Source organism: Lonchura striata, chromosome 1 (genome assembly GCF_050655825.1).
Source record: "Lonchura striata isolate lonStrDom1 chromosome 1, ASM5065582v1, whole genome shotgun sequence".
NCBI lineage: Eukaryota > Metazoa > Chordata > Aves > Passeriformes > Estrildidae > Lonchura > Lonchura striata.
Window position 1 is genome coordinate 115,919,839 of NC_140703.1, and position 448,153 is coordinate 116,367,991.

General features: G+C 44.2%; 3 protein-coding genes and 1 long non-coding RNA gene across 17 annotated transcripts; 1 reads left to right on the top strand and 3 right to left on the bottom strand.

Moving 5' to 3' along the window:
- Positions 1 to 21,261: 21,261 nt before the first annotated feature.
- KCNJ15 (potassium inwardly rectifying channel subfamily J member 15) lies at positions 21,262 to 58,131 on the bottom strand. Of its 11 annotated transcripts, none has more exons than XM_085587085.1 (2): positions 57,685 to 58,131; positions 21,262 to 23,408 (listed from the first exon to the last, which is right to left on the bottom strand). In XM_085587085.1, the coding sequence occupies exons 1-2, from the start codon at positions 57,696 to 57,698 to the stop codon at positions 22,262 to 22,264; spliced, it is 1,161 nt and encodes a 386-aa protein (XP_085443211.1). In that variant the 5' UTR covers positions 57,699 to 58,131; the 3' UTR covers positions 21,262 to 22,261. The 11 variants fall into 11 exon arrangements, with proteins under 11 accessions (XP_085443211.1, XP_085443239.1, XP_085443256.1 ...); XM_085587113.1 differs by lacking the exon at positions 57,685 to 58,131 and adding an exon at positions 45,168 to 45,260; XM_085587130.1 differs by lacking the exon at positions 57,685 to 58,131 and adding an exon at positions 45,099 to 45,143.
- A 128,374-nt stretch (positions 58,132 to 186,505) lies between these two features.
- On the top strand, positions 186,506 to 351,881 carry KCNJ6 (potassium inwardly rectifying channel subfamily J member 6). Of its 3 annotated transcripts, XM_021527465.4 has the most exons (4): positions 186,506 to 186,728; positions 238,033 to 238,081; positions 311,063 to 311,983; positions 348,839 to 351,881. In XM_021527465.4, exons 2-4 carry the CDS (start codon positions 238,057 to 238,059, stop codon positions 349,162 to 349,164), a joined length of 1,272 nt encoding a protein of 423 aa, XP_021383140.3. In that variant the 5' UTR covers positions 186,506 to 186,728; positions 238,033 to 238,056; the 3' UTR covers positions 349,165 to 351,881. The 3 variants fall into 3 exon arrangements, with proteins under 3 accessions (XP_021383140.3, XP_021383141.3, XP_085443167.1); XM_021527466.4 differs by lacking the exon at positions 238,033 to 238,081; XM_085587041.1 differs by lacking the exon at positions 186,506 to 186,728 and having other exon boundaries at positions 236,597 to 238,081; positions 311,063 to 312,109; positions 348,839 to 348,977.
- LOC146768842 (uncharacterized) lies at positions 187,289 to 194,698 on the bottom strand. Its single transcript, XR_014957164.1, has 3 exons — positions 194,452 to 194,698; positions 193,593 to 193,674; positions 187,289 to 187,562 (listed from the first exon to the last, which is right to left on the bottom strand). It is a non-coding gene; the product is annotated as an uncharacterized LOC146768842 (long non-coding RNA).
- Positions 351,882 to 369,657: 17,776 nt separating the features above from the next.
- DYRK1A (dual specificity tyrosine phosphorylation regulated kinase 1A) lies at positions 369,658 to 447,624 on the bottom strand. 2 transcript variants are annotated; one of them, XM_021527461.3, is made up of 12 exons: positions 447,354 to 447,624; positions 423,295 to 423,373; positions 393,677 to 393,882; positions 381,198 to 381,290; positions 380,030 to 380,218; positions 379,151 to 379,298; positions 376,910 to 377,196; positions 375,631 to 375,777; positions 375,176 to 375,316; positions 374,634 to 374,940; positions 374,015 to 374,139; positions 369,658 to 373,115 (listed from the first exon to the last, which is right to left on the bottom strand). In XM_021527461.3, the coding sequence occupies exons 2-12, from the start codon at positions 423,302 to 423,304 to the stop codon at positions 372,492 to 372,494; spliced, it is 2,277 nt and encodes a 758-aa protein (XP_021383136.1). In that variant the 5' UTR covers positions 423,305 to 423,373; positions 447,354 to 447,624; the 3' UTR covers positions 369,658 to 372,491. The 2 variants fall into 2 exon arrangements, with proteins under 2 accessions (XP_021383136.1, XP_021383135.1); XM_021527460.4 differs by lacking the exon at positions 447,354 to 447,624 and adding an exon at positions 446,842 to 447,128.
- Between the last annotated feature and the right edge of the window lie 529 nt (positions 447,625 to 448,153).

The window sequence follows — 448,153 nt, forward strand, 5'->3', positions numbered from 1 at the left end:
ATGTGGTGTGTGACATGCCAGGAGGTTGGAGCAGGAGCCCTTTTGCATCTCCAGCAAAGCTGCCCCAATCTGCAAATAAATGACTTCAGAGACAAACACTCGCCCACCTGCCTTAATCTTAAAAATACATTTATACAAAGATTTGTTTTGGAAAGCTACCCTCACATTCAAAGTGGAAAACTAAATATTTTTGTTTGAGAATCTTGAAGTTAAATATTTTGTTGGTTAACATTTTGTCTTCTCAGCCCTTTCTGGTTGAAGTAGTTCAATGAATTTGATAGGAATTCAACAAAATATTTGGTCAATTAAAATAAGTATTTTTCTTAGTTATACCCTTTTTTTAGAAATTGTTTCAGGCACTTTCACTCATGGAAACTATGACTATCCAAAACAATTTTTTTTTCATATTTAGATGATCTTTATTTCAAATTCCTTCTCCCAGAAATAAATTATATTACTGCCTGGCTGAGCTGTGCCATGGGTTTTGTGGAGGCTGTTACTGGCTAGAAACATGTGATTGTACTAGATGTACAACCTTGGTTTGCTCATAAAACATTTTGTTGCCAGTTAATAGAAATTATAATTTCTTTTCACATCCCTCAGATTCCCCAGCTCCTCCAGCTCTGCAATTCTGTTGCCCTCAGAGCTCAGAGGATGTGTTTCTTTGCCCACTCCTTTGTTTCTTCCTCTCATACTCCCACTACCAACTGAAATGGTCATTTTTTTTTAAGGACTTCAGCAAAATCATCCTCATCCTGACCTGTATGTTCCAACTTGTCCTTGTGTCATTGCAGAAAATAAGGACTATGAAATCTCTTCTCTTTTAAGAGCTGACTGAACCACAGAAATAGAATTATGCAATATCAGGGAAGGGAATGGAAGGGATCTTAGAGATCCTCCAGTCCCAACCTCCCTTGCCATGGGCAGGGACACCTCCCACTAGACCAGGTTGCTCAGGGTCTTGTCCAACCTGGTCTGGGACATTTCCAGGACATATAAGTGGCTTGAATTCACCCCATGCTCTTCTGCATTGTCACTGTGAGCACCCCCCCAAGCAATCCCAGCTCTTCAGAGACATAATCCATGCTAGGCATTCTGTACCTGAGGGTTTGTGGCACCTCTGTGCTCATCATCTCCACCCCTGCTCAGCAAATAGGACTGGCAGGTGATGGAGGAACCCAACCTACCCTATAAGGACAAGAGTTGAGTGGGGATAACTCTGCTTGCCTGGGACACACACGCTGACCTGAGGCCCTTCTGCTGTCACCTTCCCCCTTTGATCTGTCACTGCACTTGTGTTATGGCAACCACCAGCGCTGTTGACAAGAGGAGTAGAACAATATTTTACCAAAACCACCCCAAAATAGCCTCCTCGCCATCACTCGAGACGCCCTTTCCCAACGCCAGCTGTCATCTGCCCACAGCAGGAAATGCTTCCTCCGGTGTGTTTTCCTCCTGAGGGACTGCGAGCTCCCAAACACACCATTGTGCAGAGCAGAGATTCAATACACAAAAGGCTAAAAACTGCACAGCATCCTGTCCTTGCTGTTCCTAAAGCAGAGTCCTTCTCTCGCTCCACGAGGTGCTGAGGGGCCCGTGGGACACGCGCAGGTGCCTGGGCCGGCGCAGTGGAGTCACATCCCCAAGGATGAGTCCTGCACCAGAGAGGAGCACATGGAAAACAGAGCAGCTCACGGGGCTGAAATATCCCTCCCTGCCCTGAAAAAGAGGGAAATGGGATGTTGAATGATTTTCTTGCACAAGGGCTGCACGGCCTGCTGAGCTGAAGGGAAGAGAGATGCTGATGATTTATGGCGATTCCTCCCGGCAGACTGCCTCGCCAACCTTCCAAAAAACACAGTCACACTGTCCTTCACTCTGCAGCCTTTACTGGCATCCCACTCTAGGTTTGCTGTGGCAAAGGCCTTGGAAATGACTCCGTGTCCAGCCTTTTTGGAGAAGGGGGCAGAGGTGGTGGGCTGCAACGAATCGCAGCGGAGTCATCGGGAGTACAAATGGCGTAAATGCCAGGAAATATCCTCCTGATGCTTATATTTAGTTACTGATAAGGCTGCACCGACCCAGAGCATGCTGTGCCCTCTCCTGTGCCTTTCCTGCCCGCTGAGGAGCCGGGGAATGCTTGTGCAAAGGTTTCACTGATGAAAAAGGAAATAATTTCTTGCTGCATGCCAAGGTTATAATCGAGGTTGGGGGGGGGGGGGGATTTACGCAACTGGGAAGAACCTAGACTTTCCTTCATCTCTCCTGAGGAAATTGAGAAGCTGCATTGCCAAATATCTGTTGGGAGAATCAAGAGGAAGCAGAGGTGTTTATCCTCTGGAGGAAGTGGGAGGGCTCAGGGGCTGCAGCAGTGACATTATCTCAGTGCTGGCCATGCCTGGGGCCGTGCTGGGACTCTCATCCTGTTGTCTTGGAGGAGCAGGAAGCTTCCATCCCTAAGTTCTCTCTCCTGCTGGTGCCCATGGTGCACTGAGCCTCTGGGAGGTCAAAAACCCCATGGGATCTTTTATTTTAACCTCTGCTTCAAAGACCATGTGTTTTACTGTGAGTTTGTGTATGTGACTTGCTTCTCAGCCATGCCCTCCACAGACCCCTCATTCAGCTTTTCCTGTTGACCAAAGGTTTGATTTTTTCTTCTGGATTAAAAAACAAAGCCCAACCAAACAAAAACACCAACACAGAAAAAACTCTCTGTGTGTCTCACCCATTCCTACTTCAGGTCAATGGAAATGACCCTCTGAATTTAGTCAGCAGTTCTGTTCAGGCTGTTCTACTATCCACAGTTTGGGGATTAATCTTATTATCCTGCTTTTTGTCTGCTCAGGAGCCATATGTGACTCCAGAAGTAAATTATATCACATAATTAGCATATGGGGCATATGGCCTTCCTTTCCCAGGGGAAAAATGACTTGTGCAATGTTGTGTGTTGATTTTGTGCTTTCAGGGTTTCCAGGATTCACTTTGGGTTTTTTAATATTTTCATTCCTCTTGGTGTGTATATTAGAGGGTGACAAGGGCTCACAACTCATGTGTCCAGATGATTTCATGGTGCAGGACCAGCTCCCAGAGTTCCATTTTCTCCTGAACAGAGGAATATTAAATTTATAGGGGAAGTTACTGGCAACAGTGAGGTCATTCCTCACCTCAAAACTTGAGGCAGAACTCAGAGATACTGGGATAAGACCTATGGCAAGTGAGTAGCCCCCCAATATTGCAAAGCAGAGTTGCCACAGCTTTCTCTTGCAGCTGGTGTTCCCATGGGTTTGATGGTTTTCACAGGATTCCAGAATGGTTTGTGCTGGAAGGGACCTCAAAGCCCATTCAGTGCCACCCCTGTCATGGGCAGGGACACCACCTTTCACTGTCCCAGGCTGCTCCAAGCCCCAGTGTCCAGCCTGGCCTTGGGCTCTGCCAGGGATCCAGGGGCAGCTCTGGGCATCCTGTGCCAGGGCCTCCCTGCCATCACAAAGATTTCTCACCTTAGATCCAATCTAACCTTGCCCTCAGTCAGTTTGAAGCCATTCTCCTTGTCCTGTCACTCCATCCTCTTGTAAATACCTGGAGTTTTGTCTGAAATGCCCACAAATCCCACAGTTTGCACCTGGAGGTTGTTCAACCCCATATGGGATCTGGAGCAATCTGATCTAATGGAAGGTGACCCTGCCCATGGCATGGGGGTGGAATAGGATAATCTGTAAAGCTCCTTCCAACCCAAACCATTCTGGGATCCTGTGATTCTACCCTGGATCAGAAATGTGTGCACACAAGGTGCTTTGCCCTCTGGCAGCTCTGCCAGCTCCTACAGAGCCTTTCTAGGAGAATTGAAGAGGCTTTTAAAGCATCTGCCCATTTACACATAAAATCAAATTACATAATTGTAGCTCCTCTCAGAGTCCAGGGAACACATCCACAGAGCAGCATGATTTGGCCTTTAAACAGGAGCACTTTCACTAAATTGAATGGTGCTGGAGTGGCAAAATCTGTTGTAAATAATTTATTGCACTTGTATAACCACGAGAAAGAAGAGCAGGAAGGAAAGGGCACCAGCATTTGCAGCCAGGCAGATTGGCATCAGCCCTGGAAATGGATCTGAGCAGGGATCAGAATAAAACTGACAAAGGTTGTCCTTTGTGTATGCAAAATAAGGAAAAAGGGGTGTAAACGCCATCCAAAATAAACAACAAATCTCGTTTTTCTTTCAGAGGCACTTCGTGGTGAGGAGAGGGGCACTGGGGAAGCTGTGGGGCTGCCACAGCCCCCAGAGTGCCCTGGAGGGGCACAAGGTGACAGGGACAACACTTTGGCCCACGAGAAGCATCCAGAAGAGGAATACTTTCCAGCAGAGCCCCAAAAGAGCAGAGTTGGCAAATGAACAACGTCTGGCCCAGGGAGATACAAATCCTGTCTGCACCCCTCTCATACCTGGTCCCCACTGCTCCCTGTGCTGGGGGCAGCATCTCACAGGTCCCTCTAGGTCCCCCAGGTCCCTCCAGGTCCCTCCAGGTCCCTCCAGGTCCCCCAGGTCCCCCAGGTCCTTCTAGGTCCCCCAGGTCTCTCCAGCTCCCCCAGGTCCCCCAGGTCCCCAGGTCTCTCCAGGTCCCCCAGGTCCCTTCAGGCCCCCCAGGTCTCTCCAGGTCCCCCAGGTCTCTCCAGGTCCCCAGGTCCCTCCAGGTCCCTCAGGTCCCCCAGGCCCCCCAGGTCTCTCCAGGTCCCCCAGGTCCCTCCAGGTCCCTCAGGTCCCCCAGGCCCCCCAGGTCTCTCCAGGTCCCCCAGGTCTCTCCAGGTCCCCCAGGTCTCTCCAGGTCCCCCAGGTCCCTTCAGGCCCCCCAGGTCACTCAGGCCTCTCCAGGGCCCCCAGGACCCTCAGATCCTCCAGGTCCCACAGGTCCCCAGGCCTCTCCAGGTCCCCAGGTCCCTCCAGGTCCCCAGGTCCCTCCAGGTCCCCAGGTCCCCCAGGTCCCTCCAAGTCCCCAGGTCCCCCAGGTCCCTCCAGGTCCCCAGGTCCCCCAGGTCCCCAGGTTCCCCAGGTCCCCCAGGTCCCTCAGGTCCCCCAGGCCCCCCAGGTCCCTCCAGGTCCCCAGGCACTGCCAGCTGCAGCTCCAGGCACGTTCTTCATGGCCACATCCCTGGCCCAGCTGGGCTTGTTCTGTGCCAGCCACTCTGACTTCAGTCCCAGCCCATCACCAGCGGGCAGAGTCTTCAGAGACACCAACTTTTCCTTAAATCAAATCCACTTCCAAGGAAAGAAACAGCAGAAAACCTAATTCTGGTCCCTTCCTGAGGCCTGACCCTTCCCTGCTTCTGGGGAGGCCCATCCCATGGGATGGCAAAAGCAAACCCATCTCTTGCTTGTGCTTGCCCATCCTCACCTCCCACCTGAAAGGAGTTTTGGTTCCATAATTTTTTTTGTTCCCAAACTCCACTGATATCTAATTTTCAAGGCATTGGAGGCAAGACCTCTGAACCCAGCAGCACTGCTTATGATATAACCTTAAATCACCTTATCCAGAAAACTGGAAGGTTATTTCCCTCTTTTTGTTTGCCCTAGAATAATATAAATTAAAACATCCAATACCTATCTCTGGACCCAGATACAGTTTATACAGTTACTCCTAATAACCTTCATAAAGTCATTATGTTCATTACCTAATAATATATGGTTGTGAGTCATAAAGTTGGTTTACATTAGATAGTTTTCTAGGTAAGTGGAAAGCAGCTCGGTTCTGATAATCAAACAAATACTTTAAAATTCAGGAAGTTGACCAGCACACCAATTTTTATTTTATTTAATGAAGTGATATTTCTACTTTAAAATTCAGGAAGTTGACCAGCACACCAATTTTTATTTTATTTAATGAAGTGATACTTCTGCCAGATCTGGGATATTTCTCTGTACTTTACTGACTTCCAAGAGCAGTGTACTTTGTTCCTTTGTTCCCTTCATGCTACAGTAAGCAAAGCCCTTCATGTTTTCTTTCCTCTTGCACCAAAAGGAGCCACCTGAGAGCTGGCCATGGTTTCAGAGGGAGCCCTCGGGAGGCTGGGGGTGACTGAGTTCACGTCACATCAGCACTGCTTGTGCTGTCCCATGTGGGTTAGCACAAGTCCTGAAGTCACCCTCAGGTCACAGGTGATGTGCCAGGGGCTGTGCTGCCCCTCAGCACCCAGGAACACCCAAAAGGGACCTGTCCTTGTCCCAGCAGGGATCCTGAGCAGCCCTGCACAGGCCAGGTGATGCCTTGGGAAGGCTGAGCTGGAGCAGAGCTGGGCAGAGCTACAGAATAAAGCAGGGATTTATTCAAGGATCTCCTCCATGGATCCACCTTGGGCAGCACCAGAGCCCAGCCAGGGCTGCACCCAAATGACCCAAAATGGTCCCAAAATGCACGAGCGCTCCCGGGGCTCTCCCTGGGATCAGTTCTGCTCCATTGGCACCTTGGAGTTCATTGTCCCATTCCAGCTCCAGCCCATCAGTCCCATCCTGCTTGTTTTTCTCTCTCCAGCCCACGCTGTTTGTGCTCCTGGGCTGAGGTTTGGATCATTTGTCCTTGGTGCCCAGCTGGAGCAGGAATTGTTTTGTCTCTGCTCTGTGCACAGAGCTCAGCATCCCATCATGTGAAGCCCAGAGCCACACACTAAAGCAGCACAGAATCTGAAACATAGAAAAGCTCAAACCTGAGGCATCAGGGGGCAGAGCAGGGCCTGACACAGCTCATGTGGTGTTGGGTCACCTCAGGCTGCTGATCTCATTTCTTTGCCTTTGGGTTGATAGGAAGGATTTGCAAATAAGGCAAACCTGCCTGGAAATAGACACCAAGGTTCTGTTCTGAGCTCTGCCACAGACTTCCTGAGATAGCGTGGGAAAGCCACTCCATCTCCTCGTGCTGGGATGGGGAGGGAGAGGGAATCTCTCATTTCTTCCTCCCTTTGTTCGTCTCATCCTTTAAGACTTAATGGCTGTCTTTCAGTGGATGAGTATCCTGAGTTTGGACACAGCCCAGAGGTTTTACTTTAAAACAGACAATGAATAGTAATAAAAGTAGCCATGAAATTGCTATCACCAGATAGGAATCAAAAATAAATGAAACAAATGGCATGCAGCTGAATTTTGTTATTTCTCTAGGTTTTGTGGAGCTCTTATAGCCAGGTAAGTGTGGCAGGTTCTTGTCATGACACTAGGAGTCTCACTAATATTTGGATTTTTTTTAAAACGTCATGTCCCAGAGTCAGGTGGTTATAGCTGAGTCTCACTTCCCACTGAAAACCAAGTTTTTCTGCTTTTAATGGCCCAGAGAAAATCTTTACAATATTATTCCTGGAGGGTGGGAGTGAGGTGGAAAATGAGAAGGAAAGAGGAGAAAGGCAGAGCAAAAGAGGAAAAGAGGAAGAAAGAAAGAGGGAAAGAGAGAGAGAGAGAGAGAGAGAAAGAAAGAAAGAAAGAAAGAAAGAAAGAAAGAAAGAAAGAAAGAAAGAAAGAAAGAAAGAAAGAAAGAAAGAAAGAAAGAAAGAAAGAAAGAAGAAAAAAGAAAGAGAAAGAAGAAAGAAAGAAAAAAGAAAGAAAGAAAAAAGAAAGAAAGAAAGAAAAAAAAAAAAGAAAGAAAGAAAGAAAGAAAGAAAGAAAGAAAGAAAGAAAGAAAGAAAGAAAGAAAGAAAGAAAGAAAGAATTGTTTTGTATAAGGTCTTATGATGTTTATGCCAGCCCTAAGAACTTCAGTGGGCTGATTCGTGGTTTCTGAATGGATATCTTTGGCAGCACAGGAATCTTACTTAAGACTCTAAACAATTATGTTCTGAGTCTCCAAATAAAATGGTTGTGCTTTAACAACAGTGGAAAAGTGAAAGGTTTGGCTTCATTCCCGTTTGGATTAACAATGGCATGAATGGAAAACTGGTGCTGTGTGCTGCACTGATAAAAAGAGCAAACAGATTTGTTTCTTACAGTGCTGGAACACATCAGCCAGGAGGACCTGAGGCAGATTTCATCTCAGCCTGCTGGCCTGGGGACAGGTTGTGTTGTTTTTGCCAAAAAGTGTTTCTTCGCTAAACTAAGAGATGCCACTCATTCATTTCGAAGACCTCCTCTTCTTTTAGAGTTGTAGCAGAGGAAGATCACTCTCCCCCAGCCAGACTGGGACAAATCCCAGCCCAGGGCATAGTTTAGGCATCACAAAGAGACAAAAAGTCACAATAACTGTTAAATATCCTTTGCCCCCCACAAGCAAAGCACTCAGTGGATCCTGTTCAGCATAAGAATTAGAAAATCAGAAGCCTCACACAGACTGTTTTTAGGGTTCAATGCAAAGTCTTCTGGTCATCCCATGGGAACCAATGGATGGAGGGGATGCTCCATGTCCTGCTCTGCTTCCCATGTGCCCCAAATCTGATGAGAGCAGCTCTTTCACTAAGATCCCCCATCAGGCAAATCCATGAATTTTCCACTCCTCAATTATGACCATGAACCCTAGTCCCAGGTCAGCTTTGAGCCACAAACCAAATCTAAACTTAATCTGGATGCAGACCCAGCCCCTGCCCCCCCTGCTCGGAACACGCAGGAATTCTACAGGCAAATTTTGGAATTTTCCATGGTCTGTGATAGTCTCTGTGGAGCAGCAGTGTGGGCAAAGCAAGCACGGAACGGGGGCTGAGGAGGGCCAGAGGAGTGGAAGAAATAGTTTGCTTTGTGGGTAATACCTTGGAAATCCACGAGGTTTTTCCCTCTCTAGGGAATACATGGGAAATCAGTGATAGAATCTGTGTCTGTAACATTCTGTAAGGGCAGAGCTAGAATGGAGCACCTGAGGGGCTGTTCTGAAACCCCTGAAGCTTCTGTTTTCTTCAGGTTTGAAACCTGAGGAAGGAAAAAGAAAAGGGAATGTCAGCAATATCTGCCCGGTGTTTCCATCCTTTAGATTGTCTGCCTCCTGGGGGAGTTTGCCCTGTGAACATTTTAAGGGGAGCAAAGCATCTCCAGTGTGTGAAAACTCAGCCCTGCTCAGAGCTCACACAAAAAGCTTCCCCCAGCTACTGGAGATCAGCAAATCCCTGTGGCTGAGCCCTTCCAGGTGGGCTGAGTGACCAGGAATGCCTTTTGCTATGAATCCTCAGCTCTTTGTAACCTAAATGCCCCTTGGAGTGTGTTTTTTTCTGAACATATTTTGCAAAACTGTCAGACTTCAGACGTGCAAGCACATACAAAACCTAGTGGTGGGGTTTGGGAAGCCCTGGGTGAATTTGCCCTGACATATATCCCAATTAAACAGCACAAATGTTCAAATTCCTTGGCTGCTTTCTGGAGTCCCAGGTCTTTACCTGCCTTCAGATCTGGATCAGACCAGAGGTGCTTGGGAGTGATTTTCCTTTATCAGCTCCTTTACAGGTAATTTACCAGCAATCCAAGCTGCATATTTACTGTGAAGAGCAAAAACTCCATCTTTCAGATAAGATTACTCTCCTCCAAGTAAATACTGGGCAGAAGACAAGGAAGGCATGAAAAGTGCAGACAAAATGGAAAGGAAATGGCTGGTCAGGCTGTTAGAGAGTTAGTTCAGGTTGATGTACCTTTGGAATTGGTCAGAAAGGAGATTAGGACAAATTTCTCCCAATTTTGCCCTAATCCAGGACAAATGGGAAAGCAGTTCATGGCTTTGCAGGACCAAGGGCAACACTCTGCATTGGCCTGTGATCCTTTCAAAGTGTTTGCCTGCCAAGATTGGTAGATTCAGACACTGAAAGATAATTTGGAAAGAATTTGGAGATCTAAATGTGCCTGCTCACTGTGGCATCCAAAGCCTCCTGAACTGAAAAATCCAAGCTGTAAAATCCTTTACTCTGTGGAGGGGATGCTGCTGTGCTGGGAGGCAGACACCAGGCTTGCCCATTGCTCCCTCAGAGGAATTTTTGGAGGGGCAAACGTTTGTAACAAGCTCTTTGTTGCTGGAAGAGTGCAGAACCTGGGAGAGAGACAAAAGGATGACGAGCTGCATCAGCTGCAAACCTGGGTGCTGCTTTTCCATGTGGTGTTTGACTCCCCTGGTGACAGACACGTTATAAATACCTCAAGACAAACCCATTTCAGAGGGGTGTCTGCAGCTGTGGGGAAGCTGCAGATTGGAAATTCCAACTGACTTGTCAAAGGCATGAGAAATATTTCCCAAAGCTGCTCTGTGCTCAGGGGGCTTTTCTTGAGCAGTGGCTTCATCACTCTGCTGTTAGAAAGGCTTGTGAGGGCTGCATTCAGCCCAAAAATTAATTAGTGGTGGAGTGAAAGCTGGGGTGATGTGAGGCTTGCTGTTGGAGCAAAACCATCAGACTGGTGGAGAATTGATTGTGGTTAAAGAGGTGTTTGGTGCATGGGGTTGTGAAATGGGGGGTCAGTAGCAAAAGCCTTCATTGAATCACAGAATGTCCTGAGCTGGATCAGGTCCCCAGGGATCCCCCAGTGCCAGCCCTGCCCTGCCCAGACCCCAAAATCCCACCCTGGGCATCCCTGGCAGCGCTGCCCAAAGGCTCCTGCAGCTCTGGCAGCCTCGGGGCCGTGCCCATTCCCTGGGCAGTGCCAGCACCTCTGGGGAAGAACCTTTCCCTAAAACCCACCCTAAATCCCTCCTGGCCCAGCCCCAGCTGCTCCCTCAGGTCCTGCCACAGGTCACACAGAGAAGAGATCAGTGTCTGTCCCTCCTCCTCCTCTCTCGAGGAAGATGTGGACTGGGATGAGGCACATGAGCACTTCCCCAAATGTGCTTGTAGGGCTTAAATCCCCCCTGTGGCATCAGCCAGCAGAGCAGTGCAGGCAGAGCCTCCCTGGAAGTGCCCAAGGCCAGCTGGGATGGGCTCTGAGCAGCCTGGTCTGTGGGAAGCTCTCCCTACCTGTGGCAGGGAGCAGGAACTGTGCTGGTGTGGTTATTTCAGTCCCAGGACTGCTGGGCTATGTCCTCTGAGCTTTATTTGTAGCATCAGCTTCATTACATGGTTGAGATAATAGGAAGATGGTAAAGCTCACATGTAGCCAGTAGCAGCTAAAGATTTTGCTGTTACAGAGTACTTTAAAAACTTTCTGGCTAATTGCTTATTGTTAAAGCTTACAGATTATTGTTTTAGCTAATTACTAAAAGTACACCTACATTTGTTTCACACAACTCTTGTCTTTTTTCTATTAACAGTACACAATATTTCATTATTAAGCTTAAAACCTTCTACTATCTTACTAATATATTTTCTTGCAGTCTTAAAGTCTATCTTAGTTAAGCCTAAGACTAAAGTTATTGTTTAATGTCTTTGTTTACTATACCATTATAACTTTTTTTTTACTTTCAAACTTTACAGCTACAACTAGTTCTAAGTTTTCTGTTCTTTTTGTTTCTGAGGCCTGTTTTCTCAGCTTTCAAAAAATCTTCTTGCTTTTGCTATTTCCCACAGGAACTAGATTATCTTCAAGGCTCCTTCCAACCCCAAGCATTCTGGGATATGAAGATTATGTCAGTACTCCTGTCCCAGCCTAAAATCAGGGAGGTTTCCACCTTCACTAGCATGAGTTAAATCACTCCCAGTACCATGTCTGAAGCATCCCCACATATTTTTTTCCCATGCCTTTTGCTCCTGAAGGAGTGACCATCCCACCAAACCTGTGGTTTCCCATGTAGGTTCCTACCTCATGGGTGACAGAAATGTGATTTTATCCTGAACTGTGAATCTCCCCAATCTAAAACCTTTCTGGGACACACTGACATCACCACAAATGCAATTGTGAAGGCTCTTAACAGCCTGAAAGCATTTTCATTTTGGAGAGAGAAGGATTTATCACCCTGAAGTTCCAGCAAGCTCAGTTCCAGGCAGTGCAATACCCAGGACACCCCCAAAGGCCAATTGTGCAAACAATGGGAAGAGAGGAAATGATGCTGGAGTTTGTGCCTTCCCCTCCACGAAGACATGAATGAGAAATTTCAAGGCTGAAGCATTTATTTCTGATAAGCCACTCTCTATTAATTAAACCTAATCACTCTAGCTTGGCTTCTGGTACAGCTGGTAAATTGTTACCAGCTTGCTGATGATGGTGCTTACGAGAAAGAAATCAGGCCACATTTTTATTGGGGTTATCAGAGATTTCCACCCATCACTATCTTGTTCCTGCCTCCACCACAGATCCCTCACGTGCCAAGTACCACATTAACTATTTATGGGGTGGCTGTTGCCTGAAGGGGAAGAAATCTCAAAAAAAAAATTGTATTGCTAGGTGTTTAACCTTAACACAAAATTAGAAGTGCTCTGCTTTAAAAATTCTGTTAGAACTTTTGTGGAAGATATCTTTATTTACAAAATTTAAAAAGAACTTGTTTACAGAAGAAAAGAGGTTCAATAAGTGCTTTTAACATGGTTTTTCCTCCTAGTCAGGCACTGGTGGTGCTTATATAAAACAAGAATGAAATGGTGCAATATTCATTTGCTTCCATTTTTCTGCAAAATACCACATAATTCCTCCTGCCCAGACACACATTACCATAAGGTTTGCAAGTGCACTTGGGGGCCTGACTACATTCACTGCCTGCTCTTGCCAAAATGTAAAGTAAATTGTTTTCATATATATTTTATGTGTTCATAAAAAGCTATACTCTACTTAACATCTGTTATCTGGATTAAGGCTTTTTGTTCAGCTGGCCAAAAAGGAGATGGAAGTCCCTGGAGCATTTGATCCACCACAATCCACAGATGATGGTCATTTGTCAGGATGCTAATATGAAAAAACATCCAATAAAACAAGCAATCAGCCTTTGGACTTAAATAAAACAGCAGAAAGAGGAAGAAATACCCGGCCCTCCTCCATGATGCTCTCCCATTTATTATTTTTGTCTGTGTGGTCTTATGATCATAAATGTTGCCATTACAGTCTCCACGACTTTCTTGCATCTATCACCAAGACCTTCTGGAAAAGGGAAGGCAAAATGCAATTCTTTGGAGGTCCCCTCTGAATTCAGATGCCTGAACTGAAAATGAGCATTGAGCCAGCTCAGAATTGCTGCTACATTTACTAGAACCAGTAATGTCCAGAGTTATTTCCACCCTGCTCTTTTACAAGTCACGTGGTCCCATTTCTCCTCCACCAACACTCTGGATAAATGAAAACCAGACTCATAATCATACATTCAATTTTATTACCTTGCCACTGTGTGAACAGGAAGGCTTCAGAGATTAAATGGCATTTTAGATAAGGAGAGTGAGCAAACCATAACGGCTTCAACAACGGCAATAAAGAGGGAGCATTTAAATAAATGATTGTGGGCAAGAACTATTTCATACAGTCAGAACATAATTGGGCCCATAACATGGCTGATACACTGATGGCCATGAAAATTTAATTACTTATGAGCCACTGAATGAATTATGCAGTCTCTGATCACTGCAGAATAAAGTTTACAGACCAGATCACTGCTGGCACAAGTAAATACAACTACATTGGCTTCCATGGAGCTGCCATCATTTGTTCCAGCAGTGAGCTTGGCTCACCATCACTCCAGCATGGATCCAGAGTCCCTTGAAGTCAGTGGAAAGCGGCCTTGACTTCAAGAGACTTTGGATCATGTCTGGGGTACTTTGTGTTTTGCCAAGAGCTGAATTAGTCACAGATCCCCATGCACACACACGTGCGTTGTGGTGACACGTAGTGACCCAGAGCTGGGACTGGAAATGCATCCCTAGCAGCAAACACTCTATTTCTGTAACCCAAACCCACATTTGGAGCTGCTCTCCTCATATTTAGAACATTCCCACCCCCTGGTTTGTTTGTAGTTTAAATCCTTAGAGAATGTTGTTCCATCACCCCCTCAAATCTCTCAGTAGCTGCCTGAAAACTGAAACTATTTTGGATGAAGCTTCATCAGAAAAGATATGGTTATAAATGAACATCTTCTTGCTCTGCACCAGCTGTTTGTTCCCTAAGCCTAACTGTGAACACAATATTCCCAAGAAAGCTCTCCTCTGGCACAAGTTACACAGGAGAAGGATGGTGAAGGACAAGGTCACACATTTTTATGGCTGGCTGGTAGAAGAAAGTTGCTGAGCTTGCTCTTCTCAATCTGGACATCAAATTTTATCCTCAAATGCTGTCCAGCCTTAGAGAGGACCCATCTGAGCAATGCAGTGGCTCCAGTCACCACTTAATTACAAAAATCCAATGGAAGCTCAACAAATTGATAGTGAGGCCCTGGCACAGGGTGCCCAGAGCAGCTGGGGCTGCCCCTGCATCCCTGGCAGTGCCCAAGGCCAGGTTGGACACTGGGCTTGGAGCAGCCTGGGACAGTGGGAGGTGTCCCTGCCCAGGAGGGTGGGAACTAAATGATCTGCAAGGCCCCTGGAAGAGATAAAAGATCTCACACCCACCACCCCTCAGGTAGCATCAAATGTATTAAAAATGCCTGATTTTGTATTAAAATGTATTAAAAATGCTTAACCGTGATCTCACCGAACTAAAACTCAGCTTTGACACCTCAAAAGGACACCCCCAGCTTTGATCTGCTGGGTCACCCTTGGTGTTTTGCTCTTCTGTGCCACAACTTCCCAGCTATGAAGAGGAGTGGCAGTAAATCACCTTGGCTGCCTTAATGAAGCACTAAAAACCTCCTGTTCCAAAGGGCAGCAAAAGCAAAACCAGGCAGAGCTGCTGTTTTTCAGCAGCTGTATTCAGGTATGAGCTGACTCTTTGGTAATGGTGGTGTCACAATGCAGGTTTAAAAATAGACACTTTCAGAATATGAAAGTCTGCAGACAAGCTTGTGAAATACCAGCTCAGTCACTGACCATGGATTAGCAGTGAAGTCTAAGTTCAAATTCCAGCTGAAAAGCCAAATTTAGAGCTGTAAAATGTAATGTTTAAACAAACCTGTATCTGACACCAACTGATCATCATTAAACAGAATTAGAACTGGCTGAATTTCTTCTGGGTTAGCATGAAACTACTGGAAGTTTAAAGCTTTTTGTTGGTTTTGGGTATTTTTGGTTTTTTTTTTTGGTTTCTTGGTTGGTGGGGGGGTTTGTCACAATCTTGATAATGGGCTCATTATGGGGGTTGTAAAATTTCATTGCAGCTCATTCGTCTCTTGAACAAAATGAAGCTCATTTTTCCAGTGGAAACAGCCTGGTCTTGATGATCCTTCCCTCTGTGCCAGAGAAAAGGTTCAGCTGGCTTTTTGGATCCGTTTTACAGCCTCTTTGCAAAGCCAGGATGCTGCAGAGAAAGGGGAACCATGGAGCCAAGAATTTGGCCTCTGGATTTCAGTGACATTAACACCCAGAAAGAATTCCTGGGAAGGACAACTTCCATGAGGGAAGCTGGAGCCGTTCCTCACAGTCTGGGGCTTGTCTGCACATGCAAATAAACACATCTGGAATAAGAGGAGCCATAAATTCAGAGTGTGAGAGTGCTAAAATGGAGAGAGTCATGTGGCAATGTGGTTATTTCTTTTTTATTTCTGCTGGGATTGCTCAGTGAAGCTGAGGCAGGGAAAGACACCCAAATTCCACTTCCCCAACATCCATAGGCACTGCCACTGTGTTGCTGGGACCTGTTAAATGATTGTGCTGGAATAATTCCATGTGAATAGGAGTTCTCACTTTGCTGTGGAAGTGGGGAATGGAAGAAGTCTATCAGGGAATAAACTCAGCTTGATTATTTCCTCTCACAGGGAAAGATTTGCCTGGGTTTGTGAGGTTTGTACAAATAAAATTCCCTGGGTAAAGCCATCAGTGTTTCATTAATGGGCATTTCACAGCTGAGTAAACTCCTTTCCAACCTATCAGAAGGCTCAACCATTTCTGGGTTTCAAGACATTGGTTTGGAGTGGTTGTTCTGGCTTTTAAACACTCTGGTTGCAGGAGAAAGAATCAGCTGTCATATTCACCCAGGAATATGTAAAAAAAAAAAAAAAATGGATTTAGGACAATTTTCTAGAAATAAAGCACAACTTCCCTTATACTTAGGGGCAGTTGATTTGGAGTGGAATGCAAGTCTCACTTCTGAAGTACTCCAGACTGAGGGAGGACATTTATTTCACCCCCTCTTCCTTGTCTGTCTTTTGGAAAGCATTTTCCTTATTTTTTCAGCCATAAACTGTCATATTTTACACTCAAATCTGCAGTTGTAGAGATGCTTCATGTTCATGCAGAGCTCATGGGGCTCTCTGTTGCTGTTCACTGCTTTTTCAGGGCACCTGGGGTGCAGAACAGCTCTGAATCCATGGAAAGGAGAAGAGGGGCGAGGGATGGAAGAAGGAATTGGGAATTTTATTAGGAATTACACACTGACCTTCCCCAGAGACCTGATGGTGCTGCACTGGAACCAGAGTGGTTCTGTCACACAAATATCAGCTGGACACACTTTGGGAAGCCAGCATTCCCTAAAACCCGTGTTCCTCACAGGAAAGCAGCTGTTTGTCTGCAGCTTTCCACTGGCAAACGATCCAGACTTACAGAAAGCACTTTTCAGAGGCACTTGTGGTGTACAGTGTTGTTCCTGACCTTTTTCTGCCATCAGAGTAGCATTTAGGATTTTTTTTTTTATGAAAATAACCATCTGGGGTTTTTTTTTCAATAACTGGCAAGATCGGTCATTTAGCGTGAATCACCTAATTCATCCCAGATTTTGGACTTTGGTATTTATTTTGAGATATTTCTTATTTTGGAGCACAGCAAAGGGTACATTTCTCAGACCATTTTACCCATTTCATCCCATAAAGAATGAATAACAATTACCTAACTTGAAGATTGTTGCTTAACCACAGTTGTTAAGTGAAATCATACTCTCCTCATGGTTCAAGTATACATCTTTGCAGCAAAGGAAAGAGAAATAAATTATGATCCTAACCAACATTGGATAATTCGATGCTTAATATGGGCAGGAGAAGGGAAAAAAACATTGAAAATGGTCTATAGGAGTGAACAGTTTGTACTGCAAAAGCCAGTAATGAGTCCTGGAGCCATCTGACCTCAGTTAAGTCCTTTTTAATGTATAAAAACCTCAACATTTTAGTCAGAGGTTGGTGTGTTCCCAAAGGAAAGTAGATATCCAGGGAGGGTGGCCAAGGAAAACTTAATATGGCTGCACCCAATGGACACTTTCTTCTGCGTGAAAATCATCAGAGCATCTCCACAGTGCAGGATCTCAGCACCAAGAAACCTCCACGAGCTGCTTTTGATTCCCTCAGAGCCTGTCAGACACCTGGATTTCAGCTGGAGCTTTGGGAGTGCCAGGAATTGCTCCATTGTGCTGCTGGCCCTGAGGATGCTGATTTTGGGCAGAGCAGAACAGACAGGTAGAGCAGGGATGGCAATAATTGTTGGCAAGATGTTTTCTGTACTCATATTTCCCTAAACACTTTCCTCCTCCCAGTGTGATTAGTGTCAGCCATCACATCATGGTTTGTGTGGATAAATGATTTCAGGGAATGGTAAAGAAATGAAATAATCAATTCTGTGATCTGGTGAGGGGCACAGCCAGCACTGAGGAATTTAAAACTTCAGGGTCTAAAGAAAGCAGTGGAATCCCGTTACCCTGTGTGTACAAGAGAATGAATATGCCTAAAAACATTTACTAAAAAGTCAAATGTTGGGAGGAGATGCAAAAAGTCCCTTCCCTCTGTGCCCTGTGCTGACACAGGACAAAGCAGCCCCGAATGGGAATTTGTGACATCCTGGAAATGCTCCTGTCAGGCCACAGAGGTACAGGATGTCCAAGCAGAACCTTTGGCACTAAAAGGGCTCTGGTAATCTCATATTTGCAGAGAGTTTCTGTGAGCAGCCAAGGCAGGGGAAGATTCCTTTATTCACATAATCCCATCACCAGGAGGGCGAGCAGGACATAGCCAAGCAGGAAAATAACAGTGGATAAGCAAGAGCTGGAGCACACACTGAGTTTTTCAAACTCCTCCCCATCATGGATTTGTCAGAGTCATCACAGAGTCTTACCTGTTCCCTCAGGAGCTCAGGCTGTCATCAGGCTGACACTGAGCAAACACATTCTCAAGGCATCAGGAACATTTGCTCTAACACAGGACTGGCATTCACTTTTCCCAGGGCTTTGAGTCATCTCAGCAAATCTGAGAGTTGATTTTTGGTTTATTTTTTTGTTTTAACCTGGCATCCTATGGAAGTAGCAAATATTCGGTCACATGGATGTGTGTAAGTGTGTTTGGGTTTTTTTTCCTCTCTGCTTTCCCATCCCCTCCCCCAGTATATTTTACACTTAATGGCTATTTTCCCTCCTAGTTCTTGTCAGAAAATTAGAGAACCATGTTTTACTGGAGACCACTCTGTTCCCCTGTCAAATCCTTGGCTTCCCACAGGCCCGGTCATCCCTTTGGGAGATGAAGTGAAACATTAGTGAGGCATGGTGGATTTTGACTCTGGCACACTCATCTTCTGCAAGGAAGCAACAGAAGTGAAATCATGCTTATTCAATCACCTGCCTACAGAGAAAAAAAAAAAATTAAAAAAAAAAAAGAAAAAAAAAGAAAAGAAAAGAAAAGAAAAGAAAAGAAAAAGAGAACAATGAATTATTGAAGCCAAAGCCAAAGCAAATAATTCAGAAACAGTCAGTGAGGTGAAGTAAGTTCTCATTCATTTGTAGGCTGTAAAGTCCAAACAATAAAGCTACTCTAAAAATGTTCTGTTCACTGATAGCTCATAAATAAAAGAAACGTAAGTATGTCATATTCCTCAGTAAATTTTTAAAAAGCAAATGACTGGTTTTTTAAAAAGCCTGACTTTTAAATAGTGTCTGGAATGGAGGCTTTACTTTTTAGACACATTCATGCTCTGCACACACAGGGCAATGGGATTCCACTGCTTTCTTTAGACCCAGAAATTTTAAATTCAGATTCAACACTCCTTACTCATGGGTGAGGCAGCTTTGGGATGCTCACCAAAGTTTTGCTTTTGGCTCCCCATCCCATTCCTTCTCAGGCAAGGCAAGTCCCCAGAGATGAGCTGCCACAAGCAACAAGAGGTGGTGCTTTGCTGCTGGCTCCTATCAGATCCATGTGTTCTGACATTTTCCCACTGCTGCTGATCATCCTTCCCCACTGCTGCCCTGCTGGGCTTGAAAAGGGCAGTGGATGTTACACCTGCACAACAGCAGGAGGGAAAACATCAGCTCATTCCAGAGCAAGGCTGCTTTCTCAAGCTGAAGTCAATAAATGTTAATTTTATGTATGTATATAACACTGATGCATAGTCTCTCACTGGCTAATGAAGATTAGTCTTGATTTTGCAAAAGGTTTCCAGTGGTTTCATAGAATTAACAACATTGGAAGAGACCTTAAAATCATCCAGTCCCCTCATCACCCAGCCCCACCAGCATCACCCCAAACCCTGTCCCCAAGGCCACATCCAGACTCCTCCTGAGCACTCCCACAGACAGTGACTCCAAACCTCCCTGGGAGTTCATGCCAAGGTCTGACCACTGTTTCTCTGACTTTTTTTCAATATCCAGTCTGAACCTCCCCTGGAGGAGTTTAAGGTCTTTTCCTCTCATTCCTTCCCTTGGGACACATCAGCAGAGCCCAGCCCCCCGTCACTGCCCCTCCTGTCAGGAGTTGTAGAGAAACTTTATTCTTTTTTTCTATAAAGAAACTGCTCTTCCTTCTCCCTTCCCTTCCCTTCCCTTCCCTTCCCTTCCCTTCCCTTCCCTTCCCTTCCCTCTCTCCTCTCTTGTCCTTATAGAGTCAAAATCCCAGAGAAAAAAATTTTTGTAGTTCTTTTTTTTTTTTTTTCCAAAGCTTTTGCTTTAAGGTGCTTTTTCCTTCCAAGATAATCTGATGACTGGAACACAGTGACTGAGCTTTGGGATTGGTGTACAAAGGGATCAGGTCACCATCAGATGTTTCTGGAGAAGAACCAGCTCATTGGCTATTGATGAAGTTGTTTTATAGTCAATACACAGCTGTGACAATTATTTTAGGAATTATCTGTGTCCTTATCTGGATAAAAAAAATAATAGAGATGCTCATTTGGTTATCAAAACATGGGTATTAGGGCTTGGCAAATGAAGAGTTAAGACACCTGTGCACTTTCATCCCAAAGTATCTTTAAGTTGTAGGACACAAACCTCAGATCCATGAAGTGACTGCAAAAATTCTTGGAGCACGCACAATTTATGTGTGTGATGAAACAAGAAATCAGGAAAAGTGGCAGAAAGTTTGAAATGAACAATCCATCATTTAAACATTTACATCCTCTCTATAGGGCTGCAAACCTCTGCTACCACCCAGCATAAAACAACCTGGAAATTCTTTCCACAAATGCCAGGCAGACCCTGCCTACAGTGGGTGGAGAGAGCTTGCTCACTCTGTAGTGGGTAGAGGAACTCTGTGGATTAAGTGAAGTTTATCTTTTCAAACAAGCACCTGGATCTTGCACAGAGAAGCTGTGGCTGCCCCTGGATCCCTGGATGAGTCCAAGGCCAGCTTGGATGGGGCTTGGAGCAACCTGGTCCAGTGGGAGATGATCAATTCCAATCCAAACCATTCCATGATTCTATGATTCTATGTATGTTTTCCCCCACAGGAGAGCTAAAAAATGTACATCAATGAGAAATTGTAAGTGCCTCATGCCCCTCCTCACCACCACCATCCTGCCCCACTCACAGACACCCCACAGGCCCCTGCAGTGTGTGCTCCTTTCATCCTGACATCCATGCCTGGTGAGCTGAGCTCTGTGCTCAGCTTGCTGGATTTATTTGCTTTATAGAACATTGTATGGCAGACTGCAGCACTGCATTCCACCAGGTCACACCGTGCCAGGAAGCTCAGCACAGTACTGGTGAAAAAAAAATAAGTGCAATGATGCCAGAAGTCACAGAATCACAGAAGGCTCGGGGTTGAAAAGGACCTTAAAGATCATCTGGTTCCAACCCCCATCCTCTCATCACTGTCAGCCTTGGTGGCTCTCTGGCCAGACCCATTTAAAACAGCTTTTCCTTGCAAAGCTTTAGAGGAGCAGAATCTCTAGAACTCAGAGAGCTGCCAGAGTGATATGAGTCAGAAATAATTTCAAATTCCCATTAAAAAAGCCTCTGTACCAGAGATGCTACGTGGACACCAGTGCTACCTGGTTTGTCACCTGTCCTCTGGCCACTGCAGTGACCTGCAGAATTCCCAGGGCTCTGTGCCAGAGCCAAATGCCTCCTTCAAGCACTCGGCTCTTTCAACATCTCCGGGGTATTTCACCCTCTCCCCGTGCCACAAAGAGATCAGGAACTGCTCAAATTAAATTCATTTATTAATGGAATGGTTTTAGTAGACCAAAATTGATTTGGATGAAAGGAATGCTTGTCCTTTATGGCTGCCAGAAAAAGTAAATATTGTCTACAGACATTACACAGCTTTCTTTTAACCAAAATTAAATACGGTCCGGAGCAAAGCAAGCAATCTGTAGAATTGTATTGTTATGCTGCTGTTACAAACTATTTACATTGGATAAAAACCAGGTGTCTCAAAGCCAGCTATAACCCTAGCTGATTACTGTTGTGATCCTGTGTGTGTCTTGCCCTCATCTCCCCTTTTTGCTATCAGATATAAATCAGGCATTAGCAAGGTTAAAAAAAGTGAGTGATCCTAAAACCATCACAGAACAAGCAGCAGAGACAGAGAGCGAGTGTCCCTCCCCACCACCCAGCACTGCTCTGTCACATTCCTTCGAGATTTAAGAAGGAGTTTAACCCCTCCCTGAAGCTCTTCCCACATCCAACCTTCTGTCTCTTCAATCAACTTACTTTCAGTGCCAGGAATCCCCAGGCAGGTGATCTCTGGTAGGAGAATATACATTTTAAAGATACGTATTTCAAAGGAGCACATTTTCCTCTAGCAGTGCTGTGTGCTGTCCCTGCATGTTCACAGTAAAACCACGTCAAATAAATATTTGAGGGAAGCAGCACAGTGAGTCCAGTTTCACTTTCCAAACGGAAAGTGGCGTGTCTGCTTTCAGTGGTGGCATCAGGCAGAGGTTGAACACAAACCCAATTTTGCTAAGTCATGATCGGGAACAAAGAAATCCTGCCTAGTTACAAAATACTTGATTAACAACTCAGCCAAAGGGGTCGATTTACTGTACACCAAAGCTGTTTGCTGAAATAGGACTGAAAAGGAAACAATCCTGGAAAGGGCTTCACTTCTGGTTTCACAGCAGACACACAGCACAGAAAGTGTGTTCTTTTTCAGTTTGCAGAAAAAGGATTATTCAGGATAGTTTGTCCATCCAATCAAACATTACTCTGCTGTAACAACATCGTTCTCAGTTCCCTCTCTCTTTGGTCCTCCTGCCTGTATTTCTCCTCCAGCTTTTGCTTTTCAGAGTCCATACTGTAAAAAGTAGAATCTGTGCTTCTCCTGATCTTCTCAAACTGACTGAAATCCGCCACATACTTTCCATTTGGAGAGAGGGAAACCACAGGCACGAACTCATAGCCCCAGTGGATCTCCTCGGGGACGTAGGAAGTCCTGCTCTGGCAGACAGCACTAGTGGACTCCACCGTGGCATTCAGGAGCACCACGAGCTCAAAGTCCTTCTCCTTGAGGTTTTGAGGTGTGAGGTCTCTCAGAGGGCTGCTTTCATCCAAAATGTGGTAGAAGGTTAAAGGCAAAATAAGAAATGGACTCTCCGAAGAGGAGTCAACATTGAATTTGACACTGGCTTGGTTCAGCAGAATCCTCTCCCCTTCTTTGGTTTCGTAGGTCTGAAGAAGTTTCCCAGAGAGTTGACACTGTATCAGGAGGCTCTTCCTCATGTTTGCCACTCTGATCACCAGGCAAAGCTCCCCGTTGTGTTTGGTGATGACAGCACAGTGGCTGAATTTAATCGTCTCTGCCCTTTTTTTCGGCCTGGCGATCTTGGCCAGGAAGGTACCTGTGATGAAGATCTCAATCAGGGTGGTGATGACCAGCTGGGCCACAAGCAAGAAAATGGCATGGGGACACTCCTCGGTGATGAAACGAAATCCATAGCCAATGGTTGTCTGGGACTCCAGGGAGAAGAGGAACGCCCCAGTCAGGGAATCCACATTCTTCACGCACGGCTCCCGCTTTGGGGAGAACTTGTTCATCTCCAAGTCGCCGTGAAGGAAGGCGATGGCGTAGTAGATCACCCCAAAGAGGAACCAGGTCATGACAAAAGTAGCAGCAAACAGGGTGAGTTTGTACCTCCACTTCATGTCTATGACTGTGGTCCACAGGTCCTGCAGGTAGAGCAGGTAGATGCCATCCACTTTGTCTATCCTGACGTTGCTGTGGCCGCTCTTGGACATGACGCGGGGTTTGTGCGCCTTGAGCATGGCGCTGTCGATGCCGCCGTTGACCAGGGGCACGCGGGACATGTTGATCTTCGTGGGCTCCATCCTCACTGCTTCAGTCCTGGGGAGAGAAGAAAAGAAAGCTTAAAGAAGCCAGAGCCAACTGTGAGGAGTACTTGAAAATGTTGATGGAGAGAAGCACAAGCATCATCAAAACACAGCAGCAGTGAATGAAAACAGCTGGAATATAAAGTTACCACCGTACAGTATCTGACATCACAAATAATTTGATATTATTTTTTTTTTTTTTTCCAGGAAAAAAAAAAAGTCATTCTTTGATTCTGGTGCCTGCCAAGTACAGAGAAGTAGGTTTCTTTTATGATAGCATGCAAAAGAAATTTGTCAAAGCTGAAATTTTATATCAGTACTTTATTTCTGTAAAAGGCATTAAATATTTCTTTTTCCTTACGTTTCTCTAGAGAAGAGGCTCTTTTTGATTAGTGAGCAGGTTTTCTTTAATGCCCTGAAGAGAGACATCTGATCAGAATTAAAGTCGCTGGGTTCAGAACGCAGATCCAGCTCACCACCTCTGTCCCTTCCTGCGACAGAGGCAGAATGAGCCAGACCAGCTTTCACTGGGAACAATTAACTTCCACAAGGGATTTACTCAGTCGGATCTGGCTCTTTGTGACGGACCTACAACCAACTTAGAGGGAAACAAAGCAGACCTGAGCACATCAAAGGCGAGGTCTGCAATATTTACACCTGGGTGCAACACTCTGAAGCTGTCTGCACTGGACAGCACTCCCACATTTTAAGCTGTCTGAGGAGGGGGAAAAATAATTTAAAAAAGAAAGTAATTCACAAAGTCAGCATTCTAAACGTGGGCCCTGACCTGTGCGACCCCAGCAATCATTGGAGGACCCAACTCCTGGATTTGTTTACTGGGCACCAGCCTGGATGGAGAGGGAGAGTGCGGGCACCCAGGGCTGGGCAGAGCCTCCAGGGTGAGGCAGAGCCCTGCCCGTGCCAGCTGGAGGAGGCACGGAGCAGCACCCGGCTCACAGGACCAGACAGATTACGTAGAGCAAGGACAGTGCATGTTATAGTCGTTCCCAACAACAAAACTTCCTGCTGACAAAAGCAACAAAGAAAAAAAACATCCCATGCATCCTTTGTGCTTTGGCAGGTCTCACAAAAAGGCATTGTTTTGTCCCATTGTTTTCCTCAAAAAAGAGCCTCCAAGTCAGTGATTAGTTTTCGCCAACTGCTGGAAAAAAAAAAAAAAAGAAAAGGGGAAAAAAAAAAATTAATGTCTTCCTTATAGCTACTTAAAAGAATTTTGCAGGAAGTACAAGATATATTTGTGGGACACACATGTGCCAGCCCAGGACATCAGCATAATTGCTCACTGAAGTACCTTTCCTGTTATGTCAATTAAGGAGAATTCTTGTTTGTGACTGTACTCATCACACTGTTGCAGGTTTTCTGGGAAAGGGTAATTAAACTTAGCCCTTATTAACAACTGTAGCTCATTCCAGTTTTGGTTTAATCACCAACATTTCTCTTCCACAGCTCTGAATCATTGCCACAGATATATATTTATGTAAGAAAGGTGTGCATCATGATCCCAGTAGGAGATTCCTTATGTGACAGTCAAATCAACACACAGTGCGCAGCATGTCCGGATAATAAACAGGAAAAAACCTTCAAGTGATCTGGAAAAGAACAACGGGAGGAAATGTGGGGGCTGGGGAGGACTGTACATGCAACTGCTCTTCAGGCCAACCCAAACCCAGCACTGCTGCCAGGGGGAGGTAAATCTGTGCAGCCTCTGAAGGGAGAGCTGTCAGCAAGTGCACGTTCCTTAGGGAAGAGGCTCCATTCCCCCACACCAAGCCTCTCCCTGCACAGGACATGGATTTAGAATGTGCCTAAAGTCTGTCCTGAAATCGGCACACCTCTCCCTCTCCCTTCCCCTTAGACTTGCACACTGTCAGAACGAGTTTCTGGAAGTATTTGGGATCTCTGCTCCAGTGTTGGAGGCACATCCCCATCCCACCCCCTGCTCAGCCCACCTGGACAGGAGCTCCTGAGAACAATTCCCAGGGCTGACAGCTCCTCCTGCCTTGGAGGTGACAGGGATGGGGACAGCCAAGGCTCCACCTTCCCTCAGAGCTGCAGCTGGTGGGTTTGGGCTGGAGGGGCAGGGACGGGGCTTGCAGGGTCTGAAGGTCAGAGTGACCTGTCCAAGGTCAGGGATGGCCCAAGGGCACTCAGCTCTCCACACTCACCATGGCTCTGCCACAGCCAGGAGACCCCAGATCCTGCAGCAGGGAGGGATGTGTGGGACAGGTGTGTGTGAGATGCAGTGGGAATAACAACAGAATCATGGAATAGTTTGGGTTGGAATGGAAGTTAAAACCATCCAGTGCCACCCCTGCCATGGGCAAAAACACATTCCACTGTGTCAGGTTGCTCCGAGCCTCTGGTCAACCTGTCCATGGACACTTCCAGGGATCCAGGCAACAGCTTCCCTGGAAAACCAGTGCCAGGGCCTGCCCAGCCTCCCAGGGGTCTGGTAAGAGTCCTTGCCCTCGCTCTGCTCTGCCCTGGAATTGGTTGTTCCCTGTCCAAGAGCCCCAAATGAACAGAATCCTGAAACTCCATCAGCCTCCCACATTTCCAGACCTGCTGAAGGACAGCACCACGGACACAACACCAAAATGCCACGGCAGAAGAATTGCCCCCAAAAGATGGGAATTTTCAAGGAGTTTTCAAGGCATGGTCTCTTCGCTGGGCTGCACCAACAGAGAGAGGGGCAGCTGTAAAATTTGCCATTTCAGGTTTTAAGCTGAGAAGTGAAGCTTTGGTGCAGCCCTGGACAAGTCTGGCACACTCCAGGCTGCTCCAGCTCACAGCCAAGGCTGTTCCTCACTGTCCATCTCCCCTGTCCCATGTGTCATATTGATCCCCACATGTGGCAGGGCAGGAAATTTTGGAGTCTGCCATAGGTGAAAGAGGCTTTTTCAGAGCTCCCTCATCATCTTTTGTGTCCTCCCTTGATTTGTGACAAAGTTACTCAGCTTTACAGCCACTTCCTGAAATGGATCCCAGCCAAATCCTGGTGCTTTTTTTGGTGGCAGGGTATTTTTTGTGTTGATTTGCTTCCTTTTTTTTTTTTTTTTTCTCTCACATCACTCTTTCCTGTGTGATCCTGAATTCCTCTAGTGCTCTTTTCCTCCCCAGGGAAATTCCTCTTGGTTTCCTTTCCTTGCAGAAATACTTCCCTTCTCTGCCACAGTGACATGGGAAGAGAGGATCTGTCACGCTGCCTCTGCTCCCCTCCCTTATCACTGGCAGCAGACAGCAGCAATCACTTGGGGGAAGAAACTCTGATGAAACCACCAGTAGAAAAAAGAAAAAAAGGGCTTCAGATGAGTATTCTCTCCTACCCCCACTTCCCCACTGCTTCCTGAGTGAAGTGACCACTATAATATCCCAAAATGGATTATTTATGGATGTCTGTGCATGTAAAAAACCACATTATAGCACCTGCATTGCTATTTCCCATCTTATAGAGGCACCTCACACTCTCTGCCCTGACAATCAACCCCAGCACCTCAGCCAAAACGCTTTGGTTTGTTTGGTTTATGCTCACTCTAAATCCCAAAGCACATCTACCACAGTAAGTTAACATGAGCAAAAAAGCCTAAATAATAAGAGTAATATACATTTTTAAATTAAAAGAACAACTTTTGTCTGTTCCCTGATTTTACACTGATAACTTACTTTTAATTGTTGTAAATCAAAGTGGAGCTGCAAATAAAACTGAGCTGAAGCAGAATTAAGGCAACACACCTCAAGAGGGAAGAAAATGAAATTGTCTCAGGTTTGTCTAGCATTCTAATGCCCTCTAAATTACCTCCTTTCTTCACCAGCCCTTTTGGAGCAGCCAAAGGAGACTCCAAGTTCAGCGCAGACGAAGTCAATAAAACACAGAGCTACATACCAAAGCAGCAAGCATGAATACCTTGCCATCAAGGTAATTCCAGCAGCCAGGGATCGAAGCAGCACATTGCCACTGCTTCCAGGGAGCACATTAGCAGGGAGCCGGGGCCAGCCTGCACACACACAAAAATGCTCCTCTTGCATGGAGCCAGCTTTGCTTGTGCAAGATCTCTCTTGGCAGACACAAGTGATTAAAAGCCTACAGGAGCATGACTTGTTTCGAAGGGCCTCAGCTGTTTTCCTTTTTTTTTTTGCTTTTTTCCCCCAGTCAGATGTGGCTTTGCCACTGGAGCAAATCCTCACGCATGCTTCGCTGCCACTCTGATACGGGGGCAGAACTTGAGCTGTTTTTTCAAGCAGCACAAAAAAACCATTAGCAGGCTTGGCAAGGAAAAAAAAAAAAAGAAAAGCCAGGGTTGAGGAAAGAAAACACTGAGGAGGGCTGCATAATCTTCAGATCTTTCCTAGGTCTGATGTGGTTCAGTAGGTTACAAAAGTGCCTCCTGAATTCTCAGTGCTCTGCGTAGCATGAACATCCTCTTCCCTCTGGGCTGTGCACCAGGTTATGCTGTGCAACTGTCAACCAGCAAAATCCTCCTCAGTGGCTGAGCTGTGGAATTCCTAGGAGTGGAGGGAGGGAAGGAGAGGCTGGAAAAGGGTGCTTTGCCTCTGGCACAGCCACACAGCTGGACACTGCTACCCCGGGCTCCAAAAGGAGCCCTTCACTCACTAGGGAGTGGTGACAGGCAAGCTTGAAAAGCTGAACTCACACATTTTTGGCTTTTATCACAAAAAGACTGAGGCATGAGAACCGTAAATACACCCTCAAGTCAAAAACAGCTCCCAAATTTGTGCCTTCAGCTGCCACCTTAGAGCCACCCATCACACAGAGCAGCCCTGGCAGTGGTCACTCTTCCCAGTTTGGGAGTGGTCACTCTCCCCAGTTTGGGTGCCAGGAGCAGGTGGAAGCAGAGTTACATCGTGGGACAGCACAGGGAGGGCTGAGGGGAGCACTGGTAAAGCCAGAGATGGTTTTTACATCCCTCACAGCAGGGCCAGGGCAAAAACCATTCACAGAGCAGTGGTAAGGAAGCAAAAACCCAAATCCACCTGTCTCTACCTGCTGGGCATGGAAGATGAACGAAAGCTGGAGAAGTCTCATGTGTGTTGTTTCTGAGGGAGATTTGTCCAGGAATGTTGTTGTTCCCCAGGACAGGGTGCAAGGCTTTGCAGTAATTATGGATTTACACAGAGGAGCCTTTGAACGACACTGATGCAAAGAAATAGAAAAACAACCAAAAAGGCAAAATGGAGACAAAAGATGACTCAAAGCTTATTCAATTAATGGAGAAGCTCCCAGTGATTCCCAAAGCCTCCTAGGGGAGAAAAAACACATCCTGCAAGGGTGTGAGCAGTTAACACACTGCAAGTGAGCATCCACCCTCCCAAAATCCTGCCCTCCAGCCTCTGGGCTCTGGGGATGAGCAGGGGCCTGGGCATGCACATCCTTCAAGTACACAAAAGTGTTCTTTCAGGCAGAAATTAATAATCTCTCCACATCATGAAACTCCCCTTTTTGTGCTCAGCAATATGGTTTATGCACAGCTGGGAGAAAAAAAAAAAAAAAAAAAAAACAACAAAAAAAACCCCACCAACCAAAAACAGAAAGGTTCCCCAGAAACCTGTCATGCTTTTAAATTTTTTTTTTTTATGGATGGCTTTTCATCAGCAGCGCAGTACAAAACACTTTAGAATGCCTCCCTGGCTGGCACATTGTTGCTCCAAAATCTTTTCAAACACTGGGACAGCACAGCTAAACATTTAGAACCTGCCCGTGCTGTGATGCTCTTCCCACCCACAAACCCTTTCCTCATTCTTGCTGTGCAAACCATCCCTGGCTCTTTCCACACAGACAAGTCTGAACAGACTCCTGGGATCTTGCCCTCTCTGTTTCTGGGAAGTTGGGTGCCAGGGCTGTTCTGCAAGGCTGAAAGGGACATTTACTGTTGCATTTTGCTTATCGAGCTCTCACCCTGCACTTCCACTTTGAGTTCCATCTCCAGCTGCTGTGGGAACATCCAACATCTCAGCACAGAGAAGGAGCTAAGCTGGGGCAGAGCAGGACTGGTGTCCTATCCCAGTTGAGCTTAGCAGCCGCTACAAAGCCAGGACTAAACTTTCAGACAGATCAATGCCAACTGTTGCCCTGTTTTGCAGTCACAGCCACTATTTCTTCACTCTTCCCTTCCAAGAGAACCTTGGGGACTTCCAACAACTAAATCCAGTGATTCTGCCTCCCTGGAGGTATTTCTCATTACCCCAAGGGGTACCTCACTATCCTGCTTTCCCTCATTTTGTTTTGTACCCCATTCCTCTCCCCTTCCCACTCCCTGAATCAAAAGCTCCAAACCAAGAGTGCTTACCCCACCTCAAGAGAAGTGTGTAGCAGACTGCATCATGCTTTATGCTCAGCAAAAGTCTCCCTGTAGGTTCACACCACCTCTTCCTGACCTCTCCATCACATCAGAGAGTCATGGAATCACCTCCAGAAGGATTTGGTTGGAAGGGACCTTAAAAGTCATCTCATTCCAGCCCCCTGCCACAGGCAGTAACAACTCTGTTTTCTGTGGTTTCAAACTTTGCAAAGCTTCATTTAGTGCAAGGTGTCCTCTCCCCATCTTCCCAGCTCCTCGTCAGTCACAAATGTGGGAACAAAGCCTCAGACTCAAGGAGGAGTCTCAGCTTCACCTCCAAGGATCAGATTTGGGAACCCAAGTGGCAGCAGCTGCACGGTTTGGGGAGCAGGAGGGAGGTGGAGAAGGAGAGCAGGGGATGTGCTGGGAGAAGATTGAAGACAAGCCAAGGAATGCCTCATTTTTTGGCTCTTCCTGCTTGAACAGAAGATCAATTAATCCATGAGGTGCTTTGTTGCATGCCTGAACTCAGAGCTCCTGGGCATCCAGCAGGGTGAGGGTCAGGGATGGAGACACCTGTACACATTCCAGCACGAAACAGGAGCTGGGCAGGGATTTTCTGCAGAATCCTTTTTCACTCAGTCAACTCAGGCCTAGCTAAGTCCTTCCTAAGTACTTAATTCCTTTTTTTGGGAACGGGCTGCTCTGGCTGCTGGGAGAGTGTTTTCACACAGCTCCTGCTGCCTTCCCCATCCCAGAGTGGGGACAGGCCACCTCTCTGGAGCACAGCTCCCAGGGAAAAGGCACCCAGAGAGGCTGGTGCTGCCTTTTTTTGTCTGATTCCAGAGCTGGGCTCAAGGTGGGTGAGTTATTTGCCCCGAAAGCATGTTTTGCCTTGATTTCTGCCTCTTTGGATACTGCCTGGTATAAATTACCTGGCTGAAATCCTCCTGTATGAATTTATGTGCCAAGAGTTTCATGGTTTTGTACCCAAATCAGGGGTGTCCGTGTTTCCTCTCAGTATTCTGGTCACAGCGTGGCAGCTTCAATAGGCAGATAGAAAATAATAATTAGTCTAAAGCCATTTACTGCTGAAGTTATGTTGGACAAAGTTCAAGGGGAAGGGAATTCCCTCCCAGGTCAGCAGGAGAACAAAGGGATTGGACTGGAGTGCTGCAAGGAAAACTCCATAGGAGCCTTCCAGTTGCTAAAGGGGGCTGGAGAGGGACTTTTCACAAGGACAGGAAAGGGGGAATGGCCTCAAGCTGAAGGAGGGCAGGGTTAGATGTGAGGAAAGAATTGTTCTTGGACAGGTGGGGAGTGCCCAGAGCAGCTGGGGCTGCCCCTGGATCCCTGGCAGTGCCCAAGGCCAGGTTGGACACTGGGGCTGGAGCACCTGGGACAGTGGGAGGTGTCCCTGCCATGGCAGGGGGTGGGATGAGATGGTTTTAAGGTCCCTTCCAACCCAAACCATCCCATGATTCCATGATAAGCTTGCTGGGACTGTCATTCCCTGCTCACCACAGGCTGGCTGTGTGCTTGCTTTCCTTCCTTCACAGGAGATAAAGGACAGCACCTTGTTTTAAACCTCCCAGTACTCACCCATCACTTCATCACTTTGAATAATAGCAATAACAATAATAAAGTCAAACTCAGAGCAACTGATTTGCCAGTCTGCAGCTGGTTTGAAATTTGCTGCATCTGTTTCAAAGCTGAAGAGGGGTTAGTGGAACAGAAAACTGCTCTGCTTTCTTTTCTTCTTTGCTTGCCTTTTCCCTCCAAATTCATTTCTTGGCCTAATAAAAATCTGGGTTTGTTTAAAAACAAGCAAGCAAACAAACCCAAAAACAGACACTTCCTCTGGATTTTTAATTTCAGTTGTCAGCAGGTGGTTGAAAATGAAGAGCAGCGTGCCAAGCCATGGCAGGGAGAAAAGTTAGCGCTTTGCTGGTCGTTCAAAAATTTGGATAAAACAGCTGCAGGCTGCCTTCCCCAGGGCTGTGCTTCTCCCTGACTCTCAGCTGAGGCAGGGAAGACATTTATCAGGCAGCAGTGGAGCATTTCAGACCAGGCAGAGCAGACAATTTACAATGGGTTTTTCCCCTCTTTATTTTTTCACGCCAGGTCTCCTGGCGCCCCAAACCCACCATCAGACCCCGGGTTGCAGCAGCCCAAGAGCATCATCTCCTACCTGTATCCCACCCCTACCAGGAAAGGAACCCATCCTGGGGCTCAGCAGCTCTCTTTTTAATTACAGTGTGTGGTGCCAGCTGGTTGCTGTGTGTCCCAGTCAAGTTGGGGTTTGTTTTTAATTAGTCACCGAGCACCAGGGCGCTCTCAGAGCTGGGTGGAGGTGTGGCCATGGGGGTGAGGCTCCCTGCAGGCTGCTGGGGCAGAGTTTTTGCTCTGCTTTCTCCCCACCAACCACATTTCCAGTAAATCACAGCTCTCCTTTAGCCCATGCCACGAGCTCATTAAGAATTGCTTTCATGCCCTGTGAGTAGCCCACAAATATTATGCACACAGACTCTGCAGAGATAAACCTGCTCATCATTTTCCGTTCTCTGTGCAGCCACTAAATCTCAACACTGAAATGTCAGGCTATTAGAAGAGTTTTCCACCAAAAAAAAAAAAAAAATTCCTGTGCCTTTTAAATATCTAAAAACCTTAATAGTATTGAAAGCAATGGTAGGGTGCAAAAGGCCATGAAGCTGGTAAGGGAAAAAAAAAATCATTTTATTTAAAGGTCTGTATACTAGTAACCTTTTTTTTCATCTATTCCTAATGTGGACCAAAATCAAATCTAACTGGGGAAACAGCACACCTTCACCCAGCAGGCAGGTGGATGCTGTTACTGGAGTAAAGTTTTTCCTATAAAAAAAATCCTGGAACCTTTAAACCTGTTTGTTGTAGCTGATCTGTGCTGCCTTATGTAGGCAGAGCAGTGATAAATACAGAGTAGCCTGCTAAATAATCCAAATTTTTGTCATCTCTGCATGGCCAGGACACAGCAGTGAATTTGCAGGGATGTTTGCCATCGTACAAAACACGTTTCCAAGAAAGAAGGATGGGTTTGTCAGGGTTTCATCTTAAAACTTGTTGCAAGCTGATTTTCTCAGGAAGTTATTTGGTTATGAAGAATAGCCCTGCCTGTGTGAACAAGTTCACACCGTGGAAAATGTTTTCAAAAAGAGACTCTTCTCTCATGCTGACAAAATGCAGCCCGTGGGACAAAGTACCCACTTCTCTCACCCAATCCTAAATGATTTTTACATTGGATGTAAAAATTGGACACCTTTCTCTCCTAGGCAAAGCACAGATGATGTTACTGGCACATGTAACTGACTTATTTTTTTATAATTAATTGCTTTACAGTGAGTTACAGCAATTGTGGACAATATTCTCTTTGAGGGGCACATCTTCAAAAATGTTCATTCTTACCCCATTTTCTCTGCACTACAAAGATTTCAAATTGCATAAAGTACCCATTTCCCTGGATTGTCAAGGTCTGATAAATGGAGAAAAAGCTCTGCTTCATCTCAAACAAATGTTTGGAAGCTACTTCACCTAAACAAAACTTATAATTTTTAAATTCTGGAAAGAAAAATTCTGTAGCATCCAATAGATTCAGGATGGGATATTGCACAGGCAAACATTTATGTGCACTTACATAGAAGTCAGTGATTTATTAAAATACTTTACCAAAATATTTTTATTAAAATTTTAAAGTATTTATTAAATATTATTCTTTATATTTTAGAAGTATTTATTAAAGTACTTTTTAATTAAAATATCATTCCATGGTATGTGAGCTCAGCTGGTTGGTGTCTGGTGCTAAAAACACCAAGGTTGGAGGCCATTACCTTAAAAATTGGGTTTGATGTCCTTGTGGGACCCTTCCAACCCAGAAGATTCTGTGATTCTGTGATTCCCAATTCTATAAAGCACAAGCAGTTGCAAACCTAAAACACTGATGTGGGACATTCTGCCCTATCTAAAGTCACTTGTGGATCCATCTTCTTCCACACACATCCCCCTTTGGGCCATTATTTCATTGAATAATATCTCTAGATCTTGGAACAAAATAATTTCCTCAAATGCCCAGCCTTGGACACATCCACAGGGACCAGGAACCACCTGGAGCTGTGCTCTCAGAGCCAAGTCCTTTGCAAAAAACATCTCCCAAAGCTGTGCTGGGCTCACCCTGGGGCTCACACACCCTGTCCCCATCCCTGTCCCACTCCTGTCCCAACCCTGCTGCCCCTCACCAGCACCCAGAGGGGCCAGAAGTGGTCATGGGGGTCACTAAACCACCAAAATTCTGGGCTGATGTACAAACCAGGGCCTTTCACCTGCTTCCCTGAGGTGGTCAGGCGAGAATTAAAGATATCAGTGACACTTCCCCATTGGTGTAGGGTTACTTACCCTCAGTGCAGCCCAAAAGTTTTGTTTCAGAGCAGCTTTCTCTTTTTTTTTTTTTTTTTATTTAATTTTCCTCCTGACCAATCCATGGATGTGGTTAATTTAAGGTTTAAAAGGCTTTTGCTCACACATACACACACACCCATATATGTTTTCCACTGAAGTCTGTGTTTTTTCCTAGACCCACCCAAATTCCAGTACATAGCTCACTCGTGTGCCAAGCTTCCCTACTCTCCTTGCAATGAGTGGAAAAATGCTCTTTTTTCCACTCCTGCACATTTTAGCAGGGGAACCACGTGGAGGAGAAGGGAGAATTTAGTTATACCTGTGTTTTCAAAGCAGAAATAGGAAAGAACCTCAGTGTTCTCTGTGGGAATGCTTTCTTCCTAAGGTTTATGAGGTTCTGAGCCCCTGTGCTTGCTTGGCACTCAGCAGGAATTGTGGAGTGCCAAGGAGATATAAAAATTAATAAATGCAAAGCAAAAGTAGCTGCTGCTTGGTAAAACTCCATTCTGTTCATATGGAGTACTTCACACACCTGAATGTTTTGGTATTTTAGGTGAGGGCTGAGAGAAAATCAAAGATTAATGGTAAGAAACACTGGGGAGTTTTGAGTGGAAATGGCTTCAGTTGTGTCCTTTAACGGGGTATTTTGGGCTACCAGCAAATTCATGGAATCCCAGAATGATTTGGGTGGGAAGAGACCTTAAAGATCATGGCAAGGACACCTTCCATTACTCCAGGTTGCTCCAAATCCTGTCCAGTTTGGATTTGAACTTGGGGAAAGCTGGTGGACCAAGGGCTGTAACAACACACGAGCTCCATCCAAAGCCTTTTCCATTTCCCTGGCCTCCATGGGGATTCTCTGATGCCTGATTAAGCCTGGTCCCCCTTGATTTCCTCTTCTCAGGAAAGGCATTAATAAATCCTCTCTGACTTACAGAGCTCCCTGTTTTCCTGGAGCTTGTTGGAACATAATTTCTGAAGCCTCTGTTCACCTGCCAAGCCAAGCTGAAATTAGCTCACGGATTTAAAGATGTGGGCTGGTTTGTATCCCTTCACTCTTAGGTGATGGAAATTAAAATTGGCCAGGTTAATTATTTATCCTTTCCATCAGCAACATGCTAACATTGCACAGGAGCTTATTGTCACTCATGTATCTGTAAAAATTGGAATAAAAATTGGTATTTTTTTAAAGAAGAAGCTGTTTCCTGAGTTTCTTGACTGGGAGGTTACACAGCCCTGCTCTGTTGTGTCCTCCAGATAAACTCCCAAGGAATCAGAGGGAAAAGAATCTTTATTTTCCTCATGGCTTTCCCAAATTGCTTGATCCCTGCCAATTTCCATGACACAGACCCCTCAGTCAGCTGCAGAGACTGTGGCTTCAGAAAGGGAGGAAATAGCATGAAAGTACTGGTGCACATCGATGTTTTTGGATTTTTTCGCCAAAACAGAAATATCAAAACAAAATTTAAAAAAAAGGAAAAATATAAGAAAAAAATGTTTCCATTTTTCTGGCAAAAATAAAAAATAAAAAATAAACCAAAAAACAAAACAACAAAGCATAACAAGGTCATTCTGCCTGTTTGTCCAAACCAAAGCTAAGCCTTTCCTTTTGAGATTTGCACAGACGTGTGTGTGTGTGCCTCATTTATATCAGGTGAGGAACAAAACATTCCTTGGAGCGACAGATTGTGACACCTTGCTTCCACAAAGCCAAAACACAATTTTTTTACTGTTCAAAATTGTGGGTTGTTTTTTTTTTTCCATCTAAACCTGCATTTTCAGCCCATAAGGCTTCTGCTTGAAAAGTCTCAGCCAACTGTAAGGACCACGTGGGATTGTTTGGTGACAAGTGACACTTGGAGGGACACAGCCTGTCCTGGTTATTGGGATCTGGGAACACAACTACAATTCCCTCCTCCTTGTTCTTTTCATCACAGTTTCTTAGGAACCTCCATAAAAACAGTGATAATGTGCCCAAACAAGAGAAAAATCTCACGCTGCTTTTCAAAGCCCCTGCGTTTCCTCACCCTCAAAGGAGCCTGATTTCCTCATTTATTTACACATCCCTTATCTTTATGGCTGCTCCTTTCTGATCCCATGTCATCTCCAAAGCTCCTGCAATCTTTTCCAGTTGGGAAGGTCCAGCTTTGATCACTGGAGTCATCAGGCTGAATAGAACATTGTTCCTGCTCCGACGAGAATTTTTTCCGACTGCGCTCAGGACACCGCAAACTTATTTTTACAACACTCAGCAGCTCCTCTACCTTGTTTTTCTGTGAGTTTTACAGATTGCCGTGGGTTTCAGGAGGCACTTTGATGTTTTCCAAGCTGCCTGATTTATGAGAACAAAAAAATACCACCGTTCCCCAATTATTTTCTGTCGCCTCGTAATAAGGCTCGATGCATCAATGGAAATTCAGTCTAGGCACAAAGAATAACTGGGGAATGAGGAAATCAACTGCATCTCCCACAAGAGATCATTCTTCCAGTGGAAAAATCAACCTTTTTGATCTCTAACCCTCTGTAATTTTCCTGTAATATTTAATAAAGTCTCCATTTTCATTGGAAAACACACTTGATGGGAAATGTATAACTGGTAGACCTTTCTGTGTTATTTTAGTGCTGTTTATATTCTATTTTAGTGCTGTTTGAACATATTCATATTTTGTAGGTGAGTGCTGAAGATAAGTGGTTGCAAAAAGCAGCTGAGCAGGGCAGTGAATATCTCCAATTGCAGCGGATTTCAGAAGGGATTAAGGTCATGGCACTGCTGAAAGTCCAGGGACTCATTCCACCTGCCAGGTGGCAGCTCAGTGGCAAAGCAGAAAACTCCTCAATTCCCTGTTAAACCCAGCCTTTCCCAAAGTAAAAACTCTTCCTGAAAACTGTTCTCTTGCTCCATTTTCTGCACAGCTCAGACTTCTGGTCTGCAGGCAGCTTGGTGCCACAGCATCTCCAAAATCCAGCTTTTCTTCCAATCCAGATTTTCAGTCTATTAACATTTCCCAACAGTCCTGCTCACAGTCCTTCTCATCTGACCCACTCAAAAATTCTGGGATAAAACAAAAATCTAATTTATTTTCTGCTATTTTGACCATTTGAATTTCTTCTACATTAATTCAAACACATCTTTCACTTCTTTATACCCCTAAAGGTCACAGTCAAACCTTTCCACAGCTGCTGCCATGACCCTCATAGCTCTGCTTTCTTCTGCACTTTGTTGGCATCTCATTCCTCTTTGTCCTCAAATCAATCCCTGGGTTTTTGGGGTTTTTTTTCTCCTTTCCTGGTTTAGACTTCTCCCATTCCACAATAGCTTCCCATGTGACATAAAAAAAATTCCCACATCCTGAAAATCCACCTGTGTGAGATACAACTTCCACAAGCTTCTCCCCATCATTGTGTTCACCTGCAAAGTCCCTCCTGTGTGTCCTTCACTGTTAGATCTGAAATAATTTACAGCAGATCCAAAGTTTTCCTCTTTGTTCATCTGACTGCAAAGTGTGTTTGCACAGCACCTGCTGCACTGTGAGAAATAATTTGTTCTGACTGTAGGCTACGTTCAGCATCAGCATGGATAATAAGTGATTTATTTCCTTGGAATCACTCGTTTTTCCAGGATAAAAACCTGGGATACCTTGAGGGATGGATGTGTCCATTACCTGAGACCAGATGCTGAACTTTTAGACAGCTGAATTTGTCTTTTCCTTGCACTTCTATAGCAAGGCCGGAGCTTTTGAAAGATGCCAAGTTTATTTATTCCATGAAAATCAACTGTTGCAGTGCAGGTGGAGGTACCCCCCTCCTCCTGGAAGGATGAGAATTGCACATGTTAATTACCTGGTACAGGTGTGCATTTGAAGTTGGAATATCCTAAATAAATACAGGTCAGTCTGAGTTGTACTGCTGAAGCCTTTCAGGTGAAATCCCATGGGAAGTGCTGTGCTGTGTGGGATCCCAGGTGAGATCACACACCCTGTCCATCACACACACGGTTTAGTTGTTGTAAAAAATGCAAATTATGCACTGAAGATTACGAACAAGTTTCTTAAATAAAAACAACCCATCTAGGAGTTTAAAATAAGGTGTAGGATATGTCTGCTCTGTTTCAAAGGTTCTTGCCTGTGGCATTCCCTGTCACAGGTCAGCTTGGTTATCCCTGCCAACACAGAAAGTGTCACAACCACCCTCACCAAAATATGGATTCATCAAGCCTGAAGGTTTAAAAGGCTCCCTCGTCCATGATCACAGAATCCCAGAATCATCAGGGATGGAAGAGCCCTTCAGCATCATCCAGTGCCACCCCAGCCCCACCAGCATCACCCAAACCCTGTCCCCAAGGGCACATCCAGACTCCTCTGGGACAATTCCAGTGACTCCAAACCTCCCTGGGCAGCTCATCCCAAGGCCTGACCACTCTGCCAGGAAAATTTTCTTTCCCAGTCTCCAACCTGAGCCTCCCCTGGTGTCATTTGAGGCCATTTCCTCTCCTCCTTTCCCTTGGGACATGGCAGCAGAGCCCGACCCCCCGGCTGTCCCCTCCTGGCAGGAGCTGTGAGAGCCACAAGGTCCCACTGAGCCTCCTTTGCTCCAGCTCAGCCCCTTCCCAGCTCCCTCAGGAATTCTCCAGCCCCTTCCCAGCTCCCTCAGGAACTCTCCAGCCCCTTCCCAGCTCCCTCAGGAACTCTCCAGCCCCTTCCCAGCTCCCTCAGGAACTCTCCAGCCCCTTCCCAGCTCCCTCAGGAACTCTCCATTCCCTTCCCAGCTCCTCAGGAACTCTCCAGCCCCTTCCCAGCTCCGTTCCCTGCCCTGGACACGCTCCAGCCCCTCCAGGTCTCTCCTGCAGGACCAGAACTGGGCACAGCCCTGGAGGGGCCTCTCCGAGCCAGCCCAGAGGGACAATCCCTGCCCTGCTCCTGCTGGACACACAATTCCTCATCCAGCCCAGCTGCCAGCGGCCTCTTGCCCCCCTGGGCACCCCTGGGCTCGTGTCCAGCCCCTGTCACCAGCATGCTCAATGTTTTTATCTGTGCAATTCCAAAATCCTAAGGTGGGTTTGGTCTCTCTCCAGGCAGCACTGACAGAGCCAGAGGTCACAGCCTCGAGCTGCACCCAGGGAAATACAGGTTGGATATCAGGGAAAAGTTTTTACAGAAATGGTGATAAAGTTCTGGAGTGGCTGCCCGGGGAGGTGGTGGAGTCACCACCCCTGGGTGGGTTTAACAAAACCTGGATGTGGCACTGGGTGCCAGGGCTGGGCTGAGGTGCTGGGGCTGGGTTAGACTCAATGATCTTGGAAGTCTCTTCCAACCCAGTGATTCTGGGAATTCTGTGAAAATATGAACAACCCACATCCTACACCTCTCTCACTGCTGCTTCTTTCAAAGGTTCCCCTTTTTGTGGTGGGATTTCAAATCCTCCTCTCCTTTTCACCAGGGTCACCTGCCATTTCTTAGCAAGATGGGAGCCAGTGATCAATTGATAAAGAGCAAAAAAGCTGAACCAGAATTATTTGGTGGCAAAATATATAACAATAATATATAATATAATAATATATTACTTGTTTTATAATAGTAATATATATTAGTATTGTGGTGCCTCAAGCTGAGCAAAGCTGAAGATCAGGAACAATTTCCATTAATTTCTGTTAAGTAACTGGAGTTTTACAAACTCAACTAAGCAAATTCTTGTCCACTGTTTCATTTTGAGGCTGGGGAATGAGGATCTGGTCGTTCTTCCTGCTTTTTTTGCAGATTTCACTCTAAATATTTCAGCTGATATAGAAAAGTGCTTAAATCATAGTTTCTTGTGAGGACAGAAAGGTTGTTACTGACTGCTAAGGTATTTTTAGTATTTATGAGATGTCTTGGGTGATGAACAAATTTCTTGTATTTCTCTGCATTTCTTGTGATGGTAAAGCATTGAAGCATTTAAAGACATGGTTTCCTCTCAAGCATTTTCACTGTTTATCAACCAAAAATACCCCTGCAAAGGCAGGACCCCACACTGAGCTACAGCAGGAGGATAAATCACTGGGGTTGCCCCACTGAAATGTGTCTTCTTGCATTTCTGCACAAAAAAAAATCAAAGAAATTTTTTTAAAATAAGATTTTATGTTCCCAGGCTGAGACCTTAAAAAAGGGTAGAGAGATTTATTGCCAATAAGTATTATTTTGAGTCATGATCAAGTCACAGGTTTGAACATTTTATTCTGACAAGATAAGAAGTAAATCCTAAGTTTTGTAATTTTTGTTCAAAAATATAGTTAAATTGTATCCATTTCTATTTCAAAATGATACATTTATGGTTCATTGCCTTTTTTGGTTTTCTGGGGGGGTTTTTTTTGATGGTTTGGAGTTTCTTTGGATATCTTTTGTGGATTTTTTAGACTGCAACAACAGAACAGAGTAGGAAAGTACTTCAAGGACCAGGAACCCCAACAGACTCCCTTACAACAATTAATTTTCTTATAATAATTTCATTTTTAGGGAAAAAAAGAGTTTTAATCTAAAAATACTAAGCTGGGAACAGTCCAGAGATCAACAACCAAGTGCCACTAATTGTGCCAGTCAACCAAACTCAATGTAGGGCTAAAATAAAATGATGCCTTAAAAGGTTTTCTGTTTTTCATCCCATTTTTTGTGAGAAAGTTTTGCCATTTGCATAAGGAAATGAATCAGGATTGCAACTCCAACACCTCCTCCCGGATGCTGGTACACTTTTGGTCTTCTCTGGAAATCAAAGTCTGTTTGCTTGGGTGAGAGAGTTCAGAAAAGAACAGCTGGCATGGAAGTGTCAGCTTGGAGTGGAGCATTGCTGAGCAGAAAACAAAGGGGAAACTTTGGGGAAATTTCACAGACAAGTTCAGAAAAATCACAAAAACATTCGTCTGGTTGCCATTTTCCTTGGGAAATTAGAAATTAAATTGAAATCATTTAACCAGGAAAATGTATTCACTGGTTTAAATGCAAACCTCTATTTTATCCTATTTAATTTGGGTTTTTTTATATTTTATTTGTATCTATTTTATTATATGTTTTTGTCAAGCTGTATAATTCCAGAGAGGAAAAGGGGAAATTTTGATCATGATATATTTTACCCTTTTCTCTCCATCAGTTTGTGCTAAGAATACATCTTTTAAAGTCATCTAAGTAGGTGCATTGTTATATATATTCCTTCCCTACAACTTTATGGTAAATTAGATAATTATTTTTATCATATATTCTCAGTGCAAAAGTCCTAATTTTAGATAAGGAAAAGTTCATTATGCGAAACCAGATAGAATCAACAGTGAAACTCCTCAGTTAAAACAATGGAGATCAAATTAATCTGATCAGGTTGTACTATTGTCCCAGTCAAAATTTATTTTATTTTATGATTTTTGAGTCATGACAAAGAGAAGGTGGCTCTCTGAGCACAGACAAATCCAGCTGAGGATCTCCATGAGAAAACCCAACCAGAAAGGAGCCAAATATGATTTTAAATGGGACCAACCCTTGTCCCAGCACTTCACTTTCACCAGAGGCAGCAGAAGCTTTGCAGAAGGTTCTGCTGGAAGATGAAATTTGCCAAACCCCTTTTTCCCCAGTGGGTGTAAAGAACTGCAGAGGTCCCAAAACTCTGCAGTTTTATCCTAAAACTGCAGGATTATCCCAAAAATCCCTCTTCACGTCCAAGCAATATTTGTCCAGTGAAGGGTGACAACACCTAAAGCTTCACTCCTGTCACGTCTCGTTCCCTTTCTGCCTGGCCACGACCTCTGCCCTGCTGTGAACCCCAGGGTGTGCTGGCCACACAAAGCCAATCTCCTGCCCTGACAGGACACTTCCCTGCTCCTGGGGGAGGCAGAGATGCTCGGGGTGGTGATGGATCCACGTGCATTTCCCAGCACAGCACAGGCAGGCAGAGAGTGAGCAGGAGTTTCAGTTCATGCACAGCCAGTCCTTGGGAGCTGCTTCTTGCCTGCTGACTCCAGGAACATGATTTTTGCCTAATTCTTTTCCACATTATACCAAACTCTTTACCCTATTACCACCAAGTTCTTTTCCATATTAACACCAAGCTCTTTACCATAGTAACATCTAGTTCCTTGCCATATTAACACCAAACTCTTTACCATATTAACACCAAGCCCTTTACCACATTAACATCAAGTTATTTGCCACTTTAACATCAAGTTCTTTACCATATTAACACCAAGCCCATTACCATATTAACACCAAGTTCTTAAACACCAAGTTCTTTGCCATATTATGACCAAGTTCTTAAACACCAAGTTCTTTGCCATATTAACTCCAAGCCCTTTACCACATTAACATCAAGTTATTTGCCACTTTATATCATATTAACATCAAGTTCTTTCCCATATTAACATCAAACTCTTTACCATATTACCACCAAGACCTTTACCATATTAACATCAAATTCTTTGCCACTTTATACCATATTAACATCAAGTTATTTACCATATTAGCACCAAGACCTTTACCATATTAACACCAAGTTCTTAAACACCAAGCTCTTTGCCAGATTAACACCAAGTTCTTTGCCATATAAACTCCAAGCCCTTTACCATATTAACACCAAGTTCTTTCCCATATTAACACCAAGCTCTTTGCCATATTAAAATCCAGTTCCTTGCCACTTTAACATCAAGTTCTTTACCATATTAACATCAATTTCCTTGACATATTAACACCAAACTCTTTCCCATATTAACACCAAGCCCTTTACCATATTAACATCAAATTCTTTGCCACTTTATACTGTATAAACATCAAGTCCTTTACCATATTAACACCAAACCCTTTACCATATTAACACCAAGTCCTTGAACACCAAACTCTTTGCCATATTAGCACCAAGTCTATTGCCATATTAACTCCAATTTACCATAGTAACAAACACATCCAGACACATGGAATGCTGAAATGACGCTCAAACCTGTAATAACTCACTCAAGGAATTAATTACTTCTCTCACCCCAAGGGGTTAAGGACAGCTTAGCTTTTAAATATTTAGCATTTAGTAAATTCTTTCCTAGTAAATTGAGAAAGTTGATTTTAACTGTTTCATACAAAAATCAATTATTTTTATAATTTTCATACACATATAAGTTTCCTCTAATGGTAAAGACTTTTTCCTCCATCAAGCAAACAAATAAAAAAAAGCATCACCCCAAAACCTGGCTTGTTTTACCTTGAGGAAAAGAGAATCAAAATTTATTTCAAAATGCTCTGAGGTTCAGCATGTAAACCAGTAACATTTCTGTTTTTCTTGGTCCTTCCCAGCCTTGGTCTCCACCTGTTCCCAAAGAACACAGCCTGTCTCTGTGGACTGCGTGTCTGAGGAGAGGGAAACAGGACAGGAGGCAGAAATAATATTCCAGAGAGCTTTAATGAAATCTGGATAAATCAATAAAAAAATTCAGCTGCAATCAGGGCTGTGGGCTAATGGCTTGTTTGCTTCATTGCATGAGGAGCTAGGATAAAAAAGAACTATTTGCTTTCATTTGAAATGCTATAAAAAGTAACAGACAAAACTACTGTATGTACGTTGGAAGACTGAAGCCCAAGTCATCTGCTGCTGTTTTTGTCTCTAGGCCATGCCTCATTTACTGAGATGAAATTCCTGGGGAATTTTTTGGTCTGGTCTACTACTCTGCTTTATAAAAGTGATGCCAGTTTGTTCTGTACAAGCAGCACCGTGTTACACTCCAGGCTTGCTCGCTCCCTCCTGTTAGCTGGTTATTAGGGAGTGCAGAGAGCATTGTGACATTTTACAACCAGGAAAATAAAGAAAACATTTCTTTAGCAGCAAATCTTCTCCTTCCTCCTCAATTAAAAAAAAAAAAATCACAAGAAAACACAGACTTGGTAGGTAAATACACAGGCACTGTGATCAGAAAGACCCTGCAAATGCTTTTAAATACAATATGGGAGGGAACAAGATTAGTTAAAAAGTGCTGTGGATATTCATGGTTCAGAAAGGAAAGCCAGCTTTGTTCCTCTTCACAACCAGCCCCTCATGGAGAAAAAGAGATTTTATCTGTAACTCTCACTGCAGCACGATCCCAGTGTGAAAATTAAAAGGGAGGCAGTAGAAAATAGAGGGGAATTTGCACCACGGGCTTTGATTGCAATTCTAAGGAACAGCCAGAGCTGTCGAAAACAAGTTGTGTGAAGACACAGGCAAAAGTTGGAAGACAATGCCTGAAGTTCTCCAACTCAGACATGTTTACATTCTTTACACCTTCCACAGAAAACTGACATTCTCTTTTCTTAGACACAAAGGTAAAAGGGACAGGAGAAAGTTCCAGGCAGGTTTTCCCACCACACCAATGAAAACTGATTTCTGCACTGGTAAAAAGAGCAAGAACTGGCTGAAAGTTCTGATTCCAACACTCTAAACAGCACCCTGGATTTCTACAGGGAAAAAATCCTGGCAGGAAAATAGGGACAAAGACAGATTCAGCATCTGTCCCCCTCCCCAACATATTAAAATCTCAGCCCCATGCATTACAAACCCCACATTTCAGTGCTTTACATCAGTGGAAAGACCAAACTGTGACAGCTTTTGTTTAATTGCTGAACTGCCTCTATGTCAAAATCCAGAAAAAGGCACAATTTTATAAACATTTTTTTTCTCTTACACACAGTTTCTAAATCCTTAAACTACCAAAGTATAGAAAAAATAAGAAAAGCACCTACTCCTTAGCTTCCAGCTCCACACAGCTCCCAAAGCACTGCTAAGCATGTATGGATTTTTGACAAATACCTCTTACCTGTAAAAGAGCAATGTTCAGATTCCTTACTAGATGTTATCGTCATGACAAGTCAAACAATCTTTTTTTGGGCGGCTTTTCAATAAAGCATGTGTGCATTTAAAAAAAAAAACAAAAAAACAAACAAAAAAAAAAAACTTTAAAAACCCCAGAAAAAATCCAACACAAAACAAACCCTTCAGAAAGTCTCCCTTCCCTCGCTGTCAGTCAAAAACAAGTTGAAATAAGCCTGAGTTGGAATTACCTGAATAAAGAAACTGGAGAGAGGGAGGGAGGAGAGGGAGGGAGGGAGGGAGAAAGAGACAAAAAAAAAAAAAAAAAAAAAAAAGAAAAAGAGTCCAAGAGGAGACTCAGTGATGTCAGCAGTGTGTGTTAAGGAAATCTACAGCTGAGCCCAGCAAACTTTATAACAGCACAGCTCCCAGCACCCAGTTACATGGTAAGCAAATACCTGCTTCAGAGGAAACTGATTTACTTCTAAAGAAGCCAGTTAATCTTTGAAGAAACTTCAGCCAGGCTGATCAAAGTCCCTGAAAGGCATTATTTCCTAAATAAATAAGGTTATTAGTGGTTGTATAAAGTTAAGAAAGAGGAAGAAGGATAAAAAAAATCAACGTTATCGATTACCCCTTTCCTGCTGGCAAAAGGGAGATTGAAACTCATCTGAAATAAATCCTAAATTCAGGTTATGGCTGTCACACATTGAGCTGCAGCAGCTGAAATCCTTGACCACCAAATTTTCCAATGGGTTTATCCACAACACTCCTTTCTTTTGATGGCTTTTTCTGGGCTTGCCTGGGTGCCTTTCTGCTTTTGTTTCCCAGTTGCAGAGAGCACAGGCAGGGATGATTTGAGTCAGGTACCTTGAAGAAAGGGTTTAAAGCCTGTGCACTGCCCCTGGTACCACGCTGGAATTTGGTGGGATTCCCTGGGAATGCAAACAGCAGCAGGGGAAGGGAAGTTGCTGCAGCACTGGAAAGGCTCAGGTGATGCCCTTGGATCTGTAATTCTGATGCCCTTATACTGTAATTCCTGGGAATTCCAAACCCCAGCAAGCTACTCCAGGACAGGATAGCTCAGCATCACCTGCAGCCACATCCCACAGTGCCTGGATAACTTCCTTCCCTTTCCCTTGGGAGCAGGAGAACATCAAACTTTGGGATGAGTCCTTCACCAGCCAAACTCTTCCCACCTCAAATTCCCAGGGATGAATGGGAAAACCAGCCAGAGCCAAATCCCTGCTAAACAGGGATCAAAATGCCAATAACAGATATTAATAATGCCATGATATGTGACCAGAGGAAAGCAGGAGCTGGAATTCTGCTGTCAAGTGCAGCATTCAGGCAGTGCCAGTAGGCAGCAGCTGTTTTGCATTTAAAAGGGCAACACTTAGAGGTGATTTTTTTTTCCACTTTGCCAGAGACTAAAGAATTTCACACGACTTGGATTGTTCTCCGAATCCATGAACCTGTTGCACTGGTGTCTCTTTCTCTATATTTACTACGAAGGAGATGGCAACAGCTATAAATATATTTATATTTATATATAAAAACGCTTGTGAATGTCTTTTCCTGCTTTCAGATGAGCTGTTCTGTTTGCAGACCTTTGTCATTGGATGAAGCATCTATACCAGGATTTCTCTTTCACTACCCAGTTAAATTATGTTTAGTTGGGATTATACATTATTAAAAATTTCCAATTAAACCTTTCCCCTTATTTCTTCTGGGTAAAGTTTGACAAACTGCCCTAAGCATAAATGAATAATGTGCTATTCCCACACATGGTAACCATGAAATCCACTGTAGAGTGAGGGTTCTTTGGAATATCATAATATTAGGATATGCTCTGAAAGATGCACAATAGTTCTGATTTTAAGCTTTGTGTGCATGATTTAAAAATGTAAATACCTCTCTTTGACAGTTTGCCACCTTAAACAAGTGTCACTTCCTTGTGGGTCCCCACAAGCTGCTGCTGAGGTGGGCCAGAAGGAGAAGTTAATTTGTCAGTTTGTACCGTCCAAAATGCATAAATTCATATTTTTTTCCCCTTCAGATTTACCAGGGCTAATAAATCTCTTTCCTTGCAGCAACAGATGAGTGCAAAAATGTGGGCTAGAGATGTTGAAATACTGATCCAAACTTCAGCATTCAATAAAGCTGAGCAGGAAACCCCATGGTGATAAGAGGCTTGCTCAGGGCATTTTCAGATTTTATGTTGGCTCTGGATGAAGTTAAGTAAGGAAAAGAAACAATAAAACTGGACCCCTGGCAGAAAAGTTAACCTTACTCATCAAATCTGTACCTGCAACTTGATCTGAAAATCAGTTATTTTACTGAAAAAGTGCTTTGGGCTTCTCAGGTGGGATATGATCCAGCTCAGAAGGATGTGTGCAGTGTGCATGGGGAAAAGCCACAGCCACTCTTCTCCTTTTTTTCTGTTCCTGGGAATCCCCAGATTATGAGTTAAAAATCAGATGCAGGATATAAAGAAACTGTTATAAAAACCAGAGAAATTATTCTTGCCCAAAACAAATTCAGGATGTCCTGAGCAGGCAGAGGTGTCACCTGAGAACTGCTAAACACCTATTGTGCTTTTACACAACTAAATCCTTGTGTAAAGCTGAGCCTTGTCTCGGTAAACACAGATATTTGTGCTTTATGTACTCTATGTTTTCTTCAATTGTTTGAAGACTCCTCTAGTTTTTGCATTTTTCCCATGTGCTTTAGAGTATTCATCTCTTCCTCAAACCATTCACCTGATTCTTACTAAGTTCTCGATAAAAACAGAATTGAAAGGATCAAAATTCATTATGGAGATTCCCATGAAATAAAGGTAAAAAAAGGTAAATAAAGGTAAAAATGGGCCTGAAGGTGCTGCAGGAAATGCAATTCAGGGAACTGTAGAGTGGTTTGGGTTGGAAGGGACCTTTCAATTCATCCAGTGCCACCCCTGCCATGGCAGGGACACCTCCCACTGTGCCAGGCTGCTCCAGCCCCAGCGTCCAACCTGGCCTTGGGCACTGCCAGGGATCCAGGGGCAGCCCCAGCTGTGCCAGAGCCTGCCCACCCTGCCAGGGGGGAAATTTTTCCTAATATCTGATCTAAACCTGTAATTTTTCACTTTGAAGCCATTCCCTGTGTGCTGTCCCTCCATCCCTGGAAATTGTCTCTCTCCAGCTTTCCTGGGGCTCCTCCAGGCCCTGCCAGGCCACCCTGAGCTCAGCCCAAAGCTTCTCCTGTGCAGGTGAACAATCCCAGCTGTGCCAGCCTTTCCTGCCAGCAGAGCTGCTCCATCCCTCTGCTCATCCTGGAGCCTCCTCTGGGCTCTCTGCAGCAGCTCCAGCTCCTCCTGGGCTGGGCTGGCCTGTGGATGCTAACGAGGACAGAAATCTTCACACTCCAAAAAAACCAGACACCACACTCTCCCCACTTACATATGCTCAACACACATTTTTCCACCTTTTTTCTTTTGTCACATCTTGGTTGACATGGCAGCAGTGGCCACCCTGAGGAATTCACAGCCCCTTTTCCCGGCCTGCTCCGGGTTAGCGCCGTGGTTTGGGTAGAAGCCCTCCACAATGTGCTCTTTGCTTTTAGGAGAGGTTGTGGCTGACACTGCTGCCCCTGGGGGAGATTTGTGCACATGGAAAGCACATAATTGGAACAGGATTTTATTCTGCTTGATGAGCTTCACACAGAAGGATCTGGCTGAGCAGAGCCCAGCTCTGTTCTCAGTGAAGCGAGCGGTGGCCTCTGTGGAAATCCTGTTACTGCAGCTTTCCAAAACTTCATCCCAACGAGTTTGGATGTGAGAAGGCTGCAGTTGCTGAGATGTGTCTTATCTGCTCACATCAGGTGGTTGTTCTTCATCCAGCTGGCTCAAGGTTTCAGACCCCCAGCTCCACTGCTGTCCTGTGAGGGATGGAAGGACTTTGACAGCTTCCAAATTTAACTTTCTGCCCAGAATTTTTGCTTCTTGATGACAGAAATACTGATATGTTGCCACCCAAGATAGCAAAAGGATTTCCAGGTAGCAGAAAGCTCTGGAGGAGAAACAGCCTCCTGAGAAAAGTCACTCATTCCGAGGCACATTTGGCTGCCTTCTCCCTAGCTGTGGAAATGAGCATCTTCTGGGTTTGGTTCTTGCCCAGAGACGGGGAAGATCCACAAGCAGGAATTCAAATCCAAGCTGGCTTTCCACACCAGAGTGAAAATGACAATAGGCTTCAGATCCAAGAGGGATTTTAATTTCCCCTGCCCTGCCAATCTGGTCAAAATGTCCAAAGCAGCAAAATTTCACCTCAGATTCCTGGAACTGCTCCTCATATCTTTGCTTTGTGATACTCTGTGGTGGGTGCGTGCTCGGTTTGCCACATCATGAGGCAGCAGGATGTATGAACATCTCCATGGGGAAGTTCTGCTCACACTGCTGGGAGCTTCCCAGCAGGCAAAGCTGCTTCCTGCAGCACTTCCATGAGCAGACAACTCTCCAGGTCCCTCAGGTCACAGCTGTAACATGAGGTTGGATTTGTTGCCGTAGGATTGGATCCACGCTCACGGAAAACTACGCTCTGCAAGACATAATCCTCAATATTGCTCTCAGCTGCAAGCAGGGTGTCTGGCCCAAGCAGTGACCCCAGTTATGGTCTAGAAGAGCTGCTCCAGGGGTTGATGGAGAGGCAGGGCTGGAAGCAGCCAGCTGTGAGAGCCACTGACCACAAGAAACAGAAGCAGCTTTCCCTGGTCTGTCATTTTCCTCCCCTTGACCCATGGTGGTCTCTCACTTGGGTGTTCTGTGGTTTCTCCTCACGTGTGAATTTCCCTAGTTAATAGCTGCCCTGATGACCAGGAATCCTTCTGGGAACTGCTGGAAAACCCCAGCTCTGTTGGAACTCAAAATGTCCCTCAGACATTTTTGGAGGTTCCAGGCCTTGGTCAGAAGCATTTGAGACCCTGGAAGGCAGCTGGAAACAGCTGTGATTTTGAGTTTGAGCTATGGAATGATTTACCAACTTTGAAGGTGGAACAAGAAGTCACAAAAGTTTAGATATTATAGTAGAAGTAGTTCACAAAGTAGAGGGAAGAATTTTTTAGTATTGTACAAGGGGGTTTTAACACCTGTACAGGGGGGGGTTTACTTTTTACATGGGGGTCAGAGGTTTTAAGATGGAGGAAAGTGGGCTGGTCCTGTTTCTCCTCTTTCTTCTTCCTCACCTCCATGTTCTTGGTGATGTTGGCACTCACAGATTGGTTTAGAATAGAAAAGCACCATTTAATATAGGTAGTAGGCATTGGGGAAAAACTGTAAACATGTAACATGTAATGTACCATAAAAAATATAGAAAAGCACCATTTAATATAGGTAATAGGCATTGGGGGGAAACTGTAAACATGTAACACGTAATGTACCATATAAAAGACAGCAGCAGCCCTGGGCGGGGGAGAGAAGAAGAAGACAGCAGAGAGGATGTCAGGGTGTGTGTGTGCCTCTGCCTGAGATGTGAGCAAACCACAGCAGCTCAAGGAGAAAATATTTTAGATAACTTGCAATAAACTGCTTTGAGACTGGACAACAAGAGGCTGCAGAGTCTTCTTTGGAAGCACGGGTTGGAGGAAAGATTTTTCCACCACACAGAACCCTGACCAGGCCAGGGTTCTGACACAGCTCCTCAACCACTGGGTCCCTCCTGTTGATGTGGCAGAAGGAGCAATCCTCAATGGAAGAGAAACTTTCATCTTCAATGTCATGTATCTTCAGTAGCATGCTTTGGAGGAGAGCAGAAGGAAGGGATCTCCTAATCAGATTTCAGTTTGTTTGGATCACTAAGCCTGCAAAGTCCACTCTGAATCCTCCAACCATGGGGCCACAATCTCTAATTCTCTAATTCAAGCCCAATTCTCAGCAGAGTCCAGCAAGCAGATCAGATTATTTCCTTACCTTTAAAATTTCAGGAATATTTTAACGGAGCTTTGCTTTAGGATAACTTGAGAATAATGGTTTAATTTACTTGGAAACTTCTTCCCATGAGCACTAATAAGAGGCTTGCAAAAATACCTTTCTGGTACTTTTTTTACAGAATTTCTTTGAGTTGTGACTATTTGGGACAAAAATGTGGCATTACTGCTACTGGTTTCAGATAGCCAGACTAGATGGCCTCTCAGGAAGCAGCAGTAAAAAGTCAGAGCAAATTAAATGAGTACCTTTGTGCATTTTTAAATGTGTCTTCCTGGAAAAATAACTTCTGGCTTGAATGAAAGGAACTGAAGTGTGTACTTTTGCCAAACTTTATCCGAGAGGATTAAGAAGTGAGCCTACAGACAACTCCTGAGGTTGACAGAGCATGGAACTCTACAGAAAGTGCACAAAAAGAGGGTAATAAAGGGAAGGGCACAGAGTTTTCAGTACAGGGTGTGTGTACAAAGACTCTCCTGAAGTTTGCTATCACCAGCAGAGATCATAACAAAAGAAGATATGGAAAGTGATCTTCCAAACACCAAGGGCAAACATTTGTCCAGACAGGGCTGGAAAGGCTCAGCTTCAAGATCAGGTTTTTACAGGTTTTTACGAGTTGTCATCGTTGATCTGCAGAGCTCAGCTTTGAGAGGAAGTAAAATCCAATCCATGATACGAGAGGGGAAGCAAGTGATGGCTCCATGACAGGAAGATGGACGGGGCTGCTGGCTGCACCCACTGTCACCAGGATTGCACCACAGTTTCCATCACAACCTCCTCTTTTCATGTGCCATGAGCATTGCAAAATGCTGACCTTTGGGGCTACATTTTTCCACTCTTGTTCCCTGCCCCAAAGGTGAATTCTTTCAGAAATTCTAAGCAGAATCTTTTCAGGGACCATGGCTATTATTTTTGGCTGTTGCCAGGGCAGCTTGCCTGGGGCAGATTGAATAACAACTGGTTTGTTCCTCTGAGCTACAATAAATCCCACCATCCATCATGTGAAGGGGAAAATTAAAGGCATGAAAAACACATCAGAGCTCTCCTGATTTTAATGTTTGCAAGGACTGTTTAGGCTTGCAAATGGCAGCAGGTGAAGAAAAGAGAGATTTAACTGGGAGATACTGCCCTGACCAAGAGGCTCCTTTAATGACAATTAACACCACTGTGCTTATATCAAGGACAAGTATTGAAAAGTGGTGTTAAATACAATCTTCAAGATACCAGGAGAGGAGGCTGGTCCTGTTTTGTCCCTCTGAGTGTCTCTAGTATGGGACACTTGCTTTTCTTAAGTTTCCTTAAGTTAGTTAAATAAGTTAGTTAGTTAAACAGTTAATTAAGAATTGAAGGGTTGCACATTCCCCTCCATTGTCGAAGGCTGGGTCAGTCAGTGTCAAGGGCATTAAATATTCTCCATTTCTCAAAAGCAGACCACTTGAAAGAGCCTTAAACATGGATCTAGATGCTGAACTACAGGTACCCATAGTTTAAAATGCTCTCTAGGAGCTTTGCAGGTCACAGCCAGTGCATTGGGATTGAGATGCTGAGCAGCACTCAAAGCCACAAAAAAAACCCCAGAACAAAAACCCCAGCACTCAAAGCCACAAAAAACCCCAGAACAAAAGTCCACATGTGCTATTAGGAAATTGCACCCAGGTGGCCTCATATACCCCCACACATTCTCCTGATTTTATCACCCACAGAAAATATGTCTGAAAATTACTGTACAGACAGGAAAAGCCAGTCCCCTATGGGCCCCAATACGGACTAGAGCTGTCCAAAGGTCTCTGGGAGTACAAATGTATTTGTTTCAGCCTGTGAGGCTGCACACCCTCCAGACTACTGCTTCATCTGGGGACACGTGCTGGAGCAGGGCCATCCCAGAGCACAGGGCACAGGGCTGTGTCCAGCTGGCTCTGGAATACCCCAGGGAGGAGAGCCCCGAGCCTCTCTGGGCTCTGCTCAGGGCTGGCACTGCCCAGGGCAGAAGTTGTGCCTCCTGTGCAGGGAATTGCTGGGCTCAGCCCCTGCCCGGGGCTCTGGGGCCATCGCTGGGCCTGGAGCAGAGCCTGGGGCTGCTCTGACCTCCTGCACACAGGGACAGCCAGGGACAGACTGGGACAGACTGGGACAGACTGGGACAGCCAGGGACAGACTGGGACACACTGGGACAGACTGGGACAGACTGGGACAGCCAGGGACAGACTGGGACACACAGGGACAGACTGGGACAGTCTGGGACAGACTGGGACAGCCAGAGACAGACTGGGACACACAGGGACAGACTGGGACAGACTGGGACAGACTGGGACAGACTGGGACACACATGGACAGCCAGGGACAGACTTGGACACACAGGGACACACTGGGACACACAGGGACACACTGGGACACACAGGGACACCCAGGGACACACAGGGACAGCCAGGGACACACAGGGACACACTGGGACACACAGGGACAGACTGGGACACACAGGGACACACAGGGACACACAGGGACACCCAGGGACACACAGGGACAGCCAGGGACACACAGGGACAGACTGGGACACAGAGGGACACACAGGGACACACAGGGACACCCAGGGCTCAGCCCCTCTCCCTGGGGCTCTCTCCAGGCTGAGCAGCCCCAGCTCCCTCAGCCTTTCCTGGGCTGGAGCTGCTCCAGGCCCTTGCTCAGCTCCAGGAGCTCCTGGCCCTGCTGTGCTGAGGAGCCAGAGCTGGGCACAGCACCCAGAGGTGCCCCCAGGGCCGGGCACAGCACCCAGAGGTGCCCCCAGGGCTGGGCACAGGGCAGGGTCACCCCTGACCCGCTGGCAGTGCCCATCCCGATGCCCCCAGGCCTTGTGCACTCTGCTGGCTCATGGACATCTCCTTGTCCCCCAGGATCCCAGATCCTTCTCCTCAGAGCTGCTTTCCAGCATTTTTCTTTCCAAATGATTGTATTTTACACTCAGTGTTGTTCCAACTTCAGCATTTATGTGCTTGATTATCTACTTTTATTGACTATGTCATTCAGTCCACCAAAACACACTGTTCATGCTCTGTCCTGACACATGCATATTTGACATGAAATATAACACTTTAATGCCCCACTTTGAACCTCAAGCACCACAAAATGCCTGGCTAAGACAAAGCTTACAGGGTTCACATAACAATCTGCTTGTTTTATAACTTCCTTTTTCTAGCTACAACTAATGCATCCACATGCCAATTATTGCTAAATAATTCCTTCAGGTTTGTTTGCAACCTAAGATCTGGCAAATCTGCAATTGCACCTGCACATGAACCTTAACATCAGACTTGCAGTGACTTTGTTCTGTAATACATCCAGCTTTTATAATGCCTGATAAAAAGCCAAAAGGATGCTGGTGAAATCAGACTGGTTTGCCATCAACTAAATTTAGGAATTTTTGAATATGCAAAGCACTTGCTTAACCCCATAAATCCTCACAGCTCTGAGGTGGAAGAGTTCAAGCAGAACTTTCATCAGTGCATTAAACAGCTTCAAACTGAAAGGCAGTAGGTTGAGATGGGATATTGGGAATTAGGAATTTTCCCCTGGCAGGGTGAGCAGGGGCTGGGATGGAATTCCCAAAGCAGCTGGGGCTGCCCCTGGATCCCTGGCAGTGCCCAAGGCCAGGTTGGACACTGGGGCTGGAGCAGCCTGGGACAGTGGAAGGTGTCCCTGCCATGGCAGGGGTGGCACTGGGTGGGCTTTAAGGTCCCTTCCAACCCAAATCATTCTACAATTCCATGTTTTTCCCTGAGTTTTTTCTGCTTCCCACAGCATACCTCAGCTGAATCATTGACATTGGACACACAGGGAGTGCCTGCACACTCCACACTTTTCCATGTATTCCCTGGCTTCTGAAACCTTGGCCACTGCAACATTCTCTGATTTGAACCATTCTGTCTCCTATCCTGTGCCTTGAGTGCAGCCTGTTGACAATTGATTTCATCAGGACAATGAATTACACCTCTGGATTGCTTGGAATGAAAGGAACTCTTTTCCTCAGGGTTCATTCCACTCTTTTCTTTACTCAGCTACCTCCAACCTCCACTTGCTCCAATACACCTTTTCAGATGTTTGTGTCCCTCAAAGGCCAGCTGTGCTATTTATCCCTTCATGGAGGACTTCTTTTAACTCCTTCTTGGAGCAGAGTTTTCTGCTGGTTGAACTGAGCCCTTTCAAACCTGTCCACAGTGTTTGCATTGCAGGGATGAACTGCAATCTCCTAAAGCTGGCTAAGGCAGGCTTCAAAATATTTCTTCCATATTTACTTCACCTTTGGGCTATGTGGTTCACCACTTTATTTTTTTTTTTCCTCCTATAATTGTTGGTATTATTGGCCCAACTGCATTTCCACAGAAGTTAACTCTTAGGACACTGCTCTGCAATTTGCTTTCCCAATCTTCCCTCAGATCTCTCCCTGTTTATCCAGTCTTAAGAGTGGTTTTTTCAGTGCTCTGCAAGATACTTTTACTTCTTTTGTTTCCCTTCAGGCCTGGCTTGTTTACATTTTCCCCATATTGCCTTGTTTTATTGCTCATCTACACCATCATTAACTATGTGTACTTTTCAATAACTTCCTTCACTTGGTTTTTTATCACTTCCTTGAATATATCCCAGCAGATCTGCAGGGAGATTTCTTCATCCTTGCCAACCAGTGGCCTGAAAATCAGCCAAAGCCACCTTAGAGGACTGGCAGGAGCTATCCCTTAACACAGCCCTGCACTTGGGCACAGGAGGTTTGAGGTGTTTTCACAGGTCAATCAAAGCAGGAAAAACCTCTACTGTGACCAAAGCCAAAAGATTTCCAGTGAATATAATGGATAAAATTCTACTAAGCCAGTTGAGGCAGGGGATGACAACTCAGAGAGCCACACAGGTGAGCCTGTCTCAAAAACCATCCAAAATTCCCACCTGGATGGTGGAGATAAGCTGGTTTTGGACAGCAAGAAGGCAACACCTGGTCCTGGCCACACCGTGGGCGCTGATGTGACTTTTCCTCCCTGCTGTCCAAAAAGGCAGCTCCTGTCCAGAAGAACTCACTAAGCCACACTGATTTTCTTCTGGAGCTTGGCCCTCAGAGCCAGGCCATGGAAAGGGCTCTGGATTTCCAATAAGTTGAACCTCCAGGAATCTGGAGCTATCAAAACTGAACAAGGCAATTTCGTTCCAGCTTTGGCAAGACAGTGTTTGGACACAGCACATTACAAGATGTCCTGCCAGTTCTGGGTCTGGGAGCAGACTCCAAAGCAGGTGAATCCTTCCTTAACTGGAGCTCCACAGCAAGGAAAATGTTTCACAGAACTCGAGCAAAGATGAAACCAACTGAATGATGGAAAGAGCTATGAGAAATGGTCCTCCCTGAAGAGCTGCCAGCAGTTACTGAAATGAAGGTCAATTAAATTAAAGTAATTGCAGTCTGTATCTGCATTGAGACAGGCACCTGTGTGCAGATAAAACCTGAATTTGTACCCCCACACTGGCAAATGTGTGCACACAGAACAAAGGCACTTTCTAGAAGGCAGGTTTTCACACATTCCTTGGCAGACTGGATCACTCTCACCTCCTGTGATCCCAGACATCCCTGTGGTGTTGGAGAAGAAAAGGATCCTTTGCTTCTCTCGGGTTTCTGGAATAGCCTCACACAGATTCCCATTTTTGTATCTCTGTTCCTGACACATTTGCCAATCAAAGTACCTCTCTATCTCCCTCACTCTTCTTATCTCAAGAGCTTTGTATCTCAAGAGCTTTGTTATCAAGTTAAGGAAGCTGTGTTGGATGGTATTGCCAAGCTTTGAAAAGCTTCTGTAAAACTCTACATTTTCCTATAGTGCTGCAAAGCCCATATTTACCTAATAGACTATCCAGAGTCCAAAAGAGCTTCTACAAAATTTCTGGTAAAGAGCATTTGTTTTAAGAATTGATATGTATGCCAAAAACAATGTACTGCATTTATCAGCCTGGAACTGTTACAATCTTTTCAGCAAATAATATCCCAGTTTCTGAAAAAGCCTAAAATGTGTAGCTAATCCAATTGTGTCACCTCTCATTTCCTTCAAAGAGGAGGGAAAAAGGCAAAGCTAAGCCTGAAATTCTGGTTTGAATTAACTGCCACTTTATCTCTAAGTGACCTCTTTGTGCAAAGCTATTACTGCAAACACAGTCTGGGAATCATTCAGTCTTCTCCAACGCCTGAAACACAGAGCTACAAGGTAGTTAATGCTATCAGCACTATCATCTTGCATTTGTGTAGGGTTTCTCATCCAAAATATTCCAGCTTCTGGCAGGCTGATCCTTTCCCTGGGTGGGCTCCTAATGTGGGTGCATTGTAAAGGGGAAGGGGACAGGAGGGGGATTTTACATTTTAATTCCAGTGCCACTGTTAAAGAAAATAACATTCCATAAGTGCAAACCAGCAGCCAGAGCTCTGAAGTGCCACACAGCCATGGAGAGAAGGAAATGAAGAATATTCCAGGTACTATTCTCAAATCCACTCAGCTCTCTCTGGCAGCATGGAGGGACCTAAGTGTTAGAAAGGTTCAGACCCTCTGAGAGAAAACACAGGGCTAGAAAATGTATTTAAACAGAGATCCTTAATTGTTCAAGTTATAATGGAGCCCTGCTTCTAACCAAGACAATCTAGTGTGATAAAAACTTTAATTAGGATGATTAAAAACCCAGTTAATTTTCTTCACTGGAATAAAGGCAATTTAAACTCATTCCCCTATTCCTTGTGGCCAGCCATGCCAACCCTTCACTGTCTGCCCACTCTGCCATGCACCCATCCAAAATACCTTTTTTTTTTCATTTATTCATGGTCCTTCCTGAGCAGCAAGGGGCTCCTCTTCCCAATGGCACCTCCTGAGGGTGATGGCAGGCAGCTGCTGAGGGTTGGGAAGTTCATCTCACCCCTGTCCTGCCCTGCTGGTTCCTGGGGCTCTGTCCTTCCCTCCAGCCCTGCCTGCTCCTGCAGCTCCCTCACTCCCAGCTGCTGGAGCAGGTTGAGGTGGTGAGCCCAAGGGCTGGAGAGCAAAAGAAGAAAGAAGAGAATTTATACTTTGGTATTTTGGAAACTGGAATCCAGGAAGAAGCTTAAGAACGTGACTTGAGGCCAAAATGTTTGGCTCTCCAGTTACAGAGCGGAGAGGGGCAGGTTTATTCCTATTGCAACACTGTGGCCCGTGTCCTGCAGGAATTTTCCAACATCATGGATGTGTGGTGGGTTCAGAGCAACCTCTCCTTCACTCCTCTGCTTCCTGCAGCTCTGTGGGAGGAAAGTGATAAGAGAGGAATCAGCAGCACTGCAAGAAACTTGTCTGAGATGGAGCTGTGTATGGAGGTGCCTGGGACTTATTCCTGGGACATCCTGAGCTTACAACTCCTGCCACTGTCCTCCTCAACTGTCCTTCCATGCCCTCATTCCAGCAGAATCATTCCCTCCAACTGTTAATTTGGCTGCTGTTTCATTTATTCCAGCTGCTGAGTTCGAGAAAGAAAATTTTAAAAAAGCAGCATCTCACTGAAAACAGATGCTGCCTCTGTACTAAGCAGATAAATTAAATACATACAGCATGGCTTGTTTACAGTGGTGATTCTTTGTAAAGTTTTTCTGGTTTTATCCCTGATATTAAAATTCCAAGTATATTATATAGCTTTATTTTTGGTGCATCTGGATTAGGGAAATAGCCCATTGGCATTTCTCAGGAATACTGTAAATGAAAGGCATTAACAATTTACCATAGAAATTACAGCACACAGGGAAAAAACTGAGCTCAGCTTTTGCTCCTATAGAACAGACACAACTTTTCTGGCCTCCATTTCTCCACTTTCACTTGCAATTCTGTGCAGTTTTTCTCTATATCCAACACACAAAAATTAAACATACAGCAGTAAATCATGGACTTCCAGCACAAGTCTGCATGTGCACAACTACAATGAGAGATCACAGGGATACAACTGCAAGCAGAGATCACAGAATCCCAGAATCATCAGGGTGGGAAGAGCCCTCCGGGATCACCCAGTGCCACCCCAGCCCCACCAGCATCACCCCAAACTCTGTCCCCAAGGCCACATCCAGACTCACCTGAACACTCCCACAGACAGTGACACCAAACCTCCCTGGGCAGTGCATTTCAATGCCTGACTTCTCTTGTAGAGAATTTTTTTTCTCATATCTAATCTGAACCTCCCCTGGTGCAACTTGAGGCCATTTCCTCTCATTCTTTCACTTGAGACAGGCAGAAGATCCTGACCCCCGCTCCTGGCAGGAGCTGTGCAGAGCCACAAGGTCCCCCTGAGCCTCCTTTGCTCCAGGCTCAGCCCCTTCCCAGCTCCCTCAGGAACTCTCCAGCCCCTTCCCAGCTCCCTCAGGAACTCTCCAGCCCCTTCCCAGCTCCGTTCCCTGCCCTGGACACGCTCCAGCCCCTCCAGGTCTCTCCTGCAGGACCAGAACTGGGCACAGCCCTGGAGGGGCCTCTCCGAGCCAGCCCAGAGGGACAATCCCTGCCCTGCTCCTGCTGGACACACAATTCCTCATCCAGCCCAGCTGCCAGCGGCCTCCTTGGCCACATGGACTAAAGCTGAGCCAGCTCTCTCTCTGTATCAGAACTCACTGGCTCCCAGTGATGTTTTTGCTCTTTGGTTGGAAGAATTCAGACAAACATATTTGTTTTAGTACAGTGCAACAGGCAAACTTGAGCCCACATCCTCTGAGGTGAAAGCTGATCTTTTGTTGAAATTGCTTTATCAGTGTTTATGGTTCAATAAAAATACAACAGTGCATATAGTCCAATAACCTTGAAAATTCAAATGAGATGTGCCTGTGATTTTCAGGTGTCAAAGTTAACCAACAGATGGTCTTTTCAACTTCTCAGACTTATTGAAACAGTCTTCTCTTAGGAACGACAGGCAGAAAATTTGTGGTCTGTCAGGCCCAGCAGGATTTAGAATTTTGTAGAGTTTCAGGATTTTGTGCCTCAAATTATATTAAACAAAAATTGTATATGGAAGAGTATCAATGTCTGTGTTGATGCATGCTGATTTTCAGCTCAGGAATATAAAAAAAAAATTTACAGCAAAAATGGTTTGGCAGCAAATCCATCTTCAAACATCATTAGGGAGATGTGATGGGGAAAGAGCTATGGTCAAAGTCAGAGCATGACAAGTGCAGAATTTCATGTTCTGTGTGTTTATACAGATTTTCATCTCCTTCTCCAGATTTCCTGGCAATCACTCCATCTGGGGGTCACTCCAGTTTGGGCTGGTGGGGTTTGGGGATGGGATGGTGGCAGATCCTCACAGCACAGACCAGCCCCGACACTGCTCCTCATGGTCTGTTTTCTTTTTCTGCACAGGACTGAAATGGCTCACTCATTTTGCCTGATTTCCATACAAACTGAGATGTGAAAAGGAAAGTCTCTTACTTTTCTCCCCCTACAAGGTGGGACAAGATTTACCTTTGCAGTGTTCTCCTTGGGAAACTTGCAAAAGTGTTCCCCAAGCACGAGATTGAGCAGGTTTCAATTTAAATGTGGGCACCTGGTTTCCTGTGTGTTGCACGACTCCGAGATCAGGCTTTGTACTGATGTTAAAGAATTCAGCAAAGCCCCCACAAGCACACTCTTGCATGTTCTTTGGTAATCCAGGGGTAAAGAAACAAGGAAAAGTAGGAAGCCCTGATCTTTTGGGTTCCTCTAAGGCAAATCACCAAAAATCTGGGAGTAGATCTTTTACTGCAGCCTCACAAATCTCTGTGGCCTGATTGGAGATGTCAGGGTTTCCTACTCAGTCCTGTTGCTTCACCTTTGGTTTTTGGACAGCTTGAAAGGATGTGTTTGTGGGGGCATTCAAAATTTGATCCTTGGGAACACAGGAACTCGGGAGAATCCTTCAGCAGATTCCCGTCACCACATACTCCTTCTGTGGGACCTAGGCCAGGCTTTTGCAGTGGTACCCATGGTTTATATCAACTCTCAGCTGATTTATATTCTCCCCCAGAAAATGGGATCCTGAGTGGTTCTCTCAGCCACAGAAGGATCTCCCTAGGAGATCCCAGACCAGGCAGAAGCAGAGCTGTGAGGCTGAGTTCTTCCAAACTGGAATTACAAGCCCAGCTGAGATTATGGATCACCAAACCAGTGTTTGCTTCACTTCAAAAAATTACTCCTCTGCTTGATTCACACTGAGGAAGGGAAACAAATTTCCACAAAAGTGATATCCTAAAGTTTACTTTCAATGGTCTGACTAGTGAGTGGTTAATGAGGCTCGGCTGATCAATACAGATTTTCCTTGTGCAGAAATTAATTCTTTCCTATTTGTATCGGAACAGCTGGCATTGCATTTCCCATAGATCACTTGGATATAAAATCAATTATTTAGTCCACTCCTGTAGGAAATATAACTTTTTATTTGCTTGTGTTCTCCTTGTCACTGTCACTGGACAATTGTTTTCAGCTAAAAGTGCACTTAATGAGGCTGTAGTGTAAAGACTCTGACAGATCCATTAACTGAAGGGGTTGCTATAAAATCCCTTTTTCTGCTTCTTGCGAAAGCCAAAACACTCAGTCACAGTGTGGCATCACAGCAGGCAAACTCAAGAATCCAAAGAAGACTTCAGTAAAACAATGAAATCTTGTATTTTTACCGATCAAACCACACCATGCGTTCCAAGGAGAAAAAAAACTACTCTGATTTTCTATAAAACATCATGCCAGTGGTAAACCTTGTGACTGAAAGCACATGACAAATTACTGCTGATATCACAAGGGTCAGGATTCAGCACTCATTTGTCAGCAAACCTTCAAGCCTCAAGAACAAAGTTGTCTGTGATGTGAAGGGAGCCACTGCTGTATTAAATCCTTGGTACAAGTACCTCATCTTCCACAATGTTTAACACCCCATTACAACTCTGATTATGTATGAACTGTATTCTGGCTACTTCTTAACCATTCCTGGTGAGAAAAAATCTTGAAAATGTACACAGGGTCAGATGTTTTGTAATCAGAGGGCGAATTCCTACCCTTGAGTAATTGACCTCAGAGATCCTGCATCCTCCTGTAGCAACTGGAGGTCCAGAGGTTAATTGAGGGTCCAAGCAGCTCCTTAGAGGTGCAAGGGGACAATTCCTGCTTGGTGATCCTGGCCATGGCACTGCTGTGGCACAAGATGCTGCTTCTGGCCTTTCTTTCAGGATAGGCAAGCACCAAGCAACAGAGCTGGGGAATTCCATCACCAGTTGTCTTGGTGTGAAAGACAGGTGTCTGCTAAGGAAGGCAGGAGCCTCCCTCGAAATGGAAAATGTAAACCCCCTCCCTCTGAATTATTTTAATTTTGAAATTAAGAGGCTCTCAGTCAAATATATGGGAGTAGGAACAGCAGCTCTTTACTAGGAAAATTAAAAATACAAATGAAATAATACAAACAAAAAATAAAAAATCAACAGTCAGAACATGCCCTGTCCCCTGTGTGTCAGGGAGGTGGCTCAGCCCCATCCCAGGGGGGCTCAGCCCTCCTGCAGTGCCAGCTGTGCTTCTGCTGGAGCAGGATCCTGCACAAGGGGGGAATTTTCCTCTGGAGCTCCAGGGCTGGGGGAGATGGGCCTGGGCTCCTCTGGGAATGCAGGGGGAAGAAAGCTGCTCCTCTGGGAATGCAGTGGGGATAAAGCTGCTTCTTTGGGAATGCAGGGGGAAGAAAGCTGCTCCTCTGGGAATGCAGGGGGCAAAGGCTGCTGTGCTGCTCCCAGGTCAGATTGGATCCAGGTAGGAATGTTTGGCTCTTCCCCTGGACAGAACATCTCCCCATGGATGATGGAATTTTCTCAGCCATGCAGGGACACTCTCTGGCCATGGACAGAAGATAATTAATAATTATCTTATCCTCCTGGAGGGAGGATTGGTTGTGGGAGACATAAAGAAAATCTGCCCAGTGAGCAGCAGAGAACTGCCCCACCTCTGACAGATGCTGATAGAATACACCTTCCCTTTCCAACCTAAGACACCAATTTAAACTTGTGGAATCATGAATGGTCTGGGTTGGATGGGCTTAAAGCCCATCCAACGCCACCCCTGCCATGGCAGGGACACCTCCCACTGTCCCAGGCTGCTCCAGCCCCAGTGTCCAACCTGGCCCTGGGCACTGCCAGGGATCCAGGGGCAGCCCCAGCTGCTCTGGGCACCCTGTGCCAGGGCCTGCCACCCTCACAGGGAAAAATTCCTGCTCAATATCCCATCTAAGCCTACTCTCTTGCCATTTTAATCCATTCTTCCATGTTCTATCACTCCTTCCCTTGTCCCCAGTCCCTCTCCAGCTCTCCTGGAGCCCCTTCAGGCACTGGAAAGGGCTCTGAGCTCTCCCTGGAGACTTCTCCAGGCTGAACAATCCCAGCCCTCCCACCCTGTCTCCAGCACAGATGTGTTCCAGCCCTCTGATCCTATCCTCCTGTAACTGCAGTGGACTGATTATTTAATTTGACAGTTTTCAAACTGTACATCCTGTAACCTTTAGCAAAAAATCCCAAGACCTGTCTGTCATGCTGAGGTCCTGGAAATGTCTCTCAAATAACATCAGAAATAATTGGAAAGTGCAGAATTATAGTTTGCAGAAAGGAAAAAAAAAGTAAATTACGGTATAGTGATCAGATTTTCTCAGTGTCAACATGAAGATCAAGGTCAGAAAACTGAGCCAAACATCCTCAGCTATCTTTTAATACAAGGGCCTTTTTTTCTTGTAATGCTGCCACAGCAAAACAGATGCTAGAAATTCTCACTCCAAACCTCTTTGCTTTTCATCCAGTTTTAAAGCTGTGGTGAGGTTCCAAGTTAAACTCACAAAGGAGAAAGAAATATGCTGGTGTTTGCATTGTAATATGAATTTTCCATTGAAGATGTGGTTGAATTAGCAGTTCATTTTTTAACTATTGCTTTAATTTGCTCCTTGTGGTCTAACTATTTTTTTCCCTGTCTATAAAAGTCATGCCTCAGTCCTGTGCCTTTTGAGACAACTTGATGTAAAATTTTTAAAGGGAAGGGAATTGTTTAATTAAATGTCTGTAAAGTGGCTGTTGAGTTTCATTTCTGTGGAGTAAAAAAAATTAGGAGAAAATGTGGAGGAACATGCTGCTGATTGAGAGTGGACATACCCACCTTGTTCTCACCCATGGGCAGGAATATTAAGGCGTTGGAAGTGACTCCAAGTCTAGACATCCATTATAGGTTTTGTATTTTCAGCCCCTCTTTTAACTCGTGCCTGGTGTGTGTTCACACACTGGGACATTTAAAGCAAAGCAGAAGGAAACATTTTTTCCTCCTTTTTTTCCCTCCTTAGCACATGGAAAATAAAGAGAATTATATGTTTTTTCATTATAAACTTACCCGTGTTTTAGTTACTTCCCAGGGGCTGTGTTTCAGGGCTTCTGCTGTGGGCTTCCAAATCCTGGGAAGCACGAACCCATTTGGACATTTTGAACTGTGGATCTTTTTCCAGGAGCTAATTCATAAGAAACTCAAGGCTGGTGAGCTTTCTTTAGTTGGACAACCACTGCTGAATTTTGAATCTTAATGCCAGCGTTGGCCACTTGGAATCTGTGAGAGGGACAAATGCAACCCGTGATCCCTTTTTTTAGTGGAAAACAAGAGAGTTTTAAGCATCCTGGAAAGAGGGAAAGCTGGCAGGAGGAAGCACAGAAAGGAGGCAGCAGGCTGAGACTCTTGAAGCTGAGCAGAAATGATGGAGTAAAGCTCCAGGGCAAGGCTATGGATTTGGAAAAACTGGGAGCAAAGCTGCCTTTTTCCCTCTGCTTGCAATAGTGGTTGTCTGCCTCTACAGAACAGGAGACAAACTTCCAACTTGCTCTATCCCAGGAAAAGCTGCCACGGACATCCTGAGTGCCAAGGAAACTGCAGAAACTTCAGGTGCTGTGTGCAGACCCTGAGGAAATGAAATTTCAGCTGCATTGAGTGAGGATGAGACTCTTTAGAAACAGCAGCAGGTGTTGGAGACTCAGTGAAAGCTCCAGCAAACCCTAAAAAAATCCCAAAACATCCAGAGGATGCTTTCCCTGGCTGTGGGAATGGTGCTAGACAGGAACTCACTGAACAAGACTCTTTAGTGATGCCTGGATAAAGTTGCCTGCAGGTTCTGTTTTTCTTGCCTCAGGCAGCACTAGAGGGAACCCAGATGAAGTTGTCTGGGTGGTTTGACCGGGTGTTTTCACAGGTTTTGGGTTCTTTTCAGCTCCACTTACAGTCTGCATTTCACAGATGTTGAAAAGCTTCCTTCAATCTGCAATGCTGCTTCGGGAGATTTCTTCCCAGAGAAATAGCTGTGCACACTCAGAAAGCTTTCCTTAATTCCATTGCACTGGAGATTTTAAAGGATTCATGAATTCAGAATTTGCTTTTCCCCCCTTTCTCACTGTGCAATTGCCAAAGAGGAATGTGAAGGAAGAGCCAGATTGCCCTTATACCATGAGCACAGAAGTTAAACTTTTAATACTCTTTAACATTTTTTTAACTGTTTTTAACAAAACTTTTCCAGCCACTCCTGCCACAACATTTAACCTAGAAAGAAGCAAGAAAATCCTTAAAAACTGTATGAAAACAGAACACAGTGCAGCAACTTGTGAGGTGAAAAATATCATTGCCAGGTTAAAAGTAAGTTTTTCAAAAGAAACTTCTGCTGCCTTTTCTATCATCTGTTCTAAGGGATGCAAGTTTATGCATTTATAACTGTATAAACAGCTGTACATGGCCCTAACAAAATACAAAACTTAATCTATGTTTCTGATACATTTGAATACTATCCAAATCCATTACATCTTAATTTTAATTAGGTCAATTTTCTAACCAAAATAAAATGTGATATCAAAAATGTCAAATAACCTTGGCCCCTGAATGCCACTCAGAACCACCTCAGAAGCCTCTGATTCTGCATCCCCCTTTTAAGTGTCAATCCATTCCCTCTCAAGAGTTAGAAAGGAGATTTTCAAGAGGTTTTTCTGGGAGATATCCCTGATTTCTGGGACTGGAGAAGTGTTGAAGGCTGGCCATTCTCCTGGCAGCGCCTCTCCAGCTGTATTTCCTACCCAGGAATGCTCCTCTGGCCCTTGCAGTCCATAGGTTCAGCTCCCAGACCTCTCATATTTTATTTTTTCCCCTTAAAAAGCTGACCTCGATTATGTTTTGTTCTAGTGCAGCTCTGAACACGAATGATCACAAACTGTTCCTGCTTTCACCAGAAGCAAACTGTGTCCTCATGCCTGGTGATTTTGATATTACTGGACTGCAAATGAGCAGAGCTGCTCTCAGGGACTCAGCCAAAATGGAGAGAAAAGCTCCAGGCAGAGCTGGAGATTTTCAACCAATTAAGCTCCTGATTCAGCATCCAATTTGAGCAGGTATTTCATGTGCACTTCATGCATCTCCTTCTTAAACAAGAGGAAAAGCTTGTAACCCTCTCCACTGAGGGTCCACTGAAAATCACACAGATATCAATTAGAATTCAAGCACTATTGTTTTCTGTAACTATTAGATCTAGAATAGTCATGATTATGTTCTTAAGATTTTAGTGAATTCACAGCTTTGTTACTACATGAGATGAACTTTCTCTTTGCCATAAACAGGATTTTAAGAGCAACTTTGTCAGCTTTGCAGATCTGAGTCTTTTACAGCCAGCATTTAAATCAAGAGAAATGAGAGCTGTGAATTTGAATGTGCATTTCAAGTTTAATGGAAACCAAATGGACATATATATATATATATTTATATTTATATTTATATTTATATTTATATTTATATTTATATTTATATTTATTTATATATAAATACATGTCTGGGGATAAATATTTCCTTAGAAATGTCAGGTTAGAGATCCAATAGTGCATGAGGTGGGACAGGGTTCATCTCCTGAATGGTTCTCTGTACACTGAACCCACTCACAGGGACTTGTTTTGATCAGATTTTCCTCCCCACATCTTTTATATAATTGAAAGCTTGCTCTATCTAAACTCAATCTTCTTTTCCATAACACAAACACCTAATTCAAACCAGTTTTCTCTCATTTTTATCTCTCTGATGTTTTTAAACACTCTTTCACTGGTCCTATCCTTCCTGAAGGGGCAGTACTCAGAGTAGAAAAGAATAGGTTGGTTATTCCTGGTGGTCTTAGAGGAATTTTCCAGGTAATGGCAAAAAAAGGGCAAAATCAAAGTTGGTACTAGAGTTTGAATCTTATATATATACATATATATCTATATATATATAGATACATAAAGTGGTAGAATTAGATGGGGAGGAGTTTTTTCTTTCCTGTGAAAATCAGCAATTAAAAAAAAATAACATGACCTATTAATTAAATAAATTAAATATCCCAATTATGAATAAGAAAAGGAAGACATGCAGTCTCTGACAATGCAGTCACTGAGTTTTACTCCAGACCATCTCAGGGTAGTTGCTTTGCTGTTCCAGCCCTTCCTGTTGAAAAGGCTGAATTTTGGTGATTCCTCCTTTGTTTAGAAATGGAGAGTCAGCAGTTTGATTTATAACAATAAATTACTTCAGAGAGTGAACAGCATTCCACTTGCTGTGGAGTATGTGCAGCATTCTGGCAAGCAGTAAACACAGAATTCTTAGGCTTTGCCAAAGTTTAAAACACATCAAAAATGAAATTATTAGAAAGATGTTTGTGTTTTAAAAATCCATGTCAATTTACTGTTTTAATCTTTCAGGCTGCTTGAGGAGGAGGTGGTGTTTAAATTCCAGGCAGGTTAAAATTCAGAGCCTATGTTTGAGGAGAAACCAACATTAAAATTTTTGTATGGGCTGCTCACTGGTAAAATCTGACAAGAAATGGGAAACTTAAAACACGAGCCAAAAGAAGAGAAAATAGGAAATCTAAAACATGAGCCAAAAGAAGCAATTTATGAGAAAAGGGACATCTCAAAGTGTCACTTCAGACAGAACAGCAAAGTCTCCACGAAGGCAGAAAGCCAAAATTAGGAGCTTTGTTAATGTTAATAAAACAATCAGTCTGTTTTGTGATTAACTAACTGAGCACTGAGGCCTCTGGGTTCAGCAAAGAGAGATGTGCTTACAAAACAGTTATCTTTTGGCACGGCTATTTTTTGATTTCACATGGCTGGTGGAGAGGTTGGATAATTACGTGCCTCACAAAGTGCTGCCTCAGCTTCTGCAAGTTCACCCTGACAGCTCCGAGAGCCAACATGGAACAGGAAATTAATACCTGGAAAACTGAACCTCGTTAGTGCCACAGTGAGACCTCAGGAGGACGTGGGACTGGGACCAGAAGCTCTCAGCTCCCTGCTTATGCCAGGAGGAACTGGAACAGATTTCCCAGAGCAGCTGCGGCTGCCCCTGGATCCCTGGAAGTGCCCAAGGCCAGGTTGGACACTGGGGCTGGAGCAGCCTGGGACAGTGGAAGAATCATCCGTGGAAGTGGATGATTTTTCATGTCCATTTGTCTTGAGTTGCAAATACAAGATGAGTCTGGGGATGTGTTCTATTCCCATCTCTCAGAGGAGGGGCAGTTCTCTGCTGCTCACTGGGCAGTTTTTTCTTTATCTCTCCCACAGCCAATCCTCCCTCCAGGAGATCTCTTTGTTCATGGGCCATTAATTATTAATTATCTTCTGTTCATGGCCAGTGAGTGTCCCTGCATGGCTGAGAAAATTCCATCATCCATGGGGAGATGCTCTGCCCAGGGGAGGAGCCAAACATTCCTACCTGGATACAATCTGACCTGGGAACAGCACAGCAGCCTTTGCCCCCTGCATTCCCAGAGGAGCAGCTTTCTTCCCCCTGCATTCCCAAAGGAGCAGCTTTCTTCCCCCTGCATTCCCAGAGGAGCAGCTTTCTTCCCCACTGCATTCCCAGAGGAGCAGCTTCTTCCCCCTGCATTCCCAGAGGAGCAGCTTTCTTCCCCCTGCATTCCCAGAGGAGCAGCTTTCTTCCCCCTGCATTCCCAGAGGAGCAGCTTTCTTCCCCCTGCATTCCCAGAGGAGCCCAGGCCCATCTCCCCCAGCCCGGGAGCTCCAGAGGAAAACTCCCCCCTTGTGCAGGATCCTGCTCCAGCAGAAGCACAGCTGGCACTGCAGGAGGGCTGAGCCCCCCTGGGATGGGACTGAGACACCTCCCTGACCCACAGGGGACAGGGCTGCTCTGACTCTGGAAGTGATGTTTTGTATTACTTTATTTATTCTTATTTTTTCCCTGATAAAGATCTATTATTCCTACTCCCATATCTTTTCCTGAGAGCCTCTTAATTTCAAAACTATAATAATTTGGAGGGAGGGGGTTTACATTTTCCATTTCAAGGGAGGTTCCTGCCTTCCTTAGAAGATACCTGGCTTTTCAAACCAAAACATTCTTCCATCCCCAAATATTCCATGGTTCACTGCTCCCTTCCCAGTGAATCTTTGAACACCATAGTGAACACACAGCACTTGCTCTAAACCAGAAGGTGCCAGGGAATGTTGTAGATAAGCCTGAGATGCTTATAAGGCCAGCTACATTTACATGGAAGAAACTGTATGTGTTTTTTTGGAACACAGCCATTCATTAAGTTTTATTTCATAATTATCTCTTTAAACGAGCTCATTGTCATTTCTTTTTCTGCTAGCTCAAAGATAATTAAGAGAAGATTCTTTTATGCATAAGAATTCTGGACAAAGCAATAATTTCAATGTAATGTCAAAATTAGAAGGTTTTTTCTATAACTCACAGTTAAATATCGCCAGCCCTGCCAATTCTATACCTGTCAGACAAAGAAGTGGAAATTTATTTTCTCTTCTATGAAACGAATGTGACATTTTTGTCTTCTTAATACACAAACAGGTTTACAGCCCTAATTATTACCAATTCTTTTTCCTTGCAATCTCACAATCTAGAACATGTTCAGAGACCCCTTACTAAAATTTACATATTCATGGTGGATCAGGACAGTTGCATTTTTGGAAGGGGAGTCTGGTGTCCTACCCTGAAAATGGAACTGTGATTTGTGCAAGACACTCCTATTGTCATTCTTTAAGATGATGTAGAAACCACCAAGAAGGAAATAATATTTTAGTGCAATAGGTTTGCTACTAAAATAGAATAGACCATCTGCTTTCTGCTTCTTTTCGTAATTCTTCACAGAAATTATGGTTTTCACCTTAAACTAGACTGGCTCCTCTTCCACCAAAGAGTATATTTAATTATTTACCATAGGAAGTGCCACAGGTCAATCAAAGATTAGGATCTAAGTGTCTTTGACACTGTGTACCAGGAGAGCTGGCTGGGTATTGTCTACTGACATCATATTTCATGGGGAAAGCTCAATTTGCTCAGTGTTTTCTGATTTCCCAAATGACCATTCCAAATCAAATATTTCATTGTGGTTGACCATGAGCTATTGGCTACAATAATTTTTAAAATAGTGTTTAAATTATTATATTTATATTATTAACAAAATATTATGTTAACAGATATTTGTGTTATATAATATATAAATTTTGGTTTTCTAATATTTATACTGATATCATTAAGATAATTATATTAATATTATTTCATTATTAAAATAGTATTTTAGTTATTTTTGGAATAACAGAGACTACAAACACTAAAAACATACTTGTACCACATCTTCCCTAATCCAAGGCAAACAATAGCAGCACATTTCTAAATATCAATTTAATAATACCCATTATTAACATCTAATAAAAAACCTATTACATTAATCTACATTCATAACATCTCAGTAACATCCTAAGAAGTGGCCTTCCCTTTACAAGTCCTTCAGGAGTTATTGACAGGCTTGTCCCACCATGTTTTCCCTACAGATATCCTAAATTTTGGTTCTGACCCTCGTCTCCTGCAGCCTCTCCCAGCCTCATTTTTTGTAGGTTCCAGCCTCTCCAAGAGGCTCCATCCCCTCTCTGGCCCTGCCTGCAGCTCGGTAAGTCCAGTCCTCACAATTTTCCTCAAAAATTTGCTACTCCATCCTTTTGGCCCATGTATTCATATTTTCTGCACTAGCCCAGTAAAGATTTGTCACATTCTTTCTTTCTCTCCCTCTTTCTTTCTCCTTTCTTCCTTTCTTTCTCTTTCTCTCTCTCTTTCTCTCTCTCTTTCTCTCTCTCTTTCTCTCTCCCTTTCTCTCTCCCTTTCCTTTCCTTTCCTTTCCTTTCCTTTCCTTTCCTTTCCTTTCCTTTCCTTTCCTTTCCTTTCCTTTCCTTTCCTTTCCTTTCCTTTCCTTTCCTTTCCTTTCCTTTCCTTTCCTTTCCTTTCCTTTCCTTTCCTTTCCTTTCCTTTCCTTTCCTTTCCTTTCCTTTCCTTTCCTTTCCTTTCCTTTCCTTTCCTTTCCTTTCCTTTCCTTTCCTTTCCTTTCCTTTCCTTTCCTTTCCTTTCCTTTCCTTTCCTTTCCTTTCCCTTTCCTTTCCTTTCCTTTCCTTTCCTTTCCTTTCCTTTCCTTTCCTTTCCTTTCCTTTCCTTTCCTTTCCTTTCCTTTCCTTTCCTTTCCTTTCCTTTCCTTTCCTTTCCTTTCCTTTCCTTTCCTTTCCCACACCAGCCTTGCTGCATCTCTGCCATCTTCTGGATGCTCGGTGCATCTCCCTTACCCCTGAGCACATTCTGAGTATAATTGCAAATCTCTTTAGCAAAAGTTCCCATTTCCTGATTGCTGATACCGAGAGAGAAACAAGGTTTTTCGGGGCAGGGTCACGGCTTCAGATGCGTTTCCTTTGTTTACTGCCGGCACACCAGGAAAAGGCTTTGCTCTCTTGCTCTGGGAACTGTCCATTCTCTGCTAAGAATAGTTATGGAATGTGGCAAAAAAAATCCCCCTCAAGAGGGAAGTGACTTTCACTCAGCTAAGAATTTATTAAATGCACTTGTTTTTATGCGCTGAAGACCTGTTTACAATTTTTCTCTTATTTTTTTTCTCGTTGCAAAACGTAGAAGTGATAATTTCCTCTCCAATATTTTCTCACTTTTTTTTTGCCTGGGTTTCATGCCACTGTTTCATCGAGATCTACAAATAACTTTCTTTCAGCTGTTGCACAACAATTATACCTGAATTATGCACAGTTTATGGTTTCTCTGGGCAATGAATAAACATCCTCATTTTTAACCATTTTTCTACTATTATTTACACATAAATTCGAATTAAAATAACATATTAGGTTTTTTTGAGGAAAGCTAGAATTCTTCAACAGTCCCCCTCGTATGGAGCCCAAAATTAGTGAGGACATCCATCACAAAATGAATGCTTTCTTGCACATTTAAATGTTAGCAACAAGTTTAAATGACTTGTGAAATCACAGTCTGGATAGCAAAGATTCAGAGAGATAATCTCAGTTTTAATCAGAGAGACAATGGAGAATACTCATTACTTAAGGTTTCCAGCTAATCTCCTCATTTGTCTAAAGAAGTGCAAATAATTCATTGGAAAACCAGAGAAACAGTAGGATGATTTATTTTTTTTAATGCTACTTTAACCAGGCAACTCTGGATTAATTAGTGAGGCTGGGCTGCTGGGTAATAATTGTTTAAACCCTAAAAAATTTGTTCTTAGAAATCGGTATCACAGTTACTACAAGGCAAGATTTCTTATGAAAGTCAGAGATGTCAGATATTCAAGAATAAACTTATTAAGAATTCAAGCATTTGTTGCCTGAAAGCAATTACTGTAATTTACTGTTCAATGGTACTTCCACAGACTGATAATTCTTACAGTTGAAAAATAATAATTTTTACTCCACCATTGATTTCAGATTATGGCCAGGAATGAAAATGTTGAAATTCCTTACTGAGATAGTGAGAGTTGTGCTTTCCCACAGATTGGTGAAAGTGGGAAGCACCAAGATATCACATTTCCATCTCTCTTTTGGAGGTGAAGGATTTCAAGAGAGCATGAACTTCTGAACAGCCAGAACAAACTTTCCCTGCAAGGAGCAGTGACTGCTCACACATTGTGCTAACTCCTTGCAATGAGGATCTTGGCCAGGCTCAGAGAAATCAGGAGGGGAAAAATTCAGGCTGCTCTTCCCAACATGCACAGCTCCAACCACACCAAATCCCTCCGTGAGCAGCTCCTGCTCGCATCTCATGGTATGAGTAGAAAAATGGGTTTTGCATGAGGTGCATCACCTGTAAACCAGAGAGACTTCTAAGTCTGTTCCATGGTTTAGCAACCCTTTCCATGGGGAAATTCCTGCTGCTGTCCCAGCTGAGCCTGCCCTGGCCCAGCCTGAGGCCGTTCCCTCTCCTCCTGTCCCTGTTCCTGAAGCAGAGCCCGACCCCCCGGCTGTCCCCTCCTGGCAGGAGCTGTGAGAGCCACAAGGTCCCCCTGAGCCTCCTTTGCTCCAGCTCAGCCCCTTCCCAGCTCCCTCAGGAACTCTCCAGCCCCTTCCCAGCTCCCTCAGGAACTCTCCAGCCCCTTCCCAGCTCCCTCAGGAACTCTCCAGCCCCTTCCCAGCTCCCTCAGGAACTCTCCAGCCCTTCCCAGCTCCCTCAGGAACTCTCCAGTCCCTTCCCAGCTCCCTCAGGAAATCTCCAGCCCCTTCCCAGCTCCTCAGGAACTCTCCAGTCCCTTCCCAGCTCCTCAGGAACTCCCCAGCCCCTTCCCAGCTCCCTCAGTGTCGGAACTCAAAATGTCCCTCAGACATTTTTGGAGGGTCCAGGTCCAGGTCAGAAGCATTTGAGACCCTGGCAGGCAGCTGGAAACAGCTGGGATTTTGGGTTTGAACCATGGGATGATTTACCAACCTTGCAGGAAGAACGAGAAGTCACAAAAGTTTAGATATTACAGCAGAAGTAGTCACAAAGTAGAGGGAAGAATTTTTGAGTGCTGTTACAGGGGGGTTTTGGTTTTGTACATGGGGGTCAGAGGTTTTAAGATGGAGGGATTTGGGCCTGCCCTGTCCTCCCTCTTTCTCCTTCCTTACCTCCATGTTCTTGGTGATGTTGGCACTCACAGATTGGTTTAGAGTAGAAAGGCACCATTTAATATAGGTAACAGGCATTGGGGAAAAACTGTAACCATGTAACATGTAATGTACCATATAAAAGATAGAAAAGCACCATTTAATATAGGTAATAGGCATTGGGAAAAACTGTAAACATGTAACATGTAATGTACCATATAAAAGACAGCAGCAGCCCTGGGCAGGGGGAGAAGAAGCAGTCGGGGTCAGAGAGGATGTCAGGGTGTGTGTGTGCCTCTGCCTGAGCTGCTGAGCAAACTGCAGCAGCCTCAGAAAAAAAATCTTTTAGATAACTTGCAATAAACTGCCTTGAGACCAAACAACAAGAGACTGCTGAGCCTTTCTTTGGAAGCACAGGTTGGAGGAGAAATTTTTCCACCACACGGAGCCACCCCTGACCTAGGGTGGGCTTCGGCACATCAGGAATTCTCCAGCCCCTTCCCAGCTCCGTTCCCTGCCCTGGACACGCTCCAGCCCCTCCAGGTCTCTCCTGCAGGACCAGAACTGGGCACAGCCCTGGAGGGGCCTCTCCGAGCCAGCCCAGAGGGACAATCCCTGCCCTGCTCCTGCTGGACACACAATTCCTCATCCAGGCCAGATGCAAAGAGATGTGAGAATGAAGATGAAAGCTCCTGGCTGTAGCAGACACGTTCAGGATTTCAAACTCCCTGAAAAAACCCAATTTAACTGTCTGGAAACTGTAGATGGAGAGAACAGACGGAGGTTAAGGCCAACACTTCTGAAGCGTCTCCTTTTTTCATTCTCATTATTCTTAGAGCTTGTGTTTGGGGTCACATGCAAAGGATATAGAGAGAAAAGTAGAATTCAGTCATTTTGAAAAGGGCTGAAACTCCAGCCTTCATTTACAGATCCCTGTTTCTGCCTCTGGAGATCAGACAACTCCATGGTTATTTTGGAAAGGTGAAGCATGAGCCATCATAGCAAAGTGGAAAGAAGTCGAGCTGGCAATTTCCCCTCACAGGCCACACCTGGGTGGGATTTATCTTACCTAAAATATCCAATTAACTGCATAAATGAGTGACCTTTGCCTTCTGCAGAGGCAATGTGGACAGGGAGGACTTCCATGCAAAGGGCAACTAACTCCATCTAATTAAGACATGTACTCCAGTGGGATCTCACCAGCCTGGTCTAGAAACTGATTTGATATTTGTCAAAAATTGGGTGGAATGGCGCCTACCTTGTGCAAATTTCTAGAGATTTTCCTAGAAAATTCCTAGTAATTTTAATAGTTTGCAAAGAATAAATTGAGAAAAGGATCAGTGTTGGTGCAGAGCACAAGATTTGTTGCATGTACAGGGAAGTCTGCAGATCTTCCCTGTGAGACAGAAATAGGAAAGGAGGCAGAAGATTCATAAAAACAAGCTTAGTGTAACTCTTAAAAAATGCCAATCCCTCTGCTTTTATAAACATAATTATATATTATCTTTATCTAAAGGGAAACAGTCCTAATTAGCAATCCACTATTAAGATTGTGCTGCTCTAAGAGTAAGAACAATCCCCCTCACTCAAAAACAAGCCATAAACTTCCATAAACTTCCCCTTCAACATCCATCCCTCTGCACTGTTCTGTAAAGAACAATCTCTAATGCAATGATCTGGACCAGATATTTATGGTGCTGCTCCCAAATCCACTTTGTGTTGCTAACAGATTATTTCTGTCTAAGTAATGGGGCTGTCTCTTGTTTGCTGCTCGCTCATTATTCTCCAGTAATTAATGTTAAACCCACAGGCTTCTGAGTGATAGATTTGCAGACAAGGGTTATAATCCCCTGAATGCCCTGTTGGTTTCAGTCTCCATTAAAAAGCTGTGTAACTGTCTGGAGCATGACCCATGTTTTTAAGGTCCATGCAGCAGGAATCAGTTTGATCACAGAAATTCGGGTGTCTTGCCCAGGTTCCCACACTGAGGGCTGGATCCTGTGAGGATTTCAACATGTCCTCACAGGCACTGCAGTCACATAAAGCAGCAGCTATGCTGAGGTAAAGGCTCAACCAAATTTAGTCTTTCTCTTAGCCTAAAATGCCCAGAGCACTGGCAGAGAAGTGAAATGTGTGTGATGAGAAGCAAAGATTCTCCTCATAGGAAGGTCTGGATTTGTCTCTGGTCAACCAAAGAGATCAAAGTTAAGCAGATGCTTTTCTGTAAAAACCAAAAATGCACAAAGAGGTTTCTTGAACCAGTGGCATTATGCAGGAAGCCAGCTCCTGACTCAGGCTCCTCATTGCTCTGCTCCTGAGAGAACCATTTCTATCAAAGCATTCACTTTGTTTTATATCAAAATGAACTGGATTACACAAACTCCCAAGCCAGAGAAGATGACGCATCTTTAAATTCAAAGCACTTTGATAACAAACCAACTCTCATCTTCACAAATGGCAAAAGCAGCTCTACACAGAGCAAGCTTGGTCAAAAATTGCCATTTCTGGGAGCAAAGCTGGGATTTGAAGTTCACATTAATTCTGTCCTTTTTCCAGAAGGTGGACATAAGTGTGTGTAAAACATTTGGTACATCTGTGCTGATAAATTTCAAGTGTCCAGGACTACTTTTTGTCATCAAGGTCCAAAGGCAGAGACCAGTCACATTCATCCTAAAGGACTCTCAGGCTCTCAATAAATATATTATTTATCAGGAACTAAGAGATTTTGGAGAGTCCTATCTATCTGAGACTGAAACCATATTAAGGACTGCTCTAAAACTTGTACTGAACAGGAAAAACATTTATGGCAGCTGAGAATGTTCCCTGACACCCTTTACTTTACTGGTAGAGACATGGCCTCTACAGAGAGACATGGTCAGTAATCTTAATAAAATACACCCCATAAATATAATGCCATGGAAGGGTTTGCAGGAGGACATAAATATATAGAAGGAATAACAAACTGTGTTCAACGGGATTGTTTTCTGTCTCTTTTTTAGGGTGTAATTTCCTCCCAGGGATGTTTCCTTCCCATGGAAGATGGGATTCTGGCTGGATTTTACATGCTGTAGCACATTGAAACTCCTTGACTCTTCAGCATTCATGAAAAAAAAAGAGAAATTCACCTCATCTTAGCATTTTCCAGTGTATTTTCTACCAGCATCTGCAAACCTGGCCAGGCATCATGGCATAACTAGATGGTGTTTTAAATGGCTGTACCTCCTCATTATCCTGCATGGACATAGTAATTAATTACCCAGGACTGCTGAGCTCCAGGGGAATTGTTCCACTTGAAGCTCCAGCTTGAAGTTCCACTGGTTTGCTGGGATTTGGAATGCAAAACCAGGAGTCTGCTGCTCCCCACACCAGGGGTAGGCTTCAATCTGGCAGTTTTTTATGGTGAAAAACTTAAAATACAAGAGGAAAGAACACACACAGCTGAGGTTTTATTAACACTTTCAACCTCTGGGCAAGATCCAGAGAAATTCCTATTTAGCAGCTATAGGGCTAAGGCTACCAAGGACTTTTTGGCAAGGAACGGCTCTTAAAACAATGTTATTCCATTTTTTATGGGATAAACAGAACCATAAATTCCACAGTCTATGCAGAATAGGGAAAAGAAAGCAGCACCTGTACCTCCCAGTGTCCTCCTCCATAGTTCTGTTGGCTCAGCAGAGCTTGGAGCAAGTCAGGTGAATGAATTATTCCTATTATTTCTATTCTGAAAGCCACCTCCAGATTCATCTCTCTACATCAAGTGTGAATGTCTGTGTAATCTTGTGGGGAGCAGAAAGAGTAATATTTTAGTAAAAATGGGGTTTTTTTCCTCATTTTTTAATCAAGTCATCTGGAGGTTGAAGAACCTGTTATTCCATGACCTCTCCCTCCTGCATTGACTTGTAGCTGGAGGATAAGATTACTTCCTGCATGCATTCTCAAAAATTGATGGGGAAAAAAAAGCACATGGGCATAATATCCACCTTTTCTGCACAAATACACCCTGCAGTGCTGGGAGAGGGCTCAAAAGCACCAACAGGAAAATTTGCAAGGCTCAGAGCTCTTGTTTTTCACTGCTGCTTGACTGAAGTCATGTGAGAATCTGAGGTATTGATGATTCCCAGATTGTAGAAAGTCTTTGTCTTTCTGCCCCATTGCCAAAGCAGAAGCCATAATTGGTCTGTGCTGGTTTCCAGGTTGTTTATTCTGTTTATCTCTCACATGTTCTGCTGCCCTGCCCAGCTCTGTCCTGCAGGGCAGCGTGTGGGGCTCTGCCCTCAGTGGGATGTTACAAACATTAAACACCAGAAACTCCCTGGGCTGGATTTACAATAACGTGCCAATATCTGTCACCTACGTTGGACAGTGTGTCCCCAGCCTGAACCAGCAGAAAAATGCCAACACCACAGTGAAACATGGAGGGCATGAAGAAGGAGAAAAAGGACAAGGCACACCCAATTTCCTCCAGCTTGTCCCCTTTGGACCCCTTATCTAGAATCCTAAAATTTTACTTTTGCACCCGTGCCACACTTAATTATTACTGATATCAAACACTCAGAGCTGGTAATTCATCCTGTAAGATTGAAAACTCTTTTCCATGGACAGAGATCACAGCCAGTGTCTCTGGGGGCTCTGTCCAGGGGGTTCCTGACCCCTGCCAGGGTCCCAGGGCAGCCAGAGGGAAGCCCTGGACTCCCACAAAGTCAGGACATGACCCTGCAGTTACCCCTGCATGAAAAGCTGTTGTACCCTAAATGAGGGATTCCCACTGTTTCTTTCCATCTGGAATTCCACCTGTGCAGCTCAGCAAGGATGGTAGGGGCTCACCAGGGTTGATATTCAAAAGTCAGCAGACTCCATCACCAGCACATCCATAACCAGGCAACAGTGCCCAGTTTAAAAGGTTATTTTATTTCTCAGTTGTAGGAAACAGCACATGGTTTTGAAGACAGTGGCATTTGGTGACAGCCCTCTGAGAGTGCTGATAACAAACCTGAAGCAGGAAAAGCAAAACTCTCACTTCTTCTCGATATAAAAAGCTCCACATTCGTCTCATCCTCAATTCCCCACTCATTATAAATTGTTTTTCTACTTGTTTTTTACCACATTTTCTTTATCTGTGGGAAAATACAAAGCACACCAGGCAGCTGCTGGTTTGTTTGCTGCCCAGGGCTGCAGGATGTGAATTGCTGTGGTATTCACAGGCAGAGCTCTCATCAAGGAGGAAAGGTTCCCTCTATCAAAGCCAAATCCATAAGGAAGACTCTTGGAGTTCTAGATGCTGAGAATTTTAAATCTTCTGTACCAACAGACTCTGATTCCCAGGAGAACACTACATTTAACCTGAAACCATACAGAAAACTTCCAAAATTAATTGATAAAACTGAGATTATGAGTGTTTAGTTTAATTAGAAGTGTGTAATATCACTAAGTAGAAAATTTGGAACTTACAGTTTTAGAATATAATATATATAGAACTAAAAGTTTTAGAACAGCAACTAGGCCTTCTTCTTCACCTTCTTCTTCATGAGTTTAAGTAGAATTTTATAATTAAACAGAAAAATCCACATTATGAATTTTGAGTAATTAGTTAAGTTAAAAATAAAAGTAACTTAAGTGTAATTTCTCAATTAGATAGCTTAAACTTAAAAAACCTTATATTAAAAAATAGTTAACCATTTTGTAACTTATTAGTAAAATACTATAGAACTCTCAGATAAGAAATAATAGACATCTAAACCTAAACACAAAATATCATCTCTAACACTTCAATCCCAACCTTAACAAAACCAAAACAAAAAAACAACAACAACAAAAAAAAACCCTCCCATATCCAGGAAAATTTCAGCATTCACGTGCAGCTTCTCTTTCAAAGCCACCCACGCTGACAAAGAACTCGCTGGTGACTTATGGGGATTGTTTTATTGCTGCCCCTTTGCTCCTGGGCTCTTTTCCTATGGATTCAACATGGCCCTTGTCCAGCTGGACAGACTGGACACAACCAGACACGTGACTTTGACTGCTGGGAATTTTGGCTTTAAAGTAATTTTGAAAACTGAGTTTTTTTCCTATTCATTCTCTCATTTTCTCTTTCATTCAGTCAAGCTCAGGCTTGACTGCTGCTATATTTTTGCAGCAATATAACAACAAACAACAGTAATGATGATGTAAATTACTCCCTTATATTTATGCCCATAAGTTTTCAGAGGAAAAAAAAAAAAAGACATTTTGCCTCGTTATTTTTTCCCTGAACAAAGTGCTAATGATCAATTCTTAAATAAAGGACCTAAAAAACATCTTGGCCAGTTCATGACCAGGCCAAGTATTGATCTGCCTCCAGCAGGGAAGGAGGAAGAAAGACCAGAAGAAATAACCACAGAAGGAGCCAGGCAGAGCTGTATTATTGCAGAAACAAATAAAGGAGGCTGAGTGAAGCTGTTCCTGCTGTCCAGGCTACCTCCTGCAGGGTGAACTGCAGCAAAACAAAACTCTTAACTGAGAACTGGAAAAACAACATCCAGGTCTGTCTGCTCTTGGCAAACAACCTGCTGCAGACAGGGATATCAGCACCAGAAATCCCTTTTTTCCCCACACTTCGAGCATTTCCCAAGCATTTTGTTTCAGCTGCTGTTGACAGAGACTTGGTTGCTGATGGAAAGGGATGGGAATTGTTTTCACCTCTCTTGCAGGAAACTCTCCAAGCAGAACAGCACTTAAAGCTTTTAATATTCTTCAGTCTCTCATAGTGCAGCATTCCTCCCATGCCAGCTCTGGGGAGTCAGGGGATGAGTTTTGCACTCCAAGGAGTTGGGCATCATCAAAATACATCCAGCTATAGATAATTAGGGGATCCATCAAATTAAGAAGACAATGGCCAACTTCCACAAGGAGCTTCACCCTCATGAAGACAAAAAAATTTTTGATTTCTGATTCCCACAGGTGGGATCTCTAACCCTGGGTTTGGGATTGATGCCTCAGGTTTAGCTTTTCTATGTTTCAGGTTCTGTGCTGCTTTAGTGTGTGAGTGTGAGCTTTGTATTATGGGATGCTGAGCTCTGTGCACAGAGCAGAGACAAAACAATTCCTGCTCCAGCTGGGCACCAAGGACAAATGATCCAAACCTCAGCCCAGGAGCACAAACAGCGTGGGCTGGAGAGAGAAAAACAAGCAGGGTGGGACTGATGGGCTGGAGCTGGAATGGGACAATGAACTCCAAGGTGCCAATGGAGCAGAACTGATCCCAGGGAGAGCCCCGGGAGCGCTCGTGCATTTTGGGACCATTTTGGGTCATTTGGGTGCAGCCCTGGCTGGGCTCTGGTGCTGCCCAAGGTGGATCCATGGAGGAGATCCTTGAATAAATCCCTGCTTTATCACAGAATCACAGAATCCCAGAATAATGAGGTTGGAAGAGATCTCTAAGATCATCAAGTCCAGCCCATGCCCTAACACCACAACTAGACCACAGCACCAAGTGCCAAGTCCAGTCTTTTTTTAAACATACCCAGAGATGGTGATTCCACCACCTCCCTAGGAAGACAATTCCAGTATTTTATTATTCTTTCAGTGAACATTTTTTTCCTAATATCCAATCTAAGCTTTCCCTGACATAGGTTGAGCTCTTTAGCTCTGTCCAGCCTCTGCTCTAGCTCAGCCTTCACAGGGCATCAGGATCGAGGTGCACCTCACCAGGGAGGCTGAGTCCTGCTGGACTGTGCAGTTCCCACTGAAATGGAATTTTCCACAGGAGAATCCACACGGGACCCCCAGTCCCAGCACGAGCTGCCTGGAGTTCTCTCCTGGGTAAAAGGCAGAGCCAGGCCATTTCCCCCACACCCAGCTCTTTCTGCAGCTCAAGTCAGCACATTTAAGCTCTTGGCAGACAAAATGATCAGGCTTTGCTGATAATAAGAAGAGCTGCTCCAGCACTGCTTTGGGACCAGGCACTATTTATAGATGAAGAGCAGCAACAGGGAAAAGGAAGCAAAAAAAGAGAGCTGGCTGGATGTGTGAGCAAAATTTTTCACTTTTAAATTATACATCTGCAAAGCGATCTCAGGAGCTGGAGACTCACGTTCTGTTCTCTGAGCATCAAGAGCTTTTAAGGACATTATAATCCCTTCATTCACAAATGTGGATTGAGATAAAGGCTAAATGTGTGGAAAATGCTCTGGATCTTCAAAGCCCTCAGTGTCTGCTGGTGCAGTGACCCTTGCTGAAGTCTTTTGATATTGGAAATGTTGGTCCTGTTTAATGTTCAGGAATCCCATGGGAAGGGTACAGCCCAAAAGACTCTCTCACCTTGGGTCTCCAGGAACTGTCAGGGTAAGGATTCAGAGTAAAGCCTCTGCTGCTCTAAACTGAAGGTGGAGCAGAGAGTGATCTGGAGAGAGGAATGGTGAGAGAACAGATGAACTCAGTGCTTTGTCCCAGCTCTGGAGCCATCCTGCTGTCCCCCACCCTTCCCACATCCCTGCTGCCCACTGGGGCCTGTGAGCACAAGAAGGTGCTGCATGCCCAGCACTTGTCTGATAAAGAGGTGACAAAGCTGGGGACATTCACCCTGGGGAAGAGACCCCGCAGGTTCCAATACCTGAAAGTGCAACAGGGGAACAGGAGAGGGACAATTCATCAGAACTGTAGTGACAGGACAAGGGGGAACGGGCTCAAACTGAAATAGGGGAAATTTAAGTTAGATATAAGAAGTTGTTACCTGGAAGGGTGGGCAGACCCTGGCACAGGGTGCCCAGAGCAGCTGGGGCTGCCCCTGGATCCCTGGCAGTGCCCAAGGCCAAGTTGGACACTGGGGCTGGAGCAGCTGGGACAGTGGGAGGTGTCCCTGTCCATCTTTACCAATAATAAAAGATGAAAAGTGCCATTCTGAGATGCTGGTGTAAGGCTGAAATCAGCCTCTCTAAGTCCTCCACTTTAGGTTCACAAGGTGGCTCCTTCCCAGCCAGCCTGAGGATCTCCACACCTCAATCCATATCATGAAATACACATTCACTGCCCACCACCTCGTGAGAAAATGGGATGGCTGAGGTGGACACACCTGAGGAACCTGCTTCACTTGTCACCAGCCCAGAGGAACAAAGCAGAAGAGGGAGGGAGAGAACAAATAGTGAAGGGTCTGGAGGGGAAGCCACAAGAGGAGCAGCTAAGATCACTTGGTCAGCCCAGCTGGAGCAGAGGACACAGGGCAGAGCTCCCTGGGATCTGCAGCTCCTCCCGAGGGACAGCTCCGATCTCTGGGACAGGGACAGCACCCAGGGAGGGCTGGAGCTGGCCCAGGAGGGATTTAGGGTGGGTTTTAGGGAAAGGTTCTTCCCCAGAGGTGCTGGCATTGCCCAGGGAATGGACACGGCCCCGAGGCTGCCAGAGCTCCAGGAGCCTTTGGGCAGCACTGCCAGGGATGCCCAGGGTGGGGTTGGTGGGGTCTGGGCAGGGCCAGGAGTGGGACTGGGGGATCCTGTGGATCAGGATATTCCATGATTCCTTGATGTTTTGCCTTCCTGTCTGTTGCTGAATTTGTGCAAGACTTTCCACTCAGGATTTCCCTCTCAGCCCCCTGTTTCAAGCACTCTGCCTGAGACTGGTTTCCAGCACAACTTTCAGTTCAAGAATCAAGGAAAATACAAGCCTCTTTTTTTTTCCTTTTTTTTTTTTTTTGGGGGGGGGGAGGGGTTGGGTTTTTTTTGTTTGGTTTGGTTTGGGTTTTTTTGTTTGGTTTGGTTTGGTTTGGTTTGGTTTGGTTTGGTTTGGTTGTTTTTGTTTTGTTTTTTTTTTTTTTTTTGTGGGTTTTTTTGTTTGTTTTTTTTTTTGTTGGGGTTTTTTTTTGGGGGCGTTGGGGTTTCTTGTTTGGTTTTTTTTGTGTTTTTTTTTTTTTTGTTTGATTGTTTGGTCTTTGTTGGTTTGGGTGGGGTTTTTTTTTGTTTTGGTTGGTTTGTTTTGGTTTTTTTTTTTTTGTCCCCACGTTGCGGAAGGCTCTGTCACTTGTGAACCCAGTGCCCCTGCACATCCCCATGCCAGGATGTGTGGCACTGGGGTTCAGCTGTGCAGGGGGGAGGGCAGGGATGCCAGGACCCTCCTCTCCTGCTCTCCCCAGCTGCTGTTCCCACTAGATGGCATCTCCATCCCGCAAACATCCCGCAGCTCCCAAGTGCTGCCCAACCCTCGGGAGCCGCCCGGCTCCTGGGACAGCGCTTGGCCATTAAAGATGGGCAAAGTTTCATTATTGCACATCAATTTCTGCTCCAGGATCCCCACGGGTCAGCATCTTCCTCTCCAACACCCCTCAGCAAAGGCTCTTACTGCTGTCAATGCAGTCCCAGGGAAAGAGTTTGTTCTCTCACAGGCTTTGAGGGTGTCCTAGGTTGACTGTATGATGCCTTTATCCCCAATTGTCTGCCCTGTTTATGTTGAATAATAAATTCTACACCTTTAAGATTTGTTCCAAGAGTGAAAGAGAGGGGGAAGAAGCGTGGAGTTTGTTTTCAAGAACTGCACTCCCTCCTCCACATTCCTGCTCCTGGACTGAGTGCGGACAGACAGACAATGAGACAGAGCTCCCAGTTGTTTTTTTTCCTAGTGAGTTTTAGCTAGATGAGGCAAAGAAGTTCCCTGGAATGTGGTTTTTTCCCTTTCTCTGGACCTGCTCTGGACTGAACACCAGGAGAGCAGCAGCAGCTCCGGGCCTGGGCCGTGGCATTTCCAGCGCCGGAGGGATGGATCAGAGACTGAGCGAGCCCAGCAGCAACCTGGGGGATTTTCTGAGTTTCTCTCTCTCTTGGAGTGGCAAGAAGTTTTATTGTTTAATATTGTTTAAGTTTGCTTGTTTAATAAACAGGTTTTTTCCACCTTTTCCTCCAAAGAGGTATCTTTCCCGAACTGGTTGCGGGGAGGGGCCAATTGAATCTGCTTTCCTGAAGGAACCCTTTTGGGGTTCTTTCCCCAAATTTGTCCCTGAACCAGGACAGAGAGGCCTCTCCGGGCCAGCCCAGAGGGACAATCCCTGCCCTGCTCCTGCTGGACACACAATTCCTCATCCAGCCCAGCTGCCAGCGGCCTCTTGCCCCCCTGGGCACCCCTGGGCTCGTGTCCAGCCCCTGCCACAGCACCCCCAGGGCCTTTCCCAGTCACTTTTCAGCCACATTTCTCCACAGAAGAAGGAGGTTTTATTCAATAAATGTTCTTTGAGGAGCTGTGTCAATGACATGCTGGCACAGAGTGTGGATTTGCCAGGATTTCATCCTCAGAGAGCCCCTTAAGGTTACAAACTCCATGGATGCATTTTTCTCTTCGTGCCTCATCCATTGGATCCCAGCTGGAGGCAGCAGAAGTGGTGGAAGATTTTAGCACCGAGGTAGCAGAATAGTCTTCCTCCCTCCCAGGGCTGTGAGCCTGTGGAAAGGAACAGCAACATTTTCCATCTGTGTTGTGGCCTGGAGATTCCATCAGAAAAGGACTTGTTGCAGGGTGAGCTTCGTGAAAATGTGGGTGTCTTGTGTCTGGGGAAATTTCAGGAGGACATTCTCACTTGTGTGAGAGGTCCCCATCAGGTCACAGTCAAATTTAAGCCCTGGGGTGTGCTGGACATCTCAGATGCTGATGGAAACCACAGCATGGAGGTGCACAAACAGATGCCTGAGGGGACAGGATCTGCCAGAGGCATGTGGCAAACTTACAAAAAAACCCTGAGGCTTCAGCAACTCACCTGTGGTGTTTCATCAGGCTGTCACCTCACTGCTGAGGTTTGGAGAACATTTGTCCCTTCCCACAGCATTTTTGTTGTCACTCTCATTACCTTTTGCAACAAGGAGGATGGAGGCAGCAAGGTTTTTGCACAGGACACAATCACAGAATATTCTGAGTTGGGAGGAACCCACAAGGATCATCCAAGCCCTTAAATCAATGGAAATAGCATGACATCAAATGTCAGCATCCAGTATTTCGGGTCAATAATTTATAGCCATCACCACAGTGATTTTTGTGTCTATATTGCCCTTCTCACTCAAGAGGAAATTTACAGCTTAAGCTCTTGTTTTATTAACAGCATTATGGCATCTGTGTATCCCTGGCATTCATTTTATTGGGGGAAATTGGTCTTTCTGAGTCCAAATTACTCAAGTCCTGTCAAAATAATGTGAATCTCCACGGGGATGGCATATTACCTTGTTATCACCATATCCACCTTAGTGATGTCTTCCACTGGAAATCAACCTAATCTAATTTCTGACACATTTTCCCAATTACAGCAGCTGCACATCCTCCAGAGAAGCACTGCAGAAGCAGATGAATTCCCTAGGCACAAGTCTGCCTTCCTTTCACCAGCTGTTGAGATGGTGCCTGGTGTTTCTTCTGGTGCATCTGCCTCAAATAAAATTCACAAATTCTACACACTTGGGTTTTCAGGATACAGAAGGATGGGGTCGACTGAAGAGGCATTTAAAAAATGTTTTATTGCAAAACCAGCCTCATGGAAGGGTGAGACTGTAAGGTTGTTACTCCAAAACCATCACATTAGAAGCCATACATTAGAAGCCATTTAATTCTAGTTACAATGTCTTTTATAAATTTCGTATTCAATCAGCTACTTCCACAAAGCTCGTTAGCATCTTCATAAAATTTGCTAATTGCTAAATTTTACACGATTTACAGCAATGTGTCTTTCTCTATCCAATCATGTAACTCTACAGAAACTTTTTGTGTATCTTCTACTTTTTATCAACTCTATAACAAGTACTATTGTTAAACTCTGGCTAACATATTTATTTACTTATATGAGGCACATTTCTACTTGCTTGAAACATATTTCCGCTTAAATTACAAACCTTTATTCTTATTTTGTGTCTGTTTCACTATTCTGTTCTAAAGTTTCAAGTATTTTTCAAGGCCTTAGGTCAAAAAACTGTATCCATCTTTGTCTCTGAGCTTATATATTTCAGGCCTTGGGACCTCTCTGTGCTTGCATTTCCCACACTTGGGAAGTGTCTAGGGAGGGAATCAGGGTGAATAATCAGGGCCTGCACCTAGATCCATAGGATAAGGTGGGATTTGTGTGTGCATCTATTTTAATTTACCATCAGAACCCCTTACTGATGGGGTTCTGATGTTAAAATAAAATTTAACTCTCACAGGAAGGATGGTTGTGAAATGTCAGTGCTGGGGATTATTAGGAATGTGGATATTAGGAAATATTCCTTCACAGAAAGGGTTGTCATGCACATTGGAACAGGCTGCCCTGGGTGGTGGAGGAGACACCAGCTCCAGAGATGTTTAAAAGAAGTGCAGATGTGACCTCAGGGGACCTGATTTGGTGCTGGGTTTGGTGGTGTTAATTCAAGGGTTGGACTCAATGGTCTTAAAGGTCTTTTCCAACCCAAATGATCCTATGGTTCTCTAATCTATTGTCATGGTAATACTGCTTTGATACAGTCCAAAGCACAAGCACTCCTGCCTTCATATGCCAATTTATCCTAAATAAACAAAAAGCCAGGAGATTTCAGGTACTATGTTGTGAGGAAAAAAAATAACTGTGCCCCAAGCCTGCTGTAATTGGTTTGATTTTTTTACTTGGTTAGTCAATTCCTTAGAAAAATTAGGAGTACAATGAAGGGAAATGTCACCATCTGTCTGAAATTGGTGCACAGAGGAAAAGGCTTTAAAAAATCTCATATTATTCCCAAAAGTAATTCATCACTTTGACCCTTTGGTTTGCTGTGAAACCAGGATGGTGCTGCTCACAAGATCTGAGTGCTCAGAGGCTTTGAACCTCTTTGGGTTCTTCTAGACCCTTGCCAGCACCTGCTGATGTGGGTGCCAGCAGGAAAGCGCTGCAGGTGGAGCAAGAAACAGATAAATCAGGGATGGCAAAACAGAACATGGGGAGCCTGGAGCTTCTAACCCATGGCACAACCCTGGAACCCAGACAGGGTCTGCATGACCCTGCTGAGGGCAGATCTTAGGGGCCTGTGCAGCCCAAAGAGGCTGCAAACCTCAGGAGGGGCTTTGGCAATGATTGGAGTTGGGGAACAAAAGTTCTCAACAAATATAAGAAGTCAGAGCACCTCATAATCCCAGCTCAGGGAGGAGCTGGAGCTGCTGCAGAGAGCCCAGAGGAGGCTCCAGGATGAGCAGAGGGATGGAGCAGCTCTGCTGGCAGGAAAGGCTGGCACAGCTGGGATTGTTCACCTGCACAGGAGAAGCTTTGGGCTGAGCTCAGGGTGGCCTGGCAGGGCCTGGAGGAGCCCCAGGAAAGCTTTTCCAGGGCATGGAGGAGCCCCAGGAAAGCTTTTCCAGGGCATGGAGGGACAGGACACAGGGAATGGCTCCCACTGCCAGAGGGCAGGGCTGGATGGGTGATTGGGAATTGGGAATTGTTCCCTGGCAGGGTGGGCAGGGGCTGGGATGGAATTCCCAGAGCAGCTGGGGCTGCCCCTGGATCCCTGGCAGTGCCCAAGGCCAGGTTGGACACTGGGCTTGGAGCAACCTAGGACAGTGGGAGGTGTCCCTGCCATGGCAGGGGTGGAATGGGATGATTTTTAAGATTCTTTCCAACTCAATCCATTCTGTGATTCTACAACCCTCCTGCCTTGGCTTCTCTTTTTAATGAAAGAAGTTTTGTGCTTTCCCTTTTTCTTCCTTCTCCTTTTGATTACCTCCCTGTGAACCAATAAACTTTTGTTTTGTGAGGGAAAGCCTTGGTAACATATTCATTTTGTTCCCTTGTGGCACAGCATATTTCCAAAGTTATAAAGCACTATGAGGGCACTTTTGGATTCAGCAAAGTCCATGATCCTCTTCCTGTTGATTCTAAGGATCATCCTTGATTTCTGCAATTTGTCAGCACTCCACATCTCCCATTTCTGATGCCATTTCTGAGGATAATGACCTAGAAAACTGTTTGATATCAAGATGTGGCTTCAGATTTGGAGCTAAATAAGCAAATTGAAAGGAATAAAAAGAAAAACCAAAGAGAAGTTAACATTTTCTCACTCAAAGTCCTGTCCACCCACAAATCCACACTGAACTAAAGACAACACTGGGGTTCTCAAGAATTGTAACACTCATATCTGACCTTTGATATTCACCAAATCTCACTCAGCTTTACAAAGCAGATAAATTCAATCCTTAGTGTTTTATACACAAAGAAAGTACAGAAGGGAAATAACTTCTCCAGGAACACAGAGGAGGGAAACAGCAGGGCCTGGACTTGGACACACACATCCTGTGGCATTTCCCACTGTCTCAGGTTACAAGATGAGTCTGGGGTTGTGTTCTGTTTCCATCTGTCAGAGGTGGGGCAGTTCTTTTCTGCTCACTGGGCATTTTTTTCTTTATCTCTCCCACAGCCAATCCTCCCTCCAGGAGATCTCTTCTGTTAATTATTAATTATTAATTATTAATTATTAATTACTAATTATTAATTACTAATTATTAATTATCTTTTGTTCATGGCCAGTGAGTGTCCCTACATGGCCAAGAAAATTCCATCATCCATGGGGAGATGCTTTGCCCAGGGGAGGAGCCAAATATTCCTACCTGGATACAATCTGACCTGGGAGCAGCACAGCAGCCTTTGCCCCCTGCATTCCCAGAGGAGCAGCTTTCTTCCCCCTGCATTCCCAGAGGAGCAGCTTCCTTCCCCCTGCATTCCCAGAGGAGCCCAGGCCCATCTCCCCCAGCCCTGGAGCTCCAGAGGAAAATTCCCCCCTTGTGCAGGATCCTGCTCCAGCAGAAACACAGCTGGCACTGCAGGAGGGCTGAGCCACCCTGGGATGGGACTGAGCCACCTCCCTGACCCACAGGGGACAGGGCCTGCTCTGACTCTGGAAGTGATGTTTTGTTTTTTGTTTTGTTCTGTTGTTTTGTTTTTGTTTTTGTTTTTTTTTTTTACTATTGCATTTGTATTTTTAGTTTTCCCAATAAAGAACTGTTATACCTACTCCCATATCTTTTCCTGAGAGCCTCTTAATTTCAAAACTATAATAATTTGGGGGCAGGGTGTTTACATTTTCCATTTCAAGGGGGGCTCCTGCCTTCCTTAGCAGACACGTGACTTTTCAAACCAAGACACTCACCAGCTCAATTGTCCTGTCATTGTATTGTTCTTTCCCAGGAATCCCACTGAGCTCCAGCCACCTTCAGAGCCCAAAGAGGATTCAGGGTGGTTGTTATGGGTTATCACTGCATGAACACTTTCATTCTCACAGCAAGTCTTCCATCACTCATTTTTATCATCCTTTGTGCTCAATCCTTCCCAGCTCTATTTCTGATTTCTGTCACAGGGATCAAGTTTTGTAGTGATATAAACCTGTCACCCATCAGGAATTTTGCCACAGATTACATATTTCACCACTCCAAACTCCACAGACTGTTCCTAGGAGCAAGGAAGATGAGAAGGGTGGTTTGGCACTCAAGATGACTGCAGCCCCCCACAACACCCCAGCAGTTGGGCTGAGGACCCCAGGGTATCACTGGGGACCTGGTGGTCTGGCCCATGCAGCAGAGAAGGAAGAAGCCAAATTAATAGATTATCACAAACATTTTTGATGCATTCATCTGTCTCAATCTGCACAAAGCACATCTTTGCTAAATCCTGACACAAGACAGAACTCTGCCTTTATGATCAACTGCTTCCCTTGCACTCTTGGATTGCTGCTCTGCAGCCAAGATGCTGAATTGTTAATCAAATGTTAATCAGTCCAGGATGCCCTCCCAGAGCACTCTGGCCTTGTCCTGCCCTCGAGAATCACCTGCAACCACAGCAGTCAGGAATTGTAGAGCTGAGAATCCTTGTCTTTTTCCTGGAGTTTGATAAGGAAATAAGGGAGGAGGAATGGAGGAAAGAGCAAGATGTACAGAAAGAAACCAGCACCAGCTTTCACCAAGGAATGTGTGAAGATAGTTGGGTCAAGCAGATCATTGCAATCCTGCACCACTCACATAATTTTCTCCCTCAGCTGGGCCTCTGCTTCCAAAATCTCTCTCTTCTGTCTCTTTTTCTCATCACTTCTTTTAGAAACTCCTCTTCTCTACCACAGGTTTAATATTGCTTGGGACAGGTCAATGGATCCTGCAGACAAGGCTGATGTTTCTCAATGTTGGAACCCTGGGTGCTGAGAATTTCAGAATTTCTGTGCTGCCAGGCATTGACCCCCAGGAGAACACTGCACTGACCTGAGGCCGTGGAGAAGCTTCCAAAATGGAATGGCAGAACTAGGATTATGGGTGTGTAATTTGAATAGAAGTGTGTGATATCACATAGTAGAAAACTTAGAGTTTAAGGTTTTAGAATATAGTAATATATGTAAAACAAAATAGAAGTTTTAGGACAGAGACTGGTTCTTCTTCTTCACCTTCCTTTTCATAAGTTTGGGTAGCATTGTGTAATTAGATAAAAAAGTCCACATTGCGAGCCATGGCTAATTAGTTATTGAGTTAAAAGTAAAAAGAACTGAGGTGCAATTTCTTAATTAGATAGTTTATCCTTAAAAAGCCTTATAAGGAGAGAGATGAGGTTCCATTTTTAGTTTGTTGGAGTGAAGTGCTGCAGAACTCAGGGTTTGTGAGACTGTGACAGAGATAAGAACTGATAAACATCTGAGTCCCAACAAGAAATACCATCTCATGATTTAATCCTGACCCTAGCAAAAAGAAGATAAAACTCAACATCCCTCCACTTTCAAATTTGGTCTAAAATCAGACATGCTCTGGAAGGTGACCCTGAGTTAAACTGAGAAGCAATGCTGAACACAGCTGTCCATCCAGGTGGGAACAACGTGGGATTCACCATCACTGCCCTGCAAAGACTTTTCCCAGCTCAGGCTCCTGCCTTAAAATCTGCCCTCAGCAAATAGTAACCAAAATTTACAAAATTAATTATCAATTTTATATTTGAGGCTGACTCCAAGATTGTGGGATTATTCCTACTTTATTTTATTTAAAAAAAAAAAAAAAGAAAAAAAAAAAAAAAAAAAAGGAAAAAAACCCCAAACAGCTCAAGAGGAGTTTACAGAAAGGAATCTTTTTCTCTCCCACACATGACTTTGTTATGAGCATAAATTATTTGCTCTGTTAAAAGTCATATTTGATCCCCAGATTAATGCAGAAGAACACCATCCTTGCATGCACCACTTCAGAGGATGTAACAGGATACAGACTCTAAGAAGGGGGGCTGTAGGTGATTAAGTTTCCTCATTTTTGGCAGAGATGGGTTTGGCAAGAGGAATCTCACAGGCCTTGTACAATTTCTGGGGATGAAAGAGGAAGTCAGAAAAAATGGGAGAGAGGGTGAGTTCAAAGCCAGCAATTACACAAGAACTTTGGAAGTGCAAGTCCCACCAGGACAATCACCTGCTGTGGTGGTGGCCTCACCCAGCTGCTCTGCCCCTGCCCCTCTTCCTGCTCTGCCCTGCTGCTGCTGGGTTGCTCCTCACACCTTTGAACTCCTCTCTCACACCTGAGCTTTAATCCTTCCATAAATATGTTTTCACAGAGGCTGCTCCAGCTTGGCTGATGGGCTGAGCTTTGGCCAGTGGTGGCTCTGCTTTGGAGACACCTGGGACTGGCTGTGTCCAGCACAGGGATCACCCCTGTGGCCTCTTCCTACCGAGATCTTGTCAAATAAAGCCAAAACCACCTGCTAATTCTGCAGACCTGAGAGGCAGCAAAACCTCCAGGAAAGGTCTCCAATATTGGCTGTGATGGATCTGCCTCTCTTCTTCTACGTGGGGGGATGGCTTCAAACTGGCAGACTGTAGGGTTAGATTGGTATTAGGAGGAAATCCTTCTCTGGGAAGGTGGGCAGGGGCTGGCACAGGGTGCCCAGAGCAGCTGTGGCTGTCCCTGAGTCCCTGGCAGTGCCCAAGGCCAGGTTGGACATTATGGGAATCCAGGGCTTCCCTCTGGCTGTCCTGGCAGGTCTGGGACCCTGGCAGGGGTCAGGAACCCCCCTGGACAGAGCCCCCAGAGACACTGGCTGTGATCTCTGTCCATGGAAAAGGGTTTTCCATCTTACAGGATGAATTACCAGCTCTGAGTGTTTAATATCAGTAATAATTAAGTGTGGCACGGGTGCAAAAGTAAAATTTTAGGATTCTAGATGAGGGGTCCAAAGGGGACAAGATGGAGGAAATTGGGTGTGCCTTGTCCTTTTTCTCCTTCTTCATGCCCTCCATGTCTCACTGTGGTGTTGGCATTTTTCTGTTGGTCCAGGCTGGGGACACACTGTCCAACGTAGGTGACAGATATTGGCACGTTCTTGTAAATGCAGCCCAGGGAGTTTCTGGTATTTAATGTTTGTCACATCCCACTGAGGGCAGAGCCCCACACGCTGCCCTGCAGGACAGAGCTGGGCAGGGCAGCAGAACATGTGAGAGATAAACAGAATAAACAACCTGGAAACCAGCACAGACCAATTATGGCTTCTTATTTGGCAGCGGGGCTGACAGACAGAGACTTTCTACAATCCTGGAATCATCAATAGCTCAGATTCTGACAGGACACTGGGGCTTGGAGCAGCCTGGGACCGTGGAAAGGGTCCCTGTCCATGGCAGGAGATGAAACAATGTGATTTTTAAGGTCCCTTTCAACCCAAACCATTCCATAATTCTGAATTTTGCTCTCAAGTTTCCCTTTCAGAAAAGCCTTTCTTTCTGGTTGCTCTGTCAGCTGATGAATATTTGGATTTTTGGGCTTCTCAGAGCTTGTTTTTTCTTTTGTGCTTGTGCCTTTGAGAACTCCTGGAGCTTCCACAGGGGTGGCAGTGCCTGCAGCTGGGAGTTCCTGTGTGCTCTGGAACAGAACAGATTGCTGGGGATGGCAGCAGCTCCCCAGGTCCAGCCCTGGCACAGAGGCTGCAGTGAAATTCTGCTCACGTTGCTGATTTCCAAGCTGGTCCCACGTTCCACTAAAACCAATCCAGGGTTCATTCCAAGGCCAAAGAGCCTCATCCAGCAAGCAATGTACAATAAAGCAAAAAGAAGAAAGGCAATCAAAGCTAATTTCCCCCTCATGTTCAGCAATCTTTTCCCAATCTCCTGAAATGTTTTGGCCCAACTTGTACATGAGCATGGACAAATCCCAGGGGAAAAGTTCCCTTCTACATCCTGCTATAGGAGGGTCATTGATGAGACAATCAAGAGTGATTAAACAGATTTCTTATGAGCACTTCACTTTCAGCTCAGATGTCCAAATCAAAACCACGAAACACGAAGAAAAGGCTGCAGTCATGTCTGGGTTTTGGCAAAAAGTACAGTCAGAAGGATGAGAGGAGCTGCCTGTGAAACAGGTGGGATTTCAGGTGTTTAAAAGCCTTTCCCAGTGCAGCAGAGCTCAGGAAGTGAATGGGAAAGTGGGACTGGAAGGTTGGGAGGAGAAAGATGTGGATTGCCCAAGGGCCAGCCAGCTTCTTGGCTGTGCTGGGCCAACCCTGCAGCTTCTGGCAGTGGTTCTGTCCCTCCAGCCCCTGCCACGCTCCCTCCTGTGCTTAGGGAGGGGAAAGGTGGAGAGGTTAAATTATTATTGAGCTCCCATCTCACTCAAGTGTGACTTTCTGTTAACATGGTATAAATTCCCAGGATCTCAGCCAGAGAGCACTGAAATAACTCCTGAGCTAAGCCTTCACTCTGGGCCAGAAGGCTTGGATGTAATGCAAAGGATTTTAGGAGGAAATGAGGTGATTCCCCAGACAACAGATGTGGATTTGAACAGCTTAAGGAAGTTTATGGTAACAATGGTTTTCTTACTGGATTTTTTTTTTTTTTCCTTACAAGTTCCAAGAAAGAGAAGAGTCTGATTTGGGGTGCAGGGAGAACTTTGCAGAACTATTAAAGAAATATGCATAATCATCTGCAAATTAACACAATTTAATTGTATTGCAGTCTTCCGTGGCTGTTTTCTCTCACTGGCCCCATTTCAAATTTTTCCAGTTTTCCCAGAGGAGAGTTTGGTTTTTATTCCTCTCATTCTCTAGATGAAAAAACTAAAAAAAAAAATAAAATGAAGCCAACAAATCCAAACCATGCAGGAGAAAAAGAAAACTCCAAAATCAAGCTAGGAATGCTCTGCCCTTCCAAAAGCCTCAGATTAAAACTTCTGCAATTGTTATGAGAAATAAAAGATGTTTCTCCAATATAGTTTGTTTTCTAGGAAAAAACTGGGGCCAGTGTCTCCTGTTAACCTAGAAAATTCACTGTTCCTGTTAAACTAAAGATATGGCTACAAATGTCTGTCAACTTTTTAAAACAGGATTTCAAGCAGCAGATGAGCAAGGAGGTGTTAAAATAAACATTGTCCAAAAACTCAATGTATCTTCTACCCCCGACCCACACAGAGAGAAAGCCCAAATCTACTTGGAAAGAAAAGAGTCCTTCCAATCTGTGTCTGGCAGAGCTCCCAGGATAACACCTCAGTGCTCCCAGCTCTGGGATGCTCCTTGAGGGGAGACAAAGGGGACCAGAGCTCTTGGGTCAGTGAAAAATTGGCCCAAAAAAAAGCTCCAGTATCACCTCCAGTTCCAAGGCTTGGAAATACACCTGTAAAAATCACAGCAGAGCACAAATTTGTCTCATAAAATGAGCTGTCCTATCCATATATCCTATAATATCCTACCCAGCTGTGTGCAAAATCATCTGAATTCCTTCTCTGCTCATTAGAAAGGTAAAAACACCTTTGCAGTGTGATTAATTTCATGCTTTTTTTTTTTTTTTTTTTTTTTTTTTAATTTAAAGATGGGAGGAAATCCCCCTGGAAGTGCCAGTTTCTCTCTCATGGAAGAAACTCTGATAATTGCCCTACATGAGACATCAGCCTGGCAGTCAGGCAAGACAAAATCCCATCAACAATTATGATCTTAAGAAGGCTCACGGAAAATCTCCTTCCCTCTTGTGGGATTCCCAGGTGTAAATACAACCATTCCCAGTGGCTGTGGGAACAAATTCTTTATCCTGAATAGAAAAGGCACTCAAGAGAGGCAGTTTATTGATGGTTGTAAACCACTCACATGGTTAAATCAGCCAAGTCCACAAGGCCTTGTACTGACAACACAGATTTCTATCAGGGATATATTTAAATATATCCTTCATGATGGTTCTGTTCCTGCTGATTTGCATGACTGAGGGATTTTTCCACCAGTGGCAGAGTTACCCACCAACATCCAAGTCCCTTTGGTGAAGGAAATTTTCAGCCACGTGGCTGTTTTGTGTTATCAAAGTGGTACAAATTTTCGAGTTTTATCTGCCTTTTTCTTTCTCCAGGGCTGAGATTAAATGTGTGAGATGGTATTTCTCATTTGGACTCAGATGTTTATTAGTTCTCATTTCTGTTACAGACTCACAAACCCTGAGTTCTACAGCATTTTAACAAACTCAAAATGGAGCCCATCTCTCTCTCTGCAAGGCCTTTTAAGGATAAACTGTCCAGTTAAGAAATGGCACCTCAATTATTTTCACTTTTAACCCAATACCCAACCACCCGTGCCCACAATGGGACTTTTTTATCCAATTGCACAAAACCACCCAAACCCATGGAGAAGGAGGTGAAGGAGAAGGAGCAGCCTCCACCCTAAAACCTCCATCTTGCTTTATATCTATTCCTGCATTCTAAACCCTTCAACTCTGAGTTTCCACCCTGTGCTATCACACACTTCCATTCCAACTCCACACCTGTAATCTCAGTTTTATTATGGAATTTTGGAAGCTTCTCCACGGCCTCAGGTCAGTGCAGTGTTCTCCTGGCAGCACAGAAAGTTAAAAATTCTCAATAACCAGGGTTCTAACAGTAAAGGAGCAACAGGTAATCATAATTCTGGCTCGTAATTTCCTGGAAGGTGCATGCAGAGGGTTTTGACTCCCTTAAATCCACACAGTCTTCTGGACACTGCATGAAGAACATGGTACAAGCTCAGGTTTATGCAGGACACAGGAAAATGTGTAGATTTGCACAGCCAGTCACTAAAAGCACACCTACACCTACTTCACACAATGCTGGAATGTATGGTCTCTATTAACAACACACAATACTTCATTATTAAGCTTAAAACCTTCTATTATCTTGCTAAGCATATTTTTCTGCATTCTTAAAATCTATCTTAAGCCTAAATTCAAGCTATTGTTCCATGTCCTTGCTTGCTATACTATTGTAACTTTTTCTACTTTCAGACTTTGCAGCTGCAGCTAATTCTAAGTTTTCTGTTCTTTCTGTTTTTAAAGCCTGCTTTTACAGGTTTCTAGAAATCTTTTTGCCTTTACTATTTCCCACAGATTTGTGCAAGACATTCTAGGATGGTCAGGCCTTAAACCTGCATGCTACAAAACCAGGAAATCTTTATTTTGTCTTGAGCAGACAGCTCAAATACCAATTTATTTCTTTCACTTCCTAAGCTGAAAGGCTTTAGTAGGACTGAGTAATTTGCTTAAAATCAGCCTGGATCACCCAGAGTAACATGGAATTGTGGAAAATCAGCACAGCAAGAAGAAAACCTGCAGAGACACAGCTTTTATTGAAAAAACAAAAGTCCTTGCAGGCAGCCACAATGCCAGGAGGAGGGAGAGGCTGTTCTCTGCCACGGCTCAGAATGAAAGCTGTGCACAGAGGGCTGATTTTTTCTATTCAAGGCTGAGAATCTGAAGGAACAGCCTCCCAAAATTTTGCAGTGGGTGGAGTGGGATCAGACGCAAGGATGTGCACTGGTGCCACTGGCAGAAATAAATCTGATTGATTTCTCCCCAAAAGAAAGTTGTTATGGCAGGCAGAAGGCCTGGGGTAGAGGGGATGTGAAATTCAGTGAATGGGGCAGATTTTATGGGAGCTCTCTTTAGTCCACTGGAAGTTTTGCTGCCTTTTCTTAGCCATGGAAAGCTGGACATAGCTTGATTTTATATCAGATAGATAAGTTTTTGGATAAATATATGCATTGAATGAGGAATATGAGGGAAAAATTTGTACTTTTTGCCTGCTTGATTTAGTCCAGAAACACACAAGGGGGAAACTCTCTCCTGCAGCAGAGCACCAAGCTCCAAGAGCTGTTTCACACTGCAAGCAAGAGGAAAACTGATGTTTTCTTTGAAGCACCCACATTGCCAGCACCGGAAAATGTTCAGAGTTCCAAAAAGTTGCTGTTGAGGATGGTTTGGCCAAAGGTGGCACTTGAAAGATAAATCACAGAGCTGTCCTGAACTTGCAGACTGGTTTACCCCAGGGGGCTGATGGATAAGCTGAACATCAGAGCAAAACTAATAAAGAAAAGGTGAAGTGGAGTCTTTAATAGCCTCAAAACAGGGATTAAGCCAGGCTTAAGAAATCCATGAACTCGATGCTGTGTGTCTGCACAACTGTAAATTCCACCCTAAGAGGACTGACCGTCACAGAGAAGATCCAAGTGCTGCAGAATTCAGCATTCCATAAACACTGACAAATAATTTTGTATATCTACTAACTCTGCTTAAACCAATAAAACAATACAAGTATTATCAAGCTGATAACTAAAGTGATCTGATTTTCTCTGACTTGGTGTTTTGCTTTTGTAGGAATTTAGGGATACATCAGTGGATTTAATGGATGCAACCTGCTTAAATCTGTAGGGAAGTTTTATGTGCCTGACTACTGCAGGCAGCTGCAGCTGCAAAACAGCATTCACTTCTCCAGAGCTGCACCAGTCTCACTGCATTTTTACAATATATTCAACCATATGTAGCAAAACCCATTAATTATTAATAAAGAACTATCATTAGGGTGTGCCTAAATTTAGCTGCCTAAACCACATATCCAAGGATAATGTGTAAATTCAGAAGTGTAAATTCTACACAACAGTTTCATTTCTACAGCATTCCAGTTATCTTTTCTTTCTGCCATCTTCACTACCAAGTCTGTCTTTTCCTTTCTCCAGTTTTTGTACAACCTCTTGTGTCATCGAGCAGTTCCTGGTCTACCCTGAACTTGCTTTTAGAGCTCCTTTTGTCTTCTTTATGTCCAGGTACTCCAGAAAATCATGCAAAACTCTTCTAGTCACAGAGAGGTGCAGGAAGGTCTAAACCCAGCAATTAAACCAAATCCAAACCTACAATTTCACAACAGGTAGGAAGCAAAGACAGAAAAACAGAGTCTAGAGAGCAGAGAGACCCCAGTCTTACTGTGGCACCATTTCAGCTGTGTTTCTGCCTGTGGCAATCAGTCAAACCCTCAATTAGGACATCTAATTATGTACCTTGATGTGCAGCACTTACACATTTGAATGATCAACCCTAAGTTCTAAATGTTAATAGCACCTTCCTGAAGATTGTTCTGGTTGCTTTTGCTGAGTTTTTGAAATCTGTTCTGTCCTAAATAGTGTTTGTTTTGCAGTGCAGTCCTTATTTGTGATGGTTTTCAAACTCCTTTCTGCCTTTCTTTACAGTACTCTTTATTTTAGAGGAGTGCTTTGCTTGCCTGTATTATTTTGTGGCGTGCTACTCAATCTTTATTTCAAGGCACACAGGAAAGGATATTGATGCTGTTATTTGTCTGCCAAGGAGACATTTAGTAAGAGCCAAAGCCACAAGCAAGATCAGTTGAAAAGAACGATTGATCACACAAACAACTTCCTCAGGGACAATCCGCGTTTGATGTGGTGCCAGGTGAGGTCTCCTTAGAAAATACACACAGATCCTAAGTGGATACCTAAATCCATGAATTTCAGTCATCCTCGTGGCCTTGCACTGCAAAGCCTGAAAGTTTTGGGCTCAGCAGGCCTGGCAGATGAGCCCTTAAAAGAGGCGTGATTGTAAATGCCTCGAGTCAGGAATCCCTGAAATTAAACCCAAACTTGCTCAATTCCAGAGTTGGAAATGATATAAGGGTTCCATTAAAAAAAAAAGTTTTAATTAAATTCTAAATAATTATTTTTCATTGATCATAACCAGTGTAATAATTATAATTAGTGTTTTAGCCATACATAACTTTTAGCCATCAAGTTGTCATGAGCTCCTTTTGTAGGAACACACCTTGGGAAAATTACTGGAACATGGAAGTTTTGATAAACTAACTCTGATGTCCTTCAATGAACAAATCCTGGGAGAGAAAGGTGTGTTATTGAGGTTGGACACCTGAAATGCAGAATTTATGGACCATAAGGACATTTTGCAGAAATCAGAAGATAAAGAAGAAACTAAGGACGACTCAGCATATGCTTTGGAAAGTCTGAAAAATATACTAAAACTAGGGACTAATTAGCATGAGAAGTGAGAAATCTATAACCAACAGAGGATAGAACACTATTTAATGGAACAGAATTGTTATTGTTGTGATTTGACACTGGCCTAGTGCCAGGCACCCACAAAAGCCATTTGCTCACTCTTCCCTGCCACAGCTGGGCAGAGGAAAGAAAAAATTAACAAAGGCTTCATGAGTTGACACAAGGACTGGGAAAAAACACTCCAAGGGCAAAACAAGCTCAGCTTGGAGGTACAAAGTGAATTTCTTACTAACAGAGCCAGAGGAGGATAATGATAAGTAAAATAAGCCCTTAAAAAACACATTTCTTCCCCCAACACCTCTCTCCTTCCCACCAACAGAACAGGGACACAGGGCAGGGGGTTTTGGTCAGTTCATCACTGAGATCTCCTTCCACTGCCCAGGGAGAGGAGTCCTTCCCCTGCTGCATCCTGGGGTCCATCCCACAGGACACAGTTCTCCATGAACTCCTCCAGCTTGGCTCCGTGAGCAGCAGTCCTGACACAACACAACTGCTGGAACGTGAATTCCCCCACAAGCAGACAGTCCTCCAAAAACTGCTGTGCTCTGGGTCTCCCTTTCCACGGGGTGCACTCCTCCAAGGACAGGCTGCTCCTCCCTGGAAGCAAAGGCCCTCTCTCTCCACTGTGTCCCCCACTGGATCACAGCCTCCTCCAGGCATCCACCCACTCCAGCATGAGCACTTCCCCCAGGGGCTGTGGGTGGATCTCTGCATCCTCTGTGGATCCCCATGGGTTGTGGGTGGATCTCTGCATCCCCTGTGGATCCCCAGGGGCTGTGGGTGAGTCTCTGTTCCCCGTGGATCCTCAGGGGCTGTGGGTGGATCTCTGCATCCCCCGTGGATCCCCATGGGCTGTGGGTGGATCTCTGCATCTCCCGTGGATCCCCATGGGCTGTGGGTGGATCTCTGCATCCCCTGTGGATCCCCATGGGTTGTGGGTGGATCTCTGCATCTCCTGTGGATCCCCAGGGGCTGTGGGTGGATCTCTGCATCCCCTGTGGATCCCCAGGGGCTGTGGGTGGATCTCTGCATCCCCCGTGGATCCCCAGGGGCTGTGGGTGAGTCTCTGCATTCCCCGTGGATCCCCAGGGGCTGTGGGTGAGTCTCTGCATCCCCCGTGGATCCCCAGGGGCTGTGGGTGGATCTCTGCATCCTCTGTGGATTCCCAAGGGCTGTGGGTGGATCTCTGCATCCCCTGTGGATTCCCAAGGGCTGTGGGTGGATCTCTGCATCCTCTGTGGATCCTCAGGGGCTGCAGGGGTGCAGCTGCCTCACCATGGGGATCACCACGGCCTGTAGAGGAATCTCAGCTCCAGCACCTGGAGCACCTCCTGCCCCTCCTTCTCCGCTGACCCTGGTGTCTCCACGTTGTTTCCTGTCGGAGTCCAGGACATCCCTCTGGCTGTCCTGGCTGTCTCGAGGCCCTGGTAGGGGGCTCAGAGACCTTGGCAAGAAGTCAAAAACACCTGTGGCTTCCATTTTAGCCCATGGAAAAAGCTGCCAACTCTGTATGAGGAATTACAAGCCACAAGGGTCTGAGTAGTGAGGTAGTTGAATTAACACAGGGTGGAAAAGTAGAATCTTGGGATTTTTAGAATGTGATTCAGAGGGTCAAGATGGAGGAATCTGGTCATGTCCTGGTCTTCTTCTCCTTCATCTTGTCCTCCATGTCATGCTGTGACGGGGACACCTTTCTCTTGGTTTGAGGTAGAGACACTGTCCAACATAAATGATTGATATTGGCACATTATTGCAAACAGACTATACATAACTTTTGATATAAAAGGTAAACCCCACCTGAGAGGCCACCCAGATGTCCATGGCCTCCTTGCTAGCCAGAGCTCAGCAGGTCAGAGAAAGAATGTTATAGATGAGGAAAAATAAACAACCTTGAAAACACAACTGGATGCATTCCAGGCTCCTTCTTTGGCAGCGACGGGCTAGGAAATGAGGACTCTCACAATCTTGGGGTCATTCCAAAGCAAAGCAGACCCCATCAGTTCCCTCACATGTTCTCACCTCCTCCTCTTCTCTGGCTAGGAAAAAACTGTGTGTGCCCCACTTTGTTTTGATTTTCTTCTCCGATACCTTATAACAGAGGAGTTCCCCACCACTCTCACTGGCCCAGCCTTGGCCAGCACCTTGTCCTTCTCCAGAGCCACCAGGGATGGCTCTGCTGGCCATGGTAGAAGCTTCCAGCAGCTTTTCACTGCAGACTCCTCTGTGGAGCCCCACTATCAAAACCCAGGCCCTGCAAAGCCAAAACTGTTCTTTAGAAGCAGGAGAATTCATTTCCTTGTTTGCTATCGATAAAAAATTAAATAAATTAAAAGGTTTTGTGTTTACATCTGTGTGGAGGCCAGACACAAACCCTGGCCAAGAATAAAGTCAGGACAGACTCATTGACACTAAAAAGATGATTTTGGAGGGTTTATCCCAACCATTTTGGAGGATTTGGTAAAACGAGGGCACACATCAGAGATCAGTCCAGTTCTGTGTGACAAAAAGAGCCAGAAAATGCCTTGTTCTAGCAAACCCATCCCCTCTCCCTCCCGGAGCCTCTTCAAGCCCCTGCAGCCAGCCATGGACAGCCAGGTGAGGAGGAGGATGGGCAGCCCACGTGTGCTGGCACTCTCCAGAGCAGGAATCTCTCCCTGGGGAAGCAGAGCCAGCTGAGCTCAGGGTAAAGCAATCCCCAGGCTGCTGCAACCAGACAAAAATCCTTCCTAATTGCCTTCCTGGCAACCCCAGCCACAGCAGACCTCGGCTGCAGCAGCCACTGTGACCCCAAATGCCCTGGAATTCCCAAAGTGTTTCTGCATCTGTGAAGATTCAGGTCTGGTTTCCCATCAATAACCCTTTACTATGGAAGGAATTTTTGCACAGACTAGAGAAGTGAGTTTGCTACACTGTGCTACAAAAGCTGTGATTTCCTTCAAATAACACTGCAAACAAAAGCTCTGGTCTGTTGTTGTTGATCAAATAAATCGGTGTTACCTGTACTGTGACAGTGTCATAGAATCATGGAATGTTTTGGTTGGAAGGAACTTTGAAGATCATCTCATCCCACCCCTGCCATGGCAGGGACACCTCCCACTGTCCCAGGCTGCTCCAGCCCCAGTGTCCAACCTGGCCTTTGGCACTGCCAGGGATCCAGGGGCAGCCCCAGATGCTCTGGGAATTCCATCCCAGCCCCTCTTTACCATCACAGGGAACAATTTCCAATTCCCAATATCCCATCCAGCCCTGCCCTCTGGCAGGTGTGAAGCCATTCCCTGTGTGCTGTCCCTCCATGCCCTGGAAATTGTCTCTCTCCAGCTTTCCTGGGGCTCCTCCAGGCCCTGCCAGGCCACCCTGAGCTCAGCCCAAAGCTTCTCCTGTGCAGGTGAACAATCCCAGCTGTGCCAGCCTTTCCTGCCAGCAGAGCTGCTCCATCCCTCTGCTCATCCTGGAGCCTCCTCTGGGCTCTCTGCAGCAGCTCCAGCTCCTCCTGGGCTGGGACAGGGCTGGGGCAGCTCTGCAGGTGGGATCTCACCTGAGTAGGGCAGAATCACCCAAAAAAACCATCACAAAAACCACACAAAATCTGAACTTGATGAAGCCTGTGAACACCACTTTGCTTTCTTGGTGCTGCAATTCCTGAGGCCAGGGCAGAGACCTGCAAGAAAGAGAGTTAAAAGAGGAAAATTAACTGGTTCCAGCCTCCAAGTCAAGCATGGCTGTGCTCAGTAAACATTTCAGACAAATGAGGGAATGGAAGCAAACCAAATAGTGCAGCAACATGAGCTTTTCTTCCTCAGTAACTTGGAGCTTTTCTGCCAAGCCTATGGGCTCCTCAGCAACATCGTGTGGTTCTCCTTGCTCATTCATGTGGACAAGCAATGATTACCGACAATTAACATCTCTCTTGATGAAGGCAATTAAATGCTGTGGAAAAACCAAATGCCTGCTAAAAAAAAAAAAGAAAAAGGAGGGAAGAAAGGAAGAAAAGAGCACGCTGGCTAAGCTGGGATGCACATCACTGAGGCATTTTGTAATTGGAAAGCTACCTGGGTTTTGCTTTCTGACTTATTCAACAAAACCCTATTAAATGAGGCTCCAGGTGAAGTACAGCAGTGATTAATGCCACGTCCCACTGTGACAAGGCACAGTGCTGCAGGGAGGTGGGGAATTAGTAGGAAGCAGCCACATTCACAGCCCTAATATCCAGGTTCAAAGTAGGATTTCTCGGATACACAGGCACAGTGCTGCAAAGAAAATCAGTCTGCAGCCTGTACTGGTGCTGCTTTACAGTCCTCTGGCACTCAGGGAAAACAAATTCACAAAGCAGCGTGGACTTCTGTGCTGCTCTCATCATTATGTCTTCTGAGCAGCTCTGTAATTTCAGGGCAAATGTTAGGATGCAATGTGCAGGGAGGAAGGGAGAGCAAAGGGATCCAGCTGGGCTTGAAAGAGAGGAAAAAGCAGTGGCAGCAGCCCCAGCACTCAGCTCTCCGTGCTATGCCATGGATTGGGCTGCACTTGCAAGGTCACAGAGGCCGGAGGGTGGAGGAGACCTCAGAGGGGACCTCAGAGGGGATACAATCCCCACACAGGCTATCCACACACACAGAAGAACGTGGCACAACCCTGAAGCCAGGGTTCTGGTGCTTCCAAGGAGGTTTTTTTAATGCAAATCTTGCACAGAGGTCATGGGTTCCCCTTCTGCTGGAGGTGGTTGGCCAAGCAGGGTCCCCTCCTCAAGTGGGACCTGCAAGAAGCAGCAGCCCCTCCCCTCAGAACTGGCAGCTCCCCAGGATCAGAGGTGGAGACTATTCCCAAAAGATCACAGATCAGCACCTGGAATACAGCCCTGGCCAAAAAGCTGTCAGATGTTATCCCTGCCCTTGATTCTGGACTTCTTTTGCTGACCATCTCTAAACCTTTGCTATTTTGTCTTGCTTGCTCAGAGCTGAACGTCTCTGCAGGGGAATAAGATCACCTCATCATCTTCTGGGTGAACCTCTGTCCCTCTCAGTGTGCAGCCTGGGCACCAGACAGAGGGACAAAAGGACAGAATGACAAAAGACATTTGGGCACAGGGGACCTGAAGATCAGCTGCAGCAGCAGAGAAGTGGGAGGAACAGTCCCACTTATGCAAAGTCAAGTGCACCAGAAGCTGTGGAACTACCTCCAGCAGTGGTTCTTACAACCCAGGAGTGGCCACACAGCAGCTGCATCCCAACAAAGTAAAAAATTAACAGGTGACAGTTTCAAGTGATGCCTGAGCTTTGCCAATTGCCTTACAGCTGCAATTTCCAGAATTGCCAGCAGAAAAGAGGGTTTGGGACAAGACTACAAATCATATACAGGTTGGTGACTAAATCTGTGCTGGAATCTTCCTTCGTCTGCAGGGAACAGCTCAGCAGCTGCAGCTGGGCAAGAGTTGGCCTGGCTGGTCCTTGGACATGCATGTCCCCCCATGGTTTGGATGTAAGAGCAGGTTAGGAGGTTTGCTGGGCTAAGGTTTGCAAGGTAGATGAAATTTTGAATTGTCAATCAAATTCTCATCAGAAACCATGGGAAGGATGCCATGGACACAGAAGAAATAAAGGCATGATCCTACTGAAAACAGAGCACCAGCACTGCCTCAAAGCTCCAGTGGACACATCTGGGATGGGTTCAATTCATAAGAACATTTTCCAGAAAAAATAATCTCTGTGTTCTTCAAAACAGCACAAAAAGTCCTGCAGATGGGCTCTGCCCTTGGAAGGAAATTTGGCTGACTCTGTGCGTGCCCAGCAGTGCGAGGACACTGGGGTGATATTGCTGGCAGGGAAAACCAATGTCCTGTACCATAAACACTGCAGAGAGCACAGCCTGCCCAGTTCCACAGAGCTCTCTCTGCAGGCTGAACCTGCCCAGAAAGCAGCTGCACCCTCTGCATGTGGTGACACATGTATGAAATGCTGCTGTAGGGGGGTTTCTTCATCAAGCACATTTTGGTAGACCCAGAAAAGCATGGCCAGTGCAAGAGGAAAAGGGACAGGCAGCACTGTCCCCATGTCAGGCTGATCTGGCACCATCTTCTCTGTCGGGGTCTCAGGTTCTGAGGCTCCTGAAACACATTCATGGAAAACAAGCTGAGAAATGAACCAGAGACTGGGCAAATGTCAGTAAAGTATCAGTCATGGGAACACAGAATCACCAGGATTGGAAGAGCCCTTCAGCATCACCCAGTGCCACCCCAGCCCCACCAGCATCACCCAAACCCTGTCCCCAAGGACCACATCCAGGCTCCTCCTGAGTGCTCCCACAGACAGCGACTCCAAACCTCCCTGACCACTCTGCCAGGGAAATTTTCTTTCCCAATCTCCAACCTGAGCCTCTCCTGGTGCCATTTGAGGCCATTTCCTCTCCTCCTTTCCCTTGGGACACGGCAGCAGAGCCCGACCCCCCGGCTGTCCCCTCCTGGCAGGAGCTGTGAGAGCCACAAGGTCCCCCTGAGCCTCCTTTGCTCCAGGCTCAGCCCCTTCCCAGCTCCCTCAGCTGCTCCTGGGAATAGGTAGATGCACTTCTCCATTCCTGCTTCTCCAGATGTTTCTCCAGGTGTTCATACAGGTTTGCAAGAGCTGAAGTCACCTCCAGTTACATGATCAAGGGCACACCCCAGTACTGCTTGATTATTTGGCGTGCAGTCTGCAAATTCACGTCCTGGTTTGGCTTAGCTTTTTATTCAAGACCAAATATGCAAAAAAAAAGAGGCAAAATCAGCATGAAAAGACAAAGCTGAGTCAGAAAATGGATGTCCATTCCAGTCAGGAATATCAAGTACATTGTAGTGTATTGCTATATTTCCTGGCAGGGTGGGCAAGCCCTGGCAGCTGGGCTGCCCCTGGATCCCTGAAGTGCCCAAGGCCAGGTTGGACACTGGGGCTGGAGCAGCCTGGGACAGTGGGAGGTGTCCCTGCCATGGCAGGGGTATTGAAGGGTTTTAAGGTCCCTTCCAACCCAAACCATCCTGGGATTCTGTGATTCATAATAATTTTCAATTCAATTTAATAAAAAAACCAACAAACCCAAACCAAACAGTTCCTGCCTAGGAGATGGGGATTGATGTCCAAATTTAATTCACAGATTAATCATTGCCTCCTTACCTATTTATAACAATTGAGGAGCTGCTGCTGCCAAATTCGGAAGAAACTGCACCTCCAGGAGTTCAGATTGGGGTTTGCTTGGGGGGGGTCTGAGCAAAGAGAATAATTGTTTCACTAAAAGATGTGCTAAATTCCTGACAAATGGCAGTGCTCACCAACCTCAATTCTCATCGTTTCTGAGAAAATTAGTGCCTGTTAGGTATCCAGACAAATTCTTTCTGAACAAAGTGCTGCTCCATAGTTAGGCAGAGCCTGTGTGCTGCTCAGCAGCAGCAGAAGCTTATATAAGTTTGTATAGCTTCGATCTGGCGTGCTGGGCCATATGGTCCTATCCTTTTAGAAAGGGAGGTCTTCACTACATGAAGTTCTGCCTCAAAACTGGTGGCATGTGTTCTGCAGATTTCTCTGCAGCAGCTGATGTGGCTGGGAAGATGAAAATACCCACTTTTAGTGCACTGGGAAAGAACAACACGTGTGGTGGGGAGTGTTCATTGTACCTAATTACAGGCACCCAGCACTGCTGCTTGGACTTCTCAGGCTAGCCTGGAATTCCTGGAGAAAGACAAGATTCTCTCAGGTGATCCAGAGTGATTCAAGCCAGGGTTTGACTCGGAATTGTTCCCTGAAATAATCTCTCTCACTTTACAAAAGACAAGCGACTTCCAAAACTAATCCTTCTTGCCAGTCTGATTTTGTTTTCATGCTCCAGGGAAAACTGAGAGTGTAGCAATATCCTGCTACCCATAGCTGGGCATGGAAATATTTGATTTTCCTTTGAGAAACGTGGTCGTGTTCAGGTCTCATTGTGCAGCAGAGCAAACCCAGGTTTCTTCAAGTATTTAGGGGAAGAAAAGAGAAAGTGTCTTGTGGCATGCAGAATAGCCAGGGTTCACCTTCTCCAGTGTATGTGCTCTGGGGTAGATGTGAGAATTCCCCTTTTCTGGGATATTTTGGAAGGAGGAGTGCATCTTGCTGGTGGTGTCCTCCCTTTTACCTCCTCACTATCCCCAGCTCCCTTTCCGGACCGGAGAGACGTAGGCTGACGAACACGTGTGATTGCTGAAAGCACTGCATGCCTGAAAATGTCTCAGTTTTTCACACATTTGACAAAAAAAAACGCTTCCAAAACCTGAAATACTCCAACCTGCTCAATTCTGACATCAATATTTAAATATTCAGGGCAGAATGTCCCACTTTTCAGAGGTAGAGAACAACCCAAAATTCAGGCAAAGCGAAGTACCAAATATTCTTTATTTGGGCACATCTAGAAAACTGAAGCCTGGGAGTTCACTTAATTGTCTTGATGGGAAAAAAAAAGAATATTTGAGTGTTGTTAAAGACAAGAAATCACCAGGTGTGGCAAACTACTGTAGGGCCTAATTGCTAAATAACATGTCTCTTAGTTTATAAGACAGCTTTAAAAAATAGATTGTTTCTATTCAGTTCACATTAAGATATTTTATGATTTTACATCTCAAGACGTTTAAAACAGCTTTTATTATGCCACTATAGCGTTAATGCCATTAGTTTCATCTATTTCTGCTTGTTATTCAGCCCTCCCCCAGCTTAAACCCCTGTGAGTGGGAAAATGTATGAGGCATTAATATGAAATGTCTAATAACTGTGTCTACAGAGAGAGAGACAATAAATAGCATTTTGATGGAGAGTAAAAGAATATTTTGAAGAGACAGGCTTATGAAATGAGTGGGAGGGGAGACTCACGATCATATTTGATTCTTCTGAGGTTATGACTGTGTTAATTTTTTACTTTTAAAGAGGCAGGAATGGCGCTGCAGGTAAGTGAATTAACCTCTGTAATCACTTCCCTAATGGAAAATGCTGAGCAAGGTTGCTGCAGTTTTGATGACTAGAATAGAAGCTGTAGAAGGTGCTAACAGGTCACCTGTGTGTCATTTAAAATGAGCAGAATAATCAAAATTGATAAGGCCAAAATGAGGCCACATCGTTACATTATTTTCCCACAAGGAGTAGGCAGAAGCTGTTCTGATTCATGAGTAGGAAAAGTAAAAAATATCTCCCCACCTCATATCCAATTTGTAGATTTATAGAGAAGTCAGAATTGTTCCTGGTAGCAATCTGATAAACAATAATCTTCCATGAATCCTGATTAAAAGGTGAACCAATTAGTTTTCCTTAATGGGATTTTGCTTTACAACAAAACCACAGCTGGTTTATTTCAAAAGAAGTGAGCACAGAGCCTGAACAACACTGGGAGCAGAAGGAAACTCTGACTGCCACAAATATTTTTAATCCCAGGTCTTCTTCAAGGAATTAGAAAAGCAAAATGTACTGATACAAGGAAGTTTAAAGTTTCTCAGATGTGATTATTTGTATCCCCAGACCTGCTGCACTCCTACAAGACAGGTAATCAAGCTTCTGAGGAGCACTTGCCCATTGAAAATATCAGTATATCAAAATATAAGTTCAAACCATGAGGAACTGGACCTGTTTTCTCATAAAAACATTGATTTTTAAGACTTTTTGTAGCCTAGGATGTGAAATTTAAAATCACACCCTGATTTTATGTTCTATGTAGCAATATTTTTTCTTGTGCTTGAACAGAATTGTGGAATCACAGAATGATTTGGGTTGGAAGGGAGTTCAAAGATCATTTATTTCCAATTCCCCAGCCATGGGCAGGGACAGCCAGGTCATTCCATTGGCATTATCTGTCCTATCTGATGCCACTTGGTCCCTTATCTCTTATCTAACTTGTTCTGCACAGAACAAACACTGTGGGTAGCTGTAAACCCAGGTGTCTACCTGTGCTGCTTTTGATGATGAACACAATTAAAACAGAAAGCATTTAGAATGCAAAATTATTTGCTCCTAAAGACAGGGGCATCCACTGATGGAGCACTTCTTAAATAGAAAAAAAAAACAACCCAAGTGGGATGGAAAATAACATAAAATTAGGGTCAACACAAATTTTAATTGTCTGGGATAAAATGTCATTGTGACTTCAGTAGTGGAGTTTTCCAGCTATTGATCAGGAATGACACTGGGAGTGGAGATTGTGGATGTGGCCACACATTCCCTTCAAAGAGCCATGGCATATTCCTGCTTTCAGTGTGTTTTTGTTAGGACAAAATTGTTCCATCTGCAGCAGAGCCAGGGACAGTCACACACTCCAGTGATGAAGATTAATAGCTGCAGCATTTTATCCATTGCTGCAGCATGAACATTTCTTATTCTGGCTTGGAAATACCTCCAGGTCCATTTCCTTGGTCTGTAAACTGGTTTTTTGCACAGCTCCTGTTCATCTGGAGCTGGCTTCAGGGTCTGGAAAAACCAGCACAGTTGGCATTTCCTCTTCTTTACAATGTGTTCCCGCAGAAGAAACATCTCCTCTGTGCCTGGAATTGTACAGAACTGCCGTGGTGAGGGTTGTAACTACTGTTTTGCTTCATCTCTGGGAGAAATACAACCTTTCTGATACGTGCTTATTAGCTTCATTACACAAATAATATTTCTTGTGTGCACAGGAGATAAAACTTCGACAGCTGAGTCACAGAGACTGAGCACGGCGCCGTATTCTGATTTTTGTGACAGGCAGCCCTGGGAGAAAACAATGCCTGTGGTGACAGGTTCTTGCTAACGTTGGGACAGAGAATTCCTAACACATGTTTTATTCAGGCAAGCCATTAAATTTGATAGTAAATAATTGGCCATTTCTTCTCTGGTGGAGCAGCCATCAGCGCACACTCAGCTCAGGAGGGAAAAGTGATTTACATGCTGTGAATCAGAATTTGGTGCAACACAGAACTGTGGCAGGACTATGCAAAACAGCACTAAATTCCCCTAAAATGGACCTTCTAACACCAATGGTCACCCTGACCAGGATGTCTGTCCCTTGGAGCTGCTGAAGTCACACAAAGAAGCAGAGGACAGAGTCAAGCCAAGTGATTTATCTCAGCAAATTCTTTCAGACAAATAAATTTTGGAGAACAATGCACTCATTCCCACCTCTCAGCAAGCACTCATGAGTCATGGGCAGAAACAAAAAAAACCCAAATAATCAAACCGAGATTGGGAGGTCACTGGAGTAATGTCCATTTGTAAATTATGTAGGATAATGTCATGGATTTCTGATTTTGTTCTTACCAGCTGAGGACTTAGCAAAGCACAAGATAAGAATCCTTTCCATCATGTGCACTTAAATGTACAAAAGCACAACTGAAGAATCTGGCTATGAGGACATGAGAAAAGTAGCCAAATTGCAAGAAGTGTTGATATTGCTTGGCATGGAGTTGTTGGTGTAAAAATAATCTTTAAGTTATTGACAGCCCTTGTTTTAATGACTCTTCACACCTCCAGGTAAAACAACACTTAGAGATGACAAGAATCCATGGAATCAGGAGATCACAGAGTGGTTTGGGTTGGAAGGGACCTTGAAGATCATCTGTCACCCACTGCCATGGCAGGGACACTTCCACTGTGCCAGGCTGCTCCAGCCCCAGTGTCCAACCTGGCCTTGGGCACTGCCAGGGATCCAGGGGCAGCCCCAGCTGCTCTGGGCACCCAGTGCCAGCCCCTGCCCATCCTCATAGGGAACAATTCCTTTTTAATATCCTATCTAACCCTGTTCTCTGTCAGTTTGAAGCCACTCCCTGTGTCCTGTCCCTCCATCCCCTATAAATTGTCTCTCTCCAGCTTTCCTGCCATTTCACCCAGCTCTCTAGACATGTCACAGAACAAATATTAGCACCAAAATCACAACGTGGCTACAATTTCTTTCACCATGTCTATTAATACACCTCATGGAAATTACAGTCAGTCTTTACAGCTTGGTGTTCACTGGCACTACTTTAACTTCAGTGGCTGATTAACCTTTCTGAAGAAAAACAGCCTTCTTTGAAGATGTAACTCTCTCCCTCTAATGTGAGATCAAATCCGTTCCACACTCCCACTCATGCTGCTCTCAAAGAGAACCAGGGAAGACAGGACAAAATGTAATTCAGAAACATTCCCAGACGTTTCTTAAACAAGGTGAGGTGACAGAAAAAGCCAAATCTTTCAAAAATACTTTGCATATCACTTTTAATAAGAGCTTTCTCCTCTGTGTGTGTTCTCCCCTCAGATCTCTTCTTTCCTGAGCAGGAGAGGAAACATTGCTCTCCTGTCTTGCTGGATGCCCACTCAGAAGTGCTAAGGTGGGTATGAGGATCCCTGTGATTAAATCCCCCTAAAACAGAGGTTAGAGTAAAACACAGAAGGAGAACTGAGGTTGAAACAGAAATCAGGTGGAGAAGGGAACTGGAGGAGTTTCACCATAGGGGAATGTCCCATCCTCCAGAAGGAGGAACTGAGGAACACTGAATTCATAACAAAGAGATTCTGTCCTGGGAGCAGTCAGGCATCACCACCCCAGTTACAGGTGCCCTGGGTGTTAAAGCCTAGTATCTCCTGTATTTCTGATGGATAACTGGGAAGCTGACTGGTTGCTGATTCTGGGAATCTTGTTGCCTCTCAGAAATCAAAGGAATGGATGCAGTTCAATATTAACCATGATTTCTTGCTTGTGCAGGCATATCAAAATATAAAATATTGTTAATCTGGAAGTCACAGACTGCAGAAAGTCAGCAAAGTGAGTCAACAGGTCATTATCACCTGGAGTGGAACATCAACCTTTAATAAAATTCATGTCTGAGAGCACAGTATCCCCATTGCCATCCACATCACTGCACCACAGCCTCATGTGATAAATAGCATTTCTGTTGTAAACTTTCATTTGCAGATGTGGGAATCTGTGGTATTGATGATTCTGAGATTGTAGAAAGTCTCTGTCTGTCAGCCCCGCTGCCAAAGCAGAAGCCATAATTGGTCTGTGCTGGTTTCCAGGTAGTTTATTCTGTTTATCTCTCACATGTTCTGCTGCCCTGCCCAGCTCTGTCCTGCAGGGCAGCGTGTGGGGCTCTGCCCTCAGTGGGATGTTACAAACATTAAATACCAGAAACTCCCTGGGCTGCATTTACAAGAACGTGCCAATATCTGTCACCTACATTGGACAGCGTGTCCCCAGCCTGAACCAACAGAAAAATGCCAACACCACAGTGAAACATGGAGGGCATGAAGAAGGAGAAAAAGGACAAGGCACACCCAATTTCCTCCATCTTGTGCCCTTTGGACCCCTTATCTAGGATCCTAAAATTTTACTTTTGCACCCGTGCCACACTTAATCATTACTTATATCAAACACTCAGAGCTGGTAATTCATCCTGTAAGGTTGAAAACTCTTTTCCATGGACAGAGATCACAGCCAGTGTCTCTGGGGGCTCTGTCCAGGGGGGTTCCTGACCCCTGCCAGGGTCCCAGAGGGAACCCATCCAGAGGGAAGCCCTGGATTCCCACATGCAGAGTCATCAAGAATCCCAGAATCATCAGGGATCATCAGAGCCCTTCAGGATCCTCCAGTCCCACTGCCACTCCAGCACCATCATCATCATCCCAAACCATGTCCCCGAGGCCACATCCAGACACTTCCTGGAGATCTTCCTCCTCCTCCTCCTCTGTTCACAACAGGCAGGACCAAAAGCCCTGGTTTCCCCTCTGGCTCCCAGCAGCAGCTCTGGGATGCTGTGGGGTCTGGCACCAGGGATGACACTCAGTTTGCTCAGCCTTAAGAGTGTTTGAAAGAAATAATCTCCAGAGGAAGCCTTGCAAAAGCCTCCTTGATGTTTAAATGAGATAGAGAGTGAAAAGAGTAAATAATCCAGTTTTATATTCATATTGCTCAGAGAAGCTGTGGATACCAATCCCTGGAAGGGTCCAAGGCCAGGCTTGGAGCAGCCTGGGAGAGTAGAAGGTGTCCCTGCCATGGCAGGGGTGGCACTGGATGATCTTTAAGGTCCCTTCCAACCCAACCATTCCCTGATTCTGTGATTCTCTATTTATCCAGTGAAGGGAAGTACTACAAACCTGGTCACTTTAATGTCTATTTCCAGATTTTTAGATATCTAGATTGGTGCGATATTTTAAATAACTCCTGAAAATGAACTTGAGCATCCATTCCTCAACAAAAAGAAGCAAAGGGGGAGTCAGCAGAAACCTTTCCTTGGGCATTTTCTTGGTGTTCTTGGTGTTAACCTGACAGCCAACCAGCTCCTGGCTCTCGGGCAACTGCTGCCAATACAAAACTTTTAGATTTCTTGTTAGAACATTATTATTGCTATAAGACTCACCAAAAAATAAAAAAATCAAACATAAAAATCCCAAACAGACAACAATACAAACAGCAAAAACACCAAACAAACAAACGAACAAATAAAAAATCAAAAAGTAACCAAAAACCCACAAGCCAAACTACCCCCAAAACTCAACTAAAACAAACCTAAACCGAAAAGCTGAAGGAACAGCTGTGTCAAATTTAGCAGAGGTGCCCAGGTAAGGAACACCCACCAAGTCTGACTTTTAAATAGCTCCTAATGACTGGGGCACAGCCTAATTTTAGAGCACTGTCAATCAGCCAGAAGAGCTGAAGCTGCTTTGATTCCTTGGTGGTGTAACTGCCTAGAAAGATGTTGGGATCTGAGCCTGGGACATCTTCTTCTCCTTTGGAGCTAATCTCCTTTATTTTTGGAGGATATAGGATAATATTTCTGTTACAGATCCCAGTGGCTATATTCTTTTAAAGAGCTTCTTTAAAAATCCATTGGGATCTAAAGTCTTGAACAAAACAATCCCACCCCAGGAATCCAGAAGGCATTTTCTAAACTATGAGACACGACCCAGAATGAAAACCTAGATTGTTCCAAGGCACTGAAACACTGAAACTCAGATTTCACCCTTTCCTTTCCCCACCAAAAACTTTTTCATTAAATTAGAAGTCTGGTTATTGTTGTCCTCTGGCCATCTAGGAGAGCACAGTTACTTTGAGAGTTTATCTCAGGTGGAAATGTTTCCAGAAAAACACATTAAAATCTAGATACAGGCTGCAAACAGCAATGCTGCTTGTGTTCCTTTGACTGTCACCCAGGCTTCCCTGCTGTATCCCCTTCCCCACCCATTAAAAAGTGTGATCCAGTAATCCAAACACCTCTGGGACACATTACATCCCCAATTTCTCTGGTGTAAACCTGCAGCCATTCCATTTTCCCCTCTATTTTGGATAATTGCATATTTATACCTCTGCACCAGAGCAGATTTTGGCTTTCTGTGTGCTTCTACCCAGCTCTGTCCATTTTTCTGTGAAGGCACAGGCCCCCCACCAGAGTATGCCATCCCCAGATGCTGAATTACATCCTCCTGGACTCTGGGCCAGGAGGAGCAGGCAGGGATCAGCTGTGAAGGAATGGTTCCTGCTCACATGTGATCCTCCTCAGACTTTTGGCACAGCCAGCAAGAGGCTGCCCTTACATCTCTACAAGTTTTAAACTTTAGGCATCAGCATGAAAAAGGTTTCCTTTCCCTCTCAGCCTGTGCTCGTTAGCATGCAGGCAGATATTGGCCTGTCATTCTTTTTGCTCCTATTTGTATTCCTCACGTTATTAACAGCTGCACTGTTTATCAAATATAAGCTTTCATGGATCATGCAACAGAAAAGACAGATAAAATTAACATTTCATTGTAACTTTGAAGCTTGATTGCTACACACTTGATTTAGAACCTAATGGGTTTGCTAATACTGCAGATAAGCAAGGCTGAGGGAGCTGGGGCTGCTCAGCCTGGAGAGGAGCCCCAGTGAGAGGGGCTGAGCCCTGGGTGTCCCTGTGTGTCCCTGGCTGTCCCTGTGTGTCCCAGTCTGTCCCTGTGTGTCTCTGGCTGTCCCTGGGTGTCCCTGTCTGTCCCTGTGTGTCCCAGTCTGTCCCTGTGTGTCCCTGTGTGTCCTTGCGTGTCCCTGTGTGTCCCAGTCTGTCCCAGTCTGTCCCTGGGTGTCCCTGTGTGTCCCAGTCTGTCCCTGGGTGTTCCTGTGTGTCCCTGTGTGTCCCAGTCTGTCCCAGTGTGTCCCAGTCTGTCCCAGTCTGTCCCTGTGTATCGCAGTCTGTCCCTGTGTGTCCCAGTCTGTCCCAGTCTGTCCCAGTCTGTCCCAGTCTGTCCCTGTCTGTCCCTGTGTGCAGGAGGTCAGAGCAGCCCCAGGCTCTGCTCCAGGCCCAGCGATGGCCCCAGAGCCCCGGGCAGGGGCTGAGCCCAGCAATTCCCTGCACAGGAGGCACAACTTCTGCCCTGGGCAGTGCCAGCCCTGAGCAGAGCCCAGAGAGGCTCGGGGCTCTCCTCCCTGGGGTATTCCAGAGCCAGCTGGACACAGCCCTGTGCCCTGTGCTCTGGGATGGCCCTGCTGGAGCAGGGAGTGGCACCAGTGACCCTCCGGGGTCCCTTCCAGCCTGACCCATCCTGTGACTCTGTGAAGACCAAAATGTCTCATTCTTTTCAATGTGAAGCAAACCTTACAAAACCTGTCCTTTGTGACATGCTCATCCAAACTTTATCCATCAAATCACCTGGTTATTGAAAGGCTTTTGGCCAAGCAGCACAGAAATAACTTTCTTGAATAATAATCTTCACATTGCAATGAGAGCACACTTCAGAGTTCAGCCTGCAATCTGTCCATATAAGAAGTCAATTATTTTGTAGGATCCTAGGGAGAGTTCCAGAGGAAAAAAAGTGTCCTCAGAAGCCATTCAGGTTCTTTTACAGCATCTCCAGTGTCAGCACTGCACTCTCTGGAGTGACTGATTGCAGCCTCTTTCCACCTTCAGTGCAAACGAGGTTTGGGGCCACAGGATCCACACATTGTGGGTCTTAGAGAAGGTCCCCTCACTCTCTGGGGGATGAAATCCCACCATAAAGCCAAAACCAGCCCCAAAGCAAAAATTGCAAGGATCATCAGGACAGTGATAGGCTGAAGAAGAAATGTTCACATGTATGGAGAATTTATATCACACCTCATGTATGAGAATTTACACTCACACCGGTGTAAACTGGACATGATCAAGAAAGAAGGATAGATCCAAATACCCAGACAGAATTATTTCCTTACTGGCTCCTAGGCAAGCAAATCCTGAGAATTAAATAGTCACAGCCATTAAGTTATAAATATATTTTAATTAAGTGCTGCAAAAATGCGGCCCTGATTGAAAAATGAAGTGATATAATTGGTTCTGTTGGCAGCCTAATTTTGAACCGTGTACAATTTACACATTAAACTTTCTTTAGAGCTGAAGTTCCCAGTGTATTATAAATTGGTAAAAGACAGTATTGCCTGATGATTGTGTGTTCACTGCAATGATGTAATACTAATGAGAGGGACTTTTCTACTCAAAAATAAAAACGCTGCATTGGCTCATAGAATCCCAGAATGGTTTGGTTTGGAGGGGACCTCAAAGATCAGCCAGTTCCAATCCCCTTCCATGGGCAGGGATGTCTTAAATAACAGGTTGTTCAAGTTCCATAAGGAACTATTCTTTGCATCCCCAGAAAATCTTGGTCCCCTCTTCAAAGGTGATCAATTATTCAGCACCTCAAAGTCACATTGTAACTTCAGCTTTCTGTGACAATCCTGCTCTTCCTGCTCAGTGGCATTTCCTCCAGAAAGATGAAGCACATTTCTTCCACCTTTCATTCACAATCACATGCAGACAGCAACACACACCTTCAAAATGTGTTTGTTTAACAATTTGTTACCAATGCACTGCAAAATACAGTCAGAAGAATCTAAGGAAAGCATCTGAACACTGTGTGTGGTGGTGTTGGGACTTTAGCAGACTAGGCTGATAAAAACAAAGAGATACACTAAAGAAAAAAGAAACTTCAGCTTCAAAATTGTTCAAATAAAGTTGCTTGTGAAGTGCAAACGACCAAATCTGTTGAGCACATACTTCCTTTTCAGTTTAGAACTTTAAGCGTAACCTTAAAGTTAGACACAAATTTAATTACTTTGCTCAGACAGAACCCTTGAGAGCTGTTCACCCAAATGTGAAGTGTAAAACAGAGTTTAATAGACACATTTTCAGGCTCTCCTAATTGTCACTGCCATAATTTAGTTTTCTCTTTATAACATGCAATGACATTTTCACATCAGCGCTGCATCCATCCTACAGCTTTCAAGAAAAGCAGAGACTACCAACAAAATACCTTAAAAATCACCTTCCTGCTCAAAGCAAGGTGCAGTTTGGAGGGAGAGTTATTATTCTTACTGTTATTTTTATTAACTAGAGAGCAGATATAATCAGGAAAAAAAAATAAAACAACAATCCAAAGCACTTTCAGATATAAATTCTTCTTCCCTCAAATTATTATTTCCAGTGCAAGGACAGATATATTGTGATTCATTACAGAAGAAGCACTGGATGGTGACAGGACCAAGGCCACCTGCAAAGACAGGATGAAATAAAGTACCAGGAGAAAGGGAATATTTCTTTTTTTCAGTGCAGGACTCTGTTCCTGTGTCTGGCTGCTGAAGAAGCTGCATCTTGGAGGCAGAGGATGCAAAAGCAAATTCTGTGCTTTTGAATCTTAGCTTGTCATCTTCTACACTCTCGTATCCAGAAATCAGAATTTGAGGAGGAATGCTAATCTCTAACAGAGACAAATAATTAATGTTCCTCACACAAACAGATTTCTATTCTGTGCAGTCTCCCTTGTTTCTCCTTGTGCATTTCTGAGCCAGTAATGGTTAATCCCCAGCCCAGACTTCCCTTGTGTCCTAATTCTTTTCTCTTCTTTTTCAGTTAGAGATGCCAAGGTGCATAAAATCAGATTTGTCTGCAATTAATTCCTCTTTAAGTACAAATGTCTGTGCTGCTTTGCTCTCTGCCCAGTTCTCCCCATCAAAGCAATCACTAAAGTAAATCACTCTGGTCTCGCAGGATGGGAATGAGAAGACTGACCCAGAAGGCTGCTGAGAGTAAAACTCCAGTTTATTCAAAATACCCTGCTCTTTTATACAGAGTTTTGTGAGGACCAACTCCATTGGTCCTGAAGTGAAAACAACTTACACCACTGGTGCAGAGTGCTTGATGCACAGTGATAGAACTTAACTATAAACAATGTGAAAAACAAGAGAGATAAATAATTATTTACATTCTTTTCCAATTCTTTCCTAGCTTCTGCCTGTCTAGAAATTCTCAGTTTCTTTCTTTGACTGAATCTGAGACCCACACTCTGGATCACTAAAGTAAACCCAGAGGGGGGAAATCCCGACACACGTGTGTGTAAATCTGTGCACACAGGGTGACAGGAGCTCTGCTGAGCTTGTTCTGAGGAGAAAGATGAAGGAACAAATCCAGAACTGGACCTCGATAAAGTTGTGTTCAGTTTGGGCTCCTAAAAGAGCCCCAGGTGTGTTCCCTGCCTGAGGCATCTTCCAGAATCACTTCTCTGCTGTCCCTGAATGCAGCAGCTCCTGCAGTGCTTGGCACAACTTCTATGGGATGGTCTCAGCCAGCCCAGAAGAGAAACAGAACCCCAGAATCCCTGGGGCTGGAAAAGCCCTGCCAGCCCAGGGAGTCACAGCTGGGCCCCATGCCCACCTTGTCCCCAGCCCAGAGCACTCAGTGCCACCTCCAGGGGACACCTGCAGGGATGGGCACTGCAAAGCTCCCTGGGCAGCCCCTGCCAGGGCCTGAGCACCCTTTCCATGGGGAAATTGCTGCTGCTGTCCCAGCTGAGCCTGCCCTGGCCCAGCCTGAGGCCGTTCCCTCTCCTCCTGTCCCTGTTCCTGGAGCAGAGCCCGACCCCCCGGCTGTCCCCTCCTGGCAGGAGCTGTGAGAGCCACAAGGTCCCCCTGAGCCTCCTTTGCTCCAGCTCAGCCCCTTCCCAGCTCCCTCAGGAACTCTCCATTCCCTTCCCAGCTCCCTCAGGAATTCTCCATTCCCTTCCCAGCTCCCTCAGGAATTCTCCAGCCCCTTCCCAGCTCCCTCAGGAACTCTCCTGCCCCTTCCCAGCTCCCTCAGGAACTCTCCATTCCCTTCCCAGCTCCCTCAGGAACTCTCCAGCCCCTTCCCAGCTCCGTTCCCTGCCCTGGACACGCTCCAGCCCCTCCAGGTCTCTCCTGCAGGACCAGAACTGGGCACAGCCCTGGAGGGGCCTCTCCGAGCCAGCCCAGAGGGACAATCCCTGCCCTGCTCCTGCTGGACACACAATTCCTCATCCAGCCCAGCTGCCAGCGGCCTCTTGCCCCCCTGGGCACCCCTGGGCTCGTGTCCAGCCCCTGACACAGCACCCCCAGGGCCTTTTCCAGCTCTCCAGCCCCTCTGCCCAGCCTGGAGCTCCGGGGTTGTGGTGACCCAAGGACAGGACTGGCCCATCCATCCAGCCTGCCCAGATCCCTCTGTGGTGCCCTTCTGCACTCCAAGGATCCTTCTTGGTCCACTTGTGCCTGAGGTTGTTAAATGCACCCATGATTTCTAAGGTTTGGACAAAATCTCTCTTGGACTTTCTGATGCTGTATCTCACTGATGTTATGAACACTTTTGGGGCCCCTTCGTTCTTGTGAGAATCAAAAAAAAAAAAACAAAAAAGGGAAAAAAATCCTCTCACACATAAAAGAATTCTAATGTCCAAGTTTAGATGCTGTTCCCTGCTTCTTTTGGGCATACTTTTTGGGGATGGTATATTTGTCACAACCAACTCTAGTGTTCCCTAAGCAAGGAGAAAATAACCCACTTCTATTTCAGACTTTGCAGCTCTGTAGCTGCTTGAAGGGATAAGGACATGCACTGGGGAACTACAGTCTTTAAATATCTATATATTTACATATATATATATATATATATATACACACACACATATATATACATGTCTATATATATATATATATATAAAATATACAGGGGAGTACAGTTAAACTGAATGATTAAAATGTGCTGGCAACTTCATAAAACCCAAAAACTTTCTCCAGCTCCCCTGAAGTCAAGGGAGACACCAAGTCACCAGACCTTATGGGTTCCTAGGACATATCAATTATAAATTTACAACTTTCCCCTACTGTGCAGTGACACTGAACATCAGGTGAGGATATCTCCTTGCACAGAACAAGATGGAAATGATGATTGTCATTCAAATTAAGAAGCCAGAGAGGATGTTTGGACATCAGGAAGTTCAGGTTAAGAACCTGGTTCAGGTTCAGGTTAAGAGTTGCATTCCTCTCCTCATATATTTTATATCCTCTCCTCATATATTTGGGGTGGAAAGGCTGGCCCAGTCCCTACAGCCAAGCCTTGTGTGATCCTCTGCAGAGAAGAGATTCAAACAAACCCCAAAGTGGCTGATTTTGCACTGCTCTTCCCGGTTGACAAGGATGAAATTTAATGTGCACTAATTAGTCTGAAATGATGGGAGCCTGAAATTATCTTCACCCTGTAATTTAGAACCTGGTAGTGATTTGTACCTAACCCACACATTAGATACTGAGACCTATATTCAGATTTCTCCTTTTAGACACCTTAAGTGTAGCATCGCAGCACCTAAAATTTAGGCTTCTCACCCCATGTGTGATTCTAATTTCAATCTAAATTAGACACTTACGTGATCCTGGAAACACAGGGAGCCAGGTGCTTCCAAAATCCTTCAGAGGGAAGTTCAGGACTACTGGATTGATAATGCAGAGTCTGCACTTCCTTGTGGCCTCACAGGGGAAATCCTGCACTCCAAAAAGCCAAGTTCTCCTCGGGACCCTTGTATGGAGACAGCAGACGCCTTTTCTGGATTGGATATTGGGCAGGGTCATTTCCAGGAGAAACTCAGATTTCTCCATCTTTGAGATCTCTGGTTTTGCATTTCCTTCAGGGGTAAATATACCACTGAAGTCCAGCCTGGAGTGAAATTTTGGAAATCAGGAACTTTTGCAGGTCCCAGCTGAGGTAGTTTGTGTTCACACTGCTGCTTGGGTGGAAAGGGGCATCCTGGGCTGTCCAAGGTATTCCAGGGCTGCAGCACTGAGGATAATTGAGTGTAATTGCAATGGTTAAAATGCCTACTTAGCCATTCCTAATTGAATATGGAAATTACCAAACCTACATTACCATCTCAGCAATGTGTGATTCTGTACCCACTAGTGTTTATTTGCAGTTTGAACAGTTTGTTTCTGAGAGAAGAAGGATAAAAAGAAATAATCTTTCAAGCTTGTCCATTAAATTATTCTACCAGCTGTCACCTTATTAAAAAGCCTGCAGTTATTAATAAAACTACTTTAAACCACTCACCAGCAACTGCAAATTTAAGGAGAAGCTCCCTTTCCCCAAGGCTTTCTTGGAAAGGTTCTGAAATTCACTGACAACCTCAAATCCGTCTCTCTGCTCCTGCCAATATTCCTGCACGCAGCACAGCAGAACCTAACAGGGATAGAAATGCAGATTTTCAGACCTGAAGGTGAGGAGGAACAGGATGGATTTATTCTGAGGTAAAAGCTGCCAAAACTCAGTAAAAAATTCTGACAAAAGTTGGAATTCTAAATAAGCATTTGTCTTCTTGTGCATTTTTAAACAAATGGTGTAAACTAAGAAATAAACCAGAAAGAAATACAGAAGATGATTTATAGGAGATGGAGGAAATGAAAAAGAATTGCAAAGCAGAAGATGTAGCCACCTCTTGTGTACCATAGTGCAAAATATCAAGATTTATCTGAAAATGTAATTTTAGGTCAAGTGGAGTCAAGACAGTAAAAATTTATTAACAGCCTCCATCATCAAAGATCCTGAAACAAAGAAAAAAAAATCCAACAGGTATTTACAAAACCAACAAAAATGACAACAGAAATCCCCTCTCACGCAAACAGATAAATAAAATAAACTCAGAAATAAGTTATGATGTTAAACTCATCAGTACTGTGTCAGAATTAGAGAGGGATTGTGACACCAGGTTGGGAAGTTGATCCAATTGAAGGTGCTGGACAGTTGTCAAAGCCCTGCAGGTGTGGATTTTGCTAAGTCTGCACATGGAAGTGATTGGGTCACTGTCCAGAGCTCATCCAACTGGAATTGGCTTCATTTCTGTCCATTTGTTCAGAGCAGGAAACAGAAATGAAACCACTGCTGGATTTGAGCCATGACTGTCTCAAGTGTGGGGCAAATGAGGTAAAAAATCAAAGTGAGACCCGGAACAGAAATGCTGTGGAAAACCTGGAAATGGGGAAAGGAGGCAAATTTTCACTTTTCACCACTGCTATCAGAAAGGAGGGGAAAAGCTGCTACACTTCTCCTATTTCTGAACATGGAAAGCAGATCCTTGTGATCACAGTCACCATGATTCTCTCCAGTTAAAAAAATAAAAAAAAACCCAAACCTGACAGCATTTCCTTGAAGGGAGAAAGACAGAAAGAAAGGAGAGGAAGCAGAGAGCGTTAGCACAGAAAATGTTTTTTGTTGAGATGCCTCTGTGATTTTCACCAGCAAAGAGAAAAATGTCTTTCCTCATCCCAAATGAGCAGTTCATCATGTCCATGTGGGAATAAATGCAGTCCATCCACCAGCAGGCAGAGTGTTCATCTGTGTTTTCCACTAGACAGTGACAAATTTTTATTTGGTTTTATTTCAGCTTCCTGGTCATCCTTCACTTCTTCCTAAACTCATCATGAAGTTCAAATTGCGTTCAGCTGCTGCTGAAGAGGGCAAACAGCACTTCCAATCCTGTAAAAGCTGACAGTATTCTTGTTCCACCGCTGCTTTCATCACTTCCCATAAAGAAAAGTGGCACCACCAGGCTGGCATCAAAAAAGGATGTTCCATGTGGAAATCCAAACAGGAACAAAGGCATTCCATGCCACAGGGCATGTCTCTGGGGTTTTTTGGGAACCACCAGCAGACTTCTCATGCATCTATTCGGATTCCTTCTTCCAGCTTTATGTCAGATCAACTTTTTTGCTCTGTTTGCAATCAATTCCCACCAAAACTCAGTGTGGTGCTCTGTTTTGGTTTGATAAGACAGGTGGTTGCTAAGGAAGGCAGGAGCCTCCCTTGAAATGGAAAGCATAAATCCTATCCCTCCAAAATGTTATAATTTTGAAATTAAGGTGCTCTCAGGTAAAAATATGGGAATAGGTATAACAGTTCTTTATAAAGGAAAAAAATAAAAATGCAGCAATACAAAACAACCCTGACAAAGTCAGAATAGGATTTGATCCCCTGTGGGTCAGGGAGGTGTCAGCAGTCCCATCCCAGGGTGGCTCAGCCCTCCTGCAGTGCCAGCTGTGCTTCTGCTGGAGCAGGATCCTGCACAAGGGGGGAGTTTTCCTCTGGAGCTCCAGGGCTGGGGGAGATGGGCCTGGGCTCCTCTGGGAATGCAGGGGGAAGAAAGCTGCTCCTCTGGGAATGCAGGGGGCAAAGGCTGCTGTGCTGTTCTCAGGTCAGATTGTATCCAGGTAGGAATATTTGGCTCCTCCCCTGGGCAGAGCATCTCCCCATGGATGATGGAATTTTCTCAGTCATGCAGGGACACTCACTGGTCATGAGCAAAAGATAATTAATAATTAATAATTAACAGAAGAGATCTCCTGGAAGGATTGGCTGTGGAAGAGATAAGAAAAAACTGCCCAGTGAAGAGCAGAGAGCTGCCCCAGCTCTGACAGATGGAAGTAGAACAGACACCCCCATTTCCAACCTAAGACTCAGTCTCACACTGCTGCCCATCTCATCACAGCAATTTTATTCAGTGCTTTTAGAAACCACAAGGGTTCTGTACTATCCTGCCTGCAAAAGTCTGAGATTCCTACTGACTGTCCCTGGACCATGAACCCCCAGGAGGAATAACACTCCTTTTCCCACTCAGTCCTGAGAATAATGAAAACATCTGTAAGAAATAGTTCAGAGTAACCATAAGGCTGGAAACAGAATGAAAACCAAAACAAATCTGTATTTTGAGAGTAATGTTGATATTAAAAATGTCTTATTTCTAGAGTTGTTAGCACCTTTAGACTCAACCAAGAAAGCCTCATTCAATATTCAGTTCAGTTCTGGGAAAACTGAAGGCAAATCATTGTTTACATCTTTGTATTTTGTAAATCCTTACCTTGATACACTGCAAATATTTGAGCTCAATTAACTCTATTTTCTTTGCATGGCAATTCCGCTTGTTTGTCTCCAACCACTTCCTCCAATTTTAAATAGATTGATAAATGAAGAGAGTGGTGTCTGACAACCATTAAACACTAATTGCTCATTTGCAGCACTGATCAACAACATTCAAATTCAGTCAGATCAGAGGGTGAAAGAGCTGCCAGGAAAAATGCGACAAGAAAACCAAAACCAACAAAAAAAACCCCACCAACCTCTCTGGGCAGCCCCTGCCAGGGCCTGAGCACCCTTTCCATGGGGAAATTCCTGCTGCTGTCCCAGCTGAGCCTGCCCTGGCCCAGCCTGAGGCCGTTCCCTCTCCTCCTGTCCCTGTTCCTGGAGCAGAGCCTGACCCCCCGGCTGTCCCCTCCTGGCAGGAGCTGTGAGAGCCACAAGGTCCCCCTGAGCCTCCTTTGCTCCAGGCTCAGCCCCTTCCCAGCTCCGTTCCCTGCCCTGGACACGCTCCAGCCCCTCCAGGTCTCTCCTGCAGGACCAGAACTGGGCACAGCCCTGGAGGGGCCTCTCCGAGCCAGCCCAGAGGGACAATCCCTGCCCTGCTCCTGCTGGACACACAATTCCTCATCCAGTCCAGGTGCAAAGAGATGGGAGAATTAAGATGAAAGTTCTTGGCTGAGCTTTGCATTTGTGCTGGAATCAGTGTTGATAATTCAGGGATTTTTGCTGGGCAGCACTTGCACAGAGCTGAGGCTGTTTCTGCCTCTCACCCCACTCCACCTGCGAGGAGATGAGGGGTGCACACAGGCTTGGGAGGGGACACAGGCAGGACAGTTGACCCCAAATGATCCAAGGGACATCCCACACCATATAGCGTCAAAGTCTGGAGATGGGACAAGAAGAAGGAAGATGGGGTGTTTGGGGTGATGGCTGTGGTAGGAACATTTCTCTCTCTTAAGATTTTTTTTCATAAAGGAGCACAGAGAGAAGGAAGAGAAAACAATTTCTATTTCTTCTCCTTGTTTTTCCCATGTGGAATGTGTTTGGAGAATTGTTTGCCTGGGGTGATTTCTTGGTTGGATTCTGGTGAGGATTGTTTGAGCCTGGTGGCCAATCCAACCCACCTGGGGCTGAACTCTCAGGGTCATGAGTTGTGAGGAGTTAGATATAGCAGTTAGAAAAAGTAAGTATGTAGTTTTAATATCTCCCTTAAATAGTATATTTATGTATTATAGAGCAGTTATAATAAAGAAATCATTCATCCTTCTGAACTGAAGTCTGAAGTCACATTTCTTACCACTGTATTTACAATTGATGGCCTTTGTCTGCCCAAGTCACTGTTAAATGTGATGGATCCCAGCTTTTTTGGGGATGGTTGAACACCTTCCTGCCCTGGGAAATGGATTCTGGGATTTGCTTTGTTTGTGGGTGTATATTTTTCTTTACCTATTAAACTGTCTTCACCTCAAGCCACAAATTCTCTCCCTTTTTCTCTCCAATTCTCTCCCCAGTCCCACTGGTGGGGACTGAGCAAGGACTGGGTGGGGTCAGTCACTGGCTGGAGCTCAACCCCACTCAAAACAAGGTTTTGCAAGGCCACATCCCAGTAATTCTGCAGAAAAAAAAAAAAAAAAAAATATTACAGTTAAGACTGTTGGCCCTCAGACCCAACAGAATATACAGCTTTGCTCATGTGCTGCTGTAATAGACATTAAAATTATAAAGAAATATGTGAATCAAAGAAAAGTATCTATTTTCCTACTAAACCCTTTCAATGGCAGAGAATCTGTCACTCTGGAAAACTGAAAACATTAGGCTTTCAATAGGCTAATAGAGAGTTTTTAATACAGACTATCTTTTTGAAAATGGCAAATCTAAAATTAGGCTTTTAAGCTAGCTTTCAAAAATAGTGGTGTGATTTAAGATTCTCATGAGGTTCAAAATACATTCCCTAATTAAGAAGTATAATTTGCTTCGCTCTCATGACTTGCTGAAATTATTAGAAAAGTGTTACCAGACAGATACGACATGGGAAATGTTTATCAATCGCCTTTTTTTTTAAGGATTTTTGATTCTTCACAGTCTTTTCTTGTCAAGCATGAAACTGAGCAGTAAAGAAATTTATAGCAAAGCAGAAAGAAAATATTCCAAATATATGATTTTAAAGTATGATTAAAAACATAGTGCTATGTATGTATATTAAAACTGATTTTTAAAAATGATGTGTACAGGCGTGGAGGTTCTGCCAAAATTTGGTTCTACCAAATCACAGAACCACAGAATGAGTGGAACAACATTTTGTTAAAATGTTTTCCTTTGTTCCAGGCGTATTTTCTCTGGACTGAGCCAAGATTAAGTCAACAAGATCTAATATTGAAATTAATTTATTTAATTAATCAGTTAGATAAATTAATTAAAAAAAAACCAAACAGATCAATAAATAATACTAAAATAATAAATAACAGTTAAATAAATTAATAAAATCATTAGATAAAATAATAGAATTAATTTCTTTAATTTAAATAAATGAAAATTTATGTAAATAAATAAAAATGAAATTAAATGAAATGAAATTAAATTAAATTAAATTAAATAATTAATAAAAGTCTACCCATTATCAAACCAAGCTTCAACACAACACATTTTTTTTTGCTTGCAAGTTATCATAAAATCTATTTCCAGATCTCTTCAGAGGGCGAAATAAGTTCAGTGCTGATGACATCTCTGTTGTCGAAGTGTTTTAGAGCAGGAACGCGCTCCCTGGGATCCAGGAAGTCTCCAGAACAGGATGCTGACCTGGCAGGTATGGAGCCCGCGTGGATCCGAGTCTCACCTGCCTCGAGGAGCTGCACAAATGCTCCACGCTGGGACCACCCAGCTGGGATCCAGCTCCTTCATGACACATCCAATCTGTGCTGACAAAAGAATCTGCTCTAATTTAAGACGCTTACACAACCAGGGAGAACAGAAAATTGGCTGGAGAGAAGATACAGAATGTCTTTGATGGCTTTTAAGTGGATTTTTTATTGGAAACCTTTCCCTTGGTGGAAAGTGGAAGGAGGTTTGTGGGATTTGTGCTTAACAAGACTTCATCCGAAGAGAAATGTTTGCGTTCTGGTAGAAAATATAAACAGTGAGTGATTTGTGGGACTGGTGGGCTCAGTTCTTCCCTGTTGTCACATTGAATTAGCCTCAAAGGGTCTGCCTTTGGCTTACACACCTCAAAGGTACCCACAGGCTTCTCAGTGTATTTGCACAGGGAAAAAGACATTTTTTCCCCCATATATGTCATCCTTTTTCTTTAATCTACACATTTTCCTGATTCCCAGTGGAATATACTGCAGAAACTTCCTTATAATCCCACTTTAAAAGACTGACCAGCTGGTGAAGTCCTCAAGTTTGAAAATTGCATATTAAAAGCAAAGTGTTACTACAGAACAGCTTCTCAGTAATTTATCTGTGTCAGGACTTTTTTCACGGGGGAAATTCCCAAATGTTTCCATGACAGTCTCAAGCAAGAGCTTCCTGCCTTGGTCTGTGGCTAAGCCTGGCTGGCTTCTCTAAAAGGGTGCTGTGTAACTCAACTTCTCCAAAGAAAATCCAGCATTTTCTCCAAAGTCCATTAAAAACAGGCACTGCCAGAAGTCAACTAATCTTCCATGTGGATACAAGAAATTTATATTCACTCTGCATCATTTCCATGGGCAGAACAACCAGGACACATTTTGGTTTAGATTTAAAATATTTAAATAAAATGTTGTAATGGAATTATAGAATGGTTTGGGTTGGAAGGAACCTTAAAAATCATGTTCTTCCAACACCCTGCCATGGGCAGGGACATTTTCCACCATCTCAGGTTGCTCCAAGCCCCATCCAGCCTGTCTTTTTGGACATTTCCAGGGATCCAGGGGCAGCCACAGCTTATCTGGGCACCCTGTACTGTTACCTCAGTTGCTATGGTGATGAATTCATCACTTTTGTTGTCATTATTTATTCCCAATAATGCCTAGAAACTTCATCTCCAAGAAGTAACCTTGTCCAAGGACTTTTCAAGAAATCCTGGAACCCCCAAATCTAAACATTGACAGAGAGGAAAATAAAAGAATTGGATGCAGCCACCCATCCTCATAAGCAATGTCTTCATCCTGAGTTTCACTGAGGTCTCTTGGGAAGTTAGAGGGGCTGTCAATGGCAGTGACTGTGATAAAATTTGTCCCCCATTTCCCAAATTCACATTCCGAGCCCTGCCTGAGGGATCCAGCAGCAGAGGGGATTCTGTTTCAGGAGCTCCCAGCCACCTCTGGTGCCACCTCCCCCTTGTACAACCCAGTTTGAGGTCAAACCACAACAGATTCTTTAAGAAATGACTGAACAAACAACACATATCCTGAGAAATACTTTACCCATGGCAGGATTTAATAGCGTTGGCAAGATAAAATAATTGATCATTGTTAAGAGAGGGCAATAATGTAATACAGAGATAAGCATATCTTTGACATGAGCATTTTTATTTAGTGGCTTAATTTAATATTTTAGGAAACTAATTTAATATTTTTTGTTTCTGTTTTGTGGATCCATCATCGTGTTTTCATTGTTCTGGTTGATTTTCTATTTTCCATTCATTTCTGTCAGAGCAGCACTGCTACACAACTTGAGTAATCTAATCTGCATGATTTTTCTCATTGATGATTTATAAATTCAATTTAAATTTTGGTTTGTCCTTTAATAATTTAATCTGTTAAGTGATTTACAGTATTGCAGACAGATCTCTGTAACAGGAGACCACGACCTCCCTCTCTTCTCAGAAAGCACCTTTCAACCCTCTCAAACACATTAGAAAATTTAATAAACTGAGGTTAATTTGTTTATTCTGAAATGAGCCCTCTGAATATCCATTAATTCCTAACACACTGATTATAAGGATTATGGAAGGATTATGGAAGTGCTTCACTGTGGATCTCAGAGTCACAAGTCTTCAGCATCATCCTGTAAAACAATTCCCTTACTCTGGGTTTTTCCTAACCTGATTCACTCACAAAATCATCTCTTGCAAGCACAACATAATCCCTGTGTCAGCTGATGTCAAATAACTACAATGAAAATTAATGCATTGGACATCTAAAAGTTGAGGTTCTTTGATAAAGATGCTGTTACAAAGCAAGGAGGAAATGGAGAACAGAAAAGTTTTGATTTGCCACTAATAAAATCATCTTGGCCATTGTGAGAAAACCTAATTAAGTGAGTTTGGTCATATTTGCCTCCATGGGATTCTGCAGCAAGCTATAAATTGTTGTAATGGCTGAATGCATCAGTTTTGCCAGGCTCAGGATTCAGGGAATACAACACTTGAAGAGAGCAGGAAAAGGAGCACTTTCCACAAGAGTTTGACATGGGCAGGGAGTTAAAGCTGCAAGTCTTTACTTTTCATTGATTTTCATTTCACCCACTTGCAGACAATAGAGTGGACTTTTACTTTCAAGTCAGGGCAAAATCATTGAATTAAAACCAGTTAATCTCTTGGGAAGGTTGTGCAGGACATCTTGAGAGGTGGTGCTACAATGTCAGAAGACTGAAATGACAACACAGAGGTGTCTAAAGACCAAGAAACAACAATTTCAGTGAGGTGACTTGGTGGTAGCTAAGATCATTTAGCCTGCATGAAAACTTCAGATGCCACAAAGTTCTACATCACAACAGTAACATCTGAAATGCTTTCACTTTTTTTATGTCAAAGGAAACTCCTTGGAAAATGTCAGTATTTTTACTCTACTGCCAGTGGTTTGCATTACAATCCCATGAGTTTTTCCATCAGGGATCCCTTGGCATCTCCCCTCACTCCCTCCTCAGAGCTGCTTCCAGGCCAAGCACAGATGTTGAGTGCTGGTATCATCCACCAGGCTCTTTTTCCACTTTCAGTTCTTCCCACAGGTTTTAAATGTGATTTCATCAGTGGGCAATAGGTTCTAGGTGCTGGATTCAGCTGAGGGCGTGTTCCTCCTCTCTCCAAAGGAAGACAGACAGAGTAACCCCCAGGTGCCTGAAATTCCAGTTCCTGCTCAGCTGGAATGTGCTCATGGATATACAATTGCAAAAGGATTCCTCTTGCTAAAATCTGTGTTTAAGTCCCAAGCACATGGGGTGAAGATTACCTTGAAGAAAATATTATTGGAGGTTTCACTGGAGTGAAAAACCCAAGTTTTTTCCTTGAGTCTCTTACAGAATACAAATTATTTCAGTGAAGGTCTCCTCTCTCTGTCAAAAATCTCCACCTGAAGAACGTGGCTTTCTGGAAAAGTTTCATCCAAGTGGAATTCAAGTTCAGTACAAAGATTGGAATTTAATACAGGCTCTTATGTGAGAAGTATTAAACAACCTGAATAACAGGGAATGGTTCTTCCTCTGCTAATAACACCAATTTACTTCCTTGCAGCTGCAGGAGGAGCTACACTATCCCCAGCAGCTTGCCAGAAAGATCAGGTTTTTATCAACACAAATTTCCTTTTTTTTTTTTTTTTTTTTTTATTAAGAAACAGTTGAATTGATTGGGAATGCTCTGTTTGCTCATGAAAAAGAAAGCTCTGTGTCCATAAATCTCCTGGCTGTATTTGTGGACCAATATTGTTCTAGGTACTTGGATCTACAAATTAACTTTAGTGTCACATTTCCTACTGCATCTGCATAGGACAATCAAGTGTTGATTTATAATGACCTAAAAGAAGAAGTTTGGGACTTATCACTCAATGTAGGTTAAAATTATTATTTTTTGTTTCCTATATTCAGGCACTTTCTGTTGAAGTGTAGAAAAATTAATTTGCAGCACAAATCTTCTCAGAAGTAACAGCACCTTTTACAAACTTTGTGTTTTGCAACACAAATTAGCTAATGAAGAACTTAATTAGTAATTCTTTAAATTCAAGCATGTAATAGGGGAAAAAAGGAATAAAAATGTCTGCTACCTACACCTTCTGTGAAAGAAAGTCAACACTGTATAAATAAATGCAAAAGAACCAATCACTGTAGAAAAGCAAGAGTTTTTATTTCTTAAAATGCAAACTGCAAATCCCCAAATATCTGCACAGTTTAATGAAAGGTAAAAGCACTGATGCTATAAAGTGCAAGTAAAACATAATTCTGCAGAAATATGATGTTTATTCACAGCCCAAGGGATGTATTTGTACAGCTTCTTAACACTTGGCAGCCAACATGACCTCAGCTGTGACCTGTTTTTCCAAGGCATCATTAGAGACATAAATACCTTTCAATAATCCCAGTCCCTCTCTTTGGGAATACAATTCACTAAATGAAAATCAGTGCACAACAAGACCTTCAATTCAGAGTTTGGAAGTACCTTTGTGGACTGAAGTAAATCACTCAGCACATAAAGAAATCTATTTACATTTCACAGCAATGAAGGGAAGGGCAAAATAAGTGTTCTGACCCTGCTCTGCACCCATACAAACAAATGTGGTGTTTAAACAGCCTTTTGCATCTAAGGAACTACAAATGAAAGTTTTTATGGTGGTTTGGCAACCATCCTTCAAGGGGTGTTCTAACAACTCCCTCCTTCACCTCTCCACCACAACAACTCCCATCCAGCCTCTCTTGGCATGCCAAGCAGAATATTGTCAACAATTTTGGAGACTCCATCCCTGTCGGAACTCAAAATGTCCCTCAGACATTTTTGGAGGTCCGGGCCCAGGTCAGAAGCATTTGAGACCCTGGCAGGCAGCTGGAAACAGCTGGGATTTGGGGTTTGAGCCATGGAATGATTTACCAACCTTGCAGGAAGAACAAGAAGTCACAAAAGTTTAGGTATTATAGTAGAAGTAGTCACAAAGTAGAGGGAAGAATTTTTTGAGTGCTGTACAGGGGGGTTTTAAGTCCTGTACAGGGGGGTTTTGGTTTTCTACATGGGGGTCAGAGGTTTAAGATGGAGGGATTTGGGCCTGCCCTGTCCTCCCTCTTTCTCCTTCCTTGCCTCCATGTTCTTGGAGATGTTGGCACTCACAGATTGGTTTAGAGTAGAAAGGCACCATTTAATATAGGTAATAGGCATTGGGGAAAACTGTAAACATGTAACATGTAATGTACCATATAAAATATAGAAAAGCACCATTTAATATAGGTAATAGGTATTGGGGAAAACTGTAAACATGTAACACATAATGTACCATATAAAAGGTAGAAAAGCACCATTTAATATAGGTAATAGGCATTGGGGACAAACTATAACCATGTAACACGTAATGTACCATATAAAAGGCAGCAGCAGCCCTGGGCAGGGAGAGAAGAAGCAGTCGGGGTCAGAGAGGATGTCAGGGTGTGTGTGTGCCTCTGCCTGAGCTGTGAGCAAACCACAGCAGCCCGAGAAGAGAATCTTTCAGATAACTTGCAATAAACTGCCTTGAGACCGGACAACAGAAGACTTCTGAGCTTTTTTTTGAAAGCACGGGTTGGAGGAGAGATTTTTCCAGCACATGGAGCCACCCCCGACCCAGGGTGAGCTCCGGCACATCCCTGCTCTTCCAGCAGTGAAAATCAAGGACAGGGGATATTTCCAGCTATGACCAGTGGCCTCAGCCCACCAGCAGCTCAGTTCTCATGCCAGTCTCCATTAATGCCACTCCTCTGTTTTTACAGAATCACTGAATTGTTAAGGCTGGAAAACACCTCCAAGATCATTGAGTCCATGATTTGACCTCTCACCAACCTGTCAGTTGGGTGCCACATCCAGTCATTCCTTGGACACCTCCAGGGACAAGGACTCCAAACCTCCCTGGGCAGCTCCTACCAAGGTCTGACCACCACTTCCACAAAGAAAAAGCATTTAGGTGCTACAGATTCCATACAATGTCACCGTTCCCACAGGCACACTTGCTCCTTGTACAGGTCTGTCAAATCCCCAAATGTCAGGGTCACACGTGGGGCCACAGGCTGGAGATGTCCAGTCACAGGACAGCATATCTGCTCCAAGACCATTCAGCTGCCAGGGGAAAAAACAGGGATTTCTGGAGCAGCTGCTCCTGCTGGGTGCACCAGGCACAGTTGGGAACAGGAGGCAGAGCTGTCAGACAGGAGGGTGTGCAGGGGACACCTCAGGGAATGTGTCAGACATGGCATGGTAGTTATCCAAGGAGGAGAAAAGTGTTAAAAGATCTCACCCTCACCACAGCAGATTCCACCAGCCCGCTTGACATCTGCAGAGGAATAGCAGAAGGTGCTACAAATCCATCTGGGAGCCTGAGTGCAGTGGGGAGTTTTAGGTCAGACAAGGAGTGCCACAGGAAAGGTCCAGTTCCAGGAATTCCAGCAGTCTGGTGATCTGCAACTTGAACCACATCAACAAGACAGGAGTGGAGTGAGAGCCCTGCCCAGCTGTCTCTCCATGCACCTCTCACCTCCAGACACCTCATGCAGGCATTGGAAGGTACAGAAGGCTCCTGCTACAAAAACAGGCAGCCAGTGCCACTGATCCCCAGGGTCACTGACTTTTATTGTCACTGATCCCCAGTCCCCACTGACTGTCAGAATCTGAGCTATTGATGATTCCAGGATTGTAGAAAGTCTCTGTCTGTCAGCCCCCTGCCAAAGCAGAAGCCAGAATTGGTCTGTGCTGGTTTCCAGGTTGTTTATTCTGTTTATCTCTCACATGTTCTGCTGCCCTGCCCAGCTCTGTCCTGCAGGGCAGCGTGTGGGGCTCTGCCCTCAGTGGGATGTGACAAACATTAAATACCAGAAACTCCCTGGGCTGCATTTACAATAACGTGCCAATATCTGTCACCTACGTTGGACAGTGTGTCCCCAGCCTGAACCAACAGAAAAATGCCAACACCACAGTGAGACATGGAGGGCATGAAGAAGGAGAAAAAGGACAAGGCACACCCAATTTCCTCCAGCTTGTCCCCTTTGGACCCCTTATCTAGAATCCTAAAATTTTACTTTTGCACCCGTGCCACACTTAATTATTACTGATATTAAACACTCAGAGCTGGTAATTGATCCTGTAAGATTGAAAACTCTTTTCCATGGACAGGGATCACAGACAGTGTCTCTGGGGGCTCTGTCCAGGGGGGGTCCTGACCCCTGCCAGGGTCCCAGGGCAGCCAGAGGGATGCCCTGGACTCCCACAACTGACCTCTAATGTTCTATAGCTTTTGCACAGCCTCAAATTAGGTGGGTTGAGTAGATAAAGAAAAATTCTGCTTTCTTCTGTCTTACAGAGACCTGAAAAAGGTCCTAAGCAGCTTCCAAAACCAATTCCCAGCTGCAGGGTCCCAGCCCAGGAGGAGCTGGAGCTGCTGCAGAGAGCCCAGAGGAGGCTCCAGGATGAGCAGAGGGATGGAGCAGCTCTGCTGGCAGGAAAGGCTGGCACAGCTGGGATTGTTCACCTGCACAGGAGAAGCTTTGGGCTGAGCTCAGGGTGGCCTTGCAGGGCCTGGAGGAGCCCCAGGAAAGCTGGAGAGAGACAATTTCCAGGGCATGGAGGGACAGCACCCAGGGAATGGCTCCCACTGCCAGAGGGCTGGATGGGAGATTGGGAATTTGGAATTGTTGCTTGGCAGGGTTAGTAGGGGCTGGGATGGAATTCCCAGAGCAGCTGGGGCTGCCCCTGGATCCCTGGCAGTGCCCAGGGCCAGGTTGGACACTGGGGCTGGAGCAGCCTGGGACAGTGGGAGGTGTCCCTGCCATGGCAGGGGTGGCACTGGATGAGTTTTGCAATCCCATCCAATCCAAGTAATTCTATGAGTCTGTGTCTCTCTTCATCCCATGTGTCCCTTCAGAGCTTCTCCCACATCTCTGCACTTCCTGGTACCTTTTACGCATTGCTAATTATGCCATAAATATTTAGTAGCCTCCCCCGAACTATTAGCAAGAGGTTGTGACAGGTCCATTGCCCTTTGCTTTATCTTCTTATCTGACACAATCTGAAAATTATTGGATTATGGAAATAACTTCTGCCCACTATCACATACCTGGGCATGACTCAGGCCAATCAAAATAAAATTAAGCTCCAAAAGCTCAAGCCATCACTCCCTATTAAGGGACTGGGAAAGGAAAAATATTTTTGACATAATAAGAACTCCTGAAGCTTTAATATAACTTACAGCTTTCAGAAAAAGCTAAAGTTGTAGCAGAAGATAACATATCCTCCTAAGTGAGCATGTGGTGTTGCTGTAGAAGACTCAATTCCTTTACACTTGAGATGTTTTTGATTACAAAACCATAGAGTAGTAAGGATCAGTAAAAATTGAGAAATCATTTAGACTCATTTACTTTCAGCGGAGCACAGGGAAGAAAAAACCATTTTGGCTTGGAGGAGAAAAGAAAACTTGAGGAAGGAAACAAAACTAGAAAACAGAAAAACATCATGTCACTGGAGATAAAAGTTTAGTTCCTGGCATCTCATTTATCTTCATAACTCAATAAAGGAATATAATGGATATTCATTTCTAAATTTATTTTATACATATTTGTTGGTAAGGATGTGATCTTTTGACTTTTGCATAACCTACTGGAGATAAACATCCTTAAAACAGGCCCTCCAGCATTTTCAGAAGCCAGCATCCATCCATAATTAACAGTGTTTTCTTCTTCTTCTCAGAGTTTTGACCTATCTTCTATGTGGATTTCAATAATACTGTTTATTAGGCTCTTTATTATGTCTAATATGTCAGACAATCTGTCACAAACACAGCTTAAAATGCAATAATCAGGAAAAAAAGTCACTGGTTTTATCAAGCAATAACTCCCCAGTCACAGCCTGATCTGTGCATACATTATTTCCTCACACAATCCAAACCAAGGAGATTGGCAAGGAGAAACAAGAACTTGCCAAATACTGCCAGAAATAGTTCAACAGAAATTATAATACAGTACATTAATTAATGTTTAAAGCTTGCCAAAGGTTTAAATGAATGAGAACTGGCAAGGTTTCCAACTAAAGTGAAGATGGATATGAAAATTACACACCTGAATGCTACTTCTTTCCCCCTGATGGAGTAAATCAACAATATTTTTTTATTTAATGACTTGCAGAATGATTTCCCCAACAGATGTAAAATATATGAGAAGAGAGGGTTTGACTGTCATATGGGTCACACCAGCCTCATTTATTTTAAAAGCCAGCCTGAGAAAAAAAATAAATGCCACTTGCTTCTGATGGAATCCATTGCTGGGACTCTGATATTTAATTTGAATATGGGACAGAATTTTAAGGGAAAGCAGGGGGAAGAGGGAGGATTGGTACAAATGGTTGGTGATCTTTAACACCCTGGTCCAGCAGGTGCTTTCTGCAGCTGGAAACACTCTAAGACAGAAATTTAGGCAGGATCAGTTCAGACTGGCTGCTGAAATTTGCCCACTCAGGTTTTTGTTGCACACAGGGTGTTGGGACAGGTTTATATCCCAAAGCTTTAGCAGCTGAGCTGTGACATTCCCATTCTCTGGACAGAGAGACACAATTCTGTCCCTCAGGAGAAGCACAGAGAGAAGAAGAGAAAACAATCTTTATCTCTGCTGCTTTGTTTTCCCCAAGTGTAATGTGGTGTTGAAGTGTAAATTTTAAGGAATTTAGAGATTTTAGAGGAGCTAAGATTTCAGTTAGAGATAAGCCCTACTAGAGTTAATTAAAATAAATGAGTAGGCCTTGATGAAGTTAAGAGTTAGTAGTTAACTAATAATTGATTGCTTGTCAGCACAATGTTTAGTTAGCTGAGTTTATAATTAGGAACATAAGACAATTGTGGGCCCCCCCGGGAGTTCTACCAAGAGTTCATTTGTCATATTTGCATTGAAAAGGTTGAAGGGTCAGAAGGAGGAAGACTTCATTTACTTCCTCACTTTGGGACCCCTCCCCATGAAAGGGACACCGACCCATTTCAAGGAACAAACTGTGCATGCTGAATGGCTTTTGGAGTGATTAGCATACGAAGCGGGGAATGGGATGTACCAAAATTATGAATATGTATTTGCATTTTGGGTATTCAATACTTGTATGGATAAAAAGACTCTGTAATCACCTGGAAGCTGCAGTGTAGATTTGGGAGCGATCCCACACACAATAAACACACACTTTCTAACTTTAAACTATTAGAGTTTTTGTCCGTCACTGTTGGATACCGGTACTAGATCAATATCAATATTTTTTTAATAAATCAGTGTGGAGATTGTTTACCTGCAGGGATGGCTGGGTTGGATTCTGGTGAAGGCTGTTTGGGGTCAGTGACCAATGGATCCAGCTGTGGCTGGGGCTCTCAACAAAGTCACGAGTTTGAGTTATGTAAGTAAGAAGTAAGTATGTAGAATAGTATAGTATCTCTTTAAATAGTGTATTAATGTAATATAGTATAGTTTTAATAAAGCAGATCCTTCAGCTTTCTGATCTGGAGCCAGACATCATCATCTCTTCCCTGAGCTGGGGTTTGCCACATTTTTACTCTATTGAGGCCACCGTTGTTGGCAGATGTGGCTTCCCACCAAGGGCTACCAAAGCAGGACCTGGGCTTGCAGGGCCCTCGAGGTCACAGCATGGGGTCAACAGCATCAGACCCACCAGGGGAAGATTTCTGCCACCAAATCTCTGGGGAAAACTGCCAGAGCAGTGCAGGGTGCAGGGCCTCAGGCTGAGGGTGGGCTGCAGGTTCACAAGTGGAAAGTCTCCGGGGGTTAACTCACCCACGGAGCTCTGCAGCACACTGAGCTGTTCACATCTCACTTGCCATTTGTGGAGCTTGCTCAGAGCATTTCAGGGCATGAAAGTCAGTAAACAAACCCAAAGTCTATTATTGTGTTCTGAGGCATTGTCTGCTCCCCCGCAGCATAAATCAGTGTCAGGAACAGCGAGTGCTGAGCAGCTACAAGGGCTGAGCACTCCGAGATTTCTCCTGCCCTGAGCGCTGATCTTAATGGCCAATGGTGTCCTGGGGAGCATCGGGATGGGCACTGCCAGCGGGACAGGGGTGACCCTGCCCTGTGCCCAGCCCTGGGGGCACCTCTGGGTGCTGTGCCCGGCCCTGGGGGCACCTCTGGGTGCTGTGCCCAGCCCTGGGGACACCTCTGGGTGCTGTGTCCAGCCCTGGGGGCACCTCTGGGTGCTGTGCCCAGCTCTGGGGGCACCTCTGGGTGCTGTGCCCAGCTCTGGCTCCTCAGCACAGCAGGGCCAGGAGCTCCTGGAGCTGAGCAAGGGCCTGGAGCAGCTCCAGCCCAGGAAAGGCTGAGGGAGCTGGGGCTGCTCAGCCTGGAGAGAGCCCCAGGGAGAGGGGCTGAGCCCTGGGTGTCCCTGTGTGTCCCTGGCTGTCCCAGTCTGTCCCTGTGTGTCCCAGTCTGTCCCTGTGTGTCCCAGTCTGTCCCAGTCTGTCCCTGGGTGTCCCTGTGTGTCCCAGTCTGTCCCTGTGTGTCCCTGGCTGTCCCTGTGTGTCCCAGTGTGTCCCAGTCTGTCCCTGTGTGTCCCAGTGTGTCCCTGTGTGTCCCAGTCTGTCCCAGTCTGTCCCAGTCTGTCCCAGTCTGTCCCAGTGTGTCCCAGTCTGTCCCAGTCTGTCCCAGTCTGTCCCTGTGTGCAGGAGGTCAGAGCAGCCCCAGGCTCTGCTCCAGGCCCAGCGATGGCCCCAGAGCCCCGGGCAGGGGCTGAGCCCAGCAATTCCCTGCACAGGAGGCACAACTTCTGCCCTGGGCAGTGCCAGCCCTGAGCAGAGCCCAGAGAGGCTCGGGGCTCTCCTCCCTGGGGTATTCCAGAGCCAGCTGGACACAGCCCTGTGCCCTGTGCTCTGGGATGGCCCTGCTGGAGCAGGGAGTGGCACCAGTGACCCTCCGGGGTCCCTTCCAGCCTGACCCATTCTGTAAAACCAACTCAAACACCTTGGAGAGCACAAGTGCCCTTCTGCACTTCAGCTTTGGTCAGCTCCGGGTGAAGTCCACAGGCTTCCACCCTCTGTCAGCCCCCTCAAATTTTAGCTGAATTTTGGGATGTGGTCACAGATTTGGTTCAGTGTCTGTCAGGTGGCAACAAAGCCTTTCATACACCAGCCATGAAGAAATAAAGAAGAGTAACTCACTAGAACTGACACAGAACTGAGAGAAAAATTTCTGCTTTTTCTCACAGAAGAGCCATCACATTATTTCCCTGCCCATGAAGGTGAAGGTGAAGCTGCTGAAGGCTCTCCTTGACTGGAAATGAAAAGAAATGTGATACCAGCCATTCTTAGGATGGGCAGGTGCCAAATGAGCACGTCTGGTGTCAAAGGCCTATATATCTCACTTTCTTCCTCAGAGGTCTAGAAAATCCAGGTGAGCCAAGTAAAGGAGAAAACTACTGATGTGCCTCCCTCCTAAATCTACCTGCATTTATGTCCCAATTAGACTCATCCTTTTCACAGCCAGGTCAACAGGACACCTGCAGCACTTCACTTCTGACAAGGAAAATATTTGAAAATATTAACAGCTTTGGATGATCACTTTCTAATGAGAGAAGACCCTTACAAATGATAAGGGGTAATTTTAAACTTACAGGAGGATGCAGGCTGAGAGGATTCTCCCCTCACCCCACACTGCAATTCATGAAAGCTTTCAGGAGGATTTTTTACCCAGTCACCTGCCAAGCACAGGGATAACCAAAACTTCACCCCTCACACAGTCACCACATCCATATCCCATAACCATTTCCCATTCTGCTGCTTTATTAATCCCTAGGAGCACATCAAGAACTTGCCTTAAATCCCTTTCTGAAGGAGGATTCTGGCTGCCAAGAGGATCCCCACACATATGGGGCTGCAGGCCCCTCACACTCACGTTCCCACATGTCCCCAGATCCAAAAACCCAGAAAAAAGGGGCAGATTCTGCTGAGGTTCTTCTGCTCAGCTGCACTTGTTGGAGTTAGAATTACAGATTTATTTTAAAAGCACCTTTAAATTCATTTTAGGTGAAAAAGCACCTGGAATTTCAATTCATTTTATTCTGGCAGCAAAGTTACTGGGGGATTTTTTTTATTTTTTTTCCTCACAGAGCTGTAGGTTTCTCACTCTCAAGAGTCAGCAAACATGAGACAGGTTGCCAGGTAATTGTTTTCCCACACATTCAGCTCTCCCTCTGCCTCACATTCTCACAGATTCAGGCTCCACGAGAGGAAAGGGTAGAATTCTTTAGCAGATTCCTTTTGGGGCACTTTGACCCTCTCAAAACATTACTCCCATGTTATTGTCACCAAATCTACTGAATCTACTGCACAAATTATATAAAAACATAATAGAGATGGATATTACATAACTCCAGCCATGGGCAGTGTATTTTCTCTTACTGTGAGAAGCAAAGTGGAGATTTTCTGATCATAATTTCACATTTTGGTCCAGGACTAAGATTGAACTATTCTACACTCAAAGACACACACACACAAGGCTGATAATTAATTTCATTTGCTCCTCGTCATCAAAACTTCAGAAGGGAACAATGCAAGACCTGAAGAAGTTTCAGTGATTTGTTAAGGACATTTTAGTACAAAATGTTTTCTGGTGAAATCTGTCATGTTTGGGACCAGCTGAAAGTGTTTTCCTTTCATTACTAGATCTTTTGAGATTTCAAATTCCTGTCTTTCCTCTGCCAGATAGAGTGCAACAATTTAAAAAACAACTCCAAAAATGAAAAAACAAAATGTTGACTTGACTCCCATTGTAATAATTATAAGAATTATAATTTCTCCCATAATTTCTGAATTATAAGAATACATATTTTTCTTAATGTTATTGATTTTTTTCTTTTTAGTTAGTGCTTGAAACTTTTTAAAGGGAAAAATGCAGAATAGTCACTAAAAATGAAGTTTTATAGATCAAAATAGTAAAATACTATTTTGTATTTGCCCAGAGGGGCTGTGGGAACACCTCTATCCCTGAAAATGTTCAAGAAGAGGCTGGAAGGGATTCTGAGAAACCTGGTCTTGTGGGAGGTGTCCCTGCCCTTGGCAGGAGGCTGGAACTGCATTTTTAAGGTCCCTCCCAACCCAAATAATCCTGTTATTCTGTAATAAAAATTGTACTGACAATTTTGAAAGTTTTTCCAAACCATTTACAGCCAGGCTACTCATTGTCATCATGTCTATTCTTTACTAAGCTTGGAATATATGAGGGAAAAACCCACCGGAATTCCAAAATAAATAAAAGATATAAAAGGAAATAAGAGCTTTTCAATTACTTGCTGACAACCTCTATTTGAAATACCCAAACCCCAACATCTCAGTGTTTCCTGCATCACATCCCATAAATATCCTGCAACCAAACCTGCCCATTTCTACAGTATTACAAGGAGAGTATTTCCATGAGAGCCATTTGAACTATGGGACATAGAGAAACCAGACCAAAAGTACCAAAAAAAAAAAGGGATGCAAACAGCCAAGCCAGTAGAAGATAACTTTGAGCTGAAACTTCTTCAAAAATGTCAGGAAAGTATGTTTCGCTCAGGAGTTTTTAGAAATACTGGGAAAAATCTTCTAGTATATAAGAATTTATCTTCTAGTATATAAGTATTTATCTTCTATAAAAATTGGGAATAATCTAATTCCAGGTGGAATCCAACACAAATCCATGTCCAACACTCACTCGAAATTGAGGAAATTCACTTTGCTGCTGATTCAGGTGAAATTGAGACTGTTCAGTTGGTGCCTTGTCCAGTGTGAAGGAGGGAATGGTTATTCCAGGCTGAGAGAGTGAAAATGTGAGGGAATTTCACACGTTCTCTGCCTCGTTGCAGAGCAGATGATTTCAATAAAATGCACCCGAGTGCTCCAGCACGCTGCCAAATCCCAAGCTGAATATTTGGAAGTACCTGTCTAATGACTGAAGACAGAAATGAATTCACAAGTTCCGTGCCCAGCAGTGCAAAAAAAAAAAAACAAAAACTAAAAAAAACCAGCTAATGTGTGGACGGCTGACAAAAATATTCCCTTTTCCCCTTTGCAACAATTGGGGAGTAAAGAACCTTCATTCCCGTGTTCATTCCCTGAATGTGAAATGACAATGGAGGATTTTTGCTGCCATGCTCCAGGCAGATTTCAAAGACAAATCTGCGTGTTCCCCTTGGGAAAAAATGCACAATTTCCAGGCCAGGAGAGTCTGGGAGCAGGGCACACACGCACACAAGGTTGGAAAACAAGATCTGAGTGAAATGCAAAGTGTGGAGAAGATGGAGGGGGAATTTTAAAGGAAAACCTGTGAAAATAAGGAAAATATTTTCAAAAACAAGCAGTGTTTTTTGCTCTGTGGCTTTTTTCCACCTCGTGACTGCAGCAGGCTGGAAGTGGTGCAGGAGGAATTCTGGACCCCAGGATCTGGCAAGAGTCCCCAGGTCTTTGCCACACAAAGGGAAAGGAGCAGGTCATTAGACATCATTCCAAATTGCCAGGAATGAAAAGAAATTATTTTTGGTGTGTGTTTTCTGTCCTGGCAGGGGTGTAGCTCCAGATCAGAGACAGGAGATGAACAAATTCCTGGGACATTGGTGCCTGGTGTGAGAAAATCCATGGCACCACAACAATGGGAACAGGGAATGGAGTCAGACTTAAATATCTCCTGGGAAATCAGGGCCATCCAAGATGCATCTTTTGATGTATCCCATGCCTGTGGCACAGCTAAATATCATCAATTTGCAGTGACTGGACACAGTTTTGATGGGGTCCTATGGATATTTTGCATGTAAAGCCACTGGGGAAGGGGGGAGGGGAAGCTTTTTTTTTTAATAATGGGGTTTTCCCATAGTTTCCTTAAGAAGAATGAAATTATACAACCTGTCTTCTTGTCTCATCCTTCTGCCCAATTATTTTTGAACTTTTCACATGAGATCAGCATATTTGGAAGCACTGGGCAGGCAAAGAGGGCATCTGTGCTGGTGGGATAACCCTGTGTCCCTGCAGCAGGAGCAGGGAATTCCTGGAGCCTGTAACACAGAGAGGTTGTTTTTGTCAGGTTAGACTCCACTGCCATCAAAACTCTCCTGAACACCATCACACCAAGCATGCAGAGAGTCTCCTGCCAGCTCTCCACACCCCTATACCTGCACAGAGCTCTGCCAGTGCTCTGCCAGCATAAATCCAGCATGAGTCTATCCCAGCATCCTACAACCAGCACCACAGGAAAAATCCCTGACATTACTTTGGGCACTTTGAGCTGTAAAATGACAAGAAATTTGACATTTGATTCTTTGTGCTGTGTCTTTCCCATCCAAGAAGGAATGTGCCAATGAATAACCACAGAGCTGCAACAATCAAATGCTGCAAATCATAATGACGTCCATAAGAGAGGAGAAGGGGACTGAGAGCATTTTGGGGGTGCTCTGAAGTGACTGAGTTGCTACTGCAGAATTCCTTGCAGGCATTTTGTGCTCAGGGTTTAGCCCTGAGCTTTGCCACCCTCCTGCTCTTTACAAACCACCTCAATCAGCTTTGGCAAGAAGAGATGATCTGTGCAGCACCTAAATGACACAAAGTCCCAAAATACACCATTACCCAATTTATCAAAGGAACTGGTGGCCTCTTTTCTCAGTGAAATCATTATTATTTCCTATTTGCATCTCCATAATAATTTCTTGAACAAGGTTTCCAGCAGAGATGTCCTGTTGAGCAGGTGTGAGCTGAAGTTTTTGCTTCCCACAGCTTGTGCCAGAGGGGAGAGGTGATGGGCTTTGACTCATTTACCCAAGGCAGGGTACAAACTTGCAGCTTCCCAGGGAATTTTGTCCCTGCCAGCCCACAATCTGTGTTAATTTCTTTAAATGTGATATTAAAAACACAGAAAATATGTAATATCTGCTGGAGCAATGGTTGGAATAAACAGGAGACCTGCTGGAATTTACAAATTGTCTGTGACAAGTGAACACAGCACCATGTTTCATGGAAACAGTGAATTGGACACTTGCCTGATTCAGCAAAGAAGCTGTCTTTATAATTTGCATTTCACTTCAGTTTTATCTGTCCCCTAGTTTTATTTCCAAGAACTTGGCTTTCATTAGACTGGGGTTTTTTTCCACCCTCTCCAAACTTCATTTCCCTTGAAATAATTTTTTAAACTAGATTTTTTTATTTACTGGTTGTCAAGCACAGAAACAAACTTGATTCATCATCAAACATAATCATGATCCAGAATAAAGTGGAAGGATTCAATCAGTAGTGAAGGCTGACCAGCCAGTCTTCAATTCACATTAAAAAAAAAGATGAAACTTTCCAGTCTACTGAAAGTAGAGCTGGCATTTGGGCATGAAAGGCACGCAAGGAAGGGCCTATTTTTAAAAGGAATTATCATGAGTCAAAACCTTCAAAAATAAAAAATTGCTGGTGAAAGTAAAATACACAGAGAAAAAATCCAAGCCCTCAGTGTATTCCACCTGGGAATGCTGGAAAGGAAGAGAGGGTGGTGGCAGGGGCAACTGTTTTGAGGATGATTGCATCTATTGGCCAAACTCTCTTTATATGGGTGGCCTCTGTCTCCACATTTCTCCATGATCAGGGTCAAATGCCACTGTGTGCAGTCACTGGGCTGCTTATTCCAGGGGTATTCATCTAAAATGAAAGCCTGGTAAAGTTTTGCAGCTGCCTTTCAGGGCAGGAATGTTGGCAGAGCTGGTCTGGAGGACAGGGAGATGTTCTGTTTGCCCCCACATTTATCTGGCTCGGTCCCTGAGCAATGCAAAGATGCATTTTTTGTAACACACGGACACATCTGAAACCACACAGAGCCTGGTGGGCTCTGGTTAAATGGAACTGCTAAGAGGAAGAAATCATGGAATCATGAAATGGTTTTGGTTGGAAGGGACCTTAAAATCATCAAGTTCCGAGCTGTAGGCAGGAACATCTTCCATTTGAACAGGTTGTTCCAAGTCCCATCCAGCCTGGCCTTGGGCACTGCCAGGGGTCCAGGGGCAGCCACAGCTGTGCCAGGGCCTGCCCACCTTCCCAGGGAGGAATGTCTTCCTAATATGTGATCTAAACCTGTAATTTTTCACTTTGAAGCCATTCCCTGTGTGCTGTCCCTCCATGCCCTGGAAATTGTCTCTCTCCAGCTTTCCTGGGGCTCACCCTGAGCTCAGCCCAAAGCTTCTCCTGTGCAGGTGAACAATCCCAGCTGTGCCAGCCTTTCCTGCCAGCAGAGCTGCTCCATCCCTCTGCTCATCCTGGAGCCTCCTCTGGGCTCTCTGCAGCAGCTCCAGCTCCTCCTGGGCTGGGGCAGGGCTGGGGCAGCTCTGCAGGTGGGATCTCACCTGGGGGGCTCAGGGGCACAATCCCCCCCTCACTGGGGGGTTCTGGGCTGGGGCAGCTCCAGCTCTCACCCCCAAATCCTTCTCCCAGGGCTGCTCCATCTGCTCATCCCAGCCTGGGTGGATCCCAGGGCAGCACCAGCCCTTGGGGCTGTTAAACCTCCCGAGGTTCCCGTGGGACACTGCTGGAGCTTGCCCAGGTCCCCATGGGTCAGATGAGACATTTCTCCTTCATCTCCCACACCTCCTGTTGGGAATGGAGCAGCTTCAGCAGGAATTGTTTGGGAGAGAACAGAACCAGCTTTGATTCTACTCCATAGTGCTTAAAAAGTGGTTCTTACAAAAATTGCAGTGCCTGCTGCAGATTCCAGACAGTCCAGCAGGGAATACAGTCCTTGGCAACAAGGATGGGAGATACATTTGGGACTGATTAGAAGTGGTTGAAAGGTTTTTTGTTTGTTCCTAGAAAATCATTGTGGATTAGAGAAGCAAATGAGAAAGAAAAATTAAAAAATAAAACTAACTCCCCCCCCCGCCTCCACAAAACCAAAACCAGGCTTCAGAAAAGTCCTAAAAATGGCTGTGTTTTACATGAAGAGGGATTTTATTTACTCAAAAATGAAAGCTCTTGGTGGTTTAATATCCTAAAATTAAATATTGGTCTTCATGAAATTGCAAGTAAAGAAAAATGACAGCAATATTTTTACTCCAGCAAGTGGAAAAAATAGAGCTGACACTCTCAAAAAGTATTTGCATAGTGCAATTTCTTCAATTCACTGAGTCTTAAGGAGAAAATAGGAAAAAAATCGAATGAAAACTAAATAATAAATCTAGGCCTAGAATGTGGACAAGGCTATTACACCATGTCTGGATGAATCCCTGCATGAAAAATCAGTCTCTGACAGATGAAGTTAAAGCTACAGGAATGCCTGGGACAAATTACAACACAGGAGAATTTGGAGTAATGTGGGCCAGAATTTTAATCAAAAAAATGAAGCGTGCAAATACCTTAAAATCCATTCTGCTTTGAGCCTGATTTGAAAGCAGTTTTAGATCCAGATCACTAGGAAGGTAACAGTGGATTTTGTGGCAGGGAAGAGGATACCAGGATGGGGGTTTGAAACAGTATTAATCCTAAATTTGGGTTACATTCTATTTTGAGGTCTTTTGCTCACACAGTAACTCAGATGTGCCCTCTGCAAAATACACATTGTCATTGCTGAAATCTATTTTTCTCTTTTAGGGGACTACACTTGTGAGCTGTGCTGGGATGTTGGCACCACAGGAGGGACTTGGCAAAAGACAAAACACAAATCCCTCTTTTCCACGGGCCTTTCAGAGATGTGAGACGGTGAATTTCCAGGTTTTGTCCAAATGTAAAGTGATTATTCCATGACCACCCTGGGGATCTGAAGGGCAGGGTTCATCCCAAAGCATATTTTACAGGCTCTCATTAGATCAGAGAGCTTTGCAAATTATCATTTCCTTTTCCTGCAGCTTGCAGAAACAGTTGGTGACAAGAATTGATAATAAACTGGGCCAGCATCCATTCATTCCCTTAAAATGATAGAACAGCATTTTATGCCACTTTAATAGGAAAATATTAAAGTAACAGCAAGTTTTATAGAAGATTAATTTTTCTGGAGTAGGAAGCAACTCTGGCTTCGTTGCATAATGCTCAAATGGGTAATGTGAGAAAAACTTCAACAGTACCAGATTAATGAGAGAGAGGTTGCTTTCCTAGTGCCTCTCATGTTTCCTAAGTTTGCTGCTTGTCAGCCTTTCCGGTTTCCATATTTACCAGCAATTTTATCTCATTGAGATAACACAATTTACTTCAGGTACTCATATCTATCTCTCAGTCACTTTTTTTCCCTGTGTCTTCCTCCACACTCAAAATAAGACATCAGGCTCCAACTTTGACATGATTAAATCAGCCACAAAATCAGTTGTTACAACTCACAGACTGCTGCCTGTAACCCTTGATATTTAATTCTTCTTAGACATTCAAGCAATAAAAAAAAATAATATATTCATGTTTTGGAAGGCAGTGAGGAAAGTACTGAGGTTGCAAAATTAGTCCTTGTGTGCAAGGAAACAACAGAGCTTCTGTTTTCTGTGTAATTCCAATTAAGCCTTTGTGTGTGCATGGGTGATGATAATTGCCTGGGCAGGTATTCCTTTCTTCCCCAGGGGATCCCTATTTCATTCCACCAACAAAGAGAAGGACAATGACCCAAAAGGTTGCTCTGTGATTTTTGACTGCTCTAATTTGGTCTCTGGCCCAGCCCACCCTGCAAAATCCTGACTGAGGATGGAGTTGTTGCCTTTCTGCTTGGTTTATGTGTGGGGCTCATGGCAGTTGTGTGAAAGTCTCTTTCCAGCAGGAAAAACAGCCTTTGGAGCACTCTGAGCATTGTCAATGCTTTACACATGAAAGCTGGGACAAATAAATACTTGGAGGGGTTTTCCTTTCTCCTCTGCCTAAACAGGCAGCAGGTATGACAAGGATAATTTTTAGTAGCCTAATATTACACAAGATTTATTGATCTGACCACACCACGGTGCTAATTCTGTGACGTGCACAGGGAGAAGTAACAGCTCTCCTGGGTAACCCTTTACAAAAAGAGAAAAAACTTCTCTTCAGGCTCTCCCCATTCTCATTCAATGCTCAGCTCTCAATTTTGTCTGCCAGAGAATTGTCACCTTGCAAAGATGCCCTTTCCAACCCACCCCACGCGTGGCCAGGATCAGTGTGCATCAGGAGCTGATTCTCCCTCTGTGTCTGCTCACACTCTGCTCATCACTGCCAAACCCTCAGAACTGCAAAATTAGTCAAACATGGATTAAGATGTGAAATTCTAGTCCCAGCTGTAGCACCAGTAATACCTGAGGATGTCAGTCATGGGGACAGCCCTGCAGATCTGCCAAGGCATTTCCTTTCATCATGGTCCCCACCAAAGCATTTAAGCCACCTGCTTGAAATCCACTTACTTAATGTTGTACTTTAGAGGACTGTGACATTAGCTGCTGTCACAAATTCATTTCAAACTCTTGCCCTGGATTTACTGGGTGGGAAGGATTTAGAAGTGCCATCAGCAAGAGCTGAGGTGGTGCTTGTGCCCCACAGAGTCCAAATACAGGAGAAGGATGAGGGGCAGCAGTGAAATGCAAGATTCTGTCTCTAGGATGACTGACTCCTACCCTTTTCACAGAATCATTTAGGTTGAAAAAGATCTCCAAGGTCAGCAAGTCCAACCTCATATCTGTCTCTACATCAAATAATAAGATCATGCCTTTTTCTCAGCATTGCAGGAGGACAGATTCCTCCAAAATCCGTGGCAGCATTTGCAATATTCTGCAGATCAACAAGTCTGGTGTTTGAAGCAGGGGGGGAAAAAATGACATTGTCATGAATTACTCAGGTAGGGCTTTACAGATGCTGCTTCAGTTGCTATCATTTACTTTTTGGCTGAAATCCACTGTTGTGCAACTCACTGTGAAAATCCTGTGTACTCCTGGAGCATGTAAGCCTGGAGGGTAACTGGGGAGGAGACATTGTACTTGTACTTTACACAACAGCAAATGTCATCCCATGGGCTTTGGCTGCTGTGCCTTCAATGTTCAAAACAGATTGTAACAGAACCCTTTTTCTAACAGTCTTCTCTGGATTTCAGTGAAAGGGCAAAATTATGATTTCCCTTCGTCTCAGAACACTACCAAACAGCAGAAACATTTCTTATAGTGATTTACCACTGTCCTTGTTATCATAATCCTGATTTCAAATGAGGCCTGCAGTCAGGTGACACAGACCTATGAAATTATTCTTTACAAGGAAAAATTCACCTTTTTTTTTTCTTGTTGCCACTCTTAGAGCTGGCATTTTCTGCAGCAGACCCACTGCAAAAGATTGGAAAGCATGTGAGAATAAATCTTCATATTTGAATGAAAGTGATAGATTAATAAGTGATGGATAGCTTCTACCTGGTTTCTGTTTTAGAATCAAACTATCTATGAGCTATATAAGATATATATCTATACTATCCATGATAATATAAAAAGATAATATAAAAAATATATCCATGTTAATATAAAAAAAAAAATCCATGAGAATATAAAAAAAATATTTTCTGCAGCAGACTCACTGCAATATATTGGGAAACACATGAGAAGCAAACCTTCATATTTGAATGAAAGTTATAGATTAATGAGTGGTGGATAACTTCTGTCTGGTTTCTATCTTAGAATCAAGCTATCTATAAGATATATAAGATACTTATATATATATATTCATACCATCCATGATAATATGAATGTGTTTTCAGAGCAGGAAAGCCCTCAGCAACAAAAGAAGCAAAATAAAACCACTCAAGCTGTAGCCGAGGCCACATTTTACAACTCACTCAACATCAGGAAAACAAGGATTTGGTTGATTTGGGAAGAGGACAGGATAGAGCACACGAAGTCCAGCACACAGCAGTGAACAAAGGGCCTACACTGAGTGGAAAATCTGACAAATCTGGCAAATCTGAGGAGATTTCTCCATTGTAATGAGATGCCTGCGTGCTAGAGAGCTGCTGGATCACTGGCACTTGTAGGAGGTGCGTGACTGCAAAACCCGTGTGGCTGATCACTCAAAATACATCACTTAACAAGTCCTTGGCATTTTTCTCTGCTTGGCATAGATACATGGATAGATACAGCAAAGCCTGGCCCAGCATCTCTGCCTTGTGGCTTTGCTCGTTTTCAGCCTGTTAAACTCAGAGCAAGGAAACAAAAATTCACTTTTGTGAAACTCTGTTTTCCCGCTCTGACCTTCACGTGTTGCACTGAGAGCATCAGAGCACACTTGTCTTTAAGAATATGAGGAATCAGTCGTGTCAACTCACTTATTCCAGTAATCTTCCCATGTTTGTACTGCATGGAGTAGTGTGAGCAGCTTCCAGTTCCAGATAGAGAAGGGCTTGAAATTTTCTCTGTAATTTTCTGTATCTCTAACCAGAATAAAAGGAACAGAAATGCCTCTCGAGACCTAGGATGAAAACATAAAATCTCTCCTCCTATGTTGGGCCAGGTATTCAAAGTGCTTTTTGTACCTGATACAGTTTCACTGACAAATTCTGAGATTCTCTTTCAATTAATCATAGAGGTGTTTCAGCAGCCAAATGTGAATTTATTCTTTTTCCTTATGACATTTAGATCCACGAGTGTTTGCTTAACAGGCATTTCTTATAAAATGGTGCAAACCTCCATGTTAAAACCATTGAACAGAAACATTTTGGCAGGAAGAAAGTTAAATACAGAGGTGTGGCAAGGGGCAGTGCAATGGTGAGTGCTCCTGGTTGGAATTAATCTGTGCCAGAGCTGCTGCAGGGTTTCTGTGCAATCCCCTTCTTCCCTCAGTTATCTCCCCTATAAAACAAGGACAAAACCAGGCTCAAGTGGACAGAAACAGGGAAAATAATCCGTGTTACACAGCCCAGGAAACAAAGGAAACACTTCACACAAATCTGTGAGAGGAGGGAAAACTGTTCCTGCTCTTTGCAGGGGAAGAGAAGAGAGATTTTCTTTTCTCTCACTCTCTCCTCCCTGCCCCTCTGAAGACTACAACATATTTACTCACAAGAAATGTTCTGCAAGGCTTAGGTAGTGAATATTTGCACAAAAATTTGGCTCCTGGAGAGCACCATGCAGCAATTAGCATTCTGTGGCAAAGCTGCCTGTGAATGTTACCCACAGCAAGTGGCACAACCCAAAAACTTCAAAGATGGGATGTGACTCACATGCCTGTAATGACAGCCCTGGAAATTCTGCTGCTTTCAAACACCAGCCTCAGATTCCAGATCGAGGTTAATAATTGCAGCCCAGTTTTAGTGAGCACAGAAACTCAGAGTGATTCTTGTGTGCCAGTAGAGAATCAAGAGTCAGCACTGCCATAGATGTCCCCAAAATAATCCCAAATCATAAAGATTTTTGTGATCATTTCCCACCAAGCATAAACAATTCACAGAGTTAAAACAAATGTTACACAAACAAACAAATGTTGAGTTTTTTGGGGTTTTTTTTTAAGATGTAATGATGGGTTGTTCACAAACATATTCAGACTGTGCTAGAGGATACTGGCTGAGAATATAAAATATGTTGCTTATTTACATAAAGAGACATCTTGAGCTTGAATTTTAAACCCATTCAAGTCAGTGATAGCTGCCAATTTTAGAAAGAGTCCAGTCAGGCCTTGCCAGAGAAGAAAATATTGTCCTGCCTGGGATACCAAGAAACAATAAATTTGATATGCACCTGCTGGTCTCCTTTTCTCTTACATGTGCATTGCAGGCAGGAAAGGAAAGGTAATTTGAGTTTCCTCAACCAGCTGTGAAATGAGCAGAATTTGGGTGTTTCATTCCCCTACATGAAATTAAACATGGAAAGAAACTATTTTCAAGGAATGGAGTGGACAAGGGGGAATGGCTTCAAAGTGCCAGAGGGTAGGGCAGGGAATTAGGAATTGTTCCCTGGCAGGGTGGGCAGGGGCTGGGATGGAATTCCCAGAGCAGCTGGGGTTGCCCCTGGATCCCTGGCAGTGCCCAAGGCCAGGTTGGACACTGGGGCTGGAGCAGCCTGGGACAGTGGGAGGTGTCCCTGCCATGGCAGGAGTTGGAATTTGATGAGCTTTGAATTCCCTTGCAACACAAACCATTCTGTGATTTAATGATTCAGAGAGAAATTCAAGACTGAAGTCTCCAAAAATGAAATTATCTCAGTGATGGTAGATGGGGCTAAGAAACAAGCATGGACTGATCATGAATGTGAACTGAGCAGGAACAGGTGAACCAGCTGACAGTATTCTAATTAAAACTTTCTGGATACAAAATTATCTGAAGAATTCCCCTAGGAAAGAATGCCCTCAAATGCAGTTCTGTAGATTTTGGGGATTCATGTCGAGTGTGCAGTGGTGAGGGTAAAGGTCACTTTGTTTGCTACTGGGTAAAACATCATTTGATTGGACACCTCGGTGCTGAGATAAGGCCCGTATTTAGGATTTAGCATTTCCAAACAAACATGCAAAGTAAGTCCTTTTATAGCTTCGTTTTGATAAGGCTTCGCTCTCCTAATCAGTCACATTGTTGGAGTGGCACTTAAAAGGAGCTGGAGCTGGCAATCTAACAATAGCAAGACCCAGATAGGTCATTGAATCACCAACTTTCTGTGAGTCACCCTCAGAACAGCATAAATTATCCAAGGTAGTGTTTGTTAAACCATTTGTTTTTGACAGGGAGGCATATGCCGCACTGCTGCTTCATTAGGAGGTGTTTTAATTGTTAGACTTTAGTCTGGTGTCTGCTCATTGCCTTTTCCAGCTCGTGCTCTGTTGAATCAGCTGAACAGAGTAGCAGGACTTCAGTGATCAGCTCTCAGCCCAGGGGCTGGTTATTTTTGAAATAAATCCTGTCTCCAGTCTTCTAATCCTATGCACAGACATAGGTCTCTTTGTTTTCCTCTCTGCTGGGGAAGAAAAAAAATGCTATATTTAGTTTGGAGGATGGTTTTGCATAGAACCCAGACAAAAGGTGCTACAGTTTTCAAACTAATTTTTCCTTAATGGGTTGGTGGAAAACCTACATAGATTTTGAGATGTTTTAACTGCAGACTGGTTTTTAAATTAAAATGTTAAGGGCTGGACTCTGGAGGCACAGATGGCATCTGTGAAATTAGCAGAATTTGGGTGTTTCATTCCCCTACATAAAATTAAACATTTTTTCCCCCGCACTACACACCTTCCTATTAAACACTAAAAAATCCCTTTTGTTTTCTGAACTTTATTTTCCTACCTGTGTCTTCTCTCACAAAATGAGTTGAAAACCTTGCTCCAAGTGTTGGAGATTTTTCATGGAAACTGTAAAAGGGGAAAAAACCAACAAATACACAGCTGGTGGCCATCAGCTTGTGATAAAACATTTGAGAAAGGTCTAGCACCTGGATAAGGGTCATCCCTGGAATTTGTTGGTTATTTTCCTAGTTCCCAACTGGATAAGGGTCATCCCTGGAATTTTTTTGGTTATTTTATTGGTTCCCAACTGGATAAGAGTCATCCCTGGATTTTTTTTGGTTATTTTATTGGTTCCCAACTGGATAAGAGTCATCCCTGGATTTTTTTGGTTATTTTCCTGGTTCCCAGCTGGATAAGGGTCATCCCTGGAATTTTTTTGGTTATTTTCCTAGTTCCCAGTTGGATAAGAGTCATCCCTGGAATTATTTTGGTTATTTTATTGGTTCCCAACTGGATAAGAGTCATCCCTGGAATTTTTTTTGTTATTTTCCTGGTTCCCAGTTGGATAAGAGTCATCCCTGGAATTAGTTTGGTTATTTTATTGGTTCCCAACTGGATAAGAGTCATCCCTGGAATTTTTTTTGTTATTTTCCTGGTTACCAGCTGGATAAGAGTCATCCCTGGATTTTTTCTGGTTATTTTCCTGGTTCCCAGCTGGATATGGGTCATCCCTGGATTTTTTTTTGTTATTTTCCTAGTTGCCAGCTGAATAAGGGTCATCCTTGCAATTTTTTTGGTTATTTTCCTGGCTCCCAGCCTTTCTGACTTCTCCCGGGACCTCCCTGTGAGTGGGAATTGGCTCCCTCAGGAGATCCTGAGAGTCCACGCTCCCCTCCAAGAGCAGGGACATTCCAAGCACCTCATATTTCCCAAATTGAGCTCAGCAAGTGCCAGAAAACAAACTGGAGTCTGTGTCCTTCCCCCCATTCCCTGCCACACCTGTCAGCTCACCTGGCTGGATTCTCACCCCAGAGTAGGACTGTTCATCCTCCTCCACATGGGACATTTATGGCGCCTTTGGTTATATTGCAAAGCAATTTTCTACTAAACTGGAGCAGGAATGGAAATTGTCTTCTGCTCTGCTTTGCAAGGACATTGTGGTTTTGTTCCAAATGCACTTTTTACCCCTTAGAAATCACTCTTTTCCTCAATAAATCAGTGCAGTTCTGGCTGACTTGTTCATGGGGGGAAACAGAGGAGAGGGAATTTGGCCACCTTGATTTAATTTCCTCTCTGAAGTGGAGCATATTTTGATTAAGGGAGGCATGAGGAGACGTTCTCTATAGGGACTCAATATTTGAAATTTAATTTCCTTCTCACTGAGCTGGATGTTGTTGTTGTTGGAATCAAGAGACAGAGCAGCTGACCAAGTGATGAAAGGACCTACCAGAAGGTGCTGGGAATGCAGTTTTCATTTGAAAATTCCTGCTAACGTGTCATGGCCTTTGTGCCAAAGAGTTGCAGAATTTATTACGCACTAATTTTTAATTAAAACACATGAAGTCTATTTTTAAATACCTAAGACAAGCTACCTGTGCAGAGTAAATTGTGCAGCGTTGCAGGAATGTGAAAATTCCACATCTGGGGGTTTAAATTTCATTTACTGTTGCAAAGCAGACTTTTGGAGCCACAGTTGCTCCTAATTGAAAATAGGGATGTATTTTGACCATGCAATGGACACACACAGCCCTCTTTTATTTTGATTTAGCCCACAAAGCTGCATTTTCCTCCTCTCCCTCCCTCTATGGCAGCTGCTACCTAATGAAGTTGATTAGTAATTAGTGAGTTATGCTTGACAATGACATATATTGGGAGCTTTCATGTCCAGGTTCTGGAAGGAATTTTGCACAGTTAGTGGAATAGAAGTTTGTTCTTTTAAACTTTAATCAAATAAACAATGTAAGATGTGTAAAATTTTTAATTCAATGAAATAATTTTTACACTTCAGTGTCAGGCCAGGATGTAATTATGAATCTTGTTAAATTCCATTTGTCTTAATGGGATTGGAGTAAAACAAAAATACCTTTCAATAACTTAACATGAAGTTTGATATCAGCAGTATAATAAAGTTCCTCAATTTTGCCCAAAATTTCAAGATTTGAAAAAGCAGAGGAAAAAAGCATTTTAAACTGTAAAGCATGCAAGTAGAAAAGGAGGTATATTGAGTCAAGAATATAAAACCTGGTTATTTAAATAACTAAATGACAGAGATTTGTGTGGATACTCATCTTTTTAACACCTAAAAAAAGTCAGTTAATTAATATAAAGGAAGGATAAGACTGAGCTTTACCACATTTCCCAACGACTCTGTGATTTTCTTGGTTATTTAAATAACTAAATGACAGAGATTTGTGTGGATACTCATCTTTTTAACATCTAAAAAATAAGTTAATTAATATAAAGGAAGGATAACACTGAGCTTTACCACATTTCCTAACAATGATTCTGTGATTTTATGACATCTTCCCTTTGGCTGGTTTGTACATGAAGGAATTAATTGTTTTTTCCATTTCCCCTTTCTTCTAGCAGGGCAATTTGTGAACAGATTTTCCCTTAAGGCTCATAAAATAAAAACAACACTCAGGACAGATCTTAAACCAAATCCACAAGTTCTATGCTTATGTTTTTTTCTTGTTATGTGCATAGTAAAAGCACATATTGGGCAATTGACTGTTCAATATTCTCTTTCATATTGCAAGGAAATGCAGCAAACAGACAAAATCTTAGCAATAATTCACATTAATGGTTGGCAGATTAATTGTGAATTACCATGGGCTGCAAATTGATGAATAATCAAAGACAAGCAATAAGCAAGCATAAAGCTTCTCATAATATACTTGGTTCATTATCCTGAAGATCCCTCAGTTGTGTTAATAATTCAGGGGATTTTCCTAATAAAGGAAACGTAGTAAATTTGGTAGCAAATCCCACAGTCCAAATAATAAGATTTCACCACAATGTCTCACTCAGTGTATTTTTCAAAATTGCCAGATTCTCCCTGTTCAAGGTAGTTTCACTTGCATTTTAAAATATTTTCTCCCTTTTTTCCTTAAATAAAACCCAAAATTGCTCCAAATCACCTCCAGAATAACATTGTCCTCTCAAAATTGAATAGGTAAGCCTATTCAAACCTGGTAATTGTAAAGAAGCTTTTGCAATTTAAAAAAATTAAGCCCTGCCTAAGGCCTGGTCAGTCTATCATGCTACTGAATTTTGAAGGGTTAGAATTTGGGGTTTTTTTAATTACACATTGGAAAATTCTTGGTTTCTCTCCAAGGTTTTAACATTTCCCCACTGCACAGAAATTAAAAAGTTCTCTCTCTTAATTTTTTAAGCATTCATTTTTTTAATTTTTCCACCTTTCACCCCAGAAGCTTCATGCTCTGCCTCTTGCTACTCTGACCTGCCTTTATTAAAACCAGATTTAAAGATTTTAAAGATTTCAACTGGCTCTTTGGAAGACACTGGGTGTGAGTGCACATTCATAAAACAGGGCTTCCACCTCTGGTCACAAAGATTAATTTTAAAAGAAAAGGTTGTTCCAGGTTTTGCAATCTCAGTCTTAAGGCTGAGATTTTTCCAAATTTTCCCAAATTGCATCTCAGCATTTTTCCACAGTGACCAAATGTTGAATATGTCTATGTGCCAACATTCATTTTAAAGATTATACAATTAAAAAAAAAAAGAAAACTCTCAGAAGGGTCCAATTTTTTATCTTGTTAAGCAGATATTTTATTAAGAGAGCTAAGATATTTTATTAAGACAACACAGTTCTGCAGGACCACAAATTAACCCAGCTTGTTTAGGTTATTTAATTTCCAGTCCTTTTTATTGCTGTGTTATTTCTTGTCCTTAACATCTCAAAGAGGATAGTTATAATCATGTTTTAATCTTTGTAAGGCTTGAGGTTCTGGAAGGAACTTTTGGGATTTTATTTTGCTTTTTAAGGACTTTTAGAAAACCCGAGTTGCCTTTGTTCTTTCAGAGGAATTAGCAGTGGGTGTGATATGGAAGAGTTCAGAAGTTGTGTGGTTGTGGCACTCGGGGATGTGGTTTAGGGGGAACACAATGGTCCTGGCTTAACGGGACTTGATGTCCTTAGAGGCTTTTTCCAACTTTTTCCATGAAAATGTGTGACATCTGTTATCTCTGTCCATAAAAACAAACCCAAAGAAAAGCTGGGCAGTGCATCCCGAGCTTCCACTTTGGGAATATTGGATTGAGAGACCCAGCAAAGCACCTCAGTGTCAGACAATACTCTTTCCTGACCCAGAGATGGGGCACTGAGAGGCATTTCTAGAACTTTTATTCCATTTTCTGTCTCATGAGAAGGGTCAGACAATACAGATGCTATAATTCATGCCATCACAATCAGAATCCAATTATTTATTAATTACAATACACTCTAAGTGTTTCTTGGCCTATCAGCTTTAGCCACACCATGCTGTCAATGCCTTAAAGCCAATAATTAAAATTACCCCTTGTGGGTCCTACTGCAATGCATCTTTCATAGTTCTATTTCTCCAAAGAATCCAGTCTTATTTACAAGGCCATCCTTTGAAACTTGTATTTCTCTCTCAACTATATCTGTTCAATTCCATGGCATTTCTAAGGCAGCATTTCTTATCTCAGGGTTTGCACACAGGTGCTCACTGTGTGAGTCTTCTGTCTGGCTTGAAGAATTCCCTACAAATCCATTTCCCACATTTCCCCCTCTCTTGGATAGAAAAAAACATTCTTGATGGTTTTGTTTATTATTTGTTGTGTTTGTGAAGTATACAAGGTTGTGAGTTTGCAGGTCCCAACTTGGGAACTCCCTGGGGGCTCCCCTGGCAGGGGAGACCCTCCTGGAGCAGTTCTGTGTCAGGAACCAGAGACAGTTTGGATTTTTCAGTCTTCAGCTTCTGTTTATTGTTATTTTATCAAAACTTCATCACACTGTCTGCACCAGACTCTGCGTGCAGGAAAAACAGCACAAAAATGGCCAAAAACCTTGTGTTACAAGGCTTTTTAAACTTAATCAAAAACTAAGCTACCCAATTAAGAAGTGACAGCTTAATTATTTTCCTTTCTAACCCAATAACTGACCCATAAAGATCCACAAAGAGGATTTTTCTACCCAATTACAAGATACCACCCAAGCCCAAGAAGAAAGAGGAGGAAGACGAAAGAAGAGAGGAACTTGAGACAACACCCTGTATCCTCCATTTTGAACCCATCTATAACATACTAAAAATCCTAAAACCTAAATTTCTCACCCATATGACACACTCCACTACTCTCTACAATCTCTACAATCCATTTCACACTTTGGTGGTTTCTGGTTTACCTTGAGGCTTTGGGAGTTTCCTCCATGAATGAGGGGCAAAAAGCTGCCCTGGGGGTCAGGACAGCCCAGAGCAGACAGAGAAATATTCCCAATATCCTGGGTTCCCACACAAGGTACTATCACTAACACTGTTGTGATAATAATTAATGCATTTTTACATTACAAATACAAATCCATTTTGTCTACAAATTTCCTCTACAAATCATTTTTCTCTCTGCAAATCCATTTCCCACACCTCAACCTGCTGCATAAACTCTGGGCCACCAGTTCTGATCTCCAAGCCAAGGAAACTTTGCTTTGAGTGGAAGTTCTTTGCTGGAAGATCTCAAGTCCTGCCTGCACATCTTGACTTTGCCAGTCTCTTCCATGTCAGCAAAGATCCCATATAATTCCAAGTTCAAGCAATTTCTTCCCTGCCTAAAAATACTCTGATATTCCTATCTTCTGGGAAAAAAATAATGCTGCTGGAAGCTTGCACTGTAAAACTGTGATTCTAATTAGCTCTCTGAAGTTTTGTACTGAATAAATTATTGTTATCCACAGGAAACATTTAACACATATTTCTGTTTACTAGATAATGAATTTAATCCCCTTCACTCACTCTCTCCCCCTCTTTTACCTTCTCCAAACTTGAAGGCTGTACAAACTGCTGTGAGAATACTTCTGCCTGAGAGAACAGCCAAGAAATTCTCCAGAACAATCCCTGTTCCTGAGACAACTCATTGAAAGCTTTCACTAAAGCAGGAGAAATGGCAAACAACAATTTTCAATATGCATGAGGCACTAAACAGCAGGCAGTGAACGGTGTAGGTGGGTTTAGACAGGAAAGGGCTTCAGCATCACTCATCTCCTCCTCAGGTAGACATTTAAAATAGATTTAAAACAGCAGAATCCCTCCCAGGAAAGCTGCAGCTGTCTGCACTGAGTGCACAGAGTCCCAGGTGAATTGTACAGCTGCTGATGTCTGCTTGGGATCTGTCTGAAGTTAAGTGAGGGAAATCCCACCCTGAGGGCTTACATGACTGCTGGATAAAATAATTGCACCAACCTCCCCCTGAAGAATTTACAAAACCAAAGAAAGGATTGTCACTCTAAGGGATGCAAGTCGTTGGAAAAGCTCCAGGATTCATCCATTTAAATTATCAGGATCCAGAATCTGCTGTGAAACCACAGCTCCTCTCAGGCCTGTTGTTAGTGGCTGGAGGTTGCTTCACTTGTGCCCCTTCCAAGCCCTGCCGCCATCTCTCTGCAAAAGACATTTGTTTTCCCAATAGTTTATTCTCCTTTTCCTTTCTGACAAGATGCTCCCTTCATCTCCAAATGATCCATTTTTCCACTCCCCAACTTGATTCATTGAGCTGCTGCTTACTAAGTTTTCTGTCTCTGCTGACCCTCCAGCTTTTTCTCTCATATTTCCATAATCATTTGGAGCTAGAGGTTACACAAAGGCCTCAGAATGCTTTGGAGCTTTCTGGATTTCAAACTTCTTTGGCACCAGAACACAGCTTGCAGCTTCTGAAACTCAAACAAGCCTGGTGCCAGGCCAGCTGCTGTCTGTGAGGGTCCGTGCTGAGCAGCTCCTGAAAACTTCTAAAATGCCAGAATGTAACCACAGAGCTGAGAAGTCTCCTTCACAAGGTACCTGGTACCCAACACCTTCCTGGGATCACAGAATGATTTAGGTTGGAAAATTGCTCCAAGGTCACTGAGGCCAAGCTGTGCCCAGTCCCCACCTTGTCCCCACCCAGAGCACTCAGTGCCACCTCCAGGGGACACCTGCAGGGATGGGCACTGCAAAGCTCCCTGGGCAGCCCCTGCCAGGGCCTGAGCACCCTTTCCATGGGGAAATTCCTGCTGCTGTCCCAGCTGAGCCTGCCCTGGCCCAGCCTGAGGCCGTTCCCTCTCCTCCTGTCCCTGTTCCTGGAGCAGAGCCCGACCCCCCGGCTGTCCCCTCCTGGCAGGAGCTGTGAGAGCCACAAGGTCCCCCTGAGCCTCCTTTGCTCCAGCTCAGCCCCTTCCCAGCTCCCTCAGGAACTCTCCAGCCCCTTCCCAGCTCCCTCAGGAACTCTCCTGCCCCTTCCCAGCTCCCTCAGGAACTCTCCAGCCCCTTCCCAGCTCCCTCAGGGATTCTCCAGCCCCTTCCCAGCTCCCTCAGGAACTCTCCAGCCCCTTCCCAGCTCCCTCAGGGATTCTCCAGCCCCTTCCCAGCTCCCTCAGGAACTCTCCAGCCCCTTCCCAGCTCCTCAGGAATTCTCCAGCCCCTTCCCAGCTCCCTCAGGAACTCTCCAGCCCCTTCCCAGCTCCCTCAGGAACTCTCCATTCCCTTCCCAGCTCCCTCAGGAACTCTCCATTCCCTTCCCAGCTCCCTCAGGAATTCTCCAGCCCCTTCTCAGCTCCGTTCCCTGCCCTGGACACGCTCCAGCCCCTCCAGGTCTCTCCTGCAGGACCAGAACTGGGCACAGCCCTGGAGGGGCCTCTCCGAGCCAGCCCAGAGGGACAATCCCTGCCCTGCTCCTGCTGGACACACAATTCCTCATCCAGCCCAGCTGCCAGCGGCCTCTTGCCTGCCTGAGCACACACTGACTTTCCTCTTGTCAGCCCCTATTTGAGCAGGCTACCCACCTTGGAAAAAAAGGCCTTGTTTTTCTCCTTTCACATTCCCGTAATGCAGTTATTTTTAACAGCTTCCCCAAGCAAATCCCAATATATATATTTTGAAATCTCTTGATTTTTCCATAAATGACAATGCACACTGTGATTGAATATGAAATGGGCTCCAAAATGAATGCTGTGATGAATTCTTTTTCTTGCCTCAGGCTTTGGTACCTGCAGGTACCAAACATTTAAATACCAAGTTGCTGAAATCCCTAGTTAGAGCCTTTCCCTGTCAGCTCCACTGCAAATATTAGGCTTTTGCTGATGCTAAATAGTCTAAACCCTGAATCAGCTATCAAAACTCTGCAGCTCATAAGGGATCAAGCTGTACTTAGGATCTCAAGATTTGTATCTGAGTTGACTTCCAGCTCACATTAAGTAAATATATTCTCAGCTCAGCCCATCACACTCTGTTAAGAAGCACGGAAGCAGTGATGAACCTGTGCAGTAACTTTAGCTTTGTTCATCATCTGGCTTATTTACTGTTGCTAGGTAAAGCCATTTCCTGAAAGACTGAGTGAAAAATCACCCCTCCAGTTCCTGAGGAACGAATCCTGCACGCAGGGAAATGCAGAGGGACGGGATGAGTCAGGGGAGCAGTGTGAAAATCTTCTGCAGCTGTGCCAGCAATGTATGGTGTTGTTCCCAGGCCAGCAGAGAATTTTTGTGATGCTGTTCTCTTAAAGATTGGCAAGTTTTTGGTTCACTAATCTTAAAAAAAAAAAGGTGGCTGAGGGCACCCCTCTGTCACAGATTAACAGCCTTACTTGAAACTCAGGTAGTGAACAACTTATCCCTGCAAACATAAATGGTCCCTCCAAGTAAAGCTGCACAGAAAAGATGGATTTTTGCTTTTATTTGTCCAAGGAACCAAAAAAAAAAAAAAAAAAAGGGTAGGGTTTATAGGTCTGATCCTCATGCACCCAAACAGGCTGTGCATTACAACATCCCCATCTGAAGCTGAAAAATAACTTCATACCAACAAGACAAGAATTTCCATGCCGACCTTTCAACTTCTACATTCACAAGCTTGAGGGGGAAAAAAAGCCCCAAAACACGAAGAAAAGCAGTCCTGTTTGTAGCCAAGTTAACAAATTCTACCATGCATCTTTCATTTGCATTTGGTGATATGAAGTTGAAAAAATACATCAACTTCAATTATCCTGCAGGCAATATGGACACATAGGAATCCTACTCCCACACAACTCATTTAGAGGCCAGCAATATTTATGACTAAAAAAACCTTAGCAGAATTTAAACAAACACAGGCTTTTCTGGGTGAAACTTCACATCTATTTTTGTCTTCTGATAAATTAACCTCAGCAGCAACAAGAGATTCAGTGAGCTGAGGGCTCAGCTGTTGGAAATGAATTCCACAGACTAAAGCAATTTCAATGACCTAAACTTGTGGCTCTGAGAGGTAATTCCTTCAAATCAAGAACCACTTTCTATTTGATAGATATTGTCAGGTAAAATCTACCAAAATGAGACATCTGTATTTTGAAAAATCAAATTTCTTCTTACTAAAGAGAGCACTGCTCTTTTCAGGTCAGGATTTTATAGCATTTACTCAAAGCATTGTTTCTTTTGCCATCTTAGGATCTTCTGCGAGTCCATTAAAGCAGAAAAATCACCACCACTGCAGTATGAAAAAAATCCTGCTCAGGCTTTCACCCTTCCTAGAGAAGAAAGAAATTGGTCATGAATTCAACACTTCCTGTACTTAGTAGAAAAATTGTATTATTATTTCCAAGAAAGCTTCCTATATTGTGTGGATACTCTGTCACATGAAGAAAAATCACCACTATTCTTGTTTTTCTCAACATATCCACCTCTTATAAAATAATATTAAAATCAGGGACCTCCAAGTGAACTTTAATTTGATTTAAAAGGATTCATTAGCTAACAAACCACCAAAAATCCCATCCCAATATTCTTTCTCCTTATTTGTCCTTTAGTTCAAAGATTTTGCTCTCAGTAGAAGTCAGGAACAAGGAGAACATAACAGATTTTTTATCAGAAACTCAGTCATAACCTGATACATAAAAACTTAAAGGGATGTGCACAGTCCCCAAATCTGTTCCATCAGGAATGAAAATTCCAGGATGGATATTGACCATGATGCTTCCCATTAAATACTCAGAGCTGTGTTATTTATGCATAAAATGCATTTAAAATCTGATTCAGAGAACATAACTTATGAGTTCTTCGCATAAGCCTAATAAAATATGTGCACTTATATACGTAAATATTTTATGTATTTAACTATATATAAAGAAATTAGAGGTTTGAATAAATATGTGGGGTGAATCTAGGACTTCTTTATCAGGTTCAGGTAGAGGTAAATATCTACAAATACTTGTGCATGCATAGAAAAAACAATTCTATAAATATGTTGGATTTTCAGCTTCTCTCTTAATCTCATATTTTTTTCTTCTTCATCTGTTTGCCCCTTAAAAAGCTGTGCTCAAATTAAATAAATATGTGGAAATACAACTATGGAATGGTTTGGATTGAAGGGACCTTAAACCTCATCCAGTTCAAAACAAATATTTTCCACCAGTCCAGGTGGCTCCAAGCAAGTTACAGAAAATCCCCTGGAAATATAGATTCCAGTCTGATACAACATGGGAAAAATCTATTTGGAATAACAACAGAAAACTCTCTCAGGTCTTGTTTTAAAACATAAAGAGCAAGATGAAATTGTACCCAGTATAAACTGCAGGGATATCTGGGTACAGTAATTGTTTGATTACTGAGGGACATGAGGCAGAACATGATGCTGCAAATTCCAGCACCCAGAAAAATCCCCGTAAAGCCCAAAATGTTTTCATCAACACCAGCTTCCACCAGCTCCTTTTCATGATGAACTTCAAGCTTTGCCACTTTTGTAGAAAATAACTCCACCTCTATTTTGATGTAGTGTCACCTGTCAGGGATGATGCCCAGCAGACACATAATTAAAATTAATGGATTAAAATTAAAACCCACAAAGAGAGTAGGAGGAAGGTCAAGCATTTCAGGAGTGATGCTGAAAAGTCCCTTTTGGTCCATCTTTTATGCCTTCAATGAGCACTGCCTCACATTTTTAAGAGAAGCACACACTGTGAAATCTGCAGAGAGATTTTTTATGGGCCTAATGAAAAGTATTATTAGTTTACATTCTAATCTTTACTAAGTATTTTAGGAACACAATCTAATGAATAGCAGAGACGGCTGTGTTTTCACACCATAATTGCATTATGTGTAATTCAACCCCGTTGTCTCCTCACCAGATGGTGCCCTGGTAGAATTTAGTGGGTATATAAATGATGGATTTGGACTGAAATAAAATCAACCTTCGCTTGTGAAGTGCAATTTACATTCCAGCACTGATTTCAGGACAAAACCCTGGAGTGTAAAAGCTGGAAAATCAGCAGAGGGAAATAACAAAGGTGCGTTACAAATGAATCATTGCAATTCAGGCTCTTCATACAAGACATTTTTCTGCCAGATCAGCTCTCAGTGATGTGGAGATATAAAATTACTATTTATGAAATTTGTGGAGGGCACAATGAGCAGCAAATAATGTGGAGGACTGAGCAGTTAGACAAAGCCACCTGATTTGCCTGTTGAGCTGAACATATTGAGGAATTCTGCAGGTAAAGGTGGAAAAAGCAAAGTTGTAGGAGCAAAACTTGCATTATTCTGCCAGGAAAACTTAGACCTCAGGAACAGACACTGGTAGAGCTTGTGCAAACAGTCTCAAAGTCACAGAAGTCACAAAGCTCATCAAAAAACATGTTAAAATTATAATATCTTTGTGTTTCCATGGAGAGAAGCAGCAAAAAGGTGATTTTTACAATGGCAGTAGTGATATGGGTTTGTTATGATCAGCTCCATGGTCCACATTCCAAAAGGAGAAAATGAAAAGTGAGAGAGTGCTACAGGAAAAATAAATGTACCCAATCCTGGAAAAACAACCACACCATGTAAGATGTGGAGTTTTGGCAGGACCATCTGTGTTTGATGCATCAAGGGACCCAGCTAATGTTTCTGAATACCTTGGGGATGAAAAATAATTGATAATAAAGGAAACTTCAGTCTGGTGCAAATGGGTCTTATGAACGGTGTATAAATAAACTGGCAGCAGATTTAAGACTTATTTTTAACAGAAGTGTTATCAGTCCTGTGTGGAAAACAACATGATCCCTTCCATTCACAAGAAGATGAGGGAAATTATTTGGAATAGATGCTTTAATTGAAGATTCTTTTCTGAAGGATGTAATATTTGATTTTTTGGGTGATCTTTTAAACCTTAAAATCGCAACATGGACCAAAAGTAACAGATATAATTCTACTGTAGAGACAGAAATCGTGGCAAAGATGTTGATTTTTTAAAGTAAATGGACTGGGCCACATTTGGATCCCTTAGATCCCCAGAGACAGGAAATGTATGAGTTTTCCCACTTTTATGACGTTCAAAACCCTTTCTTTTCCATAAAGGTAAATATTGGGGAGCGTTTACAACTTTTTCTTCCTTAGTTATTATTCACGCAGTTGCCTCCAGTGAAATCTCTGTAATTTGAACCACAAAAGGTGTTCAGCACTGAATTAAAGGGAATTAGGATTTTTAGTAGGATGCTGCCTCAGATTCCCCCAAAATCCCTAAACACAACAAAGGCTGGAGGATTGGGCTGTTAATCCTGGGGAATGACAGCCACAAAAAAAAGGCTGACTCATCTCCCCAGTAGTCCTGGCTTGTAAGATAAGCATGGATTCTTTTGCCATCTGTTGGAGGTTGGGCAGTTTTCTTATCTCTTCCAAGAACAATGTCTTCCTCCAGGGAGAGATCTTCTGCTAATGGGCCATTAATGACTCACTGCATGACTGGGAAAGTTCCATCATCCCATGGTGAGATGCTCCACCCAGAGGGAGGAGCCAAGCATTCCTACCTGCATAAAATCAACACTTTTTGGGACACCAGAGCAGCCTCTTTGCTGGATTCCCAGAGGAGCAGCTTCTTCTGTGCGGGATCCCCAGAGGAAGACCAGGCCCAACTCCTCCACCACCAAACCTTCAGAGAAAACTCCACCCTTCTACAGATCCCCGCTCCAGCAGCATTTCATCTGCCACTGCAGGAGGAGCAGCCACCATTTAACTGGATTATCACCAACACCCTGACTCCTCAGGGTGTCAGGTTTCTGACTCTATCAGTTTTGTTTGTACTGATTACATTTTTTATTATTGTTATTTAGTTTTTCTCCTAGTAAAGAACTGTTATTCCCATTGCCATATCTTTGCCTGAGAGCCTTTTAATTTTGAAATTGTGGTAATTCGGAGGGAGGGGGTTTACCTTTTCCATTTCACAGGAGGCTTTTGCCTTCCTTCACAGACTCCTGTCTTTTCAAACCAAGACACCAGTCCATCCATGAAAGCCCCATCAGGCTGTTGTCCCTGGGAACAACACTGTGGGGGCTGTGCATGTGCAAATGAGCACGAAAGCACAGCTGGCATTTCTAATTCCATCCAACCCAAGAGAGACATGATCTCAGAAGGATCTGAGTTAATTACACCAACTACACCAAACCCAAATACTGAATTCTCAAGTGAAAAATAAATAAATCAATAATTCTGTACTGTGTGTCATGGAGAAGTATTGAAACATTTACTTTCCATCTGGGTGCTCACTAATTTTTCTCATCATATTCTAATTATGAATAATGCTCAGAACTCAACACGTGTTTACACCTCTTCACTGTTCTAAACCCTGCTGAGAGAGTACAACTTGTTTGCTCTCAACTTCTAATTTCAAAAGAAATAAACCCAATAATGATTCTGTAGCACAAAGGACATGGCCAAAATATATCTTCTGTAAGCAGAAAGAATAAAATTGCTTTTTGAATAAGTGATCTTTCTTCCCTGGTTTGCCACCACTAAGGAAAAATATTGCTTTCCTCCCATATTGCATTTCAAGACAAACTCCATTTAGACAGCATGGAATTGTTCTAATTCCAGCTTTAAATCAAGGCTGGAGGTGCTTTTGTTCCACTGAATGCTATGCACAATAATTTTGAAAATAGTGACAGTGAGGAAAGCTCTTCTCTAACAATCCAGCACTTAATTGTTCCACAGTGCAGGATGCAGAGGCTTTCCAGCAGAAGAGGGACTTGGAGAGCCTCGTGTGTGTGAGAAGAGGAATTCAAGGCTGTGGAGATGGAAGGAAAGGCTAAAAAGTGTGGCACAGTGTTTACCAATTCCATCACTGGAATTGTATTTATATTGCATGAAACCCTGCGAGCAATTGACTCATGAGGAGCTCTCATGTTAAATGCAATAAGTAATTAACAGAAAAAACAGGCTGAACATAAATTCCTCCAGAATTCAAGTTGTGGAAATATGAAGCTCAATGCTGAGCAGAATTAACACAGTTGATTTTTCCTACATTCATGCTTTGATTGATTTTAATATTTTTCAATTTATAAACCACCGATTTTTTATTTTGTTAATCCTATGCCAAGCAGGTTGTTCTATGAAGATATATAGAATAGTATGGGACAAAAATTCTGCACATACCTGATTATCAGCTGTGGTAGCTGTGATACTGTAAAAACATCACTGGATAAGATATTTATATTATTTATATTTATATTTATATTTATATTTATATTTATATTTATATTTATATTTATAAACTTGTTTTTACCAAGTCATACTCAGAAGTGCAATCCCAGAGTGAGCAAATGCCGACCTCCAAGTGACTCATTCCAGCTGCTGCTGGATCACTTTAACCCCCAGTCAGGGCTCATTTGACCCTGAGAAATGCACACAGGTCTCTTTTAAAGAGCAGGAGGTGTCCCTGAGCTCGAGTGTTTGACTGTAGGACTTAATTTGTAACCAGCCCTGAGAAGTGAAATGATTCCATGGGTTGCACTGCTCACATTTTTCTCTCCATGTGCGTTCCACCAGGCAGGGAGAAGAAGTCTCTTGTTTAGCACCTCTAAATAAAGATGCTGAATAAGTGACAGCTTATTTATGAAATATTGTATCGTTTGGTACAACTACAGCTGGCACCAAAATCCCCTAAACATATGTGATTGTTTGCAAACGTGTCCAGTGAAGGTGAAAACAATAATATGCTTTGCCTTTAACCTTTTGCACCAGAAAATGTTGGATAAAAAGCAGGAAGTTTTGCGAGTTATGGGAGTTCTTTTTTTTTCAAATACTCTGCTTAAAATAGGCAGAGAAAAATTTATTATAAGCACACACGTAAGCGGTTTTCACTTCACTGCCTGCTTTTGTAAGTGAGAGATGTTCATACAAGTGCTTGAGATCAGAGAATCATGGAATTATAGAGTGGTTTGGGGAAGGGGAAGGAGAAGGAGGAAGATTTTTGGAAGGGGACCTTGAAGATCATCCATTTCCAGGGTGGTGTTGGAACTCAAAATGTCCCTCAGACATTTTTGGAGGTTCCAGGTCCAGGTCAGAAGCATTTGAGATCCTAATTTATAATTAACAGGGTCAAAAAGCCACCACAGCAGGGTGAAGGTGCCTCTGCCAGCCTTCAGGGAGAAAGCCTTGCTGACAAAGAGCAGGATTTCACTGTTCAGTGTAAGAGCTTGATTCCTAAATGAACAGTCTCTGAGAAATGGTGACTTAAGCCTCCCTGAACCTTTGCACATCTCCTGTCTCCATGTCCCCAGCAGTTCAGCACGTCACCAGAGCTCTGCTGATTTTTGTGACTGGTTGCCAGAAAATGGTACAACCAGGAGAAAACTGGGAGCTGGCTGTGCTGAGTAAGCTGCCATCATTTACTCACAGAGTAAACACAGAGTCACAAGCACAGAAGGTGCACAAGTTCAGGCTGTCTCCCTCCATCTTCCAAGCCAGTGCTTTGTTTTTAACATTATTTGGACACCTCAAGTCTCACCAGTTAAAGTCTGAAGTGGAAAACAGTCAGCATTTTCAAGGTGCAAAAGCCCAAAGCCATGTAGGAAACAAAATGTCTAATACTGAAATAAAAGTGATGCTGCAAATTCCAACAGCAGCAAATCAGAGTTGGAAGGACTGAGAGCTGGGTTTGAACCTATAAAGTTTCAAGGAGAATCAAAGACGTAACTACTTATATAAACAGGAGGTGAGGATTTTATATATCTGTATATCAGTATGTAAGTACGCGCTGCAATTAGAGTTTTATGCATATTAACGTTTAATAACTTGTGTTATTGTTTATGTACCTAAACCATATTTTAATACACTACCATATTTTCATGAGATCCCTATATTAAGCAGTTCCTCCTTTTTGTACCAGGAATAAAGCACAGATGAACTTCTGAACCCATTTTGCTGCTGTTAGATAAGAGGGGCAAAAAACACCTTATGGACAGTCAAGATCCAGTGGCCTGAGAAGTTTCCCCCATCAACAATCAAAAGCATTTCAGAGATGACAAAATACTTCATAAATCTTCCCAAGGAACTGATAAAAAAAAAATGAACAAGGTCATAAATCCTCAACATTTAACTCATCTCACCCCCACTGAAGAAACACTTTATCAAAGGGAGTTAAATATAGCCAACCATTAAAAGGAATCGATATAAACCATAAAAGAGACGATCACAGAGGGGTGAGGGGAAATTCTGACAGTTCACAAAAAGGAGACAGAGAAAAGGAGGAACTGCAAAGTTCTGTTGAACTCCCCAGGCCAGCAAGAAGGTCTCTGCCAACAGGTTTTTATCCCCAGCTAATTAGGAGAGTTAATATTTTTCCAGCAATGAATGTGAGTTGAAAAGCCCAATAAATTGACAATCAGTCTTTTTTTTTTTTCCCTGCTGTGTGCAAACCGAGTGGTGTGGTATGATACAGATGACAAGCAGAGCAGGCTGTGCAGCTGTACCCAAACATTTCCTCATTAGCAGCAGTGATTAATCCTCAGCCTGTGGGCTCTGGGGGCAGCCCTGGGCATTTCTGATCTCCCCAAATTCCACCCAGCTCCCTGCAGAGCCAGGGCTGCACAGGGACCTCCAATCAAAGGTGTTTCCTGCTCAACCACAGAGCCTTTTACAAAGTTAAGGCCAATTAAAATTCAACTGGAACTCCACAGACCGAGCTGGGCTTTTGGGTCAGATGGAGATAAACTAAAGCTGCCTCAACACATCCAAATCCTGGTTTTCAGCAGGAAATTTGGGGTTTGACTATTCCCTCTCCTCCTGTCCCTGTTCCCTGGAGCAGAGCCCGACCCCCCGGCTGTCCCCTCCTGGCAGGAGCTGTGAGAGCCACAAGGTCCCCCTGAGCCTCCTTTGCTCCAGCTCAGCCCCTTCCCAGCTCCCTCAGGAACTCTCCATTCCCTTCCCAGCTCCCTCAGGAACTCTCCAGCCCCTTCCCAGCTCCCTCAGGAACTCTCCAGCCCCTTCCCAGCTCCCTCAGGGATTCTCCAAGCCCCTTCCCAGCTCCCTCAGGAATTCTCCAGCCCCTTCCCAGCTCCCTCAGGAACTCTCCATTCCCTTCCCAGCTCCCTCAGGAACTCTCCATTCCCTTCCCAGCTCCCTCAGGAACTCTCCAGCCCCTTCCCAGCTCCGTTCCCTGCCCTGGACACGCTCCAGCCCCTCCAGGTCTCTCCTGCAGGACCAGAACTGGGCACAGCCCTGGAGGGGCCTCTCCGAGCCAGCCCAGAGGGACAATCCCTGCCCTGCTCCTGCTGGACACACAATTCCTCATCCAGCCCAGCTGCCAGCGGCCTCTTGCCCCCCTGGGCACCCCTGGGCTCGTGTCCAGCCCCTGGCACAGCACCCCCAGGGCCTTTTCCAGCTCTCCAGCCCCTCTGCCCAGCCTGGAGCTCCGGGGTTGTGGTGACCCAAGGGCAGGACTGGCCCTTGGTTTTGCTGTCCCTCACCCCTCTGGCCTCATCCCATGGGTCCAGCCTGTCCTGATCCCTCAGAGACTCAGGACATGCTGTTGAGACAGAAAAGTGAAAAATTCCTTCTCAAAACCATCAGAAATCTCAAAGGACCTGATTCAAACCTATTAAGTAAATGAGACTCTTTCTATCAACTTACTATTTCTATTCAACTGGCTTTTCATTTGATACCACACACCAAGAGGGAAATTGTCTTTCTTTTAAAAAATAGTTTGAATTAAAAAGCATTTCCAGTGAAAGGGCCTTCATGATCTCATAATTCAGAAGTTTTACTGCTCAATTCAAGAAGAAATCCTGACAGTTGGGTGCATTTCCCCCCTTCCTAAATTCTTTAAGCATTTTAGGGGACAGAGGGGAGTGCAGAAGTGATAGTTTCTGCTTTGCTTGAAAACAAACTGTTGGTTTTTCAGCACTTGAGCTGCAGTAGCAGGGAAGTAATTTAGACCCTGACAAATCAGGAAGAATCCACCAAATTATTGGCAGCTTAAACTGCAAAGCTCTGGAAAAGCCCAGACTGCTTCAGGCCACTGGCCAGCATTTGGAAGGGTTATCAGAGGATTGCTAACTCAGAACTATCCTGGATTTTGGTGGGGTTTTTTGGTGGTTTTCTGTTTGTTTGTTTGTTTGTTTTTAATAAGATTGTACAGGCTTCCCTCTGAAGGGCATGGATGCTGGGAAAAAACAAAGCCAGGGCTCAATACCAGAGAGAAAGAACAGCCAGCAGAAGAACAGGAGGGAAGATAAGGAGCAAAAGCAGTCAGAAATGGAATTTTTAGGTTGGAAAAGTGCTCCAAGACCATCAAGTCCCAGCTGTGCCTGATGCCCACCCTGTCCCCAGCCCAGAGCACTCAGTGCCACCTCCAGGGGACACCTGCAGGGATGGGCACTCCAAACCTCCCTGGGCAGCTCTTTCCAATGCCTGACCACCCTTTCCATGGGGAAGAGGAATCCAATCCCCCACCTCACTACAACCTCCTGTCAGGCAGAGTGAAAAGTCTTTGAGCCTCCTTTTCTCCAGGCAGATCCTCCCCAGCTCTGTCAGCCTCTCCTCACATGAATTCTTCTCTAGAACCTTCCCCAGCTCCATTGCTCTTCTCTGAACACACTCAAGTCCCTTTTCTTATAGGAGAATGGAATTCTGCACCAGGAACAGGCAGGCCAAGCTGCAGCTCACTCGCCAAGGCCACCAAACAACAGATGGTGGCAACTTTTGATAGCAACCAACATGGACTGCCTTTGACACACTGAATTAGCAGCAAAAATATTTCCAGCTTGTTTTCTAATTCCTTCCAACCAGCTGTTTCTCCCATGGAAACATTATCTATTATGTATTACCTTACATTAAGTCCTGGAGAGGCACTTGATTAAAAAAAAACAGCACCAACCTTCTCATTCCTCTGCAATACAAAATAGAACTGGCAAACTTGGCTGCCTTCTGTTTTCATTTTGCACTGAGAGGGCAATCTCACACTGATGCTGCAGAATTTCCACACCCACTTTTTTCCTTGTATACTTCTTTTAACTCAGCTTATGACAGATTTAACATGAGAGGACTCATTGAAAATGCCCTCTGCCTGCATTTTTGTTTTGTGGTAGCATCGACCTGCCCACAAAACCAGGTCAGCTCTGTGGCTGGCCCAGCTGAGGCAGCAGGGATCCATGCCTTGGCCTGTCCCTGCTGCTGGGCAGCCCAGCTGGGGCTGTGTCCCTGCCCAGGTGACACTGGCTCCACGTGTGGCTGCAGTTCTGACCTTGGCAGGATGCTCTGACCTGGGTGCTCTGCTCTGGAATGTGGTCAAGCAACTCAAAAATGTCCTGGTTTCAAATCCATCAGGGCAGATTGAGAGGTGGCAGTGTGTTGTTTTGGTTTTGAATTATGACAAAATTCAATCTGGCCATTAACCCTGTGGGAGTCCAGGTCTTCCCTCTGGCTGCCCTGGCAGGTCTGGGACCCTGGCAGGGGTCAGGAACCCCCCTGGACAGAGCCCCCAGAGACACTGGCTGTGATCTCTGTCCATGGAAAAGAGTTTTCAATCATACAGGATGAATTACCAGCTCTGAGTGTTTGATATCAGTAATAATTAAGTGTGGCATGGGTGCAAAAGTAAAATTTTAGGATTCTGAATCAGGAGTTCAAAGGGGACAAGATGGAGGAAATTGGGTGTGTCTTGTCCTTTTTCTCCTTCTTCATGCCCTCCATGTCTCACTGTGGTGTTGGCATTTTTCTGTTGGTTCAGGCTGGGGACACACTGTCCAACGTAGGTGACAGATATTGGCACGTTATTGTAAATGCAGCCCAGGGAGTTTCTGGTATTTAATGTTTGTCACATCCCACTGAGGGCAGAGCCCCACATGCTGCCCTGCAGGACAGAGCTGGGCAGGGCAGCAGAACATGTGAGAGATAAACAGAATAAACAACCTGGAAACCAGCACAGACCAATTATGGCTTCTGCTTTGGCAGCGGGGCTGACAGACAGAGACTTTCTACAATCCTGGAACCATCAATAGCTCAGATTCCGACAAACCCCGAATGAACATTCTGATAATGAGGCAAAGGTTTGGCAGATGAGCTGCTCAACTCACCTGGAGGCTGTGGCTGGCACTCAACCACTATGGAAGCCCAGCCCACTTTTCTTCTGGAAGGTTCTTCTAACAAATTCCTTCTTGGAATGTGGAGATCTCTCCATTGGACTCTGAGCGTGCCCACCAGGGATGGTCCTGGAGGTTAAGAAAAGAGCTGCCATGACTGTCGTTATGGGTGAGTTACCCAATAAAAGTTTCTACTTTCCTAGCTTTAATAGAATTGTTTTAATGTAGTTTGAGCTTTTATACTGTGTAGGAAATAATTCTGATGGAGTCTTTTTCATCTAATCATTTGTCATAACAAAGAACTCATTTGTATATGATATATCTGATTTGCCATCATTAGAACCAGTAGGACAAAGTTGTAAAACTTAAACTGGTGACAAATTCTGGGGCTAGGACTGGGTCCAGCCCCTCCAGGCTCCCCTCTGAGAAGTTTAGAAATCCAGTGGGGCCCTTTCAGCCTTCGTGACTCAGTGGCTGGGATTCCTTAATAAACTTTTTCTGAAGCTCCCACTCCACCCACGTCACCAAAGCAGCCATTTCCACCAGGAGATGTGTACAAATCTCTCAGGTCTGGAGAGCTTTTGGATCTGTGGTTATTCAGGTTTCTATTTAGGAGCCTGTGGTGCAATCAAAAAAGTGTGCTCAGGGAAAAAGAGTTGCTTTTCCCTGCTATTGCTGTGACAGAAATTAAATTATAAGCCCTTATCACCACTTAGGTGTGGGAAGTGAGGGAGGATAGAAACATCCTGGGTGAAGCCTTAACCCTCTGAAAACAAAGGCAAAATTACTACTGACATTTGTAAAACCAAGATCTCACTCTGTATATTATTGTGCACGTGAGTGGTCTGCATTTTCACAGAGAGTCAGGATTATTTATTAACTGTCTGCCCACAGCATGATCAAAACTCATGGAAATGTTCCTCCATCCTTCCTTCCTCTGAAAATGCCTGAGCAAGCCAAATAGGAATTTCACAAAGCCAGCAATGTGGTTCTGGTTAGACAGATTTTATTTGTGAAATGGAGAGTGATTACATGCTTTTTGTTGTTTTCTGAGGTTCATATTCATTTCTGAAAATGAAAGTAGGAGTGTGCTACACTGTGTTTTATTAAATCCCATTAGTTCCTGAATTTTAAGTGGCCTTCTCTGTTGGAAGTAAATCTCACAGCATTGGCTAGTGAGTTTTGGCTGTAGACACTGTACAAAAGCAAACTAGCTGTGAATGCTTTATTTTTATGCAGCATTTATTATTTTGGATGTATAATTCTGCCTTCCCCAGAAGCAGGATGTACACAGCTTTCTGTTGTTTCTCAAGCAAAAATAAAAATGTAAATTTTGTGCTGTGATCATTTTTAACTCATCCATTTGCTTGTTCTGACATCTCCATGGAACTGGATCTGTGAATTTGATGAAATTCAGCTGTCTGGCTTTTTTTTTTTTTTTTTTTTTTTTTTGCCTGAGCAATTTCTGGCAAAGGCAGATCTTCCAGTGATGCTAATGACTACAAATCCTTTGGCATACATGGAATAGAACAAGAAACTCCACTGGAAATCTCTTTCAGGTAACCAAAATTCTGGTTTTGTTCACATTCGTGAAGTTTTGCATTAAGTTGTAGCTGGGTACAAAACAATTAAAAATAATTGATTTTTTTTTTTTAAAGTACAAGCTCTGAATTTAGATCTTCCCATTTCTCTGCCATTTATATCTGAATAAATGAATATATCTTGTTCTTACCAGAATCCTCTTCAAATTTGGTTTTAGCTTTCTGAGTGCCACCCCTTCATTGACTTTTATCACTTTTCTCACTGGTGAGGTCCAGGCTGAGGGGACAGGGACAGGAGGAGAGGGAACAGCCTCAGGCTGGGCCAGGGGAGGCTCAGGGGGGACACCAGGAGGAATTTCCCCAATAAAAGGATGCTCAGGCCTTGGCAGGGAGGTTGTGGAGTCACCACCATCTCCTTCCTCCTTGAACTTAGGGCAGGAGCCAAAAACAATCAGGGCAGCTGTTTCTTACCTGCCCAAATTCAACAGAATAAAATTTCCTTTCATCTTTCTTTTTTTTTTTCCTTTTTTACCTCAGAGGACACCAATATATCCATTACAATCTACAAGACCTTTTCACTAAATTGCCAGCAGCTTTCTTGAGTTTATTTTTTGCACTCAGATTTGCTTTTATTCATAGAGATCTTTAACTCCTTAAATACAATATCAGATTACCTGTGTTCCTTGGAGAAGTCACCTGCAGTGACCCAAGTGGCTGCTGTCAGGCTAACATTTAACACATTTATAAATACCTGAAGCCCCTTGAACACCACAAGAGGCACAGAACAGGCAGAGGCAACATCAGATTTTGCCATATAGGGCAAGGGGCTCCTTCCTTTCTATGCTGAATCAGCCTGAAGTGCACCATGTCTCAAAATATTATTATTTTGTAGGAGCATAAGGCTTTTAAATCAGTTATTAAAACTCTTTGGAGCCTTACCAAAGACACCAACCCCCAGATAAAATTGTAATAAACAGTGGTAGGGAGAAAAGTAGCTACTGCAAAGCCTAATTAAGTATTTTGATTAGTTTGTACTTGCTGCATTTTGGCTGCTGTTTATAATTAATTTTATTATCTAGTATCTGTCAGTGCTGGGTTTTTTTTAACTACTTCTTTGTTTACTTAATTGAGCCATTTATAATCATCACTTTGGAGGAGCGAGTTCTCCTGTTTGCTTTTATAACTGATGGTGTTCACTAAGCCTTTTTGCCCTTTCAGCTCCCTTACCCTTCACAGCAGTAACTCCAAGCAAGAATCCAAATTTCCAGGCACAATAAAGGGTGCTGAGCATCATTTCTTACCCACAGTCAAACACAAACCTTCCTTTCAGTCAGCTTTTCCTGCAAGGTACAACCTATTCCTCTCTAACACCAGTTGGAGTTGGGAATAGTGAATTATTGAAGGTGTGGAGAAATCCATGGAAAAGACAGTCAGTCCTGCCATGGCACAACTGCAGAATTGGAGCCAGGAGCACAAAATCACATTGATTTTACAGCAGGAAGGAGCCACCATGTCCTGTGAGAAAAGGCTGAGAGAATTGGGATTGTTCACCTGCACAGGAGAAGCTTTGGGCTGAGCTCAGGGTGGCCTGGCAGGGCCTGGAGGAGCCCCAGGAAAGCTGGAGAGAGACAATTTCCAGGGATGGAGGGACAGGACACAGGGAATGGCTCCCACTGCCAGAGGGCTGGATGGGAGATTGGGAATTGGGAATTGTTCCCTGGCAGGATGGGCAGGGGCTGGGATGGAATTCCCAGAGAATCCCCTGGATCCCTGGCAGTGCCCAAGGCCAAGTTGGATTCTTACTTGGAGCAGCCTGGGACAGTGGGAGGTGTCCCTGTCCTATCCTGGAACTTGATGATCTTTAACCCAATCTGTGGGAAATGGATTTGTAGGGAATTCTCCAAGCCTGGCAGAAGGATCACACAGTGAGCACCTGTGTGCAAACCCTGAGATAAGAAATGCTGCCTTAGAAATGCCATATATTCCATGTATTCCAGACATTGCTGAGAGAGAATTACAAGTTTCAAAGGATGGCCTTGTAAATAAGACTGGATTCTTTGGAGAAGCAGAACTATGAAAGATGCATTGCAGTGGGACCCACAAGGGGTAATTTTAGATAATTGGCTTTAAGGCATTGACAGCATGGGGTGGCTAAAGCTGATAGGCCAAGAAACACAGTGTATTGCAATTAATAAATAATTGGATTCTGATTGTGATGGCATGAATTATAGCATCTGTATTGTCTCACCCTTCTCATGAGTCTGAAAAGGGAATAAAAGTTTTTGAAACACCTCTGTTACCCCATCTCTGGGTCAGAAAAAGGGGCTTGTCCAACACCAATCTATGATTCTATGATTTTCAGTACCTCACTTTCAATTTTCAACACCTTGCCTTGGATTTGGAGCAACGAGACTCCTCATGGTTTTTAGCTTTTGCCTCTGCAGTCAGTTTTCTCCTTTGTCCAGTTCAAACAATACCTCAGCTAAAAGGGAAGGGGCATGTGGCCAAAACCATGTTATATTTCAGAGTGGCTCTGAAATGTGTCCATTACCCAAATTGAGGTAAACAGGAAGATTGGGAATATCCCAGTGCATGACCTTGAAAACAGGAGCCAAGCAATAGGTATGGCATGGACCTTAATAGGACAAAGTGCAGAGTCGGGAATTAAACAGAAATTCCTGCCCTCAGTTATGAACTGTGGGAACTCAGAATGTCCCTCAGACATTTTTAGAAGTTCCAAGCCCCAGTCAGAAGCATTTAAAACCCTAGCAAACAGCTAGAAACAACTATGATTTTGAGTTTAAGCCATAAAATAATTTTCCAACCTTACAAGAAGAACAAAAAAATCACAAAAGTTTAAATGTTATAATAAAAATGGTTAAAAAGTAAAGAAAAAAAATTTAGTACTGTACAAAGGAGTTTTAATACTTATACAAAGAAGTTTTAATTTTGTACATAAAAGTCAAAAGTTTTAAGATAGAAAAATTTTAACCAGCCCTGTCCTTCCTCTTTCTTCTTCCTTACCTCCATATTTTTAATAATGTTAGCATTCACAAATTAATTTAAAGTAAAAAAACACCATCTAATATAAGTAATAAGTATTAAAAAAACTATAAACATATAACACATAATACGCCATATAAAAGATAGCAGCAGCCAAGAGCAAAAAATAAAAAAGAAAACAACAAACAAAAAAGATGTCAAGAATCTGTGTGTACCTTTGCCTAAAGCTGCTGAACAAACCACAGCAGCCCAAAAAACCAATATTTTAAATAACTTACAATAAACAACCATGAGACCAAACAACAAAAAAACGACTAAACCTTTTTTTAAAAGCATAAATTAAAAAAAAAAGGTTTTCCACCACACGAAGCCACCCCACAACCTAAAGCAGTCTTCAACAATGACCATGACTGGACTGACAAGGGGAGAGAAAAATTGACTTTTTCTCCCCCAGTCAGAGGAGAGCAGAGCCACGAGTGCAATGCAGCTGCAAAGGAGCAACTGTGATCCTACATCTCATCAGCTGGGAATGTTCCTGTAGGGAAAGGGGAAAAGGGGAATATTGTTTCTGCTGGACATGACACTGATGAGCCCTTTGCAGGGATGCTGTCACAGTCCTGGTCCCTTCTGCACCAGGAAGATGAATTGGAGCTGATGTTGAGCTGAGGAAAACCAGCAGGATCGGATGGAGCGCTCGTGGCACGAGGGGAAAATAGCAAGGATTGGTCCAGTTGAACTCTAGGAAAATAAAGGTGAAGGGAGGATGAAGGTGTTCACTGTAAATTTATCAGATCAGATGAAGGAGAGGGAGAAAATGAGGTAATCATGGTTTTAAACTAGTGGGGAAATCACCACAGGAAATAAATAAAATAAATAAGCAAAGTGCTATGTCAAAGGGAATCTCTAAACATCAGAGAAGCGAGTAATTATTCAGGAGCTGTAGCAGGAATTTAAACAAATAAACAAACAAATCCACAACAAGAAAACAACAGGAATAAAATCATAAATAACCAGATTAGGTTTATGGTAAACAGAAATCACAGATATTTCTGGAAAAAGAAACAGCACAGCCCAGTGCAGACACGATCCCATCACCCTGCACATTGTTTCTGGGCCTGGATTCCTAATTCAGAGCACCACAACAGAGCTGAGAGGTTTTATGAATTAATTTTCAGGAAATGGGAAGCTGAAATAAAAATAGGAGGAAGAGAAAACAGAGAGGAAAGAGCAGACACAGTGACAGAGAAGCAGTGACAGACATGACTGAGCTCTTTGGGGGTTTGACTGAATCTCCAGAAGTCCCTTCCAGCCCCAAGTATTCTGTGGTTCTGGAATTCTGTGACTGCTTTGTAATATATAAAATTAAGAGCACAAATTCAATGTTTAACCTGGCCCACATAACCAAAATTTATCTGTTGAAAATGAAATTTCACCATTGCTTAAGAAATGGCAGACAAAGAAGAGAGCTGAGGGGAAAAACTTGGGATTTAAAGAGTTGAAATGGTAACTCACAAGAGGAGTGGAAGAGGACTAAAATAAACAGAAATTAATTTATTCCATTTAATGTAAGGAAACAGAAAAGCTTCATATGTTTGGTACCTGCCCTGAAGGTGGCAAAGGAAGAGGAATACTGAGAAAACACAAAGTTCCATTATCGGGGAAAGTTTTTTTGCATAGCAAATGGGATACTGGGAGAAAGATGGGGAGATTTTGCTCCTGCATGCAGCAAAATTCCAGGCTTGCCATTGAGTCTCTGCTTGCAAAACAGCTTTACATAAGCAGCTTTTATAATGCTCCATGAAGATCAATAGCTTCAGGTTGACTTATTTGTTTTGTTTTGTTCCCCTGTTGCCACAGTACTCGATTGCAGGCTGGAAAGTTGCTTTGTTGTGTCAGATTCTACCCAAAAATATCAGGAAAGATAGACCTAGACTTGCAAAATAAAGGAGAGAGAGAAAGGGCAAAGGGGAGAAGGTTTTTGCCAACCTCTCCATAATAAATTTTGGCAGCTGTGACACCTAACTCTGTATTTATAGCCATTCCCTAGCCTGACACCCAGAAATGGGAAGGTTAGCAAGTGAAAGAGGAGCTTTTGCAGAAGAAAGCAACCTTAAATATCAGGCAGCTTTTCAGAACATCTGCACCAGGTTTGCCAGATTGCACCATGGCAATGTTAGACACCGAAAAATCCGGCCTTGATGTGCAAATAAGGGGGGAAAAAAATGGGGGTGGTAGGCTGGGAAAGAGAATTCCCTCTGGTATTCTTCCTGCCAGAAAACAAAACCAGACAGCTTCCACCCACTGGTGTCTCCTTATCTTCCCTTCAGCTCCTAATGGCTTGCTCTGCAAAATTTCCCCAGCTCCAGCACACCAAAAACCCTCTCGAGGATTTAAAATTCCCCTCAGATTAGCAAATGTTGACCCTCTGACAATATTATCATCTTGTGTGAACCAAAACTGTTTGGGCTGATCTTTAAGCAGACATTTCCAACCACATCTTCCCTTGCTGCTGTGCAGGAAATAAAAAATAAAATTAAATTAAATTAAAAAAAGCTTTTTCAGTGTTGCCATATGGGCTGAGGCAATATCTAGACTTTCACTTTTTAGGCCAGGCAGGGAAAGTGTAATAACAAGAGGAGGAGCAAAGGAGGCTCTAGGCAAGGCTTCTCCCAAGCTGCCAGATGATTTGTTCCCTTTGCAGATCAAAACACCCCCGGGCCTGATCACAGAATCACAGAATCCTTTAGGTTGGAAAAGACCTCCAAGGGCAGGTCCAGCTTTGAATTTTCATGAGGTTTTGGTTTATGGTGGCACCTAAAGAGCCACAGGTCCAGGACTCTCAAAGTGCACATTTTAATCATAAAAACAGATGAATTTTTATGTGCTCATGAGTTATTTTGATATCTCCAGGTAAATGCTGTAGTTTCGGGAAGGTTGGAAAATTCTTGGCTTGCAGATAAACAGGGATCCTTTGAGACAGGATAAAAACTCAGACTATTTAAAATAATTAAAACTTAGAGTTTATGTATCAAACACTATTCTGTGGCCAAAATTCTCTTGCAGACACATTTTGGATTTCACTACTTTTCAATTACTATTTACTAGTCGTAGTAGTAACTCCAACTTTTGAACTACTTTTTAACTACTTATCCCTTTCAGAGGTAAGGAGGAACATACACCAAGAAAAGTCAACATTTCAAAACTTGAAGTGAAGAACCAATGCCTCTGGCCCAATTTCATGAGTCCAAATGCTTTTTTTTCTGTGTTGGATTCATTTTTCCAGGTGGGTTTGGAGTCCCCATCCCTGGAGGTGACCAAGGAAGGCCTGGAGGTGGCACTCAGAGCTCTGGGCTGGGGACAAGGTGAGGATGGGGCACAGCTTGGATTTGATGACTTTGGAGCTCTTTTCCAACCTCAGTGGTCCTGATTTAAATCACACCAACATGAATCTGCACAAACTGCAGGATAAGGTCATGGGAATACTACCTGCATTTCCATTTTGTGCTGGGAGCTGTGGGTTCACTGAAATACCAGTGGCAAATATCCCCAAAAATGCCTCCTAGAGATGTGGTGGTGAGAGATTTCTCCATATAAATGCTCTGTTATTTTGGAAAAATGAAAAGAGGAGGGGGATAAGGATGTGCCAGAGCCTGGTTTAGGCAGTTTGTCTCCATAAAATCTCTCTGCACAACCTCCAGGGAATGAACAGGAGATGAGGGAGAGCAGAACCCTCCTGAGGGCTCATCAGACCTGAAGTTTCTTTTAGGTGCACCAACCTTTTTGGGATCCTCTCCTCAATGGCCTGAGTAGAGCAGCCTCCTAATTTAAAACCCAAAGTAAATCATTTAAAGTAGATGTGCCCATCCCCTCCCATCAAGCCATTCCTCTGCTTTTCCCATTGTTTTACCCTCCAAAACCAATTCCAAAATCCTCAAGCTGATACTGATGCCTTGTGAAGGCTGATCTAGAGCAGAGGCTGGGCAGAGCTACAGAACAAAGCAGGGATTTATTCAAGGATCTCCTCCATGGATCCACCTTGGGCAGCACCAGAGCCCAGCCAGGGCTGCACCCAAATGACCCAAAATGGTCCCAAAATGCACGAGCGCTCCCGGGGCTCTCCCTGGGATCAGTTCTGCTCCATTGGCACCTTGGAGTTCATTGTCCCATTCCAGCTCCAGCCCATCAGTCCCACCCTGCTTGTTTTTCTCTCTCCAGCCCACGCTGTTTGTGCTCCTGGGCTGAGGTTTGGATCATTTGTCCTTGGTGCCCAGCTGGAGCAGGAATTGTTTTGTCTCTGCTCTGTGCACAGAGCTCAGCATCCCATCATGTGAAACTCAGAATTGCACACTAAAGCAGCACAGAATCTGAAATATATAAAAGCTCAAACCTGAGGCATCAATACAAACTTTGCTTCCTGACATAAACTCTTCCCTCAGGCACGGCACAAGTCTGGGGAATTCAAGTTGTTTCTGGGACTGTGTGCCCAAAGGGAGCTGGGAGGGAACAGAGTCAAAGCCCATTAACTGGAATCACCTGAACCAGCAGATTTAGGCACTGCCAGCTCAGGTTCTGCCTTGACCTTCGACTGGAATGGCAAGGGAAAGGAAATCTCAGCAGCTCACCAGTCAGGCATTTGCCTGGGACTTCCAGAAAGCAGCAGGGATCCTTTCAGTGTGTCTTAGCACGAGCATTAATTCACCCTGAGAGGCTCTGTGGGGAGATTCGTGGAGCTGACACTGAGTAAGCTGCAACTGAGACAAATAGATCGAAGGGGTACAGCAGGCTAAGTATAAAATAATTATTTGTGCACCTGTTCCAGAGCCATTTCAGGTTTTGTGCCCCAAGAGAAAAAGTGCCATTTGGAAAGCACAAGGGTTTGTGTAATGAAATGATGCTGTTATGGTTCCAAGCTCAACCTAACCACTCATTTGCTGCTTCTCCTGAAATATTTTAACAATTAATAGAGTTAAAAGAGCCTATAACCCATCACATTGTGTCAGGATGGTGAAGGCAGAAAGGATAAGATCCTACATATCCTCATTCTACATAAACCCTTTCTCCATTTTGAATGTGCCCAGTGTTCCTGCTCTGCTGGCAAATGAAAGCAGGAAAAATGAGTAACGAGTAGAGGAGGCTCTAGAAAAGCAACTTCAGCTTGGAGAGCAGCTCCTGTTCCAGGAGATTTGGTCCTAGCACAAGAGAAGAGATTTAAAGAACAGTAGTTTGCAGGAAGAAATTTAGAGTTGTGCAAATCTCCCAGGAAAAAGAGGCCTCATGCTGCTCTTTTCAGCCAGGTTCCCTTTTATGGGAAAAGCTGAAAGAACAAGAATGCAGCCATTTTTTAACCTAACATGATATTATAATACATCCACCACACAATTGCATGGACTCAAATGAGATTTCACAGAGAAAAAAGAATTTATTCCCAGAAAGTACATTAGGAAATGTAGGAAGGTGTGAAGAAAGGGTGAGGTGAGAAAGGAAATGCAAATAAGGAGATTTTACAAGCTAAAGTGGTGCTGGTTTGAAGTATTACTTTTTTCTCAGGAGAAAAAAATTAGATCACTGATGATCCATGGTCAGAGAGCACAGATGGAGCTGGGCTTGCTGCTAAACTAAGACAGAAAATGAAAGAGAAAGTGATAGGACTTTTGAAAGTGCAAATTGTTATCATTTACTTTACCTGAAAATCCACAATCCCACTCTGCTTCCCTCTGACTAGGGGCAAAAGTTTGCAATATGGTTAATTTATCACAGTGCAGACACAAAAGGTGAAGCATTTCACCTTTTCAGCAGGTAGAGCAGTCTGGAAAGGATGATGATGATGATGTTGTCTGGAAAGGACTTCTGGGCTCTACTTTCCAGCCAGATTTTCTCAGCAAAGAAGGTTGAAGTAAAGTATCTGTTGATGTCTGGAGGTGTGCACCTGCCTGTTTGCCTGGCAGCTGTTCCAAGCAGGAATATGGCATCTGTTGGCCAATTTCAGCTGAGCCTGAGACGGGAAAGCAATGCCAAAGGCTCCATCAGTGAGGAGGGGGATGAAGGTGCTTGGAAGATTTGCTCACGATGTGAGATCAGCCCTAGTTATGCACCAGAGAGCTGCGGGACACAAACCCTGGTGTTCCCTGGATGCACCTGTGGATCTCTTCCTTGCTGTGGGGCAGTGAGGCCCTGGCACAGGGTGCCCAGAGCAGCTGTGGCTGCCGCTGGATCCCTGGCAGTGCCCAAAGCCAGGCTGGATGGCTCTGAGCAAACGGGGCTAGTGGAACGTGTCCCTGCCCACGGCCGGGGGGATGGCACTTGGCGATATTAAAGATCCCTTCCAACCCAGCCCATCCCACGACTCCGCGATTCCTGCGCGGGGAGGGCGCCGCCGGCGTAGGCGGGACGCTCCGGGGCAGCCGCATCCCGGCGGGAGGGACAGCGCGGGGTCCCCACGATCCCACCCAGACCCGCGGAGCACTCTGCTCCCTTCAAACCCGCGGAGCGCTGCGCTCCCTTCAAACCCGCGGGGCGCTGCGCTCCCTTCAAACCCGCGGGGCGCTCCGCTCCCACCCAGACCCGCGGGGCGCTGCGCTCCCACCCAGACCCGCGGGGCGCTCCGCTCCCACCCAGACCCGCGGGGCGCTGCGCTCCCACCCAGACCCGCGGGGCGCTGCGCTCCCACCCAGACCCGCGGGGCGCTGCGCTCCCACCCAGACCCGCGGGGCGCTGCGCTCCCACCCAGACCCGCGGGGCGCTGCGCTCCCACCCAGACCCGCGGGGCGCTCCGCTCCCTTCAAACCCGCGGAGCGCTCCGCTCCCACCCAGACCCGCGGGGCGCTGCGCTCCCTTCAAACCCGCGGGGCGCTGCGCTCCCACCCAGACCCGCGGAGCGCTCCACTCCCTTCAAACCCGCGGGGCGCTGCGCTCCCTTCAAACCCGCGGAGCGCTCCGCTCCCTTCAAACCCGCGGAGGGCTCCGCTCCCACCCAGACCCGCGGAGCGCTGCGCTCCCACCCAGACCCGCGGAGCACTCTGCTCCCTTCAAACCCGCGGAGCGCTCCGCTCCCACCAGACCCGCGGGGCGCTCCGCTCCCTCGCAGCGGGGGCGGCGCGGGCGGAGCGGGGCCGCCCCCGCGGAAGGAGCGCGCCGCCCCCGCCGCCCCGCGCCGCCCGCAGAGGGCGCTGCCGCCGCCCGCGCCGCGCTCCGCGCTCCGCTCCGCGCCCGCCGGGCCAGCGCAGCCCCCGCGCCCGCCCGCGGCCGCTCCGCGGCGCCGCGCCTCCCCCGGAGCCGCCCGCTCGCCCCCCCAGCTCCGGCGGAGCCCCGCGGCCGGCGGCTGCCGCTGCCCCCCCGGGGGTGCGCGGCTGGCGGGAGGTGGGCGAGCGGGCGTGGGGAATGGAGACGCCCGACAGCATCCTCGGGGCCGTGTGACAGCGAGCGGCGCTCAGACGCGCGCACCGAGCCGCAGCCGGAGCCCCGCAGCCGGCGCAGCGCCGGGCACAGCCGCCCTGCCCCGTCCCGTCCCGCGGGGAGCCGGCATGGAGTGACAGCAGCCGCCAGGTAAGCGGGGCTGCGCTACCCGAGGGGACGCCGCGCGGGTGACGGGGTCGGGGCTCGCGGGTTCGCTGCCCGTGCCTTCACGGCTCCTTGCCGCCGCGTTTCTCCATCTCCCCCCCTTGCCCGCAAAAACGCCTTTCCTCGATCCCCCCCGAGCAGCCACGGCGGCCGCGCCGAGGGATTCGGGGCGCGTTACTTATGTAACCCGGGGCGAGCAGCCGCGGCCGCTTCCCGCTGGGCGAGGGGCGAAGCGGCGGAACCGCGGCCGCGGCGGGCACGGCGGGGCGGCCCCGCGGTCCCCGCTGCCGGCTGCCGTCGCGGGAGCCTCCCGCGTGGGATCCCCGTCCCCACGCCCTCGGGCAAAAGCGCCGCCGCCGCCGCCACGGGGCCGGGGCCGCGCCGGCTTGCCCCCGGCTCCGGGGCTCGGCACCGGGCACCGCGGGCCGGGACCACCGGGGGCCGCGTCCCGCCCGGCCGCCCCCTCCCCAGCGGTGCTCCAGCGGCGGTGGCCGAGCCGGGAGAACTTGAGAGCGGGGAGGAGGCGAGGAGCGGGGGGATGATGCTGTTTTGGCTGCTCCCGTCTCACTTCTCCGCCGGGAGGGCAGCGCGGGGAGGATGCGCTGCTGCGCGGAGCTGAGCTGGCTGCGGGGGGCTGAGGGGAGCCGGGGGAGCGCCGGAGGCAGCCGGGGAGAGGAACCCGAGCCGGGATGAGGGCGGTCAGCGAGGGGACAGCCTCCCCCGGGGGACACGGGTGGCGGAGGGGACGGGGGTGTTCACGGAGGGGTGCCCGTCTCTTCTTGTTCGGAGGGAGAGCGAGCTCGGTATCACCATGGCGACCTGAGGGAGGAAAGAGCTAAATAAATAAATAAGTAAGGGATAACTCCCCCCCTTCTTCCACTCCCCCCGGCCCTCGCCGTCCCTTCCAGGCCAGGTCCGGTGCCAAAGGTGGGGAGAAAGATACCACGGACAAAACTTTCCTCTCGTGGTGAAAGCGGGCGGCGAGGGGCCGGGGGAGCGCGGTGGGGAAGGGGCCACAGTTTCGGGGAGCCGGCGACTCCCGCATCGCCGTGGCCGGAGCATCTTCTCCGGGAAGCTGCTTCGGGGCTTGCTCCTCACGGCTGCTTAGGATGCTTAGGGTGCCTCCCTTTCCCCCCACGGCTCCTCGAGCTCTCCGCCAGCCCCGGGGCTCTGCCTTCGGCTGCCGGCCCGGCCCCGCTCCAGCACCGCGGACAGCGGCGGCGGAGCGGCCGCGGGAGCGCGGGATGCGCAGAGCAGCGAAGCTCGGGGGCTTTGAAACGGGAATTCTGCGCTGGGAAAACCGGGAGAAGCCTCCACCGGTGTCCCCGCTGTTAGAATCCCCCCCGAGCCGCTCCAGCTGGGCGCCAGGAGCCTGAGGAAGACTCACGCAGGGCCACTAAACTTTGCTGAGCTGAAGGAATGCAGGAGCTGGGAGCAAAGACATTTTAAAAAATGACATCTTTTCCACCAGCTCGCTGGAGGTTGTTCTTTAGGGCTGTTTTGCAGCGGTTCTCTGTAAGGTGTTACAGGTAACTGCATCCCCCAGCAGGACCGTTCACACACACACACAACAGCCGTGCAGGGAGCCCTGCAGAAATCGTGAGAAATGCCTGCCCTCGGCTGCTTTGCCTGCAGGAAACGCGGGGAGAAAATAGCACTTGGAAGGAATTGCACTCCTAGCCCAGGGAGCCGTCCCACTGCTGAGGGGCACGATGGCACCGGTGGAGTTTGTGCCGGTCGGTCGTGGTCAGCTCTGTGCAAAAACCCCTCCTGACAGAGCCCTCTTTTCCTCAGACAGCCGGTGAGCAGTTTAAATAAACAGAAAAAGCGAGGGGGAAAGAAGTGTTGGGTTAGTGATAGTGCACCAACAGCCAGGATGCATTTCTTGCTCGGATGGGTTGTAAATCATTGGCTCAGCTCACCTATACCTATCTCATTCTAGCAGTTACATATGCAGTCATTACCTCAGACTAAGAAAAAATTAGTCTAGAAAAGCAAACAACATAATTAATACTGTTCACTGAGGGAGATAGAGATGGATTAGTCACTTTAGGGCTGTTCACTGTGTCAGGATGTTCGTTTTTCATTAAGCAAACAAAATTTATTCGATCTTGCCTCGGTGCTGATAGGCAGTAAACTATAGGTACATGGAGAGTTATTGGTTTGGAATCCAGATCCCTGGCCTCTCTGGGTTGTGCTTTAACTATCAGCAATCTATCAAATCACACCAGGACCTGTTTCCTGCTCTGCCTGCCTTCCTTCTTGCTTGTAAATTCTCTGTTTCAAAGAATTCTGGAAGAGACAAACACATAGGTGAGTCCTAGTCAAGTATGAGAGTTAACTGGGGTTTTTATTTATTCCTGCGATGCCCAGGGCAGGCATTCCTGGTGGGGCTCTAGTGGAAGGTATCCCTGATGATCCCTAAGATCCCTTTTCACCCAAATCATCCTGTGATTCCCTGCAGAGACTCCTTGCTGAGAATAACAAATCCTCTTTCTTGTAAATCCACATTTTGCCCTAACTCTGCTTCTGGAGTGAACTAACGAGTTAAGCCTTTATGGAAATGGAGACCTGGATATTTTAATGCTGGGCCTCCCATTTCCAAGCCTATCTCCCAGGGAATTTGGGAATAAAGGCCTGAACTGTGAGTACAAGCTGGGGAGCTCATTACTTTCCTGTGGGAAAATGAGAAGTAACAGAAGCCAACTCTTCCTAAGGGCAGTTACCAAAGCATTTGCAATACTTGAAGTTATTGATTTCCTTACATAAGGCAGGGCTCCTGCAGCGTCACAACAATGCTGTCAGATCATTATCAAATGATTTTGCCTCATAAGCAAATAAGGAAAGAATTAATTATAGCAGCACCAACCCAAAAGCCCCACAACCACAGCCTCAATTAGTAAAAGGCTCAATTCTTTGTGGGATTCCTGCCAGTGCATTTGCACCACATTCCGTTTGAGCTTCCCAAGATACATAATTTCGCTGCAGAAAAGACTTGTTTTTCACTAGCATGTGTTTGGAGCCTTCTTTTGTAGTCATTTTGTTGAAATGTGGTACTTCGGAAGGAAAATATGAGCTCTCCTTCAAACTATGTAAGAGAAACAGAATTTCATTTACATTTTCATAAAACCCCCATCACAAAGGATATATTTAAATATTTCACAACAGGTTTAGATATAAGCTTTATGTTCTTTCTTTCACCTCTCAGGAACTCTAGACACTGTTGGTGTAGGATTACTGTGTTTGTCATGATCTTCTCATTGTATTTTTACATTAAAAAACCAGTTTTATTCAGGATTTGTCTATATCCTTCTATAAAAGCAAGAAGTAAAATAATTTATATTAATACTCTCACAAATAAATTAACTTATGTCTTAAGCAGCTGCACTTGATGCACTGTAAAGATCCCATTTCTATTGTATAATTTCTTTGATTTTCATTGCTGTTAAAAGCTTTGCACCTCTGGTCAGTGCCTCCATCACCTTGCTCCAGGATGTTGCTTTTTATATGGGACAATGAAGCCCTGGCAGTTTTTAACAAGATATCAGGTTTAGGTTAATATGTTACATTTATGTGAATGTACAATTTTTACTGGTGGAGGTAGTTTGATACCAGAAAACAACATTCACAATATATTAAGTACCAATACTTATGTATTGATTGTGCAGAATGTGATGTTTCGGAACAAACCCCTGATTTACCAAAGAGCAAACCCAAGGGAAAAGCTTTCATCTCATTCCCTCTTGACTTTCTGGAAGATTTTTTTGGCTTTTTGTTGCTTGGCTTTTGGAGGTTTTCTCCAGGTGCTTTGCTAGAATGCTGCTGATGTTGAAAATACAATTTTTTTTTTAATGTTTTATTAATAGCTGGAATAGAAGTATTGAACAATTGGAGGTTATTGAATCCAGTTTTTCCACACAGCACTGCAATTTTTAATGATGCCCAAGGACTCCTGACAGAGCCTCATGACTGTGTCATGGAGTCTCTGCCAAAAGGACATCCCAAACCAGCCCATCCCAACCCCACACTCTGCAGGACATCCATGGGATCAGTCCTGTCCATGCAGGTTCTGGAGGAGAAAAACCTCTGTGATCGAAATTCTTGTGAAGAGACTGGAATTTTAGTGCCCTTAGCATGGCAGGAGTGGATCCTGTCCATAAGGAGGGTCAGAGCACCTTTAACTCCTCCTTGAACTCCTCACCCATGATCTGCCTCGCAGAATATCACCCAGGGCCAGGGGAATTTGGCAGCTGAGGAAACACACCTTGCTTCCATTTGGAAAGGTCATTAAAGTGGATTTTTTTGCAGTCTATTCACGAGCTCCTACATATGGCCAGCAGAACATCCTGTCCTCAGACACAGGACAAAAATCAACAAAGCGGGGAGATTTTCAAGTTCTTCAAAAATAGGCGATTTCTACCCTCAGAGTCTCACAATGCCCAGTAAAATTGAAGAATTATGGACTCAAAGAATGGTTTGGATTAGAAAGGACCTTAAAAATCATCTTATTCCTGCCCCCTGGACCTTCCCCCAGAGCCCCATCCAGCCTGGCCTTGAACACCCATTGAAAATCTTCATGAGTGCAAGGGCTCTTCACAGCCCTGACTGCACAAATTTATGCCAGAGGTTGCACAAGAAGCTTTAACATAAGTGCCAAGGGCTGGTCAGAGAAGTTTTTTTCTGGAGTATTACTCCAGCGAGCTTTGAATTAAAAAATAGCCACAAGGCAAAAGCCCATTTTGCTGCTATTTTCCAGTTACAACCTCAGGTTAGACATTAATGGTAGCTGAAAGTCTATATCCACAATATCCACCAATCTTCAGCTGGAAATTATTTACTTCCAAGAAGTATTTACTTTCTTGTCTCACTCTGGAGGGAAAATAACAGAGTCTGTCCAAGGGCAGAGCATGCCTTGCAGTCAGAAAAACCTTAACATTTGCACACACAGCTTGCAATCCACGGGAGTAAATTATGATTCCACAGAGATTTAACGGTTTTTTTTTTAAATCATCTGCATTAATAACTCTGTGTATCAGTGCAGACAGTGAAGGCTCAAATACTTAAGCCAGGGAGCCTCTTCTTAATCCAGTCAGGATTAATAAAAGGCTCCCCACCCTTTCTGGTCATGTCCATAGTGAGGGAGCTCAGCTTCAAACTCTGGCACCTCTGTGGACATGCACGCCCTCAGAAAAACCTCTCAGCCTCAGGAAGCCTCTGACTCATCCTAAAACTGAATTTTCTGGGTGCCCAGGGAACCTGTGGCTGCCTCTGGATCCTTGGAAGTGTCCAAGGGCAGGTTGGACACTGGGGCTTGGAACAACCTGGGACAATGGGAGGTGTCCCTGCCATGGCACTGGATGATTTTAAGGTCCCATCCAACCTAAATCATCCTGGTGATGCCTTGTGAAGGCTGAGCTGGAGCAGAGGCTGGGCAGAGCTACAGAATAAATCAGGGATTTATTCAAGGATCTCCTCCATGGATCCACCTTGGGCAGCACCAGAGCCCAGCCAGGGCTGCACCCAAATGACCCAAAATGGTCCCAAAATGCACGAGCGCTCCCGGGGCTCTCCCTGGGATCAGTTCTGCTCCATTGGCACCTTGGAGTTCATTGTCCCATTCCAGCTCCAGCCCATCAGTCCCACCCTGCTTGTTTTTCTCTCTCCAGCCCACGCTGTTTGTGCTCCTGGGCTGAGGTTTGGATCATTTGTCCTTGGTGCCCAGCTGGAGCAGGAATTGTTTTGTCTCTGCTCTGTGCACAGAGCTCACCATCCCATCATGTGAAGCTCAGACCCACACACTAAAGCAGCACAGAACCTGAAACATAGAAAAGCTCAAACCTGAGGCATCACTGGGATTTTATGAGTTTGGGTACAAATATAAATGTAAATGTAAACTTTGCCATTTGGCTTTGAGGCCTGATCCTCATGTTCCCCATGGCTAAAGGAGGTTAGAGACAGTTTGGGTGGGGAGAGGTTCTTCAACACATCCTTGGATACAGCTCCACAACCCATCACAGGCCTGCAGAAACTGCCTCAGCCTTGAATTCATTTCATTTCATCATTTCATTTCATTTCATTTCATTTCATTTCATTTCATTTCATTTCATTTCATTTCATTTCATACCCTTTGACCTATGTAGGGTCTTTAAATTCAGCTGTGCCTTCAGGAAGAGTAGCCCCAGGTCTGGTTGCTCCTGCCACAGCAGTGATGGCACTTCAGAGATAAATAAACACTGGGGATCAGAGGTTTGTACAGCTGCTCTGGATTATCCCACATTCCTCTCCTCTGTAGAGACTGTTGGAGGCTGACCTGAGGAAGCCTACATGCACAGGATTTTTTTGGGATTCTCTGGAGCAGAACACTGAGGCTTGTTTCCTGATGACAGCAAAGTGCTGGCATTTGTGCTGATTTCTCAAAAAAAAAACCAAAAAACAAACAAACAAACAAAAAAAAAAAAAAAAAAACACACACACAAGAAAATTATAAGGGTGAAACAGGAGGCTGAGGGAACGAATGGCATGACGAGAGCCTGCACGAGAGCATCGTTAATTCAGTGCTCTAATCAACTGTGTTCTGCAGTGCTTTATCACAACCATCCCTGCTTCAGCCTCTCCAGCTCAGAGCACTTTGCAGCATTGCAGGAAATCCTCTGCTTTTTGCTTCCCATTTTAAAAAATAATTTCATTGTGTCTTGTCAATACAGACAACTTTGTCAATGAAAGCAAAGGAGAAATTATCATGTAATTTTGTATTTATCATAATCAAGAGCAGGGTTCATTAGAACAATGAGCAATTGTCAAATTATTTCTGAGTAGTTATTTGAAGAATGAGAAAAGGGTATTTCCTACCTTACTGCTTTTTCTCCCAACATCTCCTGCAGACACACAGAGTTTGTAGTTTCTATCAGCCTGCCAGATCAATTTCCCATTCCTGAAAAGAAGCATTTATGTTAAATTATTGTAATTAAGAAGCTCCTTACAGCTCAATAGCTGTCTGGCCACGCAGAGGTAATTCCCCATCGATTTCCATGGGGCCAGGTTTCCACAGGAAGATCTTCAAAAGGCACTGCCTGCTTTGGGAGTGCAGCTTCCCTGGGCTTCTTAGAGAATCTTAGAGTGGAATCATGCAATCATTAAGGGTGGAAAAGATCTCAAAAGTCATTGTGTCCAAGCTGTGACTGGTCCCCACCTTGTCCCCATCCCAGAGCTCTGAGTGTCACCTCCAGGCCTTCCTTGGACACCTGCAGGGATGGGCACTCCAAACCCCCCCTGGGCAGCCCCTGCCAAGGCCTGAGCACCCTTTCCATGGGGAAATTCCTGCTGCTGTCCACCCTGAGCCTTCCCTGGCACAGCTTGAAGCCATTTCCCCTTTTCCTGTCCCTGTTCCCTGGGAGAACTTCCCCCTCCTGTCAGGGAGCTGTGCAGAGCAATGAGGTCTGCCCTTAGTGCATCAACAAAAAGAGCTGGGCAACTCCAAAAAGTAATTTTATTCCACCAAAAACCTCAGGAGGCTTTTAGAGACACCACAGTTTGGTGCCTCAAGTTTCATGGGATGCCTCGATAGTAATTAAATCAACGTGGCCATCTACAGGTGCAGAAGGTGTGGGAGACAAATCCCTGTCTACAAAGCTCCCTCACAGAACTGTACCCACTAAACTTCCTTGTGCTGTCCTGCATCACTCTCCTCCTGTCTGGCTGATAAAAATACCAAGTTTATGTAGAAGTCAGGCTTATTTTTATCTCACGTTGTTCCTGACATTGTCCAGCTGCAGCCTGAAGTGGCTCAGTGCCCCTTGGTCTCAGAGGTGGCCTTGGACTCTCAGAGCTGGAACCAACAGCTGGGGCAGGGAGGACACAGGTGGGCAAGGGAATGGGAGGAGAAATTTTTAACTAATTAAAAGCAGAGGCTGTTTAATTATCTCAGGATTGCCAACAACTGCAGCTGGCTGTGGATCAGTGTCAGTGCAGAGAGGGAAGGGAAGGGAAGGGAAGGGAAGGGAAGGGAAGGGAAGGGAAGGGAAGGGAAGGGAAGGGAAGGGAAGGGAAGGGAAGGGAAGGGAAGGGAAGGGAAGGGAAGGGAAGGAAAGGAAAGGAAAGGAAAGGAAAGGAAAGGAAAGGAAAGGAAAGGAAAGGAAAGGAAAGGAAAGGAAAGGAAAGGAAAGGAAAGGAAAGGAAAGGAAAGGAAAGGAAAGGAAAGGAAAGGAAAGGAAAGGAAGTTATGTCAGTTTTGGTGTGTTCTCAATGTGCTGCTGGCTTTGGCTGGTACAAGTGCAGGAGAGCAGAGCTGTTAGATGAGAAATAAATAAAATGTCTCATTTAATTCTTCATTGAATGGGAGCTGGGGATTATCAAATCTTCAGCCAGCAGCACTTGCAGAGGGGAGCAGGGGGAAGGAGGCAGCTGGATCCCACCAGTGTCCAGCAAACTGGGAATGTCCCACCAAACCCACCCCAGTCTCTCCAGCAATCTCCAAATCCAGGGCTGGTGTGACTCACTGCACAGGAATTCCAACCCTTCAGGTAGTTAAGTTTGTTCAATAAACTAGATCCATGTTTGTCTCAGCTGAGTATCCTGCAGGGAAGTGAGCAATCCTTGGGAAGCTGCTGAATTCTATCTATGAGGCATAATTTCATTAAAGCATAAAGTGCATCCCAAGCCTTCCATGATTACAGACAAAGCAGTGTTAATCCACTTTCCCCCAGTACACCAAAGTTACCACTAAAAGCTGCATGAGAAACAAGCAGAATGTCGTAGTGACCAAGAAAATATTCCAACAATGTCTGGAATATTCTAGTGATGGTGGTTGTAATTATGTGTTTGACATTTATCATGTAATTTTTTGTTTGTTTTTGTTGGTAAGGATTGACTTACTGTAGATGTTCTCCACACATTCACCACCACTAAACTTCTCCCCAAAACAGGACTTAAGGATTTAAAGGTGACCCTAAATTTCTGCTGCAGTTCCAAATTCTGGGTCTGGCTGAGTTCTTCATTTCTAGCTAGAGGAAGGAAAGCTATATATCAAAATATAAGATGGTTAAAATTTGGAAGGGGTGCGAAGGAGGAGAGCCTGAGAGAGAAGGGAAAATGACATTAAAAAAAAAAACCCAAACCTATAATTGGATCATAAAGACTCCCCATCTTTGGAACAGCCCATTCCACAGTTCTGGGATGGCTCCCTGGAATTTAGGTGACCTGCAATATCTGGATATTGCTAATCACTATTTTCTACCCCTTGCACGTGACAAATCTGTGATCTAAACTACAGAAGCTATTCACTGACCCAATACCACCAAAGCATTTGCCTTCTGGATATGCAGAAAGTATTTTTCCTTGAATAATTATTTTTAATAAACTCTCCAGAAAAGAAAGAGGACCCTCTGTGTATAAGCAGCAAATGCTGCATTCCAACAGTGTTTGCTGCAGGAAAGAACTTTGCTCTTCCATGGAGTAAGACACAGGGACAGCAGATGTGAAGCCAATTTACCTCCAGAACTTTAACTGAAACACCATATAAAATCAAAGATTATTCTTATTAATAATAATAATAATAATAATGTTTGCAAAGAGCAGAACTCATGGTTTGTTTGTTGTTTTGTTTTTAATTCCAGCTGCTTTCAGAAGCCAGACTAGTGGGTTTGAGCACAACTCAAATATTAGAAGAGAATTAAGCAGGAAAATCAGATAGGGCCTTAGAATTACAGCAGAGGAAAGATTTATGATATTAATATGAACAGAAATAATAATAATAAAAGAAACTGGAGGAAGCCTTGCAGGAAATACTCAGGGATAGTAAAACCCACCAAGCTGCTACAGAAATAGAATCACAGAAAATATGAGATCTGCTGAATGCATTTTAGTCAAAGAGCATTAAAGTCTCTCCGTTCACGTCAAGGGGTTTCATATCAGACCTTAAATGTAAATTTATTTTAAACAGGCTGGTATGTAGGAGAGAGAGGTCTGACATGCAGCTTCCTTAGCACATCCCAGGATGACTTCATTCCTTCAGACTGCCATCAGAAATATTTGTGCAATCCAGCCCCAACTTTGCCTCTGTTTGTGCTTGGTCGGTGTAAAAGCAGAGCCAGGGAAGGTGATCCAACAACACATTCCAGAAACCCCTACAAAAACTCCAAATCCTTTCCCACTGTGGTGATTTTAGATGGAGTTTCTCACCTTTGGCCACACCACCAGCACATGGTGCTCCCATGGGAGCTGTGCAGCTCCCCAGGATTTAGGAGCCCATTTTGTGCATCAACACAAACATCTACCAGGAGCTGCAGCCTGAGTGTTTCTGCAGGATCTTTAATTAAGATCAGCTAGGTCCAAAGCATGGATCTGGGAGTAAATACAAAAACAGATTTCAAAGCAGCTTATTTTAAAATTAATGGCTGTTGGCACCTGCGTGGAACGTCAGTCAAGAGCGGTCGAGGTGAGCGCAGCTGAAATGGTGAAATAAAAATATTAAGCCATCTGTTATGCTTTACAATGTTATTTTTAGAAATGCAGAATAAAGACAGATTTATTCCTACTTCCCCTTAATGAAGTTTTCCAGAAATAAGTAGTGCACTAACAGGCTCTTGACAATTTATGGCAATAACCAGTCCATAAAAAGCCCATTAAAAGGCCAAGTGATGTTCAAATCATTAAATGTGTAGGCAGGGCCACCCCATAATTTTCAAGACAAAAACCAGCCCAGAAGCTGTGCAGTTGGAAAAGGTGGGAGCAAACAGTGGCAACTGAAATGGCAAGAAAAAAAATCTTCATTTTGTTCTTGAAAACAACGCCTCAGGCACTCTTCTTATGAGCAGAAGAGGGAGAAAAATCCAACTTCACTGTTTGCAAATTACACAGAGGAAGAACTTTACATTCCACAACAATTTCTGGCTTCTGGGAATTTCTCATTCCAGTGAAATCTGAAGCTGAGTGAGGCTGGACCCAAAGCACATATTCCACATTTCATCATCTCACAGTCTAAAATCTGCATTTTTGTGAGCGGACCTCGGATGAATTGACCATCATTAATGAAGGTGAATCACCAGGAAAAACCACAAGCATAAAACAAATCAAAACAAAACCCCATACAAAAAAGAAAGAAAAAACCACCTAAATTTCAAACCTAACTGTCCAGTTCTAATTGTAATTATCAAAGCCATACTCAATAAAATAGAATTAGCATTTCTTCTCAATCTCACACACCAACGTGGGAGGCAAAAAGGAGGGGATCAGTGTAGTTTGATGCAGCTGGATAAAAATAAATTAATGATTAGTAGAGAGGTCAAAATTAGAACTGTTAGAACTAAAGGCTTAAAAAAAAGTTTTAAAACTTTCTCTCCCCAAATAGAAATGTTCATAAAATTAATTGGAAAATCAAGTGCTTTACCTTTATACTGCCTGTGATTCTTTCCCCTGAGCCAATAATCAAGGATTTAATTATGTACAAGCACATAATCTTGTGTGTCTTCCCAACTTCCAGGATTTTGGTGCATGTGGAAAGACTCTTGTCCAGTGTATGTGCATTTATTACTCTAATTTAACACCAATCATGGATCGTAAATGAACTCAGGAAAAATCAACTAAAAAAATAACAAATGCAAGAATTATGATATAATTTCACAAAATCACAGGAAAATAGGAGTTCTGGAGTCCTCCAAGGTGCCAAGACGAGGGAACAATCCCATTCCTCAGCCATCTGTTCCCCAACCATCCCAGTGCACCTCCAGCCTCCACTGCTGGAGGCTGCTCAGCTGATCCACGTGAAGCTGGATGTTGGTGGAATTCCCAAATTTTATCCCAGGGTGGGTTGGTTCCCAGCCTGGGTTGATGCATGGGCTGCTCTTTTCCAGGTGCAGGACTTGGTGTTTTTCCTGTTTCAACTTCATGAAGTTCTTGACAGCCAAATATTTTTATTTTTTTTTTGGCTGAGTGACATCCCTGGGCATCCTCTGCTCCTCCCAGTTTGGAGTCAGCTGGAGGCTGAGATTCCTTTGGTGCCCCAAAAGAAATCAAAAGGAGCACCAGGAGCTGTGAGATTTTAATCTGCAAACCCTTCAAAGGCCAAGCCCATTTCCCACTCCTCCTTACAATCCATCCATCCACTCCATCTGTCCTTTTCTTGGCCAGCAGAACTGTGGGATAAAGCTGAAAGTCTTGCTAAAAACTGGCTGCTCTCCCCTCACCCACAGATCCAGACATTTTGTTGTAAAAATCTGTCAGATTGGCCAGCCATGGATAAATTTATTTTCTGGAGAGGTTGTGGAATCCCTGGAAGTGTCCAAGGTCAGGTTGGAATTTTTCTTGGAGCAACCTGGGATAATGGAAGGTGTCCCTGCTCATGGCAGAGGTGGAACTGGATGAGCTGTAAGGTCCCTTCCATCCCAAAACATTCCATTATTTTACATTCTACAATTCTAAATCCAAGCTGGCTGTTCCTGACCATGTTCCTGTATTTCATCTTTCTGGAAATAGCTTTTTTTGGGACTATATTCACTAATTTTCCCAAGGAGTTAAGGAAAGTTAATCAGCCTGTTGTTCCCTAAATCCACCTTCTTATTTTCCTTAAAAGGACAATAAATCATTTCCCTGTTACAGCCATAGGGGAATTTATAATGTAGTTTGATTTTAAATGTTCATTATTCTAATTTTTAGACAACATATTCCTTCCACTTAGGAAGGAATCCACTTATATTTTCAATTCCTTCCACTTGGAACATCCTTTAGTCTCTTGGTGCTAACTTGGCTGATTCTCAGGGTATAACTTGATTTTCTGTGTGAACAGTCCATCATTGGATGATTTCTTGGCAATCTTTTTCAGATTTTTGTCACATTTCTGGAAGGTTTATATTTCATTTCTAAACTCCAATCCAGGAATGGGTTTGGAATTTTCCTTTGTGAGGTATTATATTTATGAAATTCCTGCCCTCACTAAATATTTTAATTCTATCCTCTCCATGTGCACCTGCGCTGGAATAGGAGTCATTTGAGAAACTTTCAAGTCATTTGCAACAAAATAAAGGCCAGTAAAAGATTTTAATCATTCAGTTGGCAAATATTTGTTGTGTGAGAAGCTCTGCACTGCCAGAGCCCACAGAGAACACACAATTTTCCAGGAATTTTGCTTTAGTTACTTCTGAGCCCTCCTTGTTTGCTTCTGATATTTCCAAGTGGATATTTTTGATCTCAGCCAAACATAAAAGGTGGCGGCTGCTTTTGAAGTGCCTGAGAGTTTCCCAACTCATTTCAGTGGGAATAAATTGAAACCCTTAATTACATTTTGTCATCTCTATCAATCTTTGTGGAAGAACTTCAGCACAGTGGTATTTTCCTCATAGGCATATCCTTGTGGGATAATAATTGAAAATGTGAATTAACTGCATTAACTATCACATAATCAGGGTTTTTTTTTTCCTAACACAGTCAAATTTCTGATTGACTTACACTGCTACAGCAGTGACTTGAATTAAACAGCTGCCATTTTGCCATTAAAAGCAGAGCAAGAGAATTACAAGAAATTCTGAAACAAATAAATCCTTGCTCCATTCTGCTTTTGTACAAACTCTTTTCTCCAGTTTCTCTCTCAGCTTCATGACTACAGACACCTCTAGACCATATCCAAAGCTCATCAGAGCTGTTTCAGGTGCTGAAATAAACTAAATATTCGTTATTAACTCCCCCTCAAGTGGCTGATCTCTGCCTCACCTTGTTCTCCCTCTGCTTCTTCTCCTGCTTCTTATATCTGTAGCAAAAAAAAAGGGAAAAAAAAAAGGGAAAAAAAAAATCTTTTTTTTTTCATTCAGCTTTTCAAGGCTGCTGAACAAAGCCTTTTATCCCCACTGTACCTCTGAAAATGTGCCATAGTTACTCTCCACACTTGGATGGATTTCCCACATCCCTCCTGAAGGTGTTCTTCCCTTTTCCTCAAGAAATATTAATGACAAACCTCAGGCTTCGAGAAGTATGTTGACAAGTGGCTGAATTTTCCTGTTTGGAGGAGTGGGCAAATTTTAATTTGCTCAGATTAGAAGGGAGTAAATTCCATTCTTTAGCACAAACCCTCACCTGTTCTACAATGGTTGTTGTTTCCCCTCTGGATATATAGTCTGTCTCCTACTGGAATGATAAATTTTGTCCTCAAAATATGAGGACAAAATATTTTGTCCTCAAAATATGAGGCTGAGGGAGTGAGAAGTGCTGAAAACCCTTCAGAACACAAAGCACAGGCAGGCAGGAAATGCCATTTTCTAAACAAAAAAGCAATTAACCTTAATTAACTTGTGCCCCTTCTACAGGCAAGGGCCCAAGATGAAAGAACAGAATAAGAGAGTCCTTACTAAATAAATAAATAAATAAATAAACACACCAATAGAGTTTATTTTAGGGAAGAAACCTGTGGCATCAGGACAAGGACCTGGAGAATGACATTGCAGGGCTCTGTTTATCCTCCCTCAGATCCATGAAAGTCTCGGAGCCCTCAGTGGACACACATTCAGTGCAAAATAAAATAATGGTTCTCTGCTAAATTCCAGCATTTTGAACTCTTAAGTAGCATCTGAAAGAGGAGCTTTTCTCCTGCCTCTAGCTACTCCCACAAAAAGAGGAACATTTGGAGCTTAGCAGGGCTCCAGCAGATGCAGCACACAGCATCCCTCAGCTCCACAGCACAGACAGGGCCAGAAAAAGATGTGATGGAAATCAAGAATTCCATGGCCAGCTCCTGTAAATAGTCACCTATTTGCACCAAACAAGAATCTCATGCTTAGTGCTCAGTTATCTGTGTTTTTATCAGGTCACTGGGTGAAATCTTTGGGCTGCAGCAGCTCATGACACCCACACAGGGATGGACATTGTGCCCGGCACGGCTGTCCTGTAATGTGAATAATCCCCATTAAGGAACTGTGTCCTTTTAGCTGTCACAAGCTGAGGCTGTTCACCTCCCTGGTGGAATTCAGTGCTCCATGCCACTGTCACTCTCCTTGTGGAGCAGTCCCTGCCTCTCCCTGCTGCTGCAGCATTACATAACCACCCCTGTGCCAGAGCTGGAGGAAAACCCAGCCCGGGAGCCCAGCACAGTCCTGGTGCCTCCTTGGAGAAAGGCACAAACTCAGAATTCAGCAATTCCCCCTGGAATTGCAGTGCTGGGATGGAGAGAGGAGAGAATGATGTGCAAACAGCAGAGTCCAGGAGAATGCAGCACCTGTGTAAACCTGCTCATATCCCAGGGAAGGATTTCAGTCTTTTCTTCAGTAAGGGTGTGGAATTCTCCCAAGGTGCCTGAACAGGCATTAATAGAAAACATTAATTGAGTAGCAATATTTATTATTTATTAAAATCCCACTATTCAACATGCACATAAGGCCTTCAGCTCCATTCTGGGCATACAGAGCATGGAATAAATGCAGTGCAAAGACTTAATTTATACCCAAACTTCAATGTGGTGCAGTTTCCTGGGGAATTGTTCCCACCAAGAGCCAGGATGGATTTCCCACATCCCTCCTGAAGGTGTTCTTCCCTTTTCCTCAAGAAATATTAATGACAAACCTCAGGCTTATAGAAGTATGTTGACAAGTGGGTGAATTATCCTGTTTCAAGGACTAGGCAAATTTTAATTTGCTCAGATTAGAAGGAAGTAAATTCCGTTCTTTGGCATAAACCCTCACCTGTTCTGCAATGGTTTTTGTTTCCCCACTGGATATATATTCTGTCTCCTACTGGAATGATAAATTTTGTCCTCAAAATATTCCAGACACGGGAAAACACTCACAGTAACACTGCTGTGCAACTTTCAGAGCCCAAGTTAGCAATTCTCTGCAAGAAAATCCCACCTTTAATTCACCCCAGGATTCAGTGTCTGCCTTAGAACAAAACAGCAGAATTCTTTTGGGATAACTGTTCAGTAAGGCACTGCCTCAGCAGCTCTCAAAAACTACAGAAGACAAGTTACAGGATGGAGTTTTAAATATAACATGTTGTATTTAAGTTAAATTTAGGAGTATCACAATGTACATAACCAAGAGCACGAACATTTTAACACAGGACACCTCAAAGACCAAGCAGTAGATTACAGATTGATAGAATCACAAAAGCCCAGAATGGTTTGGGTGGGAAGGAACCTTAAAAATCATCCAGTGCCACCCCTGCCATGGCAGGGACACCTCCCACTGTCCCAGGCTGCTCCAGCCCCAGTGTCCAACCTGGCCTTGGGCACTGCCAGGGATCCAGGGGCAGCCCCAGCTGCTCTGGGCACCCTGTGCCAGGGTCTGCCCACCCTCACAGGGAAAAATTCCTTCCCAATATCTGATCTGAACATACTCATTTGGTTTAAAGCCATTCCCTGCTGTCCTGTCACTCCAGGACATCATGAAAAGTAACTCTCCATCTTTCTCTCAGGCTCCCTTATCATCTCCAGGTGATTGCAAAGCTTTTGCCACAGAACCAGGGTCAGCCAGAGAAAGAGGAGGGGTGAAGTTGGGCATCTTCATCTTCGAGACACTTTGATGTGGCACTTGGGGACGTGGGTTTGTGGTGGCCTTGGCACTGGTTGGTTGGGAATGGTTTGGAATGGTTGGGAATGGTTGGGAATGGTTGGCCTGGGTGATCTTGAGCATCTTTTCTAAGCCAAATGAGTCTGAGTTTCCAGGTGTGTGCAAACACCAGGGACTTTGGAAAAGGCCTGGAATCAAAGCCATGCTTAGAATCATTCCTGAAAAGGTTCTAAGTGGGATGAAAATCCATTGAACAAATCTGATTATTCACAGAAATCCCAGAATGACAAGGTTGGAAGAGGCCTTCAAGATCATCAAGTCCAACCCATGTCCCATCACCTCAACCTTTTTCCCCTTTATTTCCTGTATTTTTGCATCAGCAGAAACAGCTGAGATGATCAGGATAAAAGTTCCTGAACCCCTGTGCACAGAAATTTGTCCAGTGCTTTTCCAGACATGTTTTGCACAGGGAAGGACTCGACACAAGTGCCAGGCAGTGACAGGAGAGGAGAGGAACAAGGTGCTAATAAACCTTGGGGATTGAAAATAGATCACTGACCTAAAAGGATAAGAAAATCAAATTTCTTGTGAGCAATTAGAAGAGAATCCCACAGATTCCAGGACCTGTCAGTTGTAGGGATTTGGGGAAATTTTGTAGAAAACTGCAGCAGTTAGGGAGAGCTGTCCTCCAGAGAAAGGGCACACCCAGAGAAATCCATATCAAGTATTAAAAGATAAGAGATTAACTGAGCTAAGTGGAGAATTTCACACTGACCTCAGGAGCAAAGCACACAGAGACTGCCAGAACATTAGAGATAATTTCTGAAGGAAATAGGGGTTAACACTGGAAGCCAAGAAACAAAGAGAAGTTCAGCCTGGAAGAGGCAACAGTAATAGCAAGAAATTAATCTGTGAGGAGATCAGTAACAGGAGGAAGTGCTGGGGGAGTTTCATCCCACTTCTCAACAGAAAGGAAAGATACAGATGACATTTAGTAGGATAAAGAGTATATTTTTGTGGATTTTTGCACTGGAAAGGCCTGTGGTGAGCAAGGAACTATTCAACCCAAGAAGGATGATCCTCCCCTAAAAATAAATAAATAAATAAATAAATAAATAAATAAATAAATAAATATAAAATAAATCTTGATGTTTTCAAATCAATTAAACCTGAAGAATGCACTAAAACCAGCCTGAGACAACATCAAGTTTATCTCAGATTTCATGGAGAATGAGGGAAATTCCAGCAGGCTGGACAGAACACATGTGGTGCCCATCTTAAATGTGAGGGGTGTTTGGCAGAAAAAGTAAAAGAAACTGGTGAATTATGGACCACTCACTTTAAATTAAGCTCCTTGAAAAATAAAAACTGCTTTTAGACCAGGAAATAGAAGCCAAAATGGCTTTATCAACAGCACATTGCATCAAAGCTGCCTCATTTCATTGCGCAGTAGATCAACACAGGCTAAGAAAGAAGCTGAGGAGGGTATTATATTTTGATTTTATTAAGATGTTACACCATCTGCCACAGTGTTCTAATCAGGAAGCAGGGAAAGCTGGTCTAGGAGAAATTACCTTCTCGTGGCAATAAAATGAATTGTGAAACACGCCAAGGAGGAGTTACCAGGGGTGCATTGACAGCACGGAAGGATGTGGCCAGTTGGATCTGCCCAGTTCTGCCAGATAAAATAATGGGTTTTGTATTTTAGAGGGTAGGGTTAGCATCCAGAATTATCTCAACAAAATGAAGAAAAGGTCTGAAAAACCAGGTTCAACTCCAATAGCAACACAGACTATTTCCCTAAAACAGAACTAATTGGCTACAAAAACAAAGAAAAACAAAAGAACCAAAAATAATTGGCTGCAATAACAAAGGAGTGGAAACAGCCAGAGAACAAAATTCCCAAACATGCTCTAGATCTCACATATTCCACCTTGGAATGTGTGAATCAGGCCCAGGAGAAGCAGAGCATCCCACTCCTGAGAACAAGCATCCAACACCTGCTTTTCTTTGTGCCTGATGACTGCTCACCGCCACAGAGCCTTCACTTCAAATTCTTCCCAAGTTTTTTGATGTTGCTCTGAGCCAAACGTTTCCTCAAGGTGTTCAGCACTTCAGGGACACAGGGCAGATGTTTCATCAAGCTGCTTGTGGGTTCCAACAGCCTGGTTGTGTCTGCCAGGAGCAGATCCTGAGCCAGACTGAAACTTTTGGCTGCCTGGCTGAGACATTTGGAGGAGGAGGAGGAAGAGGAGGAGAAGGAGGAGAAAGAAGGAGAAGGAGAAGGAGAAGAAGAAGGAGAAGGAGAAGGAGGTGGTGAGAGGCCTTTCCCAAGGAAGGCTCCAGAGCTCTGACTCAGTCACCCTGGGCTCAGGACCCCATGAGCAGTTAGGAACTGGGGACGTGTTAGGAGTAGATTTGGGGGTTTAGATAAGTCCCTGCTTTTTGCCCAGGCCCCTGGCAGCAGGCAGGAGCTTCATTGAGGTGGCCAGTACCCCAAAACCCACTCTCATTCACAAGTTCTTTAATAATGGCTGATTTATGAATTGTTTATTTAATAATGAATGAATTATTTATTTAATAGACACTAAAAAAACCTAACAGACAAAAGATTAAACTAAATACTACACTAAACTAAACTAAATACTACCCAGGAGTAAAGTCAAAAAGAAAACTACTGGTAGGTAAATACAGCACAAGGTTAAAGGTACCTACTAATGTTACAGCTAGCAAAGAAATTATATAACTCAGAGAAATCCATGCAATTCCTGCCCTCACTAAATATTTTAATTCTATCTTTTCCATGTGCACCTGCACTGGAATAGGAGTAATTTGAGAAAGTTTTAAGTCATTTGCAACAAAATAAAGGTCAATAAAAGCATTTAATTATTCAATTAGCAAATGTATTTTACTGTCCAGTTGTTGGTGGGGCACACATTGAGCTCCTTTCCCTCAATTCCTGAGACAGAAACGACAGAATTTGTGCCCAAACTCTGGGGAGAAGTCTTGAACACTTCAGGGGGTGTGTGTAGAAGGCTTCTGCCTCTGTGATAATTCATGTGTCTTTTATAGTTTGTAAAACAGTGTCTCTGTCAAGAATATTTCCTTTATCTCCTCCCACATCTGCCCTCCAGACTGAGATGTTGATCCTTAGCAGGGACCCGACCCCTTTTGGCATCAGAGATGACCCCTTTGGACGTCTCAGCCCCTGGGTTATCTCTTCATTTCTGCACCAACCAGCTGTGCTAGAGAGAGGGAGAGCCCAAATCACAGCCCTAAAATGCTCTTGTCCTGAGCTGCCTGGCTCTGGTGGGCTGGGGAAAGGCAAGCACAGCACTCCAAAACCCTTGCAGGGCTTCCCAGCCGAGCGCGTCGAAGCAGCAGAATGTTCCTCTCTCCTTTTTGGGCAGCAATCACAAAAAGCAGATGTTACACTCTGCTCATTTTTGTCCCTGGCACCCGGCCCCCTGGCAGGATTCGAGCCACTCTTGGCATCCTTGAGCAGCTGGGCAGCAAAGCTGCTTCCTTCTCTCACACAATGCCAGGCTGAGCAACCTTTGAGCCTAAAACCTCCTTCCTTTGTCATCTGGATTTTGGCAGGCTTCTCCTCCACTCCCCCTGCTCAAATGTGGTATTCCCCAGTCCTTACAGAGTCTGGGGTGTGTCTTTACTGCCCCATAAATGTTGATGAAAAATAGATGTAAAGTCCATGACTCTCCTTCAACTTTCACTGCAGAAAAGCTTTCAGAGCTGTCTTTGCAGTTTAACTTCTCAGGATCTTTTTGAATTCAACCTTCATCAGTAAAGCAGGAAAAAGACTTAAGTGTGATGCATTTTACCTGGATGCCTAACATAATACACAACTTTACATAAAATGCTGAATAATTCTGACATTAGACATACAATTTAAAAGTGAAAATTGCAGTCATTGGCAATAAATCATTTGAAGAATGAGTGCTATTAAATCCAGCATTGATAGGTGGAAGGAGAAAAATGATGCCTTATAGATCACAGTTCTTTTGCTGGAAGCTAAATGTGATGCCAGCTGTGGAAAATAAATAAAATCCCCAAACAAACATAAAAATGACCTACCTATTGGTCAACTGCACAATATTAGAAATGTCACTGATAGAAGATAAAAAAGTAGAAATAACATACACCTGGTTAGGCATCAGATGTCACTTTTTCTGTGTTTTAATTAATTACTATAAAGAAAAAAAAAAAAAAAGAGTCCAAAACCCAAATCTGGTTGTGAGATCAGACAATAAAATACAATATAGAATGTAAATCCTCTGGGTGGGAGTTCCAGCAGGAAAATTGAAGATGCACTCAGCAGCTGGAGAGTCATGATTGAAAGGAGAAAGGAAAAGGAAAAGCTGCACGGAACAGTGTTTCAATACAGTGCAATGGTCCAAAATTGCCATAATTTTCAGATATCTTCATAAAAATCAGCCATGTAAGTCCTACCAGCAGTCAAAAAGTCAGACATGCAGGATGAGTTGGGCTGGACTGCTCCCAGCCAGTGAGGAGGAAATAAGTATTTCCTGCCTCACATCCTGTTTGCAACGGGATAAAATGATCTCTGGAAGCAACAGGAATCATCTAAGAAAGCAAAAAGGAGATGAAATTAATTCCACAATTGCCACCTAAGATTTCTTCAGCCTCCTGCAGCTTGGGTGAATGTATTATCCATGGGAAACGTGGTTGCATGGAAAATTCCACTAGAAGTTTAATTTGGTGCATCCTCTTGAAAAGAAAGGGGTGTGCTACTCAAGGGACAGGGCAAGTTCCTGGGAGAATTCCAGATTTTTATGGCTTTTAGCCTTTGTTCCATACTCTGGATCTTGCCAGGAGAGACAACCTTCAGTGTTTGGGAGGAGTAGGAATTTTGAACTCCTTAAAAAGCAGTTTGGGGGGAATACATTGGATGCAGCCTCATGAATCATGTGGGAAATATCTGCTCATGTTACTCCAAAGGTTTCCAGGCGGAACTGATGGAATAAACTCTAAGCAAAATGGTCCTGATGTGAGGATATGCCCAAACTCTTTTTCATATTTCACTGGACACGTGTAGGATAGAGAATAACTGCTCCAGACATAGATATCAAAACTGAATATTCCCCTCATAAATACAGAAAACCTACATTAAAAATTCCACTAGAATTACCATGTATCTGTTTATGCTGTTTATATCTCTTTGGGAATCATATACAGGACTCTGCACGAGATATTTTTAGATTACTGCATGATTTCACGTGACTTGCATCTAAATTTAATCCAAAATTGAAATGAGTAACTACATTTATTTCAAACCCCCAGAAGCTGGAGACTCTTCCAATAGATGATTCAATACCAAATCGAAGAATCAGAGAATTGTTTGGGTTGGAAGGGACCTTAAAGATCATTTAGTTCCAACCCCCTTTTGTGGGCAGGGAACCCACAGGTTGCTCAGAGCTTCATGGAGCCTGAAACTTGAATTTCAATGAGTTTACATGCAAAAATATATATTTACTTAATGAAATAGATGATTAATTAGTTGAAAAAACAAGAGTTTGTCACACAGTGACATAGAAGGAGGTGCTCTCTGATGAAGTGAGAGCTGGCATTGCATGAAGCTTTCCACAGTCACACATTTTAGAACACTCGTTAAAAGCAGGTGATTCAAAGGAAATTTCAACAATATTTGAACTCCTTCTCCCTTCCCTGTTGAGTGTGGATCTATAGAAAGATTTTTGGCTGCTGGCAGGGAGGACACACAAATTTCCATGTTCCCCATGGACCTCTGCAGACAAATCCCCTGCATCAGTAGCAGCCACTGCTTTATTCTCAGGTCTGCTCAACCTTAGCTAAATTCCACTTTTGAGGGGCATAGCCTAAAAATCCAGGGAAGAACATGACTCACAGATAAATTTTTATGTTGTTCCCCACAGCAGGGGTCTGGTGATATCCTCTCACACCTGCAGACCTCACCACATAACCCCAGGTGAGGAGCTTGTCTTTGGAAAAAGCAGATTTTTCTGGATGATATCCCAGTCTTGTCGTGAGAACTCCAGAAATGGTGAATCCACATCACACCTGCCTGCTGGACCCACAGGTTCTGGTGTAAACATCACTAAATATTTGTGCTGGTATTCACAGAATCAAAAAAATCACAGGATGGGTTGGGCTGGAAGGGACCTCAAAGCCCACCCAGAGCCACCCCTGCCACGGCAGGGACACCTCCCACTGTGCCAGGCTGCTCCAGCCCCAGTGTCCAACCTGGCCTTGGGCACTGCCAGGGATCCAGGGGAATCTGGGAATTCCATCCCAGCCCTGCCCACCCTGCCAGGGAACAATTCCCAATTCCCAATCTCCCATCCAGCCCTGCCCTCTGCCATTCCCTGGCTCCTGGCACTTTGTGCTCTCCTAAAATTCCCTCCCCACCCTTCTTGCAAATTCCCCTCTCTGTCTCTCCTTACACCTCTCTCCTCTGCATCAGCTGTGCCTACAGCCCTACTGAAACTCTGATTAATTACAGAGCCAAAATGAAATTTTCAAATAATTCCATCTACACTGAGTCTGTCAGGACACTCCAGATTAATCTTGGTCTAAACCAGAGACTTAAAAGAAGATCAGGCTGCCACTTGTCCCAAACTGTGTGACACATTCATCCATATCCAGGTGCCCTTTGTACCAATCTTGCATCCCCTCCTGCTGTGGTTTAATCCTAGCTGACAAATAATTGATTTTCTCACTCCCCACCAGTGGGCAGGACAAATAAACCTTGTGGGTTGAGATAAGGACAGTGTAATAACCAAAATAATAATAGTAATAACAATAGTAATAATAATAATAATAGTAGTAGTAATAATAATAGTAATAGTAATAGTAATAATAATAATAGTAATAATAATAATAGTAATAATAATAGTAATAATAATAATAATAATAATAATAATAATAATAATAATAATAATAACTGATAATGAAAAGGAGAGAGAGTGACAGAAGGCAGGAGACACAAGTGATGCACGACACAATTTTCACCACCCACCGACTGTTCCCAGCCTGTTCCTGAGCAGCCACTCCCAGTCAGCTTTCCCAGTTTCATACTGGGAATGGTGTCCTCTGGTGGGGAATATCCCTTTGGCCAGTCCAGCTCAGTGTCCTGACTGTGTTTCCTCCCCACTTTGTGTGCATCTCCTCACTTTCAGAGCATGAGACACTGAAAAATCCTGGATTTAGGGTAGGCACTGCTCACTACACTAAACTCAGTGTAGTTTTTCATTAGGAAAAAATTAAAATTAAATTAAAAATTAAAATTAACCCTCCCCTAGCCACAACCAGGACACCCTCCAGAGTTTCCTCTCCAGCTGGCTCACCTCCAGGTTTTCTGCATCCCAATTTTTTCAAGCCACAGCACATTCAGTTATTAATAAGTACAGAGAAATGCCAGCTCACAACAAGGCCAGATGAAATATTTAAATATCCACCATTTTTGTCAGTTCTGAAACTGATTAATCTTCCCAGTTCCATTATATTTACAGTTCCATACCTCTGCTTCAACACTGCAAATCTACAAGCAGCTGCTATTACCTGCTTTTCTCTATTAAAGGTTATGTAGTCAGAAGTCTGTTGAGGACTTTGTTTGACTGCAAATATCAAATTTTCCTTCCCAGTTTTCACTGTGAATTCTCTTATGTACTGCACTGGTTCTGTCAGCACAACATCACTTGCAAGCACATTGGGGTTCCCCACTCAAGTAAAACACACAGAATGCATAAAAAATGTACTTTGCTGTCTGGAGAGAAGGGGTTTGCTCCAATTCTCTCTCCATAATTCTCTTTTCTATTCTTTTGGCATGAAGGGGTCAATAAGGAGAGAAGAAAGGAGTTGGTTAAAGTCACTGCTGAGGAATGGCAAGGGAAATAAACGTAGTAAAATTAAAAAATGCAAATTAGAGGGCATGCATTTGTGCTGTGAATGGATTTGCAGGAGTCACCTCACTGTGGCAGGGAGCTGCTCAGGGCTGTGAATCACCTGTGGGAAGAGGTGAAACAGCACAGCTCTGACAAGTGCAAAGGTGTTCAGACAGGTGCTGGGGAGAGAATTCCAGCTGTTCCACAGGTCCTGGCCACTACAGGACCTGTGACACGATTGTGACACAATTCCAAAATTCCCATTTCGTGACAGGAGTGAGTCCATCACAGTGTGCAGGGCACTCATGAGATACAGTGAGGAAAAACCAGGGAAAATAACTTTAATGACTCCAAGTCTGCCAGGATTCCTCCAGCACAGCACAGTGCAACACTCAGAGCTCCACTGCCCTGATTGATTCCTCACCCCTGGAGCAATTCCTGTAAAATTTGGGGGGAAGGCACTGCTGCCACCCTGTTCTACTAAACAGATCATCCTCTTACCCCCTCAATTAAAAAAAAAAAAAAATGCACCTCTGAGGGACAAAATCTTTAAATTTTCCAAAATTTAACTGAGTTAAGACAAATCTATTAAGTCCAGCTGATGACTAAGTTGTTTGTTTTTTTTTTTTTAATGCTTTTAAAACAAAGTGTTTTATTGTTGTAGGATGTTGAACTCTTATTGTGCACTGCTGCCACGGAAGGTGCATTATAATGAAAATGTACATGATGCCAGGCCCCAGCATGTGTTTTCAATTAAAATTCTGCTAAGATCTTAGAGTATGACCTGATTAGCTCTGCCAGTTACCAGAGCTCAGCTTCTGTGACCTCTTATCTTATTCAATAACTGCTGTCTGACCCTGTACATTTGGACAGAAAAGCACCACATCCCTAAAAGACCAGGGAAGTTTTATGGAGTCTATAAAACCTTCCACAAATCATTTATTGAGGGTCAGGGGTGGCACTTCCAGCTGTTTTGTGTCCCTGAATCTCCCCTGCCTGCCCACACGTCTTAATAAGAAATAATTAGCACAGCTCAAACTGCAATTCCACCCTAACAGTGCAGGTTGATGTCTGGGGTTTTTTTTTTTAGGTGTAAAAACTGTACATAGTGAAATTTACTGCAGTGGAATTACCTGCAGATTCTTTAGGCTTGAAACAATAGAAAAGTTATCTCTTTTCATCGAGGATTCCTCAGTGGTGTTATCAGCAAAGGAGCAGCATGAAAGCCCTTTCCAAGAAGCAGTGTCCTTAGTCAGCAGGAAAAGAGCAGTGTATTATTTATGGAAAGCAGGCAATATGCAATCACAGAGAAAGGGTGCTAGATGAAGTGACAGATCAAGCCTGAGCTTTGAAAATGTATGTTATGTCACACATATATAAATATGAAAGTTGAGTCAATGATGACCTATTATCAAAAGATATTTTGTAAATTTTACTTTAGATTCTGAGTTCAAGCAGTGGCCATTCATTTTGAGTTGTTCCCTGTGAAGGTGGGGAGGCCCAGGCACAAAAAAGTTGTGGCTGCCACATCCCTGGAAGTGTCCAAGGCCAGGCTGGAGCAGCCTGGGAGAGTGGAACGTGCCCCTGCCTGTAGCAGGGATGGGAATGAGATGATCTTTAAGGTCCCACCTTAAAGGGATTCTGTGATTCTACATTCAGAGAGTGTCACAAAAATTCCTTTTCAAGCACTTCAGCCCCAGCAGCCGCCTCTCCTCACCCTCCCCACAGACACACAGACATTATGCAGACATTTTCAGCCTCTTGTTCTGCACCAGCAACACCAAAGGAGAGCTGGAGAGGTTGGGAAGGCAGGAGCAGGTCCTCCAGCTGGGAAAGGGAATGTTTTTAGCACCGAGCTGCATAGGCAAGGACTTTGCCTGGAGGTGGGTGTTAAGATCACTTTTTTAAAAGTGACAGTAAAAATGCAGAGCCCATAAAAGCCGGGCCAGATGGATCCCTCCCTGCTTCCACGGGCTGTGCCTCAAATACCACGGTGCATATGGGTTCTGGGGGGGTGAGGTGGTTCTCTGCTGGGTGGAACTCAGCATTGGTAACGCCAGGGAGAGCCTGGGAGCTTTCCGAGGGTGGAGATGGCGAGTTTACACTTTATTGACAAAGGTGTCTCTTCTCCCCAGCTCTGTCCTCACCTTTCCCCCAGCAGCACCCGGCCTGCCCGGCTCCCTCAGCCTGTGGCCAAGGCAGCTGAGAGGGCTCCATGCTTTGAGCTCAGGGAATCCCAGAATCCCTGAGCTTGGATAAAACGTCCCAGGTCACCAAATCCAACCTGTGCCCAGTCCCCACCTTGTCCCCAGCCCAGAGCACTCAGTGCCACCTCCAGGGGACACCTGCAGGGATGGGCACTCCAAAGCTCCCTGGGCAGCCCCTGCCAGGGCCTGAGCACCCTTTCCATGGGGAAATTGCTGCTGCTGTCCCAGCTGAGCCTGCCCTGGCCCAGCCTGAGGCCGTTCCCTCTCCTCCTGTCCCTGTTCCTGGAGCAGAGCCCGACCCCCCGGCTGTCCCCTCCTGGCAGGAGCTGTGAGAGTCAGAACTGATGCCTTGGGAAGCTGAGCTGGAGCAGAGCTGGGCAGAGAATAAATCAGGGATTTATTCAAGGATCTCCTCCATGGATGCACCTTGGGCAGCACCAGAGCCCAGCCAGGGCTGCACCCAAATGACCCAAAATGGTCCCAAAATGCACGAGCGCTCCCGGGGCTCTCCCTGGGATCAGTTCTGCTCCATTGGCACCTTGGAGTTCATTGTCCCATTCCAGCTCCAGCCCATCAGTCCCACCCTGCTTGTTTTTCTCTCTCCAGCCCACGGTGTTTGTGCTCCTGGCCTGAGGTTTGGATCATTTGTCCTTGGTGCCCAGCTGGAGCAGGAATTGTTTTGTCTCTGCTCTGTGCACAGAGCTCAGCATCCCATCATCTGAAGCCCTGACCCACAGACTAAAGCAGCACAGAATCTGAAATATATAAAAATCTTGAGGCATAATTTTCCCCCTGAGGCATCAGAAGATCCCCCCTGAGCCTCCTTTTCTCCAGGCTCAGCCCCTTCCCAGCTCCGTTCCCTGCCCTGGACACGCTCCAGCCCCTCCAGGTCTCTCTGGAGGGCCAGAACTGGGCATGTGGAGAACATTCACACCCCCCAGTAAAAAGGAGCACAACTTATTTTAACCAAAAAAGTTTGGTTGGGTCCCTATCTGAGTACCTTTTCTAACCAATTAAAGGAGGCAGACACTTCCAGAGGATGATTCCCTGTGCCATTATTAGGAGGGAGCAAAAGAGGTGCTTTTCATCCCAATTTCCTGCAGTGCCAGGCAGGGTGAACCAGTAGAGGTTTTAACCTTAGGGGTGGCTGAAATCCAACAGGTGAGAAGTGAAAAAGCCATCAGCCTATATATTACAATGCTTATTTTGAGTTATATCTGAAATTATTCCTTTCAGTGCAGTTTAGGGTGCACTCACCTCTGCTTTTCCAAAGTTTTTCAGCAATAATCCTCACTCCTGGAGTGACCTTTGCAGAGCTGCGTGGGACTGCAGGGCTGCAGATTGTGCTCTTCTAGCCTGAGTTGCACTCCCAACACCCACAGGCTTGCACTAGGAATTTTAGGCTCATAAGGCTCAGTGTTACTTCTCAAAATGGGATAACAGAACTGGTATCACCCTCATGATTTTATAGATTAAGCTGCTTTTAGCTTAAGTCTGGATCCAGGCTCTCTCTCCTCAGCAGCCCTTTTCAGTAAGGTTGTTGTAATTGGAAGCAGAAAGGCTGAAAAAGCAAGTAATTAATGTGCTAACTGTGGGAGGGAACAAACAAAAGGAAAACAAAAGGAGCTGTGGATTTCTGTGAAACCATGAAAGGGGGGAAAAAACGACTTTTTTACTATACCTTAGGCTGGTTTGTCACTCCATGTTCAATAACAGGAAAGGAAAAAAGAAACAGGAATGTGCAAGGTTCTGCCTTCAGACTCCTGCTGAGCAATAATGGAAGTATAACTAATTAAGGGCCTGATCAAGGTCCTGTTGAAGCCAAGAGAAAGCTTCCCACTGGTTTCAGATGGCTTTGGATCAGCTCTGAGAGCATGGAGTGTAAATATGACTGCATCACAAGCACGCTCTGCTCTCACTCAGGGCTGCCTGAAGGATGCTGCCACGCCAGAGCTGGCCCAGAGCTGCTCTGGAGCAAAGGCAGAGGTTCTTACTTCAAATTAAAGAGAGATATGAAAGTTGTTCTTGATCTGAGAAGGATAAATTGATAAAATGGTAGAGAGAGGGCTTAGGGAAAGCTGGGCTGAGCCGCTCGTGTGCTGCTCCTGGCACTGCTGGGAGAAGGAGAAGAAATGAGAATTTCCCTCTTTTCAGCACACCTGGAGCACAGCACCCAGTTCTGAGCTCCTCAGTCCTAAAAATACAGAAATACACTGGAAAGAGTCCAGGGAAGGGCTACAAAAGGAACTGGAACTTCTCTTCCCTGAGGAAAGGCTGAGTGTGCTCAGCTGGAGAAGAGAAACTCAGGGAGGGTTTATCAATGTCCATAAACACCTGAAATGAGGGTGTAAGGTGCTTTTCACAACTGAAACACAGGAGGCTTTGTCTGCAGAGCAGGAAACACTTTTTTTACTCTGAGGGAGACTGGGGACTGCCACAGGTTGCCCATGAAGGTTGGGGAAGTGCATTGGGCATTTATTTTATAACTTCTTTATCTCAGAATCCTGACCAGTCAGTGATAAAGTGTTGGCAGAGAACAGAAAATCCCTAAGTGCATTAAATATTAGTCCTTAGTTTCCACAAGTGCTTTCTTTTCGATTCTTTAGACATTTATAGGACATTAGCTTGCTTCTGAGGGAATAAATATTCTCCTCAGAATATTTATTATATATTCTCTGAGTGTGGGCTGACCTCCACCACAGTCTGTGCCTGTTCCTGAGTTCACTCCAAAGAGGCTGTGACAGAGCTGGCTGCAAAAGCTGAGACATTGATACCAGAAAAAAACAAACTTAATTTGAAAAGTTATTCAAATAGGAGCATGAAGAATGAAACCTTTCATTTCCAGGGCTCTACTCCTGGCTTTTCACATCTTTTTTAAAGTGTGAATTCAAATTGTCCAGGGCCTTGCCTGCCTGTGCTGCTTTTGGATTCACCACACCTTTTCCCTACCACAAAACAGAAATAAATCAAAGCCTACCCTACAACATCTGTTTACTCCCTTGTATTCTGAGTCAGCAGATTAGAGCAGAAACGAGGTAATATGTTAACACACAGTTAAAAAAAAAAAAAAAAAAAGACTCACTCATCCACAAGCAAAAATCACAGAACACGATTCTTTCTGGTCTTAATTCTGCAAGCAGCAAGAAAATCGACACATGAGAAACCACCCAGGCTGAAAAATGTATCTTCTTCCCATTGCTGTAGCAATTCTAAGCTGCAAAATGCATGTTCTTTTCCCACAAAAAGGGGATTAGTAGGCAGGAGACAAGGATTTGTCAGAATTATTTATCAAGTTATTGCACAAGTTAGTTTAAAGTTGTGGACTCTGCCAACTTTTAATACTTCTTCAGCCTGACGAGAAGGAGGAAGTTAAATTAGGAGAGAGTGGTGCAATGGCAAATTATTTAAACCTCTGGAATGCTGGAGCTCCACATGCCAGGCAAGTCAAACGAAATCCTCCAGTTTTAATCAAAATAAAAGAATGCCCTCAGCTCCAGTCAGAAAACAACAATACAAAAGCACAAGCTTGGAAAAAATCAGTCCCAATGAGCAATAAAACAAAAATCAAAATCAAAACCAGGAGTCAATATTATTATTATTATTATTATTATTATTAATCATAATCATAATCATGATAGTTATTCTTGTTATTAAATTTTTTTTTACGTTTTGTTTTTATTTTATTCTTTAACCTACAAATTGGTCCATGGATGGTACATCTGAATCCCAAACCTGCCTTATAAACCAGCACTGTGTGCAGAAGACTGAGCTGACCATGACAGGAAAACAAATGCTACCAAAACCAGCTGATGTGTTCTACGTAGAGGAAATCACTGATTTTAGGTTATTATTGATTTTATGGGCATTTCCTCCTGCCTTAAATTCATTCAGATTAATTTCTTAGGTATTATTTTAATGTCTTTTGTTTTGCAGGCAATGATTTCTTGATAGGTGATTCTGATAACTAATCCTTTTTTTTTTTTCTTGAGAAAGAAATAAGCAAGCTAAAAATGCAAAATCCAGAAAAGTTAGGGTAAAAATCTTTAAAAAGAGAAAATCAGCAAAAGTCTCTAGAACAAAAAACAAAGAGATTTTCCCCTTTGCAGACAAGAAGCAATTTGTATCATGAGGGGATGCATCATAATTTCACCAAATAAAACATCAATCTCACTTTGCAAAGCAACTTACCCTCACAGGCTTAAAAACTCTGCACATAAAACACTCCTAAACATTATGTCACCATCCATGTCTAACTCCTTCCTTCAAAGACAGAACTTTAAAAAAATATATAAAGCACCAAGAGTTCCTAATTTTTTTTTTTTTTAATTAGGGGTTAATATATAAAATTGATTTCCCCAAAGAAAATATAGGAAAACTGCAAAAACTTTCTCTGCAGACACTTACAATTCTATTTTTTTGTAATAAAATTAACTAAACTTTCCAGATGGCTTCCAGCACTGTGCTCTCTCTGTATCCAAAAAGGCAAAACAATTTGGATTTTTCATTCCACTGCTCTCCCTTTCTTTGATTAGAAATTGGATAGAAGTTTTTTTTGGGATCAAAGACAGGACTCAGTGCAATTGTCTTTGGCCTAGAGGTTAAAAATACCCATCCCTCCCATATCTGGAGATGCGTAGGTCCCTATTTTATCCAAATTGAATGATTTATCCATAATCCAAATCAGTTCATTTATTTTTAGACACAATTGGAAAAGCTCTATGGATTGGTTTCTATTCCAGCCAGTTCACATATTTGGCTGGGAGCCTAAAGAGATGACTTTGGGGCAAAAATCAAATGGATATTTCAAAGGTCCATTTTACTTCTGAAATCTTTGCTTAGTAGGAAGCATTGCTGTCATTTGCTGCAATTAAATTTTAATTTATCCAGCTTGGGAAAAAAATCAATATTTTAACCTAATGATTTTTTTTTTTTTCCCAACAAGCAAGAATAATGCAGGACACGGTGTTGGGTCATTGATAAGGAATGTTGAACACAGGATGCAATTTTCCTAATCCACACCGAAGTGTGATAACAAAGAACATTTGTCAAGGCTGTATCATCATTTTATTGGCTATTTTTGCACCTATATTTTAGAGATGTGACAGTGTGTTGACAGATCTCTCCTAGCAGGACACCCTGGGACAGACACATCCACTCTAATAAATTCCATAATATGACACCTCATTTCACGTGGGACACATGAAGTCGCCACAGAGGTGATAACTTTTACTTCAACTCCAGAAGTAATCTCCGCTAAAATGTGAAACATTATCAGCCAAATACAGAGATCCTCAAGTAAATACAGCCCTTAGAATAAAATATGTAACACAGGGAGTGGAACAAAAGCCTATAAACCTCTCAAAACATATTTCAAACTCATTTTTCAGCGCTGCAAGTGCACGCTTGGTATTGCTCACAGCATAGATTAAATGCCTTGCTTATAAAAATTAGTGTTTTAGTACTAACAGGAGTAGCAATACAACCTTTTCATGGTTCTTATACATTATAATTTCTAGAAATTTAATTTGATGGCTTTAGTGTTTAAAATAAAAGAGTGACAGTTGTTTTTTGAGGCGTTTAAGTGCCAAAATAAGTAGGTATGTCCCACAAGGTGCTTTCAGAGCTGGCTGGACATCGACTCCCATTTTATTTCAGAGTGCCAGCACCTGCCTGGATGAGTTTTCCACCGGTTTCCATCTGTGCTGCAAGCAGATCAATGATTTTTATAATTTGCACTGTGCTCACCAGGCTGGCAGGGTGTGAAAGAACAGCCAAAAGAAACCATGAATAGAACCAAGAAAAGGTGCCTTTCCCAATCAAAGTTAAACAAAAGTAACATTCTTCTGAGCAGCCCCTGAAGGAGTTAAATAATTCACAAGGATTGGGATGAATGTATTCCCTGCTGGAAGCTCAGCAATTCTCCCAAAAAGAGGCTGGGGATCTTGGTGGGTTATTAAAAAAAAAATAAAGTGTTAAAAGGTAATAGAGGCCACAAAATCTCCCCTGTCTCACCTCTCAATTTTCCCTTCTGATAGACTGTACACAAATTAACAGCTTTTTATGTCTTTCAAGGGTATTTATTTCTGGCAAGGACACAGACTTTTCTGTCAAGGTTTGCAGAACATTTTGTTCTGCACCATGTATGCACATGCTGCTGGATCCCATTCCTATTATATATTCAAACAGCACACAGAAGATTGTCATCACACAATCTGTCTGGAGCTGTCCTGATGAGCAGAAAAAGTCCATATTGATGGGGGAGAAAAAAAAAATCACCCTTTATAATTCTGATCCAGAATCAACTGGACTGGTTTTTGTGCACAACATGGGATGAAACACCAAGGTGTGTTCCCGGCCTCTCCTCATGCATTCCTTCGTCCATCTGGGATGCTTGGGAAGCTGAGCTGGAGCAGAGCTGGGCAGAGCTACAGAACAAAGCAGGGATTTATTCAAGGATCTCCTCCATGGATCCACCTTGGGCAGCACCAGAGCCCAGCCAGGGCTGCACCCAAATGACCCAAAATGGTCCCAAAATGCACGAGCGCTCCCGGGGCTCTCCCTGGGATCAGTTCTGCTCCATTGGCACCTTGGAGTTCATTGTCCCATTCCAGCTCCAGCCCATCAGTCCCACCCTGCTTGTTTTTCTCTCTCCAGCCCACGCTGTTTGTGCTCCTGGGCTGAGGTTTGGATCATTTGTCCTTGGTGCCCAGCTGGAGCAGGAATTGTTTTGTCTCTGCTCTGTGCACAGAGCTCAGCATCCCATCATGTGAAGCCCAGACCCACACACTAAAGCAGCACAGAATGTGGAAAATAGAAAAGCTCAAACCTGAGGCATCACTCAGAGCACCTGCTTTTCATAATTTCATGGAGTTTTCTCATTTTTAGGACCATCCATCCATAGTGGAAGTATTCTATCAGTTCAAATCCTCATGAGGCCACCTCAAAACAATTCCAGGGGCATCCAAGCAGCTGCTGGAACAGGTGTGCAATTCCTGTCCTGACTGCAGAGGTTTTGTACTATTACTGACTAAATCCATAAATTATTACTGCCCAAATCTATAATTAAGGCTGGGTAGCAGCTGAACAGGCTTTGTCAAGGGTTTTAGACCACCAGTAATTTAGTTTAGCCAAAAAAGCTACAGTCATTGTACAGTCAGCAGTAGATCATCCCAGGAAGTACCAAAGGAACTTAAAATATGGAATTTACACTATTGCAAAAGAAGGGAGAAAATAACATTAAATTGAGTTCTGAAAGGGATTAATTAATGCCTTTTTTACATCAAAATGATCCTCTCATTCTACTACTGCACAATTTTACATGGGGATGGATAAAAGGAAAAATCAAACTCATTTTTCTATGGGTGAAGTAAATTCTCAGAGACATCTATTAAAAATTAAGAAAAAAAAAACAAAACAACAACCCAAACCATTCTGGTCAGGAGAGTTACACAGGGAGCTATTCCTATCACATCTAGAGTAAGGAAGATGTAACTTTGTAGGAGCAAAATGAGAAATACAAAAAGCTGCACAGCCACAGGAAGCTGTGCAAGCAAAGCTCCTTGCAAAACCTTTCCATAAAAAACTATTCCCTGATTAAAAAATTCAGCCCAGACCTAAAAATTTACAACTTAACCAAATACACAAAAGACAAGTCTTACTCTAGAGCTGAAACTGGGCCCTGTGGTAAATTTATTAATTATCACAAATTACTGACATCTTCGGGGAAGCTACTGAAATTTAATGAATCACAGAAATTTCACCATTTGAGCCCCTGAAGCTGAATATTCTCCATCATTTGTGGACAATTTTTTTTGGAGCAGCAGAAGGTACAAATTCCTGTGGAACTGTCCCATGTAAATCCCCCACTGCTTAATAGCAATGGCTCCTGCTCAGCTGCCAATTTTCAATGAAATTCCAGTAAATTATTGTGGTTGAAACCGTCAACCACGCTGATAAATGGGTTCGAAACTGATCTCCAAATTGTAGAAATGCTTCTAGAAGGGGTAAAAAATTACACCACTCACAACTTGTTGCAGCAGAAAAATAGAACAAAAATATATATTTAAAATATATAAATATAGTTATAAACAAATAAATAAATCTATTGCATTTCAGAATGTTTAAATTTTTAAAAAGATACAACAATGCAGACGTTGCCAAACAAAATCATTACCATCAATATGTCCAAACGTGAGAGATTGGACCTTTTTTTTTCAGTCACATCAAATACAAATCTTTGTTGTAAGGATACCATTAAACTACAAAGAAGTCACCAGTTTAAATTTTCCTTCAGCACTGCCAGATAAGACCAATGATTCATCCATCTAAGTGCCAGTGTTTTGGCTGGGGAAAAAAAAAAATAACCCTAAAAAAGAAAAAAAAGTGTTCCTTGGATGCACATGTCCATGTAATCTACTTGAAACTGCACATTACCTCATTCTGGAGTGATTTCATTCAGGTCTCCTCCCCATTAAGCTGTTTTCATACTCTTCCATCAAAGAAGTGGAAGTATTTGGGACTTCCAAGGTCTAGAGTGAAACAAAAAAACTTGATTTTTCCCCTTTCCTTCCCACATCACACACTGACCCATCCACAGTGTCCAGGCTGCTGGGAAGGGTCTGAGCAGGAGGGATCCACTCACACCGAGCGTCTCCCAAAATTCCTGGCCAGGTCCCAGACTCAGCACAGAGCTATGGCCGAGGCAGGAAACAGCTCCTGTGCTGGCTGGAGGAGATCCCAAAATCATCAGGGTGGGAAAAGCCCTCCAGGATCAGCCAGGGTCACCCCAGCCCCACCAGCATCACCCCAACCCTGTCCCCAAGGCCACATCCAGACTCCTCTGGGACAATTCCAGTGACTCCAAACCTCCCTGGGCAGCTCATCCCAAGGCCTGACCACTCTGCCAGGGAAATTTTCTGTCCCAACCTCCAACCTGAGCCTCCCCTGGTGCCATTTAATTACAAAATTCCCAGAATCACTGGGTTGGAAGTGACCTTCAACGCCATCAAGTCCAGCCCCACCACCTCAACCCAGCCCTGGCACCCAGTGCCACATCCAGGCTTTGTTAAACACACCCAGGGATGGGGACTCCACCACCTCCCTGGGCAGCCACTCCAGAACTTTATCCCTTTTTATTTAAAAAAAAAACTTTTTCCTAATATCCAACCTATAATGAGGTCAGTGAGGTCCCTCCTGAGTCTCCTTTTCTCCAGACTGAGCTGCTGATTACAGAGAGCCAAATTCTGATGTTTCTAAAGCAGCCCCACTCCTCTCCTGTGGCACAAAGTCCTGCTCCATGGGGCTCTGTCATGAGGAGTCCAGGATTTTGGCTCACTAAAAGCAGCAGCAACAAGAGGGAGAAGTGAGGGAAAAGCTGCAAATTTCAAACCCAACACATCTTGTAGATCAGAGACCTTTGGATTCAGAGAACACCAAAGAAATCAGATTTAAATTGTGATGTACAATCCAAACACAGAGAAAGTATTGTAAATGCAGGTGAACCCGCTGGGAAGAAGTGATGATGTGTGACTCCAGCTCAGAAGGATGAATGATTTCTTTATTATAACTATACTCTAATACATTAATATACTATTTAAAGGAGATACTAAAACTACAAACCTACTTTTCTAACTACCATATTTAACTACCTAAATCTTGTGACCCTCTCTGAGAATCCACCCCCAGGTGGGTTGGATTGGCCACCAGGCTCAAACAATCCTCACCAGAATCCAACCAAGCAACACCCCAGGGAAACAATTCTCCAAACACATTCCACATGGGAAAACAAGGAGCAGAAACAGAAATTGTTTTCTTTTTCTTCTCTCTGCGCTCATCTATGAAAAAATCCTAAGAAAAAAAAAGAATGCACCTACCACATCAGAGACCTTTGGATTCAGAGAACACCAAAGAAATCAGATTTAAATCATGATGTACAATCCAAACGCAGAGAAATTTGTATTTGCCTGTGCATCTACCAAGAAAGGGGCCAGAGGGGACACAGGGTGACATAAACCTCCCGGGTGATGGTTTGTGGCTCTTCTGAATTTCTCTGATCTAGCTCAGATGGCCACCAGGACTTGCAAAATTGGAGATTTTATACCTATAACATCTGTAATAAAGAATGTGCCGCATTGTGCCAGGCAGAATGAAAGAATGACTTTAAAATCATAATTATAAAGGATGTGCTGAAGAATTCATTGATGGATCTTAAAGCAAGACATATTTTATTCACTAAAAACGTGCTGTGGGGTGTTTCTCTTTTCCGTCAAGGAAAAGTTAATTACAAAGTCCTGGGGGTTAAATATTCTCTGTACACTTCTGGAGTATGAAGTGATAAATCCAGTAGCTGTTGACTGCTGTTAATGATGTGTTTGAGCATGCCAAAATAAATTTCTGGGCCATTTTAGTAACATGTCAATAATTTCTGTCTCCTTGAAATGAAAATTCTCCTAAAATCACAAAAGAAGTGATTTTGGAAATGAGGTGACCTTGCAGAAAAGAAATAGAGACAAAAAAAAAGAAGAAAAAAACCTAAAAACAAAACAAGCAAATAAAAAAAACCCTCAAAAACCAACCAAAGGAACCATTCCTAAGTAGAAAAATTAAAGTTATCCAGAAGTGCTCGAGGTCTCACTCCTGTCTGATAATGAAAAATTTGTCTTTCAGAGACCTGAGCAGTGGGAAACAAAAGGAAATTACCCTGTGACAGCTTTCTTTGTAGACAAAGAATTGGTAGCTCCTAATGGGCAGGTGTCCCCATTAGAATAAAACATTAATTAATGCCCTGGCTGGCAGGCTCAGCTGGGGAAAACATGGCAAAATGAGCCTGGAAACTGGAGTGCCTTCTGGGCTGGTAATTGCATGTCCCCACATTTATTGTAATTTGGGATGTGATTTTCCAATTGGATCCAAATCATTGAAAGGCTCTGGTTGTGGGGACAACACACAGGGATAATGATTCTATTCAAACACTCAGGGCCTGGTTTCTAAAAACTCTGCACTGCTGTTGGGATCAGGGAAATTTTGGTGGCTTGGAAAAATTGGACTCATCATAATTTTAGTGTAAAAACTGCCAAGAAGGAATTGTGTGAAAGCCACAAAGTGGTGATGACTGTGGGCACAATGAAGAGTGACACCAAATTTTAAATGAACAATTTTGAGAAAAACTAGAATACAGGGAAATGTAAGAGGAGAAAAGTTTTGTTTCCTTTGCTTTTACAAGAAGAAAAAAAAAGAAAAAAGAAGCAATGAATTATTTTTCTAGGAGTTACATCAGCAACTTTGTTCAGAAGTAGAATCAAAAATACAAATTAAAAACTGAATTCTAAGGTTTCTAGATAACTTGAAGGTGACTTGAACTTTTCACCAGGACAGATTGTCAGCAAGAACGGAAGGATATGGAAAAGGCAGGTGGGATTAAACCAGATCCTTAGAAGGGTTGGATGCAGACTTTCAAAGCTGCAACTCTGAAATGCCACAGGCAGGGACACCTCCCACTGCCCCAGGCTGCTCCAGCCCCAAATCCAACCTGGCCTTGAGCACTGCCAGGGATCCAGGGGCAGCCCCAGCTGCTCTGGGAATTCCATCCCAGCCCCTGCCCACCCTCCCAGGGAGGAATTCCTTCCTAATATCTGATCTAAACTTGGAATTTTTCACTTTGAAGCCATTCCCTGTGTCCTGTCCCTCCATGCCCTGGAAATTGTCTCTCTGCAGCTTTCCTGGGGCTCCTCCAGGCCCTGCCAGGCCACCCTGAGCTCAGCCCAAAGCTTCTCCTGTGCAGGTGAACAATCCCAGCTGTGCCAGCCTTTCCTGCCAGCAGAGCTGCTCCATCCCTCTGCTCATCCTGCTGTTACTCATCTTATTCTTTCATTATTTTTCCTATGAGACCTTTTGCAGCCACGTTTTCCACCAGCATCAAATTAATAATTAGATAGCAAATAATTTAGCAAAGTGAAAATCATCCTGATCTGAGGAATTGCATCATCAGCCTTGACTTCAGAGAGCGGACAGAAAAATAAAGTCACAAAAGGAGATTATTCTTCAGTAGCGTGCAAACCAATGTAGTCACTTTAATACTTTAATTTAGGGCTTTTCAAACACTGCAGAAGAGCCAGGAAGGAATTTGGAGCTGTAACCCTGCACTGAGACATCCTTACCTTGCTGGGACACGTCCAGCAGAGCTCCACGAAGATGAAGAACGGGTCTGCCTGCACATAATTTCACAGTCAGGGTGTACCTGCCTGGGTTGGATCACATTCTCCAGGTTCTGCAGCTGAAATTGTGCTGGAAAGATACAGTAAAAAATAAAGGGAAAGAGGTGAAAAAAAGTCCATAAAGGTGCACATCCAGGCTTTGCAAAGAAAAATGAGCTGTTCCATGGGATGGTTAGGAAAGCCTGGAACTGATCTCTTCTAGTACAAATGCCTAGAAGCAGAGCTTTGAATTTTTCAAAACAAACAAGAAGGATTTTTAATTAAAAGGCATCGAGGAATGGCAAAATATCTTACCTAAATCTTGCTCCAGTTTTCAGTGAGTAAAGATTAATTTACCCTTAAATAACACAGTGTTTTCTGAAGTGTTAAACATTTGAGAATTATGCAGCAGACATTAAAATCAAATCAAGCTGCAAAACTCAGGAGATTTTTGTGCACCACATCCAGTCTGCAGAGTGATAGAATGCTTATGTTAATAGGACAGCAAGAGAACTGTCAGGTGCTTATCTTTTTATTAACCAGGTTTGCACACAACTGAACAAATTCTGGGCATAATCTAGAATTTGGGGAGGAGAAAAGACAGCATTACAATAGGAAATAAGAGGGATTTTTAAAAAAGGATAAACAAATTAAGTACTCCTTCTGATTACATTTACTCCTGATTAAAATTTCACAAACCAGCTCTCAGGAAATATACTTGTAATTCTGACTAATATTGAGCTTCCTCATAATTTTAAAATGCAGGAGACAATGGAGCTTGTACTGGGCTTGGGTTTGCATGGCAAGGTTTTGGTGAACAGCAGGGGTGGCTTCTCTGGGGAGCTGCCAGAAGCCTCCCCCATCTCTGTTGTCTGCAATGGAATAAAGTGCTTTATCTCCATTTGAGCACATCATTTCTCCCTTTATAAGTTTACAGCTATGAATATTTCATCATTATTAACACTTAATAAGATTAAAAGCAGCAGCAGTGGCCAGCTCTGTGAGCTGACCTTTAATCACTGGCGTTATGCATTATTTTGGAGGTGTTTAAACTCGAGTGAGCACAGTTTGAAACATCTCCATTGCAGAGCACTGTATCTAAAGCACACTCTGCACAGGGGAAGTGCCTTCGGCTGCACTGCCTCAAGAACACCCAGATTTGCTGTGCCCGACGTGTAAATCCTTAGTCTGACTCACCCAGAGCTTGTCTGGAAATTCCAGTTGAAATATATCCTTAAAATATATCCTTAAAATATACCCCAATCCCCCAGACATGCACAAAGCCTGCTGTGGTGAAGAGCTGCAGCAGGAGCAGCACCAGGACAAGGCTCCTGCAGAATAATTGACTTGTTGACAGGGATTGTTCTTCCCTGGGGATCTCCAGGCAGCCTCTCACCGTGCTGAGCTGGCATTTCCTCACAGGGAACAGCCCTTGGGGCTGCAGTGGACAGGAAATGTGGATTCTGTCTCTATCCTCAGCTGATGGCAAGCAGGAGCCTCCTGGAGCAGTCACAGCTTGGTCAGCTCGGTCTGAACACCAGGAAAGCCACAGAGCAATGAATTTCACCCTGTTCTGCTTTTTTATTTGGGGACAACTCCGATTTTTCTGTCATTTACAATACAGTTCATCCATATCTATGATATAATATATTAGATATGCTATATATGATATATATAATATATTAGCACTGGAGTGAGATCCCACCTGCAGAGCTGCCCCAGCCCTGTCCCAGCCCAGGAGGAGCTGGAGCTGCTGCGGAGAGCCCAGAGGAGGCTCCAGGATGAGCAGAGGGATGGAGCAGCTCTGCTGGCAGGAAAGGCTGGCACAGCTGGGATTGTTCACCTGCACAGGAGAAGCTTTGGGCTGAGCTCAGGGTGGCCTGGCAGGGCCTGGAGGAGCCCCAGGAAAGCTGGAGAGAGACAATTTCCAGGGATGGAGGGACAGCACACAGGGAATGGCTCCCACTGCCAGAGGGCAGGGCTGGGTGGGAGACTGGGAAGAAATCCTTTCCTGTGAGGGACGTTTCACAAGGGATGGAGTGACAGGACACAGGGAGTGGCCTTCAACTGAAGGAGGACAGGGTTAGATGGGAGATTGGGAATTAAGAATTGTTCCCTGGCAGAGGTTGGGATGGAATTCCCAGAGCAGCTGTGGCTGCCCCTGGATCCCTGGCAGTGCCCAAGGCCAGGTTGGACACTGGGCTTGGAGCAGCCTGGCACAGTGGGAGGTGTCCCTGCCACGGCAGGGGTGGGATGAGATGATCTTTAAGGTCTCTTCCAACCTAACCCATTCTGTGAGTCTGTGATCATTCCTTGCAGACATCAATTACTAAAATACCTCCTCAGTCTGAAGTGAGGAGGTGCCAGAGCTGTTCAGGCAGAGCAGCCCCTGTGCCGAGGCTGCTCGGGGAGGATAATCCCACGTGTGGATGGGGGCACAGGGGCAGGATGCTCCCTGTGCCAGCTCCGAGCCGCGCGCTCCTTCCACACCTGCTGCTTCGGGAGCGTGGGAGTGTGAAGAGAGGCAGGGGAGAGGTGAGGGATAAAGTTAGATGGATGGAAAAGGAAAGGGAGACTGTCTGAGGAAAGGTGATGGGCCGGGTAAGACAAGAGAGAAGGAAATGAAGAGGCTGAAGGTGGGGGAGAGGAGAACAGGAGGGGAGGAAGGGGTGGGAGCAAACCCTCGGCACGGCACAAGGAGCACAATAACTCTGGGATTTCAGAGAGGTTCCCTCCCACCCCTTCCTTACCCATTGAACACATATTTAATCAGCTCAACTTCGTCCTTAATGAGCTGAGAGCTTCCCCCAGGGATTCCTTTGCTTATTCCAGGATAACTCCTCCCTTGAGGTACTGGTTTCCCTCTGTTGGTGCTACAGGGAACCCCAAAAACCCTACTTATACCCTGCACCCAAATTTTCAATGGGCTGAATTTAGGGGCACGAACCCCAAGGCTGTGTCCAAATCTCCACACTTGCACCATTTCTGCTGCAGGTCCTATTATTGCCTTCTTTAGCTCTGGAAAGTTAATGGTGAAGATAAACCAAAGCTGCTTTACCTCAGCATTTTTCTTTTTCATTATTTTTTCAGTTTAGCCCAAAAAAGATCTGCACAAGCAACCAAAAATTCAATTTTCTCTCAGGGAGTAGTAAATGGGAGGTATTTTCAGGTATTTTTCAGTAGGGCAGGGAGGTATTATCATTATTAGCATTTTTGCATTCATCTGACACGTTACTTGTTCTTTTCCAACATCTCATAGCTTTTGAAGATTTTTTTTTTTTTTGAGATAGATTTAACAACAAAAGGCTGCTAAAATTGGAAACTGTGTGAGATACTTTGGTATTATTCAATCAGAGCCAAACCTGACACTGCAGACAGTTCTTGTTTAAGAATTTTCATTGAGGGAACATGATCACAGCACAAAACAAAGAGAAATGTCAGTTCTCCTTGTTCTGTGTTTGTCATTTAAGTCTCACAAGGTACCTGAGGAAATAGGTTCAGGTTTGAGATGTTTGATCTGCTCTGTGCAGTTATGAGTTATTTTTATAATGCATCAAGGCAAGTAATAAACAAAACATCTTTTATTAGATCATTATTCTCTTAAATAGTTTAAATAATGGCTTCCAGATTAGTTCAGGCAATGCTTCTACTTATATTTTTCATTGGAAATCCTCAGTCTGTAAATATTCTTAGAGTGATTCTTCTTGAAATCTGGAATATAATGCTACAAGAATACAAGCAACCAGTTGAGATTTTCCCTTTGGGGAGCACAGAAGCAATGAGCCCATAAAAATCCTACATATGCATTATTAACAGCTGAAAAGATTGGATCAGCATTTTTAAGCCTCTTTTCTATAGAGAATCTCCTCTTTTGGGTTTCTACCAACTCTTTTTTTAAAACAGAGTAGCTGCTGTTATCTCAAGGTAACTTACATTTCTCCTATTTCAATTCAGAATATATTCATGATTTATGCCCTAAAAAGAAAAATAGCAGCTTCTTAAAAGTTTGATCCAAAGGTCTCTGCATTGGTAAGAACATTTCCACTGAAAATAGAGCTTTTCACCCTGCATTAACTGCACACAGCCACCCCACCTGCAGCCTGCAGATTTCCATGGCAGAGCACACATAAGATTATCCACTCTGCCTTGAAGACCTTTTGCTGAGATAGAATTTATGCTGGTTTGTCCAAGCCTAAGTAAAAAGATTTCAAACCTTCTCAGTGTAGCATCCCTGCCTCGCTTTGTTGCCAGGATATTCTCCTTGATTTCCAGGGAGAACTTACACTTGCTTAATTTCACAGTGCAGGCAGGAAATGCTGGGTGTAAGACTGAAATCCTCCACTGCAATTACCTGCATCCATAATTTGTCAGAACATCCAAGCTGAGCTTCTCAAAAGCAGGCAGAACATGCAGCTTGCTGGCTTGGAAAACACAGGAGTGGAAGCTCTCATGGTGTTCAGTCAGCCCAACTCATTGTCTTGGAATAGATGGATTTTTACTGGAATCTGAGGGAATCAAATAAATCTTTTGACTCTCTGTGGGATCTTTGTAGTGGAGGAGGAAAATTCAGCTGTTAGAGTTCACCCTCCAGAGCAAAGGAACTAAGAAAATATAACTGCCTTTAATCATGTAATCAACCACAACATTGCTTTTCCCCAACTTTGGTTCTGTAGATCCCCAAATTTATTTATTTTATTAACCAAAGCAAGAAATGTGGCTAAAATACTCTGCATCTCCTGACACTGTCACCCCTGTAAGTTAAGGATACTCAAATCCCTGCAGCTCTGAGGTTTCGTTGCCAAAGGTAGGATTTTATAATAAGTTTTCAGTTTCATGTTCTCTGCAATAGAATTTTATAGTCTAAACTTGTGAAGTTCTTCAGGTTAAGTAAAACTGAAAACCTGAGACTTGCTACAGCTTAGATCTTACTTCAAATGTCAAAACCATAAAGTCTGTCTCTCAATCTTTTTTTCATAGATATGAATATTCTCTCTCCTGCAAATGCTCTCTTTTTTTCTCCTTATCTTGTTCAAATTTTTATTTTATTTATTTATGGTCTGGTAGATACAAGAGCATTAATAACTATTCCTGTTTACTGAACAGCAGATAGTAACATTTATCTGCTGATTCTGCTCCTTGAAGGATTTCCTGCACTCAGAACCACCACACACCATCCCCACTGTTTAATATGTGAATATCTGTTCCTCCTACTTAGAGAATGACACTGCATTTGCAATGGGTTTAACCCACAATTCTGTGAGCTTTGTCCCCTTGAGTCTGAGGGGACCTGACAAGCTCCCCTGGAACTGCTGCTTAATTTTCTGCTTGGAAAAAACCAGACATTTTTCCATACATATTTCAGAGACCAAGTGTGAATGATGAGTAAGTTCACCAAAAAGTATGAGAAATGTAAAAAAAAAAAAAAAACCCTCAATTCTAGAACCCATGGAAATAAATTCAGTTCCTCCTGCTGCTAATGCAAATTTCCCCCATGTAAGACATCTTACAGCTCCTGAGAGTGTTTTATGAGGTCTGAACACATTAATGAGCCCAACTCACCCCTGCTGCTCCATAACCCTGGTGAACCCAGCTCAGGCACTCCCTCCTTGAACTCTGCTCACTCCATCTATTCAAATATTGTATTTTAAGCTCATTCCGGCTGATGCAAATTGAAATCACCTCTTGTGCCATGAGCAGGATATTCCTATAAAATACATTTTGAGCCATTCAAGTGCTGGGATCACTGCAAGGGAATGCAGATTAGTGCTCAGCTTTGAGGCTGAGGATGAAGCCAATTTGCTGGAGATCACACGGTGCTGGGTCCTGCACAAAATTGTCTTTATAGGCCCTGCCCCAACACTTATTTCTGGAAAACCAGAAAAAAAGGCAGCTGGGACCAACCTCCTTTCTTGGGACAGGCAAGACAGAAAAGGAAAAATAAACAAGATATGCATTATTTCTTATTTTGGGATGGGGAAGCAGGAAAAGCAACTCCCACAGGCTTAGGCAGGCCTTGCATAAATCTTGAATTCTAGTAATAGTAAAATAATGCAATAACACAGAGTACCTCATTGTTCAAGGTCCTAAAGATGGGCTATTAAGCTATTTTTTTTGCTTTTGTTGGATATGTTTTCAGATAGAAATGGAAGTTCCTACGGCGTTTTTCCAAAAGAAGAGCTCCAGCTCCTTCCAACAATCCCTCTCCACCTAAAATAAGCCCTGCTTTTGAGAACTGAGTGTAGGCTATTGCTGGAATGAATAGCACATAATGAGAGCTGCATTTGCCTACACACCATCGCCCCAGAACCTGTGTCTAATTCATTTCTGCAAAGCATTTGGAGATGTCACAAGGAGGAAAGACACTCCATAAAATTAAATTCTATTATTCCCACTTAATAATGTTTCAAACATGAAACCATTTTCGTGTAGTTTGAAAAGTAATTGAAGATATCCCAAGATAGATTACTCTGAGCTAAAATTCCCAAAAAGGTTCTTCTTTGCTTCTTGCTCATTGAATTTGTACTTAGTGATTGAGGAGCTATTGCCTTCAAGGATGTGTCAATTGAATTACCAAAGATTTGCTACTTCAAATGTAAGAAAGCTTCATAAAATGAAGTGTAATGGATATAATGATTTGAGCTCTGATCCACAGCTGATGAAGTACTGTCAGAAATTTGAGCCAAAGTTTTGGATTACCTCAGCAGATTCCCGATGTGTTGGTGAACCTCTGCACTTGTGAGATGACAGAAGTAAAAGAGATGTTTAAGCATGCAGGAAACAAAAAAAAAAAAACCTTCCTTGAAGACTGGGCAGGCTTTCAGAGGGACCGTGACAGGCTGGAGAGATGGGCAGAGAAGAACTGCCTGAAATTCAGCCAGGGCAAAGACAGGGTCCTGCACCTGGGAATAAATAACTCCAGGCACCAGCCCAGGCTGGGGGTGACCTGCTGGAGGAGGATGTGGGAGTCCTGAGGGACACCGAGCTGTCCCTGAGCCAGCAGAGTGTCCTGGGGAGCATCGGGATGGGCACTGCCAGCGGGTCAGGGGTGACCCTGCCCTGTGCCCAGCCCTGGGGCACCTCTGGGTGCTGTGACCAGCTCTGGGGCACCTCTGGGTGCTGTGCCCAGCCCTGGGGACACCTCTGGGTGCTGTGCCCGGCCCTGGGGGCACCTCTGGGTGCTGTGCCCAGCCCTGGGGGCACCTCTGGGTGGTGTGCCCAGCCCTGGGGACACCTCTGGGTGCTGTGCCCAGCTCTGGGGGCACCTCTGGGTGCTGTGCCCGGCCCTGGGGGCACCTCTGGGTGCTGTGCCCAGCTCTGGCTCCTCAGCACAGCAGGGCCAGGAGCTCCTGGAGCTGAGCAAGGGCCTGGAGCAGCTCCAGCCCAGGAAAGGCTGAGGGAGCTGGGGCTGCTCAGCCTGGAGAGAGCCCCAGGGAGAGGGGCTGAGCCCTGGGTGTCCCTGTGTGTCCCTGGGTGTCCCTGTGTGTCCCAGTCTGTCCCAGTCTGTCCCAGTCTGTCCCTGTGTGTCCCAGTCCGTCCCTGTGTGTCCCAGTCTGTCCCAGTCTGTCCCAGTCTGTCCCAGTCTGTCCCTGGCTGTCCCTGGCTGTCCCTGTGTGCAGGAGGTCAGAGCAGCCCCAGGCTCTGCTCCAGGCCCAGCGATGGCCCCAGAGCCCCGGGCAGGGGCTGAGCCCAGCAATTCCCTGCACAGGAGGCACAACTTCTGCCCTGGGCAGTGCCAGCCCTGAGCAGAGCCCAGAGAGGCTCGGGGCTCTCCTCCCTGGGGTATTCCAGAGCCAGCTGGACACAGCCCTGTGCCCTGTGCTCTGGGATGGCCCTGCTGGAGCAGGGAGTGGCACCAGTGACCCTCTGGGGACCCTTCCAGCCTGACCATCCTGTGACCCTGGGAAAATAAATATAATGATCTCATTAATCAGTGTCAGCTGAAGCCAACAGCCACTGGAGAGGGAATTTCAGTATATGCCCTTGTCCTTCCATTAGAAAAATCCCAAGGAGTTCATCCACTGTCTTGTCCAAGAATATTCCATTACTAGACAAGTGACCTGGGAACTCAATGTTTTGATTCCCATCTGGAATTTGATTCAATCTTCTCCTGCTTGACGTTGAAAATGTTATTTTTGTGCTGCCTGGTTGGCACTCCTGACGTCTTCTTGTACCCCTCTGACAGAAGCGTGGCAGACTGCAGCACAGGCTGTCAGACAAGGAGAGTTTTATCCAAAAGTGCCTGATTTTCTTTGGCTGAGAAGGGAAAGAGTAACATGAAGGCCACACTTTCCGTGTGCCCCTTTAAACCCATAAATGTTGCAACAGCATGACAATAATTTGAGATGAAATTCAGTGCAAGGCAGGACATCACAGCCTCAGATATTGTAGGATGGGGCAACCACTCTTGTCTGAAGGAGGTTGCTAGAAAGGAAATTGCTTAAAAAAAAAAAAAAGAAAACAACTCCGTTAGAAAATGAGTTTGCATCTTCTTTCTTACACCCTCAGCTGAATGAAAGACCTCACAAACATTGCGAAAAGTACAAAGCAGCATTTTAAATGACCCCTTTTGCTAGGTGAAGTTATCATGCTTCACTTTATTTAAATTTCACACATGCCTTCTTGCACCACATCTCCTATTGCTGGCACTTAGGAAAGTTCACATCATTTCAAGTATGAAAAAGCAGAATTTGCTGCTTTTTAGGCACTCAGAAGTCAGTAACCATGTGAGACATCCACACATAAGAGCAGGGTCTGGCTCTGCTGCTCCTCTGAGTTTGTGGAAGATTTGAGTTCTTCACCTCAGAGCAGCCATTGGCAGCAAGAGCCCATGGATTCAAAATTCCCTGCAGAAATCATTCTGTGCTGACTACAGAGCAATGAGAAACCTGAAATATGAGCATCACTGTGTCAGGAGAGATAAAAAACGAGTCCTGCTTTTCTTGATGTGTTTTCTGAGGTGGCAATTCTTGTTTACCCAGCAATCTCCAGAGGAAATACAACCACAGTCATCCCTTAAAGGCAACTCCTGTTCTGAAATGAAACACGGTGTTGTTTGCTTTTTTTTTAATCTTGTTTCGTTTTGTTGTTTGCTTTTTTGTTGTCATTTTGTTTTGTGGTTTGGATTTTGGGGTTTTTTTTTCAAGGCAGCAAATCTCACTTTGCTGTCAGTCTGTGTTCAAACTCACATCTGCTAAAATCAGGAACAAAAGTATGTTTTAATGTTTGATTCTCCCCCAAGTTAATCTGCTAGAACTCATTCTGTCAGAGAGAGTGGAATTCCTTCTTTATCTGCCATCAAACAACAAATTTCTTAAAGGTGTTCTAGCTCCCTTAAAATATTACATTTTGAAGAAACAGAGAAGTAGGAAAATTTTCATAATTTCCAGACCTTCATGGGTGTATGTGTGCACATCCTCATGATCATTACAGAAAGGGAAAAGGAGAAAAATTTATATCATCATTTCATAGAGTCTGAAGTTCATTGACAACATTAGCAAAGGTTATTTTTTTCAATTAAAGTATCTGGAAATTAGATGTAATTTAAAAACTCTTAGTATTCAAATATTAGATGCATACAAACATACTTTTATCTACTAAAGAAGGAAGACCAGAACTTCAGTAGTCCTTGGCATTTCTTTTAAGAAAAGTCAAATAAACTCAAAAACTTCTAAATTTGTCTTTGCTATTATATTTAATACTTTTACTTTAAAATGAAATGCCATTCAAGTCGCCTTTGACATGAGACTTCATCATTAGTAAAAGGTATTTCATAATAAGCAAGAGGAAAGTAATAATACTTAATATCAATTTGTTATTAGTCTAATAAATCCAGCCCTCCATCTCCAGGGCTCAAACTGATCTTTCCCAACTGTTCACTCCTGATAAAGTCTGAGTTCTGTAGCAAAACGAGGTGTTTTAAGGTCACATTATAAATCACCACAGACACAAGTTCCTGATGGTTTTCCAAGTGCTGTGCTTTCCTTTGATGATTAATGCCATGCAAAAAAACTTTCATAGAGGACCTTTTTTTTTTGTAAAAAAAATTACACTCTTGTGCTACTTCTTTCTTTCTTCCTTCATTTCTTTTGCTTTCAGAGCAAGCCATGAATCTGATGCAGGATTCTACATTATCAGCATGGCTTAGGGCATTGTCCTCACTCAGACCCAGGACATAACCTTAAAATTTTCTTTTCATATAAAATTCTCTCAGGGGTGTATGAATGCAGCTCTGAAGCATTCTCTGCTTGTTTCATTAGTTCCTATTACTGTGACATTTCAGCCTTTTTCTTTTTCTCAGTAGAAGTCCAACTTTGTGAAGTGCAAGCAGTGGCTTGTTTGGTATAGAAAATATTTCTTTAGGTTTTTTGTGCCAGATAAAAGCCAGAACTGGGATAAGGTATTTAAGAGAGAGGAGAGGCTGTGAGGGGAAGCTGAGGGAGCTGGGAAGGGGCTGAGCTGGAGCAAAGGAGGCTCAGGGGGACCTTGTGGCTCTCACAGCTCCTGCCAGGAGGGGACAGCCGGGGGGTCGGGCTCTGCTCCAGGAACAGGGACAGGAGGAGAGGGAACGGCCTCAGGCTGGGCCAGGGCAGGCTCAGCTGGGACAGCAGCAGCAATTTCCCCATGGAAAGGGGGCTCAGGCCCTGGCAGGGGCTGCCCAGGGAGCTTTGCAGTGCCCATCCCTGCAGGTGTCCCTGGAGGTGGCACTGAGTGCTCTGGGCTGGGGACAAGGTGGACACAGCTGGGACTTGATGACTTTGGAGGGCTTTTCCAACCTCAGGGATTCTGGGATTCTAAAGTAGAGGTGGACAGACTTCAGCTCCTTGTGGCGTTAGGAAATGATCCTGCCCTTGAGCAGCCTGGCACCTCTGCAGCAGGATCTGCTGATGTCACATCCAAAGGGACTTGGAAAATCACATTTTCCTGCCAGATAACACCTGGCAGGGACAATTCGTGGCAAAAGGAACACAAACCCTGTGAGGAAGCACTGAGGGAGCTGGGGGTGCCCAGCCTGGAGAAAAGGAGGCTCAGGGGTGACCTTGTCACTGCCACAGCTCCTGGAAGGTGCCTGTGCCCAGCTGGGGCTGGGCTCTTTCTCCAGGAGCTGACAGAGCCAGAGCTCACAGCCTCGAGCTGCACCCAGGGAAATACAGGTTGGGTATCAGGGAAAAGTTTTTACAGAAATGGTGACAAAGTTCTGGAGTGGCTGCCCGGGGAGGTGGTGGAGTCACCACCCCTGGGTGTGTTTAACAAAGCCTGGATGTGGCACTGGGTGCCAGGGCTGGGTTGAGGTGCTGGGGCTGGGTTGATGATCTTGAAGGTCTCTTCCAACCCTGTGATTCTGGGAATTCTGTGATTCTGGGAATTCTGTGATTCTGTGAATTCTCAGCCAGTGCCTTTCCCTGGTGCCGTTTTAGCACAGACCCAGTCAAAGAGAGATGTCACCACACTGACTCCTGTCCCCAGTCACTCCAGCAGCTACTCAAGGTCCCCCTTCCCAAAACCCTCCACCTTGTCTCAAAGCTGAGATAAGGAGCTTCTGTTTGGGGAAACACCCAATAAAGTCATATTTTTGTGGAAATTCTGTCCCTTACTGAAGATTTTTGAGGACAAAAGAGCTGAGATCTCCTCACCCATGGCCAGGAGAGCCACTTTCACACAGCCTTGAAGCAGGTGGAGGGGTGGGGAGGTGGAGCTCCCACCAGAGTGACCAGAGGAGTCACAACAGCCTCACCAAATCCTCTCAAAAACACTTAACTGGAGTTTCAAGAGCTTTGCAGTTTTCTTTTAGCCCAAACTTTGGCTCTGAAATCAGGAGATTGGGCCCAGCCTTGACTGCTCTGGTTGAGCTGTGCTTTGGGATATTGGATTTTCACTAAATTCAAGGCCTCTTAACTGAGCAAGCCTCAGTCTTGGCTACAGCAGCTACAATTGTCTGAAATGGAAAAAAAAAAAGTAAAATAAAAAAAAAATAAATAAGGCAAGGAACAAGAGACAAAGACCAACATGTTTGATTGGGAGCCCCTCAAGAATCTCAGTTCATCTTGGTCTCAGCCCAGTGCCACACCACACACTCCAGCTCCCATAGAAAATCTATTTGTTTCTAAATAAGTGCTTTTTTCCTGCAGTGTAAGTGGTTTGTGGGTTGCTCTTTTGTCAGGAAGGCCTAACACACTGGAGTATTTTAGCAGAGAGTGAAAAAAACAGGGGAGGGCTTCCTCCTCCGTTATCACTTTGATTGAATAATTTCAATTTCTCCATCTAGATACACACAGATAAATAAATACAAGCTTCACACTTCATAGTAGGAAAAATTGAGAAATTACAAGGAAAAAAAAAAAAAAGCCCACAGAGCTTCAGGCTATTTAGGAGTGAAGTTATATCCCTAAATAAAATAGAAATATATAATGGATGAATGTCCTCCCCTCATGTTGCCACTTGCACTCAGGTGTAGTTCCACTTCTATATTACATATATCTATATATATTTGTTTTTCATTTTGTCTGTTCCCCCAGGAGAAGCCCCAAAGAGAAACAGAGATGGCCAAATTGACAGAGTCGATGAGTGAGTACAAATAGGAAGTTCAACCACTTTCTTTTTCCATCTGTCCCCCTCCCTCTCATAAAGCCACAAACCCAGAACGCAGTGCTTGCACCCAGGGACCTCATTCAGCCCTGTCTTCACTCCCAAATTCATCATAAATCATTCCGCTCCGAAAAAAAGAAAAGAAAATAGGAATCCCCAGAACAAGGGCTGCTATTTTCTTCATGCACTGCTTAAATCACATCTATTTGGGCTTCAATCCAACAAAGAACCTGCTCCATGTTTGACTTTGTAAGCCTGAGGGGTTTTTTAAAATAGAATGTAACTAATTGTGGATTTAATAAGTGCCTAATTTACTTGATTCATGTGTTCCTTTACAAGCTTACAGAAGGTCACTCTAAATCCAGTGCAATTATTCAGGATTGTTGCCTGTGCCACATTCATTCAATGGGAATTATGGTATCTGGAAAACTTTCAATTGATTCCTCTGGTTTGAGAGGTTTGTGTTGTCTTAAATGTGTGCCCAGCAAGAAATAGTTTGTATTTTGCCATATTTTGGGATCTAGGTAATGGAGTAGTAGCTGTAAGCTTTTGTAGCTGATAGAATCAGGCTGGATAATTTATTTGTGGACGAAATCTGGAGACCATTCAGGTTGAAATCCTGGTAGATCACTGCCTCTTGCCCAAAATTTATCAGCTGCAAAGCCTATGGAAGCTTAAATGAATTGACTCAAAAGGGAGAAATATTCCAATTTGCTTAACCAGAGACCACAGAAAGACAGAAACAAAGATATGCACAACTTGTTCCTATCAGAAATTTCTTTCCAGTTACTTCTTTTTGCTTCTGTACAGAAGACCTGTTCCTAGGGCAGCACTTCCCTGACTTTTTACTTTCCCAAATCCTCTGTCACCTTTTGAAATCATTCCCTGCATCTCCTTACCCGTGTCATTGCAGGGCAGAACCACCACTAGAAGCTACAGAAAAATTATTTCAGTATCCGAAACAGCCAATCCCACAAAAAGGTGCAGCAGGCCTGGGAGATCTCAAAGATCTTCTTATTCCAACCCTCCTGCCAAGGGTGGTGGGCAGAGGCTGGAACAGGGGTGGCTGCCCCTGGATCCCTGGCAGTGCCCAGGGCCAGGCTGGACACTGGGGCTGGAGCAGCCTGGGACAGTGGGAGGTGTCCCTGCCATGGCAGGGGTGGAATGGGTGGGATTTAAGGTCACTTCCAATCCAAACTATTCTGGGATTCTCTGATTTTATATTGCTGCTGTATATATATATAGATATGTATAAATAAATAAATAAATAAATAGATAGATAGATAGATAGATACAGATAGAGATAGAGATAGAGATAGAGATAGAGATAGAGATAGATAGAGATAGAGATAGAGATAGATAGATAGATATAGATATAGATATAGATATAGATATAGATATAGATATAGATATAGATATAGATAGATATAGATATAGATATAGATATAGATAGATATATATAAATTTTTGTCCATGGTGCAGCCAAGCCGGGGTAGTAACAGAGGAAATCACAAAAATGCAGCTTGAGATGGAGTAAAAATTTAACAAGGTAGAAATCCATTTAAATTTAGGTGAAATGTGCCACTTTAAACTTGCTAAATATGCTGTTTAGTCTGGTGACTGCAAGGCTAGCAAAACTGCCCCAGCTAAAAAAAAAAATGCAAATTTCCACACTAAAAAATAAGAGATAAAAAAGACTCCTCAAACCTTAAAACAGACAAAACAAAACAACCCAAGAGTTCTTTCTGTACTTTTTAACAAAAACTAAGTACAACTAGCTATAAGTATAATATAAAATCAGCAAAATAAATATACATTAGCCTATTATAAAATTCTATACATACAAAATTAATAAAAGTAATTTAAAAAATCAAAAGTTCTCAGAAGTACACATGTCCATCAGAGGACAATAAGTCCCACTATGGGTCCACAGTGCTGTAAATAAACATACCCATTCCCTAGAAATCTTTATTAAAATTATAAAATTTAATTTTTTATCCGCATTTCAGCTTAGCAAGGCCCAAAAAAGGACAATGCCACCAGGCCTCAGAGGAACCCTCTGCTGGAAGAATGATATTTCTGCTCTTTTAATCTCTGTGGATGTCCAGCATCACCCCTGGGAGTATCCCAGGACCCCATCAGGTGCTGCTGGATGTTGGATAGATTTGTAATTATGTCCTGATGGATGGAACAAAGGAGGAACTCCTTATCAAAGGTGGAAGCAGATAAATGATAGCTCCCAGTTCATTAGGGACTTGCTGGACTTTGCACAGCCCTTCTGAGCCAAGGTGAAGGAATATTGCCAAAAAGTGTTGGGGGAAAGCAATCAGACCCTCTGAGTGCTCTGAGGAGCCAGAGGAGAGGCCTCCAGAACATTTTGATTTGGAACACAAGCCCAAAAATGCCCTTTTGCAGCTCCTTCAGGATGTCTGTTTGTCCTGCCAATTATTTCATCTGACTTCTCTGAGACAGAACGATGCTTAAGGGGTTTATTGCTGCTTTGTGTGAGGATTTTTGATACTTCATCTGAGACTTTTATAAATTTTTCAGCTAATTTCATTGCATTTTAAAATATTTTTAATAAATCCTAGACAGCATTGCGAGATGTAAATAAAATACTTAGTGAGTGTAGAGCAGTACTTATTTTAAAGCTGGTGCAGAGTAAAATGAGCTAAATGGAATAGATAAATGGACCTCTGGTTTGGACTGCAGGACCTTTTTCTTGGAACTGAGAAAATAAAGAAGGACATTCAAGGCCTGAAAGGGTTTCAGAGATCTGGAGAAATGGCTTGACCATGGTACCAATATAACAGAATTATTACTTGCTTTCCTGTTTCACCCAAGGGCTGCTCTCCTCTCTTCCCTCTGTTCACATCTTTGCACAGCCCCAGGAAAAATCAATCCCCTTCCCTGCACTGCTCTGTATTTTCTCTCTCTCAGAACACCCTGCTGAAGTTGTCAGGCACTGCTTTCTTCCCCTTCTACTCCATAAAAATTTTCTGGATGTTTCTACACTAATCAAAGCCCCTGGACCTGAGATTCACATCACACCACACACCAAGAGGGAGGCTGAGAGAACACTGATGCAGAGCTTGTTCCAAGGCTGTTTGGTTTTGGGGTTTTTTTTTGTTTTGTTTTGTTCTGGTTTGGTATGGTTTGGTTTGGTTTGGTTTGGTTTGGTTTGGGGTTTTTTTGCCAGCAGGAATAAGTCTGTATTTTTGTCCCATTTTGCATTTCAATTCTCAGAGTCTCTGTCACCTTGTAGGGAACACTGGTAAGGAAAAAATTGCACTACTGTCCTCTTTCCATGGAACTTTTATGACGATGGAAAGATATGAGGTATCATGACAGAGCCTTGTACTTGAGATCTGTTTTCCTTGAAAGTTAAAAAAAAAAAGTGAGGGGGAAACTCATTTTAATACAACAGTTAAAGTACAAACTAGTAAGAAATGTTCTGCTAAATTTTTCAGGATAGTCCCTAAGAGCGGATACAGAAGCAGAAATGAATACCAAATAACACGACTCCTTGCCTCAAGTTATTATTTCACAACTTTTGCACAGAATTAATAGAAAGCCACCACAATTACACTGAGCCCCGGGGAGCTGTCCAAGAATTCCTTTATAATGCCTTAAAATCCATATGCATTTTTAAATTTCTTTATAGCCTGAATTAGTCAATTTTCCTCATATAACCTCAGAATACTTAAAAGCTGAGCATACCCAGGAAGCCAAGAATGAAATTATTTTCCTTGCAACTTTTGTTTTCTTCTTTCCCTGCTGTTCTCGAGCTCCCAGTGCCCCAGTGATCATTTTTAACCCAAATGCCATCACCAGGCCTGCAAATGGCTATAGCCTAGCAGGGAAGGTAGGAGAGCAAATATTTAACAGCAGAGGAAGGAATCAAGTGTTCATCCTGACCTATTTGTGCAATATGAAAATTTTATTTAGAGAAACATCCTCCACAGAACTCTCCAGTCCTTGGGGATGATCCTCATTGGGAATGCTTTGTGGAATAAGCACTACAAGATGTTTAGTGAGTAGCCAAATATGTTGGTGTATTTAAGAAAAGTCATTTTGAGGCTGTCAAAGCTCTCAGCTTTGCAGAAAGGTGGATTTGGTGTGCCATGGTGTGGGAGTCCAGGGCTTCCCTCTGGCTACCCTGGCTGCCCTGGGACCCTGGCAGGGGTCAGGAACCCCCCTGGACAGAGCCCCCAGAGACACTGGCTGTGATCTCTGCCCATGGAAAAGAGTTTTCAATCTTACAGGATCAATTACCAGCTCTGAGGGTTTGATATCAGTAATAATTAAGTGTGGCACGGGTGCAAAAGTAAAATTTTAGGATTCTAGATAAGGGGTTCAAAGGGAACAAGATGGAGGAAATTTGGTGTGCCTTGTCCTTTTTCTCCTTTTTCATGCCCTCCATGTTTCACTATAATGTTGGCATTTTTCTATTAATTTAGGCTAGAAACACACTGTTCAACATAGATGATAGATATTAGCACCTTATTATAAATATAGCACACATAATTTCTAGTGTATAATGTTTATAATATCCCACTGAGGGGCAGAGCCCCACACGCTGCCCTGCAAAACAAACCTACAGCAGGGCAGCAGAACATGTTATATATAAGCAAGAATAAACAACCTTAAAAACCAGCACAGATGAATTATAACTTCTTCTTTAGCAACAAAGCAAAAAAAAACAAAGACTTTCTACAATCTCAGAATCATCAATACCACAAATTCCAACACCATGGGATGTGCCATGAGCAGGGGGAAGCTGCTCCAGGCTGGGAATGGATGGGAAATGGGCAGGGCTGGTGTCTGACCCCGACATCCAGTTCAGATCTGCTCCCCCAGCAGGGACTCAGCAGTGACCAGAGCTGTTTGCTCTGCTGCCCAGTCACTCCACACACACACCTCCCTGAGGACAGCCAGAGGCAGCAAAGATGCTTTAAAATAAGGTTGTTCCTTCATTTGTTACAAAAATGTGAGCTCCAAATGTCCGTGGATGCCGGAGACCACCCTAGGTCGGGGGTGGCTCTGTCTGGTGGAAAAATCTCTCCTCCAACCCGTGCTTCCAAAGAAAGGCCCAAAAATCTGTTGTCTGGTCTCAAGGCAGTTTATTGCAAGTTATCTAAAAGATTTTTTTCTTGAGCTGCTGTGGTTTGCTCAGAGCTCAGGCAGAGGCACACACACACCCTGACATCCTCTCTGACCCCGACTGCTTCTTCTCTCCCCGCCCAGGGCTGCTGCTGTCTTTTATATGGTACATTACGTGTTACATGGTTACAGTTTTTCCCAATGCCTATTACCTATATTAAATGGTGATTTTCTATCTTTTATATGGTACATTACATGTTACATGGTTACAGTTTTTCCCCAATGCCTATTACCTATATTAAATGCTGCTTTTCTATCTTTTATATGGTACATTACGTGTTACATGTTTACAGTTTTCCCCAATGCCTATTACCTATATTAAATGGTGCTTTTCTATCTTTTATATGGTACATTACGTGTTACATGTTTACAGTTTTCCCCAGTGCCTATTACCTATATTAAATGGTGCTTTTCTACTCTAAACCAATCTGTGAGTGCCAACATCACCAAGAACATGGAGGTGAGGAACAAGAAAGAGGGAGGACAGGACAGGCCCAAATCCCAAATCCATCTTAAAACTTCTGACCCCCATGTACAAAACCAAAACCCCCCTGTACAGCACTCAAAAATTCTTCCCTTTACTTTGCGACTACTTCTACTATCATATCTAAACTTTTGTGACTTCTTGCTCTTCTTGCAAGGTTGGTAAATCATTCCATGGCTCAAACCCAAAATCCCAGCTGTTTCCAGCTGCCTGCCAGGGTCTCAAATGCTTCTGACCTGGGCCTGGAACCTCCAAAAATGTCTGAGGGACATTTTGAGTTCTGACACGTGGACATATTTCCACAGACAGTGAAATAAAGAATACTGAGATCTCAGATGACTCCAGATAAAATTCTGAAATGTGGATGGCACCAATTTTACTCAGGGTGGGTAGAAAGAATAAAAGCCATCAAGAAGGAATTTTAGGAGCAGACAAACCCCAGGAGAGAGTTGGTTTATCATGAAGTGCTTTTCCTTAAAGGTTTCTTTTCCTTGTCTGTGGTGTCTGAGCCTGAAGTGTCCCTATTGCTCTCTCAGACTCGTAGGGAGAGATTATAAAGAGAAAAAATGTTTCTGCTTTGAGTTACTTGAAAGTCACAGCATTTCCAGATTTATACGTGCCAGAGTAGTCTGGAATTTTTTTGAGCAGTTCTGATGATTTAACATAAAACACTAATTCAAGAGTTGTATAACATATAAGAAAACAGTGTGGTAAAATACATACCCAACCTTCTCTCTGGCTATAGGACATTATAAAATGCCTACTTCCTTCTGTCCCTCCAGTACTACACCTTTTGTCTTTGCCTTTTGTTCAGTTTCCTGGGCTGTATCTACAGAGTTGTTGGCAGGAATTTAGAGGGAGAGTCTGTCCCTGTGCTCAGGTGAGAGCCCTGAGACCTGCAGAGCTGCCCCAGCCCTGTCCCAGCCCAGGAGGAGCTGGAGCTGCTGCAGAGAGCCCAGAGGAGGCTCCAGGATGAGCAGAGGGATGGAGCAGCTCTGCTGGCAGGAAAGGCTGGCACAGCTGGGATTGTTCACCTGCACAGGAGAAGCTTTGGGCTGAGCTCAGGGTGGCCTGGCAGGGCCTGGAGGAGCCCCAGGAAAGCTGGAGAGAGACAATTTCCAGGGATGGAGGGACAGGGCACAGGGAATGGCTCACACTGCCAGAGGGCTGGATGGGAGATTGGGAATTGGGAATTCCCTGGCAGGGTGGGCAGGGCTGGGATGGAATTCCCAGATTCCCCTGGATCCCTGGCAGTGCCCAAGGCCAGGTTGGACACTGGGGCTGGAGCAGCCTGGCACAGTGGGAGGTGTCCCTGCCATGGCAGGGGTGGCATGGGATGATCTTTAAGGCCATTCTATGATTCTAACTGATTTTATGATTCTGTGATTTTAACTTTTCCTGCTCTCAGCAGCCAGTGGTGCAGCAATGCTGCCCTGTGTGAACACCACATCCCTTGTGCAGGTGCAGAACCAGGCCTTTGAGAGCTGATCCTAAACCTGACTTTCACCTCCTCAGCCCAGAGCACTGATTATTCACTCCCAGTGAGCATTTCTAAGGACAAATGCGATCAGGGACCTCATAAAACGGGAAAGCTGGACAGGACAGAACACTCATCCAACCAATATGATTAATGCAACATTCTCTGTTTATTACTGAGAAGATGGCACTTTATATACACTTCTATATAGTTTACAGTTTAAAAGGCACTCTCATTGGCAAGCTAACATTGTTTGTCTTTGTCTTAAGGTGGACTAAACTTCACATTATAAACCTATACTCCTTCACACCCAGACAGCCCAGTGCTTCACATCACACCTTAACAGAATTTCTAACTGTGCCACAAACTCTTAATTTCTAACTGTGCCACGAACTCTCAATTTCTAACTGTGTCACAAACTCTTAATTTCTAACTGTGCCACAAACTCTTAATTTCTAACTGTACCACAAACTCTTAATTTCTAACTGTGTCCCTGGCTGGAAGGCCTCACAAGGCCCAGATCTGAGGTCTGGACTGGAGTGGCTCAAATCTCATTCCAGACATAAATCTTCCCTCTCTCTCAGAAATGCTGCAACAAACAAACTTCCAGCTGAACATTTTCCACTGGTATCAAGTGCCACCCATTTGCTACAAAGTGCAGATTCTTAAAATGCAAAATTCAAAAGCTAAAACTCCAAAACTCTTGGAAAACTCGTTCAAGAAAGACATTTGCCTTTGCTTGGGGGAGTAATTTATTTTCAAAATATCCAGATGTCCTTTGGTTATCCTCTTTTTTTGAGGTGTGCCAAGAGCAGAATAGGAAGGCTGTTTTTCCCACAATTTGTATTTTTCTTATCTCATGTTCTGTTGTTGAAGTTATTACTGGGGAAGAAGTTTTGTATCAAATATTAAGCTACAGATGGAAGAGATACACCTAATTCTTGTTGATTCAGTACTGTTTATGTAGGTTGCTAACATTTATTTCCAACTTAACTCCCTAAATCTTTGGTCAAATTTGAATTAAAAGTAGCCACAATATGTATGATTTTATTATTGTTGTTTTGGTTGTTCCATTAGAAATTAGCTGATGCTAATATAATCAAAAGAACAGAAAGAATACTGCTATTATTAAATGAAAAAACAGTTTATTCTTTGAGTCAAAGGTCAGGGTTTGAGGGGAGAATGAGATTCTAAAGCAGGAATTCATTATGCAGGAAAGCAAGAATTTTATTGTCTCAGTGATGCACTGACAGGGGCCTAGAAGAGCTGTGAACTTCTTTATGCAATAATTAACAAAGGAAACGTGTCTTAGGCAGGAAGATGATTGACATCTTTTCCAGTCCTGGGTCTATAACATTGTGAAGAGCATTTTCCTGGCATTCTCTGAGCTTTTAAGGTTCTTCTCTTTACCTTTCCTCTGCAAGTGTGAAGGACAAAAATTGGGTGTTTTTTTTTTTTTCTCCCAAATGAAAACCAAGACTCTCACAAAGTCATTTGATTCTAGAAGCTTGGATTTTTCAAAAACATATTAAATTTTGATAGCACTGATAATATTCCTTGGCTAAGCTAAAAATCTTTGTGAAAATTAAATTCCAAATCTCAGGGATGAGATAACCAAGAGCTGAATTATGAATGAAGTAAAAATTTCTGGTTTTCTAGTTAGGAAGAGTGATTACATACAGGCTACACTGGACTTCTTCTCCCTGAAACAGAGTAGTTCCTGTTCCTTCCACCTTTATATATATATTCCTTTATTTTTATTAGCTCCAGGTCACCCATTGCTAAATCACCCACTTCTAAAATAGAGGCTGCAGTCAGCTGCCACTATTTCAAAATTCTCAATGTTCCTCTGCATTCCTGTGGCCACAGCAGAGTCAAGCTGGGTTTTCCAGGGCCATCCTTCCCAGGACATTTGGGATTTGATTCCATGCTGCATCATAGTTATTTAGGTACAAAGCTTTTAGATAAAACACTTACCAGCTTCCCAGGACACTGCTCTCTTCAGATCCCAATCCATGGTCCTATTGCACCAACATTTTCTGAAGGGAAAATCTGTGACTCTGGATAAGTTTTGGTATGAGATACACTTAGGAATGAGGTGGTCTTCAGAGGGGAAATATATGCCCAGGGGGGTTGGAAATTATAATTAATCTAAGCATGTGCAGAAATTTAATATTGAAAGCTGAAGTAATTTCAGCTTTTAAGAACCAGATTTTGAAGACCTTGGTCAAAAATGTCAATTAAGTGGTTTAAGCATTATTTTTCCATAATACCCAAATAATAAGTGTGTGTTCAGTTGTGGGTTAGGGATAATTGCCCCTTAACTATCCCTGGAAGTTTTCAAATCCAGCTTGGAGCAGCCTGGGACAGTGGAAGGTGTCCCTGCCCATGGCAGGGGTGGCACTGGATGAGCTTTATGTCTGTCCCAGCCCAAACCATTTCATGGTTCTATTTGGAGCTTGGTTTCATAATCTTAATACTCTTCTAATGCAGAACTTTTTCTCCATTTAACATCCACTTAAATCTTCCAGAGGTGCCAACCAACTCGTTCAGCTGGAGAAGTGAACATTGTGCAATGCTGGAAGAGCAACTTCCACCTATAAAGACCAGGAAGTTCATACTCACTCAGGATAAAAAAAAGTCATTAAAAATATCTAATCAATTGTCTCCACAGAGAGCAGACGAGTCAAATTCAAGGGTGAAAAAAAGGATCAATGTTTCTGAAAGCTGTAGAAACCTTTTTGTACTGGATCAGCCTTAACAAGCAGAGAAAAGACCATAATGGATTTTAGTTCTAGGAAACAGAATGTGAGGGACAGCAAAGAATGTTGGTCAACAGTGAAGGGGAAAACAAACCAGAAAAACAAAACAAAAAACATTTGAGATGTACAAGTACAGCTGTTAAACAAGTAGTACCATAAAGTATTGGATTTTTAAAACCTTAGACTTTGAAAATTGTTTGCAAAGCGTCCAGAATCAATGACTGGAAAATATCATAGAGTATGGCAAGATAAACAATTTGATGTGAAAGAGAAATGTCCAACTTTATTGAAAAAAGGGCCCAGTTGCACTTTCCAATATAAACAATGAGATAAAGGTTTTTTCAGGGTGTTTTGGACAGATGTCTTTTAATTGCCTTTTAATCAGCTATTAAATTAATCCCTAAAGCTGGACTATGTTCTCCCTGTATTTTTCACCTGCCTTCATTGCTCTCCAAACATTTGACAGGGGATAACAGGGACAATATTACCCATATTAAAGGCAAATAATGCCTGGAAGTGTGTGCACAGAACACATTAATTCAAAGTGTTATTGCTGAGTGACTGCCCGTACTCACAGCTCAGCCTCTTCTAAGTTTATTTACCACTATTCCTTTCACCATAAAATATCTTGAACTGCAAGGAGGAGAAAAGCAGAAAGACACCAGTGGGAGTCATTCCCCACAGTGAGAGAGCTGTTAAAAAATAAACCAAGAAGAAGGCAGAGACCTGCAAGATCTGTCCCCTTCTGAGAGAGCCCAGTGCTGTTTTCAGAGCCAGGGTTGGGCAATGGGGCTGTTCTGCTGCTCAAAATCAGTCAATGCCTGATTTCAGCATTACTCCCTTTGCTGTTCCTGCCCAGGGATGTCTCACAGGCTTCTCTCTCTGCAGGAAAAGGAGGACACAGCTGTGTTCACCTGCTGATCCTCCCTGTTGGCACTGCACTGAAATTCTGCCATGTAATGAGAGATTGCTCTTTCTTCCTAAATAATTCCCCTATCTCCCTTCTTCAAACATTTGCCAGCTTGCAGAACCTCTCTCTAATCACCCTGTTTGATTTCATAATCCACATCAGCATCCAGAGCCTGCAGTCCTGGTGTTCTTTGCTGAACTCCCCCTACTCTGTCATCCTCACACTCCAGAAGTACATTTATTAATGCACATACCTGTAAGAAGAACAGTGCAAAACAGAAAAGTTCATCAAAAATAAAACCCTGTGTTCCTTCAGGGCACACACAGGTGATTCCAGCACAGCTGCTGGTAAAATACCTCAGGTAGGTGCACTTCTCCTTGCACCCGCTGGCAACACTGAGGTGGTATTTGAGTATTTGAGTGCCTCAAATACTCAGTGCAGGAGAGACCTGGAGGGGCTGGAGCATGTCCAGGGCAGGGAACGGAGCTGGGAAGGGGCTGGAGAATTCCTGAGGGAGCTGGGAAGGGGCTGGAGAGTTCCTGAGGGAGCTGGGAAGGGGCTGGAGAGTTCCTGAGGGAGCTGGGAAGGGAATGGAGAGTTCCTGAGGGAGCTGGGAAGGGGCTGAGCTGGAGCAAAGGAGGCTCAGGGGGACCTTGTGGCTCTCACAGCTTCTGCCAGGAGGGGACAGCCGGGGGGTCGGGCTCTGCTCCAGGAAACAGGGAGAGGAGGAGAGGGAACGGCCTCAGGCTGGGCCAGGGCAGGCTCAGCTGGGACAGCAGCAGCAATTTCCCCATGGAAATTCCTAATTTTCCTAATTTCACCCTTTTCTAACCATGGAAAGGCTGCTCAGGCTTTGCTGGGGCTGCCCAGGGAGGTTTGGAGTTCCCCTCCCTGCAGGTGTCCCCTGGAGGTGGCACTCAGAGCTCTGGGCTGGGGACAAGGTGGGGATGCTCTGGGAATTCCATCTCACTCCCTGCCCACCCTGCCAGGGAACAATTCCCAATTCCCAATCTCCCACCCAGCCCTGCCCTCTGGCAGTGGGAGCCATTCCCTGTGTGCTGTCCCTCCATCCCTGGAAATTGTCTCTCTCCAGCTTTCCTGGGGCTCCTCCAGGTACTGCCAGGCCACCCTGAGCTCAGCCCAAAGCTTCTCCTGTGCAGGTGAACAAACCCAGCTGGGACTCTGACATTGGAAGACTTTTCCAACCTTAAGGACTCTGTGATTCCATGATCTGGGAGGTCAGCTCTGACCCTCCTGCCTGACTCCAAGTGTCCCTCCATGTCTTCAAACAGCTCACACTTCACCCATGGAACAAAGGGAAGCTGCATTCTCCTCCCACTGCCTGAGAAAGAATGATAGGGAGATGATTATGCTTCCAAATCATGACACTTTCAATTACCATTTTCCTTCATTCACAAGAGCTAAATCACACAATGATTGTCACTGTCTGACATATTTATCATTGTCAGGCTGAGCCTGCTCTCTCTACATCACAGGATTCCTCTGTTTCTCCCAGGATCCTACACAATGAAGTCACGTCATGTGTCATGAAACATTTGCTCACCTACCTGCAAACCAAAGGACAACAAACAACATCGCTCCCTGTCCTTAGAAATGGCACATTTTTATTGAGGTTTAAAACCTATACTTTCACTTGACAGTTTGGGTGGCAGTTTGAATTTCTTCTTCTACTCTGTGTTTTAGTATTGTTTGAGTAGTTCTTTTAATGACAGGTAAAGAATAATTTCCTCTGAGATCTCCTGGATGGTGTACTGGCAAATTTTCTTTCTTTTTTTTTTTTTAATTTTTTTTTTTAATAAAGCAGAACAGAACTATCTCCAGACCTCCTGCTAAGTTAGCTTTCTATGGCATATTGCTCTTGCATGCAGTTGAGTGTCTTTTGGTGATAACATTATTATTTAGGGGAGTATTACTATTTAAGGAACAAGTAACTCATGCTGGTGCACTAATTTGTGGGTGAAGGCTGTGTATTTTTAGAATCCATTCAATCATGTGTGCTGGGCTGTAATGTTTCAAAGTGAAATCTTGAAAAGCACCATACAAACCCCCTGAAAGTGAACAGAAACACTCCTGCTGTTTCTCTGCCTCCTAATTTGATCAGGTGCCTGTGATTACAGCATGAAAAGGAAAGGGAGAGGTTCATGAACACTGCTAAATTATTTCTTTATCCCAATAAATTCGAGTGGGTAGATCCTAGTGAGGTGTGACCTCACTGATTGCTAGTCAGGTGTATCAGAAAATAAGAGTTCTTCCAGAAAAGTTGTGGATTTCCTGGAAAACTTTAGGGCCAGGTTGGCTCTCCATGAAACATTTCACTCCTGCAAGCTCCTATTTTGGACACCCCAACTCCAATCAAATCCTTCTCTTTTCTTTCCCTCCCAATTCCCCTTCCAAAGCCTTGACAATAGATTTCATGGATCTACATCTTCCCACTCAGCAGCAGAAAGCCTGGAAATGCTTCTTAAATGTTATTGAAACTGGTCAGGGATTAATTTATTTTAAAATGTTTAAATTGAATGAGTGATAAACAAATCCCATAATAGAATTTGCTTGAAAAAAAAACCCTTAAAAACCCAAGGCCTATCACTAAACTTGATAAAGGCTTTTCTAACAATCTTTGCAATGCACTTCTCTTTTTCCCATGGGATAGTCATAGCAAACAAATTTAATAATTGAAGAATAAGATGAGGTGAAAAAGTTGCCAAATTATATAAAATTTATAATGTATAAATGAAAATGAGGTGTGGGAATGTGTAATTTTAAGTTCACCAATGCTTTATAATTTTAAGGAACTCTTTTCAAACTTCCTTAGGAAGAGAAGAGGTAGACCAGAGTAGCAAAGCCAAAATTAAAAAAAAAAAAGAAAATATATAGAGAAGGGGGCTGGGGGAAACTCATTTTTATCAAAAGATTATAATTTCAAATTGAGCCTGCATTGTGTGTTACTATAGAAACTCCCATTTTGTGGCATGTTTGTGGGGAAAAAGTCAAAAGTTGCATTTTAATGAAGGCAGATCACACATTGGCTTTCCTCGGGAAAGCCAAATAACAGAGAAGTTTCTCTCCAAAATTGGATAATTACCCCAAATAAGGTGAGCTAATTAAGGTCACAGGGAAGGGATATTAAATCCTGAAGTGCCAATATGTTATGTTCATTTTCCCATGCCAGTCCCTGCCTTCCAGATTATGTATTAGATACTGCAGGAGCCTGATGGATTGAGAGGCTCGTTGCCATGGCAATATTTGCTGCTTTGCTGGTATTCCCTACAGAAAGTAAAGGATTTTTTTTTCCCCTACTCAGTTAGACAAATTGGCTAAATATAGCCAGGGATGTTGGGGAACTGAAACAGCAGAATCTGCTGGGGGGAGGATCTGGGGAAGGACGGGAATTTGTGAGTGTTGAGGAATCACAATGGGATGTGGATTGGTGAGGAATGAGGGGAATGGGGAAACTGGGAAAGGGAGAGGGAAGGAGAGAGAGAGAGAAGGAAGTGAAAAAGAAGAGAGGGAGGGAGGGGAAAGGGAAAGGGAAAGGGAAAGGGAAAGGGAAAGGGAAAGGGAAAGGGAAAGGGAAAGGGAAAGGGAAAGGGAAAGGGAAAGGGAAAGGGAAAGGGAAAGGGAAAGGGAAAGGGAAAGGGAAAGGGAAAGGGAAAGGGAAAGGGAAAGGGAAAGGGAAAGGGAAAGGGAAAGGGAAAGGGAAAGGGAAAGGGAAAGGGAAAGGGAAAGGGAAAGGAGAGGAGAGGAGAGGAGAGGAGAGGAGAGGAGAGGAGAGGAGAGGAGAGGAGAGGAGAGGAGAGGAGAGGAGAGGAGAGGAGAGGAGAGGAGAGGAGAGGAGAGGAGAGGAGAGGAGAGGAGAGGAGAGGAGAGGAGGAGAGAGAGGAGAGTTTTTATCTCATACTTTCAGACCATGTCTTGCTTTTAGAGACAGGGAAAGGAGAATGGGCAGTGCTGCCCAGCAAGAAGCCAGAGCTGCTGGTGGTTTGCTGTGCTCCAGGTAATTTATAGCCTCAGGGACAGCCAAGAGGTAAAAACCTCAAAACTGAATTAAAAAAAAAAAAAATTCAAGCAATGAAATTGCTTACCACTGAAATTGTCAGTGTAACCACAATTTGAGCTCCAAATATAAGCCGCCTTCTTCTGTTCTGTTTTTTTGGGGGAGTTTTTTTTTTTTGTTGTTAATCTTTGCTCACAGCGTTTTTAAAGCAAGGTGTTGATACCATTTCCATCCTCCTCTTGGCACAGGCAAAGCCAATGTGCTTCAGTCAGATGTTAGGGAGTGCTGTGTCTTCTCTAGGGTTCAGTGTGTAGCTCGGAGGTGTGGGCAGAGTGCGACAATGTGCTTTCTTTTTAATATTAGCCCATCTCAGCCAAGCATCTATGGATTGCTGCAGAGTTAAAAAGAAAAAAAAGGCTGCTTTGTTTCTTCCTCTTCTGCACTCCTCTTATGCACTGATAAATCCATAGTGTTTGCCTTGAGGCTTAGAAAGAACCTGTTCAATAAGACTGACCAGGCAGCTGTGACTGTCCTTGGGGATACTTCACTTCCCAGCCACTCTTTCTTCCTTCTTTCCATTCCAGTCATCCATTAGAGTTCTCTATTTTTTTAGGATGTCAGACAATCACACCATTCTGTGGCAAGCCATGAATGCAGCTCTTGCAGCAGAGAGTTCACACTCCCAAGGAGCACAAGGAATGTGTAATTCAGGCATCCAGAGATTCCCTGAGGATGGAACTTTCCCTGAGGGAAGACACTCATAAAAGGTGCAGGATGAAGAGGTAGAGGAGAGAAGAGCAGGTCGAAAACCAGGATCTGCTTCTTTGTGCTTTCTGAAAGGCAGAAGAAACTTCAGAGAGGAAAAAAAATCCAGGCAGAGGGCAGAAAGAAGTGGGGACACCATTGGAGCAGGGAAGAGTGGAGGGGGATGAGAGAAGCAGGAAAGGGATCTCTTGGCAGCAGCTTTGCAGACTGTGCTTCACTCTCTGTGTGCCACACAGAGTTTGTATTACAGCAGTTCCAGGGATGTGATCAGATAGAAAAAAAAATTACAAGAACACCCAACCAAGCAGTGAAGGAGTGAGGGAAAGCAGAGGAATTAAAGATGATGCTGAAATGGTGAAGTGCTGTTGAGACAGAAATAACAGAGCCCTCTGTTCATACCAGCAGCCAGAGCTGGGAATGAAGACAAGAGAGAGGTTTGGACATATTAATATTCAGCTGTCAGATAGGCCTGAAAAAATTAAACTAAAGATCAGAGAATTAATTACAGTCCAACAGAAATAGAGAAAAGTTACAAAGAGGGAAGAGAAAGTGAGAATCTTAATATCCTATTTCCACATGGATAACCTCCTCAAATCAACATGTCTTTGAAAGTACAGGTACTAGAAGTATGCCCTTGAATCACTCACTGTTCAAAATCATCAGGTTTTGGGGTGAGGGATAATGAACAGGGGCCAAAAGTAGAGGGAAGTTGTGGATTCCACATCCCTGGAAGTGTCCAAGACCAGGTTGGACATTGGGCTTGGAGCAGCCTGGGGCAGTGGAAGGTGTCCCTGCCATGGCAGGAGTGGGACTGAATCATCTCTAAGGTCCCTTCCAACCCAAACCATTCTGAGATTCTATGATTATTATAACAGAGGGATCCAGCTGATGGGAGTGGAGCTATTGGGATTTTTGGTTGGTTTTGTGATTTTTTGGTTTGGGCTGTTTTGTTGGTTTTTTTTTTTTTTAGAGGAAAGCTGGTTTTTAATAATAATTCACACAAAATGAATGACAAAAAAACCTCATCCTATCATAGAAGAAGGATGTAGGGTCATTGGGAATGAACACAAGTTTGTAAAACAAACAAAGAAAAAGAAAATAAAAGGTGCTTATAAATGAGATCCAAGGAGAAAGAGCACAAGAGCTGAGGATCAGCAAGAGAAGAGCACAGAAAACTCTTTACAGATCTACGAAAGCATAGGGGGGATTAATGGACTCCTAGATGAGAACAAACAAATTAAAGATAGCATTACCAAACTGAGCAGGAGTACTTTCAGAGGAGCAGCTGCAGTGAACGCTTTGTAGGTGGGACAGAGGAAAACAGAATTGGTGTCCCTTTGGAAATCCTCATCTGCAGTGTGTCATCACTGATCATGGCTATGAGGCCACTGTGCTCAAATAAGTGCCAGCTGCACACCTGTATATTAAAAAAAAAAATTATTTTCTTAGGCATAGACTGGGAGGAGCTGAATTTTCCATACGGGGACATAGGTTTCTGTGCCAGGATTTTCAACAAAAAACATCAAAGAATTGACGAGAACAAAGAAATGGGTGGGATGTGTCGAATCAGACATTCTCAAGGTGGCAACAGCACGACAGATGTGGCATTTGAGCTTTTGTGAGCCCCCAGCAGAGGGGAAGCTGTTAGAGAACTGTCTGTTATTGACTCACACAGCTCTGAATCCATTTGTACTGGCTGGTTTGGGAGCCATTCTAATTTACAGTCTGTCATGCAAATTGCTCTTGGCCTGTGAAATATTAATCTATTAGATAGACACCCCATGCCTGCACGGCAAACACATGGACTCCAGATCCTTGGGGATTTTGCTTTTTAAACAACAGATTATTGCCCACATTCACTAACTACTTCTACAAACAGCTGAGTAATTTCAAGCTTTAATATCCTCCTCAATTCTCTTCCTGCATAACTAGAGGTAATATTTGATGTACTAGGAACTAAAGACCTGGTTCTATGTTTTTTTCATTTCAAATGAAGCAATTTCCATGGCCACAAAGTTTTTCTTCAGTGTCTGAAATGGATCTATACAAACACACATATATAGGCATATATTTGGGGGTGTATAAATATTTGTGTATCTTGCACAACCTTTGATTAGATTGGAGGAGGTAGTGATGATTTTTAAGGATATATACCAGTGACATAAAAATCCTTCCCTGGGAGGGTGGGCAGACCCTGGAATAGAATTCCCAGAGCAGCTGTGGCTGCCCCTGGATCCCTGGCAGTGCCCAAGGCCAGGTTGGACACTGGGGCTGGAGCAGCCTGGCACAGTGGGAGGTGTCCCTGCCATGGCAGGGGTGGCACTGGGTGATTTTTAAGGTCCCTTTTGAACCCAAACCATTCCGAGATGCTGAACCCTGATCTGATTCTGCTGCCAGCTCTGGCCCAGCCCATGAAAGGCAAGGCCTGGCTTCCATTAATGAAGAGCCTTTGATGAGGAACAGCTTCTAATTCCACAGCCCTGAGGAATTAACTACTTTCTGGGCTTGGTTTCTGGCAGGAGAAAGCACATGGCACTCGTGGCCAGACATCCCCACCTTATCTATTCCTTATCAGACTCCTCATCCTCCCCAGTGAGGTGCTGGAACAAGGCACCCAGTGCTGATGGATTTGGGAGAACGCTGCCTCTTTGGGGGGCTATAAAACATGGGCAGAAAGTGACAACCAGGGAGAAAGGATCAGCAGGGTTCATTAATCTTCCTTGGGCAGACACCTGCACCTGCTGTAGGGATGGAGAGGAGCCCTCAGCACCTTCTGTGTTCCCCACACAGAGAAAATCAGCTTCCCCTCCTTCATTTTGGGCAGAATTTCTGGGCTGCTTCTGCCCACTAGTCCTGTAGGAATAAAGAAAACAGTCTTCATAAACTCAAATAAATCAACGTGGCAAGAGGCTGTGGTTAAAAGGCCTGGTGGAGATGGAAGATCAAAGGCAGGCGAGTTGGAGACATGTTTGCCTTTGAAAAACCATCCAGGAGAATCCCTGGGAATGTGTTCTTGCAGGTAGAGCAGGGAAACACTTGAATTTTTCACATTTTTCATCTCTCCCTGCCTCCAAGGCAGGAAATGCATCACCCCCTCCTCACAGTGAGGCCAGGGCCATCAGCCACAGCCCTGGGTGACCACAGGCACAGCTGGAGATGGGATGGCATTTATCCCCCATTCCAGAGCCGCTCCCAAAAAAACCCAACAGCAGCAGACCAGCTGGTTATTTTACAGAGAGAAACGGCCATAAATGTGTTCAAATCCAAGTTAAACCAGCTGCCAGAGGCTCTGCCCTCTCCAAGGGTTCTCCCAGGGGTGGTGCACCAGAACCTTCAGAGCTACAAGGTCTGAGTGCTGCTCATTAGCACGGCGCTCGTGGTAAAATCCAGCAATTATTCAAGTATTGCAACCTGTGCTGCATTTTCATCGAAAAATCCAGGCTATTTCTATGGTTTTAGCTCGTGTTTGAATTAGTGGTGCAGAATTTCTTTATGTATTAAGAGTTTCATCGCAAATTGATCGTGAAATTTGGTCACCTGATGAGCACAGCTGTATTTGAGTGTGAGGAAAGTCTGTTTAACAAAGCCAGTTGGTGCCACTCCAAGCACACACACACACATTTTAAAACAAAAATTAATCCATTTTTTTCTATTACATCAATTCATACAAAGCAAAATATGCGATTTTTTGGCAGTTTAACCCCCAAATTCAAATGGATCACAGTCCTTTAGCACCATCTTGAGCAAAAAGTGACTATGTTGTCACAGTATTATTTTACTGCAGCAGTCATTTCATCTTTAGTGGTGTAGAAGACTGATGGGTAACTCCTTGTTTTTCTATCCTGTAATCATTACTTCACATTATTTTATATTCACCTCAATAAATCCATCCCAAGAGCAGAGTGTGACATGAAGATTATTATTTGCTGGTAGCTTTATTATATAAGCAATAACAGTTCAGAAGATGATCGAAAGCTTTGCAGCTACATTGGCAACACCCTAATGAACTGTCATTTTAATATATGTTCTAACTAGTCTTGATGGAAGGCACTGCAGGAAAGTTATCACTCCAATTTTTTAAAGGTGTGACTATTACAAAGACTGCAAAAGCATGACAGAAAGGAATTGTTGCTCTGTATAGTGTGCAATCATTTATTCCGATTTTATAACATAAATAAAATCTTCCATGAAAAAATCCACCTTAAGTATTATTTTAAAGATTTTTTTCCCATAAATAGCTCATGAAATCATTCATTCCCATTCTATAAATGCATTAGGAACAGAGAGCCACTAAACAGGAACTCAAGGGATAAAAGGAAAAATTGACACAAATATTTTTATCATCAATGTGCATCAAGACAGAATCCTCTGTGACTACAAAACCAAACCCCAGAGTGATTACAAAAGAATAGAGTCTCATTTATGTGGCACACAGGTGTGGCACAGGCAGGTTCAGACAGAAACACACAACAGATTTGCACAGAATCCCCAAATCCCTGGGGCTGGAAAAGCCCTCCCAGCCCAGGGAGTCCCAGCTGGGCCCCATGCCCACCTTGTCCCCAGCCCAGAGCACTCAGTGCCACCTCCAGGGGACACCTGCAGGGATGGGCACTGCAAAGCTCCCTGGGCAGCCCCTGCCAGGGCCTAAGCACCCTTTCCATGGGGAAATTCCTGCTGCTGTCCCAGCTGAGCCTGCCCTGGCCCAGCCTGAGGCCATTTCCCCTTGTCCTGTCCCTGTTCCCTGGGAGCAGAACCTGAGCCCTCACTATGTGAATATTTTCTAAATATTCATGTTCATGATCTGTATCTCAGGTTGCCAGAGACGTGGCATTACCAAAATTCATAATGTATTAGCTGAAATTCCTTCCATGCATATTTCAGCGAAGTTGTACAGGCAGCACTTCAAATCACTGCTGTCTGGGAGATCTTAACTTCTGTTCTGACTTGGTGCTTATGCAAATGCAAATGCAGGAGATAAAGCCAGGAGCAGCAGAGAAGGGAGAACGATGCTTTGAAAGCTTCCCCTGATGAGTTTGCCAGCACATCCCATCCTATCCCACCCATATGGAGATGGAGAAGGATTTGGGGTGCTGGTGGGTGAGAGCTGGACCTGCCCCACACCCCTGTGCCCTGGGCTGAGCTCCAGTGTGGGCAGCAGGAAACGATTGGGATTGTGCCCCCCCAGGTGAGAGCCCACCTGCAGAGCTGCCCCAGCCCTGCCCCAGCCCAGGAGGAGCTGGAGCTGCTGCAGAGAGCCCAGAGGAGGCTCCAGGATGAGCAGAGGGATGGAGCAGCTCTGCTGGCAGGAAAGGCTGGCACAGCTGGGATTGTTCACCTGCACAGGAGAAGCTTTGGGCTGAGCTCAGGGTGGCCTGGCAGGGCCTGGAGGAGCCCCAGGAAAGCTGGAGAGAGACAATTTCCAGGGATGGAGGGACAGCACACAGGGAATGGCTTCAAAGTGAAAAATTACAGGTTTAGATCAGATAATTAGGAAACATTTTCTCCCTGTCAGGGTGGGCAGGGGCTGGGATGGAATTCCCAGAGCAGCTGTGTCTGCCCCTGGATCCCTGGCAGTGCCCAAGGCCAGGTTGGATATTGCAGCTTGGAGGCTGGAAGGTGTCCCTGCCCATGGGATGAACTTTAAGGTCCCTTCCAACCCAAACCATGCTTATTCCATGATATCCCTCCTGGTCCTGCAGGTCCTGTTTCTCTCAAACATGTTTAGGAACAGTTGATTCTTCCAGCTCCAAGTCTCTGCAGCTTCACTCCCAAACTGCCCCGGAAGATCCGTGTCAGCATTTAGGGCTGTCAGGGTTCCTCAGCAGTGCAAAGAAGCCCCACACAAGCAGTGTGGCAGAGGCAGAGTCTGTGATTCTGGGAGCTGATGGCTGGCCATGTGGGATCTCCCAAGGAGCTCCATCTCTTCTTGGAGAATTCCTAGGAATTTCAGTGCACACACACACTTTGTTCAGCCTGAAACCCCCCCATGCTTCTTCACAGAGCCAAACAAGGTGCACAAGTGCCTTCCTTCCTTTCCTTCCTTTTCTTCCTTCCTTCCTTCCTTCCTTCCTTCCTTCCTTCCTTCCTTCCTTCCTTCCTTCCTTCCTTCCTTTCTTTCCTTCCTTCCTTTCCTTCCTTTCCTTCCTTGATACTATTGAGGCAGGATGGGAATGAGAAGACTGATCAAAAGGCTGTGAAAGTAAAACTTTGATTTATTTCAAAATGCATCGCTCTTTATAGAGAGCTTCATCCAGGCCAATTCCATTGGTCCTGAAGTGAACACAACTCACCCATTGGTGCACAGTGCATGACATACAGTGGAAGAACTTAAATGTGAACAACAAGAGAAATAAAGGACTTATTTACATTCTTTTCCAACAGATTCCCAGGCTTCTGCCTGGTTAGAAACTTTCTGTTTCTCTCTTTGACTGAATCTGAGATCCACACTTCCTTCCCTGTCAGAATCTGAGCTATTGATGTTTCCAGGATTGTAGAAAGTCTCTGTCTGTCAGCCCCGCTGCCAAAGCAGAAGCCATAATTGGTCTGTGCTGGTTTCCAGGTTGTTTATTCTGTTTATCTCTCACATGTTCTGCTGCCCGGCCCAGCTCTGTCCTGCAGGGCAGCGTGTGGGGCTCTGCCCTCAGTGGGATGTGACAAACATTAAATACCAGAAACTCCCTGGGCTGCATTTACAATAACGTGCCAAGATCTGTCACCTACGTTGGACAGTGTGTCCCCAGCCTGAACCAACAGAAAAATGCCAACACCACAGTGAGACATGGAGGGCATGAAGAAGGAGAAAAAGGACAAGGCACACCCAATTTCCTCCAGCTTGTCCCCTTTGGACCCCTCATCTAGAATCCTAAAATTTTACTTTTGCACCCATGCCACACTTAATTATTACTGATATCAAACACTCAGAGCTGGTAATTCATCCTGTACTATTGAAAACTCTTTTCCATGGTCAGAGATCACAGCCAGTGTCTCTGGGGGCTCTGTCCAGGGGGGTTCCTGACCCCTGCCAGGGTCCCAGAGGGAAGCTCTGGATTCCCACACTTCCTTTCCTTCCTTTCCTTCCTTTCCTTCCTTCCCTTCCCTCCCACCCCTCCTCGTTGTGCTCCCGGGGTGCCATTACTCATTTCCCAGGGGGGCTGGCCAGGATGGCCCCAGTGCTGCACCAGCTGAGCTTCCTCAGGGAAAAGAACCCTCTCCCATGGTTTTCCATCTGTGTTTTCCCTCCTGCACCAAGGGAGCCCACGATGTGCCCACACTCTTTCCTAAGGACAAGTGCAGGAATTCCTGTTGCTTCAGGATGGATTTTGCCCTCAGCTGGAACACACAAACTGAATCATCACCCCTTTCCTCTTCCAGTGTTTTTCTCACAGCAGGGAGCCACATCTCCCACCACCACTTGGAATTTAATGTCTCAAGCTTCTCAATTTAATGTCAGAATTTAACGTCTCAAACCTCTGCCCTCTCCATCTTCTCCTTGGTTCTCTTGCTGAGAGCTCCTTGTCACACATTACAGACAAGACTGGAGGTGAAAAGGCCAAAAGAATCCTCTATTCTCCCATCACAAGAATTCCAAGTTTTCCAGAGAAAACAGAATATCTTGTTGATGTCAGTAGCAAGCAAAAACCTAAAGTCCTTTCAAAAAAAACCTGCCCGAAAATAAACACCAGAAAAAAACTTGAAAAATAAACATTCTCTTCAGCAGAAGCAGCACAGCAGATAAAAGGTGCTGCTTAAATCAAAGGTTCTTCAGCAGCTGTTGCAAGGCCTATAAAAAAAAAAATACAGGTTTATCCAAAGCCCCTCTTCCCACAGGGAATTTGGGTTTGGAGCTCAGGAGCAGATTTCTGGTCACTGATGCTGAAGCCAGTGCAACAATAAGTCAAATTATATTTTATATTACAAGATCAGAGCTATAATCTGGGAATTAATTAACAGAGAGAAAATAAAATTATGTATAAATACATTTATAAAAACTCAGAGCACATTCTCATTTGAATGGTTACCTTGGATCAGGTATTCCTCAGCAGGGCTACAGCTCATTTACATCTGAATTTCCCCTGCAAGACAAAAAATCTGTGTCTCCAACCCTGTGCTATCTGCAGTACTGGCAATAGTTTGGGCCAGGGATGTTTCCTGATGCACATGGACATCTTCGCCTGTAGATCCTGTTCAGGAATCATTTCAATCTTGCCTATAAATCAGGCAAGTTCAAAAAAACCCTTCAGCAATGTTGCACAAAATGCACACAGGGAGTAGAAATCAAGAAAAGAAAAAAAAAAAAAAAAAAAAGTGAGGGGAATGTTGTTAATAATCCATTACACTAAAAAAAAAAAAGGCAAATTGAAGTACATCAAACAACAGCATTCATGAACCATGAACTGAAACCCACAACATTTCACATGACAACTGGAATGGCTCTGGGCACCTGGTGTTTCTCTTTGAAAATGCATTTGTGTTTTTCTCTAGGTTAAAATAGCCAAGTGCAGGCTGGGATTTGATATTCCAGCTTTCATGTGAAACCTTAACAATCCCTCAGGAAGAGATCATCGCATAAATCCACCTGCTTGTGAATTGCCTAATGATATTTCCACCACCACGATTTTGTTGTGTTACCTGACTTAATGCCTACATTCCTAATAAAGGTTTAGAACTAATAATCTTTCCAGCCAACAAACAAATAGCCATGTTCCTGCTGCAATAGATCTTGAGCACCTCGTTGCATTGGTTGTTGAAAATAGGAGCAGAATTTAAAAATCTCAACGTCATTTTGGCTTAAAAATAAATTTTTTACAGTAAGAATAACCAGTTGCTGGAAAAACATCCTCAGGGACATCCCTTGTCCCCATTGCTGGAGATTTTCCAGAGGTGATTGGACAGGGTGTTACGTAAACCTCACTGGGTTCCCTTCCCCACAAAATGGGGAGCACCAGATGGTCTTTTAAGGTTCTTTTTCTTTTTTTTTACTTTTTTTTTTTCTTATTTTCTAGATTATATTTGAAAATTGTCTCTGTCCCCAGGGAAAAAAAAAAATAATTGTCAGTTGTAGAAGTGGATGGAAGGGGCCAGGTTGGATGGGGCTTGGAGCAACCTGGTCCAATTGAAGATATCCCTGGGGTGAGACAGGGTGAACTTTAGGGTCCTTTCCAACCCAAACCACTACATGATTCCATTATTTATGTGTAGGAACACATCAACTTATTATTTACCCTTTCTCTATTTCTAATTGTTCATTTAATTCGATGACTTCCCTTTAAAATCAATCCTCCTGGCCAGAAGGACTTCCTTTCTGGAGAAATGAAGGTCATGGAAGATCACAGCTCTGGTTATCATGAATTAGTCAGGAAAATATCAATATATTTTTTATCTAATTAGCCATTATAGGCTTTTGTTTGGGTTTTTTTTGGTTGTTTTGGGGTTTTTTTTGCCTCCAGTATTCCAGGACAAACTTTAAAGTCCTCATCATGCAACTCAGCTGGTGTGGGTAGATGCATCTGCAGGGCATTCCCTGTTGTGGCCATGACTCCTGCCAACATTCCCTGCTGCTTTTAAACCAGCTGGGTTACACCTGGCTCATAGCAAAAAACAGGCACAAAACCTGCCTGGCCAGGTGATGGGACTGGCAGAGAATGGGAAAGGCAAACAGGATTCTCCAAAGGTGTTCTGATCATCCTCAGGGGCTCTCCAAGTACCGCAGTTCACAGCAGGGTGTTCTAAGGGAATAATCAGCAGTCTCCAGGACATTTCAGGCTCAGCCTACCCCAGCATCAATTAAGAAGTTGATAATTACTCAAGCACTTAGTCTGGACTAAGCAGAGCCAGCCTTTCCCTTTCAGAGGCAGCAAAGGCAGATCAGCCTGCAGGGTTTTGTGGATCCTCCTGGGAAGGTTCATCCCTCCCTTCCCCATCCACTTCCAGGTCCTTCAGGTCCCTCCTGGGATCATCTGCCTGACTTAACTCTGTACCAGACCAGGATTAGCAACTCCCTCAAAGCTGGACCATGTCTTTCCTCAAGGAAAGACATCCCTGAGGAACACACACCTATTTTTAAGTGCAGTGTCTGAAGTGAACTCCCCAGCCTGTGAGAGCCATTCATGCTCTCACAGTTTTGACAGACTGCCAAGCATCAACATCACTTTTGTGCAAAGCTGTCTAAAAAGAACTGGGATGTTCCTTACTCTCTACAGAAATTGAAAACTCAGTCCCTACCCCAGGGCACAAGATCAGAAAAACTAAAACCACCTATGCAACTCAGAGCAGGAGACAATTTAGCAGGAAAGTATTGGAATTTTATTTCTTATTCTCTTTATTGATTATGAACTCACTTCAGTGCCTGAAGGCAGCCAACAAGAAAGATGGAGAGAGATTATTTCTGAGGGATGGAGTGACAGGACAAGGGGGGAATGGCTTCACACTGAAAGGCAGTAGAGTTAGATGGGCTATTAGGAAGAAATTCTTCACTGTAAGAGTAGAGAGACACTGGAACAGTTTTCCCAGAGAACTTGTGGACTCCTTATCCCTGGAAGTGTCCAAGGTCAGGCTGGGCAGAGCTTGGAGCACCCTGGGATAGTGGAAGGTGTCCCTGCCCATGGAAGGGGTGTAACTGAATCATCTTTAAGTCCCTTCCAACCCAACCCAATCTGTGATTCCTGCAGACATTCCAGACTTCCTGTCTGGTTTACACTGCAGTTACAGACCCAGGGAAATTATTTCCTTCCCATCAGCTGCCACCATAAGCAGGAGTGCAGGGAGCAGCCAGAAAACCTGGGAGAAATTCCTCTCTGCTTCAAGAACCAATCAAAGGTATCTGAACCACTTCCATTGTCTGATTCTCCAGCTGGTCCCAAGCCAGTTTCACCAACTAGCACAAAAAGAAAGCCTGGGCAGGGTGACCAGAGACAGCAGGAACTGTCTAAAGCCCTCCCAGCTATTGACCAGCAACAGCAACATTTGCTGGAGCAGCTGCCACCCAGCTCTGGAGAGGTCAATCAATGAATCACTGCATCAGTCCCAGGCTATACCTTTTATTTTCAGCTGGTTAAAGAACAAAAAAATAGCAGATCTCACAGAGAATCTGAACTTGGTGTCAGTAATTTCATTGCCAGCGCCTCCCAGTCTCTCCCAGTTAATCCATTTCCATACCAGTAGGTATCAGAAGGGGTAAAACCACTAATTTGTCTTTAAAGAATGTTGCTACAGAGATGATATGTTATATACACATTTCCAAGGTTGTTTAAAAATATTTCAAGAGGATTTCAGTACCCAAATGCCTTCCACACATCTCTACTTCAATATATTTCGTGCACAGTTTGAAGGTGTTGCTATGTGTGAAATTTTCCAAGCCAAGAAATTCACTGATTAAAGCCAAGAGACATGAATAGAAACAAAAGCCTAAAGAGCCTGCAGTTTGAAGCTTTTGATAACACCTTAAGCATTACTTAAATGTGCAAGAGTAAAATAAATGTTTTAAAAAGTCAATAAAAAATTATAAGTAACCCAAACTTCCATTTCCATTTAGCATTTATACAGAGAGAAAACTTCTTTTCAGGTGATAATGATAGGAACACTTGAAATGCTCCTCTAAAAGCCAACTAGGAGTGCAATGAGAAGCCCAAATGCAGTGAAAATGTGCCCTGGCCAATTTGTCCTGCTATCCAAGGAGGATGAAAGCAGACTATTAGATTTTGGCATGACAACCAATCTTACCACAGGGCACCACAGAGAGGATTAGGGACAGAATTATTTCCAGCTTTAACTCTGGGTCTGATTCAAGCTCTTCATATTACTTAGCATTTATGTTGCTTAGATTTAATAATCCTTTTTAGCTGTTAGCAGGCAAAAAGAAAATAGCCAATTTACCAAGAATGTTTGGCAATAAGAATTCAATTTATTTAATTTCGTTGCTGTTTGAATTTATTTAATTTTGTTGCCACGTTATTTCAGCTCCTCAGAAACATTCATTTTACCTTTCCAAAGGACTTCAGGGTGAGACTGAGGTGCAAACATGGGTTTATATTTCCAAAAGAGCTGTGGGGCACTGCAGCAACCTGTGTGTTTGAGGGGCAGCAACGCCCCTGGTTTCAATGGTCATGTGCCAGAGTCAAATAAATCTGCTAAAATGAGACTTTCTGGAGAACCCAAAAGATATTTAGGAAAAAGCTGAGAACAGATTTCTGTGCCTGGGGCAGAAGTAGAGTTGTCTTCTGACACATCACAGTAGAAATGTAACTGAGGCTGTTAACAGAAATACCTCAGGCCACCTTGAGTGCTCAGTGCCAGCTCCCCAAAAAGTGTAAATATCCCTGTTATCCTGAGAGGAATCCCTGCCTGCCCAGCCAGGACAGGAGGGCAAGGCTGTGTTGATCATTTGAGCCTAATCCCCTTATTCCCTTTACACATGAGGAATGCACTGCCCTGCCTTACCCTCAGCAGCAGCTACACATCATCTCACTTGGAAACACAGGGAACTGGTAGAATTGAACAATTCCTGTGAAAATGGTACCTTGTCCATATGCATTTCCCACTAGAAAGTGGGTTTTCTTAAGGCTGACAAGAAAAACTGTTGTTCTCATACAAATCTGGTTCTACAATTGGCGTGCTGTTTGGATTTTGGGCTCTTCACCCTTCCACTGGATTGAAAGCAGCCTGGTGTCCATTTGACCTCTGAGTTAGGACTGAAAAACACCAGTAAACACTCACTAATTTTGCTTTTCATGATTAGAGCATGAACAGCAATTCTTCTCTTGGCTGCATGCACGGCTCTGTTCAAAGAAATACCAAGAGAAGCTGTGGCTGTTCCACCTCTGGAAGTGTCCAAAGGCAGCTTGGACAGGGCTTGGAGCATCCTGATTTAGTGGGAGACATCACTTTCAACCCAAACCAGTCTGTGATTCTATGAAATTTTCCAGCCAGGAAGGTTTCTCTGCATATTTGCAGTGGAGGCAGCTCTGAGCAGGAGGGTAAAGGGAAGAAGAATCACAGCTCCCCAGCATAAACACAGAAACCATCTCCTGGCAGATCCCCTGGGGCCAGAGGTGCAGAGCTCCGTATTGGTGCCAAAAAAAGCCCTCAGGGATGTGCCAAAGTGCCATCAACCACTCAGTGAGCAGCACATCCACAGGAGCTGCTCTCGCTGCCTTCAGTCAGAAACGCCCTGGGGTGATCCTTTCACTGAATTCCCCAAGACTGCTGAGGCACAGGGAGAGGTTTTTTGGTGTTCCTTTGCAGGGAGTGAGGGTTTTGAAGGCAACTCAGAAATAGCACTGAGTCTCAGGGTGCAGAGCCAGCAGACAACACAGCCCCATGGCAGCTGGCAGTCACTGCCAAGTGCATGTTATGGCAGGAAAATCCAGAATTTCTCCTTCCCTCTCAAGCATGAACATTCAGACAGCCTGAGCCCCCCTTCCTTCATGGTGCTGCAACAACTCAGTGCTTGAAGAGCCCAGGGTTCTCTTAGTGCCAGCTCATAGCAAGAAGCATTTCTGAAGGAAAGCAGAGGTTTTATCTCTCCTAGCTGGGACTGAGTGAAATCTCTTGCTCACACAAGCAGAGCTTTGGAAGCACTACAACAGCACTAAGGAGAGACGAGCAGAGATCCAAATCAAACCTTGCCCCCAAGCTCCTCATGATGCCTGGCAGAGCAGCTCCTGCAATTGAATTGGTGCCCACAAAATGCAAATAAAAGTGATCTCTTGAGCTGCAGCTCCAAAAGTATCAAGGAACCTGCTGATCCTAATAAAATGGGCATAAAATTCAGCATATGCTCTTGCTTGCAACGAGCAGTAATACTAATACATCAGTTTTATTTGTTTTCAGTGTTTCAAATTATTGAATTAACAGCATCTTGTACCTGTTTTTATTAGGGAAAGAATCATACACATATGGGCATGAACAAGTGGATACAAGGATAGATTTACACGGACAGACAGACACGGAGTTTTCCCAGAGGTAGAAACAAAAGCCAAATAAATGCCTGACACTCCCTCCCTCTAAAGGAATAGATGGAGCCTGGCAAATTTCCCCAAATTTCCCTGACAAGAGATATCAAGAGGACCTCAGATCCCTGGGAGTCTTTATCTGATGGTTATTACTGAAACACTGATTCAGCCACTGAGAAAAAAAGTCCTTAGAAACAAAATGCAACCACCCATTTTGTGAGGGGGTTTTGGGTGTGTCATTTCTGTGAGACTTTCCTGCTGGTTAAAAAAGAAAAAAGAGAGAAAACCAAGAAGACCCTCAATCTGTGTCACAGAACATACGTTTTTGTTTTTTTTTTTCCTTTGTTCACCTTCCAAAATACAATTAGTCCTTTATTCCTGTTACCTTCATCTATTTTAGTGATGTGTGACCCTCATATGCAGGGCAGTTTGGTGCTTTGTTTTTATTGCTATCACTGAGATATTTTCCAACGCTTCCACTTCAAAATATCCCATTTTTTCATTAAATGTCACTTGAATTGTGTCATCAAGAAGGCACTTTTAATAACCTGCATTTTAGAGCTAAATCGGGCTCGTGCATATATTCTATTTTCCTTCCATTCAGAGCCCTCATGGCTTTCCAGGCTGTAGTTTGGTCTCAAATATTCTCATGATTTTTGCAATGGGAACACAGGAGCTCAGGCTGGAGATCAATCCTTGGCAATTGCTCCATGAAAGGAGCAAACTCTTTCTCAGCTTCCTACAAGAACCAGCAAATGAGAATTGAATCTATAGTCCCCTAAATTCCATTACAAGAATCAATTCTCCCCCCATTTTCCTGCTTCCATGAAATATGGGCAAACAGAAATTTTTCCTGTAGCACCATCAAACACTGCCTGCTTGGAAAATCCACCCGTGCTCCTTACTAAGGAATTTAATTTTAGCCTTTCCTTGACGTTTGCCAGCTGTTTCCCTTTGCCCAACGTTGTCCAGGGGCATTTAATGAAACATCAAAGCAAGCCCTGACACCACCTAACTCCCAGTGTCAAAAAGCTCTTCCAAGGCTTCTGCATAGGTTAAAATGTCTATTTGGGGAATCTGAATTAGGGAGCTCTGGAGAAAACCTTTTCCCTCCATTTCTGTTTCCACAACAGAAAGAATTTGGGGAGACTGGAATCCAAACTAGTGAAGCCAAGGTTTGCTTTTATCTCTGTCACTCTTAGAGGCATTTTTTTTTTAATTTATATCCTTCCTAATCAAATGCAGAAAATTTAGAAAACTGTGGTCAAACACACAAAGAGCCCTATAGCTTACAGCTTTCTAGGCAGGATATTCTGAGTTGTTCAGCCATTCATTTATTGTGATGGAAAAAGAAGCTCCATGTGGGAAGATAATAGAAGAAAGAAATTGAGTAGTTACATCTAATATAGTGCCGAGTGAAAATAATTTCCTTCACTAAATTAACTCCAAAACCTTTAAATATGAAGTTTGTTCCTAAGGGCCTTGGTAAGAACAAAATATAGACCTTGACTCAGTGCAAGCACGGGTCAGGAACAGCTGAAATACTCCTGGGTTATTAATCACAACTCCCAAACACAGCTGCTGAGAAGAAAATTAACTCTATCCCAGTCAAAAGCAGGCCACAGAGGCAGCAAGGCAGTTTGTGTGCAGCAGTCAGGGGAGGGGAAGGGAAGGCTGGGAGGGAAATCCCAATCCTTGCAGGAAACAGGGATGTGGTGTGGAACAAAGAGAGCCTGGCGAGCGTGGTGCACTCAGCCCACGGGATCCTCACCATGTGTCATCTCCTGGTGCTGCTGAAAGCAGAACGTAATACAAGCACAGCTTTTAAAAACTGAAAAATGCTCCTGTTAAAAGCCTTTTGGTACTTAGCATGTTTTGTAAATGCAGTGCAGCACACTCTGTGTGCTGGGATTTGTATTGCAGCGAATTAAGGTTTCTGTTCCAATTAACATCCAACTTCCCCCTCCACGGAGAGGAAAGATTTGTGCTGAGAGCTCACCTAAAAAATACAGAAGGAAACACAGCAGCTGCTGTGACTCCACACCACAAGCCAAGGAAGATTAATGTGTGTCATTTTCCCAGTAGTCTTTTCCTGAAGAGCCCTTTAAAAAACTATATAAGTTTTGCAGCCTGCTGGCTGAATCCTTCAGCAGTCATTAGGGTTGGCTTATTTCATGTGAAAACACATCAGGACTTCTTTGTAAATCTAAGTGTTTCAGGGAGGAGGATGCAAAGTGACATCCTTTGGGTGACACACATTGGGTCAGGACTGGCTGTCACACAGCCAGGAATTCCATTTTAATAACACAGGTTGCATCACAGCCTGATGCAGAGTTCTCAGGGTGAAAGGGGCAGGCACAGGACTGAGGGGCAACATCAATTCCCTAAATTACCCTCCTCTTCTGACACAAAGCAAAAGTGTATTTTGCAGTTCTCACCCCACTTCTTGTTACACTGATTTCAAGGCAGAGTCTCCTTCTTCGAGGTTGTCACCCAGCCACTTTCTGCTTTCCTGCCAAAGCCACACTCACTGAGAGGTGAAATATCTGATTTCTGTGCACAGGAGCTGAGGTCCTCCGAGAGCAGGGAAGTGGGCACAACCTCAGTTGAAGCAAAATATATCCTTTAGTGTCCAGGATTTGTTCAACCAAGTAAAACCATGGGCTGGGCAGAAGGAAAAGGTGCTGATTTCTGAGCTTTTCTGCTCTTCAGGAACAGATATTCCTGCTCTTGGAAAGCTCAGGCTCTCCATAGGAATGCTGTGCCCTGCCCTCAGGCTGGAACATTCTGGAGTTGAAAATGTCTCCTCTTCCATCCATTGATCACCAATAAATGATGGAAAACCAGCCTCCATGTCCTCACAATAAAGAGGATGATGACTGGGGTTTTAGCTTTTCTATTTTTCAGTTTCTGTGTTGCTTTAGTGTGCGGGTCTGGGCTTCACATTATGGGATGGTGAGCTCTGTGCACGGAGCAGAGACAAAACAATTCCTGCTCCAGCTGGGCACCAAGGACAAATGATCCAAACCTCAGCCCAGGAGCACAAACAGCGTGGGCTGGAGAGAGAAAAACAAGCAGGGTGGGACTGATGGGCTGGAGCTGGAATGGGACAATGAACTCCAAGGTGCCAATGGAGCAGAACTGATCCCAGGGAGAGCCCCGGGAGCGCTCGTGCATTTTGGGACCATTTTGGGTCATTTGGGTGCAGCCCTGGCTGGGCTCTGGTGCTGCCCAAGGTGGATCCATGAATAAATGGATCCTTGAATAAATCCCTGCTTCATTCTGTAGCTCTGCCCAGCCTCTGCTCCAGCTCAGCCTTTACAAGACATCAGGGAAGCACCATTTTCTGGATTTTCCAAGTTTAGGAGGATCAAGAAGATGACTCTTAAATTTGGAAAGGATGGCTGGCTCCATCCCTCCATTAGTCAGGCCAGTGCCAGACCATGCAGCTCCCTCAGAGCCTCAAAAGGCTTTCATGGAGAAGGAAAAATCCCAAGAGCTAAAACCAGGAGAATGGAACCAATTTTTCATGCTGACTGACAAAGCCAACAGGATTGTCCATTGAATGACACCAGACAAATCTGTTTGGCTTTCCAGCACAGGGAAATAATCTCGTGGCCATGTAATAATTGCTCTGCTGTCCAAGGGGATACTACTGGAACAGAGATGTTTGCAGAACCAACCAGCATTGCACGACCTCAAAGCTGTGCTTTGGTACAGATCCTTCCACATTTTAAATAGCAATTTACAGCCTGGGAGAGGTGCAGAGGGAAGAAACTCAGAATGTTTGGGTTGAAGGGACCTTAGAGATCATCCCATCCCACTCCTGCCATGGCAGGGACACCTCCCACTGTCCCAGGCTGCTCCAGCCCCAGTGTCCAACCTGGCCTTGGGCACTGCCAGGGATCCAGGGGCAGCCACAGCTACTCTGGGAATTCCATCTCAGCCCCTGCCCACTCTCCCAGGGAGGAATTCCTTCCTAATATCTGATCTAAACCTGTAATTTTTCACTTTGAAGCCATTCCCTGTGTCCTGTCCCTCCATGCCCTGGAAATTGTCTCTCTCCAGCTTTCCTGGGGCTCCTCCAGGCCCTGCCAGGCCACCCTGAGCTCAGCCCAAAGCTTCTCCTGTGCAGGTGAACAATCCCAGCTGTGCCAGCCTTTCCTGCCAGCAGAGCTGCTCCATCCCTCTGCTCATCCTGGAGCCTCCTCTGGGCTCTCTCCCTGAGCTGAAGAAGACTGACACCTTCTCCCAGGGATTCTTTTCCTTCTACCTTCACTCAGCTGTGTCCATTCCCACCCTTCATGTAATTTCTACATTCCAAGTCACCAAGAGCAGAAAGGAGTAGGACTGACCAGGAGTTAAACCCCAGGGTCTGAACTCCAGCTGAAAACAGATCTCTTGAGACTCATTCCCTCCTTTGCCATCCCTTGAACCATTCCTGGAAAGGAAACAAACCCTGACCAAAGGCTGGGAGTGTAGCTGCAAAATGAGTATGAAGTGGGATGTGCTCTGTCACACCAAGGCACAGCTCTCCTGTGGAGATTTTCTTTTTTTGCAGAAAGAAACCTTCCTTTTCCCCTGAGGGTCTTAAATCTAAAATGTTCCGTGCAAAGGAAGGGCTTCCATTGCTTCTGTTTCAGGATTGGCAGTGAGCTCGGGCTCGAAATGATTTATAAGCATAATCTCCAGCAAATGTTTAACTCTGAGAGTGCTAAGTGCTGACCTGGGAGAAAATCACTCATTTTGCTCTTGCCTACTGTTGTCTTGTTGGTTCCAAGCTCTGCTCTACAAACAGAGGAAATTTAATTCAGTTGCCTTTGAAATTAAACAGCTATATCAGACTTAGCACTTGGAAACTACAGGAAGGCATTAGTCAATGGGTTTAATTATTCACATTCTCTCCTTGCTCCCTCCTCGTTTTCCTGCAAGTGATCAAAAGCCAAGTTGTTCTCTTTGTCATGGAATATCAAGCGAATTTTCTCATTTTCTGCAGGTATCACTCATGTTCTCACCCATCTGAGCAGATGAAAACTGCTGCTGCAGTGAGATCTGAGGTGCCCCAGAGACCTGGCCAAGGGAGAAGTAACCCACATGGGTATTTCTGGGGCAGCAGTGCACATTTCTACATTTCTGACTGTGCTCTGCAGACTTTTGCAAAGACTTTGCAAGGGCAAGATGCATTTTCATCTCAATGTGGACCTAGAGTCGCCTAAGCTTCACAGATTAAACCAAATAAATGCATCCAGAGCAAGCCAAGACACCTGCACATCACATCTCCAGCTCTTTTCACTTGACAGTCCAAAGAAGTATTTAAAATATCCAAATTTCATGTCCTATATAAGGTTGGACTTGATGATCTTGAAGGTCTTCTCCAACCTTAATGATTCTATGTGAAAATTAAACAACTTCCCAGCAAACCATGGAAAAACAAGCCTTAATTCTGCCACTAGCACAGGTTTTCATTGCATGTCAAAGCTTTGTTCTCATTCTTCTTAACAAAAGTGTTTTTTTTTGCCTAACTAAGAATACATTTCAACAGTTGTCACTGCAGGGAAAGCACTGTAAGTCACACTGACAGAAAAACTTCTCAAGACAACCTGAGAACAAAACTCCTGCAATTAAATTTATGCCCTCAGAAACAAGTAGAGCATATCCAAATTCCTATATAATTCATGAAGAGGATGATGAACTGTCAAAATAACACAAAACCTAATTAAAGACATAGTAACTTAGTGTTGATGTGCACTTCAGTGATGGGAACACAGAGGGAAGTTAGAACCTTGCCTGTAAGTGTTAAGGATTTTTTTCCATTTTCACTTGATATGGGAAGCCTCAGCACAAATACAGATTTTTCTGGGTTGTTGTCTCTTGGCTGTGACTCTCCTCTCTGCAGCAGAATGGCAGAGCAGGGTGACAAGAAGAAATAAGGGGAAATCTGAGAACCTAGAACACCTTTGAGTACCTAAAGGAGCTCCAAGAGAGCTGGAGAGGGACTTTTCACAAGGACATGGAGTGCCAGGACACAGGGAATGGTTTTAGGATGAAGGAGGGCAGGGTTAGATGGGATATTGGGAATTAGGAATTGTTCCCCGGCAGGGTGGGCAGGGGCTGGCACAGGGTGCCCAGAGCAGTTGGGGCTGCCCCTGGATCCCTGGTAGTGCCCAAGGAAAGGAGCTCTGATGGTGAAAAGACACCAGTCAGGCTTTACTGATGTCTACAAAGTGACCAGAATCAAATGCACAGAAAGCTTTAAAAAATCAATAAAGCAATTTCTGTCCAGCACCTTCCCCCTGAGGGATGCAGCACAGGGCAGGAGGAGCTGGGGCTGTTCACTCCTCACTCTTCAGCCAGCTCTGATTTCCAGCTTTATCCACTGGGACATGGAAACAGCAGCAGGGGAGCACAAAATGAGCCTGTTCATCCTTTGGGGGCTGAAACAAATCCCCAGGGATGCAACAGCAGCAGCCAAGTCAGGGGTGAAGATTCTTGGCTGATTTGCACCGAGAGTAAAGGGGAGCTGTGTGACTGAAGAAAAATGGGAAAGAATTTTAAAAAAAGGAGGAGAGTAGGGTTAGATGGGATATTGAGAATTAGGAATTGTTCCCTGGCAGGGTGGGCAGGGCTGAGATGGAATTGCCAGAGCAGCTGGGGCTGCCCCTGGATCCCTGGCAGTGCCCAAGGCCAGGTTGGACCCTGGGGCTGGAGCAGCCTGGCACAGTGGGAGGTGTCCCTGCCATGGCAGGGGTGGCACTAGATGATCCTTAGTCCAAACCATTCCATGATTCTGTGAAACAGGAGCCATTCATGACAGCTGCTCACTGGTGGTAGATCATCAATGAAACAGAGCAATTTTTCCTGTCTAGGCACATTCATACATCTCTAAAACTTCCAAATATCATTTTATCAGAAAAAGAATGCATCGGTTCCAACAGTTCAAAATACTGTTTCAACAGCAGGGAATTTTTCAGACTGAACCTGCCCACCACCTTCTTCGTTTCTCTTCCTTCATCATTCCCAATTGCTTGGACAGGTACCAGAAAGATCCTCAGGCAAGGAGACTGATGCTCAGCTCTGCTTCATTTCCTTCTGCCCTGCACAGATTTCCTTGATTTGCACCTCCAGGACAGAGGGGAAAGGTCTCACTTTGCCCCTTCTCTTACTTTCCTGCTGGGCAGCTTGAGGAGGAGCGGGTACCTGAAGGATCCTGTGGCACTGCTGACTTTGTGACACTGCTGCCTGATATTTGTGCTCCACGCCACTGGAGCAGGGCGACTTTAAAGCAGAGAGCAAGAGCTGCACACTCCCCAAATTCAGGAATAACCCACCTAAACCAACCTGCTGGCAAAAAACCACCTCATGCACTAAGCTGCAGCTCCCTTGAAGGGGCTGCATCCTCTTTCCTCCCCTTTTTCTTCCTCAACAGGGGACACTCCCTTTTTCTCTCTCTCTCTGCCTCTTCCCAGTTTAGATCAGCACACTTCCATTTTCATTTTCTGCCACCTGTGAGTTGTGTGGCCTGTGGGTAACCCCAAAAGTGAAGAAGGGAGAGTGCAAATATCTCAGCAGCCTCAATCCCAGTCACCCTTTGGAAAGGTGAGAGAATTGGAGCTGCTTCATTAGAAAGGGCCACCACTGGGAGAGCCAAGGAACACTAATGAAACCTTGGGCTACCCTGGATTGATCCTGGATTGATTAAACACGGCTTAAAATCTCCAAATTATGGAGAAAGAAGGAGCTCAGGGAAGCCCAAAGGAGCAAAGGAAGTTGACAAGGCAAATAAATTTGCAGGGATTTTATCACGCTAAACAGAGCTGTTTTAATAGGGAAGATGCAAGGAGAAATATGGAGCAACATTAGGAATTTCCCAGCATCTGACAATTCACCCTAATTAGAAAAATTAAATTAATTCAGTACATGCAACAATACCTTTATTATCTTCATCTCCCATTCCTGCAGGAGAAAAGAAAGCTCACATCACATGATTGTTTTCTAATTCAATCTCCCATCACCCAAAGTTCTTCACTTCATCCTTCTTCCTGAATTTCAGCCGTATTTACATATCAATCACACCTTGCCCCTCAAAAAATCATTTTCTTACTTGAAAATAATTCATATCAGACAAAAGCTATTAGTATACAATTAAGTCAAATGAAAATGCAAAGCTAATGGCAAACTTACCTGTTTATCTGCTGGCTTTGTTTTCAAAAGGCACTGTGAGAATAAATGAGGTGGCTCCTCATTCAAGTACTTCTGTGGGTTATCTTTGAAGATTTGATTTCTGCCTTTCGCACATTGTCGAGGTTGAGCTCATTATTTAGAACAACAGTTTTGAGGATGTTTATCATGCTCTGAATAAATTGAATAACAAAGCACTCCCACAAGTCTTGTTAAGGGAGTCAGCTGCACTGGCAGTGTCTTTCACCTCTGAAGGAGAGTTTGTCACGTTTCCAGAAGGCCTGGTTCTAACAATCCACATTCAGCTCCTCCCTGTCAAAGGCAGCTCCAAGGATCATGAGGGAAAATTTTGGATCAGTTCACCTCAGAGCATAATATAAACCTGGCACTTGGATTTTCCAATCTATCATAGCATCCCAGAATGGTTTGGGTTGGAAGGGACCTTAAAAATCACCCAGTGCCACCCCTGCCATGGCAGGGACACCTCCCACTGTGCCAGGCTGCTCCAGCCCCAGTGTCCAACCTGGCTTTGGGCACTGCCAGGGATCCAGAGGCAGCCACAGCTGCTCTGGCAATTCCATCTCAGCCCTGCCCACCCTGCCAGGGAACAATTCCCAATTTCCCATCCAGCCCTGCCCTCTGGCAGTGGGAGCCATTCCCTGTGTGCTGTCCCTCCATCCCTGGAAATTGTCTCTCTCCAGCTTTCCTGGGGCTCCTCCAGGCCCTGCCAGGCCACCCTGAGCTCAGCCCAAAGCTTCTCCTGTGCAGGTGAACAATCCCAGCTGTGCCAGCCTTTCCTGCCAGCAGAGCTGCTCCATCCCTCTGCTCATCCTGGAGCCTCCTCTGGGCTCTCTGCAGCAGCTCCAGCTCCTCCTGGGCTGGGCTGGAGGCAGCACTAACCTGGTGATGTGTTCAAATTTTAGAATTATTGAGTTTTAAAGTCTATGGAGACACCAGAAGGAATGCAAGTCATTGGCACTTGGGCTTTATTAATGCTGGAGTGTCAGCCAGGTGACACCCCTGTGGAGCAGGAGGGCTGAGCCTGAAGTGCATCACCCTCTGAGCAATCCTCCAGGACTGGCCTCTGTCTCTCTCCAGGAGCTCTGCTCACCTGCAGCAGCCTCTCACTTGGAGATTTCTCTCAGCTCAGAGGCTGCTCCAGGCCAGCAGGCTGACAGGCAGCTGTGACAGCTAAAATCTTCATTTGGCAGCTCGTCACTTGTGGCTCCCAGGCCAGAAGGTTCTGCAGTTCTGGTTGCAGCCTGATATTTTACCCTCTGCTAATACAAATCCCTTCAGGCTAGAAGAGGGACTAAGTGTGCCATTGTTGCTTGTCTGGGGGCAAGCAAATATTTGGGCTTCCTGCCCTAATCCCTATTCTAGCTTTGGGCAAACACAAGGAGTTAGAGACACCTCCTCTTCCTCACAGTGGATTTAAACGTGGTCAAATTAACCTAATTGGAGTTCCCAGCTGTATCACCTTTTGTTAAAGCTGCCTTGTAATTTTCATTACAGCGACGTTTTCAGCTTGTTTTAACTCCCATCAGAGTCAGTGCTTGGGCTGCAATCTTCCATGCTGAGGGTCAGCTTCAGGCAAAATATTTTAGTGGATGTGGCTGGGAGAAAAGAAAAGAAATCAGGAAATGTACTTATTCAGAAAGTACAGGAAAACTTTGCCTTCCCACCTGCTTGAGCACATTAATTATGAAGGATCATTTAATTAGACACTGACTCCATCTCTTGTTTCCATGGGCCTTGTCTCGTTCACTGTACAAATATGAGCAGTGCTCAGCTGACCAGAAGATGGGCAGGATTTTGTTTTATTCTCATTGTTCAGTGTGGCTTTCCACTCTTTCTCTTGAGGACCATTTGCCCACAGCTCGGCAGACAGAATTACTGACTCCCTCGTGGGCTCTGCCACACAGCCACAGCCAGACAAAGGCAAACTGACAGAAATTTGCTCTGTGTTGCAGAGCCTGACCTTAGTAATAAACTTAGTGGAACAATAGATAATTGAGCCAAGCTTGAATGCATGACAGCCAAAAGAGAAATGGCAGTAGATAATTATATTACCAAAGAATATCCCTCTCTCAATTAACACCCAGGTCAACTTAATGGTTCAATTATACTCTAAATAGTTGGTTACATTAAGTAAAACCATGTGGGTTTTGCATCCTCTGGCCTCCTTCATATCTTTTTCCTCCCTATAATAAGAATAATTTGGGTGGTGACTCTGCAGCTTGTTCTGTTCATGGTGGCCCCTGCAGCAGCCTCTGCTGAATTCAACAAGGCAAGGTAGAGCTGAAGGAGGGGAAATCACTCTGCCTATGCAGTATAGGTTTAAAACCAGATCTGTTTGCATCTCCTGGAGCTCCAGCCCCTTCCCAGCTCTGTTCCCTGCCCTGGACACGCTCCAGCCCCTCCAGGTCTCTCCTGCAGGACCAGAACTGGGCACAGCCCTGGAGGGGCCTCTCCGAGCCAGCCCAGAGGGACAATCCCTGCCCTGCTCCTGCTGGACACACAATTCCTCATCCAGCCCAGCTGCCAGCGGCCTCTTGCCCCCCTGGGCACCCCTGGGCTCGTGTCCAGCCCCTGGCACAGCACCCCCAGGGCCTTTTCCAGCTCTCCAGCCCCTCTGCCCAGCCTGGAGCTCCCCGGGGTTGTTGTAATTCAAGTGCAGAAGTTTTCTTTGTAATGCTTTGCATATCCTGATCTTTAATTCTCTTCCTATCAAAGATGTCCCAGTAGAATTCTGTGTGCCATCAGATGTGATAATTCACTTGTGAGGAAATTCTGAACGAATTTGAGATGGGACCTCTGAGTTTGTTCTGATGATGCAGTTTATTTTCTTGTCTCCTACACAGGCAGGAAGGGTGGGTTCAGCTCACATCTTTACTGCATGGTTCAGCAGGTCCCAAGACCCTCAGTTACAAGACTTTTTAAGGAGTTAATGACAAATAAAACACTGCCAACAAGGATATTTATGTTTTTGACCCAATCCTTAAATATTTCATCTTATGGACCCATGTTACAGTTGAGCTCTCTTAGCCAATCATGCACACAAACCCACAGTGCTGCATTCTGAACTCCTTGTTTACCCCTGGAACTGCTTTTATTTTTTCTAAATCTTAAACTCTAAAACTCTAAACTTTACTTAGCTTAACGTATCTCTCCTTTAAACTACAAATCCACATTCTCCCTTCCAGCACCTAAGTTTGGGAGCCTTTTCCAAGGTCTCAGGTCTAATCCTGGCTTTAATTCTAAGCTTTGGCTTCCAGGCCCAAAGTTCCGAGAGTTCCCTGAATTTCCGATTCCAATAATCAGACATCCAGCAATTCATCCAACAAAAATCACAAAGCCTAGGCCCCATTCCTCTCCTTTTCTTCCCATAAAATCATTTTCACAGCCTGTGTCTCTTTATTTTACAGGCCCATGCGAGGCCTTCCTTGCACTGTTGCATTTCAAGGAGGCAACTGAGGCCTGGTAAAAAGGACAACAAAGAGAAGAACAGAGTTAGAAGGTTTTTGCAGAGACACCCACCTGCTTTCATCAAAGAAAGCTCCCCAACAATTCTGCAAAAAAAGTCAAAACAAACCAAAACTGGCTGTGGAAAAGGAAATTGTGTAATTTGCAAAGATCTGCATCATTCAGGCACTGGTAGGGGGTGAGGCAGCCCCAGTGAGGTCAAGGGGAAAGAAAAAGGATTTTCTTCTGCAGTTGAAAACACAAGTGATGTTCAGGTCACCCTTCTCTATAAACCCACAGCTTCACATCAGCAAGAAATACAGATTATTCTGTGCTGGCTTTTTCCTATTTTCTCTCCTGCTTTCAAGGCCAGAAGAGACCAAAGGTTCTGTGTAACACTTGCAAGAATATTTCATCCAGTTACCCCTGTAGGGAGGTTATTACTTTGCTAATATATTCCTCCTACACTCCATTTTCAACCTAAAAGAGAGTGTTTCTGCCTATAAGCATGTTTGTTTGGTTGGGTTTGACCCCAATTATGTGAGCTGATCTATTAGAAGATATAATTACCTTCCACAGGCAGCGTGGAGTCACCTTACCTCCCCTGTGAATGTAACTCCAGGAGCAGTTTCCTACCCTGTTAAAAATAAGCCACTCCTTTCTTGTTTAGGTTTCTTTCAGGGCTCCAGTAATTTCTTCCTGTTCCTCATTCTGATTCCCATGCAAGTCCAAAAGAAAGTTGCCAGTATTATGAGCAAAAGAGAAACACATCTGAGCACTAGCTCAGAGTGAAAGAGACACAAAAAAGCAACAAACCCCCAGAATAGAAATCCAGCTTTTTTTGCTGAAGTGTTCCTTCCGTGCCCACATGTACCCACAGCTCCTCATTCTCCCGTGCATCTCATCCTTCCTTGCACCTGTCTCAGCTTTCAAGCCCAGCACTTCACGAGGGAGATGTGCCTGACAGCACATTTGTACTTTTTGTAAGGGCTGGGGGATGAAGGGGAAGCTTCCTCAGGGTGTCTGCAGGCAGTTTTTTCCCTCCAGGAAAAACCATTCCCTGCTTGACATCAGCACTGGCTTTGTCATCCCACCACACCTTCCTCCTTCTGGCTGAGGGCACTGAGCCATTTCCAGAGGGCAGGGAGGGGGCTCTTGCACAGCTTCTGTCTCAGGAAACAAATGGGAAGGATGTGGAATAGATCCCAGGAGATCCCTAATCAAAAAAACCCTCCATATGCTGGAGGAACATAACACTAAACTCATTTTGAAGGAGCAGCTCAGCCCTTCCCTATTAATGCACAATAATAAGGCTCCAGCCCAGTGTGGGTTCTGCAGGGTTTTGTTTTCTCCCCTCTCCATCACTGCAATGTTTGAAGGACTTTTTAAAAATAACAAAAGTGGGGAAATTACATTCATGGGTTTCTGCTTCAAATATTTATATGTTTTTACAAAAGTGAGAGGGGGGAGAAGTCCTGGGGTGTAGATATATATATATGCAAATAAACATCTGGGAACTGATGGAGCCACTGAATGCAGGAAAGTTTGGGCAATCAAAGAGGATGCAGAAAGATGTGGACACAAAAGGAGAGAATATCTCTTTCCCAGGAAAGATGGGAGAAAGGAGAGCAGGCAGGCAGCAGGCAAAGGAGGGAGCTGTGTTATTCAGCAAGCAAAGGGAAGCCTTGTCAGGTCAGGTAGTTGGCACAAGGAGAAAAGCAAAATAAAACAGGAAAGTGTCGAGGCACTGCGTTCTGGAGGGGGATTTCACTCCCTCCCAGGACACTATGCAGTGCAGAGTGCCAGCCCTGGGCAGAGAAACCTTCCCTCCCTCATTCCTTCCTTATCTTCCTTCCCTCTTCCCTCTCCCCTCCTTCCTCTCTCATCCACCAAGTGCTGCCCTGGCCCTGCAGGCCACAGATACCAAGAGCTCTCAGCTCTCACTCCACCTGTGTAAAGCAGCCAAAAAGCAGCAGCTGCCAAAAGTGATGCCTCAAGTTTTGGCTTTTTTGGTTTTTTTGTGGTTTTCAGATTTAGTGCTTTGGTGTGTGGCTCTGAGCTTCATCCTGGGGCATGGTGAGATCTCTCCACAGAATGGGTGGACAGGGCAGGTCCTTCTCTAGCTGGGGACCAAGGACAAATGATCCAAATCTCAGGCCCAGGATGTGGATGGCAGCAGAGTGGGGAGAGAGGGACAAGAAGGATGGGACTTTATGGCCTGGAGCTGTAGTTGGACAATTAACTCCAATGTGCTGGTGGACCAGAACTTATGGGGGTGGAGGATCTCATGACTATTCATCCATTTTGGGACAATTTTGGTTCATCTTGGGTGCAGCTCTTGCTGGGTTCTTGTGCTGCCCAAGGTGCACCCATGGAGAAAATCCTTTTAATAAATCTCTGCTTTATTCTTTAGCTCTGTCCAGCCTCTGCTCTAGCTCAGCCTTCACAGGCATCAGAAGAAAATCACTTCTTAACAAAATTCAAAACTCCCCTGATAGCACAGAGTGAGCAACCTTCAGACTTGACCCTAAAAGACATTGAGCACTGGCTGACCTTTAACTCTGGACACAGACAGGGAAGTTTGAGTTTGGCTATTAGGAAAAATTTCTTCATTAAATAGGTGGTCAAGCAATGGGACTGGTGACCCAGGGCAGTGGCTGAGTCACCCCAGAATCATAGAAAGGTTTGGTGTAGCCCATAGGTAAGATTTTATAAAGGGAAGGCCTTGTAAAATGGCTCCAGCCTGTTCCTTTGGCTTTCCCTCCATAAAGCCTCACCTACTGGCAACAGTTTGGGTTGGAAGGGGCCTTATGGATCATCTGAACTGTTTTGTTCAGCCTAGAGGAGGCTTCAGGGTGACCTCATTGTGGCCTTCCAGGACCTGAAGAGACTTCACAAGAGAGAGAAGGACTATTTGCAACGAATGAGGGGACAGGATGAGAGGGAATGGCTCCCACTGCCAGAGGGCAGGGCTGGATGGGAGATTGGGAACTGGGAATTGTTCCCTGGCAGGGTGGGCAGGGGCTGGGATGGAATTCCCAGATCCCCCTGGATCCCTGGCAGTGCCCAAGGCCAGGTTGGACCCTGGGGCTGGAGCAGCCTGGGACAGTGGGAGGTGTCCCTGCCATGGCAGGGGTGGCACTGGGTGGGCTTTGAGGTCTCTTCCAATGCAATCCAAACCATGATTCGGTGATGTCTCTCCCAGCTGCCTCTCCTCCCCCAGCAGTTTTCCTCCCTCCCAGCTCTCTCTCCAGGGCTCCCTGTGCCCTGGCAGTTTGCAGATCCCGCTGCAGGAGGAGACTGGGCAGAGCTGCTTTGTGCCAGTGGTGGCAGAGCTGTGGGAAAGGCACAGAGGAGTCACTGCCACCCTTTCCTTTGCCCCAGGCTCCCCAGCTGTGCACGCCAGAGATTTCCCCTAAAAAAGTCCTCAGTGGCTGGGAGACCTAAAACTTTAATATTTGCCTTGCACTGTAAAGTGACTGAAGTTCATTTGTGCTTTGAAAGCTGAGGAGTCTGTTGGAAAGCACAGTGGATTAGCACAGGCTGGTTTTGCTACAAAGGAAGGAAGTGCTTCCTTTGTGTTTCCTTCAGGAAGCCCTGAGATTGGAGTTTCAGGAAGAAAGAAAGCATCTATTTAATTGCTTTACTTTCCAACTCAGAATAGTTTTCTTTTACTGTCCTACTTTCTCTGGTTTTGTTTTTTTTTTTTTGTTTTTTTTTTTTTTTTTTTTTTTTTCTCTTGTGTGTTTCTGTGAGCATTTAGTAAAAACCTGAATGACTTTTAGACATGATTAGAAGGATTGTAGGGATTTGATCAGATCCTGAGTCCACCAGAAACTGGAAATTCTACATTAATAACATTAAACACAGGAAGTTTCTGAGGCTTGGGTGAATGTACCTCGGATTCACTGGGAGTTTATCCAGATGCCAGGAAACACCAGTGCTCAAAATGTACCTGCTTCTCACTGGAGAGCCAAAACTTGAAAATCACTCACCAGGTGAATTATTGCTATGATCAGAAGAGGAATCTCATTTAAGAGTCTTTTTTAGGAGTTTTATTTGCCACCCAGAGGGTTCTGGACAAGCTCAGGAGTGGGGCCATGCAAATCTCATTAGGTTTGAGCTCAACAAGGCCAAGTGCTGTTGCAGTAGGACCAGAAATAACGGGTTTAAACTAAAAGAGACTCAATTTCAATTAGATATAAGGAAGATTTTTTTTTTTTTTTTTTTTTTTTTTTTTTTTTTACAATGAGGATGGGTGGGACTCTGGCACAGTTTTCCCAAAGAAGCTGTGGCCACCCCTTTTCCTGGAAGTGTTCAAGTCCAGGCTGGATGTGGTTCTGAGCAACCTGGTGTAGTGGGAGTTGATCTTTAAGGTCTCTTCCAGCCCAGTCTATTCTGATTTTATAATTTATACCTGGAGTATGAAACTGGAAGTCAAAAGTCAAGGCTGGTTTATGGTTGCTGCTCTCCTGGTAAACATTATATCCTTTTAATTCCTTCCATGAATTGCAGAAGGCAGTCTTGCCTGCCTTGGAGCTCTGCAGCACTGGAATTCCATGTACAAATGGAGCAAAGAATTGAAATTTAATCTTGCATGTGGACCTGTGGAGGATTTTTATTTTGCTTTGCAAAAACAGCATGGTAACCATGGCTGATGAGGTTTATTTAAATAATAAGTTGTCAAGAAAGGAAAATAAATCAGAACAGTTTGGGTTGGAAGGGACCTTCAAAGGCCACATAGTCCAACCCCACTGCCATGGACAAGGACGTCTCTGTCTAGACCAGGTTGCTCTGACCTTGAACACCTCCAATGATGGGAGTGTTCTCCCCTAAGCCACCTCTTCCTTGGAGTCTAAATGGGAAAGATGGATTCAGTTTTAGCCTTGGAGGCAGAATCCAAACTGATGTCCAGCAGAAGTTTGAAACAGGAGCTTTGGCCTCTTTTCACTGCTCTTCTCCAAGTGGGAAATGTCTGGAATAAGGAGCTGGAGGTGGGGAGAGCTTCTCACGTTCTCCATGAGCCTGTGGAGTGCAGACAGAGCCACAGTCACATCACATATGTTAATGCATTTACTGAGGGCTGCTTTTTAAACTTTTCCATTGCAGCAAGTGAAGATCTCGTTTGGCTGTGATCTGCATTGTGCCAGCACGGGCTATTAGTCTGTGTTAGATCAAAATCAATGCTGTCACTGAAGTATCCATTCCTTCCATTGCTCTAAATAGCATTTTGTCCTAATACATTGACTGACTGCAGCACCAGCAATAAAAACCAGTAAATACTTCTGGCTTATCTCAGGGTGTAAACAACTTGTAATCCATCCCCCCTCCACAGAAGGGCAGGACCAAACAGAACAAATTTGGATAGGCTTTATTTAGCACAAATTCTATCTTTTTCCCTCAAAGCTAACAAAAGGGGCTATTTTGAGGAGGGAAAACAGAGTAGGACTAGGAGAGATGGAGGAGGGAGCACAGCACAGTGGGATGGTGCCAAAAGAGAACAGGCCAATGTGCCTGAATATTGTCACCAAGGAGGTGACAAGTTCCTGCAGTGAATGGATTGAAAGACTGGATGTGACAGAGGGGGAGCAGCAGTGGCCCAGCTGGAGCAGAGAAGAGACTAATTTGTACTTCTGGTGTCACCCAACAGCATAAATGTTCTGCTTTAGATCATGTCTAATGTGCTGCACACGCCGCAGTTGTCCGAGCAGCCTCCGACGGCAAATTGAATTGACAAGAGCATCTGTCGCCAAAAAACTTCTGGGATTCTGTGAAGCTCCCAGTGTTTGCCAAGGCAACTTCCCCGTGTCCACTGAACAGATTGCAGGCAGCCCCAGAGCCCTGGGGACAGCAGATCACGAGAGCAGACGGTGCCCATGGATCAAAGCGAGCAGATGCTCCCTGCTCGGCCCAGCACGGAATGACTCACAGATCAAAGGCTGCTCCGTGCTTCACAGTCACATTAGTGCCTTCTGAAATCAGAGGTAACCCAGAAAAACCTCAGCTCCCTCACTGATTAGTCTGCTCGCCCCAGAAAATCTCTTCCTCCAGTCTCTTGTCCCAAGTTGTCGAGCGTTTTGTGTTTTTTGAGTTTTTCGTAGGCATTGGGTCTTCAATGAGACAGGAGCAGTTGTTGGTTGCTGCAAAGTTGTTTATATCATGAATACATCAGTCCCAAAGGCGAAGAGTTTAAGTATTAAAGTCCATATTAAAAGCTTTCTGCCATAAAGTCCCAATGCTCCCAGCAGAAACAGCAGCAGCAGCTCCCACACCTTTTTCCTTTTCTTCTTTTTTTTTTTTTTTTGCACCCCAAAACAGGCAGATTTTTATTCATAAATCATCCAACCAGCTAAAAAAAAATCGATTCTAAAACATTCTTTCTGAACCTATCCTGACTTGATTTTAATGTGTGGAACTAGTGTCAGCTCTTACCCAAAATCTACCATGCAAGTAGTTCTATCTGCTCTATCCAGAAATGTAAGCATTGTCCTGCTATGTTTTCATTATGTCTGCAACCAAGTTAATTTTGTGAAAGGTAACACTACTGACCTTTAAACTAGGCTTTAGGGCCTTTTACTAGCTAACACGGTCTCTTAAGGCACTTAAAATATATTTCTACTTACTTAAAACTAAAACTTATGCCCCTACTTAACATCTGTGTGGCTTAATAGATTTTAGCTTCTCCAAAGGTTCTAATTCAATCCCTGCATTCCTTTCTCTCTCTGAGGGACTCAGAGAAGTTTCTATTTCATGCATTGCTACACTCAGTGGTTCGATTATGATGTAGGACACAAGAGCTGGCGGTTCCTGGGTGGGAGACAATGTTCCAAGCACGTGCAGACCTTGGCTGTTTCTCAGAATTTTGGTACAAAGTGGTGCCCCTCACATGAGAAGCCCAAACAGCTCAGTGTGAGTAAGAGCTGGAGGCAATAGGAGAGGGAAAAGGCACAGGCACAGCAAACGTTTTGCACTTCTCTCAATTTTGCTCTTCCTCACTTCCCAAATTTCTCCTCAGGCTTCCAGAGTCCAGAGATGTGCAAAAACTTCAGGGCTTTCTGCAGAGTTTGCACAAGATCATTATCCCACCCTGTATTTCCTACGGCAGCTTCATGCTCCAAATAAATGAACATGAGGACAGTCAGGGGAAGGTCCCACATCCCATTAAGTTCTTGTATTTTACACTGGGAAGATCCCATTAAGTCCCTTTATTTTACACTGTTTTCACACATACGGAAGCAGGGGACAGGCACCCTGGGAAGTCAAACCTGCTGGAATGGTTCTAACCAAAAAAAATCTTGAAAAGTGTTTTTCTTTGCAAGCCAAAGTGTTTAGCAAGGTGAGTTCCAGTTGCAGGAAGAGCAGCACTGGAAAGGGGTTTCTATATCCTGCCAGAGGGACTGCAGAAGGGAAGGCAGCTTGAAAAGTCTGATCCTGTCAAGATAAAAAAGGGATGTTTTCCACAGGGGATGTTCTGCAAAAAGCATTTCTAAGGATTTGGTTTTCCTGCGACTCAGAATTAAAACTTCACAACCTCACAAAAAACACAGAAGCTGCCATAAAACACAAATTATTCCTTGGCCAGCTTTACTCACAAGTTTTCAAACAGGCACAGGATAAAAGTTGAGGTTGGGAAGGAGGCAGAAAAGTCAGGAATTGTCCTGCAGCTTAGGACTTCATAGGATGGGTGTGGGCAGGTCGTGGGTGAACAGCTACAAACCCCAACTAAAACCACAGCTGGGACCAAGAAATCGTTTCCATGTTGGGAAGATGGAGCTGAAACAAGAGCTTCAAACCTTTTCAGTGTTGATTTATTAATTCATTTCTTTATTTTTAACTCGCAGTCTCTTGGAGTGTTTTGAGGGTGTGTTCTGCTTTGTTTCTTAAACCTTGCCAGTTGTACCTGATTTCCAGGCCCCACAAAGACAGCAGGTAAAATTACTCTGCAAATTAACTTGCTAGGCAAAATTACATCAAATAAATATGCATTCAGGAGGAATTTTACCATGGAAAGGGTGCTCAGACCCTGGCAGGGGCTGCCCAGGGAGCTTTGGAGTGCCCATCCCTGCAGGTGTCCCCTGGAGGTGGCACTGAGTGCTCTGGGCTGGGGACAAGGTGGACATAGGGCCCAGCTGGGACTCCATGGGCTGGAAGGGCTTTTCCAACCTCAGAGATTTTGGGATTTGATTTTAGATGTGTATTGATTAAGGTACTTCTGGTTTCCATGGAATCTGTGGTTCCCAGCTCTGTTAATTTAAATTAAACCAATCAGTTTAACTTAAAAGTGTATCTTAATCTCAGCACTGAGTTGCACTTGACTGCCAAGCTCCAGTGAAGGATAAAACACACAATAAAGAACTTTTCCTTTTTAGGCAATTGGGGAGGGAGAAAAAAAAACACCGAAAAAAAAGTGTAATTCAAAGCACTTTATAGATGAGCAATTCCCAAGTGCTGTGTTTTTATAATGAGCCCACACTGAAATTTCAGGATCCATTTTGGTGGTGCTGGATGCCCATGAAACACCTCCTGTTTCAGCTCCAATCCAACCACGCTTACAGACAAAACCTTACAAAGCTTTTTCTTACTCATTTCTGTAATTACCCACCTAAGGCAGGTTACAGAATAAATGAAAATTAAGGTCTAGATGGGGACAGCAGGCAGGAATATATTCAGATTTCTATGACTCAGCTCAGACTGGGAGCCGGAGCAGGAAGGGAAGGAAAGGAAAAGATTCCTGAAAAGGAATTTTCACTGTCCTGCCCACAAGTCTTTGAACACTATTAGGGTTTTTCACTTTCTAGAATCACCCATTATGTAAAAATCTCAAAACAAAAGGGGCATTTCCTCTCTGTCATAAATGTAGAGTCAACATAAAGGTACAAAAACCTAAATGGAATGGTGTTTTTTTTCTTTTAAACTTTACCAAAGTGAAAAAATACATTGGTGTTTGTCCAGTATTTAGAACAGACTTAACTAAGCCATAACAGAAAGATAATATTTTTAGAAATCAGTGTTAACTGAGCAAATCAACTTCATTTCCTTGATCTTTCTAATTTCTGTCCCTGTAAGTTTTCAAATTTTTATGTGCTAAGAAAACAAAAGGTAAGATGCTTTGATAAAGTTCTGCAGCCTAAAGGTAATATTTGAATTAAGCTTAAATCTTTTATATCTTCCCAAGATTAGGAAGCACAAAGGATGACTGAGCACTGAATAATCCACCCGACATGGAGTTGTGCAAGATTTTCTTAATCACTGGTTACCAGCAGTTAATGGTTGGTTTGTTGTGCCTTTTAAGAGCCTGGGAGCAGAAGCTTCTGGTAACATTTTAGTAGCATTGGGCTTTTTCCTAAACACCATCCTGAGGCTGGAGTTTGTTAAAAGCAAATGAAGTAATTCTTTAAATAAAAAGGCTCAGCAGATATTTGTCAGGACAGGCTTCACTAAGATGTAAATAATTTGAACATCCCTGTGAGGAAAGCTGGGCTGGGTGAGTTGGACTGGATGTGAGAGAGTATTTCCAAAATATTCCTAAAACACTCCAATTATTTTGAGTTTTACAGCCTTGTCCCACAGGTTTTAATGATGGCACATCAGGTGTATTTATATAAAAATTAATTGTTTATTGTGACAAATGATTAGAAATAGAACTCAATCAAAATAATTTACTACACAGCATAAAAGCTGAATCTGCTCTTACAAGACAGGACAGTGCAATCAAAGCAATATTTAAAAAATCAGATTTAAGGTAAAAAAAAAAGAAACAGTTTTTAAGTAGATGGTTTTGGAAGAACTGTAACTCCTTGCTGAATAAAATTAACCCCACACGACAGAGCATCTTCTGCTCAGCTGCACCTTCAATTTCCACTTAGAGCTCCACAAATGGGGAAAGAACCCAAGAGATATGACCCAAAAGAGAGCTCTTGGAAGGGCAGAGTGGAAAACACAAAGATGGAATAGAAATAGGAATGGTTTTCCTGAATATTTCCTGCACAAAACCTTCAGGTTGCCCTGGTTGGTGCTGAAGTTTTAACTATTGAATGGGAAGAGAGGAAGAGGAATGAATGGAAAGGGAAAAAGAAAAGGAATAATGAGAAAGGAAAAGGAATTAAAGGAAAATTGACAAAAGAAAAAGGAAAAAGGAAAAATAGAAGGGGAAGGGGAAGAGCTCTGGCTTCCCTGATTTCTCCTTTGCTGTTACTCATTTTCCCTCCATAATTAACATTGTTAAGACTCTTTCAAAATTCTGCTTTTCTAACCCACAACTGTGAAGCTCAAGAGTTGCTGGATTATTATTTTGGTGAGGAGGGTTTGACACCCTGAACTTGAAGTGTTCAGGTTCTTGGGCTGATGAATGACATCAGCCGGTCTTGGACGTGGATAACTCATGGCATCATGGAATCACTGAGAGGTTTGGGTTGGAAGGGACCTCAGAGCCCACCCAGTGCCACCCCTGCCATGGCAGGGACACCTCCCACTGTCCCAGGCTGCTCCAGCCCCAGTGTCCAACCTGGCCTTGGGCACTGCCAGGGATCCAGGGGCAGCCACAGCTGCTCTGGACACCCAGTGCCAGGGTCTCACCACCTTCCCAGGGAGGAATTTCTTCCTAATATCTGATCTAAACCTGTAATTTTTCACTTTGAAACCATTCCCTGTGTCCTGTCCCTCCATCAAGGCCACCCTGAGCTCAGCCCAAAGCTTCTCCTGTGCAGGTGAACAATCCCAGCTGTGCCAGCCTTTCCTGCCAGCAGAGCTGCTCCATCCCTCTGCTCATCCTGGTGGCCTTTTCAGCTCCTTTGAGAACATGGAAGAATAGTGCTCCATTCCAAAAAAAAGACCTGAGAAAACAAGGTATTACAATTGTATTGATTTCCACCACTTTTGTAAAAAACCATGTGCTAGAAAGACCTAAAATTTAGAAGATCTAAAAAAATGCAAAGAAAAATGATAGAACATCAAAATTGGATTTTACATTCAGAGACATCCCAGAGCAACTGGGAAATCAACTGTGTTCCTGTTTTATTTTAGACAGAAAAGTTATTGAGGATGAAAAACCTAGAGAAAAAAAAATTAAAATCAAATCCTGACACACAACTGCAATTGTTATTATTTCCCACATCCATTAAATTCTACTTATGGTTTTGCCCTCTTTAAATTCTCTCCTTTACAAAAACAGATTCGCTCCCTTTCCAAAGCCTCTCTTTTCCATTCTGAAGAAGTATCATCCATCCACCACTTCACCCAGAGCAGGAACTATGAAGTGTAAGCAAATGCTAATTATACCCCTTGTCAACATTGTGATCATCACCCTCCTTTCATACTGATGTTTGCAAGGGTCAGGAGAAAAATTAAATGCTTGCAATCCTCCTAATGTCCTTTTCCATAAGAGAGTTTCTTTGGAATTTGCAGCTAGCAGGAAGGGGATTTACTAAAGCTAAATATCAGCACATTTGAAAAAAAAATAGAGTAGATTACATTTATGAAATTTTTAAAAATTGGTCAGGATGTTACAGATCCCAGTCTGGAAGATGCACACCAAGAGTTCCATTCTGAAACTTTTAAACTGGAGCAAAAGTAACTGAAATAGTTCCTGAGGAACACAACTGCAGTAAGAAAACCTTGGGGATTCAGGGCATGGTGATGGACTCAGAAGAGCCAGAAATTGGATCTTTTAACCTGTCTCCATAGTAGGAATAGGATTTTTAATTTCTAAATGTTGTAAATGCATAATCACTTTAGAATTTCAGAATATTCACACCAAAAGAAGGCTGTCCTTTCTCAGTTGTATTTCCCTTTGGTTTTCCACCATGGAACTAATTGGATGTTTCTTCTCAGTCTTTGAAGAGAGACAAAATAATTAAAAACCAGTCCTACTCTTATCGCAGCAGCACCAGCATCACCCAAACCCTGTCCCCAAGGGCACATCCAGACTCCTCTGGGACAATTCCAGTGACTCCAAACCTCCCTGGGCAGCTCATCCCAAGGCCTGACCACTCTGCCAGGGAAATTTTCTTTCCCAATCTCCAACCTGAGCCTCCCCTGGTGCCATTTGAGGCCATTTCCTCTCCTCCTTTCCCTTGGGACACGGCAGCAGAGCCCGACCCCCCGGCTGTCCCCTCCTGGCAGGAGCTGTGAGAGCCACAAGGTCCCACTGAGCCTCCTTTGCTTCAAGGATGATTCTAAGATTCTATTAAATAGAAGCTAATATCTATTGTCAGATATGTATTTGTTATTAAATATCTATTATTAGTAAATATTTAGAGACTTGACAAGGTAAAGGCCTTGTCAAGCTTCTGAAGGGGAAAAATTATCCCTCAGGTTTGAGCTTTTCTATGTTTCAGATTCTGTGCTGCTTTAGTCTGTGGGTCTGGGCTTCACATGATGGGATGCTGAGCTCTGTGCACAGAGCAGAGACAAAACAATTCCTGCTCCAGCTGGGCACCAAGGACAAATGATCCAAACCTCAGCCCAGGAGCACAAACAGCGTGGGCTGGAGAGAGAAAAACAAGCAGGGTGGGACTGATGGGCTGGAGCTGGAATGGGACAATGAACTCCAAGGTGCCAATGGAGCAGAACTGATCCCAGGGAGAGCCCCGGGAGCGCTCGTGCATTTTGGGACCATTTTGGGTCATTTGGGTGCAGCCCTGGCTGGGCTCTGGTGCTGCCCAAGGTGGATCCATGGAGGAGATCCTTGAATAAATCCTTGCTTTATTCTGTAGCTCTGCCCAGCTCTGCTCCAGCTCAGCCTTCACAAGGCATCACCTGACCTGGAGTTTACTGAATTACAAAGACAGCTTTTACTTTTCTTTTTCTCTGATCCTCTGTGACCAGGCCACTTCAGCTGTGGCCACTTGGGCAAAGGCCTCACCTCCAGTGACCAGGGACAGCACCCAGGGAGCAGCTGGGGCTAGCCCAGGAGGGATTTAGGGTGGATTTTAGGGAAAGGCTCTTCCCCAGAGGTGCTGGCACTGCCCAGGGAATGGGCACAGCCCCGAGGCTGCCAGAGCTGCAGGAACCTTTGGGCAGCGCTGCCAGGGATGCCCAGGGTGGGATTTCTGAGGGGTCTGGGCAGCACCAGGAGCTGAACTCGATGATCCTGTGGATCCCTCACAGTTCAGGACATTCAGTGATTCTACAGAGGTTGCTCAAATGATCCCCAGCCAGCTCATCCTGTGCTTTTGGATCTGAAAAGTCCAACACTTGACCAAGTAAAACTGGAATTGAAGGCAATACTGGGCCCAGCATTTGGTGCCCTGCTGGGCCAGAGATGCCCTGGACAGAATTCCAGTCCCCTTTTGTCCTCTGGTTCTGCTTCCCACAGGAGAACAGTGTGGGTGTGCACTCCTGTGGATGCAGGCTGGTTCTCCAGCTCCAAGTCACTTGACCAGAGGGCAGCAGTTTCATTTTATTTAAAGCAGGAAGAGAATGCAACAGGACTGAAAACAGTGACAGCTTTATGAGGAGGTGGAGAAGAACAAATGCTGGGAGTCTTTGTAATCAAAAGGTCAAAAAGGTCATTTTGAATTGCTGTATCTGATGCACAGCATTGTACGGCCCTGAAATGTCACTCTGCCACTCCTGACTAAGACATTACTTGCCTTAGACTAAATTTCAGGCCAGCTTTATTTGCCTTAATGTTCCTGGGATAACACCACAGAAGATTAAATGTGTTCAGCCTGCCAAAGAGAGGGAGAATTTTGTGAACACCAAGCACTGTTTTCCCCGTACCAAGGTGGAGATAATATAATATAATATATTTCTGCCTCCTACAAACACACCAGTGCACCCAGCTGCAGTTTTTGGCTCCTCAATTTTTTCTGGGCCAAAAAACACCAGCACATTCAAACTGGACTGAGAGGATGAGCAGGGTGAGTGAGAAATTGATTGATTCATTCATTGATTCCACAGCAAAGCATTATGAGACACAAGTCATACAAATACTAAATGTAAAAGCCAATAATCAAGGTAATTGCAGAAGAAAGAAGGTGAAAGCCAGCGAGTCAGGCAATTTGTTAAAAGTGATCACAGAAGGAAAGCAAGTTGTTTCCCATTTAGCCACAGCATCCCTGCAATAGGAGCTTGTACTTCATTTCCATGTGAGTGGCACTGAGGTCAGACTGCCTGCTCGGGTCAGCCTGAATCAGCTGTAACTGATGGGCATTTATCACATCAGCTTTATTCGTGGCTTGCAGAAGTTGTTCTGTATAAGGAGAAATAATAAACACCTTACCAGGGGGAAGCTGTGGTGCCCTGGGGGCAGATGTGTGACAGGTCAGGCCATCAGCTCCTCGCGTGGATCAACCCCAGATTTGAGAATAACTTAGAAATGGGGTTGCAGCTTCTTTATTTCCCACACAAATAACACCCAGTGTGGGTGGTTACACGTTTCCTTTCCCTTTCACCATCTCTGGTGTCCTGGGGATCATCGGGATGGGCACTGCCAGCGGGTCAGGGGTGACCCTGCCCTGTGCCCGGCCCTGGGGGCACCTCTGGGTGCTGTGCCCAGCCCTGGGGGCACCTCTGGGTGCTGTGCCCGGCCCTGGGGCACCTCTGGGTGCTGTGCCCGGCCCTGGGGGCACCTCTGGGTGCTGTGCCCAGCTCTGAGGGCACCTCTGGGTGCTGTGCCCAGCTCTGGCTCCTCAGCACAGCAGGGCCAGGAGCTCCTGGAGCTGAGCAAGGGCCTGGAGCAGCTCCAGCCCAGGAAAGGCTGAGGGAGCTGGGGCTGCTCAGCCTGGAGAGAGCCCAGGGAGAGGGGCTGAGCCCTGGGTGTCCCAGTCTGTCCCTGTGTGTCCCAGTGTGTCCCAGTCTGTCCCAGTCTGTCCCTGGCTGTCCCTGTGTGTCCCAGTCTGTCCCAGTCTGTCCCTGGCTGTCCCTGTGTGTCCCAGTCTGTCCCTGTGTGTCCCTGTGTGTCCTTGCGTGTCCCTGTGTGTCCCAGTCTGTCCCAGTCTGTCCCTGTTTGTCCCAGTCTGTCCCAGTCTGTCCCTGTGTGTCCCTGTGTGTCCCAGTCTGTCCCTGGGTGTTCCTGTGTGTCCCTGTGTGTCCCTGTGTGTCCCTGTGTGTCCCAGTCTGTCCCAGTGTGTCCCAGTCTGTCCCAGTCTGTCCCTGTGTATCGCAGTCTGTCCCTGTGTGTCCCAGTCTGTCCCAGTCTGTCCCAGTCTGTCCCAGTCTGTCCCTGTGTGCAGGAGGTCAGAGCAGCCCCAGGCTCTGCTCCAGGCCCAGCGATGGCCCCAGAGCCCCGGGCAGGGGCTGAGCCCAGCAATTCCCTGCACAGGAGGCACAACTTCTGCCCTGGGCAGTGCCAGCCCTGAGCAGAGCCCAGAGAGGCTCGGGGCTCTCCTCCCTGGGGTATTCCAGAGCCAGCTGGACACAGCCCTGTGCCCTGTGCTCTGGGATGGCCCTGCTGGAGCAGGGAGTGGCACCAGTGACCCTCCGGGGTCCCTTCCAGCCTGACCCATCCTGTGACTCTGAAGGTCCATAAGTGACTCTCTCTTTTAGAGGTGATCTCTGAGACTCTGGAAAGCCTGGGTGCCCATGCAGCAGGAATTCTCTTGGCTCCCAATCCCAAATTTCAAAGGATCTTGTTGGGGACTCTCTGCTGTATCTCTCCTTAGAGTCCCTGTACACAAACAAGAATGAGAAATGTTATTGTACACAAACAAGAATGAGAAATGTTATATCTCATAATCATATCTCATTACATAACAATCCACAGAAAGTTCTTAGGCCGTTATCTTTTTTACCCCAACATTTGCAGAGGTGCACGGAGGGTGAAGAAACCTCTCAATCCAGGCCACCTTCCCGGTGCTGTGAATGTGAGCAGGTAAATCCTCCAACCCCCTGCACTGCCAGAGGCTGGGATTATATAAAACACTGCTTTCTCCCCTTCACTCTGCTGCTGATCATTTTAAACTGGATCATTTCAGCTTCCAACACAAACCCTGAGTTACCAACTCACTGCCCTCTTGGGCTCGGGGCTGTGTCCAGCAGCCAGAGGGAAATGTTTGTTCTGCTGCTGCTCCCTGTTGCCAGCTCGAGGAAGCATCAGATAAAAATGTCTGTGATGCAGCTTCATGCAGAGTACAAAATACCAGTCTCACAAGCTGGAGGAGGAGTAACAGGTCCAAAATAAAAGGTTTAGTCACCATTTCAGAGCTCAGTATCCACTGAAAAAAAAAAAAAATTGTGTTTATATACAGGAAAAGAAAAAAAAAAAGAAAAAAAAGAAAAAAGAGAGGTTTCTGTGCCTCTCCCCCACTCCTCCTGAATGCACATTCCTTGTTTTGTGTTCCACATACCTCAGGTCCTCACTATTCATTTCACACATGATTCCCACACATTCTGTGTAGATGGAAATAAATATCCATTTGTTGACACAAAGAAGATCCATCTTGGGATACATGGAGGTGTGAAAGTCAGAAACAAGGGCAAAAACTTCATCCAGGCCTTTTGAAAATCATAATAATCATCACAGAATCATCAAGAGACATTCAGCATCACCCAATGCCACCCCAGCTCCACCAGCATCACCCAAACCCTGTCCCCAAGGGCACATCCAGACTCCTCTGGGACAATTCCAGTGACTCCAAACCTCCCTGGGCAGCTCATCCCAAGGCCTGACCACTCTGCCAGGGAAATTTTCTTTCCCAATCTCCAACCTGAGCCTCCCCTGGTGCCATTTGAGGCCATTTCCTCTCCTCCTTCCCTTGGGACACTGCAGAAAAGACCAACCCCTACCTCACTCCAGCTTCTCCAAGTGACAATCCAGACATAAACTGGAAGATTTCCCCCTTTTTTCCACACAGGCTGTGTCCAGGTAACTCTCAGGAAATAATTCTCAGCCACAATGACCCTTCCACTATTGATATTTCAAAGGACTTCTCTTCTAAGGCTTCGACTTTAGTGTGATTCCAGATATCCCTGAAAGTTTCACCATGACAGAGAGTATGAGGAAATTTAACAGAAAAAAGCATTTTACTGAACATAATATTCTAGCTTATAATCTATATATTTTCATCAAACCAGGAAATACTTTTCAACTAAACAGCAACTTTTCTAGGAAGGAAAATATAGACATTGCATACCGAAATAATGTGATATTGGTGGGTTAGATTAATAAAGAAATTCAGGTGATATTCCCAAGAGCCAGTGAGAGTAAAGACTCTCCTTCACCCTTCCTCACTCCCATCAGCTGTAAAGGACAGCCCAAGTTCAAATCCTGTTTTTGCTTTACTCCAAAGGTAAATCCAAGGTTTCTCACTCCAAGCCTGTGTTGAATGAAAAGGGAAACATGTTTTATGCCAGGTATTTGCTCCTCTCTTTGTCATTTTTTCTGAACACTGGGTTATAGACCCAAACTGTTATTTATAGTCAGTAGAATTTGTTGGATTTTATCTTTAATTGCTAGATATTCTGAAAAAAATCCTGTCTGCATCAATCTGAGGACATTTTGCATTTTTCTGCTCAAGCAGTGATCTGAAAGCCAGTTGTTTACAAAACCATGGTGTGAGGCAAATTAGGAGGTCTGAAAAGCAATGCTGTGACAGAACTGCTTGGAAATTTTGATTTTTGCCAATAAATTCTTTGTGTCCATACAATCTACATGGTTAGATCTCCTTGGAAACTAGCAAGGCTAGGAAAAAAAACTTAAGACTCTATAGTTGAACTCAGAAATTGGTTTTTTAGCACTGAATTAGGGCCAGATCATTTCTGATGTCAACTGATCACAGTATTTACATGAACATTCTCTCAGAGGAGAGGCAAAATATCTTTCCTAGTATCTGTCCGTTTCTAATGGACCCTCTGTGAGCATTGGAGAGTGTGCCCATGGATTCAGAAAGAGAAATATGTGTATTGGACAGCTGGGAAAATATTTTTTTAAATATTAAAAGTGCTCTCCCATGCCATGATAGAGGGAGCACATGAGCCTGGGGATCCATTTCACACTTATTCCTGTGTAAGCTGGCATTAGAGCCCTTGGAGGGTCTAACCCTGCCTATTCAAAGACCCTTCCTAAGAGTTAAGCTGAATGAGGGAAGGGATCCAGTCTTTTCTGAGTTTGTTCATAGGGTGAGCCCTTCCCAGTATCCCATTTAGCCAAATGGGATATTGGGAAGGAATTGTTCCCTGGGAGGCTGGGCAGGCCCTGGCACAGTAAATGCAGGTGAACCCAGTAGGAAGAAATGCTGATGTGTGACTCCAGTTCAGAAGGATGAATGATTTTTTATTATAACTATACTATAATACATTAATATACTATTTAAAGGAGATACTAAAACTACAAACCTACTTTTCTAATTCCCATATCTAACTCGCTCACAACTCCTGGCCCTCTCTGAGAGCCCACCCCCAGGTGGGTTGGATTGGCCATCAACTCAAACAATCCTCACCAGAATCCAACCAAGCAACACCCCAGGGAAACAATTCTCCAAACACATCCCACATGGGAAAAACAAGGAGCAGAAATAGAAATTGTTTTCTCTTTCTTTCTTCTGTGTTCTTCTATGAAAAATCTTGAAAGAAAGAAGAATGTGCCTGCCACAGCACAGGGTGCCCAGAGCAGCTGTGGCTGCCCCTGGATCCCTGGCAGTGCCCAAGGCCAGGTTGGACACAAGGCTTGGAGCAGCCAGGGACAGTGGGAGGTGTCCCTGCCATGGCAGGGGTGGCACTGGATGATCCTTTTCAGTTCAGGCCATTCTAGGATTCAGTGGGTTTGCCATACTTCCAGATTTCCTGATGTTATCCAAATCCACAGCCTCCCAGAGGGAGCAAGCTACAGAAGGCACTACGTGCTGTTAAAGGAAAACTTTCTTGTTTTAAAACAAAAGAGCTTCAGCTGTTTTAAAACCAAATGCATTGTGTGAGATCCATGGGATTTTCCATTTTCCATCTCCATGTCAACCCTTTCAGCCTTCACCCTCTTTAGGCTGAATATTCCAGGCTTTCCTTAGCATTTGTTTGATAGCCTGTTCCACTGTCCCGGCTTGCTTCAAGCTCCATCATTTCCAAATGACAGAAAACTTCATCCTGGGCTAAGAGAAGGAAGTTACAGCTCAAAGATGAGGTTGTTTTGCCACCATATTTAAAAGGAATTAAACTGAAATATTCTCCATAACACACAAACAACTATCTCACCCTATGAACCAATTCAGACAAGACTGGATCCCGCAAATTCTTTCCTGTCACCCCTCAAATACAAACAGAGGAAAGTCCCTTTTCTCTGCTGCTGTAGTGCCTCATTCCTCCTTCCTTCCTTCTTCCTCCCCCCTTCCTTCCATCTTCTTCTCTTTCTCCTTCTCTCTGTTAAAACACAGACATTACAGTCCCAAATATTTCACTCTGCCCACCATTCCCCCAGACCTTGGGCATTCCAGCATCCTTATTTCTTTCCCACGCATCCACATCCTCTGATGCTTCAGTGAAAACCAGAGCACAGCCAGACCTCCAGGGAAGGCCTTTGAAGCTTTTTCCACGTCACTAAAAATGAATCCAAGTGCATTTCTGCCATGGCCTTGAGAGGTACCTGGAACAGAAGCTAGGCAGTATTAAAAGAATAAAGTAGTTTGTCTTGGTTTGAAAGTCAGGTGACTGCTAAGGAAGGCAGGAGCCTCCCTTGAAATGGAAAATGTAAATCCTATCCCTTCAAATTGTTATAATTTTGAAATTAAGGGGCTGCCAGACAAAGATATGGGAGTAGGAAATAACAGTTATGTACTAGGAAAACTAAAAATACAAGTGCAATAGTACAAACAAAAAAAACCCTACTGCCAGAGTCAGAACGTGCCTTGACCCCCTGTGGGTCAGGGAGGTGGCAGCAGTCCACCTTATTTCATGCACTGGAAGCTGCTCTGAAGCAGCCAATGTCTATTTTTACACCTCAGTTCTCCATTTAATTTTGGGTTTGGATGCACCAGAAGCGCGTTCTCATTACCAGTCCATTCATTTATCAAAAGCTCCCCTCCGTGGGCTCAATATTTTTGTTTACTGTTTTCTCTTTAAAAGGTCAGCTCCTTTATCAACTGCTTCTTTAAGTGAGTCTGTACCTGTCTAAAAAAGACATGAAATTCACATTTTAGTGCAGCACCTTCCTGGTCTCACGTAGCAGCTCTAACATGAGCAATCTGTATTTCTGCTGTCCATGGCCACGTCCCTGACGGGCAGCTGGCTCATTTCACTTTCCCTACACAACTCAGAAAAAAGAGAAACTCACCTTTTCCTCTCAAGACATCTGAAGGCTACGAAAGCTTTGAATTATTTGTGCTGCTGCTGAGCTTTGCCTGCTCCAGAAAGGATAGATGGGCTTTTCAAGCTGAATGTACCATCTAAAATCTCAATTATTTAAAAATCGTAATACCAGTGCGGCCTGTTCTGCTAAGATCCATCCACACCATAGAAATAAAACATAATTCCACAATAACATTTTATTTTTATGTTAAACTCTCCATTCAGGCCCCAGAATCAAAGGCCATCAAGACTCCCTTAGTTATTTGCAAGAAATTGGATGTTGCAATCTGGGATAATGGGAAAATCCAGCACAGCCAAATCTTTCTACTTTTTTCCAAAAGGTTCCAGTTAGCCCTCAAAGGAACTTATTTTTGGAGAGGAAACTGGTGACTCGTGCATGGAAAAATCCTGGGGAATGATGGATTATTTTTAGCCAGATTAGAAAAACCTACAGGAAAAATCAAGGGCAATCAAAAACTCTTTTATACCTTTTAGCAAAGTAAGAAAAACAAGCAGAAAAGCCCTACTTTACTCAAAATAGAGATTACAGAGTTTTTCATATAATCCCTCCATTTTGAATTTATTTAATTCTTCTGAACAACTTTGTTGGGTAAAATATTACTGTGAAAAAGAAGTGCAAATCTGAATTATGAAACTTATTGTTAAAAGTACCAAAATGTCAGCATTTCACAGCCAAAATAAAACCTTTTTGAAAGTTTGAAATTAAATTTCTTTTCCCTTATAAGGTATTTTGGAAAATGCCGTTGGTCAAATCAAATCCAATTTACAAAAAATATTTCCATACTTCTAAATCCACTTATATCCCTATAGAAAAGGATAATGGCAATTAGAAGAATTATAGCAATTTCACAGCAACTCCTTTGAGATTTTTTCAGACAAATTTATAGACCTATTTACTTTATTATGTATCTTAAGTGAAATAGCACAGTAAATGGTAATTTAGACACCACTGAATTGCTTATTTCAAGACAAAATGTTGTTATTTGTTAACATGGAAAGGTATTTTTTGGTGGTTTTAACTTATATTTCTACTCTTGTTGGGTTTGATATTATCCTTGTGTGAATACATCTTTGAACAACTTCTTAGATGGGCATAAAATGATTATAAAATCCTGTGGAGCTGATGTTCATTGCAGGAAAAAAATATGAGGTTTTCATTCAGATTAAACAAAAGTAAGAAAAAAATCTGGATTGAAACCAAACATATGTTTAGTCAAAAGTTTACTTAAAAATAAAAAGCACGAGTTGAGTCAGTTTTATTTCCTTGCACTCCAATTGTTTTGTGGATAAACCCAAAAAGTCTGACCTAAACTATGCTGAGGTTGAAGGTGGAAGTCCCTGCATGGAAAATAAAAATCAGGCAGATGCAGCCTGGAAAATCCAAGCACTCAAAGCAGGAGATATCTTCCTTTTGAAGATACTTCACAGGGACATGGAGGGGAATAGTGACTTGAAAAAATATTTGACTGGAGCTCTGGGAGCAGCAGCACTCATTAAAATAAAAAAAGAAATATTTATTGTAGCTCCCTGTTATAGAGATGGATTTCTTGGTATCCAATGGTGTGGTTAACTCAGCCTGTTTTCATGACATTGGTAGGAATTTAGTACTTCTGAGAGCTCCAAAATCTCCCTGAAGTTCTGAAAGAGATCCAAAAGCCTAAGTAGCAACCACAGTTTCAGAAATGATTCAGAGGGGGCCAGACAGGGTGATGGATAAATCTCATTTCCTTAGGAAACATTGCCAAAGTGCCATTCTGAACTTAGCATTTCCAGGTTATCAAAACAGCACAGCCTGAAACCAAACATTGACCCAGCTGAAATTATGCAGGGTTTTTAAAAATTTCTTCTTTCTGAATGTCACTTCCAGCCTGACTTCTCAGTTATTTTCTCCTCTGCGTGAAAGGGGAAATCATCAGCAAGAAACCAGGTCTTTGTATTGCACTGTGACTTCTTTTTGGCAGGGAAAGGAGATGAAGGCAGTGATGGCCTCATTATTTAGCTTAAAGAAAGCAGCCAAAATCCCATTATCACCTGAAAAAATGGTGAAGGAGCAGCATGGAAAAAACACAAGAGCTGTTGAGATAAACTAATTGCAAGACTAATTGCCTGAGGTATTATTTGAGGCAACATTTGAATGCCAGAGTTTGGGTTTGCATCTTAGGCCACCTCAGTCAACAGAAAACTGTGATCATCCAGCAAGTCACCACCACAAGGGACAGCAGAAGCCACAGAAATGTTGTTTCCCCAGCATCCATGTGAAACATTTCAGTTATTTTTCTTCTCAAGTGTGTAAAAATTCAAGTCTTGCCTGATTTTTGTAAAGGAGGAGCATCCTGCTCTCCTGAAATAGAAGCAAAAGCCATCAAAATCCTCCTTTGATTGCAGGGAAATTGTCAAGAAAGAAATCTCCATTACTAGATTAAAAAAGTAATTATTATCCTTTTCTGTTTCAATTTCTCCAGTCTTTGCAACCCCTTCTTTAACTTTGTGCAACAGTGACAGCAGCAAGCAAACCAATATACTTGGACAATGTCTGTGTCCTGGGGGCAGCCAGATTGGCTGGAAACTGAGTGAGGAAAAGAATTTCATTTCAGGAGGGAAGCTTCTGACATTTTTTCATTCTTCTTCAAGAATTGGAGGGCAGGAGGAATCAAATATCTCTACTCCAAAGTCATTCTGTTCCCTGCAAGTCTGTATTTTTTTGGGAAAAAAAAAATAGGAATTGAGAGCTCTTCTTAGCTCAGACACCTTGCCTTTACCAGTGGGATTTGAGCTGATCTCCCAAAATTTTGCTGCCCAAGGAAGCTGCAAAATTGGTATCAAAGGGCAGTCAGGAGTGGGTGAATATTGGCTTGGCATTTTATCAAACCCACACCTGACCCAGTGCCAGGGCTCTCCCCAGCCAGTGACCATCCTGAGCCAGGGAAAGGTTGTTCAGTGCAAACAAAGTTTTACAGAGCAAAAGTGAACACTCTCAAAGTCATCTGATGTCCTCTAACCTGAAACTGGTCTGATCCAAGGTCTTTGTCAACATCTAAACTCTTCTGCCCCTTTTGGTAGGAAAGTGCTAGAAGCTCTTGGCTTTGGTCCTCAGCCTTAGACCATTGCATAAGTTGTTGGTTTCACTCAACTGCTTCAGCATCTTGATTGAATCAATCCCTTCCTTTCTGACCAAAAATATTCCTCTCCATCATTCCTCTGCCTTTTATTTATGAGAGTTCATTGATCAAAGCAAAGGAGCTGTCAGAGAGTGTTGACGTAGTCAAGGTGGTTCCAGCAGCTGCCCAAGGAGCTCTGTGAATACTCAGGCACAAGGCTGCCTCAAGGTTGTTCAACAGTGCAGGAAAATATTGAATTTGGCTATGCCAAGGACAAAGATTCAAGTGAAAACACCCTGACTGCAGGGGGAAAGAGGGGGAAAGGACAGGAACAGTGTTGGGATAGAAAACAGCAAGGAGAGAGGGGCATGAAAATTGGTGACAACTCCTGAGAGGGTGCATTTCCCTCCTCTCTGCTGACCTAACTGGACACACAGACTTTGACAAGCTGCCTGCCTTGATTTCCAAACTTCTCCCGTGCTGGAACGTGCCTCACCACCAAGCTGATTCCATCTGCAATGTTAAATAAAAGCAGGAATGGTTCTGCAGCCTTGAGACCAAGCAGTACAAGATGTCCAAGGCATACAGCAGAGCACCTGGTCCTGAGTCTTGTGGAGGTTTTCTCTTGGTTTTAAGACATAATTAGTTATAATTAGTTTATTAACAGTGGTTTTTTGTTTTTGTTTTTGTTTTTGTGGTTTTTTTTTTCCCATTTCCAATTATCTGGAGCAAGGTGAGGTCTGTGTTGCTGGCCAAGGGGTTTATGTTGCTTTAAGCAGGGGTGAGATGAGAGCCTGTGGAGGTGTCTGAGAGACCAACAGTGAAGCTGTGTTGGCAGATAAGAGTGAAAAAAGCCAAATTTGATTCAATCTCATCCATGCTGCTGAATGGGAGCACATCCTGTCTCCCTAGCCATTCCCGGTATTTTCTTGGAGCACTAATTGGGCCAAAGCCAAAACAATCAGTTTGCTAAATTAGCAGTGCAGTCACCACTGGACAGGGCAGGCAAACTCCTATTTACACTTCCAGAAACAACCAGGAGAACTCCCCAGATATCAGAGATATTACATAGTGAAGAATTAATGAGTCAGGATTATCTGTGCGAAATGTTTGGGCCAGAATTTTCTACACAAAATAGCTCAGCTGATCAGCTCATTTTTGTTTACAGAGTTTTCAGTTGGGAAAATTGTGATGGGGAAAAAGAAATCTCAATAATCTCTTCCCACAAAAGTGGGGAATACTCTTTTCCCATGTAATAAGTAAAGAGAATACATGGAGAAATCAGGATTTAACCAGCCCTCATGTAATTTCTCTGGAAGGCTGAGCTCAGGTGCAAAAAAGAAGCTGAAGAGAAGATGAAACCCTGCTCTTCTCAGAGGTGCACTCTGTAGAAATTGGTTCTGTGTTGAGCAGCACATTGAAACCTTTAGAGGTTCCTTACAACCCAGAATATTCTCTGATTTAAGCAGATTTTGAATGAATTTATTTATTATTTCTAGCACTTAAAGCATATAAACACAGTTTAAAATTGATAACGATAAGGTCAATACAGGTCTTTAATGCTTTCTCCTTTTCCTTCTCCCCCATGGAGAAGAAAAGCTGAGTTCTCAGGAGATTTTTGAAGAAATCTGGCTTTCAGACACCTGATAGCAACTGGCAGAAATAATTGGGGTAGAGAAACTGGAAAAAGAAGTCTCAGGGATCCTGTTAGACAAGGACACCTTGCAGCAAGTCGGGGGACACGTCTGACCCAGGGGCAGAAGAAGACAAATGTGTGGCCAGGATTTGCAGCCGCGGACACAGAAATACCTGCTCTGAAGTTTGAGCTCAAGCTTTTCTGGGAGCTAAAAACCTGGTAAAAAGACTAATCTGACAGGAAACCTCTCCTTACTCCAGAAGTCTGTGTTCAGTGCCAGGCATTTGCTCTAGAGATGGCTCTGAATAAACGCTGACTCCAAGAGCTCAGGTAGCAAACAAGCTTCATAATCCAGTTTGGGACCCACAGCCTTGTGAAAGGCTGAAGATGTTGATAATCAAGTGTCTCTGCACATCTTTGCAGGTTCACAACTTTCTTAAAACCAGGTGCAGACTGCTTACACTGCCCCACAAATGTTACCCAGCCAAGGCTGTTTGGCTTCCCCGTGATTCAAATGAAGATAAATTTAGCAAAGCAGATGTAAAAACAGCATTCTGGAGCCTTCAGTGGTAAATTCTGCAATGAAGTTGGTTAGAATCCAAGACAAAAACCACAAGGTCAAATGACTACCAAAAATGGAGTCATGTGTTTTTAAATTCGAGTTATCAGATTCATTTTTTCACCCTCCACAATAAAAGGGCCAAGAATCAGGAATGAATGGAAATGTTTGTACTGAAAAGACACAAAGTGTTACTCAGACTGATTTCTTGCAGCTGTACAGGCTTAAAAGAAATGAAAATAGTAGAACATTATTTTTATCAAGTTGGATTAGAAGGCAGTGATGAAGCAGGTAATGTGAAAAAAACATCATCCTTACAGTCCCTTTTCTAATCACAAATATATCTAATTTCATGTCTTTTTTAGTGAAAGTTGCTGCTGAAATAAATCTCAGTCACACGCATGCTCCATCTGAAATTAGATTTATGATTCCATGGGTGCAAAGAAGCAATTTGGATCTTGAAGAGATTTGCCAAGTCAGGGTTTATTGAGCACTCCAACGTTCCAAAGGGAGCCCCAGCAATGCTTCCAGCTGAGTGAACAGACAATCTTGCCTTGATTTAACAGCACAGGACCAGATCCTAATTCCTTTATTTTCCAGGGAAAAGGATCTGTGCTCTGTGATAATGAGTGCTTACAGTTGTTAGCTAATCATAAAAGACTCCACTTTTTTTCTCTAAACAAGATTCTTTCTCCTCATCTCTTGTGGTGCTTTGCAGTGTGGATTATCTGGGCTCATCCCACAAACTAATCTCCCTCTATTCCAAGAATTCCTGTGTTCCTGTGTCCTCTGTGCTCATCACAAGCAAGATTTTGCAGAGCTCTGAAACAAAAGCCATGCAGAGACGAGGCAAAGCATTCCAAAATCCCTCCTTCCCTTCTCTGGCTTCTTCCATTGCAATCAAGAAGAGAAACAGAACAATGCAGATTTAGGATGTTGAAGGCTGCAAGAAGAAATTCCTTGTGCTGTGCAAAGCCAAACAACCCCATAGGGGAGCCCAAATAGCCACCAGGTCCTGCCAAATATTAATATTCCACACATGGATGCAGTGCCAGGGAGGTTGGGGACCACAGCAAATGAGAGGTAAAACACTCGAGACTTCCCAAAAGCCAAATTTGGACCTTAGAGATGCAAACACCTGCTTTAAAACACATTTAAAAGTGGCCCTCATCCCACCAGGAAAAGGGGGAATGCAGACAGGAATCACAGTGTCTGCTCAACACATTTCTCTGCATGCAGTGAAGCCCATGAGAGCAACTTTTAGATGGTAAATGATTTTTGGAAATTAGGACATTTTCAATGAATTTGCACATAAAATGTTCGCAACTGTGTTACAAGAGTTAAAATCACTAAATTGCAGTGAAATGTCCACAGAACTTTCCAGGTCAGATCAGTTATGATTTGCAATATTCTCTGTTGAAACACCTCATTATTTTGCAAACCATACACAACCAAAATAATCCTACAGTACTTAATTTGGACAAGCAGTCCCTTCATATTCTTCTTTTTGCTTTGTGTTTGCACAGCACCACAACGAGTTCTCTGCAGCATTATCAAAATACTCCCAAAATCACATTGCTGATGACAGGATGGTTGCTTAAGGGTCATATTGATGTGTTACATTCTCAGCCTCAAAGGAAGAGAGTGTCTCTTGTCCTGTTTTCTTGTTGACTCTGGTTCCATGTTGTTCTACAGGCTCTAAATAAAAGGATGTGCTTGGAAAATCAGGACTGTGCCTTTCCAGTGCTGCTTTGGAGTAGACAAGAACATGACAACAACACTTGCTGCAATTTTACTAGAAAATAAAATGTTCTGAGCGCTAGCACACAACCCCCTGCAAGGTGAAATTTCTGGAAAAGCCCCTGGTATGATTTGGACCAGTGCAGAACTGAGCACACACAATTCCTGGCTCCATTTCAGGACACAGATTATTCCTGTTTGGAAGATTGTATGACAGTAACCTGCCTGCAAAACAATTGGAGTTCAATAATCCAAGTGTGGCTGCGCCACTCTTTACCCTCCACGCTAAATAATAAGTCTGGGCACACTTAATTAGCTAATTTGGCCACAGCCAGGACACAAGTGAACTATTCAGGGACTTGTTTAGCAGAACTCCTTGTCATTTGCTGGGAAATTAAACAAATCACTGAAATCTCTTATGTCTTGTAGGTTTTGCCTCAGAGAGTAACCAAAGCAGAAAATTCTAACAGAATCCTCTAAATTGGCCTGAATTGGCTCGTTACCTGGCTGTTGTGCTCAAACAAACATAATGTTCACTGGGAGAGGAGGAAGAGTTCAGAAATACCTTTTTTTTTTTTTTTTTTTGCAGTGCAGATTAATAATATGTATATATTTTTGTCAGGAAGAAAAGCAGAGAGAGCAAAAATAGCTCTCAAGTGAGGCTGCTGCTACTCACTCCCCTGTTCCTGGATCCATGACAGCCATTATGTAACCAAAAGGAAAATTAGATTAAATAAACAGCAGAAGTTAATTGGGTTGATATCAAGTAAAAATATAATTAGTCAAAGTATTTTGTGGCAAAGACACTGACAGTATGTGGCTGTTCCTCAGCCTCAGTGGTGAACAGGGATCCTGCCATGTGTTTAAAACTTATTCATCAGGCATTTCCATGGAAACACACAGATGCATAACCTTTGGATCACTTATTTTGGGAATTGCTGCTCCCAAGGTTCTCTCTGGAGTGAAAACTCAGTCCAGGAGAGGGTAAAAAACTGTGCTTCTGATCCAGAAACCTCTCCACAAAGGAATTCATTCATAGCAGGATTGGGTGAGGGGAAAAAAGGAAAGGGCATCTTGAAAAAAAGAAAAAAAAAGACAAAAAACTTGACCTTAATTTTTTCCTCTCAGAGACTTGAGAATTGAAAAACAACAGCACTGGGGAGAGCTTGGAGAGCTTAGAAATGGTCAGATGCCCTCAGGAAGATTGAAATGTCTTCAAGGGTGTCAAATAAATGCTGTAATGAGAGAGACCTTAGTTAAACCCTGGCTTTGCTGTCCAAAGCTGCCCCCTTACAAAGCCTGAACCAGCTCCACTACAATTTCTCCAGATGAAGAAAAACCCTCCCACGCTGGAATTGTCACAAGCTTATCCCACTTGCTGTGACAGCAGCTCCCTGCTCCCACAAAACCCATGGACTCTTGACAAAATGTGGCCCTTCTCTCTGCTGTGAAGCCAGGCCAGGCTGTTTGTGATGCACAAAATTCACAGAGAGCGTTTGGAAATCATCAGTAAAAAAATTCTGTCTGAATAAAAGGTGCTTCACTGCTCAAAGGAGCTCCATAGGAAACAAACACTGTATGGAAAGCAGGAGTGCTGTGGTGGGAGGGCAGCCCTGGGATGTCCCTTCACATTCCTGCCAGGAATAAAATCAGCACCTGGGTCCCCTCCCAGGATAATTTCTGCTAAGGGATGCTCAGACAGGGAGGTTTGGGACATGATTCCCTTTAACAGCAGGGCCAGGAGTAAGGAACATTCTCTAAACCAACAGGATTCTCCCACTCCTGGTCTCTGTGTCCATGCCAGGCTCTGATGGGGAGGGGAAAGCAAATTATTTATAATGCCTGAAAGATAATGAACCCCATTATATCAGCATTAGTAGTTTAACATAAAGCCTCAAAAGCCAGAGCCTTCAGAGGTTGTTCATAATTATTTGAGGATTCTGTTGCTGCAGTGATGTGATAGCTCCTGTGGACTGGAATTTCCTTAGGCACAGTGGAGAGCTGAGCAGAAAATGTGAAGCCTTAACTTCAGATTTTCTGGCTTTGGCTTTATTCTGCCTCACAAAGACCCTGCAAAGCCTTTGGATTGTGTTTTGTCATGCCTTCCCCAGCATCAGGGATAATGCAAGCAGGCACACTGTCACTGACTGGGACAGCCCATTTGGAACCCAGGTGTGGGAACTCAAAATGTCTCTCAGACATTTTTAGAGGTTCCAGGCCTTGGTCAGAAGCATTTTAGACCCTGGCAGACAGCTGGAAACAGCTGGGATTTTGAGTTTGAGCCATGGAATGAGTTACCAACTTTGGAGGTGGAACAAGCAGTCACAAAAGGTTAAATAATATAGTAAAAGTAATTACAAAGTAGAGGGGAAATTTTTTTACTATTGTACAGGGGGGTTTAGCACCTGTACAGGGGGTTTTCACTTTGTACATGGGGGTCAGAAGTTCTAAGATGGAGGAAAGTGGGCTGATCCTGTTCTTCCTCCTTCTTCTTCCTTGCCTCCATGTTCTTGGTGATGTTGGCACTCACAGATTGGTTTAGAGTAGAAAAGCACTTTGTAATATAGGTAGTAGGTATTGGGGGAAAACTATAAACATGTAACACGTAATATATCATATAAAAGAGATCAGTAGCCCTGGGTGGGGGGAGAGAAGAAGAAGACACAGACAGAGAGGATGTCAGGGTGTGTGTGTGCCTCTGCCTGGGCCGCTGACCAAGCAGCCACAGCCTGAGAAGAAAATCTTTTAGATAACTAACAATAAACTGCCTTGAGACCAAACAGCAAAAGCCTGTGGAGTTTTTCCTTGGAAGCATGGGCTGGAGGAGGAATTTCACCACCTTAGGAGACCCCAGAACAAGGCTGGGGTTCTCACACCCAGGGCCCTGTCACACAGCTCACAGCAGCCCTGCTAAGGCTCTCCTGAGACACACCAAACTGAAAAGGTGACAGGATGGGGTGCATGGCCTGCAAACATGGAATTGCTCTCAGATTCTGGGCTACTCTAAGGCTTTGAGACTTTCTTTGAAAGAGGAGCAGGTCAGGAGGAGAGACAACCAGGTTACAGCCCATTTTTCCCCCCTGAATATCTCAATAAAACTCTGCAAGGGGCTGTGATCTTTCTCTACGGGGATGAGCCTGCACATGTTGAGAAAGCTGCAGGTGCTGTGAGACTCCACACAGGACCTGCTGCACAGCATATGTTTCTAGGAGTGAAAGAGACTTTCAGAGCCACACTAACCTTCTGAGAGTAGCCCCTTGTGCAACACTCCGTAAAGAATGGTACAAAATCACAGCAGTGCTGCTTTTAAGATGGGATATAGGGAATAAATCCTTTCCTGTGAGAACAATGAAGCCCTGGCACGGGGTGCCCAGAGAAGCTGGAAGTGTTCAAGTCCAGGCTGGACAGGTTTTGGAGCAACCTGGGATAGTGGAAGGTGTCCCTGACCATAGCATGAGGTGAAGACTGGGTGATTTTAAGGTTCCTTCCCACCCAAACCATTCTGAAATTCTGTATTCAGAGTCAAGAACCTGGGCAGACCCACCAGAAGACTTTTCCCTTTAAAGTCTGGCAGGAGAATGACAGCAGCTAGCCAGAAGGGAAAGAGTTATGAATTCAAGAGCTGAAATTCCTGCAGGAAGAAGCCCCAGAAAATAGAAGGATTTCATCTGAAAACAACAATTACCCGAGACCTCACCATGTGCTCCATGCAAAACACATTCGATTAAACCACTCTCCTCCTCAGTACACTCATTTTCTCCCTGGCACACAACCATAATAAAGCTATTTATCTCCAAAGGCTGGGAAACTAAAAGAAAAGCCCAGATCATTAGAGGACAAGGTACACTTGAATTAAAGGCCACAGGCACAGTGAATTCAAATGAAATCTGAAGTACCATAGGTTTTACGTTGCTGGGAGAAGGACACACAATTCCTTGTCTCGTTATCAGCAAGACATTGATTTTCTGTGGAAGTGTGCTTGAATTGCTCTTGATAGATATTACAACTTCCCTTCCACAAGAGGAGAATTGGTTCTTTCTAAAAACTGTTGGCTTTTTAAAAAAAAAAAAAAATCATCCTCCTTGTACTTATTCAATACTTTCCCCACAGCAATGCAATTGATGGGAAAAAATAGCTCAGCAATAGCTCATTTTCTCTGCTCAGCCCCAAGTGAATCCATTCCCTCATCTATATCTTTTATCTCCGTAAGATCTTTCTTGGTGCATAAAAAATTTCATTCATTAAACTGCAAAGGGGCGAGGGGGGAAGGAATATCTGCGTAAACCCATCTTGTGGAATTTAAATATGGGTGTGGATAGGATGGCCTGATAAGAAACAGGAGTTTGCTTTCATTTTATTTCTGCGTAGCAGTAAAATGAGAGTGCTTGGCATCTGATTTTTGTGTTAGCAAAGAATCAGGATGATCATTTTGTTGATTAACACAGGAATAGGTTATGTATTGACTTAGAGCAATAAAAAGAGGGATAATGACTCTTCCATGTTTTTTTTTTATTTCCACGGCAGCCAACGTCCTGGAAGAAGACTCAATGGAGCAGGACATCGAGAGCCCTGTCACAATCCACCAACCAAAGTTGCCCAAACAAGCAAGAGAGGATCTGCCAAAAAACATCAGCAAAGAATGTGCCAAGAGGAAAATCCAGAGGTACGTTCGGAAAGATGGGAAATGCAACGTCCACCACGGGAATGTCAGAGAGACTTACCGGTACTTGACTGACATCTTCACCACCCTGGTGGATCTCAAGTGGAGGTTCAACCTGCTGATCTTTGTCATGGTTTACACGGTGACCTGGCTCTTCTTCGGCATGATCTGGTGGCTCATTGCCTACATGCGAGGGGACATGGATCACATAGGGGACAGCACGTGGACCCCCTGCGTCAGCAACCTCAATGGGTTTGTCTCAGCCTTTTTATTCTCAATCGAGACCGAAACCACCATTGGGTACGGTTACCGGGTCATCACGGACAAGTGTCCCGAGGGAATTATCCTGCTTTTAGTGCAGTCTGTCCTAGGTTCTATCGTCAACGCCTTCATGGTTGGCTGCATGTTTGTGAAAATATCCCAACCCAAGAAGAGGGCAGAAACCTTGGTTTTTTCTACAAACGCAGTCATTTCCATGCGGGATGGAAAGCTGTGTCTGATGTTCCGAGTAGGAGACCTTAGGAATTCACACATTGTAGAGGCATCAATACGAGCCAAGTTGATCAAATCCAAACAGACAAAGGAGGGGGAATTTATACCACTCAACCAGACAGATATCAACGTAGGTTATTACACAGGGGATGATCGTCTCTTTTTGGTTTCACCACTGATCATCAGCCATGAGATTAACCAGCAGAGTCCTTTCTGGGAGATTTCCAAAGCCCAGTTGCCCAAAGAGGAGCTAGAAATTGTTGTAATCCTAGAAGGAATGGTGGAGGCAACAGGTAACATTTCTTATACTTTGTATGAGGTAAATGCTTTCATTTCAGCAAGGAAAATCAGTGGTTTTGCTTCGTTTTAAAGGAATCACTTCCACAGTCGTTACATTTGAAAAAGGCGTCCGTTCTCTGGTGAGCTCCAAAATTAAAAGCATGCCCAGTTTAATTGTTTGCTCCATCTTGCCTAACGGAATTAGTGTTCTTTCTGCTCTGTTTGGAAAATGGGATAGCATCTCTCATTTTCTAAATTTTTCACAGCATGTCACCCAGTTATTTGTCATTCTATTGCAGGAGCAGCTCAACCACAGGGATCTTGTGGGATAAAATTGCTTAGGGAAAAACAAACAAACAAAAAAACTCAATGCAAAACTGTGTTTGTGATTAACATGGAAGCACCATGGTCCTGCTGCTTCCAATCACCCCTGGGTATCTGCAGAACAACTGCCAGCCCTGTGGCATTCCAAGGCTGCATCCAGTAGGAAGTGATGATGTGTTCAGTTCTCTCTTTTTATTTTGGGGTTTTTTGGGGTTTTTTTTTTGCCTGCTCGTTTTCCTTGGTTTTTGTTTTCACTTGTAACATGGGGCTTGTTCCACTCTAGCTCACAAAAGGTCTCAGCTGATTTGGTGTTTCACCGGGGCCCCCACAGAAATGCACAGAACAGTGGAAGCTGGGATGTACAAACAAAGAATGTTGTGTCACTGGAGTCTTGTGGAGATGCTGGGTGGTTGTTACCTGCAATTATGCAGCAGAACAGCAGAAATCACTTGGTGCAGAGGGAAAAAAGTGTTTGAAATCCACAGCAAATGCACCACTAAAATAATGTTTCTTTTTTTTTTTTTATTAAAGCCAGAATTATAGGAGAGTACTTTTATCTGTGTTTTGGAAGCTGGAGGTGTTTTTTTCCCTGTTAATAACAGCATCAGTGCCTGAAATGAGTAAATATAATCAACACATGGGAATGGCTATTATAAAATGAAGATTTGATGTGCCTGGGGGAGGAGAAAACACTGATTATAGAAATATAAAAATGAGATTTGCCATTTTTCCCCATGACTACAGCAAAACTCAGGAAAGTTTAAGCACGTGGATTCCACAGCTCTGACAGAAGCACAACCTTTCCAACCCTGACTCATGTTTTGCAACTGGAGCCAGGAAATAAAGAGCAGTCTCTTACTAGAACATGTGTGTGTGCTTCACACATCTATTATGTGGTGTCAGAAGAAAACTGCATTTGTCACCATATAATAAACGTGTGAGACAAAAATGGAGCAGGGGAAAAAAAATAATAATAAAAAAAATCTGAAAGGAACTTGGCAGGGAATTTGAAGTGGTAAATGCAAGGCTTCCAAATTTTCCAGGAAGTAGGTGGTACTGAAGAGAAATCAAGATGAAATGTTTAGTGCTCCTGATCTGTGCAGTAGGCACGGGGATTTCAAACATCTGCATCACCTTCGGGTGAGACAATGAGGAAATTGCTGTTTGTTCCCTGAAACCATCCTGAGATCTTGGAATTGCAGCTGAAGGAACTCGACATCCCAAGGGGGTGGGGGATATTCTCAGGTTTGCTGAACACTGTGTTTTCCAGCCAAGTGATTGGCACGTAGTGGCAGGATGACAAAATGTCTCACCAAAACCACCTACAAGATCAAAAGACAGAATATTTCTGCAGTGCAGCAAATGTAGATTTGTTGGTTTAGAGTCTCATCTCTCTCAATTTGTGACCACTCCCCCTTTCTCTCACCTCATTTTCACCCTGCACAACCCAGGGCTCTCTGCAGCACAAAGCCCTCAGACTGCTTGGGCTGGCAAAATTTGAGATAAAACCAAATTTGTCATTGTCTCAAACCTTTCCAGTCCATATCAAGAGAGAAACTGAATGCAGTTATTTGGAAACCCATGGAAGATATCCAGGATTAAAAAGTTTCCCCTGCCCTGGGTGGGTCCATTTCCCATTTTAGACTGTTCTGTTTGGGTAGAGTCTCCTGCTGAGTGAGATATGAGCAGAGGGCATCAAATAATGTCAGAATTACCAGCACAATTTCTAAAACATATTTGTGCAGAAGTAGCTTCGTGTGCTGTACTTGGATCTCATGCATTGAGATATTTTTGTTGAAGGTACAATCCGGCCAACCTTCTGCCAACACTAGGAATTTTCATTCTTTCAATTTTTTACAAATATTTACACATTGCATCCTGGCAAATGCTGAAAGCCAATTTAGGCAGTCAAATATTCACCTTTCCTTCTTCCACCCGATGCAGAGTGAGAGCAGGGAAAGAAGCTGCTCACAGCAGCAAATCCAACCCTACGTTCCTGCCAGCAGAGTTATGGAATCCAAAATGACAAAAGCTGAAGCCAGGAAAATGTGATGTCACCTACAGCAGTGGCCTCATTTAATGTCACTGCTGAGGGATCCAAGCCAGACTGAGGTCATCAGATTGTGTCATCCCTCAGAAAATCCACTCTCAAATTTCACCAGGGAAAACGATCCTTTATCTGTTTTCAGAGCTTCCCCACTCAGAGCTTCAAGGAGAAATAAAATGGGAAATGATAAGGGTAAACTTTTGCTAATATTGTTATTAATTATTGATTCTGCTTAAATTTGACTCAACAGGTAAATACATTTATAATACTATCCATCCTGAGTGCTCCAAAATCATATTCATCTGTTGTATGAAGCACAATTTTTATGGATTGTCATGGGAATTCTGCATTGAGTGTTAGGACAGGAAATTAAGAATAATGCATTTTATTAAATGACAGTAAAATAATGAACCAAATTAAAATTCAGCAGAAAGTTCAACTCAAGGACCCCTTAATTCCCCATGGAAACTTTGCCATAACTTCCTGAGATGCAAAAAGAAATGGATGTGTTTATCTAAGGGACATAACAAAGTATTATCCCAGAGACAATCCCTACACCTTGGTTATTCCCATTTTTCTACCATGAAAATCACTTTGAGGGCAGAATCCTCAGCAAGGCATTTTCCAAAAACATTAAGTTAATCTGACTCCTTCATCCAGCACCACCAAACACTCAAAATAAGGCTGGTTTTTACAAATATTGGTTACAGATTCTTTCAATATGCATTTGTCTTGATTTATTACAACAACATTCAAAAATATCTCATTGGATTTGAAGGATAAACTTTTGCAAAGATTTATCTCTGTGCTTTTCCTGATGGTGGTGCACATCTCTCTAGTGTCCAAAAACATCGATTTTGGGACAACAAAAGCACATTAGGCTGCTGTGGAACCACTGAGGAGCCTTGAGGAATGGGGGGAAAAAATCCAACCAAACTTCACTGCAGCTGGAGGACACATCTGGTATTTCCACATTTTGCAGCCCCTATTTCCCAGAGTTTTATATGTAAAATAATCTACAGTTAGGAATATTTTATGATAATTGAATCCTAGCCATAGGCTTAAACTTTTAAGCCTTTTTCACCAGCTGAAATCTATTTCTCAGGGAAGTCTTATCATCGTAAGCAAAGTAGGTGTTTAAAAAATTTAAGCAAGACTTGCAAATGTATAATTCTGATAAGGAAATAGACCCATAAGAAGAAAAGGAAAGTCTTTTAAATTTGGAAGGTGTAATGGGAAGGTCAGGTAGAAAGAGAAACTGAGAGAAATAAACTCAAAGAGAAGGAATGAGATTAAAAAAAAAAAAAAAAAAAAAAAGGCAGGGGAAATGGTGAGAAAGAGGAAAATTCTGAACAAGACTTGTGAAGTTGCATCTGGCCAGTGGGATGCACTTGGTGACACTCTGGCAATCCCCTCTGCCTAAAAATTAACATTTGAGCATTGAACAGCTCCAAGGAAAGAAACCGATCTGCACATTTGTAGCTGTTAAAAAAAAAAAAAAAAACAAGCAACAAAGCCAGACAGAGAACTTCAGGTTCAGAGGGATAATTTTACAAATAAACTCAGAACAGGGTGCATTTATAATTCCGACAAAGAGCAGCTTTGAGAGCAGCATCTGCAGGAGGATTTACAGCTACAGAAACAGCCACATTTGTCAGCTGTGGAAAACATGTGTGCAAAGCAATAAAAGGTTCACTTGGATGTTTATTTATACAGTAAGCAGTGTTATCAACCAGACAAATATTGTATAAAGCTTCACTGCAGCCCCTTTGACTGACTGGTTTATTGTGGCTTTGATATCTCTGAATTGCCATGTTTACCCCTTATTCTTGCCCAGTCCTAGCAAATATCTCCCTCTGATTTAAGCAGTTCCATCCCTTCAAAACCTCTCAGCAGAATTTGTTCTCTCTCCAAATAAACATTGCTGAGGTTCGAATTTCTCACTTGGATTTTCTACTGCTCTTCAAGGAAGAAATATTTATCCTCTCCAACTGCTTCTTGAGGGGATGCAGGTGACAGGAAGAAAAACACCAGGATTTCTCCCACCTGAGCGTTTCTGCAAGACAAAGAACAAAAGTGGGTTCCGTGGTGTTCCAGGATGAAATGTAATTTATGCAGGGTCAGAACAAGTGGCTTCTGCTCCAAACTGGATCATCTTCATTCCAGAAATGATCAGAGCACAGGGGCTCTCCAGTCTGCAGCTTCCCTTTCTATTTTAAGAGTTTTAGCATCTCCTGCTGCTGGGTGCTAGACTTGGACATGGTTTAACTTCTCACACATCCCCACTTCCCTGGAGCTGCCAGCTTCACTTCCATCCCGTTTGGATTTTACTGATTCTAACAAAACATTTCATTGTTATTTATTCTAACACAGAAAATGACAGGCATTAGCAGGAGGGGAGCTCCAAATGCCAGCAGGGAAAGGAATTCCCATCTCACTGGGATGTTTCCTTCAGGGAGATTTCTCTGCAGGTGGAAAAGATGAGTTTCATTGCTGAAGAGGACATAAAGGAGGCAATTACAATTTCACAATAGTCAAAACTAGGAGGAATAGCAAGAAATCAGGGAGCAGCATTTGTGAGAAATAAAAAGGAGATGCTGATCAGGTGCATTTCAACTAAAATTTTGCTGTATCTCACTGTCAGGGAAAAGGGATTACACATTTGTTTAACAGCTTTGTTCTCTGGGTAGTGCTGTACTTGGCAAAGCTGTTATGAATGTTTGAGAATGGCTTTTTCTCCTTCTCTCACACCTTTCTCACCAATTCCTCAGCTCTTCACAACTCCAGCTGCTCCCTCACCCCTAAGTGTTCAAATTTAATATTCATATTTAAGCAGTAGCTCATATTAAAAGGTAAGATCTGTAAAAGACAGGTATTTAGGGATTACCTAACAGATCAGATATTATTAAATAATTCTGTGCTGACCACATATCAGACTTGCACAAGCAGAGCTTCATTTTGCACCTCCTGTCTTGGCAATCCCTCCAAAGTCTCTCTGGGCATGGAGAAAGGGCAGGTCCCAGTTCTTCCCACACTCCCACAACCTCCCCTGTCAACATCGTTCCTTCCTAAACCAGGGACAAGCACAGAGAGATGTCCTAAAATCCTGCCTTTGCTCATCACTGCTGAGCCCACACAGCTTATTCCCTGCAGGGCTCATGATCTCCACGGACAGAGCAGTGACAGGATCCCAAAATTTCCTTCAACTCTCGCCCTGCTGCTGTTTTCCAAGCAGAAAGGCACAGTGGGAAGCTGGGCTGGCAGCCTCTTCACTGACCAGCAGAGTCTTCCTAAAATCCTGATTCCAGACACCTAAATTCTTCCTAAAATCTGTGATTCCAGACACTTAGACTCTTCCGAAAATCCTCTGATTCCAGACACAAAAATTCTTCTTAAAACGCTGTGATTTCAGACACTTAAACTCTTCTTCCTAAAATCCTGAGATCCCAGACACCTAAACTCACTTAAAATACCACGATTCCAGACACCTAAACTTCTTAAAATCCTGTAATTCTTAAACTCTTCCTAAAATTCTGTGATTCCAGACACCTAAACTCTCCCTAAAATCTTGTAATTCTTGAGCACTTCCTAAAATCCTGTGATCCCAGACACTTCAACTCTTCTCCCTAAAATCCTGTGATCCCAAACACATAAACTCTTCCTCAAATCCTGTGATTCCAGACACATAAACTCTTCCTAAAACCCTGTGATTCCAAACACCTAATTTCATCCTAAAATCCCATAATTCCAGATACTTCAACTCTTTTTAAAATCTGTGATTCCAGACACCTAAACTCTTTCTAAAACCTTGAGATTGCAGACATGTAAACTCTTCCTAAAATCCTGTGATTCCAGACACTCTAAATTCTCCCTAAAATCCTGTGATGCAAAGCACTTCAACTCTTCCTAAAATCCTGTGACTCTAGACAAATAAACTCTTTCTAAAATCCTGTAATTCCAGACACCTAAATTCTTCCTAAAATCCCGTGATTCCAGACACTTCAACTCCTCCTAAAATCCTATTATTCCAGACACTTCAACTCTTTTTAAAATTTGTGATTCTAGGCACCTAAAGTCTTCCTAAAACCTTGAGACTGAAGACACCTAAACTCTTCCTAGAATCCTCTGATTCCAGACACCTAAACTCTTCCTAAAATCCTATTATTTCAGACACATAAACTCTTTCTAAAATCCCATGATTTCAGACAAATAAACTCTTCCTAAAATCCCATTATTCCAGACACATTCTTTCTAGAATCCCATGATCCCAGACACTTCAACCATTCCTAAAATCCTGTGATCCCAGATGCTTTAACTCTGCATCCAGCCTAACTTCAAGCAAGTTTCCCAGCAGTTTTAGCCCAGGAGCAGGGCACTGCAGAGTTCCTGCTCAGTCCTTGGAGCTCCAGACCCAGCTCAGATCCAGGGAATGGCAGGAGGGACCAGTGCCTGTGTCCCACCCAGTCCCTGTCACTATTGGACACAAAATGTGAGTTCAAGAAAGAAAAACAAAAAAAAAAATTATTTCTGACCTCGCAATATATAGAATTCCAAAAGTGCCAGTGGATTGGAGGGTGAAATTGCCACCTCTCCAACCACACTGATCAAACCAAAATCCATCAATTCTCTCCTCCCACAAAGAACACAAAACAATCATTATTTACATGAACAGAGCGTGAGAACTCCAGTAGAAATATGTAAACATTACCAGAAGGCTGAAGAAGTTTCATGAGAAGTTTAAAACTTTCAAAAGAACTATCAAAGAAATCTTAACACTTTTAAAAATCAGGGCAACAGTCCCCACCTGGCAAATCAAAGGGAGGATTCTCTGCAGCCTTATCCGGGTCAGAGGATTCCCCAGGCAGGATCAGCTCACTGAACACATTCCACCTGCTCTCCAAATCCAGATGTGAGTCCTGAGCCCCTCCCAGATGTGCTGGGGGCCACTGGAGTGCCTTTTCCATCCCAGAGCCCTTCCCAGGATGGCACCAGGAACCTGAGCGTGCTCAGCCTCTCCCCTCGCTCCAGGAACGGTGCAAGAAAAAGGGTCAGCACTGAAATAATTTCCTGCAAAAGGAAATATTTTGCTGCTATTTCTAATTTTAGACTTTCACTTCTGGCCATCTGGGGTTGTTACCTGCCTGGAGACAACAGTGGTGAAATCCCAGCACAGATTTGAGTCAGGAATTTTGCTGGAATGAACTGATTCATGCTGATCACCTTGTTTGCCCAGCTTGATTTCCAGGTATGAAATCTGTCTGGGTAGCCTGCAGTTCAAAACCCTGGGAAGTATTTTTGGCGAACTCTGATCCCTTCCATATTTCTAAAAGATCTTTTCACTTCTCCCCTTGGGGCTTATCTACTTCCAGCTGTATAATATTCTTTCTGAATTGTAATGGAGGATAAAATGAAGGATTTTAAGAAGAGTTTAAGTGTCTGGAATAACAGGCTTTTAAGAAGGGTTAAAGTGGAATCACTTTGCATTACACTCCCTGATAACCAGAAGGCTCCCCTAAAATTACAAATATTTACATCTGTTTCTAAAGAATGTGAGCAGAAAAATTATTCACCTTCAGCAGAAAGTTTTCACAAAATGGAATAGAGCAGCAGCTGTAAAGCCAAAAGTTACCTAAAACTTTAAAGGATGAGCAAAGTTGTGAATTAAACCAGAAATACAAACTCAGCAGTTGATAGATTAAAAATAATAAGGCCATGGACTGCAGAAACACCGCTGGCTACATAAAAGACATGAAAAAAAATACAGAAAATTTATGAGTTTAAATTTCTTTATCCTAGAAAGCAGCTGCCAGCACTAAAAACTCCCATTGTGGCACAGTTCCTGGGATTCCCAATGCCTCTAGAAAAAAGTCCTGAAGGGATTTAAGGAAAAACAAATCACAAAGAATTGCAGTGATCTCAGTGGTCTCAATCAGAGCATTCCAGGGAAAATCAAAGTTTGGACTCACTGCCATGCCCGTGCTCACTTACTCCCTCTCTTTCATTCCCAGTATTCCCAAGAAAGTCACAGTGCTCTCCAAGATTTTTTTTCTTCCTGATTTTGGCAATTTTCATTAGTTGGGATTTCTGTAGAGACATAAGCTTTTAGCTTTAAAAAATGGGATTTTAATAAATACAGGACTGTTGAATATGAGATATCCCATTCTTACAACTTAGACCAGAAAGAAACATTTGAAACAAAGCAAAGAGGAAGGAGATCTCCAAAACCAAATTTCCAGTGGTTGTGAGGAACACGTTTGAGATCCCTGAGGAATGCTAAAATTTGATTTAGAAAGATGAATTCAGAGGGAATATTTGGCTGAATTCCATTAACTTCCCAGAGATGAGTGGTGGAGAGGGAAATTCCCACTCTGAGGCATTTTGTAGGTTCCTCCCAGGCTTCTCCCAGCAGTTTGAATTTACAAAGTGATGAACTGCACAAATAATTTCCACTGGCAGGTCTGACCAGGATTTCTCTCCCACCAGGAGCAAAGTGAGGTCAGAGCAGCCCAAGTCTCTCCTGGAGTTCACTCCATGGCAGGGGCTAAAAGGGGAGCCAAAGCCCCAGGGATTTGTCAGGGACAGAGTTGGAAGAGGGTGGGAATATCCAAGAGGATATCAGGATGTGCCTGATTCCCCAAAAGTGGATAGAAATCCCCTCCAGTCTAAATTTGTCTGTGATTATAAAACTGAGCTGGCTCCTCCTTGTTTTTTATAGCTGTGAGGAATTGAATGGCTTTGAAAAATTCATAGCCCAACTCAGAGCTTTCGTTGTTCTCCTCTGCCACCATTGAAGGAATTGGGGATTGTGAATTTTTGGCATCTTTCTGCCCCTCTGGAGGTTGAGAGGAGTGTCCAGCATGGATTTGCCATGGATTACCTGCTCCTCTCTCCCTGTGGTTCCAGCTGCCAGCAAAAACCCAGCTACAAACAGTGGCTGAATTGTCATTATTATCACTATTATCATTATTATCATCACAATTGTGTCTAACAGCACATTCCAGACTTTTTGAGGGGAGTCTTAAGCAACATCAAGGTTGGACAACTTTGAGCTCACATTTCTTACTGCAATGTGAACTGGGGAGAGAGAGAGAGAGAGGGTCTTCCCCAAAATAAAAGAAAAAATCCATCTGACTGTGGCAGAGCTGTCAGGCACCACCAGAACAAAAGAGATTAAAAGATTTATGAGTCAGCCACTCCAATTAGATTGTGCTGGCATTTTTAACCAGCCATTAGATTTTTTTTTTTTTTTGCAACCTTGCATAAGAAGTATTAATTTATTACACTTAGATCTCCAGAGTGGGAAACCCCCCCATCCATTTTCATCGTTTTCCAATTCTGTTTCCATTAATCTCTTTTTCCAGTGGGAAGACAACAAATTAGCCACTTTTTCAGATATTAAGTGCAGCAATGAGTCTCTAACTGCCAATAGGGCTGTGGCAGATGCCATGAAAAGTGCAGAAGAGTCCAAAGTCAAAGGTTCTTTTCTGGTCAAAAATCTGCTTCAAAGGCAGCAGCCACAACTCCGCAGCTGTGCAGGGCAGGAGGTTTTGCTTTGCATTTTAAGGAAAATGCTCTTCTCCCTCCATGAGTCAAGGGCTAAATCTCCTCCTTTAGACATTCCCTTCAGGGCTGATCACAGCTAAACCAGGATTTTAAACCCCTCATCACTAGTCAAGATCCAAGGTTTAAGACATAAAACATGAATTTTAGCCTTGCTACATCTTCCTTTACCCTCCAAAGGGATATAAAATACCCATCAAGTACTCAAAAGACACCAGTGATAGAAATTCAGTGCAAAACCATCCCCTCCCAGCGTGGGTCCAAGGTTTAATGTACAGCTGTGAGCCTGATCCAAAGCTCTCCCAAACCTGTGGAGCAGGGCTCAGCCTCTGGTGGCCTCGGAATTAGGACCCCAAAGGGTTGAATTGAGCTGTGCAGTGCCTGTCAGCTCCTTAATGGCCTCAGGGAAGAAGCAATTAAGGCTCTAATTAAGATCCAAATGGAAGATTAGAAGCAGATGGATGTTTATAATCTAAATAAAGTGCCCACACTGGAAGTTTTGGCCTTACAAGGTCTGAGGTGACTTCACAGCCATGGGAGGAAGGGTGGATCCTTCCCCCAGGAAATCTGTCCTGCAGCCCTGAGCCACTGTCTGTAAGGGCATTGTCCAGCCAGGAGGGAGGATTGTTTTCATCCTGGCTGTATTATTATGAATAATTATATTTATCCATCCTTCCCAACAACTGTCCCTTCTGCAGATGGATGGAAAGAGCCATTCCACAAGGACAGACCCAACAAACCTGGAATATTTCATTGGACAAACTGTCCATGGCAAATAGAGACACTGGAATGGACAAAAATTCTCAGTCCATGGAAATTCTCCTTCCTCTTTTGCCCTTCCTTGGTTCTGATGGTTCTGAGCTCACCCCTCCCACCACGCTTTCCATCTATCACCTGTGGTTTGATGCTTAATCTGTTATAAAGAAAGGAACCAAAAGCCAAAATTCCAGCTAGGTGTAGCAGGTCCATTAAAATATGAGCCAAGAATTCCATTGGAAAGGTAACAGAACTGGAGCAGAGATTCCTGAAAACACAGATCACAGGGCTGATTCTCTTTATGGAAGCCAAGACAGAGATCACATCTCTCCTAAAATTCTTTTCATTATATTCTATAAATATCACACCCTGCAGAACAGAGTAACACGGTAAGAAAAAAAAAATTAAAACATTCCCAGGAGTTCCCCTGGAATTTTTGTGCAGATTAAACTCTCACTTCTTGCTAGCAAGACCCAGTAGATAGAGAATCCTAATATTTCAAAGTAGTCTTCTGAAGAGCCTCTGATGTTGGAAAGGAGCTCTGATGGTGAAAAGACACCAGTCAGGCTTTACTGATGTCTACAAAGTGACCAGAATCAAATGCACAGAAAGCTTTAAAAAATCAATAAAGCAATTTCTGTCCAGCACCTTCCCCCTGAGGGATGCAGCACAGGGCAGGAGGAGCTGGGGCTGTTCACTCCTCACTCTTCAGCCAGCTCTGATTTCCAGCTTTATCCACTGGGACATGGAAACAGCAGCAGGGGAGCACAAAATGAGCCTGTTCATCCTTTGGGGGCTGAAACAAATCCCCAGGGATGCAACAGCAGCAGCCAAGACAGGGGTGAAGATTCTTGGTGATATGCACTGAGAGTAAAGGGGAGATGTGTGACTGAGGAAAAATGGGAAAGAATTAAAAAAAAAAGGAGGAGAGTAGGGTTAGATGGGATATTGGGAATTAGGAATTGTTCCCTGGCAGGGTGGGCAGGGCTGGGATGGAATTCCCAGAGCAGCTGTGGCTGCCCCTGGATCCCTGGCAGTGCCCAAGGCCAGGTTGGACACTGGGGCTGGAGCAGCCTGGGACAGTGGGAGGTGTCCCTGCCGTGGCAGGGGTGGCACTGGGTGGGCTTTGAGGTTCCTTCCAACCCAAACCATTCCATGATTGTGCAATATTTTGTCTCTGTCACCTATGTCAGGTAAGCAGGCCCCTCTCTCCTCCCTCAGCACACCCTCAGTGTCCCCCAGGCACTTGGGAGATGTGAGGACACCAAAATCTGTGCCCTGTCCTTCAGGGATGCAGGAGGGATCATGACCAGGAGACTCCACAGAATCCCCAGGCAGTGCTGAGACAGCTGGAGTAGCATCCTGCAGCCTCATTCCCCAAAAAAACCAGCACAGGGATGTCACAGTTCCTTTCAGCCAGACACCTGCCAGGTGAGCACAGCACCACAAACCTTATCTGCACTATTCTACTTACTGCAGGATGGAGAAGATAAAGAAAAATCCATTTTTAAGCAATTTCATGGAGTATGGCCATAACTTACTTAAATGGACAAAACAAACAATATACCTGTAGGTTGTTTGGACAAAATGAGAAGAAAATAGCAGGAGGAGCAGGTGTAGTGGCACAAAAATGACACTAAGTGTGCAAGTGGGGCCGTGAAAACCCAGAAAATGCAGGTTGTGCCATTAATCCATGCTGGTGTCTATAATATGTGTTATAAAGTGTTTATCATGAGACCCCGTGGCATCACGCTACAAGGAAATGATGAAACCATGCTGATATAAAGAGGATATTCCAAGCAGGTGGTGGCATTAGGCAGCAACTGTGTTTTCCATAGATGTCGTGTAATTACAGTCAGCTCAGGCTGGGAAATCTTGTAAAAAAGTATTATTTGTGCTGGGGTAGTTCCCTCCTGTTCTCCAGGCTGTAAAATCTTGCTTTTTTTCATTATTGTGATCCCGAAAGCCTGGTGTTAAAGAGAGCTTGGGAACAGCTGGAATCTGTCAAGGAAGAAATGTGATTTCCTCAGTGAGAGAACCACAAATTGCTGGAAAACCTCGGAGTTCATCAGTTGCAATAAGCACCTTGGGCTGAGGCCACTCAAATACACAGGGTCACTCAAATCCCAGGCAAAATGAGTAACAAAGTCCTCTGACTCTTTTTGTGGATATGTGGGAAGAAAGGCTGGAGGAAAACAGAGGGATTGATATAAATCAAAATTCACTTGCCAGCACAGAGCACCTCGTGGTGGTCATTTGGGTCATGGTTTAAGGTCAACCACTTCCTCCTCTGTAGACTCAGAGACCAATAATTGTGCTGAGAGAGGAAGTATCTGCTCAATAGAAAGAATTTTCAGCACAGATTATGGTTTATCTTCTTTTCCTACCAGTTTAAAAGTTGTACAAGTCTGTCAAGGAGGAAAAAAGGACATTTGCTGGTGCAGAGGGGTTTGTTTATGGCACAAAACCATTCTGATGGTAAAACACATCCTTTTGGAAGGTCTTGCTGCTGCCCAGAGGACACTATTTTTGTCTCAAAATGCCAAGATCCTGAGCTGGAGCAGTTTTCAGGGCATGTGAGAGCACTTGAGTTCACTAAATCAGCAGAAAGATTTGTTGCTTTGAGTCAAGTCTAACCATGTCATCACCAGGGATTTTGCATAATCACTGCACTGAGATTTCACATCCAGACCAAAAGATATCCCACTAAATCTATCTCAGATATTCTATTTATTAGGGTTTGGTACAGGTTTCCTACTTCCTCCGCTCTGTCTCATATCAGAACAATGGAAAGACCGTTTGATTATGAAAAAATATGTGAGCAGTACTTCAAGCTCTGAATTTGAACGCCCAAATTTTGCACTGTGAGCTTTTCTTCCACATTGGAATGAGATCCTGAGGAGGGGAAATGCTCAGATCCCAGTCCTTTGGCCTCGTTTGGCTTTGGGATGATCCCACAGAGAGAAAGCAGCAGCAAGCCCAGCACAGGTGCCATGCTCCAAAAAGCAGGATGGGAAGAAAAGAGAGGAGATGCTGCAAAAAGCAGGAAGGACAGCAAAGAGAGGAGCAGAGGGGCTGCAGATTCAGAGGTGGAACCTGCTTCAAACAAGAGCAGAACCTTTCAGCACCAGCCCAACATTGCTGCCTCTGCCCTCCAGCTGCTCCTGCTGCTGCACCAGAGCCAGCTGTGGGCACGTGCTGAGTTATCCTTTGTCTTGGTTTGAAAGCCAGGGGTGTGCTAAGGAAGGTGGGAGCCTCCCTTGAAATGGAAAATGTAAACCCCCTCCCTCTGAATTATTATAATTTTGAAATTAAGGGGCTCTCAGGCAAAGATGTGGGAATGGAAATCACAGTTCTTTATTAGGGAAGAAAATAAAAATAAAATTAAAAATGCAGCAATACAAAGCAGCACTACCAGAGTCAGAACATGCTCTGTGGGTCAGGGAGGTGGCTCAGCCCCATCCCAGGGGGGCTCAGCCCTCCTGCAGTGCCAGCTGTGCTTCTGCTGGAGCAGGATCTGCACAAGGGGGGAGTTTTCCTTGGAGCTCCAGGGCTGGGGGAGATGGGCCTGGGCTCCTCTGGGAATGCAGGGGGAAGGAAGCTGCTCCTCTGGGAATGCAGTGGGGAGGAAGCTGCTCCTTTGGGAATGCAGTGGGAAGGAAGCTGCTCCTCTGGGAATGCAGGGGGAAGAAAGCTGCTCCTCTGGGAATGCAGGGGGAAGGAAGCTGCTCCTCTGGGAATGCAGGGGGGATAAAGCTGCTGTGCTGTTCCCAGGTCAGATTGTATCCAGGTAGGAATGTTTGGCTCCTCCCCTGGGCAGAGCATCTCCCCATGGATGATGGAATTTTCTCAGCCATGCAGGGACACTCACTGGCCATGAACAGAAGAAAATTAATAATTAATGGCCCATTAACAGAAGAGATCTCCTGGAGGGATGATTGGCTGTGGGAGAGATAAAGAAAAACCTGCCCAATGAAAAGCACAGAACTGCCCCACCTCTGACAGATGGAAATAGAATACACACTCTCACCCACATCTTGTAACCTGAGAGATCCTTGCTGGAGCAGCAATTTCTGCCCAAAAAATACAGGAACAGCATCACACAGCCTTGATTAAAAATCAGAGTGGGCCACAGGAGTGAAACACTTTCTGACAGGACCAGAAGTGGATCCCTGGTGTGACACAGACACTGGCATGGCCCAGGTGGACAGAGCAGATCCCTCCCTCCCATCTCACCCTCTGCCTCGTTGTTTCCACACCTGAAAAAACGAGCACACAGCTCCCCCAGACTTCAGCTGCACAGCTCAGTGAAAACTGAGACTCATTTTTAGGCAATTTGCATGGATGGGAGCAATTACAGCCAAGGCACATCAACAGAGAATCAAGCCCTGCATCTAATGTTGGTAATGCTCTTAATAATAACAACCCCCTTTTCCTGGAAGAGAACATTAAACCTGTTTAAAATACAGTATTTTTTTCCAAATGATAGTATTTCTCCCCTCCTACACTACATCTACCTTAATCATCTGACTCCCACATAGCTGGCTCGACTTCAATGACAGTCTCCTCTACTTGTTTAAAAGTCATGTTATTTCCACTGCCATCAAAAAGGCAGGATTTTCAAGTGAAGTTATTAAAGTTTCCAACACAAGGAACAGTGCGTGGGTACTGCTGAAGTCAACTCTCAGGAATGAAAAAGAGCTTCCTTCACTCCTGCCAGAGGATTGAGCCTCCCTTCTCTCTGGGGCCAGGAGACACCTGGATTTATCCTGATGTTTTGTCTGTCTGCAAAGCATCTCAAAAGTTATGTAGGTTCCATAGTGAGCACAGTGATCCAACCTGAATTTCCATCAGGAAAAAAAAAACAAAAAAACACCTAGGGACCAGTCCTTCCTGGTGCTGGATGAACGGAAAAATACTTGGGTATTCATGTGTTCAAAGTCTTCCAGCCAAAATACTGAAGGCAATGGATGAACCGAACTTCCCCCTGGAGGCTCCACAAGGCCATCCCATCTCCTTATCTGCCACCCAGAGCCCTGATTTGTTACAGCCAAGAGTAATTAGGTCTAATCCACTGCCTGATTCCCACCCAGCTGCTAAGCCCCTCATATGGGACACAGAAGAAGGAAATTTTAATACTTTAATTGGAAAAAATCCCTTCAATGCTGACCTACAGCTGTTCACCTCGAGCTCTGTGTCTGTGCTGACACATCGTGGGCTTTAATCAACTTTACTGACTTTCAACAAGTTTTTGCAGCAGCCCCCCGTGCCAGCACAGGCTTTGTCGAGGGACAGTGGTTTATTCATTTTGTGCCACTGATCTGAGCTGAGAGATGAGGAATTAATCCCAAAGCGATTCACTGTTTTGGGAGAGTTTCAGCTCCTTTTCCACGCAGCTTTCTCAGCAGCTGTCAGATCACTGCAGGGCTTCATTTGCTGAATCCACCTCCCTGAATTTTCACCTCATTAGCTGCCCTTTGACAAGTCCTGTTCAGTCCCTCTGAATTCAGCAGGATTGGGAGCTGGAGGGATGTTCCAGCTTCTACAGCAGGAAAGGTTTATGAAAACTGCATTATGCATCACCTACACTTGGAATGAATTAAATCCTCCAGGTTCGTTCATTCATTGTTTCAAAACCTGTCAAACCCCTTAATCAAATTACAGCCTTCACTCAGCTCAGGATTACACCTGCTGGTGTGTCAGTCTGACATTCTGTCATCCTTTGATGAAGAAAGAGAAAATAAAAGACAAAAAGGAAAAGGAAATAAAGGATTTTTGTATCAGAAGTGGTCCATCCCTTCCCTTCATTAGCAGAATTGTATGCTAGCTGTGATAGCTATTGTTTCTTTTAACTTTGATCCATTCTATTTTGGGTTTGTATTAAAAAGAGAAGGTTGAAAATATCTGGCACTTCTGATGGCAACTGTTGAGTTTCAGTTGTCATAGGAGTTTATTCCTCAGGCTCGCCTCTGTACAAACAGAAAGTTCCATTTTGACCACCTTTCCCCAGGATGGAAAAAATCCACAATTATTTGGGTCCCATAGAATGATCACCCTGAAAACAATCATAGGTTTAGATCCTCTCTAGAGATGGAATGGCAGGTGAGGTGTTTGGAATTCACCATGGATTGGACCCGTGGATTTATGGCCTGTGTTGCTTTGAGTAGGAGATGAAGAAGGGCCCAAAGTCAGTCGGTTCACCTGAAAGGCAGGGGAACCACCAGCTGCTCTTGAGACCTGCCCAAAATCCTTAATTCTGGACTAATTCCAGAATTAGTCCAGAATTCTTCTGACTAATGTAATTCTTCCTTCAGTAGAAAAGCAACAGCAACAACCTTAAGCTCTTGTGTGGAACACATCCAGCGTGACTCTGGAGAGCAGATTGCCTGTCTGGAATCTGAGTGGTGGCAGAATTCAGCTGCAGGAGGTTTGAGCCATTGCTGTGTGTGCCAGGGCCTGATTGTCCATTCACTGCTGCTCCTGATTTAGCTGCTGGGGTCAGCTTGGTTTGTATCCTCATGGCAAGGGCGAGCCAAAAAGAGAGCAGCACTTGGGCTCTCAAAGTCCCTCTTCCAGTGGAGTCTGACTTAGAGCAGATTGAAATTGAAATTAAAATTGTCCAGTTGAGGTGGCAGTGCCTCCCCCTCGCACCCAGAGCAGCTGGTGCCCTGCTCCACAGCCACGTGCTGACCCCCCCAAAAAAAAAGAGAAAAAAAAAAGAGGGAATTGTCTGTTTAGTCAGCACAGCTGAGGGAATTAGCAGCAGGGAATTTATCCCTTTCTGTTTTTCATGCCTCCTTCTGAGCATGCAGCCCAAAGCACAGGGACCTGCTCTGGGTGGAGCAGTGGTGGTGATGCCAAACTTGGGCTCTTTCAATGCTCTTCCAGTCCTGGGAATATTTGTTCCATCAGTAGCTTGTAAAAATTATTTTTGCTCTCAGAATCAGAGGGGTTGGAGGCACCTCTCACCCCACTGCTTCCCCAGAAGGATTTGCTCAGACTCTGGGCTTTTGGATAATACCTTCTGGCCGGTTCCTATTTCCTGGGACAGGGGGAGAGCTCCAGGAGCAGGGGCAGACTGCTTTAGTGCTGTTTTACCCCTCTGAAGCAGCACAATGCAGCATTAGCACAGGGAAGGATCTGGTCCATTAACTTTTGAAATTAGCTTATCAAGGGAGATGGCAGCGCTGGTGGGAAAACAAGACATTCAAAGCTCCTTGCAAATCCAAACTCTCCTCCTCTAAAGCATCACACCTCATCAGCTGTGCTTGTAGCTCTGTCTCCTACGGATGACAGGGTAAAAAAAGGCTGCAAAGTGGATTTTCTCCTGTGGTTGTCATCTTAATCTCCATCTTTCTCCTGTTAGCAACAAGCTCCAGCATTATCCCGGAGTTTTGCAGTGTCAGGGCTCTGACTGTGCTCCCTCTTTGGAAAGAATTCTTCACAGCAATTTAGTTAAAGGTACCACACAACAGCAGCAGGCCAGGCTGGTTTGGCTTAAAAATGGCACAGTATAGAGTGGAAAGCTGTGGGATTATTGCCACATTATTCATAAGGTGAATTAAACCTTCTAGAGGTGAATAACACCAGTAATGGCGTCCTCATCTTGGAGTTGTTTCCTTTGAAACGTTCTCTCTGTTGTCACTCTGACACATTTGCATTCAGAAACATCCATGTGATTAAGCAGCCACATAAAAAACTGGAGAAATTCCCCAAAGATCCCAAATGGGATCCTGAAGAGTGATTCCGTTTCCTCAGAGAGCTTTGCTACCTGCCCTTGATCCAGAATGCATCCATTCCCTTCTGAAAGCCAAGAAATACAGCAAGAAGATAATTTGGGTTTTTCTGAAGCTTGGTTTGGGTCTTTGCCTTGTTGGTAACTTTGGTCCCTTTGGCTGGCTGGAAGCCTGGACAATGGAATCACTGGTGGGCCCAAAAAGCACTAAGCACAAGGAGCTCTGAGCACTGAGTTCACAAGGGAATCCCAGCCCAGAGTGTGGGGGAGCACAGCTCACAGAGCCACAGGATGGTTTGGGTTGGAAGGAGCCTCAAACCCCATCCAGTGCAAAATCCCCATTCACAGCCTGTCCCAGGCTCCAAGCCCAGTGTCCAACCTGGCCTTGGGCACTGCCAGGGATCCAGGGCAGCCCCAGCTGCTCTGGGAATTCCATCCCAGGGTCTCCCCACTCTGCCAGGGAGAAAATTTTTCTAATAATCTGATCAAAACCTGTAAATTTTCAGTTTGAAGCCATTCCCTGTGCCCTGTCCCTCCATGCCCTGGAAATTGTCTCTCTCCAGCTTTCCTGGGGCTCCTCCAGGCCCTGCAAGGGCACCCTGAGTGTGAGAACCCCAGCCTTGCTCTGGGGTCTCATATGGTGGTGAAATTCCTCCTCCAACCCGTGATTCCAAAGAAAAACTATGCAGGCTCTTGTTGTTCAGTCTCAAGGCAGTTTATTGTGAGTTATCTGAAAGATTTTCTCCTCTGGCTTCTGTGGTTTGCTCACAGCTCAGGCAGAGGCACACACACACCCTGACATCCTCTCTGACCCCGACTGCTTCTTCTCTCCCCGCCCAGGGCTGCTGCTGTCTTTATATGATATATTACATGTTACATGTTTATAGTTTTCCCCCAATACCTACTACCTATATTGCAAAGTGCTTTTCTACTCTAAACCAATCTGGGAGTGCCAACATCACCAAGAACATGGAGGCAAGGAAGAAGAAGGAGGAAGAACAGGATCAGCCCACTTTCCTCCATCTTAGAATTTCTGACCCCCATGTACAAAGTTAAAACCCCCCTGGACAGGTGTTAAAACCCCCCTGTACAATACTAAAAAAATTTCCCCTTTGTTATGTAACTACTTTTACTGTGCTATCTAACCTTTCGTGACTGCTTGTTCCACCTCCAAAGTTGGTAACTCATTCCATGGCTCAAACCCAAAATCCCAGTTGTTTCCAGCTGCCTGCCAGGGTCTCAAATGCTTCTGACCAAGGCCTGGAACCTCCAAAAATGTCTGAGGGACATTTTGCGTTCCAACACCTGAGCTCAGCCCAAAGCTTCTCCTGTGCAGGTGAACAATCCCAGCTGTGCCAGCCTTTCCTGCCAGCAGAGCTGCTCCATCCCTCTGCTCATCCTGGAGCCTCCTCTGGGCTGCCTCAGTTTCTCATTGTCAGGACAGTGAACGATGCATTAATCACCTCCTCTGTCAGTGACAGTCACAAACACCCCCATGGACACACAACCAACCTGTCCACGTTCCCAAGGGGATTTATTAAGTGAAAGCCTTCATACCTGACTGAATTTTGAGGAATGCTCCCTGAAATGGTGGCCTTGAATTGTGTGTCCAGCCATGGGGGCATCCCCTGATTAGCTGGGCTTTTGTCCCTGTGCTGCCATCAGAGAGAATCACAGGAGGTTACATTAATATTCCTGGTGAGACCAGAGCAAACCCTTTGCTCTGTGATTAATAATGTGTTGAGACACAGTTCCAAATTATTTCAAGTTTTCAATGGCTATGAGAACATTTACAAGACTGATGGCTGGGCCTTACACTGCCAAGAGGCTGAAAGAGCTGTCATTTATTACAGGGGTTTCTTGTAGCCAAATTGTGTAACACTACCCTGCTAAGCTGCAGGAAAAGAATTATGAGCTTTGCCACAGCATCTTCCCAAATTAGAAATGGAGCGAAGCTTTCAGCACTACAAACGTTTTTGTGAGTGGGGAGAGGGAGGAAGTGAGGAAATGCCATTAGACTTCACCAAAAATACAAAACCCCAAACATTTCTGGGCTGTGGTGGTGAAACAGAGATTCACTCACTGGGTTGGCTGATTTAATCCTGTTGTACCACAATATTTGGTGGTGATTTTTTGCTCAGTTTCACCATGTGCTTATAATCATGGAATCACAGAATGGTTTGGCTTGGAAGGGGCCTTTAAAATCATTTTGTTCCAGCCTCTTCCATGGGCAGGGACACCTTCACCTATCCCAGGTTGTTCAGAGCTCCATCCAACCTGGCCTTGGACACTTCCAGGGATCCACATAACCTGACCTATTCATGATTTCCAAAATATTTTCTTGTAACAACTTCTTAACCCTCCCAGTGCAGCTCTGAAGTCTATTAATTGTCTTCTCCCTGCTGCCAGTTAAATTATCTTCTCCTCCCTTCTTATGACACAAGGAATTTTCCTTTGATGATAATCAACAGATCTCATTAAGTATTTGAAGGGAATGAGGATTTCCAAGGATTTGCTAATTTTGAGCCCAGGGGAAGCTGCCCTTGGTGTCCCCATGTGTGTGCACATGCCACAGCCCCGTGTCCCCCCAGCTCCCCCAGGCAAAGGCTCCATTATTCTGGGAGCAGGGAATTTTCAATCATGATTAAAAGAAGGAAAGAGCTCCACTGCACAGAGAACAGGAAAAGGCTGAGGAAGCACAATTTCTGCTCTAGAAAAAACACTTTGGTGTTCTGTGACTGTTTCATCTGATCCTCCTTCTGTTCCCAAAACAACCCATCCACTTTTGCCACCCATACCCTGCCCTGCTTAAAGCAGGGGAGAGAAAAGGTCTTGGGAAGGATGCTGAGATCTGCTGAGACCCCAGTTCTGAGACACAACTTGTGTTGAAATAGCAAGACCTGAAAAAAAAAAAATGTTTCAAAACTGTAGTTCTCCATGAAATCCAAATGAGTGCTCCAGGCCAAAGAATCCTCCTGGTTCCACCAAAGGCAAATAAAAACCCAGCTGGCCAAAATTCCACCTGACCATCAGGATGGTCAAATTTCACCACAACCTTTCTTTGCTGCACACCTTCCACGAGGGCTCAGGGCAAGTTTGCTGTTCCCTTTCTCAACTTCCCCACTGGAAAAGAAAAATAATAACAAATCCCTACCTCAGAGACCTCCAGGTAAAAGGCCATGGGAAATAAGAGCCAAACATTGCTGGTCCTGTTCTTTCTGAGCTTCAATAATTCATTCCCTGCTGGGCTGCTGGATCCTCAAACTTACAGGCAAAGTATTTTCTTTACAATGAAGTACTTTCACTTCACAAAGTGCTTGCATTGCTGTGTTTCCACTGACCTGCACTTCCAGCAGAACTGGAATAAAATGTAATTGGAAAATTGACAGGAAACACAAGAAACAAACGATCTGGGTTGTACTGAGTGAGTTGCAGTTAATGCTCTGTGGAAGCAGGGCTCAGCATGTCCCATGTGGAATGCCAGGATTTAGGTGGGGATGGGGTTGTGGGAAATATTTCCAATTAATTTCCAGTACTCACATTCCCGCTGGGAGTAAGCAATTGCTGGTCTGTCTCCCTTTTCCCTTTAGAAATGTGTGATTAAGGTGAAAAAAGAGTCTTCATTCTTTGAGACAGCTCTGAGAAGCTGAGCTCAGCTTAGCCAGGCAGGAGCTCAGCCTCGGTGGTTGATTGAGCACGTCCTCGCCGCAGGGCCCAGATGTTCAGCTGTGCTTTGAGGAGAAGCCAAGGTGGCCCTCTTGATCTGCCACCTGTCCCAGAGCACCTCCCAGTTTTAGGTAAAGGGCCTTGTGCACAATGTTTGCTCCTTTTGTCTCTCTGGTTAAAATAAACCCCTCTTCTTGGGGAGTATAAAGAAGGCAGTGGATGGGTGTTTGGTCTGGCAGCCAGGGAAAAATTTATCATGGTGGGAGGAGAGAAGGGCTCAGAGCTGGTTGGATTCAGCATCACCCCAATGTCTTCTGGAACATCTCCCTGACTCACATCCCTTTTATCACCTGCCTTGTGTCCATCCTGTCCCATGAGTCCTCCCAGACATTGTGATTGACACTACAGGAAGCACCAGAGGGAATAAACCCATCCCTGAGCTCCCCCAGTACCCAAACCTGATCCACTGCAAGCATGAAGGAGAGAATCATGGAATCCCAAATTGGTTTGGGTTGGAGGAACCTTGAAACTCATCCAGTGCCACCCCTGCCATGGCAGGGACACCTCCCACTGTCCCAGGCTGCTCCAGCCCCAGTGTCCAACCTGGCCTTGGGCACTGCCAGGGATCCAGGGGAGCCAGCTGCTCTGGGAATTCCATCCCAGCCCCTCCTCACCCTCCCAGGGAAGGATTTCTCCCTGATACCCCATCTAACCCTACTCTCTGTCATTTTGAAGCCATTCTTCTTGTCCCATCTAAGGACTTGGGAAGTTTTCAAAGAGACGACACCAAATTTTATGTCTGTTTCCCCCCTCTGGAGGTTAAACAGAGCTCAGGAACCCAGCAGGAGCCAGGGGATGCTGCCCCATGAGCAGACATCTGTTAGGTTGCTTGGGATTTAGCAAGGATCCTATGGAGATGTAAAACTGTGGAGATCTCAGTCAGGTCTGCAGTGTGGAACAGCAAAATCCCCATTCACAGAATTCACAGAATTCACAGAATCCTAGAATGACCAGGTTGGAAGAGACCTTCAAGATCATCAACCCAGCCCCAGCACCTCAACCCAGCCCTGGCACCCAGTGCCACACCCAGGCTTGGTTAAACACACCCAGGGGTGGTGACTCCACCACCTCCCCGGGCAGCCACTCCAGAACTTTGTCACCATTTCTGTAAAAACTTTTCCCTGATGTCCAACCTGGATTTCCCTGGGTGCAGCTCGAGGCTGTGACTGGTTCTGTCAGCTCCTGGAGAAAGAGCCCAGCCCCAGCTGGGCACAGGCACCTTCCAGGAGCTGTGGGCAGTGACAAGGTCACTCCTGAGTCTCCTTTTCTCCAGGCTGGGCACCCCCAGCTCCCTCAGGGTTCCTCACAGGGTTTGTGCTCCCAGCCCCTCTCCAGCCTCGTTGGCTCCTCTGGATGCACTTGAGCATCTCAAGGTCCTTCCTTGGAAGATGCTGCTGGTTGGAGCTGCTGCTGACTGGGGCTAGAATCAGGAAATTTAAAAAAATCTCATTAAGCACTCATATGAAACGTTAGAAACAGATGGTTTTAGGCAGAAATGCCTGGGTTTAGTTTTTTCCCTGTTTACCTCTGAGCCTGAGAGCCTTGATTTTGGTGCGGCAGGACACCTGGGAGTGAGGGAGGTCCAGCTTTATCCAAATGCTCCTTGTGCAGTGCCTGGATCAAGGAAGGCTTCCAAAGCAGCAATGCTCTGGCAGCAGCAATCAAAGCTGCAGGAGAGAGGCTGTGGCACCGTGTTTGTCATGCAGCAGAGGCTCATTGGTTTGGTTTGGGGCTGCAGCTGTGCCATGGCTGCCCCAAAACCATGTGGGAATCAGAGGAAATCAGGGAAAGCACCATCCTGGAGCTCAGAGAGAGCTCAGCAAGGTACTCCCTTCAAATAATCCATCCCTGCCACAACCACAGGACATCCTCCCTGCAAAAGTAACTTCTGTAATAATCCCTCGACAATATTTTCCAAGCATTGCTGCTTTTTTTTTTTTTTTTTTTTTCCTTAGACACACTCTCACTCCCAAGGCATCTCTGCTGGGAGAAGAGTGCCACCTCATGACTGATGCTGAGGATGGAACGAAGCAGGGAAGCTGGGATTGTGCAGAATCCTGGGCTCCCAGCAGCTTTTCATCCAGCGCCACAACACCCTGAGACCATCACCCCCCTCCAAAACTCCTGGTAGTGTGCTTTGCTGAACACAAAACCCAGGGCTGAGCACCAATTCATTCATTACTTGGGAGAGCTGATGTTATGGAGGCTTTTATACAAAGTTTTTCCTGCTTTGAAAACCCCCTCATTTAATTCCAGACTTTTTTGCATCATGCTAAGCACCTCTCCTCTGGGAATTCTGCAATTTGGATGTGAGCAGCCTCACCTTTCTTCCCTTTCCCACACACTCTTCTCAAGTTCTTTATTTTTTCCTTACTAAAATCAACAATTTCTTCCTCAAATTTTTAATTATCTGAGATAATTATTGTTAAATTAAGGAAAATTAAAAAGTCCTAATGACTCTTTGTTGCTTCCACAAGTGAAGTGCAGGTGTCAAAGAAACTTAGAATTTCTCTGCTCCATCACCAGCTTGGACTGTTTGAGGAAAATCTGACACATTGTGCAATAGGTTGATTTGTCTGCACTCTTCCAAAAACAATTAGTTTAAATATTATCAATTTAAATATGAAGAAATAGGGAAAAAAATAGCTTTTTGCTGTTTTTTGGTCCCCTGTGCCCCTACTTTCAATGAATTCAGGCATTGAGGAAAGTGCCAGACCGGAAAGCCCAGAGCTTGAAGTGTGTTGTTCCTATATTTTTTTCCATAATAGAAATATCAGAAGAGTAGAACAACCTTTCCTAAAATCCCAACCCTATTGCTGCTCTTCTCCTTTATTGGACCCATTGCTAAATGAGGGCAGTAATTAAAGATCCCAATCAGCTTCTTCCCCAGCACCTCCAATACAACCACAATTAATGAAAACCAAGTGAATATTAATTTTCCCAAAATGGTCATTGATTTACCAGCAGGTGTATTAATAGCCTCTACTATTGGGCAGGAAGCCAAGCAGATAAATATGGATATAAAATCTGACATAACTCAAATATTAAATAGCATTTCAGAAGTGAAAGATTTTTGCATTTCATTCCCCCAGGCAGCCACTTTCTGCTCCCTCCTGCATCTCAAAAATATGCTGCTCATGTTGTCATATAGCCAAATATTATTAACCTGAAAGCATCAACTTAATAAGTCTTATCCCATGAACAGATTAAAAAAAAACCCAACTCAGAATAAAAATCAAAACCCACTTGCCACTCAGTGGGAGGATTTTACAGCGCAGATGATTTTCTGTGCAGAACTGCAAGAAGGCCTGCAAAAGTTCATCAAAAATCAGAACTGCAGGGAGCCTGGCATTGGCTGAGTCTTTTGTTGTGATCGAGGTATCAATAAACACTCATTTAAATTTTAATTAAAGACCGCTGTTGTGTCAGATGAACTCGGAGCTTAACGTGTTTCATGGTTTCCCTTAAAGAGATTTTTATAAAGGGCTTGATCAATCACATTAAATAATGACATGGACAAATGTTAGGTTGCTTAAATTCTCTCCCACTAAATTAAAGGGGATCAGATCCACTACCCAAGCCCATCACTTAAAATAGCAACAAACGCAGCCCAGATATTCCTCCTCCTCCAAGAGCCTGGGATTTGGAGCTTTCTTCTGCAAGCCATGGAGCTCCTCTCCCCCAGCCCTCTTGCTACTCTTTCAGGTGAAGCAGAAGACAAAAATACCATCTCTGAACACGGGATATCTTTAGAAAAGCTGAATTCTTGAAGTTTTCTCTCCTAAAATCAAGTTCCACCCACCCACGTGTGGCTTGTCCCAGCCCACCTGAAAAGATGCAGCGTTACGAAACCACCCGGGCGACCCCAATGAGCTGGGCTGCTGCTTCCCAAAAATTCCAGTGATTTTGGAACCTTTGCTTGTGCTGCATTTCCAAGCATCACTTCTCACCAGCATCTGCCTGGCAGGAACAAGTGCTTTACCCTGAGCTCTCTTTCATCTCCCCCTCTGCTCTCACAGCAGCCAGGCTGCAGCCACAAACCTCAAAACAACCCCCAGAATGTTTGGTGGGTGATTCACAGATTTTGCTGTCAAAAAAGCTCCCAATTTCGCCTTATTTCCTGGATTTTACAGCATGCCAAGCTGCGTGTTCACACTGTTTTGTCTTTAATTTCAAACATTTCCACAGGAAAATGTGACATTTTTATAAAAAGCTCCAAGTCGGGAAAGTTCAGCACAGAGCAAACCTTGGATGTTCAGCATTTTAAGGAGAGGAACAAAAGCCATCCAAACATGCAGACTGGAATTAGGTGTGGAAGAAGTGGTGGAATAGATCACATTTCTATTTTAATGAAATGTTTATCCCCCAGCCGTGACAGCACAAGTGCACAGCAGGTACAAAGTGGCACAGAAAATGCTTCTTTTGCAGAAAACACCAGTCCAAGGAAAGGGGGTTTTTCTCCCAGCCATCCCTTGGCATTAATTCCCATGAGTAGGAATGGAGCAGTGCCTTGTTTGGTGTCAGTCCCATTGCACTGGGGGCTGAGCTCCTGCTCCCCAGCAGAGGTGCAGATGTTGAGGGTTGTGTTTATTTTTCCACTAAAGATTGAGTCTCCATGCACGTTCCTTGAATGACGCCCTCTTGGAAGAGCTCCTGCACAAAAAATGTTCAATCCTTTTTTAAGGCCAAATGAATCTCAGAATCCCAGAAGTTTTGGGTGGGAAGGGACCTTGAAACTCATCCAGTGCCACCCCTGCCATGGCAGGGACACCTCCCACTGTGCCAGGCTGCTCCAGCCCCAGTGTCCAACCTGGCCTTGGGCACTGCCAGGGATCCAGGGGCAGCCCCAGCTGCTCTGGGAATTCCATCCCAGGGCCTCCCCACCCTGCCAGGGAGAAAATTTTTCCTAATTATCTGATCTGAACCTGTAATTTCTCAGTTTGAAGCCATTCCCTGTGTGCTGTCCCTCCATCCCTGGAAATTGTCTCTCTCCAGCTTTCCTGGGGCTCCTCCAGGCCCTGCCAGGCCACCCTGAGCTCAGCCCAAAGCTTCTCCTGTGCAGGTGAACAATCCCAGCTGTGCCAGCCTTTCCTGCCAGCAGAGCTGCTCCATCCCTCTGCTCATCCTGGAGCCTCCTCTGGGCTCTCTGCAGCAGCTCCAGCTCCTGCTGGGCTGGGACAGGGCTGGGGCAGCTCTGCAGGTGGGATCTCACCTGGGGGGCTCAGGGACACAATCCCCATCCCTTTCCTGCTGCCCACCTGCTTTGGATGCAGCCCAGGTCACATTTGCCTTTCTGGGATGCAAATGCACTTTTTTGGGTTGGGCATTTTCTATTCTTCACTTCCTGCCTGTATTTTATATGTTCCCAATCCCCATCTTCTGCCTCCCCAGCAAGAAGTGGAGAGAGAGGAACCTGCTTCTGATCCATCCAGGATCCTCTTACCTCCATGTAGATCCACCAGTGATCTTCTCAGCTCCATCCACATCCACCCAGGATCCTCTCAGCTCCATCCAGATCCATCCAGGATCCTCTCAGCTCCATGCAGATCCATCAAGGATCTTCTCAGCTCCACCCACATCCACACAGGATCTTCTCAGCTCCATCCACATCCACCCAGGATCCTCTCAGCTCCACACAGATCCACCCAGGGTACTCTCAGCTCCATCCAGAACCATCTAGGATCCTCTCAGCTCCATCCAGATCCACCCAGGGTCTTCTCAGCCCCTCACTCTGGTGGCTCAGCTCCTCCTGCTCAGTGAAAACCCCACAGGAGCATTCTCCAGGGAGGCAGCAGCTGGAATCAGAGCCTTGCTGCCTCTCCCTGGATATTTTCATGGAATTGTGGAACAGGATGCCTGTGAAGCATGGCAGGGGAGAACATCCCACCTGCAGGATTGGGGAGAAAGCCCTTGGGTTAGTAGCAGTGTGTTTTTAGAAGGTCAGGACAGCTCTTTGCCTCACTCAGCGCTTTGGAAAACGGAGCTGCAGCTTCTTCTAATCAAAATTCCCATCTGAATTTTAACCAATTTAAACCAAATTCAGATTTAACCAAAACCAGATTTTAACCAAAATCATCCCCGTGGTGGGCACCCAGTAGGAAAAACAAAGCTCTTGTGTGGTGCTGATCTGAAATCCGGGGAAGCTCTGGATCCATAAATGTATCCCAAGAGCCAAACATGGAGCAGGGCACAAAATCCTGGCATTTCGTGTTCCATCTCCTCCAACCTGAGTTCCCAGTTTGCAAGGGCCAGTTCTGGAACCAGCTCTCCTCTCTCTGGTCAAACATCATTGGATTTAGTAAGTTTCCCAGATTTAGGTGACAGAAAAATGTAATCATCACCCATCGGGAAAAGATCAGCTGAAAAACAACAAAATTCAGACACATCAGGATTTGCTGGGCTCAGCCTGAATATGAGGCTAAAACGAGTTTAAATATTGGCTGAATTGTAAATTTATGGTAAAATTGCAATCTTTTGGTAAAATTACCATCTCTTTACAAGCAGTTTATTGAGAATATGTTGGTACAGTGTGCTAAAAGTAGCAGCACATTTGAGGCTGCATCAAATTCTCCTGCCTCAGCAGGTACCACTTGTCAGAAAGCAAGAAATTAGACACAAATTACCCAGCATTTAATTCCTGATAGGAGAAACAGTAACCAAGTAAATCAAGCATTTCTAATTCAGCATTTTTCCACTGGAAAATATAATTTCACTGGCATTGAAATCTCCTGCTGGGGGGAAAAAAAGTGCATTTTAACAATTTGCAAAGGACTAAAGCATGCCCATTTTTTTCTTATTTAGGTGTTGCATTACACAATAGATCACATTTGAAGAAGTCAGAATGAAACCAGAATGCATTGACCCATTCAAGTTAGATTTTGTTTAGAATTTAATATAAACTTCATTTTTTTTTAATGCCTGTTATTTGTTTTAGCAAGAAATAGAATTCAGAGCCACAGAAAGTTCAACTGACTTGAAATTATGGCTTCAATTTCCTTTGCATATTCATCTCTGTGCAAATGGGAGCTGATAATCTGCGTGTTCTCCTGCAGAGCTGTGATTTTCTTACGGGTGGGGTGGTCAGAGCAGCTGCTCCAGCCCACTCATTCCATGGCAATTTGGATTTTCTGGATTGAGCTGGTCCCTGCTCCCTCCTCAGCTACCACAGAGACCCCCGAGCAGCACTCACAGATGGTGTCAGCAAAGAAAACCTCAAATATAGTGATCTTCTCCTGAGGAAGAGAGGTGAAAATAGAAATATCAAATTACACGTATCGTTTACAGGAAATAAACCCACACCACTTTTAACATTATAAAAGGAAGAAGAAAACAAACAAAACCCAGCAAAAGTTAACTCCTTATATTCTAATAAGAATAGAAAGCATCTGTCCTCACTCCCTTCCTCTCCCACTCAATTCACAGCCCCACAACACAAGGGTTTCACACCAGACATGCTGAAGTAAAGATATTTTAAATATTTTAAAGGCTCTCAGGCACCTGTGCAGTTTTGACTTCTTTCAGGACCTTTTGACATTTCTCAGGGTGAGATAAACAACCAATTTCCAGGTGTGCTCTGAACCAAGTTATCAGAACCCCTGGGAATTCCCCTTTGCTACCTCTGAATGAGATATATATAAAATATATATTTGTGGGGTGTTTACTCAAATAAACTGAAACTGCCACAGCTTTATTTTCAGCTGTACCTAAATTGTATGATTTTATGCTTCCAGCTTTAAAATACTGCAGAGAATTCAGGGTCCAACACAACGTTTGTCTTCCTTCTTTTTAGCTTGATTAAAAAGGACCAATTAACTCCCATGGAATGTTTCTGACACCGACTTGGTGGCACTTTGGAAATTTTATTCCAAATTTCTGTCTTTTTTTTTTTTTTTTTTCCCTTGAGGCAATCATTTTCATACCGGGGAGAGCTGTTTAGTACAAATTTGACAGAAAAAAAAAAAAATTCTAGAGAAGGAAGAAGGAAGAGAATCTACTGCCAGCACATCTCCTGCTTTTCCATCTCAGCGTGTTCCTGGTGGCACAGCAGTGAAACAGAGCCAGCAAGGCTGGGGAATTTGCCAAAGCCCACACAAGGTCTGCAGGAGGAGAGAGGGATCAAGCAGGGGGTCTTGACTCCAAGATTTTGGTTTGTTTTTAATAGCCCACGCTGTTTCTTCTCCTCCTGAACACCCAAAAATAGCCAAGTGACAAATCCTTCACCAAATGTATGGGAGTGCAGAAGGTCAGTGGGGCCCTGCCTCGCTGGTGGGTCCTGGGTAGAATCCTGGAAGTCCACCTGGGGTTCCTGGAGCTACAGGAAAGGTGCAGGTTCATCCAATTCCCTCGATATTGGTGTCATTGGAGAGGGGATTCTCTGTAGAGGGACTCTGGACACCAACCAGGAGGGACAGGACACAGGGAATGGCTCCCACTGCCAGAGGACAGGGATGGATGGGAGATTGGGAATTGGGAATTGTTCCCTGGCAGGTTGGGAAGACCCTAGAATAGAATTCCCAGAGAAGCTGTGGCTGTCCCAGATCCAGGAGTGTCTCCAAACAGGGTTTGGAGCACCCAGATCTAAGAGAAGATCCCCCCCACCCACGGCAGAGGTTGGAACTGGAAGATCTTTGATGTCCCTTCCAACCCAAACCAATCTGGGATTCTTTGGTCACAGTGATGACACAGAATTATCCCATCTCCTCCCCCCTGCCCCAGACAAGGTGCAAAACTCAGCTCTAAGGCCACGGGTCAGGTCCTCTGCTGCTTCCTGAATGCCACAGCTCCATCACCAGCACATGGGGGCTGTAGGAATTTATCTCAAGGGGTTCCTCCATGTTTAGTTTTGGTTTTAAAAGGTTCTGTCTTTGTTTGAAAAGACAAGTGTCTGCTAAGGAAGGCAGGAGCCTCCTTTGAAATGGAAAATGTAAACTCCCTCCCTCTGAATTATTATAAATTTGAAATTAAGGGGATCTCAGGCAAAGATAAGGGAGCAGGAATAACAGTTCTTTACTAGGAAAAATAAAAATACAAATGCAATAGTACAAAAAAAAAAAATTAACAACAACAACAAAAAAACAATTGCCAGAGTCAGAGCAGCCCTGTCCCCTGTGTGTCAGGGAGGTGGCTCAGCCCCATCCCAGGGGGGCTCAGCCCTCCTGCAGTGCCAGCTGTGCTTCTGCTGGAGCAGGATCCTGCACAAGGGGGGAGTTTTCCTCTGGAGCTCCAGGGCTGGGGGAGATGGGCCTGGGCTCCTCTGGGAATGCAGGGGGAAGAAAGCTGATCCTCTGGGAATGCAGGGGGAAGGAAGCTGCTCCTCTGGGAATGCAGGGGGAAGAAAGCTGCTCCTCTGGGAATGCAGGGGAAGAAAGCTGCTCCTCTGGGAATGCAGGGGGAAGGAAGCTGCTCCTCTGGGAATGCAGTGGGGAGAAAGCTGCTCCTCTGGGAATGCAGTGGGGAAGAAAGCTGCTCCTCTGGGAATGCAGTGGGGAGAAAGCTGCTCCTCTGGGAATGCAGGGGGCAAAGGCTGCTGTGCTGTTCCCAGGTCAGATTGTATCCAGGTAGGAATGTTTGGCTCCTCCCCTGGGCAGAGCATCTCCCCATGGATGATGGAATTTTCTCAGCCATGCAGGGACACTCACTGGCCATGAACAGAAGATAATTAATAATTAATGTCCCATGAGCAAAGAGATCTCCTGGAGGGAGGATTGGTTGTGGGAGAAATAAAGAAAACCTGCCCAGTGAGCAGCAGAGAAGTGCCCCACCTCTGACAGAACACACCCACCCACACCTTTCAACCTGAGACAGGTTCTCATTATCCAAATGAACCTTTTGACTAAAGAGCTCAAAACCTCTGCAGGGATACCTCAGCAAAGGCTGCTGTGGATACAGAGAGAGTGAAAGGAATTCAACAGGAGCATCACAGGCACGTGGAAACCTCAGCTCCCAAATGGAAACCTCAGACCAAATTTTGTTCTCCTGCACATGAGTGAAACCCCACTCCACCCAAAAGTGGAGACACCCCTGTGCTCCGTGCACAATTTGCTGCTGAGTCTTACTCCAGGCTGAATTGTGAAGCAGAATTCCCACAAAATGATGGAAAACAGCCACTTGTGGGATACCCCAGATAATTTAGTGCACCAGGAATTCTGCCTGGCCCTGCCAAGTGCCAGCAGCAAATTGCTGAACCTCGAAATCGCTGTGACTCTCAGAGAGTGCAGCAGGGCTGGAAAATCACTGTATTGCAGCTCAAACATGGGTTTGATACCTGGGATCTGAAGCAAGCTTTTCCCCCTGATTATTTTAGAGCATTTTATTTTTGATGGCTCTTATCCCAAAGGGAGACACTGCATGGTACAAGTGACTGACATGACATTTTATTGTCTAAGCTACCATGAAATCTTCAGTTTCTTGTAGAAGAAAAGACCTTTTATGGTCCAATTTAAAAGCAAACCAATACATGTTTTAAAATAATAATAAATAATAATAGAACAACAAAAAGCCAAGGTAGCTTGGCTCCTAAAATTAAAAGTCTCCTTCACCCAATCCCCATAATTTAGTTTCACTGACTTGAAAAATCCAACCTTCCATTCTAGTACTGAAAGTGTTTCATCCAGCTGTGGAAAAGGAACGGGAATTAAATCATTGCTGAATGGGAGCCTAAATTAAAAATGGAGATCAACATTTTGGAGGAGGGTTTGTTTTTAATGAGCTATAACTTTCACATAGTCCAATTAATCTCCTTGATTTCTGCAGAAAATTGTCCCTCCTCTTTCCCACCAGGCAGAACAATTTTTCCTAACCAAAGCAGCAGGATCTCTGCGTACTTGCTTTCCTTGTAATGAAAATTCCAAATTTCCAACTCACTCCCAAGCTGAATTTCAGAAGTACAGGGATTAGGAACAGATGACTCTTGGGAATATCACCTTCCTTTGGGAAAACTCATCCAGGGCTCTTTGGTCAGGGAATGAGAGAAATATGAAATCATTTAGGTTGGAAAATAACTTTCAGATCATTGAGCCCAACCATCAAACAGCCCCCCACCATGTTCAGCACTGAACACTGTCCTCAGGTGCCACATCCACACAGTTTTTGGGTATTTCCAGGTGTGGTGATTCCAAACCTCCCTGGGCAGCCCCTGCCAGGGCCTGAGCACCCTTTCCATGGGGAAATTCCTGCTGCTGTCCCAGCTGAGCCTGTCCTGGCCCAGCCTGAGGCCGTTCCCTCTCCTCCTGTCCCTGTTCCTGGAGCAGAGCCCGACCCCCCGGCTGTCCCCTCCTGGCAGGAGCTGTGAGAGCCACAAGGTCCCCCTGAGCCTCCTTTGCTCCAGCTCAGCCCCTTCCCAGCTCCCTCAGGAACTCTCCATTCCCTTCCCAGCTCCCTCAGGAACTCTCCAGCCCCTTCCCAGCTCCCTCAGGAATTCTCCATTCCCTTCCCAGCTCCCTCAGGAATTCTTCAGCCCCTTCCCAGCTCCCTCAGCCCCTCCTGGGGCTCCAGTCTACCAAAAAATTTGCCAGTCAGCCAAAAATCATATTGAAGACACCCCAACATTTTAGAGATACAAGCAGAATAATAGACTGCACATACAGCTACTGCATATTCAGTATGAAATTGTCCCAGGCACTGGGCAGGGTGTGCTCACTGTGTGACCATGCAGAGGGTGACACAGGCACTCTGGTTCCTGGCTCCCCTTGTCCTGCCCCTTCCCAGCTCCCTCAGGGATTCTCCAGCCCCTTCCCAGCTCCCTCAGGAACTCTCCAGCCCCTTCCCAGCTCCTCAGGAACTCTCCAGCCCCTTCCCAGCTCCCTCAGGGATTCTCCAGCCCCTTCCCAGCTCCCTCAGGGATTCTCCAGCCCCTTCCCAGCTCCCTCAGGAACTCTCCATTCCCTTCCCAGCTCCTCAGGAACTCTCCAGCCCCTTCCCAGCTCCTTCAGGAACTCTCCAGCCCCTTCCCAGCTCCCTCAGGAACTCTCCAGCCCCTTCCCAGCTCCCTCAGGGATTCTCCAGCCCCTTCCCAGCTCCCTCAGGAACTCTCCATTCCCTTCCCAGCTCCCTCAGGAACTCTCCATTCCCTTCCCAGCTCCCTCAGGAACTCTCCATTCCCTTCCCAGCTCCCTCAGGAACTCTCCAGCCCCTTCCCAGCTCCCTCAGGAACTCTCCAGCCCCTTCCCAGCTCCGTTCCCTGCCCTGGACACGCTCCAGCCCCTCCAGGTCTCTCCTGCAGGACCAGAACTGGGCACAGCCCTGGAGGGGCCTCTCTGAGCCAGCCCAGAGGGACAATCCCTGCCCTGCTCCTGCTGGACACACAATTCCTCATCCAGCCCAGCTGCCAGCGGCCTCTTGCCCCCCTGGGCACCCCTGGGCTCGTGTCCAGCCCCTGGCACAGCACCCCCAGGGCCTTTTCCAGCTCTCCAGCCCCTGGCACAGCACCCCCAGGGCCTTTTCCAGCTCTCCAGCCCCTCTGCCAGCCTGGAGCTCCATGGAATTGTTATTTACAGTGCCCTGTGAGCTGCCACACTCCCCCTCTGTTATTTTGAGGGAAACCAAACATCCTTTAAAACTCAAAATCACATGGAAAATGTCACAAGAGCTGGTTTTGTCACAGGGCTTGGTTCTTCCCACCCTTCCCACCTCTGAAAGAGCAGGAAAATGAGAAGATCTTTGTATTTACAGGTGTGCATTTGCTTGAGAATGGAAATGCAAAATTGTCCTGGAAGTATGAAGAGACAAATGAAGGCTTCAATATTTGTGTCAGGCCTAAAGAAAGAGAGCTGAGGTGGTGTTCCTGCCTGGCTGCAGCAGGGAGGTCCAGAGCAGCAGCTTTCCCACTTTTTTCTCTGGAAATCCTCACTCCACAGGGTCCAAGGTGCTGCAGGAAGGGCAGGGAAACACTGGAGCAATGTCATAGTGTGGTGACAGCTGGTAAATGTCTTCCTAAAGGTGATACTACAAGTGAGAAGTGCAGAGAAACAGCAATTTTCAGCCATCAGAAGGAAGAAATGAGACCTTGGGAGAGAAGGCTTTAAAGAATGAGAATTACCTGGAACAGTAATCACATCCCTGAGAAATATTTGGGACATTAAACTCCCAGTGCTGTCTCTTCACAGGATCCTCCATGTGACTTTCCCTGATGCCACCAGTACAGAGAGACAAGGGGCATTTCTACAGTCTGCCATTTGTGCTCTCTATATTTATTGTTTTTAACTGTTTATTATTGCCTTCTAAATAACTGACGTGTGCCAAGCTTATCCAGGGCTTAAACAATTTTATTTACTAAATATTCCATATATACTCTTCAGCTTGGTAATACAATGGTAATAATGGGCAGTAATCAAAGCTGGCATCATTTTTGGCCTCTTAAATTCACTTCTCCTAATATTTTTGCCTGGGCCGTTGGGTTTGCCATATTTCCTGGGCAGCTGGGTTTTTCCTTTCCACTCCTGAGCATCCATATTTTATTGCAGTGCTTCCCTGAGCTGTGGGTCTGGGATGGAGCAGGTTCCAAATCACAGATCCCTGCCATTCCCAGGGATTTTTTCACCCAGAGGACACTCTGGGATGTGACCTGAGCTTGGATCAGCACCTGTCTTTGTGCCTCTGGACAAAGCACGGTCTTGTTTTGCCTTTTAGGGTGAGGTTCAGCAGATCTGTGAAAAGAAGGTAACAAACAAATTAACCCCAGTTATCCCAATTCCACACCAGACAATATCCCAACATCCTCCAGGAGTTGTATTGTAATTTATGCATTGCTCACCAGCCCAGCTCTCACAATGAGGGTAACTAAAAGGTGACTCCCACTTTTAGGGGAGTCAGGGGTGATGCCTTGGGAAGGCTGAGCTAGAGCAGAGAATAAAGCAGGGATTTATTAAAGGATCTCCTCCATGGATCCACCTTGGGCAGCACCAGAGCCCAGCCAGGGCTGCACCCAAATGACCCAAAATGGTCCCAAAATGCACGAGCGCTCCCGGGGCTCTCCCTGGGATCAGTTCTGCTCCATTGGCACCTTGGAGTTCATTGTCCCATTCCAGCTCCAGCCCAGGCAGTCCCACCCTGCTTGTTTTTCTCTCTCCAGCCCACGCTGTTTGTGCTCCTGGCCTGAGGTTTGGATCATTTGTCCTTGGTGCCCAGCTGGAGCAGGAATTGTTTTGTCTCTGCTCTGTGCACAGAGCTCAGCATCCCATCATGTGAAGCCCAGACCCACACACTAAAGCAGCACAGAACCTGAAACATAGAAAATCTCAAACCTGAGGATCAAGGGAGCCCTTGGATCATGGGATCAGGGTGGGCTCCAGCAGAGGGAAGCTTTGGTGACAATTCCTGTTCCCCTGGGCGCGTGCTGAGCGTGGCAGTGGGTTTGTGGCAGCCAGGGGACAGAGGATGACACAGTGCCCCACACCACCTGAGACCCGCAGCAGGTGAGTTGGTGAAACACTGGCAAAAGATCAGTGTTTAATAAAGAAATTATTATTAAAATGTTTGCTGTCAGTGTTTAATAAAGAAATAATTATTAAAATGTTCGCTGTCAGACTGAGCCCTTCTTATTCAGCACATGCACAGGAGGAAAGGGCGTCAGTTTATGCTCCCTAAAAGTGTTTTGTGAGCTCCACCTCGTGTGATGTCCAACCTCACTCTGTCCTTCTTACAGACAGAAAAAAAAAATCAATTAAAGACTTGGGGGAGCCGTGGGTCCTGATTACAGCACTTATTCCTTCTCTGTTGTTGCAGGGATGACCTGCCAGGCTCGCAGCTCCTACATCACCAGTGAGATCCTCTGGGGCTATCGCTTCACGCCCGTCCTCACGCTGGAGGACGGCTTTTACGAGGTTGACTACAACAGTTTTCACGAAACCTATGAGACCAACACCCCCGTTTACAGTGCCAAAGAGCTGGCAGAGATGGCCAGCCGAGCAGAACTGCCCCTGACCTGGTCTGTTTCCAGCAAGCTGGACCAACACGCCGAGCTGGAAACGGAGGAGGAGGAAAAGAACCAAGAAGACCAAAACGAAAGAAACGGAGACGTGGCCAACTTGGAGAATGAGTCCAAAGTGTAGAACCAGAGGAGAAATAAAGGCCACGCCACATCCTTTATCTCCTCCCTCTCTGCTCCCTGTTTCTTTCTGCGACACGCCTTTAATTTTTTTCTCTTCCTGCTATTGGTAACTCACGGAAAATAAACGCTTTAGATGAGAATTCCCAACTTCAACCCAAGAGATTCCCAGACTAAGCCAAGGCGTGGGTTCAAGCTGCAACACCCATCAGGGATGGTGGAATCTCCCCCTGGCAGTGACTGATGGCCCCTCTCCACTGCAGACCTCCAGGTTTATCCACATCAACAACACAAAAACCAGTCCCTGAACGCAAAGGAAATGTATTCAAGGGATTTTAAAAGAAAAACTAATTAATGCCCATCAAAGCAATGGGTCTTGACTGAGTGTTTATGTATTTCAGGACAGTTTCACAGACTGGGTGACAGTGGAATGGGCCTTGCAGCTTTAAGAGGAAGGTGAGCAGAGGGATCTGCAACCCCACACGACCCTGTACATATGCCTTATGTAACTATTTCTCTCTACATTTAGTAATAAACGCCGCATGTACAAAAGTACTGTAGTAAAGAACTTCTAAATAATGTACACAGCTGTGTAATTAATGTAGGTTTAGAAACAGAGCTCTAGAAATATTGGGATGCAAAAACTAACTACCCGTCGAGTAGGCATTTCTCTTCAAATGTTTGCAGTGTAAAATTGATTTTAATTTTAATCTTTTTTCCCCGTCCCCTCTATGACTCTTCTAGTGCATAACATTTTCTTCAGTGTACCAGACTGGCAGCTATTTAGAGTACCTCACTGTTGGCCAAACAGATCGTTTCACTCACTCTAAAAAGCCATAAGTCTGGGAGAGGGCAGGGTAGAGAATTGTACTCCTGACATACTGTGAAAATGTTTACAAATAAGGCAAAACCCTTCCTGGTTACTCTTTTGTGGGGGCAGTTTGACCGAAAAAATTGAGGCTGTGGCAAATTCATGGCTAACCAGAATTCCCTGTATGCTCTTCATATAACGAGCACGTGTCACGTGGAGGGGTTATCCTTTAATGTGCAATATCCAGGGAATCTGCTCCCACGGGATTTCCGTGGAGTAGTTTGCTACACACAAAAGAAACCCCACACACAAGCCATTGAAAAATGAATGTTGCACCTCAGCCAGGAGATTTTAGCTACTTCAGCTGGGAAAGAAACAGCTGGATTTCGCGTGGGGACGGAATCCATGAAATTTGCAATTTGCTGGTGCTGAGGCGCGGTGGGCACAACATCCCTGGGGGTGTCCTTCCACCAGGATTCCCAGGAGGACACAGGGATCCTGCCACCCACGCTCAGGGGAGCCATTCCTCTGTGAGTTTCTCCACCTTAGGGAGCTCCCTGGTTGTTGTAAATCCCTGGAAAACCCTGGACATTCCATCCACGGGGCAGAGAGAACTCGCATCACGTCCACGGCAGTGGGGGAGCTCAGCCCCACCAAGAACAGCAAAGGAGGAGAAGCTGCAGCCTTAATTTTGGGGTTTTTCTTCATGCCTGCCTACTCCAGGAAGAAAGACAACACTGAAGAGAATCCGAAGCTTTTTTTTTTTTTTTTTTTTTTTGTACAGAAAATTTATGTTTAAATAAAAGAGAAAAAAAAAATAAAAATAAACCTCAGGAGAAACTTGGTGGGCAGGTGGAAAATTTGCACTGTGATATAGCTTTGGCATTAAATTCACACCTCTTTTCCTTTTTTTTTTTTTTTAATTTTCTTTTTTTTGCTGGTACAATTGCCCCTTGCTAATTTTCAGAGAAAGCGGCTGATTTTGGGGGGGGCCTCCAAGTGAGGAGGGCACAGCAGGGCCTGGGGAAGGGAAAGGTCACACACCAGGGCAGATCAGGCTGGATGGGAAGAGAGTTTTTGGGTTTCAGCACTGACCATTCTCCCCTAAAAGGCTTTCCCAGGATGCAAGGAACGGTGCAGGATGAGGATTTGGGGTGGGACACTTCTGGGAGACAGCACATGGCCACAAGCTCATCCTCCTGCCCCAGCAGCAGCCCCGTGCTCCAGCCCATCCATCACCACCCCCAGGGTTCCCTAAATTCCAGGGTTTTTAGGGAAAAGTGGCTCCACAGCCCCTCTGGAAGCATTGGGGCCGCGGAGCCGCCCGCGTGCGTCCATCCCGCCGAAGGAGCGCGAGCCGAAAGCAAAGCTTCCCCTCCGAGGATAAACTGCTTTTGGCTCTCCGAATTCACTGGGCCTCTCTGGAAGTCACTGCTGCAGGTTGAGAAAATTCGTGTTGCAGCTCAGGGCCCTGATGAAAGCTTTTTTTTGTGTCCTTCAGCACGGAAAAAGAGACTTTCCGCCACTGGGGCATGCGCATGTGTAAGCTTTATTTTTGTGAATAGGGCACTTACAGCTTAAGGTGTGTGTGTTTTTTGTCTCTTCCTCTCTCTTCCCCCTCCTGTATTTTCTTGTCTTTGGTATCCATGTAGTACGGACTGTAAAGTTTATGAAATCTCATTTTTGTAACATAAGCTTTAAAAAAAAATATATAGAAGCCTCCAAAGCTTTCAACGGGGAAGCTTCACGTAAACTTTGTACTAGAATGTCCCTATCAAACACCTCTATTTTTCTACAATGATTGATTAAGCAGTTTAACAATGTATTTTGTGTCAATGATTTCAACTGGATTGGTACGAAGACAATTAAGAATTGAATGCTGTTAATTAACAATGGATTTTCAAGCCGTATATCCTGAGTGGTGTTTTCATTGACAGTAAATCATTTAACCCAGCAATTTTAGCTCCTAATCCTGAACAATATTGGAGGAAAGCTCAATTTCCTATGGGAATATTTGTGGCAAATGACATTTAAGGGATGTGAATAACCTAATGTAATTGGCTACAGAATTAATCCAGACCCATTACACCTCTATTTCATTCACTAATATATTTTGATGGCTTTTTCTTGGAATAGCCTGTGATTTCTGGGAGGAAAAGGATTTCTAGAGGTAAATGTGATCTCGTAGGAATCTTCTGGAGCTCTCAGTTCCTTCTTCACTGACCAGAAACATTGCTGAGTGGGAATGTGACTTTCAGCAAATTCTCCAAGCTTAGTTTTATCATTTTCCAACAAATAGCACGTTATGGGAATTAAAATAAATCACCAAAAGAATTCTGAGGTATCACCCAAGAATGCAGATGTCCTGGTAGGAGACTATAGCTGTTCTGATCTGCATCTTTGCCCTACAACACCAAAGCCATGGGAGCCATCCCAACAAATTCAGCAGCTGCCAAACGCAGGAGGGACAAAAAACGTGCTGGAAAATCCAAGAGCATCAACAGATGGTTTGAAGTTCACTTGGTTTCAAGTCTGGGTTGCTCGTGTTCCCCTGTTGGAGTTACAGAGGTCACTCAGGCCTCCCAAAACCAGGGAAGGATGAAATTCCTGAAATCCCTGTTCTGTTTCCAGCCACTCTGGGCTATTTAGGAAGGGGAGGCCCGGAATCAGAGCTCCCTTCAGCTCAAGGATGTCCAAAGCCACATCCCACTTCTCCCAAAAAAGAAACCCTTCCACAGGAGCAGCGACAGCTCCAGCCCCTCTGCCAAGGGCTGACTTGCTCTGGAATTCTCCCAACAGCCCAACTTTTCACCTTTGAGAGTGGCAGAGGGGGTGGAACTGGATGATCTTTAAGGAGCCTTCAAACCCAAACCATTCCAGGATGCTAGGATTTTATAATTCCAGGCTTCCATGAAATCTTTGGGGTTTTTAATGGAAGAATGGCAAATCCCTCATTCCCTGGGCCCAAGGTATTTCCTAGGTAAATGGCAGCCCTCAGGCTGAGGCAGGAATAATGCCCAGGTTTGTCACCTCCTCAGCTGGAGCTGTTGGATCTTTGCTGTCCAGCAGAGCACAGCCCTGGGAGGATGCACTGTGTCATTCCCAGAAAACCTGGGATATCTGTCCCTCCTGCTTTTTGGAGATTTGAACTTGATGTGGTGAATTTATACCATTTCCTGCATTTTTTTTGATGTGGGTGTGAGTGGGAGGCTCAATATAATTTGTCTCCTGTGCTCTGGGCACCTTGGACATTCCTTAGCAGACACCACCAGAGCTTCTGGCTGTCAAACATTAAATTTTTACTGCTGTGCTACTCCCTGCCCATCAAAATATCTTTCTTTTCAGAATATCGACCTCCTTCAAAACAGGTTACCTCATTCAGGCACTTTTTAGGCCATAAATCAAACCTAAAACATGAGGAGTTGGCTTCTCTTCCACTCTTGTTCCCTCAGCTCCCAAACACCTCTTTGGAAACAAGCACGTGGAGAGCAGGCAAAAATCTGGGCTTTGAGCTGTAAATAATTCTTAAAGACAAGACCTGAAAGCTGTTATTTGTTAATCGTTTCCTGAGTGGATTTAAAACTTCTAGGGTTTGGTATTTTGGAGGAGAGAGGTGGTGTCAGACATTCACAAGTAATTTTGTGGGTTTAGCTTAAGTTTCTTTCTCCTGATTTATTCTCACAGTTTTATCAGATCCTCTGGATTTCCAGAAATTATAACCCAGAGGCAACTCCAGTGTAAAAGTGCAGTTATTTCACCATTTCCACTGCCTTTTTGTTGTCTGTTGATGCTCCAAGAATTTCCCATGGAGAGCCCAGAGACACATCCAAAAATAGAGTTCCAGAGGGACTCGGATCTTCCTGTTTCACCACAAGTGTGAAATCTGGTTTCTATTCCGAGCAAATTCACAACTACAAACCACAGCTCATCCCTCCTTCTCCCCAGCTCACGTGTCATCCACACAGAGTAAAAACTTCAGAGTTTCTGGTAACATCAGCTGCTTTTAGAGTTCTTTTTTCAGAGAGCAGGAATAGAGAGAGCTCTCCCAACTTTTTTCTTTTTTCTTTTTTTAACTCTAAGGCAGTAGCTCCAAACTCACAGCTGAAGCTGTTTTCCCTCAAATCATTGCAGGCAATCATTTGCACTGACTTTCCTGGAGAATTTAAATTGTGAGAACTGCTGGAGGACTGTTATCCCACCAAATTCTCCTCCACGTGTTGGATTGGAATCCTCTGGAATCCTTCCAGCACAGGGAAGGATTTGTGCTCCTGGCTCACCAGGATGGATCCTCACAGTCACCTTCCCTGGCCACTTCCCCATCACCATGTCCCAAATCCCTCACTGGAGCATCACATCCCTACAACAGCTCTTTAATCTTCCCAAATCTTCCCAACATGTAACTCTGATCAAGTTAAAAATAGCATTTTTTAAAAAGAAGGTTATGATACCACAGTGAGAAGTCTCTAATCTGAGAAGATCAGTGAGATTTGGGCTGGGGAAGCCAAACTGTCACAGTTTGGATCATTCCAAGGAATCTGGCCCAGATGCTGGTGGAAGTCACTTCCTTTCCACAGCAACGTTCTTGGTGCTGCTGGGTGGGATCATGGAGCTGCCTCCTGAACCTCTGCTGGTGCTCCTCAGGAACGCTGAACGTGGACCAGCTCTTCCCAAAATCACTTGGAATTGGCTGGAAGGGACCCCAAATCCCACCCAGTGCCACCCCTGCCATGGCAGGGACACCTCCCACTGTCCCAGGCTGCTCCAGCCCCAGTGTCCAACCTGGCCTTGGGCACTGCCAGGGATGGAAATGCAAAAGATTCCTGGAAAAGAGGAATAAAAACGAGTGCAAAGTGCACAGATGAAGCCAACAGAATTCCTGGACACAGGGCAGGGCCAGTGGAATCAGGAGTTCAGAGCTCAGCCATGCTGAGACATTTTTTACAGCTTCATGTGTCATTTCTCCAATATGCACAAAATTCCTATTAATCAATATACTAAATAAAGCATGGCCAAAATTATGGCTTAAAAATGTTGGCCAGACAAATCATCACCACAGAATTCTTATTAATAAATATATTCAATAAAGCACGACCAAATTTATTGTTTAAAATTCCTGGCCGGACAAATCACCAACATGAAATCTCCATGATGAGGATAGACAAGGGAGAAAATTCATAATTTTAACCCCACGCAGAATTTTTTTCCCCTTGTGAAAAGCAGGAAAGTAACTCCAAGAGAGATGCCATCGTTTCCAAACTCCCTGGATTCAAAAGAAAGAGGGATCTGTTCAATGCACACAAAATCATTTGCCCTCTTCAAGACTCCAACTTCCTTTGGTCACCAAAAATGACACTGAAATTCCCCAGGAAACTGGCAGAGAAAAGTGTGGGTGTGGCTTTATTTCATAAAATTTAAATAATAAATTCCATTTTCTTTTTTAGGGAGTGTTTGTTCTCTCTTTGTGTCACTTCTGAATGGTTTGCCAAAAATCTGCACGGCCATATGACCTCCCAAGAGTATTTCTAGTTTTGAAAAAAAGTCATTTATTTTAGATCTTTAATTATTAATTACTGAGGAATCTGTGGATTAGAATTGATAATTAAAACAAGATTAATCCAGAGAAAAAATTCCCAAAAATTAAATCCCAGCATTTCACAGATCAGAACAGAATCTTCCATTCGCAGGGTTTTTTTTCCCCCTCACATTTCCAAAATAAATTAATGAAGCATTTTGCTATGACAACAAATGTTTTGTTCATCTGGAGACTTGCTTGAAAATAAATTTTAAAAAACCATTTTTGCTCAGCTTTGCAGATAATGAACAAATTCAGGCATCAAATTAAATCAGCTCTCCTACTGCAAAAGGGAATAGGCATTAATTTTTGTTATTTTAATAAAATACACTGCTGGAGATATCTGGAAATTAAGAAATCTGCCCTTACAGTGAGTCAGTCACTGATAAAAATTAAACTATTCCCAATCTGACATTCCGTACATTTTCATCCCAAAAAAGTGGATTTTGGGTAGGGTTTGGACCAAAATGTCAAGGAGCCACTTGGGATTTAGGAAGTGGAAGCTCAAATTCCTGCTGGAATTGATTCAGAGAGAGATTTTAAATCTTGGATTATCTGAAATATGGAATTGCAGATGCTCAAACCACGTCTCCTTCCTCGCCTGGCAGGTTCCACCCAGCAGGGCACAAATTATCAAAGCGAGGAGGAAAAAGGAGAAAAGGAGGAAAAATGGGATGGAGAAAGAGGAAAAAAGAAAGAGAAAAGGTAAATGAGGAGTGGGGAGAGAAGGAAAAATTTTAAAAGGGAGAAAATAAAAAAAGGGTAAAAAAGGAGAGGGTAGGAAAGGGGAAAAAGGAGAAAATGAAAAAAACAAAAAAAGAAGAAAAATATAAAAAAGAGGAAAATTACAAAAAAAAAAAGGAAGGGGAAAAAGGGGGAAAGAGGAAAAGTAGAAAGGAAGGGAAAGGAAAATTGAAAGATAGAAGAGGGGAAAAGTGGGGAAAAAAGGAAAAAATAATAGGGAATAAAGGCTAAAAGAAATGAAGGGGGAAAGAGAAATAGGAAAATCTGATAAAAAAAAAGAGAAAGGAAAGAGGGGAAGAGAAAAGAAAACTCATTCCCAGAAGAGTAAGAAATACTAATGTATAACCAAATAGCAAACTCCTTTTTTTCTGCATTTCTGCCTGAATCCCAGAAGTTGAATATTAACAGGACTAGCTTAGACACTTAGGAAATCGTATCTGCCTTAAAATACTCACAGAGAAATTTAGGAATAAAGTAATAAACCAATATTTGCTCAAATCATCTCGATAAATAAACAGGAACCATCCAAATTCCTGATTTTCCAGGGAAGGTGTGGTCACCTCCTGGCTGTGTCCCTGTCCTGCCAGGTAAGAGCAGATGTGAGGCAGAAATAATTCCAATACACCTGGCAGTGGATAAAGATCAGAGTATTCCATTTTAAAAAGCACATAAAATAATGTATTTACAGAGCCAATAAAAGAGAAAAAACCACATTTTCTAGGAAAATGATTTACCCACTTTAAAATGAGGTGATCTCAGTCTCTGGGACATCTTGAAAATTGGTTTTGCAGAGTTTCAGGGAGCTTCTTCTCACATTATTTCAGTGTTTATTTCTCTTTATATCTCCTCTAAAGGTTGCAGCAGCAGATTATCCTGTAACACTACAATCAGCTTCCAAATGACAAAGTATTTCTTTAAATTGCTTCATAATTGGGAAAATGATCATTTGAATTTACCAGAACTCATTTTCTCAATGAGAACTCAGCCTTTTATTCCATCCCTTGTCCCTTGTCTCTCTGGTCCTTGTCCTGCACTAAATCCTGCCCATCCTTTGGGCCTCATCCCTGCTCCTCATTGCTCAAATTCTTCAGAATTTGCCTCTGCAAAGCCCGTAAGAATGAACTCCAAACCTAATTCGATCATCATTTGAAGTGGAATAAACTGAATTGAAGCCACTGAAATTTTGAGTGAAGTGCCACAAACTGATTCTGTTCAATCAAACAAATCCACTTCAAATTATTCCAGCAGCTAATTTAGATACATTTCCCTAAGCAGACAAATCTCAGCTACAAAGAGAGACAGAGATAACAGAGCAATATGAAGAGACAGGGCAAAAATGCAGAATTTTTGTTAAATTAGATAAGGCTTCAATATCAGTGAACACCATTGTTAAGGTTTTTGTAACAATCAACAAAAAAAGCAGAAGTTTCAAGGAGGAAAATTAAATCTAGACATAAAACTATAATGTTTATTATTTATGGAGAGTTACTCTCCAACGCAGAAGGGAAACAGGAGGAAGAAAAGAACAATTTTGATAATTTATATTTTTAATTTATGATGTAGACATTGCATTTAAATATAAATTAAATTTAAATTTCTGGGCCATAAGTCTGAGTGGAGCTGTAGGAACAGACAAGGGAGGAGGAGAGAGAAGGATTTGAGTTTTCCCCATGTCAGGGGGAGATGGGACAGAAATGGGGATGGGTGGGGAGAAGGGATCCAGGAGAACAAAGGAGCTCCCCCAGCAGAGTTTGGAGAGAATTCCTCCAAGGAAAAGCTGCAGGAGCAGCTCCAGAGGGAAAAACTCCAGGAGGTGCCACTGCAGAAACCCAGAGGGAGGGAGAATCCAGGAGGTTTGGTGCTCCAAAGGCTCCAGGAAATGTTTGGTGCTCCAAAGGCTCCAGGAGATGTTTGGTGCTCCAGAGGCTCCAAGGAGGTTTGGTGTTCCAGAGGCTCCAGGAGGTTTGGTGCTCCAAAGGCTCCAGGAGAGGTTTGGTGTTCCAAAGGCTCCAGGAGATGTTTGGTGCTCCAAAGGCTCCAGGAAATTTGGTGTTCCAGATGTTCCAGGAGATGTTTGGTGCTCCAAAGGCTCCAGGAGAGGTTTGGTGTTCCGGAGGCTCCAGGAGAGGTTTGGTGTTCCAAAGGCTTCAGGAGATGTTTGGTGCTCCAAAGGCTCCAGGAAATGTTTGGTGTTCCAGATGTTCCAGGAGATGTTTGGTGCTCCAAAGGCTCCAGGAGAGGTTTGGTGTTTCAAAGATTCCAGGAGAGGTTTGGTGTTCCAGAGGTTCCAGGAGAGTTTTGGAGCTCCAAAGGCTCCAGGAGGTTTGGTGTTTCAAAGGCTCCAGGAAATTTGGTGTTTCAAAGGCTCCAGGAGAGGTTTGGTGGTCCAAAGGCTCCAGGAGATGTTTGGTGTTCCGGAGGCTCCAGCAGGATTGGAGTTCCAAAGGCTCCAACACCAAGCTGGGGCACACGAAGGAGCATCCCAGGATTTTCCTGCAGGAAAAGCTCCCCCATCCTTCTGCTCCAGGGAGAGCAGGGGACAAGGGACAGCACGAGGAGGTGGCACTGCTGAGGGAGGAACAGGAGGGAGATGTGGAGAGTGCTCGTGCTGAGAGGAAATGTCACCAAACCCACACAGCCAGGTGTTCCCTTTTCCACTCATTTTTTCCCTCCATATCCTCATCCCATCTCAGGAAAAACCCTGTCCTTGCCTATTAAAAATCAGAATTGCACGAGAAGGGTGGCTGGATTGCATTAGGGGTTTATTCCTTTCTTTTTTGTGGCTCCCTTTAAATTCTTCACTTGCTTTGAGCTTTATCTCCCTCGGGAGAAAAGGAGGAGACAGAACCAAAACTCCCTGAGGGATCAGCCAGGAGCCCTTCCAGGGGCAGGGATGGAAGGGGACCAAAGGGGAAAAAAATCAAAAGTAAAACCCTTTTCCTTTTCCATGAGCTGTTTCTTCTCTTCTCCAAAATTCTGTCTGCTTTTCAGCCTATTTCCAAACGTTGAGCATTGTGGATTATTTGGAATTATTTGCTTGATGTAAAAATTGCCAGGCCAGAGGTTGAACTTTTATCTGAGCTACGGGGGAGCGTTGGGCAAGGCAAAGATGGACTGGAGAGAAACCTGGAGCTGGCAGCCTGATCATCAGAAATTGCCAGAGCAGACAAAGCTGGGGGCTAAAGTAATATTTAAAATTAATAACTGGATTATTATCCTTCCAACCTGAGGGAGTTGGAACTGGATGAGTTTTAAGGTCTTTTCCAACCCAAACCACTTTGTGATTCCATAAGAGTGGAGGTCAAACACAGCATTACATCCCCTCTACACTGAATATTCAGATTGAATGATTGGATTCAAATTATTCTTGCTAAAAATCATGAAAAATGGGTAAGAATTTGAGCAAATTCTGTGTACCAAAAAAATCCCTCAGTCCTGGGATGATGAATCATTAAAACACAAACCAAGCCCTACACCCGAGGTCTAATACATATAAAATATAAAAATCTGAAGATCAGGCTCTGAGATTAATTTTTTGGGGGAAAAAAGAGGAGAAACAGAATTTTCTATTATTCAGTCCCCTGCTGGTATTAAAGAACTGAGTGCACTCAGATCCAGTTTTATATAATGTCAACAGATTATTTATCCCTTCACCCTCAATTTCACATCACATATGTTAACTCCTGGAAAAGAGACAGAGATGACAAAAAGAATCACTGACTTTTCAGGGAAAATTATCATCTTGCACAGAACTCCAGGAAAAGTTGCCTTTATACAAAGAAATCATGACCCCACACCCTCCAAAACCAGGAACAAGTTATTTGCATTAACACAGTGATCTTGCTGTTGAATGTTTTGCTAAAATGTGCTGGAAGAAGAACAAGAAAACAACATTTTAATCAGTATTTGAATTCTGTTTGGTTGGGTTTTTTTGGTTTGTTTTTTTTTTTCCTCGAGGGAATTGAAGTTGTTGTGGCACCAAATCAGGAAATTTGGTGTTGAGGCTCAGGAGGTCAGGGGGGTGCAGGGATTCCTTTCCCAAATTGGAGGCTGGGAGTGCCCCCCGAGCTGCTCAGCTCTGTGGGATGGCTTCAAACTCTTCTGGTTTGGTGGTGCCACAGCCCTGAGCTCCAGGGAGAGGCAGAGGCTGCTCTGCTCCCCCCTGAGCCATCCCAGCCCCATTCCAGGGCCAGGCTGCTCCCATGGGATCAGCCCCTGCGGGAGGAGGTCATGCAAGGAGCAGGAGCCACCAGCAGAGCTGGCTGGAATCATTCTGGGCAAATTTGGTTGATTTGGAGCACCACCACCAAAAAAAAAAAAAAAAAATTTTGCTGGTTTGGAAGAGTCCTGGTGGTTCTCAGTGAGCAGCAGGAAATACAAGGAGATTTTATGTGGAACAATTCACCTCTAGATGGATTTTTTATGTTTGATCTTGTTCTGATCTACGAAAATCAGTGTTTTCGTCTAAATATCTTAAGATTTGGAGTACTTGGAAGTGTCCAAGCTACCAGTGGTTCACAATTTACCATTTCCACATGGAATCATCAAGGTGGGAGAAGACCTTCAGGATCACCCAGTGCCACCCCAGCAGCATCACCCCAAACCCTGTCCCCACATCCAGACTCCTCCTGAGCACTCCCAGAGACTCCACCACCTCCGTGACAGCCTGGATTTTTATATTAACACTGAAAAGAAGAGGAAAGCGGGGTTTTTGGTAAATGTTTCTCCTCTAAAGTGCAATTCAGTCAGAGAGGCTCAAATCATGCAAAGAGATTTAGCTCTGGCTGGGAAGAAAAGAGGGAACTCCCAGCCAGACTCTTCCTCCAGCTGCATTTCATGGAAAGATCCCTGATACCACCCAGGCCAGCCAGGTGTTCCCTTTTCCCTCCATATCCTCATCCTGTCTCAGGAAAAACCCCTGTCATTGCCTATTAAAAATCAGAATTGCACGAGAAGGCTGGATGGATTTCATAAGGGTTTTATTCCTTTGTGGCTCCCTTATTTGAGCTTCACCCCCTCCACTCTCTTCCCGTCACGTTCCACTCTTGACTGACGTGTCCAAGTGCTCCTGGATCACATCCAGCCACCTGATACAGCAGCTCAGCTGTTTCTCCAAGGTTTTTTCCTCTGCTCTGGGCTTGGTCAGCTCCAGAAACCTTCACTTGCTCAGGGACCTCCAGCCCCAGAAAGTTGCATTTTGTATTTTGTCCTCCCATTCCTGCAGTGGCACGACTGAGAAGCATCCCCTGCGAAGATGCCTTTGCTATTTTTACAGATCCTCCCAGCAGCATTTGTGCTCTCAGGTTTCCCCCCCCGGGGGGCTGTGGGATTTTTCCAGTGTCTCTCATTATTAATAGCTGCTCCTCCTTCGTATCTCTTACCTCGAATCCACTCTCAGTTATTTCTGTGTTGACACTTGCAGCCTCTGCACTTTATCTGATCCATCAAGTGTGGTTTCCCCTCCTGGAATTCTGCTCTGCTGATGCATCCTGCTCTGAGTTAGAACTTCTGCCTTCCTGCCCCAGAAACAGCACAGATTCCACTTTTCCTGCATTTGGAGCTTTTCCATTTCTCTAATGAACATCGAAGCAACCTTTTGGTTTTGCCAAATTGTGGAATTCAGCCTTGTAAAGTTTCTATGCCCATGGTACACCCAGACAAAATGCAGAGCTGCTGGACACTGGGGGTTTTTGTTTCTTCAGCAGTCTTGTGAGCTTTTTCTTTGTCTCTTTACTTGAGATAAGTCACAAACTCCTTGGTACATTCCCTGTTTCCACAGGGAAGGAGCAGGGACACCCATCCAGAACTATAATAATTTGCCTTATTTGCTGGGTCACTTTGTGCCCTAAATGAAATTATTCCAACAGAACCAAAAAGATGCAAGACTGAAACCATCTTTTATAAAAAACTCAACACAGATTCTTGCAGCAGGGTTTGTAACTCAGGAAAACTGAAGGAGTTTGTCTGAAGCTTCATTGTGAAGAATCAGAGCCTTGACACAAAGATCAGGGGTGACCATCACTCCAGAGCTGAGGGAAGGGGCTGCACACTCCAGAATTTACTCTCCCCACGCTGAGGGGATGTGTCCAAAGACATTTCCATTCACAGAATCATGGAATGGGTTGGGTTGAAAGGACTTAAAGCCCATCCAGTGCCACCCCTGCCATGGCAGGGACACCTCCCACTGTCCCAGGCTGCTCCAGCCCCAGTGTCCAACCTGGCCTTGGGCACTGCCAGGGATCCAGGGGAATCTGGGAATTCCATCCCAGCCCCTGCCCACCCTCCCAGGGAGGAATTCCTTCCTAATATCTGATCTAAACCTGTAATTTCTCAGTTTGAAGCCATTCCCTGTGTGCTGTCCCTCCATGCCTGGAAATTGTCTCTCTCCAGCTTTCCTGGGGCTCCTCCAGGCCCTGCCAGGCCACCCTGAGCTCAGCCCAAAGCTTCTCCTGTGCAGGTGAACAATCCCAGCTGTGCCAGCCTTTCCTGCCAGCAGAGCTGCTCCATCCCTCTGCTCATCCTGGAGCCTCCTCTGGGCTCTCTGCAGCAGCTCCAGCTCCTCCGGGGCTGGGACAGGGCTGGGGCAGCTCTGCAGGTGGGATCTCACCTGGGGGGCTCAGGGCACAATCCCAATCCCCATCCCAATCCAAATCCAAATCCAAATCCAAATCCAAATCCAAATCCAAATCCAAATCCAAATCCAAATCCCAGTCCCAATCCCAATCCCAGTTCCAATCCCAATCCTAGTCCCTGTCCTAATCCTAATCCCAGTCAAAATCCCAATCCCAATCCCAGTCCCAATCCCAGTCCCAATCCCAGTGCCTTTCCTGCTGCCCACACTGCTTTGGATGAAGGCACAGGTAAGAAATATTCTCTCCTTCTCCAAAACTAATCCTTGAGGGGAAATCCCTTGAGGAGTGTGTGGGATCAAACCAACATCATCCCAATTAATAAAAGCACCATCAGCATCCCAGGCCAAACCAGATCTCAGGAAAAATCTCCCTTTAAGAGAACACCTTAAAGTGAAGTTAAACCAGCTAAAAGTGAAAATAATTGAATGCTGAGGCACTTGCTTTAATTGGCTTTAATTGTGCAGCCTCAATGCAAAGCACGAGGCCCATCAGAATTTGGGAGGCTGCTGCTTCTAAACATAGGCTCAGAATTTGGGAGTGCTGAGGGCTGGCAGAGCAGCAGCTAAAATTAGACCCCAACAAACCATGTCAGATGTGTCAAGAACCCACTGCAACTCCAATATTTTAAAATGTTTTTCAAGTAAGGCCCTTCCACCCAGGCAGAGTGAAGTTTATTTCAGAAAATGATGGGGAGTTACTGGTCAGAATTTTTCCAAATTTGAGGAAAAAGAAGCTGGGAGAAATAGCCCTGCTCAGTTCTGCTTTTTCCTCCTGTGGGATCTCCTCCCCAGCCACAGCAGCACCAAATTCCACAGGGAGCAAAGATGATTTAAGCAGTTTTTTGTGCATTTTTTGGAAGTAGCCAGGAAGTTTTTCCTAACCTGCAATAATTAGGTTTGATACCCCAAGGGCTGATTCTCCTCAGGGGGTTAATTCTGATTTACCATTATCCATCAGTTCTGTGATGCTTTCCCAGTGGATCCAGCAGGATTCATGGCACTGAGTTACATCACATGGAAAAAATGTGGATTTTTCCCACTCAAAAATTCCATTCCAACTTTTCAAGCAAAACAATTTCACCTGACAAAGTTGTGCAGAAGGTTTGATATAAATGCCAGGTGTAAATACCAGGCACCAATATAAATACCAATATAAATACTAGGTGTATTTTTAATTTCTACAGGGTTTTTTGTCTTTTCTCATTAAATAATCAGCCTGAGTCTTTCCAAAGTTACCCAAAAAATGAGGCATTTGTAAATACCCACGTGCCATTCCCTGGATTCCAGCCCCAGGGAGGTTTCTCAGAGCTTTCAGGAGCTTTGTCCCAGTTTGCCACGTCATTTTTGGGATTTGTCATCCCCCCCTTCCCAAATGTCTGGTGAGGATACAAAAAATGAGAAAATCTGGATTTCAGCACTTCCCAAGAGGGACAATTACAGCTCTGCTTTGCACCACGACAGGTTGTGACTCCCAAGTTTTTTCCCTGGGCAACCCTTTTTCCTTAGGAAATTTCCAATTTAGGGAGAAAAGTTCTCTCAACCATTTTCACACCGTAACAAAAGGATATAAAGACAAAAAACGAAAGAGAAAATGGAGAAATAATTGAAAGAGAACTAAAAAGTATTAATGGAGCATTTACAGGTCCAGTAGAATCTAATTAGAATTATATAGAGGAAGAAAAAAAAAAAAACAAAAAACAAAAAATAACAACAAAAACAAAAAAAAAAACCAAACCAAAAAAAAAAAAAAAACCAAAAATCCACCCAAACAAAAAAACCCTATGTTCCTTCCTTCCTCAGAAGTGAGAATAAAGACAAGGATGGGGAAGAAAAAAGACCTGCAAAGGAGTGAAAATAAGCAGGAAGAGTTTGAAGGATTGAAAAGAGAGAGGAAAAGGAAAAGGAAAAGGAAAAGGAAAAGGAAAAGGAAAAGGAAAAGGAAAAGGAAAAGGAAAAGGAAAAGGAAAAGGAAAAGGAAAAGGAAAAGGAAAAGGAAAAGGAAAAGGAAAAGGAAAAGGAAAAGGAAAAGGAAAAGGAAAAGGAAAAGGAAAAGGAAAAGGAAAGAAAAAAGAGGATTATGAAAAGGAATCTTTTTATGGAGGGGAGAAGAAAGAAAATACCTGAAAAATCAGTGAAAATTAAGTTAAAGCACTGCAGGCAGTGGGAAAGTAGAGAAAAGGGAAAAGCAAGGGAAGAACCTGAACAACAGAGAAAAGTCTCTTAAGGATTGAAAAGGACAGGGAGTGGGAATAACAGCGTGAAAAGAATGGAAATTATAAGAATAGAAAAGCAAAATAAAAGCAAAGCAGCAAGAGAGAAAAAAATAAATTACCCAGAAAAAGCACGGAATAGATGGGAAAAATGGAAGTCAAAGCAGGGAGGGGATGGGAAAATCAGCAGAAGGAAGAAGAAATGCACCTGGAAAACATTTGGAAAATAGTGGAGGAGGAAGAGGGAAGAAATTTGAAAATCACTGAAGTGAGGAAAGGAAACACAGACACCAAAAAAGTCTTGAAATATTAGGGGAAAAAAGAAGGGGAAAAAGAAAAGATTGGGAAGAAGAGGGGAAAAGACCTGCAGGGAAAGCAAAGTGGGGGGAAAGTAAATGCAAATCAAGGGTGGCAAATGAAGCAGGAAAAGACAGGAAAAAAACAAGCAGAAAAGATGGGAAGTGAAAATACAGGGAAGAATAATGAAAATAAAGGGGGGTGTTGAAATATCCTGAAAAAATAATGGAAGAGAAGTCAAAGGAAGGGAGGAAAAGTAAAAGCAGGGAAAAATCTGAAAGCACCCAGAAGAAAAAGGGAGAAAATACCTGGGAGGAAACCCAAAGGGGACGAAGGAGGGAGAGGAGGGAAGGGCAGGAGATGGGGAGCAAGGAAAAACAGGAAGAAATGGCAGGAAAACAAAAGGAAGACACAGGAAAAGCTGTGAGAAGAGAGGAAGAGAATAAAGAAATACAGGGAGAAGGAAAAGCAGAAAGACTGGGAAAGCAACAGGAGAGGGAAAGAAGGGAAAAGCAGTGAGTGGGGAGAGAAGGGAAAGAGATGGAAAAAGAAGGGGGGGAAAGTAGAGGGAAAATTCAAAGTTGAAAGATGGATAAAGGAGGGAAGAAAATGTGAAAAGGAAGGAAAAGTGTAGGAAAAGGGAGGGGGTCAGAGTGGAAAGCAGGAAAGGGGAAGGAGAAAAACTGAGAAAGAACAGGAATTTGGGAGGAGGGCAGAAAATACTTTGAAGTTTTCCTGAAGAGGGAAATGAACTACAGCTTCAACTTAAAACCAGATGAAAATGGCATTAAAATTATTTTAGCCAAAGTGACAATGTTGGACTTCTGACAAAATTCTGTCACTGTTCCCATGAAGGAACTCAGGGACATCTCTGCTTTTCCAGGTCCTGGCTCCTGAGATTCCTGGATTTCTCCTCCCTGGTCACTGAGGCTGTGACACTCAAGCTTTGAAAATTAATTCCCAAATGGGCACGGCCCCGAGGCTGCCAGAGCTCCAGGAGAGTTTGGGGTGTCTGGGCAGGGCCAGGAGCTGGAATGGGTGATCCCTGTGGATTCTTCCCACTCAGGACATTCCATGATTCTCTGACTGGAGTCCCTCAGTTTATTCTTCACTGAAAAGGCCTCCAAAATGGCACTTTCCTTCGAGTACAAATTAGGAAAGGCTTTGTTGAGTTCAGCTCAATGTCCTTTCTTTCTTGGGTAAAGGGAACTCCATCATCACCATCATCATCACCATCATTATCATCGTGATCACCATCATCATGATCATCATCATCCCTGCAGTCTCAGGATTATTAATTCCATCCACCAGCTGCTGATATTGATGGGAAGGAGTCCTGGATTCCTGCCTGAGCTGGCTGGCAGGAAAACCTGAAGGAAAAGAGAGCTTGGAAATGACACAGGAAGTGGTAAAGATGTCACCAGCTGGGGAAGAGAGATCCTGAAGAAAGAGGTTTTGGTTTTTTGGGGGTTTTTTTTTCTGCTTGAGATCTTCCATTAGTTTCTTTAGAACAAACGTTTCATTTTCCATATATCATCTTCCAATCATTAACTCACTGGTTTTGGACAATCAACATCCATCAAATCCATCTCCTTTCTCAAGGGGAGGCCTGCAGGAGGGGGATTTGGTTATTAATTTCTCCTGCCTTAGCCATGCTCCTCTTTCATTACTCAACACCACAAGCAATACCCATAAAACCTGAAGTTTCAAGGAAATTGTTAAAATTCCTGATTTCACAAGAGATTCGTAAGTCAGCGCTCAGCAGGACTCGGTGATCAGACAACAACAGATTTCAGAAGTTTTTAACCCATTTTTAACAGATTCAAAGAAAGATTTGGATTGGAAGGGACCTTAAAAATAATCCACATCCATCCTCTGCCATGGCAGGGACACCTCCCACTGTGCCAGGCTGCTCCAGCCCCAGTGTCCAACCTGGCCCTGGGCACTGCCAGGGGTCCAGGGGCAGCCACAACCTTTGCCAGGGTTTTACCACGCGTGGTAAAAAATGCCTTCCTTATATTTAACCTAAATCCAGCTCCTTAATGCTGAAAGCCATTCCCTGGGTCCTGTCCCTCCATCCCTTGTCCCTCTCCAGCTCTCCTGGAGCCCCTTCAGGTACCAGAAGGGGCTCTGAGCTCTCCCTGGAGCCTTCTGCAGGCTGAACAAGCCCAGCTGTGATTAACTCTGATGCTCCAGAACATTGACTATAAAAGATAATGAGCAGAACTACAAACCCCCTCAGGTTTAGGGTGATCCCATAAATTTGACAAGGCTCCTATGGAGAACTGCTGAAATCAAATCAAATCAAGGCATCTTCATCAGGGAGGAAGGAGCAGCTCAACAGTCACCAGGGCAAACTAAAAACCAACTGCGAATTTCCAACATGAAGCTGTTTCTGTAACAGAAAACCACTGTTTGAGAGGTGCCTTCCTTGGCTGGAATTGTGCACTTTAACATGAATCATTCTCAGTAAAATGTCACAGAATCCCCAAATCCCTGGGGCTGGCAAAGCCCTCCCAGCCCATGGAGTCCCAGCTGGGCCCCATGCCCACCTTGTCCCCAGCCCAGAGCACTCAGTGCCACCTCCAGGGGACACCTGCAGGGATGGGCACTGCAAAGCTCCCTGGGCAGCCCCTGCCAGGGCCTGAGCACCCTTTCCATGGGGAAATTGCTGCTGCTGTCCCAGCTGAGCCTGCCCTGGCCCAGCCTGAGGCCGTTCCCTCTCCCCCTGGCTGTCCCCTCCTGGCAGGAGCTGTGCAGAGCCACAAGGTTCCCCCTGAGAGAATTCCAATAAATAAATTATGCAAAAGTCAGGCTAAACACCAACTACCCTCAGGAGATCAATTCTCAGCAGTATCTCTATTCTGCAGCCACTTCCTTGTGTATTTTTGAACAGAAAAGACATTTCCTTTCTATCCAGAAGTTCCAGACTGATCTTACTGGGATGAATTTGTTCTATAAACCAACACAGCACGTTTTGTGTCACCAGGCTGGAGTTTGCACTCACTCCCTCATAAGGAAGGATGTTCCTGATGGGCTTCGACAGGAATTCTTCCACAGAGGATCTTTCAAAAGTCTTTTTTTTTTTTTCAGTTGTCCAGTATAAAGTATAAGCACATGGATGGTGTGATGAAAACAAGGATGGCAGAGTGATAAATAATGGAGATGAAGTCGCATTTCCAGGTGAATCCAGCCCTCGTGGCATCCAGGCACCACGGTACTTACAGGATGGAATCCTAAATCCTGGCAGAGCAGCCATTCCCCAAGGACTGAGCAATCAGGATGGAGAACCATCTAAATTTACAATCTTTTAATGCAAAGAACTGAGGCTGAAAGGTTGGAAATTGCAATCCTGGTAGGGATAAACAGATGAGGAACCGAGTGAGAGGTCCAAGGATGTTCCTGCACCTCCTGCACGCACCCAGCAGGACTGACAGGGGCTGTGTGCAGCAATTCCAGCTTTTACAATGGGCTTGGAAACACCTGAGGATCCAGAAGAGCCATGAGAGCTTTACAGTGAAAGGATTTAAGGAGGTTAATCAAGTGAGCGTATTTTTACGTGGAATAGTTTCAAACTGGAGTTGTTACTCCTCGTCCTGCCAGGCTCTGGTGGCCACCAGCTGTAACTCAGCAGTCCCAGAGCTCAAGGAGGACTGGAAATCACCTGGCTGAATCACTCCAGAGACACGGAAAGCTGGCAGAACCTACAGGAAAATCAGCTTTTTCCAAACTAGGTCCTACTGCACCCAAAGCCAGGGAGTTGGGGAGGCAGGAGGAGCTGGGCTGGGCTCTGGGGATACCGGCAGGCCAGTCCCAAAATCCCATCCACGGCCTCAGAACCAGCTCACCTGGGACTGTGCAGAGCACATCACAACTAACATCACACTAAGAGATGAGGATTAAAGAACCCAAACTACAAGCACAGTCCATGAGAATCAAGCAGAGCTGTGTTCACACATCAGGGATTTGCAGACCTCGCTGGTTTTCAATTAAAAACTCCAAATTAGCTGTTACGCCTCCAACTTTTACTTTCATATTTTTAAGTCTGTTTCAATGTATCTGATATTTACATATTAGAGTATAATTATACCTACCATACCATGGCTTGGAGTAGGTTAATTGCATAGGAAGACTTACTACGTTTACATTTTTCTTTGTTTTTTTTTTTCTTAAATTACTCTTTTTTTTTTCTTTTTTTTTTTTTCCCTTTTTAAAAAGCACAGTAAAGAGTCTGAGGACAAATTATTCAACTGTTTATCATACATAAGACTGCATGACTATAATACAAAGGGCTTGTCTTTTCATTTAACGTTACAATATACACAGCAAGTCCGGACTAGATCTTACAATCTGAACACAGGTATTTAACCTTTTCCATGCTGTTTATGTTTACAATGCACAGAAGTCCTGTAACCAAACTGTGTAGTAAAGCACACAAAACTGGACTGTAACATAACACAGTATGCAGAAGCACTGGATTTTATGATTTTTTTTTTTTCCTGCTTGATGTAGAGGTTATTTCTTTGAACTGCTTTAGGTTTGGTGGGGTTTTTTTTGTTGGTTTTTTGGCGCTTGCTAAGGGGTGGCAACCAGAGCGCGTGGTGTTACCCAGATTCCATATTACCCTTATATTCCTAGACAGCAGTAAGAACTGGATTCCTTTTATTTTATATTGCTAAACTCAGCATTCTTTTCTAAGGTGACAGCCTTCCAAATCCTGTAAACTCCTCTGAATAACTGAGCTTCAAAAGAAAAACAAACAAACAAAAAAAACGGGGGGGGGAAAAAAAATCCGCTTTCATCCACAGGGTTGATGTGTCGGTATAAAAAGAAGTATTTGATTAGGAAAAACATGATTTACAAAAACAATGCTAATCCCAAGGATTTGTTCCTTGACATGGTAGTCAGCTGCTGTGTTGCCACTGTGAGTATAAAAAAATTCCACCTTTTTGACTGAAAAAAACGACTTGGCCGCATGGAATTGACCATTTGCTGCTAAAATTGACTTTTCCAAGGGCTTACTGGCAGAGGTAGATCACTGCTTCTGTAAGAGAGGATGGGCAACACTGTTCATCTGGGATGAGCAATCAAGGAACTCACCTTCATCCTTTCACCAAGATTTTTTTCCTCACACAGCTTTTCTTTTATTTTTCCTTTTCCCGCAACAACAACAAAAAAAAAATCTCTTGGATGGGCCCGTAAATTTTGCAACTGCCAAGCTGACTGTGTTATATTAAGGCAGCATTACCCAAAAATTAGGCACCTGTTAAATACAGCCTGCTAACCTCAGGTCTCCCGTGAGGGTTTTGCTTTACTCAGCCTATTATTTTTTTTGGACCTGTTCATGCAATCGAGGTCTTTGCCTTCAAGTTTACAATTTTGTTAATAAGGAATACAAGAATCAACTGCTGGTTTCATAGCTTCTGGATCTAGTGTCCCTTTTAACCTTCAGAAGCCTGAACACATTGATAATGTAACAGATGTTATAGTCTCCAAGTAGATGTCAATCTATTATCTTCAGTACACAGATTGCTGTAAATGTATTGGCTATGAATTCAACAACAGTTCCAGTTTTGTTTAAGCAATAGTACAGCCATAATTTTTCAACTGACATTTAAAAATGGTCTAGTTACACCTTGTGTCAAAGTGCAGAACTGCTACATTATTGGTTACAGACATCTATGTGCTATAAAAACAGCTTTGGTACAATAAATTATCAAAAAAGAAAATAAATTTTTGTAAAATTCACAGCATAATTGTGAGGCAAAAAAGCAGTCACATAAAATTCTGCATTTTTTTTTTTTTTAAAAATGTTCAGGATGAACAGAAGACGTCTTTGTGCAGAAGTAATGGTGGAGAAAACCACGTGCCGAGAAAAAGCAAAAGAAAAAAGTAAAAAGCAGGAAGGGACACAGTTGTAGCTATTTCCATCAAACGCAAACCACTACTCCTGTGACCTTCAACCAATAAGGAAGTCAACTTTATGACACACGCAAAGTGACCTTGCAATACCTTACAATAAGTGGGTCACAAAAGTCTATTTTTAAAAGAAAGGCCTCTTGAATTACCCATTCTCTGTGTTTTCAGCATTAAGGACTGTCTGCAAAAGCATGTCCAAAAGTGATTGCATCTGAAATGGTAGGCTCTTCTAACTTAAGAGTCCAAATCCATAAGGCCAAAGGTTATCCCAAAGACCACCACTTAGACCTCCCCAGGACTGGCCAGGACCGACCCGTTGATTGCTTCTCAGTGCACCTCAGTTATGAAACCAGTCAGATTTCCATCCTAACTGCCCGTGGGCTCCAAAAGGTGGCACCCACAGAATTCCCATCACAATTGCTGCTTTGATCCTCAGTAGATTCAGAAAAGGAGAGTTCTGCTCACCGCCACTTCGCATGCTCAATGTGCCTCACAAACTCCGTCACAACCGTCCCTTTTTACAGCTGAAGAATAATATATTTGTGTAATCTGAAGGTCCCTCTTTCTTACAGTACTGCGTTTCTGTGCCCATGGTTGTTTGGGGAACTAAAAAAAATATATATATTACTCACTCCCCCTCCCACCCAAAAAATTTCAAAGGGCCTTTTTTTAGAAATCATGTGCAATGCCTTTAAAAAGAAACTAGTTTGCAACTATGACTAACATTTGAACAATAACCCCTGTCGAATGAGAGGGAAAAAAAAAAAAAAACCAAAACCAATTTTTAAATTTAAAAAATCAAAACCCCTCCCCAAAAAAACCAAACTATGACTAGGTTGTGGTGAGTTAAAATGGGGGAAGCAAAAGATGAACACCACTAAGCTATCCATTAAGGTGGGTCCAGACATGGCTCTTAAAAAAATTAAACCAACCAAAAAAAACCTCCCCCCAGCAAAAAAAACAACCAAAAAAAAACTTCATTGTCCCTTTGCAATCTTTTCAAGTTTAAAAAAATAGTCAACTTTGCCCTCCTGTAGCGGTTCAGTGAGTTTATCTCCTTCTGATTCAAGCAGCTTTGCACTTTGTTTTTTTGGAAAAACACCACTTCTATAAAAACACACAAGAAACAAACTTAGTTTCAGTTTAGTCACGAGCTAGCCACAGGACTTTGCTGAACACAAACTCCTGTCATGGGAGACTCTTCTCTATCAATGCCTTGCCTCATGGCAAGGTGTCCTTCAGTCATGTAATGAGCAGGACCTGTATTAGCAGAAAACTGGTACGTGGGATGTCCAGCTATGCCAGTTTCTTGGCGCGGATTAGAGTAGACTGTTAAATTCATGTCCATAGCTCCGTTCTGTCCAAAGTCCAAGGTATTAGCAGCCACTGGGCGGTTCTGATAGGCCTGATTGCCTTGGTTACCAGTAGAGGAGGAAGATGTAGAGGAAGAAGTAGTTGAGGAAGACAGGGATGTCATGGAGTGGTGACTGTGGCCCACCTCCATAGAATCCTGGGTGGAGGAGCTGTTTGTTGGAGAATTGTAGACTCTCGGCCTGGTCCGGCTGCCCAAGGCTTGCTGTCCATGGTGGTGGTGGTGGTGGTGGTGATGGTGGTGGTGGTGGGAGCTGTTGCCGTGGTGATGGTGTAATGCGTTCTGTTGCTGAGGGTTTACATGGAAGGTGGTTTCTTGAACCGGGTGGTTCTCGACGGTGACCTGGGTGGGAGCTTCGGTGGCGGTCCAACCGATGGGAGGGGGAAACTGCTGCCGAACCTGCAAAATTCCAATTAAAGTGCTCACTCAAAGCTGGCGTTTCACCCAGTCACAGAATCACAAGGGTTGGAAAAGACCTCCGAGATCATCCAACCTCTGGTCATCTTGTCAACCGAGTGTCACATCCACTGGGTTCTTGAACAACACGTGAGAGATTAAGTTATTTGTATTTATGCCAATTTTAAAAACGTTAACCAAGCCTTGAAGTTGCACGATTATTCTAGAAATGCAGGCATGTACTGAAGAATAATTTCCAATACTTTTCTATATGAGAGATTAAGTTATTCGTATTTATGCCAATTTTTAAAAATGTTAACCAAGCCTTGAACTTGCACGTTACTCTAGAAATGCAAGCATGTACTTAAGAATAATTTCCAATACTTTTCTATCTTGAACAATATATGAGAGATTAAGTTATTTGTATTTATGCCAATTTTTGAAAACATCAACCAAACCTTGAAGCTGCACCATTATTCTAGAAATGCAGGCATGTACTTAAGAATCATTTCCAATACCTTTCTATATATACCTTAAGAAAAATGAATGCACATCCTGGATGTTATTTTCAAACATTTAAAGAAAATCTGGTAAGTGACTTTGCTGTCAAAATTATAGGAGCAGCTTTACATTATAGTGATAATAACTATCACTTATTGTGTAGCTGTACAACACTTAGAAAAATAAAACCCTGACCTCTCGATGAGGAGCCTGGAGACAACAAGCAAAGCACATGAAATTAAAATGTTGTAGCTCATACCTTGAAAGGTGCCAACAGCATTACAGGAACCACTGGAACAACACAGCTGATTAAAGGCTACTCAAAAAGCAAGGTCTGCTGATTGCCTACATGGGGAGAATCTATGTTTTTTTCTGTCCTGCACTAGGATGTTGTGCATTACCTGTGGGCTGTGTGTTTCACAGTCCATAGCTTGCACAGCAGCGGTGAAGTGCCCACCGCTGTGCCGATGCTGGTGCGTGGGGTCCGACCGCGCCCTCCCGCTGTTGCTCGTGCCAGAAGATCCACCTGGAAAACCCCAACACGCTCAGTGACTAAAGGGACACAGAATTTACAGCTATCAAACAATGGCAGTAGAAAGGTTTTATAAAGGGAATATAAAGTTATATACTATATAAAGTTATAATGTTTTATACTTCAAGGGGAAAGTATAGGATCAATGTTAACCACTCACATTTTTGCTCATCTAGTTGGGTTTTTGGGGGTTTTCTGTTTATCTCTTCCAGCTGATTAAAATAATTGTTTAGTGATCATGACTGATATTTTTTGACAGTATGGAAAAAAAATTAACAGTTCACAGAATTATGGAATATTCTGAGTTGGAAGGGACCTACAAGGAACATCCAGTCCAACTGCACAGACACCCCCAACAATCCCACCGTGGGCATCCCTGACAGCGCTGTCCAAATGCTCCAGGAACTCTGGCAGCCTCGGGGCTGTGCCCATTCAGTGCTCAACATTAGGGAGAAGAATTTTATCCCCTGTTCATGACCAAAACCCACCTGAGCTTGAAGAAGTACTAGAGGTGGTTCCTGAAGACTGTGACTGCTCCATGGCAGGACTTGTGGACACGCTGTTACTCGTGTTGGTACCTTCATCCGCCGTTTTCTTGAAGAAACTGTGCTGCAGGGCGTAGTAGGGCTGGATTCGTGTCTTGGGGTCATAGTCAAGCATCCTTAAGATGAGGTCTTTGAACTTCAAGTAGTCAGCTACAGTATGACCTGACTCCCCAGCACGGCGCCCACCCGGCCCTCCTGTCTCAACTCCCAGGATGTTGTGGAGTTTGCGAGTTCCCGGTGGTTTGTATTCCTGTGGGGAGGGAGGAATGGCTCGGAATCAGTGTGTGAAGCACAGACCCTGTATCAAAACTCAAATCAAATCAGGAAACTGCTCAACACGACAGGAAATGTTGTTTAATTGACAAGACAGAACAAAATAAAACAACAAAGCTGCATTTTCAATAAGACGATGAAAATCAAAGTAACAACTCGCCATTTTACATATTTTTAGATATATTTATTATTATCCCAATTGTTTTACCTACCCTTTTTCCATCTTTGGTCTTCTTCAAGTTCCAAGTGCTATCTGGCAACTTCTCAAAGAACTTTCTTGCTTTGGGTGCTTGGTCAAGGATGTGGGTTGGTGGTATCCCCAAAACTTCCACTATTTTATTCATCTGATCCACCTGTCCCAAATAAAATGGGTTGGTGAAGGACAAGTGACAGCCAGCCCAGCTGTGACACAAATGTCACCTACTCACTCAAGTTGTAAATTAATTAATTTAAGAAAAATTTAATATGGACAAAACAAATTAATGAGTAAGAGGGAGACACAGAAAATTATGAACAGGTAATTTTGGGTCCTGACAGAAGTCCTGTTAGTGATGTCTAATCCTTTCAGAATTACCAGATTTGCCTGATTTATGCATTCCAATAAAGAGATGAAAATCATGATGGGGATTAAGAACAAAAAAACAACAGTTCCTGGTAGACAACTTACCTCGTTTGCCCCACTAAAGAGAGGCTCTCCAGTGTGCATCTCGACCAAAATACACCCAAGGGACCACATATCAATTGCAAGGTCATAAGGCATTCCCAGTAGCACCTCTGGTGATCGATAAAAACGACTCTGGATATATTGGTATATCTGCAAGAAAAGCATCTCCAAGTCACAATCACACGCAGCATCCAAAAGGAATGAAAATCCCAAGTGGTAAAACACAGCTGCCATGAAATCCCATTTTGTTGCAGGGAAAGATGAGGTATCAGGGGTAATAAAATCTGTACATATATTACAGTAATAAAAGCATCTATTTGTTAATTTTTAGGAAAATATTATGCTCACGAAAAAAAGCAAGAAGTTCAGCTTAAGTCATGTCATGTTTTTGTAACTGTGATTCTTAATATTTCAAAATTATTTTATTATTGATAAATACATTATTTATCCATGATTTGGATAAATAATTCAGATGTCATTTCACCTCCTGGTGTCTTCCTTAAGCCCTTCCTTTTAGTTTATAGCAAAAAGTTATTTTATTAATCTAAATCTCTGTCTCATTGCTGCTTTCAATATTCTGATCCATTCTTCCTAAATTTGCAATGGGGTGCTACTGACCAGTGCCAGCTCCTCAAGAGACAACTGGGGCACTTTTGGTGAAGTTAGTCCATGAATTCCTGAATTCTTTTCCCACACATCCAATCTGCAGTGTCACTAATCATTAACAGGTAACATGCTAAAGGTATGCTCATGGAAAGAGGAATATAGATGGAATAAGATAATAATAAAGGAGTATTTTATTTATTTATTTTTACTTAATTTTTTTTTCTTTTATTTATTAGCACTGCAGATTTCTACACCCAAGTGCTGGTGCATTCTCCACTGATAGCACAAAAACACAGCCAAGGAGAAAGAAAAAAAATGGAAAATTTATCATATGGTGGATTTTTAGCTACTGGGGCACTAAGGGAATTGGAGGATTGTTGAATTGTTAAAAATAAGGTGTGGATGTGACACTTTTGGACTTGGTTTAGTGGTGAACATGGTGCTGCTGCTTCATGGCTGGACTTGATCTTAAAGATCTTTTCCAACCTTGACAATTCTGGGATTCTGACACTCATATTTAAAGCTCTTGTGGACTGTGGATCTCTACTTAAAATCGAGTTATTATTTTAAAACCTCATTCATCCTGAATGAAGTTTCAATGAGCTAGATGAGTATTATAACTTAAAAATCCTGCATTTTTCCAGCAAGAAATGCGCAGATTTTCCCCCAAACTCACCCTCTGGCCAAGCTGACACGAACTGCCAAAATCCACGATCTTGATGGCGCTCCTTTTGGGGTTGCAGAGCAGGATGTTCTCTGGTTTTAGGTCACAGTGAATGATGCTGAGCTCGGGGGTGGCCAGGAAGAGCAGGGCCGTGCACATCTGCTGCGCGAACTTGCGCGTCAGGTTGAGGGACACGCCGCGGAAGTTGGTGTTCCTCAGCAGGTCGTACAGGTTGTAGGACAACATCTCAAACACCAAGCACAGGTGGTTCCTGAACATGAAGTGACGCTTCAAATGCACTGGGGAAAAGGGGGAAATGTCATTAATACACGTGGGAATCTGTGGTATTGATGATTCCAGGATTGTAGAAAGTCTCTGTCTGTCAGCCCCGCTGCCAAAGCAGAAGCCAGAATTGGTCTGTGCTGGTTTCCAGGTTGTTTATTCTGTTTATCTCTCACATGTTCTGCTGCCCTGCCCAGCTCTGTCCTGCAGGGCAGCGTGTGGGGCTCTGCCCTCAGTGGGATGTGACAAACATTCAATACCAGAAACTCCCTGGGCTGCATTTACAAGAACGTGCCAATATCTGTCACCTACGTTGGACAGTGTGTCCCCAGCCTGAACCAACAGAAAAATGCCAACACCACAGTGAGACATGGAGGGCATGAAGAAGGAGAAAAAGGACAAGGCACACCCAATTTCCTCCATCTTGTCCCCTTTGGACCCCTCATCTAGAATCCTAAAATTTGACTTTTGCACCCATGCCACACTTAATTATTACTGATATTAAACACTCAAGAGCTGGTAATTCATCCTGTAAGGTTGAAAACTCTTTTTCATGGACAGAGATCACAGCCAGTGTCTCTGGGGGCTCTGTCCAGGGGGGTTCCTGACCCCTGCCAGGGCAGCCAGAGGGATGCCCTGGACTCCCACAAATACACACTGAGAATGATGGGTTAATTACAACACAGCATGTAGGAAGGAGAGTCAATAAAATAACAGAACATCCTTTTTCTTCCCTGGTTCTGTGGTGTTTACAAAATATTTCTGCCATGCTTGGAGGACAAGAGGACATTTGCACATCCTCAGGTGCACCTCAGTAAAACTGGAAAATCTTCTGAAATCTTTTAAATGCTTTCATCAATGTGTAGGAAGCTGAGCACTGAATAAAATAAGTGCATTGAGTATTTTCCTTGTTCTGTGTTATTTATAAAATATTTCTGCCATGCTTGGGGTACAGAGGGACATTTTACACATCCTTGGGTGCAAAGACTTGTGAAAACTTTTAAATGCTTTAATCAATGTGTAGGAAGCCGAGCGCCGAGTACAATAAGAATATCCGGGTTTTCCCTGGTTCTGTGTTATTTACAAAATATTTCTGCCATGTTTGGAGCACAAGAGGACATTTCCACATCCTCAGGTGCACCTCAGTAAGGCTGAATTAATCAAAAACTTGTGAAGGGATATATTACCAAATTAAGTTATCATTGCCTTATGTGTAGAGAGGAAATATTTAATTGTGAGAATAATTTAAAATACACTATGACATCACTGCAATTTATAAACTGATCAATTAATAAAACTGATCAATATCCCCAAGGAATTGTATTCATTTCCTTCAGGCACAATCTCAGTTTATGAAAGAAACCAATCCAAGCCTTTTTTTATTTTCATTAAATAAGTGAAATATTCATCACATTCCTCTGTTCAGAGACCAGCAGGGTTTGCCATTCTCAAATCTTCATCTGCCACAAAAAAAAAATTAAATAGGAAAAACATTTCAGAGAAAAAGCAACACTCTCCCCTTTCTGGCACAATAAAATCTTGAATATGAGCACCATGAGAATTCAGACTTTTAATTAAGGTGGATTTTTGGTCAACCTGGTGTCCATGGATTTGTTTTCTCCATTATCCCAGAGCAGTTCCTTCTGTGTCCTTTACAACTCACCTGAGAGGGCACGTTTTGCTCCCAGCCTGATGCCATTTCTTGCCACAGATCCTTCTCCAAATTCCTGTTCTCTCACCTTTGGAATTCTCCTCCCACCATTCCATTTCCTGCTGAGCTTCCTACACTTGATTCCAACTCCTCCCCACACTTCCTGAGCTCGTTGGACCCACCAGATTGGCAGGAACCACCAAATATCATCACAAATATTCCAAAACAGATTTGGCAATCAGCTGGAAGCAGCCTGAGCTCTACAGCAAGTTCTAAACCGTTCATCATACAACAAAAATGAGGAGCAATTCATTCAATACCTATGTAGTACTTCATCTCAGTGTCATGTTTGTTCATCAGCTCCAGCAGTCTCACTTCAATCTGGGCCTGGTTTAGGAAAGCCTTCTTGTTTTTGATGATTTTGATGGCCACCCACTCCTGCTCCACTCGGTCATAAGCCTTCACAACCTGCAAGAGAAGCCAATTCCATCAGGAAAATCCAACTTCCAAACCCCACCCAAACTCCCTTGTTCACCTTTTTGAATTCAGAATTCTCCTTTTTAATTCTATTTTTTTTCTGGTGATACAATAAAGCTACAACTCATTTGGTGATGCTTATTGCAGTGATGTCACTTTATATGCAAATAAAATTGTCTAAGCCAACAGTGTAAAAGGACTGGTAAATCTGAGAGAAACAAAAACCAACAAAATAAAAGCTCCATCCTCCTTCCAAACTTGGCTAAAGCTTCAACCACTCAAAACAAATGCTGCTAATGACATTTATAGGAGGTAAGATCCAGCACTAACTATTGTTTTAAGTTAAAAACCCAATTCAAACGAAAAGCCTGACTCAAACTAAAAACCTAACTCAAACCAAAACCAAACTCAAGTTAAAAAAGTCAACAGATGGCAAAAGGTGGAGTATTTCTCGTTGTAAAATGCTACAGACACTGATATATATTCAACTGTTTTCTGTAGTAACATGAAATAGCACAAAATATGAGTGTCTGAAGAGGCACTCAGGGTAAAAGGAGTGAGAAAAGAGAGTTTTCATTTCAAAACAAAGCAACAACAGCACTTCAAATTAAACACAAATGATATAAATGATATAAAATGTTACGTAATGTTATATAAATATATATAAAAATGATATATAACGTTTATACCAGAAATGATATGAACACCTAAGGAGCCATTACCTGTCCAAAGGATCCTTTGCCGATTAAAGAGTCGATTTCATAACGGTCCATCCACTTCTCCCCATTTTTCACAATGTAGTCGTAGTTGTCATCATCATAACCATCATTGTAAACTTTCCTCTCCTTTTTGTGACTGGAATCATCTCCCTGGCCCTGCTGATGCCGCCGTTTTTTTTTTGCATAGTAAACCTGGAGAGGAAAAGGAGCTTCCTTAAGAGCCCAGCTTAGAACAGCAGCTCAAGAAAGAGGACAATCAACTTTTATTCAGCATCCTGTGGTTTGAAAGTGCAACTTCTGCAAGTGGAAAAACAAGCAATCCTCTCCTCCTATTGCTGTGTTTGAAGCCAGGTCATAATTCCAAAGGAAAGTCTTGAATAATTGAAGAATTGGGAAAGCAGAGCTGAATAAATAACACTAAAAGTAATAGTAATAACTCTGATAAATGTACTAACACTAAAAGTAATAGTAATAACTCTGATAAATGTGCTAACACTAAGAAATAATTGTAATAACTCTCATAAATGTACTAACACTAATAAATAATCTCTGATAAACGTAGTAACACTGATCTCTGGAGTTCACAGGTGTCAAAGGAACAGAAACACCCCAGCACATTGTGCACACAGTAAAATTCAAAATGCTAACTAGCCTGGGAACAAGAATTACCACTTGATGTTCCCACAAGACTGGGAAAGAATTCCAAGGAAGTCATTAATCACCATAAGAATCCCTTCACATTCCCTTTATTTGTCAAAGTTTGAAACTAAGTGATGCTTTCCTGTATTAACCTGAACAACTTTGTATTTTCCATTTGTCTATAAAATTTAATTCAATAATTAAGGGAAAACGCTTCAGCATTTTCCTTATAAGCTCTTAGAAACATTAATGAAGTTTGATTGAGCTCATGGTGCTTGTGCCACTTGTGTCTCCTTGTCCTGCAAGCTCAACATTTGTTTATAAAACAACAGAAAATAAATCCCAGGATAAAAGATTTCCTGTGTGCTGGACAGAAACAGGACCACGACAGTCATGACCTCAAACAGGACGTGAACAACTGAGAGAAAATTCGAATTTTTGGATCTCTTGATGAGGTTGTTTGCAGAAAATCCATTTAAATCATGTATTGTAACAAACATCAGTGCACACTGAAGGCAGCTGCAGCAATTACCTCATTAATATGCTTGTATGTTTTGATCAAATCTACGGAGAGTTTCCTCAGTGGAGCAGTGGCTGGATCACGAAAAGTTTGGGGCATCCGCCTCTGGAATGGGAATATGACAGAAATTAAAACAAAAATAGGAATTTAATGGTATAGTTACTACATCAAATTGTGAAATGCCTCACAGAAATTAGTTATTTAAATGAGACAGTTTTTTTTAAAGCGACAGTAAAAAAATTCCCACACCCTGCTTAGTTATTTTTTAATATATTTTTTAATATATTAAGAATTTTTTGGAAAAGAGTAAATTCCAAGATTCCTACCTGTCCTGCCACTACCCCCAACAGGTTTAATCCAAATCTCCTCTAACTCTGAAGACTCTCCTCCATCCCTCCTCCCCCTCAGGACTGACTCATGAACTGTCACCATATTTAAGGTACAGCTCCAAAGGAACTTCACAGCAAGCTCCTCTGGAAGTTCACACAAACTGCTGGAGAGCTGGGCCAGCTCACCACATCCAACTGCATTAAATTCCAAATAAAACCAAAATCCAGGACTACCAAGAGACAAAACAGCTCCAAAGGCTGTGTCCAGCACTGCTGGAAAAGTTCTGGGAATTCTGTCCCACCCAGCCAGAGTCTGATGGGGACTCAGGAGAGTGGCTGATCCCTCAGCCTGCTCCTCTCTCCATCCCAGAGCACAGGGCACAGGGCTGTGTCCAGCTGGCTCTGGAATACCCCAGGGAGGAGAGCCCCGAGCCTCTCTGGGCTCTGCTCAGGGCTGGCACTGCCCAGGGCAGAAGTTGTGCCTCCTGTGCAGGGAATTGCTGGGCTCAGCCCCTGCCCGGGGCTCTGGGGCCATCGCTGGGCCTGGAGCAGAGCCTGGGGCTGCTCTGACCTCCTGCACACAGGGACAGACTGGGACAGACTGGGACAGACTGGGACAGACTGGGACAGACTGGGACAGACTGGGACAGCCAGGGACAGCCAGGGACAGACTGGGACACACAGGGACAGACTGGGACAGACAGGGACACACTGGGACAGACTGGGACAGACTGGGACAGACTGGGACACACTGGGACACACAGGGACAGACTGGGACAGACAGGGACACACTGGGACACACAGGGACAGACTGGGACAGACTGGGACAGACTGGGACACACTGGGACACACTGGGACAGACTGGGACAGACTGGGACAGACTGGGACACACTGGGACACACAGGGACAGACTGGGACAGACAGGGACACACTGGGACACACAGGGACAGACTGGGACAGACTGGGACAGACTGGGACACACAGGGACACACAGGGACAGACTGGGACAGACTGGGACAGACTGGGACACACAGGGACAGACTGGGACAGACTGGGACACACAGGGACACACTGGGACAGACTGGGACAGACTGGGACAGCCAGGGACAGCCAGGGACAGACTGGGACACACAGGGACAGACTGGGACAGACTGGGACAGACTGGGACACACTGGGACACACTGGGACACACTGGGACACACAGGGACAGACTGGGACAGACTGGGACACACAGGGACAGCCAGGGACAGACTGGGACACACTGGGACAGACTGGGACACACTGGGACACACAGGGACAGACTGGGACAGACTGGGACAGACTGGGACACACAGGAACACACAGGGACACACAGGGACACACAGGGACAGACTGGGACAGCCAGGGACACACAGGGACAGACTGGGACAGACTGGGACAGACTGGGACACACTGGGACACCCAGGGACACCCAGGGCTCAGCCCCTCTCCCTGGGCTCTCTCCAGGCTGAGCAGCCCCAGCTCCCTCAGCCTTTCCTGGGCTGGAGCTGCTCCAGGCCCTTGCTCAGCTCCAGGAGCTCCTGGCCCTGCTGTGCTGAGGAGCCAGAGCTGGGCACAGCACCCAGAGGTGCCCCAGGGCTGGGCACAGCACCCAGAGGTGCCCCCAGAGCTGGGCACAGCACCCAGAGGTGCCCCAGGGCTGGGCACAGCACCCAGAGGTGCCCCCAGAGCTGGGCACAGGGCAGGGTCACCTCTGGCCCGCTGGCAGTGCCCATCCCGATGCTCCCCAGGACACTCTGCTGGCCTGGGGACAGCTCGGTGTCCCCAGCAGGTCACCCCCAGCCTGGGCTGCTGCCTGGGGTTGGTTCCCTCCAGGTGCAGGACAGAAAAGCTCAGGGTGAGTTTAAGCAATTCCATTCCTTGTTCTGTGTATTTTTTATGTTTTCTATCAGAATTCTTGAACTAATGAATGAGTTATTAAATGGAGGTGCCCAAGGAAGGTCTGGAGGTGGCACTCAGAGCTCTGGGCTGGGGACAAGGTGGGGACAAGGCAGAGCTGGGATTCATCTTGGAGACCTTTCCCAACCTAAATGATCCTGGAATTCTGTGATAGGAACTTGAAAAAGCAGAAGTCACCTTCTGTGACTGAAGAGAGCTTGCCATTGCCAAGTCCACCTGCTTTTCTATTTTTTATATAGGATAACTTAATACTTATAATGGTGGTTACATGAACAACTCTTTCTTTTCTTCCCCTCAATGACAAAATAAGAAGAATCACATCAAAGTGTCCCAAAAAAGGTCTCACAGAAAGAAATTATAAAGTTTGTGCTTCTGAAACTGGACATGCACTGAGGTACACGAGGGACCACCCTAGAAAGCCAAACTCCCATTCTCCTCCTGTGTGGGCAGGGGGGAAAAAACATTAATTTTATTTTATTACAAGTACAAGCACTTTGTAAACATCAGGAAACTGTCAGAAAGTTTCCTAAACAAACCATAGGACATTTACAAAAACATTTTTGTTTCTTCCTTTCATCTGGCAAACAAATGTGGCCCATGAAATAAACCACTCCTAAAGGGGATCTTTAGGTTCTCTCCCACAGCACTGAGCAGCAGCAAGTCCTGATCCAGCTGTTAAAGCATCTTCAAATCCAAGTATTTCCTTCAAATTCTTTAATTCTGACTGAGAGAATTTATTGGAATATGGGAACACTGGTGGGTTTTGTTGGTGAAAGAAACCAGGATGTGGCAGAGGAATATCAGGAATATTGGCAGGGCCCAGTCTCTGTCCTTGGCTGGATGAGCAGCACAGAGACTTGATTTTTGAGGGAAAAGTCTCAATATGGAAGAATTTAATAGTTAGACAAACTATTCCCACCAAAAAATTGCTCTAATTTGGAAAGGGAGTTTGTATGGCAAGTCTTGATGTTTATTTTCTAATTTATAAGTCAAATTTGCTTGCTTACTTCAAAAATAAGTATCTAATTTCTACTCTGAAAAAAACAGCTTTGTGAAAAATAAATTATCTGAATTATCATAATCCAAAAACTGTAAATCATATAAATTCTGCAGGCTACTGCAGGCAGTCCCTTCTTTAACAATTGTGCATTTTGACAGTCACACATTTCTGAGCACTTTCCTGAACTTCTATGAACTTTTCCCCTATTTTGCTCCCCTGGGTTCATAAAGTTTTGGGTTGAATTTTTTTCCTCACACTTTTATACTGTGAAATTTGTAAAATTCCCTCCTTTTTGACTCTTTGTTCCTGATGATGTCAGACCATGGAATGAAATAATTTTGTGTTTTATACAACAACACTGTCCAATCCTTTACTGCTGGGGTTACTCTGATTTCTGACTTGGATTCTGGGAATGCTCAAACACCAAAGAAAGGAGAAAAGAAAATATGGGGGAAAAGAGGGGGAAAGGGAGAAATGGGGAGGAAAGGAAAAGGTGAAAAGGGGAAGGAGAAAAGGAGAAAAGGAGAAAAGGAGAAAAGGAGAAAAGGAGAAAAGGAGGAGGAGAAGGAGAAGGAGAAGGAGAAGGAGAAGGAGAAGGAAAAGGAAAAGGAAAAGGAAAAGGAGAAGGAGAAGGAGAAGGAGAAGGAAAAGGAAAAGGAAAAGGAAAAGGAAAAGGAAAAGGAAAAGGAAAAGGAAAAGGAAAAGGAAAAGGAAAAGGAAAAGGAAAAGGAAAAGGAAAAGGAAAAGGAAAAGGAAAAGGAAAAGGAAAAGGAAAAGGAAAAGGAAAAGGAAAAGGAAAAGGAAAAGGAAAAGGAAAAGGAAAAAAAGGGGGAAAAAGGGGAAAAAAGGGGAAAAAAGGGGAGAAGGGGAAAAGGGGAAAAGGGGAAAAGGGGAAAAGAGAAAAAGGAAAAAGGAGAGAGGGGAAAAAGGAAAATAAAACTCCCATTTCACAAGCTTCAGTCTCTATCTGGTGGCCAGACAACAACACTGCAAGCCCAGATCTCCCTAAAACCAGAACACAAATCAATGAGATGCTGCATCTCAGTCTGAGAGACAAGAAACTCTTTTAATTACAATTATAAATTGTAATTAAATAATAATAAAATACCCACAAAAAGGCCCCATTTATGTGTCCTCAACACATTAGTGACAAAGCACATTTTATGGGAACTGTGACTTTTAACTCAGGGGTGCTGTTTGAATTCCCAGCCCTTTGGGATGGAACACATAACAAATTTTTCTCTTAATTTTCTTTTTTATCCAAATAGATAGCATGGTTCCTTTAAAAAATATTTTTATTTTGATTATGGAGAATCCTGAGCTGTTTATGGGATGCTTTAATTCAGATTTTTTTTTACAAAAAGAAAGCTCCACCAGCATCCACATTCATGAAAAGAAGAAAAAAAATATAAATTCAGCTTGTGTATAGCACATGTTCCATTTCACAAACAGAATAAATAATGAAGATTTCATTGTGTCAGGACAACTTTAGCAAGAATTCCAAGTGGAATTGTTTAACTGACCTGTGTGGCCACACTGATGACAGACACTGCTGAAGTTAAACCATCATTAATAATAATGTTGAACAGGTAGTGGGAATTAAGGATTTTAAACTGAATTAAGGATTTTAAACTGGTGCTACAACATGAACTTGGCAATAATCTTGCTGGGGTCAATAAAATATCTGGCCAAGATCTGGTCAGTAAAACCTCAAATCATGCAGATAATTATTTATATATAATAATATATAAAAATTATATCATATCTCTCTCTCTCTCTCTCTCTTTATATATATATATATATATATATATATATATATATATATATATATATATATAAAATCATGCTAATTATGTTAGATAAACAGAGCTAGAAATGTGTTTAACAGTCAGCCTGACCCTCCCATTCCAGGTATTACATGAAAGCTGAACTGCTGGAATTTGTTACTGTTTGTTACCAAAATCTCATCTCAATTCATTTATCAGGTAAATCAATTTCCTAATAATTTTGTAATTAAATCAAAAGAGTTTCAGACACTCTGAGCATCCATGGAGATAAACGGAGCAACAAAAAAAGAAAAAAAAAAAAACCAAAACTTTGAAGTTGTGACAAGTTTTAAGCTCTTATCTTTCATTCCCATCAGGCTGAGTTGGACTCACAAGATGGAAGCAGTTAAAAGTGCACAGAGAAATATTAATTTATTAGCACTGCAGGAGAAAGATCCCAGAAATCCCAAATTTTCTGCTCTCTCTGGAACATCTGCTCCCACACTTCCCTGAAACTGCAGCACTCAGCAGCCACAGCCAAGAGCAGGACCCCTCCTGCCAGCACTATTTGGGAAATAAAAGCCTTAAAAAATAACTCCTGAAAATAAAAAAAATGTAAAAAGACAGAGCTGGAAGTTTTTAACTGTAATTTAAGACCTCATAAATAAGTGAAAAATGAAATAATCTGACTGGTCTTGGAGTATCTTCCTAGAATTCTTTGATGCTTGTCAGTGATGGGTTTGGGGACCAGAGCCAGAAAGCAATAAGTGCAAGAGAAAATGATGTAAATAATTTTTTAAGAGCAACTTGTATGTAATTATTTATATTATTTACATTTAATATAAATATAGATAATTTATATAATCTGAATATAAATTGTCATTATTGTTCCCTAAACTTTAATCTGCAACTGTGAATGATTCCCCAAGTACCAGAATATGGCCTGCAAGCCACTGCAAGCCCAAATGCAAGCAGGACAGAGCAGGAATAAACCAAATAAATTCACATGCAAGACCTGGCTTCCCTTTCTCTGCTTATGAATTAAAATCATTCCAGGAACCTGAACCAAACACTCCATAAAAAAAAAAAAGGAGTGAGTCTGCAGCGAAAACAAAAAAATTAAACTGATAATTGAATGTAATCTAAATACATAGATTACACAGAATTTGAATTGTATACAATTGTATACAATTTGAATTTTATACAATTTATATTGTCATTATTGTTCCCTAACCTTTAATCTGCAACTGTGAGTGATTCCCCAAAAACCAAAACATGGCCTGCAAGCCACTACAACCCCAAACCTAAGCAGGAATAAAACCAATAAATTCACACTCCCTTTCTGTGCTAATGAATGAAAATCATTCCAGGAACCTGAAGCAGACACTCCATAAAAAAAAAAAAGCAGTGAGTCTGCAGCAAAGACACAAAAATAACCTGATAATCCAATGTAATCTAAAAACATAGATTACATAGAAGTTGAACATAAATAGTCATTATTGTTCCCTAACCTTTAATCTGCAACCCAAAAACCAAAACATGGCCTGCAAGAGACCATAACCCCAAACCTAAGCAGGAATAAAACCAATAAATTCACACTCCCTTTCAGTGCTAATGAATGAAAATCATTCCAAGAATCTGAAGCAGACACTCCATTAAAAATAAAGCAGTGAGTCTGCAGCAAAGACAAAAAGATAGACTGATAATCTAATGTAATCTAAATACATAGATTTTATACAATTTGAATTTTATACAATTGTATACAATTTGAATTTTATGCTATTTATATTGTCGTTATTGTTCTCTAACCTTTAATCTGCAACTGTGAATGATTCCCCAAAAACCAAAATATGACCTGCAAGAGACCATATAACCCCAAATCTAAACAGGAATAAAATTAATAAATTCACACTTTCCGTGCTAATGAATGAAAATCATTCCAGGAGCCTGAAGCAGGCACTCCATGCACAGAAATAACCTCGCTGGAGCTCAGGGCTGGGTTTTTGGGAGCAGCAGCAGCTGCGGCCAGCAGAGGGGGGCTGCAGCTCGGGAAAGGCTCTGCTGCAATCCCCAGCTGGAAAATCCCGATTTTCCCAAGGCTCCATCCAGCTCCTGCAGCCAGCTCGCACCAGCAGGGCATTTTTGGGGGAAGAAATGGGCTTTTTAGGGCACGCACAGTGGGTGTTCTAGGGTATCTAAAGCTTTATTTTTAGGGCACACAAAGAAGTGACTTTTAGAGACCCAAAGAAGTTATTTTTAGGTACCTAAAAGAGTTACTTTTAGGGTACACAAAGAAGTTTTAGGGCACCCAAACAGTTTACTTTCAGGGCACCCAAGTGGATTATTTTAGGGCACCCAAAAATGTGACTGTTAGACTACCTAAATTAGTTACTTCTAGGGTAACCAAAGAAGTTATTTTTAAGTACCTAAATGAGTTACTTTTAGGGTACCCAAAGAACTTTTAGGGCACCCAAGTGGGGTATTTATGGGCACCCAAAAAAGCTACTTTTAGGGTACCTAAATGAGTTACTTTTAGAGCATCCAGAGAAGTTGCTTTTAGGACACCCAAGTGTTTTAGGATGTTTTAGGATGTTTTAGGACACCCAAAGAAATTTGTTTTAGGGATCCAAATGGGGTATTTTAGGACACCCAAATAAGCTACTTTTGGGGTACCTAAATTAGTTACTTTTAGGGCACCCAAAAAAGTTATTTTTAAGCTACCTAAATGAGTTACTTTTAGGGTAACTAAAGAAGTTTTAGGGCACCCAAACAGTTTACTTTCAGGGCACCCAAATGGGGTATTTATGGGCACCCAAAGAAGCTACTTTTAGGGTACCTAAATTAGTTACTTTTAGAGTGTCCAAAGAAGTTGCTTTTAGGGCACCCAAATAGGATGTTCTAGGGCACCTAAAGAAATTTGTTTTAGGGCATCCAAATGGGGTGTTTTAGGGCACCCAAAGAAGTTATTCTTAGGCTACCCTAAATGAGTTACTTTTATGGTACCTAAAGAAGTTTTAGGGCACCTGAACAACTTACTTTTAGGGCACACAAATAAGTTATTTTTAGGCTACCTAAATGAGTTACTTTTAGGGTACCCAAAGAAGTTTTAGGGCACTCAAACAGTTTACTTTTAGTGCACCCAAATGGGGTATTTTAGGGCACCCAAAAAAGTGACTTTTAGAGTACTTAAATTAGTTACTTTTGGGGCATCCAAAGAAGTTATTTTTAGGGTACCTGAGTTACTTTTAGGGTACCCAAAAAAGTTTTAGAGCACCCAAACAATTTACTTTTAGGGCAACCAAATGGGAGTATTTTAGGGCACCCAAACAAGCTACTTTTAGAGAATCTAAAATAGTTACTTTTAGAGCACCCAAAGTTACTTTTAAGGCATGCAAATTGGGTGCTTTAGGACACCCTAACAGTTTACTTTTAGGGCACCCAAATAGGGTATTGTAGGGCACCCTAACAGTTTAATTTTAGGGCACCCAAATAAATTAGTTTTAGAGCATCCAAAGAAGTTATTTTTAGGGTACCTAAATGAGTTACTTTTAAGGTACCCAAAAAACTTTTAGGGCACCCAAAGAAGTTTCTTTTAGGGCACCCTAACAGATTATTTTTTTTATATCTGCACCCGAGCATATTATTTTAGGGTACCTAAGCAGGTTGGTTTTAGGGCACCCAAACAGTCACTTTTAGCCTGTGGAAAGCTGTGGCACCCAAGGTGTCCCGATGGTCCAGGCTGCTGATGTTAGGAAATTCCAGGAAACTGAAGCTCCCAGACCCAATCCTTGTCTGTCTGACTGGATGGGAGCCACTGCATGGAAAGGATCCAACCTTAAAGGATCAAACTCCCTGAATCTGCCTGAAATCCCCTTTTTCCTCCTCCTCTTTTTATGGATATATTGTGATCAAACTATCAAGGCTTCTCCAACAGCCAATTCCTTTTGCTGCATATTAAAACCAGGATTTTCTGGAAGAGAAACACGGGAGAAAAGGAGGCTCAGGGGGGACCTTGTGGCTCTGACAGAAGGGGAACAGGGACAGGACAAGGGGAAATGGCCTCAGGCTGGGCCAGGGCAGGCTCAGCTGGGACAGCAGCAGCAATTTCCCCATGGAAAGGGTGCTCAGGCCCTGGCAGGGGCTGCCCAGGGAGCTTTGCAGTGCCCATCCCTGCAGGTGTCCCCTGGAGGTGGCACTGAGTGCTCTGGGCTGGGGACAAGGTGGGGATTAGGCACAGCTTGGATTCATCTTGGGAAATTTTTTCTAGCCTAAATGATCCTGGAATTCTGTGGCATGGACTGGCAAAGGCTTCTGTGACCAAAGAGAGTTTGCCATTCTAAAAGGCTGCTCTGTGTTAGAAGCTCTACAAGGAGATGACAGAGAGAACAAGTGGTGGGATTCCACCAGAGGATTGAAACAACCACCTAAAGATGGTTCCAACAATGTTCTCTGCAAGGCTGCTTTCCAAAATTGACATTTACAGGACAGAGCTTTATCAAGTTTTTTTGATAAAAAACTTTTATCAGGGCCAGAGAGAAGTGGCAGCATATTCATGGCAATACCCTGAATAAAAAGGATTTCTTGTAGGAATGTCATATAGAAAGAATCTGTAACATGTAGGGATCAATGGGACACAATCCCCCAGATGTTTGTAGATCACATCTGGAGAGAAAAGCACAAAGCCTTCAATCACAGAGGTCAAGGTTTTTATAAGAAGGAAAAAAAAAGTTATTTTTTAATTAAGATGAACCAGACCTGTAAAAGGGCAACCTAAAAGAACAAGGAATTTATTCTGCAGAGAGACCAGAGCAGATGATCTGAGCCACCAGCAGGAAGATCTCAGCTGGATCTGGCTGTGCAGATAAAATCAGAAGTGCAGTGCAAAGACAAAAAAAGTCTTTGAGAGTCCCCACAGAGGCTCATACAGAACTTCCACTCCAAGCAGGAGCTGGTGAGGAGAACCCTTGGTGGGACTGGGTGATGGGAGAAGCACAAGAACTCGAGGGAGGAAAGAGGCAGGGAACACAAGTAGTCAGGAGACTTCAGAAAGTTGGCCACCATCAAAGCCAAGAACATTGATTCTGTAAAATTGTGTTGGTGGTGCAAATACAGCTTGACTGCCGTGGCCAAGGTGGCCAGCTGATTATTTCCTCACATGGATCATGTCCATACAACCTTCAATTCCTTGAGTTTGTTTCTAAAGTGCCTTGAAAGGATTCAGGTGCAACTTTTCTTGACTGACCAGCCTCGTTGTAGAAGTTTTGGCAGACCTCTAACCTAAAAAAAACCTCACATAAAATGCCCTTGTAGATCCCCAAGCTAAATATTATACAGGAGATTGCCTCTTCCTCCTGGTTGGCCCTCAGGAAAGGAAACCCATCCTTGGCCAGCTTCATTCATCACTTTGCTCCAGTCATTAGGGATCTCCAAATTCTGGCCATTCTTATCCCCTCTAATCCTTCCCTCCTCCTGCAAAAGCATCTTCCCACAGCACCACAGCATCTCTTGATGGTTCTGGAGACTTTTCTACCTAAAACATCTTGAGCACCAAACACACTTCATCCTCTTTAGTGAAACATTCCTCATCAATCTGCACCAAATTTTCAATTTCTGACTTATAGGCTTTGCTGGAACCCATCTGCCCTTGTGTTTCCACAACTGGGCCATGGAATTTTAAAAACCAACAGAATTCCCTCATATTCAGAACCACAGCAGCTCTTGTGGCTCCTGGTACTCTGAGCTGGGGAGCTCTTTCAGCAGTCCTGCCTACTCAAATAAAATATATTTTGTGCAAACTTTTGTATTCCAAATACACCAACCAGTGACTGTGCATTGCAAAATATCCATTAGGATAAGTAATAAAGCAATCAGCTGCTAACAAACAGCACAAAAAATTTAAAAAACGGCTATTTTTTTAAAAAGAGCTTTTCACAGTTCTCCACATGGCCAATCTTTCTCTCCTCTTATTTAAAAAATTGTTACAAGTACAATAATCATAATATGTAAGTTCCAGAAGTTTAGAAACAACCTTTCTTGAAGCTATAGTATACATATACATATATATACATGTATATCGATATATATATAAATATGTAAAATATTAAAATATATAATACCTAAAATAGAAAATAGAAAAATATAAAAAATATAAAAATATACAAAATGTAAGTATTTTAAAATATACTCTTGTATATTATTTCCATCCTTATGAAACATAAATTTTAAGGAATTTAGAGGAGCTAAGATTTTAGTTAGAGATAAGCCTTACTAGAGTTAATTAAAATAAATGAGTAAGCCTTGATGAAGTTAAGAGTTAGTAGTTGACTAATAATTGATTGCTTGTCAGCACAATGTTTAGTTACCTGGGTTTATAATGAAGAATATAGAAACTGCCAAATAGCTTTTAGGAACATAAGACAATTGTGGGCCCCCCCGGGAGTTCTACCAAGAGTTCATTTGTCATATTTGCATTGAAAAGGTTGAAGGGTCAGAAGGAGGAAGACTTCATTTACTTCCTCACTTTGGGACCCCTCCCCATGAAAGGGACACCGACCCATTTCAAGGAACAAACTGTGCATGCTGAATGGCTTTTGAAGTGATTAGCATAAATGATTAGGAATGGGATGTACCAAAATGATGGATATACATTTGTATTTTGGGTATTCAATACTTGTATGGATAAAAAGACTCTGTAATCACCTGGAAGCTGGAGTGTAGATTTGGGAGCGATCCCACACACAATAAACACACACTTTCTAACTTTAAACTGTTAGAGTTTTTGTCCATCACAGTTGGATACCGGTACTAGATCAATATCCATATTTTTTAATAAATCACTTACAGAGTTGGAAGCTAATTAGTTAAAAAAAACCCAACATGAATAAATGCCCTGATCATGTAATTTATGGTTGTATAATAGCGGGATAGAGAGGGATGTTTCACAAGGGCTGGGGAGGGAATGACTTTAAACTGAGGGAGGGCAGGGCTGGATGGGATATTGGGAATTAGCAAGCACGTGGGGCAGAATTTGGGAGCTGTGAGCCCAAGGGTCAGCAGCTGGGGAATTCCACCCTCCCAGCTGGTCCCTGTGGGCAGGGCAGGGAAAAGGGAAAAGGGAAAAGGGAAAAGGGAAAAGGGAAAAGGGAAAAGGGAAAAGGGAAAAGGGAAAAGGGAAGGGAAGGGAAGGGAAGGGAAGGGAAGGGAAGGGAAGGGAAGGGAAGGGAAGGGAAGGGAAGGGAAGGGAAGCTGGGAGATTCTGGGATGGAATTCCCAGAGCAGCTGTGGCTGCCCCTGGATCCCTGACAGTGCCCAAGGCCAGGTTGGACATTGGGGCTGGGAGCGGCTTGGGATGTTGGAAGATGTCCCTGCCGTGGCAGAGGGTGGAACTTGATCTCTAAAGCTCCCTTCCAACCCCAGTTACTCCGTAACTCCAGGCTGCAGAAGGAGCTGTGTGTGTACCTGGTTTGTCAGTGGCAGTGGCTGCTCGAGCTGCTCCGCGTAGGATAAGGCCGAGACCTGCTGGTCGCTGATGTTCTGCTGCCGCCGGTCACTGTACTGCTGATGCGAATGGGACATCTGTCCAGCCATCTGAAGGCCAGCAGCATGGAATGAAAACGATGGTGCAAGCCGAACAGATGAAGGTTTGCATGCTGAAGTCTCTCCTCCTGCAAAGACAAAGGTGAGGAGGGTTAAGCAAGGGGATGGGTTGAAAATCTTGCCCCGTGTTCAGGCTCTGCAGGTCATCAGCGCTCAGGGGTTGTCAACCACGGGAGATTCCATAGGGAGTGATCCCAGCATCATCCTCAGGGAAAGGTTCTCTGCAGGGCTGGACAGGGACTTCTCACCAGGACAGAGGGAATGGCCTTAAGCTGAGACAGGGCAGGGTTGGATGGGATTTTGGGAATCAGGAATCCTTCCCTGGGAGGGTGGGCAGCCCTTGGCACAGGGTGCCCAGAGCAGCTGTGGCTGGATCCCTGAAGTGTCCAAGGTCAGGCTGGAGCAGCCTGGTCTGGTGGAAGGTGTCCCTGACCATCCCACAACACAACAGTTGTGATGTTTCAGCTGGTAGCTTTTCATGCTTGTAGATCTTTTCCTCCCAAGTCCACCTGCAGCACCCAAATCTGTAATTTTAATTTTTTAGTTTAAAATTATTTTGAGATTTGCTGTTTATGACTAACAAAAAGGTCCCTGTTGACTTGGAGGTCCCACACCAAATGTGACCCACAGATCCAACAAGAACCTTCTCAACCCAGGAACACAAATGGCTCCACAGCAAATCTGACCATCAGAACTCCATCTTTAAAGGTCCCTTCCAAGCCAAACCATGCTGGATCTCTAACCCTGAGCATCTCTTTTCTCACATCTCCACCTGCGTGTCATAACTCAGAATTTGACAGGGGTTATTCCAAACACACAAATTCCACGTATGGATTCCACAAGAGCCAGAAAAACACACAAGTTCTGCCCTTCAGGGGTGCTCCCAGCAGCTTTCTGGACTGACTGTACCAAAGGAAAATCCAGTGTCCAGCCTCAGCAGCTCATCTTTGGATTGGGATAAGGTTTAGGGGTGATGATGGTGGGACTGGGATGATCCCAAAGGGCTCTTCCAACCCTGGTGATTCCCTGAATCCCTGATTCCCTGTTCTCTGTGTTTATGCCTCACTACAAAGCACAGCAAACAAAGAGCAACTGCAATCTGAAAGTAAAATTATCACTAAAGATTAAATTTAGAAGGAAGGTGTTAAACAGCCAAGCACCTGACCAGCAAAGGGAAATCCCCACTTCCTTTACAACCCAAACCTTGTAAGAAAATACAAGCACTAGAAAACAGTAGATGAGTAAAGCCAAGATTTGGCTTTCTTAAAAATAACTCTGTCAAAAGAAAGCTAAAGTATTAAAATTTATACTCAACACCTATCAGGGCAATAGAAGAACTGCATGGATGAAATCAAACACCATTTGACATTGATTGTATTAAAATATTAACCATTTAAAGTTAGCATTAGCACAGAAAATTACTTTTAACTCTTCTACAAAATGTCCATTAAAAACTGAGAATCAGAGTTAATCTTCCATCTCTACAACTTGGTGGATTTAGTGAACATTTCAAGATTCACAGAAGACTCCTGTAAGAATGGCTGAACATATGTAAGACATCATCCAATATCTCTACTTTTTGCTCTTTTAATTTCTGAGGTTCTGCTTAACCTGAAAAAAATCATAATCTCACTTAGCAACATCATGGTGACTGAAGTAAAAGTCAAAACAATATTTAAATCAGAGTGTCAAAAATACCACTAATTCTGAAGTGCAGAGCCAGTTACTTTCAAAGGTTTAAATCTTGCATTTTCTTACCTCAGGCCATAGGTTTCCAATAGAGAGATATCTGGCCAATTACATAACTTAATAAAAACAAATTTTATTAAAAAAATTCTGCCCTCCCATTTGTTCCTACAAAAAGCAGAAAGCTCAAATATATAAACCCAAAAACCCTGGCACCATGGAGTTCTCATTTACAGTTTGACTTCACAGGATCTTCTGACATTCCAAAAATCACAACAAGTCTGAGGATAAACTGAATAATGCACTACACACATTTAAAATAAAATAAAAAAGCAGAAGAGTTCAAAGTGTAATTATCCCACAAAACGACAGTTGTGATGTTTTGGTTCAGCTGGAAACTTTTCATGCTTGGAGACCTTTTCCTCCCAAGTCCACCTGCACCCAAATCCGTAATTTTGATATTTTGGTTAATTTTTTTTTTTTTTTTAAGATTTGCTGTTTATGACTACCAAAAAGATCCCTGCTGGCTTGGAGGACAGTCCCATACCAAATGTGACACCACAAATCCAAACTGTGTCCAACAAGAACCTTCTCAACCCAGGAACACCAACGGTTCCACAGCAAATCTCTGAAAAAAGGACAAAATTAGAGCCTGACCAGGCTGGTGACGTGAAGGATGACAAGGAGATGATGGGAATTGGCCACCTCATCCCCGTGTTCCCATCCCAAATGGAAAAGGGTTTGAGTCACCCCGGGAAGGGAAGGGAAGGGAAGGGAAGGGAAGGGAAGGGAAGGGAAGGGAAGGGAAGGGAAGGGAAGGGAAGGGAAGGGAAGGGAAGGGAAGGGAAGGGAAGGGAAGGGAAGGGAAGGGAAGGGAAGGGAAGGGAAGGGAAGGGAAGGGAAGGGAAGGGAAGGGAAGGGAAGGGAAGGGAAGGGAAGGCCCTGGGGCTCACAGCCCTGGCCACCAGCACAACAAAGCCCTGCTCAGCCCTTGCCACATCCCAGGCTCTACTCCTGACCCCTGCAATGCTATCCCAGCACCGCTGATCCCAAAGGAACACTCCTAGAAACACTCGGTGACACAGCAGGAGAAAGGAGGGGAAAGAAGGACTGGTTAGAATAGAAATCTTGACCTCCTTTAGTTTTAGGTCGAGGAGTGGCTCCAGAAATAGGGACATTTGTGCACAGCCATTAACTGGGGCTCACACAGCCTCTGGTGGCTCTGAGATTGCTTTTTTGGCTCATCTGGAGAGCTCCAGACACTCAAAAAAAATCAGAGATCTGCTGACCACCAGGGCAGGACTAAAATCCACAGGCACTTGATCTCACAGGACAGAAATATCTGTGAACAAGGTGTAGTCCATCAACAGTTTTCCTTTTTAACCACTACGAGTTCGAGTGATCACACTTTGTAAAGCACCTTGGGAAGAAAATGAAGCAAAAATTCCCAAAACATATGCCAAGATCTCTAAGCATGAAGTACATTAAGGGAAAAAATTATGGATTTGGAGTGGGTAGCATTGTCTTACAAATAGGCCTTACCTAATGTTAGTTCAGGGGAGGCATAAAAATACCCACCTTGATTTGTATTTGCACTCAAAAGAGGCTCACAGAACTCTCTGAAAATAGACACACTGCAAAAATGGATTTCCTCATAAAGGAGAAGGTTTATTTCTTAAAGCATCATCTCAACACAGTGGAAGAAGTTCAAGAATATATTTATTTATTTGGTGAAGATGGAAAATATTTTTGTCATTCAAAATAGCTGTGTTTTAAATAGATTTTTTTTTTTTAACGGATGTTTTAGGGCCTCCCCATCCCTGGAAGGGTCCAAGGCCAGGTGGAACAGTGGAAGTTATCCCTGCCCATGGTAGGGGGTGGAACTGGATGATTTTAAGGTTCCTTTCAACCCAAACCATTCTGTGATTTTATGATTTTTCCAAGCAATAAAGAAATTATTAACTGCGGGTGTAAGAAATATTTGACATTGTGATTACTGAGCAGCCTACAAATGAACTACAACTGATGTGTAGTAATGGGAAAGTTTGTGGAAATTTTTGCATACATTTTTAAGAACTCAATGCAGATTCAATTTCCTACCTCATCCATTTGAGATCCCGTTATTCTCATTTTGACATCAGTCCACGTAACTCATTTAACTCAGTTAAACTTCCTCCCAAAAAAAAAGCATTTTTGGTGGTAAAACACATCCCTGGCCTTTCCTTTCAGCTACAGTGAGGCACAAAAATTCCCTGACTGATGGGGAAGAGCTGCAGGTGACGGAGTGATCCCAAGAGTGGAGCATCAATGCAGAAAAAATCAGTGGATTGTAGCCAAAGCCCAGCTGGCCACAGGACTGGGCATCCTCCAAAGGTCTCTCCCAGCCTCAAGGTTTCCATATTTCCGTGTCACAAAGTCAGCACAAAATGAGATTTCTCTCTGGATCAGGAGTTGTTAGAGTAGTTCCTCTCTTGGGTGGGACTGCAGCTGAAAATCCCAACAGGAATTCCAAGGTTTCTTTGCATTCCTGTCACCCAGCTCATTAAAGATCTACTTTGCTTCTCAAAGCATCTTTGTGACTCTCTTTGTCCCTCTGTCAAACCTCAGTGTTCTACTGAAGTGCATTCATAGTGAAATTTAAAAAAGGAGGCAAAGTCAGACAAAAACCATTAGAGCATTAAAAAGTGACATTTCCTTAATATGTCTTCCTACTTCTCATCTCACAATTAAAAATTAGCCCCCAAAAAGGTGACAGTTTGGACCCTGTGAGGGATGGAAATCTACCTTCAAGACTGACAGAAGCATCTCCCAAGTGCAGCAGCAGATCTTGGTTCCATGACATGATAAAGAGTTATCTTGCTGATAACAGAAGCTTTGAACAGCCTTAAAACACTTCCCTGCCTGCTGATGGTTGTGCAAGATGAAGCAGGTAAAAGCAGTGAAAGTCCCATCAGCATTTATTTCATACTTTTAAAAGTTTAAATGCAGGAATTCCCCATGTTTGGAAGCATCCAAGGCCATGCTGGACAGGGTTTGGAGCAACCTGGGATAGTGGGAGATTTCCTTGCCCATGGCAGGGGGTGGAATTAAGATGATCATGATCTCAGGATGAAGTGTGAAACTTCCTCTGCATAATTGATCTGCCATTCTCTTTGCCTCGCTAGAACTTTTCCTCCTTTTCTTCAACATTTTCCCTCCAAAGATCATTGCTTTGACCCAAAATGTTGTGAGCTTCTTTCTCTCCCTCCTATCCCACCTCCCTTTCCATGTTGTTCAGCCATGTGCAGGTGTTCCCTCTATTCCCTCCCAGGGCTATGCTGGCAGCTGAGTGAGAACCTGCCAGCAAACACCAGCAGAGAATAAAAGTGTGAAGTGTCTCGTTTGCCACAAAGGGTGTTCTGCTTCCCACACTCAGAGTTCAGCAGCCACACCACAGAGCAAGCACAGTTCTTACTGTGCAGGACAGGTTCAGACTTTAAATCTTTTCATTTCCACAGGTGAAGGCAAGTACTTCTTGTTGCTTTTTTCTGAGTTTAAATGAGTGATGTGAAAGCAGCCCAATATCCACTCTAAGTCTGTTAGCTGAGGAGTTGTACAACCCTCTTCCTTCACAGAAGATTTTTTTTTTTCTTTTTTTTGCAAAGTTAATAGTTTTGCAGATTTCAGATCAACTTTATTTTTCAAAATCTCTGCCTGGAAAAGCACTCAGCATCCTTGAACATTGTGACAGCTCAGCTATTGAAGAGTGTCTGGAAAAGGGAGCCAGATCCCTGCACTGGTCTAATACCCAACCAGCTCTGAGGTGTATCAGCACATCCTGAAACAGCCAGGGAGCAATCAGCAACAAGCACTTGTATCTGAGAACTCTCTGTTCAAATAAACCCACGCTGAAGACGAGTTAGACCTACCAGAGTTCTGCCTGAGCATCACAAATGTCAGCCCTGGGGGACTGCAGAGTTTAGAACAATCATCTTTCAGGCAATGAGCACACGCCAACCTGAACTCTGCGTGAACTCCTGCAGCCCTGCTCGGCCCATTGTCCCCACACACGGGTTTGGAGTGACTGCCTGAGAACGTGGGGGTCCAGGGACCTCACTCTGCCTGGTCTGGAGTGGGAAAAGCTGAGGGAACCCAGGGAAAAGCTGAGAGAACTCAGGGAACAAAGGGAAATTACCTGCGGCAGCTCCCGGAGAACAATCCCGTTATAAATATCTCACAGAGTTCCTCCTCTGGAGGAACTTTATTCTTGTGGGGGGAATTATTAAGAATGGCTGCTTCAGAAGTGATCCTACAATAACTATTCAGGCAACTTCCCTGTACAGAAATGCCAAACACTGCTTTCCCTCCCAGCAGAATGGAACCCTAAACTTAGAAACGACCCCGCTCCCCAACCCCATTCATGGGCCAACACACCCACGGGTTCCTCCTGCTCTCCCCCACTGGCCAGAGCTGCAGGAAGTGCTCAGGAGGTGACATCAAACTCCTGGGTGCCATCTCTTCCCAGCCTGGAAGAAAAGCAGGCCAAGAGCAAGTTCATGAACTGTTGTGCCACTGCTGAGCCTGTCTTGGCCAGCTCCTTCCCTGGATGAGCTGCAGCAGGAGGTGGACTTTGGGCAGGACTTGTGGTCTGTGGTTTTTGTGCAATCAGAGGACACCAGTTCCCTTTCCTGGAGAAAAACTGGAGCTCAGACCTGTCACAGGGAAACACTGTGGGAAATATTTTCAAATAAAAAAGGCCACTTGAAAAATCTGGTACCAGAAGGACTGAACGCTGCTGCTCATTGTAATTCTCCCACTACAAGAGAAAGAAGTTTCCAAAACTCATTTAATCCACTGGCAACACAGTATATAAATCTGTGTTTCATTAACTTATAAATATGACTTTGAGTACACTCCGGAGAATCTTAGAACTGAGAAAATGTTGTGAAAGTGAAACCACTTTTTTTTTTTCATAAATGAAGCCCAAGATTGCCAAAATTCTCAGCTAAGACCTACAGGAAACACAGGCACTGTGAACTTTCAAAGTCCAAATTAAGCTCTCTGAGACCTCTGCTTTTCATTGCTGCCCTGGAGAAGCACCTGCTTGAAAACACAGCTAAAAATCACCTGGAATTCCACAAGGAAACAGGGACACGCCTACAAAGGACTGAATGGACTAAAAATCCACTGAAATGAAGAGAACTGTACCCAAAAATTAGGAAAGGCCAGAATCCTTCCCCAGCTTTAATTCTGTGCCTCCATGTCAATAAGTTATGATTCTGTTTAGCTCCATGAATGCCCTGTTTGTTTTAGGGGGCAGAATGGAAGCAGTTCTTGCTGAATAGGTGGCCATACAATAGATCTTTTTATTTTCATTGTGTTTAACATAATATCCCTTGCCACTCTTCAGACTGTGCTCCAAATGAAATTATTCCTGGCTGCTTATATATTCTATAGAGCGGTCATTGTTTTTGCATCCTCGGAATTCACAAACAATCATTTCCTTCTGTAGAATTCTGGATTTTCTCCTGTTCTGCAGAAAAACAGCCAGACATGGCTTTCATAATTTAGATTTCTGCACATTCAGGACTTTGCAAAGACAAGGGACACATCCTAGCAGGTAAATCTCTGTTCTACAGAGCTCCACAGAGGAGCAGCTGTACAGGTTAGGTTAAAAAATCTCCTTTTTGACGTCCTGCCCTCGTGTGATCCTCCAAGAGAGGAGGATATCCCAGGATTTAGGGAGGAAATGACTTTACACACACCAACAGAGCTCCTAGTGAAGGTTTTCCCCTTTTCTAACAAGTTCTTCCCAAGTTTTCCTGCCACACTGGAACTCTGTCCAGCTCCTCAGGAACATTGGTCAAACTCAAGGACTTTGGCTGCTGATTCACCCCAGCGTGTATTTATTTATTTAATGACAAACAAGTGAGTGAAACAATATCTCAGCAGTCAATACTTTATTACCAAATTGTTAATAACCTGTATTTCAAAAAGAGAACTAAAAACTTTAAAACTGACAAATAAAAATTACCCAAATCTTTGTTTTCCAGAGGTCACTGATGCTGTGAATATGTGCCAAGGTTGAGGTTCTGAAGTTTTTTGTCTCCCTCTACAAATTCATGTGCAATTTATGATTTCATGCAATTATTCTAAGGTTTATCACTTTTCCAATTGAATGAAAAGCCTGCCATTAAAAGGAGGGAATATCAAGGAGAGAGGGAAATGGAGATAAACTTTTTTTATGATCATGGTGAAAGTTCAAAGACTCACAGAAACAATAATGTTGGAAAATACCTCCAAGATCATCAAGTCCAACCTTTGGCTGAACAAGCACAGCAGCTCTTAAAGCAGAAATAAAGACTGAAGTGTGAATATTATTCCAAACACAGGTTTCCAATCATTACTTAACTCCAACTACCTCTGCATCTTTAATCCTCCTGAAAGACCCACACCTGCCCCTCAGTTCCGAGTGAAAAGTCACAAATGCAAACAAAAAATTCTGTCAAATTCAGTTAATAAGGAGAAAAATATTTTATAAACCACGGTAATCTCCTAATACAGCAGAAATTTACTGACACAAAGTTTAAATTGGCATTATTTTATCCCTTAAGCACGCTATAAAAGAACCTCTAAACTTAATTTTCAGAAGGCTTCAAGGAAACTTCAAGTACACACAATTCTGATTAAAACAAGTTTTTGGTTCTAGAAATCACTACGTTTCTCTGTGAAAATATTTGCTTTATCCAAGAGAAACTAAATTCCCCTCTTTTGAACCTGAAGTTTTCGGAAGGATTTAGAAAACAGTCAAAAAATTAAAATTCCACCATGGTAAAAATCAGATTTAACCAAAAATCTGCTGGTGACAGGAATTCCCACCATTATTAGCAAATGCCAGGTGGTATCAAACCGCAGATACATAGTGATACTTATGAGAAAGAGAAGAGGGGGGAAAAAAAGGGGAAAGCAGCATGGAATGTAGCTGGATTGACTCAGTTAAACAATTTGTTACCCTTACAGTCAGTTTCAGTGAGTTGGAAGGAGAGAATGTGAGCAGTTATGGAAGAAAATACAGGAATTGGACACTGAGGAAGACAGAGGGAGGGAGTGGGGAGCAGGACTGGAGAAGGTAAAGTGATCCATGACTGAACAGGAGAAAAAGCTGCTGGGAAAGCAGGGAAAGGAAAAAAGGACAGATACAGATGAAGATTTAAGCAGCAGAATAGATTTTTAAGCTCCGATTCCCCAATATTCTTAGACAGGAATGATATTTAGGACAGAAAAAACACAGGACTCCACTTAGAGCTGAGGACTTGATTTTTGGTGTGGAGGTTTTGTTTTTTTTTGGTGGGGTGGGCTGTGAACACACCATTTTTGAAAGGTGAGTGTGTGTGTGTGTTCCAGAAACAGATTGTTGTAAAGAGATTCAGATGCTGATCTCGGACAGCGAGAAGGGGCGAGGCGAGCGCATCAGCGCTCTGAGGGCAGCCGGCTACTTTGGGGTGCTTTATTTAGGAAATAAACTAAAAATCGGGGGGATGCTGGGGGCGCCAGCATCGGACGGAGCGGCTGGGGCCGCCGCGAGGGCGGCTCCATCAGCGCTCTGAGGGCAGCCGGCTACTTTGGGGCATTTTATTTAGGAAATAAACTAAAAATCGGGGGGATGCTGGGGGCGCCAGCATCGGACGGAGCGGCTGGGGCCGCCGCGAGGGCGGCGCGCACGGCGCAGGCGCGCGCGTGAGGGGGAAGCCGATCCCGGCGCTCCCCTCAGCGCATCCCCGGCTGCCGCAGCGCGCCCCAGCAACAGCGCCTCATTAGCATAGCCCACCCCGCGCCGCGCCGCGCCATTGGCTGGCGGCGCCGCGGCGGGGCCCAATGGCGGCGCGCTATGCAAATGCGGGCGCGCAGTTGCCAGGGCAGAGCTGGCGCGCGGCGGCCAATGGGCGCGGGCTCCATAAACAAGGAGCGCGATTGAGCTTTGTCACATTCGCCGGGCGCTGTTAACACTTTCCAGTTTAGGGCGAAATTAGCTCCATCTCCCGAGGATCAGGCTCATGTTCTACATTTCACCCCCACAGCAAGGGCAGGGCGGCGCAGCCATGATACACGGGATTTACGGATAAGCGCGCCCGCGTTAGGATTTCGCCTCGCCCCGCTCCGGGACGCCTTCTCCAGGGCTGGGATGCGAAAGATTTCCCCCAGCGCTGCCGGGCGGGAGCGAGCCCGGCTGGAATTCTTGCCGCGGCTTTAAAAAGCTCTAAAGTTCCCCGTCGCTGCCTTCCTTAGGCAGGTCACCTCCTAAAATTACTGTGTCAGGCTACTCCTTGTCCTTCCCTTTTTCTCAAAGATCTGAATTGATGTTTCACTGGTTTGGGTTTAACCCTAACGACACAACATCCTTTATTATTATTATCATTATTATAATTATTATTATTATAATTATTATTATTCACACACACCCCCCGCGACATTTTTTAAGCAAATGAAATTTCAGCTCGTTCCACCGCCGCTAACGACTGACCATGAGCGATGCTGAAGCATCCTACGGGAAATAAGCAGATTTTTTTTTTTTTTTCTTTTGACCGATCTTTTAAAGAAGAAGAAGAAAAAAAAAATATTATCTGACAGCATATTGGTGTCTCTGTGCCTGTGACGGCGTGAATCCATCACTGACCAGCACCGCTCGCAGGGCTGCTGGGGAGATCCCCCTTCCCACGCGCAGGGGGGGATGCGGCTGTGGCAAACCGGCGGCTGGAAATGCAAAGAGTGACAGACAGACAGACTTACTCTGGAAGCCCCCGGCTGTCCCTGCAGCAGCACAGCAGCAGCACAGCAGCAGCAGCGCTGTCCCCTCTCTCCCTCTGTCTCTACGCCGTGGCGGCCGCAGCGGTGCCGGGCATGTTTTCCTGCACTTTGCCGAGCCCGGCAGCGATGTGCCAGCGCCGCTGCGAGTCACTCACCTGCCGAGGGGTGGGGGTGCTTCCTGTTCCCCGCCACCGTGCCCCCGGACAGGGGACAAGGTGCCCCCGGACAGGGGACAAGGTGCCCCCGGACAGGGGACAAGGTGCCCCCGGGCACGGCGGGGACAGCACCTGCACCGGGCACGGCCAAGGAGGGGACACGGGCACAGCGATCCCTGCCCTCGGGGGTCCCCAGCACGGCCCAACTTTTCCGAGCTGCAGCGGGGAACCTGATTTTACCGAGCGTCCAAAATGTCAGTTCCAACAGAACGTCAAAGCTGTACCGGCTCCCTCATTAAACAACTTCATTTTGGATATTTTAGCAGCAGTGGAACTACTGAAATATCTCCTTCCGTCTCTTAAAACCCTAGTAACTCTCCCAGTGAAGCTCCTGAAATCTCTCAGTCATCCAACAACTTCATTTTGGACATTTTAGCAGTAGTGAAACTATGGGAATATCTCCCTCCATGCCCTAAACCACCAGTAACTCCCTCAGTGAAGCTCCTGGAATCTCTCATTCATCCAACAACTTCATTTTGGATATTTTAGCAGTAGTGAAACTATGGAAATATCTCGTTCCGTGTCTTAAAACCCTAGTAACTCTCTCAGTGAAGCTCCTGAAATCTCTCCCACATCCAACTACTTCATTTTGGACATTTTAGCAGTAGTGAAACTATGGGAATATCTCCTTCCGTGTCTTAAAACCCTAGTAACTCTCTCAGTGAAGCTCCTGAAATCTCTCCCACATCCAACAACTTCATTTTGGACATTTCAGCAGTAGTGAAACTATGGAAAGATCTTCCGTGTCTTAAACCACCAGCAACTCCCTCAGTGAAGTTCCTGAATCTCTCCCTCCATGCCCTAAACCACCAGCAACTCCCTCAGTGAAGCTCCTGGAATCTCTCATTCATCCAACAACTTCATTTTGGATATTTTAGCAGTAGTGAAACTATGGAAATATCTCGTTCCGTGTCTTAAAACCCTAGTAACTCTCTCAGTGAAGCTCCTGAAATCTCTCCCACATCCAACAACTTCATTTTGGACATTTTAGCAGCAGTGAAACTATGGAAATATCTCCTTCCATGCCCTAAACCACCAGCAACTCCCTCAGTGAAGCTCCTGAATCTCTCCCTATATGTCCTAAACCACCAGCAACTCTCCCAGTCATCCAGTAACTTCATTTTGGACATTTTAGCAGTAATGAAACTATGGAAATATCTCCTGTGTCTTAAAACCCTAGTAACTCTCTCAGTGAAGCTCCTGAAATCTCTCCCACATCCAACTACTTCATTTTGGACATTTTAGCAGTAGTGAAACTATTGAAATATCTCCATCGATGTCTTAAAACACCAGCAACTCCCTCAGTGAAGCTCCTGAATCTCTCCCTCCATGCCCTGGAACACCAGCAACTCCCTCAGTGAAGCTCCTGGAATCTCTCATTCATCCAACAACTTCATTTTGGACATTTTAGCAGTAGTGAAACTATCGAAATATCTCCATCGATGTCTTAAAACACCAGCAACTCCCTCAGTGAAGCTCCTGAAATCTCTCCCTATATGCCCTAAAAGATTCCACATCCAACAACTTCATTTTGGACATTTCAGCAGTAGTGAAACTATTGAAGTATCTCCCTCCATGCCCTGGAACACCAGCAACTCCCTCAGTGAAGCTCCTGAATCTCTCCCTCCATGCCCTAAACCACCAGTAACTCCCTCAGTGAAGCTCCTGGAATCTCTCATTCATCCAACAACTTCATTTTGGATATTTTAGAAGTATTGAAACTATTGAAATATCTCCATCGATGTCTTAAAACACCAGCAGCTCCCTCAGTGAAGCTCCTGAAATCTCTCCCTCCATGCCCTAAACCACCAGTAACTCCCTCAGTGAAGCTCCTGAATCTCTCCCTCCATGCCCTAAACCACCAGCAACTCCCTCAGTGAAGCTCCTGGAATCTCTCATTCATCCAACAACTTCATTTTGGATATTTTAGCAGTAGTGAAACTATTGAAATATCTCCATCGATGTCTTAAAACACCAGCAACTCCCTCAGTGAAGCTCCTGAATCTCTCCCTATATGTCCTAAACCACCAGCAACTCTCTCAGTGAAGCTCCTGAATCTCTCCCTCATCCAACAACTTCATTTTGGACATTTCAGCAGTAGTGAAACTATGGAAATATCTCCTTCCATGCTCTTAAACACCAGCAACTCCCTCAGTGTGTGTGCACTACACACCCCAAAAATCAGCGCCGCCCATTCTTTATCTCGTGGCAGCTTTTGGGACTCATTTATTGCGTTTATTCCGTGCTCCTCTCGCAGCCCCTGCAGCAGCAGCAGCGTTACCTGAGCAGGGCTTACAAGATTTTCTGAGCAATCTGGGCTGGGCTGGGACTTTGCAGCACTAATCCCCGTGCTCCGCTGGCCTTTCAGGGAAATACTTTTATCAGCACTTAACCGAGAGTTCCCCGTGTTGGTGCAGCGCCTCCTCCTTCCCCCACCTCCAAAGAACATTACTCACAATTTGCAGTTTGCAGAGCAAAAAACTAATTAGAGATGGAATAAATTACCTGCACGTCAAACCGCACGAGAGGTGAAAAACACCCAATATTTTATCCCAAATCAATACCCGGCCTGATGGCTCAGGCATTTCCAGCTGAACATAAAGTTAGCGTAAATATCAGCATCATTTTTAAAGCTCTCCTTTTGCACAAACAGATCTGTATTAAAAAATAAAAAAAAAATTAAAAAGAAATCTTTTCCTACGCATCAAACCCATCAAGGGAAATTACTTGAATTATTCTATTTCCCATTTGTAGTTACTGAGGCACAAGATATATTTAAACAGTTGGTAGAGAAAAAATGGGAAGCATCTCCCATATCAATGTACAGCCAGCATGCCAAACCATGAATGTAAGCGCTAAACAAGGGATGAATACATCATGTGCAAGAGTCTCACATGATATAAATTATTCAATACCTGACCAAAGAGAACAGCTTTCAGGAGAGAGGGGGAGGATCTCAAAGTACTTTTGTAGTTTGAATACAGGCAGGGTTAGGAATTGATGCAGAATCTTTTTAACTCGGTTAAATAATCCCATGTATTTTCAAACTATTTCACTGGGTGACATCCACCCAGCTCTGGTGGCTGCCATAAATAAAGGTGGATTTCATCTAACACGGCGATGACAATTTTAAAATAAAACCAACTGTAAAAATAAAATAACTTGGCACGTGGGCAAGTGTGTATTTTCAGAATTTGGGCTGTCCCCTCCTTCCACGTGCAGGATTTGCACAGCCCTATTGATATTAAAAGTCTTTTTTCCTTTACTAATCCCAAACTGCCCGTACAGTTTGGGATTTTTGGGATTGGATTTGAGATTGCTGTTAACCTATCACACACCTTTAAGGAACAACACACGCACACAGAGGCTTTTTAAGTGAAAAAGTGAACTACAAAAAAATATCCACCATTATAAATTCCACCTCGATTATGGGGAAGCTGCTGGTGTGATGATTCCAGGGAATTCCCTCGCTGGCTGATTTCATGGATGATTTTGAAGTAATTCATGTCACTCCAAGGGAAATTTATAGCAGTTAAATTTTAGCTACAGAGAAGTTCTGTTGCATTTGAAGACATTGCACTGCTTTGATAGTCTGTATTAATAACACAAATTCTGACAGAGTTCCTAAAAACCAGAATACTTTGTATTAGTAACACAAATTCTGAGAGAGTTCCTAAAAACCAGAATACTTTAAAACTCTTAGGCACGCTGTCCTTATTAATCCATATCACAGTTCATAAAATAATAACATTCCAGATTTTATCCTCACTCCAAAGTTGCCTGGAAGCAGCAGAACTATTCCATAAAATCCTCACAGGCTGTGAACTGCACTTTAAACCACTTTTCTGCTGCTTTGACAATGATTTGATAACTGATATTCTGACACCAGCATTTTACAGCAGGCATCTGAAGCCAGTCCTGACACACTCCACTCAGAGTTCCCAAGTCACTAAACAATAAATCATTCCCCAGTAAAAGGTTTCAGTATTTCCATGTCCAGTTTAGTGCTCATCAGAAAATCAAAAATAAAAATCAGAAATAAATCCAGGCAAGAGGCTGAAAAGTCCAGTCAAAACTCACAATTCCAAAGAACTCATCTGAAAGCCCAATTTCCTGCCTTTGTAATCATTCCTGTATTTAGTACACACACTTTTAAGTTTAAGCAATTACTTCTTTTGATTTGCCTCACCTTGAAGTAGCAGCTTTTAAGGAGAAAAAACCTTAAGTGTGGTTGGATCTGTACTTCCAAAACCACCAAAACCTGGGGATGCCAAACTTCACTAATCCAAACAGGATGACCCCAAAGTGGAGCTCACTGTAAACTGTATTGATTTCTCTCAAGTAATACAAATTTCAACCCAGAAAAATTTAAAACACAACAACAAAAACCATCCACAAAACAAACAAAAAAAGTATTATTCCTTTAGGATAATACTGTGATTTAAGAAAATTATTTTTTAAGTGTACCTTGCATTTTTCCTTTTAAGGTTTCACTGTTTCTAGCATAAACTAAAGAGTAGGTATTAAAGCTATGAAAGCTGGGGGTTTGTTCACACTAATAATAACGATGAGAGCAACAATACCCAAGTATCAGAGTTGTGCAAATTTAAAAAGATAAATTTTGTCTGCATCTTACAGAAACCTAGAATGGTTTGGGTTGGAAGGGATCTCAAAAATCATCCAGTGCCACCCCTGCCATGGCAGGGACACCTCCCATTATCCCAAACTGCTCCAAGCCCCAGTGTCCAACCTGGCCTTGGGCATTTCCAGAGATCCAGGGGAATCCAGATCTGGGAATTCCATCCCAGCCCCTCCCAGGGAACAATTCCTGCCCAATATCCCACCCAACCCTGCTTTCCTTCAGCTGATCTGCATCCATAAATCTGATTCCCAGTTACAAAAACTCCCATTTGCCATGACTGGGCTCCTCCTTTCCAAGAAGTGCCACCTGTCCCCTGCAGGGACATCATGGAAGATGCACAAACCAAAGACACCCTGTTCTGGCTGGAACATTTGAGCCTCTCCTTCCATCAGTCTCTGGTTTTTCTGGAATGTCAATTCCCAGAACAAGCTCCTGACAGCTGCCACCTGCACCTGCAGCATCCAAGTGGGCCACCAAAAAAAGCAGGTGACGTCCAAGGGGTGCAGGAAAGGAAGGAATCATTCCAGCATTTCCTGAAGGTAAACTACACCAAGGAAAAGCTGAGCAGATAATTTGCCATGGTTTGGTGTTGGGTTGGGTTTCCTCACCTCCAGAGAAGTGCAGAGGAAGCATTTCACCTGAGGAAAGAGAGTTGGATATTCCCAAGGAAAGGTGATGATGGAAAATTATTTACAGGATCTAAACACCAAACACAGAAGGAATTCTTCAAGGTTCATCCAACAACTGTGTTCTGGGAAAAGATCACCCCAAGTCCTGTTCATAGCAGAAATGTTAATGAAGTTCTAACCTCTAAAGGCTTTTAATTCAAACAAAACTGTGCCCTGGTCTGGTCAGGGAGTGTTCCCAGTTCCTGAGGACACTGTGAAAACCACATTTACAGGCACTAGACATGACTGTCCTGCAATGCAAAGGAACCACGACCTCCTGCAGTGTCATGTCACCAGGGGTGAAGTAACTGCAAGTCAAGAAAAGTGAAATAATAGCACACAAACTCTTTATTTAAAAGTTTAGGTAACAGTGATGTTTTCAAAGTGTTCTCAGGGAACAGAACACTCAGCTCCATGCATGGCACAGGCAGGACTCTGTAAAAACACACGTGAGGACAGTCTTGGAACAGCCTGACTCTTCCCTGCCTGGCAGATGCTGGAAGAAGTGGCAGGAAGTTGGAAGTGCCCTCCTGCCATGAATGGAAACTCACTGGAGTGAGGGCTGTGTTAGGCTGTGGTGGGAAGACATGATTGAGAAGGGGTGCAAAGAAATGTCACCCCAAAGACATGTCATCCCAAAGAAATGTCATCCCAAAGAAATGTTACCCCCAAGAAATGTTATCCCAAAGAAATGTTACCCCCAAGAAATGTTACCCCCAAGAAATGTTATCCCCAAGAAATGTTATCCCAAAGAAATGTTACCCCAAAGAAATGATATCCTAAAGAAATGTTACTCAAAAAATGTCCCCCCCCAGGAGGACATCACTGAGGGCAGTTATCAAACACTCCTCAAGGTAATGGGACTTTAGGTTGCCCAGAGCAGCTGTGTCTGCCCCTGGATCCCTGGCAGTGCCCAAGGCCAGGTTGGACACTGGGGCTGGAGCAGCCTGGCACAGTGGGAGGTGTCCCTGCCATGGCAGGGGTGGCACTGGATGGGCTTTGAGGTCCCTCCCAACCCAAACCATCCTGGGATTCCCTGAATTTGGAGGAGAAAGCATAAAACAAGCCCGGTATCTGCCACCTGTAAGATGTTTGTAGAAGACAGAGCCACGTAACTCATTATTCTCATCACTGCCACAGAGCCCAACTTTTCACCAAGTCCACTGAAGAGCTGAAAAGCCTTACCAGAATGAAAGCCCAATGCACCTGCTCCTGTTCTGCAGCACCAGCTGTTCTGCCAAGCAGTGGCGACACTCGAGGCTGTGCTTTGCCAAAAGCACCATGGGGTTGTTCTCTGGCCCTGCTGGCCCAGCGAGCACAGAACTGCTTCCAAATGTCTCTCAAGCTCACACGGCTCCTCAAGACTTCTTTGGGAATTGTGGGATTGCTGTGATTTCTTAGCTGCTCCAGAGAGCCCAACCATGTCTGAGCACAAAGTGCCAGAGAGGACTTCCCTTCTTTTTCTGCTCCACAAAAAGGGAGACTTCCCAACATCTCTACAAACCAGAGGGAATGGACAGAGGTGGAAAATTGTCTTTGCCATCATTTGTGAGAGGAAAGCGTGCAGATTCTTCAGAGGTTATGGCATTGACCCCCTTCAGCCAACACTCCAATGTTTCAAAACATCATCAAGGATGAAATTATTTTGCCAGGGGAGGTTCTGATTGGATACCTGGAAAAACTTTCCATGCAAGAGTGGTCAGGCCTTGGGATGAGCTGCCCAGGGAGGTTTCGAGTCACTGATAGTGGCAGGAGGAGCCTGGATGTGGCCCTTGGGGACAGGGTTTGGAGTGATGCTGGTGGGTCTGGGTGAGGGGGAACTGGATGATCTTGAACACCAATATTTCACAGCCTATCCAGCTAAGAAATTATTCCTGCTGTGCCTCCCCTGGCACAGCTTGAGGCCTTTTCCTCTTGTCCTGTCCCTGTTCCCTGTGAGCAGAGCCTCCTCTTCCCTGGGCAGCTGAGACACCACGGTAATTTTGTGTTCCCAGCTCACAGGATTTCACTCCTGAGGGCCAGAAGCACATCAGACACACCTGGAATTTCCTGGGCTTGTCCCTTCCCTTGTAACTGTGCTGAGGACCCCAGAAAGGGCTGGAGAAAAGACCCCTGACTCTCCAAAGCTGAGCACAGCAATGCTTCTCCATGGAGCACCTTGTCCAGATACCTCCAAAAACTTCCCAAGGCATTTCTTGTTCTCCAAAACTGATCAGTTCCTATCTTTGAATGAGGAAAGCCAGGCCTCTGTCAGAGGTGCTATTAATCCAAAGGTGTAGTAGCTGTCTAATTACCTGGTCTTTGATGAAATTCCCAAGATTCATTAGGAGCTGATGCTGAAAGGAGCCCAAATCGCTTTGTTTAAGTGGCTGCCACCCAGACTTGCTCAGAAGACACCGATTCACTTTTCTCTAAATTGATCAAAAGGCTTATCCAGGAGGGAGATTAACCATCTTCCTAATGGGTTGGGGCAGCTTCTTGGGAAGACAAAGCTACTGCTAATCTGTTATTGAGGATAATGTGGATTTTTGATGGCAAAAAATACTGCTAATAAATTGGGACCCACAGGAGAAAGTGTGCCACAACGTCAAACCATAAAACACTGTAACCAATCTGTAAATGCTGAGCACCTGTAGCTGTGCAAAGGGGGTTTGTAGGGAAGGAATTGTTCCCTGTGAGGATGGGGCAAAGGTTGGCCAGAGAAACTGTGGATGTCCCATCCCTGGAAGTGTCCAAGGCCAGGTTGGACAGGGCTTGGAGCAACGTGGGATTGTGGAATGTGTCCCTGCCATGGCAGGGGGTGGGAGTGGGATGAGTTTTAAGGTCCTTTCCAACCCAAATCATTCCAGGATTCTAGGGAAGCAAGAATTCCCTTCTCCTCTAGCAACCCCTTCCCAGAAAAAAAAGTGAAGCAGATTTTTCATTCATGTTTTGCAGGCTATAATTCATGGAATTACAGGACACAAATGATTCCTCAGGTGTCTGAATATCCACTGAGTGTTTACTCAAATACCTGTAGCCAGAGTGAAAGACTTGAAGCAAAAAGACGTCACTACGGATCTGGAAGTGTTTTGAACCCAAATCCCTGCTCCAGACAAAGTTAGCTCCCAAATTCTATTTAAGGAAACTGCCTTCTATTGAAGAAGTGGAGTATTCAGCTGGCTCCGTTTTGGTGGCACTTTTTCTGAGCAGAGAAGTGTCAGAATTTTTGCATTTGGATGGCAGCCTATAGAGCCTGGATTTCTCCCAAGAAAAAATGAAGTTGTGCTTCTTGCCTTCCCCTGGAGCTCCACATGCCTCCAGACATAAAAGAAAACAGCAAACAAAGAAAAAACACAACCACTACTTTTTGCCTTTCTCAGGATCCAAACAGTTGTTGCCTGGGGCCTTTTGCTACCAGAATCTTTGTTGGAAAACAAAGCTGAACACAGAATTTAAGCTGAAGGTGCAGAATCTTAACTTGAAAACTGACCCATCGATTTGGGTGTGAAACGGCCTCTTTTTTCAGAGGAAAATCTGGAAAATCTCTTTTCTTCACAAGAGAAGTCATGAAGACTCCTGAAGTCCATGAAGTCAGCCCAAGCCAGAGGACAAGAACAACTTTACAGATAAAATTTCTCAGAAGATGCAGAAAAAGCTGAACTTTCGAAGGAAAGCAACACAAAATTCTCCCAGGCTTTGTAAGGAAGAAGCAAAGGAATATTCCTGCAGCTGCAGGTCAGGAAAAAAGAAGTTATATTTCTATATATGTATTTATACATTATGTATATATAACAAAAGATAGAACAACCCTGGGGATTTTTGCTTTGACAAGAGGAGGAAAAAAGCAATTTTCTTGTGGGACATCACAAGTCCAAAGAGAAAGGAAAAAGGATTTAAGGACAACAGTGGAATGAATAGCTGAGGAAGCATGGAAGCAGCAGCTGAGTACCCCTGGATCCAGCACATCCCAGGAATCCTTCCCAGCAGGCAGCCAGGACAGGGAAGCAGCAGAGATGTGTGCTGCTCCATGGGATGGGCTCTGGGTACTGAAATAGCTCTTTCAGTCTGGGAACTGGTGCTCTGAAATCTCCTCTGACCACATCTGCTCCTGCAGCTCTCTGCTGGCACAGTTTACACATCAAGTCTCTTCCTTGAGACAGCCTCCTTCCAACAGTGAAAATGGCAGAGCAGGACAGGCTCAGCTGTGAACGGAATTTTGTAAAATCCTGGGGTGTAAAGAAAGGAAAACATGTCAACAGCATCGGTCAATGACTGCTCTGCTCTCCTCCAGATTTCGGGCTGTGACCCTTTTCTTTGCAAGATTTAGAAGAGGTTCATGCTCTTATCAAACACCTGCCCAAGGCCATTAAAGGTGAGGAACAATCAGTGAATTCTGATAAACTGTCACCAATGACAAAACACAAGATCATCACAAACTGGTCTAAGTTAAAGCACGCAAGACTGACTTGTTATTTTTTTTCCCCAGTTATTTATTTATTACAATTATCTTAATGCTGGGATCAAAGTTTTCCTTCAACACCTCAGCTTGCCCAGAGCAGCTGGGGCTGCCCTGGATCCCTGGCAGTGCCCAGGGCCAGGTTGGACACTGGGGCTGGAGCAGCCTGGGACAGTGGGAGGTGTCCCTGCCATGGCAGGGGTGGAACGGGATGATCCTTAAACTCCTTTCAACCCAACCCAACCCAACCCAAACCAACCCAACCCAACCCAAACCAACCCATTTTGGGATTCCATCACCTCAAGAAGCCAACTTTGAAAAATGGAATTTTGGAGAAAACTCCAGAGATGTGAACATTGAAGCCTAAAAAGAAACACTGCCTTATTTACATCCCTTCCTAAGCACCAGAAATACCCTAAAACTCCACACTGTGGATCCATCACTGCACTCAGGGAAGTATCCAAGAATTACTCAGCATTGTGAAATGATTACTGTAAAATTACTTTACAGCTGGAAGTTTTACAAAGGTCAAACTTAAGAAACAAGAAATAAATCAATTACCAGAATGCTGCTTTTTTTACACAGGCTTTAAGGCCCTAACACAGAGCCTACCATGAACATCTGGAACTCACCTAAAGTGAAGCTGTAAATGGAATTACAATGGACATCTGCTGCCTTTCAGATATTTTGCTAAACTTCAGTAAGTTAAATATTTCAAAGGGCCTAATTCCTACATTTATTCCAAACTACCAGAAAGCCTCTGCATTACTGGAAGGTACAAAAGTTGGTAAATACATTTGGTGGGGTGTTAAAATTTATTTTATAAGCGAATGTAATATATGTAAGCCATTATTCTATACCTACATGAAGATAAAATCAGTTTTATATTCAACTCAACTTGTGGATCTACTGAGAGGCATCAACAGCAAGTCAGAACTCACATTAATATGGCAGGTGAAATCATAGAGACTTTTGCCAATATACAAAATCCTGGAGAAGCAGTTCATTCCTTTTAGGCATCTTCAGGACCTTGGAGGAGCATGAAGATGTCAGCCCTGTTACAGCCAAGCTAAAAAACCATGTCTGGATCTCCATGTGTTGCCAGAAACAGTTTATTTTTCTGGAGTGGAAAGGCAATCCTGAGGAATTGAGGACTTAAATCATAATATTAAATATTTTCTCTATTTAAAGGCCTCAGTGCCTACAAAACCAGGTAAAAATGAAACCAATTTCATCCACCTTTACAGACATCATCCTTCTGTTTATTTCTTGGCACACCACATCTGCTGATCTCCCTCCATCACATCTGAGGGAGCACAAACAAGTGGCAAGGTCATCCCAAAATACTGAGCTCAAATAGGCAAGATGCTCAAATATTAAAATTTTCTGTGATTTTAGTGAAGAAAAAGCAAATTGTTGGATGGCTTAGCCAACTTGAGGCTGGAATCTCTGTTCACAAAGTGGATTCAATGAGGTGAAGGAGAAGTTAAGAGCATGCACAAAAATAAACCAGTTAGAAGATCCAGAATTAACCAGTAAAAGAACTTCATACTCTACTCTCTGCTCATATCCCCAGGATTTTAAGGGATTTACAATAACCAATTTATTAGGAAAATGCCAATAGATTTCCACAGGGAAGGAGGAAATCAGGAACAAATCTCTTTTCTCAGCCTGGAACAAAACTTCTGCCACCTGTTCCACCTGTCCAGCAAAGATGTTCAACAGCTGGCTCTGTGTGCAGTGAACTCAGAGCTAGGTCCCCAAAGATATTTTGGGATTTAACCCAACCAGAAGTCCCCGGGGGTTAGGTGTGAGTGTCAGGGAGTGCTGAGCCTCAGGAACCAGGCTTTTCCCTTGTGCTGATGGATCCATGCTGGGCTGGGTATTCCCTGCTCCTCCCAGGACAACTGCAAGGTCAGAACCTCAAATCTGATGTGTCACTGCTAAAAACAAATTCTGTTTCTTGATGTCTAATCTAATCTCTGTCCTTAGCAGCTTATCAACAAATGTGGTTTTGCGACTGTGGCATCACAGCAGAAATCTGAGAGTCAAACGTTCCCACTTTTACATTTTCCAAGCATAACTGTGGTCCTAAATCCAGCAGGGTTTAACCAGACCTGCTCAGATGATGTCTGAGCTGCACCCAGTGACATCAGAGAGCTGACAAATCTGTCCTGATGGAAATATCCAAGCTGTCCATGGATAGAGAAACATGGAAACTCTGGGAAAACCTGCTGAGATGAACTTCCTCCCCTGTGTATAATCAGGAAAGAACCCTGTCATTGAGCACATCCTGGGTTGCTCTGGAAAGCTGGGAATCCACCAGCCTGATCCCAGGGAGGAATCAAGCAAACACATCTGGGCACCACTGCCTGCCAGAGGGTTTGACATGAACATCAAAAGCCACATAGCACAAAATGAACTGAACAGAGCAGGAAGAACTACCCTGAGTAGAAGAAGAGAAATACAAACCTTCTAGTCAGAATGTCCAATTTCAGCAAGATTTAGGAGCAATATTTGCCCAGTTCTTGTCCCCAGTTGCCTGATGAAGTATGATAAATGGAATCCCTACCAAGGACTATTCAGGCCTGGCTGTTAAGAGAGCCATCCTCTGGTGTCTGTCTGTGTTTTAAAGCCTAACCCCAAAGGAACAGAACTTTAGGGATGGGGGGAGAGGTTGTTTCCACCTGGCTCCGTGATTTATGAAGGATGCCTCCTACAAACACCTGCTGCCCTGCCTATGGATCCAACACAGAATATGCTCAGGAATTGAAGTGGTACCATTTTAAGTCAAGCCTGTCCAATGATGAGGAATTTTGGGTGTTGTGTCTCCAGAAAGGGTGACCAGGCCTTGGAAAGGGCTGCCCAGGGAGCTTTGGAGTGCCCATCCCTGCAGGTGTCCCCTGGAGGTGGCACTGAGTGCTCTGGGCTGGGGACAAGGTGGGCACAGCTAGGACTCCACGGGCTGGGAGGGCTTTTCCAGCCCCAGGGATTCCATGAAATTCCCAAGGAGCTGCTGCTGCAGCCCTGCCCCCTGGGAGGCCTTCAGGAGCACCAGTTCCAGGTGTGACCCTTGGAAAGCTGCAGAAGCTCCCAAAGTGGTGCCAAGGCCATGGGAAGGAACTCCCTGCGGGCATTTCCCTGGAGCACAGGGCTGAGATTCCCTTCAACACCCAAACCCTCACTCCAAACCTCCCAACCCCGGCCAGCAGGACCAAGCCAGGAACATTTGCTGCCAAAAGCAGCAGGGAGAGGACACAAAATGGGATGGACAAGACAGGGCCACTCCCAGCAGCCCTGAGCCAAGGTGTCCCAAACTCCTGGGACAAGGCACAATTCTGAGACCCCCATGGGCAGCTCCAAACTCAGTCTCGCATCCCATTGATTGATCACTGAGCCCAAGAGAACCTTTCCTTTTTGTTCCCTGAACACTGACTTTAAAGCCTGCAGAAAAACATCTGTATTTCCAGCATTTTTCATTCAGGCATTCTCAGTGTACTGACCAACATTCAGGAAATGGGAAATAATTTTTAGTAGCTATTATTGCAATTTTTGATCTGAATTGTAATTTGGTTTTGTTCAAAACCCACTTTTTCTTTGCTATTAGAAATCAGCAACAGAAAAAAAATCAGTCTTGCAATAAAGAAATCTCACAGTTTAAAACTCCATTGAACGTTACCTCAACAGGTTTTAAATAGAGGGTCACATGTATTGGGAGGTAAAATGGATAGAAATTACTTTTCCAGAATATTAGAACTATATAGAAGAACAGCAGCATCTAAAGATTTTCTGGTTCAGATGCTCTGGTCTGTTCCTGAATAAGGAAAGCAGCATCCTCCACCAGGCTCTAATTCCATGCCAAAATCCTGGAACAGGATTTTTGTTTCCTTTTAGATGAGGTTTGAGGCTGAAAACTTCAGTTTTTAGTATCACAGGTACTGAGCCATCCTGGAGGAGGGGAATAAAAACCCCTTTTCTTTTAAATAGGCAACTTCTTAAATATGGATGCAAGAATCTAACTTTAGCTGTCCAGGTTTTCATATTGCTGCTCTCAAATTCAGAAAGTAGAGCATTAATTTAGTCTGTTGACTTCAAGGTTATCATTCATTGAGGTCAATGACTCCATCTCTGAAAAGCAGAACTTCCACTTGCTTTGGCACAAAAACTCCCAAAACCAGCACCAAGCCTTGATGCAAAGGGATTTATTCATCCATGGAAAACCAGGGGTTAATACCAGGAAATAATAATAATAATAATAATAATAATAATAATAATAATAATAATAATAATAATAGCCAGGAATATCCAAGCCCTCATTAGCTGTTTGGTTTTCAGACTTTCAGCTCTCAGGGTCTCAGACATTATTTGGGTGGGATCTTCTGGGCTGATCTGCTCAGCCAGGACCTGAGCACCCATCACAAATCCCCTGGAAGGATCCCAGGGGATAGAACCCAACTGGAATCAGAAATAAACCCAGTGGGAGCCACGCTGTGCCCCAGCAGGGAATCAGCACTTGGAACTGTTCTGCTCTTTCCAAACCTGGTTTTCTGCCACCAACACTTCCAGGTGTGCAGTCACTCAGTGGAACCAGGAACAGCATCTCCACTGGCACAGGAACAGCCAGGGGAGGGATAACTTGGTGCTGGCCCAGGAATTTCTGGATTTTCCTGGTAAATTTTCCAGTGGCTGTGGCTGAGCCAGCTCAGGTAACACAGGTGAGCTCCAAACACACTTTGTTCTGACTGCGCAACAACAGAGGTGTTTTCTGCTTTGGTTTGTGACTTTTTTTATTACTGACATGTAAAATTATCATTTAAAATAGCTACAGGCTCAATGAAATCAGCAACTAAAACATGAAATAGGAGATGTGAGAGCCATGGCCCAATTCTCCACTTCCACTGTATTCTTCCATAAAATAAACACCTGGACACCTGCAGGCCCTAAACTCAGCCCAATGCAGGAAGTTCCCAGAAATCCTTCCTCTGGATTTGTTTTATTTTAATAAGGGATACAGCTGGGGGAGGACAGGTATCAGCGTGAGAACTGACTATTTAACTTCTCTTGCAGTATCCTTACTGGATTGGCTTTTTCTCCTTCCCAAAAATGACCATTTTTTATAAAGTTAAGAATAATATGAGCACCTCCAATGCCTTACAAACTTGACTACAGCATTATCACATTTCCTTGGTTCTCAACATCATTGGTGCATCCAAGATAATTTCAAACTGATGAGAATAATTTGCTGTAACCATTATGTTACTCTGTTTTCTTACAAAGGTTAAAAAAGAAGCTTTGAGCTGTTCAAAAGCTTAAAAATCAGACAACTCAGTATTTTTAGATCTATATTCCTTAGGCTCCAGCATAACTACAAAAGTCAAAACCAGGAAGCTGTTATAAAACCAAATTATTTTTATAAGGAATCTCCATAAAAAAAGAGGGAAAAAAGAACAACCAACCGCTGAGTTACAGAGGAGCAGGACAAGGGGTAGCAGGAACTCTGGAAACACCAACTTTTAAACCCAAGATGAATCCCTGCTTGTAGAAACCCATCACAATCCCAGATTTGATGCCACCACACCATGAGAAGTGAATATGGGTAGGATGACTGATCACCAGCCTAACAACACCCAGAAGTGTCTGGTTCCTTGCTTTCCCAAAAGGTCCTGGAGAGACTTGCAAAGGACAAAGAAGTGAAAAATTCCCATTCTGAAAACATTTTTTTAACCACATAAAAATGTATATTACCTGTGCTATCACAACATGACTGAAATACAAACTTGGCTTTTCCTGTGAAGAGCTGAACCCCAGCTTTGCTTATTGCAGTGTTTCAGGGAAAAGCAGAACAGATCCTAAAAAATCCACATGTCAACACAGAACCAGAAAATCACTAAGGCTGGAAAACACCTCTAAGACAAGCAAAGTCCAACCATTACCCCAACTCTGCCCAGTCCTCCTCTAGACCATGAACTCCAGACCAGGTGCCACATCCTGATGTGTTGGCAGGATGAGAAATGTTCAGTTTTCTGAACAACTCTCAGGATTGTGATTCCAAACCTCCCTGGGCAGCCCCTGCCAGGGCCTGAGCACCCTTTCCATGGGGAAATTGCTGCTGCTGTCCCAGCTGAGCCTGCCCTGGCCCAGCCTGAGGCCGTTCCCTCTCCTCCTGTCCCTGTTCCTGGAGCAGAGCCCGACCCCCCGGCTGTCCCCTCCTGGCAGGAGCTGTGAGAGCCACAAGGTCCCCCTGAGCCTCCTTTGCTCCAGCTCAGCCCCTTCCCAGCTCCCTCAGGAATTCTCCAGCCCCTTCCCAGCTCCCTCAGGAACTCTCCAGCCCCTTCCCAGCTCCCTCAGGAACTCTCCAGCCCCTTCCCAGCTCCCTCAGGAACTCTCCAGCCCCTTCCCAGCTCCCTCAGGGATTCTCCAGCCCCTTCCCAGCTCCCTCAGGAACTCTCCAGCCCCTTCCCAGCTCCCTCAGGAACTCTCCAGCCCCTTCCCAGCTCCCTCAGGAACTCTCCAGCCCCTTCCCAGCTCCTCAGGAACTCTCCAGCCCCTTCCCAGCTCCCTCAGGAACTCTCCAGCCCCTTCCCAGCTCCGTTCCCTGCCCTGGACACGCTCCAGCCCCTCCAGGTCTCTCCTGCAGGACCAGAACTGGGCACAGCCCTGGAGGGGCCTCTCCGAGCCAGCCCAGAGGGACAATCCCTGCCCTGCTCCTGCTGGACACACAATTCCTCATCCAGCCCAGCTGCCAGCGGCCTCTTGCCCCCCTGGGCACCCCTGGGTTCGTGTCCAGCCCCTGGCACAGCACCCCCAGGGCCTTTCCAGCTCTCCAGCCCCTCTGCCAGCCTGGAGCTCCATGGGTTGTGGTGACCCAAGGACAGGACTGGCCCTTGGCTTGGCTGTCCCTCACCCCTCTGGCCTCATCCCATGGGTCCAGCCTGTCCTGGTCCCTCTGCAGAGCATTCCCACTCTCCACATCTACACTCCTGCCCAAACTGGTGTTGCCCACAAAGTGATTGAGGGTGCACTCAATCCCCTGCTCCAGATCATTGATAAAATTACTGAAAATTTTTCAATTCTCCAAACAGCACCTTAAAGTGCCCTTTTGCTGTGTGTCCCACATATTATACAGGGCAAAAAGAGAAGTTAACATGCTGTAAGTTTGTTTTCCTTGTGAGTCAAACTGGAAAACAGCATTTAATATCCCCATTTCTTCAAATTTTCACTTTTTTTTTTAAAAAAAAAGCACTGGACTTTAATACAGTTCTGTATTTTCAGCCTAAGTGGTGATCTAAAATTAAAGTATTCCATGGCTGAAGTAAAAAATCTTCTTTAGGGGATTGTTTCCCCAGTTCAGCTGTGGTTAATTGTAGGGCTTTAGAGCACCTTCCAGGACAATGAAGTGAAGTCAAATAAAACAAAGGATTTATTGACCCTGTAGAAGCTTCCCCACTTTAACCAAAGGTAGTTTAGACATTACCAGGCACCTCTGATCAATCACCCTAGAGAAACCTTTTGAAAATGCAAGAGAGCCATCCTCAAGAACCACAAAACTTTTCAATTTCAGGCCTGAGCTCTCCTCAGCCACTCTGAACTTGAGACCAAGATCAGCAGTCACCAAATGACTCCTCCTATCACTGCACCACAAAATTATCACAGGGGAGAGTCTCATTTTAAGGCCTGCAAATCTTGTTCATTCCCAGAACCTCAGCATACCAAGCCTGGCTCCACTAATGAACAGAAAATGCAAATAAATCTGAGGTTTTTAACTTCCAACACATCAGAGGCATAAAGGTCTTTGTTCTGGTTTTTCATCTGTATTTATCAAGGGACTTGTAAATAAAGAATTTGGGCTGCAGGAGACAGAACTATCACTTAAATTTCAAAATCTTGTTCTATTCTGCAAGCTCACAGTTCTACAAGCTCAACACCATCAGAAATTCTGACCAAAACTGAAAGTGCTTAAGTTGGAAGTTTTAAACCAGATTAATGTATTGCAATGTGAAACTGATTTCTCTGAAACACTGTCATACATAAGGTACAATTTCATAACATTATCTCTCCTTTCAGTTGTGGGATGAGTATTTTTAAAGCTTTCAAAACATTTTCTCAATATTTAGGTTCTATTTTAATCTGTCACTGCCTACTACACAGAGCTCCCCAAATCTGATGGGACATCAATTTTCTACATTTTTAATACTGCTCCTTTTGATTAAGATACTGAAAATGAAGTATGAAAATGAAATATCCCTTTAGAAAAGTTTTTCCTTCTCCTCTCCTTTGCCCAAGCTAATTTTAGAATTCTTCAGACCTGCTTTGACTTGAGCTTTCAGCACACAACTCACAAACATGGGAGTGGAATGAGCGATGTTTGGTTTTCAGGGAATGAAATCTCCACTTCCAGCATCTTGGTCCTAATCCAAAGGCTCCATGTAAACAGACCCTCCAAAGCTGTTTATGCACCAACAGCTGATGCAACTGAAAACTGTCAATCAGGAGATGAGCTGGATGCACACAGAAATCTGCCTGGCTTTTTTTTTTTTCTTTTCAGCCCTAAGGATTCCTGGGGTTTAAAGCTGAACAAGCAAACCAAAGATCTGGTTGAAAAAAAGGGTGTTTGGGTATAACAAATTAGACCAAACCTCTTGGACAAATTCAGTTTTATTCTATTTCTACTGCTCGTGATTTTTCTGTGTTGAAATATGAACTGTATTTCCAGCAAAAGTAAAATCAGCCACTGAATCTGCAAATACCCTTGGCACTTCCAGGATTTTTGATTAGCCAAAAAATGGGAGAACTTCCTAAAAATATCAATCAGCACCTATAGAATCATTCCCATAAAAACAGTATTTCCACTCAGGAAAACCATTTTCTTCTTGGAAGAAGAAGAGTTTTGCAAGTTGCAGAAGAGTTTTGAAAGAGCAAAGAAAGATTTCCAATTTCTGCTAAGTTGGAACAACATCATTTGGGGGCACAGAGAATGGAACAGCAACAAGAAGCACATCAAGAACATCCATCATTTTTCATTGTAAAAATCCTAAATATCAAATCACCTGTATGCATCGTCTTCTTTCAAGTCTCATATCATCCTGCGGGGTTGTGGGGACGGGGGGAGTCCAGCAGCAAACAACACTGAAAAAGGGAAAATAAACAAGAATAAACTTCTTAAACTGCAGCCACAACTGCTCAGTTCAACCCCGAGCTAAACTGAGGAAATCCAAATAGAAAATGAAGTTTTCCAACAGGAAAAGCAAAGAGAGGTATCACAAAGACTTATCTTCTACTGATATCTGGTTTTAGAAAAATTTTCTAAGTGTCAAAATGGCAAGTATTAACTTAAATTCCAACTGGGCATTGAATAAATCTCAAAATTAACATCATCCCAAAAAATTGTCAGTTACCCGTCTCTGCCAAGCATTTAAACATTTGGATTTTCACAGAAATTCAGTACAATATTTCTAAATGAAAATTTAACTGAACTTGTGGGATTTTCCCAAATCTACAAGATATTGATTCCTAAATGTTAAAGTTCATTTCTCCTCATTGCCTGATGAAATTATATGAGGTTCACCTTGCTGCAAATAATTAAAATATGATCGGAAAAATACAATTGTATTTTCCATAGATGAAAAGATACAAAGACAGGAGTTTCTGTCTATATAATATATATAATATATTTTACAATATATTATATAATAATTGATACATTATACATTATATATTGTATTATATAATTATAATATATATAATGTATAATGTATCTATTCTATGTAATATATACATTATACATTATATATTATATATATTGTTCCTTATAGAATATGTATTATGTATTATACATGTTGCATTATATATTCTATAATATAATAATTATTATATATTTCTGCCTTTTTAAAAGAAAACTCCAACAAAAATTAAGAAGAACAGCAGGATTATGAACAAAAAAATTAATATAAAACCCCAAACGCAACACCCAGCAACTAAGGCTGGATAAAGTATTTCTCAAGCATTTGTTTTTCACTTGTTCTCCAACAATCATTGGTATTCTACAACCTATGGAAATACCAAACCCACTTAGAATTACTGAGACTTTTAGAGAACTCTGCAAATGACTGACCAGCTGGAATTGGAGAGTTATTATTATTTAAACACCTCCTGAAATATGTAACTTCAGGCAAGTGTGAGCAGCCCCCAGCGCTCCCAGGCCGTGCGCTGAGCAGCGCCCGGCGCCGTCCGCTCCATTTCCCCCCGACAATGGCAGCTCCAGGCCCGCACAGCCCACCCTGGGCCCGGCTGCCCTCCTGCCACCACGCTGCCCTGTCCCTGTGCCACTCCAGAGTCACCACACCAAAGAGAAGGGGGCAGGAGGACAAGGAATTGTTTTTGCATCCATGTGGGAGCAGGTGTGGCACTGATGGTGTTGGTGTTTTAGGAGAGGTTGGATATTTGTTGTCGTGCTCCCTAAAAAATGGGAAACCCTAAAAGTGGCCATTCCACATCCTGAACCCATGGCCTTTTTTGTGGCTGTGGTTCCACAGAGTCCTGGGATGGCACTGTCACATCCACAGCTGCCAGGAGCGCTGCTGAGGCCACTCCAGGTCCTACAAACTGGGCACTCCTGTGCATAAATCAGTTTGGTTTGAGTGAAAGATGCTGAGGGAACACCTCCCACAGTGAGCTGAGCCCACTGACCCAGCTCAGGCACTCTGGGACCCAGCAGCAAACAAGAAGGAAGAGCAAACTCTTCTTTAAATGAACTAACAAAGGAATCCCAGAGTGGTCTGGGTGGGAAGGGACCTCAAAGCCCACCCAGTGCCACCCCTGCCATGGCAGGGACACCTCCCACTGTCCCAGGCTGCTCCAGCCCCAGTGTCCAACCTGGCCTTGGGCACTGCCAGGGATCCAGGGCAGCCACAGCTGCTCTGGGAATTCTATTCCATGGCCTGCCCACCCTCCCAGGGAAGGATTTTTTGCCAACATCCCACCTAAACTTGTAAATTTTCACTTTGAAGCCATTCCCTGTGCCCTGTCCCACCATCCCCTGGAAATTGTCTCTCTCCAGCTTTCCTGGGGCTCCTCCAGGCCCTGCCAGGCCACCCTGAGCTCAGCCCAAAGCTTCTCCTGTGCAGGTGAACAATCCCAGCTGTGCCAGCCTTTCCTGCCAGCAGAGCTGCTCCATCCCTCTGCTCATCCTGGAGCCTCCTCTGGGCTCTCTGCAGCAGCTCCATGTCCTGAAGCACCAGGTTTGTCCATCCCACACAAGTGCCCTGAGGCTGCAGAGCCTCAGTCCCATCTCTGAAAGCTCTCCCTGGCCCATATCCTTTATTCCCTTTCCCTGCAGCACCTCTGGGTTTACAGCAGGATTACAGGAAGCCTTTGCCAGCAGCAGCTCAAGGACTGAAGGACTCTCTTGTCTTTACCCCCCTGCAGCTCAAGCACTGCATGACCCCCTCCCAGTGCCACCAGTGCAGGACCAGTTTCAATCCTGACCCAGCTTAGTTCATACTAGCACCAGAGCAGGAGCAATTTGCAGCCAAAATATCGTGGAGTGTTCAACCACTGCCTCCTGCCCATTCCAGAGTGGGAATGCTCAGCTCCTAAAGCAGCTGTGGAGGTAACCACTGAGCCATGAGTTATTTCAGAATTTAGAACTCTTTAAAAGCTACCAGCACTAAGGAAGAGCTGCTGATGTGAGAAAGTCATTAACAGGTTATTAACAGGAATCAACACATTTGTGCATTTCAGAGCTGACCAAGAACATAGATCCACCCCAGCTCTCCATCAGAGAATTCCAGAGTAGAAAAGCAGCTGGAGCCCTGTTTTCCAAGGAGGGGGTTGAAATCTTAGCAGAGCCCAGAGCTGGTGAGTCCCTGTGACAGTCACAGTGTGACAGACACACTACATAAAAGGATAACAATTTTAGGGTTTTTTTTAAATAGGTACAACTAAATTGCACCCCATGGCTGCAGGGGCAGCACCTTAAACTCAGTCAGTGTCCTCAGCCACGTCTGCATTGCCAAGTTCTTAAAGCAAAAGGCCTTTTAGACAGCCTGCACAAAGGCTTCCTGGTTTAGATAATAAATTGATGATAAGAGGAGGCAAGAGCAAATCCTACTCACCACACAGTCTGTAAGATCATTACTAGAAGAATCCCCTCAGTAACAACATTTACTGGGCTTCAGGAACCCAGTTTGATCTCCTTACCAGTATAGAACAGAAGTGAATTGGAAATAAAGGAGGAGAGGAAGGAACAGATGACAGGAAAGGTGTTAAAAAGCAAATTATAGAAAGTGGTAGAGCAAAGAGAAGAATAAAGCTGAAGTCTTTTATTTAAACAAAGAGAGCAATTCTTAGAAATCATCTGTGCTAAAACTTTACCTCGTGCTTTTGTTTCCTGCCTTCCTCTTCCCTGCCCAGCCCGGATCTCCTGAGACGCAGGGAATGGGATCCCCATGCAGAGCCACTCCCTGCCCGTGAGCAATCCCAGCGTGGAGTCACACAGGGCTTAGTCAGCCACACCGAGGATGCTGAGCACGTTCCATTCCAGGTTACATCCACAGCATTATGGAGATGGGGACACTGAATAACAAAACTTCCTCACGTCTCTGACTTCTCCTCACACCCCAGGCCTGCTTTCCTCGCTGGCCTCTTGGAGAATTGAAGTTTTATTCCCTGTATTCCTTAGGAGCATCCATCTCTTCCTGCAAAACTCAATACCTAACACACATCAATCGGTTCCGTGCAGATCAAAGTTGGGTTCAGAGCAATCAGATTTCTAAACCCCTAAAAGTTAAAGTGCAAAAACCATTATTAACATGAAAATTTAATTAAAAGAGAAGTCTGCTGGGGAGGGGTTTACTTGTTACATTTTACTAATTAAAGCCCTTTGTAGAGGGACTTATTTTCCTTATTCAGGATCACTGTATTGTAAGATTCAATATGGAATCTTTTTGCAAAGGCAGGTTCAAGTTTTTCCTCTGTGAAAAGATTATTTTGTAATTTTTAAAGTCATACTGGTGGAATACAGAGAAACCCCTGCATTTCTCATGACTACACACACTGCTGGCAGAGCTGAACATAATTCAGGTCACTGACCTTCGGTGAACACAGGCAGGCCTGTTGCTAGCAACATAAAATATAAATACTTACTTAGAAACCAAATTTTTTTATTTATTTACTAGGAAAATTATCCTGAGGTACCCACCATGAAATGGGAGTTATTAACACACTGGAATATAATGGATTTAGACATCTCAACTATGCAGAGGCAACCAGTGATGAGGTTTGGTCTAAGACAAACTGAGCAAAAGATTCCTCAAAGACACAGGTTTGGTGTTTTATTTCAAACACTGAACAGTGAAATGTGAAGTACAATTAATCCAATTGGAATTAGATTAAAAAATCTGCCAGGGTGCTCAGTGACTGACAGCCTCCCAGAGGGACAAAGCTGAGGAATTTCAGCATCATTGTTTTGCCAGCACCCAGCACATGCATCGTGCTTTGTTACCAGGGAAATCCCGTGTGTTTAATGTCCAAATTAACACCCATCTGAAAGCTGAACACACCCAAATTCACTGCTGTTCTTGTGATCTACCTAAGGAATAATTCACCAGAATGAAAAGGGGAAAAAAATGGCCAAGCTGGACTGAGTTCTGCCCTGTACAACAACTCGGGTTCACCTGCAAAATCACAGCAGAAAATTAAAAGTAGAGTATAATTCCAGCATAAAAGTCCAATATATCCCTCCCCTTTCTGGGCACCTGCAGGTTCCTATGTACTCCACAAAAAATGTGTTGAGTACTAAAACACAGATAAATTAATTTGTGATCAGCATCACATCTGTCCTGTTGCCAAAGAAGTCACAGATCTCCTTCTCCAGCTTTAAGTTCTATGGGATTCTGGAACCCTTTTTAGCTGAATGTTTTCACCGAAACAACAACGTTATGAGTACAGAATCAGGGAATCATGGAATGGTTTGGGATTGAAGGGACCTTAAAGATCATCCCTGGGCAGGGACAGCTTCCACTGTCCCAGGCTGCTCCAAGCCCCAGTGTTCAGCCTGGCCTGGGACACTTCCAGGGATACAGGGGCAGCCACAGCTGCTCTGGGCAAAGGTTTTAAAACTCACCATCTTCAGGTTTTAGAATTCATAATTCAGTAAAAATCAAGTACCTCTCCTCAGGTGACTGCGTGTAATCTACAGAACCATGAGCAGAGTGACCTTCTGAAGGCAGCTCACCCTCACACATGGGGCGCAGGTTTCTCCTTCTTAAACATGGAAAGAGAACACTAAACATTTGGAAATTGAGCATTTTCTTAAATCACTGGGGAACAGTCAACAACAGCAAAACTGAGTTGATAGCAGACTTACTTCCCCAGCACCCTCCTGAGGAGCTGCAATGTGCACTGGGAGCTTCCACATCAGGACTTGTGAGATGCTCATGAACCAAGCACACCCTCAACCCAAACACACCCAACCGTGATTTTTTTGTGTGCTGCAAATGATTTTCAGAGTTCCAGAAGCACTGGCTCCCCTACAAACCAAGATGTTGTGAATGACTGGTTTCACTCTCATGCTGAATTTCCACCACGTGAAGCCATCGGTGAGGTGTGAAAGCTTGAGGAAGCAGCTTTGCTGAAATCACCGAGTTTCTCACCCAATTTCAGCCCTGGCACAGCAGAACTGCAGTTGCAGCAGAGCAGGGATTTCTTTCCAGCAGCAGCAGAACTGAAGCAGCCTCTGCCCTTCCCTGCAGCTGCAATGGGACAGGGGCACTCAGCAAACTGCACTGGGGGAATGGGGAGCAGGAGAAATCCACAATTATTCATCCCAGCTCAGCGCTCTAAGCTGGGCCACTGCAGATGTGCAGTGGTGATGTCAAAATACCTTCAAATGCACCTAAAACACAACCAAGTGTGATTTTATCACCCACAGAGCAGTGGTGTCACACCAGGATTAATCCAGGCAGATTCAGAGTACAGTTTGAGTCTCTGAAATATCTGATTTATAACACACCCATTTTTCTATATACACCATTTTTTACAGTCTACTTAGGAAATAATGCATCACTTCTAAACATGAATTGCTTCCCAGGCGTCTGAAGGAACTGAAATGTTAAATTTATAACTGACCCATCCAGCCAGAGAAGTCAGGATTTGTTTTTTAAATATTCATTAATTCATGTGAACCCCAGAATAAAGCCTGTGGTTTTAGGAAGAATTAAACTGACACAGTGAGGGGGGAGAGGAGGGGAAGAAAAACCCCACAACAAAGGTTGAAATACTTGAGATTTTTTAGATAATTTGCATCTGATGCTTTGCTTACTCACTGACTAAAAAAATTAATTTTAGAAGCAAAAACTTCAAATATTTTCAGTCCACTGACCTAATAAGGAACCTCCAATTAGAGAGGGGAGTGGTTCTTTTTTCCACCCACTTAGTAGTGCCAGACAAAAGTCAAACCACTGGATTTGCATTCCCCTCCCTCCAGCAAACAAAAGGAAAAGATGCTACAGCTGGAACTGCCCATGCCCTGCAATATCAGGAGCATGGGAATAAAGTCATATTCCAAAGCAGAACGCACATGAGGGCTGTAAATTAGTTTATCCAGAGGAATATGACATTTTTTGCAGAGCTGAGATTTTGTTTCTGCAGGTATTTTTTTCCTACAGATGTCCTCAACAAGGCCAATAATTCCATGTACAAAAACTGTTTCTGTTCCTTGTGGTTGGGAAAAGAACTTGAGAAATGCAAAGCCAAACATGCCCCGCTACAGAATTGCATTCATCACTTCAGAACTTCAGACCCAGAAGCCTCAAGAGATCACAACCTTCCTACTTCTCCCTGAATTTCTGAGCCATAAAAGAATTACAGGAACACCTAAAGCTGCCTCAAGTTTCCACAGAACGTGGCCAAACCACTCAATTTACAGATTTCTACTGCAACCTTGATATTACTACAACTGATTATTCTTCCACTTTAGTGGTCACTACTAGTGTCATTTTTGGTTGTATTCTTTATTTACAAAGTTTCTCAGACACCTGGCAAGGGAGGGGACTCAGGTGCAGCCACCTGAACTTTTTCATCCAGGACTAGAGCTGGAAAAATCAAAATCAACCTTACTCAGACCACAACAAAGAGAAATACTTTATATATTTATGAAGAGTCTGTGTAACTGCTCTCCCGTGTTTAAATGAAATAAAACTACTTCTCCAGCTCCATTTGGCACAAGACAGTTCTGGTGTTGCTCCCAAAGATTTAAAGTTACTTATTTCAAGTATAGCAATGTAGATGATTGTTGCTCTGGTATAGCAGTACCTTTAATCTTGAAAGTTTTCAAAATATTTTAACACGTGGAAATAAGCAGAGATTTAGACTCCCAAAGTAAAAAAAAACAAAACCAAACAAAGACCATAATAAAATAACCAAACACACAAAACCAATCACACCAAGGTGTAAGTGCTGGCTGGCTCTGTACAGAAATGGTGCTAATTTGTAAAATTTTGGTTAGTGGCCTTTTTTTGTTTTTTGTTTTTTTTTTAGCCATGTATAGGTGTGTGGGCATTTTTAAGGACTTTTGGACCATTTCAAACACACCAGGAACTGCTGTTTAAATGCTGCCTCTCAGGCAGCTCCCATTGACACTGCAATGCCACAACCCTTGTCTTTTATTATTCAGATTTAGACTGGACAGACATAGCTGGATCCTTTCAAATTGCTCTTCCAGCTCCTTTTAACTTGGGAAACACCACACCAGCTCCAGCTTTCTCCACACATGTCAAGATAGAAGCACCAGGTTTAAAACCCTTGCTCATCACACTTTCAAACAGCACTTCTTGTGAAGTTCATCATCTTTGAAAACTGACAGTGGCCAGGAACAGCCTGCTGTTGCATTCAGCTCCACGGGAATAAACAGAATTATTTCATTAAAATCATTACTTTTAGGCTGAAGTCCCCAAAAGCTGAAGGTGATGCTGATGTGGCTGCTGTGCTCGCAGAGCCCTCCCTGTGCCACACCTGGCAGTGCCCTGCTGTGAGTCAGGGCTGCAGCTCGGCAGCGCTGAAAGCCCGGCTGTGCTTTGGTCACTGCCCTGCTGACTCTGCACAGCCCCACAGCAACCCGAGTGACAATTCCTGCCTTGGAAGGGACCCGAGAGTCACCCAGTGCCACCCCTGCCATGGCAGGGACACCTCCCACTGTGCCAGGCTGCTCCAGCCCCAGTGTCCAACCTGGCCTTGGGCACTGCCAGGGATCCAGGGGAATCTGGGAATTCCATCCCAGCCCCTGCCCACCCTGCCAGGGAACAATTCCCAATCTCCCACCCAGCCCTGCCTCTGGCAGTGGGAGCCATTCCCTGGGTGCTGTCTCTTCATCCCAAGTCCCTCTGCAGCTCTCCTGGAGCCCCTTCAGGCCCTGGCAGGGCTCTGAGCTCTCCCTGGAGCTTCTCCTCTCCAGCTGAGCTCCCCCAGCACAGAGGGGCTGGGACCATCTTTATGTCCCTGCTCTGGGCTCCCTCCAGCAGCTCCACACTCTGATGCTGAGGTCCCCAGAGCTGGAAGCAGCACTGCAGGTGGGAGCTCACGAGAGCAGAGGGGGAGATCCACTCTACGTGAAAGACATGAATAAATAAAGCTCCCACATTTTCCTCACGTTGTTCACTCCAAGCCCTTCCATTTCTCAGAACACACACCCTCAGCAGCTCCAAACGTTTTTCACTAAATATGAATCATCCCTGGGACAGTATTTGTTAACTTGCCATCGTTCAGGATGGGTTTACGTTCCATCTGTAGCGCCTTTGCCATGGCCTTATTCCCTGGTTCAGGAACCGCTGACCTAGAAAACTCTCACTGAAGAAGGAGATAAACTAAGGAACTTCAGGAAATTCTCAGATCATCTGGGGATGGAGTCAAAACACCTTCTCCAGACTCACAATTCCAAGGTCTTGTTGCATTATCTTTTCAGTCTCCATCCATCCCTGCTGTTAAGCAAAATATTCAAGCAAATCTTGATATATTTCAAGGTATACTGAGATATAGGTAGGGGGAGGTAATAAACTGCAAATTCCTCTGTTTTAAGTGGTATTATAATCCACAAGAATAATTCAGGCATCCTATCCAAGTGATAAAAGCACGTGGATGCAAGGGAGAAAAGCCAGCGCAGACACTGGGTGCAGATCAAGCAGCAAACGCTTTACTGGGTATGTTTATTATCCCACTGAATAGAGATTTCATCAAATATTCACCCCCAAAAATACAGTTACTGGTAGCTCATTGGAGATTCCAGAGTATTTGTTCTCCTACATAAAGCCATTGTCTTTAATGTTAAAAAAAAATAAGATCAGAATGTGCTAATTATAATCTGATGTGTGCCCAAATTCCTTACAATTTCCTCCAGGAATTCATCAAGCCTTCATCCATGTATGGATACCTCCAAAAAGAATTCATCATTTATAAAGCCTTCAATGACCAGAAAGTCATGACACTCTTTGAAGTGAACTGACTGCCAATCACCAACAGAAGTTGATTATCTCTGGCTTATTAATATGGAAAACAATGATTTGCTGAGCTTCAGGAATTCAACAAGAGGCTGGAGGTGACTCAATCCCAAGTGGACAGGTCCCGGATGTGCAGTTCAAGCTCAGTCTGGAAATTTGGGATAACATTGGCTTGAATCCCTTTTTGGGAACAGGCACTATGGAGAAGTATGGAATTCACTTTGGATTATTTTCTCATGGCAGCTGTAAGGTAAAAGTCTAAGAGAGATCCTTTAGTGACATAAAAGACCAGGAAAAGTCTCTCCAGCAGAGCTCTCTCACATTCATTTGGTCTAATTCAGCTTTTATGAGGAGAAACAGAAAAAGTTGAACCTTTGGGACAAGTTTTTGCGATCTTCACCAATTCCAGCATCTCAGTGTGGAGTTCACACTGATCAGTCTGATGCTCTCCAAGGTACTTCTCATTTGTTCAAGAAGCAGACATTGCATTAAATCTTTGACAAACTTATCCATTTAAGTATTTATGTCACAGCAAGACTATACAATCTTTATTAAATAACAGTATCTCTGCCAGCATCAGAAGTTGGTAAGGGCCTTACCAGAGAAGTTTGGTTTCCTGTAGCATTTTTTTCCTTGATAACAATTCCTAAAATGATTTTAATAATACAGGTTGCAGGAAGGAAATGAGGGCAAATTTAAAAAAAAAAAAAAAAAAAAAAAAAAAAAAAAAAAAAAAAGCCTTTAAATCCTGACCTTATAACCCTCCAAAGAGCACTCAGGTTTGCCAAGTCCAAGGTATCCAGGAAATAAAAAAGCAAGAAAATCTCTAGTGTCCCACTGAAGTTCACACTCTCAAGAACAGCTTGGGATAAGATGGAAAGACTCCAAAACAAAGCCACTTTTCCAGCAGATCTTTTCTTTTGTACTAATGACACTGAGCTGGTGTATTCCATGGAATGGTGTGCTGTGCTTCTTAGGAGACTGCTGGAAAAAGGGAACTTTTGATACAGCGCTGCTCCTGTTCCCATGTTGTGAAACAGCTCAACAAGAGGGTCCTGAGTGTGCTCTGACACATTCCAGGGGCTGCCCAGGGAGCTTTGCAGTGCCCATCCCTGCAGGTGTCCCCTGGAGGTGGCACTGAGTGCTCTGGGCTGGGGACAAGGTGGGCATGGGGCCCAGCTGGGACTCCCTGGGCTGGGAGGGCTTTGCCAGCCATTTTCCAAATGATTCTGGTATTCTCTGCTCCAGCAGCCAAGGCCTGGAACTTCCCCTTTTTTGCTCAGACATTTTTGTCTGAAATATTTCATGGATAGTCAACCCAAAGCAAAGCAGGGAAAAGAGAAATTTGGTTTCAGGAGAAGTGCCATGGAATAGCAAAGAAGGGGATGGAGGGGGGAAGACAAGCACCAAACACCAGAGCAGCTTCAGAGTTCTGTGCCTAAGGAACCTCAGCTACTCCTGGAACTGAGCAGTGCCACGTGCTCAGCAGAAGACAAGTCTTTAGCCATGAAAAAAACCTCACAGAAACCAAGCAGGATCGACAGAGCTCACTGGAAAACTACTCAAATGGATTAAGAATATTAAGGAAGAAAATCATCAGACAAGCTCCAAGTCAGCAGAGATACAGCATTTATGAGCAGCAATTTTATTTACTAAGAGGGAACCACTGAACATCTCCAAAGACAATCATAATTCACACTCTCACTTATGTTTATTATCATATAAGAATTCCAAATATTGGAATGGCATGGAGAAAATAGGTCTTGCTGGCTACTTCCCATGCTCCTGCCCTCAGTCCACCCAAAAACTTGGAGAAGCAATGGGGATGGGCAGAAGAAATTCACTGCTTTTTTCCTGCCATAAAGACTAAGTGTATTGCTCAATTTTCCAGATTTATTTGAAGTTACTTTGGATTGTTAAAATATGGATGGACATTCAAATGGATGGATTCAGATTTTAAAGCATGAGTACTTCTGTCTACTTTCCCAACTAACAGGTAAATAATGATCAACAAGATTTAAATAATTTGGGCTAAAATATTGTGTATCTGAATGCATGGATGTGAAACTGGTAGCCTATTTGAGAGGACAAGCAAGCATGGAATTTCCAAAAGTTTAGGCTGGTTTTTAACATAACTGGCCCAGCTGGTAGTTGTGTGGAATAGAAACTTTTTTTATGTCTCCTTTGTACAGCAGGAAGAAGAAAACAAAGCATTTTACTCCACAATTCAGTATCTCGTATCAGAGGTTCTGCTCATAGCTTATACAATGAAAATACCTTTTCTAAGAAATTAACTTTGGGAACTTCAACTCACTTTTCAGTTTGTCCAAAAAGGAAAAACACATTTTGTGTGTGCATGCCTATCTTAAGGTAATACAGAAGTCAAGTGAAAATTCAAAAGTGAATGAGACAGAGATGAAACCTGTATGTTGTATTGGTTTGTAGTATTGTTTTGGGTGGAATGCACAGAAAATTAAAAACTTGGGTTTTTTTAAGCTGTTTTAGTGTTTAAAAGGGGATTTTTTTCCTACTGGGGAAGAGAAAGGAGAACGAACAAACAACTGAACAAATTACAGTAAGAGAGGTGCTGGCAATGACCTGGGAGAAAAAGGGCACAAGCAGAAGTTAGAAAACTGTTAAAAAGCAAGGAAAAACTCTAAGAGGACCAGAAGGGAAAAGAGAGCGAGAAGAGAAGCATCAGGAGCCAGAAGTGACTCCCAAGCTCAGGCTGTGCTGGGAGCTCACACCAGGGCAGCAGGAACGTGAGTTTGAGACAGCAGAAAGTCAGCGAGGCAGAGCCAGGAGGGGACAGGGATGACACAGGATGATTTACTGCAGGAGGGGTGGCAAGAATTCCAGGGAATGGTGTTCTCCACGCAGTGCCAGCGCTCTCAGGGGCAGTTACCCAAGCCCTGCCCCTGCTGCTGCCCACCCACACAGCCCATTCCACCATCCCCGTGGCTGCAGTGTAACCCGACTCCCACCCCCACACACACCCCAACGGTAAAAATATAAAATTATTTATTTCAGCCAACTCGCCCTGCAAGCCTGATTCACTGGCTGGGCTGACAAACAGCTGTGCCAGCACAAAGCAGGTGGGAGCACGCAGCCCCAAGGGAGGGAAGGGGAGCTGCTCAAGGGGTCACTGCCTTCAAAGAACTCCTGGCTGCACTCTTTGCTTGGAAGAACTCTTCCAACAATTTCCCTCCAAGAGCTTCCATCATCTACACCCTGTGCAGAAACCTCCCATCAAGCCTTCATGCATCTATGGATACCTCCAAAAAGAATTCACCATTTATAAAGCCTTCAATGACCAAAAAGCCATGACATTCTTTCAAGTGAACTGACTGCCAGAAGTTGATGATCTCCTGCTTGCCAACACTTGTAATATCAGCAGGTTAACGCTGGCCCTTACCCCTCGTAGATTAAACACAAAACCAATTATTTCTTTTCATCTTTATGCTTCTTTTGTATCAATTATTTCAAACTGGAATAGGTACAGGTCTGGGGAGAGCAAGGTCATTTTCACCAGCCCCAGGAAAACATGGACATGGCCAGAAGGAAAAAGGGGGAGAAAATCAACATTGCTTGTGTTTTTCTCTGAATATGCTGCTCTTGCTGTGCTGCCCTTCAGCATCCTCTCAGCACTGAATTATGTACCTGCCTATGGCCTTATCTCATTCCAGAAGACTGATCTGGATGAAAAAGAGATCGTGAATTCTGCTCGAATTTCCCCCAAATTTAAGAGGGTGTAGCCACAGAAGACCAACAATTCCAGTCTTAATTCCCCAGCTTCAGTTACTCTGCTTCCCTCCACTGCCAGCACTACCAGCAGTATCTCAGGACTCTGTCACAAGTTTGGTCAGCTGAAACCAGAACACATTATTTTTAAAGAGTTCTATTTGAGACATTTAGTCAGTTTTCCCTCTAAAATCCAAGCAAACTCAAGCACGGAAAAAGATGGGTCACGCACCCAGTGGACACAGGCACAGGTAACTCTCTGTTCCCCAAACTGGTCACTCCTGAAGGCTCAGAACTCAGCCCTGCCAGAAAAATTGGAGCTTTTGGACTGCTGGATGGAGCTGTGGATGTCCCATCCCTGGAAGTGTCCAAGGCCAGGCTGGATGAGGCATGGGAAGGTGTTCCTGCCCAGGGCAGGGGGTTGGAGTGAGACAATCCTTACAGTCATTCCAACCCAAACCATTCCATGATTCCATATTCCAATCACACAAAGTGGGAAAATCCCATAAATGCCTCCCTTCCCCTTCCATATGAAAGTTGTATAAATGTCATATCCATTGAAATTCACATTTATTCATCCCACAGATGCATCTCATATGCACCAGGAGGAGTACACAGAAAACAACCTACCCAGTTAATCCAGCTATCCCAAAATGATACAATTTCCTGAAATACCCCATCACTTTTCCCAAAATTGAGGTATGAGGATCAAATGGGAAAAGACGTTGCAAATTAAAAATCAGCATTTTTGAAGACAAACTCGGTTTGAGAAAAAAAAACTTCAAACCCTAATTCCCCCAAATTTCCAAGCAAATCCTAAATTCCTTGAGCAGACCTCTATGTGGATGTGCTGAGTCACTCTCCAACCTTAAGAGGCTGCTTTTTTCAAGTTACAGAGCACTCAGAATACAAACTCCAGGCAAATGAAACTGCAAATGCAAAGAGCATCCTGCTATTAAAGCCTCAGACACTGAAACCCTTCAGCTCAGCTCCACCCGCTGCATCACCCGGTGACTTTGGGCACTCGCCGGGTCACCAAGGGAAATAGAAAAATATTTTAAAAATATAAAGTTTTTTACAGAAAGGTGATGAAGTTCTGGAATTGCTGCCTGGGGAGGGGGTGGAGTCACCACCCCTGGGTGTGTTTAACCAAGCCTGGATGTGGCACTGGGTGCCAGGGTTGAGTTGAGGTGCTGGGGCTGGGTTGGACCTGATGATCTTGAAGGTCTCTTCCAACCCAGTGAATCTGGGAATTCTGTGAGTTCTGTGACTTTGGGCACTCATCAGGTGATTTTGGGCACTCACCAGGTGACTCTGGCCTGTCACTTCACCTTTTGGCTTTCAGTCCCTTGCTGGAGAGCAGCTCAGGGAGTTCTTTATCTCATGCTGTGTGCATGGAAAGCACACAAAGCTCTACAAGATGCCAAAAATCCCTGAATTCCATCTCTTCATCCCAAAAAAAAGGAGTTCAGTGCCTTAGGTCAGGCTGGCAGTAGGATAGAGAAAGTTTGGGTGGATGGGGTTTTTCTATATGTTAGATCCCAATCACTGGAAAACTCTTCCATGGGATGCTGGAAAAATCCATTAGAATTCACTTGATTCAGGTACTAAAATGTTGCATGAGAAAGTCCCAAACCTAAAACCAAGTGCAGGGTCAGGACAGAGATCAGTTACTGACTTTCACTTTAAAAAAACAAATTTATATATTTACTACATAATAAAAGATAGTTCAGAGCACCAAAAGCAAGAGATGATTCTCCCATTGTTGTCAGTGCTTGAGTGTTTGACTTAGTTTGGGAATTTTAATGGAAATAATGAATAAAGCCAAGTGCAACTCCATAGAGACAGTCAAGACTGAAATGTTGGGAGGAAGACCACACTTCCAACCTAAGGAATACAATCCAGACCCGTTTTCTCTAGCACATCAAGGAAGTTTATGGATTTGACACTGTCAGGTTGGGGGTTCAGAGGTTTCAGAGCACACATAAAGACTAACACAAAACTTAGAAATTGCATTCTGGGCCAACTCTGTGATTGCTAAAAATGCATCTTGAGCTTCAGCCCCACCTCAAACCACAGCCCTCAGGTTCTTCTGTTTTATGCAACCAAAATCATGCAAAGATGAAAATTAAGATTTGTTTTTTAAAGTATCAGTGGTCCAGAGGAAGAAAGTAACAGCAAAGCAGCTAAAGAAACCTGTATCAGAAAATACCAAAGAGCTTTTTTTTAGCAAATATGGAAGTCTGAACATCAAATTCTTCATCCCAAAGTCTTGTATAGAAATAATCACAAGTTCTCACATTTCAATAAAATTAGGTAGGAACTACAAGACTCAAAATCTTAACAAAAGAGTGAGGCCAACAAGTGAGGCCAACACTTACAAAGTACTGGGTTATACTATGTAGACTCAGGATTATATTTCTGAGGTAGAAAAAAATAGTTATAAATATTTTAAAAATGAGGAATGACATAAGGAAGGTCAGTTAAGTCCACCCTCTCTCTTAGCAGACTTTGGAAATACACATTAAAGGACAGCAAATATAAGCTTAGGGAATCTCTGTCACACACACACAAAAAATTATTGGCTAATCTCAATCAGAACATGTGACTGATTAAAAAAAAAATTAAGAACTGGAAGTTATTACACTGGACAGAAAAAGAGGAATAAAAGAAAGGAAAAAAACCCAAACAAACCACCCCAAGACAGAAAACCTCCAGGAGGAGATTTAATGGCATTAACTACTCCAATGTGGTCATTTCCTTATTTTCAGATTTTTAAAAGATGACTGAGATTGGGTTTTGTGCTGTGGAATCAAAGCCCCAGACCCTGCCCTGCCCAGTGAGCCTGTGGCACTCCATCTTTTACATTTCAGCTCAACTGAAAGAGGTTTTTCAATCAATCTGTTCCATTTAATGGCATTTTTATAAGTTTTACAGGAGGGGTGATTTCAAGATGCATCACTGGAACTTTGTAAACTGTAAGGAGAACTTGTTTTCTTGTTTCTTGAAATAACTGGGTGCTGATTAAGAACATCCAGCAGAAAACCAGAATTAAATACTTGCTTTATGCAGGTGGAATACAACCATTATACAATAGTTACACAACTCTTTCTTTGCATAATAAGAAGAGAAAAAAGTGGGGTTTTTAAACCAGCCTTCAGAAGAGAGAACTTGGTAACACCACGACTTGGCCACTGGTTTCCCTTGCTTTATTGGCTTCTGCAATAAATTAAATTGCAATATTCTAGCAAAAACTTGGGTTTGGGTGTACTGTGTGGCAGTAATCAAGTAAATGGGCACTGGGTAGAACCTTCAACCCACTTTTAGAAATCTGTGTCCAGTTCTAATAGGAAAAAAGCATTTCTGGTGCCCATCACGGGGAGCAAAGTCCTCTGGACTGCAGACTGAGACCCAAAGCAGTCAGAGCTGCCAAGAAGCACCAAGGAAGGCAGTGCAGAGCCTGTGCTCCATCTGTCTCCACCTGTGCTCCTGGATTTCTCAAGGTTTCAACACCGAGCTCATAAAGTTTTAAAAGGTCCATGCTGTGAACATGACTCTGGTTAATTTAACTCCACAGAGATACATAAATGAATGTTGTGATGGGTCAGAGACTGCAAGGCTCACATGGACACTGTGCTGCAACCGTGGCAAACACAGCTGAGAACATCCCCAGAGCAACCCTGCAAGGACACAGGAGAACCTTCCTGAAGGGCCACATCAGAGAAAGGATTTCCATCCACGCCTCCAGATGATGAGTTTCAGACCTTCTATCATTAAGCTTGTGTACAGCAGACTATCAAATTACAATAATTACCAGAACTCACAACCTTTTTATTTACAGAAGAAAACCCAAACCACAAACACACGGATTTCCCCAAGGCTGTCCTAGAAATTCTGTAGAGAAGCACGTGAGGAATGGACAGGGAGCTCCAAATCAGGAAATCTGACACAGAAAGAAACAATCCTTACTCCATGTTGTAAATACAAACCAAAACAGAAATCAGAGCCCAAGAAAGGTACCTAATTAATACAACACAAACTCAAGCAATTCTCAATTGTCCTTATAGAAGCTTTACCTGTATAACACAGTCTCTTGTACTCTGTTCACTCAGACCTCAACTGACTCATTTGTGATGCTGTCTTTAGTAGAGATAGTTCACAAAACACATTGATTCACTTCGAATTTAAGCTTTACAATTAGGTCAATAATTAAGCTTTACAATTAATAAATATATACTAAGCTTCTTAAAAATAAAAAACCACCACAGAAAGTTTAAGGAGCAACAAGAGCCATTCCAAGTGAAGCTGTAGTAAATGGGTAGTTGCAGAGTGGTTACCACTAACCAGAGCTGCCACTCTGATTCTGGGGCAAAGAGCCAGGAAAGTTTGGAGCCCTTGGTTAGAGCTTGACTTCAGCAAAAGTTTAAAAACTGTCAGGGAGAGAGACAGGGAGACCCCCAGCACCCTCAGAAGTGACAGGACATGGAGGTGTGTGCACAGACACAGAGGAGGGTGGCATCCAGAGGGACCTGGACAGGCTGGAGAGGTGTGGCTGGGAGAACCTCACGGAGTTCAGCAAGGCCAAGAGCCAAAGTGCTGCCATGGGGAATCCCAAACACAAACCAGGTGGGTGGGAAAGGATGGAGAGCAGCCCTGAGGAGCAGACTGGGGGTGCTGGTGGTGAGAAGCTCAGTGTGTTCTTAGTCCAGAGCCCCCCATGCCCTGGGCTGGGAAAGGGATTGGGATTGTGGGATTGGGATTGTGGGGATTGGGATTGTGCCCTGAGCCCCACAGGTGAGATCCCACCTGCAGAGCTGCCCCAGCCCTGTCCCAGCCCAGCAGGAGCTGGAGCTGCTGCAGAGAGCCCAGAGGAGGCTCCAGGATGAGCAGAGGGATGGAGCAGCTCTGCTGGCAGGAAAGGCTGGCACAGCTGGGATTGTTCACCTGCACAGGAGAAGCTTTGGGCTGAGCTCAGGGTGGCCTGGCAGGGCCTGGAGGAGCCCCAGGAAAGCTGGAGAGAGACAATTTCCAGGGATGGAGGGACAGGGCACAGGGAATGGCTTCAAACTGAGAAATTACAAGTTTAGGTGGGATATTGGGAAAAAAATCCTTCCCTGGGAGGGTGGGCAGGGCTGGGATGGAATTCCCAGATTCCCCTGGATCCCTGGCAGTGCCCAAGGCCAGGTTGGACACTGGGGCTGGAGCAGCCTGGGACAGTGGGAGGTGTCCCTGCCATGGCAGGGGTGGCACTGGGTGGGCTGTGAAGTCCCTTCCAACCCAAACCACTCTGGGATACCATGAAAAATATGATTTTATTAGGAAGGCAGAGATCCATTAGTGCAATCACACACACACATGCAGCATTTGCAGGAATGCTCCTTTTCCTGCACAGGGCCTGCCATAACAATCTCAGTTTCTGAAGGAACACTCTGACATTGACAGAAAGTCACCCCAAGTACAAGAGCACAGAATTCTAAGCTTAGAACATCTCATGATGGTAAAAAATGTACATTAAGCTGTTATTCCACAACATTGACCCAGTGTTGTCATATTTATGAGTAACTTCTATAGAAATAAAAACTCCCAAGATCTTGTAACATTAACAAAGAAATCAATATATTTCAAACACTAACTCTGGCACTGCATTACATTAATGCCTAATTATCCACAAGTTGGAAAGAATAACAATAAAGAAGCCAGAATCAGACATGATCCTGGAAAGTTACTGAGCTTCCAGTATCAATCAGAGTTTGAAAGAGTGTATGGAAACTGATTTGTCTGTGACCACACACACCCCCTCTGTGTATTTAATGTGTAAGTCCTGTTCAAACTGCAGTTTAAAAGAGGAATACATGTGGTTCTACAGCTGTAAGTAGGGAAAAGCTGTAGTTACAACCTGACAGGGCAGAGATCAGTGTGAGGGAACTCTCAGTGACCAGGAAAATGCAGGACTGAGGAAGTACCAACACATTCACTTCCCTGACAAGATTTCTCTCCTCTTTTAACCCTTCCTCGAGTTTTAACTCAAAGTGATACCAGGGGCACAAAACTGCTCCCTCTGTAAAGGAGATGCTGGATGTTCCAACAAGACCACAGTAAATGAGTTATTAGCAATTTATGATGTTCACAGAAGCACAAATCACGAGCTGAACACTCACAGGGATAGGGGATTTGAAATGAAATGTGTTTGCACTCAAGAAACCACAAACCCAGTGAACAACAGGTTTTTGGAACACTAAGATTTAAAAGTTTCACTAACAAGTTCAATTTAATTATTAAAGTTATTTACTTATGCTTTTGTGAACTAGTCATCCTACTAATTTGATTTTTTCCAGTAACTCGACAAAATTCAGTCTCATTTTTTTCCCATTATTTTTTGAAGGAATGACTCTTCCATCAGAAATCAATTTATACATTTCCATCCCACTCTTATTTCACCATCCAAAACAGTTACCAAAAAGAAAGAGGAAACTTTTCAACACAAAGAAGTATTAATGTATTATTAACTATTCCTTAAATTGACTCACAACACAGTCTATTTTTATTTGCCTCCGGGGGAAAAGAAAAAGGGGGTGGGGGGAAAGGAATACCAGGAGTCTTTGGAACTTTATGTAACAGCAATTGAAAGCTTGGTCTCTCACAGCTGGATCGTAACTGACACTTAATAGAGTTAATTTTCCTTTCATTTACTGTTTCACTTTGAGGTACTTGGTGCTACCCAGACCTGGAAGCTTTGCATGGAGAATGTTTACAAATAGATGTCAGCTCGCGGTGTTTCAGTTACAGAAGTATTTCCCTGCTTTTCCAAAATTCAGAGCTGGGATTTCACTGATTCCGTTTTCATACAGGGGCTTGAAGCAGCACCAGAGTTTTCCCACTGTATGGATGCAGGCAGGGCTGACTGGGAGTTGTCTCCCACATTTCCCTGGCCCTTCAGTGGGGATTCTCCCCAAAAATCACAAGGACAGGACACTTTGGAATAAATAAGGAGATGATAAAGCCAATACTCTTCAAAGTGGTCCATACCAAGGGTTAGGACAAAGCAGAACCCTGCTCTGACAGAATGAAATCCATTGGTACCAGAAAAAGCAGTCCAGTTATTTTTCCAGTCATTCTGGGATAAATGAGAATTAAATGCAGAATTTTACCTTCCTTCCCCAAAGGAGGAAAAGGTGGATAAAACAATAGATAATCACTACAATTCTACTGGTATATTGTGTCACCTTGAAGAGCCAGCACTGGAGAACTCCACAAATGGAACATGCCTTTGTGGAAGTAACCATTCCTGATTTTCCAAAGTTTCTCTGGCATTTTTAAGGCATCCAAAGACTACAGTTCCCATAAGCCTCTTCCTGAAGGACCCATGGAGGTGAGGATGGAAAGGAAGAGCATTCCCCTTCTCCTGATTACTTCTTTCTCCCCTCAGAGGCTCACAAGAAAAGCAGTTCACCCAGAGAGGTTTTTGGTATTCGTTCAAATAATAAAAAAAAAAAAAAACCAAATAACAAAAAAAAGTCTTAGAACAAACAATAACTCTCATTGCATAAACATCAGAGTCTGTGTAGCCAGAAAGTTATTACATAATTTTTGCAAAAATGTATTTCTTATCAACCTCTTTGCAGAGATGAAACTGTAAACTCAACAAATAATGTATTGTATTCAGTTATAAAGACAAAAGCAGCAGTTCTCTGTAAATAATCCTATCCTACAACAACAGATCTATTTACAAAAGGATTTCAGAAGTTATACAACTCCCATAATATAAAGGTATCAGAAAGTTTTGTACTTTAATATGGAGAACAGTTCTCCAAATGGCATGCAAAATGACCATGGAAAGGCTAAACCGATACCAGGCTGCAATTTTCACCCAAAACCACAAACAGCCACACAACTTTCAACCTGCAGTCCCACAGCCAGGCTTAAAAACACCTGAAATGAACAGGTTTTCAGAGGAATTCCCAAAAGATAATCTAATTATAGCAACAAAAAGTGCTTTTTTTGGTACCAGTAGGTTTTAGTCTTCAGAGCAGCACCCATTCGAGCTCAGAAGAAGCTGTGAAATGCCTGCATGGCAAATAAAAGCTCCGGTTTTGTGTGTTTATTCTTTTCACATACCATCTGAGCAGGTGGTCCAGTGACTTTAAGATGTGGCACATGTAAGCAAGTCTGTCCTAATTAAATGTCACTTGAAAAGCTCGGACAAGGCAGAGTTTTTCCCGGACACCAGAGGTGCTCTGCAGCTTTGTTTGAACTATCAGCCACTTTGCAAAAGTCTCCTACGGCCCTCAGGTGTTCATTCCCACCCTGCACAACCCCCCAGACTCCCAAACTGGATAAATTCCCCGTGAGTCCCTGCTTGTTTCACACCAGGAAGGGAATCCTGCACTGAAAGGGAGAACTCTTGGCTGCTATGAGGTAAAATTATCCTTGTCACTGTCCAGCTGGGGGAGGGGATGCCAATGACAAGTCCCAAATCCATCCAAGTATTGATGCAGGAACTGTAACGCTCGCTCCTGTAACCAACCCTACCTGTAAGCTTGGAAACAATATCAAACTCTTGACCTATTGCCCTCCTGGCTTAGGAAAACCCTGCTGGCTCTTTCAGTTTTGAACAAGATATACTTGCTTCACCCAAGGAATATTCCAAAGCCATGAATTAAACTCAAAAAGCTTCATGAACTTGGATGGAATTTTTAATTCACAGCAAAAAATGTAAATTTAACACTTCACACACATATTCTACTTCAGACTGCAAATAAAAAGTCTAGTTCTAAATAATTCATGTAAGCCAAAAACAAGAAGCATAGCCTACAAAAGTATCTATATATACACACACCAAATATATATAGATAATAGTTAACAAATACTAGCTCAGAGTTATTTTCAGTGTTATTATACTAATTCTATAAAGTATAATTAATTTTCCAAAAATATCCAACCTACAGAGGTTGGGGGAAGGGCGGCGTGGAGAAAGAGAGAAACAAGTTTACCAAAACTTTTTAGGGCTACAGACTATTCCAAGGAGGGAAGTTAAATTCTGCTTGGTTACAAGCAAAGAATTGAGTACTACCAGAAATTAAATGTTTGCTGATTTATCACCAGATATCATCTATGTGTTCTTTGACTTCACACACCTTTCTTGAAGAAAAGGTAAGGAAACACCAAGAAGATAATAAAAAAAGTTGTTAACTTGTTCAAATCCGGGCCCCCATGAAACTCCATCCACCTCAGTGTGACTTCAAGGACCTCCTGGCAGAAATTAACACCACACACTCATTCGGATTCAACCAGGATGGCTGTCAAAAACACGCTTGTCGATTTATTTTGTAGCGAGTTACTCTGCCTTTGTTGATTCTAAATAACAATAAATGTTAATTTCCCTCGATGGCTGTGGAGTAATAGGAGAACTAAGTAACAGCAGCAATCTAGAAACATGATCAAAGAAGCCCTACCTGGTCTTTGGAGGGGCTAAACCCCAAGCTTCAAAGCCGACTGAGATCCAAAACCACACCAATTTCTAAATTTCCAATTCCAGGACTTTAAAACGCGTTTTGTGATCCCACGGCGGCGGGAGGGAACTCTGGCCACTCCAGAGGAGCACCCAGTGCATCCGAGAGGAGCCCCAATTCCTCCCCACAACACAAAGCTGAATCCCTAAAAGGCCGCGGCCAGCTACTAAAAGACGGATTCAGGGAATCATTAATGATGGAAAAGAGCTCCGAGATCATCGAGTCCAACCTACGGCCACCTTGTCAAGCAGCCCATGGCACCGAGAGCCACGTCCAGCCTTTCCTTAAAGACCTCCGGGGACGGTGCCTCCGCCACCTCCCCGAGGAGCGCCCGTGTGTCCCTGCCTGTCCCTGTGCCTGTGTGTCCCTGCGTGTCCCTGTGTCTATTCCCAACGCTGCTCCCTCCTCCTCCCCACCCCCACCGAAGGGATGACAGGCACCTCGCTCAGGTAACTCCTTCCCCATCTCCCTGCACCTTCCCCACCCGCCCCACCGGCCCCTCACAGGTGCCGGGGGCATCCCAATCCTCCCCTACAACAGGTGATGCTCCGAGTCCTGCCGCCCTCCTCGCCGCCAGCCCGGCCCGAGCCCTCGCACCCGCCCACCGCAGGGCGTTGCGCATAACACCGAGAGGCTCCGGGCGAGCTCCCTTCCTCCATCGCCGCTCCCAAGGCCCGGCAAGCCACAGCCGCGCTCCAAGGGGAAAAAGGCCGCGGGCTGCGGCGGGGCGGGCGGGGATGGATCCCGGCCCTGCCGCCGCTCCCGCTCTAAGATGGCAGCGAAGCGCTGCGGCCCCTCCGCCGCGGGCCCGGGCGAGGCGGCCCCGGCTCGTCCCGCGGCGCGGCGTCTCACTCACCCGTGCGGCGGCTTCTCCCGGGGCGAGGCCTCTCCCTCCGCGGGGCGAGTGCCGGGCTCGTCCTCCCGCTCTTCCCCGGGGGCCTCGGCGGCGGCGGCGGCGCCTCCTCCTCCCTCGGGCCGCGGCTCTGCCCGCGGTGGGGAAGGGGAGCCCGGGCGGCCCGGCGGGTCCCCGGCCGGGCTCTGGCTGTTCGCTGCCCTCACAAAATGGCGCGCGGTCCAAACCTGCGCAGCGCCCGGCGGCGGCTCGGCCTCGCCTCGGCTCGGCTGCGATCGGCGGCCTGAGCCCCGGCCGGGAGCGCGGGGACAGCGGCGGGGGGAGCGGGAGGAGCGGGAGGAGGAGGAGGAGGAGAAGGAGGAGGAGGAGGGGATGGGGGGAAGCGCAGCGCCGTACCGAGCCCCCGGGAACTCCTCGCTCCCTCCCTCCCTCCCCCGCCTGCCAGCCGCTACCTCCTCCCCCTCCCTCCCTCCCCGCCCGCTCCTCCTTCCCTCCCTCCCTTCTTCCTCACGAACCGGCTTCGCTTCCCGCACCGCCGCCGCCGCCTCAAGCCCGGCCGCGCATCCCCGGCGGGACCCTCGGAGCGCACTTTTTTTGCGTCCCTTCTTTTCCTTTTCCTTTCGCGGTGGAGGTCGGAGGAAGGAGAAGAAAAAAATAAACTTTAAAAAAAAATAATAACCCCCCCGAGATTCTGGCGGAAATGGAGCTATTTGCTCTTGGGGTTTTTAAATTATTATTTTATTTTAATTTTTTAAAATAATTTTAAATTTAAAAAAAAAAAACCCAACTGACAAAATGGCGGCGGGGGCGAGCCTGTTGCCGTGGCAACTGTCAATCACCCGCGGCCGGGCGGGAGACGGCGCTGACGTGGGGAAGCAAGGGCGGGCCGCTCTCGCCATGGCAACGGCTCCTTCCCCCCCTCTTTCCTGATCCATGCCCGCCCGCCCTCCGGCGTGTGACGGTGTCGGCGGCGCTGCGGGCCGGGATGGCCCCGGCGGGGCGGGGAAGGAGAGCGGCCGCCATTGCCGGTGAAGGGGGAGCCGGCGGTTGAGGCGGCGCCGGCCCCGGCCCGCAGGGGGCGCCGGGAGCGCGAGGCCGAGCCCGCCGGGGCTTCCCGCCCGCCGCCTGTGGGGAGCGGCGGGGCCGGGCGCGGGACGCCAGGCGTTCCCAAAAAACCGTCCAAAAAACGCTCTGGAAGGAGCTTAAAGTGCCTGAACCCGCTGAGGGAAGGCTCCCCTCGGCATTGCGTCCGCGCGTTTTTCTCGACACGCTTAAAAATATCACCCCCCCCAAAAAAAAAAAATACGAGTTGGGA

Bases quoted from the DNA above. Each gene is read 5' to 3' on its own strand.
- KCNJ15 (XM_085587057.1), bottom strand. From the start codon at position 27,442: ATGCAAGAGGAGCATTTTTGTGTGTGTGCAGGCTGGCCCCGGCTCCCT. The intron at 23,409-27,212 runs GTAATTTAGAGG...TTCTCTCCCCAG, and splicing joins AGGGCTGGTGAAGAAAGGAG to GACTGAAGCAGTGAGGATGG.
- KCNJ6 (XM_021527465.4), top strand. From the start codon at position 238,057: ATGGCCAAATTGACAGAGTCGATGA. The intron at 238,082-311,062 runs GTGAGTACAAAT...TTTCCACGGCAG, and splicing joins CAAATTGACAGAGTCGATGA to CCAACGTCCTGGAAGAAGAC. The intron at 311,984-348,838 runs GTAACATTTCTT...CTGTTGTTGCAG, and splicing joins AGGAATGGTGGAGGCAACAG to GGATGACCTGCCAGGCTCGC.
- DYRK1A (XM_021527461.3), bottom strand. The intron at 374,140-374,633 runs GTGGGTTTTGGT...GGGGTTTTCCAG, and splicing joins TAGTACTTCTTCAAGCTCAG to GTGGATCTTCTGGCACGAGC. The intron at 373,116-374,014 runs GTAATGCACAAC...GGAATTTTGCAG, and splicing joins GTGAAACACACAGCCCACAG to GTTCGGCAGCAGTTTCCCCC.